The sequence below is a fragment of the Marmota flaviventris genome, chromosome 6, assembly GCF_047511675.1.
Source record: "Marmota flaviventris isolate mMarFla1 chromosome 6, mMarFla1.hap1, whole genome shotgun sequence".
Classification (NCBI taxonomy): Eukaryota; Metazoa; Chordata; class Mammalia; order Rodentia; family Sciuridae; genus Marmota; species Marmota flaviventris.
The window spans coordinates 156172494-156642410 of NC_092503.1; the positions used below are offsets into that span (position 1 = coordinate 156172494).

The window sequence follows — 469917 nt, forward strand, 5'->3', positions numbered from 1 at the left end:
ACACTAAGAGGACACAGCAGCCGTACACTGTGCTCCCCGCTGCACACACAGTACAGCCACCAGGTCACGCCACCTGCTGCCAGCGTCCGAAGACATCCTTTTCACCTCACTGAAAAACATGACCATAGTGTGTTGTCTCCTCCAACAGCACGATGAACAGCAGGCTTCTAAGCTAGGAGAGGAGGCAGGAAAGTCTGAGAAACAGTGGTCAAAGAGAGTAACTTTCCAGATTCTTTCACAGAAGACATTGTGGGCATAAAAAAACTTTTATGCCCTTTTGAATTATTGTTCAAATATAAATATTGACCAAATGGATTGGCATCAAGTTGAGGATATGAAAAAGGCCCAATTAAACATGCAAAGGATTTGGCCCGATTCCCTTGAGAGGCTCTTAGAGATGCAGTGTACTCAAATACCATAAAGGCCTGATTCACCTTGACGTTTTTCAGATAAATAATTTGATAATTTCTTACTGTAGTAGAATTTCTAGCTAGGTTATTCACGATAGCTTATTTTTTTTTAATTCACAAATGCAATGTAGACTTGTAATAACTTGTATTTTCCACAGGCTTTACTTTACAATAACCACATAAATATTCTTCACTAATGAAGAATGAACCACGTATAATCATACAAATCTCCCTTAAAAATCTTTATTGTAGTTAATAAATTTCTTGTTTGATTCCTTGTCTAGTTTTCTACATATCTATCACTATTCTTTCCTAAGTCTGATGACAAAACTATAAAATACTTCCCATTAAACTTATTATAAAAAATTAATGCCAGATTAAATTGATAACACTACATTAAAAGGGACCTTAAAATTTTGAGATAGTAAGAGGCTGATTCAGTAAAGATACTTACACAACCCAAAGCTGCCATAGGACTGGGGGTCTAGCCCAGCAGGAGAGCACTCGCCTCCTACGCACAAGGCCCTGACTTTGATGACCAGCACCACAGAAGAAATACACAAGTAATGCCAAGTGTGGTGGTGGATACCTGGAATCCCCGCTACTCAAGAGGATGCAAGTTTGAGGCCAGCCTTGAAATTAGTGAGACCCTCTCTCAAAGTGAAAACCGAAAAGGGGTGGAATGGGGGGCTGGGATTGTGGCTCTGAGGTAGAGTGCTTGCCTAGCATGTGTGAGGCACTGGGTTCGATCCTCACACCACCTCATATAAATAAATGAATAAAATAAAGGTATTGTGTCCATCTACAACTAAAAAATATTTTTTAAAAAAAGGATGGAATGTACTTCAGTGGCATAAAACCTGGGTTCAACCCCAGTACTGCAAAAAAAATAACCATCAGCACAATTAAAAATATACGTGTGTGTGTATACATATATATATATATATATATATATATATATATGTAAATTACAATCATTTCATTAAAAAGTTGATTATCTTAGTACCATAAATGTCAGAAGGATATGATCTTATAATAATGGACAACTGTCGCAATTTGCTAATTTGTCTAAATTTGTTGAACTTAGCCTTGTTAATAACTAGCATATGCATACATACCTATATATAATGAGTAAGTATTATGGTATACCCACAGTCATGAGAGCATCTGGTTGTGTGAATGATCCAGGAGCAGAACACTTGATACACTAATGTCCCTGATATATAACTACCTGGAAAGCAAAGTTTACAAACTGAAGAAACAATAAGTCTAGATTTCTGTATTAAAGTCTAGGTTTCTGTATTAAAATGGTAACATAGCAAAATCTTGAGATTGCTGGGAAAATACAATAAACATGCTTTTAAATTTGGAACTCAATCACAGGTGAATAAAGGAAACCCCAGACAGAGGCCAGAACCAAAGCGGGAGCTGGCAGCGGTGGAAAGTGGGCATTGAGGCAGCAGCTTCCAGAGACACGTTGAAGCCCTGCTCCCGGGACAGGAGCCAAGGTGGGGTGCTGCTGCGAAGCGTCCCATAGAGCCAGACCTTTACCAGGTAGAACCTTGTGTGACGAAGTGCAGACTAGAAAAGAAAAACATGTGGCCACCAGGCTGTGTGGAGGAAAAGTCTCCCCGGGAGATGGCGACTGCCACAGGCTTGCTTCACGCTGCCGTGGGCCGACTCCCCCAAAAGGAGAAAGTACCTTCAAGTGGTCCTGAGTTGAGAGGCCACAGGGACCCAGCAGAGGCCATTATAAATCTTTCCTGGATTGAGAAACCCTCTTCTTGACCAAGAAAGAACTGGACAAACCTGAAGTTTCAACTGAAATTGCAAGACACGTGCCAAAAGGCAAGAAAGAAGACAGGACAATTAGGTCCTAGAGCCTTTCAGATAATGGGATTCTGACACACAAAAATGACAGAGTGCTTGAAATGTTCAAGAGGTCAAAGGAGTTGTGAAGTACAAGATTTTTACAAGAAAAAAGAAAAATTCTGTAAGATTTGAAAAATAACCAAGTACAACTAAGCCCCATGGATGGGTTAAACAGTGGACTGGACATACTGAGAGAATTTGTGAATTTAGAAGGTCACACTGAGCAAAGGCGCGGAGGAGAAGAGCGGGGAGTCACAAGCAGGCTGAGAGGAACGAGGCCCAGGCTGGGAGTGAGAAGGGCAGGCCAGGAGCGGACACCACAGGCACAGCCAGGGCCACGCTGGGGAGGGCAGCCACGGGAGGCCAGTGTGGCCACTGCAAGGGACAGGTGGCTTTCCCCGGGATGGGACAGCTGAGCAGCCATGAGAACAGGGCTGCATCGTCCAAAATGGAGAATAATGCCAGGGATGCTCGAGCAGAGCTGCGGGGCAGCCACAGTGTCTGTGCTCTCAAGTTCAGGGGAGAAGGGGCTGGAAATATGAACAGAGTCAGTGTTCAAAGCCCCAACACAGGTCCGTACCACCAAGGGAGCAAGGCAAGATGGAGAAGGAAGGAGAAGGGTACCTGGAGCGGGAGAGGCAGGACTGGTCTATTGTGAAAATATGCCGTAAAGAACATTCCTCTGCTTGCCTGGCATGCGTAAGGTCCTGGGTTTAATCCCCAGGAAGGGAAGAAAAGGAAACAAGGAAGAAAGAAAGAGGGGAGGGAGGGAGTGAATTCTTGCCTAGTTAGATGGACCTACAAGGAAGCTTTACTGTGCAAGAGAAGAAACTTAAAATAGTGTCTCCTGATCTCGGGGTGCCACATTCTGTTGGCAGCAGGAGTGTAAATCACAAGGTAGCAATCCCCTGCTGCTTCAGCCACAGCAAACCAAATATAGCTCCCGCCTGACTGAAAAGACCCACTAACAAAATGACGGCCCTGTGGACTCCGATTGTTGTTAACGGCAATCCTGCCAGGTCAGTCTGGCCTAAAATCCTGCTCTGTATTTTCTTGGTCAATAATTTTGCCAGGGTTGGTAGGGAGTAGGGAGTAAAGCCTCCGGAATTCAGCATCCAACATGCAGAAATATGCAAAGTGACTTCACAGGTCGGTACAGTTGTTTTTCACTGCACAGAGCCCCATTTTAATCTTAGGAAGATCCTAAACATGAGGGCTCTTCAGCTTTTACCTGAAAGAAACGCTGTCAAACCACAGTGGGTTTTACTTCTGTCTTCAATCTTTTCTTAGAGACAACTGTATTATTCTGCTGTCTGCCCCAACAAGATCTTGCAGACAAAGTGGGTGGCTTACACAGCTGCACTTAGTTGGTGTGGCCCAACAGCCTGGAGGCTGGGAGGCCCCCTTGAGCTCTGAAGCTACCATTCCCTGTGTCCCCTGTCATACAGACACTAATCCTATGGGAGCACGGGCTCACCTCACAGTTTCATTTAATCTTAATACAGTGAGGGCTGAGACTTGACCCCTGGTCCATGACAGCACCCATCCATTACTGTAGGCAGCCTTTCTCCTGCCGATTCTATAGTGATTCTTTTCAAAGCAAGAAACAGAAGCGCTGTGACATCAGCTAGGTGGGCACAAAGAAAAGGTGAGAAGCATGCAATTATGTCCACCTCCTCTTCTAAGGAGTCTCCTTCAGATGTTCCCACCCTCCCATCCATTATGTCTCTACAGACCCACACTTCCAGGTGCAGATGTGATTTCAAAGAATTCCTGAAAGTCAGAGAAGAGATGGGGTGGTACTGATGAAAAGGACGAGAAGAAACCCATTCCCTAGCCGCAGGAAGCATAGGCTTCAGGAGTCAGCGCTGGAGAAGGCCAAGCCCTGAGCCTTGAATGCAGTGTCTCTAGAAGACAGAAAATTGTGAGCAAGACATACTGAAAAAATGTAAGGTGTAATCACTGGGGTGAGGCACCAAACGAAAACCAGACCTCAACTGAAGCCAGATAACTTCCTTCGAGAGATTTACCTGCATAAGGCCCCAGAAACAAAGGGGAGCCAGCGGAGCTTGAGGACGCACAACTCCGCCCTGGTATGCAATACTCTAGTCCAATCCACCTCGCCCCTAGAGCAGAGGTGTCCTTCCAGTGACCACGGGAGTTCCGGCTCACACCTTGCCAAGGCCGTTGTTGTCAAACTGTGCCTGCTCATGCTCCTTCCCCTGGGCAGCCTGCCCCTGGAGAATGGTATGGAAAAGGAGCAGTTCACAGTCCCAGCTACTCTGCAAGCCAAGGCAGGGGATGGTTAGTTCCAGGCCATCCTGGACAACTTAATGAACTTAATGAGGCCCTGCCTCTAAATGAAAAATAAAAAGGGCTGGGGATATAGCTCAGGGGTAGAGCATGCCCCTGGAGCTCAATCCACAGCACCAAGAAAGAAGGTGTACAAATTGTACTGCCAGACCTACCAAAACCAAAGAAAAAGCATCATGACGAACATTAAAATGTAAATTTTACTGCAGTTGAAGGTGCAGTCACTTGAAAATGGTCAGGGAACAGTAACTAGCCAGTGTGCAAGTACCTGTCTACCTTCTTCCCCACTCCCCTGCTGCTGTCTGGTACTTGACAAAAGGGTTTTTGTAGATATAATTAAAGTTACTAACCAACTGGATGAAGAGAGGGAGACTCTGAGCAGTTCTGACCTATCAGACCTGCCTTTCAGGAGCAGACTTGTCTCATCTGGAGACGGAGGGGACATGAGGGAGAAGGTAACTGAGGAGAGAAATGCAGTCAGCGCTCCATGTCCTTGGGCTCCATGCCAAGTGCAGACAGGACAATGCCACATAATAGCCATTTATAGTAATCAAATTACGGACAGGTATGAATATGGGCATAAGGATTCCCACTATTGTGTAAATTGTAATGCACCAATTAAAAAAAACCAATTATTTCCATAGCATTTCCATCATATTAGAAATTATAAGCAACCTAGAGATGAAGGAAGGCATATGGGAGCATTGCTAGGTTCCATGTGAATACTATCTCCTCACTCAGGGGCACTGTAGATTAGTGTATCTGTAGGGGCCCAGGAACCAATCCCTCAGGGACATTGAGGGATGATTATTCCACTGAAGAACCTGAGAGCAGCCTAAGGGGGCTGAGAGCACCCTTCACCCCCACCAACAGCTGGCCAGAAACAGGAGCATCTGGCACCTAGAATTTGAATATTATGTAGATTTAAGATGGGGTAGAAGATACTGAATTAACAAAACATTTTAGTCTTCTGGTAAATATAAATATACTGAAAAAGATGGTAAAGATGACTTATATTGAAAATAAGACATCTTAATTTATTTTGGAGAAAACCAAACTGTGTTGACAGGATAGTGCAATACTCCCTATGCTTTGTCTCCAGGATGAAAGCAAAAATATGGTAAGGTATGCTGATATAATCAATCCTAAAACAACAGGGTCATTTTCCTAGAAGGGGAAGCCCATACTACACTATCACCACATGAAAAAACACACAGTAGACTCTAATGCTTAAAATTAGAGTTCATTTACCCTTAATACTTATTATTATTTTTAAGAAGATTTTTTGAGTTGTAAATGGACACAATACCTTTATTTATTTTTATGTGATAGGGGGATCGAACCCAGTGCTTTACACATACATGCAAGGCAAGCACTCTGCCACTGAGCCACAACTCCGTCCCCTTAATACTTACTATTCTGGCACTTTATAGCATGGAATTACAACCATTTTGAAAATTTGTCTTGAAGTCTAAGTTACCCTCTTATTCTAGCTACACTGCTAAATTAAACAGGCTATACTGAAATCCCTTGCTCTTTTTATTTATTTTTTATTGATTTTATTTTTTTGAAAACACAACAGCGGAAGGTATTACAATTCTTATTACATAGAGGACAATTTTTTACCTTTGTATAAAGTCCTTGCTCTTTTGAACTTAAGGAAAAGAATGACCACTGAGATGAAAGTACTGAAACGCTCCAACAGGAAAAATAGCTCTACAATATTATCTGAAAGGAAACAGACCTAAAACTCCAACATTCAACCTCTACTATCTAAAGCCTTACTCTGAAACTCACATACTGTTAAAAGACTGCAAGATAGGGAACTGAGGTGGTTGCTCAGTGGTAGGGTGCTCACCTAGCACATGTGAGGCCCTAGGTTTGATCCTCAGCACTACATATAAATAAATAAAATAAAGATATTGTGTCCAAGTACAACTAAAAAATAAACATTTAAAAGACTGCAAGATAATACAAAACCAGACATTATTTTATTTTGGCTCAATCAAAATCATTGCTTAATAGAAATAAATGAGAAAATAATTTTTGTCATTGAATCCACAAATTAAAAAGAAAACAAATAGAATAATAATCTCCCCATTATTCCAAGCAAAGCTCTTACCTGGATGTCAAATTGCCATGCCTTTATGACTATCATGATTGTCAAAAGATCTTAAAAGGGAAATTTTATGCATTTTCTTATGACTTGACTTTCAAAATATATTTTAATCAAAATAATTTTTTAGTGCTAAATTATTTTGAAGATATAGAAAATATTTTCTGAAAACAAAAACCTATCTTAAAAATTACAACCTTTTCAGTAAAATGTTACTGCATGACTGAATGCCAGGCAACTAGAGCTCTAACATATATTCTTTTTTTTTTTTTTTTTTTTTGAGACTGGGGTGGAGTGATTCTTCTACACTGCCCAGGCTAACTATGTGCCATTGCACCCTATTTTACTCAGTTCTCACAGGAATTCTACTGAGTAGATCTTATTATTTTCTCTGTTTTATAGATGAGGAAATGGAGGCTGAGAGACATTATGGAATTTCCTGTATGTGACACTGCAACAAGCAACAGAGCCACAGAAGAACATAGGCCATCTCTCTCATCTGGCATCTGCATCATTCTTCCCCAGAAAAGGACACACCTGGTTCTGCATATTGACTTAGAATTATTCTGTTTGACTAGGGGGAAAAATGAAGTCAAGAGAAAAATTTAACAGAAAGCCCATTCTTTTATATATCAATAACTTACTGAAGTTTCTTTTGACTATTTTTAATACACAAAGATATTATCATGTGCTGTGGCACATACCTGTAATCACAGTTACTCAAGAGGCTGAGGCAGGAGGATTACAAGTTTGAGGCCAGCCTGGGCAACTTGGAGACAGCCTGTCTCAAAATAAAAAACAGAAAGGGCTGGAGATATGGCTCAGTATACAGCACTGCTGGGGTTCAACCTCCAATACCAATATGTATATTTTGATATGTATATGTGGGATATATGTATGTCTGTGTGTGTGTTGAGTGTGAATGTGTCTTAATTATTTTTGATATTCTAGGAAAGTTAAGACCCTACCTCTGCATTTTACATGATGTAAAGTTGTGATGAGTTGTTCTAAAATGTCTTCATACGTTTACATTTTTTTTTTCAATTTACAGGGGAATTGGCTTTCTCTATGACTCTGAAGTCTATAACTGAATTGATATCTCCACCTTTCATTGGCATTAGAAGTAAGGTAAAATAATAAGCACAAAATAAAATTTTCATTTGGCATAACTTCAGTAGTATCCATGACTGTGTGACTGTGGTCTTTTAATAAACAAATTGAAGCATTTGAACAGTGAGCATGCTTTTCAGAAGAAATAAACACTGACATTCACTTTGAAAAAATCCATGTTTTCTTGGTGGGTTGTTGACAATTTATTTTATTATTATCATCACCATCATCAAAAACATCACCACCAAAACACAAGAAATAAAACTGAGTATCAATAAGTGGGATGCCATCAAACTAATGAGCTCTGCACAGCAAATAATAATCAAGAGCATGAAGAGAGGGCTTATAGAATGGGGGGATCCTGGCCAGCTATTCCTCCCCTAGGGATTAATATCCAGAATATATAAAGGTCTCAACAAACTTAACCTCCCACAAATTATTAATTAAATGAATAACCCAATCAATAAATGGGCAAAAGAACTAAACAGAAACTTCTCAAAAAAAAAAAAAAAAAAAAACACAAATGACCAACAAATATATGAAAAAAGTTCAACATCTCTTGTAATTAGGGAAATTAAAAAAAAAACAAAAACCTACACTAAGATCTCATCTTATTCTAATCAGAATGACAATGATCAAGAAAAACAATAAGACACATTGTCGAGGTTCTGGGGAAAAGGTACACTTGTACATTGTTGGTGGGACTGCAGATTAGTATAACCATTCTGGAAAGCAGCGTGAAGAGTCCTCAAAAAGCTAGGGATGGAACCACCATATGACTAGCTCTCCCACTCCATGGTATTTTCCCCAGAGATCTAAAACTGCATCCTATAGCGATAAAGCCACCTCAATGTTTACAGCACCACAATTTACAGTAGCTAAGTTACGGAATCAACCCAGGTGCCCATCAATAAGTGAATGGATTAAGAAACCTTGGTGTTTATATATACAATAGAGTTCTACTCAGCCATAAAGAATGAAATTATGGCATTTACCAGTAAATGGATGGAAATGGAGAAAATCATGCTAAGTCAAATAAGCCAAACTCAGAAACTCAAGGGTCAAATTTTTTCCTCTCAAATGCATAAGCTAGAGAAAAATAAAGGAAAGTGGGAGGGAAAGATAGGATATTATAAAGATCAAGGGAAATATCAGTAATGTAGAAGGAGATTGAGAGGCAGGTTAGAGGGATGAAGGGGGGGGCAATGCAGAATGAATTCATAAAACACCACCTTCTGTGCATATAATGCCACAGGGAATTCCACCTTTATTTATAAGTAAAAGGAACCAATTAAATATAAATAAATAGCTGAGCAAAAGGCAATCTAGTAGAGTAGAGGAAGGAGAACCAGGAGAGGAGGGAGGACAGCAGGAAAACGGGCGGGGAAAGATTTTAACATGAAAAAAATCCAACTTTTCTCTTCAAGCCCTGGGAAAAACACTAACATTTCAATCACAAACAAGAATGTTTAGATGAGCAAACCGACAATAAAAATGTGCATGGATATAATATTCTTCCCTCTCCCCCTATAGGAAAACAAATGATCTCAAGAATGATGATTCATAATTTCAGGTTTGTGCTGATTAATTTTTTTACATTCTTTGCAGGGACAGCCAGCCTTCAGCAGGGTTTAAGCTTCAAATTACAATATGGAATAGAGACCATGCATTTAGTAAATGAGAGCAAATACCGCATAAATAGCATTGAACGAAGTTTAAAGACAATGATACTTCAGATCCAAGAAATGCAATTTTCGAGGTTGGGAAAAACACCCAATTTCCCGACTCCACCCTGAGAAACAGCCAGTCATCGCAGCGACCCCGGAAACGCCTTCTCTCGGTGTCAGGAAGAAGCCATCTCCTCAAACCTGGGCGTCTGCGGCTGGCCGCCCCGCCCTCCCCGCGCCTCCACCCGCAGGCTGGGAAGCAGGGTACCACCTGGCGTGGCTGCCCCCAACTCTGAGCCTGGGTCGCGCCCTACCTGCTCCTCTCCCGGCCCCAGACACACACGGGCAGCCCGGCTCGCATCTGTCAAGGTACCTCCCAGCAGGGATAAGCGCTGCTGGCTCCGGGGCAAGTCGCACCTCTGCGGGGCAGCAGGCCGCCCAGAGCGGTGGTCCCCAGCGGGGGATGCAGGCTCCGCTGCCTCGCGGTTGCCACGGCGACGCTCGCGCCTGCGCGGCAGCAGAGTCCCTGCCCAGCCCAGGAGGTGCATCAAACAGCGCAGGGGACCCAGCGGTGCAGAGTGGCCCCTGCTTCCCTCTTCCTTCCCTCCCCACCGCGGCCCGGGTATGAGGGCTCCTTCCTGAAGAACAGCGGCCACGTGCCTTCAGAGGCTGGGGCCCAGCACCCGGTCAAAGGCCTGGGAACTGCCCCTCTCTCCAGCCGAGCCTCAGGGGACCCACTGGGCCACTCTGCACGCTGACGACTTGCAGCTTTCGGGCTGTGGATGGAAACTGATACTCGCCACACAAAAATAACTTAAGAGATGGGAGTTAATGCTTTGATTTACTACACATTGATACATGCTATCCTTCAAGATACGCTGTCTCAATTAAAAAGATTAAAAATGAGTGATTTGCGTATTCCTATTCACTTTACTACAGCTTCTTTTTTAGATTTGTTCATTATGAGCAGCAAACAGGTACTTCACGCGGATTCGTGTGTTATGTAAAAGAAATGATACTTGCAGAGTTTTAAAACAACCTGATCATCCTTTAATATACCACACAGTGCATTTTACCATTTAAAAAAAAAGTTGTGATATGCTGGGATTCCTCTAAATTAATTTCATCAAGTGAATAAGAAATTTATCCCAGATCCATTCTTTTTTCCCACAGAAACGAACCATTAATTCCATGATATATGCTACTAAAATATTACACCAACTTTCACTTGTGATTAACATGTAAAACTCCTTTCCAGAGTCATTGCAAAGGGAACATCACAACAATCAAATAGGTGTTTCAGTTAACCACTGATGAAAATAAGGTCCTGTAACTTCTCATTCTAGTTTTTGCCACGGCATTTTTATGTACTAAGAAAGAAAATTATTCTTGATGATTCCTTGAGGGGGAGGAAACATAGGAAGCTGTTTTCTTTCATAAAAGGTTGAAGTAACAGCAGTGGAGCCAGAAATAGGGAACACAGAAACACACTAAACTATAAACACAAAATTCTTTATTTACAGTACATTTCTCTTGGGGTCACCCCCCTACATACACACACAGACAAACTTTAAAGCACATTTTAAACTTAAAAAAAAAAAAAAAAAAAAGAAAAAGAAAAAGAAAAAAATACTCTTAATTCATTTATTGTAAAATAGCTCTATCTTACAAGTAGCAAAACTAAAAGGTTATTTCTCTTTAAGTATTTATTTTTCTCTTAGGAAAAAGGATCCATGCTGTTATAAATCTGATTTTAATCATTATCAAGACTAATTTTGCCTTTGTTAGCAACATACCTACACCATTAATCAGAAAAAAGTTAAGAAATTTTAAATCATAAGACTTCATTTATAGCTTACCAATTATGTACTATTTAAGTTGGATGCAGGATAGCTGTCACTAACAACAGAGGAGTGTGGCTTTTTCTTTTGAGATTATCTAAACTTGTGAAATATGATAAAAGATCCAGGTCCAGGAACTAAGTAATCTGTTTTTTCTTTCAGTGACTTTTAAAAATTATTACTATTTTGGTGCCTGATTGAAAAACACTATAAAGGTTAGTCCCGAGATAAGGTGGCCCCTGGTGGGAATCTATCTGGAAGCTATGAACACTGACAGAGCTCCCACAGAATTTATGCCCTTTCACTAAATGACCTCACATTCTGAACACAGGCATGTTTAAACAGACATTATTATTATTATTATTTGTGTGTGTGTGTGTGGGGGGGTGCTAGGGATTGAACCCAGGACCTCATGCATGCAAGACAAGCACTCTACCAATTGAGCTATATCCCCAGCCTCAGACATTAATATTTAACTCAGAATTCTGAGAACATAATCTATAAAATCTTTTTTTTTTCTGAAACAATTTTCCAGTATATTAATTTCTCTATATGAAACCTACCTTTCCAGATAGGTAGAAACGATACCTGCAAAAAGTTCAGAAGTCTACTCAAACATTTAAACTCACATGTGAAAACATTTCACAATATCACATCTAAGTTGCACAGAAGACCCCAGTGATCACTAGGAAATCTACCACAGTCCAGTTTCTCCAACCCAAGGAGGTCCAAACTTCGGGGAATAATGTGGCCCTCTTCTGCTGCTGCTCTGAAAAATATCCGATCAAAACGAAGCTTACAAGCGGCAGATATTCCAAGATTGGAGTTCATCTGTGTGTCCCATGTGTACTGGCAATGCTTAGGTTTGCCCAAAAACTCCCACACATCCAAGATGTTGTCAGGTAACCCACCACATTTAGTGACCTGAAAAGAAGAAGAAGAAGAAAAAAAGGATGATGATTCACACTGTTTTTTTTTTTTTCTTATTTAAAAAAGTGTTTGCTATTATCATATCTATGTGTAACATTTTAAACCAGAATGCCAAAAATGATTTGTTAATGCTTAATGTGATATAACTAGAAACATAATAAGAAGCATAATGCTACAGGGTAACACATAGGTAATATATAAATATTGAGAGAGCTATAGAGGTTCAAAATTTGTCCCTTCTCTTCTGCCATGAATACTAATTCTGGGTGTCAGATAAAACACAGAAGGCTGAACACTAAGGCTTCAGTTATTGCTGTTAGTTTTTGAAAACTGAACTTACATGAGAAGAAGGAAAAAACTACTACACTACAAATTTAGACATAGAGCATTTATATTTTAAGCATACGAACAAAATTGAGCTTTCTCCCATTCAAATCCAGGATTTAAAAATTTTTTGTGGCCTGGGCATAGCTCAGTAATAGAGTATATGTTTGCATGTTTGAGGCCCTGGGTTCAATTCCCAGCACCAAATAAATAAACACAAAATAAAGTTGTATCTGTTTATAGTAAAATCTGTACTACACAAAGTTTATCACTCTAGCCATTTTTAAGAACACGATTCTTTGAGATTAAGTATATTCACATTGTTGTGCAACCATCACCACCATCCATCTCTAGACCCTCTCCTCTGTATGAAACTTTATATCCATTAATAACACCAATTCACAATTTCTGTGTCCTCCCAGTCCTTGGCAGTTGTCATTCTGTTTTTCATGTAAGAGAAATAGCATAATATTTTGAACTGCGTGGACTGGCTTCATTCAGTTAGAATAATTTAAGATTTATTAGCGTGTGGCATATGTGAAACTTTTTTTTTTTTTTATTTTTGTGGCACTGGGGATTGAATCTGAGCTACCACCGAGTTATATCTGGAGCACCCCTATCCTTTTCTGAGATAGGATCTTCCCAAGTTGCCAAGGCTGGCCTTGAATTTGCAACCTCCTGCCTCAGCCTCCTGAGTCACTGAGATTACAAGTATGCACCACCGCCAGTAGCTAAAATTTCCTTCCCTTTTAAGCCTCAATAATATTACACTGTATGTATATATTATGTACAATTACACTTGGGTTGTTTGTACTATTTTTTTTTTTTCAGTATTTATTTTTTAGTTGTAGGTGGACACAACATCTTTATTATTTATCTTATGTGGTGCTGGGGAATGAACCCAGGGCCTTGCCTGTGCTAGGCGAGCGCTCTACCACTAAGCCACAACCCCAGCCCTGCTTGTACCTTTTAGGGATTGTGAATAACACTGCTGTGAACAAGGGCATACAAATATCTGTATAAGTCCTTACCTTTCACTTCTTCTAGGTGAATATCTAGAAGCAGAATTCTAGACCAGATAATAATTCTTTTTGTTGTTGTTAAGTTTTTATTTTTTAGTTGTAGATGGACACAATACCTTTATTTATATGAGATGCTGAGGATTGACCCCAATGCCTCACATGTGCAAGGCAAGTGCTCTATCACTGAGCCACAACCCCAGCCCGGAGATCATATAATAATTCTACATTTAATTTTTTGAGGTCCTAAAAAATCCCTACGCTATCTCAACTAAACTGAGGGGACAGAAACTTTTAGTCCTGGACACAGTGACGGCAGGAAAAGGGAGTAAATATATTGATAATTATTATGACATATCAATATAAAGATTTTTGTCTAGAAATATACCATTAGATTTTGTTAATTATTAGTGTGACTGAATATCTTTCATGGTTTTAAAATCTCAAATTTCTAAGTATGCAGAATAAAACTTGACAAAATTAGGGGGATGGGGATGTAGCTCAATGGTAGAGCACTTGCCTTCCATGTGTGAGGCCCTGGGTTCAATTCCCAGAACCACTGGATACATAAATAAAATAAAAAAAGAATTTCAGAAGACAGAGGGTTAACTAATATGGTCAAACTTTTCAGTTCTTTTCACCTCGCAAGTAGGAATGACGCAAATAAACTTAACTTTTTCTAAATTCCTCTAAACATTATTTTCTCTATATGCCTCTTATTAAATCCCGTATATACATTTGTTTCATGTTATCTATTTCACATGCTACATTTGTTTTCGCTAATTAGAGTCTCTCCTACCCCTAGGTATGTATATATTCAGCAAAGGCTAAACAAGTATTTTCTGCCTTGCATTTACAAGGTTATGTATACACTTTGAGTGATCAAAGGTCCTAGTTTCAACGGCTTTGATCAAAGGAACCTAAATTAGCTTCCATAGCAATAACTTCTTCACAGACACTGGACTGACTGGTTACTCACTTCCTGATCCCGTAAGTTTGTATCTCCAGCAAATATAACCGTGGCTGACTCTGGCGCCTCTTGCATTTTCTTTAATACCATTTGTAACTGACTCATTCGTTCCTTGGCATGTCCTCTGGTGCTCTCCAAATGGGAAGTCATAAGGTAAAGGTCATTTTCAGACAAACTCACCTGCAACAAGATGCATAATTATTAAAATGACCAATGATCACTAATGCTGGACGATGGTAACAAAACTGCACACTATTCAATCAACTGGTAAATATTTTACTATTCCTCTTGATGGAAGAAGTGTACTGTACTAACCCTGGCACCAAGAAAGCTGTTTAGCAAGCACATGCTACCTGCACTTCCCCAGGTTCTCCAGGCCATTAGTTCTCTCCTCTAGATGCCTACTGCACACCGCACAGGCTTCTGTTAAAGCCTCCAGACTAAATTAAGACAGAAATTTCTCTCCAAAGCCATAAATTATTTTCAAGCACAAATGGTTCTTATTTATTGTTATATTATTTAGGACCTGGCACACAGGTACTCAAAAAAAAATGACACTCAAGCTGGGTGTAGTGGTGCACACCTATATAATTCCAGTAATTTAGGAGGCTAAGGAAGGAGGATCACAAATTCAAGGCCAGCCTGGGAAACTTAGACAGACCCTGTCTCAAAATTGGGGGCAGTGGGGAGAAGGGGGTGTGTGTGTGTGTGTGTGTGTGTGTGTGTGTGTGTGTGTTGGTGTGCTGAGGATACAGCTCAACGATACAGCACTCCTGGTTTGATCCCTAGTATTGAAAAATAAATAAAAAGTCACTTAATTGAGAACCATTTACCTTTTGCATTTAAGATATTAACAACATAGGATTTGATATTATACTAAAGTTTGCAGAACCAAGTATAATTCTTTCATATAGGATTCATGCCCTTCTATAATCTGGACCATGCTTACTTGTCAACCTCCTGTACGCTATTGACTTCATGCCTCTGCACCCAAATGCAGAGAAGGCTTGTCCATACCTGTACACAAACACCTCTTGTAACTCCTAAGTGTCTGTACATGGTGATTTCCCCACCTGTACAATAAGGCTAATAGTCATTTCTCCTTTCTCTTAATTTACACACAATACCACTTACACCTCTTTATTTACTATATACACAATCTCTCCCTCACTAATCTATCAACTGTATAAAAGCAAGACCTATTTGATTCACTTTTATAAGCCTCACAAACAACAACAGAGTCAAATAGAATTACATTGAGTATAAACGTTTTTTAAGAAGTAAATGTACAATGTTAGAAAACTCTCAAATATTTTTAGGAAAAATCTAACAGGTTAAGAATTCTATTTTTACATGCCTATCTATAATTCAACAAAGTTTTTTAAGACTACTTAAAAGACTATATAAGGAGCAAATTTTTCTGTAGTGGTTTAAAAAATGTTTTCTAAAACTAGACAACATCATGGGATTGCTTTTAAAAATTCTAAAAAAAAAAAGAAAAACACCTCAAATTTAAATGACTTACATGAACACACAAAAGATTCCTCATCATTTTGGTACTTGGAAAAGGAATAATCTCTTGGCTTTTTAATTTCACTCTTGATTTCTTCAACATTATAGCTGTGAAATATCCCTCTTCATGACCTTCAAATGTGTGAGGGAAAAATTCAGTTTATCACAAGTTTCTTTACTGAAGATTTTATAACAAAAGGTAACATATTTAAATGGATCTAAATCTTTAAACTTCTTCAAAATAGCTCACGGCCAATCTAGCCTATGTTTACCTGTCCCATCCCAAAGTTTAATCAGAAGCATGGAAGACATAAAAATAAACAGAGATGGGGGTGTAGTTCAGGTAGAGTATTTGTTTACCACGTGCGAGGCCCTGAGTTCAATCCCTAGCAAAAAATTTTTAAAAATAAAGAATAGAAAGAAAGAAATGCACAGGTAGTTAACTTGATGCCAATATCAAATGAGAAAATTTGAGAAATTTCTGGTATAGAGTAGATGAGACTTAAACTAAGGCAAATCTAGATGAATTTATATATCATACTATATGTATTTACATCTCACGCTAGAAGAAAAATTGTTACAAATGAATAAAAAAATTTAGAAAGATATAAACCTGTCAGAAGGAAAGAGAATAAGAAGAGAAGCACAGCGAATTAAAGTTCTCAACAGCAGAAAAAAGAGAGCACGGAAACAAGTGGTAACTGGTTTATCAGCACAGCGGGGAACCAGTTGAGTGCAGATAGAGGACCACCAAGGAGAAGCAAGCAGGCTTGTTCCACCAAAGTGTGGAAACAGGACTGGACCATAAGGCTACTACAGAAGACAGGTGCTGACCTCAGGCCAGGAGGCCAGGAGAAGGACTGACTACGGGGCTAAACACATCCCAAAGGTCTTCTACACCTCTGGGCAGCCAGTGGTCCCGATACTAATAGGAGACTAGAGATCACCAGCTGTTACGGGAGGGGTGAGAGGAGAATGAGTGAGGTGTGGACTAGAAACAAGGATAAAATGAAGGTGTGCCTACTCAAGAGAGGGTGCCTCAGCTGCTCCCTCCCACTGACCTCCTACTAGCAAGAAGGCAATACAAGCACACCACCAACACCCAGAAGACAGAGCTAAGGAATTTATTCCTCTTATTTTGTTTTTCTTGAGATGGAGGTCTCAGGTCCAGCCATGTTGACTAGCCTAATCTTGAATTCCTGGACGTAAGCAATCCTCCTGCCTCAGCTGGAACTACAGGCATGTGCTACACACAATCCTGGCTTAAGAAGAATTTTTTCTTAAAGCAACTGAATGGTTTCAGGTTAAAGGCTTCTACACACTGACACACAGACAATCGGGGATCTCCCTCAACTCAATAAGCAATTGGCTCTAAAATGAACGAATGCTTCCCTCACCTCTGGTGAGGTGTACTACCCAAACTTGCCCAGAAATATTAAGTTGCAATCAGTTCTTTAGTACCTTGCATTTAACTGTATCAAGAGCCAAGGATTCCTCGACATTTAAGTATCAGGTCTAAGGTAACATGACTGACACAAAAATAGATCAAAAGAGATGAGAAGGAAGTGAAGGCACACAGATTAAAACCTAAAACCAACAACAAGAAGAAAGATGGCTCTTAGAAATAAGCTGCAGTATTCATTAATCAAGAAGAAACATAAGGGGCTGGGGCTGTAGCTCAGTGGTAGAGCACTTGCCTAGCATGTGTGAGACACTGGGCTTGATCCTTGGCACCACATACAAATCAATAAAAAAACAAAAAACAAAAACAAAATAAAGGTATAGTGTTCATTTTTACAACTAAAAAGAAAGAAAGAAAGTATATAAGAAAGAAAACTGTTCAGTGAACAGAAAGCCTATAAAATTAAAATAAATATATCCCAAAAGTTAAGATAGTTGCATCACCTCCATTGTAAACTAGAAGACACTGAGGCAGTGTCTTCAAAATTCACGGGGAAATGACTTTCCTACCTAGAAATCTACATCCATTTAAAATTATCAACCAACTATATGAGGCTAGAACAAAGGCATTTTCAATATTCTAGGATTTAAAAACTTCACTACTCAATGAACTACTTCTTAAAAAGTAATTCAAGGGATTGGCTCCCACAAAAAATGAAGAAGTAAACTGAGGAACAGCAAGGCATGGGATTCAGAAAACAAGAAATACAAAATAAGAGAGACATAAAGAATCCCCCAAGAACATGCCAAAAAGAAGCCCACAAAGAGGAACAAACAGAGATTGAGAGACTCTTTTCCTTTACAGTCATGGATTCAAGAATAAACTAAAATTAAATACAGCATACTAAGTAAAAGCAAAAATTAAAAACAACAACAACAACAACAAAAAAAAAAACCCAGAAAATACTGAATATCAAAACCAGGAGATATGGCCAAGTGCTACGATAAACATACTTAGCAAAAACAAAATAAATGGAAAATTTTAAAAAATCAAATTATTCAGGGCAAAAAGACAAGGGGGACAAAAAAAGAATAAAGACTCTGAAAAAGCATAACCACAATGTAACTATCATGCTTAAAATGACTAATAACTATGCTTAGGGGGCAGCTCAAGTGGCAGAGCACATGTTCAGCACAGACAGGCCCTGGTGATATCCCAGCACACACAATTTAACTGAATTCCACCAAAAACACAGCCAGTGTTTCAAATTGTAGTACATTACATTTTTCAAAAAAATCAGACATTTCAACTACTTTTTCACATTTGTTAACCCTAAACTTTATGTAATATTCTCCTATAATTCTTTTAGAAATCTTATACCTTTTTTCCCTGAAACTTATATTTGTGCTTTTTCTTCTCTATACTCCATTAGGTTAACTTAAACTTTGCTCTATCTCTTTAATCTATTTTTTTTTGGGGGGGGGGGGGGGCAGGCAGGCAGGGGGAGGTACTGGGGATTGAACCCAGGGTGCTTAACCACTAAGGCACATCCCCAGCCCTTTTCATTTTTAAATTTTGAGACAGGGTCTCACTAAGTTGCTTAGGACTTTGCTAAAATGCTGAGGCTGGCCTCAAACTTGTGATCCTCCTCTCTCAGTCTCCCAAATTGCTGAGATTATAAATGATTATAAAGATGTGCCACCCTGCTCAGCTCTTTCACCTGTTTTTCAAAGAAAAAGACAAATTAAATAACAGGAAAAGTGTTACCTGTAATAATTTCGTAACTCCTTGCTCTCTTCTTTAGATAGCTATAATATGGGGGAATAACTTCCTGTAGAAATATTACATCTGGGCTGTACCTAATTAGAAACATCAATTGAATGTAAATACTAGGTATACCATTCATTTTCAGCTACCTCAATGAAAGAAACTCCACAGTGTAAGAAACGTAAAACTGTTACCCTCTAGGGCACTTAATATCCAACATTTATACTGACCTTTGAGTCATGATAAAATGAGAAAGATTTATGTTATTTAACACTCAGCACTATTATGATCAAATTAAAAAGAACAAAGGCCAGGGATGTAGCTCAGAGTCAGAGCACTTGCCCAGCTTGTGTGAGGTCCTGGACATAATCCCTAGCACCATAAAAACAAAAATCCACCACCAAAACACACTGAATGACTTGAGAACCTATAATGATCTTGCCCTTTAATAGATGCTTTCAATATTATCTCTGTTGATTCTCTTAAAATAGTGAGAAAACTAAACTCCAGAAAACTTAAGTGGTTTGTCCAAGTCACTAACTGGTGCAGGGTAAAAACAGATCATTGAATTTTAATTTCACAGTAGTTATAGTAATTACACACAAAGTTTACTGTGTAAAATAATTCTAGAAGGCTTCTAACAAAAATTGGTATTTCCTATCTGTCCCACCTCAAGATGCTACTCTTGGAGGCAATCACCTCACAAGTGTCTCCTGTGAACCTAAATCTAATTCTAAAGCCCACAACACTGAGCTGTCATTCCATAGCTATATAAGACACATTGTCATAGTAAATGATCAACAAAAGTGATACTTACAAAGTTAAGTAGGAACACACCCCACGAGCCCTCTCCTGCAGACTGTTTAGATCCAATCCATCAATATTCCATGTAATGAGAGAGAACATGCTGCCATCTTCTTGCTGAGTATTTTCAGATAGGTTGATTTTTGAACTGGTGGAATCAGTTGTTTCTTCACTGGTTAGGTCAACACTAGCAAAGATCACACAACTTTGCAAATAATCTATATATTGATTAAAAATTCTTTTGTATTTGTAGCCCTTATTTTGCAGATATAGACTAAGAATACCTAATTAGAAAATCCAAAATGTCCTCCCAGACTGAAACACTTCTTGTTCCAAGCATTTCAGATAAAGGGTACTCAGCTTATAATTAATTAATTATGTTATCATTTATTTTGTGGTGCTGGGGATTGAACCCAGGGCCTTGTGCATACGAGGCAAGCACTCTACCAACTGAGCTGTAGTCCCCCTTTATTTATTTATAGGAAAAAGAAGTTTTCTAGCTTTGCCAGCAAAAGAGCAGCACAGGCAACTCCTGTCCCAGAGGCTGTGATTCTGCCCACCAAGGGGAACAGGGGGCTTTTACTGGATTTGAATTTCACTTGTTAATATGAGAGGGTCATTTCTGAGATTTCTGGTACCATCCCCAAAGTCTGAATTACTTTGTTCCTGTGGTGGGTGAGTGCTCAAGGACAGATAACCCTGCCTAGATGGGGAAGAAAGGTAATCCTGTTTCCTCCAAGATTAGGGAGGAGCAGGCAAAGAGGAAGAGAAAAAAACATGTCCATTTAAAAATAAGTCACAGTGGCAGAGTAGCAAGGGCTAATTCAAAGAATAAAGTGGACCACTGTTACATTTCTACATTCCATTTCTACGAAATCTCTAAGCTACTCCTGCTGAGGCAAGGTTGTGGGGATTAACCCGTAATTGAAATTTAAGAAAGCCCTAAAAATATCTGTTTATAGAAGACTAAATGTTAAATGACTGAGGAAAAATAGATTCTGTGTTATCCAAATGTTTGCTCACTTACATAGTTATAACCAATTCAATATCCTTCAGGTGTCATTAAAATAATTTTTTAAGAGGGCTGGTGATGTAGCTCAGGGGTAGCATGCTTGCCTAGCATGTGCAAAGTCCTGGGTTGGGGCCCCCACATCACACATGCGCATAAAATAACCAGAGCCTCATATTAGACTAGGAAATGTAAGAGTTCCAAATTTACTTGGATTATGTTATTTAAAGTAAGAGCTCACTGTTTTAGATTAAAAAAACAACTGCAAATCCTTTTCTATTTCCTTAGTTGAGTGGGGAAGTCTAGTATTCCTCCCCTTGAATTGGACTTTAGTGACTTGTTTGACGAATAGAGGACAGTACAGTGGAAGGGATATGCTAGGACTTCTGAGGCTTGGTCATAAGCCCTGCAGCTTCCACTCAGGCCTTTTGGAACCTTGAGTTGCCCCTTAGAGGCCGGACTATCTTAAGACTGCCACGAGAGGCCATATTTAAGTTCTCCAGTCCATAGTTCTACCCAAACTCTACTGCACCCACATTAAGGCCCCAAATAAATGAGTGAAGAGAGAAAACATTAAAGATGACTGCTAAGGGGCTGAGGTGTGGCTCAGAGGTAGAATACTCGCCTGCATGTGAGGCCCTGGGTTCGAACCTCAGCACCACATATAAATAAATAAAATAATTTTAAAAAAAGATGACTGCTAAGTATTTATAAACTATAAGTTCAAGAAATCTATAGTTTTAATTAACTTAATGCTGACTGCTATGGCTTAGATGTTGTTTGTTAAGCATATATTCATGTGTTTGAGGCTTGGTTCCCGGGGCGGCAGTACTGGGATTTTTAAGGAGTGGGCCCTTGTGGAAGTCCTTAGGTCAGTGGGATTCCTGTCCTTAGAAGGAATACTGGATTCAGGGAGCAAGTTCTCACAAGAGTGGGTTCTTTAAAAAAAACCCTGAGCCTACCTAGTCACTCTCTGGCTTCCTGTGTCAAGATGTGATTGGTCCGCCTGCATGTACTCCTGTCATCCATGTGCCATACCAGGCCCTCTCCAGAGCCTGTGCCATGTTGTTTAGACTTTCAGATTCCAAAACTGTGAACTGAAAAAACCACTTTTTCTTTATAAGTAGCTTAACTTGCCTTTGCTCTGGAATCACTCATTTCTAAGAGGCCCTTGTTCCTTTTAGTGAAGAACTGTGTTTAGAAGCCAACATCTATCTTGGTGCCAGATGAACTTAATGACAATTTTGAAACAAAATATAAATCTTTTAAGTTGTCTTTTTTATACACCACATTTGAGAGCATAAAAAAAAAAAAATGTGTAAGTGCAAAACTTTCCTTTGAGTTTTATCCTCCCCAAAAGCTCTTTCTTCCTCAATAATTATTTACTATTGTATATTTTTTCAAACTCTTATTGCCAAAGAGAAAAAGCTAAATGATTCTAGTATTTTGTCAAGAATGTTAGCACCTTCCTCTTTCATTGGAAGCATTAAAAAAAAAAAAAAAAAAAAAAAAAGGCAGGAATATCAGCCCTTCACTTTTGTCCAATTTTTTTCTTCCACAGTTATATATTTTAAAATGTGTATAGTACTGAACTGGGCTGCATATATGACAGTGATCCCATAAGATTATAATGGAGCTGAAAAAGTCCTATCATTTAGTTACCTTGTAGCCATCTTAAATTTATTTTTAAAAATTTTAGTTGTAGATGGACAAACTATCTGTATTTTTTAAAATTCATTTTTATGTGGTGCTGAGGATTGAACCCAGTGCCTCATGCATGCGAGGCAAGCGCTCTACCACTGAGCTACAGCCCCAGCCCCAGCCATCTTAAATTTAACATCACATTACTTGGGTGTTTGGGGGTGATGCTGGTATGAACAAATTGTACGGTCAGTCATATAAAAGTACTACATCATATAGCTATGTAAGGTAAATTAAATTCTTGATCATAATTGTTTTAGTCAGCTTTCTCACTGCTGTGAATAAAGGATCTGATCAGCACAGAACCCAGGGGTGCTCTACCACTGAGTTATATCCCCACCCCTTTCTATTTTTTTGAGTCAGGGTCTTGCACTAAATTGTAGAAGCTGTCCTCAAACTTAGAATCCTATTTCAAGTTGCTGGGATTACAAGTATGCACCACTGTGCCCAATCTTCCTTTCAAAGTTTAAAGATGACCACCTGTAACTACTTCATACAAAATGTAAGCATTCTTTCTACTCTCCTCAATGGAAGACAATCCAAAGTCCCAATAGATGGGATTGTCATGGAGTGCTGTCATGAATAAAGCACAATACTGTTCTTAATCAGAGCTGACATTTACTGACCTCTTCCTAAGTGCCAGGCCTACTCCAAGGGTCTTATATCTATTAACTCATTCAATCCTTAGAACAACCCCAATGAGGTAGGTACTATTACACACCTCAAGAGAAAGGTTACTCGGTTACTAAATGGCACAGGTGGATTTATATCTCTGCATTTTGGCTCCAGAATTTATGATCTTATTTACTGCACTATTAGTTCTTCTCCTTGTTTCACTGTAATCCAACACCATGTGTGTAATTTATGCATAAATATCCATAATAAGTTCCATAAGTATCCATAATACTTAATGTGGGAAAAGTACCCAAAGAACTGCAATAAAAACTTCCATTCAGAAAAATGGAGAGAGAAACAAACTCCAAAACTAGTGTTGAACAGAAATAATAAGGAAACTGAACTTGACTTCCTCTCCAGTAGTAAATGCTTTAGTCTATCTGATGCCTTAGGTTCTATGTTTGAGAACAAGAGTTCCTCGGCTTTAAATCACCCTGAGGTCTTGTCAAAATGCAGATTATGATTCAGCAGGTTTGGGAGGGGACCTGAGATTTGGCATGTCTAACAAATCCCCAGGCAGTGTCATGCTGTTGGTTAGGAGTAAGAACGCTGTGAACAGAAACATGCAAGAGGCAGGCTCAACATCAGAATCACCGGAGCTCCTTAAAAAAAAAAAAAAAAAAAAAAGGTCAATAAGGTGGGACTGGGGTTATGACCCAGTGGTTGAGCACTTGCCTCGAATGTGTGAGGCACTGGGTTCGATCCTCAGCACCACATAAATAAATAAAATAAAATAAAGACATTGTGTCCATCTACAACTAAAAAAATATTTTTTAAAAGTCGATAAGGAATAAATGGGTCCCACTTCACACTAATTAAGCTCTCTATGGAGTGGGGCCCCAGGACAAAAAAAAATTTTTTTTAACTCCCCAGGTAATTTTAATCCGTAGCTAAGATTCAACACAGCACACCTGGTTTTAAGAAAAATTTTCCTTGTCTCTCCTGAGACACACTAAATATAGATTCTAATGTAGAGGCTAAATCACTTTAGTGTTGTTTGTTTTTGCTAATATCTTAGGAATTTACTGAAGGTTCTACCCACTGCTTTAACATAATCAAAGCCCTTGTGCAGCGGCTTCAATTTTTCTGGTCACAAAATCTTCCTAAAGCCAACATCAAAAATCTAATCAGGTCATGATACATGAATATTTACGCATTAGAAACACCCAGAAGCTTGACCTTTCTCTATTTTCCTCAGGAGAGCTGAGAAAACTAAAGCCGCAGTCTTCTCAGTAGTTGCTCAGAGGTTTAAGAGACAACAGACTACAGCCTTATAACTTTCCCCCCCCTACCAAGGTACCATTCTAGAGTAGGGGACTTCTAATAGCCCCCATGTCACACTACTCAACTCAGTACATTTTTTGTGAGGACCTATATCAAGGAGTTCACTTACTTTGTTTTGATTTATCAGTCTGTTACAAATAACAGACAATGACTCAGAAAAGAGTCTGCACTGTGACTAGCCAACAGTACAGGCTATCCATAAAGTGGGAAGAACTTCATAATTCAACACACACTAGCTGAGACTATTACCTGCCAAATATTGTGTCATATTTTTGAGAAATCAATAATAAATAAAACAGATGTCTTTACCAAACGTGTAGTGTAGTAGAAGATATAAAATACTGAACCACAGTTAAGAGTATGGGGCAAGTTATGACAACGATCACCCAAGATGCTGTATACAAGTACCTAAAGGGGGAAGCTTATCCAGACTTGAAAGGTCATGAAATTTTCAGCAGGTATCATGCCTAAACTGAGTCCTCTAAGATAAATATTAGTAAGGAAGGAAGGAGAAAGAGAAAGTCTCAAGCAAAGGTAATAAAGAAAAACAAATATGGTCCACTGGAATAAATGAAAGTTTGATGCCTGGAATTCTTCCCGTAAAAGGAAAAAGAGGGTGGCAGATGAACATCCTGGAATGATAGGCAGAGTGACAATGGAACTTATAAGGCAAATGGGCTTTATTTTATGAGCAATAAAGCAGGAACTGGGGACAGGTCACTTAAATAAAAGGAGTGTGGATTAAAACCACCACCAAAACCTGCTGTTCTGGTTGGCCAGCAGAGAGCAAACAAACAGAAAACAAGGAGACTTCAAGTAACCATTCTTGGGAGGGAGGAGAGTAGCAGGGCTTGAACCCAGGAGCGCTTGTGTGACCCGGGGCCTGGCTAAGTTGCTGAGGCTGGCTTTGAACTGGCGACCCTTGCCTCGGCCTCCCGAGCTGCTGGGATTCCAGGTGTGCATCACTACACCTGGCAAGTTACCATTTTTTGACAGAGGATCTAACCTCATTCCTTTCAAATTTCGTACAATTCAGGTGAAACTGTCATCAGAGCCAGGCGCAGTGGCGCAGGACCGTCAGCAAAGCTTGCGGACAGCGGGTAACGGGCAGCCGCAGTCTCAGAACAGGGATCCGGGCGCGGGCGCGGGCGCAGGCCCGTCATCCCGGCGGCTCGGGAGGCGGGGGCAGGAGGACGGCGAGTTCAAAGCCAGCCTCAGCGATGGCGAGAGCTTAGCATCTCGGGGAGACCCTGCCTCTAGGTAAAATACGGCACAGGGCTGGGACGTGGCTCAGTGGTCGAGTGCCCCCGCGTTCAATCCCCAGAACCAAAAAAAAAAATAAGTAAATAGGGACGTAGCTCGGGACGCCCGCCCCCGGGCGCCCGCTCACCAGGCCGCGGGCGGCGACGCCTCCCCGGGGCGGCCCTCCTCGGCGCTCTCCTCCACCGGCGGCTCGAAGTAGGAGTTCAGCGCTCTCTGAAAGGCAAAGGCACAGGCTGCAGCGGGGGCGCCGCGGCAAGGCGAGGCGCGGGGCGGAGGCGGCCAAGCGTACTTCCATCTCCCAGTCGTTCTCGGCCAGGTAGCACTGGGCCACGCCGGCGTCGCAGCGCGCCACCGAGGCGAAGTCCTCGCACAGAAGCCGCCGCCTCTTCCCCTCGGGTTCCCCCTCGTCCGGCGCCGCTACCACGCATTCCACCCGCTCCATCACTCGCGCCGCCCGTCGCCCGTGCGCGCTCTGCGCAGGCGCCCGACGCGCCGGTGCTCCCAGTCAGCAGTCCGGCCGGAAACGCGCTCGGCTCTCTGCGGCCCGCGGCGTTGAGGACACAACGCGCCTGCGCGTTCGGTCAACAGCGCAGCGGGCGGGGCCCCTGCACCCCGCGCTGCCCTTGGCTGCCGGGAACTTGTCCTCCGAGGTCGGGGCGTGCAGGGAACCCGGAGGCTCGCAGTGCGTGCACGATGAGCGGCCTGATGCAGAACGCGCGGGAAGCGATGAAGGCCCTGTTCAGGTCGCCCGGCTTCGATAGAGTTTTGGAAAAGGTATCGAGGCGGAGCGACGGGCGGGTGGAGCCCGGGACGTGCGCGGGGAGCCCCGCAGCTGCACGGGTCGGAGCGGCAGCGGCCGGGGTGTCGCGCACGCTGGGCGCGGGGAGGCGGCTGGAGCCGGGCGGCGCGCAGACGCAGGCGGAAGTCGCCCTCTGCTGGGTTTGGCGGACGTCACAGAGGCGCTCCGGCCCGGCCAGGCGCTTCGCCCACCCCGGGGGCTGCGTTCCGCGGAGCTGCCCGCGCCGGGTGGCCGCGGGAGGAGCGCCGCCCGGCCTGGCCGGCCCTGCCCGCTCGCCCGCGCGCTCGCCGGCGTCCGGCTCGCGGTGCGGACCCGCTTACAGGTGGGCGCGGATAACCTGCTGCTGTCGGTTGGAAGAACCCGACCCAAGAACTTTTTGAGTCTTTCCTGAATTAAATGCATAGTGTTTTTCTGGTGGGTATAGGGTACTGGGGGATTTGGAAATGACGTGGAAGTGGAGTTTACATACTGATCAGCTGCAGCCCTTCCTGGGTCTCCGGAACACAATCCTCAGATTGTATTTAACAGGTAAATAATAACTGCTTTTGTGAAAAACAGGGAGTAATAAATACCAAGACAAATGCATTTAATGTTTTCAAGTAGAAAACGCTATAAAATCCAAGGGCATGTCATTTGACAGTAACTTTTGGAAAGATAGGTTATCTAAAAGATGATGTATTGACTTAAAAAGAACTTCAAATTGCTTAATAATCTGTAGCAGGGCTGGGGTTGTAGTGGTAGAGCACTTGGCCAGCTTGTGAGAGCCTGGGTTGAATCTTTAGCACTACAACAAAACAAAACAAACAAAAAACAAACCCTTGATATGCCTGTTGAACCAGCGGTTGGGTATGTCCAGTATTCACAGTGTATAAGCTAACACGGTCCAATAGCAATGAGATGCAGGCCACAAATGCTAATGTTATTATAAATTGTAAAATAGGCGCTTTTTAAGAAGCTAAAAGAAATAGGTGAAAGTGAATCCTGTTAAGCCAATTTTTTTTAAATATTGAATTTTTTCACATGTAATTTTTGAAATCCAATATGAACTTTACACTTCAACATGAACTTCTCAATTCAGACCAGACACATGCTCAGTACTGATATGTGGCTAGTGGCTATTACACCACACAAGTACTGTAATAGCTGTTCTGTGTTTGCTAATTTGATCTAAAAGAGGATTTGCAGTTGTTTATATTTCATGTGGGCAGAGTTGCTAGGGTTAAAGTATAAATTTATGCATAGTAAATCATAAATCTAGTTGTGGACAGGGTCCATTTCCTTTTATTGTAAAATTTAAAGTCATTACCTGGACACAAGTGGTTCTTGCTCCCCAATGTACATTTACAATGTCTAGAGATATTTTTGATCATCACAATTTGGATGGAGTGGCGTCTAATGGATAGAGGCCCAGGATAGTGGTAAATATCCTATCCCATAACAAAGAATTGCCCAGTCTACATGTCCATAGTGCAATGTTGAGAAACCTTGACTTAGAACATTCTCTTGGGGCAGCCCTAAGTAAATTTCTAGTCTGTTCTTTCTAACTATGTACTGCGTCTTTGCACTGAACTTTTGAGTTTGTTCAGACCATGGTATCTGCACGTCTTGTCATGGAACAGAACATGATCCTTCTTTAAACCTCTGGTGTACGATTTTCCTTATATTTAGGATTGGGGTGTGACTCAGTGGGAGAATGTGCAAGACCCTGGGTTCAATCCCCAGCACTCCACCAAAAAAAAAAAAAAAAACATAAAGGAAACCTTGACATTAAATTCTCTCCGTTAACTGTATGGTTCTGTCGCTTCACTGGACCCTTGTTAATTTATGAGAAAATCATTCCTTCTGGTTATTTAAATGTGACCAGAGATTTTTCTGGGATGAAATGCTCACTTTTAAATGCAGGTTTTTAAAAATACACATTGTTAAAACTATTAAGTTGGTGTAAGGATGTATATGGTTCCCCTAGAAATGGGTTCTAACTGCGCTGCTTTTGCAAAGATGAGAAGGGACACCGTCTCTGAGATTAAGAAACAAGTGAGATGTGAAGACAATGGTTCAAGCTTCCCCATCATCCACTCCCACTTGTATGCTCACTGGTTGACCCAGTACCCCCATAGACCTAATGTATTGCTTCATCCACACAATTTTTGGTTGGCGCATGCCTATAATCTTGGTAGCTCAGCAGGCAGAGGCAGGATTTTCTTCTTGGTTGTGTGAGACAGTTTTATTCTGAGTGCTAACTTTTGGCAGGCTCTTTTAATGACTTTTTTTTTTTTCCATTCCTGGGGATTGAACTCTAGAACACTTTACCACTGAACTGCATTCCTATCTCTTTAATTTTTGAGACAGGGTCTCTCTAAATTGCCCAGGCTGTCTTGAAACTTGTGACCCTACTGCCTCCATCTCCTTAGCAGCTGGGATCACAGGCTTACTCCCTCTGCCTGGCTCTTAAGTCAGTGAATCAAGTAGAACAACAACTAAAATTTGACTAGTGATATTCCAAAGGCAGTTTTGGGTTTTGGACAGATGTTTTGAACCAGTATCTGTAATCCAGTAAATGATGGTGATTTTCTATTCTTTCAAAAATGATTTGTTGAAGGCACTTTCCCATCACTAATGGGATAGGCATTAAGGCAATGCTTGAGTCTGTATTAGAACTTCTTTATTTTATTTTATTCTTGTGTTTGTTTTGTTTTTGGTACTGGGGATGGATCTCAGGGGCACTATATCACTGAGCTATATCCCCAGCCCTTTTATTTATTTATTTATTTATTTATTTATTTATTTATTTATTACTTTGCCCAGGATCTCACTAAGTTGCTCAAGGCCTCACTAAGTTACTGAGGCTGGCCTCAAACTTGGCAATTCTCCTGCCTCAGTCTCCTGAAGTGCATGTTCCACCATGCTTGACTAGCTTGTTCTCTTTTTTAAAAATTCTGTTCTATCAATGTTTATATCCACAAAAACCCAACTTAAACCCTGATACAGAACAATTTAGCAGTCAAAATAAATGTCCTACTCCTATTCTAAAGATCACTTTCAAATCAATCAACATATTAAATGCTGTGGGATTATAAAGAGATACCAACCATACTTCCTTGCCCCCTAGGAATTTATAACCTAGGAAGGAGAAAAGTATATTCCAAGGAGGTGTTCATCCAATGCACTGTGACAAAAGCTCCATGAATAAGTAAGTTCCAGGAAACATTGATGTGTCCTTTCTTTAAAAACAGGAAATGGGGGGAGGTGTTGATCAGCAGGATGGCACTTGCCTGTGATCCCATCTATTCCAGAGGCTGAGGCAGGGGGATCACAAGTTCATGGCCAGGATGGGCAACTTAGCAAGACCCTGTCTCAAAAAAGCAAAAAGGACTGAGGATATGGCTCAGTGGTAGAGCGATCCCCAGTAGGGGGTGTGTGCGCGTGTGCACGTACACACACACACTCTTACACAATTAGTAAAATACACATAAAATTTGGCCTCAGAAATTTTGTGACCTGAGAGCTCTAATAGAAACTTATGTATTTAAGAATTAAGAAGCCAGGCACAGAGGCATATTCAACTACCAGAGGAGGTCTAGGACTTTCTGGCCTGTAGTGAGCAGAGGTTGTTTGAACTTTTTTGTCGCTGTTTGGTTTGTGGCTTTACCATAAAACAATTGAACTGTGCCCTGGCCTGTTGTACCAGGTTTGCAGCCCAGGCATCAGCCCTTCCTGGGAAGTACTCTGTATTCAGGTGCTTGGTTGGAAACATCAGTCGGCTGCAGAAAAACAACCTTACACTTTCCTGGAAGGGAAACTGGAGGTGTGCATGGATGTGGCATTCTGAGTGCAGAGGAGTGGGATGAGGACGAGGAAGGATCTCCGCTAGCTCCTCTTTTCCAGGTTCAAGCCGGAGAATCTGCGTCTGAGGGTGGTCTTGCTGCCGTGAGTGATGTGAGGAGCCCACACAGTGGTGGGTGCGGTCTGCCGCTTGTCTGCCTGCAGGTGCAATGCGGTGACTGCTTTGTTCCTCGTGGCACCGCCACCTCTGTGCCCGTGGGGCGGGCAGTGTGTTCCTCCAGGTGGCGGGTGCTTCAGGGATGTTGAGTCCCGCCCCTCTGCCCTCCTGGGGCTCTGTTTTGTACCGTGGCACTGGGTGCAGCTTTGTTGCCTCCCCAACACCTGACTCATCTGGGGATCCTTTGCCCTGCCCCAGTTGCCTGCCACTTTCACTTTTTTCTTCCGAAGTCCCTTTCAGGGACACTTGCTGTCACTGAGAACACCTCCCTGGCAGCTCCTGATTTCTCTCCCGATCCACTTGTACTCCTTGACTAACGTGTGAGACAGGACGCACTGTGCATTGCTGGCCTGGTATCCCCTCCACACAGAGCTCTTCGAGAACAAGTCGTGGTAGGAGCTTGATAAGCATCTGTCAAAGGGACTGCAGTGCCCTTGAAAGGGCTAGTTGGTGGCTTGCCTTTCACATGCAAGAGTCTCCTGTGGTTTGTTCAGTCTGTGGCTGAAGCCACTAAGTGTTGGGCATATTTTTATAGAATTTGTAATAGAATGCCCTTCAGATGGGAATGTATTCATTCAACAAACATTGGAGGGCCTACTATGTGCCAGGCACCTTGCTAAGCTCTGGAGATAGATCAGGGGACAAAACTGATAAGAATCCTTACACTTATAAAACTAATATTTTAGTGGAACAAATAAGCCATCAAGCAAAACAAGAAAATATGTATGTTAGATGGTGGCCAGTGTTTAGAAAATAAAGCAGACAGAATAGGGAGTATTGGTGCAAAAGAATTTAAGGTTTTTTATCCTAAAATATATGTGCCTGTGGAGTTCTGTCCCTCTCCCTCCCTCTTATCTTGCTCTGTTGCCCAGGCTCCCTGACTCCTGGACTGAAGTTGCCCTCCTGCCTCAGCCTCCCAAGTATCGGGACTACCAGTGCACCCACCATGCCCTCTAGCGTTAATTTTTTTGAGAGTTCGATTTTAAATAATATCATCTGGGAAGATGTCACATGAAATAGTGACATTTCAATCAAAACCTGAGCATGTCATGAATGTCGAAGGGGGAGAACCTTCCAGAAAGGGAAGAACTATTGTGAAGTCCTGGAGACTTAAAGCTCTGTGCTTGCAGTGTTTGAGGGGGTGTGAGGGGCTGCCTGTAGCTCAGGGGTAGAGCACTTGCCTAATGTGTGTGAGGCCCTGGGTTCCATCCGCAGCACCACGTACACATAGGAGTGTGTCTCAGGGAGGCTAACTTGAGGGAGCACTGGAAACTCTCAGGGGCAAGTTGCAGAGAGATGAGATCAAGTAAGACTTTGCAGGTCACAAAAGGGACTTTACTTTTCCTTTAATGAAATGGCTCTCCATTAGAAAGGTTTTAAGAGTGACATAATTTGATTTGTATTTTTTAAAAAGCACTCTTGCTGAGAGCAGACATAAGGGGGTAAGGGCAGAAGTAGGAAGATAAGTTGGGAGGCAGTTGCAACAACTTAAAAGAGGGACGGCAGTGGCTGGGACCAGAGTGGAATCAGTGAGCAGCCTAAGGCAGTGACTGGGATTCAGGATGGCTTTTCTCATTATCTGAATTGCTCATGACAAGGACACTTACTAGGTTTACCACTTGTCTCCACTTCCCAGAGTTCATGTTATATACATCATGATTGTTAATATCAGGGGACTCTGCTGTCTGTCTGGTGGCTGGGGCTTTTATACTTGCAGACTCAGAGGTCTTCTCAAAAAGGACATGAACCACCAAGTACAAGTTGGGAGATGTGAAAGGATCATAGTTGTCTCCATAGTTGCCTTGGATATTCCGTTTGTTCAAGTGTTTTAAGCTAAGCAAAGTGAAAAAAAATAAAATAATAAACTAAGCAAAGTGAAAGTTCCAATTGCAAGGATAAGAGCAGGCAGGCAGAAGTCATTTCCATAGTCCTAGCACTTGGAGTGTTCGTGGATACTTATTGAGCACTCTGACCAGACCCCACACTCATCCTTTATTTTCCCTACATGGTTTCTTTTGAACCTGTGTGGTATGCCCTTCTTGCTATGACTGCTTTATACATGAGAAACCAGAAGCTTAGCTTCCCTGAGGTCTTAGAGCCACTAAGGGATCTACACCCAAGTGTTCTGTTCCGTGGCTCTTGCCAGCAACTGTGTAGAAAGCTCGTCCCGTATCCTGAGTGACTTGGGTGCCAAGTGTACACTGAGATCGTTGTGCAAAGTCAACGATAAATTAACCCCGGAGACTCCTAGTAATTAATTGGCACCAAGACTCCCTACAGAATGAGAGCCAGCAAAGGAGAACATGGAGTGGTGAATGGAGGAGGAGAAGACCAGGAGGAGTGGTGTGGTGGGAATTAGGGGAGAGCAAGAGGGCTTCACGGAGGCAGAAAAATGCTGAGAGGTTACTCAGGGAGGGCTGGGTCACCCAGTGTTGAATTTAGTGTCAGGTCTTCACTGACTGGTGGCCTTGACAGGAGAAACAAGTACATCCATGGCCAAATTGTACACACCCAAACTTCAATTTGATGTTTTTGAGTAACTGCAGTAAGGAACAACACCTGTTTATTCAGTTATTAGCAGCTGAACTACTGTCAGAGACCAGGTAAGCAAGTTTACATGCATTTACAGTCCTGCAAATTGGCTTTAAGGAATTCCTCAGTGAGAATTTTAAGCTTTACAGAGCTCTGTGAAGACAGTGCTGTGATTATTATCTCTACTTCAAAGACCGGGCATACCTCAGTTGTGAGTTTTGCCTAAATCTACTTCCGGAGCCTGTGCTGTTAACCATTAAGCTCCAGCCATCAGAGTGATTAAATGAAGACATACATTTATTTTGAAGCCCCAGTGCTGGGCTGATGGTGGCATGGCTGGACACAGTGGTTTTGTAGTGTGTGCCCTCATACAGTTCCCTTAGCCTGACTCCATCTATTCTTGTAGCTGTAGCCTCCCAGTCACACAGCCGCCCCTATCTTGACAACTTCTACTTCCAGTGTGAAGGCACATTCGTGCATTGTCCTCAGACACACCTCCTGGCATCTGCAGTGCCATGCAAAAATCAACATCCATCCATTGTCAGGGCACATTGCTTGAGAATGGCCCCTTTCACAAATGCACACAAAATTCTCACCCGCTGAGACCACCTGCTCTCTGGGCTTTGCGTGGTCTTTCTTGTTCAGTCTCTTCTTGGCCGACTCTCGTTTTTACACACACATTCTCATGCCACATTCCTGTCCTTGAGGCCCATCACACACAGACACCCTTGCTGAGCAGAGCTGTAGTCCTTCTCTGTTGGCCAGAGGTGGTGGCCGTGAGCTGTGCACAGCAGCAGCAGTCGCAGTGATGGTGGCGACTCTCAGGATGATCCGAAATGCCAAGGCCTGAGCAGAATTCTCAGTTCTGGACAGACCTTTGTGTAAGGGATTAACAGCATCTTGGGCTGGGGGCATGGCTCGGGTGGAGTGCCAGTCTAGCATGCACAAGGCCCTGGGCTCCATCCCCAGTGCCATAAAAAGAGATCTTCATGGCTGTCATCAGGCAGCCCTTCTTACTCTCCTTACTGAAAAAGCAAGAAGGGGGAACTGTCACCTGGAGTATGTCTGTTTGTAATGGCACTTGGGTCCAGATGTTGGAGACGGGGAAGGTAAACTCATGTGGATGCATGAGGTGCAGAGCAGCAGCACACTGGCAGCCGTGAGAGAAGGGCAGCTGGCTGCTTGTGCAGTAATTTCCAAGGTGAACTATGCCAAGGCTCCACCCACTGCTTCCCACATGATGAGTCAGTCAGGACTAGCAGCAGAGAGGGGAGGCTAGCCTGAGACTGAAGGGTAGGCATCACTAGCTGCTTTCTGATCTGTAAGACGGATGAAGATGGGGTCTACTTCACAGATTTGCAGGACTGAGACGATGCATGTAAACTTGCTCACCTGTCCTCTAACAGTTGTTCAGCTGCTAATAACTGAATAGACAAGTGTTGTACCTTAAACTGACAGGCTGAGTTTTGTTTTTCTTTCCAGTTTCCTCTCCCAACCCCTTTCTTTGTGAAAGAGCTCTGCGTGAGCCTGTCCCCACAAGTCTACTTTTTACCTCTGGGGGCTGGGTAGGACATTCCTTCGTTGTTACCTCCATTTAATCCCTCTATTTTACTTAGGGAAACAAGCATTGGCAATAATGAAAGCATGTCTTTGCCATGTCAGACTAACCAGTATAAAATCGTTTCCATTTAATGTAAATTTTAAACTAGTTTTGAGTGTTGGCATGTTCTTTGGCCTTTAGCTGAGAAAAAGAAAATTTTACACTGAATCCTACAGGAGAAAATGAAAGACGGTCAGTTATTTCACTAGTCATCCCAGCAGTCAAGAGAGCAAATGAACTCAGAACAAAGCTCTGCTGGACACAGGGGCCTCAAAGACACTAAACCGCTTGGTGTCTGAGGCTCTCATTTGTATTCCCTGACTTCCTGGTTTTCCCCCTTTACCTGGCTCCTGCCTGCCAGGATTCCAGTGTTCTCCCAGAAGCCTTTGTTAATGCCTCTTCCCCAGAACATACGTGTAGAAATGAGATCTCTTGAAAGAAAACAAAGGCTGGCGGACCTAACTAACGTTAGATATCTTTACTTCAAGAAACAGGACTCTTTCTTTCTGCAATAAGTTTCTCCGTTGCAGTGTTTTATGTATTTGCTCCGTTATTTAGACCCAACCCTCTGAGAACAGGGATTCAATCTCATTTGTTGTTGCCAGTGCCAGACTTCAAGACCCACGTAGTGCTGGGGCACTTCTCTATCATGCATGAGGCCTGGGTTCAATCCCTAATGCTGCTAAAAATAAAATAGAAATGGTTGAAGACTGTGTCCCCCTTGTTCTACCTTGGTGTATGGTATTAGTTTATGAGGACATCTTGTGGCTAGACCGCTTACTGCTGTAAACATTTTCCATTTATCTGTTGTGTAAAACATGACATGGTATTGTTTGGAATGATTTGTGTTTGTCTTCCTTCAAGGCCTCTTGTAGGATACACAGCAAGACCAGTAAAGTTGAATCATATCTTCCTGGAGGGAGTCAAAAAGGCTTCTGTGTGTCTCCAGAAGAGTAACTAGAGGGACATGAAGTTATATGTGTCATATATTGGTAGTCTTGAAAATAACCCATAATGAATATAATAGCAAAATGGCAGTTACCCTTCCTTATTATAGTCTGGTCCCCTGCCACAAGACATTTCATTCAACAGCAGTAGCACATACTGATGGTCCCAAGAGTTCATAATAGTGCTAAAAACTTCCTGTGGCCTAGTGAAGGCATAGCTGAAGAAGTGAGAAGAAAACTGCAGAATAAAAAGAACCCCAAAAAATTCAACAAGGGGTTTAGCAGCTTTTGCACACGCCAAAAAGTCCTTAAAAAGTTTGAAAACAGTGAGCCCAACACCAAAAAGTTTTCATGGGTAGAGAGGAATGTCTGTGGTACATTATCTGTTTACAGTCAGTGATGAAAAGCCAAGCAAGGCAACAAGGACCTCTTTATGGCATCATGCTCTTTAGTGTAACACCTTTTCATTGTGGTGCTTTATGTAGGATAGGACATAAAAAGCAGTCCTTTAATTTGGTTGGGTTCTACTGTTAAACTTTTATATTAAAATGGGTATGTGGAATAAGCTTCTTCTAAAACTCATTAAATTACTGAATTTCTTCCAGCTTAACTTTCAGGTTGTTTGGAACGATTTATTAAGTCATTTGAAAATCACCCTGCTTGTGCAAAAATTAAGGAACACCTAACTAAACATATATATGTGTTATTGAAAGATCACAGGTACCAGGTGGCTTGGTTGATGCAAAAATTTGAGACCATTAAGAGAAGTCAGGTGTTCCACATAAGGCTGAAAAGTTTAGACTTAATGTCTGAATTATGAAGGCGTGAAGATTAGCAGAAACTATTCACTCAACATACCTTTTTCTTTTTAAATTTTTTTTTAATTTATTTTTTTTAGTTTTAGGTGGACACAATATCTTTACTTTTTAATTTTTATGTGGTGCTGAGGATCGAACCCAGTGCCTTGCGCATGCCAGGCGAGCGCACTGCCATTTGAGCCTCATCCCCACCCACCTTTTTCTTTAAAGACAACTTGCACAAGTATTTATTTATATCATAGATTGACAAATTGAATTCCTGAGTCAGTCTTTTTTGGAGGAGATTCAGTTTAATCCAGTGATTGTTTTTGATGAGTTTTTGAATTTTTCATATACCACAGAATGAATGTCCACTCTTTTTTTAAAACACATTTAGGTAACTCTCGTCTCTGCTGCTCCTGAGAAAGTGATTTGTGAAATGAAAGTAGAAGAGCAGCATGCTAATAAAATGGGCACACTCCATGGTGGTTTGACAGCCACCTTAATAGACAGCATATCAACCATGGCTCTGCTGTGCTCAGAAAGGGGTCTGCCTGGAGTCAGCGTTGACATGAACATAACGTACGTATACAAACTACCCCAGAGGCCTTTTGCTTTGATAAGTCACTTCAAACCATTAAGACACTGTTTGTAATACTAATGAAGTACGAAACTCAGTTAAACGCGACTAGAGATTTTCCCTAAAATATTATGTGGCCTTAAAAACTAGAACTAAAACACAATTAATTTCAAGTATAGTTACCTTGCTTATGTTTTTAGGAGATTGGTTCCAGGACTCTGCTCAAATCCCTCATATGAAAAGTCATTTTTATTTGGACACAGTGGCACACGACTATAATCCCAGCTACTCGGAGGCTAAGGCAGGAGGGATGGCACGTTTGAGACCAACCATGGCAACTTAGCAAGACACAGTCTCAAAAACTAAAAAGGGCTGGGAGGTAGCTCAGTGGTAAAGCTCCCCTGGGTTCAATCCCTCATATTAGAAAAAATAAAATGTCATCTTTATGTATAATCTATACGTTTCCATGCATTCCAGATCATCTCTAGATCACTTATAAAACCTAAATAAATGCAAATGGTATGTAAATAGTTGTTGTGCTGTATTGTTTGGGGAATTAGATATATGTGTTCAGTACAGACACAACTTTTTCTTCAAACACCTTGAATCCACAGGTGGTTAAGTCTGAGGATGGGGAAGCCACAGACACAGGGCCAGCTGTACAGTCAATAGTCAAAGGTAAATGACCCCAAACATCCAAACAGCACACAGCTTCTAATATATCTCCTAGTGGGGAAAAAAGTTACACACTCAACGGTTTGTTTCATACAGTCCTTAAAGTACTACTGGTACTGCTGCAAACATTTTTATATGTATTGAGTACATACATAAAGAAAAATCTGAATAAAATTAAAAGCAAAGTTGAACCTTCCACATGTATATGGTGAGCTTGTCATGAGGTGAACTATAGTGTCAGCAGCAATCCTGGATCTCATGACCTGAAACCTGCACAGCAGAACCAGAGAAGCAGGCCCTAGATGTCTGTCACTCCACGTTATGAAAATGCCTTCAGGGACCCAACTACCAAAATGTGAAACATTCAGTTTTCCAACATGAACTAGTAATGTCAGTCCTGTTCAATAAAGAGCAGGGCCCAGGATAGTTTGAAGACAACTGGGCTTTCTCTACTGAAGCAACAGAAAATGTATTTATTGAGAAGAAAGGCAGGGATTAGGGTGAAAGCCAATGTCCACCAGACATAAAAGTAATGGAAATAAGTAGGTTATTGGGTCTTAAGCAATTTACGTCTTTTATTAGTTTCCTTATGACTCAGTTAATTTGCCTTTATTATGGGGATAAGTTGAGGGTGCAATAAGCAAGCGACAGACAAGATGCAGACCAGTGTTCTTGTGAAATTAAGATGTGCAGGGAAAAAAGGCTTTGCCTGTGAATGGGTTCAGCAGTCCTTGTCCTTCTCCATGTGACGGGGTGGGGTGGGGGGGAGGCCAGTTGCTGACAGTGCTTTTCCGTAGTGTTCTATTAAAAGAGAGATCTTCAGAGCTAGCAAGCATGAGACACTGGGTTCGATCCCCGGCACCACATGCAGATAAATGAAATAAAGGTATTGTTTCCATCTACAACTAAAAAAAAAAAAAAAAAAAATCTTCAGTCCAGCACTGCATTTTATAATCTTTAAGATATTGTGGCTTTCTCAACTCTAAAATAGAGTTTTAATAAGGCAGACAGCTCTGGCCTTTTGGGTGTGTGTGGTCAGAAGCCTTGAACACCATCTAGAGCTGCCTAAACTTTAAAAATTGATTAACTTGAAACAAAAGTAGGACATAGTCTCAAAGGTTGTAGGTATTTCAAAAATAGTCACTGAACACTTCTTCATGAATCATTCTCATATTACCACTAAACACGATACCAAATTAAGTTCTACATTACACAAACCAAGGATGTCTGTTTTAGACCATGACTGGTAGAAAACTGGGCTTGCAAGACAATGAAAGAAGAAATTCTAAGGTACGAATACTGTTGAAATGTCAGTTTCCAGATCCCCCAGGACTAATGCTTGCTGATCCAGCCTTACAGGGCGTTGCTTGCCTTCACTTAGTTTCATTTAAATTAATGGCTAGTAGCCAGAGCTCTTAATTTATAGGAGAAGTTTAGGGGAAATAATAAAAAAAAACAGTAAATTACTACTAAGCACACCGTTTTCATTTCTTTAAATTGAGATCATGAATTCAAGACTAGCTTGTTTTTTCCAGCAATAAACTCCCAACTTTCTTATACCTCCCAGCCATAAACACGTAAGACTTTGTTTTGAATTTGGCAAAAATATGTATTCTCTTCTACAGCTCCTTGTTCTATAAAAAGCCAGATATACAAAAGTAAATTGTAAGGGTTTCCCTTTAAAACATTAGCATTACCAGGGCCCTCAACCCTATTTTTTAGGGAACCACAATAATTGAATTAAAGGAACTGTCATCACAACTGGGAAGGTAGTGTATTTCAGGAACTGTGTAGCCAGCCTGTCACAGGTCCTCTGCAGATTCAGCCAGCCTCAGCTGGAAAAACGTTTAAAACTGCATCTGTACTGGACACATGCAGACCTTTCTCTTGTCGCTGTTCCCTAAACAATATACTGCAACAACCTATTACGTGGCATTTGCATGTATTAGGTACCCTAAGCCATCAAGAGGTTTACAGCTATGTACCTGTTATATATGGACGTGAGCACTCATGGATTTTGGTATCTTAAGGGTACTGGCACTGATCCCTCATGGATGCCAAGCCATAATTAATCATAGTTCATTACCAGGACTGTAAGATCCTTGTTTATTCCTTGTAGTTCTTGTATTAACTCTACATTTTAAAAGCTAAATATAAGATGTAGACACCAATTGATATTTCACATAGGAAATTACGCAGATGGAATGAAAGCTAGAGGAAATCTTTCATTAGCCTGAATAAGTATGAAGTAAAAAAATTAAAGGAAAAATAGGGCAAGAATATCCTCAATATTTATGGGAGAAGAAAGGTGTGGATTAAGGAATGAGTGTGATAGAACCTGGTTAGGTAGCAGCCATTCAAACTTGATAGCACAGAAAGCTTAGCAATTATTCCTAAACTATTAGGAGTAAAGTTACACAGGAAGGTTGTTATGAGCTTGTCACAAACTTTCCTTTTTAAAAATTATTTGCTATTAACTAAATTTGTTTCCTTTTAAGGTACATGTCACCTGCTAAAATAGGAGAAGAAATAGTGATTACAGCACAAATTCTGAAGCAAGGAAGAACACTTGCATTTGCTTCTGTGGATCTGACCAACAAGGCCACAGGAAAATTAATAGCACAAGGCAGGCATACGAAACACCTGGGAAACTAGAGACCCACAGGTGCCCGAAGATACCCAACAGTGAACACCAAGTGTGAACTTGAACAAATTTTTCAAAATAAATTATCAGAACCACAAAGTAGCTTAAGACATTTTCTTTGGGTGAAAGACCTAGAGACCAAGTAGGGTAAAGCTGGGGTTGTCTTGGTTTTTCATTTTAAACATCTTTAGAATTTTTCATTCATATGCATGATAATTGTATTTAAAAAGTTAGCTCAATGTTTTGAAAACAGGTAAAGCAAAGAAGCAAGCAGAGCTACTTGAAGGCAAGATTAAAGTCCAATATTCAGCTAAGTGAGAAAAATTAATGGTGTCGCATCTGTTTGGGCTTCTATAACTATAGGCTAAGTAGCTCATAGGCAGAAATTTCTAACCATTCTGGAGGCTGAGTCCGAGTCAAGGGTCCAGCAGGTTTTCCAGTGAGGGCTTGCTTCCTGATTTATAATGTCTTCTAGCTGCATTCTCAAGTGGTACAGAAGGCAGCTCTCCAGGGTTTCTTAAAAGGGCACCATAGCTGTACCCACTAAAGATCCCACCTCCTAGTACCATCACTTAGGAGGGGGTGGTTTTAATGGGACATGTTGTGGAGTTAAGTCTTCCCCAACTGTAAAATGCCATGCCACATTTCCTTTTTTTTTTTTTTTTTATGTGGGATTATGGAATTTCAAAATAGGTGAACTCTGGACTGGAAAAGTTAAATATCATACTGCATGGCCTTAAATAGTTAAGATTGAAGCAAAGACATTAGCAAGATAGGAAATGGTCCATATAGTTCTCTCTGATAATTTATTATACGGCTGGCAACTTTTTTTTTTTTATAAAAGGGGAAAAAGATATATTATCAGCCCCTTTGGATCTCCCTGTCTATAGTAATATCCCTAGATCACAAAATTCAGTCTGTTTCTCAAAAGTTCTGTGTACTATGGCACCCCAATATTTGATTTCTACATTGGTCTTAGTGAACATTTCATGACTAAAGATCGAAAAGAAGCACTTTAAAATCATTAAACAGTCAAGCTGGTTGTCCTTTTCCTGTACTGGAATGCATGTTGATCTGTTCACAGGACACAGACTCCCTGCTGGCAGTGAGCAGGCTAAAGACCCGGGTCTCCATTGCCAGTGCTTCCTACTAAAAGGAACCTGTGGCTCCTTGGAGAATAACTGATTCTGGTGCTGGGAAAAACACATGTCCCAAGATCTTAACCTGAAAGTAAGGATTATTCAAGAAAATAAGAGGCAGTCACAAATTGTGCATGGGGTTTAGGAGTTTGAGTCCATAGCTTTGGACAATAATGGCAGAGGCTCCTTACAATAAAACAATGGAAAACATGGAGGGAGGGTAGATTTAGAAAAATCACCTCTTGGAACCTTCATAAGATCGACTTGGTTTGGCAGCAAGAATCATCAGAGGTGATGTGCTAGGAGGATCATTTGCATAACTCCACATAGGTCACTAGTAGTGAGCACACAATGGATAAGTGGGAAAGCACTGAAGTCAACACCACCAAGAGACAGATGTGTGCCTCCAGATACCGACTGGAGGAGGACACAGGCCTGTCATCTAGCCACGGGCAAATTACATCAATGGCAAAACATACCACAGTTTATGTGAAAGTCAAAACCAAGACCATGAACACAGGAGGCCAAGACACTGTGCTAAAAGGACACCAAGGCTATGGCAACTAAATGCAATTACCTTATAACATAAAGGGGATTTAAAACTATCAAAAATACTGACAGCAAAACAAGAATATGGATGGTAAAGTATATCAATGCTACATTTCTTGAGATTGATGATTTTACTATGCACAACACCTTGACCAACAACCAAAATAACTCAAAATGTTAATGATTACAAATATATACACAAAAGAGAAAACAAATATGGCAAGATGATAAAATGGAGTACTGGTTACACAGGAACTTTCTGTATTACTTATTATTCCAAAATAAAATGACTGCTGAATTGCCTACTATGTTGAACAAGTCTAACTCAACATATGATTAAGGCCTAGGGCTCTGGAGATCAACAGTCTAATTTAAATCTTTCACTCTTAGGATGCAAGCTTGGGCAAATTACTCAACCTCTGCATCTGTTTCCATTCAGAATTAAGAGGTTAAGATACGAACTTAATTCAAAGTGTTATTTCAAATGGATTCTAACTTTTAACTGATCAGAGAACATGTGAATGCACTTTGAAATTAAGAATGGTGTTTTTTTTTTTTTTTTTTTTTCATGAAGCAAGTGTAACGGCAGACTATGAACTATTGAAAGCTAACCAAATATCTCTGATTTCTATTCTTGTTGAAATTACAAACTGCCAGGGTTTTTCTTAATTGTTCAGTTATGGACCATAAAATAATCCCCTAAGATGGTCAGTAACATCTACTCAGTGACTTGGGATAATAAAGTTACCACTTCAAGCTTTGTGTATTCACCTGAATAGTCAGGGAACTTTCACCTATTTTATTTAGGTTTTCATTTTTTCAAATTCCAACCAGAAGCTAAATACAATTGGAAATGGTAAGCACTAGTTTTACTCCAAAGGAGTAGGATCATTCAGATTTACTCCAATAAAATTATGCAACCCTTAAGCAAAGCTTTTCTTCATTTAAAAGAAAAAAAAAAAACAAAGAAAAAAAAAAAAAAAACCAAAAACTATACAGTAGTCTTTCCTCATGTTCATTGCACAAAATGAGTTCTACTAGAACTTTGACACTCTGGTCATTTTTACAATTTTAAATCCCAACTTTAAAAAATGTTTTCCTATTCCAAAAATCCCTCATAACTTTTTCTTTAAGATGGTGTAGAAACCAGTATTTCTGCACAATTTATTGGAATTTTCTTTGTAATTAAAATCTCTTCTCTTTAACACCAAAAAACAAAACAAAAACCAAAAGTAAAGTCCTCTACCTATCACGGTTTCTGCAGCTATGAATGTATTTCTCAGTTTTATAGCTGCTTTTAGCTACTTCAGACTCCAGATCTGCTTCAATGAGTATAAATGCATCCACACTCAGCAGAATACTTTTATAACAGCAACTTGGGGAAAGAGATCTGGGAAAAAAATACATGTATTTATGAGTACCAAGAAACATAAACATGGCCCAGTAAAACGAGGCAAGAATGCCTATAATGAGATGCTTTTTTCATTTAAGATTTCTTTCCCACGGTTGTACTTTAAACAACCACTTCTGGTCATTAGAATGAATCTGATAGTGCTCTGGAACAATGGCGATCATAGCAAAGCTATTAAGTTTTTTTCAACGTTACTTATACCTGTTACATTCATTTCTCACCCTCTCAATACTGATGACAGATGTCAAAGAGGCAAAACCAGCACAAATGGGAAGACCATCAAAAAATGAGTATCACCTTGTGCTTTCAGATACATTTAAGCATGTCAGTGTACAACAGTCCTTCACTTCACATTTTTAGTAAGATGCTGATGCAGTGCAGCAAGAATGCAAAGCATCTTCTTTCACACAGTCCGTGCAGAAGACATCTAATTTTTTTTTTTAAGTTCTGAGATACAAATGATTAAAAAAAAAAAAAAATCCAGGATGAACGAGTTTCAAAATGCATAGTGTTCTGTGCATGAGTCCATTTTCTTCAAACTGAAAAAATAAAGTGGTAAGAAAACAAGAAAAACAATTGCTGCTGCATTCTCTGATCTTCTTCATTTTGCTGGTCGGCCCTTTATTCTGGCATGTAAGGACGGAGGTGATCCTCTATGGTGCCAACTGCCCAATGGGTGAGCTGTTCCTGTGGCAGGTAGAGGCAGATGCTGCATAACTTGAAGATTGTAGCTTTGTTTTTTGGAGTCTAGGAAGGAAAAAATTTTTAATATTTTTAGTAAGACTTGAATCTATTATTTGAAGGTTAATTTTAGGGAGAACCTATGGCACAGTAAAAGCCTTGAGAATAAGTGATAAATTACCATTTTAGCTAGGCAAGCAATCTAGTAAGGAAGATCATCTTTCCATACAAGGCACCAAAAAAAAAAAAAGTAAAGATTATTGTAAACTAAATGCATAGAAAATTTATGCAGAATTAAATTATAAAAAGTTATTAAGTCAACCAAAGGCTGCTTGCTAAAAGAAATTAATGTTAAAGGCATTTCATGGAAACAGATCAGACTAGTCATGTTTTTGTGTATAGGGAGTCAGCAGGAGTTGAAGCCAGGGAGATAATTAGACATGGATTAAGCTCTAAGCATATCCTCTGGGGTTAGGGACCGGAAAGCCAAAGTGTGACCAACTAAATCAAACTCTTTTCGTTTTTTAACAGTATTTACCACTCAATCATCTAACTATCTAACTTAAGGATAACATGTACTATGTGCTAGAAAGCCAGTAACTGTGGCTAACTACTAAAACTGGCTGAAGTCATTTACTGGCTAACTATGGCCAGTAAATGGAAGATAGGATCTAAATAAAACTGATTGCAAAGTTCATCTTTTTACTGAAGCATCTAAGACTGACTTGCTCATGAGGCAGTCCATTTATGTCAATGAATGTGTAATATGTATGTAGACTAGTTCATTTTGTAGATCTTTTGAGGTGCTAGGAATTGGAAACGGGGCCTTGTGAATACTAATGAGCACTGCAGAGCTACACTCTGGTCCCTCAGTTAATTATGAGGCTCACAGGAAGCTTATGAAAATTATTTGCTCAACTGAAAGAACATGTTCACAGAAGTTTATTTGTCCAAAAATCACATAGCCAGTAAGTGGCTGCTCTAAGAATCCACCAACTCCAAGGAATGAGAAGTTGTGCTCCATTTGTCCACTATGTCAAAATGCATTCTACTGTAAAATAAATTAATTACAAAAAGGAATAAAAAGAATCCTCCAACTCTAGGCCTGTACATTTCTACCACCTGGCCATCCAAGATTATCCTTTGGTTAACCCTTGTTACTTATGAAAAAAATGCACAAGCTAGATGATTTTGATCAATTTATTTGATTTATTTCCTTAGCTATAATTAGGCGCGTTAATACCGATATCCTCAGGATTATCGAGGGTTAAATGAGTTCATCCATGTATAGCTCTTAGTGTAGAGCTGGACACAAAGTGTTTTGGGCCACTATCGTTTCAATTTCCTTTACAAATTAATGCTGCAGTTAATTCTTCTAACAGGCAAATGTGGCCACACACATGTTCAGCTTATGAAGATCAAGAACAGAATCTGAATGGAGGAAGAGGACTAAGAGCATCAAAGACCAAGTTTGTTGACAACCATTCCCGTTTCCTGGGACTGAAGAGTTTCCAGGACTTGAGACTTTTAGTACTATACTGGGATACTCTATGTAATACGAGACAATCACCTACCTACAACCCAAATTTGGTTTATAAAGTTAAATTTTTCATCAGGATTCAAGCTGCTTAATTCATAGAAAAGATGTGTCCTTGATTCCTAACAGGAAATAATTTATTATAATAAGTAGCATCCCAAAGTCATGGCTATATAGTGCTAATTTTTCTTAATACATTCACATGAAAATGAAGTTTGGTTCCTCTATGCTAGCTATTACAGCTTCTGTGAGAAAAATCTGTGCTTTAGAGTCCACTATAATTCAGGAACTTTTAAAACTGAATAAAACTAGCAAAACTGCCTGCTATACAAAACACTTCTTCAACAAATAATTTAAAGGACACATAAACAATAAAAAAGGAAAAATAAAGAGTCAACTTCAGAGGCTAGGGTTGTGGCTCAGCAGTAGAGCACTCGCCTAGCACATGTGAGGCACTGGGTTCGATCCTCAGCACCTCATAAAAATAAAGGTATTATGTCCAACTACAACTAAAAAAAAAAAAAAAAAAAAATGTATGTATATATATATATATATATATATATATATACACACACACACACACACACACACACACACACACACTGTTTTTTTCCCAATCATGTTTTTCTGTATGGCTTCCTCAAAAGCGTCCACCAATATTAACTTTCCTTTTAATTCCCAGTTCTTTGATTTGCTCCTATACCATATACTTACTTGATGTTCTGTAAGCTAAAAAGCACATATTGAATCTTCCCAAGCAGCCTGTTAGCTCCTCAGAGATAAGCTGTGATTCGACATTGTATTTTTCAGTTTGCACACATTCTCTCTTACATAAACATATGGTCTGCAATGTAATGAGTACTAAAACATACTTTACTTACATCACCTTCTCCATTATGTTTTCTCTAGTGCTCTACCTTAAAAATTTGAGTTTATCTTTTCTTTTTCTCTTGCACTAATTTTTTAATATAGAATGTACCTCATCCTTTTAGATCTTTATTTTAAAAGGCCTACATCATCAGTACTTCTCAAAATAGGGTTAGGAATCACTTGAAAATGCAAATTCTGATTAAGCAGGAGTAGAGTAGGGACTGAGAGTCTATATTTTAATAAGTTCCTAGATAATATTCACCTGTTGACCATATACCCTACATTGATCTTTGCATAAGAACTTTCAAAATAGTTCACCAGGAAGTTCTAATATACGGCACAATTTAGGAACTTCTAGAGTAAGAAGTACAGTATTTATTTCTTGTTTTTAAAATAACTTCAAAAACAAGGCAGTGTTGAGGTGGCAAAACAATTAAGTATCTTATTTAGAAAACAGTTTTAATAACCAACAAAGCCTTTCATGAGTTCCAATTACCTTACCTGCAAGTGCTGTCTGTCAATGAAGAGAAACATTGACTGGTTGGGATTGTTGACAACAATTCCAGTCTTGTCCTTGCGGCTCAGTACATGCAGAAACTGTTTCTCATAGTCACCGTGATGAAACTCAAATTTGGCCTAGTTAAAACATACAAATGTTTATTTTTTTTATTAGTTGTTCAAAACATTACAAAGCTCTTGACATATCATATTTCATACACTTGATTCAAGTGGGTTATGAACTCCCATTTTTACCCCGTATACAGACTGCAGAATCACATCGGTTACACATCCACGTTTTTATATACTGCCATACTAGTGTCTGTTGTATTCTGCTGCCCTTCCTATCCTCTACTATCCCCCCTCCCCTCCCCTCCCATCTTCTCTCTCTACCCCATCTACTGTAATTCATTTCTCTCTTGTTTTTTTTTTCCCTTTCCCCTCACTTCCTCTTATATGTAATTTTGTATAACAATGAGGGTCCATACAAATGTTTATGTAACTACAAATGTTAGGACTATCTGAAACACTTGCTGAACTCATTCCCACATACCTGTGCTGTCCAATATATAGCCAACAGCCACACATAGCTACTTAAAGTAAGATATATTAGCCACATTTGGCTACTGGCCACTACTTTGAACAATCTCAGACAAAAGACATTTCCTTCACTGTAGAAAGTTCTACTGGAAACAGTACTGTTATATAATTTGATCTTCAAAGAAGCTCTGCATCAACATGACTAAATCCTAATAACGATCTTAAAGTGAGGTTTCATAAAATCTTACTTGCAAACCTACTTGGCCCAAGGCTCACACCACAGTACTTTAAACTCCAATGACCCTTGGGAGACAAACTCTAATTGCTCTTAGGATTACAAGTTCAAGGCCAGCCTCAGCAAAAAAGCAAGGCCCTAAAAAATTTAGTGAGACAACACCTCAAAAAATAAAAAGGGCTGGGGGATGTAGCCCAGTGGTAAAGATTCCCTGGGTTTAATCCCCACTACAAAAAAAAAAAAAAAAAAAAGAAAGAAAAAAAAAATCTGTCTTTCTATTCCAGCTGTGTATCTCAGCAGTTATGTAACTGTCTCCAAGTATTCTAAACTTCTGTTTCCTCATCTGTAAGGCTCTAACCCATTACTCAAAGACAGTCAAGGAGCATTAACTGAAATGTAATGCCCAGGTGTGAAATACACTTCCACTTCTCACACAGATGGACTTCTGAGGGTGTATAAACCCCTTCAATATTTTTTCACTTGGTACTGGGAATGGAACCCAGGACTTCATGAATGCTAAACAAACACTCTACCACCCACCCTCTGTATTCATGAATTTCCATGTCTGCAAATTCAACCAATTCCACACAAAAAAATATTTGGGAAAAAACTGTATCTGTACTGAACGTACAGTTTTTTCTTAGTCCATTATTCCTTAAACAAAATAGAACCACTATTTACATAGTATTTCCACTGTGTTAGGTATTATAAGCAATCAAAAGATGATTTAAAATATACAGGGGATAGGCTGGGATTGTAGCTCAGTGGAAGAGCACTTGCCTAGCTATGTGTGAGACACTGGGTTCGATCCTCAGCACCATATAAATAAGTAAAATAAAGGTCCATTGACAACTAAAATTAAACATACATATAATATACATAGGTGGTTATATGCAAATAATACGTTTCATATAAGAAACTGAATTTCAATAAGGGTTCTGGAACTAATCCCCACAGGATACCTAGGGATGACGATACCTGACATTACTTCAGGGAGAGCCAGGTGCAGTGCACTTGCCTGTAATCCCAGTGAATTGGGAGGCTGAGGCAGGAGGAACACCAAGTTCAACTTAGTGAGACCCTGTCCCAAAAAATAAAAGGTAAAAATGGCTGGGAATGTGGCTCAGTGATTAAGCACTCCTGGGTTCAATCCCTGATACCACCCCCAATCCTCCCACCAAAAAAGATAAATTAAATATCATTCAGAGGTACTGTGATGGGCTGGGCATGCAGCTCAGAGGTAGAGCACTTGCCTTCCATATGCAAAGCCCCTAGGCTGGATTGCTAGCATTACAAAAATCAAAAACAAAAACACTGCACAATAAGGAGACCTTCCTCCCAGGTTCGATCCTCAGCACCACATACAAACAAAGATGTTGTGTCCGCTGAAAACTAAAAAAAATAAAACATTAAAAAAAAAAAAAAAAATTCTCTCTCTTTAAAAAAAAAAAAAAGAACAAAAACTGGTCTGGGAATATGGCTCAGTGGTTGTATGCTTGCCTACCATGTGCAAGGAAGGCCCTGGGTTCAACTGCCCACACCTCGGGGAAGAATAAAAAACAAAAACCCTACCAACACCTCTGACGAGCGGTTAGAACTGAGGCACACTGCCCTGCAACTACACACATTCCTTCTCCATTCTGATTCTCATCCTTTTTATATTCAACTTATATTCTCTAGCATATTCATCTCACTCAGATACTATATATTAAAAACAACTAAATATGATATTTGTTACCATATTTAACCTATGACCTATCTATAAAAATTATTATGAAATGAATCTTAGATGTATAGTTATATTATCATGGAAGTAGATGAGTATAACAACTTCTACAGTCTATTCACACACAAAAGCACTACAAAGACACAAATATTTTAAAGTGACAAAATAATTTTCATATTCCTAAATATTCAGCTTTTAGAATAAACCTTCCACTATCAAGTTTAGTATACTTAAAATGGTTCCTGAAATGCCATTCCTTGACTGTGAAAGTATGCTCACTGTAGAAAATTATGGAGATGTACCCACTTGGTTTACCACAAATCATAATTAACATTTCTATGTCTACAAATTTGTTATTACAAATATAAGTAGGACCAACACATAGATGTCTTGAACTAACATTAGAAACTGTCTAATACACCAAATGACAGAAGTCAGCACAATGTTAAGGTCAATTAAAATCTAATACTAGGGGGCAAGGAGTGTAGAATACATGAATAACATATATAGGGCCCTGTTTCAACTTCTAACACCAAAAACAATACTAAACTTATTTCTCTCCTGTATAGTTTCAGATACACATCAGTTTCTAGAACACTTTTTTTTAAAACCCATTTTAGGAGTATGCACAATGCAGGTCAGATATTCTGAAGCTCATCCATCAGCTCCCTCTGTAAATAAAATGTCTACCTTAAAAGATTTTCTCTGGCCAGACATGGTGGCAAATGCCAATAATCCCAGAAATTCAAGGGGCTGAGGCAGTAGAATTTGAGGTCAGCCTTGGCCACTAAGTGAGACCTTGTCTCAAAAAATAAGGGCAGGGGGTGTAACTCAGTGGTAATGTATGCCTGTGTTCAAACCTCAGTACCATGGAAGACTTTCTGCCTGTGTTCAAACCTCAGTACCATGGAAGACTTTCTCTGTCCACAATTTCAAAGATATATTAGACAGAATAACCTCAATCTCAAAGAGTCCAAAACTCCAAATACTTTCCTTCTCTTACATCGTAATAGTCAAAAGAACAGGAAGGACTCATGAAATAAAACTATTAGGAAGTATATACGCAAAGAATTTCTCAAGTCAGACCTTACTCAACAGTTAATTTTACTCAACTTGTTAATTTTAGAATAAAATACCTGAACAGGCCTAAAAGGCTCATCAGATTCCTTCCATCTGGAAAACAGGAGACAGACAATTTTCTCAATATCATTCCGAGGCCAAAGAATGAAATCCATCTCCTGAGTACAGCCAATTACATCCTATAAAATAACAATTTTTTTCTTTTAAAAGAAACAAAACTGTAACAAGCAACAATTATAAGTTTGACTACAAAAACACTGTACAAAAGGCCTATCATACCAATTTATCTTAAGAGATAACAGTAATAGGCCTACACAATCTGAATAGATAGCTCATGACCCAATTTCAATTTTTATCTTGTATTGTCCACACATTGAATTCAATGTTCCTCATATGAAGTCCCAGATTCAGCAGTGCATGACATAAACCCATTTAACAAAGGTATCTTCAAACTCCTAATATGAATCAGTTAAAATGCTATTTTTGTTAGGTTTGACAGCGAACCACTTTTCTTCATTCCTGCCCCTACTCTCCATTGACACAGCTGGTGTTTCCATCCCCGTGCCTATTCTCCATTATCATAGCCAGTATATGTATTCTCAAAGGCCCAAGAACCTCTTACAGACCAATATAGTTATCTCTAATCTCTACCATTCCCTCACCCCAACTAATTGTAGGTATCTCTTGCTAAAGTATGCCCAGATTAACTTTCATTGTATTACCCAAGTTTAGAAGATTGGCAGGAGAACTTCTAAATTTCCTATTTAAGAGAAACCCAAAACAGTATTCTTCTCAATAACCGTGTACACCCTGAACAGCATAATACCACATAAGCAGTTACTCATCTTTTATCTGAAGTCAACTTGGACTAGATTTAAACCATCTTCAACTCATGCTGGACTGTCATCATTGATATTACCTGAACTTTGTCTTGTGTGGTTAATTTATTATTCACTTTTATCCCTTTCCCCTATTGTCAAGCTGTTTTATATTAATATATTCGGTGTTTATCATATAGTTTTTATATGTTCTTATAAACTATATGTGAAAGGATAAATTAATTGTAGTGAACCTATAGATGGTATTATTCTTTTCACTTTTTTCTCTTGGCCCTTTGATTTTATGCATGCACATCCAGTCAATTGCTTATAAGTTACACTTATTATAATTCATAATAAGAAATTCATAATAAGAAATTCATAATAAGAAGTACTTTTACTATAAAAAAAAATACTTGATAAAAAGAAGAAATCCATCACAATAGTCATTACCCATTTTCAGGGGGGAAAAATGCAAGTTTAACTCACAAAACTTACCACCCACTAGGTCACAACTTGACAATAGAACTCACCCTTCTCATAGACTGGTAACGAGGAGCATGGAGCTGTACCACATCCTTTTGTAAAAGCTCTATGGAACTTTCCAAGGAATAGCTGGAATCTCGCACACCTTTCAGGATATTTTCTTCATAATTATTTGTCATGACTGGTATAACCTCAGACACTTCAAAAAGTGCTGATTTTTTCTTCTACAAGAAAAAAAAAAAGGTATTAACCCATGGGGAGTACAGTCTTTAAACACCCAGCTCATAATGTTAAGTATCTTTATTTTCAGCTTTGTTTCTCATTTTTTTAGTATTATGGTATTCATAACAAGTACTTAGTTTAGTAATTTTTAAATACTATGAGAAACAAACACACAACTCTAAAGTTTAAAAAAATACAATTACATGTCTTGGTATAATTTCACTTAAGATTCTATAAGCAGCTAAATTTAAAAGCAGCCATTCAAATATTTTCATTTTTTAAATGGGTCAATTTTACTATTCTTTCTGAATATTATATAACCTCAAATATCAATATTTGAAGAAAAAAATGTACACCAAATTATGTTTCAACGTTAGTCAAGATCAAGTGCTCATCACCAACTAGTTTATAAAAGTTCTTCACTATTGAAGTATAGGTCATGAACTATTCAAGGCATTTGTACGAGCATCTATTCATAGAATAAAAGCATATCTTCACAAAAATTAAAACAGATGATACAAAGATCTAGTTTCACCACTTATATCTTGGATTTAGAGAAGCTACGTATAGCATCTCCAACTAATATCTGGTCTTTTGAATTCTGCAGTCAACTTGTTAAAAAACAAAAAGCCCAAGAGGAAATAAGTTCTTAGTACTTCAAAGCAAATTACTTTGAAACCACTTTGCAATGCTATTTATCACTCCAGTAATTAAGTGTGTTCTTAAATACCAATAGCTTTCAGAGTTAAGAGTATAGAAACAATTCATAAAACTTCCAAATATTAAATGTCACACAAATGCTTTTCTGATTTGAAATTAGTTCATCATTTAAAGTGAGAAAAAAAAGAAAGAAATCAAAGCAGCACTTCTTTACATTCATAACCTAATCTCTCATCAAATAGCCTTGTTGATAATTTAAGAAACTGTTCTTTAAGGTGCCAAAAAAAAAAATTGTGCTTTCATCACTTTCACCTTGACCAGCTAAACCTCATCATTTACTATTTAGCTGTGAAACTAATCGAATAAGACAAAAAAAATTAAACTTCATGTCATTTTGAATTTAAAAAATAAACACTTTAAAACACAAACTAACCATTTTCAATATTTAGCTAATTCTAAAATTAAAGTCTATATTCTAATTCATTAAATGAACCATGAATAAAGAAACAGGCTAACTTTAGAATATGAACATTGATTCCAACTTAACACTTTCAAACATCCTATTTTACATTAGATAAATTTAGTTATAAAGTTCCCTGTGTTGCTCCACATAAGGTTTTACAATGTTACACAGTCTGTGTCAACTAAGTGGATACTACTAAGCTTTAGAATTAAGCATATCCAAACCAATTAATACTTCAAGTCCTTCCATTGATAATTTTACCACAACTGCTCCAATAGCAGAACCAGCCATGAGGGTAAAAAACAAAGCATACAAAATAATTTTCTCCAACCACTCTTTGAACTGATATTCATAAATCATTTAAGAGTAACAACTAATATACACTTACAATAATCACTTGTGCTAATTCACATTAAGAACTTTAAATTACCTTCTCCTTGAACACAAAGGCAATATACATCTTGAAGTCAAACTGGTCAGCTAGAGATTCTTTTTTCTTTCTAAGCTGAGCACGAAGTCTGTTCAGCGCTTGTTTCTTCCGGGAGTTTGGGTCCCCCATTTTGAAATACAGGTGGTACTAAAGCCTTTGGAAATTGTCACTAAACTATGGGCACTTTTTCTTAAGACTCAAGTACAACAGAAACAAGTCATTTTTTTTTTTTCCTGCTAATATGATTGAATAGCTAAAATCACGACTGTAACCCCAAAACTGCACCTTCTGGCAATATTAGCAGACTGTCATATTACAGGGTCAAGAAACAAAAGCTGCTGTCCAGTCATGTCTGGACAATAATGTTTGGGGATTGATGGGAAAAAGGAAGGGGAATAAGGAAAGAAGGAGGAGAAAGTATTTGAACTAACTTTCTGGAAAACACATTTGGCTTCACTGCTAAAATAAAGGCTTTGAGGGGAAATGAAAAGCCTATTATCAGGATTTAGGTGTGCAGTAAAACACAGCTGACACCAGTCCAATCCTTGAAACCCATTCGAATTTTCCCCCTTTAGAAAAGGGATTAAGAAAAGGAATGGGGAGGGAGAAAGTGTGATCCTTGTTTTTCAAATACCAAAAAAAAAAAAAAAAACAAAACAAAACACCAAAACAGGGTAGGTGAATGAAACTGAAATATCCAATTGGATTTTACCCAGCCAGATCCATGGCTGTAGTACCTAATTAGTTCTTAGTTATTTCAGATTTCACTATTGCTATGTATCGTCAGTGCTTGTTATTGATTACACTTGGTGGTGAGCAAAGAGAAAAGTGCAAAATCAGTAGAGAAAGAAGGGGAGAGGTACAGAGTTTCCCTGCAATCAACTACAGTGTACACCGGGGGCGGACAGCTGTTGCCCAAAGGAGCCATGAGAAAAAACAGCGGAGTCATTACCAACTTCCCCATCACCCACATTTTCACCCTCAGGCGGCTGCTAGTGCTGCTGCCAAGGAGAACCATGATGGCAGAGGGAAAAGGGGTGTACTGCAGGACAGCAACTGCTCCGGCTCTGCGGTCAGACCTGGTCGAAGCCCGGGACCCCAACGCGCTCAGCCCTGCGCCCGAGTCCTACATCCCCCAGGGAGCCTCCCTGAGCGTGCGCCCCGTTCGGGATGGGGGAGTGCGACTTATCTTCTCGAGAGCATGGCTGAGGCCAAGGTGGCGGGCTCTCCCAAATCCCGGGCGGCGCCCGGGGACCACCTGCCGTCCACCCCCCAGGTCCCGCCCCCGCCCTTGCCTTCAGCGGCAGCGACTCACTCGCACCACGGGAGACACAGGAGCACTCGGGTTCTCACTCATTTCATCGTGGAAACAACTCCCGCCCGGGTGGAGTAGGCGGGAGAGGGTAAGTGGGGAGGGTCAGTGGGAAGAAAAGAAGATAATCGTGTTAATAGCAGTGACTTTGTCAAGTAGGCCCACCCCCCACCCCCCAGGAAAATCGAGCTCCCGGTCGGGCCGCTCTCGCGCTCAGCAGACCATGTTGGCGGGGTGTGCGTGGCAGGGCGGGTCGCGGGCGGTCTCGGGCGGGCGGGCGACCGTGCCCGCGGCAGGGGCTCGGCCGGCGGGGCGGGCGCGGCCTCTAGCCGCAGCCTGCGGGCGGAGCGGCGGCGGCGGCGGAGGCGGCGGCGGCGGCGGGGGCGCTGCTCGCGGCGCGGGCGGGAGCCATGTCAAGAGAACACCACCAGCCAGCTGCGCCCCTCCATGCCCGCTGCGCAGCGCTCGGAGGCCCGGCCGCCCGCGCTGCTGCCGCCGCTCGGCCCCCGCCTGGGACCCATAGTCTGCTCGGCGCGCCGGCGGCGAAGGGAGGGAGGCGGGAGGAGGAGAGGGGAGCCCTGCTCTAAGGTCAGTCCGCGAAGCGAGCCCCGCAAAGTTATTTCAGTTCGAGCATCGGATCGCAAGTCCGTCCCCCCACAGTCGCTGGCGGCTCCGGGGAGGCCGAGCGGACCCGAGAGCGGGCGCCGGAAGGCGGGTGCGCGTCCGCGGCAGCAGAGCCTCGTCCCCACCGGTGGCTGCGGGAGCGGCAGCAGCGTCTAGCGCCTCCCGGTCCGGCGCAGAGTCGCGTTTGAGGAGAGCAGCAAGAACAAACAACTTAAAATGGCAGCGACGGCCGCTGCGTCACCCGCCCGCACCGGCACCGCCCCGCGCCCTCTGCGGCTGCGCGCCGGCGGATTGCACCACCTGCGCGAAAACGGAGGGGGGGAGGATCGGAAGCGAGGAGGCGCGCAGGGCTCTCTCAAGAATCGGGGAAGAAAAAACGAGAGCAGAGTAAATAATAAAGGTTATAAACTGGAGAGCCTGCCTCCAAAGTGAGTTTGAAAAGAGGAATGCCCCTCTTCGCCGACATGGAATCTCCATAGGGCGTGGAAGGGCTCCGGTCACGCCCCCCGTAGCTCCGTCAGGGCGTCCCAGTCCTCGAGTAGGCTGCTCGCCCCTCCCCTGACGCCACAAACCACGCCCTATCCCCGCCCCACAAAGCACCCGGATGCAACCGCTCGCCCGGCTTCTCGCCCGCCGCGCAGCCGTGGGCGGGGCTTGGGTCGGGTCCGGGCGGAGCTGAGCTGGGAGTGGGGAGGGTAGGGAAGAGCGGAGAGGAGATGGGGCGTGTACTTGGGAGGCCACGGCACGTCCCCGCTTCACTGAGAGCGTCTGTGGTCCTTGAGCGGTGGTGCACCGTGGTAATTTGCGGCGGGAACCGAGAATTCATTTCCAGTGCTGCAGTTGGAACAGTGCAGCGGAAAGTGGCCGCGTTGGTGCCCCGCGCCTCGCTCCTCGGCCCACGTACGCTCACCGGAGGGCGGTCCTCTGGCTGGAGCAAGGTCACAGTCGCCGCTGCTGCTGTGACCTCGCGGGGAAGTTGGCCGTGGGTGCCCTGCAGTCAGAACCTTGCCGCTAGGATCCCCACGACCTCAGCCCCCACCCTACCCTTAGGTCCGCAGTGTGAAGCGGGTGCGGCGGGGTCGGTCCCGGGTCCTGGGCCGCTGAGTGTTGAGCGCCTGGCCCAGAGCGCAGGAGCTGGCGGGAGCACAGCCCGCGCCTGCCGCGCTGGTCCGTCCTCGGAGTAGTGCTGAATGTGAAATCAAAACATAATAGTTGTGATAACACTGTTTTTACCCGTGAGCCAAGGGTATACCTGGAACCTCAATTGGGTTCAATATAAATTGGAGCCCTCAATATAAATTATCCAAAACCAAGGATGAGATTTCTAGGGTTTCCAAAGTGTTTCTAACTTTGAAAGGTCACAGCTTGCAGTGCTAGTGTTGTTATGCTGATTTATTTTCACTATCACGTAGCTATGTGGAAATGGGTAAAATTGAAGATTTCACATAATTTATGACATTGATTTTAAAAAGAGAAACCTGTGTGTAAACTCGGGCTCATTCTTGACTAGGCCCAAATTTGTATTCGTGATTATTTTCATGGATGAAAACTTATTTTTTAAATATTAGCTTTACTGAAATAGTCACATACCACTCCCCTATTTAAAGTATATGATCTAATGGTTTTTAGTATAGTCACACTTTTGCAACCATTATATTATCCTCCCCAGGAAGACAACCCACACCCACTAGCAGTTATTCTCTTTCCTCTCTTCCAGCCCTAGGCAACCACTAATTTATGTTGTTTCTATAGATTTACCTTTTTTGAAGTTTCATATAAATGGAGACTTTCAGTATCTGCTCTTTTTTGACTAGCAGAAAGTTTCCATGTTGTACCATGTATCAATACGTAATTGCTTTTTTATTGTTGAATAATATTATCCATCAGTTGATGGACTTTTAGGTTGTTTCTTTTTAGCTGTGTACATGTTTTTAGTTCCTTTAGGTATATATATCTAAGGATGTAAATATTAGGTCATATGTTAACTGTTTTTAATGGTTTGAGAAGGGGGTGGGGATGTGGCTTAATGGTGGAGTGCTTGCCTAGCATACAGGAGACCCTGGGTTTGATGCCCAGCACTGCAAAGAAACTGCCTGATTTTACCAAATTGGTGGCACTAATTTACATTCCTACCAGCAGCATCTGAGGGTTCCATTTTCTCCACCTATTTGTTAGTAGGTCTTTTTTATTACAGCCTACCTACTGGGTATAAAGTGGATCTTGTGATTTTGATTTCCCTTTCCCAGGTGATAAATGATATTGAGCGCCTTTATATGCTTATTGGCCATTCTTCCATCTTATTTGGAGAAATGTCTATTTTAAATTTTTGCCCAGGGCTGGGGATGTGGCTCAAGCAGTAGCGCGCTCGCCTGGCATGTGTGCGGCCCGGGTTCAACCCTCAGCACCACATACAAACAAAGATGTTGTGTCCGCCGAAAACTTAAATAAATAAATAAATAAATATTTAAAAATAAAAATAAAAAAATAAACTTTTGCCCATAAAAACAAACAACTTGTTTATTATTGATTCTTTATTTTAGATACAGGTTCCTGTCAGATACATGATTTGTGCTGCAGTCCGGCTGCAGCAAAATAACCGGGGGGTGACGAACAACTTGTGTACGTTGATACAGCAGGAGTAGGAGCCCTTTATTGCAGGACAGGAGCGGTATTTATACATTCCGCACAGCTTATCTTAATTAGCATAAACTAGATACATCAGTCAACCAATAAGGAATCTCCACACTTAATGGCTTGTTTTTGTTACTTCTCAAACCAAGTATTTTCTCCTTCTGTGAGTTGCTTTTTTTCATTTTAGTGGTATTTCTTACAGTACAAAAGCTTTTAACTTTAATACTTAATTTTAACTTTAATAATAACTTATTTAAAAATAATATTTTTCCTTTTGTTGATTTTTGGTGTCATATCTAAATCACCATTAATGAATTTTTACACTCATAAAAATAGGATGGAACAGATGTTGAGGGAAAACGTGAAGCTTCTAGCCTCAGCACCTGTGAAACAGAATTGGAGTACCTGGAACACATGTAGAACAAATCTTACAACACTGTGTGCATGAAACTGCCAGGTCTTAGTGGGATGAGCCAAAAACAGCAGCCATGTGTCCTGGAGGAAGAAGACACTGCTAGTTCAATTTTCTCTGCAACTTGGTATGGCCATGGAATAGGAAGGGTAATCCACAAAGTTTTTCTTCCTGAAGATTGAGCTCAGGACCTTGTACACACTAAGCACACTATCGCTGAGCTACGCCCCTAGAAATTCTTTGAAAACCATGACCTTAATGAAATTCAGAAAGAACTCAATTAAGATTGAACTTTACCAACTATGGAAAAGAGTGCACTTCATTCTATAAGAAACACTTATTAGAGGTATGCTGTTTCCAACATAATGGGATTTGTGGAACAAAAATAGTGACACCTTGCCTAAAAATATCTGCTTAATTTCCCCCTTAGGAGTTCTAAATTATACCATTAGGAATATTGTATCAGATTTTCTTCTTTGAAATGCAGGTACCACAGCAAAGTATTAGCACTTTAATAAAATAACACCTTGTAAAGATTTGGTGCCATGCTCCTCCCTGAAGAAACACAACCCAGACCAATCTAGGTGTCCCAGGCTCCTGCACTGAGGACAAGCTCAGAAATGATTACTCTTGCTTGTGCTTTGGTAGCCTACACATGACGAGAGCCAGCAAGTGCTCGCAGCTCCTCTTCACTCTCCTAAAAAGAGACAGCCTCTTGCCTTTAGCAAGGCCGCTGTACATACTTGTGCTCTCTTAAAAAATATCTGCAGCATTCCCACTCCCTTTCCTATGGAGATTTTACTGTTACTTCTGTTACTTCCCTCCATTACTATTTTGAAGTTTATCAGACATGCCCACCTTTATGACCACCCGTTTAATAAGCTCAGTAAACAGTCACACAGAAGGAATCTACACCTGCACCTTGTGGGACAAGAGACCTCTTGCAGATACTCTACGGTGTGATCCTAAAGGTAGTGTCATGAAGGGTCTTGGCTCCAGTTTTCAGACTTACAGATTCACCATCTAAGGTAACTGTGACTCTGAGCTAATGGAGTTTCATTGTCCAGCAGGGATTAGTCAGCACATTCTCAGCACACACTGACCTCCCGTCCATAGCAGAGCCACAGGGGCTCATCAAGAATATAAAAACCCCGAGGCTGGGGTTGTGGGTCAACGGTAGAGCACTCACCTAGCATGTGTGAGGCCCCAGGTTCGATCCTCAGCACCACATAAAAATAAATAAAAGATATTGTGTCCAACTAAAATATATATATATATATATCAAATAAAACCCAGAAACTTAGTTTGTTTTGAAGCCTTCATTCACTCTTTTGGGGGCCTTTGGTATCACCTTCATCTCACATAGACCTAAACTATACAGTCAGCACTGAATTTTTTAATTGTAGTCTCCCTATCTTGCCCAGGCTGGCCTGGACCTCCTAAGCTCAGAAGATCCTCCCACCTCAGCTCCACAAGTGCTGGGACTACAGGTGTGTGCCACCATTCCTCGTTCTTGATGGTAGACTGTTTACTGAGGACCTAAAGAAAGTTGTAGGCTTGGTGGCTGATCGCAGGAGACCTAGTTTCTTTCCACGTGGGCATGGGGGCCAACTTCCTCCCTGAGTGAGTACACTCAGACAAAGTAAGATGGACGCTCTGATGTCTTTCATGACCCAGGCTCACATCACTTCCATAGAGGTCCTGCAGTATAACCCAGTTTAACCCGATCCAGTGTGGGAGGGACTGTACCAGGTGTGAATACCAAGGCAAGGGGACCCCTAGTGTCATCCTAGAAGCTAGACACTATAAACAAGAAGCTTTTGTGTTGTGTACAAGATAGAATGTAGCCACCAAAGGGAAATTGCCTAAGACCTCCAGTTCTATGGTAGGACACATTAAGTCAGAGGACAGTGAATTTTTCTTAAAGAGTAACAGTGAAAATTTTAGACTTGTAGACTATATGATCTACATTTCAAGGTCTCAAGCCGGTTGCAGTTTGAAAGTGGCATAGATAATATATAAACGAATGTGGGTGGCCGTGTGCAGAACTTCACGAGGAAGCACCTGGCCTACAGGTTGTAGTCTGCCGACCCCTGGACTAGACTGTACCGAAATAGAACCCTAAAACTGGTTTTTACATGGAAAACACTGTTTGTCATAAAAGTTTGTCAGTCATACAAATTCGCAGGTGATTGTGGACTACAGACTCTCAGGACTTCAGAATCATGGGGAATTCCAGCTTCCATGATCAGCGGAGCAGGAAACAGACATAGCAGATCCCATCCAGCTTCTAGAAGGACAGAATCCTCACTCGTTCTTTGACCAAAGCAAGTTATGAGACTGCCTCTCACCTCCTGGCCTCAAGGAAGAACGCACCGGCCATTTGCCCAGGTTGATCTGGTGAATGGTACTAAGGGCTACCAGAGCAGGCTGCTTCCAGTTCTTTTTGGTGCTGGGGATTGAACCCAAGAACACACCCTAACCACTGAGCTATGCCCCCAACACCTAATTTTTTGCTCTTGTATCTCTAGATGACTTCTAACCCTTTTAATTGAAAGTGACACCATTGGCAATTCCAGGAGAACTCACCATGGAAACACTATAAGGCTATCTTTTAATCACACATGGTTGCCTGCTTTGCCTTTTCCCAAACCCCTCTTAACTCACGTGCTTAAACTCTGATGGTTATCTACTGCCATTGCTTTCAGCAGGCAATATTATGTTGTATAACTTGTTTCCTTAGGGTAGAAGACAGCATTTTTTTCTGCCTGAAATGGAGCTTCCCAAATTCAGTTCCAGTTCAAATATGGGCTTCCTACTATTTCCAGGGAAAAAGAAAGAAAAGAGAAATAAGCAGTTATCTACCTACCTTTCCTGCAAACAGTAAAGAAGCTAATTGATAACAAATATTTATTGAATATTTACTATGTATTCACACTGTGCTATATGGTTTGAAGACTATAGAAAAATAACTACTTGTTCTCAAAGAGCTTTAAGTAGTTATCTACACAATAATAAAATCTGAAAAACAGTGAGCAATATAGAACACATAATTAAGAACAGAGGGCTGGGGGTATAGCTCAGTTGGTAGAGTGCTTGCTTTGCATGTTCGACCCTGAGTTCAATCCCCAGCAGGTAGAGAATAGTAGGAAAAGTAGGAGGTAATGAAAGCAGGTTTAATAGGTTGGATTTATAGAAGTATGTTCCAGTTCAGCTTTGAAGGTTGGGAGGAGTCTCACTAGATTTGGGTGAGAGAAGAGAAGGAGGAGAAGAATGAAATCTGTGGAAGAGGCCAGGTCAGTGAATGCTGGCCTGGTACATCCACGAGACAGCAGGACGTCAGCCTAACAGTGGAAATTGCATGGTTAGAAAGGGAAACCACTGAGAAATGCAGAATGAAGCTTTGGTTTAGGGCTGAAGGAGGCCCTTGTCACTGACATAACCAACTCCATTCTCTTCCTTTCTGACTCCTTTTGCCTCTTGTAACTTTTTCTTTGCAGTTGCCTTGGATTCCAGGAACCACAGGCCCTATTGATAAGCATCTTTATGACAAAGGCTGAAAATACCTCCGAGCAACAAGGACCCTCAAGCCTCCCAGAAGGGATCACCCCATGATGAAATTACTCCCCACCCCACACGTGTGGAGCAATCCTGTCCTCTAGCCATGGTGACCTTCCCAGAGCTTCACAGAACCAGTACTGAGATAATGATCAATCAGACTCAGCCTGACCAGGATGACACAGTCTCAGCCACACAAGCCTCCACCCTGCCTTCTCTTCCCTTTTCTGTAAAACCTCGGAGTTTCTGTCAGTCCTGGAAGACAGCTCTTTGGTCACTGTTCTTACCAAAGCAGCCAGGCTGGTTAAAGTTCCTTTCCTGCCTTCACATGGTTCATCTCTTTGATTGGCATATTGAGACTAGTGCTGAGCCTGGTCTGTTGGGACCTCCGGGGCCGGGGCCTTCACCCAAGGTCTCTGGTAATGAAACAGAGCTCCTTTAAAATTAAAAGCAACTTCCTGTAACTGCTTCTCTGCATCCTGAACTTCCTCCTGCTGAGAATGGAAACTAAGAAAACCACTCCCTGGCCTGGCTGGGGCAAGGCACCAAGGAAGCTGAACTGTGACAAATTCTCTGGCCAGTGTGGCTTAGCTGAATCCACACATGTGTGTGCCACATATGTGTAGACCCCGGCTTGCTTCCGCAAATTATAACCACTTCTTCAGAGCTTGCAGAGAAGAAATCTGGCTGCTTTTCCCCAGTTGGATCAAACTGCATTAAATTCATTTTTCCTTTTTATATCTTTTTTTTCCCCCTTCAATGTAGCATGCAGCCAAATCCAGCCAATGGGGACACTGGCAGGATTCCCAGCTGGGCTGCTGGACACACCAACAAGATGGCAACCTGAGCACAGGCATTTGTCTCTCCTCTCTTGCAGGACACAGTTGCAGAGCTGTAGATACATGTTTAAATCAACAAGGACATATAGCTACGAGAAGGAGAGGAGGACAATCGGAAGACATTACTCTTAACTAAGTGCTACAGGCTGGTGCTAGGTGGGTGTAGAGTTAAGGCCTCCTCTCTCCAGTTCTCCATACTTTTCTCCTACAGGGCAGCCTCCCTGTTAAGCAGCCTCTAACTGGGAACCTGGAACTTCCCATCTTCTGTTTTCTGGATAAGTATCAGGCAGGAAAACAGCACTGACTGTAACAATAGGGAGAATATGAACAAAAATCAACTTGCTTCTCTATTTAAACATTTTTAAAAGCACCCCTAATTCACTGGGCACATAAAGGAAATCAGCTATGTGATTTTTTTTTAAAGTAGAAAACAAAACATAAAAGCTGACTGCATGAGAAATGAATTGCGGAAAAGAAAGAGAAATTTTCGAACCTCCAAATTAGTAATCTCAGAGATAACTCAGAAGACAATAAATACATAAAATCAAAATAGAATGCTAGAGGGCTGGGGTTGTGGCTCAGTGGTAGAGCAGTCACCCAGCATGTGTGAGGCACTGGGTTCAATCCTTGGCACCACATAAAATAAATAAAGTAAAGGCATTGTGTCCATCGACAACTAAAATAAATAAATAAATAAAAACAAATTTTAAAAAGAAATAGAATGAGGGCATGGAGCTGGGGCTCAGCAGTAGAGCTCTTGCCTAGTGCGTGAAAGGCCCTGGGTTCGATCCTCAGCACCACATAAAAAATAAACAAATAAAATAAAGGTATTGTGTCCAATTACAACTAAAATAATATAAATATTTTTTAAAAAATAAATGGAATGATACAAATAAAGCATGATTAGAGAACAAAGAAGAGCAATTGGGAATTAAAATTAGGTTATCACAATTAAAAAATTCATTGGAGTGAAAATAAGACATAAAGGGAAAAAAAAAAGACAAAAAAACTTAAAAAACCTAAAAGATCTGGAGATCTAATGCAGGTCCAGGGTCTAAACAGGTAACCAGATTACTAGGAAATCATCAAAATATTCCCAAGTGGAGAGAGCCACAGATCTCCAGAAAGGACATGCTGAAACACAGCAAGATGATATCAGAGGGGATGGAGAAAGATCCCGCATGCACCCAGAGTGGGGGAAACAGGCGTCACTGTAAGGACCAGACTCTGACTGGCAGCAGGCCCAGTATCTGCGATTGTCAGACAACAGAGACCAACGTGCCTGTTCAGCCGATAGTGCCAGAACAACAGGGCATCCAACTGGGAGGGGGAGAACCCTTGAGTCCTCCCTCACACCACACAGAACACTGATGAACCCTGGACCTGCAGGAGAAAACACAGGAAAATATCTTCATGAGAAAGTTTCTGAAAGCAAAAAACAAACCAGAAAGAACTGAGTAATCAAATTTTAAAACTTGGTCATCAAAAACATTCTTAACAATATGTCTAGGTACCAGGTATTGTGGCACATGACTGTAATTCCAGGAGCTCAGGAGGCTGAGGAGGGAGGATTGCAAGTTCCAGGCCAGCCTGGGCAGCTCAGTGAGACCCTGTCTCAGAACAAAAATATATTTTTAAAAAGGGCTTGGGGGGCTAGGGATGTGGCTCAAGCAGTAGCGCGCTTGCCTGGCATGCGTGCGGCAGGGGTTCGATCCTCAGCACCACATACAAACAAAGATGTTGTGTCCACCGAAAAACTAAAAAATAAATATTAAAATTCAAAAAAAAAAAAGGGCTTGGGATGTGCCTCATGTTACAGTGCCCCCAGATTCCATCCTCAGTACAAAACAACAACAACACAAAACACCAGGCTCAGCAAGCTACCATGGGGAACAAAATCTCCAAAACATACTTTGACAAAAGACTAAAACCTAGACTCTATCTATAAACCCTTGCACTATATAAAAAGATAATCTTCTTTAATTTGAGCCACAGACTTATCAAACATTGCCCCAAAGAAAATACACCAATGGTACGTAAAAAGGTCCTCAAAATCATTGTCCATCAGAGAGAAATGAAAATTGAAATATCAACAAAATATCACTGTATGCTCACCAATACAACTAAAATTAAAAATTGTTGGCAAGGAGGTAGAACTCTAATATGTCGTTGATAAAATGGAACAACTCCTTGGAAAAAGATATGGCAGTTCTTTATAAAACATAATCGACACCAACCCCATGACTCAGCAGTTCCACTCCTAGGTGTTTCACTCAAGAGAAATGAAAACTATATCTACAAAAAGATGTGCACAGGAACGCTTTTGGCAGCGTTATTCACAATAGTGAACCCAGGGAACAGCCCATCAATGGGAGAGGGGATAAACAGACCAGTACGTTCATTCAGCAGAGGGGACAGAGGCTACAGCATGGACACATCTCAAAGTTGTCGTGCTGAATGAAAGAGCCCTTATAGGAAAGGGAAGATGCTGTATGAATCCACCATGTGCAGTGCACACCAGAACAACTTGCCCATAGGGCAAGGACAGAACAGTGGGATGTCTGGGGGGAGGACCAGGGATTGACTGGGAAGGCAGAAGGAACCTCTGACCTCTCTCTCCATGTGGATTAGGGTGGCAGTGTCAGAACTCACTGAATTATATGACTAGTATTTGTGTATTTTGTTGTGTCTACATTTAACCCCAAATGAAGAGAGTATTGAACCCTAGGTACTGACCTATAAGCCGAAATGTTTAAGTGCAGCAGTGAGTGCAACTTATTTCAAAATACATAAAAAATAAGAGGGCTCAATCTGAGTAGAGGATGGGGTAGAGGGATGGACACTTGGTTTTAAAATATGATGGTAGCCGAGCGCAGTGTCTCATGCCTGTAATCCTAGTGGCTCTAGAGGCCAAGGCAGGAGGATGGGGAGTTCAAAGCCAGCCCCAGCAACTTAGGGAGGCCCTAAGCAACTCAGTGAGACCCTGTCTCTAAATAAAATACAAAATAGGGCTGCGGATGTGGCTCCGTGGTCACATGACCTTGAGTTCAATCCCTGGTGACCCCCCACACCAAAAGAATATGGTAGCTATTCCAGCTGGGTGAGAGGGAAATGGGTGTTCACCATATACAATTCTTGCAACATTTTTGTACTTTTGAAATTGTTCATTGTAAAATGTTGGGGAAGAAAATAAAGGTCCAGAGATGGAATCATCCTAGGTGCGTGGTGGACGCCACATTTAATGACAGGTGTCCTTACAAGAAGAGGAGAGGACAGACACAGAAGGGAGGACATGTGAAGGTCAGGCCAAGATCAGAGTGATGGGGACACAAACTCGGAAATGTCACAGGTAGCTGGGAGCCCAGAAACTAGGAAAAGGCAAGAAGGATTCTTCCCCAGAGCCAGAGAGAGCACCACCCTGCTGGCACCTTGATTTTAGACTTCCAGCTTCCGGAATTATGACAGAATATGTTTCTGTTGTTTGAAGCCACTCAGTTCCTTGGCAATTTGTTACATTAGCCCTAGGGAACAAATATACCTCTTAGAGCAAAAGTACTGATTAGAAACTCTAAGAAGAAAGGTCCAAATATGAATCAAATTAAAATGTGGCTTGATTTTTGAGCCATTGGTGAAGTGAATGAAAGAGGATGTATATGGATGTTAACAAATATTCTATTTTGAACAGCCCAGGGATCATAAAAATTAACTTTAGGTGGAAAAATGATTCTTTCATAATATTTGCTGTACAGCAAACAAGATTTATAGATTCATAAGAATGCAACCCTACATCGACATGTACCACACTTTTAGAGTGAATCTACAGAAATAAATAACCTTAAATATTGTCATCACAGAATATGAATGCTATCATCCCTGATAACAAGAAAGCAAAGACCCACACGACAGAAGTTGAAATGTGGAAGGGGAAAGAGAAATGGAAGAGTAAGGGGGAATCTCACTTTACTCTGTAAGGAATTAAGAATATTCATAGCATCAATGTCACAATGGCTCCAAACTGATCTAAATATACATCAACATTAGAATGGATGAATTGTCATGTGATATAGACATACCAAGAAATGCTTTAAAGTAATAAATGAATAAATAGGGCTGGGGATGTGGCTCGAGTGGTAGCGCACTCGCCTGGCATGCGTGTGGCCCGGGTTCGATCCTCAGCACCACATACAAACAAAGATGTTGTGTCCGCCGAAAACTAAAATAAATAAATAAATATATAATAAATGAATAAATAATAACAACATGCAATATCATGGATAATTGAAGCCAAGGGCCATTCCACCACTGAACTCTATCCCCAGGGTTTCTTTTATTTTTTTTTCTTTTTGAGACAGGGTCTTGCTAAGTTGCTGAGACTGGCCTTGAATTTGCAATCCTCGTCCTTCAGCCTCCTGAGTCGATAGGATTTCAGATATGTGCTCCTGTGCCCAGCAGGCCCCCATTTCTTGATGAGGAGCAGGGCCATCTTGTTAAATGGCTGCTAGCTTTAATTAGAGCAGGAGAAGGTGCTTCTGGCATCCTGGGTTCTCGAGCTGGGCGGCGTTCTGTTCATGTGTCGTCACTTTCTGGTGATTCATTAATCTATACTCTTGTGATTTGTGCACTTTCCTGAACATATATTTTACTTCAATAAAAGGAGCTCTTTTAAAAGAAAAGTTTAAAGAGAATGCAAAATCTCTTTGTGTCCTGATATAGAACCACCTCTAAGACATACTCCCATGGTGTCACAGTTCAGTGTGAGAGCTCTGGGGTTGGCCTGCCTGAGTTTCAACCTGGTTCTGCCAATTCCCAGCTTTGTGCTTCAATCTGCTCATTTTAAAAATGAGGACGATAGCAGCTCTTATCCTTGGAGGCCGTGAGTGAACACAGGCAAAGCCTTCACAGTCATAACAGAATGGTAGCAAGTGTTCAGGGAATGATTGCTGTTTTCTTTCTATTAAGTGAACAGTGCATAACTGTGCCTAGAGTGGTGTGCTGTCATTTGTGGAAAATGAGGAGACATTCCCATTCTTTGGGGGTACGAGCTGTCTGTGAGACCCAGGTAAACAAGAAACTAGGAGAAGGTTGCCTGTGAGAAAGCCCCTGGGAGGCAGGGAATCGGGAGATGGAGGGAGACGTCTGGCAGCATAGACTGTGGTACCTTTGGATTTATGTACATTGCATCTGGAAGACAGGTGGGGCCAGGGGAGCAGAGCACAGGACTATGGCTTTTTATTATTAGCATCCATATTTTTTTTCACATTGTAAATGAGTTTCTCTGATTAAAATATTAAAAGAAAAGATAAGGTGCATCAAATTTTAGAAGGCCTTATAAAAACCAGGCAGGGGAAATTCAGATTTAAGACCTGAAAGTGGCACTGAGAATGTTAAGAGATGGATTTTAACATTCAGTAGGAAAGATCTAGAAGGTGAAATGTCTGGCTGGAAGATGGGAGAGGTAGAGCAGGAGGACGTCTGTGGCCTGGGCAAGTGTTAAGGGCTAAACTGTGTCTCCCCAGGATTCACCTGTTGAAGGTGCACCCCCAGGTGCCTCCCTATGTGGCTGTATTTGCAGATAAGGCCTTTAAGGGTACTTAAGGCTAAGTGAGGTTATTAGGGTGGGTGCTCACTCAGTACAGCTGGTTCCTTACAAGAGGGAGAGACATCAGATGCACCCATAGAAGGACATCCTCGTGAGGACAGACTTCGGAGGCGGCCATCTACAAGCCCAGAAGAGAGGCCTCGGGAGAAGCCAAAAACGTTCACACCTTGATGTTGGATATGTCCCTTCCAGAACTGTGAGGAACGGAATTTCTTTGTTTTAGCTTGCCCCATCTGTGCGTTTCCTCATGGCAGCTGAGAAAATGACTTGCTGTGACCAGAGGCAGGGAGACGGGAAGGGAGGGCTTGAGAGGGGAGACACATGCAAGCTGCAGTGCCAGCCAAGTATCCAAAAGTAAGCAAGCTGTGGCGAGGTAATAAGGAGCTGGTGGAGAGGGACTGGCGCTTGAGTGAGAAAGTCGTACTGGCCGTTTTTAGCTCAGAGGCACTGGCGGTGGGGAAGAGGGTGTGACCTTGGAGTGAAAGGACAGAGAGCACAGGGAGTCAGGGGCCCATGCAGTAAAGGTGCAGCCAGAGGAATACAGGGCAATAAAGAGAAGGATCTGTTAGCGAACTGGACAGGAGCCAAGGAAATGAGCATCTGAGGTGAGAGAGAGAGAAAAAAAGTGTTTTGGTTTTTTTAGTGCTGAAGAGAAGTCAAGAGAACAAGAAACCAGAAAAAGAACAAAGGGTTTAGCTAAAAAGAGGTCGCTGTTGACCTTTGGGAAAGCAGCTTCAGTGCACCAGGGGATGAAAAGCAGATTGCCAAGTATGCAGCACATGAGAGCCGGGGCGCGGGTCCCCATTAGAGGTCAGGCAGCCCTGAGAGAAACCGGAGGCTGGGGGCAGGGGTGACCATCCACAGATGTGCTGCACAGCTGAACACAGCCTGGCAGCCCAAGAGGCGGGAAAGACAGATCTCGCAGACGTCCTCTGAGGGTTGGGCAGGATGGGTGGGAACCCACAGGTGAACTTGGTTTGGAAAGCAACCTGGGAGCTGGGGTGCAGCCCAGAGAAGAGCACCTGCTTAGCACGCATGAGGCCCTGAGTTGATCTCCAGCACCCTAAAAGATGAAAAATAAATACGCAGGGGAAAGGGTGGATAAGCTCCCAGGGAACTTGGCCGGTGAGAAGCTGGCTGGAAGATGCAGGGACCTAGAAATTAGAACATTCCTAGGAACTTGACATTTAGTCCTGGCAGGAAAGAAAGTCACTGTGTGTGAGTCCAGAGGGGCTTGAGGAGACAAAAAAGTCCCCTAGAGGGATTCACAAGGTCCACAAGAAAACAGTAGGCACTGTCAAGCGGTAGTGATACCCAGTCACCAAGAGAAGCCTGAGCGTCCATAGAACAAAGAATCAAGGGCAGACTGGAGAATTTTACAGACTCCATCTGTGCGACCTTAGGAAGCTCCTTCCTGAGTCACTTTCTATCATTATCTATTTCTATTTCCAGTGTTCTGGAATTCTAAGCCACAATCTGAAACCAGGAAGATTCTCTGCTAGTGAGATTTTTAGAACAAAATCAACTATTCTCTGCTCTTATGAAATATTTAAACTGTCTACAAAGGCAAATGGTTAAAATCTTTGGTGAGGAGTATTTGGCTAAGCACCATCAATCATGGCCTCTTTGTAGGATAAGCCTGAAGAAAGAAAACAAAAGTTGGAAGTGAGGATGTGAGTCACTCTGCCACTGGTGAGATGGCGTTGGTCCCGCTGTTCCTCAGCCACTGGATCACAGGCTTCTTCCTTCCACTCCTTCCGCCCTGGCTCTTCCTGTTTCACCTGCCTGTTAATGTGCTGCCTGCAGACTCCGACCTGCTGGACCTGCCTGGACCTGTGTGCCTAGTAGTTCCCAGTCCTCAGCTGCCTTCTGACACAGGGACTTCCTTCCCACTGACCCCAGTGCCTGCCTGGCCTCTGGCTAAATATTGCTCTTCTGTCGCTTGACACCTTCCCTTCCCATCAGCCTCCACCAGCCCCTGGTTAGCCCTGTTCTGTCCTCACCAGACCACCCCTGTCCTACAGCCATCAAAATCCCAGAATGGCAGTTAAGTGGAAAGCCAAGCGAGAGTACTACACTCAGGGCCAAGAGGGAGGTGAGGGTGCCGGTTGGGGCAGGGCTGTCTGCAATAGGATTGGCAAACTGACTCTGTAAAGGGGAAGGAGTAAACCTTCCAGACTTTGCTGGCCTAGCAGTCTCAGTCACAACCCCTGGGCTCTGCTGTCACAGCAGGGGAGCACCCTAGATAACTCAAACTAGTGAGCCTAGTGGGATCCCAATAATACTTTTATTTATGGGTGCTGAGATTTGAATTCCATTTCCCATACCCTGAAATATTATTGTTCTTTTGGTCTTTCTTTCTTCAATCATTTAAAAATGTTAAGACTATTCTTAACTCATGGGCTATAACAGAAAAGGAAATGGGTCAGACTGGGCCTATAGGTTACTTACTAATACCTGATCTATGACACTAGACGCCATGGTAGGGTCCGTGAGAACCACCTGAGCCAGGTTCTCTGGCCCAGTTTAGTTGGCTGGTTGGGCTTGTTTATGAAAAGGAATGCACTCTGCAAAAGCAGTCATTGGAAGCCCTCTCTTGTGGGTTTGGGGTACGCCCGGCTGCCCTAACTTTAAGAAGATGAGAATACCAAACAGTGGAGAATAAGAAATGCACGGTAAATGATCACCTGCAGTTTGTCACTTTTCTTTCCACATTAACAAGGAATGAAGAGTCTCCTTTTGGTCAGCTGCTCTCATTCAGCTTATTTCAGTCTCAAGACCGGCAGTATTTCCAGATATTTCACCAAATAATAGAGAACTACCCTTAGTCTGATTATGCTTTAGGGGTCACTTGTTAGTTCAGAATTGATAACCTAAGATAAATTTTCAAACATGGATTTTTGATTAAGCTTTTCTTATATATAATTTTAATGATTATAGTTACCACTTCTGTAATATTAAGTGGGTTATTTTTAATAATTCTTTTTATTTTTAAAATAGTTCTAATATTACAGACTTCTATGTAATCCTTACTTAGTTTTCCCCAATATTATCATTTTACATTACCATGGTCCAGCTGCCAAAATAAGAGTCAATGCTGATACATCACTATGAATTAAAGTCCAGACTTCAGAATTTACCTATTCTGGATTTTTTATAATAAAATCAGAGCAAGTCATTATAACCGAGCTGCCATTTTCTTTTTCTTTCTTTCTTTTTTTTTTTTTTTTTTTTGATTGAACTCAAGGGCACTTGACCACTGAGACTCATCCCTAGTCCTATTTTGAATTTTATTTAGAGACAGAGTCTCACTGAGTTGCTTAGCACCTCACCCTTGCTGGGACTGGCTTTGAACTCCTGCCTCAGCCTCCCAAGCCATTGGGTTCATAGGTGTGTGCTACCGCACCTGGCTTAAACAGCTCTTTTCTTTTTTCTTTTGTGGTGCTAGTGATTGAACCCAGGGCCTTGTGCATGAGAGGCAAGCACTCTACAACTGAAGTATATCCCCAGCCCCTGAGCTGCCATTTACTGAAACAGGTATAAAAGATTGTAATTACTTTAGTCTCTAGATTAAAACAGATGGTAAAACCAGGACATATCTTTTTGAATATTATTTCTTCCTTTAATTATTTTAATGAATTCATAAGAAAGAAGTTCCTTCAAGATGATTTTATCATTACAAATTTTTACAGAGGCTGAGGATACTGCTCAGTGGCTCAGTGGTAGAGCGCTTGCCCAGCAGCCTAGCATGTATGAGGCAAGGCCCTGGGACTCTTTACCTAGATACCTGCAAGCTAATTCATACCGTGGAATGGAAATAAAACGACAGCTGCTTTATTTCATAAAGCCAACAAGGCCAAAACCAATACATTTATGCCTTCTTAATAAATTTTTTTTTCCCTACTAGGGTTAAAACTGTAGCTGATACAATGTAACCATATTTGGAAACTAAAAAAAAAAAATTAGGGAACTCTCACTTTAATTCCTTCTTGGGGAAAAAAAAGAAAACACTTTCATTTTTCAATAAGAAACATTGCTTATTCATGCTCATCTTATAAGCTAATTTATTTTCTGCATTTGATGATTTAAATACCCAACTTTCTTACTCCCAGGAGGCGGTACAAAGGCTTCTGCTCGCTCCCTCAGTTTTCCCTTCCCTTCACTGCATTCCTAAGCTCTCCAAAGGTGTGCCTCTGCATGGCCACTACAGGTTTGAAAAGTGTTTGGGACATTTCTTCAATGGCATACAATCCAAAATGTTGGTTTTTGGTATAGATTACAAATGCAGTTTAATTCTTTCTGCTATTCATCATAATTGTGGCTTAAAGAATCCAGTGCGTATTGTACAGAAACACTGGGACATTTTTCTCTTCAACTCCAAGGTAACTAGAAGAAGAAGGTTAAGTGGAACAGTTTCTGTAGGCCCACGCCTGGCATCAGCAGCTACGCCCTAGGTGTGGCTGTGAGCGCTCAATCACGGCTTCCCGTTGTAACTGCAGGTTCACATTATACTTAGAAATCTCCTGATGCTTTGAAAGAGGTTTTTCAAACATAGGTGGCCTGTTCACAGACTTCTCACATCCTTCTTATTTTGACAGAATTCAGCACATATGAAGATGGATTCAACAAGCACCAACTTCTTGCCACATTTGTGTGTCTAATACATGTTTTTATTTATTTTTTCCTGAACCATTTGGAACTCAATGTGACTCTTTTGCTCCTCTGAACTCCTCCGAACTCCTCCCTACCTCCCGGTTTTAGTTGTGTCTTCTGTGTACTGGTTCCTTTTCCTAACAACTCCATGTAGCCTTCTTAGGAAAAGAGACTTCCTGTCACTTATGTCTCTCTGGCTGCCACCACCGCCTCCCTGCCTTTTTCACAGCCTCTTTCTCAAAAGGGAAGCCCAGGCTGGCAAAGCCCACAGAACCCGGCTCCTCTTTTTGGCACTGCACACTGTTGCGCACCCTCTTGAAACCGGCTCCCCAGCCAGTGCACCGTGTGCCCTGAGACTCCTGTTTCTCCAGCAGCTCTGCCCAGAACCTCGGCCAGCTCCCCCTCTGCTTACCCTTGAGCCTGGGCATCAAAACTGTCCATCTCCATCCTTATCTCAAATCGAGAGCTGGAACATTCTGCCCCTTATGAAAGGAATTCCAGGCATGGGGAGGAGAGAGAGAGAGACTCTTTGATGTGACAGGACCTACCGGAATGTCTGGCTTATGAGCTATTCCCTCAAGTCTCCACTACAGTTTGTATTTCCTGGTCTTTATGGGTAGCGATTCCAGAGGCTACTCAAAGAAAGGAATGTAGATAAGAAGCAGAAATGATCTCACCTGCTACTGGCTTAGGAAAAGAGGTGGTAGAGAGCAAAGCACGCCATCTCTCTCCACTGGGAAGCTGTGACATTTACATGTGATAAATTCCTGTCTCCAGTTCCATGGACAACTCAAAGTTGTCTACACACAACTACTACACTCCCCGTGTGTGACTACTACACACCCCATTCATAGGTCAAATGTACAACGAGCACATTGATTTCTGACCGTCATGCTTCAAAGAGCAAATTGATCTGTTGCTTGCTTGAAACATCTAATCTTTTAAGCATCAAAGAAAAAAGCATGTTCAGCTCCCTGAACTACCTGAATGACAGGTTGAATGTTCCTTAGGAGTCTGTCACTGTGAAGGAGGAACTAAGCCTGAGCCGAGGGACAGTGAACCCTTGAGACACAGAGAAAGAACCAGTGAGCAATGCTGACCATCAGAAAGAAACCAGGAAGGGAGCAAGCAGAACCCTCTCAGGTGGTTTCTCTCAATGGAGGTAGACACTTAAGTCAACAAAATGCAGAAAATAAATAAGCTCATTGAGCATTGAGAAGAGACATGTTTCTTATTGGAAATATAAGCTTTAAAAAAGAAATCAGATTTTTTTCCCCTTTTTAAAAAAGTATGATCACCATGTCATTGTCACACCCAGGAAAATTTATAAAGAATCCCATTAAAGGTGGCATGTGACTTTAGTTCCAGTGACCCAGAAGGCTGGGGCAGAAGATTGCAAGTTCAAGGACAGCCTCAGCAACCTATTGAGACCCTCAGCAACTTAGTGAGACCCTGTCTCAAAGTAAAAAATAAAAAGGACAGGGGATGTAGCTCAGTGGTAAAGAACCCTTGGATTCAATCCCCAGTACCAAAAAAATAAAAATAAAAAATTATAAAAGATTCCTTAACAGCATATAGTATTGTGGGATTTTAAAATCTCATAATTTATTTTGCTCTGTTTTCTTTTTTCAGTGCCAGGTGCATGCTTGGCTATGCCAACACCACGGAGCTGTCTCCACAGCAGGTTAAGGTTTTCTGTGAAGGCCAGCATCCTGGGTAGAGCAGGATTGGGCAGACAGCACGTTGATCTAGAGTGCCAATATCCCGTCCAATGCAGAGATCAGTTTAACTCCCCTGTCAGTGTATTATTATTATTATTTTAGAGATGAGGGCCTCCCTCTGCTGCCCAAGCTGGCCTCCAGCTCCTAGGCTCAAGCGACCCTCCAGCCTCAGCCTCAGCCTCTCCAGTAGCTGGGACCGTGTGTTCAGCTCTGCTAATTTTCAACAAATTTGGGTCTAGCAAGTCCACTTCTAAGGATCCACCCTGCGGGTGCACTCTGACAGATGGAGAACTGGGCAGTAAAAGGTGCTTACTTACCATGGTGAGCTCCTAACACTGCACTTCACATCCAGTCCTCACAAGAACCTGAGGGTGGCTCTAGACTCACCATTTTATACTTAAGGAAGCCGAGTTTGGTACAGCTAGTCATTTCCCGACAGGCAAAGGGTTAGTAAGTGACAGTAGAGGTGACAGACTCAGTCAACCTGGCTCCCGTGTCTCTGCTATACGGAAGTCCACAGGGCCACTGTTTGTGACAGAGACAGGACAAACCTATATCACCCCGATTTGGAGACTGGGAAAACAAAGCATAGCACGTGCACACCATGGAATTCAATGCAGCTTGCAAAGAAGCGAACAGAGCTACGTATCCTGACACGGAGAGTTCTCCAGAAACCCAGGATGTGAGCAGGAAAAGCAAGGGCCCAGAAAATTGTGCATCCGGTGTCCACAACTGTCTGTGAAAATGGAAGGTACATTTTTATACTCTAATCAGAGAAGGACTGATAATGATGAGAGAATTTTTAAGCATATATCTTTTAGTACTGTTACTGTATCAATATGAATTCTTTTTCAAAAGGTACGTGAAAATAAACAGACACACACACATACACAAACATGTATAAAGTGCTTGGAATGCAACAATAGTGGCTAACATTTATTGAGCACAATTCTGGATATTTTACATGTGTCATCTCATTGGATATTCAAAAGAACCCTACTAAATAGTATTATTCAGAATGTGGTTGCAAAAAGGAATTTGTCCCACTGAAACAAAGCCCCTTTGAAACTAAAAGCTCCGAAGTGTTTTAGCTCCAAATTTCCTCATGCTGAGAATGGATAGTAAGAACACCCTCTCCCCCCCACCCCATTCCCGCCTGGCCGGGGTGGGAGCCAGGGAGACTGAACAGTGACAAGCCCTCTAGCCAATGCGGCTAAGTCTGCAGTCTGCATGTGTATTCCCTGGCTTGTTTCTATAAATCGGAACCATTTCTACAGGACTTAGAGAGAAGCAATCTAGCTGCTTTTCCCCAGCTGGATCAAACTGCATTAAATTCATTTTCTTTTTATATCATTGGCTTATTTCTCATGCTGGCGGCCAGTCAAATCCAGCCAGCCAGGATCCAGGCAGGGTCCCCTGGCCTGCTGGTAAGAGGAGGTGGCCCAACCAGGAGGCAGAAGCTAAACACTGACAAGCTAGCTTCAGGGCCAGTGCTCCTAACTCCCATCCAATAAATGATCCCTATTCTTTTGTAGTTAGTTCATTTTAATGTATGACCAATCAAAGCTCCCAAGTTCCTTGTTTGTTTTATGAGTTGTTGCCTGCTTGTCCTTTCCTGTTTTTGCATATTAAAAAAAAAAAAATCGAAATGCATCTCTACGTTTATTCAGTCCACCTGCTGGTTTGAGACCAGGATGCCAACACGTGAAGTCAGAGCTTTAGTTAGGGCGCCGATCTCTCCCTGCCAGGTTGGAGTCATTTTCTAACTCCACCCGCACTTCTGTGCTAACGTGCAAATTACCAATGAAGGGCAGCGATGGGTAGAGCTTGGAGAGGTGCCACAGAGACTCCTGGATGGGTCGAATCCGACGCTTTTGCTCACGGCACTGAGGATGGTTCCAGTGCTGAGTCATCCCCCGTCCCTGTGTCTTCATCTTGTTCCCAAGGACATGAGAGTTCTGCTGCCTTCCACTGATTTACCGCCAGCAGGGCCTCCAGGCCCACCTCTTGTTGAGGACTCTACAGATCAGACAGAAGGCCTCTCCCAGCGCCTCACTCTTACTCAGATCTCTGCAAACTTCTTGCACCACCGTGCGGTTGGTTCCAATGGGCCAACAGCCCATTTCCAACTTCTAAGTCCTCAGAGCATATGCACAGATTCCTTCACTGTCCCAGAGAGCATCTCACCTGGTTCTAGGCAGATTGATTAGGACATCTGCCTTCTCACCGATGCCCTCACAAACTCTAGCTTCGATTTGTTTTCTTTGTTACGACTTTGAAGATTACTAAACCTTGCTGTACAGAGACAATGGAGAAAACGACATTGGTTATTTTCCTTTCTCTCGTTCTCTCTTAACATTTATGCGGACACCATCAAAGCCGCAGGGAAGGCTGCTCTTCTGGAGTGGCCTTTTTCTCACCTCCATCCCAATCCCCTCCAGGAGGAGAAGACTAATCAGACTGATGGCTTCTGAGGTAGTGGTGCGAGGGGTCACTGGAGTGCCTGGGTTGGTGTCCTCTGCACAGACCGGCCATTTGCTCTTTGACTCTGTTTACATAAACCTCCAGCACACCCTCACTCCCCCTTGGCCCTGAGCCTAAACTGTGCACTGCAGAGGTGTGCCAGCGAGCCCTGGGGAGGCACTTACAGGAAAGAGGAACTGAACAGCACCTGCTGTGCTGTGCTGTGCCCTTGGGACCTCCCTTCAGACCTCAGGGGAAGCAGGGCTGGGCCACGCGGGAGGCGGGCTTCTAGACCTTCCAGCCTGTGGTCTGGGCAAGGAAGGACCCAAGCTTGGTTTAATGCTGTGCTGTCACCATCTTGAAATTATTAAGACTTTCTTAAACAAGGGAACTCGGACTTTCACTTAGATTCTGGGCCCTGCAAATCATGCAGCTGGTCCTCACCCAGCCCTAAAGGCAGTCAATCCCACCATTACTTCTAAAAATACCTTCAGCCTTTACTGGAAAGGCTCTGACTTGCAGTTCCTTCCTGGCATGAGCTTTCAAACACTGTTCTTGTAGACTGTCACCAACGCTGCTGCGTGCATTTTAGGGAAAGTGTGCTCCCTCCCCCTTTTGTATCAATCCTTTAAAATTCTTGACTCCTAGGAAAACCATGCTCACCTAGGAATCTGAAGGTGCCTCTCTCCTCTCATTGAGATTACCCACAATTTAGGCTGGAGCTTGTTCTTCTAATTTACTGTAACACTTTTGGAATCTTAAATCATGGGATATATCCTGCTGCTTTTTTTTTTTTGGGGGGGGGGAGGGGTACCAGGATTGAACTCAGGGGCACTGGACCACTGAGCCACATCCCTAACCCTATCTTGTATTTTATTTAGAGACAGAGTCTCACTGAGTTGCTTAGCACCTCACTAAATTGCTGAGGCTGGCTGTGAACTCCCCATCCTCCTGCCTCAGCCTCCTGAGCCACTGGGATTACAGGTATGTGCCAGAGCATCCGGCTTATCTTGCTACTTTTTATTAAATGTTTTCCAATCTATTTTCGGAAGAATTTCTTCATATCGAACCCATAAAATCCGAAAAGGGAAAAAATGCAATGAACAAATGTGTAACACAAATAAGAAATCATGTAACTTCCCCTAATCTCCTTTCATCTGCGGCCCCTGCCTTGTTCATTCGTAAGTCTGTTTAGCTGTGCCTTGCCTGCCCTAGGGAAGCCCTCGTCACTTGTCACTCACACGGGAGGACATGATGCACACACCCGTCTCAAAAGCATTGGGCAGTCTTTCCTGAGAAAACAGCCTTTCTTGGAAGGGTAGAAAATGTCTTCACCATCTTTAACAGATTGATTCCTTGTGATTTCAGCTTACAAATTTGTTAACCACTGAGAGTAAAGTTAGTCAGCAAAAGACAGCCTTCAGGTGAATCCCAACCAGAGGCTATTGTTGTGCTGCCTGAAGGTGAAGAATGATTTTTATATCTTTTTAAAGGTTGTGACAAAGAACAAACACAAAAGGGTGCCACAGAGGGAGTGAGGGTCAAGTTCATGGCAACTCAGACCCTGTTTCAGAAAAAAAATAAAGGATTGTGGGTGTGTAGCTCAGTGGCTCAGTGCCAGAGTAGCCCTGGTTTCAGTCCCCACTACCACCAAAAAGAGACAGCCTAAAATATTTACTATTTGGTCCCCTTACAAAAGGAGATTTGCTGAATCCTGTTCTAGGGGACAGTAACACCTTGCCTTCCCTCTCCACTATGAAGTCATAATAGAAAAAGAAAAAAAAATACCCTGTGCTTCAGCAAAAGGAACTTGTGGTTTTTAAAATAATTCTATAGGAGAACCATTAATTTGGACTAAGTTCCTGCACAGGCCCCAAAAGATCAAATTAAAAGGGAAACACCAATGCTAACGTTCCAAACCACCCAGGCCAAGGCAAGTCGAGAGAGAGGGGGGCAAGTCCCACCCAGGCAGGTTCTGGCTGGCAGGATAAGAAAGTCCCCTCTGCCTTCACCTTCACAAGGAAAGCCACGGTCACATTTGCTCCTCATTCTGCTTCCTTCAGCTCTTTTCTCCGAGTGCTCCCTGCCCGGCTGCAGCGGGGCGCGCTCTGAACCTCCGCTGATTCCCAAGGCTGCCTGACTCACAGCTGTTCTCTGCTGAAATTCTATTACATCTATCTGGTCTGAAGTCTTTCTGTTGGCCAGGTCTCCACCTCCACTGCCCTCAGCTGTGTTCCTTCTCCCTCTCCACAGCAGCCATCTCTGCTCCCACCACCTGGAGAGCCTTCCCTGAGCTGTCTGGGAGCCCAGAGCCTGCTCTGAGGAGAGCAGTCCCATTCTGGCTGCCCTGCCCAGAAGAAAGGCCACCCAGCTTACAGGGAGGCTGACCCCTCCAAGAGGGTCCCCAGGAAAAGGGCCTGCGGAGATGCTCCCTAGAGCGAGTGTTGGCCGACAGGACCACCCCGTCAGCTTAGTGAGTGGAAACGCCTGGGTGAACTGGGAGCAGGAGAGTCCCCGCCCCAACCTAGGTTGCTCACTCAATTTCCAGAGGCCGGTCGTTAATCTTGATTTTAGAAGGCCTGGGCAGAGGGACTGGTGAGCCTCAGGGTGTCTCCAGGCTGTTTCGGGCCCTGCACATCCTTGCCTCTCACTGGTGTTTCTTGGATCTTCAGGAGACTCATTGAGTACAGGCCTGGCCTGCACCAGCTTTCCTCCCTGGCAGGTAGCCTTGCTCCCATTACCTGCACCAGCCTCAAACTTGCCCTGACTGAGCATCCTTCAGGCCTTTGGCTACAGCATCAGCCTATCCTAGTGGTCCGTGAGGGACTGAGAAGACCCCCCTGGGAGTAGGGAATGAAGGTGTGTTGTCCATAGAGATATAAAAATCAAAGCCAGTAGGGCGCAGTGGTGCATACTGTAATCCCAGAGACTGGGGAGGCTGAAGCAGGAGGATGACAGGTTTTGAAAAACCAGCCTCTACCTCAGAGCAAAGCCTGTCCAAGGAAGGGACATGACCTTTGTCCTTGGAAAGACCCACAGAGCACTCCTAGCCACATTCCCACCTGCTAAGTTGTTTATCTACAAATAACAGGAGAGATCTGCTGCGCCAGGTGTCCCTGACTCAGTCAGGCTCGGTGGGGATCCATAGCAATCCTCTAGCAGCCACCAATCAGCATGAGACAGGGAAATACCTGGGATGCCAGATGACCCTCCCAGTAGTTTATGGTGTTGGGAAACCATGTAGTTCAGCACGAACACCCCTCTTGGCTTAAACCAATCAGTTCAAAGGAATCCCCCTCTTGTAGTAACCAATCACCCCTACCCAACTTGTTCCCGCCAGTGAGTGTGCTAATCATGTTTTAGAGTTGTTATTTGATTTTCCCGCGGTGTGTGATGATTTGCTAAGAGATGCTATGATGAATGTGAAGTCCCTGCCTTCCCCAAAGAATGTATAAAACTGCTGCAAATCCTGGGCTCAGGGCCTCTCAGCGTCACAAGTTGCTGTGTGTGTGTGCGCGCGCGCGTGGAGGACTGAGCTAGCTCGCAGTAAACATCTCTTTGCTGCTTACATCGATCCTGGTCTCTGGTGGTCTTTTGGGGGTCCCGAATTCGAGCATAACAGTTTGAGGCCAGCCTCAGCAATTTAGTGAGACCCTGTCTCAATCTAAGAAAGGACTGGGGATATGTCTGAGTGGTAGAGTGCTTGCCTCGTATGTATGAGGCCCTGGGTTCAAAAAGCTTAACTCACATAATTATATGTACAAAGTCCAATAACAGAACATATTCACATTTTGTTATTTCTGAAAATAATTTTGCTACGTAATGGGAAGAGAGTGTGTGCGTTACAAAGTGATCCCCTTTGGGTGTTCTATAAACTAGGAGCTGACTTCTGGGACCCCACACCCACCCCAGCCCACCTGCTTTTAGCTCCAGTGCTTGTCAGGCTCACCTCTCTCTCACCTATGCCCTCTTCTCTCCCTACCTACTGACTTCTTCCCGCAGCAGCCAAGTCCTCAAGCCCACTCCCACGACCTGGTCTTCCCCTCAGTGCTGGATCTCACCAGTGTCCTGCACTCGCTAACTCTATCCTGGAGCCCCTGCACTGCGAGCCCTGCACCCACCACACTGCCCATCTTCTCCGACCAGATCCAACAGCAACGTCTTACTGATGAAGTCATGGATTCCTTTCTGTGTGCATTAGATCACTTGACTCTTGACGGTGGATCCATGCGTTGTTCTTACAGGGCTTACTTCCAGGATGCTGCCCCCTGGTTTCCCTGCCTCTCGGGCTCCTCCTACCTCAGACCGTTCGGATCCTTTTCCTTAGCCTGTCTCTTAGTATCAACAGTCCTCAGGGTTGGGGTGGAGCCTTCTCGTGTCTTCAGCACAATCTCCCAGGGGGAATCTCACTTTCAGGACAAGGACATCAGGCCCAAAGAAGTGGGGCGATCTGTCCAAGGTCACATCCTGTGATAGTGTCAGAATTCCTTCTGCTTAAGTCTGTCAGGTGCTTAGACATTGGGCTGGAAGCCAAGGACACAGATGCCAATAGAGGCCTTTGCAACCCGCATGGCCCTTCCCCTCCCCGCCACTCCCGCCTGGCCCCACCTGTAAGTTTCCACTTACCTTTGATCCTCCAGGAGACTTCCTGACCACTGGGAGGCCTGGCCTGCTCCTCCCCGCAGGGCTGGAGCGGCTCTTCCGGTTCCTTCCATTCTCACATTGCTGAGATGCCCTCTGTTCTGTTCTCCCACTGGGCCTCGCTTTCTTGTAGGTCACAGGATTTTCCTTCTGGTTGAGCTGAGAAGAGCAGAACAGCCACATCACCAGGTCACCAGGAGCCGCAGCAACCCTTTCGTTTCCCCAGGAAGGCCAACAGTCCCTCCGCTGAGGGAGGGCAGCAGGACCCAGGCCAGTACCTGCATATGGTGATTACCCAGAAGCTGTCCATTTTAGGAACAGTGTATTCAGGAACTGCTTGACTTTATGTTAAATGTTGGAGAAATGTCATCTTTCCCAGGCAGAGAAAAATAATGCAGAAAGAGTGTTATTTTGTTTGGAGGTAGACAAAGGACTAGCTGACTTCTGGCTGTCCCTACAATCCCGCGACTCCATTTCATTTCACATGGTCCTCATGTGGGGAAACAGAATCCATTTTTCTTTGTCATTAAAATTCTAAAGAACATTATATAGATGTTAATGAAAGTCTAGTTTGCTCATCAGGTGAGAAAAATCTATGTAGATTGGTAGATGAGTCTTGCAAATTCAAGGTCTGCTTTTCATTAGATTAGACAGCACTGCCACCTTGTGGGTGCTGAGAGTTCCTCGTGGAGCTGCGTGCCATGGCTATTTCTTGGTAAATTACTGTGAATAAGGTCATTTGCATTCTGAAATCGAATCTAAACAGGGTACTTCAAGGAGAATTCTGTGGCCTGGTATTTACTGTCACTCAGGAATTCGGGCTCACTACTTATAAAGGCAGAGATTTCCAGTAAGAAAAGTTCAATACTCCTTTGTATTTTTTTTCTTTACAACACAGTCCCAGGAAGGGTGTACGGCAGTACTGTGTCCATGTCCAACACGTGCTTGAATAAATTATTTTCTCTATGTGGTCGCATTATCAAAGTGGAACACAGGGTGGCTCTTTTTTCCTTCATTTCCTTCCTCCCTCCCCTCAACACTTTTTCTTTTTTTTTTGGTGTGTGTGGTGTTGGGGATTGCGTCCAGGACTGTGCGTGCCAAGCAAACGCTTTACAGCTGAGCTGTATCCCCAGCCCTCATTTACTTTTTTAATTTATAAATATTTCAAGCAGAGAGTGAAGCTGAGAAATGGGTAAACACCTAAATGCCCAGTACCAAGGTTCTACCATTAACATCTTACTGTTTACTTTAAATATCCTTCTATCCATCTTGTGTTTAAGCATTTTTTAAAATGCTCCAAATATGTCTTTTTTTTTTTTTTTTTAAGAGAGAGAGAGACGGAGGGAGGGAGGGAGGGAGAGAGAATTTTAATATTTATTTTTTAGTTTTCGGCGGGCACAACATCTTTGTTTGTATGTGGTGCTGAGGATCCAACCCAGGCCACACGCATGCCAGGCGAGCGTGCTACAGCTTGAGCCACATTCCCAGCCCTCCAGATATATCTTTCCCTAAGTATTTCAGCATCCATATCAGTAACAATTTTTCATTTTTTTTGTTTTGCTCTATAAAACATATAATAGATCAAAAGTATAAAGAATATTCATTCAAAATCTCACTCCCATTTACACCTCTCATCCTATCCCCGCCTCTCTAAGCTACCATGTATTTGTTTTGAAGTTGTTTTATTGTTTTGGCACTGGGCTTTGAACGCATGGGTGCTCTACTACTGAGGAACATCTCCTGCCCTTTTTATTTTTTATTTTGAGACAGACTAAGTTGCTTAGGCTGGCCTTGAATTTGTGCTCCTCCTACATCAGCCTCCCAAGTTGCTAGGGAGACAGGGTGTGCCACCATGCCCAGCAAATAACCATTTTCTATTTTCATTAGTTTTGGAATTACCCTTTTGGTGTTGCTTTGTTTAAAAAACTAAGCAAATGCATGCACATACTCTTACTTATTTCTTATACAAGGAAGCAAAATACGATCACTCTGCTTTTTTCATTTGATGATATATCCTATAGGACTTTCTCCAACTCACAGATCTTCTTGATCCTGTTTTTGAGACTCCACAGCACTAGTGTGAAGATCTACTGTGATACATCCCATCCACATCTACTATGGACGTGCTACTAGGTTGTTTTTAATATTTAGATATCATAAATTACTGCACTGAAAAGCCCTGGACATGTTATTTTTGGATTTATGGTGCTATATCTTCAGAGTCAATTCCTGAAGTGGAGTTGCTAGATCAACTGTCAACTGCATACAGCTGTAGAAATGCATTGCCAGATAGTGCCCATTTCCCCTCCAGAGGGCTGTTAACGTTTTACATCCCATTAATCACATGAAAGTGCTTGTTTTCTTGCAGCCTCACCAGTAGAGTGTTTTATTAGTTTTCTGTTGCTACATAGTAATCGCCATGATCTTAGTGGCTTTAAATGAAGCACATTTTCTTCTCATAGTGTCTGTGCATGGGTCCTACAGGGCCATAAACGAGTTGTTGGCCAGGCTTCATTGTTATGTGAGGATTCTTGGAGATGGACCTGCTTCAGTTTCATTCAGTTTGTGGAAAGAACCCATTCTGTAAACTCATGCCAACTTGTACCCCATGGCCAGGAAGAGAATGACTCTGGCCACAAGAAAGGGTTAGGCCCTCTGTTGAAGGGCACTCTGCTCATTAAATCAGGGCATAAGGTTAATGAACTTGCAGTTAACTGATTCGTAACCTTAATTACATTCATTAAAACCTGACCGCATTTGCATTATTACATAACCTAACCATGAGTATACGGCTGGAGGTCAGAGATAATGGGGAACATGTTTGAATCCGGCTTACCACAAATTTTCCATCAAGCTTCTGAGTATTTGCTGATAGGTAAGAAATGGTTTCTCAGCGTCTTAATTTGCATATCTTCTATTTTGAATTAAGTGTGGATTCACCTTCAACTTTGAATATCTTTGTGAACTATTTCTGTCTTGGTCCATTTTCTACTGGGTTGCTGGCTTTACAGATTGACCCCAAGTGTCCTTTGCCACTGAACTACATTCCCAGCTGAGTGTGGCTCAGTGACAGAGTGAACATGTATCAGTATCAAAAAGTAAATAAACAAATCAAGTAAATTCCCTTCTTAACATTTGTTTACTGAGGAGCCACGATATTTGTCCTGTATAATGCCGATAGCATCCTCGAGTGTAGTTTAGCAATATTTCTCCAGCATTCCTTAGACTGGCAGTAAATCTTCAATTCTATATTTAGTTTTGGGGCAAGAATTCTTCAAAGATGCATTTGTTTTTAAAAAAGAGATTTCAAGAGAGCTGGGGAGGCTGAGGCAGGAGGTTTGCAAGTTGAGCCAGACTGGCCAATATAGCAAGGTCCTGTCTCAAAATTAAAAATAAAAAGGGCTGGGGAATGCAGCTCAGAGGGTCCCTGCATTCAACAATCTCCAGGGCGGGGGTGATGGTGGTGATGATTTCTGGAAAAAAATCCAGTGAATCTTTGTTTCTCAGTATAGCCATGATGCTCTGGAAGATGAATTCTGAACTGACATTCTCATGCTAGAAGAGAGAGCAGACAGAACCTCAGAGTTCATACCCTCAGCAGGGTCGGGGGGGGGGGCAGCTTTACCTGGAATGGTGGCACTTCTCGGCACTTACCTTAGCCTGGAGAATCCCTTGTAATGTCCCTCCTTACTGCCCAGCCTAAATGAGACCTGAGACTGAGATGAGTGACTTCTAACTTCAGAACAAACTGCACCTAGTCTCTTGGAGATAAATAATAAACTCACCCTTGGGAGGCTGAAAGGACAATCTGGTTTAAACAGGGCACTTCTGTGACTTGGAGGTAAGGACTTCCAATCTAGCCACAGGGGCTAGGATCCATGCATCCAGTCATTGGAGCTGCAACTAGTGAGAACACTGCTGTCCTGCAAGCTAGTGGTGAGAAGAGCCAACGGAGTGAGCTTTCTCCAGGTCCTGCTAATTCTCAGGAGTGCTCCGAGGGAAGTCTGCAAAGGCCAGCCTGGGGGCTTCAAGGAAGGGCCAGACGGTCTCTGAAGTCAGACCCAGGCCTGGATCCTGAGGACCGCTGCATCTGCCAGGGAAGGAGGTCTGGGATCCACCTGAGGCAGTACAAATCACTGCAGATCTTTCCCTAATGCTCCCTTCTGGGCAATATTGTGACGTGGGTCTAAATGCAATGAGCATCCTGCTGGCTTCTGTTGAGGGAATTTAAGCAAACCATGTGACACTTCTTCACGCGAGATCTTTGCGCAGATTATATTAATGCAGTCTATAATTTTAGCCAAGATAGACAAAAGGTGGGGGACTTTTGTGCTGGACCTCATATCACAGATAAATGGTTCAAAGCAGACATTTGTATTAAAGGCAAAAAGTAGAAGATCTGAAATTTAAAAACTCCAGTTACCTAAGTCAACAGGCTCCAGCATTTATAAATAAACCAGTGAACAGACTAAACCCCTCTTCATTGGCTTCGAAGACAGAAACCAACTTAGTCATTATGCCATGTCACAATAAAAAAAAATCACACCATATTTTGTCTTCAGGAATAACCAATCAGTTTCATAAATTCTTATTTTGTTTATAAATAGTTTATTTTAAAAGCTTTCTTTCTGGTGAGGATGTAGGGGAAAATGTTCATTCACAAATTGCTGGTGGGACTGAAAATTGGTGCAACCACCCTGGAAAGTAGTTTTAGAGATTCCTCAGAAAACTGGGAATGGAACCATCATTTGACCCAACTATTCCACTCCTTGGTTTATACCCAAAGTACTTAAAATCAGCATACTACAGTGACACAGCCACATCAATGTTTATAGCAGCTCAACTCACAATAGCCAAACTATGGAACCAACCTAGGTGCCCCTCAACAGATGAATGGATAAAGAAAATGTGGTACATATACACAAAAGAATATTACTCAGCCTTAAAGAAGAATAAAAAATTATAGTATTTGCAGGTAAATGGATGGAATTAGAGAATATCATGTTAAGTGAAATAAGCCAATTCCAAAAAACTAAAGGCCAAATATTTTCTCTGATAAACAGAGGCTGATCCATACTAGGGCAGTAGGGGAAGGGTAGGGAAGAATGAAGGAACTTTGGTTTGTGTAGAGGAGAGTAAGGGGAGGGGCTGTGGGATTAGAAGGATGGTAGAATGAGACAGACATTATCACCCTATATACATGAATGATTACTGGTGTGACTCTGCACCAGTACAGCCAGAGGAAGGAGAAATTGTGCTCCATTTGTATACATTGTGTCAAAATGTATTCTACTGTTATGTATAACTAATTAGAACAAATTAAAAAGAAGCAAAAAAAAAAAAAAACTTTCTGTAAGTCAAGTGACCTTGACTATTTGAGACATAACTGAAAACTGGATAAACAGCAAAAACTATCCAGATAGTTATTCTTGAGGAATTACCATCTTTATTATTGTGTGTTTTTCATGCTGGAGATCGGATGCACATGCAAAGCACATATTCAACCACCCTTACCCCTCTTGAGGAATTATTTTAAGAAGTGGCACTTAGTGAATGAATGTTTGCTAGAACTTGCTGAATCTTTTCCATCAAGGTTGCCCAAATAAAAAAGTAAGACATACAGAGGGTCACTAGGAGGACGCACAGGACTCAGCACACAACTGTATCATGGCTGGGATTGACTGTATGGACATAGTAAGAGCACATGGTTGGATCCTAAGGACAAAAGAAGTAGAGGGAGTTGGGGGAACCCACATGCAGGGCCCCCCCCCCCCCGCTCCATGATGTATGGCCCATTATGTATACATTTTGTAATTCATTGGCATTTTATTTTTGTTTAATATTTGTGTGTGTCTAAAAAAAAAAAATTGGGAGGCAGAGGCAGGAAGGTGGAATGTTAAGGCCAGCCTGGGCAACTTAGTGAGATCTTGTCTCAAAATTTAAAATGAAAGAAGGGCTGGGGATGTAGCTCAGTGGTAAAGAGCCCCTGGATTCCACACCCAGTACTGAGAAAAAACAAACAAAAACAGCTGACAGCCACACCCAAGATACAAAGCTACAAGAAGGAGGTTTCAGATTTTGAAAGGCAGGGCATCTTGAGATTATTTAATGCTTAGGACTTCAACCTGGGAAGTTCATCAGAATCATCCTTGCAGTTACAGTTATGCAAACTGTCATCTCCTGTGTTTATAGTCACACAACTCTGGCCCAAATCTACTGGTTTGGGGACAATCTAGAGATGGGACCAGTTGAGAACTGTGGAAGGTCGGGGATTTTCCCGCCGTATGAGCTGGAAAGCTATTCTGTTATGTTTCATTGATACAGCAGAAGACATGAGATTCCTGGGTCAGAGACAAAGACCTTTATTACCCAGAGCAAAAGCAGCAGCCCATGCTTCCCGGTCCAGCCAGTTCCCACTGCAGACGTGATGAGCAGGCACGGGGTCTGCACATGCCACAGGGTGCTGAGCTTGAGGACTCATCACTGTGACACTGAGGGAAGCTCTTTGCCTTTGCTGGAAGGTGAGACCCCCTTTCCTGAGGTTGCCTGCTACAATGTAGGATCTTACCAACTTAAAAGGTGAGAAATGATCTCTCAATATTGTTTTAACTTGAGCTTCTCTCTTTTAAATGAGATTAAACCCTCTCCCAGGTGTCTAAAGGACATTTGTATTTATTTTTATGAACTCTATTCATACTTTGTTTATTCTCATTTTAGACAGAACCCTGAAGTCAAAGTGAGTAACAAATTCATTCAAGAAGTAAGTAAAGTGGCCGAGTTGAGATTTTAACCTGGCTGGGCATGGTCATGCACACACACCTGCAATCCCAGTGACTTGGGAGGCTGAGGCAAGAGGATCACGGGTCCAAGGCAAGCTGGGCAACTTAGTGAGACCTTGTCTCAGAATAAAGCTTTAAAACAAGGGGTTGGAGATGTAGCTCAGTGGTAGAGTGCTTACTCAGCATGTGAGCGTGGGAGATTCCCTGGGTTCACTCCCCAGTAGCATAGAGGAAAAAAAGATCTGAACCTGGGTCTCAGTGACACCTGTGACAAGTTATCGACCTATTGCCTCTCAGCTCCAAATTCATCCTTTTTGCCTGCACTTTGAGGCAGGTCTAAACCTGTCCTCTTTGCTGCTGGCCTGCAGGGGAGACGTGCAGGAGGAGAGGGTTTGCCTGGGGGTTCTGGGGGTGGGGTGATGGTGCTGCATTCCAGCACCAGGTTCCCACCTGCAACAGCTGGAGGTGGACTGCACTCTCCCATCCAGGAGATTTGTCCTGGAATACCTCTAGGGAGACACCTCCAAATCAAGGGCTTCCCTGCACCCTGGAGGATGGACTTCTGCAAGTTCCATGGGTGAAGTATAGGGGTACTTTTATTAAAAAAAAAAAAAAAATATATATATATATATATATATATATATATATATATATATATATATATATATACACACACACACACACACACACATACACACATATTATATATATTTATAGTTGTAGATGGACAGAATGCCCTCACTTTATTTTTATTTGGTACTAAGGATGGAACCCAGTGCCTCACACATGCCAGGCAAAGTGCTCTGCCACTGAGCCACAGCCCCGTCTCAGAGTACAGGGGTACTTTTGTGGCACTGCTGGGCCCCTTCCCCAACAAGGTCTGGATCTTAACTGGTAGTCGTGTCTTCCCTGGATGCCGTACTCCAGGGGGCAGGAGCACTGGCTGTTCTTTATGTTACGTTCCTTAGTTTTTGTTTTTTACTTTCTTGGGTTCTGAGATAGGCCAAAGAGTTTCTTTCTCCCCAACACAGGATCCGGACATCACTGAGCAGGTGAGACAGTGGTGAAGTCCCTGTGGTCTGAATGTGCAGAGCGCCTGGGAAACCTTCCCTCTGGACCTTGACAGCAAATTTGGGGCTGAGAGGCAGTCACTGGTAACTAGCACCAGGCTATCACCCAGGTTGTCTAGGAAAACAGAGACTGTGATCGCGGCTGGCTTAGCAGAGTTTCTGTGCTGGTTAAAGTGAAACAGCGTTTGTGAAACGATTCCCAGAAGACACAGATGCTAGCACAGGGTTAACTCGGTTGGCTTTGAGGAGGCGGCTTTCAGCTCCCTGGTGCCCACGCTGTTGACTTTTCTCAAGCTCTAAGCCACTTGAGTTGTTCCTTAGCCCTGCCCTGTTCCCCTCTGGGACATACCTACTTGCTGGCTGAGGCTGCCTCTGGCCTCCAGAGGTGGGCAGCTCCACCTGTAGACCCTCCCAGGGCCTTGCAGGAATCCCCAGCTCCTTTATTTTCCAGCTTTACCGAGGCAGAACTTCCACATGGTAAAATCTGTTTGAAGTGTACAGGTAAATGAACTTTGGCAATTGTGTAGTCTGTAACACCAGTGCAGTCAAGATAGAGAACGATTTTCAAAAGTCTCCTTGGCCTCAACCTTGTTATTTTATTTTTGCAGTAGTGGGGACTGAACTCAGGGCTTCAGGCATGTTAGGTATGCATTCTATCACTGAGCTACATCCCCAGATCATTTTTTTTTTAAATTTTTATTGTTGGTTGTTCAAAACATTACATAGATCTTGACATATCATATTTCACACTTTGATTCAAGTGGGTTATGAGCTCCCATTTTTACCCCGTATACAGATTGCAGAATCACATCAGTTACACATCCATTGATTTACATATTGCCATACTAGTGTCTGTTGTGTTCTGCTGCCTTTCCTATCCTCTACTATCCCCCCTCCCCTCCCTCCCCTCCCTTCTTCTCTCTCTACCCCCTCTACTGTCATTCATTTCTCCCCCTTGTATTTTTTTTTCCCTTTCCCCTCACTTCCTCTTGTATGTACTTTTCCCAGATCATTTTTTGAAATTTTATTTTGAGACAGGGCCCTGTTAAGCTATGAGGCTGGGCTCAATTCTGGGATCCTCCTGCCTCAGCCTCCCAAGTAGCTGGGATTACAGGCGTGCATCACGATGTGTGGCTTTCATCATTTTTTTTTTTTTTCACACAAAATGACAGCTATGGAACTGAAATATGTCTTTGGTAAATAACGAACTTCACAGGGTTAATTGTCACTATTTCAGAACCTGAAAATGAAAACACCAATGTAAAATAGAAATACAATGGGGGCTGGGATTCAGTGGGGCACAAAGCCTTGGATTTAGTCCCCAGCAGTAAACAAACAAACAAAAAAACCCAAAACAATAACAAAAATACAATGAGAAGAGGAACTAATGGCTTCAGTTAGAGGTTTATGTTCACAAAGGATTATACCCCATCATGTATTTTATTTTTCATTTCCTTGGTACTTTATAATCCTGTTTACTCTTTTATTTTAGCTGACTTATCATCTTCAACATTACTCACTTATATTTACTACTATTAAAATGCTACTCTACAACTATAAACCCCAATTTTGATAGGGTTGGAATTTAGACCTTTTTTCCTGCTATTATTTATTTTCCCAACCACAGCAGTATCATAGGACACTTACAACTAGGTTAAATGATTTGAATACAACTCAGAGCTGGGAAATTGGGCAAGATGGATGGCTTTACAAATTATCCTGCTGAGCCTTTGAATAAGAAAATAATGAAATGTTATTTGTTCTCCACTTTTCAGAACAATAGAGATTATCATGTTAATAGTTAAGCAATTTCCAGCAATCTGGCTGAAAACCTTGGGAATTTAGTTTAGCTACAATAAATAACACATTTTTAAAAGATACATTTACTCTCCAGTCACCTCAATTGGTTCTGTTGCTCTTCACCAACAATTCAATTTATCATTCTGCTTTATACTATGCTAAACGATTTGAGTTTATTTTTCGGTTATATATTACCCTGATTTTCTTTCCTCCCTCTTTTCACAAACTAATTATAAATGCTATTGAGCAAGACAAGAAGCAGCTCAAGATTATGGGAAAATATGCATGAATTTTAAAAAATTTGTATAGCATAAGACTGTATTAAATTTCAGGATTATATATGAGTTAATATCACTGGATAAAATTATGCCTATCAATACCTTTGGTTTTTCTACTAGAAATAAGACTGCAGTATATTTGGAAGTCTAGAGAAACATTCTGATCACATAACTACTTGGAACTTCTTTTCAGACCCCTACAAAATCACTTTCCTTTTAAATTTGTTCTTCAAAATCAACAGGAAACCAAGAGTTTTGAAATATGGTTTGGAAGTTTGAGGCTAGGACAGTATGTCTCTTCAGAGAGGAATATTTTTGCATCACTTGTGGACTTTAAGCCTGAAGATGGAAAGTCTCAGTTGGCTATTTCCTAGTTGTTTTACTTCCTTTTTTACACATCTTTTAGCTGTGTAAAAAAAGGAAGTAAAACATCTACCACACAGGCTGAGAGCATCCAGTAGGCTGGTGCTCAGTGTGATGGTTTAGAGCAGCTGTGTCCCCTAGGGAAAAATGTGAGACACATTTCTAATTAGAAAAAAAAAAAATTCTGGTAATCATATTACAAAGAAGAAAAACAAATAAATGAAAATAATTTAATGACTTATATTTGACCTAATGTATAAAAATATCAAAGTTAGGAGGCTTTGGGCATGCTGGGCAAGAGCTTTACTACTGAGCACTTTTAGTAAGTCTTTTGAAATCCGGCATGAATTTTACATTACAACATGTTACAATGAAGTCTAGACACATTTCAAGTATTCAACAGCCATATGTAGCTAATGGCTTCCTAACTAGACAGCATTGGTATGGGTCTGTTAATTTGTCACATAAACTAGTTGATCATTTAGAAGGGATCTAACCTAAACTTGAAATGGTTTTAACAGACTCTAGGGAATTCACAGGTTTTTCTCCAAGTAGGCACTGTCTCCTTCAGTATGTTCAATTTAAAAAAATTAAAATTAAAATACTGAAACATATAAAGAAAAAAAATCACCAGTCCAAAACCAATATGACTAGCAACTACAGATAGCATTTGGATAGGTAGGCCCCCTAAGTCTGGGAAGGGACCAATTTTCTTGGTGCCACTTTAAGTCTTTAGTTATAGTAATTCTAGATTCTATATCTCTGGTTTGCTCACCACTTTCATATGAAGACATTTTTCTTTCTTAGTATTTTGTTGTTGTTGTTCTGGAAAAACCACAATGTACTCTGCTTTATGTTTTCCAGTCCAGGCAATCTGAAAATAACTTTTCATATATATTATAAAATGATGGGGCTACGGGAGGTCCCAGTGGCATATGCCTATAACTCAGGAGGCTGAGGCAGGAGGACCTCAAGTTGAAGGCCAGCCTTATCAATTTATCAATTTAGTGAGACCCTGTCTCAAAATAATAAAAACAGGTTGGGACCACAGCTCAGTGGTAAAGTGCTCCTGGGTTCAATCCCTGCTACCAAAACAAACAAACAAACAAACAAAAAAAACAAAGGGATGGGCTATGCATGATCCATTTGGGTTCCAAATCAGTCAATTCCTATTCCAATGTAGTCATTGCCTACATTCTTTGGCAATGATCCCTACATATGGATGAATGCACAGACTATAAGTCAGGTCACTATTCTGACTGTCTGGCTTACTTACACTCGCCACCGGTTATCAGAATTCTTATTCCAGAAAACTCGCCTTCTGCGTTTTCCAGTCGATGGATGGTTTGGATTTAGATTTTACATATTTCTCCCAAATAAAGCGAGAACCGTACAATTAGACCTTGTACATCTTAACACGTCCAAAACCAGCCCAGCGCGAGCTGGGAGGCCCCGCGGCAGGTGCACTGCGGAGGAAGCACTTCTTACGGGGCGGGGGTGCAGAGTGGCCACCTCCTTCCCCCCGAGGGTCCAGGCAGGGTCGGAGGAGAGAGTGGCACTGCAGCGTCCTAGAAGTCGGGGTCAGTGTTGGGAAGGAGGACAAGGGGCAGGGTCAGCAGGGAGGGTTGGAGGGCAGGATGGGGGGAGGTCGCAGGCAATGGACCGCAACCTGTAACCAGCCCCTGCGTCCCCGCCCAGCGCTGCGCAGGCGGTCGGACCCCGCGCAGGCGCAGTAGGGGCGGGCGGAGGCGAGGCGATTCGCCGGCCGAGGCCCCGCCCCGCCCTGCGTCAGGATCACGTGTCGTTCGTGGCGGGTGAGCGAGAAGCCTGGCCTTTCCTTCCTGCGCGCCGCTCGCTGCTGCCGGCGGAGGCCGGCGCCTCAGCCCGCGCGCCTTGTGAGAAGCGCCCCCGCCACGCCTGCCTGCGCTTGCCGCGAAAACAGCGTTTCCTTCGGGTGAGTGTGGGCAGGGGGGCAGGGCCTGGGGGGCAGGGGAGCAGGGCCACAGGGCGCGAGTTGCGCCGCGCCGCGCCTGACAGCCGCTGCAGCTCGCGCCACCTGAGGCCGCTCCACCTGAGGCACCTCCGACGGCGGAGGGCGGCGAACGTGAGGCTTGGGGCTGTGGGGCGCGCTCGGCAGCCTGGGGTGGGAGAGCGCACTGCCATTGGCTGGGCCGGTTTTGGCGCGCTCGCATCTGCGCTCCCCATTGGCTGGCGGCGCCGTCCAGGCGCGGTGGGGCGGGGCGCGGCTGGAACCCGCTAGTGGGGTCGGTGGTGCGGGCGCTGGAGGGGGACCGGCTGGGGCCGGGGCCGGGGCCGGTGGGGCGGGTGCAGCTGGTGGCGGACACCGGGCGGGACGGGGTCGCCTTGCTCTGAGCGGGTCGCAGACGGGGGCCCGCGTCGACGGCCTGGCAATCCTGTGCCGCGGTGACCCGGGGACCCTGCCCGGTCCTGGGTTTAATGACTTTACACACTGGCGAGTCTGAAGCAGAGGGTGGGTGCTGGCCACCCTAGGCACCCTAGGGCCTCGCTGGGACGCGGCTGTCCGAATCCCAGGTCTCGCCGAGAAGCACCTAGGTGACTTGGGTTCCGTGGCAGTCACCCTCGCTTAGCCGCGGGGCCCGGCCCCCGGCCCCCGGCATGATTTGAGCATCCGGGGCCGCTAGGCAGACGGTAGCAGTGCACCGCTCGGTTAGCCGTCTTTCTCCTGCGCCCCGGTAGTAAAGAAGTGTAGTCGAGTTCGGAGACCACCGCCCCGAGCAAAGGGATGACCGCGAAAAGCGGGAGGACTGTTGGAGGGGAACAGACACGGCTGGGGACTCCGAGTTAGGTACCTCTGCCTCCTGCTCCCTTGCTTGTTAGTCCTTCAGGTCTGGGGGGTGGTTAAACATTGCCTATAAACGTACGTGAATGTCCTCATTTTGATATTGTCACCACTAAGTGATTGTCAGTGCCCAGCTTGTTACAGCTTAACTGGCTTTGCAACAGCAAAGTTGGGATGCTGTCCTTTAGGGTGGACTTGGGCATACCCAAGTATCTGCTTTGCTTTTCCTGAGGTCCATTTCTCAGATCTTTGAGTTCCTTATTTAATCCAGGACACCATCAGTTCAAAATTTATGATTATGAATATTTTTAGCAACAACAAAAACAAAATCTATACTCAATCTCAGGTGCAAACCATGCTCTGTTTCTTACTTACTAGACCCTTGCACATTGCCAGCTGTATGATGAATCCCAGTATGAAGCAGAAACCAGAGGGAGTCCAAGAGAATGTGAAGGTATGTGACAGAATCGCTTTAGTGTGCTGCAGAAGGCATGTGGTGAAAAGGTTTGTTTTTTGTTTTTGCAGTACTGGGGACTGAAAACAGGGCCTTGCATGTGCTGGGCACATGCCTGTACTGCCCCACTAAGCTGCCTCCCCAGCCCTTTTAAAATTTTTATTTATTTTTTGGTACTAAGGACTGAACCCAGGGACCCTTAACCACTGAGCAACATCCCCAGCCTTTTTTGTATTTTATTTAGAGACAGGGTCTCACTGAGTTTCTCAGGGCCTCACTAAATTGCTGAAGCCGACTTTGAACTCATGATCTTCCTGCCTCAGCCTCCCTCTGTGCTGGGATCACAGGCCTGTGCTACCACACCCAGCTATATTTTTACTTTTGAGTACTGGCTCACTAGGTTGCCCAGATTGGTTCAGAAACTTCCCTGGGCTCGAATGACTGGCCTGCCTCCCAAATAAGTAGAACTAGAGGTGCAAAAGGTATTTTTTACCTAATTTGGCCAAATTTAACTTGGCTGTAATTTCTGTGAACCTTACTGAAGTTTTAGACAGGATTGCCTAAGTATTTCATTCTTTTTGATGCTGCCATGAATGGAATCGTTTTCTTAAATTTCATTCTTGGTTTTGTCATTGCTACCAGATAGGAATACAGTAATAAAGTTTTTTTTGTTTTTTTATGTCTATAGTATAACCTTGATAACCTCGTTTGGTAGTTCTAATAGTTTTTAATTAGAATCGGTTAGGATTTTCTATATACAAGATTATTTCTTAGATATTAAAAATCTTTTGTAAATATCATAAGAATTAGTTTGAGTAGGGGACTCAAACACAGACTATATTGCATTATTTTGCACATTTTTCTAGAGTACCTCATATTCATTACTATCTAACCTGTTTTTGTAAGACTTTTTGAATCTCTGTATGATGCTCTCATTGTAAATCTTAAGTATTTATTCTTAGTACAATAGGACAGAGTTTGTTTAAAACTTTTTTAATATTTATTTTTAGTTTTAGGTGGGCACAATATTTTATTTTATGTGCTGCTGAGGATCGAACCCAGTGCCTCATGCATGCTAGGCGAGCACTCTACCACTGAGCCACAACCCCAGCCCAAGTTTGTTTAATTTTTGAGTTTATAATTTTGACTGGGTCTATTTTGTGATTCTAAATGAATTTATAATTTAGGGACTGCCACACAGCTGAAACTATATGAGGATTCTGGGAAACTTTATATTTTCAGGAAAAAGTATCAGTTTGCAGATTTAAATTAGAGTCAGTAAACTTACATTGATAAGTGAAAACAAGTGTCTTTTGATAAATTGTTTTCATTTATTGTGGTTTTCTCAGGAGCCTTATGTTATTTTTCTTGAATAGTATTTGACATTGATAAGCCATGAATTTAATTGTATTGGCTTCCATTTAGGGTGAGATATCTTCCTACTGTACTTTGGGTGTGTTTATTTAAATTTTTTCTTATGAAGGTTTTCAAATATTCAGATTCAGGGTTCTTGGATTCCTTGCCAGTTGTATGCAAAAATCTGAGTGTGCTTTTGTGTACACTTTATGGGGAGAGAGTTCACAGAACATCAAGTTGCTTTCTAAAAAGGTTGAAACTCAAACATATGAATGAAACTTTCTGACTTTTTCAACTCTTATTCTAGTATATGCTCTGTACCCAGAAAATACTAATGTAGCATATTACCTTTCTTAGACCAGATTTTATAAAGCTTGTATATATCAAAGTTAAATCTTAGAAATGGTGTGTGTGTGCACGCGCGTGTGTGCGGGGGGGGGGGGGAGAATAGAATGACTTCCTTTACCCTTTTTAACATGAATAATTTAAATAAATTAATATCTATTATTAAGATTATTTTCTTTTATTTGCGTGGAGACTGTTTACTAATATATAATCTAAATTATAACTGAAATGTTGGTGTAATATTTGTTTTCACAGTAGCTGGTATTTGTCCTTCAGTTAAATAGTGAGATAATAATCAACAGTAGAACCTTTACCGTGGGAAAGGTGGACTTGGTCTTGTGAAGTACATTGTGGAGTCTGTAACTTTCTCACGCTGGTGTGGTGTCATGTTCTTTCTAAACTTGTTTGAGTATTCACCATTGTTTGCTATCCCATGGAGGCAATATAACTAATGATTTTTTGCAAAAGTAGAAAGAACTTTCAGATAAGGAAATATACAGAAAGGTATTTGCATATTATAAGGAAGGCCATATTTTTTCCAAAACAATAACATGGCATTTTAGGATATTTTAGCAGCCATAAGCACTCACATTTTAGCTGTCTTCCAAGGAATGGGTTAGGGTTAGGGGTGATGGTTGCAAATATGTTTAATATATTTCTGGGCTGCATGTTTAATATATTCTTTAAAATTACCTTCCTTTTTTGAACAGGTAAATATTTTGGTATAGTCATGAGTTAAAGGAGGTCTGAGATGAATCTTTTCATTAGAGAAGTGTGAATAATGAACCTTTTCCTCCAGCTTATCTCTTTTGTGTGTTCATACCATAAATGTTATGCTGTTTAGTTTTATGAAGTAGAGGACCTATAAGTTTCTAGTTTCTTTTTAGAAGACTTTTTAAAAAGAATATAGATATTCCTATTATACTGGAATTTTTTCATCTATAGTTTGAATTTCTAATCAGAGCTTAGAAATTTTGTTATGTTTGTTTAAATAGATATAATTAGTTGCAAAATGATTATAATAGAATTATATGTTAAAATAAGAAGTTACTTGTTTGTACTTGATTTGGATGATATCCATTCTTGAGAATTTCTTCAAACTTTGTTTTAATCTTGAGAAATAAACTTTCCATTTGATTAAACCAATGTCTTATAACATATTAATTATATAGCAAGCCAAATATTAGTATGCTCAGTGATTTTTTTTTTCACATTATAGTAAGACTGACTATATAGAAACTTAATAACTGAATAACCATGTAACAACTCAGTAACTAGATAATCAATTATCTCAACTTTTAGAATAGTCCTGTTCCAAGAAGAACTCTGAAGATGATTCAGCCTTCTGCAGCTGGATCTCTTGTTGGAAGAGAAAATGAGGTATGTAGTAGGGGTCTGGATAAAGGTGACACTACCTCTGCTTTAAAAACTTTCCCAAGATTTCTTTGTCTGAAACACATACATTTTTGAAATTTGGAAATATAACAATTACATATTCCCCAGAGTGGTTTCTAATTGTTCAACTTGAGAAGTTCAAAATTGCTATGAATACCTGTACTAGAATTAGAATGAAGTAATAAGTTATGAATTATAGGAGTAATGTTTAATAACTTGGGAATAAGATGTCATGTTCTTTCATTCTTTGTGAATAAATGATGAAATCATGGATAAGTGTTTAGGCTTTTTGCAGATAGAGAATACTGCCTTTTCATGGTACTGAATTTAAAGTCAGCATTTTAGCATAATAATAGTACTTTGTCTTAGACCAAGTTGAGTCCAAAATAGCTGCTGCACAACCACAAATGGGATCCTAATTAGAATGAGTTGTACCCCAAGTATGTATAATATGTCAAAATACACCCTGCTGTCATGTATATCTAAAAAGAACAACAAAATAGCTACTGCAAATAAAATTCCTAAAGTGGTGCTACACGTTTTGGTAAAGTTTTGAATTATATAATTTTTAAAAAGATTCACAGATGTCAAAGATGTATGAGTGCCCCCTCCAACCTTTTTTGGGGGGGGGGGGATTGAACCCAGGGCCTTGTGCATGCAAGGCAAGCACTCTCCAACTGAGCTATACCTGCAGCCCTTGTATGAATTCCCTTTTTAAAATATTCGGTAAGTGACAAAACCACTTACCTTTCCTGTCCATTGAATCAAAATAAATAAATGTTTCTATTATAGTTGCCTAAAGGCTTATCTAAAAGGAAACATTGGAATGACCAGTTAACATCCAAGACTTCCAGCTCTGGAGGTGTTATTGACCCAGAACCAAGTGAAAATAAAAGTCTGGGAGGAGTCACCCAAGAAGCATTTGATCTTATGATTAAAGGTATGTAAAACAAAGAAAAAACACGGCTTTCTCTTAAATTTATAACATAAGGTAAATAATATTTGTTAATCCTGTTATGGATTCTGCCGATCCCTTTTTAATAGGGATACTATTAGATATTTTACTTGTTTGTCTTTCTTGGGGGTATGCGGGGTACCGGGGATTGAACTCAGGGGCACTTGACCACTGAGCCACATCCCCAGCACTATTTTGTATTTTATTTAGAGACAAAAGTTTCACTGAGTTGCTTAGCGCCTCACTTTTGCTGAGGCTGGCTTTGAACTCTCAATCCTCCTGTCTCAGCCTCCTGAGCCTCTGGGATTACAGGAATGTGGCAAGCGCCTGGCCTTACTTGTTTGTCTTTGACAATTTAAGATTTCTTATGATTGTAAATAGTATTGGACAGATGTATTTGGCAAGATCCAAATGTGGAAGAGATATTAAGGAAGGAGGCAGTAAATAATATGGGATGTCTTCCAGTAGAATGCCACAGGCTTTGTGAGATTTGGAAATGGGTGTTTTTGAAGAAAAATATTTACAGGATGAATTTGACTGAAAGAAATTTGAATATTCCACAAGAATATTAAGTAACTGTCATTAGGAGTGTGGTTGAAGAAAAGGAAGAAAGTGAATGAGAAATGTTTTGTAATAAGCACTGGTTTTTAATAGAATGGTGGTCAAATCAGAGGAGGAAGTTAGTGATGTCTTTTTTTCCTTTTTTTTTGGCATGGGGTCCCACTATGTTGCCTAGGCTGGTCTCGGACGCCTGAGCTCAAGTGATTTTCCAGCCTCAGCCTCTGTAGGGGTAGGGTCACAGGAATGCACCATGCGCTGTGATGTTTGGTTCGCCTTGTGGGAGGTTTTTGTTTTTTGCTTTTTTCCCCTGTGACACTGGGGTTGAACCCCAGAGGTATTTCACTGCTGAGGTACGTCCCCAGTTTTTTTTTATTTTTTACTTTGAATTAGTGTCTCTATATTGCTGATGCTGTCTTTAAACTTTTGATCCTCCTGCCTCAGCTTCCTGAGTTGTTGGGGTTACAGTGGTGTGGTGCAGTGCCTGACTGAGGTCTTTACTTCTAATCACAGGTGATTGGATTTCACCTTGATGAGAAGTTGAGGCCAAGAGGAGTAAATTGGCTTGCTCAAGGTCACAGTGACCAGGGGCTCATTCTGGGTTGGTGGAAGACAGTAAGGAAAAATGTAGCAGATAAGATTTGACTACGTAAAGTTAGGAAAGGTCAACTGAATGGAAATAAAGAAGCTCGTTAATAGTACTATAGAATAAACAAGACAATATTTGTGATATTTCTGATTCAGTTAAAATTAAGGATTGGTAAGAAAATATGAAAGTACCAAAACAATTCACCTATATATCGTGTTGCTAACATAGCCATAGATGAAGAAAATTTCCACAGATTCTCTCTGAGATGTATTATAAGAATTGCAAGAACTGCAAAGAAACCCTGAACTTTATTACATTTGTTGTTGGCAGTGGTATTGGCATAGTCATTTTGGAAAAATTTTGTATGTGTTTTAGGATGGAGGAAATGAGTGAGGTTAGGAGGCAGGATCATAATGTGGTGAATGGAAGGACAAGTGTGGAATGGAGAAGAAGAGGAAGAACTGTTGACTTGGAGTTGGACCATTAGTGGCTCTGCCACTGAAAGAGCTTAGAAACAAATGACCCCCAGTAGCTTGGTGCATACTGGGCATCCAGTTGCTGGTTGTGGACATTATTCTCCATTAAAGCTTCTTGGAGAAATAGCTGATTCCAGGACAGTAGGAAGGCTATTACAGAGTGATTCTGGAATATCTTGTGTCAGAAAATAGGAAAGTACTCAAAAGCTGATGGGCATGTTAAAAGAACACAGGAATCAACTTTAGTGGACTAAGTTGTAAAAATTTGAGCATCAAAATGGATAATGACAAGAATGGATTATAAAGCATAATAAAATGAATAAAAAAGGACATGATTCTATACCGGTAGATTTTCTTTTAAATTGTGGTAAGGAAGTTTTTCTTTTTTTTTTTTTTTTTACAGAATAATGGCATGTAGAAGGAATTATATAAATCACTTTTTGTCCACTGTGGAAATAATAGACATGAGCAAGAAATATCAGTGGACTTTGAAATTGGATGCAAAGTATTTGGAGAATAGAGTATTATTAACACAGACTCAAAAACATTCCTGTACAGATTACTTATTAATTACTAAGGGGAAAAGGCATCTTTACAAGGGAGAAATCTGGGAGATGGCACCTTACTCACACGATCAAATTTTCAAAAAATTTTTTTTGTAGTTGTAGATGAACAGAATGCCTTTATTTTATTTGTTTATTTTTATGTGGTGCTAAGGATGGAACCCAGTGCCTGATAACACGAGGCAAGTGCTCTGCCACTGAGCTGCAGCCCCAGCCCACACACAATCAAATTTAACATCTCGGGACTGGGGGTATAGCTCAGTTGGTAGAGTGTTTGTCTAGCATGTATAAGGCCCTGGGTTCAGTCCCCAGCACCACAAATAATAATAATAAAAAAAAATTAAAAAACTTATTGTGTATATGGTACCACATTTAAAAAAAAGTTTAACATCTCCCATTTTGTAACAGATTGGTATGTGCTTCCTGATGGTTCTGGAGGTACAGCATACCAACGCAGTATTCCTGCCAAGAAAACGTTTAACGTGAATGAGATCATGGAAACAAATTTGAAATTTTAAAAAGTGTGCAAAATAACTGATGTGGACTTTTCAAAAATGTGGATGTCAGGGCTGGAGGTGTATAGATCAGTGGTGGGGCATGTGCTTAGCACAGGGAGGCTGCAGGTTCAATCCCTGGTGCCAGTAACAACCACAAAACCAAATAAAAATTCCCAAACACAAATGTCGTAGACATGTAGAATAACCTAGGTGATATATGTGTGTTCATTGGTTTCTGTTGTAATTCCTCTGAATGACTGAAATGAATCCTTGAAATGTTGGGGAAAATAAAACTTAAATTGTTAGATTGATTTTATTTTGTAAGTTTTTAAGTAATGGTTTTTAAAGTTGTATATAAAACATTTGTTTCAGAAAACCCATCCTCTCAATATTGGAAAGAAGTGGCAGAAAAACGGAGAAAAGCTCTCTATGAAGCACTTAAGGAAAATGAGAAAGTATGTGCTAAGTATGATTTTTTTTAATTTTCCAGGATTGTTTACCTTTTGCTGTGTAGCACATTTATCGGGACCAACATAAACTAGCTTGGCCTGAGAAAGTTTGACTAGAGAGGCAGCTCTGGTACCAGAATTGTCACACAAAATGAATCCTCTTGAGAACCAACTTTATGCTACACGTGTCTGTCAGTTTTACTTCGAGGCATATAATTGGTTTCACAGTAAATCTATGAAATATTGAACTTTATTTAAATTTTCACACAAAATGAATCTCTTGAGAACCAACTTTATGCTTCATGTGTCAGTTTTACTTGGAGGTATATAATTTGTTACACAGTAAATTTCTGAAATACTGAACTTTTATTTGTTATATAGCTTCATAAAGAAATCGAACAAAAGGACAATGAAATTGCCCAACTGAAAAAGGAGAATAAAGCATTGGCAGAAGTAGCAGAGCATGTACAGTATATGGCAGAGTTAATAGAGGTAGGTAATTTAAAGTTCACCTAATGGAGAATCGTCTGTTTTCCTGAAGAGTTAAAGCAATAGTGGGCTCAGGACGTCTTTGTCTCTCTTAACTGCCTTAAAGTATTGTTCCATGCTGGCTCCTGAGTACCAGTTTAAATTGTGCTTTCAAAACAGTTCAGTCCACTTTGACACTGTTGGTGGTTTTGTAAATTAGTACGACCCCTGTGGAAATCAGTATCGAGGTTCTTCAAAAGCCTAGGCATGGAATCACAAGACCTAGCTGTCCCACTCGTTAGTATTTATCCCAGAGAACTAAGAGCGGCACACTATAGCAACACAGCCACTTCAGTGTTTATAGCAGCACAATTCACAATAGTCAAATTATGAAATCAGCCCAGATGCCCTTCAGTAGATGAATGGATAAAGAAAATGTGGGTCTGCATACACAATGGAGTCTTATTCAGCTGTAAAGAAAAATGAAATTATGTCATCTTCAGGAAAATGGATGGAACCATTATGTTAAGCAAAAGAAGACAAAATCAGAAAGTCAAAGGTTGGGTGAATATTTTCTGTCACATGGAAGCTAGGGAGGAAGAAGGAAAAGAAAGGTGGGGTGACCGCGTGAAAAGCAAATAGAGATCAGTAGAGCAGAGGAAAGGGGTCAGAGAGGGAGGGGGAGGTGCTGGGAGGGATACTGGCCAAGTTGTGGTATTATATTGTGTGCATGTACAAATATGGAACAATAAATATCCCACCATACGTACAACTGCATTGCACCAGTAAAAAAAAAGTGGAGAAAGAAAAATATAGAAAAGAATTTTAAAAATTGGCAAATTATTAAACATTGTGATTTTGCAGAAACATGAACTAGCTTGGTGGAGACTGATATTACACTGCCTATAAGTGAATTTATTGAAGGACAAGATGAAAGCAATCTTATATAACATTGAGGGTCAGCTGTGTCAGCATACTGATAATGACTTGAATTCTAAAGTTTTTACAACAAATTACTGGTTTATTCCTTAGAGACTGAGTAATGAACCTCTGGATAACTTTGAATCACCGGACAGTCAGGAATTTGATTCAGAAGAGGAAACTGGTGAGATTTCTGAAGTAGAAGACTCAGAAACTCCTGGCGCATGTACTGAAGGAGCTGCACCTTCCTCTACAGATGCAGAACCATGAGATGATATTCAGTAACATTTGATTGTTGAGAAATATGCTGCCAAAGTTTACCTCACTATAGTTCTTTGTAGCAGAGTTACTACATAATTCAAAAGCTAGAATCAAACTTCCATGTTTGAATCCTGGGACACTATTATTGTATTAAATACAAATACTGTGTATTTTTAATCTATGATATTTTATGTAATTAGCACATCATTTTCTCAGTTGTCAGATATGACCTGTGTATATATGATAAATAAACTTTGGTTTCCTATTGAACTTTGTATGTGTCCGAAGATGATGTGTCTATAGAAAATGTCTCTTTTATGCTTGTGGTACTGGGGATCTAAGCCAGGGCTTTGCACATGCCAGGCACATGCTCTACACTGAGCTACATCCCAGCCCTTTATATTCTTTGAGACAGAGTTTCACAAAGTTGCTGAGGCTGGCCTCAAACTTGCTGTCCTTCTGCCTCAGCCTCCCATTTTGCTGGGATTATAAGAGTGTACCACCATGCCTGGCTTATTGTTTGCTTTCTATTCTTCTGCCATCTTGGGAGAAAACCAATTTATCCCTGTTTAAACAGATAACCGAGGTCTTAACTCCCAACCCTGATTGTACCTCAGGTTCACTGTAAGCACTATTGATCTCCACATCCAGACTCAGAAATTCTTTTTTTTCCCTCAGTTAGCTGTAAATGGACACAATACCTTTATCTATTTATCTTTATGTGGTTCAGAGGATGGAACCCAGTGCCCCACCTCTGCTGGGCAAGTAATCTACCACTGAGCCACAACCTCAGTACCTCAGATATTTTTAGAGTTTTGGAATGTAGCACAAGATATTTGTAGGGAAGAAAAATAATGTTTTTGAAAAAAACAAATAGTATTTGTTTGCCAGGTGGATCTGACTAGCTGAGTAAAGGCTCGACTGGCTGGTGTGATCACATTGCTCTTGGAATCAAAGTGTGTGCAGGGGGATCAGTTGAAAGTCCAGTGGAGTGACGAGAGTTTCACATACTAGTATAGTGTGAAGTCTATAAATATGAAGAGGCATGGATTGATATTAATGATGAATTTTCCACGTATACCATTTTTTTGAATGAAGAAAAAATAAAGAACCAGTACTAAATACACAGCATTGGAGCTGAAAGTAGTCTTGTATAAATTGACAATAAAGAGCAATGTCAAACTTCAAATAATTGTTCTAGGTAAGTTTCTTTATAGGACTTATTTCCAATATTGAGATAAAGCATACCTCAGTGTTATTGTGAGGAGTAAGATCTCTATTATAGTGCTTGAACTAAGGGCTTAGAAAATGGAAGCTATTATTAACAGAATTTCATCCAAGTAGAACTTTCTGGAATAGTAGGAGTATCTATGCTGTCCACTTTGGTAGCCAGTAGCTACTGACACTTGAAATGTGGTCAGTGAATAAGTGGAAGTTTTCATTTTATGTTTTAGCAGCTACATGAGGCCAGTGGTTGCTGGGTTAGGGTTACTGTGTGTTAGGTGTGGGCCACTAGCCCAGAGAGCACTAGAGTAGAGGAAAATTACTTTTTTTTTTAAATAAATTAAGATACTCTAGTTAGGGTAAGGGTGAAAATGCTAAGATTGGCATATCCTGGCTTAGGATACCGCTCTTGGGTTGATTGACAGTTTTCTTAAGATTCTGCACCATGGACAAATGAAATTGGATGGTACAGAATAGAGGACACAGAAACCAATCCACAAAACTACAACTATCTTATATTTGATAAAGGGTCTAAAAGCATGCAATGGAGGAAGGATAGCATCTTCAACAAATGGTGCTGGGAAAACTGGAAATCCATATGCAACAAAATGAAACTGAATCCCTTTCTCTCGCCATGCACAAAAGTTAATTCAAAATGGATCAAGGAGCTTGATATCAAATCAGAGACACGCCGTCTGATAGAAGAAAAAGTTGGCTACGATCTACATACTGTGGGGTCGGGCTCCAAATTCCTCAATAGGACACCCATAGCACAAAAGTTAATAACTAGAATCAACAAATGGGACTTACTCAAACTAAAAAGTTTTTTCTCAGCAAAAGATACAATAAGAGAGGTAAATAGAGAGCCTACATCCTGGGAACAAATCTTTACTCCTCACACTTCAGATAGAGCCCTAATATCCAGAGTATACAAAGAACTCAAAAAATTAGACAATAAGAGAACAAACAACCCAATCAACAAATGGGCCAAGGACCTGAACAGACACTTCTCAGAGGAGGACATACAATCAATCAACAAGTACATGAAAAAATGCTCACCATCTCTAGCAGTCAGAGAAATGCAAATCAAAACCACCCTAAGATACCATCTCACTCCAGTTAGATTGGCAGCCATTATGAAGTCAAACAACAACAAGTGCTGGCGAGGATGTGGGGAAAAGGGTACACTTGTACATTGCTGGTGGGACTGCAAATTGGTGCAGCCAATTTGGAAAGCAGTATGGAGATTTCTTGGAAAGCTGGGAATGGAGCCACCATTTGACCCAGCTATTCCCCTTCTCGGTCTCTTCCCTAAAGACCTAAAAAGAGCATGCTACAGGGACACTGCTACATCGATGTTCATAGCAGCACAATTCACAATAGCTAGACTGTGGAACCAACCTAGATGCCCTTCAATGGATGAATGGATAAAAAAAATGTGGCATTTATACACAATGGAGTATTACTCTGCATTAAAAAATGACAAAATCATAGAATTTACAGGGAAATGGATGGCATTAGAGCAGATTATGCTAAGTGAAGCTAGCCAATCCCTAAAAAACAAATGCCAAATGTCTTCTTTGATATAAGGAGAGTAACTAAGAACAGAGTAGGGTCGAAGAGCATGAGAAGAAGATTAACATTAAACAGGGATGAGAGGTGGGAGGGAAAGGGAGAGAGAAGGGAAAATGCATGGAAACGGAAGGAGACCCTCAGAGTTATACAAAAGTTCATTTCTAGCAATGTATTCTGCAGATACACTAAGGTGAATGACTTTTCAGGTTATTCGTTACAATTTGGAACTACCAAAGACTAGGAAAAACCTCAATTTCCATCACTATTGGGGTGGTTATATACCCCAGTTGTATAGTGGGATACTCAGAAGCAGCAGGCCAAAAAGAGGAAGTGAGGGGAAGGGGAAAAATAATACAAGGGGGACAAACGAATGTCAGTAGAGGGGGCAGAGAGAGAAGAGGGGAGGGGAGGGGAGGGGAGGGGTGATAGTAGAGGATAGGAAAGGCAGCAGAATACAACAGACACTAGTATGGCAATATGTAAATCAATGGATGTGTAACTGATGTGGTTCTGCAATCTGTATATGGGGTAAAAATGGGAGCTCATAACCCACTTGAATCAAAGTGTGAAATATGATATATCAAGAACTATGTAATGTTTTGAACAGCCAACAATAAAAAATTAAAAAAAAAAAAAAAATGAAATTGGAAATGTTAACAGGAAAAATGGAACCTAGTGAGCCCCAAAGCAATGTCTACTGCCTTAAGGCCCTTTCAGCTTTGTCTAGAAAACTCCTTTGAAGATATCTCAGTTGAGTTTTGGGTTTTCCTAATAGATCAACCAACAACAAATGGGTGTGTTTAAATACCTGTGCTGCAGTGTCCTCCGTGTGGGATGACTGAGGTGTGCGTGGCACATGGACCAGAATGGTTCCCCAGCAGGATCAAGCATTGCACTTCCCTGTAGTGGTAACTTTCTATTTTTTTTTTTGGGGGGGGGGGCGTGTCTTTTTTTTTTTGTCTTTTTTGGAACTGGGAGTCGAACCCAAGGCTTTGCAAATGCAAGGCAGACGCTTTGCCACTGAGCTACATTCCAGCCCGGTAACTTTATTGATAACATTTTCTATCGGCCTCTCCCTCTCTTAGTGCTAGTTCCTGAGGTCACTTCCCAAGTAAAATTCCTTCTGGGAAAAGCCGAATGCTGGGGAGACATGAATTTTGAAAGGAAAGCAGAGAATTTGCAAAGGTTTTGGCCAATGGTTTTTAAATTCAAGGCTTAGTATAAAAATGCTTCAGGGCCCAACTCTGAATTATTCATCTTAAAGGAGTACCAGAGACCAAAAAAGGAATCTGAATAAAATATTATGGCTAGACAGCCTCAGAGTCACTCTACATAAGATGTTGGCCAGAGCTTCCCGGAGCTTTGTCAGAATACAGACCTTCAGCAGTCTCTGGTTAAATGTGTCAGTGGGGCACAGCTGTTGGTTTTCAACTTACACCCATTAAAATGACTAGAAACCATAAAAGACAATCCCATATTGAAAACCTGGAGCCAACACATGAAAAAAAAAAAGTAACACTGCAGGGAACAGAATAAAACAAAACATAAGAATTGGTAGGCAATTTCATTTCTAGCAATGTATTCTGCAGATACACTAAGGTGAATGACTTTTCAGGTTATTCGTTACAATTTGGAACTACCAAAGACTAGGAAAAACCTCAATTTCCATCACTATTGGGGTGGTTATATACCCCAGTTGTATAGTGGGATACTCAGAAGCAGCAGGCCAAATTGAATATCTGTGTGGAATGCTACTACTGTGTGTTAAAAAGGACTGAAAAGGGGTTATATGTACCCTTGTAGACTGACAATGTTTGGAAAGACAGGCAGCAGCTTTTTTTCTCTCACTAGTTTTTGCATTTTTTATTGAAGGCACATATGCTGTTCCATATCTAATGTTTTCTTTCAGAAGTAGGGAGCTCTGTAGCTGTGACACTCCTGGTTGCAGTAGCATGGAGAGACTCACCTGATTGGTGACTTGGGGAAGCATAAACTCGGTATCTTCACCTCATTATTCCCCTTCTTCCTGCGGAGTGTGAGGGCTGCATTGCTATTTTCTTCTGCTCCTCTTGATTCAGACACAGATTAAAGTGAAATTATCCATCAAGTGAAGATTGGGCCTATAAATTCCCAAAACTTTTACCTCCCATTCAACCTTAGGGAAGTACTGGAAAATCTGCAAATTCTAACATGAGAATGAGCCATGGAAAGACAAGAGAGTGTACAGGAAACAGGATCCAACATTGGAGGAGTGGTGGGGTTCCTGGAAGTAATATTTGTAGCTGTGTGGCCAACTAAATCTGCGGTAGAGGATGCTGGACTCTGTAATGGGGGGCTGACTTCAAAAAGAAACCAGCAGGGCCTGGGGATGTGGCTCAAGCGGTAGCGCGCTCGCCTGGCATCCGTGCGGCCCGAGTTCGATCCTCAGCACCACATACAAACAAAGATGTTGTGTCTGCCGAAAACTAAAAAATAAATATTAAAATTCCCTCTCTCTCATCTCTCTTTAAAAAAAAAAGAAGAAAAAAAAAAGAAACCAGCAGTGCCGGGTTTCTGTTCTCGTGACTAAAAGGCTCAGGTCAACTGGGCTAACTGTCAAAATAACCACACACGAGACACAAATACCTTTTTCATTGGGGTCGCTGTGATGGCTCCTCTGACCTTAAGGGTCTGCTGGGAGAGAGAGGGAGAGCGTGTGCTGACCCCTTTTATTGAGGAGAAGCTATTCAAATGAGGTAAGGGGTCAGGTTTCAGGGGCTGAGTCTATCTTCATGATGTCCACTGTCAGCAGGTTGACTGACACCTGGGTAGGCCACACCCAAGGGCATAGTAAGAGAAGGGGACACACACAAGGCACTTCCATGGAAGATTCTATCCTAAACAGGGCAAGGGGTTATATTACATAGGAACAGGTGAGCATAGCTCCACCCATGGGGCTGTAGCAAGACACAGTCACTCCAACCCTAGAAGAATGGGACAGACTAGCAGCATGGGTAGCCACATTGCCCAGCAGGGGAGCTAACTTAATCACATGCGAGGTTGGTCTCCCAACACAGCAGGCCACACCTGTCACTCCAGTGACTTGGGAGGCTGAGACAGGAAGTCTGCAAGTTCCAGGGCAGCCTCAGCAACTGTCTCAGAGCAAAAAAAAAAAAAAAAATAGACTGGGGATGTGGCTTAGAGGTGAAGTGTGCTCCTGGGTTCAACCCCCAGTACTGCAAAAAGGAAAAGAAAAGGACTGATAATTCCCCGTGTGTTGTACAGGAGTATGGAGAGGGATTCAACAGGCAAGTGGGAGCGACTCCGTGACAGGTGTCCAGAAACTGAAAGTGGGAAGCAACTCCAGGGAACACGATTGTGCAAGGAATGAAATGGAGTCACACTACACCATGTGACAGCCAGGAAACAGTGAAGTAATCACCATTGTGTGGATTATACTGAGAGGAAGGGGAAACGTGGAGGTAGGCAAGGGGAGTGTTATGTCTCCTCTGTCCTGTGAAGTAAAAAGAATGCCTAAAATTGAGAAGCAAAGCATTAGCAGTGTGTGTGGATTATTTAGAACTATGGAGGTAAATAGAGAAGAAACAACTGAAAGAATTCAAATGGTTACCTTTGGAAGTGTGCATGAGGAGGGGACTATCTTACTCTAGAGGCCTTGCATTTGACTTTTTAAGCTGTGTATTACTTGGAGAAAATAAACATTTCAAAAGCGTTAAAAGTGACTCTTGACAGTGATCCAGTCTCTGAGTCGAACTTTTGTTTTTCAGCCCTTAGTCTACTTCTGTGAACTGAATTCAAGCTTGAGAAACATGCTGTACACAATTCACAAAATCCATAAAGGGCAAAAACACTTGCTGCATAGCAGAGGACAGCTTTTCTTCACTCTAAGATTTGAGAAAGTTTCCTGGGACATCCTCCAAATGATGAGCTTCACCTCCCTCCCAACCTTCCTCCTGTAAGTTCAAGTGAGGTTTTTTATAACCCATCAAAGATGGACGCCCAACACTACAGCACAGCTCAGGCTGGCAGTACTTACTTCAACCCATGAGAGCTGCAAGTTAAGCTACAGGCAGGTATTGTGGAAAACAAGTAGGCACATTAAATGTGTATATATGCATGTATGTGTGTGTGTGTATATATATATATATATATATATATATATATATATATTTTTTTTTTTTTTTTTGGTTGTGCTAGATTAATCCAGGACCTTCCAAATTCTAAGTACATATTCTACCACTGAGCTATATTTCCAGCCATAATATTATTTTGTAATAACATTTGATGAGGCTGGTGTTTTTTATATAGACTAGGGTGACTGAACATTTTTCTAAGAAGCCTGGAGTCGCCCTAAGTTTGTGCCTGTGGGTGTCTGATACCACTCTTGACGGAACCCAGAGGCCTGCCAAAGGAGTTGAAGGCCGCTCAGTTCTCCACACTTCCAGAGGCCTTCTGTGCATCAAGATCAACTCTGGTAGCCAGAAAACCACCCCAGCCCAAAACACTGCATCTGAAAACCCTGTATTGCAACAGCCTGAAAGGACCTGGCAGGCCACAGTGCCCACTACAGGGCATGACGGCTGAGGATTTGGTAGTGTGGGTGCTTTTCTTGATGTCATCTTTCATTTGTGGGGCTGGAAATGGAACCCAGGGCCTTGTGCATGGGCTCACTGTGAAACCACTCCCCCAGCCCTTAATGTGATCTAAGACCTCCAATAAACCACTGTTCCTATCACATACATAACCAATGTTTCTCATTTAATTTTTAAGGGGTATTTTTTTACTTCCAATAAATTTATTACCACAGAACACCTAGTATTATGACAACCCAGCATCATTTTTTCCCCCTCAGAGAGAAATCAGTTATGAATTTATGCTCTTAATCAGCTTCAAATTGTTGTATAAGAAGGTAAAGTTTCATGATTTAATGGTGGACATTGGCTATCACAGGCCTTTGCTTAATAGATGACAAAGATTGTATCCAGCTTTACAATTTTCTAACTGTATACTCCCCATCATATCCAACTTCACATTTTAACATCTTTATTTCCTAATGAGAGAGGGTACACTCATGCACAAGCTCAAAGAGCCCGATCTACAAGGTCATTTTAATCAGTATTTCCTTTTCTGAAGTTTCATCAATATGTTTAACTAATAGTATAAAAATTTATGTAGAACTGGGTAACTACAAAAGACAATGCTGAAGAATAATGTATCCACTTTTATTAAGGTTTCCAGGGTAGTACGATGGCACAGATAGCTGCGTCATGTAACTGAGTTTAGAGAAATCAATTCCTGTGAAAACCTATTAGGAAATACAGCACTTCTGCAAAATTCTCAGGCCATCCAGACCAATTCTCTGTAGCCAACAGTTGCAGATTACATCTTAGACTACTGTAGTCTTTAAGCTCCTTCATGAATGCGGAGTTATTGCACGTCATGACAGACAGAGCATAACACGTCCAAAATTTAACAAGGAGGTCACTATTGATTTCACTTTTGACAGTAGACTGAAGATGGTGTTCCAAAAACTGAGTGAGAATGGGAATAAATTTCAGGCGTCTGGCTTTTCTCTGGCTGACAGGGTTTAAGTAGCACCAACATGCCACGCTCTGGAGCAGCAGAACCTTCACCTTTGGTGACACCTCCTCATTTTGCAACAAGTTAGCTATTTCTTTCATGTACTCAGCTGCAAATCTCCCAGCTGCGGGTCCACCTGTAAAACAAGCATTTGCATTTCCATGAGGGTTTTAGCTACTAACATTCTGGAGTCTTAGTTTCTCATTGGAGCAAAGAGAAACCACCACAAAGCAACAAAGCTGGGAGCTGACTGGGAGGAGAAGGGTTCTCATGAGTTTGGGGTTTTTTTTTTTTTTTTTTGAGTTGCTGGGATTACAGGTGTGTGTGCCACCATGCCCCACTGGATCCACTGTTAGAGATCACTAAGGAGAAAATAATTAGTTCTAACTATAGTGGTTCAAAGACAAAAAAACAAAGCAAAACCAAAAAAACCCCTAATAATTCTATCAAAGGAAATGTTACTTTTTTTTAATTTGTTTTAATTTTCTTTTCTTTTTTTTCTTTTTTGGTGCCAGGGATGGAACCCAGGGCACTTAACCACTCAGCACATTCTCAGCCATTTTTTATTTTTTATTTTTTTTTTTAATTTAAAGACAGGGTCTTGCTAATTGCTCAGCATCTCGCTAAGCTGCAGACTGGCTTTGAACCTCCTGCCTCAGCTGAAGAAGTCACCAAATGACAGTGTTCTCACAAACAAGAAGACTGTAAGACGCCTCTTTCGCAGCTATTTAAATCATACCTGTGAAAGCCAGCAGCCCAATTTTCTGGGCAGCCTGGGCTCTCGTTTCAAAGGGCAGAAGCTGATTCTTCAAGATGTTGCCAAGTGCCAGGATTTTTTCTTTGTGAAAAATACTCTCAGCTGAAGACATGTGCACTTCTTCCTCCTCCTCAGCAAAATAGCCCTTGATAGTGACCTTCCAGAATTTTCGGAGGCGCTGACACAGCCTCACAAAATAATGGTGCATCCGAACCCAAATTCGTGTGCAGAAAAACTGTTTCTTGGTCATCCTGCAGAACGGCCAGCAGTGCCCAGTGCCCCACCACCCTGAGGGGAGCTAATAGTCAAGAACTCCAGCCGTCACCGGGCAACGCCTTAGAATGGAACGTGCAGCACACAGGAGTTCCTGGGGGGGGGGCCTTGAGGGCCCACCCAGGGTAAAGAGACCAGGTCTACTTCCCTTCTCTGAGGCCCCAAACCTGGCTTGACTTTGGTCCCCTAACGCAGGCTAGACCCCTTGCCCTTGCACCTTCAGGAGTGCAGAGCCCACCTGGAACTCCCTGCTGTCGTCTGGCTATTCCACAGGTCTGCTCTCTCCCATTGTTGACTCACAGCATTGCACCTACTCTGCTCTTTGTCACTAACAGGGTCTTCTCTGCATCGTAGACTCATCCTACTTAAAAGAGCACTCCTGGAACTCCCGGCACATTCCCTGCCCGACTGCACCCGGGCCAAACATCTGACTCCTCCCAGTCCTGTGGATGGATGCCCTCTCTGCTGTGCAGGTTTCTACCAACCTCTGCCTCCCCACAGAGATTCTGAGTGATTTTTCCATTTGAACTGGTCCTTGGAATCATCAGAAAACAGGCTGTCCTTTCTTTTTTTTTTTCTCATTACAAAAATAAAGCTCTTGACTTCATACACAGCCTCCGCAGTGACTGCATAGGGCTTGCTTGGCTCCTCTTTACAGCACATTCTTCAAAGAATTGCCCACCTCACACCATCTCAAGTTTTCCATTGTCTCTTGGATGGTCTGCAAACAGGATTTAGCTAGGACTCCCCTGATGTTGCCCAACAAGGCTCTGACGAAGACCTTTACTCTGCTGAACCCAGTTCTCTGTCCTCAGCATCAGCGTCTGGTTATCCTGTAAACCCTTTTCACCCAGCTTCTGAGACACGCTGTCTTGTTGTTTTCTTTTACTGGCCACTTTCTGTTTTCCTTTGCTGGTTCCCCCGGCTTTTTTTTTTTTAATGACCTCTAAATATTGGAGTGTTCTAAGGCTCAGTCCTTGGATTCTTCTTCTTCTTTTTCTACCTACATTTCTTACGTGAGATATACCAGTGTATGCTGAAGACTCCCGAGTCTACGTGTTTTTGTTATTGCTGTTTGTTTATTTTTTTTATGAGATGGGGTCTTGCTGTTGTTGCCCAGGCTGGCCTCAACTCCTGGACTCAAGCAATCCTCCTGCCTCAGCCTCCTGAGTAGTTGGGACTGCAGAAGCACACAACCCACCCTGTCTCCAATTTTGTTTTGAATAGAAATTTTCATCTGAGCTTCAGATTCATGTTCAGTCACCGACTTGATATTTCCATTTGGATGTTAAAAACTTTGCAAACTCATCATGTCCGAAACAGAGTTCCCGGTTTTCTTAGCTCTCCTGGTTTCTCAGAGCCTCCCCCTGGAGGACGGCACTCCATCCCTCCTGTGGCTCAGTCCAACCTGGTGGACTCATTCTTGGCTCCCATCGGTCTCACAGTCATTTTCAACTTATCGTCAAATTCTTGGGCTCTACTTCAAAGCATCCCAAATTTGAGACATTCTCTCTACAAAATGGATCTTCCTGTTTACTTCAAATGTATTAATATGTGAAAGTTTTTAAAACGGCTCAGAGAACGTTGAAAGAACCTGAGGAGCGTGACCACTGACCAAACGTGTGACCCCTGGGGTGGTGTCCATGTAACTCTGCGGGAGAGTGTGCAGTATGCGCACCATAGAGGATACTGTGGGACACCTGGGGGCACGTGGACTTGTGTCGTCCAGGACGGTCGCCACAGCTACGCGTGACCATTGAGCATCTGAACGTGACTAGTCTGAGTGGAGAAGTGCTGCAAGTGTAAAATGCACACTGGATTTCAAATAATTAGTATAAAAAGGATGAAAGATATCTCATTAGTAGTTTTTATGTTGGTTACATTTTGAAATATTTCAGATACATTAGGTTAAATAAAATATCCTTCCCCTGTTCTTTGATGTTTTAAAAACGTGGTCACTAGGAAATTCAGAACACCAATATGGCCCCTTTTCAAGATCTGAGCACTTACTGTTGCTTCTGTTGGGAAGATTCTCTCCAATTACAACAATCAGCACGACTCACCCCATTACTCCTCCAGTCGTTCCTCGGTGGCAACCCTGTGTGGTTGGGGTCTTTGACCATCTTCCCCTGCCTTTATTTTATTCATGGTAGTGGGAATTGAATTCGTGGCACCCACTGAGCTACATCCAAGAGTCCCCCTGAGTTGCTGAGGCTGGCCTTGAACTTGAGATCCTCCTTCCGCAGGCTCCTGAGCCGCTGGTACTACAGGTGTGCTCTGACCACACCCAGCTAATCACCTTTGCCTTTTTGTTTTCTGTGACAAAAACTGAGATGAACAACTACTGAGGAGAAGACGTGGTCTCCGGGGTTTTCGGTCCCTGTCAGCTGGCTCCCTTGATCGGGCTGTGGCAAGGCGGCGCGTCCCGCTAGCTGGCAAGGGCCTGGTGGAGCAGGGCTGCTCAACGAATGGCAGGGGGAGCAAAGGAGAGGGGAAGGGGCCCCAGTGGCCCACTTCCTTCCACTGGGCCACCTCCTGAAGGCCCCACCACCTCCCAATAGCACAAGCTGGAGGCTGGGCCTTCAGACCAGGAGCCTCAGTGGGGACTCAGAAAGGCTGCCCTTGCTAGAAGCAGGGCCTACTTAGACCCACAAGTGCCCCCCGGGGAGCTGAAAGCAGGACTAAGCTCAGCATCTCTGCCTTCATCTTGTCCCTGAATCCTTTATGACCTTAAACCTCGTGCCGGGGCCCTGCTCGGCTCTGCACGTAGCCATGTTGGGCCTTTAAGGCACATTCATCTAGACACTAATAGTGCAAGGTCATAGCCCTGAGCTCACCAGAACCATCTTACTCCCCTGGGATCCTGAGGTCTCCAGCCATCCCCACGTCCGGGGTCGCAGGCCTGATAGATGAACATCTTGACTGCCAAGTGGATGTTGTCCCCTTCAAGTGATAAAGAACTCTGGAGCCACCTCTCCTCACACAACCAGCACTGAGAGGATCATCAACCAAGGCCAACTGACCAAGACTGTTTAATGAGGCATGCTTCTCACCCTCGGCCCCGATTCCTCATCTGTTAAACCTAAAGCTCCCGCCGACACCCTGAAGACAGGGCCGAGACACTTGGTTTCACTTGGCCTTTCCGATGTGGCCAATGTTTTAGTCAGTTTTGCATTGTTTGGACCCAAAGACCCAACTGTGGGAGGCCGCCACGTCATGTGACCAGTATTTTCCTTTCCTGATTGGTGAGGCTCTGTCGGTCACTTCCCATGATCTGGCCACTCACTTCAAAGTGGCGATAGCTGGTGGCCCCCATCTTGAAAGTTGTACAGATGTCACCAAATGTGTCTTCATGCATGGGCGTTCCTTCCTACCCCACCCCTCTTGATCTTTACTGGTTGGAAATTTCTAAAGAATGAGAGTCCCCTGAATAAAATACCACTCTCTCTCTCAACAGCCTCTTGCGACATTGCTTGCTCTCCCATTTGGGGAGCTTGAGGCCGAGGGCACAGGAGTCATCCTGGGGCTTGAATTAAAGGTAAAGTGTGTGTCTGTGTTTTATTTGATACCTTAGGAAATCCACTCAAGCGACCCTTAGTTTAGCTGCTGGTCGGGGACGGCACCCAACAAGAACAACTTAGAGGAGGAAAACTTTATTTTGGCTCACAGTTAGGTTCAGGCCACTGGCTCCATAGCCCTGGGCCCAAGGTGAGGCAGACCATCATGGCAGAAGGACGTGGCAGAAGAAAGCAGCTCAGGACATGGTGGCCAGGAAGCAGAGAGAGCTCCCCTCACCAGGGACAAAATGTATATTCCAAAGGCACACCCCCAGTGACCTCTCTCCTCCAGCCAAACACTACCTGCCTACGGTTACCATTGATGTGGATTAAGTGGGTGGTAACTGATGTGGATTGACCCACTGATTAAGTTTTGTTCATACTTTAATCATTTCACCTCTGAAAATTCTTGCCTTGTCCCACACATGAGCTTTGGGGGGATACCCCATCTCTAAGCCACACTAACCATATTGTTTAAAGTTCTTTTCACCACTACCTTTTCTGTTTCATTTTTGTGGCAAGTGGTAGGACCTGGTTTGCTGGGAACTCTGGAGTGAGGCTTCTGACCTAGCACTCTGGTAATAAGCATTGGGGGGACATTTAAGATCCAAACTCTAACATTTGCCTCTGGCCCCCACTAGCTCATATTCATCCCACAATGCAGGATGCACCGTGTCCATCTCTAAGAGCCTCCACCGTCATAATAGTTCAGCACTGCCAGAAAGCCCACGTTCAGAGTTTCCTCTGAGACTCAAGGCAAACTCTTGCTGAGAAACCCTATAAAAATTGAAAGAGCAAGTTACATTACTCCAAGATACAATGGCACAAGATACACATTCCAAAAAGGAGGAAGAGGAGCATAGACAGGAGGGATTGGAGCCAAGCAAGACTGAATCCCAGCTGGGCAACCATTGAATGCTCTAGTCCTGCACTCAGTATCTGGGGAGCATGTCAGCATGAGGTTAGCTCCGCTGGGCTTGGGCAGCCCACCCAATGGCCTTGCTGGCAGCAGCCTACATGGCCTCTCTGTTGGGCTGACTCTGCTCATTGCCTGCATCTTCCCATGGCAGGCATTGCAGGCTCCTGACATCTCCAACTTCCCAGGGTTTCCATTGCAGCTTGGCTGCACACACAGCTTCACGCATTGCCCTCTCACAGGCTATTTGCAGCCCTTGGACGCTGCCCTGTTTTGCCTGTCCTTTCTCTTAAATCTTGGTGGAAGACTCCATGACCCCACCCTTGCATTCTGCGTGTGTGAAAGACCAGCGTTACGTGGATGATGCCACAGTCCACCACTGTCTGGAGCAGGGGTGAGGCCCACTTTAACAGTGGCCACTGAGGACTTTGACAGCAGAACATGGAGAAATGAATCCCAGGAAAACGATTTTTAGGTCGCCTTGTGCAAGCAGGGCACCCTGGGGCTGTCTTCTCAAGGGAAAGTCTTTGAAAGAGATTACTTTTACAACATGCCACGGCCTTGCCACTTTCTGAGATGACCTTAAACTATCTTTCCTGGTCTCTCAGTGCAGATTACTTGGCCTCTTTTTAATGCCTCTGATCTTTTTAGAAACCATGCCCTCCTTGCAGTGGTTTTAAATAAGTTCCTTTTCTTGACAAACTGCAAGTTTTTCAAATTTCTATGATATGCTTTCTGTTCCTAATTCTCACTGTAAATTTGGCTAAAATAACCAAATTGGTGCAACTACTATGAAAGCGGTATAGAGATTCCTCAGAAAACTTGGAATGGAACCACCATTTGACCCAGCTATCCCACTCCTCAGTCTATACCCAAAGGACTTAAAATCAGCATATTAGAGTAATGCAGCCACATCAATGTTTATAGCAGCTCAATTCACAATAGCTAAACTATGGAACCAACCCAGGTGTCTTTCAATAGATGAATGGATAAAGAAAACGTGGTATATATAGTCAATGAAATATAGTGTAGCAATATACACTGTATTCTCAAAGGAATAGTGTAGCAATGAAATACAGTGTAGCAATAAACCTCTGGGGGAACGCTTGACTCAGTAAAAGCAGTAAATGATATTTGGAGAACACTTCCAGAGTTGACCACTAAAGGACCACTCAACCCTGAGAACACCACAATCTGGCAAAGAACTTTAAAAAGGAAATAAATTCTTTTTAAAAGTCTTGCTAACATGTAAATACTTAAAATGACATTCAAGTGAGATTTCATACACGCATGTCCACAATACTGGACATGTCCAGAATGGAATGATGGCATTTGCTGGTAAATGGACAAAGTTGGACAATATCATGCTAAATGAAATGAGCCAATCCTCCAAAGCCAAAGGCCAAATGTTTTCTCTGATATGCGGATGCCAATTCACAATAAGAGATGGAGGGGCACTAGGGAAGAATAGTGTTACCTTAGATTAGATAGAAGTGAAGGGAGGGGAGGGGAGAGGATGTGGGGATAGGAAAGATAGAGGATGAAACAGACATTATTATCTTCTGTATATACGTGACTGCATGACCAATATGATTCTGCAATACGCACCATCAGAAAAATGATAAATTATACCCCATCTATGTATGATATATCAAAGTGCATAAATGCATTCTACTGTCATGTATAGCTAATTAAAACAAATTTAAAAATAAAATAAAAAAAGAATCCAGCAATGCCCATGCCACTGCCTGAATGCTGTGCTGCCTTGAAATTTCCTCTGCCAGATTAATTAGTCCATCACCTTTAAACGCAGCCTCCCACAAAGACTCAGGGAATGGACAAATGTGGATAAGTCTTCTTGTCAGAACATAGCACAAATGGCCGCTAGTCCTGTTCCCAATAGAGCCCTTGTTCCATCTGAAACCTCAAGAACACAGCATTTATCCTCTGCATTCCTATCAGTGTTGCATTCCTATCAGTCTTCTGAGCCCATCGGAAGGGCTCACAGCATTCCAGACTTTCTCTAGCTCCCCTCTTCAAAGGTTTCCAAATTCATCCCACAAACCAGTTCCAAAGGCTCTGAACCACACATTTAGGTATAGTCACAGCCGTGACCCCACTTCTCGGTACCAATTTCCTGTGCTAGCTAAGTTTTCGTTGCTATAACAAGATACTCTGAGGTGAACAATTTAAAAGGAGAGATTTATTTTGATGTATAGTTGCAGAGGTATCGTCCATGGTGAGTTGGCTCCTTTGCTTTGGAAAGAGCATCATCATGGGGAAAGTGTGGTAGAGCAAAGCTGGTCACCTGGTGGTGACCAGGAAGCAGAGACAGAGTAAGGTGCTCGGGTCCCAATATCTCCTTCAAGGGCAGCCCCTTCCCCAGTGACCTAACTTCCTTTCCCTGGGCCCACCGGCTAAATGCTCTACTACCTCCTGATGTGCCACAGACTGGGACCAGGCTGTTAGCACATGAACCTTTGAGGACATCTAGGTCCAGACCAAAAAGCTGTACAGGTGCACTTAGAACCTTCTCAAAATCAAAAGCTATGATTTGTTTAATAACCGGTACTCTCTCCAGGAAAACGTCAGGGGTGAAAAGTGATCTTGTCTACTTGAGTAACTTGTTTTTCTCATCTACTAAGAAGTGCTGCTACCTTTTGCTGAGTTCAGTTTTGCCATCTTACTTGATGAGTTTGTCAAGTAACTGAGGCAATGCGGGTAAAAACAGTGTAGCAATAAACCTCTAGGGGACGCTTGACTCAGTACAGCCGTGAATGATATTTGGTGAACACTCCAGAGGTGAATGTCAGGCCCCTTGTGATGCTGCTGCAGGTGGTTTGTGATGGAGCAGTCATGAATGAAGGCTCCCTCTGCCCACTGTGACCCTGACACACAGTGCCCACACCCCAACCAGCCTTACGACGGATCTGGGGCTACTTTGTAAGTCGAAGTTTTGAGGTATGGGTCTCTGAAAATAGGGTTTGTTGAGCTATATCGATGGTAACCAAAGGGGCTGGACCAGTGGGACACATTCCTAAGCCTCTGCAACAGGGTCAGACAGCAATTGCAAAACGCCCACCAGACCTCAGGGACCAGTGTAATTTATAACAACATTTTTGGGAGAAGTAACATAAATCATTTACACGGACTCTACTGTGACTATTCCGACAGGAGGGCAGGACCCCGGGAAGCAGGCAGTCATGGATAGGAGGTTCGTCCACAGAGAGGAGTTGTTGCTGCTTCCTGGTTGGTGGGTTCCCAGAGCAGAATGCAACGTGGCCTTGGAGGTTGACCTTCAGCAAATAGAAAGGGTTGTGGAGCACTTGACTGAGCTTGAAGTTCTGATTTAAAAGGGTCTTCTCCTCTCTCCCCTCCTTCCATTCGCCAAAACTCAATTTAGGACAACTCAGAATTCTTATCAAGTTACTTTCCCTATTTATATAGGTGAAGAAAAGCAACATAAGAAGAGGGTTGAGAATGAGGTGCAGTGTGTTGTGGATACAGCTGAGGAAGGGCATGTGAGAAAGCATCTCAGACTCTGTACTGACCGGAGACTAGTAATTACAAAATAACTTTTATTTTAACTTACATGATTGGGTGATGAATACAAATGCCACCAAACTAAAAGCACCCCCTAACCAAAAATAAAATGCAGAAGTGGATACAAAAGATGTGGAATTGATTACTCATGCAATATCCAAAAAAATAAAAATGTAAAAACCCAAAACAAAGAAACCCTGTAACATGTGAGACTTGACTTCCTATAGAAAGAACCATTTCAACCATTTAACGTGGACTATAGACTATGCATACTAACTACAGACTGTACAATGAGCCTTTAAAATGGAGGACATATGCATACATAATATTTATAAATATACAAATATGTACATTATAACTTCACAGTTAAAAGAACGATTTTGCCCGAAGCCTGGCAAACAAGTTTCACTTTAAAAGGAAATAAATTCTTTTTAAAAGTCTTGCTAACATGTAAATACTTAAAATGACATCCAAGTGAGATTTCATACAAGCATGTCCAGAATACTGCTGACATCCACAGTTTAAATCGCACTCACAATATTGTTCTGATACCTTGGCTACCCCTCCTTGTCCCGCTTCACAGGGAGGAAAGTCATTCAGGAACAGGCCCTGACTCCCCGGGGGGCCTGCTGCCCTGCTCCTGAAGCCTGATGCTACTGCAGCTGCTTGGCTTTTCTAGGGGCACTGGCGATCCTTCAGGGAGTCCTTCTTCCTAATTTCACGTGATTTTTACAGAAGCAGGAATGACTTTTAGTGTCCCTATGGTCCTAACCCATTAAGGATTCCACATTCTTCCACCTTGAAAGAGCATCACAGCTTTTCGAGTCCATGACTTTTGGTTTTGATTTGTCTCAGCAGCAAAATACCTATATGGTAAGAGTATTATTTTTAAAAAATGGCTCTTGTTAGGAAAAAAAATCTGTTTGGCATGGTGGTGTATGCCTGTAGTCCCAGCAATTTAGGAGGCTGAGGCAGGAGGATCACAAGTTTGAGGCCAGCCCGGGCAACTCAATGAGACCCGTCTCAATATAAAAAAAAATTAAATGGCTGGGGATGTAGCTCTGGGATGAACCCCAAATGGCCCTGGGTTCAGTCCCACTAAAAAAAAAAAATCCAAAAAACAAAAAACAAATAAAAAAGGCTTAATGAGTTTTTGGGTTTTGAGCATATGGGTATAATCTTACTAAGGTAGTTCTTAGTGATTTAGTTATCTTTTAATTATAATGAGAACACGATTTGGGAATTTTTAGGATGGACAAAAGAAACACAGAGCTTAAAAAAGTAAAATATAAAAATTAGACTCTTACAATGGGTCATTTTGCCACATTCTTCAGGCAAGCATTGTTTGAAGAAATTCTTTTTTTGTGTGCTTGTATTTAAAGCAAAATTAGGTAGCTAAAGGACCACTCAACCCTGAGAACACCACAGAGAAAAACTGCAAAGCAGATGGTATTTATAGAAATATCGCATGACAATTTCAAGCTTATTGAAATTCCAAAAAGGTACAAAGATGGCTGTTTTAAAATCCCCACTTATTAAGACAAGACGGACTCTTCCTGATATTGCCAGTCACGGTCGACGACGCGATCAGAGTTCTGCACAGCCCTGTTTTTGTGGCCAAGGGAAAGCAGAGGGGCTGTGAAACCAGACTGAGACTCCCCTCACATTGTAGGAGGTCTTCGAGTCCTGGACACCGGGTGGAAGGGGCCAGAAGTCGGGACCGTGGCCAGGCAGCGTTACCCGTGGCTAAAAGGCCGTGGCCACCTCAGCTCCATGACGACCTCCAACTTTCACACCGTCTCGCGGAAATTTGTCCAGCTGTTCGTAGGCCAGCCGCCCGTCTTCTCCTGGGTGGGACGGTGAACATGAACACCACTGAGACTTAACTCGTCATTCAAAGAAAATCAATATCACCGTTTAGGGATGGATTGTTAGGGGTTTTGCCTTGCTCCCCCCCGCCCCCAATGCTGAGGATCAAACTCAGGTTTTTGGAAACCCCCATGCAAAACACATGTTGGACCAAAGGAAGCAACTCTTTGGGGTGGACCCTGGCCCGTGTGCGTTAGGCTTCCCTGGGGGTGTACAGCCAGTGTTGAGACCTGACCTGGGGTGGCCAGGGCCCAGGGCTGGTGTGGGCGGCACATGAAGAGTGGAAGGAACCAGGAGAGATGGTCATTCTTGGAGATGCTGCTGTGTGTGTGCAGCTCAGGTGACAGGCCTCAGGGACCCTCGCTTAGCTCACGGTGGAGAGAGAGCAGCATGGCTGGCCAGTTTACACTTCCACCTTTTACTTTTTACCTTCACGGTTATTTCAGAACAGAAGGGATAAACTAATAACCCCCTAGGTACATTTTAGAGCGTTAAATACTTTCTCTACCTAAAACAGCCATTAGGAATAACTATTTTATTCTTGTTTTTTGTTTGGTACCAGAGCACTTGACCACTAAGCCACATCCACATCCCTATTTTGTATTTTATTTAGAGACAGGATCTCACTGGATTGCTTAGTGCCTCGTTTTTGCTGAGGCTGGCTTTGAACTTGCCATCCTCCTGCCTCAGCCTCCTGAGCCGCTAGGACTACAGGTGTGCACCTCCGCACCCAGCAACTATTTTATTCTTTAAACAAACATGCTGGCTAAGCTTTCTGAGCAATAAATGATATATCCAATAGCGAAATGGAGTTTTTTTTTTTTTTAACCCTGTAACTGTAAGAAAGAGGCCTAATAGTGAATGGGGTTTTCACGGTGGTTATGAATGACACGAGATTCTCCTTCCCATGATTAACATGCTATAGTCAAACTAGGGCAACTTTTTTCTTTTTTTTCCAGTTGGTTTTAGGGACTGGATTATGTTTGGAGAATTTCAGAGTATAGCTTTTAGATTTTTAGAGTGTTTTTATGGTAAAATTGTTTATAACTATTTTAAAAATATTTTTTAGTTGTCAATGGGCCTTTATTTTATTAATTTATATTCAGTACCGAGAATCAAGCCCAGTGCCTCACATGTGTTAGGCAAACCTTCTGCCACTGAGCCATCACCCCAGCCCCTGATTCATACATTTTTATGCAGCATTAAGAAAGGCTTTCTCCCCATCTCAGGGCCACCCAAAAGAATAAAACTAGGAAACATGGTCAACAGGAACCTCGTGGAGTAAAGGGAAAGGAACAGGGCTCTCTGGGTGATCCAGAATAAAGACATCAGCTCTTTTCTTTGGTGTCAGGGCCAGAGCGCAACTGAGGTGGACCTGGGGCCAGCACCAGGCCGCGGTATGTAGGAGGCACCTCTGGTATCTTGGTCAATCATTGCCTTTTGGTGGTTGCCCACCCTGACCCTGCACTGCAACCCAACCTGGATTTCTATAGCCTCTGCTTTATGGTCTGGCATTTGTGTTCTTCATCCCAAACAGGACGCGGACTGACAGACCAAGACAGCCTGGCTCCTGAGAATGATCTTCACTCTGCATCCTGAGAAAGCGAGGGGTTGCCTGGGTGTGGGGGTGCATACTGATTTTCCCATACTCCATGGGTCTCAGTAGACAGCAGGTGGGGGAAATTGCTAAAATAGGGCGAATGAAACTCTTCTTTTTAGCTTCCTTTGAGAAAATCAGAAGCCAGCAATTATGTAAAACAAAACAAAGACAAACAATAACTCACCAAGAGACAAGAGGGTTTCTGAGGCCACATTTCTGATTTCTTCCGTGTCAGACTGACACAAGGTCACCAGCATTTTAATGCTTTCAGTTGCCTATGGGGGAAATAGTTTAGTGTTCTGGCATTTAATTGGGGGCTCCATGACACATCATTTTATCACTAGCGGGAAACTTAAAAAACTTCCTTTGGGGTCCCCAAACTTAGTGATCTCTCTCAGCTGCTGTGTGCGCAGCTCAAGTGACAGGGCCAGACTCCTCAGGGACCCTCAGGGACAGACTGTCACATGAGTACAATTCCTAGGTGCTACTCCAGACCACTACACTGGAATTCCCTAGAAGGGAGCCTAGGACGTGTACTTGTGGAAAATCTGGTGACCAGCTGAACTTCTTACTGCCCAGAGCACTCCAGGTCTAGAGTGGAACACGAGTCTCCTGCTTTTCCAGAATAGAACCCGTTTCTCCTAGTTCTTTCTGCTGTATTCCATTGATTCCAAATGACACTAAGAATTCCTGTGCATATATAATTGAAACAGCCCATTGTGCCCAATAAACATGCACAATTATTTTTTGTCAATTAAGAAAAAACTTAAAAAATTATTTCTTATTCAGTTTATGCACTGAAATAAAGAAGGAAAATTAAAGTCCATGATGGGATGTCTTCTATTTTTTTTTTTTTTTTTTTGGTACCAGGGATTGAACTCAGGGGTACTTGACCACTTGCCCGCATCCCCAGCCCTATTTTGTATTCATTTAGAGATAGGGTCTCACTGAGTTGCTTAGCATCTTGCAGGTGCTGAGGCTGGCTTTGAACTCATGATCTTCCTGTCTCAGTGTCCCAAGCCACTGGGATTATAGGCATGTGCCACTGTACCCAGCTTCTACTTATTCTGTAAGCAGTTACTGAGTACTCTTGATTTTTAGATTGTCAGAGTGTTTTTATGGTAAAAATAATTTATAACTATTTTAAAAATATTTTTTAGTTGTCAATGGGCCTTTATTTTATTAATTTATATTCAGTTCTGAGAATCGAACCCTAACCCTCACATGTCACAAAGACAGGTCACAAAGCATGGGAGATTCTACAATGAACTAGACATGGAACTGGTCCAAAGAGTCTGCAGTTGAGTGGAGAGACAGACTGTCACACGAGTACTTGTGAGCGACAGGCTGATGAGGGTGCTGGGGCAGAGCACTTCAGGCTGAGGAGGGCCAACCTCTTGGGGGAGGTGGCCTCTGAGACTAGGTAGCCAAGTGTGGGGGTGGGTGGGTATGTGTGCCTGGGGCTGGGGAGTGGCTGGGCTGTGGAGAAGGAACTGACTCCAGGCAAGGCTAATAGACTGTGGCAGGCCCAAGTCCAGGGGCGGCCATGGAGGTGTTCAGAGAAGGCCTGTATCTCTTCAAGGAGAATCTTCTGAGCCACGTTAGGGGCTTCTGGTTGAATCGTAAATTCATGGCTTAATCTGGGTCTAAGTCTGAGAGCTAAGATTGCAGAAGCCCCTACAGAGCTTTGAGCAGATCTGTGTTTTGTTGCAATGTTTCTAATGTCATGGCAAGGGGGCCTTGACGCAAGCTCAGGCCGCAGCAGGCAGGGTGGCTCCCCTGTAGGTGACTAGTGCAGATGGGTGACTGCAGCAGGGATAGAGCAGAGTGCACAGGGTGGAGCTGAGGTCCACAGGATGGCAGATGAATGGATGGGAGAGGAGGCGGGGCAGGGTCACGTTGACTCCTGGGCTTTCGGCATGGCTCCCAGGAGCCTGGTAGAGGGCCCACCAAGGCACTGAGACCTTCGGTGGTGGGGTGGGTGCAGTTTGAGTGACTTCCTGCTAGAGCTATCTAACAGCAAGCTGGGTAAGAGTCAGGAGGGACCTGGAGGGAAGTACTGGGGGTCATCAGTGCAGAGATGGCGATGGAAGCCCTGGGGTGACCTCCTGGAAGACAACACGCCGGCTGAGTCCCTGGAGGAGCTGGGCATGGACTGCAAGTCATGTTTGCCTTTCCTGGAGGAGGCTGGGCTTATGAAGTAGTGGAGCTGGTGCAGGGCGCCAGGCTGGGGCAAGCCAGAGGGAGCAGCCGGGGGCCCCTGGGTTCCTGTAGCCCATGGTGACAGATGGGACACCTGAATGGGGGCCACTTTTTTGAGGACCGTGATCCCCGTAGGTTGTTTGCAGGCTGATTAAAGAACAGAAAAATGAGAAATTTCTGTTTGTTTCCATTAATTTATAAAAACAAGACTCCCAGCAAGCTGGCCAGGGATCCCAGGTCTGTGTGATGACAGATCTGCACCGTCTTGCACAGCGTGCTGCACGGAGCCCCCTCAGGAGCTGGGGGGCTGCAGAAAGGCATTTCATCTGGCAGAAAAGACCCTATCTTCTAGGAGAAAAGGGAAAAGGAGAAATCTGGTGCTCCCTGGCGTGGGTTCTGCTGGAGCTAGAACAGTGGCCTCTGCTGTGACCTTGGAGACGTGTACGTCCATGACCCCGGCTGGACCTCGGGGTCCTGGTCTTTACTGATGTGAAGTCTGAATCACAGACATCCAGCTCTGTGTGTCGCAGTGTGGCAGGAGGCTGCCCAAATAAACTGCAGTCCCGGCGGGCTTTGTTTTGGCCACCTGAAAGTCATTTTTTGACCAAGTAACAAGGAAGGCAAACTTTCCCACAGTTGTTTTTCTTCACAGGTCATTAACTTTTCTTTTGAGGAGTTAATCCCTTTCTTCACGTCCCATCAGGCCTGCCGGTCCCTGCCCCCTGCCCCGGTGCCCATCCAAGATTTTAGTAGAGTCTAAGGTGTGGCCTTCTCGTTCTTTTCTCAAGCCCCATTAGTCTTATTTTTGTGATAAAGGTGGGTCAAACATTGAATCCAGCCCACTGAAAGGTAAACTCTCTCATGCTGGGGATTCTGGCCCTTTCATTGTTCATTAACAGTTTAGCTCTCTCCCTCTCCACTAACTTCCTTCCCCTGACACAATTAAGATTGATTAACTGCTTAATAAAAAGAGTTCCATGGGAAAGGATCTGGGTGGGAATTCAGTGGCACATTGACTTTTGAGACTTCTTTGCAAATATCATTATTCCTTGCTATTTGTACTGCACATTAAATATCGGTGAAATCACCATATCATGTCTCTGTGGGATAAAATACTTTCCTAATATCGACCCAAAGGCAAACTGATTCTTACAGGTCACAGCAGAACATGATTATTTTCTGCTACTTGTTCCCTTTAACAGAGTCACATACGAGGGGGAAAGAACAACCCGAAACTACCAAGCAGCTGCAAGGAGGTGAGAGCCCCAGCTGCGGGTGTGGGGGGTGTGGGGGGGTGCCGGGGGTGCGGGGGGTGCGGGGGGCTGCTGGCCTTACCTGCAGGCTCCGCAGGGCCAGGCAGGCTGCCTTCTGCAGCTGCAGGTTGGTCTTGGTCAGTGCTTCACAGTAATAGAGCAAGGCCTGGGGGAGAAGAGGGACACTGTGAGGCATCCCACTGAAATTCGTGTTGATTAAAAGATCTCTTTAGTCAATAAATTGATCCTCTATATTCTACCAGGTCATGGACTTAGGAACATGAAGTTGAATGATACAAAGTTAGGTGTTTTTTTTTTTTTTTTAAAGAGCGATTCTTTCTCTTTATTCACCAGTTTAAAAAAAAAATGAGCTGGTTCATTAGCAAACTCCACCAGTGACTCTATTTTTAAAAATATATTATTATATTTAAATTTTTAATTGACACATATTCGTATGGATTTATGGCATAGAGTCCATCAACTCGATATGTGTGTACAACGTGTAATGGTCCAATCAGATTAACTTACGTTTCCATCTCCTTGAACATTTGTCATCTCTGTGTACTGGGAAATTGAGGACTCGATTGTCATAGACCATAGTCACCCACTGTGCCACAGAACACCAGGACTAATTCTTTCCTGTTTTCTAACCTCTCTGATTCTGGCAGTTATGGGGCCTCAGATCTAGAAACCCCAAGGGTTTGAAGGAACTGTGGGGAAGAGAAGAGTCAGGTTCCAGCAGGGAGCAGAAGAGGCCAAGCCAGCCAGATGGGGAAGGGGGAAGGGACGTCCTGTAGGCGCTAGGGTAGGTTTCACAAAGAAGATGTGTGAACTGGACCAGAAGGGTTGGCTAGATTTCTGATGGGAAGCTAGGGAGAAAAGGGTGTTCGGGCATGGTGGGAGGACCAAAGAAGGCGGTAAACTCCAGTGACAGGTGGCCCCTCAGTTGGATACGGGGCATCTGGGGGTTGCACGTTAGATTCTTTAAAGGGCTGGGGGTGTGGCTCATGGTAGAGTTTGCCTGGCACGTGTGAGGCCCTGGGTTCCAGCCCCAGCACTCCCCACCACCCCAAAAACCTTCATGCAAAAATAAATTTTCTTAAATTTACTAAGCTAATTTCTTCCTAAGTGGTTTATTAACCTGTAGTACTTAATATTAATTCAAGTGGCAAGAAGCACTCTAAGTCAGTGGCCGTGATCTGGCCTCCTACCTTTTCCCTGAAATGCTCGTTCTTGGAGGCTGCTGCCAAGTAGAGCGTCACAGCCTTGCTGACGTCACTGTCGTCCCTGGTTAAGAGCAGAGCCAGAGTCCGGAGCACCTCTTGCTGGGCCAGGAGGCTGCTGGGAGCAAGGTTGCCCACGGCCTGCAGCAGCTTCTCATCTCTCAGGGACTGCAGGGTGTGCACCATGGAGACTGGAAGGCAGGAAAGAAGGTGGGCTGTGACAGTGCAGTGACCTGTTAGCTAGAAATACACAGGTCTCCTGTGCGTCTTTAGTGGAAGTAGAACTCAACAGACTGAACACATGTGGTCACTCTGCAAAGGAGGCGTTTCCAATTACTGAGAAAAGCCCCGATGGATCAAGTAACTGTAGTGAAGTGGGGGGCCAGTCGTAGGGGAGAAAAGTGACCTTGGAGCTCTTCCTTATAACGGAAGCAAAAATAATGTGTAGATGAATTAAATAGTCAAATGTAAAAATCGACAGTGAAGGAAATGCAAGGAAACCTTGTGTGCAGTCTTTCTGGAATAGGATAGCAAACCCAGCTGCCCTGTCTTTCACTCAGACCACCTGGCAAACCCTGTCCTAGGTGAACCCCAGTCCTCGCTGAGGAAGCAGGACGGTGGAGAAACTCACTTTGTTGATTGGAATATGGGGATAATACCATAAAAAGGGGTTCTGAGTCCCATGTGGGCCGACTGGCCAGGCTCTGAGAGAGCACACCCTGATCCCTAAGTTGGTGCCCACAGGAGCCTCCACTGCAGTGGCACAGGAGAGCCGCCTCACCTTGCCTGGCCAGCTGGCACAGGTGGCTCTCCAGGTCGCTCACGCCGTGGCTGGTGAAGTAACTGCAGTACTGGAAAACCGTGACGACTTCCGAGGAGAGGCTGGCGGACAGCAGAGGCTCCGTCCGGTCCAGGATTTGAGAGACCAGGGTTCGAAACACTATTTGAAAGGGAGAGACACAGAGCAGTGGGGGCAGCTTGCTGTCTTTCATTCATTCTCTGATGGTAACGTGTCCATGAGCGAAGTGAAGCATCCCTGATACACCGCGCACCGTCTCGGCACACGGCCAGGTGACCTGCATTCTCACACACCTCCGTGACCGCCAGGCACGGGAGACCTGGGCGGCTCAGCACTCAGTGCCTCTTCCCAGTCCACAGAGACCCACCCCTCCCACCACGGGAACTAGTCACCTGCCTCCTGTCTACACAAGTGCTTGAACTTCCTGTAACTGGTGTTACGTGGCATGTACTTGGAGTAACTGGTTTCTTCCACTCAACAAAGCATCTGTGAGGTTCACTCAAGTTGTTGCTTGTAGCAGCAATATATTCTTTAAAAAGCACTAGGTAATGCCCTGTGATATGGTTACATTATGATTCATCCAATCTCCTGTCATGGGCACTTGGGTTGTTCCCAACTTTCAGCTCCTGTGAATAGAGCGGCTATGAACTTTCCTCCCCAGGGCCTTCCTCCTGAACATAAGCCCTCGTTTCTCTTGGAATGTTCAAGAGTACAGCTTCTAGATGGTGGCAGAGGAGCATATCAAGTTTTAGTAGAAACTGCTAGTGTTTCCCCAAAGTGGTTGTACCATGTGACACCTTAATGAAAAAAGTGTCCATGGGTTCTACATCTTCAGATGTGAATCAAAAATATCCAGAAAAAAAGTTGTAGTGGACATATACAGACATTTTAATCTCGCCATCGTTCCCTAAGCGATACAGCACATGGCAACTCTTCACACGGCAGCCACGTTGTCTTAGGTGCTATAAGGAACCCAGAGTACACGAGGGTGTTCGTGGGTGATAGACAGACACCACGACAGTGGTACCAGAGCAGTCAGTGGGCACCTGCGATTGGGCTGGCAGGGTGTCCTGGGACAGTTCCCACAGACACCCTACTGTTAAAACCTGTTCACCATCTTTCTTCCTTAACCCTGCGTGAGTGGATGAGTTTGCCCTGTGGCCGGTGTGCACCCTTCTTCAGGCCCAGGCTGTAGGGCAGCTGCAGGGGTCCTTCCACGCCCACTCTCACACCGAGGGGCAGACCACCTCCCGCTGCCTTACCACCTCCCACTGCCTTACCACCTCCGCTGCCCTACCACCTCCCGCTGTCCTACCTGGGTCTGCGAGTCCTGGGTACTCCTTGTTGACAGTCCTGGCAAAGCTGGCCTCCAGCTGCTTGATCACCCTGTCGGCAGAGCTGTGGTACACCCCGGCCGGGCCGCAGCACTTGGTCCAGAAGGACAGCAGAGACAGCTTTTTGTGAAACTCTGGGAGGGCTGGAAGAGAAGAGCGGCCCCATCCCAGGACACACGTTAAATGAAGACAACGAAGACGGGCCCCTGGGTGGGGCGGGCGGGGCGCTGTCAGGGCTCTCTTTTGTTGAGGGGTTTGCCGTTGGGACAGGAGTCCTCTGCAGCTGGCAGGTGGACAAGGACAGGAGGAGGAAGCTTCCTGCCCGGGAGCGAGGACAACAGAAAAACACGGCTGTTGGCCTCAGTGACAGAAGGCACAGTGGCTCTCCCCTGGGGACACCCGGGCATCTCATGTCCCCTAGCTTACAGGATCAGGACCCTCACTCCCCGGGTTTCCTGAAAGGCATGGGATGCGGCCATGGTGGCCAGGGGAGTTCACCCTGCCTGGTGGCCTCAGACAGGAGAGTGGACAGCAGAGGGCAGCTGAGTGTGTCACCGCTGTACTGCTGAGTGGCTGAGACAGTGGGATGGAGAGGAGGGGACAGTTGCTTGCAGCCTGAATATCTGTCCCTGCTCATGCCCCTCAGGGCCCGCCAGCGCCCTGCTCCCAGGAGCTACACTTGAGGCAGACACAACAGGAGAACCCTGCGGAGGCCCAGGCCTGACGGAGGTTCCAGAAGACCCTGTTGCCGCCTTCTGAGGTGAAAGTAGAAACTCTTCCCAGGGCCAGACCACAGGAGCGCGAGGCGCCTCCGCACTCAAGTTGAGCTGCCGAGACTCAGAGCCGGGGCCTGTCCTGCAGGCCTCGGCCCACCTCCGTCCACCTCTGCCCCTGGACAGCGCTATGGGGGACGTGGCCAGCTGCATGGCCAGAGTCCTGGTCATCTGTCTGAAGGCACCCTCCTGGACGTGCCTGGGGTGATGCTGCTTCTGTTCACACTCGGGCCCACTCCTGAGGGAGGCCCTGCAGAAGACGCCAGTGTGTGGGGGCTGACGGGAGCCCGCAGCCCAGACGCTTCCCTGTCTTCCTGACACGGCCGGGAGCAGTGGGCAGTGGGTGGGCAGGGGTGCCCACGCCCCTGCCAGCAGCGGGGAGAGGCAGGGCACAGTGCAGTGCCCCTGGGGACAGAGGCTCACCTTGCACGACAGAGCTCAGGCTCCCCGCCTCCTCGTCACTGACGGCCGCGAGTCTCCCCATCACTTGGGTCTGTCTCGAAAGCTTCTCTAAGAGGTTTCTTGCCACAAAGGGGGTTTTGCTGGAGAAGACAACTTGCTGATAAAACAAACAACACGGCTGTTTCAGTTAAGTAACGTAGAGAGCTCCTGCTCCCAGCGCCTCCTTCCCAAATGTGCTGTGGATGCTGGAGGCACTCACGCAGGGCTGTTGGTCCATCCTGGTGATGTCCCCTCTCCCTGCCAGGCACAACAGCTGTCCAAGTCACACCTGGGTGTGCTACTTTAAACTTTCTTGGGGGTGATTAGGATTTAGCCCAGGGGCGATTTATGACTGAGCCCCAGCCCCAGCCCTTTTATTTTTTATTTTGAGACAGGGTCTTGCTAAGTTGCTGGGGCAGGATTTGGACTTGAGACCTGCGTCTCTGGGATGACAGGTGTGCCCCAGATGCCTGGCTCACTTTATCCGCAGTAGAGCTACCAGCTACCGTGCAGCTGCTTTCCCTTCTCTGCCTCATAAATCTCCTCCTCGTAGAAACTCAGCTCACTTAGGTGGTGTCTTGGTGTGTGAGCAGAAAAAGATCTGTTTGGAAAAATGCAGTCGATTTTCATAGTGTGCTTTTGTTTTTTTGTTTTCAAGATTGTCTAATAACTGTAATTGCAATCTGAGCTCTCTCACCACGCTTAGTGAGTGCTCCCTGTGGGCCTGGCACCAGCCTCCACCCCGTGTGGGCACCCAATGTGGCAGTCCTATTGATGACCCCATTTTACTTAAGTAATCTGCCCAGTGTCCTACAAGTGGTGTTTTTATTCATGTGCCCTCACAAGCACAAGGAGGCATAAGAAAGGAGACACAAGTCACTTGGTGTTGACATCCCTTTCCCTTCTGTGCCTCTCAGGACCTCCCTGGCCACCTGCTAGGCACAGAGGAAGGCAGGACACAGGGATGTGCTCCCAGGCTGAGCCCTCTAGAGCAGTCCCACTCTAGACAAATAGCACTTCAAACCAAAGTCTAGCAAGCATGTGCTAAAGTCTTTCTTGTTAACTGAGTAAAATAGAAGCATATTTATTAAAAAAAAAAAAAACATTTATTGTGAGTGTGTTTCTTTGGGAAGGCCCATTTTTATCTCTCTATGATCATATACCAAACAAGTGAACCCACCAATTCAGGAGTGAGTGCAAGTGAGTCAGGTTTGCATTCGCCCCTCCTTCAGTCTGCGTATTTATGCCCCCTCTTTCTTTTTCTAGCATGGCTCTTTCCCACAGAAGACTTGGGTTGATCAGTCTTTGGGAGAAAACCTCCCCTGTCATGGAAGAGAATTCTTATGTCTCTGAAAGTAACTATTTTACCTCTAAGAGGTAAACAGGTGGTTTGCTCTGCATGGTGTCAGCATCAGCAAGGACAAAGAGATATGAAAACCATCCCATTCAAAGGGTTGGTAAATAGTGAATAGCCATAAGTTAATGAAAACGCTTGTCCGTTTTGATCACAGAAGAATATCACGCTTTGTGCCAGGACGGTTTTTGGTACTGTGGTTTGTAACCTCGACACCTAACAGCAGAGATCAAATAGGATGCTGGCCGAGCTGTAAGTGCCAGCCAGCTTCCCAGAGCACACAAGCTGCCTGTGGCCATGGAAAGCTCCTCACAGGTGTGGAAAACACGATCGTCTCCGTCTCATCCCAGCCGAGGCACTAAGGAGGCCATGCTGCCCCAGGACCCGGGCTCCCTGACTCTGCCCCTGACTCTGCACGAGCCAGCTCCTGCTCTCAAGACCTCAGCTCCTCTCCTGCCAGCACCCTCCTGGGTGGCCGCGCCCCCCGCCCCTGTCCTACCCTGTTCCACATACATCCAGCAAGCTGAGAGAAGAACAAGACGGGAGAGAGAAGCACCAGGCGAGGAGGAAGCGTTTACGTAGAGGCCTTGGGGCAAAGGTCTGTTGGGGCAGCCGAAAGTCTCCTGGAAAGCATTTCAAAACCTCGGCTCCTCTGCTGCCAACCTTGAGGGGCAGAGTTTGAAATGAGAAGAAAAAGCAGCTCTACGCTGCGCCAGAATGAGGCTCAGTGGTGATGAGAGGACCTGAGGAACGTGGCTGCCCACTGCTCGCAGGCGATGCCAGCTCCAGACCTGGGGTAGGGCAGGTGCAGTCTTCAGCCTGGGCTCTCGGCTCTTGCAGGGGTGGGGGTGGGGCGGGACATGCATGTGACGCTGATGTCCACACATGTTCACTAATGCTGGCTTTCCCACTCCCTCTGCATGCACAGACCTTGTCCCTTAATCAAGGTCCCCTCATCTACTGCCAAGGGATTTAGAAGAGGGAACATGTCGTATTCTACCTGCTACCTTTTAAGGCCCGGGGATCTGGGTTCTGAGATGGGAGACCCGGGGTGAGGAAGGCAGGGCACGCCATCAGAGTTTTTGAGGTCGTTTATACCAGAGCAGGGCTGTTCTCTTATTCCCAAATTCTCACTTCCCTGCAAAACCAAAGCCGGAGGCCTGCTTTCCTGCCACCTCAGCAGCCTGGCTTCCCACCTGGACGAGCTGGGTGCAGTACTGCAGGTGCCGCACGATGGCGATGTCCAGGCTCTCGTTCCCGGTGGTCAGCGGGAGGGGGCTGCCTGCCACGCTGGTCCCCACGCCTGTGTCTTCGGTCAGTGCCTCACTAAGATGCCCCCTGGCTTCTGGGTGAACCGACCTGTAACTGGTGAAGCAGGGGGTGGGTGAGACGTGAGCCGTTTCCTTTGTGTACAGACCACGAGCCACGTCGGCCGGCTGGCGCCAGGCCCCACGCGCCCACTGAGTCCGCCTTCCCTCGCCTCCTTTGAAAAGCAGAGGGGCCTTTCAGAAGCAAGCACTCAGCCTGCTGCTGACCGGCCCAGCATCAGAGGACCAAGAAAATGCATTGCCCTAGGGTCTCCGGCGCGTCTCCAGCAGTGAGCCACGCACGTGCCAGGTGTCTCCCGAGGTCTTTTGAGTCGGGCCCTCACTGTGTGTTTGCCCCACTTTCCTGCTCTGTTGGCAGGGCGATTTGCCAGATTTTCTGGGATTAAGTTGTCCTCTGTATCGGTGGTTTCCCAAGAGTAATGGCATTAAGAAATAACCTGTCACGGCCTTTTCCTGGCCCCAGATCAATTGCTTCTTGAAGACAAGGCAAAAGGAGGGTGGCCAGGAGGAAAGAGGAGACGCTCTACTGGGGACAGAAGCTAGAAGGTGTCGAAGTGCCCAGAGCACAGCCGAGTCCTGCCTCCTGCTCTGTGCAAGCCCCACGTCCCCCTGCCTGAGGTCTTATCATGATGGCACTGATGTCATCCCATTTTATTCTGAAAGTGAATCTGTGTTGGGAGAACGGAACAGGGAGCCTGGAGAGTGTCCTGGTCACCAACAGGCAGCTTCTGCTTCTCGCCTCCTGCTCCTTTCTCAGTGCCCACCATGCAGAGACCCTCACCCAGGCTTAGCAGCTTGGAGGGCTCTGCTCTGAATCACATTTGCCTCCAGGGGAAGATGCTCAGCTGTGTCCAGGTGGTTGACACATGGTTCACACACACACACACACACACACACACACACATGTGCACACACACACATGTGCGCGCACACACACACACACATGTGCACACACACACAGAGTTCTTTTCTAATAATTCTGATAATGTACAGTAAGACTGATTGAGTTAGATACATTTAACATTAATGTTCTGTAAACTGTACAAAAGAAATAGTGTTTTTGTTATTAAATGCTTCCTTTAGCAAGAAGAAAAACAGTTTAGACGGATGCCTGGCTGTGATGTGTCACATAGCTAACGAGTTACAGAAAAGTTTAGTGAGGAAGTATGACGCCAATTCAGTCAAGCTAGACAATATGCAGAAGCAGAACTTAAATATTACATTTACTCATTAAATTTGCTTTCATTTTATGCCCAGTTTGCTCAAGGAATAAATTCTGGTTCTCAGGTTGTATTTTTCTTTGTTGTTGTTTTTATCTTAGGAAAAGAAACCTTCTAGGAACAACAGAACCCCAAAACAATAACACCTCCCACAGAGAGAGCTGTAAAGGCTGAACAGAGAGCTTTGAAGATGTATTTATGTCACAGTGTCCCAAAGGCACAATGCACCCCTTCCTGGGGGGAGTGTTTGTGTGTCTTTCTCGGTGACTGAGGGGCAGGTATGCCCATGGTGCTTGTCTGCCTTGGTCTGAAATCTCAAGATGCCCCCAGGACCTGGCTCTGAGAACCTGGCTCAGCTGCTCCAGGACCAGGCAGAGAAGGGGACCTTTCACCTTCAGGCTCCCCCACCCAGAGGTCCCGTTTTCCACCCCGCTGTGGACAATGGCAGTTATTGGTTGTGATAGGACCTGGAGGAGCTTAGCCATCTGAAGACTCGCTGGGTGAAGGGGCAGGCAGAGCAAAGCCCAGCAAAGCCAAGGGCCGGGAAGGAAGAGGGCTCCAGGTGGGACCGGTCCGCAGTTCTCAAGCAGTGTACCCAGCGGGCTGGCGAGAACTGCACGGCAGGCTGCAGACCACATGCATACGCAGGACGCACACGCACACGGGACTCATCCAGCCATCCCCTCACTTCTGGGAGGGAAAGAGATCTGTCGTCCCTTCAGCAACCCGGAGGAGGTGAAGCTGTGCTTGACTGGCAAAAGGAGCCAAGTGCCGCCAGCAGGGCCGCGTGGGAGCTGTGCACCGGCCCCCCCGCGGGTGCACACGGTGCCTTGTCCCACTCACCTGCTCCTCTCGGGCTCGGTGTCTGAGAACACCGAGTCAGCACCGCCGCCACGGCGTGCCTCCTCCCCGTCCTCCTCCTCATCAAAATCAGAGGTGTTGAGGAAGTCAAAGCTTTCTAAAGCGCTTTCCACCGTGAGGCTGAGGCTGGAGGATCGGCTGCGGCTCACCGAGGGCTTGCACTGCAAGGCAGAAGGCACCGGGGACATGAGCACACCTGCAGGGAGGAGCTGGCACCTGCCAGAGGCCACACTTCAGCTCTCCTTTATCAAGCTTTTATTTTTTATTGGCATTTAAAATCTTCATATTCCAAAAAGAAGTACAACCACAGGTAAAAATGGCACAACAGCTGGGGTTTGTTCCAAAATGATCCAGAGAGAGACACACAGGTAGAGGAACGGATAAAACAAGACTGGCCATGAGCTGACCATTGAGGACCAGTGTGGATGTGGGAATGTGCACATCCACTTCTGTTTGGAATTGTTATAATAAACATTTTTAGAAATGTCAACCAGAAATTTTTGGGAAACAGAAAGGCTATATTCCCCTCTACCTCGTGCTCATCCCCAAATAACACACAGCCAGCCAGCCCCCTGCAGGGTCACATGCTTATAGTTCCAGCTGCTGGGGAGGCTGAGGTGGGAGGATCACGTGAGCTCACTGGCTCAAGACCAGCCTGGGGCAACACAGTGAGACCCAGCCTCCAAAAAAACAACAAATCAAAACCCAGCAGATGAAATTTAAGGGACACCAAGTCAATGCTGATTCCAATCTCTAATTTCAAGTGACCATGTCTTCAAAGTCCTGAGACCAGAGCTGACTATCTAAAGCACCTGGCTCTCCAGGTAGTCCTGGAGGCAAGTCCCAGAACACAAAGCCACTCTGATTCAGGGAGCCCACACTCTCTATGGAGAAGGCCTACAGCTGAGGTCACAGGCACAGCGTGTGGCTTCTTGAGCACCGGGGGCTGAATGAGTGATATGGGCGTGACAGGAAGCAGCCTCACTTCCCTGAGCTTTGCCTTGAAAGGAACGAGCCCCACAGCCTCCCTGGCCAGGCCCTGGGATGTGGGGCCTGAGGCTGTGTGGCAGGACATGCGCAGAAACATGACCCGAAGATGACGCCAGGGTGACAGGCGCAGAGAGGGGAGATGGACACCAAAGGCTCAAGAGGACGCTGGGGTGGACGGAAGGGGTCAAGTCCTGGCAGGGAGATGCGCTACGTGTCCTCCACGCTGCTAGCTGGCACTGCTCGATGAGTTCCCAGCACAAGGCAGGAGGGGCCTTGCAGGGCTCTGTCTCGGGCACTTAGGATGGCCCAAGAGCACAGGGGGAACTTCTGTCGCTGCTTTAAATCATAGTTGCTCCACTGGCCCTCAGGGATCTCCGTCCAAGAGGCAGCTTCGTTTAGTTTCTGATCCTCAAGATGTTTTAGCACCCTAGGAATGTGGGAGGGGGGAGAGAGAGAGCTTTGTCCAGCTGATGCTTTAACTCTGGCTGGATGCAAAGCCACTTGCCCCAAACCCTCTGGACACCTTCAATCTCAAGGGGAGACTCAACCCGCGTCTGGGCTCTTTTTTCCTAAGCTTGCTATCTGTACAACCTGATCTTGTAGAGGATGGATAGGTTTGGGTATCATCTATAAAGAAGAAAGGGGTGGTTGAGGATTTCACTAGCAAGTTTTGGAACAAATGGAAAGGAATCCATGAGCTCCAGCCTTTCGTAAGACTAATGGATGCCGTGCGTACTGCTTCTGGATGGACTGAGCAGCGTCCTGGACTCCTGGAAAGGAGCTGCGACCCCCACAGGCTTGCTAAAGGCATTTGCTTAGGTGGGGTCAATTCATGTCTGAGGTCTTTTCTTTCTGTGGGCTGGGCATTGAGCCCACGACCTCCTAAACACTAGGCAAGTGCTCTTCCACTGAGCTACAGCCAGCCCTGTGTCTTAGCTCTTTGGCTCACAAGGCAGAGCCGGTCAACTGTGCAGAAAAGATGCTCAGTGCAGGATCAGATCAGCAGCCTCCATGCCCAAGGCCTCAGATGGTGCTTTGAGCTATGAGTACTGAAAGCAGATTCCAATGCCCCTCCCTGTTTCTCAGAGCTATGTCCACAATGGAGCTAACCTGTCACCAGCATTTGAGGACCTGCAGAGTCAGAGGCTAACTAATCATCTAGGAGGGCACAAGTCCTCTCCAGGGCTGGGTCAGTGGGACTCGAGAGAGTCAAGAAAGCCGTGGAAATGGAGATCCAGATGCCAGTGGCAAGGCCACATCTGAAAACTGCCACACAGAGGCTGTGGCCGCCTCTTGTGGCTGATTCTCAGTCTGCAGCCTTACTTTTAAGCCTGTTCAATACAACAGGTCCCCATGGAGTTGCTCTTTCAAGAAAAAGGATCCAAGTTCCCTTCTATATGATCATAAGAATCAGAGTCGGAAAGCAAATAATACAAGCAGTGGCAGTGCGATTCAGGGCACAAATTCAAGCTCTGTCTTCATGTGTGGCATTTTAAAAAATGTTAATCCACATGCCAGGGGAAGACGGATCCATTCTGATGTAGCAGAGATGAGGATCTTGTTCTCAGACCTCCCACCCAAGAGGAATCCGTCCCATTACTCTTAGCGGATCACCATGGATGGAGAAAAATATCTCTGGTGAACTCTGGCCTTCCCTGGCTTCCAGAGTGTGATGGCTGACTAAGTGCTGATCTGGGGTCCCAACTTGCAGATGGGAGGTTTCTTCTATCAGAGAGCACCGCTGGAGGACAGCGTGCCGTGGCTCTCATGCTGGGGCTGACCAGCTGGGACTCCCACTAGGGGAGGGCTCCTCTACTTCCTGAGAGGGACCCTGTCCAGTAACATCTGTGATGCTGTGCTGGTCACCATGCCAGCATTTCACTTTTAGGATTAGAATGATTAGCTCTGGGACTAGACCGGTTTGGACATTCTTATGAGTTTTTAAGTGAGCTCCTAATCAGTTTAGTGAAGTTGATCTGTTGTCAGGGAAATAAAAATAGATATGCCTAAGTGGCATCAATAATCACTGCCATTTACATGATGATCACCTCTTGATCCTGCTACTGGATAGGACTTAGAAGAAGGAGGAGAAGGAAGAGGCGGAGGGGGAGGGGAAGAAGAAAGATGTGCTATCTTAACAGATAGTTGGTTTAGGACAGCTCTCTGCAAACCTAACCCAATGTCTCTGAAAAGGCACTTACTTTTAGAATATCATCCAGATGCATGACCTCTTGGTTCAGATCCTGAAACTCCTTGTACTCCTCCTTATGTGGTTCTAGAGCAAGAAACAGCCCACTCAGGGCATCCTCCAAGCTGCCATCCAGGAAGGACTCCCCACTGGCCGAGTCCTCAGAAAGCAGACGCTCTGTGGCTGCCGGAACCTCGGCCGAGGTGAGCCTCTTGACCAGCTGCTTCGTGACATTCCCTTCACAAGTGTCCAGCTCCACGGGCTTGAGCTCCGAGGCCTCATCCGACTCTTGCAGAAGGGCCTCGGCGACTGCATTCTCAAGGAACAGGCGATCAGCCCCCAAAGCCGTGGCTGCGGAGGGTTTCCTGGGCTCCGCTGGGCCTTCCTGCAGAGGTGACTTGGGTTCCTGGCCTTCTCCCGAGGAGTTCCTGGAAGATGCCCAGCTGCCGTCATCCCCTCCCTGGTCCTGGGAGGGCCGGCCGGTGTGGCTGAGCTCTGCAGGGGTGATGGTGATTTCTGGATTCGCTGAGCCCGAGCTGGAGGGAGAGGCTGCAGGGCTGCAGGGGAGGGCACAGTCCCCGTTGGGCAGGTCACAGGAGCTGAGGGAGAGTGGCCTTTGCTCCTCAGCTGTCTTCCCAGTTTCAAAGATGTCATCGGGCAGATTCGCCTGAGGATAAAGACAGCCGTTATTCTCAATACACATGATGCATTAGGCAGGGTTTATTTTCAGACAAGATGTAAGGAGTCAACATGAAAGAGCTAGAACTTTCACATTGTTGTTTTATTCCTCGATGGGCGTGTGTGTGTGGGAGGCAAAAGAAAATAAGCCCCTGGAAACTGCCTAGTTGAATTTAGGTGAAAGTTCACGGTGCCTATTCTTAGGTCTGACATTTTCCACAAGAAGCTGTTAGGAGTGGGGTGGGATGGTTGCTTGCATTCTCAATCCCGGGATCTCACAGTGTTTGGCAGCCATACTTTGAGTAAGACTACGAATGTTTTCTACCTTAAAGGACTTGGCATCTACCTTAAAGGACTTCCCAACATTCTTGCTACTTTGCTTCAAGGATGTGATGCTTTGTTCTACTTTGGTTCTCAAAAATTATGTTTTGAAAATCTCTACCCACAAACCCCAGACTCTTGAAAATGTTTTATTAATTTAGTAAACATGCCATAAATACTTCAAGGTCAACCATACATTTGCATAGCTTCTCTAGAAATGATTGAAAAAGACTAAGAAACAAACACCTATCTTCCATGAGGCACCCCCCCAGGCTCCCAGCGTGTCTAGAGGAAAGCAGATGCAGGCTGTGTCCCCGACAGGCTCTGCAGCGTGGAGTAGAAGTCTGCAGAGGGACGATTTGTTCACGCTGGTGCTGCACTCGCTAAGCCAGCTTCCCTAGGCTGCATCTGTGTAGAGTGTCCAAATGCCAAATGCCGCTCTGTGTTTTCTAGTTATCTAACTCCTTCATCATGGCTGGTTTTTCTGCATTCCAGATTGGATTCTTAAATCACCTTTGTGTCCATGAGTTCTGCACATGCAGAGACAACCGAACACTGGAAATACTTGGAAAAAAAAATCTGTATTGAACACATACATTTTTTCCTTGTCTTATTCCCTAAACAGTACAGTGTAAGATGGAAGCCTTTGCTTAACCCATTAGGGTCAGAAGTAACCCAGAGAGGGTTTACAGTGCATGGGGATGTGTGGAGTTACATGCACATGCTACACTGTGTCGTCCAAGGGGCTGGGACCTGCTGCAGACACCAGGAATGACTGTAAATGGTCATCATCAGGCCAGTGCCCGTTTTACTTATATATAAAATGACAATTCTCATAAAACATTCCAGCAAGCCAAACAGGAGCGGACCCAAGACAGGTCACATATGCTTGCAGAGGTGTCCGTGCCCCTGCTGCTGCTGGACATGCCCCTGCACATGCACTCAGACCCTCAGCGGGCCCCATGTCCTGGCCCTCACAATTCTTGATGAAGGAGAGGTGTAGTTAATGCCCCCTCCCTGCCCTGGGAGTTCACGCTGAGCATTTCTAAGGCTGCCTGAATTCTGTCTCCAAGTATCGCAATCCTCACGAGCCCCAAGTAAACGTCATTCTTCTGTTCTTGACTGGGTTGATTTTACCTTGGTTGACAGAATGCAACTGAGGCGTGTGTCATGAGGTAAGTGTCCCAGCAAGGGGAGAGGCGCTGCCCAAGAGAGGACCTGCATCCAGCCTTCAACCCAGTGAAGGAGAGGATGGGAGAGGACAGGGACAGTGTATGCAAAGATACCAGATCCTGGAGGGACGTGGTGAGTTTGGAGGACAGTGGATGCAGGGTAAGAGATGGGCCTGGAAGGTGGGCTGGGTGGGATGAGGATGGCTGTTTGGGGGACTTCAGGTGCATCCACAAGGCTGCACGAAGCCATTGAGCTTTCGTAACCTTGCTCCTGTTTAACATGCTCTGAAACCCTCCAGACCTCCCAAACCCTCCAACCCGTGGCGTCGAGTGTGCATAGCATTGCATGGACAGTCAGGTGGGCAGCTGAGTGAGCTCTATTGCTTCTTATGTATGACTCTGTGTACATTTCCCCATACAGTCTTGTGAATTTCCCCTGAAACTCCACAAGAGTTCACCCTCATCCTTTTCATCTGTGCTTTTTGGTTCAATGAATAAGATGCAATTATTACTATGATGACATTGCTATTAGCCTGAAGACTTCAACTTCTTCTGCCTGGACATTCAAAGATGACTTTATGTGTCTGAGAAGAGCAGAATATTCCATGTATGTACACGTATTCTCTTATGACACCATGTGTCACTCGTATAAAGTAGGCAGCCTGCTGTATCCCTGTTTCTTCTACTACAGCATTGAAGAACTAACATGCTACGATAAACCAAGACCCACAACCTCTTTAGATAGACACGGTGCTAGTAAAATCAGTCTAAGTCCTTCAAAGACTTGAAGGCCAGTCTTTGAAAGGCTGATACTTTCTGAAATAAAACCTCCTTTGCTTTTAAGGATAGCTGTGTTTTTAAAAATAAAAATCTGGTTACCATGGATATCTTTGCCACAGTGGAGAAAAATCACAGCACAAAACAGGGCTTATCTAAGGAGAATTCACACAAGTTGCATGCACGGCCCGCCTGGAGAGCAACGGAGAGGTGAGAGAAGACACGCAGGAAGGCTGGGGTGGCTCAGGGCCAGAGTGCTAGCTGCAGCCGAGGTCCTGGGTCCAACCCCAGTGCCAGAAGAAAAAGAAGGGACATGCAGAAGCATCATGCAATGGGCCCTGAAGTCACGAAGTCAGGCACGTCACCCGGGCAGGCCACACTCACATAGAACTCTAGCACAGCCATGGGGCTCAGGCCGAGGGAGGGCAGGTCCCTGAGAGAGCGGCTGCGGTGCAGCTTGGCAAAGAGAGTGTCCCTGGAGGCGCTCAAGACAGACAGCCACCACGGCCTGTCTGCAGAGGGACGCAGCCGGCTCCTCTGAAGTCAGAGTAGGGCGTAGGGTGGGGGTGAGTGGAGAGAATCAGGTTACTGCATTACCCTAGCTTGCTAGCAGGTGGGCCGAGGCCCATACCTACATCCACTTCTCTCAATGACTAATGCTAGGGAACATTTGGAACGGTCTACCCAGTATCGTCCAGCAGTAGGTAAGGACAGGGAGGGAAGGAGAGGAAAGACCAGGGACCACTGTTCACGGACCAAAGGCGACGGGGAGGTGGCTTCCTCAGCCAGCCCTCGACTAGGAAGACCTTTAAGAATCGCGTGAGCAGGCATTCCTGAGAACCCCAACACCCGCGGCTGGGCATCTCAAGTGCTGGGCACAAGCACGACTCAGACACAACTTCTACTCCAGAGTCACGTGGAACTTACAAAGAAGGAGTGGTCTTTGAAGGTGGGCGTCTCCGGGGTGCCCTGGCTGTACATGGACATCCTCCTCTGGAGCGCTGCCGCCTTGTTCCCCGCACCACCCGAGGATGGGGTCGTGTCCTCCACGTCAAAGGGACTGCAGAACAACAGGCAGCCGCCCGTTAGTCACTTGTGACCGCAGGACCGCAGGCCAAGAGAGCGCTTCTTTGAGGTCAACTCAAACTAGGGCACTGGGCTGGTTTTGGCCAAACTGTTTGTCAGAAAATAAGCCAAGAAAAAAGAAAGTGGAGCAGAAAATGGAATTTAGAGCTCCCGAGGGACCGCAGGTGACCACAGCTGTAAGCACCCGTTCCCTCCTGGCCTAGGTGTGTCTGTGTCCTCGTGAACCTGGAACCGAGGACTCACTAAAGCTGGCTCCAACGTAACCAGATGTTGGGGAAGTTGTGAATATTCTCGAGCTCTGTCGGGCAACACCCTGAACAGCTCGAGCAAGGGACAGACTGCTGTTTGATTCTGAGGAAAAACTCCAAAACGGAATCCCACCACTTTCAGCCGCTAGAGCGCCCCACGAGCCGCCGAGGATGGCGGCCTGCTCGCGGGGGTGCTGCTGATCATCCTGAGGCCCTGGTCATCCAGCAGGGTGGCCTGCCCTGTGACGTCAGCGGCTGCACTGGCCAGGAGGGCAGGGCTGGGCAAAGGCTGGCACTGCTTCCTAGAGAGGCACTGACTCCGACGCGGAAGGGAGGCCCCGAATGTCACTGGGTGGGCCAGTGGCATGACATCCAGTGTGGACGGCAGGAGGAGACCCTGGAAAGCCACCTGTAAATTTTACAAGAGCTGCCTCTTGCCTGTGGAAATGCTCTATTTCAGTAAAGGACGCCTAGGGGGCATCTGCAGTCCTCCAGGGCAGCGGGAAGTGAAGTCCGTGGGTAAGAAGGCTAAGCAGGGACCCGCCTGAGGCAAAGCCTCCCTCTCTGGACAGTTTACTGTAGCTCCCAGTGGTTTGCTTGGGAGCCGTGATTCTTGGTGTCTCCGTTTGCAGGTAGAGAGGGAGGGAAGAGGCACAGTAAGAGGCTTAAAGTAAGGAGGAGGGGAGGGGAGCAGGGCCACGGCCAGCTTATCCACAGGCCCTCGCCCAGCAGGTCTGCTGCAGCCCCTCGGTCTGCTCGTCAGGCTCCCTGCCCTGCCGACGTCCACACCGGCCTCCCAGCACCTGCAGCGCACGCTGCCCCGGGACGACAGGAAAAGGGCAACTTACTACCAGGTGATCTCCAGGTTCAACTTGATGGTTCCGAGGTCGTTGATGTCCACGGCCACCACCTGCGGTCGGGCTGCAAACAGCTCTTTGGTCTCACAGGTCACACTGCCCACCAGGAGGTGAGTCGCCAGCCCTTTGAGCTCTGTGACCTGGCAGGAAGACAGGCAGAGAGAACAGGGAACGGGCTCCCCCTTTTCCTTTTTCTGAACCAGCTGGTGGCTTCTTTCAGAAAGAAACGGTCCAAAACCCGAGGCAGGTATCTCAAAAGCCCATCTCAGGGCTGCTCTGCTCACTTTCTTACAAGGGCAGCTGTCCTTGTCACAGACTTGTGGGGACAGGAGCCTGTGAGATGGCAGAAGTCTTAGGGAAAGGCTGCCCCTGACGGATCGTCCAACTTGGCACCAGGAAGACCACAAGAGGCAGGGGCAGTACTGACCTTGATGGAAATGAACCCGACGATCAGGGGCAAGAAGACGGTCTCCTCCCCATCCCAGCTCTGTTTGCCGTTGACCTCTATCTTGCCCTTCAGCTTCCACCTCTGCCGGCCGCACTTCATGAAGACCTGGGGGCAGACATGCCAAGGCCTCAGGCTCCACTGCCCTGGCTCGCTCCCCAACACCAGGTCAGGGCGGGGAGGCCCGCAAGGGCAGCCCCCCATCACCCCAGCCGCCTGTCCTGACCATGACCGGGGAAGGGACATGTTAAAGGGGGCACCTCTGCTTCCCCAAGACGAGGCCTGGAGGGTCTTCAGTAAAGTCCCGGCCCTCGCCCTTGGGTCCCCCCTCATTTCTTCTATGTCAGTAGAACAGCCATGGGACTAGTTCTTCAGGGCTCTGATCCTCCAAGAGACCAGAGCCCATCCCTAAAGCCTGCCTGGCGACACCTGCCCCTGGGTGACGAAGCAAGCTGGCAAGGCTGTGACCCACACATGCTCTGGGGAGGCTGTGCAGGCTCTCCCTGGTCAGGCAGAGGGCACTGGAGGAGGTGGACAAATCATTATGTGTGGTCTCTTGAGAAGGGGAACACGGGAAAGGACTTTGTACTCTGTGGAGTTGGTGTTTGTATGGACAGGCCTGCGTATCTATCCTTCTTCAGTCATTACTCTTAACAGGTCACGGTTAGGTCTTTGATTAGGGGGGGAAAAACCTACTACAAAGTACAATTCTGGGGCATGCGCAGAATCTGAACCCAGGCTTTATAAGAAGACAAGAGCCACACTGGGAGCTGTGCACTGCTGTGCGGACCATCCTCCCACTCCCCGGAGGACGCCGGGCTGGAGGGCCAGGCTGGGGGACCAGGCGGGAGGCTGGGCTGGAGGGCCAGGCGGGAGGGCCAGGCGGGTGGCATCCTACTCTATAACAGCGCAGCTGAATCGTAGGGGCTCGAGGGCAGCAGTGATAACTAAGCCACTGTGGCACAAGGTTAAAAGAGGGGAGTCCGGGGAAGGGCAGGTGGCAGGTCTTCACCCATCTCCAGATCTTCTCATGGGCTTAGAATGTTTTTCCAAATAAAAATAAGAAACACTCCAGAAGCAAAAACAATACCACTAGCCCTGGCCCCTCAGGTCTTCAGTCCCCACCTGTGGATCAGAGAATACTCACTTCGTATTGGTCTCCAGGGCAGAGGCGCGCAAAGCCAGCCAGACCTGCAGGCAAGCAGTTAGGACGTGAGGTGCTGAAAGTGCATCCCCGAGGCCCGTGCCGCACACTGAGAAATCCAGGTGCAGTGCCACACTTTGGCAAACCTCAGATAACATTTTTGGGGCCATCTGTATGGAATAGCTTTTTTTGGGAGTCCCTTCTATGGTGGCTGGAGAGGACATTCCTTGATGGGGGGGATGGGAGAGGATTTCTGGGGCAGGGACACTGCTCCAGGGTGGCTAGAGTTCTGGGCACCTCGGCAGGTTCCAGGGTCAGGGCATTAGGGCCCGAAAGACACCCTCACTTGTTTGTGTACATGTTCCCATAAAAATAAACGGGTGTCTAGTCTTCCTTCCTGTTGTGAGACTGGAGGTTTCTTTGGGCTTCCCAGTTAAGGCTACAGCCCACCCCTTCCTGTTCCCCCATCCTTCCCACCCAGCACCCTGATGCCGCCATCTACTGCATTATGAAATCACTGCATTTACACCAACTAGTGATTAAGACAAATCAAACCAGCCCTCCCCCTGACAACAACCTGCACCCGCAGAGGGGAGAGGTGGCCTCCCGGTTCTGGCCATTTCTGAAAGGACCCGCTCCATCTGAGGCCTGGCACGCTTTCTATCTGCTGCAGCAAAACCAAATCTCGGCAAGCTACCCGGCCCCTCCTGGACTTCTGGGAACGCTGGCTCTGGCCAGTCTCTTTCTTCTTTCTAACAACATGTACTGAGAGCTTGCTGTGGGTGAGGGTCTGCACCACGCATCAGGGTAACTATTTGGAAATCAGGAAAGATTTCCCAGATACCCACAGTATGGAACAAAACACGGTTAGAGCAGCTGAGGGCCTGCAAACTGGAAGACAGATTAAAGTGAGGTCCTTTCTGCACTACCTATCAGCTAGCCCACCCTAGATGATTTACCTAACCCTGTTTCTTCACCTTTAAAATAGAGATAACAATGTTCACTTTATAAAATTGTTGGTAAGGAAACAGATGGTATCTGACACATAGTAGGTGCTTAGAATGTGGTAAGGGTTACATACCCATGTATTGAGCACATGATGTATACTATTCATTTAAAAGATGTGCTCTCCCCAGGCACAGTGGTGCATGCCTATAATCCTAGTGGCTTGGGAGGCTGAAGCAGGAGGATTACAAGTTTGAGGACAGCCTTAGTAACTTAGCGAGACCTGGTCTCAAAATAAAAAAAAAATAATAAAAATAAAAAGGGGATGTAGATCAGTGGTAGAGCACACCTGGGTTCAATCTTGAGTAGAAACAAATATGATCTACAACAAATTAATACCCATCAGGGAAGCAAACAGCAAAGAAGAAATGATAAAAGATCTTTGCTTTTTTTCTTATTTTGTGTTTTTATGAGAATGTATTCCTTACATAATTAAAATAAAAAATAAAAAGAGACAGACTGCCTTTCATCTTCTGTAGGACAATCCCACGAGGAGAGTGGCAGTGACAGCAAACTTCGTCACAGCAAGGTGGGCCTTGCTCTGCAGGCAGGTGAGGCTGGGCGAGGGGCCTGTGCATTCCACCACCCTTTTTTCCTTTTTGGGAGGTGCTAGCAATTGGACCCTCCATCTCAGACATTCTAGGCCAGTGCTCTACCACTGAGCTGCGCTCTCAGCCCCCCAGAGTAGTTCTGAAAGGCCTACTGTGTGTCAAGCCTGAGTATGGAGCGGGAGAAAGGCATGCCCCAACCCAGGGCTCACGGCAGAGGCTGATCAGTAATCCCAGCTCCATCTGATCAGCTGCTCTGGCTTCAGTGGGCTGCTTCCTGCCAATCATAAAGCAAAGCCTTTGTACTGACAGGGACCCAAAGTCTGAAAATTTTAATCAAGGAACTAAATAAATGCAATAGAAATGGGGGAAAAAATCTTTGTCACTTTTTAACTTTCTGGTTTAAAAATATCTGTGGTAAAACTTCCAATTAAGGGCTGAAGTTGTGGCTCAATGGCAGAGTGCTTTGCCTAGCACATGTGAAGCACTGGGTTCAATCCTCAGCACCACATATAAATAAAATTAAATAAAGGCATTGTGTCCATCTACAACTACAAATTTAAAAAATTCCAATTAAAAATTTAGTACAAATGTTTGCAGTGAAGTTTTAATAAAAGGCAATATTTGTAATTAAAAAGTAAGGCAGAATGCAAAGTGTCATGAAGAGTCTTATCTCAACCACATATAAATGTATCCAAAGGAACAAATCTAGAAAAACTGACCAACACCTAGGAATAACTATTTCTGGCAGGTGGAATCGGGGAGAAAGTTAAATATTTGATGACAAATATTTGATTCCTACCTATTAAATATGTAATTTCTATTTGATTTTCAAAAGATCATGTGATTGGGTTGGGGTTGTGGCCCAGTGGTAGAGCACTAGCCTAGCATGTGTGAGGCCCTGGGTTCAATTCTCTGCACCACATATAAATAAATAAAATAAAGGTCTGATGACAACTAAAAAATTAAAAAAAAAAAAAAAGAAGAAAGAAAAGATCATGTGATTAATTATTTTGTAACAAAAAAGATATAAAAGAGCTACTAACATATTGGTAGTCAACATAAACACATGGAAAAGGCTTGTTGGGTATTTATGATTATTTTAACAAAGTTTAGTACTGGGTAGAGCAATTATGTATATTTTTAATTTATGGGATATATTTCTCAATTTTTTTTTGGTGGGGGGTATGGGGATTAACTCAGGGGCACTCAACCACTGAGCCACATCCCCAGTCCTATTTTGTATTTTATTTAGAGACAGGGTCTCCCTGAGTTGCTTAGTGCCTCGCTTTTACTGAAGCTGGCTTTGAACTCACGATCTCCCTGCCTCAGCCTCCTGAGCCGCTGGGATTACAGGCAGTGCCACCATGCCCCGCTTCTCAGTGTTTTACAAATTATAAGGCACAACTTTCAAAAGTCGCTGCACCGAAATTCAAGAAGACACAAACATCCTGTTTCTGTTTATCCAGTGATTTCTCAGTTGCAGCCTGAGAGGAGATGATTTTGATGAGCTGGTAGAAAACAGCCCTGTGATTCTTAGATCCGTAACACAGAAAAGATGTCCAAATAACTAACGGGTTCCTGCTTCCTCTGCCTCCTCACCTCGACATTTATAGTCTTTGTATTCTGGGTTCTTTTTGCATTCAACATGAATTTAGCCATCTGAAGAAGACAGGGATCATGTCACAAGGTGCCTCTCCTTTACCAAGAGCTGGGTAACAAACTGTGACTCTATAGGACACCGCTCTTCCACCCCACTAATGGGCTGGGGTTAAGACAGCACAGGGCTGAGAAGCGCTAAAAGAACCTGCTGTTGCCAGCAGCCGTCAGTAGGTGGCAGCAACTCACCAGCTTGTCCAGCGCACCCAGCCAGTGGTCCATTCAGAAGAGCTTTTATTAATAGTTAAAGATGGCAAGACACTTAGAGGACTTAACTGAATTAAGAGCAGAATTAGAGAAACCCATTTTCACTAATAATTTAGGGCCCTTAGTTTTTAAAAAACATACTTCTGAAGGAAAGCATAATTGGCTGCCTTTCACAAATCCAAAGCTTGACATGCTAATTCTAATAAAAATCCAAAGTGCTTTTAAAGAAAAGCCTGCAAATGAGTTTGGGACTGATTCATAGCCTGTTTATGTGTGCAACCACAATAAAACCTTGGTTAAAAAGACACTGGGCTGCTATGGTTGCTAGATAAAGGTGAGGAAAGGGGAAAATCCTTTGACTTTTTTCCCCCTTTCAATATTGCCAGAAATTTCATATCTGAAAACCTTAACTGAAAGGGAGAAAGGTACATAGCGATGACTCCTCTTATGTAATCCAAGTTGTTAAGCACTTTCCTGGAACTGCTTGTAGAGGTGTCAGAGACTCTGATCACAGCAAGGACGCAGCAGAAAGGAGGCCGTGGCCCTGGCACAGCTCCCTGAAGCTCTGCCTGTGTGTGCGGGTGCACTCGAGTGGCAGTGGCAGTGCGTGGGCTGTCGGCTCCTCGCACACTCGGGCACGTGGGGCTCCTGTTCCCAGTCAGGAAAGTGGAATGTTTTGTTCCTCCTGCAGTTTGGGGATCACTGTTGCACTCTGGGAAGTTTTCCTCAGGACCACTCTGAGGCCGTCTGGCGTGAGCCCCGAGGGGTGAGTGGAGGGAGGCCCCGGGGACCTGTGAGCACTGCACCCTCACCAACCCTCTGCAGCTTCACTCGCTCCTGACACTAGCTCTTCACAGCCTCAGTGGAGGGTGGGAGCCACAGGGAGCAGCCGCCCACCGGTGGCCTGTGCCCACACATGGACGGGCCAGAACGCCTTCCATGGCTTCTCCCACTTGCACCAGGATCTTCCTTCTCAAGAGTCACCCTTCCTGCCCCTGGGACACTGCCCGTGGCTGACGGCGGGTCCTCGTTGGCCTGACTGACTTGCTGACCAGCTCTCCGGAGGCCCACTGGGCCCCAAAGCTGAAGGAGTTAGCCCAGACTTGGAACTTAATTAGCCTGAGGTCATCGGGAAGAAAACCGGTTTTCCCCAAGGAACCTCCATCCTGGTCCCCCGTCTCCGTCTCGGAGCTAGTGCTCTCTCCGCAGGGGCATTCCCGGCATTTCAGAATCTGGCCCCAAAGAACTGCCCACGTCTCCCGACAAGCACTCTGCCGCCCAGGTCTTTTCTCAGGCTCCTTCGTCTTCTGTTTTTTTTTGTACTGGGGATTGAACCCCGGGGCATTCTACAGGGAGCTACAAACTCAGCCTTTCTTATTTTTTATTTTGAGGCAGGTTCTTGCTAAGTTGCTGAGTCTGGCCTTGAGCTTGTGATCCTCCTGCCTCAGCCTCCTAAGTGGCTGGGGTTATAGGCGTGCACCACTATGTCTGTCCTGTCTTTTTTTTTTTTTTTTTAAATTTAAATCAGTGGTTCCTTTTAGCTGTCCATGACAGTAGAATTCATGCTGATAGAACCGTGTCCTGTCATTTTGGAAGCAGCTTCCCTTCTTTGGTGTGTGCTACCCCGGTCCTGCTGATTCTAATTCATGGGTGACACTGTGAAGCCTCCTTCCGTCCTCCCCACTCCTCCCGCCTCCCCTCAGGCCTCCACAGCCATCTGGTCATGTTATTGGTCCAGCTGGTCACTTACTCCATTGAATTAAGCGCCCTGGCTCACGTCTGCACTTCCCCAGGAGCTCTTGTGGAGCCCAGGCTGGGACCATCATGAGGCACCCAGGAAGCACTTTGTCCACGTGGGTGTCACCGGGGCCCTGCCATGGTCGTTAGTGCGTGTTGGGGTGAGGCAGGAGGGGAAGTGGGAAGGGTGGGGTGGGAGGAAGTTAGGGTTGCCAGGTCTGAGGGCATCGTGCAACAGCTTCAGTTGGTCGATGCGTGCGTTGGGGTGGTTATTTTTACCAGAACGAGTAACAGAAGAAATCTACCCCGGCAAAGAGCTAGGATTTCTTGGCAGCAGGCAGGGCTTCCCTTGCCCTTTCTGCAGGGAGGGGTGGGTATCTTCAGGGCGTTACCCTCCGAAGGCTGCACAGATGTGGCCTCCGGCTTTTATGTGACATTAGGAAAGCAGAGGTGACAGAAGTCCATCCATGGGAAAGCAGAGTCAGCCTCAGGTCTGAGAGCCTTGGGAGAAACCCCTGGGCCATGTGGGAGCTGAAGGTCAGCAGCCCATCACCATGCCCACCTACCTAGCTCTGGTAGCAGCAGGGTGATTCTTGGGCCTCTGGGGTGGTAGGGCCCCCATACCACCCATGGCTGTCAAGCAGCCCTGAGGACCATGTGGGTGGGTGGGCAGCCCTTCCCTCACCCCAAGGTGTCTGTGTGGGGTGGGGAACCTCCCCTAGCAGAGACCACCCTTTGAGCAAAAGAGTGCCTGTGTGGGGTGGGAGATCTCTCCCAGCAGGGACCACCCTTTGAGCAGGAACTTCCTCACAGTGTGTGGCTGGGTCGGGGCAGCAGGAGCCAAGAGCCTGGAATTCAGCTTCAAGTTCAACACCCACTAACTGTGTAACTTCCGGGACTAGTCACTGAAGCTCCCTGAGCCCTCATTTCCCATGTATGAAATGAAGAGATTTTCCCTCTCACCAAAAACTGAGGCTTCAGGTAACAGTGAGTATCGGAAACCGGAGCAGCAGGGCCCACCCTGTGCTTGTCCACAGGGGTGGCGCTGGCTGCTGACGGCAGCATCCTCAAAGTTAAAAACATCCTCTAGGACCCCACCCCAGTGCCATGTGCTCTGGCTTCCTGCAAGGGGCTTTGAACTACTGACTCGGGTGGAGAGTCTGGAAAGACCTCAGGAAGAGAACAGAATTGAAAACCCGGACAGGTGCAAACACCCGAGGCTGAACAGGATTCAGGGGTTCTGAAAACAAGTACGCAGCACCACCCGGGAGCTGAGGGCCAGGGCCCTCTTGTTCCAGGTGTACCCACTCAGAGGTCCTCACTCCACCCACAGGGCACAGTGCACCTCCAGAGGCAGGGGATTCATTTGTAAATGAAGCTCTCCTGTTGAGCACTCTTTAAAGAAGTCTGCCTTCTTAACTTCCCTAATTGCAGAAAGTAGACAAGAGGGTGATTAAATCCCCATTAACAGCCCAGGGAACAAGCTACTTAAAAAGCCCAGAGAAAACAGAAGGCTAAGCACCAGCCCTGGGCTGCAGTCAAACAGAAATGGGCCTCCTGCCTGGCCACCGAGCTGTGGATCTGGTGACCCCTGGGCCGGTTCCATCTGTAGCCAGACCTCCCTTTTGTTCTGAAGATGCTGTGATATAAATCAATGATGCCTCTAGAATGGAACTTTCTGGAATGAACACCACAAAGGCGCGGTCCTCTGTGACTAAACGATTGGTGGTAGTTTACAGACACACGGGAGTAAAGGGGCGGTTCAAACCACACGGCAAGGAGGCCAGCTGGCAAGTCTGGAGTGAGACACTGCCCAATGGGGGCTTCTACCAGACCACGGAGGGGAAAGGGGGCATGGGTTCGTTTCAGATTAAAGGAGACCTAAAGGTATACCCACCAACTAATCATGATGCATGGTCCTGATCCTAACCCAAGCAAATTGACTGTAAGACAACTGGGGAAATTCAATAATGAAATGGGTTACCATTGGGCCTGTTGACTTTGTTAGATGTGGTAATGTGACAGGACTCGGCACACAGCTATAATAAGATGGCCCTATTCTTCAAGACATGCACACTGGAGTACCAGGGCAGCCTGACAGAACTAGGTTTCATTTCATCAAAGGACTTCTGATTCATCAAAGGGAAAACAAACACAAGAAAACAGATCAGGCAAAAGTCTGCTAATTATTAAATCTAGGTGATGGGTGTATGTTTATGAAGGTTCATTGTGATGTTCTCTCCACCTTTGTGTATGTTTGAAGTTCTTGGATAATGAATGTACTTTTTTAAGTCTGAAGGCAAGACTCAGGACAAGAAGCATCGATATGCTAACACCGTGTTGGGGCTGAGCACGGGCGGCCCTATCTGTGCAAGGAAACAGGAGCATGTGTCCCAGACCTCAGGGAGCTCTGCAGAGTACTCTCCCTGATGGGAAAGGATTACCTTTCATCTTGATGGAGAACTCCCCCAGCAGATTCTCCAGCTCCGCTTCCAGGGCACACATATTCTGTGGGGCAGAAAGCAGAGGGGCATTAGAGTGGCCTTCTTTCCCAGGCATTCAAAGCAGAGGTCATTTTAATAGCACGGCAGGCCCTGCATGAACGACCGGAGTGGCACAGCACAGCCTTTGAAACATTCTTGCTAGATGTTTAATCTGAGGCTAAGCAGGACATCCAGGCATTGATGAACAAGTTGGATTATACCAAAGACAAATTCAGAATGTGGGATATTCTATGAGAACTGGCTTGGACTCTCTCTCTCACACACACACTCACACACACACACACACCATCATGGTGAAACAAATTCTAAAGAGAGGGAAGAGACATAGTATCCAATTGCAACACCTTGACCTTGATTACAACCTGATTTGAAAATTAAGCAAATAAACTAAAGTAGCTATAAAAGGCATCAATGGGCTTAATAGGAGAAACCTGAAAGTGGACGAGATGTTAGATAATTTTACAGGAGGACTGTCGATTTTCTTAGTTGCAATGGAATGTGGTTATGCAGAAGATGCACTGTTACTATTAAGAGATCCACGGCCCCTGGGTTCAATCCCCAGCACTGCAGAGATGGAGAGAGAGAGAGAGAGAGAGAGAGAGAGAGAGAGAGAGAGAGAGGAGAGAGAGAGAGATGCCATGTGTTAAGTGGCCTGAGTTACCTATTCTACAGCATACATATTTGAAAACATAATGCTGAATACCACACATAAAGTTTTTACTTATGTATGAAAAAGATTTTTAAGAAGAGATCCATGCTAACATATTTATGAAATGAAATGTCACGATATCTTATTCCCAAGTGACTTGGAAGAAAAACTAATCCCATGAGAGGGAGAGAATATGACAAGACTTACCCGTGGGAAAATCTCGGTATGGGGGTCTGGTATTCAATACACTCACTAGTCTTTCAACTTTTCCATAGGTTTAAATTTTTTAAATAAAAACAGGGGGCAAAAAGAGCACAGGAACTCAATTCTGCTCGGATAGGCCTCCTGCTGCAGTGCCATACCCACCCCCAAAATGATTCCTGGGTCTGACGAGGGTCCGCTCCTCAGGCTGAGGTTGAGGGAAGCACGGCAGCAGCATGTGGGTGGGCACATCCCTCCCCATCCTACCCCCCAGCGTCTGAGGACCTCATCAGAGAAGCCAGGGTCGGATCCTGCACAGTCAAATCCTGGCTTTTGCGGTGGCAAGAGCATACGCCACAGAAATGTCAAGAGAGGCACGCAGCCACGCAAGTCCTGGTCGACTTTCTCCTCTAAGGCGGCCCTTCCTCTCGCTGAAACTGAGCCCCACACCTTTGACTCTGAGCAAAGTCACAACCCCATGCCCTGGCACTTAAGCCAGGCTGGGTGTTTCTGAAACGCCCTCTGCAGCTGCGGTAGGTTCTCTGCCTCTGTGCTTTGAGCAGCCTCCATATTGGAACTGCTCTTTTGATTTCAGAGATCTACAGAAACAAGGACTTACGGACCAGGAATGCTTCTGAGCTGGGGGGTCTTTACCTCTGGGTCCGTGCACTTGGGTGGGGTGAGTAGGAGGAATCACAGCCACTAAACTCGGCCTAAGACATCCATGTCATGCATGTAGAAAGAAGCCACAGCAGTACCAGTGGCACCCACGTGTGACCTTGACACCGAGACAGCAATCACAAGTTGGTGTCACATCATGTCTTACAGATAACTTTAAGAAACCATATATATTTTTTCCTGCCTTGAAATCTTACTAGCTCTTAATATTAATAGAGTAGTAGCACCACACTATACCACACATTTGACTTTAAAAATATTGTGACAACTGTATTGACAATATGGAAATAGTTATTTCAATGTATAATTTTATTCTTTGAATTCCTATCCTATTTATGCATTAAAAACATTATTTTGAAAAGGAAAGTTTAGGTAAGAAGTGAACTGTTTTAGACTCTGTGGAGAGAGAATCGTGGTTCAGACGAGGCAGTGGGCAGGGTGTGCACAAAGCCATCCTGAAGCAGATGCCCAGCCCTGGGGCTTGTCCAACACGCCCTGGTCAGGCCAGGCAATGACTTCATTCATGAAATCGGATCTCTGAATAAAGGCCCAAGGGATAGTGAGAAGTGCAGCTTTAATAATTCAGCCACTTCATCAAGGACATTGGTATCAGGTGACCCCAGGAGGGCCTGGCCCCAGAGACTGTCAACCAGGACCTCACAACAGCACACTTCTGTTCACGGCTCTTTATCTTGTCTCCTTGGAGATAAAAGTCCCTCTCACACACAGAGTTGCAGGCAGGAGGATTACTGATGCCCAGCGCTGACCCCCAGAGTAGCCACCTTAGCCACAATGGCTCTTCAACAGGGTAAAGCTAGGTTGGACTCTATACTAGAATATTTGGAAGTGCATTTAAGTGACAAAAATCAGAGCACTGTGGCCTGTTTGTTTTGAACGATTCCACTATTGCCTCACTAGCATGTATTTTCTATTTTCAGGCTGACCATGACACCGATCTCTCGAGAGTGGAATGAGTGTGTGTCCCTGTTTGCCCAGGGTGGGGTCAGGCCAGGTGGGGCCGGCCAGCAAGCAGGTGAGCGGTACACATACCTCCGTGTACTCCTTGTAGCTCCGGCTGATCTCCGACAGACTCTCCCGGGCGGCTCTGCTGGCGGGCGACACTGCGAAGGCCTGCTTCATTTTGCTGGCACCGTCCTGGAGACGTCGCTGGATGCAGTAGGCCTCGTAGAGCTCGTCCACCTGCAGAGTGCGAGCAGGAAGGCAGACACGTGAATCGCTGTCCGGCCTGGGAGAAGTCACACGGGTCACCAGGATGGGCCTAAGGTGCTCTGGGTTTCTGTTATTCCTTTCCACAGACACCAGTCACTTGTACTTCTACTGCTGTGATCTGTTTTCTGTCTCAAAACAGATTTCACTCTGATCCTGCCATCAAGTTACACAACCCTGCCTTTTGGGGTGGGCTCTCATGGTCTAGGGTGGACTCAGAGAGCTGGTCCACTGGGACAGGCAGCTCCGTCTGTGGAAGAGGTTTCAGCTTCAATCTGGGGTGAAAACTCTTGTATACAAACCTCCTACTTATCTGAAGGTGATCTTTACACATCAGCATTTTTTTGAAAAAAGTACTTCAGGCTATTTATTGATAACAAATTTATTTTGTGTGATGTCTTGGCTCAGTAATTAGAAAAAACATAAATTTATTAAGTGGTTTAAGATAAGAATTTAATTGTTAAAACTTGTTAAATAAAACCCATGAGAACTGGGAACTCTTGTATACAAATCACACCATAATTTTAAAAATACGAAAAAATGAAAATGAACACCCCCCTTCTACACTTCCTCGTAGTAATAGACCCTCCCTCTTAAATCAACTCATCACATTCACCAGACACACCTGACAATACCTCATACTTCAAAGGCAGTGATTCTCCATCAGCCTAGGGAGGCTTGACCCTGGGCATCTACTGGCACAGAGTGGACAGAGGCCAGGGGTGCAGCCACACAGCCCTTCTCACAGAGGACAGCCCTGGACAGATGTCGGAGTGCACCCGCGGGGCTGAGGCTGGAATGTGTCCTAGTTATTCCTGACAGTGTCTATAGTCCTGCACTGTCTTCAGTCACCAGCACCACCCAGCCACAGTCACTCCGGGTGTGGTCAGGCAGAGAACAGGACCACGGGGCCTGGGCAGAAACAAGGAAGCCTGCGCTCCCGGGAGGAATGGCCTACCTACGCCATTGGAATTTTCATTCCAGTACGAACTTTGTTTTCTCAAAGAGGTGGCTGATGCCCCAGATGAGAAGCTGAAATGGGACGGCAACTGTGCTTTACCCTGAAAGGCGACTGTGGGAAGGACCGCGTGTCAGCTCAAGGTCACTCTCTGTTGCTACTGAGTCCAAGGACTCATTCATCTGTGCTGGAGGAACTCCTAGTCTCGGAATAGACTCCAGTTGGGCTGGGGATCTAGCTCAGTTGGTAAAGTGCTTGCCTCACGTGCACAAAGCCCTGGGTTCAATCCCCAGAACGACACGCCCAAAAGAAGAAATGGCAGCAGTCTTCAGTCTTCCAGGCCGGTGGACTCATCTCCGACCAGAGGGAACTGCTCAGATCTCTTGGTGGGTGATGCACACAGAGCATGGTTACTGTGCTTTAAATCTAAGCTAAGGCTTTCCTGCTGAGACACCCCAGCCCCATTCTGGTTCAGGAGGTTGGGGCTGGGCCAGCAATCTGATAGGTTACATGAACACCATGGACTGTTCTGATGCTGGAGATCCCCAGACAACTTCTAAAAATGGTGTGTGGGTACCTCTTCTGATGTAGCCCGGCAGGTCCCTTCTCATGGATGCCATTGTTTTATTTATTGAGTTTGGCAGAAATAAAAGCAACTTCAGATTTTCCTAGGCTATAAGTAGCTTTCAAAGTGGCAAAAGTACTTTATAAAGGCAGTAATACGTACATAAACATCATATTCAGGTTTCAAGACAAAAAGATCCCGAGGATCAGCTAGACTGGATACGGGTCCTTCCCCAGCCCCATTTCACTGGGAGGAAAGGCAAGGTCCACACAGCAACAGTGTGAGTGGGAAGGGCCAGAGTCCAAGGCTCTGACTTCTAGTAGGGAGATGTGCTGAGACCCTCCAGGCCTTGCACTGGTAGGAGAGGCTGATGAGCGTGGGTGGAAATGGAAATTGCTGGCGGCTTGATATGTCCCCAAAGGGGAAGCTCCTCACTGGCACTGATAATTCCCCAGCGCGTCCAGAACACAGGGTGATCGTCCTGTCCATCACACTAGACCCGGTGCACCACCAGAGAAGTATTTATGGGGTTCAGGGCCGGATGTCAGGGCATAGACAGCTGTCTTTACATAACTGAAAGGTCTTCAGGAAGGAGATCACGGGATGCCAAGCTGTATGTGGGACCAGAGGGCAAAGTTTTTGCTGGGGCCCGTTTGGGCCACTCTCATCTCAAGGCACACCACCCGGAGCCCACAAGTCCTCCACCAGCCTTGGTTGCCACACAGGAAGCAGGCCTTCAGGAGAGACCAGGATAGCAGCAGAGCCAAACTGTGCTGGGCTGTCACGCTCTGGGCTCCTATTTCCCCTCCCTGTCTGCTGGGAGTCAATTGGGTAAGAAATTCTCCTTGGACTAGATGTTACACTCAGGCCAAAGGTGTATTGATCAGTAACCGAGAGCTGAAAACCAGGAGCAAAGACAAGAGGAACTTCAATTACCTTACTAATGTGAAACTCCAGGCGTCTCATGTATCTCTCGATCGTTTTAATTTGCTGGAATTAAAAGAAGTTTGAAAAAGTACAGTCAATCACAATTCAATTGATTTAGGTTTGTGTGAATATTTCTTTTTGTTATCTTATGAAGAAAAAAAAAAAAAAAACAGTCGATGGTAAACATTTCCCCTCTCCTATTTTAGTTGCTATTTAGAGATGCTTTAATATCAATTTGAAAAATATTTTTCAAAATATCAAATGTTGTAAGATGGAGTTGGGTTAATTATTGTGACCCTTGTGTTTAATGTCAGGGAGGGCAAACCATGGACAGTATTGGATTTCTGGCAGAACAGTGTCAAGTTGGACTATATTCAAATATTCTCATAATGTATTCTCTGTGTTCCACACTGGGATTTTCCCCTTCATAGTTTAGCATCTAGGAAGTTGGGAAGCACTTCATGATTTCCACTGGCCGATGCAGGCCACTGCCTGTGTGTGCTCACAGATAATCAGCGCTACGTGTGTCACCTCTGAGTTGTAGATGTTATTGTTTTCCTACGCATTGAATTTAATTGTCCTTAAATATCTTCAGAAAGAATTTGCTGTGATTCAGCATAGAAATAAAATTATTGTGTACACAGAAAGGTGTGGCCAGAGAGCAATTCCATATATAGCTTAAAGGAAAGAAAGTAAGAAATTCATGTCTAAATAGCCATAAAAAAGAGTTCTGACAGTTAGGACAAGACACAGATTTTAAGTGAAAAGAAAGAACTGTCTAAGTTTAACTGAGTCATTCATTTTTATTTTCTTAGTGGCACATAAATTAATGTTGCATTTTTTAATCAAAGAAGTCTGAGATATGATCAAGTATGATAGATAATATTTAAAGATGGTTCAGCTGAGGAGCTCCAAACACTTCAGAAGTCCTCAAACTTATCCAAAAAGTGGGAGACCCTACCATCCAGCAGCATTTCTATGGAAATGACCTTGAACACTTCGTTGAATCTGCAGATCACGGTGTTTATTTATTACCCTCATTAGACAAAAGCATGAATTTTTCCAAGATTAGAAAGATCCTTGGTTCTGTAAGATTCTACAGCTCTTGGAGTCTCTCGCATGAATATCTAGTCAAGGACTCAGTTTTATCTTTCAAAAACACCCCAACACAGAATAACTTACCTTGTCTAAGTCATACAGCACACCCTAAAATACAAACAAACAAAGAGTATGTGGATTAAAATATATCTTCCTCAAAAATGTTACCAACACTAATACAATAGTTTCACCTGCATTTTCACATTATCTGTGAAATACAATGATCAGTCCTGCAAAATTTTACTGAAATTTTGACATTAGCTTTAAAAGAGTTAAAAATCCAATTATTTTAAATGTTGGTAAGAGTACTTTAAAGAGTGGATATTTATGTGCCCTCTGTGTTCCCCAAACTGCATCCAGTTCTCTCTGTCCACTGGGGGATTTAGGGTTTTCTTTTGCCTTCAGCATTCCTCTCCCAAGCATTGAGGATATGTGAATTCATGTCCCTTTTTAAAGTTTTTAAAAATGAATGATGTTAGGCTGGGGTGCAGTTCAGTGGTACAGCACTTGCCTAACATGTGGGAGCCCTGGGTTTCATCCCCAACACCACAAAAACATTAACAAGAGTAAAAAGTGATGTTAACATGAAATGTAGCAGTGGTATACATGTTGGAAAGATACTTGCCTTGCTGTTTGGACAAATCAAACTGGTACTTAAGAAGCATTCCTGAGGGTGGAGATAATGCTTTTCACTAATTGTTTTTCACGAAAGCTCATTTCCTGTGAGCTCACAACATCACAGTATAATTGGTGCTCCAGCCCTAGGTCCTCCAGCTGAAGGCTTTTTATGGCACCTGAGGTCCTGGCAGAAGCCCCTCCTCCCATTCACCACTGTTCCCTAGGAGGATCATTGGCCGCCATCTTGGATACTCCAGGGCATCCACAAGGGGTGAAGGTCATCCTATGGGGAGTCCCACATTTGAGGTGATTTATGCAACACTAGTAGAAAATAAAACCACTTAATCTTGGTAAAGCCTTTGACCTGGGAGCCTTTGAAAAGGACAATCAACATTTTAGCCCCTCTCCTAAAAAGGTGAAGGACAAAAGTCTTTCCATGTCTAAGCCGCACCTCCGAGGTACCCGTGGTCTTTTCTCAGGTTCTCTGATGCCTTCAAACATTAAGGTATAACAGCGTTTAGCAGTGGACAGAATCTTTTACAATAGTGCAGGCATTAGGAATCCCTCTCCAAGCAGACACGCGCTCACAGATTCACTGGGATTCAGGAAGTTCCAGCTCGGGGTTCAGTGGACCAGCCTGCGGACTCCTCTGACTTCTCAACCCAGTCACCCCCTGGAGACTCACTCCTTCCCTGTCACCACTGAGCCATTTTTTCTTTTTAATTGGAGATAAATTCCTGAATTATGAATGTGCTAACACTGTGCCAGGAAAACTCCAATTTTTTCTTTTCCTTATAGTATTTGGGAGATGGAGGGATTTTGGCAATTTCTCCTAAACGGTGTTCCTTGTTACCAACATGCTAGGAAAATACTGAGAAGTGTTAAAAATAGATCATGAAGAAGAAAGTCCTCGTCTTCCTTTTGAGACACACAGGACAATGCAGATGGCACTTTGCCCCCTGGATCTGGTGTTTTTCAATGCTCCTCCCTCCCTATCCAGGACGAAGAAGCCAAACCAGAACCCCATGGTGGTAACTTCCACAGGACTGGGTGCACCTACCAGGCGCGAGTTTCTCTTCATGTCTCTTAGCTGAGTCGTTAGCTTGTCCAGCTCTGTTTGGTGAACATCCAGGTATTCACTGCAAAGACAAGACATCACCGTGAACTGTCACTGGTGGATGACCGCTGTGGCCGCTGACCTTTTCCTGCTGCCTGGAGGTCAAGAACCTGAACTTTGGCTGGGGCGTGGCTCAGTGGTGAGTGCTGGCCTAGCATGCATCAGGCCCTGGGTTCCATCTGCAGCACTGGGGAAAAATCCATCTGGACATGGTGGGTCAGGGGGCGCCGTACTTTCCTAGTCTTTATAAAGCTTTAGCAATTGTATCCCATACTGTCCAGATTATCAGAAAGGAAGGCCCCTGCGTGTCCGAAAGTCCAGAAATGAAAAACCCCTAGGGAGGGAAGGGGAAGACTCCCGGGGAATGGGTCCGGATTCTCAGAATTTCGTTGTTAAACACAACGCTGACTTGAATGCCTCATCACAGGCCTGAAAGGTCTCACTCTGGGCCAAGAGTCCCTGCAATGTGCTCCGGGACGTTGGAAGACCCCTCTGCCACGTCTCTAGAGTGGATAAGCCTGAGCGCCATGGTTGAGTGGAAACCAACACTAACTGGGGCTATCTCTGATGGACGACCGCTCCAGGTCTCCTTCGGCGTGGAGGAGGTGAGCTGCAACAGGCTTCACATCCTCGGGACTCATTCTAGCTCCCCTTTATTCTTTAGAGTGAAGAATAAAACACCTATTACACATAGAGCCTTCCGGAAGTGACCTCATAGGCTAGCTTTCCTCCCGTCATCTTAGAAGGGAAAGTGCCTGACCAGGACCTGTCTCTTACCTGAGTCCCTTTTTCAGGGCCCTGTAGACCTCTTCCACCCTTGTAGGCTGGGGCTCTTTGGGAGGATTGTTGTTTTTGTGTCCTAAATTGTGCATTTTCTTCAACTTGGTCTGGGGTTTCTTGAGAGCTGAGGAATTTTCAATGAAGGAGTTACACCTAGGGAAAGAAAAGAAAAGACATTGAGACCCTCGGCCGTCCAAAAGGATTTGATAAAGTTTTTCCATTCGCCTAGGCTTCAGGTGATTGTCATTTGGAGAAGGCAGCTGCTCTTGGTTAGGGGCAGATCTGAGCCTCCTGCATCTATTTCTTGGTATTCAATTGGTTGATCGCAGAAATCTGGAAGTTTGGGGCAAGGCCAAGCTTCCTTGAGGTCACCTGCGTTCTGAGCAGTGCACTGCTTCAGCAGACCCTCAGGGAGCCTGGGAGAGTGGGTGCAGTGGGAAGGATGAACAGGCAGAAGGTACACTCGTGGCACCAGGTCAGACAGCCTCTGCTAAGTGTGGCTGGGACGTGAATGAAACCCTGTGGATGCAAAGCTGTAAGCCTGACAAGCAGCTAATCCCATGTGGCTTGAAAGAAAAGCACACACAGCCGTACTGATAGCCTTCTTTAAAGGGCTATTTGTTTTTAAATTATATAGCTATAATCATAAAAAGTCAGCAGCTCTATTAACAGACATGGAGTATACAGTGGCAAGACAGAGTCCTGGTGACTCCGACCCACGCTAGGGGTGATCAGGAGACCAATGCCCTGCACTCACTCATCTGCTCCAGGGGGAGAGACAGGAGACTGGAGTCCCCTGCCCCTAGGCTATTACACTCTTCTGCCACCACTGTCCCAGGCCACCCACATAGGCCCTCAGAGGGGGACTTTATGACATCAGAAGCACTGAGGTCAAACGTGATCACCCGCTGCCTCTTTGCTACCTGGGCTTTCTGAATCTGTGGCTGAAAGCTCAGTCCTTCCTTGTCCTGGATGCGAATCCAAAACAAGAACACGGGTTTGAGAAGAAGGGAAATGACTGTTACTGCTTTGCTAGCAAAAGAGAAACACAGGGGACTCCTGTCCCAAAGGCCGTGACTCTGCCCATCAGCAGGAACAGGGGGCTTTTATAGAGATGAGTCAGGGAAAAACGAGATCAGGGAGGAGAGATCAGGGAGGAGAAGATCAGGGAGGAGAGGATCAGGGAGGAGAAGATCAGGGAGGAGAGGATCAGGGAGGAGAGGATCAGGGAGGAGAAGATCAGGGAGGAGAGGATCAGGGAGGAGAAGATCAGGGAGGAGAAGATCAGGGAGGAGAGGATCAGGGAGGAGAGGATCAGGGAGGAGAAGATCAGGGAGGAGAAGATCAGGGAGGAGAAGGCTGTGAAAAAGGAAAAAACATGTACATTTCAAAGCCACAAGGATATAGTCAAAGCATCAAGTGACTCCTGTTCCAGTTTCAGATGGTCCAGGGAGACCAGGAGACGATTTTCACAGACTCTGACTGAGTGGCATCTGCTCCCTAGCATCGAGCTGCGAGTCTTCATCTTTATTCACTGCATAACTTCATTCCAAACCTAGTCTCTGAAATCTGAATGTAATGGAAAATGTGCTTCACAGGGGATGGGGAGGGGTGGGGTGCGGAGAGGTCTAGACACGGGCCACCAGCTTGTCCTACATCCTCGGTCCTCCGTGCAGGAGGAATTCCAAAGGATAGGAAAAAATCAGTGGCACTTCATTTGGGGTACCTTATCTTTTCTGTGGAAAAAAGATTAAACTAGTGTGTGTGTGTGTGTGTGTGTGTGTGTCTTGCAGAGGCTGCCTGCACAGGCCCACAAGTCAGCAAGCCCCCTCCCCAGGGAAAACCAATCTGCACTTGCCTGGATCGTCTTTCTTGAAGGCCACTGAACCCCGCGAAGGACTGGCTTCTAATGATCCCATTGGGCCCTCCCGGTGAGAAGGACTGGGATCCTACCAACATGATTTCTGGGAGTCTGGTTGGCAGTCCTGTAAGAAAGACAGAAAACACACCAGGCTTATCAGTCAGGTGAAGTGAGTCCAGAGGTCGATGTCACTAGGGTTCCGAGACATTGGTGTGATTTTTTCCTGTAGTTTTTTTTTTTTTTAGCCAAAGTGTATAGCTGTCAGGCTTAAAAAAAAAGTAGCTACCCACCTACTTAGACCATAATCAATATAAATTACATGAAGTTATCCATAACTTTAGGTTTCTTCAGCAGTTCTTCTCTTACAAGGGCCAATCACACCTTCCCAAATATAAGAACTTCAGCAACACTCAGCCTCCAACCAACAGCGAGAACACACAAATGAGCCGCCTGGAAGCCTGGGCTAGGTCCTCTGAAGGCCTGCTCGGCCTGCAGGTGGAATTCCACACTCAGAGGTCACCAGGCTAAACGCAAGGCTCCTTCGGAGAGGAACTGCTGCAGCTGCTGTCCTGTGCACCCTGAGGATGCCTGAAAGGCAGGACTCTGAGGCTGCCGTGGAGGTGCCAAATGAGAAGGTGGAAGGAGGTGCTCACTCACAAAGGAAGCCACAATCCAGGTTAGCTCAGCGGCCTGAGGAGCAGCAGCGGGAGGGGACCAGAGAAGCCTGCAGCCCCGCCCCAGCCTCCAGCAGGGCTTCCCTGAGGACACCCACGGCCACAGACCAAGGTGTCCACCGCCCACAGCTGGACAGAGGCCCAAGGTGGGTCTCCATAGACTGCCCTAGAACGTGAGGTGGTGCTGTCCTTTGCAGGTGAGCAGAGTCACGTACCATGGTCTCACCCTGTGACTTCAGTCCAGAGAGGCTTCAGCTAGCAGGGAAAAGGTGAGACTGTCCAGACTGAAGCCTTCCCCAGGGGACAGACACCAAATCATGTCTGAGTAGCACCAACAATTTCCCCCTTAAAGACCCAATGAGAAGGGAAGAAAAGCTAAACAACAACAAAAAAATTCATGAACCCTAATAGTAACTGCCCCTCCCCTCCGCCCCGTGCTGCTGGTTTTAAATCCCGTTCCTCCCTCCTCCCTCCCGGAAGAAAGCAGCTCTGGGATTTGTGCACATTCCTGCAGCAATGGGTCTGGAAGTGGCCAATAGGCTCCCTCTTTGACCCTGTGGGAGAATATCCTCAGGCCAGCTGAGCAGGGAGGCTGAGTTTGGGGCTTTCTTTTAGAATTTTAAAGGCAATGAAATGAAACTGAACCCCTTTCTCTCGCCATGCACAAAAGTTAACTCAAAGTGGATCAAGGAGCTTGATATCAAATCAGAGACACGCCGTCTGATAGAAGAAAAAGTTGGCTACGATCTACATACTGTGGGGTCGGGCTCCAAATTCCTCAATAGGACACCCATAGCACAAAAGTTAATAACTAGAATCAACAAATGGGACTTACTCAAACTAAAAAGTTTTTTCTCAGCAAAAGAAACAATAAGAGAGGTAAACAGGGAGCCTACATCCTGGGAACAAATCTTTACTCCTCACACTTCAGATAGAGCCCTAATATCCAGAGTATACAAAGAACTCCAAAAATTAGACAATAAGAGAACAAACAACCCAATCAACAAATGGGCCAAGGACCTGAACAGACACTTCTCAGAGGAGGACATACAATCAATCAACAAGTACATGAAAAAATGCTCACCATCTCTAGCAGTCAGAGAAAGGCAAATCAAAACCACCCTAAGATACCATCTCACTCCAGTTAGATTGGCAGCCATTATGAAGTCCAACAACAACAAGTGCTGGTGAGGATGTGGGGAAAAGGGTACACTTGTACATTGCTGGTGGGACTGCAAATTGGTGCAGCCAATTTGGAAAGCAGTATGGAGATTTCTTGGAAAGCTGGGAATGGAGCCACCATTTGACCCAGCTATTCCCCTTCTCGGTCTATTCCCTAAAGACCTAAAAAGAGCATGCTACAGGGACACTGCTACATCGATGTTCATAGCAGCACAATTCACAATAGCAAGACTGTGGAACCAACCTGGATGCCCTTCAATAGATGAATGGATAAAAAAAATGTGGCATTTATACACAATGGAGTATTACTCTGCTTTAAAAAATGACAAAATCATAGAATTTACAGGGAAATGGATGGCATTAGAGCAGATTATGCTAAGTGAAGCTAGCCAATCCCTAAAAAACAAATGCCAAATGTCTTCTTTGATATAAGGAGAGTAACTAAGAACAGAGTAGGGTCGAAGAGCATGAGAAGAAGATTAACATTAAACAGGGATGAGAGGTGGGAGGGAAAGGGAGAGAGAAGGGAAATTGCATGGAAATGGAAGGAGACCCTCAGAGTTATACAAAAGTACATACAAGAGGAAGTGAGGGGAAAGGGAAAAATAATACAAGGGGGACAAATGAATGTCAGTAGAGGGGGTAGAGAGAGAAGAGAAGAGGGGAGGGGAGGGGAGGGGGGGGATAGTAGAGGATAGGAAAGGCAGCAGAACACAACAGACACTAGTATGGCAATATGTAAATCAATGGATGTGTAACTGATGTGATTCTGCAATCTGTATATGGGGTAAAAATGGGAGCTCATAACCCACTTGAATCAAAGTGTGAAATATGATATATCAAGAACTATGTAATGTTTTGAACAACCAACAATAAAAAATTAAAAATAAAATAAAATAAAGGCAATGAAGTTGAAGTATGTAAGAGGTCAACAGCAACAGGTAATGCACACGTGGTTTAGGCAAAAGCAGGTGCAGAAAGCTCCCTCAGTTACTCCCCGAGCTGGAGGGCACGAAAATAGCCGGAATTCCTTCAATTCCTCCAGGAGACAGGCAGCAGGTGCTCTCTGCTGGTGACAGGGGTCTGCATTTCATTAAGGTGCCTTCCGGGTACAGCCGAGCATCAAGAAAGACTGTGGCTTGGGTTCCTTTTTGTATTCAATACTTTTTTTTTGTTGTGCTGAGGATCAAACCCAGGGCCTTGGGTGTGCTAGGCAAGTGCTCTACCCCTGAGCTGCAACCTCGGCTGTGTCCTCAATAATTTGATACCTATACTGAAGTCTTCATTTGGTAAACTGTATTAGTATTGTAAATTATTGTCCCAATATGTCTATGTATCATGAATATTCTATGATTACAGAAAAAAGAGTATTTAAATATTTAACTGTGTCTTCTTATACTTCCTGAAATTATACTTCTTTTTTTTTTTTTTTTCGTGGTGCTGGGGATTGAACCCAGGGCCTGTGTATGTGAGGCAAGCACTCTACCCACTGAGTTACATCCCCAGCCCCTGAAATTATATTTCTTAAGCCAAAATTATATATTTTTTCTTATCCATTGGATCCCAGTAGTTTACTATGAAACCCCCAGGCATTCTGCTTTAATTAATACATGGTGTGAACTGGGGATGACTTTTAAAATGTCCCCAGGCGATTCTGATGTTCAGCAAAGTTGTGAAGCCACTGCTTTAGAAGGCTCAATTACACAAAAAGAAAAAAGTACAGAAAGCAAGAGGGAGAGGAAAAAGAAAAGACACCAAGTTTGTTGAAACTTTAAGACTTCTGGAAATAACAATCTTGTACAATCTATGAAACCCAACTTTTAAAAAATGGCATTCAGTCTTAAACCCTTCTCTGCCAGCTTTGAGCCTCTCATCAAATGAGAATAAAACACATGTCAGATGCTTCTCTTCTTCTCTTTCCATCACAGTAAGAAGGGCTCCCAAAGAATAAAAGAAATCCTTGTCCAGACCCTAGGCTGTGAGATGCGCTGGGGAGGGTCACTTCCCAGAAACTCTCCAGCACGTTTACCTGTGGGCAGGGGGCCACAGAGGACGTGGCCATGGTGAGCAGTTTGGTTATTGTTCTGCTTTGTCTTCGTGGTCTTAGAAATGATCAGTATCTAGTGGGAAAGAATTTGGCCAAGAGCTGCTCAGGCTGAGACCTCTGTCCCACCAACAGTGTCCCCAAAGATGGACACAACTGCCTGAGGGGGTGTCAGGTGAGAGTCCACAAGATCCAGAGCCCTGGCTCCTGAGCAGCTGTTCTTTTCCACGTCCCTCCTTCCCCTGCCCTCCCCCAGCGGCAAGCTCTGCGTTCATTTTTCCTGTCTTCCAGACACCCCACTCCTGGTACCCTAAGTCCTCAGGCCGTCTGACCTCCCAGGAACTCCCACAGCCTGTTCTCTCCCAGCTCCCAGCAAAATCACCCTAGCTACGGTAAGGATTTGATTTGATCATCCACGGCCGGGGTAATCTGCATTTTAATACCAGGTGCACCAACCTTCCCAAAACCTTAACCAAAAGATGGGACGAGCAGAAGGCAGTGTCTGCTGGGAGGGTGTAAAGGAGGAATGAAGTTCTGGAGGACAATATGGCATTATCTATTAAACAAGTAAAACACACTTCTTTCGTATCTCCTCTAAAGAAAAGTCCAACTGCACAAGAGGAATACACAGGGATGCTCATTACAGGCAATGTTTGGAATACTAGGAAAATGGGGGGTGAGGCTGGGGCTGTGGTGCACACCTGTAATCCCAGGGGTGCGGGAGGCTGAGGCAGGAGGATCACAAGTCCAAGGCCAGCCTCAGCAATTTAGCAAGGCCCTAAGTGACTGAGTGAGACCGTGTCTCAAAATAAAATAAAAAGTGCTGGGGAAATGACTCAGTGGTTAAGTTCCCCTGTGTTCAATCCCTGGTGCAAAACAAAACAAAACAAAACCCAATAATTACAGGAACGGAAGGATGGGATAATACGTAGCATTTAAAAAAAAAATATGTCCGCGTAGAAGACGCCGAGGACAAACTGCGGAACACAACAGTAGGATAGCTGGAGTGTAAACACAAAGCTAAACCAAACAATGCATATTCATAGCAAAGTTCTGAAAGTACACAGGCAGATGATCTATGGAGAAGTAAGATTGAGTGGTAGTCAGCAACGTTTTAATATTTTATGCATTCTATTAATTCTGACAGAGCAAATGTATTCATGGGTTATTCATAGATGCAAAATTCCTTTTGTAAAAAATTGCGGCCACTTGGAGCTGGGAGTGTAGAGGAGAGAGCTCACGTACAAGATCATTGTGCTGCCAGCAATTATATTTATATAGATGTTTATAAGTCTTGCAGGGGAGAAATATGATTTTCAAGAAATAATATATCAGGTTTCATAAAGTTGGATTACATTATAATAATTCAGGTTCCTCCAGGAAGTCTTTGGGTTCTGAGTTATATAACAACTTCATTATTTTAATTTGTAAAATTTTAGCGACTACACCTAATACATATTGCTGAGATCACCAAATACTGCAGCCAATAACAAGAAACTGTATGTAAAACAGCTCATCTTGGGTGGCTGCTACTAAGAACTGTCAGGCTGTGAAAAATATTTCCAGTCTATAGCTGTTGACTTCTTTCCTGGTCTTTCTGAAAGTTCCTGCAAAACATTCTATTTTCTGTTTTGTTTTGTTTTCAATCCCCATACTGGGGAGTGGACCCAGGAGTACATCCCAGCCCTTTTTATTTTTTTATTTTGAGACAGGGTCTCACTAAGTGGCTTTGAACTTGTAACTCAGACTCACTTTGAACTTGGGATCCTCCTGCCTCAGCCTCCCGAGCAGCTGGGATCACCGGCAAGAGCCACCGCTCCTGACCAGAACATTCCCTTCTGTGTGTTAGAACCCAGCAAGTATTTCAACCTCAGGCAAATGATTTGCTCCTCACTTGGCTCCTCTGTCACACCAGGCAGCTGCCCGCCGCCTGTCATTTCCACACCCAAGAGTAACAACATGATGTTTCTGCAAAGAGTCCCTATCACCTTGGTTGGTGGCGCACGCCTGTGATCCAGCAGCTGGAAAAGAAAGCCTGGGTCGGGAGGATGGCAAGTTTGAGGGCAGACTGGGCAGCTGAGTGAGACCCTGTCTCTGAATAAAATAAAAAGGGGCTGAGGGCACAGCCTAGTGGTAGAGCAGCCCTGGTTTCAATCCCTGTAATGCAAATAAATAAGAAAATAAATAGTTGGGGGGAAAAAAATGCTACCATTCTGAGCTGAGCCTCAGAAACAGAAGCCTGAAAGCCACAGCTGTTTGTCCTCTTGATTCCGTGAAACCACAGCCTCTTTCCTAGCTGCGCAGTGCCAAGTTCCAACCACACACGCGCTAGGGCCTTTGAAATTAAAACGAGAAGCAGGCTTTACATGTTATAAACAGCACTACTTGGGGATGCAGAGAGCCACAGGCTGACCTAAAACCTGTCTGTCCAAAAAGAAGGGGGCTCATCCACCCAGCAGGCAGCTGTGGGCAAGGGGCCTGGGCCTGGAGATGGCAGGCAGGAGAGATCAGGGTCAGGAGATCCCACCTCCTCCCACCAGGTCTCAAGCTGTGACTGGACCTGAAGTAACAGGTAGAACATGACTGTGATCCAGAGCGGGTCACTGCCAGCCACCTGGAGAACCCAGGCATAACCCGACTTTGAAGAATAATTGATAGGACTCCACCCAGGAGGGGGCTGCTCTGGACGGGCCAGGGTGGAATCCACACAGCAGTCTGGATGGCAGGCCCCCGAGGGAACAAAGTGGAGATGGGGTGGCAGAATGTCTGGAGAGCCCAGTTCAGGTGGCAGCTCTGCGCCCCCCCCCCCCCCCCCCCGCCCCAGGGTTTTGCAAGCTGGCACTGGGGTTTATGAGACGCCCCTGTGGTCAGGATTAGCTTGGGTGGCAAGGCTCTCTCTCTGGATTTCAACAATTCCACCGTGGGATTCACGGGCTTGGTAGGCTAAGGTCAGGGTCCTGATGCCAGCACCTGGCTGGCCTTCAGCACTGCCAGGCTCGAAGCTCCAAACCGACTGGCTCAAAGTGGAAGAGCCGGAAGCAGCCATAACCCACAGAGTGACTGGAGGCAGACCTGCCGGTTAGAAAGACGCTCACACTGATGGTAGAGTGAAGAGGCTCGTGGAAGGAAGCAGGAATCGTTGGGCTGTTTTTAGTTGCCATATGCATAAGCATAGAGTCATTCTCCTCTATCAGGAAAATAGAGACAGTAAAAGAAGGCAGGGTGGAGGGGCGGGAAGACCCAGTCCTTTCAACCCCCCAAAGAACCTCCCCAGGACTGTGGTGGGCTTGATGTCTTCAACTCTTCCCTTTCCATGTAAAGACAATTATGAGCTTTCTGCATGCTAGATTTTGTATCCTGCTTTGTCCATTAGACTATTTTTTAGAGTGATGCAAAAGAGTCCATACATTAGACTTTTTTCTAAACCATTTTTAAAAGGATACTTAGGTCAAGTCCATATTCTGTGTTCCCTTTTAGTTAAAGAAAGAAAGAAAAAAAAGGAAGAAAGAAAGGAAGGAAGGAAGGAAGACCAAACAGTCTATAGTACATATTTTTTTTTAAATTTATTTCTGATGTCAAGATATAGTAGATTTGGGGAATTAATCTAATGAAGGATATGAAGGACCTCTGCAACGAAAGCTAAAGAACAGTAAAGAAAGAAACTGAAGATCTTAGAAGAGGGAAAGGCTGTCCAGTTCTAGGTCAGGCAGAGTTAATATTGTCAAAATGGCCATGCTAGTAAAAGTGCCATAGAGACTCAAGGCAATTCCCGTCAAAATTCCAAAGATATGCTCCACAGAACTAGAAAATCACTTCTAAAATTCATTAGGAAAAACAGAGACCCAGAATAGCCCAAGCAATCCTGAGCACGAAGAACAAAGCTGGGGCATCTCAATTCCTCAAATCATATTAGAGAGTCACAGCAACCAAACAGCATGGTATTGACATCCAAGCAGACAAAAAGACCAAGGGAACAGAGCAGAAGACCCAGAGACCAACCCATATAGACACAGAGGTGCCCAAAACATGCTGGAGAAAAGACAGTCTTTTCAACAAGTGGTGCTGAGAAAACTGGGAATCCAATGTGGACGGCTGGACCTCCGTCTCTCACCCTGCACAAAGTCAACTAAAAGCAGATCAAAGACCTACGAGTTAGACCAGAGACTCTGCACCTGCTAGAGGAAAACGAAGTCCCAATACCCCACCATGTCATCACAGGGACCAACTTCCTTAACAAGACTCCTGCACTGCAAGAAATAAAACTGAAAAATCAATAAGTGGAAGACCATTAAACTGAAAAGCTTCTGTACACCAAATGAAACAATTGAGAGAGTGAAGAGAGGGGCTGGGCTGTGGCTCAGCGGTAGAGAGCTCGCCCAGCACGTGCGAGGCCCTGGGTTCCATCCTCAGCACCACATAAAAATAAATAACTAAAATAAAGGTATTCTGCCCAACTACAACTACAAAATGAAAAAATAAATATTAAAAAAAAGAGTGTGAAGAGAGAGCCCTGAGAATGGGAGAAGATCTTTGCCCCTGCTCCTCAGGTAGGGCATTAATATCCAGAATAGATAGAGAACTCAAAGAACTCAACACCAGAAAACAAAAAACCAACCAGACAATAAATGGCAAAACAACTAAACAGATACTTCTCAAAAGAAGAAATCCAAATGGCCAAAAATATATGAAACATCTCTAGCAATTAGGAAAATGCACATCAAAACTACACTGAGATTTCAATTCACTCCAGTCGTAATGGCAATTATCAAGAATACAGATAATAATAGATGTTCGTGAGGGTGTGGGGGGAAAAGGCACACTCATACATTGCTGGTGGGAATGCAAATTAGTGAAACCACTCTAAAAAGCAGTGTAGATATTCCTCAAAAAACTAGGAATGGAACCACCATTTGACTCAGCTATCCCACTCCTCAGTTTATACCCAAAAGATTTAAAATCAGCACACTACAGTGATGCAGCCACATCGATGTACATAGCAGCACGATTTATAATAGCCAAGGTATGGAAACAACCCAGGTGCCCTTCAAGAGATGTATAGATAAAGAAAACGTAGTATATATACACAATGGCATATTACTCAGCCATAAAGAAGAATGAAATGATCTCATTTACTGGTAAGTGGATGGAAGTGGAGAAGATCATGCTAAGTGAAATAAGCCAGACCCAGAAAGTCAAAGATTGAATGTTTTCTCTAATATGTGGAAGCTGGTCTAAAATAAGGGGCAAGAAGGGGTGGGGGGCGGAGAGAGAGAAAAGAAACAGGGAGGAGGGAATTCCATCAAAATAAAAGATTGGGGCAGTAGAAGAAGGGGATGGTGCAGGGAGAGGGATGGGATAAGGGAAGCTGGAATGTATCTGAACTAACTTTCCAATGTCACGTAGGAATAGACCACAGCACATGCACAGAAGCCACCCAAGGACACCGACTTTCACAAATGTAAATAAGTAGAGGAAAGGGAACAGGAGGAGGGAGGAAGGGAGGGGAGGAGGAGGGAGGAAGGGAGGGGAGGAGGAGGAATGAGGAAAGAAGAAAAATAAAAAAAGATAAAGCGGGTTTGGCCCAGGGCAAGCCTGCAAGGATAAGACCAGGGCTTCTCTCTGGGAAATAAGAGCATTTGTACCTACTGAGCCACAGGACATCAAATGCCATGAAATTAAAAACAAGAAACACTGAGCTATGATTGCTTTTATCTTCACGGTGTGTGTGTTTTTCGGGGCCTGTGCATGTGAGGCAAGCACTCTGTCAGCTGGGCCCTTTATGTTGTTTTACTTAACCAAGTCCTCTGATTAAGAACATAAACAGGAACTGGGAAGGGGCCTTGTGATGATGGAAAGGTCAGCGACATCTGATTTGAGTGACCTTAGTAAGGGTACTTTGGCCAAAGCATTTCCCATGGGGGCAGAATGTCCATTAGAAACCAAGCATTATCAGCGTGACCAAGGTGTTCCACCCCCCCCCCCAAGCCAGGCCCCATAGATGGTTTGTCGGGGTGGGGTGCTGTGCTGTAGAGAGTAAACAGCTTCAGCTGGGTCCCCATCCTAACCACCCAGGAGGCTGAGGCAGGAGGATCACAAGCGCCTGGCAGCCTGGGCAACTTGGCAAGACCTTATCTCAAAGCAAAATAAAAAGGGCTGGTTTGTAGCTCAGTGGTAAGTGTCCCTAGGTTCAATCCCCAGTATATATATATGTGTGTGTGTGTGTGTGTGTGTGTGTAAAAGGGCCAACTTGACCATCAGTCCACATGCCTGCTGTGGACAGGAGAGAGCAGGCAAGGGGAGAGAGGACTCTTGGGGTGTGACGAAAGTGCTCTAAGATTGCATGTGGGGACATCTGCACAACTGTATGACTTTCTTAACTTTATTAAACTGTCTATTTTATTAAATGGATACTTGAGTAGATTTTATGGCCTATGGGTTTTACATCCATAAGGCTATTTTTTTTTTTTTTTAATCACTATGGATTTCTAGAAAAGCCACAACTTCCTCTAAGAGGAAGTGCAGGAGTTGGAAGGAAAAGCTGAGGCAACCAGGATCCACCCGAGCTGGCCCTTTGTCCCACAAGGCCACCTCAGCTGCGGCAGGCAGGCCCACCGGGCTCTGAGTCATTTCTCCTGCCGACTTGGGGTCTTTCTCCTCCCTGGGTATGCTCCCCCACATCTTGGTCAAGAGCAGGAGTATAATTCAGTTGTCTGCAGAAAGCATGTGGGCCAGATGCAAATAGCCTGCTCTGCTAAATGATGACTTGCGATGAGTCCTAAAAATAGGTGTCCGCTTATTATACGGTCACAAGGTACCTATTACAGAACACTTGACTAATCTTTGAAAAAAAAGAGTAGATGTATTTAAGTCATTGCCTGTTTTTTATGTATGGCTGCTTTAAAATACATCAAGGCAATGGCAATATTTGCTTCTCAGTTGTCAGTACTGTTTGCTAACCCAACGATAAATATGCACATGAGACTTTGTGCTGATTGACGAAGATGAGTGTGGTGAATGGATGAGACGATTTACAGAACAGCTAGACACAGCCTGGGTCCTCAGCAAGGGGAAGGAAGAACGAGGCCAGGTTTTCCAACTGGCCTGTTAGGCAAGCACCACGCTCCCGGGCAGATTCTGTACCTGAAGGATAAAGGTGGTGATCTCTCCCCATGTAATGGGCGAGCATCGTAGGTTTCAACTGAGATCACAGTGTCATCCGATCTCAAAAGAGAAACTAACTTGCAGCTTCTCTGGAAATGGATATTCCTTCTTCCTTTTTTTGACAGCAGGGATTGAACCTGGGGGTGCTCAACCACTGACCCACATCCCCACCCCTTTTTTATTTTATTTTTTAATTTTGACACAGGGCCTTGCTAAGTTGCTGAGGGCCTCTCTAAGCAGCTGAGGCTGGCTTTAAACTTGAGATCCTCCTGCCTCAGCCTCCAGAGCTGCTGGGATTACAGGCATGCGCCACCCCGCCTGGCTCTTTCTGTGTTTTCTAAGAGCCATCGATGAACCTGTGATGCTTTAGCACATCTTATAAGTGTCAGGCTTCCAGGGTGCTCTGTGTTGGCCAACGTCCAGGAGCACCTGAGGCTGAGCTCTGCTTTAAAACCTTAATAAACAATTGGAGAAGGTAATACAACTGCACATCATGCTGGCACGGGACAATTTTGGTTATAAGAAATAGCAAGAGGTGAAGTTCTAGTAGCATCTGTCCCCACGTGCCCCGGAAAGCAGGGTGGCAGCAAGGTGGGCTCTGGGGAAGGACAGATCTGGGCCCGGTTCATCTCTGCAGTTCACGGCTGTTTTCTGCATGCTGTTCGACGTCTCTGAATTCTGTTTCCCTCATTTGGACAAGAAGATTTTATGAGGTCTTAGGAAGATAATATACACAGACCTGGTGTGTCGTAGGTGCTTAACAAAACTATTTGTTAACAGTAATTTAGAACAACAAGAAGTCCTCTCAAAAAATGAAAAATGTGGACAGGAATGGTCAGGATGTCTCCCAGAGAAGACAGAACTCCAGCCACCTGAGCGGAGTGGAGGGCCTGTGGGAGCCAGGGGGCTCACAGCAGCACGCTGGAGGTGGCAGTTTTTAGGAAACTAAACAACACCGACTGATAAGAAGCAAAAACATGAATACTTTGGAAGCCCAAATTAAAAGTCAATAAAAAAAATCTTGACTTTGAAATAGTTTGAAGCCTACAGGAAAATTGCAAGAAATGCACCCAAAGCCGTCATCTCCTTGCCCAGCCCATTGTTGGTTGACACCTGCCACGTCTCAGGGTTGTCCCTCTCCACAGACACACGTTTCCTGGGTGCTCTGGGAGTTTGCACATGCAGCGTTCTGCACCCCTCCCCACTGACAAATCTGAGAATGTGACGCAAATTTCCTCTTAACTAGCTCAACGTGCTTCCTAAGAACGTGGACATTCACTGACATAGGCACAGTCCAGTGACTGGTATCAGGACGTGTAACATGAAGTGATTCTACTATCCAACGGGCAGACCTTATCCAAATCCCAGCAATCACCCCAGTAATATTCTGCATAGTGTCTCCCCGACCCTGATGCCAGGAGCCAATCCAGGACTGCAGACTTCCTCCCTCCTCCTGTCTTTAGTCTCTAACCAGCGGCAGTTCCATGGCCACTCTTGGTCTTGGACATTGACATTTTAATAGAACGCAGGCCAGCTGTTTGTGGAGTGTTCCTTACTTAGGTTTGCCTGATGTTTTCTTGTGATAACATTCAGGTTAGGCCTGCTCAGCAGGGACACAAGCATCCTCCTGTGTGTAGGGCCCTGGCTCAGGGTGGCTGTTGTCCCAAACTGGAGATGTCAACTTGGATCCCTTGGTTAAGGGACTGTTGGCTGGTTTCTCTTCCGGTAAATCACTATTGTATTGATTTAGCCTTTGTCATTGATAAGTAGTTGGTAAGGAGGTACTTTGAGGCTTGAACCCAGGAGTTTCAGCATCCATTCATGATCCTTGTCTGAATCAGCTATCATGGTGATGGTGGCAAAATGGAGCTCTTTAAATGGTACTCCAGCATCCTTCTTAGGCTAGGAGCCTCCCCTGGGATTTTATCCATTCATTTGCTTATTTGCTCATTGTCAATATGGGCTCCTGGATTCTTGTTTAATTCCGCGGGTTATGACTGGTTACTGTCTTCGTAGGAAGCAGCTCCCTGTCTCTGGAAGCACTCTCTGAGCAGCACAGCCAGAGACTCATTTTGTGAACTCCGGCACTTGAGATTACCTATCAGTGGGCAGCCCGTGTTCAGGACTCTCTCGTATTATAATCAGCTTCCTGAGTGTCTCAGGAAGCTACACCCTTCTTACACTTTGCTGCTCAGTGCAGGGTAAGAGGAAAACAACCCTGGCTCTGGATCCAGGTGACCCAGGTCCCCCTCCAGCCACGTGTCCCCTCTAAGCTTCTATTTTTCTTTTCAATAAAATGAGTAATAATTTCCCAAGTCACCACAGTTATTTTGAGGATAAAATAAGGCAATGAGTAAAGATGTTGGTGTGGAGTAATTGGTCTTTTCTGGAACTGGAACTTGCATTTTCAGAGCTGTATGACTTTTAGCAGTTGAATGGGATGCGCTTATTATAGACCCTACACACGTCCCAGGTGAGAAAACACACAGAGATGCGGTGCAGCGACATTACTGCTCTCCCTTTTCTCAAAGAAATGACAGCAGAGTACGTGGAAGCTATTTTAAGGGCCTGATGCAGTCATTTGAAGAGTAATGAGGAAATGTTAATAGCGAATCTATTCATTGGGCCAGTCAATTGTAGGAACTTCTAGATAATTGACACTGTTCCAGCCCTGGGGAAAATGAAAATTCTGTTTCTTCTTCCGTTCTGGTGGATTAAATAAATGCAGGGAGCAGCAGCTGGCCTCGGGATAATTAGAAGAGAAATGATTCAGGACATAAAACTCGCCGACATCTCTCAAGGGGCTGGGTTGATTTTGACTAATGTTGTCATTGCTCATGTTAAAATGCAAAGCCTGGAGAACTGGGTAGACCTCCGTGTGGTGCCCACTGCCCGTCAGAGAGGGCCAGGAGGAGGGCACAGTGCACCAGCGTGAAGGCTGGGGCTGTCTGCCACAGTTAGAGAATTTACCTATCTTTTTCTAAACCAGCAAAACCCATGGATATCAAAAAGGAACGTCTCTTGGGAACACGTCTTCAGAGACAGCTTGGCTGATCCTGCCGAGAGAAAATTACACCCACCACAAACCCTCATTTTTTTGATCATCAGACTCACTGCTACGCAGGGGAAAAGCAGCAACTCAGGTGTACTTGCATGCAGTGTGTCTGTGCCCGAGCATGGCAGCTCGCTCCCAGCCTGTCAGGACAGTGGCTTCTTTATAACAGCACCAAGCGGATACGGAACTTTCTTCTTCTATTGCTCTTTGACTTTACTAGACGGACCATCTTGATTACTTTGCTTTAAAAAAAATCGTCTGCACCAGAACTGAGCTGCACTTTTGGAAGCCTTAAACAGAGAAGCCACGAGGTTCTGGGAGAACGTCCCCGACACTTGCTGGGAGGTGTGGTCGTGGGCCCGTGGCTGCTCCTCTGCCCACGTGGGTGACTAATGGCAGTTGAGAATGGGGGCCAGGGTGGTAGGGATCAGAACCAAGCCTTGTCAGTGGAGAGGCCTGCTGATTTCAAGCCACAGGAAGTGATCTAGAAAGAGCTTTCCAGACATGGCCTACATGAGCAAAGTCATAGATCTCTCAAGGGGCTGACCAACTTCTCTGTCCATCTTAGTAAGTAAACTGACTGATGGAAGGTTGACGGGCAATCCCCTCAGGGCGTATGCAGCTAAACACTGACTCGACTGTGGCAGTGCCCCGTGCTCCTGGCCTTCCTTTGAGCAGCACCAAGGTATGGCAAGGGATTTGAAGGAAGGCAGGCCTTTCCAACTTGGGTTACACTCATCCTTTTATTCCCGTTGTTATGACAACACTGTTGAAAAGCAGCACTTCAAATGTTTAGCACTTAGCATCTTATTATAGACTTGAAGGTGATATACCAGGGTGTACGGCGCTGCCGAGGGGCCTCGTGACCCTGGTGGCCACCAGGAGAGGCCAACAGAGACACCCCTGCCCCTTTCTTGGCTTTGGGCCTAGAGCTCTCGAACTTCGTGGCTTTTCCCTCCCCTCAAGAAGGTAAGGGTTCACCCAGGGGAGGGAAGCTTTAAGAACGTATGTGGGAAGATACTTATTATTATTCACAGTCTCTAGTCTCTGGCTGCATTCGTAAAAATGAAGTTCTTTCATGGCCTTATGTGTTTCATTTTCTTGATTATAGCCTACGTCACGCAGCTTTTAGGAGCCAGTAAATGATGGTGTGCTCTGATTGATTTCAGGCACTCATTGCAAGCTACTGGAATGATTCACTATGTAAATGCAACTTCTAAGAAAGAAAAACTTCTCAAAACACACAATGATTATGAAAGGGAACAATCGGTAAAAAGCTATTGTAGTTAGCGTGAACCTGAGATGGAGTCAGTAACCAGCTGTGCGTGTGCTATGCTGATAAAAACAGAGATGTTTGTTAAGTTTCATGTTGAAATTTCTTTTGGTGTTATACAAACAGGAAGACGTTTCTACTCACTAGTACGCTAGTTGGACATTAGCCCTTTTCAGTCACTATGATTGAATAGGGAGAAAAATTTATCTGTTATATTTAATTCTCTGTCTTGAAAGAAATACGATAGTTTTATCTTGGTCTACTTAAATCTGTGTGTTTTGTTTGCTATCATGTAAATTATTAATGAATAAGGTTGACAAAAAAAAAAAAAGGAGGGAGGAGGGGAAGAAAACTATAACAGATGATTAACTGGGGACAACCTGGTGAAAGCTATTCTAGCAGAAGTGTGGGGTGGCACTATGTATGCATGTGCCGTCACATGCTGGCAGTTTCAGAGTCGAGTGGCTTCCAGGGGCCTGCACACATGTTCTCTGCATGGTAATTTTAGAAAATTAAAGGGCTATAACAGGGACAGTGGCTTCATTACTGGTCCTTGCTGCTGCATACCAAGAGGGGCCACACGCATAACATCTGCTCAGTTATTTTTGGTTGCCAAAACCAAATAATTTACCAGCAGAATGCAAAGCAGTTAGGTACAGCCATGTGCAAGCACCTAGATTATCAACAAAGCAGAGTTACGATCTTTTAACATTGTATACCAAAGGTTTTTAATAGTTTCTTGCTATCCCCTGCTTTGCAAAACAGTAACGAGACAAAAAAGCCCTTCTAATCCTTAGCTGCAAACACAATGCAGCGTCCAGAGAGTGAATGTTGGCGCACCCAACTCTGGGTTCATCAAGGCATGGCAGACTCCCAGCACCAGGGACAAAAGAATACATTAAAGACTGATTTGTACACTGTGGAAAGCCTGGTGCTTGCATTCCCAGCCCCAAGGCAGGTCGCACTGCGCCCCCAAGGTGCCCACATGGCTCCTCTGATCACACCCCTCTCTCGAAGGCTTGTGGTCAGCTGCCACTCTCACGCCCACAATCCTCTGCCTGTTCATTGTCCTTAGCCCATCTGCCTGGATGGGCATCACATCCATTTCTATCGAGCAGGAAATTGAGGGTTTGAGGGACTTTTCCCAGGACTCCTGCAGGGACCGGCTTGCTCCTGGACTACCTTGCTGCCCGGGGCTGCCCAGGGAGTACCGTCCTGTACTCCACCCTTCCCTGTGGCCTCACGGACACACTCCATCCTCAGACCACACCAGAATTGTTTGAAGGACCCTTTCCGATTTCTGGGCTCGCATGTCCCTGCACAGCGCCTGGCCTTCTCTTTGTACCTCTCTCTAATCCCCCGCCTGGTTCACTGCGGAGAAAGTGGTTTTCACTCACGTTCTTGGGTGAAGCTATAAAGAGCAGAGGAGCTGATCCCTTGGGGAACCTGGGCTGGGACTCCTGATCCAACAAACGCTCCACGTGGGCCTGGGAAGGACAGGAGAAGGCCGGCCGGAGGCAGCACGGGGACCCTGTTTTGATCACAACAAACCAACTGCAAAGTCACGTTTGAGCCGCTGGGGATTTTGATACGGATGAGACATTAGGTGACAGGAAGGAAGCCTGACTCTTGGGCTAGGCACGCAGTGGTGTTGGGGTTGTGAAAGAAAACCTCTGCGCCCCGATGAAGAGCACAGCCGGGACACGGCAGGAGCTTGGACTGGCTTTCGCTTGCTTCAGGGCCCCAATAACCAAGGGCGAGGCCGTCAAGGGAGCTCTTGACAAGTGTTGCTGCTAGATGGCGGCTCCCCAGGGACTGGCTGTCCGGTCCACCTTCCTTGGAGCCTGTTTGAATGTCGTGTTAATGTATGGAGCACCGACTGGTCCAGTGCCCAGGCACACAGGCAATCCCCAGTGCCCTGGGAATCAGACTGTCACGCAGCACAGAGCAGGTCAGTGCCGTCCCAGGGACAGCCTTAGTCTTCATGAGCACATCAGGACACAGTGAGCTAGAGCAGGACGGAATGGAGGGCGGAGGCCATCCAAAAGGAGGCCCTGTCCTCCTGAGCGTTGGTGCAGGTAAAAGATGGTCAGAGAAGGGAGGTTTGCGTTCTCTCCAAGGAGAAGCAGATGTGGTCTGGCCTGTTAGCTGGATGGGTCTATCTGTCCAGCTGCAAGAAGCCACACTGGTGGTCATGTGAGCCAGCCGTGATGAGTTCCAGACCCAGCCCCTTCTCCCCTCTGCTCAGGCCAGCATCTGTGTAAACAGGGGTCCCTTACCGGGGACCATCTCCCTCGGACATGGACGGGCTGACGGGGGCAGGGAATTATGTTGGGAGGAAGCCTCCAATTTTGCCTGTATCTCCTGGGAGAAGCTGTGGGAGCATTCTGGGACTTAAGGGACAGAGGCCTCAGACTGTCAGGGCTTGAAGAAACAGGCAGACTCTGAACACTCAGGAAGCACCGGGCCGGGCCTCAGGAGCCTGGAGAGAACAGAACAAGGCAAGAATCTCTGTGTAGGGAAGTGGGGTGTGCAGGCCAACAGAGAGGGGCCTTTCTACCACGTGGGGTTCGCTGAGAAGTTAGCCCCAGCAAACACTAGGAGCAGGTGACTCACTAGAGAGCAGAATCAGCAGAAAGAAAGGCTTGCCTTTTGGTGGCCACCCAGCCATATGCGTCTCCACTAGAGTTAGGGGACTCGAAGGCCTTCTGCCAGGGGCCACTCCTAACAGTGCGTGCTTACAAGTGGCACTTTTTCAAATGCTTTGACATGGGCTGTGTGTGCATCCTGAGAGTGACCTAGGTGGCTGAGTCGTCATTAGTCCTGTCTTACAGGTATGGACACTGGCCTTTTGGCCACTGTTCCAATGACATGGGGGCAGCGCTGACCCCGAACCAGGACCTGTATCTCCCAGCTGAGGGCTTCACATTCACTGCCCCTTAGCTGAGGAAGCAGAGCTCCCCAGGTCTTGGTGAGACTCTCCATCCATCTGGAACGGAGAGTCTTAGTACCCAGAATGCCTTGAGGCCCCCCAGACAACTCAGTCTGTGTAAACCCAGTGCTCACGAGGTCAGCTGGCTGCCCGAGCCGTTACCTCCGTGCCCTCCAACCGTCCCCACCGTGAGGTGCTGGTGAAGTGTTGACAGACAGTGTAATTACAATGACGTGTCCAGCAGGGCTAGATGGGCAGTCTCTGCTGCTTGGGGAGCAACGTCCTGCACCACATTCTCTTGTGGTTAAATCCACAAAGTCCTATGCACCCCAGGAACTGGATTATGGGGTTTATTTGAATACAGCTGCTACACTGAAATAAATATTCAACTTGAATCCCGCATCTGCTTCTGGATGAACCTATCAAGAACCCCAGGAAGAGTCTGATGAGACGTACTATCTACTTGAGGGGTCCTCAAACCCACAGCATGTAAATTACCTGGGAGCTTTTTTAAAAAAGTTGTTTTCTGAGCCCAGAGATGCTTGCTTAGCTGATCTGGGGAGGGACCTGGGCACGGGTACGTTTTGTTTATGTTTCTCAGGTTGAATTTTTGTGCATACACACAGGATGCAGCCATCACTGCCACTTCTTGCCTCTCTTTCACATGATATGCAAAAGCCCTGAGTCATTAATGTTTTTTAGTTGCTTGACTTCAAAAGACATCTGAAAAAAGGCTTTGCAAATCTTTACCAGAGAAAAAGGCTAAAACTTAAAGGAACTTTCCAAGGGTTGCAAAGATTGAAGGAGCCATGTGTGAGGAGTGGAATTTGGTCCCATTGCTGCCTGGCAGAACGAGTGCCTGTCACCCCAGACACTGACACCACAGAGTCCAGCCGCTGGGTTCCTGGCCACTTGGCTCTGTTCCTATTGTGTGGTCTCTCTCCCCTGCGGCTCCACAACCTCCCCAGACCTCCGCTGTCATCTGTGAAATGGGGCAATAAGAGGACCAAACTCAGGTTGCTGTGGAGTCAGGTACGTTAATGGCACAGGAGCCCAGGACAGTGAGTAAGCCCTGCTTATCTCCTTGTTGCAGAGGAGGACAGAGCGTCAGGGCCAGTTTAAGAAGGTCTAGATAGAAACTCCAGCACACCCCTCAGCAGAGAGGAATCAGAGGAGGTTGACTTCACCAGCTCAAAGACATACCCAGGCTCTCATTTATAAGCATCGGGCTTTCTCGGCGGTCCTGAAAGTTGACTTCGTAAAGCCCGTGAGGCTTCTGTTATAGAGACGGGTAATACAGATCTGCAGAGAAAGAGCAGCAGTTGGCTCTTCCAGCTCACACAATGCAGTTGGTATTAAAAATGACAGGCTTCCCGGGGTATTTCCAAGAGCTGGTTTTCCCTGGTGTGATCCCTCAGGTGTTAAGTGAATCCCCTCCAGACACTCAGTCACTCTCAGACTTTTCTTTTTTGAAGGATGCCATTCACATGGCATGTTTCTCAAACTTCGTGGCAAGACTTTGGAATTTGAAAGCCCAGGGAACATTGACTGTGGGTGTTGAGGATAATCAGATGGGATAAGGAGAATTCAGACTGTGAACTAGGCGATGTCTTTCAAAAATGACACGCATTCGCAGAAGAATGTATCTTGATTCCTAGGAGGGATGGGATTTTTCTCTGCACCAAAAATACTTCCTGCGGCAGGGCGGGCCCATTGTTTCTGAGTCAGCAGTGCGGGTGTTCCGGTCCCGGGAGCAGATGCCCTCCAACTGTTCAGACCGGGGTATTCAGGGTGAAGAGAGAAGGGACCGCAGCATGGACAGGTGGCCGGCACAGTCAGCCATTGCACCCTGCCCTCCAGAGTGGAATTCCGGATTCCACCGTGCGCCACAATTAATATTCCCGGCAGGAAAAGGCAAGAATCAGACTTACCAGCCCTCTTTGTGGGCACTTTCAGAGTCAAGGCAAACTGTGTAAGAGCACTTGTGTCGGCAGCTGGCTCGCATATATGGTACCTACTTCCTGAGGAAGAGACAATTCCACACCATCACAGCTCAAGTAGGTGACACAGAAACTCAGGGAGGGTCACATCCAGTGTCTTTCATCAGGGGTACAGAGAAGTAGAAGTGAGAAAGGAAGCCGCCTGCGGAAGGTGAAGCCCCACGCACGTGGGGACGCCAAGCGCAGAGTTGTCGGGCAGTGGTTGCTCTCTTCCCAGTGGCACAGTTGGTGTGAACCTCCTCTTTGGAACACTGAGCACCTCACTGTTCTCATTCGGGAGCCATATCACACTCGCATCCTAATTCTCAAGGGCTGAAAGGCCCCCGTTCTGTAAAGGGCACTGCTAAGCACCAAGTGGCACACAGTCACAGGGACGTCCACCATTAGCATCGTCACCAGCACCAGGGTAAGAAGACTCACAGCCTTCCCTGAGCAATGCTGGTGATGTCTTGCTAATCACCGTGGTCTTAGCAGACCCCGAATTTCCCAGTGATAAATTGTGGCACCGTAACGGGACTGTGAAGAAGTCATAACTCCACTGTCCGCGCTGGGCTCCCCTGTGGGAGGGAGTGGGGCTGGGGCTCAGGAATCCTCACCTCCCCCTGCTGAGATTTGCTCAAGACAAAATCTGATTATGGTGCGTAATTCTTACTTAGATTAAGTTGAATCACCTTTTCCCCCAAAAGAGGGACAAATACAGAGGCTTCCTTTTCTCTTCCTCACCCAGCCTTTTGTTGCTGTTTTTAGGTCTTCGGGAGAGTGTGATGGAGAGAGGACAGAACAGAAGTGAGGGTCAGCAGAGCCATCCCACCTCTGAAGTCCCTGCAATGCCTTGATCAACTAGCTCAATGTGTCCCTGCAGAGGACATTTCGTATATCTCAGGGAACTCCTGCATTTTGAATGTCCATCTTCCTGATTGCTTAGCTGATGATTCCTATGTTCCCCTTTTTGCCTGGCTACTAGGAGACTCAAAGCAAAACTGACTGCTCAGTGGCAGCAGGATCACTGGTTCTTTGCAGAAGTTAATTTACGTCCTCCAGCTGCCCCCTTGACGCCGACTTTTTCTGTTCTGTAGGAGGTCATTGCCACCAGCCTCACTTCCACACCACGGAGCACGGGTTTTCAGGTAAAGTTGAACAGGGTCTTACTCTTCTCTCGGCCACTGTGTGCGAGTTCAAGGAGGCTTTTGCAGCCGTCTGTCACCTGACAAGAGTCATGAGAAACTTCCATTCATGTCCATCTACTGCTCTTGAACCTGTCCAGCTACTGGTTTTAGCTTTAGTTTTGGAAGCCACTGCATATCACAGAGGTTCAGGGACAACCTGGGAGCCGGGAATGTGGTCATCACTGGGACCCCTCACTCCGTGAATCTTGATAAAGACGACAGTCACCATTCCCAGGGAACAATCCTCCTAAAGGAAATTGTATGTAGAGGCTAACAGGGCCACGAAGATGCCTTCTCCCGCCCAGACTGAAAGAGGGCCCTTCTGGAGAGGATCAGTGAGAGTTAGGTCAGTGAGCCTCAGCGGTTGTTTGGGAATTTTATTTAATTCTAGTCCATCCATATCTGAGAGCTCTGATTGTGATGCAAATCAAAGGGAATGATACTTGTGCCCCGTAAAGCAAGGGAGGCACAGATGGGCTGCCGCTCCAGGTCTCTTCCATGGAGACAGGAGGGTAAATCGCGCGTGTACTAACCATACTTGACACCAGTCATTTTTCTTCAACGGCAGGTGATTATCCTGTGTAGCTCTTTTCTGCATAAATTAAACCTGCATGAGTTCACAGGGATGGCGTTTTCCTGCATTTGGTCATTAAGATGAAAATGATCAAGGGATGCTTTACATCTGGGCAGGGATCAGACAGTCCTCCTCACAGAACAGAAGCTCTCAGGTTTGTGTCTTCTGCGTCCCCTCCCCTCTGTGGGGTCCTTGGGTCCCTGCCTCCGAGAGAGGCAGAGGCTTGTCTGTGACATGACATGGTTTATCAGACGCCTCGCTCACTCAGAGGAAAGGGACGTCTCATTTCCCAATGACAGGGCACCTCGGTGGACGCTCTGGTTGCTTACTTGGCTGGAATAACGAACCTTCCTCCTGGAAGATGTGGGAAAGCTTCTCACGGACAACGAGGGTCCAGAAGAACCTCGTTATTGTCTGGGTGTCCATCGGTAATCTCAGCTTGCATGGGCGGGCAGCCAGGTGAGTTGCTGGACCACAGGAGCCGGCAGCCACCACCCCGTGAGGTTGGAGGGAGAGCGCGGCCTACTGGACCTGCTCCTCTTCAGCCGTTGCTGTGGGAACTGATGCTCTGCCTTCAGAGCCCTGTGTGTGGACAGCCTGGACTCTGATGTCACACAGCCTAGGACTGAAACTCAGCCCTGCATCCTACTAATGCAGTGAGGCTTCCGCTCTCCCATCTATAAAGTGGAGATGATAGAGGTAATTACCTCACGTTGCTGGGAGGACTCCGTGGGTCGTCACATGTGCCTGGCATGTAAGAAATTCTCCTAAATGCTGGCTCTCATTAGCATGACTAAGGAGCCTTCTTTAGGTTTCACCATGGGAGAGGCTCTGTGTCAACAGGCAATGTGACACGTGTACATGGCATTTATCTTTAAAAATCGTACTGGCTTCAGACTCCCCTTGTGTCCAGGAAGGCCCGGTCTCTACCTGCATTCAGGACCCCAAGACGTACCTAAAGGGAGATGCCAGGGAAGGCCGTCTTCCTGTTGCTGGACTCCTCTTTCCCCAGCTTGACTGCAGAGGCGTGAGACCAGCCCCGAGTGAGGCATTCTGTGACCCTCGACACGTTTTTCCTGCAGCCCCTCAGCCTTGATCACTGTCTTCACCTTTACGAAAGCTTCTTGAGTCCACGTCACCCTCGCCGCCTGTTGCTTTGGCTATTTTCTTCCCTCAGTGGGGAAAGAGCCATCTTGCATCAGAGAGCCAAAAAGTCTAAAAACTACATCTGGAAAATATCTTAATGTGAAGAAACACACATTGAAGTTCTTAAAAAAGAAAATGACCCTCGGAAAAGAAATACCACGTGTCCTTGATGTCCTATTTTAGGCCAAAGATCACTGTGACAAGATTCAAAGGGCAGACTTTTCTGTTTTTGGCCTGTCATGGGAGCCTGAATAGGGGGCACTTCTTGACCTTTCTGATATCACCACGGGGTGGGTTTCCATTTGTAAAACCAAGGGTCCACGGAGGGTGTCAGTCAGGTAATAAAAGCAAGGCCACATCTCAGGCCTCCTGAAAATTTTGGCTCCAAAGAGGCCACATTAAGATAGGAGGAGGAGGAGGCAGAACAGAGCACCCTGCCCTCTCCAGCAGGACCGCGACCGCTGGGGAAGTGGCGAGGGGCACCCACTGGGTGGGAGACGCTGGCGAGGAGCCAGGCACCCCAGTGCCCCTGATGCTGTGCGGTAATCCTGGGCAGACCAGGTAACTGTCCACTGCGTCGCCTGACCGTGAGGTAGGGACACTGAGTCCCATCACAGGGTTGCTCTCAGGTTCAAATGGGATGAGGGAGGAGAAAGCTGCTGGGCTCTGCGAGAGCCCACCCAGAGGTGGGGTCCTGTCACCTGCAGGGAAGTGGGTGACACAGAGCTCTCAACAGACCTCGAAGGCAGGCTGAGGAACAGCAGCTGCAAGGCCGTCAGGCAGGCGGCAGGTGCAGGCCGAAGAGGCAGATAGAGAAGGAAGCCGCGTTGGCCTTTAGGAGCGGGCGCTCCCCGCCTCTGTGCCCTGGGCCTCAGGTGCGGTCACTGCGGTCAGTCCAGCTGCTCTTCCTTCTCTCTCTCCATCTCCTCAGTGGGCCCTGACTTGAGGACACTCCCAAAGTAAAGGTCTGCAGCACCTGGGCTCACTAACCGAGATAGCTCTGCTTTTAAAGGAGTTTGGATTCCTGCCTATTCAAATGTGGGATCAGCCGCTCCTTCTCAATGCTATCAACTCCACTTTCCTCAAGCCTCCCCCGACAAATCAACCAAATATGTTTGCTTCTGATATAAAATTTCAGAATGTACTCCTTAGGCCAACATGGGTTTTAGGTTTGTTTATTGAGCTAGTGATCTCTGCAGTGTTATTGGCCTCACAGCGAGAAATTTGACAGGGAAGATACAAGACTGTGGTCTGAATGTTTTTCACATCTGACTGTATGGACCAACCCAGTTATTTATTCTGGGAGACAAATCATTGTCAAATGCAGTGGCCTGAGGCCAGCTGTGAGTCGGGCACTGGAGAGGTCTGGGACAGTTCTGTCTTAGGTCTTTCATCAGTTGGTAGACGTGGAGGAGCAGGGCTGCAGCTGCTAAGGGCCACCTCCTCTCTCTCTTCTCAGGTCCCTGTGGTTGGCTAGCTTGGGCTTCCTCACAGCATGGTGGTCTCAGAACAGTCAGAGCTAACATGGTGAAGCAGCTTCAAGCTTCAAGAGTTGCCACTCCCACGACAGGTAGAAGGTGGGTTGTCTGCTGCCATCTACCTTCATTACACACTCTATCAAGACTGTCCCTGTTCTGAAGGGGAGGGACATAAACCTCCTTCCCTTCTTGGGTGGAGTCGAGGGTCGTCTTGTGGGAGGGTTGTGTGGGGTAGTAGACTGCTGAGGTCACCTGTGAAACACACAGTCTGCTCCATGGATGGGCTGTGGTTAAGGGCCCAGCTGCAGACAGTGTGTCTTTTCCTGATACTGACATTTATGAATAATCTCTCCTTCATCTCCAGACAGTGACTTCTAACATGTTAGGTCTGCACCATTCTGACGCCCCCTTCCTCCTACAACCCCTTGTGCCTCAGTGTCTGAACAACACTTGCTAAACTTTCTAAGCGCCTCAGGCATTCACCTCTGCTCTGCCACGTGCCACCATACCTCCGAGAGGGACAGGTAAGAGTGCTGGGCCTATCCTCCTGGGCTCCCCAAGTTCCTCATCTTCCTGTGGCAGCTGTAAGGGGCATTGAGGGCACTCAGTGTCATTCTGACCCCACCCAGAAGCCTGCTTCCCAGAATCCCCTGCAGCTAGGATTCCGCCTGTGAAGGGGGGCCCATCAGACACAGCTGCACCAGATCAGAGGTGGCATGAGAGGGAGGAGGGACGTATCCATTTTCTATGGCGGCTGCGGTACAGGCCCACGAATGCACTGGCTTAAAACACCACACGCTCACAGTTCTGGAGGAGGGAGGGCGAACCGAGTTTCACTGACCAGTACAGAGGTGTGCTTCCTTCTGGAATCTCCACAGGAAAATCCTCACCTTTCCGGCTTCTGGAGGCCTCCTGCATTCCTTCCCCTGTGGCCCTTCCTCCACCTCCAGGGCCGCATCGTTGCCCCTCCCTGGCTCCTCCTCCTCAGTCCTAAGGCTTCTCAGAGTCAGGCTGGGCCCAGGCGGGAACCTAGGGTGCTGTCAAGTCCTGCACTTGACCCTCCTGCCAAGCCCTCCATCACACAGGGAAGTGTATTTGTGGGTCCAGGGATTAAGACACGGCATCCTGAGGGCATTACTTTTCTGTCCCCTGCTTCTCCCATCATGGCTGTCTCCAGCCACCTGCATGGGGCGCCTGTTTTTTTTTTTTCCCCCCCCTGGCTGGCTGTTTCCCTACCATGGGGGCGGCCCCTCACTCTGGAGCCAGGAGTGTCTTGAATCACAGGCAGCTTCTGGACTGTAGATTGGGTGGTGGGTCCACTGGTAGCCCCGTTCCACCCTGGCCTTCCAAGTCCACCCTAGTGCCTTCAACCTTGAGCGTTTCCTAGGCCTTGCTGACCCAAGGATTCTGCAGCTGTTTCCACTGATCCCTTCTCTGCTGCATGGATTCTGCTCTGAAGAATCTACGCTGAGGATGAAGCGGCACCCGACAACGCTGAGTCTTACCGGACCTTGGGAGGATAGGGACTGTACCAAAGCAAATGCTGCCCGTAGCCTTGTAAGCCAGACGCATGGTGTGGCCCCCATCCAGGGGCTGCCACTGGTGGTCATTCTGAAGTCTTCTTGCAGGACTGACCAGCCCGGACCTCTGTACTATCAGGGCATCTCAACGTGGGGACGTACTAACAGGAAGGTAGATGGTCCCAGCAAAGGCCAAGGTCACGTCATCCCAGAACATCACACACAGCAACAGACAGGGAAGTGAACTGGCCTCCTGAGGTGGAGGTGGCTCTCGCTCCAGGGAACTGTCATTCTCAATCATCCCTCCTCCTAGCAGCAGGAAGTGCGGCTGCTCTTTATCTGTGCTGCTTTTGTGTTTCTCGGGTTCTCTTCTCCCTCCTGCCCTCGCTCCCTTCCAAGAGTCCCGGAAGACAAGGACAGAAGGACACAAGCCCGGAGAATGGCGACATTATTTCTTCAGTCCCTTGAGAAGGAACAGCTCACTTCCAGAGCTGGCGGTGAGGGCCAGTGGCACCCAAACCCAGAGGTAAGGGACAAGCCCAAGAGGGAGCTGGAGGACCTTCTCTCCACACAAGGCCATTTTGGTGTGGCCCTGTTCTGCCGTCACCACCAGCTCTCCTGGCTCACAGCCCTCCCCAGGGCCTTCCCTGCCAGGCACGCCTCCGCCCCGTCCTGACCTTTCCTACCTGCAATCTCAGTCTGAAGTCTGCTCAGGAGGACGGCCTGCAAGCTTTGTGGGTACAGGACAAGCTAAACAGAGCTCGGCACCCTCAGGGAGCTCCCAGTCCTCCTGGCCTTCCTGTCTGCCCGGGGCCCCTTCCCTTCCACTTATCCACGTCAGGCACACGAGAGAAATCACCACTGGTCCATCCACAGCCGTTCGCTTCCCCTGACCTTCCTCCACTGTTTTTTCTAGGGTCATTGTGTGTCCTCTTATCTAAACCCAAACCTTCTGAGTGAAGGAGTCGCCAGTAATGATCACGCTGCAACAACAGGTGCATGGTGGGCTTGGGTGTGGCATGAGCGACTCCCCAGGGTCCCTGGTGATTCTAGGCTTGGTCTCCAGGGTGGCACTATTAGGAGATAGTGGGCCCTCTGGGAGGCGGGGCCAAGAGGTCCTTGGTCAATTGGTGGCCTGGTCTCTGAGGGGATTGTGGGACCCCTGTCTCTCCCTGTACCTGGTCCAAGAGGTAATCACTTGTTAGCTTCTGCAGGAGTTCCAACTATTTGAGGTGATGGAGTCAAGAGGTGGCCCTCACCAAGCTGGCAAAATGCCACTTAGACTTTCAGCCTCCAAAACAGTGAGCTAAATAAACCTTTATTTCCTAAGTAGCCTGTGTCAGGTATTTTGTTTTAGTGACAAAAAGCACACATGGGATAAACCAGGCTTGTGGTCACCCATAACATTGTCCTGCATTGCTCCCTTATTCTCCCCTGTCAGACTGTACTCCCTGGAAGGCATAATCAATATCTTACACATTAATATTGAATTGAGAATCTAACTTAGACCAGATCCCAAAATAGTTGCTCAGTGCACGCATGCTTAAACTGAAAATAAAAAAGAGTGATATTCGCTTAAATTACATAACAGTGCAGGCTTAGACTCAAAATGCGCCCGAGGATTTAAAATGATTGTTAAGTGGTTCATTATATTTTAGAATGCTGAACAATCTGAAAAACGCTCCCTTTGTTTAAGACACTTCCCTCCCTGGTCCGGCTGCGACTTCATTTTGATCTTATAGAAAACAGCACAGAAATATTGCACCTTATTTTCTTTCACTGTTGAAAAAAATCTAATTTCCTGTTTCATTAGTGTAATGAAGGTGTGAAAGCATTCCTCTCCCCCACGCAGTGCTCCTTGGTGTCACGTAAACAATGCACAAAAAAGTAAACCAAAGCAATTTCTCCAAGTCTATGGCGTTCTGGATTTCCTCTGAGGGAGGGCAGTCCAGCAGACAGCCACGTGTCAGATGGCCTTTCCTAGGTGGCCTGCCACACTCAGGAGAACATACGTTACTTTCAGGGAACCTTTCCAGCCCAAGTGGGATGAGTGTACGGTGACAAAACCAAACCCAAACCTGGCCCATTAACCCAGAGGGAAGAGACACGTGGGCTTCCATAGTGGTTCATTCAAGGTACAAGAGGCGGGGAGGGACTTGGTTCCATTGAGCCCACAGGAAGGCTTCCCTGTGCTTAAGTGACGAATATGTTGCTTCCCGAGACTGCTTGTGAGAATATGATTTGGAAGTAGGCAGAAAGGGGGCCAGAGGAAGGGCTGCTTGTGGGTGGAAATACTCCTAATCATCTCCTTTTCCAGACAGATCTAATAGTGGCCTCTTGGGGCGTCTGCATGACAACTGCTTTGTGACACCGCTGCACACCTAGGTTTGCCTTTGGGAACCAATTAAGTGCGGAGGGGCCATCCCTCCTCTCCCCACCCCCACCCAGTCCTCTCCCCCATTGTCTGTTTGGCTGGTATTCTTTTCTGGTTGAATGGCCACAGACACAAGCTGTCTATCTCCCCCAGCTCTTGGAGCTCTGCTTGGCAGGAGAAAACAACCCTGGTAAAGGAGCTGTGCACAAGCACCAGCCGCTCTTGGCCACCGGGGCACAGGAAGCCCCTTGGAAAGTCAGCTCTGCCTTGCCCTGAGGAGCACCCACTGTGCAGATGAAAGGACTTTCTCTTCCACCACCACTTCCTCCCAAGAAAGCAAGAACCGGGCCTTAGACTTCTGACTTCTTTTCAGAATAACAACAAGACAGCTTTTGATTTTTTCCAGCACGTTGAATGCAGTGACCTATAAAGTAAAACACCGGCTGGCAAACTCTTCAACCCAAGAGCCTATTGTCTGCGCGATCCCACCATTTACGACGAAATCGGAAAGCGATACTGTTCACTGTCCACAGCTGTCCCTGGCTGTGTTTGGGTCCCTTGACAGAGGGGTGAACTAATAACCCCTGAATTCACCCAAAGTGTAACAGAAGTGGCTTGGTTGCAATTGGAAAGGGCATGTGGCTGCTACCGCAGCTGTACTTTGGGGGTTTATTATGGTAACAATGTTTCCATTGCAGTGACCTCAGGTTTAGTGTGGGGCACCTGGCTGTCATCAGCAGGGCCCCACTCCATGAACTTCCATACCTAAGCATGGATTTGTACGTAAGTTTAGCGACCAAGATCTGTAGACATAAGTATTTCCTCCATAGTCCCCTGGACTTCTCCAGGCCACTCTTGAAATGGGACAGGTCCCTTCTCTGCTGGAAATAACATCGTCAATAACAAAGAAAGGGAGCCATTTCTGGAGTTTGTGTTTGGGTAATCAGAATTCCATGCGAGTCCCCGGTGGGCACTTTCAGTTTTCTTCTCTAGCTTTGTGTATCTTTATATGCATACCGAGGATAAAATATTCAAAGCAAAAGCGCACATTAGCGTGTCAGGGGAAGAGGGAAGCAACACCAATTGGGAGTCTTTTGGAAAAACCACATTTGCAGGATGATTTTTATTAACAGATTCTCCAATGTTTGTTTTTAGGCTTTTAGATGCAGCACATTTTGGGACAAATTCATTGCCTCCCAGGGGAAAAGCCATTATTGGAAGGATCTCCACTGAAGGGCAGCTGAGCACAGGAGGCTGATCCCCAGGGATGGCTAGAGGGGCAGAGAGAAGAGGGGAGGCCTTTTCTCTAGCGACTGTCACCCTAAGTAGACACATCCCTGCAATTCGTCCCTACAGGAGGAGGGCAGCTACTGGCTGCTTCCTGATTGACCACCAGAGACTAGGTGTGCCGATCCTGGTTCTGGGGAGTCCTTGGTTGACATTACTGTGTGACAGTAGGTAAAACAGTATGGTGGACCTAGAAGACGTGTGTGGACAGACCCAGAGCCTGGTCCCAAAAGACTGAAAGAGCAAGAGGAAGAGGAAAATTAAGCCAATAGGAATATTGGGGGGGGGGGCAGGGGGGATTGCAATATCTTCAGACCACACAAACCTGAGATGAAACCAAAAGGAAGAAATGACTGTGTGAGGTAATCATGGGATGGACAGCTGACCACAGGTGATGCACAGTCCCCTAGAGAGGGCCAGGCAGTTTCTGTGGGAATGGGGACAATGATTAGTCACAATCCTAGACCTGCAGCCAAGGCACGGACACAGGCAGATGGTGGGGAGCAGGGAGGACCAGCCCCACTTTCCCCAGAGGAGAAGCTCACTCACACCACACACGGGCACCTCTGCTGCCAGGTACTGGGCACCACCGGGCTGCACAGAGCCAGCCAGCTTCTCTTGGCACCCCACTTGCTGTCTTGCTCCTGAGCTGTCACTTTGCACAGCCCTTCTGCCACCTTAACACCTGCACAGCTTCAGCTGATAGAATTTCAAACAGCACCCACTTCCTTCTCAAGTGAAGGGTCCTACCTATGGCCACTGCCCTGTGGGAGGAGCCAGGAGGTGACAGTCTTGGGCTGCAGATGCCTTGCTTCTGGGCCCCTCTTGCCAAGAGGCCTGCCCATGGCTCCTGTCCTCAGGAGCATCCCACTCCCCCATCCTTCCAGACACAGGTCCACATCCAGGCAACCCACTTCTCCTTTCCAGTCCCTCTCCCCGGTTCTCATCATCCCACCCACCCCACCTGTCAGATCTGGAATTCAGAGGAAGGGGCTGGTTCATAGTCAAGCTCAACTGGTCAGCCTGAGGACAAGTGAGGACCCTGGGGACGGTGATCCTACCCTGAGCTGGATTCTCCATTGACACAGAGTGCCAGAAGTCGTTCCCTAAACCAGGGGCCACCCAGACCCCCATCCGCCGGCGCTCAAGCACCCCTCCCCACCTCCAGCCACGTCCAGTCCAGCGTTTCCCGGCCCCAGAAATGCTCCCGCCCGGGCGCTGCCGCCGGCTCCTCTGACCTTCTTGGCCCGTTCCTCCTCTCTCCAGGGCACCCTTCTGTTCTGCCTGCAAAAAGTGCGTGTGCCCCTTTCGCTCAGCAACTTCCCTTCTCTCCCCGGAGGGCATCAGATGCCCGAACCCGCCGGGGTGGCGGACACCTAGGACGCCAGTGTCCACACGCTTCTTAACGTGCCGCGCTCGTTCCTGTCGAGGACGCCCCTCCCCACCAAATCGGAAGCCAAAAGAACAAACGAAACCGTGCGCCTACCTAACGACGAACGCTCCTGGTCATGACAGGCCGACCCTCGGGCTCCGGGCACGTCACCCGCTGCACCCACACAATGCCGGCTGCCGGCGCGCTGCGGTGCGGGCTGCCTGAGCTGCTCACGCGGGTGGAAGGGAAGGGCCGCGGTGACAGCCTTGTCCCCGAGCTGCCGTCCCGGCGTCGCTGCCCGGGGCGAAGTTGCGGGGCGGAGCGGGGGCGCGGCGGGCGGAGCGCGGGGCGGGGCGCGGGCGGGGCCGTGGCGTCACTGGTGGGGGCGGAGACGCGGCGGGGACAGCTGCGTGACAGCTAGCTACTCCGGGACTGTGCCTCGGCCCCGCTCCAGCCGGTCGCCGCGCTCCGGGCTTGGTGCGCTCGCAGGCGGAGCGATCCTGGAGCGGCCTGCAGGACGGAGCGCACGGGAGCGGGCGGGAGGGAAACCAGCCCAGGCGGCGACGGGGTCAAGGGAGGCCCCAGGGCAGCGACGGGATCTAAGGAGGCCGGGCGACGAAAACGTGGGGGAGGGCGGGCCGCGAAGTCGGCTGGGCTCCGGCTCCCGAGGTTGCTCCGAAAGCCCCCGGGAGAGGGCTGGGGTTACCGTACCGGGACTCCACGGGGCCTGTGTGGACAGGTATCTAATTATCATGGGGGTGAAAATTGTTTTTTAAATTTTGTTTGGGTGGATATGAAGCATACATAAAGATTTCCCTTAGGAAACTGGGTCTGCTTGGCAAAAGCAGGTCATAAACAGAGCTCAGAGACCGGGTCTGACTCCACCTCCATCCTGCAATAGGAACTCCCTGGCAGGCCTCGGTTTCCTCATCTGCAAAAACACCCTGTTGAACAAATTGTGCCTTTACAACATATTAACTAGAGCTGTACCCACAAATGCACCACCCCTCCCCACCCCAGGGAGGCACTTTGGGAGGGCATTAGTTAGAATCAGTGAGCTTAGCAGCTGTTCCTAAGAGAGTGTCAAGTTCCACTCAGTGGTAAAGGAGAACTCGAAGGAAGCAACCAAACCTCAGCCTAGTCATTGCACGTGCCCTCAGCCTTTCAGGGCACAAGAGGAGCAGGGTGTGCCTAAGACCTGCACCAACAACCACAAGCCCCCACTGGTCACCACACCTGTGCCTTAGACGGCAATGGTGACAGTCCAGCCCTTCATTACAGCTGCATTTTCCAATGACCCACTCACTGGGTCAATAGTACTGAACGTTCCCGTGTAGACCTTCCCTTAGAGGAGAAAATGGATGGAGCATATGACACGAACCCATGTGCCTGGCAAGTGGTTCTTCATAAGTGCTCATTGTTGGTCTTCTGGTCAATACACGAGAGTCAAGTCACCAGTGAGTTTGGTTGACTTCAACTGAACACTACAGAGTTCTGACCATCTTATTCTATCCTTGGGCTGCAAAGCAGTTACTTTACAGCACTGTGCCATTGACTTCTGAGTATAATCCTGCAGTAGGAATGGTTATCCCCATTTATAGATGGGGAAACCAAGGTTCAAGAGACTTGTCCAAGTTGAAATCTAAAGTTTAATCAACTTTAGATGCACATAAAAAAAAAAAAAAAAAAGAACAGGTTTAGGAACCTGCGTACAGTACCCAGGCTGTGGTGGCCAGGCTGTGGTGGCCCTACTGTCATGTCCCCCATTCTTCAGAAGTCACAGTTAAGCCATGCTTGTATTCCTGACCCACAGAAACTGTGGGATAATAAACGTGTGTTGTTTTAGATGTTAACTTTGTGGCAATTTATTATGCAGCAGTAGAAAGAGTGACCTTTAAAAATAGAAACTGTATTGTGGTCACTCCCCGCTTAAAGCCCCGCCTTCACTGCCTACTTGGACTGCAGGAGAAATCCCACCCTGCATCCCGTTGCCGGCCAGGCCGGGGTCCTCTCCAGCCTCTGGCAGCACATAGGCCCTCTCCTCCCCAGCTCCAGCCACCAGGGCTCTGGTTCCTTTCTTCCCACCTTGCATGGTGTACAGTCTGACGGCGCCACTCGTCACTGCAATCACACAGCCACAGTGGGGTCTGGGGAGAGCGTGCAGAGCTACCGCTAACAGGCTCCACAGGACACCTGGGGGGGTGCGGGGTGCGGAGCTGATCCCCACCCTGGAGGGAGGCCCACTTCCCCTCTGCTCACTTCCCCTCACCGCCTTCCTCAGGCAGTGTCTGCTGGGCATGATGAACAGGGTTAAGGGAGGGACGGGCAGAAGGGTGACGGGGCAGGCTGAGATGCGGTGCCCTACTGAGTGACCCCCTCAAGCCTGTCCCATCTCCTTTCCATTTCTGTCCCGTTGGAAAGGTAACGCTGATGCTCTGAGAAGCTGAGCAAATAACTTGCTCACAATCACAAAAGTGAAGCTAAAATTTAAGGTCAGGTGTGAATCCAAATTTAGTGCTCTTTTAACTTAGAATGTTCCGCCACAACTTACTCCCAACTTCCCCTTTTGGGCTGGGGGTAGCTTTCTGGGGGGTGCTTGTGAATGTTGTGTGTGTGTGTGTGTGTGTGTGTGGTACTGGGGATTGAACCCAGTGGTGCTCTACCTGTTAGCTACATCCCTAGCCCCCCTTTTCTTTTCTTTCTTTCTCTTCTTTTTTTTGTTTGTTTTTGAGACAGGATCTCAAACTAGTCACCAACTTGAGATCCTCCTGCCTCAGCCTCCCAAGTCCCTGAGATTAAAGGCATGCACCCCCATGTTGGCACCCCTCTATGTATCAGTCTTAATTGGAATCACTCCTGAGCACAAGTGATAGGTGTTATTTCAATAATTACCCAGAGTAATTGAGAACAGCTCAGGCACCAGGCACTCTGCTCAGGGCAGTGGGTGCAGAGGGAAGCCCAGTAGTCTCACCACGTGCCTGTGAGCCTGGCGCTGGAGGTGGTTATAAATAAGTGAGGTGTGTTATGAAGGAAGAAGTGCCACGGTGCTATGGGAACCACAGTTATTTTTGGCCTCACAACCAGTGTATGAACTTGGGCTACACTGGAAAGCGTCTCTTCCCATAACTGAACCTATGCTGACCTCCCCGCACGGACCCTTTATAAACCAGTGTTGGACTGGAGAGCCGACTCGGCCAGGCCGGCCTGACCATTCTTTTTGCTATCAGTGGTCACCAGGAGACAGCGGGAAAGGCCCCAAGATGCAGCCACTTTGCTTTCCTGGGTGAGAACTTAAGATGAGGAGTACAGAGCTCAGAGCCTGCCCAGGACCACACTGTAAGGGAGTGGAGTTGCCGCTTAATCAGGAGGTCTTGGAGATGTGTTCCTGTCCACCACCCTCTCCACTGACATTCCTGAATGTTCCTCGTGCCTGTTGTGCTGGTGGGTTCTCACCTCATTGACTCGTCCTGGAGGGAGGTGAGAGGTACGTCCGAGACCCAGTCTCTTCCCAGCTGTGAGGCTCAACGCCCACGTGGGCAGCAGATCCAACGCCCTGCTCTGAAGTTCCTCCTCTGCTCGTATGACCTTTCTTTAGAGGGTGGCCACCCAAGTGCAGGGCCCAGTTCCAGCTTGGAATGCCGCCAGTTTACGACTCTCCAACTCCTTTCTCACGCTCTGATACCGTGCCGCCCTCCACCTCGACCCCATCTGTTGATTCTTCCTTTGTTGCTCTGACCAGTTTTTCTTCCTCTCTCTGTTTTCAGTTTTCTGACTCATGAAGTGCATGAGCATCACTCTGGGGAAGAGTCTCAAATGCAGGTTTTCAGGTCACCTCGCATCCTTCCATCAAGACCACGACGGTGCTGGACAGTCATCTCTGAATGTGCTTCGGAAACAGTGTCTACATAAAGCCCCGAGAGGCGTCCAGCCCCACCGGCTCTGCAGTGAGGTTCTGGAAACCTTCTGGCTGTGTGCCACCCTGCTGCCAGCCACCCACGCAGGGGACAGCCCTAGAAAGGGTCCTGGACTCAGGGCAGAGATGCTTCAGTTCTATTTTAGTTGTCAATGGAGAACTTGGCAAATCTCAGCTTTTTGGGGCCTCTGTGTCCTCACGTGTCACAGGAAGATCTAGACAGCGATGGCCCAGCGGCCTGTTGCTCCAACGTTTGACATTTCCTGCTTTTTGTTTTTGCTCAAGCCTTCCTACTTCCTGGAGTCTTCCTCCTCTGCTGAGTCTTTTCCGATCACCTTCTCTGCTGCCTCTAGGTTCTTCTCCAAGGATCCTACCTGGCCTCCCTCATGACATGACACGGTCACCCTTTGAGCCCTCCGTCTCCAGAACACAGCTCTAAGCACACACCTGCCTTCTGTGGAGAAGGGGCACACTCCTCACGAGGTCACAGACTCCTCCACACAGGAGCCACGTGCCACGCGGAACACAGAGGTGGCCAATGAATAGCACTAAATGAGGAATGTGAGCTCCCGCTGTCCCTGCTGGCCCCCTGCTGGCCTCCGTCACCATCTCCCCTGGAAAATGGCATCACAAGCCTGCATTTATTGGCATCCAAGCAGCACCCACAGAAGCGTGTTTCCCCCTGGGGGGCGACAGCTGGGGCTTGCTCATGCTGAGCGTGAGACTCACCTGGTCCTGCCCCTGTGTCTACGACTGTGGCGCGTCCTGGGGCAGAGACCCCTCGGGCGGCTGCCTCACCATCACCTTACACATCTGCTTGCACGGTGGAAGCTTGCTTGCCACCATCGGCATGTTAGTGTGTCCCAGGAATGAATGACTCAGGGTGCTGACGTCAGGCCCAGGTGCTCTGACCAATCACCCCAATCCTGAACCCCACCTCCACCGGCTTCTCGCTTCCACACCTGGTGCCCGGCAGGCTGCACAGACAGAAGTAAGCAGATGGGAAATTAAATCTGCTCTGAGTGTAGCACAGCCTCCTTCCCCCCGAGCCCTGCCCTCCAGGTTTCTTACACTATTGTTATATTTCACACAGAGGCCATTTTCTGCAATAACGTAACCTAGACCCCTGGTTCCAGTTGTTTTGGCCTCAACACCTGTTCATACAATAACATAGTCTAGAGCAGTCATTTTCAAACTTTTTGGTTCCAAGACCATTTTAGATTTTAAAAAATTCTGAGGAGGTTGGGGACTCCTGAAAGGGTCTTGGGAAACCTCAGGGGTCCTCAGACCACATTTTTTTAAGAACCAGTGATTTAGACTGACAAAAATGTTGGCAAAATGTTAATGTGAGACTCTTTATCGTTCTGAATGCCTAAGGCTGAAAGTACACAGCTTGCATTTAACCGATAAGCATTATTGGTTAAACAATACTTACTATTGAGTATTAATAAGGTATTCGTATGAGCATAAAGCAATTCACAGAGAAGTAGAAACGGTAGAAACTCAGAGTTTTCTATATGCAGAATGCCAGGTCCTTAATGTCCTTAAGGTTGGACCTTAACTTTCACTATGCAATGTCCCTTCCTCTGTCTCATCATCAGGGGAAACAGTAAAGTGACAGACAGACGCTCAGGTTCCCCACGGTGACTGCTTGGTGTCCCAGCTGGCTCAAGGCAGCCTCTGGCTTGCAGGTTGTCCGCTGCTCCTGTCTCTTCTCCAGCCTTCTCCAGCTTGCTGTCTGTCTGAGCCCACCCAGGGACCACGTCAGAGGCTGCCCTGCCCTGATGTGTTGCCTGGGTCTAGCCAACGGGGCCCTAACAGGGGACAGAAGCTTGCCAGGGTATGAACCCACCGGCTTCTCCCTGTGGGGTCCCCTCGGGCTGCGTCCTTCACCAAGGGTGACTGTTCCCTTCTGGAGGCCCCCTCTGCACAGCCGTCTCTCCTCACAGGTTCCGGCAGCTTCTTCCTGTCCTTCCTTTGGTCCAGCAGTGGCTCTGGGTGCTGAGGCTGAGCCAGCCCTGTTCTGCATCCTCCTCTCCCCTTGGTAAGCAAAACATTCCAGACTCATTCTAAGTTGAGGGAGCCCTCAGTTTCTCCATAATGCCCTGATTCATACTTATTAAAAATCACCTATCAGGGCTGGGGATGTGGCTCAAGCGGTAACGCGCTCGCCTGGCATGCGCGGGTGCTGGGTTCGATCCTCAGCATCACGTAAAAATAAAAAATAAAGTTGTTGTGTCCACCGAAAACTGAAAAATAAATATTTAAAAAATTCTCTCTTGGGCTGGGGATGTAGCTCAGTTGGTAGAGGGCCTGCCTCCCATGCACAAGGCCCTGGGTTCAATCCCCAGCACCACACATACACACACACACACACAAAATTCTCTCTCTCTCTTAAAAAAAAAAAAAAAATCTCCTATTGATCATTGAAAACATTTCAAACCTGGCCAGCCCACTCTTATGCTGTACTTCTGGCTCCTGGCTTCCTCCCTGGACTCCCAGGAATCCCGTCACCCGACAGCTGGTCTCAGGCTGGGTGTGAGAAAGCCTCAGAGGAGGGCAAGCCCCTCAAGACCAGCCAGAGGACCATGACTCACTGCTCACCCACCACCACTGCGTACCCACCACGCTGGGTGGCACAGTACACAATGGCCCAGGATGGGCCCCAAGGCAGGCCAAGCGGGTTGCTAGAGTCAGCTGGAAAGGACTGTGAGGAAAAGGCTCAGAGGAAGCTCAGGGCTGGGCTGGAGTGTGGCGTGGTGGTGGGGGCTGAGGGACACACACACACACACACACACACACACCACGATTCAACCCTGGATATGTCTCCAGCCAGGCAGTCAGCTGAAAGTATGAGACGCCCTGTTCCTTCTAATTCGGTGGCTGGCCTGAGAGGGTGACCACAATCAGCCAACCCAGCTCCTCAGTGCTGTCCAGGATGGGGCTCTAAGAGATCAGGAATGACCCCTGCACTGGCCGTCCCCCAGGAGGTCTTATCCGAGAGCAGCTAAAATGCATTTGTTACTTAAAATTTTTTAAAAGGATGATGATTTTTTTTTTAAAAAGTCTGCTTTTATCCACTCATACTTTAAAAATATTTTGTTATTCATGGGCCTCCTATAATTTGATATTCATTCCTCCTTCCATTTTAGGCCAGGGATGTTGTTCTACACCATCTCCCTCTCCCGGCCCCTGAATTTGCAGAGATAGTTCCAAAGGCCAGTTCCTTCCCCTTCATGAGCTGAGGAGGTGGCTTCAGGAGGTGTCTTGAGGAGGAATTAGAGACCCAGTAGCTGTGTCTTAGGGCTTTGTCACTGGTGTTTAATCTTCACCATCTGTGGGACTTTATTTGGAGTGTGATTTGCATCTGGAACTGAGGTCTCATGGGGGTTAAATGAGTTTTTGTTACTACAGAAGCAAGGCCAGAGAGCTACCGAGAGTCTGGAGGCACAGGGCACGCAGGGAGCCCACTTGGGAGCCGGGAAGGAGGTCCTCCTGGCTGTGCGCTGACCTCCCCCAGCAGCTCTCTCCCTGCTCTGGGCTCTGAGTCCAGCAGGCTCTGGGTGGCTCGGAGCCCACTGGACATCCTAGATAGCCCCAGCATCTGAGGCCTCTTCCCTCCCAAGTCCCTTTCGCAGCTGGCATTCATTTTATGCAGAATCTGGATCCTGGATCCAAGGTCCACCCCCAGGCCCCGCAGAGTTTCCCTTGGAGAGGGGGAAGTAGGAGCCTGACTCTGGCCCACAGCTTGCTGGGCCCACGCAGCCTTTTTGGTGGGAGCCGGAGCCAGATGCTGTGGCCTTTCCCCTCTTCCGCCCTCTGTCCCCACACACTCCACATCCCTGGCAGCTGAGGACAGGAGCTGTGGCAACAGGACAGAGCGCTGTCATCCTCCATGATTAGCCAGGCGAGTGAGGCTGCTGTACTGTCTCGGCATCCACAGCGCTCTGGCACCTAATGAATCATTCACGCCACTGAAGTGTAATCGGCTGTCACGTTCAAAATAGGTCATTCGCGCGAAGGCTGCTGGAGGTGAGAGTCTCACAGCGATGGTAACAAATCCAGGTGCGTTGGTTTAAGCAAATCCTGCAGTCAGTGGCTTCTCCAAGCGATCCCGTATTAAATGTCTTAGTGGACCCCAGCCAGGTTTTCATTAGCAGCCGCAGGGACAGCTGGACAGCTGGATGTGGGCTGGGGCGAGACCAGGGATGATGTCTCTGCTTTAACCTTTTCCCCTGTTGACACCCCCAAGGAGCCTCGAGGGGCTTCATGAGAAAGATAAATGTGAACACCTCTGTTCACTGAGCCCTGAGCACACGATGCCCAGTCAGCATTAGCACACCCCAGGGACAGGGTCCAGAAGAGCAAGCAGACGTGGGTCTGTCTCTGGGCGCCACATCCACAGAGAAATCCAAGTTCAACAGCTGCGGGCCGGGCGCCCCTGTGCTCAGCGCCCACTCACAGACAGCTGGCCTCTTCACCACTCGGAACACACTTGCCTCTTGTTGGTGGTAGGTACGTCCTTCGGCTCAAGTGCCCAGTGCCATGCAAACACTGGGCTGGCTCCTTCAGTGGTGTGTTAACCTTTGTGTTTTGAGGATAAAAGGACAGTCTTACAGGAAGAAGAGCAACTTTCTCTAAGATTAGAATAAAGAAGTGATTGAACTCGAAAGATTGGAGTGAAACTCTAGTGAATGAGCTGCACTGCTGTTGGCTGCTCTGGACGTGTGGCCAGGGAGGCCGCGAACGCTCCTTGGGGAAGGGGAAGGAGGAGGAGGAGTGGTTCTCCTGAGTCTATGAGCCACAGCCTGGAGGCAGAGGGCTAGGCTTTGACCCTGAGAGCACAGCACCCAGTGCAGGAGAACAAGTGGAGAGGTCACCTGCCACAGGCCTGCTGCGGAGGAGGCCACGCTCTCACCCTCAGCCACTCACCCAGGAGCCTGCCCAGGCCGCCCAGCCCTCCCCGTGGCCCAGTGGTTGACCCGGAGCAGTTGCATTGCAGGGTCTGGGACTAGTCCATGTAGGTCCTGCTGCCCTGTTCCCCAGGCTGGAGAAGGGTCTGTGGGGGATCTTCACCTGTCTGTGCTGCTTCACCGTCAGCATTTCAGTGGATGTGAGCACTTAGAGGGGTCTTCACAAAGTCACCCACTAGACACTTGACTGTCCCCAGCTGGACTCCTGCTTCCCCACCACAGCAGCCCTGCTCAGCCCCGCCTGCTCCTCCACAGCTTTCCTCATCCCAGGAAAGAGTGAGGTTCCCCTCCCAGGCGAAGCCTCCCGGCTAATGGCCCTCTTCCTCTCATGTGCCATGTGCCCCTGGACTCCCCAGCGCCAGGCCCGGCAGGCTCCCACCAGCTCCTCCCCTGGATATTCCAAGTCCTTTAACCAGCCTCTGCTCCTGCTTCCTTTATCCTGTCTCCATTTTAAAAATCAACGATTTTTTTAAAGCGAGGAGATACATACATCTGCATGTGTGTGTGGTGTTGTGGTAAAATACACATAAAATTTAGCATTTTGGCCATTTGTAAGCGTACCATTTAGTAGTGAAAAGCATATCCCCATTCCCACGGGCGGAAGGATCCTTTTGTAAGTCAAGCCAGATGACGCCCTCTTTGGTAGGCATTGGCCGGTGGCTCCCTGAGTTATGCAGAGAAGAAAAACTCTTACAGGGCTTTGCAGGAGCTGGAACCCCCAAACCTCCTGGAGTCTCATCTCCTTGCCCCCGGCTCTGTGCTCGGCTACTGGTCTCCTTGCTGTTCCTGAAACAGCCTCCTGCCCACGCCCACAGGTTGGCCTCCACTGCCCCCCAGCCTCCGGGCACTCAGCACAGCCTTCCTGCACCACCACTGCACGCGTCACCTGTCACATGTCATGTTTCTGCGGGGGTGCCTATCCACCTCCCTTCAGTACAATGCAGTGTCACTTCACAGGGGCTGGGCCTTTCCTGAAGTCACCGCTGAGAGCCAGAACAGGACTGAACCTAGCTCATGGCAGACTTTTAACAGTACTCTTTCAAAGACCAAAGAAATCAATCTTTTATCCTGGTGTAGCTCATAAACTCCCAAGTGAGCCACCTCTTTCACCCAAGCCATCCTCCAGAGGAGCTTGGTTCGTGCTGATCTTGACGTACTCATGCAGAGACCCTGCAGAGGATTCCCAAGGAGACAGAAGTGCTAGAAGGCATCCCATATCAGGCTACACACGCTGTGAGGAAGAAAGGTCTTTCTAAGATTGAGTTAGATAAACCCAGACTTGGCTTGGTCTAGATCAGCTCCTGAGAATCTCTTCTATCTTTTGTGGCAATTTGGTTCACTCCTGTGAAGTATACGTGGTTTAAAGGAAAGCAATGGCTTGCAGACTTTTAGAAATCGCCTTGTATTTTGGTATACCCATCCTGAACTATTTTTTTTTTAAGTGAGGAGATACATACATTTGTGTGTGTGTGTTGTGGTAAAATACACATAACATAAAATTTAGCATCTTAGCCATTTGCAAGTGTACCCTGAATTAATAGTGAAAAGTATATTCCCCTTGTTCTGCAATCTCTTTCATTTTGTAAAACGAAACTCTATGCTTATTAAATAAGTCATCCATCCTCTTGTCTGCCCCAGGCAACTGCCATCCAGTTATTGTCTCAATGATGACTTTAGGTACCTCATACAAGTGACATTGTAAAGTATTTGTCTTTTTTGAGACTGAATTTGCTTAGCACAATGTCCTTAAGATTCACCCATGTTGTAGCAGGTGTCAGAGTCTCACTCCTTAGAGCTGAAGAGTTCTCCGTGTGTGTATGTGCCACAGTTTACTTGTGCCTTCTCCCTCAAGGGATACTTAAGCTGCTTGCACCACTTGGCCGTTGTCCATAACACTCAAATACAGCGTACACATACCTTTTCAAGACCCTGCTTTCAATTTCTTTGGGTATATTCCCAGACTGGAATCTGGATCTTTTGGTAATGCTATTTTTAATGTTTTGAAGAATTGCCATACTATTTTCCATAGCAATGGCACCCAATTTTACATCACCACCTGTTACAGTTTGGATCCAGAACGTCCCCCACAGTCTCGTGTGTTGAATGCCTGTTCCCAGTGTAGCCACGTTCAGAGGTGGGACTTTTAGGTGATGATTGGATCAGGGCTCTGACCTCATCAGTGGATTGATCCATTTGATGAATTAATCATTTGAATGAACTCACTGTAGGCAGGTGAGGCCTGATTGGAGGAAGTAAGTCCCAGGGAGTGTGTCCTTGGGGATTAGATCTTGTCCCTGTGCCCTTCCGCTCTCTTTCAGTCTCTGCTTCCTGGCTGCCCTGAGCCGAGTAGCTCTGCTCTGCCGCACCCTCTGCCATGATGTTCTGCTTTGCCTCAGGCCCAAAGCAATGGAGCCAGCCAACCACGGACTGAACCTCTGAGACCAGGAGCCAACATAAACTTGCCTCTCTAAGTTGTTTGTGTCAGGTGTTTTGATCACAGTGATAAAAGGCTGACTAACTCACCACTGATTTACATTCCCACCAACAGCGCACAAGAGTTTCCTAAGTCTTTTTAGTAGAAAGATTGACTTCCCCCTACAGCCAGCCAGAGCTGCTCAGAGATGCCTAACAGAGCTAAACATTCCTACTTCTTCTAATGCTTAGCAACCAGGAGCCGAGTGGCCCCTGCTGAATGTGCATGGGTGTGTGTGGCAGTGCTTTTAGCTCTCTCCTGTCGCGTCTCTTTTGAAAAGGCTTCCTTGTTCTCAAATTAACATGCAGGCTGAGCACACTCATGCTGGTCTGCCTTACAGACTTGGGGCAGTGGGCAAGAGCCAGCACTGGTTTGGGAAGATCACAACTCCACTAATCCCATGTAATCTTCTAACGTCAAGGTAATGCACTTCCCATCTGTGGTGTTTTGGGAGATGCCCTCGGAGGCCTGCACCATGCTCCTTGTGAACTAGGGGACTTGCGTGTGTGGGAAAGCCCCGAAGACCGTCTTGGGTCCTGCTTGCGGATCAGTTGTTCACTATGAGTAGGTCAGAGGGCTTCAGATCTCACAGACCAGGGAGCCCTAGAGTCTCCGGGGAGAGAGGTCCCTTGCAGTGGTGCAGGGGAGTAAGTGGGAGGCCCCTGGACACTTGCTGTGAGCTATCTTCTTTCGCCTTATTTACTGTTGGGCTTGGAGACAGATATTTGGCCATTTACCTCGTCCTCCTTCACCCTGTGCATGATACCACCCCCTCTGCAGCCAGCCCACACTGTGTAGCACCCCTTATTTTTGTCACCCTTCCAACTTCCGTTACATTATTATGTAATAGGATGCTATGAATTGTCTTTAAGAGTTTCAACATAACCATGAGGGGGTAAGTCCCTTCCCAGCTAGAGACTTAATAAGGAGAAGACGCTCCTAGCCCACACAAAGGCCTTCTGTCTAAATAGCCAGGTAAGAGATATTTTAGGATTTGTGGGCCGAGAGGTAAAAATGAGGAAATTACGTAGATACTCATAACAAGGGGAAAAAAGCAAAATTTCACATTTTTTATTGACAAAGTTTAAAGTATAATAATTGAGTACTTTTTTGGGTAACAATGGTGTACTAAAGAAGAATGGAATTCTTTATCTTTGAGAGACTTCTTCAATTAATTTTCCTTAACTGAGATTCAAAATTTGTACCTTACATGGAATCAATTGCAGATGTTCATCTGTGAAGACCACTCTCTTGCTGCGGGCTGCACTTGGCCTGCAGGTGGTGGCTTGTCAGCCTGGAACAAGAGCAGGCAGAGAGCCTCTGGCTTGCTTTGGCAGTCCAACCCACGAGCGCGGGTTCTGAAGGCATTCGCCACGGTCTTTCTGGGCTTATCATCAATGTTAGGAAGATGCAGGGGTTCTCTGTCCTCTGCATTGTGATGCTTTTGTAAATGACAAGATGTGCTGTGTCTTCACAAATGGAAGAGGAAGCTTCTGACCCACCACCCACAGTCTTCCTCACCGTAGGAAGGTCGGGTGGTCCATTCCTGGTCGGCCCTACTACAGCTGGGGTCATTGCTAACCTCACTGGCCAGTGGTGAGCCCTGGTCAGAACAGGGCTCAGTGAATGGTCAGTTCCCCCAGGGCTGATTCTACGCACCTGCTCTCTTGCCTCTGTGGTGGTGGACTGAGCACCGGGGGCTAGTGTTTGTCCTCCTGTACATTCATGTGCCATGAGCATCTTCACATGCAAATGCACGTAATGCATGTAAGCAGACGGTCATCGTTATTTACCATTGGAAATATTTAAAGAGCAATGGAAGTAAAATGAACACAGAGTGCCTCCAAAGGGGAAATTATAGAGGTTTCATTTAAAATCTTAGTTACTGTGCCAAGATGATGCAGTAATATGAATGTGTATGTGTGTGCGTGTGGATATATACTTGTATACATATATAATCAAAGTCTTCAGTGGTGATGCCTACAAATCAGAAATGCTTAGCACAAGTGGAAAGGTCAGCCTTCTTCAGATCACATTCCTGAAAGAGCTCTGGAAAGCGGAGAAGAGGTCGGCGGTAACAGGGATGAGTTCACCACAGTAAAAGCTCACCCAGGGAACAGGTCCCGGCTATGGCTAGAGATACTGTTAAGAAGGACCTTCACCTCCAGCACTTACGGACCAAGCAACAGGCCCCTCTCCGCCAAAAACTGCCATCGTGTCTTTTGCTCTTCAATACCCAAGCATTTTCAAAGGGAGAGCAGATTGGTGACAGCGAGAGAAAGTGGGGAAGACATTGTGCCCTGCGTCTGTGCCAAGCAGGGAGTTTATTCTGAGCCCTGCCTGGGTCACATGGTGAGGAATCAGGGGCAGCCAGGCTTGCTGTCCAGGAGCCAGAGGCATCTCTATAGCCCTGGGAAAGGGGGCAGTCTCAACAGCCCTGCTCTAATCTGCCGTGTCTTTGATTAAGCCAACTTGTCCCTGTTTGTGACAAAAACCAGGAGTAGAAGAGGGGAACTGTATAGACTTGGGAAGCTGGGACAACTGAGAAAATCACAGTGGAATAATAGTCGACATCTACGTAGTGAGCCCTGAATGACTTTCATTTGTCTCATGCATTATCTCCCTTAACCTCAGTTATTTTTTAAAGGGACAAACACCATCATTATTATTATCATCACTATCATCACCATCACTGCCATCACCATCACCATCACCAGTACTACCACCATCACCATTATTACCACTATCATCCTCACCAACACCATCACCACCTTCATCATTCCCAGCATCATCAAAATCACCAACACCATCACTATTATCCCCATCACCATCATCATCATTTCTACCATCATCACTATCAATACCTCTATCATCAAAACCATCACCAACACTACCAACACCACCACCATCATCATCACCACTACCACCATCACCATTACTACCATCATCACCATCACTTACACCATCACCACCATCAGCACCATAACCATCATCATCCCATCCCCATCACCACCACCACCATCACATCTTCACCCAATATCATTATTACCACCATCACCACCATCAGTATTGTAATCCCCATGTGGAAGGAGGAATTGAAGTTTCTGAAGGGTTAGATAATTTGACTAAGATCAAACAACTAGTAAGTCGAACTTGATAGTTTGAATTCAAATACTTTACTTACTCTGTAGCATATTGCTACTTTCCCACAGTTTGAACTCTGAATAGTAAAAATCAAAGATTGAAGAGTAGCGTAGCGTCAGAGTTTCTGTATGTAAATACTTGGTATAGCAGCAGGTTGGAGAAGGTGCCTGGCCCTGCTCTGGAACCCCCTGGCAGAGGGAGCACACGATACAAGCCCCAGTGGCAGTGTGCCTGTCACTCAGAGCAGTGGTGCTTTCTAGAGGGGCTTTTTATCAGACTTCATGGTGGGATTTTAAGTTTTGATGGTTTTTGGTTTTGAGAGATGTTAATGGAGACCCACGGCATGTTGGCCAGGATTTGAGGAGAAGAGCCCGTTTCCCAGGTTTCAGTCACATAAATTAGCTTAAGGGAGTAAAAAGCACCTCCACAAAGCACCTGCATACTGCATCTCTGGCATATTTTCCTAAATGCCACTCTACAGGTACCCCATGCTGTTACCAACAGAAGGAAAAGACAGCACCATAGGAAATGTCTCCGTACTTTTTCCCTGTCAGGGCTTTCTGGAGGCGAAATTCCAGAGAATAAAAAGCTGAGTCCAACAGCTCAGCCAGCTGACAGCTTGCGATCTGAAAGACAGATCCTTCTGTCCTTGTGTCTAGCTCATGACTTCTAGCTCTGATAAATGATGTACAACAGAGTCTTGCAGAAGAAGCATCCTCCCCGTGGGAGCCGAGTCCCAGGGTGCAATCATGGCCGCGCTCAGCTCCCAACAGTCCAGACGGGAGGGAAGCCGTGCAGAACATGAAGACCTGCAGGATTTTTTCTCTGCTCGCTAGGTTCTCTATGACTGCAAATCTTTACAAAGTTGATATGTTTTCTCTTCCGTCAGTTGGAGAAACAGGCACACTGCCCTCCCTAGGAGCCCACGGTTGCCTCACTTTTAGTCTCCTTGAGCTGCTATGTCCCATCATCCCCTACCTGGGACACCCATGAACAATTAAATTCAGCCACAAATATACTATTTATAGTAACTTTGAAATAAACGTTTATGCTTATAGAGTTTTATTCTTTTGATAAAAGTTACAGATAAGTGATTAGCAATAATATCCATTGTTATTATTAATGATGATGTTACATAATAAGGTTTACAGTGTGATTTCCAACCTACTTCTGTGCACCCATATCAATTTCATTGAAATATCTGCAGAACTAAAAACATGGGACTTAATGGGTTAATTGTCCTCTGTCTGAAGCATTCATTAAGTTGAGGCATGAAAAGTTCCAGACATAGAGTTCACCTGTGCAGGAGTGAGGATAACAAATACACACATACACCTGGTGCCATACACTGGACATCATCACTGCCAGTTTTCCTTCTTCATGAGACTGGGGATGGAATTGGGTGCTTAACCCCCCACCAGCCTCTTCTATTTTTTTTTATTTTGAGACACTGTTTCCTTAAGTTGCTGAGGCTGACCTTGCTCTTGTGACCCTCCTGCCTCAGCCTCCCGAGTCACTGGGATTACAGGCAGGAGCCACCACACCTGGCTCCTTATCTCTGCCTTCCAGTTGTTATCCCAGCATGGGTCAAACCTTTCTCTTAAAAACAGAGAAACATGAAGGAGTAGCTTGTTGTTTTCATGACAAGAGGCCCCAGATGATTGGTGGGATGTGCTCTGTCTACACCACACAGCAAGAGGTGCTCAGCTGTGTGAACTCGGGGCGCATTGGCTTGGATGGAGCTTAGGTTCTCCACTCAGCCTTCTTTCCTCCCAGGTGCACAGCTGCCTTGGGGCCCCCAGATCCCCAGGGAACAGCACAGGGTGAGCCTGGAGCCCACTGCCCGTGGGGAAATATGCGAGTGTTCAGGTCCCACCTGCGCCCCGGTTTGGGGTCCATTTTCTCTTTCGTTTTGACTTGATAGGACTGCCCTAATTTGTTTTCTCTTCCTGTCCAATTGTCCTGCTTTCTTTTTGGTTCTTGAAACGGTCATTTTAATTTGGCTCAACTAAGACCTTTTCCTCCTTTAGAATCACTCTAGAGTCAAACAATATGAAGCATCTTAATTGACCATCACAGCTTTTGGCAAACAGTCCATGGGCAAAATTTAGCCATTTAAAAATAAATGAGAAGCTGAACAAGCTGGCACCTGCTAAGCTCACGGAGACACCGTGGCCTGGTTGACTGGATAGGTGGCCTCTCTTCAACGGATGTGTTGGCTTGAGTAAGTGACATGGCTCTATCGAGGAAAGGAAGATAGTCTTCCCCATTTATTCAACGTTGTTACAACACTTTCACGTTTCTTTTCCCATCTTTCTTTTTAAGAGATTATCACATGTACAATGAGTTTGCACAGACTGTAAGTTTTCAGGTTGAATCCTATAGAAGACACACCTGAGCACACCTTCACTATGCCTAAACAGCTAAGACTTTGCTGGCTGCTCGTGGAGATACTAAAATAAACATTTAAGATGCGTTGCCTGTGCTGTGGGGCCCCTTTCAGCACTGGACTCATCTGCATAGATGGCTCTGAGGTCATTGAGACCATCAATCAGAGGGTGGATTGATGGCGAGGCAGACAGCCTGCATAGCTGTTAGGCCATGTGCTATTTTAGCGTGTGTCCCTGAAGTGACACCAGTACTTTGGCACCAGCCAAAGGAAGCTTCTTAGACATCTATGGGAAGAGGCTGTTTTTTAGTAATCCAAAGCTGCGGTCAGGCAGGCAAGAATTACTGTGGGGAGGCCTGTGTGCTATGGATCCCGGGATATAGCCGGAAAGGCTTGCGCCAGAGGGTATCCAGGAGCCCCAGGGTGGAGATGCACCCATCAATCTTGGCCAGTCGTGAAAGCAAAGAGTAATCAATCCTTTTCAGCCCAAGAAACTAGGACAACCTCGCCCTATCTTTTCTCCAGTGCCATTACTTGAGTCCACTTGGGACCCCAGATATTCCTTGAGAAAGATTTGACATAGTTAAATAACCACGATGGTATTTGTTCACGTGACATGAAATGTAGCACGATCAAACAGACAGCTCCAACATTTTCTACCCAAGGCTCCTACACTTTCATGTTCTATTTCTCTTACTTTTTCCATGAAGGTGTTGACAACCAATCTACACTTGCACAATTTACTGGTTTTATACCTATATTTTAATTTTCCTTCTGTTATGGCTTGGATATGTGGTGTTCCCCCAAAACTCACGAACGAGACAATGCAAGAAGGTTCAGAGGAGAAATGGTTGACTGCCTTAATCCAGCCAGTGAAGTAACCCCTGATGGGAGTCACTGAGTGGTGGCTGGCGGCAGGGGGGTGTGGCTGGAGGAGGTGATTCACTGGGGGCGTGGCTTGGGTGTGAACATTTGTACCTGGAGCTGGCGTCTCTCTGCTTCCTGGTGATGTCAGCTGCTTCCCTCTGCCACACTCCTCCACAATGATGTTCAGCCTCACCTCGAGCCCGAAGGAATGGAGTCGGCCTTCTCTGGACTAAGACCTCTGAAACTCTGAGCCCTCAAATAAACTCTGCCTCCTCTCCAGTTGCTCTGATCAGATCCTTTAGCCACAGCAGTGAAATAACCGACTAAAGTTCCTTCCTTCCTTCGTTGCCTCCTACTTTTTGGGGGGAATTGAGCCCAGGTGCACTTAACCACGGAGCCACATCCCCAGCCCTTTTTTATTCTTTATTTTGAGACAGGGTCTCACACTCAGTTGCTCAGGGCCTCTCTAACTTGCTAAGGCTGGCCTTGAACTTGTAATCCTCCTGCTTCAGCCTCCTGAATTGCTGAGATTACAGGCATGCGTAATCTATCACGCCTGAATCTCTTTTCTCTCTCTCTCTTTCTTCCAATTTTGGAAGGGGCAAATGTAATTCAGTATGCAGTATCAAAATATATCAGATTTCGACAGATTGTGTAGTTGTTTATCTATTTATAAAAACACAAATAAAAACAATAGAACTACCTTGGTTTCCTAAACAGTCCATAAAAAGCGGGCAGGTATCCTAACTGCAAGAAATAATTTTCTTGACACTCATTTTGCAATCCTATTGCTCACTCTTAGTTCCCTTTGAAAGAGGAAGAGACTGACGGGCGGCCTGGGGAAAGATGAGGGGCTGGTTCCAGTGGGTGGCCTTGTCCCAGCCCCCCTGCGGGTCTCTTCAAGAGCTGCCAGCAGCCCATGGTCCAGTGGACTTCCCCTTGCCCCTCATGTCTACCTGGAGGCTCTGCCTTTGCTGGGGAGAGGAACTGACTTTCCCAGACACTGTTACCTAGCGTGCAGGGAGCATTCTGCTCTGCTACGGTGTGCTGAGCCAGCCCCAGGGCACATTAGAAGAAGCAGTTCCATGTGGCCATGAAGGAGATCCTAACAGGCAGGGAACAAGTGCCAGAGAAGACTTTGTACCTCTGCTGTGCGCTTTGCACATGTGTCTTGTGCGCTGATCATGGCCTGGGACAGCAGATCCCTGAGCAGGCTGCAGGTGGAGGCAGCGAGGTCTGGCCTTCCCAAGAGGCCACTGCAGCTCTAACTTACGCTCAGGAGTAAATTCAGCAGGGAGACGCTGACCGACCAGAGCCTGGAGAGGTTTCCTCCCCACACAAATTCTGCTAGCTCTGAGCTGGCTCAGGGCTCCCCTGTGTGTGGCCCTGTGTTCTCTCTTCAGTCTCCACCCCCTCCATGGTTGTCACCGTCACCATCACCACGATCACTCGTCCGGCTACTTCTAAGGTTCACCAGGCTGGCTGTCAGGACCACACAGTGCCGAAACAGATAAAAGCCCTTGAATTTGACAAGTTTGAGGCAGCCAAGGGAAAAGAGCCTCTCAATCTAATTACTGTTGTTTGAATACCCTGATAATCAAATCAATCAGCTCCCAAGAAAGATCACATCTACCCAAGAGTAACTATTTCTAAATGACATAATGACGTTGGTGGTGTTTAGAAAGCAAACGGAGGGCTGTGTGTGTGTGTGTGTGTGTGAGAGAGAGAGAGAGAGAGAGAGAGAGAAATAAATACTGGGGTTGTGGTGTGGTGTGTGGGTGGGGACTGTTTTTCTCTCTCTCTCTTCCTATGCAACCTGCTGTGGAAAAAGAGTAGAGTTGCACACCAGTGCTTCTTCGATCTGTAAACCTTAACATTTTCTTTAACCACAGAAAATAATAGCTGAAGCAAACAGGATCAGAAAGGCAGTTTAGAAAACATCACGAGTATGACTCATCCCCACCTCTCCCGCCCCTGAACCCCCTGTCGTTATAGGGTCTGTATATCTAAATGAGTGTGTGTGTGTGTGTGTGTGTGTGTGTGTGTGTGTGTATATATATATATATATATATATATATATATATATATTCAACTAAATGAACCTAAATTCTAAACTTATGTTCCTTTAGGGGACAGGGTTTCCTTTGAAAATGTGCTGGTGGCAAGGGCATATCCTTGTCCTGGTAACAAGCACCTGGACGGGTCCCCTAGGTGAGACCTAGACCAAGGCAGCAGGTCTAGGTAGACACGTCACCATGCAGGGTTTTAAGAAGTGAGATCTCACAGAATGCAATCGGCCCTCTGATTTGAGATGAATAAGGCTCGAGAGAATGAGGACCTGCCCAAGTGCCTACAGCTACGTCGCAGCAGGAGCCCGGCTGCCGTGCAGGCTGGAGATGACTACTCCAAGAACGTTTCCACCCCATTAAACTCTGACACATTGCCTTCAAACTGATGTAAATGAATCCTGCTTTGAATCTACTAACCAGACATGTGAAAAAAAATCTGATGTTCTTCCTTGAAATGTAGGGAATTAGCATCTATTGACTACTTCCATGTGTAGGTACTGTTCTAAATGCTTTCCCTATAATAGCATTTAATCTGCACACAGCCCCATCACGTCTATGATCTGCGTTATGAGAAAGAAATTAAGGCACAGAGAGATTAAGCAACCTGCTTAAGGTCACGGAGTGAGGTAATGGGCAAAGCCCAGACTTTGCAACTGCAGAGCTGGTGATATTTCCTGGCACAGAGCTTGGTTAGAGGGAGGTACCAACTGGCCAAGCTTCCAGACACCAGCCCTGACTCTGGAAACTGAAGATCAATGCCCTGAACTTGCAAGGATTCTCTCTCTAATCTACGAGGATTAAGGCAAATGAGATGATCTGTTTGGACAGGGCCAACCACACCACACTCAAGAGCAATGCAAACATCCGGAATCTGCTAAAAAGAGAAGCCGGGCAACCTGATAGCTCTCTCTGTCCCAGCTCCCCATGGGGAAAGCCAGGCAGGCACAGGCAACACCAGGCAGAAACGGAACTCAGGCTGGATCTCCTCTGGCCCCCGACTTGACCCTCAGCAGGGTCGCCGAGGTTACAATCACCTGGCAATCACGCAGGCTGTGGAGAGGGGTCCTGCAGTTCATCAAGCCTCCCTTCAGAAGGACCCCCACCACCCCATCCAGAGTGGAACCCCCAGTCTAGCGATGGCGCTCTTCAACACTGTAGTCAGCCCAAAAGGAAAATTTCTTGGGAGAGAAATGGGCTGGGCATTCTGGAAAACCCTTCCTGGTGTGAAAAGTGGACAATTACCAGATCACCCATCCCAGGCTTATCTTCCTGTTGGTGCACGTTTGCAAGATTGCAAAGAGCGTGAGCATCTATGCAGAAATAACCAGAGAAGACACCCTCAGGTAGAAGTGAAAGCCAAGGAAGGGGCCTAGGATTCAACCTCGCGGGTGGCTCGCGATACCAGTCATCAGGGTAAAGCCACAGCAGCGAAGCTCAGGTAGACATTCCCCAAATGGGTGTAAGTCGTGATGAAAACCCAAATTATCATCTTAATTATTTCTGTGGTTGGAACAAAATAAGAAAGACAGAAACCAACCCTGACAGCTGTCAAACCCAGATGACTAGATGACGGGGGCATTCTTACTGTGCAATGCTCTCTGATTTTTCTTCCGTGAACTTGTATTACTTGGCTAATCATCAAAAAAAGTCTCACCACTGCTTCTTTGAAAAACTTACTTGATAGAAATCTTTAAAAAAAAAATCACTGAACATTTTTTTTTTAAATGGGAAATAACCAAAATCTCAAGATCCCTGGGTCCAGATTCCCGTTTATTTAGGCGGGTCCAAATTCTAGAAAAGCTCTTGCCTACGGCCCATCTCCTAGGAAGTGTTGGCACAAGACCTCTGTAGATCACTAGATGAGCCACTTAGACCAAGAGCAAGCTTCCCACTGCTCAGACGATTTATGGAAGAGCTGTCAAATGAGAGTGTAAAACTAGGCGCTGCCCGTGGGTGTCCAGTGCTGCCCGAGGAGGAGAGCCAGGTCCAAACCACACAGCACCCGGGAGAGCCAATCCTGGCACAGACGCGGACTTCAGCCCGCGGACTTCAGCCCACGACTCAGCCGTACTGGCAGCCTGGCTGTGAAAGCAACCACAGTGCAGAGGAGAGACCAGCGGAGAGATTCAGTACTGTTTTCTGACCTAAAGCAAACCTGTATCCATCAAGATTTTATAAAAAAACATTTGGAGGAACCGCTTGGCAACCCTGCCCAACCTTGCCCGGGTGCCTGGGTGCCCAAGTGATATCTGTCACAACTATCTCCCTCAGAAAGCTTCGCTTCGAAACAAAGCAAAGCAGATCAGGATGGCTCCTGCCAGAAAGATCCTTTACCTTCACCAAAAACGTCGTCCTCTTCATCAGCCAGAGGCTCCTCCACATCAGGAAACTGCATCTTGGGGAGTTGGTGGGCGGCAGGTCTGTGTGCCCCGGCTGTCAGGCCACAGTGCCTGGGGTGACTTCCTTCTCAGCTGCTGCTAGGGAGGGGAGGGCCCTTCTGCATCGGCCCCGGGGCTGCAGCTTCATTCATAGGTGAACGGGCTTCAGCGCCTTTTGAAGAGGGAATTCCAGGCGAGGTAATTCTCACCGCTGAGAAGAAAGAACTGTTTGGAAGGAGCTGCAGATCCGGTTGGATGTGAATGCAGATATCACTCAGAGTCCCAGAGCCATGAATTCTATTTCAAAGCACTAACTTTCATATTTTCTTAGAAAGGAAGGTGGGCTCTTGACTCTCTTGCTTATGACTTTGAACACAATGGACTGTGTTGAAAGAGGGGTTCACGTTTCTCCTATCTTGGTTTTTCTTCAATGACAATTTATCTGAAAGTTAAGCCAGCTGCTCCACTACACCCCAGAGCAGGCCTGGGAGGACGGGAGCTTTACTTTTTCTCAGTTAATCCTTGCTTTTTTCTGTTTTGCAATCCTTTTGCAATTGAGAACTGGAAACTTGGCATCGTCGAAGCCAAATTCAGTACAGATCCAGGCTCTCACTGTCCCGATTACATCTACGGCCGGTGGCAGATAAGTGGTTTTGGTGAGACAACTGCCATTTCACAACATTCACTTGGCCGGATAGTTCAGACTTTATCAATAGAAGAGAAAGAGAAAATATAACTGAAAAAGCAGTTCCTCCCAAAGGGAGGGGTGGCCACGGCCCCTTCCTGTGGCGCTGGGGCCTCTGCACCTTACCCAGCTGCCCCAAGTCCGGCCCTGTGCGCTGAGCCCAGATCTCTGAGAGATATGAGGACTTCAGCTGGGACTTCCCAGGGTCTCTCAGGGGGCGCAGAAGCTCAGAGATGCAAATAGAGGTGACAGAGAGGGCTGTTGACCCCGGGGGTTATTTCTGGAGCGTTATTTATTGCATGGGTTTGAAAAGACTGCCCCAGTGCCACCCCCAGTCCCAAGCCAAGAACCTGTCCCCTCTGCTGGAAGAGAGTGGATAATGGGGCTGGAGAAGCCCATCAGTGAGAACCGTCATCTCAGAGGACAGAACTGGCCACTGAGGGCTAACTGAGCACCGGGTCCCTCCTGAGCAGGTGGCTGGGAGTTCCCAAAGACGCTGCACCACGGGGTCCTGCGGGGACCCCCAGTGGCTCTCCACCAGGCTGGAGCCATCCTCAGGAGAGCTAGACACTGTGGGTGTCAGAGTTCACAAAGGTTTGTCACTGGCACCCAATGCCTTGCTGCCCAGGGACCGGGAAGGACCAGCTCCCCGCAGTGCACAGGGGAGGAGGGACTGCCTGGCCCCAGTGAGACTCAGGGCCCCTTGAGAAATTCTGAGGCAGACAGCCAGAGCCTCCCCTGTCTCTGCATCTCCCCGGCTTTCCTCTGACCACTCCCTGCCCTGACTTGCACCCAAATGGTGTGTCTGGTCAAGGGCTGCAGTTAATTACATAGACTAATAAAAAATGGGCCCCAATGTAGGGAACCAGGAGATGGCGGAGAGCTCAGGTGGTGTAGTTGAGGTGAGAGGGGTGAGTGGGTTCTATCATTTGTAGTTACACTGTCACAGAGTGGACGTCACCATCCCGTTTTACAGATGAGACCCTGGAGTCTCTGGATCTGGACCAACTCTCTTGGGATCCCACAGCGGATGTGGCTAACTAGAGCGCATTTGTGGCCTGTGGCCTGGCAGGGGTGTGGAGAGTGCCTCTCCCCTCAGGGGGATGGAAACTGATCAGTCACCAGGCTCCAGGCAAAATCTCAACAGCCTCCAGTCTCCTCTTCTCCAGTTTAGACATCTTAAACCATGGCTAAGAACCTCAGAGCAAATACAAATGCCACCAAGAACTCCGTGACAGCGGGAAATAGACACCATGGTCCTTGCTCTTCAAAGTTCACAATGACCTTAGAGAGACAAGGGAAACATGCAGTGTGTTGACCTAGAAACCAGCAAGCTGCGGATAAGTGCATCCAGATGAGTGAATTTCCAAGACATATTGATCATATCCATACGAATGTCCCAAAGTGGGCAAAATGTAAAAAATATACTAAGGATAGGAAACGCTTCTACAGTGCTGAATTCACCAGTCTCACACCAAGGCTGGCTATTGGAGTCAATGTCTGCTAGTAAAAGCCCTAGGAGGTGACATGAGCCACCCAAGGGCCTGACCCAGGCCCGTGCTACACTGAAGGAATAAAGGGACCTGGAGCTATCTGCAGGTCCCCAGATTCAGGCACTTCAAGCTATTGCTCACGTGACTCCCTCTGCCTGGAAGGCTCCCCTCCCCCATCTCTATCAACCTGAGAACTATCTACTCGGGTCAGGCTCAGTCTAGGAGCCCCCCCCTCCCCCAGTCCTTCCTGACTTCTGGGAGTAGACCTGCTGCCCTCCCCTGAGCCACATACTTGTCTGTGTCACTTCTCCCTCCAGTCCTCAAGGGCAGGGGCCATTTCTCCTTCAATTCTGCATCTCCAGTTCCTCAACCCAGTGAGAGGCAGACAGCCACTGAGGCACACGAGTCGATGGTGGCCAACTGTGACAGGGGTCACTTGATGCTTTGACTGTATCCCTTGTGGCTTTGAAACTTACATATTTTTTCTTTTTCCCAAATTTCTTTGACCTTCTCCTGCATAATCTTTTCCCTAGCCTCCTTCCCGATCCTCTTTGCCCTAATCACCTTCTCCCTGCCTTCTCCTCCCTGATCTTCTTTCCCTAACCATTTTCCTGACCCTCTCTTCTCTGATCTTTCCCCTGACCTTCTCCTCCCCGATCTCTCCTCCCTGATCTCTCCTCCCTGATCTCCTTTTCTCTGAATCACCTCTATAAAATCCCCTGTTCCTGATGATGGGCAGAATCATAGCCTTTGGGACAGGAGTTCCCTGTGTTTCTCCTTTGCTACCCAAGCAATAAACCTCTTTTCCTTTTTCTCAAAACCATGTCCTCACTATTGGATTGGCATCAGGACAGGGCTTTCGGCAACAAAACGAACAAGGTAGAAAGCTCTGGTGTGGACAGAATGCTAAGAGAGTGAGAATTCTCACTTCGGAGTTAGTCCCAGAATCGGCAGATAAGGAAGAAAATCTTCCTCCTTCCTCTTATGTTTATAACTGGGGCCTTCAAATCAAACTGACAATAGATTAATAAGAAAAAAGGCATGCAAATTTTATTAATATTTCTATGGGCAGAGGGTCTTCACAGAAAAAAAGTGCAGACCCCAAAGAAGTGGTTAAATGCGGTGGCATAAGTACCATTTTAACAAAGGGCAATAAATTTGTGAAGAAGTGGCCATACAGAGACAGCAGGGCAGAAAGGTAGGCTCCCAGGGGGGCATATTGCTAGGAGATATGAGGTAGATAAGGGTGTTGTACACAGTTATGTTAGAGCCACCTCCAGGGACCAAGTTCCTGGCATGTGGGAGAGGGACACCTCCACACAGGAAGGCCTGTGTCACCTCCACACAGGGAGGTTTCTACCTTGTTTTAGGCAGAGAGTTCTTCCAGCATCTGCTCTTTCTCAATTGCCTTCAGCCATAAATAGTCCTCATGCTAAAGTGGCATGTTCTGCAGGGCACATTCTGGTCCCCTTCAAATCCAAACTAGAAAAGACATTAAGGCCGGTGAAGGCAGTGATTAGATTAGGGCTGTAGGCTACAAGAGGGTATTTTATTTCTGCTGTTTTGGCACAAAGTAAGCACCACAGAGTGCGAGTTATTTTTAATTTTATTTTTGAATATGTTTTTAGTTTAATAAAATAGTACGATTGTACCTATTTTCAGGGGCACAATGTCACATCTCTACTCCTGCACAGTGGGTAGTGACCAGAAGGGGCAGTTGACATCTCTGTGTCCTCAGAGGGCAGTTGTGGCTTAGAAGTGAGGAGTGAGTCTGAAACAACACAAAAGACCTGGCTTCTCAGTGACCAGGGCCAGCAGCTCCAGCGACTGGGGTTAAGGAAGAGAACAAAATCAAGGATGAACCAGGATGAGTCAACTATTTTGATCAAAGCTTGGCATGTGGCAACCCGGGCTGAGTTTAACAGTAGAACATCAACGTCAGAAGCACAGGAGCCTGGCACCATTTTATACCCTCATGGCCGGCGCCCACTGGTGCCACAGTAGGTCTGAACTGGAGAGATGAGCAAGGCCTGGCTCTTGCTTTGAGAAACTTTGCTTACCGATCCCTGTGTTCCTTTGTCCCTTTAAACAATGTCCAATGAGGTTTCAGGTGCGGCAGGAGACATTCAAGTGACTGAGCACGTGTGTGCACAGTGCCACTAGTTCATGGCGGGACGACGTAGTTGTGATGATCCTGGTTTACTTATTAATTTAAAACATCTCTGTCTGGCTCGCTGTTTTGAAATTTTAAAATACCATCTGTGAATCGCTCAGAGGAGGAAGCTGTCCTGATGGGATAATGATGGCCCAGTGTGGGCCCTCCTTCCCACAGACTGTGCGCATCTGGAGAATTTCCCACTCCTTCCGGAGGCGAGGTAAGATACCCAACTTTCAGGTACTAACTTCAGAACAGGGTCTGGGCAAGGCAGGTGGAACGTCCAGCAACAGAAAGGAGATGGGAGGAGGAAGGGGAACGAGGCTGCACCGAGCGGCTGGGACCAGGGAAGGAGAACAGGGGAAAAGCCCACAGGCCAGACACAGTCCGGGCTCTGGGTGAGTGGCCAGTAAGGATGTGCATGAAAGGTGTCCAGCTGCAGAATGCTACGTGCGGAGAGCTGGGACCAGAGGCTCATGGCTGTTCACAGTGCTCCTGTCTCCATGTGGCAGCCCTCCAGGGCCTGTGGAAGTCCCCTCTGCTCCCCACCCCACCCCTGCAGCTTCAGAGCACCACAGGTGGCAGGAGCCACACCAAGGGTCACTTAGTGCAGGTGCTAGGGAAGCCTGCAGGACAAGCTGACCAAAGCCCCGGGTCGGCTTCTTCATTAGGACTAAAGAAAATGGGGCGATTGCCCTCTGGGTGATTCCCATTCCCTCTGCTCAGGAAGGAGGGAGAAGGGCCTAGTAAGAATGATCCCACAGCAAGACGCACACTGGCTACGGTCGGCACCGCCTGAGCCTTGGGCTGAGGGTTTAATTACGGAGAGTGTTTAGTTTGCAATTAGTGGCTTTTAAAAAATTTCATTAAAATGAGCTGGTTCTAAGGTTTGGCAGGACTGAGTTTCATCCTGGCTTTGCTACTGCCCAGCTCTTTGAAGTTACTGAATCTTCACTAAATTGTAAAATGGAATATTAAATCAGTGGCTGTGCTAAGGGAAAACTCAGTCCTCTGTCCCTAAGTTGCTTCAAATTATAATACAGCCTGTATCGACACATTGTGTTTGCTATACCAACAGAACTTGAGCTTCTCCGTGGCCTGTCTCAACCAGAATGTAAGCCCAAAGCCTTTTCAGTGAGTATTGTGACTGCCACTGGCCACTAAAATTGACCTCTCGGGGTTTGGGGTACATTAATTGAGCTGTGAATCCTTCCCTGTGGCTCTACATCAGCTTTAGAATAGGTACAGGTTAGTCTGTCCCTCCTCCCCTTTTTTGGTTCGGAAGCTATCTGTGTAAAGTGTCAGAAGCAGTGAAGAGAAGACATGGAGGGATTAAACCTTGACCAGGTGTAAGAAGCCTATCTCCACGGCTGCAAGAGACATGGGGAGAGTTTAAAAGAATCACCCCTGGGGTCTGTGCCCCCAAGAGGACATCTCCATGAACAGGAAGAAGTACTTCCACTCTGATAGAAAAGCATAAATCTCAGCCATCATGACTACTACAATTAGAGCTTGCTCTGTGGCATATTAAACCACTGGGTGCCAAACCAGGGACATTAGAAAACATCATTGAATGCCTGCTAGTTAATCCTTTCACAAATCACAGGCTTTCTAATTTTTTCCAAAGTATTGAAGGAAGACTTTGTTGAGTTGTTAGTAATAAATCAGTAAAAATCTTCTTTATGACGATTCATCGTGGGAATTCTTTATGACTATATATCATGGTATATAATAGAGAAAAAAGGTCAGTTAATCAGGTTGTATATCAGAGAAAATGATGTTGTAAAGACTTTTTGAAAATCCTCTTTTCCATAAAAGCAATAATAAATGCTTGGGGAAATGGTCAGTATCAACTTTTTGGAAAGGCATCCAGAAATTCAAGAAAAATGGCTGAAAAATGAGTTTTGTGAAAGAATACTAATTTTTTTCTATAATGAGACAGGGATTAGTTATATATATATATTCTGATATTTTATTTTACTTTGCTAAGCAGCCAAGTTTACATATATAAGTAAATAAAAATGGAGGGAATTTTGTTATGGTAGTGTCATTCAATTATTTGTGTTGAATATTTTCTAGTGTACAATTTTAATTTCCTTATCCTTTCTTTTGCTATATTCTAAAATTGATTTTCTTGGTGATTGTCCTGGGGATTATAACCACCTGATTTGGATTAATACCGCCTGCATTTCAATAGTAAATAGAAACCTGGGTCAGGGCTCCCCTGTCCTCTGAGCTGTTCCCATCCCACAAGCTACACCCTTACCTATTGTATGTCTGTCTACACAGACTCACATGCTTTACAAAGTAGTCTTTTAAGTAAGATGGAGGGAAAGAGTTATCAGCAAAAATGCACCTGTATGTCCCTTATGTTTACCAATGGCAGTTATTTCTAGCGTTCCTTACTTTTTCTTATAATGATAACTATCTGTATAAAAATTTTAATACTTAAAACCATTTAGTCACAAGAAAAATACACATCTTTTTCTTTCACAGAAATATGATAGACTATTAAAAAAAAAAGCTTCTAAGTATAGAACTACCTTCCATTGAGAGGGGAAACACTGTCCCAAATTTGGGCTGTAGGATAATTTTTTGATGGGATGCATTAGTTGGCCTCCGGACATGCATCTAGGGTTCCTGGTAAAATGTATTGAATACCTAAAATATTCCTATCTGTTTTCTAATGGGTTTCTTCTTTTTAAAAATTTGTTCTTACATGATAGTAGAATGTATTTTTTAAAATGTATTTATTCTAAATTGTTATGCATGACAGCAGAATGCATTTCAATTCATAGTACACATATAGAGGACAATTTTTCATGTCTCTGGTTGTTCACAAAGTAGAGTCACACCATTCACGTCTTTATACATGTACTTAGGGTAATGATACCCATCTCGTTCCACCATCTTTCCTACCCCCATACCCTATCCCATCCCCTTTCTCCCCTTTGCCCTATCTAAAATTCCTCCATTCCTCCCATGCTCCCCCACCCCCATTATGGATCAGCATCAACATATCAGAGAAAACATTTGGTCTTTGGTTTTTTGGATTGGCTAACTTCATTTGGCATGGTAATCTTCAACTCCATCCATTTACCTGCAAATGCCATGATTTTATTATCTTTTAATGATGAGTAATATTCTATCTTTATGCATTCATCTACTGAAGGGCATCTAGATTGGTTCCACTATTTAGCTATCGTGAATTGTGCTGCTATAAACATTGATGTGGCTGTGTCCCTGTACTATGCTGTTTTTAAGTCCTTTGGGTATAAACTGAGGAGTGGGATAGTTGGGTCAAATGGTATTTCCATTTCAAGTTTTCCAAGGAATCTCCATACTGCTTTCCAGATTGGCTGCACCAGTTTGCAGTCCCACCAGCAATGATATGAGTGTGCCTTTTTCCCCACATCCTCGCCAGCACTTGTTGTTGTTTGCTTCATAATGGCTGCCACTCAGTAAGAGTGAGATGGTATCTTAGAGTAGTTTTAATCTGCATTTCTCTGATTGCTAGAGATGATGAGTACTTTTTCGTATATTTGTTGATTGATTGTATATCCTCTTCAGAGAAGTGTCTGTTCAGGTCCTCGGCCCATTATTAATTGATTATCTGTTTTTTTTTTTTTGTGTGTGTGTGTGTGTGTGATTATCTTGTTGAACTCTTTATATGCCTTAGAGATTAGAACTCTATCTGATGTGTGAGGGGTTCCCAGGATGTAGGCTCCCTGTTCACCTCACATATTATTTCTCTTGCTGAGAAAAAAAACTTTTTAGTTTGAATCCATCTCATTTGTTGATTCTTGGTTTTAATTCTTGTGCTATAGGCATATTATTAAGGAAGTTGGGGCCTAGCCCCACGTGATGGAGATTAGGGCCTACTTTTTATTCTATTAGACACAGAGTCTCTGGTTTAATCCCTCGATCGTTGATCCATTTTGAGTTAACTTTTGTGCATGGTGAGAGATGGGGATTTAATTTCATCTTGTTGCATATGGATTTCCAGTTTTCCCAGCACCATTTGTTGAAGATTCTATCCTTTCTCCAGTGAATGCTTTGGGCACCTTTGTCTAACATAAGGTAGTTGTAATTTTGTGGGTTAGTCTCTGGGTCCTCTATTCTGTACCCTTGGTCTATTTCTAATGGGTTTTAACGATATTAAAGCCTTTCTGGAGTACTGATTTATCCCGACCTGCCTGATTTTCAGTCTTATACTGAATCTAATGATCTAAAACTGGAATTCTTTAAAACAAAACAAAACAAAACTTGTCTTTTAGTGTTGATCTTTTATTTCTTGTAAATGCCTCATCAACAGAAAATATTTTTGCTGGCTGCCTCGGAATCGTTCTCTTATGGTAAGTTTGGACAAAACTTGGTTAATTTGTCTGAGAAGTTGTCTTAACAATTAGGATAGAATTCTATGTGGGAGACAGGTCGGAATACAGAGTCAACAAGAGAAAGGAATAACGTAAATTTCATGGACCACTGTTGATGTCTACATACCACCCTATTCATCATGCCCTTCCTAACTTAGAACTTATGATTACCTCATCTAGATATGTGACAGGCACCTAGCTTTTGACTCAACAGGTAAAGATCAGTGGTACAGGCCTCACACTGAGCCAAATGAGACCCCCATAGGACTCCTAGGCCACTGAGTAAAGTCAGGGGCAGGGGAGCCCAAGGACAGTGGGACCAAGAGGCCGGGCACTGCAGAAGGGAGCCTGCTAGCTCTGTCCCTTTGTGTACAGGTTGGACATCCCTTGTCTGAAAACCTGAAATCTGAAATCCTCCAAAACTCTTTGACATGATGCCACAAGTGGACAATTCTACCCCTGCATCTATGATTGGTTGTAGTCAGGATGCACGGCACGAAAAGCATTCCATAAAGTCACCCCGGCATATGTATAAAGCATAAATGAAACATGAATGAATTTGTGTGTAATTTGTGTCCTATCCCCAGGATGTGAAGTTATGTGTAAGTAAGTATTCCCAAATGTGAAATATTTCCAAATCCGAAACACTTGTGACCCTTGGCATTTTGAATCAGCGATAGTCCACCTGCCTTGCTTTGGGAACGGGGACCCAGTCACCCGATGGTCCCTCTCTTGGTTTCAGAAGGTTTTTCCACCGGGAAGTGATAAGAATTTGGACTCTGGGACTTGTTATGTTCTGATTTTGGTTTGTGTGTTTGAAAAACCCTTCCCCGTGTGGCTTCTCTTCCACATCCTTGTCTCATGACTTCTGACGTGTGGGGACAAAAACAGAATTTGGAGGAAGAGTGCCGCAGTCCGGCTGGCTGCAGCAAAATAACCGGGGGGTGACGAATAACTTGTGTACGTTGATACAGCAGGAGTAGGAGCCGTTTATTGCAGGACAGGAGCAGTATTTATACATTCCACACAGCTTATCTAATTAGCATAAACTAGATACATCAGTCAACCAATAAGGAATCTCCACACTTAATGGCTGCTTTTGTTACTTCTCAAACCACTCCCTCTGGCATTTTGCCAGGCACCATCCAGACTTGTTTACGAACTCTAACATTCCCCTGACTAAATGCCAGGTGTTATTTTGACTTGTTTACAGACTCTAACAGAAGAGGTCTTCAAAAATCACAGGGAGCAGTGGAGTAGGGGAGTGCTCCAGGAGGGCAGGTTCTCCTTTGGGAAGAAAACATTCCGGATGGCATCTGCTCTCTTAGAGGGTCCCTGGCAGGGCAGCCAGAGACTCTCCTCCATTTGAAATTTTGGCTCTCCTGGAAATTTGGGTTCTGGGTGTGTGTCACTGATGCTGGGCAGAAGGGTCCCGTGACTCCTGACTATATGCCAACTCTCACTCCTGGGGCGTGGCTCCCCTCGGTGAGCTCCAACCTGCCTCAGGCATCCAGAAAGACCCCAGTGCTTCAGGCTCTATTTGGATGGAGGAGATGACAGAGGAGAGCCCACCCCCCTCCCTGGTGCACTGGCAGCCGCCACCCAGGCTCTGCTCTAACTTTTCGCTTTGGAATGTGAATCGCAATCTGGAATGGACAGGAGAAGACAAAACCCAGTGAAAAAGAGACCACGTGCCCTACAACTGGGAGATGGGAGGTCCTGCTCAGGAGGGAAGGAAGCCCGTGGCCCTGACTGGCTTCTCCATGTCCCGGCCTCTGCTTAGCTTCTCACCTTGAACCAGGGCAGCAAAACCTGCCTCCCCCCAAAGCCAAGGTGGCACAGCACGGCACGGCCAAGATGGGGAAAGGTGTCCCACCCGCAGGCTCCTTTCTCGCCTCCCTGTGCTGCAAGGGTACGCTGCTTCTGCTGAGCTACACCCCAGCCTGCTTGTGCTTTCCCTCAAGTTGCCCAGGCTGGCCTTGAACTTGTGATCCTCTTGCCCCAGCCTCCTGGGTCAATGGGATTTCAGGCCTGGGCTACCACATTCAGCTTCCTCTTCCTTCTAACTCGGAGAAGAGGCCGGCTGAAGAATAGGAGGAGGAGGAGGAGGAGGAAGGAAGGGAGAAGGAGGGAGGGAGGGGAGGAAGAATGGGAAGGTGGAAGGAAGGCTGGGGGTGAAGGGGGCGGGGCGGAAAGGAAGGGAGGAGGGAAGGGAGAAAAGGGGGGAGGGGGAGGGCAGGAGGAGGGAAGAGAAGCCCGAGGCCCTGCCTGCTCTAAGTGCTGGACTGCTGAGCTCCTGTCGTCCTCTTCCCTCTGTCCCCAGGGGTGGGCGCAATGGGCATCACAGCTATCAACCACTCTGCATATTTCAGAAACCTTTCCCCCTTTTAAATGTGAGCTCAGGCTGCCCCAGAGAGACTTTGCCAGGGCCCAGGGCTCTCTCCTCCCAGGCCGGATGGCCCCTCCCCTGGTCTGGGCGCCCTGCTCCTCTGTGGCTATTCTCTGATTTCAGTTGAGAGGCATGAAAACAACCTACGGTGCGTTTTATCTGCACCTCCATGTCAGTCTCTCCCACTTACCTCCTCAAAACAAGACCTTATTTTTTCTCTTCCCAGAACTGTATCTGCCGCGATAACAGGCTGAGGAGTGCCACCCATCCTCTGTGAGACCACAAACAGCTGAAGGCAGTGAAGCAGGCTCATAAACAAGGGTGTAGACCAGAGAACACGTGGGGGCCAGCAGGGAGCAAGAACAGACCCCGCAGCTCCCAGTGCGAAGGGAGCAGAAGGTAAACTCCAGAGACCAGGAAGCCCAACCATGGGGAGGTGGAAGGGTTCAAAGCCATTTTCACTGTAGATTGACTTGAGACATTTCCCACAACCAGGGTCCCTGAGGGCTGAGAACCCAAATCCTTGCAATTCAGCGGTGGGGCCTGGAGAGTCACGAGACACCCCTATCAGTTTCTGCATGGGAAGGGACTCCTGGCTCTTCAGGACACTCTTAGGGTCAGGTTGGGGGACTGTTGGTTGGGCCAGCTTTCTGGGGGCTTGGCGATAAGCAGGCAAACTTGGAGAAAACAAGGCAGAGTGGACTGTCTCTGCAGACTTGGCAGATGCCGACTGCTCATCCTCCAGTGTCACGGAGACTGTGGAGGTGATGGGCGGGGGGCTTGCTAGCCACCCTGAGGTGAAGGAAAACACCCTGCAGATTGGAAACTGCTGAGCAGGTGTTCGGGAGGGTCCAGCTCCTTTTCCCTCAGGGAAAGCCCTGGGGAGCAGCCAGTTCCTGGAGCAGGTGACCACTGGAGGAGTGGTAGAATGCTGGCTGAATTGTTGTATGCAGTCATCAGTATTTTCACAAAGGCCTCCTGAGGGGCGAGGCAGGGGCAGTCCCGAGGGCAGGTGCACCGCTCTGCATGCACTGCTCAACCCAGATATGACTACTGTCAGATGCAGGCAGCTTCCTGTGGCGGTGGGTGTGGTGCTTGTTATTTATGGAGTAGTAAGTGCCCCAGGGCCAGCTTGAACTGGGTGCCAGATGCTCCGAACAGCTCCTAGTAGTTTCTTTCATTGGACTGTATCTTAAAAAATCTTTACTCAAAAGTCACCTGCTGGAATTGATTGTGGGTATTCTCTGATGATAATAATCCTGGTAGGTTCTTTTTTGGACCAGATAACTCTGTAAGGGGAGAAAGTGAGTAATGTCTGCGCCACAAGCAAAATTCTTTCCCTTTTCTTCCTCCCTCCCTCTTCTCCAACAATCCTGTCTTTGCTCTTAGGAAAATGTGGGTCTTGCTTTCCCTTGTACTCCGGGAGACTCCCAGTTCTTTGTGATGGCAGTGTTAATGCCAATAAAGGCGAGTGTGTTCTTTAAGAAACCTGGAGAGTGAGAGGAGATGCCCGGGCCGGCCCTAGGCCCTCCTGCTGCATTGCAGGATTCGGGTCCTCAGGCTTTGGGTACCTCAGTTGTGGGAGAAGCCTCTCAAATCTGCAGTGAAATGAACTTGACCTTCGACCTCCTGAAGGCTTCGTGAGGTTTAGTTTTGGTGTTTGCTTCTTGGTTTTGGGAGTGGCTGCTTCCTGCTCCCTCCCACAGTTAGAGCACATCTACCAGGCAGAGAGAGGGCTTGGGTGAGATGGGTCTGCTCTCTGGTGCTGACTTCTTAGACCGCTCCTGTGCTGGCCCCTGCACTCCCACGGGACACAGTCCAGGCCTTAGCTAGGAAGCCAGGATGCCCTGCTACCTATGAGATCCTCCAAGACAAAGGTCAAGCAAGACATGAGCTTGAGGCCTGATGCCAATCAATGCTCCATGCACACTTTTCAAATAAATGAATAATGACTTCTCTAGGTGTCAGAGGCTCCAGGAGGTCCACTGGTTGAAGGAGTGGGGTGACTCTGGCAGGGCAGTGAGGACACCAGGCCACAGGTGTCAGGGTGGAGGGGAAACTACTTTGTCTTACACTGAAATCTGTCCCACTGCACAAAAGGGCCAGAAGAACCCCCCTTCGCTGGGCCCAATCAGGGCAATTGGGAGGACTTGTGTTTTCTTCCATGTGGACAGTCACTCTCAATGTCCATGTGAGACTGGTTCCAAGATCCCCATGGAGACCAAAATCCACGGATACTCCAGTCTCTTCCATAAAATGGCAAGTTAGCTGTCTGTAACCCTCCTGTCTTCCTGCATGATTCCCATCATGTCCACTCACAATGCCCGGCACAATGGAAATGCCCCACACTGAACATAGGATATAGTTACATGCCGTATTGTTTAGGGAATAGTGACAAGAACAATTCTGTGCCTGTACAGTATAGTGGCAATCTTTAAAAAACATTTTTAAATATTTTTAAATGGTTGACTCCATGGATGTGGAAGCCATGCATATTTTCTCATGTGCATTTCATCAGCTAATCCAAGAGGGTCTCTACACAGGGTCATCTGCAGACCTGTGGATCAGGAGCCTTCAAATTGAATTGACACAGATAAGGCTTCCATGAAAGGTCCCCTTGAAAGTAGCTTAATGACGACTCCCACGCGTGTCTCTCATGCTCACAGTGTTTCTCCCCCACTTTCTCTCCACTTCCTTGGCCTCGCCATCTGAGGCTCTGTTCTTTCTTTCTCTGGTCCCACCCTATTTTTTATGGACTAAAAGAAAACTGTATCAGAGACACTTCATGGGCATATCAAAAACTGGAGCCCGTGAAGAGCATACGAGGGAGCATCGGGACCGCTCTGTGAGAGGAGAGAGGTCGGTCGTGGCGTCCAGCATTTTCTGGGCAGCATTTTCACTGCTTCCTAGCACAAGCACTGTCAGCTGTGGGCGTCGCCCTTAGTTCCCTTTTCTGTAGATGCCCTGGAATCAGAGGCATGTGAGAACGGAACTTGTGGTGAAGACTACCTTGCCACAGAAGGTCCCCACCCCTCTTACCTTCCGCCGGACCCAGTTGTAACTAGGTGGTGTGTGGTAAATATGTACAGCGCACTGGGCATTGCCACACCAGTATCTTCAGTGGAATGAACCGGAATTTACAATTCACACCTCTTTTGAAATGTGATGAAGCAATGCAGAAGTCAGCAATGGGATGAGCACATTTTCTGTACTGTATTGCACTCTTTTGCACAATGTGTAAGAACGCAGCACAAGAAACCCACAAGAGAAGGAAACGGAACGTCAGAGACGGCAGGCTCAAGATAAAGGCAGACCTGAGCGCCCCACCTGGCAATGTCCGCCTTTTTTCAGTTGTTCTCATCTCCAAGCCTCTGCTGCTTTCTCTTTCCTATATCATTCCTTTCTATTATCCATCCACATGTCTGCTCACCCAGCCAACCATCCACCCATCCATCCACTCGTCCATCCATCCATCCATTCATCCATCCATCCATCCTTCACCCATCCATCTATCCATCCACCTGCCTAGGCCCCCAACACGCTAGCTGCTGCTGATACAAATTCAGAGTGAGGTGCTAGTTCCTGGGTGGGGGTGCTGACTTGCAGTCTGTACTGATTGCATAGTGCAAATACTCTCAAGTTACTAACATGACATTATTGAACACAAAACTGTGCAGTAGCACACCACCATACAGATGTGACAGAAATGATCTCCAATGCACAAATTATAGTAAAATACATTAATTAGGAACTGATGGGTTTTAATCATTTATTAACATTTTTAAAAAATATTTTTTTAAATTGTACAATTACTGGATTTAAATTTTTTTTAATCCTATTCTTTTTTAAAATTTTTTTTTATATTTATTTTTTAGTTTTCGGCAGACACAACATCTTTGTTTGTATGTGGTGCTGAGGATCGAACCTGGGCCGCACGCATGCCATGAGAGCATGCTACCGCTTGAGCCACATCCCCAGCCCCTGGATTTAAATTTTTAATATGTATTTTTTAGTTGTAGGTGGACCTTTATTTTATTTTTTGTGGTGCTGAGGATCAAACCCAGTGCCTCACACATGCCAGGCGAGCGCTCCACCACTGAGCTACACCCCCTGGATTTAATTAATCATGGTTCTTTTAACAAATAGCTCACAACATTTCTGAAATTATAATAAAGTCTCTTTTTTTGGTACTGGGAATTGAACTCAGGGGAAATGAACCACTGAACCACATCCCTGGCCCTTTTTTTAGAGACAGGGTCTTACTGAGTTGCCTAGCTCCTCCCTAAATTGCTGAGGCTGGCTTTGAACTTGTAGTCCTCGTGCCTCAGCGTCCCCAGCCATTGGGATTACAGGTGTGTGCCACTGCGCCTGGCCTAACAAGGTCTCTTATAAGTAGGCATGCACTGGCTGTAACACACTGCTGGATAGAAGTAAGTAATGCATGTTGTCTGCTTTATGAAAGTACTTTTCTTTTTAATTTAGAAGATATATACGACATATGTAGATAAGAAGTAGCCGTACAGTTGATGTGATGGTACAGTAGGGGAAAGAGTTGGGTATAAAATTAGTGGGGAAGGAATGTCCCACCCCAAAGGCATATGTGGAAGCCATAATCCACACTGTGGATGTATCTGGAGTAGGAAAGTTAATTAAAGTTAAATGTAATTGTAAGGGTGAAGCCCTGATCTAATAGGCTTAGTGTCCTCATAAGAAGAGACACTGGAGAACTCACGCTCTCTCCAAGAACATGCACCAGGAAAGACTGTGAACGCCAGTCAGGAAGAGACCTCTTGACCAACGTTAGATCTGCTTGATGGGCTCAGGACAGCAGAATATAGTACCACGGCACTTCAGAGCACAAAATCAAGGAGCTCACACCTCCCCTCACCCTCACCCTCCCTGAAGCAGGTTAGAAGACCCTCACCGGAGAAGCACCTTCCCTAGACCTGATCAAAGGAAAGTTCTATTCTAAAGACACAACAACAAAATCTCTGAATAAATTGGCCTTGCTCGGGGGCCCAATTTATTACCCTCCGCTCGCACCCCCCTTGTCCAATCACTCATGTGCATGGCTGTCTCTGTTTTGGGAGTTTCCGTGTCTGAAGGCTCCTGTGTCATGGGAAACATGTTAAATCATTCTGTATGTCTCTAGCTTGTTGATCTGTCTTGTGTTAGAGGGGCCTCAGCCATAAACCCACTAGGGGAAGACATTTCCCCTACAGCTGGAAACTTATGGTTTGGGCCTGGAACTTCCTCCAGGTCTCCTGTGCTGGGAGCAGGGGGCCCAACGCAGCAAGGTCCGAGGTGGGCCTTTAGGCACCGATGGAATCCTGGGGGCTCTGACCTCATCAGTGTGAGCTGGAGGCCTGCTGGGAGGTGGAACTTACTGGAGGCGGTAAGTCGCGGTGGGGCCGGGGGGTATACCCCCAGAGGGTTTAGGTTCTCCACAGCCTCTTTTGTTCTCACCTCTGTTTCTTGGATGCCAAGAGCTGGGCAGCTTTCCTGCGCCCTTCCCTTGCACCATGGACTGAAACTCTGGAACCACGAGTCAAATCGAGTCTTTCCTTCTCTAGGTTGTTCTCAGGTATTTTGGTCACAGTGGTGAGAAGCTGACTAACACACGTGGTCTTGGACTTGTAGCCCCAAACCCTGAGAGAAAATAAGCCTCTGTTGTTTGAACCACCCAGTTGATGCTGTCTTTTCAGGACAGCCCGATTACACTATGCAGAGCCCTAAAATATAATTACCTTGGGAAGATGTTGGTAACTTGAGCTCAGCTGAAGCCCCTGATAGAGCACAGAGGACTGAGCTGAACTTGACAGGTGGCCCCTCCCTGTTCAGATGCAAGCACCCAGCACAATCGCCATCCTTGGCCAAGCGTGGGCCTGGCCAGAGAGGACTCCAACACTGGAGCCCATGCTGAGAACTGCAGCAGGGCAGGCAGGGCTGGGAGAACAGAGGGCGGGAGCTGCTTCATACAATCCTGTCACACTGATGAGCCAGGAAGGCCCCGTCACTGACAGTGACTTCCCCCCACAACAAAACAAACAGCACAAATTAGATTACTAACATTTTCCAGTTCCCAGGATTTCTGACATTGAGAACAAAATGTATGCTCTTAAGATGTCTTTGAGATTCTTAGACAATTTGGTGGCTTGGAGAACTTAAGAGAGCTCTTCCTAATGTAAATGTGAGCAAATTGCAAAAGAACATTAAGAGTCAGGACTATTCACACTCTGATCTATAGAAGAGGTAATGCCATACCTGCCAACTGTTGTGTGTATCCAGAGAAAAAAATGCCGGCCGTAATGTCAGCAGGTGTTTATCTCTGGGGGATACGTTTTGGGAGGAGAATTTACTTTCATATATTTGCTTGAGTTGTTTGTATTCTTAATAATTTCATCTTCAACAAACAATACCACTGAGCTAGTCAGCTTTCCATTACTCTAACCAATACCCCCAAATAACAAACTTGTAAAGAGAAAAGGTTTATTTTGACTCATAGTTTTTAGAAGCTTCAGTTGATGGTCAGTTTGCTGTTGCTTTGGGGACAGCAGCTCCAGGTGTTGGGAGCTTTTGGTGGCGAAACAAAACTGCTCACCTTAAGGCTGGGAAATGAAAGAGACAAAGGAGAAGGGGCGGGGTCCCACAATTCCTCCAAGGGCACCCCCCACCAAAGACCTAAAAGCCTGCTGCCAGGCCCTACCTGGCAAAGTTCCACTACCTCCCAAAAGCATGGCAACAGGGACAAACAGGGCCCAGGCTCTGTAAGTCCTGTCAGTTCTTAAAAAGCCAAGGAAACAGAGATGCCACTGTGGATGTTCAGTGTACAGCCCTCCAGCTCTGCCATGGGGGACGTCCTTGCCAGCCGCGCAGCAGTCTCAGATAAGCAGCTCACTTCCAGGGCGGTGCTGCTGAGCTCTGAGGGCCCAGGCTCCCAGCTCACACTCTGAAATTAGCTCTTCCACACGGGCAGCTTCAGCCTGCGCCTCACGTGTACTTTTCAACCTTTCTTTCTTAGTCTCCACAATCATTTCAAAGCTTAAACCCCTGTCCACCTTTCATCCTGTAGTGCAGAGAAGATACAGACCGCCAGGTGCGCCTCAGGTTCTCGTCCACCTTTTAACCTGTGACCCACCCTTTCCTCCCCCTGGGTCAGATTGAAATCTATGTTTTACCTATTAAGGTCCATGCTATTTCTCAAAAAAACAAAACAAAAACACACTTTTACCCCTGGCATTATAGGTAATTAGAGTCAATTAAAATTTTAGGAAATATGAGAGGAAATAAAAATTAGATGTAACTCAAACATTGTAAATTATTTGTTTTTTCTATTTGTGGTTGTGTGTATCTGTACATTAAATATTTTTTTTATGGTTTAAATCTGTATTTTTTAATAGAATTAAAATTATTCTGCATGTTATTTCATAAATTGTTTTTTCTCTTACAATAGATCATGAATATTTTTGCAAGACCACAAATACTCAACAATGAGATTTTAAAACATTTTCTCCTCCTCCCTTCTCCATCTTTTTTTCTTCTGTTGTTGCTAGAGATGGAACCCAGGGCTTTGTACATGGCAGGCTAGCACTTCACCACTGAGTTACACTCCAGCTGCAAAAATGATATTTAAAAGTTGAAAATAATTTTTGTTACTTTAAAAACCAGGGCATTGCTGGGCTGCCATAAATAGGGGTTGGGCACAAGGAGATCAGCATGACCCTTAGCCTTGAGCAACGGAGGTGCCAGGAGCAGGTGGACCCATCTTCACTCTGCAGGGGAATTGTAACTCTGGGAGTGGGCTTCACCCCCCTGATACCCAATCCCTGCCTCCTTGGGTGGAACTTCCCCTCAATAAATAGGGCTGCAGGCATGCTCTCTCTCTCTTTTTTTCCTGCCTCTTTTGCTTCCCTTGTGGGAGCCGGGACTGGAGAGCCATTGCTGAACCCCAAGAAAAAGGTATATTCTCTGACTCTGTGATTATTTGGTGCCAACTCAATTCACCTGGAGTGACCCTAGCTGATTTAGTCATGGCAAGCTTATTGTAGAACAGACTCCACAGTTAAGAGGAAGAAAAACACAAATACTATAATCTCCCCTTGAGGTATTCCCAGCCAACATAATTTTTATATACTTCTATTCTACAAAGTCACCTGTGAATCACAAATATTGTTCCGTCACCCTCATAACACCCCATGCAGTTCCTTCTACGATGGTGGTCTCTGTCTTCTAGATGGGAAACTGAGGCCTAACAAAGCTAAGTGATGTGTTCAAAGTCTTGTTTGCATAAAGGTGGGATGGATGTAGGTGGCATGTCCCCCAAGCGGGTTCCTGTCCCACCTGTGCAGCTCTGAGCTCACAGAGAACCTGTCCACACCAACAGACATCTCCCTGTGCAAGCTTGCAGAGATCTGCACACCCCAGCAGCAGATGACTGCGTGTGTGTGTGTGTGTGTGTGTGTGTGTGTTGCTGGGGATGGAACCAGGGCCTCAGGCAAGGCAAGGGCCCCACCATGGAGCTGCCCCCCGCCCAGCTCTCCTGTGCTTTAAATAATTTTTTCTTCTCAATTACTAGTTGCCTGTGGAACTACTTCCTTTTACGCTGAGTGGATTCTCACTTCAGCTTTTCCCCATAAGCCTGACGATCTGAGTTTTTATTTGTTGAATAGCCTATGATACCTCCACCAGTATTAAGTGCTACCTTTGTTTTGGCTTCTATTTTCTCTTGCCTTCTTTGGAAACATGTCTCATTTATTTTCTGCTCTCTCCACCAGGTCTTGAAAATCAGAGCTAGTTCTGAGTTACCTGAGCATGTGCCTTCCCTTAGGCACTCATTTGTTCAACCCATCGACAGGAGATGCAACAGGGAATAAAATAAAACATCTCTTGGGACTTACAATCCAGAGGTGTGTGCAACGCTCTTAAACACACACACATGCTGTTGCACTTAAATCATTCCAGGCACTGTCCTCTGTGACTCAAAGATACTCTCTCATCTGAGCCTCACAGCTCGGCTATGCTATGGGGACTATTTTTATCCCCATTTCTTATATGAAATACTAAAACTTGCCCAACCTTTAACTTTGAGGAAAGTTAATAGGTAATTCCAATTTTACGCAATAGATGTTTATCGGAGGGGAAGTGAGGGTTCTGTGAGAACTCTTAGCAAGGGCCTAGGCCGGGCTGCAGGGTCAGGACAGACTGTTGGCCGGGCTAATGCTGCTGGGTTCCCAGAGCAAGAGAGGGAGGGACTCTGTGCAGGGAGGCCTGCCCTGTCCAGGACTGGAGGAGAGAGATGAAGGCTGTGCCCAGGGCCTGGGAGGAGCCATGAGTGTGGGGCAGAGTGGGGTGGGCGGAAGGGCGCTGTGGGAAGGGGCTGCAGAGGTCCTGTCTCTGGCTCCTGAGATGCCTGAAGGCGTGTTCACTGTGCTCTGAAGGAGAGGCGCCATTGAGGGCATTAAGCCGGAGAGACATTGACCTGGCTGCTGGGGGGCGCCTTATCACTGGGGCAGGAACGTGGGTATGATAGGGGACCCTGCAGCAACCCAGGTAGGAATGATGCTGGCGGTGGCCAGAGCAGTAGGAAGGGATGGGGAAAAGGCAGATGCAGGAGCGGCTTGGGAGGAGCCCGGCTGGACAGCAGGTGTAGACAGGGAGGCAGAGACGTCGACCTGGCTCTTCTCTCGACCAAGGAGCTGCCCACGTAACATCCTGGTCTCTGATAAGTGTGGGAGTTGACAGCTAGACTTCGATTCCAGGAATACACCGAGGAGAGAGGTTACTTGAGGGCAGTCCGATCATGGGGTGCCTGTACCTCCGCTCACCTGGCCCTACTCTCTGCGGGGAAGGCCTGCGGAGTCCACAAACAGGGCACATGTCTAGAGTGACCTCTGCGGGGGACCCGGTATCTCCGAAATGGGTTTTATTAGGGCTTGATGAGATAGGCTTAATCTACCCACCTGACGTGCATGGTCAGTGGCCTCAGGGTATTCATGGACTTGACCCACCATGGCCGCGATCTAACTCTAGGACACTCTCAACACCCTGAAGAGACCCGGAGCCCATTAGCAGCCACTCCCCAAGAGTGTGCATGTCTCACACTCACACTCCCCAGTTTGGCACCCGCTGGCCACTCGCCTGCTGGGTTTGTCTGTCCTGCACATTGTCACACCGCACCGCAGCCTTTGGCTTCCCCTGCTCTTCAGGCGTCCGCGGGGCCCTGGCGACTGCACCAGCAGCACCTCGCGCCCTCCTCTGCGGCCTGGCTGTCCGCGGGTGTCCGGCTGTCTTCAAGGATTTGGGCTTCTGTTGGCCACTATGAATAACGCTGCCGTGGACCGTCGCTTACCAACGCTCACAATAAATCTTTCTGAAGGGGCCGTGCGAGGTCTCGCATTCCTCAGGCATGCGCCAGGCCCCGTGCACTTGTCCTCTCCCCACACTTACACCAGTGGGTGCCGAGTGGCATCTCGCTGTAGCTTCTATTTGCATTTTCCTGGGGACTGATGGTGTTGAACGAGTCCTCATGTGTCTGTTAGACATTTGCATATTTTCTTTGGATAAATCTCTATATAAATTATTTGCTTATTTTTAAATTCAGCAGCGTTGGGAAGCACTTTTCATATATAAGCCCCTTGTGAATAGAAGCACCTTATAAATCATGTGATTTACAAATATTTTTTTCCCACTCTGTGGGTTGTTTTCTTGATTGGGTCCTTGATGCATAAATGAAATCCTATACCTACCTATGTGACTTGTGCTTTCCGACTCACATGTGAGAAATCGGTGCCTAACCAAATGACAGGAACATTCACTCCTGTTTTCTTCTAGGAATACCTATACTTTAGGTTTGACCCATTTGGAACTAATTTTTTGTGAACGGTGTGCATAGAGATCCAAATTCTTTCGTTTGTATATGGCTACTGCTGGTGACACTGCCATTTGCTGAAAATCCTTCTCTTTCCCCATTGAATTGTCCTGATAAGTACAAGTTAATTTTGTTCTTTATATTTTTTCTTTCCCAAACTAGTTATGAATTATCTGCACATATGCTTAATTGGTGCTTTTATTTACTTATTCAAATAAGTGTATTGAAAAGTACCCCCCCCCAAAAAAAAAGAAGAAAAGAAAATCTGTCCTCTTTTATTTTTTGAAGAAAGAAGCAGTAGATCATGCCAATTGCTTCAGCTGAGTTGGATTTAACTGGATTTCTCTTCTGACACCAACTCAAACTATCCCTCTTCTTCATTATGTTGCCAAAATAGCCAACCCTCTCCCAAATCCCATTACTCTAGGGTTTGTGACAACAGAGTTATTTGGTCAATTTAATTGTTCAAGCAAAGTAAAAATCCATACAAATAATAAATAATGTCCCTGTGGACCTTATAGGTCATACATGATTGAGAATGTATGCCCTTACACCAGGGCAGGAGACACATGTCATCTAACTGTAAACGTTATTTGATCACAATGCCAATTTACAAATGCTGTCAAGCCTCGTGGAGAAGTATGTCCCATTTAGTAGTATAATTTGTCAAGTGCGACTTTAAAACGGCTGAATCTTTCAGACAGCAATGGGAGTGACGTAAAGGGAATCAGTCACATGGATCCGTGTGGTGCTGGAGATTGAACCCAGAGCCTCATGCTGATTTAGAGCCCAGCTCTTCAAAATCTGATGTGCAGGTGAACCAGCAAGGATCGGAGTCAGCAGTGGGGTCTGCTCTCCCCAGCGGCTGGGCAGGATGCCCAAGAGTGTGCATCTCTCACACTCTCCCTGGAGATCAGCTGCTGCTGGTCCTTGGGCCCCCGACCTCCAGGCCTGTGCAGGTGTTCTGACCTGGACCGGCGTGTCAGCATCTGGGGACCACATGCAGAGTGGACTAGAAACCCCAGGGCAGGGCCAGAGAGCTGTGGCCTGAGGCGTGGTGTGAGAACAGGCCTGGAGCTCCTCCGTGTCCTCTCATGGGCTCTGTACCACTGTCTACAGCAGGCAGGTGGTCGAGATGCTGCGGGAGGGGAAGGGAAGGTGCTGGGGCAGTATAAAAGGCACCATCTCTGAGATCTCGGAGAGCTGCAGCCCCTTCCATTCAGTTCAGGAAGGGGTGCAGGCAGGGTTTCTCCCTACAGCTTGGGCTGCGTAGTCCCCTGTGGCTGGAGTTCATCCTGATCATTTGGATGTTAGGGGTGAAGCCAGGAGGCAGGTGGGGCTCACTGACCAAACAGCCCTCACTCCATGCCCTGCAGGTACAGCGTGGCATTCACAGTCTCTGAGTCCTACAGCACCTGCCCAGGATGTCCAGACTGTGTCTTGATTCTGTCTGGTCAGGTATCACCCAAGAGGTGCCACTGGCAATCCTTCATCCCCACCCTTCCTAATTTTTGACCATAGAAAATACCTCCAGACATTGCCAAATGTCCCCTGAGGAGCAAAACTGTCCCAGCTGAAAGCCACTGGTATAGTAGTAGGCACAAGGATTTGTAACAGTTTCTCCTGTTAGAGGCGGAGTCCCCAAGCAGGGACATTAGCAGGAGGAGACACCGGAGTAGGACAAGGATGCTGCCCAAGCCTGAGAGGCCGTTCTCCCTCTCCATGGCAACAGTAGCTCAAGTCCTTGTCAAGGACGGTGCAACTGAAGGCTGCACTTGGAGAGGACCTAGAGGGGTGGAGGGGAAGGGGCCACACCTAACCCACACAGGCTTGGCTTCCTACAGCCAAGACAAGACAGAGGCCAGGGCCTGGCCTGAGCCACTGGTCTCCAGGTCTAGTGCATGCCCTGCCACACAGTCTCTAAGTCACATGACTTCTCTTGAGCCACAGTCCCCTCATTCACAAAAGAAAAATCACTGAAACTCCCTTACAGGAGCAGCTTGAGGATTAAATCAGATCCCATTTATCTCACATGGAAGTGACGAATATGTTCCTTACGTTATCCTGTAACTTCTCGGGCACAGTGCGTCACATGGGAAGTGGGACCAGGACATGTCAGGTGGCTGAGTGGCAGGGACCCCCTGGCTGCTCACAGTCTGTGTACTCTTGTGCACCTTGGCCAGTCTTGACTTCCTCACCAGCAAAATGAGGGGTTGGGGCAGCCGGTCCCCGAGGCCCTGCTTCCTTCCAAAAGCTGTGACTGAGTGTGACCTGTCAACACACCTTCACACTTCAGCTGCCCCTGGACGACAGCTTAGAGCAAACTTCCTGATCTTCCTTGGTCCCCACATGCACTCAGCCACTCACAGCCTCCCGCGGGTGCACACCCAGGGCTCTGTGACATGGGCTCGCCCCGCTTCCCCAGGCCACAGCACACGTCCTCCACGCTGAGGTCTGAAATTCCACAACGATAGTGGAGGTTGTTCAGACTCTGCTGGCTTTCTTCCAAGCCTTCTCCAAAGACTGACCAGCTGCCCTGACTGGTATCAACTCCTGGGAGATGGACTCACTGTCCCCACTGGACACTCCTTTGTTTGGCCAGTCACTCCAGCCAATCTCTAGAGCCAAGAGGGAGGAAGCCACTCCTGTCCCCATCCTCCCAGCCTCCAGGTCTGAGGGTCATAGGTAGCCACAGGGGGCACCCCACCCTCCTGCACCCTCCAAGGGTTGTCATGGAGAAAGAGACCACCATCTGTGGAGCTCTGGCCATGTACCAGAGCCTGCCTTTTAACCCTCTTGGAGGATGTACGCTCAGTTAGATCAAGGTCTTTTCATGGCCCTTCCCCAATGAGCCAATAGGGCAGGTGACTTCACGCAGCTCCGGGCCTGACTCATCTCATCTGGCCTCGTGGTGTGGGCTCACCTAGCAGTGCCTACCCCATCACGCCTCGCTCTCCACCCTCCTTCCCATCGGGACGAGGCTTGCAGCTAGCTGACTTCAGCATGCACGGTCGCTGGATGAGAACCTCAGGCTGCATAGCTACACAATGGCACTGATCACAGCGATTAAATCAATCAAGCCTGATTTCATAATCACCCCATGTATAATTCCCCAACTCGGCAGGGCCCCACACGTGGCATCCCAGCTGCCTGATACAGGAATCAAAGACGGCAAGAAAGGAAACTCTTGCGGGAGGGTTAGGGGATTGTGTAATCTTAATGCCATATTAATCAGGATGGTGAGGCTCGGGGCTCTGAACATCTTGCATTGTAACAGTGAAATATCTGGTCCACAGTTTCCCAGGGGTGACTGACTTCAGCATCTCAAGTGTGAAAACACACCTTACTGCCTGTCCCCCCAGCCAGGGTTTATTATCAGAAAGGCATGTGCACTCAACAGTATGTAAAGAAAGATCGATATCAGCCAGGGAAGTTACTCCTATCCTTTAAAGCTCTTTTGAAAGCACAGATACTATAAAAATGTGGCATATATAGTTATATTAGGAGCCTGCAGAGAGCTTGATCCGATTCTGTCTCTGACTTATGATCCGGGTGAACTGAGAGCTGTGAGCGTCGTGTTTGAAGTGAGGAGGCTCAGACAGGAAACGTGGTCTCATAGCTTCTGTTCCTTCTCCAGAGTTGGAAAGAACTTGCACCTGACCAAAGGAGGAGGAAGAGAGAGAGATCCTCCTTTTATGTTTTTTGCCCAGTCCCACTGGGTTTCTCCATAAGGCCTTTATTGTCCTGCGGCAGGTGATTCCGTACATGTTCCGAGAGCTCAGTTCCTTCCCTGGTACTCATGTGAGAGGCTCCAGACTTGGCAATCCGAAGCCCTTGTGAGGCAGGAAAAAGAATCTGTCCACAGTGTCTGGTGTGTGGTGAGCAACTCTGAAAGTTGCTGGTTGGGACTGAGAAGCCCAAGGAGGGCATCTGCAGGGCCCGTCAGAGCTCACTCTCTGAGAGCTCAATCCCTAAACATTTGTGAAAGAGACTAGAGATGGCAGAGAGAGGCTCATGAAAACTACACAAAATAAAATGATCAGACAGACTACAAAAGGGTCATGTTTGACTTAAAAAAACCACAAGTTTGAAAATACATGCAGGAGACTAGAAACTATAGTGAATAAACTTGTGTGAAGATTCTTATTCACAAATATTCTTATTCAGACAAGTTTGGAAGACAATAAAATTGTACTTGGGGAAATAAAAATATAATAACAGAATAAAATTCACTGCTGAGAAAAGAACTCATGAAATACAAAGATCTGAAGACAGCACTGGGAACGCAACTGGGCAGCCAAAGAAATAGAGAATGTGAAAGAAAAGACAAAGTTAAAAACAAGACAGAGCAAAGGCAAGGTCTTTCAAAGGACTTTCAAAACTTAAGAAAATAAAAACCTGATTAAAAAAATGAGCAGAAATCTGAATGCACCTCACCAAAGAAGACATACGGATGGCAAAAGACACGTGAAAAAAGATCACTCCAGTAGCAGAGTAATTATTAGGAAAACTCAAGTTAAGACCTAGATGAGCTATTACTGTGCACCTGTTAGAACAGCTCAGATAAAAAATACTGGTAACACCAAGTGCTGGTGAAGATGAGAAGAAACTAGATGTTTCGCACATTATTGGTGGGATGTAAAATGGTGGCCACTCTGGAAATTAGTTCAACATTTTCCCAAAAAACTAAAGAATCACTTACCATATGGTCAATCAATCACACTCTTCAGCATTTATGTCACAGAGATCCCAGGAAATAGGATCTTTCCAAAAGCCATGTCCAAAATCAACTCTTTCCAAAGCCCCCATTGAAGATTTAAAGAAATGCATCTTTAAAATGCACATCTCACCCCTGAGATTTTCACAAGACCAACCTGGCCAGGAAGGTTCGATCACCTTTTCACATGCACCTATTGATGATCTGCTTTAGCTTTTCAAATGCATTTTGCATGTGTGGGCATCAAATCCAGGGCCTCGTTCACACTAGGCAAATGCTCTACTGCTGAACTCCATATGTTATCTTTTTTTCCCTTGGATACTTTTAATTTTTATTTTTTTGGTACCAGGGATTGAACCAGGGTTGCTTAACCACTGACCCACATCCCCAACCCTTTTTTATATTTTATTAGAGGCAGGGTCTTACTGAGTTGCATAAGGGCTTCGCTAAGTTGCTGAGGCTGGGTTTGAACTCACGATCCTCCTGCCTCAACCTCCTGAGTCACTGGGATTACAGGCATGTAACCCCGTGCCCGAATACTATATTATTTTATTTTTTAGTTACACATGGTAGTAGAATGAATTTTGGTATATCATACATACATGGAGTATATCCATGTGCTATTCTTGAAATGACCAAAAGCTCAAAACCTACCACAGTGAACATGTATGAAGTTTTCTTCATCCTACCTGCCCCAGGCAATACGTATTACCATAAAAACCAAACAAAATGTCGTGCAGCCCCTGGCACTAAATGCCAGGACCGACTAGTATAATAAGTTCTTTTAATGGACCTCATATTCTTCCCTTAGTTCTATCTTTCAAATTTGTATTCTTCTTTTCACCCCCACCTCCCCTTCCCTAGACACAGCTCTCTCATCCCTCTTTAATTGGCCTCTCATACCCCACACTCTCTCCTCTTCAGACCATAATTTGTGTCGCGGGGAGAACAATCTTGAAATGGTTTCGCTCATCTCTACTGCTGGGCCTTCCATGGCCACACAAAACCCATGATTTTAAGTCTCCATAACTTGTTCAAGCAGCAAAGCAGAAAACCGAGAAGAGTTCCAGGTGCAAGACACTCTGTCTTCCTGAGGCTGGTGTTCAAGTTCGTCCTGCCCCAGGCCCCTGGGAACTCCCCACCTCGAGCCGCCCGCCCAAGGTTAGGAGGGCCTTCTCTGCACAGGGCTGCCTGAGTGCGCCCTGCGGCAGGAGGCTGCCTGGGAGGCCTAGAGGGAGGTGCTCAGCCTTGCTGGACCCCACGTGCCACAGCATACCCACCGCACGGGGCTCCCTGTGGATTAAACAAGTTAACATTTATGCGCTTAGAACGGCTCCTGTCCCTCAGCAAGCACTAAGTAGTCGGGTGTCTTCTCGCTCACTCTATCCCCCGCCGGTGAAGGCCCTCACCTCACAGGCTTGGAGAGGGCAAGCCACTCTCCCCAGAGCATGCCACGGTAAGGACGTGAGCTGGAAAGCCAGCCCAGGATTCCGGCTTCGGAGCCCACCTCCTGACCAGCCCGTCACTCTGTGTCCCCCAGTCCCCTGGCTTTGCATACAGCAGGGACCCCATCAATACTGCTCAGGTTGCTTACTAAAGTATTGAACATCCTCCCACGCCCCTTCCCACACTCCCCGGCCTGACCACCGCCCACCTCCCGGCCTCCATTTCCTGACATTCTGGCTTTTCTTCTTCCTCCGGGTCTTTAGGGCACTGTGAGGGCCTGCGAAGCTCTGGAGCAGGCCACGCCTCTCTTGTGTCACGACTTGTCTTTTTCACGTGCCTTGTTCTGCCACCAAACCCATCTTCTGTGAGACTTTGCTCTGAGAAAATTCTGGAACGAATCAGAATAGCCCAATCATGAAAGGAGCTCCAGCATCACCAGTGATTTCTCTTCCCTTAAGGAGACATGTCGAACCCGTCACCTCCAGGATGGGACTTCGTTGGGAAATAGGATAATTGAGAGCAGTTATAAGGAAGTTAAGGTGCAGACACGGAAACTGGATTTTCTGCTGTCAGGCTGGCGGGCCCTGCCTGTTCATGGGACCAGCGGTTTCCTTCTCTCTCGAAGTAGAAGAATGAAATCCACGGACCACACCTCCACTGTGCAATAAGCCCAGTCGTTTCACACTTATTCCAACCTAAGAAACTCGGGGGCCACATGTCATAAGCACCCTCTGATTTTGAAGACAACCTTGATGGGGGAGGAGTGGGTGTGGCCTGGCATCTCCTGGGAGGGGGGAGCTGTCACTCCTGTGGAGAGGCTGCCCTGCGGTTCTATGGGTTGTTATAAATATTTTGCTCTTGAAAGCCTAATTATTCAGCATGTGACTAAAGTCATCAGCATTTCAAAGGAAAGTAGAAGTGCTTTCTCAAGTGCAGAAGCTTCCTCCACCCCTCTATTGATCCAAAGCCCTGCAATCAGCGGGAATTCAGCAAGGGGAGCAAGGGGAACGTCAGGACTCCCTCACCACCGTGTGGACACCACCAGCAGCAGGAGGGCTGTTGATTCTGAAATGATCCCGGGAAGGAGAAGCAGATCTCAGGCTGTCAGGCCCTGAGAACTCAAACATCCCTGGATCCAACCGCCTGAAGTCTGTGTGTCTCAGGATGAGTGAGAATCGGTTCAAGTGGAAAATTCCTTAAACACAACCGTAGAGCCACTAGGAATCTGTGAGTGTCTCCCTCCGGGGCTGAGTGTTTGGGGTCAGCTTATTTCAGTGACAGAACGTTTTTTGTGAAGCTGAGAGCTGCCCCCTGGGTGTCCTGGCACAGCCCTTGACTTCTCTGAGCTTCAGTTTCCTCATTGTCAATATCAGGGTGTTGTCAAGGTTTGAAATTCTAGAATTCACTTGTCTGTATACACCCCTGCCCCGGACTCCTCACATGACCACATAAACACCTAACGCTTGAGTGACCACATAGCTGGGAATCAGGGTCTCCTTTATACCAAAGAGCTTCTCCAAATATGAAAGCCAATTGGCTCCACGGAACAGCCCTGAGACCGACGTCCCTGCCGCCACAGCATCCCTGTGTCTCCTCCCTCCAGGAACCACGGGCTCTGAAGCTCTGGCTCCGGGGTCTGCTATTTAGGGTTGAGTTTGACCTGAGTTTCTTCACTGACACTACAGGGTGAATGACAGGGGCTGTCCTGGGGCGGGACCACCTGGGTTGGCATCCTAAACTCCCCTTGACGGAGGGCCTGGGGCGGGGCACTTGTCGTGCCCTCTGGTGTTCTCAGCCATCAGGGGCGCACACCTGGCCTCTCTCACAGGGTGCGATGAGGGTTGGGCGTGAACTCCCAGCCAGCAGTCGTGATGCTCCTTCTGTGGGAGGGTTTTGGAACAAGGTGGGCACTCTGGGCAGAGATGTGGCAGTCCCCCAGCAGCAGCGACAGAATGAGGCTGATGGGAACCTGCCCACTGGGCGAGGGGCATGCTGTTGAGATTGAGGCTGAAGGTTTCATTTGGTTTTCCCCATTGGTGAGCTAATCCCTGGCCATTCCCAGCTCCCCTGTGGAACTGACTTCTCAACCTGCTCCATCACTCCAGGGTAACTAGGCTAAATGGCTTCACATTGGCCTCAGGCGGCCTCCATACGTATTTAAGTTTGGCCTAAGGTTTCCTCTGTACCTGGTGAACTCTGACCTGGCCTGGTGTGGGGACAGAGTGCAGCCTCCTGTAACAAGTACCTGAGACTCAACCAGTCACAAGTGACCACCTGCTTGAGCCACGTTCAGATGAGACAGGAGGAACCGTAACCCACCAGGCCATCTCTGGACCTCACTGCCATTTTTCATGTCACTTCCTGTGGCTTCCTGACCTCTTGCTACCAATAAAACCCGCTTAGATGGTCCACAGTATTCTGGACTATTTTTGGTCCAGACTGCTGCCTGATTCTGGAATCACAAGTAAAGCCATTTGAGATCAGCACAGCTAGATTTGTTTTAATTTTGTCCTTTTTTTTTTTTAATCCAGTCCTGGGGATTGAACCCAGGACCTGATGCCCACTGGAAGGTGCTCTACCACTGGGCTATAACCCAGCCCTAATTTTGTCTTTTAATAACTAGGGTTTTTAATTGGTTCTTTTTTGTTATATTAGAATTCCTTTTGACATAATTATAAAAGCATAGAATATAATTTGCTCTAATTCAGGCCCTAGTATTCTCCTTCTCTTCTCCCTCCTCCCTCCCCTGTTCCCTTCCCTCTGCTCTACTGATTTTTCTGCTACTTACTTTTAGTTTTATTTTTCATTAGTGTCTTATGGATGTATGCGATGGTGAGATTCACTGTGGTATATTCATGCATCTATTTGGAAAAGTTAGGTCATTGCACTCTTTTTCCCTTCTCCCGTCCCTTCTCCTCCCCCTCAATCCCCTTCACTTAGTCCACTGACCTTTCTTCTATTTTGATGGAATTCCCCCTCCCATTTTTCCTTCCTCTCTTTCTCTCTCCTTTTCCCTCCTTATTTTGGAAGTGCTTCCACATATCAGAGAAAATATTCAATTGTTGACTTTCTGGGTCTGGCTTATTGCAGTTAGCATTATAGTCTCCAGTTCTATCCATTTACCAGTAAATGCCATAATTTCATTCTTCTTTATGGCTGAGTAATATTACATTTTGTATATTTCCCACAGTTTATTTGTCCATTCATCTGTTGAAGGGCACCTGGGTTGGTTCCATAGCTTGGCTGTTTTGAATTGTGCTACTGTTAACATTGATGTGACAGCATCCTTATAGCATGCTGATTTTAGGACTTTTGGATCTATACCAAGGAGTGGGAGAGCTGGGTCATATGGTGGCTCCATTCTTAGTTTTCTGAGGAATCACCGTACTGAACTGGATCTTATTTTTCTTTCTGTAACCAACCATCAGGTGTTATAAAAAAAGACTTCCGGGACTGGGGGTATAGCTCAGTTGGTAGAGTGCCTGCCTTGCATGCACAAGGCCCTGGGTTCAATCCCCAGCACCACAAGCCAAAAAAAGAAAAAGGAAAAACCAAAAAACTTCCACAGAACTCTGGGCAGGAATGATTAATGCCACTGATGGAAACCCTCCATTTCCGCCTTCTGCCTTGCTGTGGAGGGAAAGGCCAGCTCTCTGACTTCCTCCACACTGGATTTATGACCCAGAGCCGAAGCCGTGGCCGATCTGTCATCCAGATGATGAGTTTCAATTTGGAAAATTACAATGAACTCAAGTATTGGAAGCAAGCTGTAGCATGGTGGTGTAGCATGATGTCAGATTTCCACTCCGATTTCCAGTCAGCCTGGTACTGACTCAGTACATGACCAACCCCTTAGCTAAACTTCTTCCCGTGCACCATGGGACTAGAAATGCGTCCCTCATGGAAATTACATGGAGTTGTACAAGTGAAAAATCTGGTACACAGGAGGAACTTGCAAATAAAACACGGCTGTGGCTGAGAACAGCCCGCATTTAGACGAGGAACTTTGGCCCTAGGTCCCCTCTGCTGGGACCCGTTGGACAGTCCTATTCCAGAGAGGTCCCTTGACCTTGATAGTTAATGCAAAGAGATCACTTTCCATAGATTCAGCACGGTTGATCCTAGTGTCACCATGAAGCTGCTAAGAATCTCAAACAACACCATGAATTACTTGAATTACTCTCCGATTAGCTCTGCCCAGATTAAAACATCTACAAGGCAAGTAAGTTGCTGCTACTTAATGTACCTGAGTCCAGCCTGGACCACAGGGGACCTTCCTTGGACCATGTCGACAACTTTTGCATGTCACCAATACTGAGCCAAACCTGGACACCTGGTCATTTTAAGTGTGACCCAACAGCATGCTATTTACCAATGTATGCATTTTTGTGTAAATATTATTAAAAGAATAATATTGTAACTGAAAGCTCCATCCCTGTCTCCAATGCCAATCAATACCAATTTAATAATGAGGAAGGTTTTGAGAAAAAGGAAAAAGGTTTATTGCTTTGCTAGCAAAGGAGAAACAAGGGACTCCTGTCCCAAAGGCTGTGACTCTCCCCATCAGGAGGGACAGGAGGGATTTAAAAGAACTTTTCAAGGTTTACATTCCAGGTGTGCCCTGACAGGGGGTCTCAGTGTGCCCTGACAGGGGGTCTCAGGGTGCCTGACAGGGGGGTCCCAGGGTGCCCTGACAGGGGGGTCTCAGTGTGCCCTGACAGGGGTGTCCCAGGGTGCCCTGACAGGGGGTCCCAGGGTGCCCTGACAGGGGGTCTCAGTGTGCCTGACAGGGGGTCTCAGTGTGCCCTGACAGGGGGTCTCAGGGTGCCTGACAGGGGGGTCCCAGGGTGCCCTGACAGGGGGTCTCAGTGTGCCTGACAGGGGGTCTCAGGGTGCCCTGACAGGGGTGTCCTAGGGTGCTCTGAGAGGGGGTCTCAGTGTGCCCTGACTGGGGGGTCCCAGGGTCCCCTGATGGCTTGTTAGGATTCACTTGTTAATTTGGGAGACATTCACCTCCCAGGTCCTTAGCAGGCATCTCCTTCCTGTAGAGGGTCAGGGTTCTTCAAGGGCAGTTAACTAGGGCAAGAAAAGGTAAGAGTCCCCCTAATCTTGTTGGGGAGGGGGAGAGGGGAGAAGAGAGAAACAAACATTAAAGAACAGAATAACGCTTAGAGCAAGGAGGGCTGCATTCAGAAGGCAAAGAGACACTGGTACAAAGTACGCGTTTCCCTGATGGGAAAGTAAGGCCTGGCTAGTGCCCAGTTCCCAGGCCTGCTGTTGTGGCCTGTGTGCGAGTGGACTGGGGACCTAGAGGCAGAGCACCATGGGGGTGCTGGGTACAGGGCGGGAACTCTCCTGGCTCCCAGAGCTCCTGCCTGTAGGTGGACAAGCCACGCCAGAGGCAGGGGGTGCGGTGTGGCCCTGTGGGGGCTCCACTCCTGAGCGTCTCCCGCCCCCAACGTGCCAGACCCGCCCTTGGCTGGAGTGCCTGGCTGGGGTGGGGTAAGCCAGCTTGGCCAGGGTCCAAGCAGAGGAGAGGGGACGGGCCGGAGAAGGCGAGGCGACAGCCTTTCCCTGGCCCTCTGAATGGACACATTCATCTGTTCCCCAGTCTTCTATCTCAAATTCCGCTCTGCAGTTCTCTGCGGCCACTTCCCCACCTCCTCGGCGGAGGCAGGAGAACGGGTGGGTCTCGGGTAGCTGGCATGCCTTTCCATCAGCTCTGCCTGCTCTCCTGCTTGGACACGGGGTGTGGAGGTTGGAGGGCACCCACAGGCTACAGGGAATCTTATCTGGGGATAAGGCTCTCAATGCTGCTCTCTGTGGCCCCGGAGCCGGGAGTTTCCTGAGAGTGACGGAGAGCACGGGTCACCCAGACATTTCCCAGGCTCCCTCCCCCAAGGTGACCCGGGGCTCCAGGACAGCTGTCAGCGGAGACTCTAGCCGAGCCTGCGCACAGTGGCATGTTTCTCCTTCCGAGCTGCAGGCCTTCTGGTCAGGAAGGAAACAGGTGAAATAGGGGGACAGTATGAGCCAGTGGAGGGAAGGGCTTCCTCTTCTCCCCTCTAGGTATGTGTGTGGGGGGGCAGCTGGGTCCTTAGAGCTTAGCAAGAGTACAGTTCTGTACCCCGTGGGCCCTGGGTCTCCTGGCCAGCTCCCCTACCCACTTCACTCTGCTTCTGGAGCATCATAGACCCTGGAACCATCCTGCTGGGTCTAACCCCTGCCCCGGGTTAGCAAAGTCACTTAACCTCTCTGAGCGACAGTTCCGTCATCTGTGAAGCAGAGGTTACGGTAGTGGGTAGTGCACACCTCATAAGCTTGTTGAGAAGGTTCAACTAGGTAATGCTTGTGAGAGGCTTTAGAAGGCCTCTGGCACCTAGTAGAAGCTCAATAAATGCTAAATCTTCTTATCTAAGCCTAAGGAAGCACAGAGACACAGGGGCGCACCTTGACCCAGGCCTTAGTAAAGCAGAGGGCGGCTGGGCTCTAGACACACACTGACGGGGCTTGGAGTTGTGACTTGGAGGAAGTCACGAATGAAAAATGACCAGGCTATGTGCCTCAGTCTGACCTTCCCAAGGGTCATAGTGTGCTAGCAAGTTCTAAGTGCTGAAATCTGGTTTTTGGTTTTTGGGTTTTTGTTTGTTTGTTTGTTTTACTAATAAAAGAGAAACGTGTTTGGGATAAAAGTCACATACTTCTGAAGCTGAGAAAATGAAGATAAAATACTTTCCTTTGGAAATCTCATTGTCTAAAGATCAGTCACAATTATTGGCTTTGTACCAAGAGAAACACAGAGAGGAATAATAGTTTTGTTTGGTTGTTGCCACTCCAGGACCCAAATTCTCCTCGCTCTGCTGTCTGTTCACAGAATGAGTCACTTGGCAGCTGCTGTGACTGACATTACTAGTGCGCCCCAGCTCCCTCTGAGGCTTCTCTGGGGCTCCACCTCTGTGACTCAGCGTGGCTTGTTGCTGCTGTCCTAGAAAGACTCTCTGCAAGTGGCCGTGAGCTTATCGCTTAATCAGGAACTAAGCGTTTATGAAGCTCCCACTTTTCTTTCTTTTTCTTTTTAATTTTTTTTTTTTTACTTGAACGCATGGCTGGCTTGCTCCGTGACTTCCTGTGCATAAGACACAGCTGGTGTTCCCATGGCTGTGGTGGGTCCTAATGTGGCCCTGTGTGGGGGATCCTAGGGGAGGTGTGTGTGTGTGGCTCATTCCTGAAGCCTGATTTCCTGGACTCTGTCTGCCTTTGGAACAACTTTATTGATGCATAACTGACTAATCAGTTGAGCATATCTACCTCTCAAGGATGCTAAGAGCTTGGGGCCCGACTGACCGGGTTCTAACCATGGCAAAGACAGCCCATGGCTCCCATCGCCATTCTCCCTCCCCTGGTGGGGAACCTCTGAGGCTGTCTGGCATAAGGAATCTGCTTTCCTGATGCTCTCTGCAGCGAGGTGTGGCCGTGGCTGAGTTCTCCCAATGGGATACAGCAGAAATACTACACGTGGCTTCTAAAAGTTCCTTGAAAGGATGGAGCCCATGCTTCTGCGGTCTTACCCCTCTCTGCTGCCTGGAGCAGGATGTCATGGCTGGAACTGGGTGGCCCTGGGCACAAATGGGAGTGACGGGTCAGGTGCACGGAGCCGGGACCTTCAGAGCTGGTGCACCATCTCTGCCCTGCACTATTTATTTCCAGCCTTTTTGTACATGCGAGAGAAAAATAAATGGGCTTCTACGTTTTTTTTTTTTCTGTCTCCCTCTACACTAAGTTGCACAGTGGAGCCCAATCCTAACCACATGGGGCAAGTGACTCACCATCTCCTGATCTATAAAATGGAATAGCAATTCCTGTCTTCATGAGCTGTAAGAATTGAATGAGATGACGCCAGAGAAGCACTCTGGCCCCACAGTAAGTGCTCAATAAAAATGTGCGCTTCAGTTGTCATTATCAACATGAACGTGTCCAAGATTTAGGAAAAAATAATCAGCCCAAGAGCCCAGAGGCTGTTCTGTCATAATGGAGGAAAAGGGGGCACTGTGGTCCTCCCTGTTGGTAGCCTGGTCCCCCCAAGGCTGCCCTGTCGGGGTTCCTCTTTGCTGTCTGTCCACCCCTGGTGCTGAGCTTAGCATGGGGGCCCTGGGCACCCTTCACCACGCTGCTGCCTGCCAGACCAATGAAGTGGGTGCAGTTCTCAAAGGGAAGGGAGGCACTCTGGCCTCCCCAGGAAACTCGTCCCCCGCCACCCCTGTGGCTGGCACAGCTGTGTGGTCAGGCTTCCAAACAGAGCGCTCCTAGATCTCCCAGCTGGATGTGGAGAACTCACCAACAAGGAAACAGCACCGTTTGAGCTGCCCTCAACCTGGCAGGCCTCTTAGCAGGGCACTGATTCTACGGCTGAATTAGTGGTCACTCGGTGCTCTGGCCTGGGCTCCCTTTAAAGGACAGAAGTGGTCTTGCCGGGAGAGGGGGCTCTGTTACTTCCGAGCATTCCAGGGGTTCCTCTCTTCTAACAATGCTGGGAGGTGGCCAGGAAAAGCAGCTCAGCCCAACTGGACACGGGGCAGGAGGCGGGGCCCGGGCTGCCCAGGCCAAGTGGTTAGAAATCATAAAACAGCCTGAAATGAAAGAGAACAGACCCTTGACAAGAGCCAGCTGCCGACTGGCCCTGAGGACCCAGCAGAGCACTGTCCCTGGAGACTCACCCCGTCACCTGTGAGCCAGAGGAGAGGGCAGCACCTCAGGGCCACCTCTTCCCATCACGGGCTGGGCAGCTGGCCGGACACCGTGGCTTTGCACTGCCCCTCACACCTCCATGGGTGCTGGGGAAGAGGCGCCCGGCTGGTGCAGAGGGTCAGTGCAGGGGGCAGAGTCTCACGGATAGCCCTGTGGGAGCTGCGGCTCTGGAGGTTCTGAGCCATGGCTGAGAGACCGACGGCAGAACTACAGTCCAAGAGCTGAGGACGCAGGGAAGCTCCTGGCAGCCGGGGGAGACAGAGCAGCTTCGACCTCCTGCACGGGGCACAGCAGCTCCGGGTGGTGAAGGCCTGGGGCTGCGCAGGCCTCCTCCCCGGCCCTCCTTCAGGAGATGCCCGAGGCTTGCATGGTGCTGACCAGCGCTTGCCCAGCACCACTGGGCACTGTGAGGAGGCCTTTGTGTGTATTCACTCAGCAGCCTCCATGACAGCCCTGTGACAGGTACCGCGATCACGGCCACCTGCCCGAGGTCGCACAGTAGGCAGACGGGGATCTACAGCGCCACTGTCCGTGTTCTTAACCACTCTGTCCTGTGCCTCTCGGGGGACTCAGTGGAGAAAAGGTTTGACGTTGGACTAGAAATCCACACATTTGTTCGGGCACTGAACGGACACCTTTAAAATAAATACGGCTTCCGAGTTACGTGTGGCAGACAGGCGTTTCTTGAAGGAACGATTTGGAAACTAGCGCTAACCAGGCGGTTGACTCCAGGGAAGATCAACAAAACGCTACGGTTGCCAGAAAACACCTGAAGTAGTGTTGCTCAGCAGCAGGACCCACAGGCGTTCTGTTCAGGGGACACAGTGGTCCTACTGTGCACTCCGTGTCACCTGGTCTCCCTGCAGCAGTCTGCTCAGGGCTGGGGGTTGAGCCTCGTGCAAACCCAGGCTGACTAAGGTCTGAACAGGGCTCTCAGGTGCAGAGCCGCTGGGCGCTGGAGGTGGCTGTCTGGACAGGGGACAGAGAGCCAGATGTGATCCTCTCCACGCCTGCGAAGGGCTTCCTTGGGACCCTTCAGGGGACGGAAGTGGATCGTGAACTTCAGCCCAGGTTTTGCCCTGAGCTGACAATACAGTGGAACGGGCTGGTGCGAGGCCTGGACTGGCCGCCCTGAGGAGGCCGCCGCAGGGAGGCTGCAGGGCACTGAGGAACGTCCCTTTCTGGTCCCGGCCCTGCTCCTCACCAGCTGGGTGACCTGTGTGCCACCGGCCCAGCTTTCCTCAGCAGTCAAGGAGCACACATGCCTTAGGGTCTGGGGTTGGGTGCAGGTTGAGAGTCGGGTGCAGCGACTGACGGGTGCTTCTGTGTGGGGTGATCTCCTGGCAGAGGAGGCCTCCGAGAACAGCTGTCCCTGGTGTTGCAGGGAACTGGCCCAGGACCCCAGGATACCCCATGCTGGGACACTCGAGTCCCTTGTGCAGAATGGCATCACGCTTGTCCGTGCCTAGGCACAGCTCCTGCGTGCTTTAGGTGGCCTCCGGATGGCTCAGGACACCCAATGCAGCGTAAGTGCGAGGCCACAGTCGGTTCCGCTCTGCGGAAGGAATCTTGACGAGGAATCAAAGCCTGCACCTGTTCAGGACGCACACAGCCGTGATTTTCAACCCAAGATTGGTGGGATCCTGGGGAAGGAACCGCTGGCCAGCTGTAAGACCAGGCCAGGCCCCCCAGGGACCATGGAGCAGAGAGGCCGGGGAACCAAGTTAAAGGCTCACCTCACACATTGGATTAAGTCCCTTAAGACACATGAAGAGGGCTGGGGTTGTGGCTCAGCGGTAGAATGCTCGCCTAGCATGTGTGAGGCCCTGGGTTCGATCCTCAGCAGCACGTACAAATAAATAAAATAAAGGTATGTGTCCACATACAACTGAAATACATACATACATATATAGACACATGAAGAGGGCTGGGCTCCTAGCTCGGTGCTAGAGCACATGCCCAGCAGGTGATCCCCGGTACTGCCAAGAAAACCAAAGACCAAACAAAACCCAGAGAGTGGGGTGAAGCCAATAAGACAGAGGTGCTCACACCAGGCCCCCAAGGTCGCAGGTCACAGCACACACTCGTGGCGTGGGCAATGCTCGCAAGGCCGGCAGACACCGAGGGTCACGCTGACTCTGCCCCTGTGTGAAGACGCCCTTGCAGTTTAGTGGGAGTGGAGCAGAGTGAAGCCGAGTTGGCCAAGGTCTTCACTCCTCCGGGATCTGTCTAAACAGAAGGCTCCTCACTCTGTACCCATAAGTCAATGAATGAAAAATGGGTCTTGTCACCAACATACGGCTCCTGGCTTCCTCTCACAATGTCGAAGGGCCCTTGCTACAAACAACAGCTCTGAATCACAGAATCTCCGTAGCAGATGGGACCCCACATGTGACATGCTCTGCTCAGCACTGAGCTGGGTCCTCAGGACTGTTGCAGCCAGGATATGGACGTCCTGCGCACAGCCTGACCCAGGGACTAGACCCAGGGCGTGCGCCATTGTGGTTCACGTTCATGTCGGTTGGCCCCTTCATCTGTCTTCATCTCTCTGTTTAACACACTTTCAGTTGATAATTTCAGTTGATATTTCAGGGGAAACCTGAGAAAGTTTTGATGAATTGAACTTTCCCGAGACCCTGGGAGGGGAGTGGTAAGTGAGGGTGCTAGGGAGGGTGGGTGCAATCAGAGCACATTCTACACAAGCATGAAAGGGTCACAATGAAACTCATTAATTTTATAATCAGTGCACTATAGTTAAGTAAAAAAAGAGATTTGAAAAATTGTCAAGGAAACTCAAAGAATAATGATTATTTAGAAAAGATGTCATCCTTTGATTGATTTCAGCACTTAGAACAATAAACAGGAGTTAAGTACACAGTGCGATTACTACGTCCCTCACTGTTTATGGCAGCAGCGTACACAGGCTCCTGCTCAGCACCTCTCGTTGTATCGATGCCAACGAAACAGGCCAAGTACAACAAAACATGACACCACAAATACAATCTCAGTCTAGGTTTCAGGATATTTTCTCATGATGAAAGTGTTGGCTTATGGAAAAGTTAATGATGTTTGTGGACTTGTTGCATTTTGGGGATGTTTTTCTGGGTGTTGGGCAGCAAGCCCAGGGCCTGATGCAAGCTAGACAAGTGCTTTACCACGGAGCATGGTGACAGATACTGTTAGACTACAAGAGCTCACCAGGCTGAAAAGATAATGGTTTTGACTTCTGGTCCTATCAGAAAGCCAGACCACATCAACTTCAGTAGGCGGCTATTTTAAAAAAAGACATCATAGTCAGCACTTCTGATGCGGAAGCAGGAAAGATAAACCAACAAGTTAGGAGCAGCCGGACACTTGCCTGTAAGCCCAGCAACTCGGGAGGCTGAGGTACGAGGATCACAAGTTTGAGGCCAGCCTCAGTAGATCCTCTCCCAGAGTAAACTAAAAGGGGTGCAGATGCGGGGAAACTTTGTTGTGTAGACAGCAGAGCTGATGGCAGGCAGGCAGGTGATGCTCAGTGCTTCCATTATGCCATAGAAGCAGCAAACGGGATGAAGGAAACTGAGAACATGTGTTAAGAGGAGTCCTGACGAGAGAGGAGAGCATGGTAGGTTGAATATGGAGAGAAAAGAATGGGCACACCAGGAGGACCCTAATATCCAGGAGAAAATAACCGTAATGAGACAGGCGAAGCTCTAAGCACAAGAGAACACACTCAGGATGTACCAGGTAAGAGAAGCACGGGACCTGTGCTCCACACCAGGGCCTCTGAGTTCTCTCCCAAGACACACAAACAGAACCCGCGGCTGATCAATAGTGTAATCAAGGACCTGAGGCTGTGTGGAGCCCAGTGTGTCCCTGTGTCTCACTAGCTCTGGCACCCTCTGCCGGGGACTTCTCACTCACACCTCGTTCTGGCCTTTGTCACTGCAGTGTCACTGGTGATGGTGGATGGGGGCCAGCTCTGCACACCCTGGGATCCCAATGGCTGGGTCTGTGCATCCCTCCGTCAGGGCCTTGGGTTCCCTCTGGTACCCCTCCACTCTGTCTTGCTGTGCATTTTCAGTTATTTAATGACCTGTGACTTGGGCTTTGGGGTTTGTGATGAGTCTCCACAGTGGACTCCTGGGACTGCTTGTCTGGCGAGTCATCCAGGTAATTGTCCCTAGGACCGGGGGAATTCTGGACCAGCTGACTGCTATGATCATGACCCCTCCTGGGTTCCCAAGGGACATCTGTGCTCGGTCGTCGCCAAGGGCCAGGAACAAATCCCACTTGAGAGTTCAGCTCCTGCATCTCACAACCACACCTCACTGTGTGCGGGCCCTCTGGGAACCACAGAAGTCCTTCTGCTTCGACTAGGAGGCCACCCAGACTGGCTCAGCGGCTCCGCATCCCCAGGCCCACATCCAAGTGGCAGCCTGAAGGGTTGAGGACGCAGCCCCCCAGGGACTGAGGCAGGGGCGAGCCGGGGGAGCTGGTCTACCCGCTGGCTGCAGCCCTTCCAGGGCAGGGGCAGCCCCTCGCCCTTCCCGCACCCTAGAGGGAGAGAGGGTTCCACAGGAGGAATCACCGCGGGACCCCGAGGCGCGTTCCTCGTGCGCTCCCGGAGGCGCGGTGAGCCTCGGGCTGGGGAGGCCGGGGCGGAGCCTGGCGCTCCCCCTGGCGGCCAGCGAGTGGGCACGGGGCTCTCGCTGAGCGCCCAGCAGGTGAAAAGCTCCCGGTGCCGCGCCTCACCACGGACCATCGCACCGGCTGTAGTTTAAAATTTGGTGTGTGATCTTGCACCGCGCGGAACAGCCCTGTGTCACACGCCACCCCACAGGTAAAGGGAGCTGCGGTGAGCTCGCCCCGGGCGAGGACGCGCATTGTCTCCCACGCAGCCCGGCCCCAGGGCTGGGGTCCCCCGCCCAGCGCGCTCTCGGGTCCCTCCGAGGGCTCCGTGCTGGTTGGTTTAGAGGCTGCAGCACTGACCTGAGTAGCGCCCCCGACGACAGCAGTGCAGTCTCCAGACGCACCTTACATTTTTCTTTTTTAAAGCCCAAATTTCGCAATATCGTAATAAAATTTCTTAGGTATAATATTTCAACTGTATGCAAAAGTCAACAGCAACTAACGTGATTTTTTTTTACTGTCAGGAAAAATGTTCACTCAACTATTGTGAAAAAATAATATGCTTTTATTTGGACTAATTTTAACATATTCATGAGCATTCAATGCATCCTAATCTTGCACCCAAGACAGTTTAGTAATAAATGATTTTCGAGTAATACCAGCACTTTAAAAAAAAAGTTTCACCGCATCCCACTTTCTCACACACACACACAAAAATGACATAAAATCTGAGAATCATGCAGTGGGATGCAGTCATCGTTGCTTTCTCAAGCGTCCTGAAAACGGTCCCCGGGCAGGATGCCTGTGGGGAGACCCTTTTGAGACTCTGGGCTTGGTGATCTCTGTGGTCCATGCTGAATTCTCTCAGGTCTCAGAAAGCTTTTCATCATCTGCCCCACAAAAGGCACACTAGCTAGGCACATTCCCAATACCCTCCACATCAGCTGCACACCTCAGGTGACCCCAACCCCTGACTACACAGCTCTGGTTCGGGTTGCCAGACACTAAGCCAAGAGTGGCTGTGTGAAGTGCATGTCACCGCTAGCTCTTCAGTGTTCGAGTCACTTACAGAGATGGCAGATGTGCCGAGACCAGGGACTAACATGCCACTTTCAAGGTCTGGCGGTGACTGGCCCCTGTGAATCCCTAATCAGTTTGAGCACATTGGAAAAGCGTGTGGTTGGCTGTCTTACTTTCCAATGATAAATCCATGTGACATCTCAAAAAATGATACTTGAGGGCAGGAACTGCCCACAGAGATGAAAATGTAAAAAAAGGACACAAGGAATCCTTCTGGTGACCACCTAGTGGAACTTCAGTGTGTTGAATGGGCCATAGTTGACCACAGGAATGTGGACCCTACCCTGTTGGCTCTGAGTGTGAAGTCAGAGGAACTTTCTGAGCTAAACTTATCTACATAATGAGGAAATGGACAGAGATCCTCCTGCCTCAGTCTTCTGAGCTATTGGGATCACAGGTGTGCCCAGCACTGTGTGTAATTTTTAAAGCAGCACTGGTGTAAAACTCATGCCCACAGGAGCTATGGGGGGCCAGGCAGTGAGAGACGTGGGAAGCTTCTCTGCCTTCATGGGGAATGGTAGAAACTGGGCCCGGGAAGCTGTGTCCTGTGTGAAGAAGACAGTCTCTACTGGACTCTACTGGAGGCACTGAGAGACACCCTCCCTGCTTGCCACATCCCCTGATTTTCCAAGAGATGCTTCAAATCTGGATTTACATGCAAAACTATGCAATTTTATACAATGACAATGACTCAGCTTTCAATATCCAAAGAGCCAAACTGCCACCAGTGATTTTTTTTTTTCTTTTCTTTTAAGACAGCTGCAGTAAGAACATCTTGGGTGGAAGAGACAGCTGTCAGAGGCTCAGTGCTAGATGCAGGAGGATTCAGGTGACGGAAGGTGTTGGGGCTTCCTTGCACTCCCTGGTCTCACCTGTGGCAAATCCCCACCTTTGCACCTGGACAGGAATGGGCGCTGGAGGGCAGGAGGGTCCCGGGAGTGGGGGAACACCCAGGCACAGTTGTTATCACCTTAGCTGGATGTCCTGAGAAGGAAAGAGGATTCTTAAAGGCCAGGAAAGAGGGAAGTTTTTCGGGGATTATGAAACAGGGGCCTGTGAATAAATTATTGCCGCTGGGGGTGCAGTGGGGGCTGCGACATGGGGGCCCTGAGGCTGCTGCCCCTCGGAGGTGAACAGAGTGAGGAGGAGCGAGGGTAGAGGTGAAAGCAAGCTTCATCTACTTCTTGCCTTTGGGCTGTAAAGTTGTGTTTTATATTTTTTCGGTCACATGCTGAGCCCTGGGCTTCTGCTTGCCCATAGACTGAGCAACGTAAGGCTCCATTTTAAAAAGAAGAGTAGGAGCTGTCAAATCGACTTTTAGAACCGTCCTTCAACATTGGAGGGAGAGACACCATCTGGGATCTCCATTTAAATAAACAACAGCAACCTCAACTCATGCAAACGAGACCTCAGAGTTGGAAGAGATCCTAGAGGCCACTTAGCCAGTTCCCCAACCAAAGCAGGAATTTCCTCCTCGGAACTCTTGGCCAGAGACCAGCTGGCTTCTGCCCGCCGCACTCTCAGGGCTGTGCCTCACCTGGGGTAAATCTGCATTTTCACAAGCACACTCTGAGCTGCAAGAGCAGGACAGAGCTAAGCCAAGGCCTGGCCAGCATCCTGCTCGCTGAGAGCAGAGCCCGGCGAATGAAAGGTCTGAGGCTGACAGCCCACCACTGGGAAAAGGCTGGCTTTGAACTCCGGATCCTCCTGCCTCAGTCTCCTGAGCCACTGGGATTACAGGTGTGAGCCACGGCACCCCGCATATTTTCACTTTGGAAAGGATATCCACCTGGTGAGGAAACCATTGCCAGCTTTGAGAGTAGAAGCCATTTTTTGGGGGGTAATGAGCAGGTACAAAGAGGACCACTGCTTTGGGGGAGCAATTTTCCTGTGTGTGTGAGACCCTAAATCAAAGCATTGCTTTCCTCTTAGAGGTCATATTGATGATGTCATAGAAGATGTAGGAGAAACAGGCATGATCCTATACCTGGTATTTCCCGTGTCTTTCTCTGACCAACCTTCATTCCAAGACACCGCAGTTTTACACGGTTGTGATAATAGAGGAGTTTGTGTTGGTCACCTTTGTGTCTCTGTGACAAAAAATACCTAAGAAAACAACCTCAAGGAGGAAAGGTTGACTTGGCTCCTGGTTTCAGGCCCTGGTTGGTGGCTGCACTGCGCTGGGCCTGAGGCAGAATGTCACACGGGCTGGAGGAGGCAGGTCGCTCAGCTCCCAGGGGCCAGCGGGGAAGCCACAGAAAGGAAGGGCTGTCCCCACAGACCCGCCTCCTGCAGCTCCGCCCTCCGGGACACAGACGCAGGGAGTTCAGCACCTGAGACCTGCGGACACTCCAGATCCAAATGTAATCAAGTCCTACGGCTTGGTTTGGAGAGACACTTTCTTAGGGTCCGATGCACCCTCTCTTGCCGATATAACCCTGATTTTGTCCACGTGCCCATCCCCACATGGTGGACCAGATCTCCACAGCAGGGGTGACCATCCGGCTGCTCACCTTCCCTCTCCTGGGGCTCTGGGAACGGCCCGCAGAGAGACATGGGTGTCTGCCAAGTACCCCTGGGAGAAAAGGGGCTCCCCTTGCTCTTCTGTTTTCATTGATCACAGACATGATAGTGGGAGCATTCACAGCCACTTTGTGACCGCGAGAGACGTGGTCCTTGACCAACATTAGAAACTGAATTTCTTATTAATGAAAACAAACTGTGGGTCGGATTGTCTGTGACTTGCAGCTGAATACAGTTCTATTAATTAAAGCATTTTATTTCTACTTAATTCTTAATTATTCTCTGCCGTAGCTCATAACATTTAATTCTGTTGATATCCATAATTTATCTAAGCTCTCCTGTTGTGGAGGCCCAGGTTTCTGCCATCATTTCACATTACAGATAATGCTTCAACAAGCATCTTTCTGCACTTGGCTTTTTGCTTTGATCAGTAAGGTATTAAAGGTCATGAATATCTGTGGTCCTTAAATGATCTGCTGAATTCATTTTTAAAATGATAATACAAAAGTACAAGGCCTCAAATAGCTCATGAGTAAGTTAATTTCACCATCGGGGTATTGCCACTATTTTCTGGCTAATGTTTTTAGGTGTAACATGGTACTTCAAATTTGCTTCATATAAGAGTTTGATTTTCAAAGAAAAGTGGTTGGTGTATGTGGGGAGCACTTTCTGAAATTCATTTAAAAGTCAAATTTGATTGTTTCTCTGTTCTACCACTGAGCCACACCCCCAGCACTTTGTATATTTTGAGACAGGGTCTGAGTTGCCAAGGCTGGCCTTGAACTTGAGATCCTCCTGCCTCGGTCTCTGGAGTCGCTGGGATTACAGGCGTCGTCCCAGTGCCCAGCCTCATTTTATCAGTCCCGACTCCTTCATCAGTTCTGAGCCATGACAAGAGCTGATTCCCAAGGGAGCTGTACCCACTGCTCCGGGCTGCACGGCTGCAGCTCTGTTCTCTGTTGGAAAGCACACCGGAGAGCGAGGCCTGATGGGTGGGTCAGCTCTTCCTCTCTTGGGGTCAGTAGGAGCCAGAGTAGGCTTTGGGGGTGATGAGAAGAAGGGTGTGAGTGAGGAGCTGGACACTTCTGACAGAGGAGGTTGTACAAGCGGGTTGGTTAGGGAAGCAAAGGGGAGGTCAAGAAGACTGCGCTTCCCCTGTGCAGAGCAGTGGGGTCCGGCCCCGCCCAAGGCAAACGTGGTGTCCTGATGAAACAGGTCAGGTGCCCTGGGCAAAGTCTGAGATGCTGGAGCTCATGGTGCGCATCACAACACAGCGCCTGTGTCCCTCAGAAACAGAGCACGCCCACATTAGGGGCAGGGAGAAATGGAGAAGCTGAGAGCCTCCAGAGGCACCGAGGCCCTAAGACCTCACCATGGCACCGCTCACTCACCATGGCTGCTCCCCAGCCCACTCTTGCAGGGTCCTCAGAGCACAGACTGGGCATGGCTTGGGCTGCTCTGTGGCCACTGTCCAGCCATGCTTTGGGTTCTGGAAGCTGGGGTGGAGTCATGCTCTCTAGATCCTGGCCAACGGTAACACCAATGGCCGCCGATGTCCTGTGCACCGCAAGCACACCGCCAGGATCCAGACCTTGTCCACTTGCCTGGTCTCTACTTGAGCTGAAACCCCTATCTCAGAGTGAGGCTCCACCCTCCCCTCTCTTTGGACGTATTGATTCACGGTGCGCCCCGACAGCCAGCTGATCTCACGTTTCACTTAGACAAGGTCCTGTAAGAATGGCCCATCCTGCCCTAGAGCCTGTGGCCACCAAGTCCCTCTGCCACACAGAAGTTCGTCCTTGAGGCCATCAGAGGAGCTCTCGTCCGGGAGGCAGCCGGCTCCTAGAAGGAGGCGCTCGGCCCAAGCTCTCCATGCGGGACTTCGGGAGGCTTTTGGCTGAAGGGCAGGACCCAGCCTAAAGGGGTCACCTGGACTGTGCGGAGCCCTTCCTGGGGTGCACCGTGGCTGCAGAGGGAGAGACCCAGCATAGGGCTGCTGCGGGGACAATGGATGTCTGCAAGGGTCCCCCGGGGTGAAGGAGAAATGGGCACAGAGAGAAGGCATGGGGGGCATGTGCCTGCCATTTTTGACAAGGTCTTTCATACTGGGCTCTCACTTATCTTTCTGGTCTCATTTATAGACAAAAGTATGGACAAAAATATCCACGATAAAAAATCAACGTGCCCTGCCCTGGTTGACCTTGGAGAGCCAGTGAAGGGTGACCAGGGGAGCCTGGGGAGGTGGGAAGAAACGCTGAGCAGGCAGCCCAAGACCTAACCACGCTGCCCGCCCCTTGCCAAGGCGGCGCCCAGAACCACCTGCACGTCGCACGGTCCCCTCAGCTCTGACCCTTGGCACGGCGGTTCTCAGTCCGGAAGGCCCTCCTCGCCTGGTCAGCTCCGACGTTCACTTTACTCTCATTTAGAGGCTGCTTCTTCTGGAAGCCTTTGCCTGACCGCAGCGCCTTCAGGGCCAGGTGGGCTTCCTTCCTGCTCCCGCACAGCATCTGGCTGAGGGCTGGAGTCATTCACCCTCCCTCCAATGTGGGCACCTATTCTCTCTCTTCCCGACTGGACCCCAGGGTCCCTCAGGGCAGGGATTACGGCCTGTGTGCTGCTGTATCCCTGGAGCCCGCCTGCTTGGCACCAGCGGGTGCGCCGTCAGGAGTAAGAGCCAACGAGGACACAAACCCGGCAAGGGGCCCCACGTTTGCATTTTAGTTCACAAGAAATGCCACATGTCCTCCCCAGACTCGAGTAGGTCAACAGTGCTGGGCTGTGTCACTGTGGTCGAGTGCAGCGACCTGTCCTCTTGCTCTGCTTCTGTGCTGGTGTTTCTCCTCTGCTCTTGGTGGGCCCTGAATACCCATGGGAGCTGCAGGCGCTCCCCAGGACCAGTGCAGAGCCGGTCACTCTTAAGTCCCCAGCCTCCTTCCCCAGCCTCCTGCACCGGCAGCAAAGAAATCCCGACTCCAGTTCTGGTCAATTAACACCCTTGTAAAAAACGCTGTTGCCGGAGGCAGACTGTAAGTGAAGGAGGCGGCATGGCCACCACTGCCTGCTGGCAGCCAGCGGGCCGCGCTCAGGAGAGGGACTCTGACCTTGCCTTGCTCCAGTGTAATCAAGGGACACTCATGCAGCAGTGCCTCCTAGGGAATTCAGTTCTCCTGGAGCATGTGTGGACCACGTGCATCTATACCACACAGGCACATGTAAACACACCCACCCACGTGTATCTATGCCTCCATGTAGAGAGCCATGTATGTTTTCATGCTTATGTTTACACATGTATGTACTCACACAGGCATGAGTGCAATGCACAGCCAGCCCACGAGATGTTCCTATTTGTATAAATGCACTATACCATTCAAAGGCTACCAGCATACTTACAGTACTAAGGTATTGTTGTGCAGTGCTGGGGATCAGTATTATTGTAACCTGAGGTCAGGGTCAGCAATCATCATTATAAATGGACCAGACAGTCAATATTTTTAGCTTTGTGGGCTGTACTCTCTCTGGTACAAGTATTCAACTCTGCCATTGTCCTGAAGCAGCTGTGACCATCAGTAAGCAAATAGGTTTGGCTATGTTCTGACAAAACTGTATTTGTAAAACAGGAGTGGAACTGAACTGAGCCTGCCAGCCACAGTTTGCCACATCTAATTAAATATGTGGTTGGAACATAAGTAAATGGCATTAGCAAAAAACTACCTGAAGTTAGGGTAACCACGCAATGGAGGTGTTACGGGGTAGTTTCTTATTGAATACTATGACAAAGTACAAACTCTGCAGACAAGAACATAAAGTGTGTCCTCCAACTATTAGAATTTAAATCCATAAAATTTAGAGCAACCTCCTATTACAGAGGATTTATCCAAATTACATTTATTTCTTATTTTTCATCTTTAATAATTATAACAATGTTTAAAATGTTCTAGAAAATCAGGTCCCCTGTGTACCAAGAGTTTTCAGGAAATGAACGCTTTTTTATTTCCCTCCCTTTCCTGTAGAAAATTAAGTCTCTATTTCATGTATTACCCTTATAAATTCAAAAAAAAGAACAAAAATAAAAACAAAATCACCAACCCCCCCAAAACCCCCAAAACCTGAAGAAGCAACCGTGCTCTTTTAGACATAGATACATCACTCCTTTCTGGATTAAATTTAGCTTTCAGCCACAAAACCCCTTGACAAAACTGAAAGTAGGCACCCAGCCCACCTGATGGGCAGTGCACAAGGGTGACCCGTGCACAGAACCTCCCTGCCAGGAATGTCACAGGAGGCCCCAGAACAGCTGTCCCCTGTGCTTTGTCTGCAGGCACAGCCAACAGCCCCCATTGCAATGTGCAGACGATTCTAGTACCAAAGTGGCTGAGGTCAAGTCCCCGTGGCTGCAGCTCCTGTGAAATTCCCTGTGGCCCGGACATTTCTTCGTCTAATGTGCCATGGAGCATTTCATGATGAAAACATGGAATATGCTAACTTTGGTTTATTTTTGTTTTCAGAAAGCAGATTAGACTGAAGAAAGGAAAGATCCATTAGCCAGTGCTGGGCCTTTTACCTGGGGTTCAGTCCTTAAAACTTTTGAAATCCTCTTCCCTAGAGCTCACATTTCTAGAATACAATAGCAATCATTTAGCAATTGAGGGAAAAAATTCAGGGAATAGATTTTGGCTTCCAGCTGTGAGGTAGCATTGGTTAGGAGGGAACTCAAGATTTATTCTATTTAACTCTTCCTTCCACTTTGGTCTACACAAATTATCAGCTTTTCAGAATTAATATATTGTCATCATTATTATTATCTCCAAGCCTAACTCTTAAAATAACTCCTAACTTTAAAAATATCTCCATCAGAATGCATTCCTCTCTACCAATAGGTAGTCCAAAGGTGAGTGCAAACTTCAGATACATGCTGTTCAACCAGTGACTCTGAATCCACACGCTACAAATATTCTCATGAATGGGAGCTCAGGGTGGACGTTTGCTACTGTTTTTTTTTTTTTGCTACATCACTGGGAGAGGAGAGTTCAAGGAGGAGCCACTGCAGTGCAATTTTACAAGTCACAAGCTTGCATGGGTGCACTTGTGTGGTGACAAGGAGTAACCAACCCAACAGAAACAAACCAAAGGGGGTTAGGAAGAGTGACTCATTGTCTCAACCTCCAGGACTTACAGTTTCTTAACACTTTGAAAAAAGCAATCAATCTGCAAACAGCTAAAACCATAGCAATGCCCAGACCCAATGAAGGAAGTGAAAAATGGGACCACCGGTAGCATCTGTCCCCTGAACGATGGGAACAAAAGTAAAGAAGCAGCTAGTGGGGGAGTGCAGACAGGTTTACACCAATCATGTAATTAATACCACATACGCAGATGCAAGCAAAAAACCAAACCTCCTCGTACCTCTTAGCCTCTGAGCAGCACCTCCAGGACAGTCCCAGTTGGCCTGAATGGGCCATAGCTTCCCCTTTACGACCAACCACTCCTGGTTCCTGCTGTCTCTCCACCCCACCCTGCCCCTCCAGGTTTTCACCTACAGGAGGATACTTGCCTGCCTGCAAGCAGTGCTGATTCCAGGGTACCACTCTGCTCAGCCGGCGAATCAGCGAGGTCCCGGTGTGCAAGGGGCCACAGAGGGAGGACTCTTTTCCCTAGAGTGAGGCGGAAAGCAAAGGGCTGCCCTTGTGGAGTCTGCAGGGTTCTTTTGGAGAAAAGTGATCCTTGAAGAGGTGGGCCTCAAGGAAGGTAACTAGGTCAAATGCCGGGAAGGCATTAATGTTGGTTTCATTGGGCTAGTGAGTTCTCTGAGAGTGGGTTGCTTTAAAGGGAAACCACTCCACACAGTTGGTCTCTTTCCACCATGTTGTGATGCAGGCAGGAGGCCCTTGCTGGGAACCAGTGCCATGCTCTTGAACTTCCAGGCTGTGAGCTAAACAAACCTCTTTATAAAGTCTCCAACTCAAGTACTTTGCATAGCACACAGGATGGACTAATACACTATCGTTCAAATCTCTTACGCCCCAGCTCATAAACTGAGTCTCTGCATATATTCAAACGCCCCTCTCTCCTTCTGAACATTCTGTCCACTAACTTCAGCACAAGGTGTTGGTTAATGAACTCTTCTACCTGTAAACCTCTGTACGGAAATCATGCCACTGTCTGTTGGAGCTGATAGGCCTTGAGGAGTGCCTGCTCCTGCAGTGACTCTTCACTCTTTTCTGGTCACCAGAGGCTGAAGGAGGCCCTGGGATCTTCGTCTCCAAAAGTGGAGTCTGACTGGGCTGCCCTCGGCACAGGCCAGGTTCCACCTTAATCAAACCAGATAGAACACAGAGCACTTTCCCACCAGCAACAGATCAGCTGGGACAAAGCTCCCCATTCATCCACAAGTGGCATCGAGCCACCCGCACAGGTCTTCATAAAATTTATGCAACAATAATATCTTGTGCTCTGATTTCCCTCCCTTTACAATGGTAAAATATCCCCCAAAAGCTGGTGTTTATAGTTCTTCATTTGAAAGAAGCACAAGAAATTTATGTCTCATCTCAGTCAATGAAAGAACAATTATCCTTAGCCACTAACAGAGCCAGCTGTACCTGGAGAATATGATAGGAATTTCCAGAAGGGATCTAAAAATTAGCAAAGTCTCTATGGACATGCTTTCCACCAGGTAAAAAGCGTGCATAGTGGGGCCCTCACCTTTTCCTCTCTATCTTGACCTTGTCTTCAACACTTATTAAGTCGTGGGGCTCTCCTACAAGGGCCCCAACTAACGCCTCCATTTCAAACATGTTTTCAGATGGTGAGAGCCACAGAACACTCAGAAAAGAACTCCTTCACTGCATGTAGACACAAAAACTGCTACAGAGTTTCTTTATTCCCTTGCAGGCTTTGAAAATGTTGAGTCCTTAAATAAAAATATTTCTGTTAAACTAGAGAATTAATTACAGAAAAATGATACTATAACAGAACATTGTAAAAAGGGAAACAATGAGACTAATGTCTCATTCCTGCACTCAGAGATAAACACTGTTACCAGGGGAAGCCCAGCCTTCCTGTCTCTCCTATGCCAGTACATGCTTTTATAAGAATTCCTTCTCCGAAATGAGGGGAGGGGAGGGGACCTCAAACAGCCAGGGACTTCTAAATCCATACCCACACCGGGCTTTCTCCACGGCTCCAGAATATTCTTCCAACTGTCCTGTAGACCTGAAGTAGTGACAAGTCCCCTATTGAGAGGAGATGTGGGGATAGCGACCGAGATTGGGGTGATGAGGCATTAGCAGCTGGAGAAGGCAGAGAAACAGGTTCCCTGGAGCCTTCGGAAGAATGCTCTAAGTGCTGATGCCCATTTTGGACTTCTGACCTGTGGCACCATAGCATGATAAAATGACGCTGTGGTCAGCACTGTGTCTGTAGCTTGTTGGAGCAGTGACAGGACCCTAGCACAAGATTTCAAGCACAAAAATGAGTGGGAGACAGGTCTCCAGAGGAAGCGGCCCCACTGAGGTCCTTCCAGAGTCAGTCTGCAGAGGGGAGGAGAGGGCACAGTGCTGCTCTGGGGAAGCTGCTGACATTTGGGCGTTTCCTCCCCGCTCCGCTCTTAGTGTAATGTCTTAATTCTGGCCCATGAAAGAGGCTTCTAGGGTGCCCACAGGGGAGTTCTGGAATGTTCCCTGCTGCTGGACTTGGACGTTTAGTGCTTGACCCACCCTGGAGAAGGCTGGGGATCTGAGGCTGGGTCTGAGCTACCAGTGCAGCTGAGGGGCACGGGGGTCTGGAAATCCAGGGGCGAGAGCAGGCTCATGGCACCTGAGTGGAGGCTGTGGGACCCTTCCGCAGAAGGAGTGGGGTGAGGGAGGTTCTCGGGTTTCCCTGGACCAGTGCTGGTCACCCAGGAGGAGAAGATGTGGGTCGTTCGTCTGAGGAGGTCACCTGGAGGACGAGGTAGACAGTGGAGAGTGGCCACAGAGGTCCTGTCAGTGCCCAGGTTCCAAAAGGGGCCACAAGTGCTGCAGCGAGTACCCTGGGGTGATCTCTGAGGTGAGAGTGGGGAGTGCAGGGAGGGCCAGACTCAGGCGCCAGAGTGAGGACCGTCCACCTCTCAGCTCTCCAAAGATGTGACCATTCCATGGGCCTGGACACTTTAAATGTCCTAAATTGACTGTAAGATTTGCCTCAGGGTTACCAGAAAAGTCCTGAGCTTCCACATCTTCCTCAAGGGGTAAAGAACCCCCTTTCCTACTCCCAATCGCGTTTGGGTGACATGGGGAGGGAAAACACAGTTGTGTTGGGATCCCCGCCACACTCCTGTCCCACCTTGGGTCTTTGCTCTTGGTCCAGCCTCTGCCCTCGTCCTGCCTGGAGCCGGCTCGGTCTCCTGCCTTCTTCTCTCACCTCGGTGCACTCCCCTCCCAGCCCACCCTCTGTGTTTGGGTTGCTCAAAGCCTCCTGGTGTGGCTGGCCCTGGGTAGGTTCCAGCCACTCTGGGTGGCATCCAAGGCCTTCACAGCCCAGTGGCACTCATGCCGAGCCCTGTCCCCAGAGCACTGTGATGCTGCCTGAGTACGCCACCCGGCTGGACCTCGCTCCTTCTCTCCCCACAGCTGTCCCCTCCCCTATCCCAGCATAGCCTGCTCCTGTGAAAGTCCTGTATGACCCCTTGAAGGCCCAGGGGAAAATGCCAGCCCTCTTCAGTGGCCTGGCCCTTCTTCCTGGGCAGACTTGACCTCCCTCTCCTTCTCTGTTGGTCCACTGGCTTTGCCACCCTGGTGCAGGGCACTGTGCCGGCTGCTGGATAGGATGGCTTTGTCCAGAGGCTCCAGGGGATGCTCAGTCTACACAGACAGGCAGAGAGACACTCACATTCCACAGTGGCCTTTTACAGCACCCAGTGACAGGGGCAGCCATGCAGGTGGACACCCAGGACAGGGCTTACCCTCTCCCAATGCATACCTACAGGACAGCGGTGCCCACTTCTCGACCACACTGTGAGCTGCTGGCCTGGAAAACTCACAAGAATGAAGGTGGGTTCCAGTCCCGTTGCCTCCTCTAAGACAGTTCCTCACACATGGTGGGCAGGCAGCCCGGGTTGGTCTAACAGAAATGGCTTGAGTGGTGATCTGTAGGTGGCGAAGCCCTTTCCACATGCCCACTTTCCCTCCAGGACAGCAGCCCTCAAACTTGGCTGCTTTGAAAATGCTTCTGCTCCCCAGGCCACACCCCAGGAGGGCTGAGGTCATCAGTGTGGGTTCTGCTCAGGTGTCGAAGGAGAGCCACCTTCTTGGGGTGGAGAAGTGCTGTTCTTGGTGATAGCGTGGCTCTGACCCCTTGGCGTGTGGGACCCAGCAGGGGCGGGTCGGCACCTTGCTGAGTGGCTGCTGCTGGCTAAGGATGGGGACAGCCCCTGACTCGAGCGCTGGGGTCCACGCTGCTGCTTCTCCTCAGGGAGCCAACATGAGCAGCCACTGGAGCCAGTTTGTGTGCAAGGCCTGCTGGGGCAGCTGGGTCTTGGCTTTGAAGGCACCAGCCATGTGGGCCTCATGGGGAAAGGCATGCCATGAGCAGGAGGGAGCCCAGAGGGAGGAGGAGCTCACTGGTACCCGAGTGGAAAGCAAGAGGTGGCGCTCCCAGGAGCAGGTCAGGCAGAACACGGCCCTCTGCCCCCCAGGCCTCTTGGCTGTGACTTTATCTCGATAATGGTCTCTGTGACTTCACTCACCCCCCTCCCAGTGACTCAACCCTGGGTACTCCAACCTGACACGTCACTTTGGCTGATTAGACAGAAGCAACCTCTCAGAAGTCATCTTGTGACTCCGTAGAAGAGATGTCTCCAGAAATATTCACTTCTGCCAGATTCCCAGGTTCACAAAAATACCAACGAATTAATAGGGAATGTTCCCTCCATTTTAACTTTGAACTTTGTTCAAAACCATGAACCCAAAAGAAGAGCGAACAACCACAGAGCTGCTTATACACAGCAGCTCCCAGCCTGTGGGTAAGCTGTACTCCAAGAGTTTCTTTGTAAGTCAGCTGTTCGGCATGCATGCAGACTTTCCCACAGACACCATGTCTTAAGTAGCGGTCAAGTTCTTAAACTCTTCCATGAAGACCCTCTAACTCACGAGATAACAAGGAACAGGGTGGAGAACTCCAGAAATTGTCCAGGATTATGTTCTGGGAGAGAAAGCAGAGTAAAGAGAGCATATGCTTCCCGGAGTGGGCGGGAGAAGTGAGGGACATGGGCGGTGGACTCAGCAGTCCTGGGCCAGGCCCCGGGTGGGGGGGGCCAGGGCAGCTGTGCAGAGAGCAGGGCCAGGATGGCCAGGCAGAGGAGTGCGGGAGAGCTGTCAGGACAGAGCCAGGAGCAGGTAGTGCAGAAAGAGAACCGTGAGCAGGTTCAAGATCAAACGGGAGAGGAAGCAAGGAGAGAATTTTACAGGTGCTGGGGTAGATTATGTTTCATGTTCTTCAAAAGACTCAACTAGTGGTGGGAATTTTAATCAAGCAAAGGCTAGAGTTAATTTTTATTGCTAGATTTGGATGTTTGTTTGTTTTTGGTTTCATGTGCAGTTTTTTTTTCCAATTTTATTTTATATTTTTACAAGAACATTATAGAGGAAGTGGGCCAAGAGAGCTCCAACACAGAAAAACCTGTGTTCTAGATCCAGGAAGTGAGCAGTGATACTTAGGCAAATTGCAAAAGAAGAAGGGAAAAGAGGATTTCCTTCTGCTTTTGATCAATAGTTGTTTATAGAACCAGCATTTTATGGATGTTTCTAGGTCTCTGTGAGGGACAGTAGAGGGATGAGATGCAAAAATAGATGGAGTGCTTGCCCTGAGGGGCCTGCAGGTCAGAGAGAGACACCTGCAGGTGCTCACGTGCATTCCTCCACCTGGGCTGTGATGGACGTGTGCAGAGTGGCACAGGACACAGATGAGAATGGCCACCTCTCCTGCCTGGCAGGGCAGCTCCTAGGGATAGGTGCTGTCTCCAGCTGGGACCCCCTCAAACCTGTCCCTGCACCATCTGCCTTCAGACACCCTTGCAGGTGAGCCTTGGTTCATTCCATTCCTCACTTTATCATCTCTGAAAATTCCTTTTTCTTTCTTTCGTTCTCTTCTGTCTTTCCTCCCTTCCTTCTTTACTTAGGAAGAATTTGGCAATGGGAATACATCAAAAGAAATGGTGTTCATGTAATGTGACGTTTTATCATCTAGGAATTGAGCACACTCACAAACACCTCTGGGTACCCATGTGGGCACACACACAGGTGAATGTGGTATGGTTTGAATGTGACCCGGAGGCAGACGTGCCCAGAGGTGAAATTTGGGGAGGTGAGAGCACTGTCCTCACAAATGGACAAATCCAGCCCTGGATTGTAATTACTGGGTCATGCTTCATAAATTAGCAAAAAAAAAAAAAAAAAAAAAAGAAGAAGAAGAAGAAAAAGTACATTCTCAACTATTAACAACAGATTGCATGCCCCTATTTCACACCATATATAAAAAGGGCTCAAAATGGAGTAAAAAGTAGATGTAAACCTACTTGCTAAAACTAAAACTATGAAACCCTAGAAGAAAATAAGAGTGATTCTTTGTAACCTGGGATTAGGCAATAGTTTCTTAGATATGACATCTAAAGCATAAATGACAATGGAAAAATAAATGTCTGACTTCAACAAATCCACACTTTCTGTGTTTCAAAGGACACTATTAAGAAAACGGACAGAGAACTCACAAAATGAAAGAAAATATTTGCAAACCGTGTGTCTGACAAGAACTTATGTCCAGAATATAGACACCACTCTTACAACTAACCCTGGAGAGACAACCCAGTTTTTAAAATGAACCTGGAGTTTCAATATATATTTCTCCAAAGAAGGTAAGAAGTGGCTAACACCCACATGAGAAGGTGCACCGAGTCCTATGTCATCAGGAAACGCAAATCAAAAAACAACACTGAGATACAAGCTCATACCCTAGGAGGATGAATGAACTAAAACCAACAGCCAACAGTAAGCGTTGGCAGGCTTGTTGATAGATTGGAACCTTCGGATATTGCTGGTAGGAATATATGAAATAGTGCAATCATTTGGGTCATTACTCAAAATGTTAAATATAGAATTACCATATTATCAAGTAATTCTGCTCCTAGGTATACAACCAAGAGAAGCAGAAATATATGTAACACAAATGTTCATAGTGGCAATTTTCATAATAGCCAAACAGCAGAAAAAATTCAAATATCTGTCAACAAAAAATGTACAAATATAATATAGTGTATGCATACAGTGGAATGTTATTTGGCCAAAAAACAGAAGTATAGACAGATGATTCAGCATTGATGGACTTTGAAAAAAAAAATCATGCTAAGTGAAAGAAGTCAGTCACGAAAGGCCACTTATTATATGATCCCATATATGTGAAATGTCCTGCATATGCAGATCCATAGAAACAGATGGTTGTCTGCAGCTGCGGGGAGGGGAGCCGTGAATGAGCTGGCTACTGATGAAGTGATTACTAATGGAAATATGGTTCCTTTGGGGGTGATGGAAATATTTTGCAAATGCATAGTAGTGACGGCTTCACAACTTTGTGAATATTGCTTCCACCACTGAATTGTGCATTTTTAAAGGCAAATTTTGTGGAATGTGAATTATACCTTAATAAAACTATTTTTAAAAATTGCATATGTCTGTATCCAAAGAGGGGGAGTTCCAGGTCTACCAGTTGTTCTCTTATCAGAGGGTGATCCAGTTAAGGAGCACTCCACTGTCACTCTCTTTGAGTGAGACCTTTGATTTATTTCTCTTCTGTTCTTCCCCAGAGGTGAGCAGCTGCAGAATGCTCTCTGGCACAGGGTGAGGTGTTCATTAGAATAAGCAAAAATAGCATCCCGCCTACTGAATAGCTGTCATCCTTGCTCAGATTGCTTTTTTCTTTTCTCTTTTAAAAAATCATTTAATAAGTACAGAGCCTCAGAAAGAAGCCCTCACTTTTGATTGGATGGCACTCAGGTCACATTCTGTGAAAGGCCAGGGGATTTTTCTTAGGGAAGTGGTTCTCTGATGGTGGTCTGAAGACAGTGGGTGGCCTCGATGGCCAGGAGCTCATGTGTGCAGCTCCCTGTCCACAGGGTGGAGAGCAGGGGATGAGGCTGCAGTGGCCTTGGACTTCTGTGACCTGTGAGTAGCACCTGCCCTGACTGAGGAGCAACCCTAGGGCTCCAGGGACCAGGGCCACATGGGGCATGGAGCCTACCCTCATCAGTGTGTCCCAGTTTTATACCTAGAAGGTTGACATCTGAATTTTTTATGCAAATTCTTCATTTTTTTTTAAAGCTGGTAACTTAATTAAAAAAAATATTGTGTATGTGGGCCAAACAAAGTCTCGAGTGGGCTAGTTCCACTCGAGACCACAAGTATGTGACCTCTGCTACAGGTGGTCTCTGCCCTGGTTCTTTGTACATTTAAACTCAAAATCAGAGCAGAAAGTTAGTGTTGGAGTGGTGCTTGGAGTTTGTCTAATTTAACCTCCCACAACATGTTAAATTCCCCTTTACAGCCGACAGGCACTCTGGATTGAAAGAAATTAACAATTCAAGCCAGAAATGGGCAGTTTCTCTGTTGGTATCTTATGGAAATATGGCTGGGTGGGGAGCCAGGTAAGGAGATGAGGGGAACAGTCCTGAGAAGAGAAATGGAGAGGGGCATCCATGCTGAGCTGTTTGTTTTGGGATGAGCCCCTCTTACAACTAATCCTAGTTCTTACTCTTATTGGTAAACTTGCTGAAATATTTTTTTTTTACCAGTTTTTTTTTTTTTATCACCAAGGTTTTTCAGAATTCCTAGAGGGAAACAGAATTTTAGGTGTGGAGCCAAACAGAGAATTAATATCTCCAAAGCCTCCTGTGAGTGTGTGGGGACCAGGATCCACAGGCTTTGCACTGCTCACTTGAAGACGTGTGGAGGCTTGTGGCAGAATCTTAACAGACTTCGTTTTCCTTTGGATAGATTAAGAGTCTCCTTTACTCTCTAAGGAGCACTCACTTCTTAAGAGAGATGATGATTAAGAAAAAATAAAAGGAAGTGTTTTAGTCACTTTTCATTGCTGTGACCAAAAGACCTGACAAGAACGATTTTTGAAGAGGAAAAGTTTATTTGGCTCCCAGTTTCCGAGGTCTCAGTCCATAGACAGCCGACTCCATCGCTCTGGGCCCAGGATGAGGCAGAACATCATGGCAGAAGGGTGTGGAGGATCAAAGCAGCTCAGGACATGACAGCCAGGAAGCAAAGAGAGAGCTTTGCTCACCAGGGACAACATACAAACCCAGAGGCACACTCCCAGGGACCCACCTCCTCCAGCCACAGCCCACCTGCCTTCAGTTACCTCCCAGGTAATCCCTATCAGGGAATTAATGCTCTCATGAGGTTAAGGCTCTCCTAACCCAATCATTGCACCTCTAAGCTTCCTCTCATTGTGTCACACATGAGCTTTTGGAAGCTACCTCACATCCAGACTACAACAGGAAGCTTGTTGGGCTTTCTGAACAACGTTAATGGGATAATGAGATAAGTAACAGAAGCTATCTCTGAATGGAGCCCATTAGAAACTACTCATGATTCTGGAAACAAGGCTGGTGTGAATCGCTGCTCATTTTGGTAGCTCCTGTCTTCCTAATAAAACCCCTTTGAAGGCTGCTAATAAATGTTGAACTACCAAAGTGTGCTTCACTTCCTCTATGCCCCTCTAAGGAGATGCGGGCAAAATGGCGGCCAGTGGGAAGGACAAGGAGAAGTGAAGGAAGTGTAGGAGTCCCCAAGTTCAGATAGCCCATTCCTAGATAATTGAAAGTTGCATGTCACTTGGCAGCAAATGCCGTTAGTTGAATCCTTTGGTCCCTAGGACAAGGACAAAGCTGAACCCAGTATGTGGGTGGAGAGGAGCCTGAGGGTCATGCGCTTGGCTTGCTCAGTGATGTTCTTGTTTTTCCTCTTGGTGCGGCACCTACACACACATTCAGTGAGCCAAAAGAGGCATCAGAACCCTGGCAGTGACAATGACCCCTTATTAAATGCAGAGAGAGTTATGAGTCACATGACAAGTCAACAAAAGCCCCAGTTCCGGTAATCAAGATTTCTTTTTTTTTCTGCATTTCCACTTGGTCCTCTTTAATTATACAGGGTGGCCCCCGCAGTATGGAAATGACAGGCCCGAACACGAGCCTGCGCAGGGGATCAGGGCTTTCAGCTTCGTCACTCCTGAGAGCCAAGTGCTAAATTTCAGCCTGTCTCTCCTAAGCGCAGTTAGGAACCTTCTAAACCTTTTGTGTGAAGCCAGGAGGGAAAATAGTCTGGCGGATTCTGACAAGCATCCATCAAGAGCACGTTGTGCTTCGGTAGGAAGCTCAGGCCAACTGCCGCCCAGTTGTCATGGCAACAGACATCCCCCCCCCCCATCATACATCAGTTTCTGAAATGAGCACAGAATGATAGAACCTTTCCAACAGGATGGGATGTGAGGGGAAGAGCTGGTTTGTCCACGTGGCCAACAAAGCCGTGTTTTTGGTCTTCTCCGGGGCTCTAGCTGACATATTGCACCCTTGGATTGTGTCCTTTTTTTGCCCAGTGGGAAATTAATAGGATCCTCCCTTTTCTGTAAAAATTTCAGGACAATTCAGCCAGTCACTTCCACCAATTTCTCATTTCGTTTTCAAACCCTGCTGACTAATTGATGCCAAATGGTATTATGGTCATTGGGAAATAATTCCTCTCCTGCTTATTCCTCTCAAATTTCCAAGTATTCTAAGGGGGTCCTGTGAGGGTGCTCCCACATGCTTCAGGGGAAGGCAGAGGAGGAGGGGGGCTTTCACAGGCTTACAGAAAGTGAGGTTCATCTTGGCTGGAAAGCCAGTCTTTGAAAACGCCTTTCTAAAAATAAGTCCTAAGTGGCCATTCTCTCCAGCGGTTCCTGAGGCAGGGGCATGGACAATGGAATGGAATTTGTCTATGGAGGAAGCCCGCAGAGTTAAAAATTCCTAAAGCAAATCCCGGCAATTTGCAGTGGGGAACAGGGTGGAACGCACCCCTCCATTAGTCTCCACGCAGAGCCCCAGGAACGCCCTTCACCAGGAGTGAAATCAGCCGTATGTTCCATTTTCATGACATTTGCTTTGCCGTGAGCATTCCACAGCACGACTTAATTGCCACTAAAACACCTGAGAGGAGAGGGAAGGAAGGAAATCAAGCCCTCGACGGTTAAGTGACAAAATGCTCAGGGATCTGGGAACACTGTGTAACTAGAGATGGGGCTGGGATCGCAAGCAACACACAGCTCCAAGTCCTCTGTCTGAGGGCCCTCGACTTGTCACCTTCTCCTTCCTGTCAAATAAGCTCTGACATGAAAGCTTCAAGCCCTTTAATTCTGCGTTTCTATCCTGTAATTAGAAACATCCACCCAATTCCAGTTTTAATTCTAGTTTAATTCTAGATACCTAAAAACAATCCACGCCCCACCCCAAAAGGAGGGCATCTTTTTGAGGATTCACCCTCTGGAGTTATGCTTAGCCAAGGTAGAGATAGGATTGGGGGGGAAAGCTGGAGAAAAGAGCCGGCCTCTCCCGGAGGCTGAGGGCTGTCGGCCAGCCAGCAGACTTTGGGGGGCACCAAGGTGGCACGGTGTTACAGGAAATGTCAGGAGCGCCTTCAGGGGGGCAGAAGCTCGGAGGTTCGCCAGTCTCCTGTTCTCTTGGACAGGGTTGGCGCATGCTGCCTGGTGCCCAGGTGGAAGGCAGGGCCACAGGTGATGCTGGCCAGCGCCCTGCACCCAGCTGCACCCCCAGCTCTTAGACCAGGCTGCCTGCTTGCTTATGTCGCCGGCTTCACCCTCGACGTCCAATCAACTTCTTCCTCCAAGACTGAACTGGGGTATCCCCTGTCACAAAGCCCTCCTGGTCCATGCTCTCCTGGCCATGCCCACAGCACCAACCCAGGTCCTCTAACGTGGCCATGATGCTGAGCAGTAACCACAGAGGAACCCTGGGAGAGTTGGGATGTGACTTGCTGTCATGACCCTGGATGTGGGGGTGGCGGTGCGGGAGCTCAGGAAATTCTGTCCGTTCAGCAGCAGGTGGGATACGCGAACCTGAGGTGGAGGGTGGACCCTGGAAAGCCGTGGGTGTGCACTGGTCTCAGTGGAAAACCTAGGCATTTTGTGAAGTCTTTAGAACCCTTTATGACAGAAATCGTTCTCCTGGGGGCTTGGAATGGATATTTTGGATCTTAGTCCATTGTTTAAAATTTACGTTTCTGCTTAAAACCTGTAGGTAGTGAGGGTTGTCAATAGGCGGAAAGGCCTGCAGATACAGTGATGTCACAACATGGGGAGGGAAGCCACAGACTGTGTAAGCACCTGGGGACTGCACTGGTTTCCTATGATGTCCTTTCTATGTCAACAAGTTTGAAAAGTTTTAAGTTGGATTTAACAAAACAAAACTCTAGCGTGGCGCCCCCTGGTGGTTACTGCCCAGAGTGCTCAGTTTACTCTTGCAATTTCGGTCGCCATGACCTTGGCTCCCTGGGAAGACTCCTTACTAATGCTCTCATGTTCAAGGAGCAAACTGAAATATGCTCTTCTTGGAAAATCACAAACATAGAGGAAACACTTAAAATTTTGACTGAAGCAAATCTGGTAAGATCCAACATAACCTACATCCTAAGATCCAACACAACACAATGATTATCATAAGAAAATCAGTTTCTTATGATATTCATTGGATATTAGATTTTCATTATATAATAAACAAGTATTTCTTATTCTGTTTCTTCAATCCATTCTTTGAAGAGAAGGATGATTCTATATGAACCTTTCCTTCGCCCAGTGTGTGATTTCACCCATCCCTATCCAACAAATACCATTTGTTGAAAAAAAAAATGTGACCACTTGTCCTGTAGAATTTTCCACATTCCAATTGGGGCTACCTGCTTCCCCTCCAGTCCCGTGTCTCCTGTAAACTAGGAGGAAGATCTGGAACAGACTAGGTCGAGGTTAGACTCCAGGTCAGGTGCTCGGGGGGTCCACCTCCCCAGCAGACTCTTGTCACGCGAGCCCCAAGGCCCACACGGCACTGTGCCTGAGTGTGATGGTTTGACTGATTGGCGGGTCTGTGGGGTGAAAGATGGAGGCATCCATTCGAAGCTCCCCAAACAACCTTTCATCAGGAGCTTGGACATCCATCGACACTCAGTTTCCTTCCATTGTTCCATAAGGAATGCAAAATGGTGATTCTACCAATTTTATTATTCTACAAAATTATTATTTATTCATTAAGGGAATCTGTCATCATTTGTTTACATGCTCAGGATACACTTACCATTTGCAAGTGGGATGATTTGGAAATATGTATCAGAAGCCTTAAAATACCAAGCCCTTCGGTTTATACTCTAGTATCACACAAAGAAGTCCCTTCTATGAAGATGGTCAGAGAGACAGACAATGGTACAAAGAGTTAATTCTGCTGAAAAGTGAGAAAGAGATGTCCAGAGGTTCAGTACATCTGCATGAGGATAGGGTGGCTGCCATATTAAAAAGCCAGTTTTTAAATAATTTTTATTATCATGGAGACTTTTATTCTTTAAAGGCAGTTTCTCCCTGTGTTGGCCAGACTGGCCTCAAAAACCTCAGCTCAAGTGATCTTCCTGCCTCTGCCTCCTGAGTAGCTGGGACTATGTGTGCATACCCTGGCACCCAGCTCACATTTTTATAATATATTCATTGAAAAAAGCAGGTTGCAGAATTGTACATGTACTATTATCTTAGTTTTATATATAAATAAGTCTTTAAACACAGGAATGGGACTATGAACTTCAACGTGATAATAGTTATATCCAGACAGTGGAATTACAGGGTATTTTAATGTCTCCTTTGTGTTTTTCATTATTTTACAAATTATCTTTAGTACTGCGTATCAACATAGGCCTTATTAAAAATCAGATGGTGCATGGATGGTGGAAGGAGACGCTCATTGTTATACAAAATACATGTATGAAGATGTGAGGAAAAAAAAAAGAATAGCATTACCCGAGATTAGGTAGAGAGAAGAGATGGGAGGGGAGGGGAGGGGTTGGGGAGATAGGAAGGATAGTAGAAAGAAACAGACATTATTATTACTGTGTGTATATGTGTGAATGCATGACCAGTGTGATTCTGCAACCTGTATACCCAGAAAAGTGAGATATTATATCCCATCTGATTCAAATATATGATATGTCAAGGTCATTGTACTGTCATGTGAAACTAAATAAAACAAATTTTAAAAATCAGATGGTGTTGAACTCCACTTTGGGTAATGTTTATTTATAAAATGTCTCTTCTGTGTTAGTGAAGATTGGGCAAGAAGGAACTCTTTCTTTCAACCAAATATCCTCTGACTTAAAGCATCAATAGGATGAAGTGGGATTTGAAACAAAGCACATGGAAGTCTCACTGACAGGCATCGTTTTCTCCTTCCTGGAATCTGCTCATTGCAATGGGTTAGTCTTCTCCAAGGGGCAGATTCCCTGCTGCTCTCGAGGGAGGACTCTGACATTTTGGTTCAGTCCCTCTGAAGGACAGCGTCAGGCATGGATGAAGACGGCGGCCGCCATCTGCAGTGGGATTCCACAGGCCTCCCCGGGTCCACCAGCTGCTGTCTGATACTGACAGTTCCTAGTTTCTGACATCCTAACATCTGGGTGTCACCCACAAAGTCTGACAACCTCTGGTTCAAACCTCTTATGCATCCCTTATTGTATTTAATGTCCAAAACTTAGCCCTGATGAGTGAAAAGAAAATAAAATTCACCAATAATCCTACCAGATCCACTTTTACCACGTCAATATGAACCTCACTTCTGGGATCTGGGGACGAGCCTGTCAGCCCTGAGGGACGAGATGCATCTCCAGTGGATCCTTGTTCCCGTTCACGTAGGAGTCGGCTCAGTCCATGGTGCTTGCAGGTGAGGGGCTTGAGGTGAGCGAGAGAAGAAGGAAGGGAAAAGGGATGCACTGCTGGACAGGGTGACCACACCAAGGGAGCTCTGCATGTGACAGGCCTGAGGGGACCCGCCGAGCCTGAGGAGGGGGCCGGACAAGGGAATGAGGAAACACGGCCCATGAGGTGGCTGGGGAGGGTCCCACACTGGGCTGCGTCATGAGTATGAGGGGACCACACCCAAACCCACCCTATTACCTGAAATTGTCCTAAACTTCTTGATTCTTTGAGTCAAATAATTGGATGGTTGGTGGCCTAGAGAAGCCAAATATTAGACTCTTTTTAAAAAATCCTCTATAACTAGGTAGAAATAAGCCCAGAAATTGGGTGGGATAAGGTATTTCTTTTTAGGTCTAATTTACATAGATTAAAATGCATCCTTTTCAGGGCACAGTTGTATAACTTTTGGCAAATGCAGACAGTATTGTAACCATCACGAATGAGACACAACATTCCCTGGGGCCTCTTTGTGACCCTGCGAGCCCCGCCCAGGCACAGATGATCTGTTGTGTGTCCTCCTAGGTCTGCTTTTCCAGGGGGTTTTAGAGGAGGAGTCCCAGTCTGTAGCTGTGGCACTCACTGTTTCTGAGGCTCAGGGACCTGTGTCCTGGTTTTCAAAGGCGGCTGAAGGCGGGAGGAGGATAAAACACAGGTTTGGTGTGCATAGCCTCAGACAGGGGAGTGGGCCTACCCAGAGACGCCCCTTCAGGGCAGCTGGAGAGAACGGTCAAGGCCTCCACTTCTGCATCCTTCTGGAAGTAGCCTAGCTTCAGACGACCGACCCCAGAGGATCCTGGGAGCTGCCTCACGCTGCTCCACGGCCCCTGTTCCTGACCCCCACAGGGCCCTGTGCAGGTGAGACTCGGCCAGGCTGACCTGGTGCCCGTTCCCATGATGCTGGCCTTTCTTTTCTTTTTGCTGCCTACTCATTGACACCTTCCCGGGGCAGTGGCATTGATGGCATGGAAAGCTGTTTTCTGGTGACTTATTTGAGCAAGTAACGGAGTCTATTTTTCCGCCCAATGTCTCCAAAGCCAAATTTGTGACTTGGTTGAACACCATTGGGTGAGTAATCAGACATGTGTGGTCGTGTCCAGTTAACCTCCAAGTGGAGGGAGGGAGAGCCCAGGCAGGCGTGGGGAGCAGGAATGTGGAGGCTGGGAGGCCCGAGGGTCTGGGCGGAGGGTCTGGCTCGCTGTGCTGCTCTGGGCCTCTGTGCTTCCCGCCCACAGGTCCTGGGGTTCATGTGGCCGTGGGATTCTGAATCTCTTTAAGATGTAGTCAAGGCGTGGGCAGGTGACTTAAGAGCTTCTACTTATTTAGCTTTAGGTTTTTCTAGACAAAGAAATAGAAAGAAATGCCTGTGATGTTTGAATTTTCTGCTGCTCAGAGATAACAGTTTGAGTTTATAAAGTGACTCTCTATTAAGCAAGAGTGCTCTGGAAGCTGGGCTGGGGACACTGATTATCATCATGATGAGGCTTTTCTAGGGTTAGAAAGTAAGAGCAAGACAGCTTTGAAAATGACAAGAAGAGATAAGGAAGTTCCTCTCCCCCACTCCTCACATCCCCTCTACTCCTCCACAATATTTGTGCCTTAAAAGGACAAAGCAAATGATTTAGAATTTAAACTGAATTTTTGAGAAGAAAAAAATAATAATTTCACTCTTTTTTGAATATAAGAGATTCAAGTACATGCAGGATGCTGGAATTAATACAAGGACATGCACACAGGTGCTTTCGAAGCTTGCTCCCCGTGACAAGACGTCGTACACATTCCAAGTGGCCTTGGAAACTGTGGACCCTGAGGGCTGTCATTCCCTTCACCTTCCTCCGGGAAGCTATTGCTTAGGAAGAGAGAGTTGAGTTTTCCCCTTGGTGGAGGATCTGGATGCCCTGGGAGGCCCCGAGAGTGCTTGAGAGGGCGGGCGTGATTGGCTGATGACCTCCATGACTCCAAGAGACTTCTTGATTGTGCCTTAAGCACAGTGTTCTGAAGCCCAACTGTGAACATATTCTCCTTCTAATTGCATGGATTTAAAAGTTACGAAGACTATTTGTTTTCTGAATCATAAGTGAGTCACTTTTTAAAGCATTGTGCTCAGCAAGATGATTTTTAAATGAATGCTACTCACAGGGGAAGCTAAAGAATGAACATTAAGAACCCCATAAAAGGAGTCTCATTTTCCAGTGCTGTGAGATCAGTCAGGTTACAGCGTGCGGAGGGGGAAACTGCTGCCCTTTGTCGAGTGTGGTGATTAGGATGCTCCATCAGATCTGCATACAGGTATATACTCTGCGGCCTATGGAAGGGCAGCTGGAAGTCTCCCTAATGCAGACCGTGACAACTCACATACTGCTGGGCTGAAGTCTGCCTTTGTCCAGCTGGTGAAAAATAACGGACGGAAGGGGAGATGGGTGAGATCCTTCTTCCAACGTGCCTTGGGAGCTCAGCCTGCCAGCCATGCAGACACTGTTGACAAGTCCTAGTTTCTCTTCCCAAACCAGAACACAGAGAGTCTCTAGAAGGCCACACTGTGCTACTCCATTAGAGGAGCTGTGCATTTCTCTTCCCTCTTTCTACATATTTTCAAAGTGAAAAAAAAAATCACGCATCTTTTTCAAGAACTCATTCATATGAATTCAGAATAGGAATCATTTTGCACTTTGGGTGGCCATTCACTGCGAAGTGGAGATGACCGTGGTCTTAAACACAAAACCAGGACAATTTTAAAGCGAGTACGTGAAGGAGAGCCATAAGGCAGGAGGCAGGACTTGCCTCTGAGAGGAAGTGGGCAGAAGATCAGCAGCTGGCCGAGGCCTGGAGGAAGTCCATGTCAGCTCCCCAGGAGCTGGGGGGCTGGATGAGGGGAGCAGATCTCTATGTGTCCATCCTTCGGTACCGCGGCCGCCTGGTGGCTGCAGGGTGAGTCGGGGTCTGTTGCATTGCTGGACCCACACACCCCAACACAGAAAGATCAGAAGAGACCCACTCAGGCAAATGGCTTGCTGTGGGCTCACAGTCTGGGTCCCTCTCAGATGGTGCAGAGATGGAGGGTGCTGCAGAGCCAAAGGGAAGGGAAGCTACGTGGTCTCCGCCAGCGGAGTCTGTTTCTCATCTTAGGGATCAGAAAGCTTCTTGCTAACTGCTGGGAGAAGCTCTTTAGGGGGATTGTAACCAGGGCTTGGCCATTCAGTTAAAAGCTAGATCAGAAACTCGGAGTTAAGCAACACAATTTCCTCAAGAAATTGAGATATTATTTCACTGTTTTCCTTTTGAGGGCAGGTGTTATTGTTTTAGATGCAAAACACAGAATTCTAACAAGAGTTAAGGGCTAACTACGGAGTGGGAGAACTGGGCAGCAGAGAGCACTTCTCCCCAGAGGCCTCCTGGATCTTCCTGTCTTAGGTCGGGGCTGGGACAACCTCCACCTCAGGCTGACCCTTCCCTCCTTCCATCCTGTGCTGCTGCACCCCCTCCCCAGCTCGTGGGTGTCGGCCTGGCTCCAGGACGCACCCCGCCTGGTGTAGAGGTTGTGCATTGCATAAAAGTGCCCAAGTGGGGGCGGAATGTAGGGCAGACAGCTGGCTGAATGCATTCTGAACCATAATTGTTTGCAGCTGATTGAATTAACTACCCCTGTCATTGTCATTGATATTGCCATGGGACAGATGAACCACAGGGGACTCCAGAGGTGTGCAGAGACCTAGAGTTCCTGCAGCTGCCCCTGAGAGAGACCAGAGCCATAACAGAACTTCACGTCTGCAGTTAATTCTAAAATTGTTTAGAAAAACATGGTGTGTGTGTGTGTGTGTGTGTGTGTGTGTGTGTGTAGAGAGAGAGAGAGAGAGAGAAAGAGTGAGAGAGAATAACAAGGCAAACGATAGAGTGCTAACAATTGAACAATCTGTGGAAGTTTTTTGTAGGTTAAGATACCCAGACCTCAGGGGTGTCCACTGTGATGGTTGCTGGTTAGAGATCTTTCCAATCGCAAATCATCATCTTATAAAATCTCAGCAGTGCGGAGGGAGGAGCTCACATAGAACATCAGTGGTGAATCGGAAATCCCTAAGCTAAGTGCGAGAAGCCGGACTCAAAGGCGCGCTGTACCTGATCCCAGTGGTTAAGTTTTCTGGAAAAGCCAAAACTGTAAGGACAGAAAACAAATCATTGACTGACAGGGCTGGAAGAGGGAGTGACTACCGAGAGGTCAGGTGGGTGTTTGGGCTGCAACTCTTAAATCCTGATGGCTGCCCGACTGTGAGTGTTCACCAAGACTCACGGACTACACACTCAAAACTGAGTTTTACTGTGTAATCAACCTCAATAAATCTGACTAAAGATTCTTAAAGAACCATTAACAAAGATTGAATGATACACATGTTGAAGTGTTTACAACAAAGTGTACAGATGCCTACAGCTTCCGAAGCACTTAAAATAAGATTGGCCAGTGTACTAAAGACACCCGTAACCCCGTGCTTATTGCATCCCTGTTCACAGTTGCCAAGGTATGAAATCAGCCCAGGCGCCACCAGCAGATGAGCCAGTAAAGGAAATGTGGCGCATATACACACACAGAGCGTTATTCAGCCGCAGGAAGAAGGAGACCCTGTCATCGGCAGCAACGTGGATGGAACGGGAGGACGTCATGCTGAGTGAAATACGACAGGCACCGGAAGATAAGGACCACCTGTTGTGTCTCATATGAGGATGATGACAAGAAGCCAATCTGAACGTAGAAGAGTGATTACCAGAGACTGGCAAAGGAGCGGGAGTGGGGGGAGGGGAAGGGGTGGTTGGATTTGATCAGTGCACACTGTCTGCAAGTGTAGAAATTTCACTTATCCCCAAAATACGCAATTAATATGTGCTAGTAAGATTTTTTTTAAAAAAATATGAGATTTACCGATAGATTAGGGATAGATATGTGGATAAAGCAAGTATGTGATAAAGCAAGTATAGTAAAATTACTGGCAGAATCATTAATAGTAAAATGTCGGAAAAGATTTTAAAAAGACATTTCTTTCACCACCTACCCCATTTAGAAGGCTGCTTGCAGGACCCCATGTTGCTTTCACACCCTCTGATAAGGTGGAAGCCCACCCTCTCCCTTCACTCGGACCAGGAGGGCAAAGCTTGGGGCCTTGGCTGCCTTCCAGACCTGCACTCCCTGTTCCCCTCTGGTGTGCGTCAGCAAGCACCTACTTGATGGCTTTTTCACCTGCTTAAAAACTGAAGGTTTGCTGAGTCTACTGTATTTGCACGGAATCCTCAGGAGGCCCGTTTTGGGCAGCAGCAGTTCATCGGCAGACACACCTCGGGCTGTTTCCTGGTCTTGCCTGGCCCCTCCTCCCACGAGCTCCGGTCCTGGGTGCTGCTATAGTTGGATCTTGAATCCCTCAGAGGCCCATGCATTCAAAACGGTCCCTGGGGTGGTGGAATTGGGAGGCGGAGCCTGCTGGGAAGTCCTTAGGTCCCTGGGGTGGCCTTCGGTGGCACTGTGGGGCCTGCCTTCCTTCTTTCCGTTTTTGCCCCTGGCCTTGAGGTGAGCCCTGGTGCTCCGCTGCGCCCTCTCTCCTGTGCAGCCAGCGGTCACGGCTGAAGCCTCCATAACTGAGCCAAAGCCCATGGTCCTCTTCGGCAGGTTGGTTAGCTCAGGTGTGTTTCATGGCGGTGGAAAGCTGGTGGACGCAGTGCCTCTGCCCAGGCCATCCTGGATGGGGAAGGTGCCAAGCCACCTGCTCCCAAGCAGGGATGTCTCTGGAGCCTCAGAAACAGCGTCAGTGGGACCAGTGCTCCCAGGAACCATCACCGTCCTGCTTCCAAGTCACCCTCTGTCTGCAGAGCGGTGCAAAGATCTCCCCTCAGAGTGCGCGAGGGCAGTGCTCTGATACCCATGTCCCTCCATTACCCCGACCGTCCCACTACGGCTGCGCACGTGGAGGCAGCTGAGCAAGGCCAGAGAGTCGCAGACAGTGGCCCACGAGGAGAACCGTGGGTACGTTTCAGTTCCTGCCCAACACGGTCCACCTCTCAGTTATGATCCCGTCCTGCAGCGAATCAGGTTAGAAGCTGTTGACCTTTCCCAGGCTCTGTGAGCCTTCGCTGGGGCTTGGCTGTGCAGATACAGTCTGAAGATATTTATTGCTATTTACTAAGATGAAATGACATTCAAGTTTTGTTGCCAAATGGAACAGCGCACTGCAGAAGACAGTACTACCCTGATCCTAACAAAGGAACATATATAGAATATTTTATGAAAAGAAACGGGAGATCTATGCTGTACAGGGTGAGGGCTGGGAATGCTAGATGATGCCTTCACTCCTGCCTCCCTCCCTCCATCTCTCCCTCCCTCCCTCCATCTATCCTTCCTTCCTTCCTTCCTTCCTTCCTTCCTTCCTTCCTTCTGGGATGGGACCCAGGGCCTTGCTCATGCTAAGCACACGCTCTACCACTGAGCTACAGTCCCCACTGTTACATTTCTGTATTGTTTGATTTTTAGACATCAACAAAGACATATCAGCTTTGTAGAGATCAAAACAAAATCAAGGCTTATTTTCCGGAGCTCCTGCCTCAGCCTGCAGCTTTGGTGCCTGGTGTCCATGTGTGCAGGTCACCCACTCCTGTGCGCTGGAACAGTACCTGGGATCGTGATAGTTCAGAGGAAACGCAGGCCCTCGCAGTGTGGCCTGAACAGTGGCTAACGTTCGGTGGTAACGGTGTTTCAGGAAGTTTCTGTCCCTAAGATCCTCCTCCTCACCCTCAACTTAACATACCAGCTTAAGGCTTCCAAGAAAATGTACTGTTCAGGTAATTTCTGCTTCCAACCAGCAACCATGTTGTCCCTTCAGTGGCTAAGCCTGGGGTTCTTCCTCTCCCGCCCTCTCCCTCCACACCCTCCCCTTTGTCCGTCCCTGGCTGGAGACAGCTAAAATATCTGTGCAGATCAGTGTTCGTACAAAGAGAGCACTTTCCCCCACAGAAGCCCCTTGAATTATTCACACTCTCCCTCTCTGGTTTCCTGTTTTGTGTTGTCTCCTTCCCTTGACAGCAGAAGCAGACGGACATCTGGCCACAGGGTTTGGCCCTCAGTGAGAGGGGAAGGCAGGCCCTGCACAGCCACTGTCCTGCCTGGGGAGGAGCCAGGCAGCGCTAGGTTGGAAGGTGTATAGCAGCTCTTACGCCAGTGTAAGTCACTGGTCCCTAAACAAAACTCACACACAGTCCCTGCACCCAACCAAGCTGCAGACCTGAGGAGAAAGCAGGCCCTGGCCTGGCTGAGGCTATCAGTGGGTACGTTTGGCAGGTGGCTGAACCAGAACCCGCGAAGCTCTACTGTGAATTTCAGAGGGTGCACTAAAGAGCTTCTTCCTTCATATCTCTTATACTCGGGGAACCCCCTTGCTCACCTTCTCCAAATCTTTAAGCTATGGCTCTGGGGGCAACCGAGAGCAGAGAGCAACGCCCCTGGCCCCTGGTGTGCTGGGGCTGCAGCTGTTGCAAAGGAATGTAGCTCCAGCCATGCCATCCTGACTAGGTCACAGTTCAGCAGGACCCAGGTCAGCCACAGAGGGTGAGGGGGCGTGGGGGGATGTGCACACAGCTTCCACAGCCCTCCCAGATCCTTGGGTCTCTGTCCATGTTAAAAAGCTAAAAATCAACTCAAAGTGGAACAAAGACTTAGGCCTGGAACACAGACCCTGTGCCTACTCGAAGAAAAAGCAGGCCCAAATCGTCATCACATTGCTTAGGATCTGACTTCCTTAACGAGACTTCTAAAACACAAGAAGTAAAATCAAGAATCAATAAACGGGATGGACTCAAACTAAAAAGCTTTCTCTCAGCAAAGAAAACAATCAATAATGTGAGGAGAAAGCCTACAGAATGGGAGAAAATCTTTACCACCCGCACCTCAGACAGAGCAGTAATCTCCACGATATTTAAAGAACTCAAAAAACTTAACACCAAAAACAAAACACCTAATCAATAAATGGACCAAAGAATTGAACAGTCACTTCACAGAAGAAGGAATACAATCGATCAACAAACATGAAAATATATTCAACATCTCTAGCAATCAGAGAAATGCAAGTCAAAACTACTCTAAGATTTCATCTCACTCCAGTCAGAATGGCAATTATCAAGAATACAAGCAACAGTAAGTGTGGGCGAGGATGTGGGGAAAAGGCACACTCATACATGGCTGGTGGGACTGCAAATTGGTGCAACTAATCTGGAAAGCAGTGTGGAGATTCCTCAGAAAACTTGGAATGGAACCGCTACTTGACCCAGTTATCCCACTCCTTGGTTTATACCCAAGGGACTTAAAATCAGCATACTACAGTGACACAGCCACATCAATGTTTATAGCAGCTCAATTCCCAATAGCTAAATTATGGAGCCAACCTAGATGCCCTTTAACAGATGAACAGATAAATAAAGTGTAGTATACATACACAATGGAATATTTTTCAGCCTTAAAGAAGAAGGAAATCATGGCATTTGCAGGTAAATGGATAGAGTGGAGAATATCCTGCTAAGAGAAATAAGCTAAACCTAAAAAACCCAAAGGATCCAATGTTTTCTCCGAGAAGCGGATCTGATCCATAATGGAGTGGCGGGGTGGGGGGGTGCGGGGAGAATGCAGGCCCTTTGGATGGTGAGCGGGGAGTGATGCAGGGATGGAAGGCCGGTGGAATGAGGCAGACATGATCACCCTGTATACAGGTATGATCACACTCCTGGTGTGACTCTGCACCATGTTCAGCCAGAGGAAGGAGAAATTGTGCTCCGTTTCTGTGCATGTGTCAAAATGCATCTTACTGTCAGGTATAACTAATTAGCACAAATTAAAAAAAGAAAGAAAGAAAAGCTGAATGTGCAACCAGGGGCTTCCTGCACCACTGACAGGCAGGAGCCGGGGGGAAACAGGAGTGAGTCAAGCCCTGCAGGCCAGCAGGTCAGCTGGCGGAAACCACCTCTTCCCTATCGGGCTGCTATGAAGTGGCTGTGGGTGTCCCCACAGCAGGGGCTTCTGCAAGGGGTGGCCTACCCAGAGGAGGCTGCTATGTGAGGCCAAGCGTACTCCCCCCCTCCTCGCCTCTCCCTATGGGGCCTGCCTGCCCTGTCCCTGGCCTCGCTCTCTCACCTGGAGACAGGTATTTAAAAGAGACTCTAAGACCCTTCCCACGCCTCCCAGAGCCCTGCTCAGGCTACAGAAAGAGCACCAAGCTTCTTACTCCTCGTGTAGAATTGCCATCCCAGGACCCCTCACAGTCACATCAGCACCGCTGTGCAGGGCACGGGCCACGAACCAGGCTCCACCCAGACTGCTGCTCCTGCAGGCCCCCTTCTTGCCTGGTCACAAGGCGGAACAGCACCCTGCCAGATGGGAGAATGGCCAGTGATGTCCTCTGATCGGAGTCCACGGAGTGTGCCCAACCTCTGCCCAGATGTGGAGAAGCCTGATGCTCCAAGTGGGCTCCATCATCTGCTGCGTTTACGTGACTGGAAACAGCCTGGAGTCCAGAGCCGGATGGACACTGCTCCTCCCCTTCCCCAGAACAGTGGTGCTGAGAGGTCCCATCGACTTCCAACTGCAGTCTCTGCTGCCTCCTGCCATGCGGGCAAGCCAGCTGGACGTGGGGTGGCTGCCAGGCTGAGGAGGAGGGGACTCTTCTGGCATGGACTCCCCAGGGAGCCTGCTCATGTTGTCCCAGATCCACTCCATCAGCAGGATACGGGTGCCACTAGCTACCGCCATGAGCCAGCCGCTGTGGCTCCTACGGGTCCTTCAGCCCTAGTGAATCTGAGGGGTCGGCCTCATCGTAACCACCCTCTGTGGCTGACGTGGACCTTAGGGGGCAGGATGATTTCCCAAGGCCACCCTACGATGCAGAAACTGGATTTGAAGCCAAATCTCCCTGATGTCAAAACTCAGGCTTTCTTTCCTGTAACCTCCACTAAGTGTCAGGTTGAAGAAAGAAAGAAGGCCTAGGCCCACCCCAGTGGTCACCCCTCACTCCTGAGCTGGCCTGACACAGCGGTCATCATCTAGGAAGTCCAGGCGGGGAGCTGCTGCTGCCTGGACCCCCTCACCTGGGCGGGTCCAGTAAGTGGCGAGCAGAGGTTCAGGCCAGATGAGCCTCTCCCTGACTGTCCGACTGTGTCTTTGCAGCAACCCGGGTTCTCTTTCTCAAATGGCCCCTTCTAAGAGGCCAGCACGGCTAGAAGGCTGACGCACCGCGGCTCTCCCACCTCGATCCGCTGTGCTCTACGCCACACCACTCCAGTGGGCTGGGAAACAATGCAGGCATCTCATAACAGACTCTGGCTGTGAAGGAAACTGTGGGCGCAGGGGAGATGAACTCCAGGAGCCGCGTCTTCAGTCCAAATACGGGGTTTTGCCTTTCGGTTGGCGGTGTTGGGGGTGGAACCTGGGGTCCAGCGCATGCTAAGCCTGCACTCTACCATTGAGCTGCATCCAGCACGGGGAGAGTTTTGACAGAACTCAGACCTTTGATGCACACACCAGGTGCAGTGATGTCACCTGGAGACAGGTATTTTAAAGAGACTCTAACACCCTTCAGAATGTTTTTTTCCCCCCGGGAAGATCTGGATGTGCATTATGAATTAAATCACATTAGGGGACATTAGTAATATTTAGCAGTTATGTAGAAAATGTCATTGTTAGGTGCTCTTACCAAAATACTGAGGGTTGAAATGTCATCATACATGTCATTTATTTAAAAATATTTTGGCAGGAAACTAGATGAAGCAAATATGAGGAAACATTGACGTTAAACTCGAGTGATAGGTGCGTGGAACTCATCCTCCTGTTTTCCCAGCTTATCTGTGCGCTTACAAATTTGCATAATAAAAAGTGCAAAGAAAACAAAGCTTTCAGGAGCCCAGGAGCCCAGGCTCCATTGCAAAGGTGACATTGGGTTTTGTGGTAAACAGGGTTCTAAGGCCTGAGGATCCTCACCCCCCAGTATACACCCCCAGAATAACTCCCTCACCTGGAGCGTGGGCAAGACCTGGGGGTGAGGGCCATGAGATTGTCCTTCAAGACGTGATTGTGTTACATGGTGAGGACAAGGGATTTTGCAGATGCACTTGGGGTCCCTGACCAGTTGATTTTGAGCTAGTCCCAGGGAGGTTGTCTAGTCAGGCGAGCTCTGACAAGGACAGATTGCAAGCAACCAAAGGCCCTCTCTTGCTGGCCTTCAAGAAGCAAACTGCCAGAGTGGATGGGGCTACCAGGTGGGCAACGGCAGCGGTCAGCAGGGAGGGCCTCAGGCTGTAACCACAGAGCTTAGAGGAAGACCCTGTGTGAGCCCCGTGAGCTGCAGGCCCAGGCCCCACCTCCATCTCAGCACTGGGAGAGCGGCCCACCACCAGGCAGCTGAGAACTGCTAACTCACACTCCCAGGGCGTGGAGACTGGGGCAGCACGTGCACACGGTTCCACACAAGCCCGTGATTTGTCCTGGAGCAGCAGCACACAAGCGCAAGGTCCAGCTCAGGAGCCGTCCCAATCGGTTAGAGATGGCAGCCTAGGGCTCTGTATCCCCAGGGACTCTCGGCTGGCCAGCCCCTTGCAGGCGAGAGCTGTGGCCGCTCAGCAAGGTCTGCGGGCATGGGGGCCACGGCCTGCCACTCCTGTTGCCAGGCACCGCTCCTGTGCGCTTGAGGAAGCTGGGGTTCACTGACTTTCAAAATGACAAGGTAACACTGAGGGTAATACCGCTTGGGTCCCCAGGCTGGACGGGGAAAACCTCAGAGACGAGACGGGGGAAGTTACTGAAGCAGATTTTGGACGTTGTCTGAAGATGCGGCCTTGCTGGCTGCCTTGGCTGCTCTGGGCCTTCACCTGTTCTCTCTCTCCGCTGCCTTTAAACCCGCACAGGTCCTCCCTGAGCTGGGAAAATCTCCCCCTCAGGACATCACCCGACCTTGCCCCGACTTCTAGGACTCTAACACAGCTGGGCTCTTGACCCTTCCTCCCATGCTCAAGCCCAAGAGGTCACAACCTCGTTGCTCAGCCTTGACCTTGGACACAGGCCTGTTAATCTGAAAACCGCGCAGAGATAACAGCACAGTAGCCGATAACCGAAGCCATGTCTCCCCATGAGGCAGGTGTCCCCCTCGAGTGTGTGTTGTGGAGTCCTGGCCACCTTCACGTCCACGCAGTTCCCAGCCAGGCAGATCCCCCTCCCCACTCCCAGCAGCACCCCACCCTTCCTACAGCCACAGGGCAACCTCCAACAAAGCTGAAGGAAGATGCTGAGGAGTCACTCCCAGCATCTTCCACGATAATAAATAAAAACAAATGTGTTTCTGGGTGCAAAATATTTCCTCTCACCAGGGTCGCCGCCTGGAATCCAACCAGCCCCCTGCTCCTAAACCAGGGGACCATGGCCGAGCCGCGCTCACATTCCGCGCTCACATTCCTGACCCACTCGGTCATCTTTATTTACTTCTGCACCAGGGGCTTCTAACTCACAAGAAGGACTTCCGACACGACTAGGCATACAAACTGCGTGGGTGGACCTCCAATGAGCGTGGCCGCTTGCTAACGGGTGGTCCTCGCACACCATTGCTTATTATGGCATTTACGACTGCAGGAATTCAACGCCAACATTTGAGCAAGAGGCTTTTCACTTTGAAAACCTGGCAAGCTGGACCTGCTGCTCTTGGAAACACTGGGATGGTGCTGAACGGCGGCCACGCTTTTCCCTTTACCACACTCCCCACCGCTCCCTGCCGCCTCCTCCTGGTCATCATGGTCTTGTTGCTGTTTTCTCATGACATGGAAGAAAACTACTCTCACCCCATGCAAGCAGGCCCCTCTTATTCTTTGCCAGAGGCAGGTCCCTCCAGAGGCTGAATTTGCTGACCCCTGAGATAAATAAAACTCTTCAGCCTCCGGGACCCTGACTTGTGACTTGGCAGTGGGTAATGGCCTTGCATATATTTGGAGAGCTTTTTATTTTTTCCCTCAGATTGCTTCTATGCCACAATCTCCTGTTAGGTTAGAGCTCCTGTCAGCAGGAACCGTCGAGAGAGCTTGGTCATTTAAGAAACATAGCATTGTGTCCTTTAAAGAAGGCAGGACTCTGACACTCAGATCTTGACCTCCACCCCGTCCAGCAGGCCGAGCTAGACTCAGACCTCAAGGTGCCTCCTCACTGTAGCCCACAAAGGTTCCACTCAAAGTCCCCTCGACAGATGTGATATTTATTGGTATTTTTCTTCTAGATGGAGAAATAAAGAGAAAGGGGCTCCCCGCCTGCCCCTCCAAACAAAGCGTCTCTGGTTACCCCTGATTAAGATAGGGCTGTGGGCAGGAAGCAGGAGGCCAGGGAAGAGGATGGAGAGCGAGGAGGGCCTTGGAGGCCCAAGGGGAGGGAGCTGGGGCCGTCGCCAGCGAGGCTGGAAGACAGGGAGGCGAGGCCTGGGGACCCGGGACTCAAGGACTCACAGGACTGACGGGACTCACGGTTGAGCTGGCGCCTGCGGATCCTGTCCCTCCATGGCCTGCTTCGGATCCAGTGTAACCTCGAGGGCAGCACCATGGTCCCCAGGAGAGCAGGCCTAGGGCCTTCTCATGACAGGGCAGCCCAGGGCCTCTCAGCAATCCCGGAAGTCAGGTCCAGATGCATAAAAATTAAAAAGAGAAGAAAAACCACCTCTTCCTTTTTTTTTTTATATCTGAGGTTTCCGTTGACTTCTTTTATCTGCAACCTGCCTCCCCTTTCCCTCCCTGCTGACCCAGAGGCCGCTGCCGCACCGAGCCGCCCAGGGCCGGCCTCTCCCGGCCTCCTGTGCCATGTTTTATGCATGAAGATGATGGGGCGGTAATTTATTCAGCAGAGAGGATCTGGGCTCCTGTGTCGGCCCCAGCGTCAGCAGAGCCGCGCGCAGTGGCTGGCAGGGTGGCCTGAAATGGGAATCCATCTCTGCAGGCAGGAGTGAGGGGCAGGGCTGCTGAGCCACAAGGCAACACGGGTCGTGGGGTTTACCTGCCCGGGTCCCTGGTGCCCACAGGAGTGCCTGGCCACTTGCTGGTGGGCAGTAAGAATTGGTCAAACAAGTGAATGACTCACTGAAGCCAGCTCAGCGATGGTGTGTTCCTATGTCCTTCACACCATGGGCTCTCTCCATTCTCTGTCTTCAGATAGGTGCATTCAAACTTCTCTGCCAGCCTTTTCTCCCACCCAAGAGCACTCTGCACCTCACTCACCCAGGCACCCTTCAGAGTGTCATTTTTCCATGAAGTCAGAGATGGCGCTGCCTGAGCCTGGGTGGTCCTCCTGCACACCCAGCTTTGTCAAGCCTTTTTCTTTTTCTCTGGTTTGTTTCAACAGGGAGCAAGCTTCTGAGGTCAAGAATTATGCATTCCTGTCACATACAGCAAGTGACATGGAGGTGTGACTTGGGGCAGCCCCCAGATCTCCATCACCTTTCCACAAGCCTTCCCAAGTAAGTGTACACTCTACCTGAACACACCATGTTGCAGACTGGTTTCTGGAGCCTGGAGGGGGCTCTGCTCCCTGCTTTCTCGGCCTCCGGTGGCTGCCAGTTTACCTGATCGATTTCTAGGAGGTCTCCAATAGCCTGAGGGACGACCATATTGGCTGTGAAAACAGCTTCCATTCATGACCGCTCCCCGCTCCCCGGTGGAAGATGCTGGGCAGAGGCCCCTCTTAACACATGGATGAGCTGCGCAGCTCAGGCCTTCCCCCACACGATGTCAGCTTCATCCAGAGGGCAAACAGTGATGGGTCAAGGCCTCAGGAGTAGCCTTGCCCTGAGGCTAGAACGGCAAAGGGTGCCACCAAGTCACCAAGTTCAGCCCCTGCTGCTCTGTAAGCATGCTGAAGGCAGAAGTTCTGCCCTCTGTCTTGGGTTTCTCTTATAGTGTCTCCAGCAGAGAGACTCAGAGAGCCCTGCTGAGTCGCGGGAGTCAGAGGCTTGGGCTTGCAATTGGCTGGACGTGCACTTTTGACAGGTCTCAGGGAGTCTGTATGATGTTTTCTTTATTCACAAGAGGAGTGACCTGCAGACCTCAGAGTTATCATGTTGCAATGAGATCAAAAGCTTCTGAGGCTTTAGTAGAGTTTATGATTGGCCCGGACTCCTCCGCTAACTAGTACTGTGTCTGGTGACCCTGAGCTGAGATGCCAGGTGCAAACTCAGCAGCTTATCTTCATCTGTGAAAAACGCCAAGCATGAGAGCTGCTGTCGGGAGCTCATGCTGGTGGGTTCATGAGTCAATAAAACCAAGGGCTGAGAAAGGTTTTTAGTGAAGAGGAGGTGCTGGGTTGCCAGCCCCGTCATTAACTAGCCCAGGGATTCCATGAAAGCTGGCAAATCCTCTGGGCCTGTCTTCTTATCTGCAAAATAAAGGGGTCTGGGATATATTGTACCAAGAGTCTTACACATTAATTTCCTTTGGCCTCCATAGTAAGTCGCCACAATTCAGCAGCCTGAAACAACAGATTCATTGCCTCACATTTCTGAAGGTTAAGGTCTGGAATGGGTCTCTTGGCGCTAAAGCCATGATGTTGCCAGGACTGGTTTCTGGAGGCTGCTCCTTGCGTTCTCAGCCTCCGGTGGCTGCTGGCTTACCTGCATTGATTGCTAGGAGGTCTCCAATAGCTTGAGGGACGACCATCCTGAGCTTGGCACCAACGGCAGTGACAGCCAAGACAACTGCCCCCAGACTCAGGTCCCTCGTGATGCGCCTGCTCCCTGAGCCTCCTTTTCTGAACCAGGGCAACGGTAGACACTGAGATCATAACACAGTCTCCGTCAGGCGCCCATGAGGTCTCTTACTGCAGCAACTGGACGACACCCCTGACTGGCCAGTGCAGTTCAAGAAAACCAGGAGTGGACCCGTGTTCTGGAGACCCAGGAAGAGGCCCGTGTTCTTCATTTCTCTTCTACATGGCACTTAACAGACCTCAAATCTGGGAGGTACAACTAGGCAAATGTGCCACGGAGGAGGTCACAGGACACCATGACCATGACGGTGTCCCTGTGGCCATGATCCCTCTGCCACCTTTTCCCACTCCTGGGCTCCTGAATATCTGGGAACTTGAATGTGAAGAATGTGATAGAAAATAAGTTTTTTTTTTTTATCAGAATCAGACCTTCTTTCCTCCTGGCTAAGCCACACATTTCCTAGAGCTTCTGCTACGTGCGTCTCCCACGTTCTGACGTGCAGGACTCACAGCAGCACATCACCTCCACAGCAGGCCAGGGGCGGCACGTACAGTCGGGGGAAATGAGAGGCCACAGAAGAGCCGGCGTTTCCTTCCTCAGATTTAAATCTCAACAGTTCCCTTCTTATATCATGGAGGGGCGGCGTGGGGCATGGAGCGGGAAGCCTACCACTGCCTCCCTCTGCTGCTCTTTTCCACCGGGGTTGGCTGTGCTGCAGGCCTGGGCTGCAAGGGGCTGTTTCCTGTTGTGAATTGCTGCACTCCATCTTCTCTTTCATCATCTGCACACACATAATGCCTGGAGTCAATTGCTTTGTGGAGTGTTAGTCTCCTAAGGAAAATTTCCATCTGTGTTAAGTGCAGTTTCAATGTTTACTCTTCTTGAAGCCCGCGTTGCTATTAAATTTTCATAAGTCACAGAATTTCATGGTGGAAATGCACAGAATCTGCTAGGAATGACGTGACGTGTTAGAAGCGCACGGGGGAGAAGCACAATTATGTGGTCCTTTCCTCTCTTCCCCTCTAGTCATTTTCAATAAGTGGAGCTGGACGTTAGACCTGGGAGCCAGAGCCCGGCATGGCTGCTTCTGCCTGAAAGCCGTCCTGGGAGGTCAGAACTCCCTCCCACCCCTGGGCCAAGGGTGGAAACTGTGGGGCAGAGGCACCCAGACTTAGGAAGGCCACACGGGAAGCGTGGTGTCACTGTGAGATAAATGCTCATGGAGCGCAGGAGGAAGACGGCAGCACAGAGCTGACTTGCCTCTCCGCCCCGTTGCACAAGAGGGCTCGCCCACGTTCTGGAACCCGCCGAGGTCTGGAAGCTAAGCACCGTGTGCTGCCTGTATGCATTACTGAACACTGACAAAGAGATCGGCTGTGTCACAAGCTTTACCTGGATAGGTGCTTTATTTCATTTCCCCCACGTGGTTCTAAGCATTTTACTAATAAAAAAGTGAAGTTGACGTTCTCTAAGTGATATTTTCTAACACATGTTGTGGATTACCTATGCTTTACGTAACTGTCATTTCACACTCCCAGGCCCATTTTGCAGACAGAGAAGCTCAGGTCCATAGAAGTTCAGTAACTAGCCATGGGGACACACTTAGCAAGAGGCTGAGATGGGATTTGAACTCGATAACCTGGCTCTAGAGTGCCCACGTTTAATCACGGCCTATACCATCTCTTCACATTAAGGGGGGAAACCTTCCAGATGGCTGTGTAACTATTGTGTACCCTGCACATTCATGCTTCTGAAGTTTAGCAGTAATGGTCTATGTTAAAAGTATGTTCCATTAGCTTCAAAAAAGACAATAATTAAATAACCAAAAATGAGAAGTTGGACATCCGTTAGAGAGTCGCCTTAGACTAGTGGAGCAGGGCTGTCTCTAGAGGTCACGGTGGAGACGGACCAAGCCAGTTTTCTCTGTCGACTCCATCGGCCTATGGAGCAGCCTGGATTTAGACAGCAGGAAAATGTCAAGCAGTGGTCTGTTTCACCTCTGCGTGGGCTTCCTCTGGAGATCCATTGACATTCAGAAAAGAATATTTTCTTTCAGGACATTCAAGTTTTCTTTGATCTTAACACCTTGGCACATGTCGAGGGCGTGGGAAACCCTCCGTAGCTCATCCCTGATGCCCTCCAACCTGCAGGGCCAGGTCTGTGCGGTTCCCATCAGCTCCCCTGTGCACTTCTGCACCTGACCACCCTAGATCTCCTCGAGTGACTGCTCACCAGCGCAGAGGGCCAGAAGGGCCTGGGGGTGCATGTCCTCCCTTCCTCCAGGGCAGCCCTTACCCCTGGACTGCCAGAGAACCCAGCTCCTCCTTGCCTGGGGATGCACTGGAGGCAGAATTTGCCCTCTAGGGCTCCCCTGTGGGACTGGCACCCCATCCCCACCTTACTGCTCCCCCTGGGAGTATTCTCTTAATAAAATCACAAGTCTCAGCATCTGTTTCTGGAGCTCCATTGAAAACAATCCCCAGATCCAAAGACAGGCTGCACTCTTTTGTGAGCTGTGAATGGAGGTAACTGAGTGCGTGTCAAAGGGGCTCTTTGGGTCCTCTGAGGTTTGCTTTCACTTCTCGTCCTTGGATTCCCAGGGGTCTCACCTAGCAGAGAGGCTACTGGGGATCTTGAGCTCTGCGCCTTCAGAAAATGATCTTCTTTCAAAGAGAACAAGGAAGACAGCCGCCATTATTTTAAAAAGAATTTTAAAAAGTCTACCCAGGTGTGAGGTGATCTTTGCTGCTCTAGCACCCCATTCATTCCCTGACGGCTGAGAAATTTCTTTGCACAGCTATGTTTATTCCCAGGCTGTCTATTTGTATAAATAAATAAATACAGGTACAAGTGTTTGCAAAATGTCAACATTCTGCAATTATTTCTCTGCAAATTTATCTTTTATTTAATCATTTATCATGGATAATATAGCTATTTCTTTTTTCCCCTTTGCTTTACTGAGGTGTAATTAATAACTTGCAAGTGAAATTGTACACATTTAAGGCACACATGCAATGATTTTGGTGTACGTATACATTGTGAAAAGATTTTCAATCAAGGTTGTTAACACGCCCATCATCCCATGTGATTACTTTTTTTGTTTCTGATGGAAACACTTAAGATCAACTCTCTTGGCAAATTTCAAGTAGATGACACAGTACTGTCAACTGTGTGTTAGACCCCAGAACTCATTTGTCTTATAGCTGAAGAGCCATTTTAGCTTTCAGAAAAAGGGTCTTCCTGCCAAGTCCAGCGGCCTGACATCCAAGCACAGGGAGGTCAGTAAGGGAGGGCAGATAAGAGATGGCATTTCCAGGTCACGCTGCCTCCGCGGCTGTCTCATGAGTGACACTCTGGGTTCTGACAGCAGGGGCTGCACTGCTGGCTGGGCTGATGGGCACATCCAGCAGCCTCAGCGAGACCCTTCTCACAGGGGGGATCACGCAGGCTGGCTGCCTCTTCAGACTTGGAGCCGACCTTCAGGCTTGGGCAAACCAGGACAGTCCTTTGAGTCCGGCCAGTCTCAGGCACAGAGAGATGGGTTGAGTGTCCACAGATCCTATCTCCACTTCAAAACTATGCTGGCCACCTGGGCTAGACGTTGAGGACCGAAATTCTACCCCACAAATCCATCTCTTTGGGCTGAAGATGTCAAGATGTAGACCTTTCCAGAGGGACAACACATTTCCTTGTTGCACTAACCAGAACCCTTCGGGTCCTAAGTGACAGAAACGTAGAACAGCAAAGCATACAATAGGACTCAACCTAAGGCTTGGTGAGTGACGGCGTGGCGGGCGTCAGGTGCAGCTGGGTGAGAAGTCTGCCTTCTCCTCTCCTCAGCTCTCCTTCCCTTGCATTCATTGGCTTCATCTCCAGGGACAAAGATGACCTCCACAGGAGGGTGGCAGCTCTTCCCTGTGGCCCAGCCTGAATCTCAGAACTTCTGCTGTCAAGCTCAAATCGGGGCCGTGGTCTCCATTAGCCAGGCGAGGTGCAGCTTCAGTCATGTGCCCATGGCTGGAGGGAGGAGAGGGCCAGGCGCACCCCGTCCATGGGTACTGAGAGAGGGAGAGAGTGTTTCAGCAAAGAGGACCTCAGGCACCCTTAGCAAGAGAGGAGAGGGTGGCGGTGGCAAGGCAAGACGCCTGCTCACCACTCGGAACAGTCTTCACACTGCCCAGGTGGCGGCCCCCAGAAAGCAGCTCCCTGCCCGGGCAGGCTGAGCCCGGCACGGTGATGTGCGCTTAAATCCCAGCAGCTCAGGAGGCTGGGACAGGAGGCTGGCAAGTTCAAAGCCAGTGTCAGCACAAGGGGAGGCTGAGCAGAGACTGAGACATGCGAGTGTTAGAGACACCACACTAGCAAGGCCAGCAGGGTGGGCTTCTGCCCGAGGACCCCTTAATCCACTAATTGCCAAGGTTTCAGCTCTGTGAATAGCTCAAGAGAATTGATGCAGCTCACTAGCGTAGGTTGAAGATCCCAATCTAGAGCTTAGATGTCGTAAAAATGATAGTCACATAATCATCCCCTACATTAACAATTCCATTACTTACTATGTACTCTGAGTTTTTATATGTGTTCTACCTCTGGATGCTGGGGAGAAATGGGTGAAACTGAGAGGGAAACTCAGGGGCTTTGAGATTTAATAGCACAGTCTTAGAGCCCAAGAAAAATGCAGGACCATGAGAAAAGAGGGTGGCTGATGTGTCACAAAGAGGGCGGGGCTACTCCCAATCCCACCCACAGGCTTCCCCTGGCTGTAGGGCACGTGGCCTTCAGCCTCGTTTTGCTACCTTATTACACAGGGATCCCTGTCCTGCTTCCCGTGAGCCCTGGTGCCTCACTGGGAGGGCCGAGACACATCTGGGAAGGGCCCTGGCTTCTTTGCAGGATCTCGTTTGGTTCCCGCAGAGGGACAGTAAGTGACTAGCAGCAGCTAACTCCATCCAAGCACTGCATTATTTCAGCCCCTGAGGTCCAGCCTCTTCTTCCAATCCACAGACGGATGCTGTGGCCTGGGGAGCCCTGCAGGGACCTGCCACAGAGTGGGAGGGGGAGCCAGGCCACAGAATCAGGACACCTCATGCCACAGCCGACTGTCTGAAACCAGAAGAGCTGGGAAGGAGGGAGGGAGACGTTCAAGGAGGGAAGACTGGCCTGTAAAGCAGTCAGCCAAGAGGGGTAGGGAGGGAAATCCAGGTGTGCAGGACACGGCTGTTACACGGGCAAGGGACCAATAGATTATAACATGGTGCCTCTTTGTACTGAAGATAATACCTCCATGGCATCATTTACCCATGGGTGGCCAAGGGTAAATCAACGGTATCATTGTCCCAAACACATAGTGGGAGGCGCTGTTGATAATTACACCAGGAGGACAGCTGTAAGCCGACTGGCTTGTTGAGCATGGCAGGACCCAGAGCCACCCTACCTAGGGCCACTGAGGTAGAGCTGGGCTTATTCTGATGGATATACAGTGCTCATCCACAGCCCATCCATCCATGGCCTTCCCTTAGTATCTGGATGGCCAGGAGGGACATATTAACTGGCCTTGATCTTTGCAGCTCCGTGCTCCAACCAACTGAGTATATGGTATAGCCAGGAGGAAACACATAATTTAATTAATCAATTAACCGAGCCAAGCAGTTCATAGCGTGGTTAATGGACTTCATTTGAGGTTCTGAGCTCAGCTATGTGACCTTGAGCGAGAGGCTTAATTACTTTGGGCCTCAGATTCCTGACCTGTAAAAAAGGGAGGAGACCAAAGCCTTTGTGGGCTTTACCTTGTTTTGGATGCCCAGCTAAACCCAGTGTGTGGATTATGTAATTCATCATCCTAACAGCTTTATGAGGTAAGGTTTACTGATCTCTCTCCACTATCTCCATTGTGCACCCCTGCAAACTGAAGCTCAGCAGGCTAAATAACTCATTGGAGGTTGCACCATTAATAAATGCCCACTTTATGGGGATTGTTTTTTGGTGATTAAATGATGCAATGCTTATTAAAAGCTTAGCGTTTTGCTGGGCTTAGTGACACACACCTATAATCCCAGCAACTCAGAAGGCTGAGGCAGGAAGATCGGAAGTTTGGGGCCAGCCTCAGTAATTTAGCAAAGCTCTAAGCAATTTAGCAAGAGCCTGTCTCAAAATAAAAAATAAAAAGGGCTGGGGAGGTGACTCAGTGGTAAAGGGTTCAATCCCTGGTTGCAAAACAAACCAACCAACCAAACAGTATTTTGACTGAAATTGAAAGTCAATTTGACTTTTCAAGTCAATAGAAAGCCCTGGATAAAAACAGTCCTTAATAATGACATTTTAATAGTTAGTGTCATTGTTGTCTTACATTTGCAATCTGGAAGGTACTAATTTGCATTTTAACTTTCCGCATGTCAGGAAGATGCTCTGAACGAAATCCGGAAACCCACTAATACTCTTTGATGTCCTAAGAGGACAGCATTGTTGACATGACCCATCTTTGAAAGCCCCAAGAATCTGAAACATCCTGACTGGTCTGCCTGCAGCTGGTAAAATAAAAGCCTCGCGTGTGTCCTCAGACCCAGACAGCTATCCCACAGAGGCGAGCAGGGACCTCTCAGTGGAGAGAAGGCAGCAGGCACCCGGTGGGGAAGGACAGAGGGAGAGACTGCTTGTTTAATCCTCTGCCCTGGTTCCCCCCAAACCCAGGCCTGCTGCAGACTCATTCTTGAGCACCAGGGAGCCTCCACCTCACCTAGCTGCACAGCTGCACGGGGCCCGGGACTTCTGGAAACCCAGGAGCACTCTACAAGCTTGCAATATACGGTTATGCAGAGTACTGGTATGCATAGGGTTTAATAAGTGTTAGTGTTACACTAATTAGCTTTGGTTGAAAAGGCCACTGTGTTACACAATGTGACCACAGAAGACAAGAGCAGTTTCTGACCTCCAAGTCTACAGAGGTCACCTTAAATGACAGGCCATTGAGTAAGAGCTGAGGTGTGTGGAGTGGTGGGGTTTGGAGAAGGAAAGACAGGTGCAGCTGGGTGAAGGCTGGGGTCCCCCGTGGGCCAGTGTTGAGGATGGTTGGGGTCTTGACAAAAGCAAAGGAAGAAAATCTCCATGTGAGTTAGATCAGTGGAGAGGAGTACCCAGGAAATGGGCATGCAGCACTCCAGAAGGAAGAGAAGCCCCTGCTCACTTCCCCAATCCACCCCAGCCAGGCCCAGAGTGCTAAGTGTGAGCAGATCCCCTCAAAGGTGCCATCTCACCTTCCACCATGCAAGGGTTCTCCAAATCCTGAGCCAATAAGGAAGTTGAGAATGACCGAACCCACACTCTGGGGTGAGAGTCAGTGAAAGTGTCCTTACAAGGACCTCACACATTCCACACAGCTGCTCCTTGACTTAGGGTGGGGTTGCATCCCAATCAACCCATTGCAATTTAAAAATACATTTTCAAAACTGCATTTACCATATCTCGCCTACCGAACATCATAGCTCAGGTCAGCCTACCTGAAGCGTGCTCCACACACTCCTGTAGCCTGCAGTTAAGTAAACTCATCTAACACAACCAATTTTATAGCAAAATGTGGGGTGTATCAATATATCACATACTATAATGAAGGTGAAAAAATGCTTATCTGAATATGCTTTTGTACCATTTTAAAGTAAAAAAATCGTGAGTTGAATCATCTTAAGTCTGGGACAGTCTGCAGATGACGAACTGTAAATGACAGCATGAATTTCTAGTGTGAATCACTCATTCATTTCCAAAATAAACTGATGGAAATTCTGGGCTGGATATGGCATTGAGAATGGGCTCTGCTCTGCTCTGATATGAGCGTCTGTTTTCCTTGGCTACCCAGTTTATACTTCCTCTGTCTCCAAAGATTATTCCACAGAGGCTAAGCCTCAAGCAGTGCTAAAACTACCTAATTATGCATCAAAGAACATTTTCATTTTGGTGTGGCACTGTAAGTTTTGCAATTATATTCCTACAGAGTTTTTTCTTTTCCAATAACCTCTGCAAATATCAGCCTAGAATTTTTTTTTTTTTTTAAATCCTGGGAAGGATCTCTCCTTTCTTTGCCCAATTGTCCAGCCTTGTGCTTTCTCCTGAATCTGAACACCCTTTTTCTCCCAGTTGTGCCTTTTCTGCCCCAAGTCACTGTGAGAATAAAGTTTGGAGTTTTGTTCTTTTAATAGGGAGAACAAATTCCAGATGGGACTCAAGTCAGAATGGTAGTTTGGGGGCAGAAACCGAAATGCCACATTTTCTGGGTAATTTGTTGACTCGTGTCTGGCTTTGTCAATGCTTTGTAAACAGTAGCCGTGATGACGTGATAACAGTAATTATTACTAGACATGTGCCACTTACAGAATGCACTGACATTCTGTGGAGATGCAGCCGGGCTGTGGGACTTGAGTGGGTGGGTTTGGACAGTGGGGACTCAGAGTTGCTGTTGTCACAAATGTCCTGGTCACTGTGGCCCAAACGTCTCATTGAATTCAATGCTTAATAACATCTGTCTGCTGAATGGAATGTTCAATTTGGCTTGTGAGGAGACTGATATTTTCTTTTTTTTTTTCCCCTGAGGAAATACTGGCCCCTGGAAACACAGCTTCATTTCTTGACCTTATAAAAATTCTACCTGTTTTGTGGAGGCAAATTAACTGTGGCCCTAGATTTTCTTCATCAAGGGATACATGAGGGTTTTACTGTGGAACCGGCCCTGTCTTCCGGAGTTCATGGCACCCACTGAAGTGATCAGCTCTGCAAATGCTATTTTCATGGAGTCAAGATGTTTGTAGGGTCATATTGGTTGGGCTTCACACAGAAAAATTCTGGCGTTTGCTCCTGTTATGACTGAGATATTGTGTCCCCAGAAAGCTCACATATGAGACAACACAACAGTTAGAGGTGAAATGCTTGGGTTAGAAGGTCTTAACCTAGTAGAGGTTAACTGGGTGGTGAGTAGGCAGGTGGGGTATGGCTGCAGGAGGTGGGTCATTGGGGGTGTGCTTTGGGGGTATATTTTGTCCCTGGTGAGGGGAATCTCTCTCTGCTTCCTGGTGCCATGTCCTGTGCTGCTTTCCTCCACCTCATTGTTATGCCTTGATGTTCTGCCTCCCCTCAAACTCAGAGCAAAAGAGTCGCCATTTGTGGGCTGAAACTACGGCCCCCAAATAAGCTTTTCCTCCTCTAATGGTTCTTGTCAGGACTTTTGGTCATAGCAGAGAAAAATCTGCCTAGAACAGCTCCTAAGGCCACCTGAGTGTCATGTGGTTATTCACAGATGTGCTCTCTCAGGGGCCTACGCCCTTCAGGGTGTGATCTTTGTGGTTACACAGATAGGTGCAACACACCCAGCTTGGTTTTTAAAGTCTATAAGTAGAAAACCAAAACAGCCCAACTCCCACCCACCCAAGGACTGAGGCCGAGGCCGGCACTAAGAACCCACCCTTTACAAGGTGGTATTTCAAAGTTCAGGGAGTCTAGTTTTGTACTGGGTCAGTCGGTGGCGAGGTGTTGAGCGTCTTAGACACGGGGGGGCCCCTTCTTCATTCTGGTTGGCCCAAAGATGCAGAGTCTGGAAAGAAACGGGGAGGGACCGACAAGAAATGAACTGCTTTATCCAGTAAAGCGAGTTTAAACTCTCTGGCAAGTTAGGAAAGCCCCCCTTCTTAAGAACTTCCTGGGATGGTAAACCTGGGTCGCGGGCAGATCTGAGGGTGTGGGGCAACTTCTCCGCATGTCTTCGTGAGGGGCAGCGGGTCTCTGCGGAGGCCATGCTGAGGGTCACAGCCGCCCTGGGCCGCGGGGGGCTTTAGAATCCGGGCAGAGGGCTCCTCGCAGGCTACGCAGCGCGGCGCTGGGGTGGGAGAGGCCTGGGGAGCTGCAGATGGAGACGCCTGGTGGCGGGGCGCGCTGCTGCGGAAGGGTCTCCACGTGTTGGGTGAGGGATGGGAGCGAGGAAGGGGAGTTTTAAAACCTTTTGTCCTCCTACAGGGAACGCGAAGTTGGGATCAGGAAGGAAGGACCAGGCATGGTGCGCGCCCAGGTCCTCCTGGAAAGGGCTGCACGCCTCGCTTAGGTGCTCTTCAGCCCACAGGTGAAGCCATCTGTCGCACAGGCGTCAGGGCAGGGCCAACCACCCTCGCCGCGGGAGCCGCAGGGCGCAAGCTAGAGGGCAGGTGCTGTGGGGAGGCTCGGTGCATGCAGCCGCTCTCTGCAGTCGCCTGCTGGAGGCAGCGCCAGACCCGGCCACGGCGGACCGCAGCGCTGAAGGCTGGGGAGCTGCGGGCTGCGCTGCGGTGCTGCTCCGCCCCCTGCCGGCCGCGCGCCTCGCTGCAGGGTGCGGGCGCCGAATGGTCCCAGGGCGGTGCGTCTGCAGGAGAAGGCCAGGTCCCTACCCAGCTGGATTGCCTGTCTCCTTGGGCTAAGGAGCCTTGACTTTGCTAAAATAATAATGCACGGGCATAACAGGGAGGCGGAGTTCTGATATCCTTTTTCATATTTTGGTTATACTAAGAAAAATATCTTGTTTTCTTTCATATGGCGGCCAGGAGGAATAAACAGAGGTGGCACTAAAGTAGAAGGAGGCCATTAGGGCAGAAGAAGAGGATCAGGGAAGAGTGGGGAGCAAACTGATAAATCAAGTTCTTATGATATAAAAATATGCCCCCAATGAAACCCACCATTCTGTATAAATAGTATGTGCCAATTAAAAAAAAAAAAAGCTTCCTTAAAGAGTTTGCTGTTGCTGTTTTTTCGGAAAACACGACGGATCTAAAGATATTGGGGGCATTTAAAAAGAGAAATCTGTATGAGTGATATTTGCAAGCAGCACAGGGGGTTTCTGCAGTAACATCTTGGAGCTCTGGGGAACAACATGTGATCGTGGCTCAGGAGGGGTCCGGGTATTATATGCCTGTACTTTCTCTGGAAGACTGGAGATGCTACCCAAAGCTGCAGTTGTTCATACAGCCTCATCCAGCAACCCAGCTTCAAGTATTCTATTGCAAGAAAACAGCCCAAAATATGAAAAATGTAACACATACTGGTATATGAACAACAGTCTTCAAAAGATTGTTCAGTGTTCAACAATAGAAGAAAAGTTGAAGTTAAGGCTCATTTAGAATGTGAAATATTAAGGCAGGTGGGGTGGCCCAGGCCTGTAATCCCAGCACCTCAGGAGGCTGAGGCAAGACCCAGGCTCAAGAAAAAAAAAAAAAAAGACTGGAGATGAAGCTCAGTAAGTGGTTAGGTGCCTCTTGGTTCAATTCCAGCATCAATCAATCAATACTCATAACAATAATATCACAAAGGCCTGAATTTTTAAACAGTAATAATAGGAGAAAAATCATGTCCAAGAAAATATAGAATATCTACAATGCAATGTTGAATAAAGCTGGGAATGAATGCTGGAATATAGCTGAACTAAAGGGCTGCAGTTAGAATCTAAAATCCTGTATTACTATTTTTTTTTTACTCATTACACAGTGAATACAAGAATGCTTTTTAAAAATCCATTTAAACAGCACGGAAGTATATAAAGCAAGTGGCGGATCCCATTCCCTTCTTGCCCATCTGTCTGCTCCCTGTTGATAAACTGATGTGAACACTCCAGATGTTCTTCCTTGGACACACACACACATTATTATATATAGTGTCATTTTAACATAAAAGTGATATTTCTTGTTACTTTTAATTTTTTAAGACCATGTACTATACTTTTGTAGATCCATAAATACAGAGTTACCTCACTGTTTATAACTACATAATGTGTTCTACTCTATTTCTTAGTTGATAGAAATTTGTGTGACCTAAACTTTATAAATATAATTCTAGCTAGGTGCAGTGGCACACATTTATAATCCCAGCAAGTTTGGAGGCTGAGGCAGGAGGATTACAAATTTGAGGTCATCCTCAACAATTTAGAGAGACCCTGTCTCAAAATAAAAGAATAAAAAGAGCTGGGGATGTGTCTCAGTGGTAAAAGTAACCCTGGGTTCAATACCCAGTTTAAAAAAAAGTTAAAAATGATAATTTTGTAAATCACCTCTCGTATACTTTTGTTGGTGCACCTATTATTAAATTTAAGTTTCTTTTCATTTATTGATTGGCCGATTGTATTCCTTAGACAATTTTCTCTTCATCTCCTTTGCCATTTTTTCTATTTCATTGCTTACATTTTACTATTTATTGTAGGAGTGCTTTTTATTGAGATTTCATTAATTTTAGGAATCAATACAGCACAGAATATTTCTATCCCGGAAAGTATGTCTTCCCAATTCTTCAGATCTTTTATATTCCATGACAAACTTTCATTATTAGTTTCTTTCCATCTTGTACACTTCTTGTTATAATTTATATCTGTCTTCCCTGGGGAAGACGTTTCTAATGTTTATTTACATAACTGAAAAGTTTTTCAATTGGAATAATTACCAGCTGCAGTTGAAACCCTCGCAGTTTCTTAAGCTGATTATGATCTGTCAAATGGTAACACAAAGCTCTGTAAACATTACCTGCTCACTTGCTTGTATACTCGAGAAATTAATGGATTGATTTAATTGCTTCTAACATGTCAAAAGCAGGATTTAGATATCGTGTTAATCAGAGTTTTGTGGCTGTGACCAAAACACCTCACGAGAAGAAGTTAGAGGGAGAGGGTTTATTTTGTCTTATTTGGTTTCAGAGGTCTCAGGCCAATGGCCAGGGCTCTAAGGCAGCACGTCTCGCCAGAAGGACAGCTGCTCAGCTCAGGCGCCAGGAAGCAGCAAGAGAGAAACAGAGGGGGCAGGGTGAGGGACAGATATAGTCCCCAAGGCCACGCCCCACCACCCCACCTTGGTGTTACACCTCCCAGCAAGTCAGTCAATTATCAGTCTTCACTGGAGCAGTGGCCCAGGGAGGCAGAGCCCTGTAAGCCAGTCCTTTCAATTCTGAACATTGCTGCCCTGCCTGACACTCATGCTTTGGGTGGACAGTGAAGATCCAAACCACAACAGATTCATAAAAGGAAGGAAAAAAAAAAAAAGAAAGAAAGAAAAAAGAGGGTGGGTAGAAATGCCACAGTTTGGAGGAAGTAAACTTTGCTTTCCTCTCTGTGGGCTGGCAGTGAGCAGAGGCCAGTTGGGGTCTTAGACCTGGGTCATCAAAGAAAATATCAGTCAGGTCGGGGTCTGCACACCCCCTTGAGCCTTTAACCTGTGCAGGCGGCACATCTGCATGTGTCCACGGGGGTCTCTCTGTCCTCGTTCAGCACCTCCACTGCCGTTAGGCCAGGCCTCACCACGTCCCCCCGGCATCTCGCCGTCCTTCCTCCCAGTTCATCTAGACAGGAAAGGGAAGCTGCTAATAATAATTTTTTCTGGTACCATTTTCACAAACAATTTGGAGTGTGACAAACTGATCTTAAAGTTCTAGACGGATGTGCAAGGGGTGCCCTGAAAATCTGGATCAAGAAGAGCAACAAGAGAGGAGTGCTTACGTGCTTTCTCAACAAGCCATAAAACTAAATAAGATGTTGCCATCAGCGGACACTGGTGCAGGGACGGGCGAGCTGATCTGTGGCACCAACGAGCCGCCCTTCCCCAGCACCTCCATGACAAGACCTTTCAGGTCACAGAAAATGTCTGCCAGCTCCCCTGGTCCGGCTAATGCCCTGTCCCTCATCCCACGTGGACACCAGTGTGCCCGCCCTCTTTTTAACCACCGTTTGCCTGCGCTGTCTCTAAGAAGGTGCCACAGATGCCTGGGTTAGTTTCTGTACGTTCCATTCTGCTATCTTGGTCTATTTGTCTCTCTTTGCAGGAGTGATTTATTTCTTTTCTTCTTATTTATCTTTTATTCTCTTTTGGAGAAAGTTCCCTTATATGGATGGATACGAAAACATTTGCCAAATGCTTTCTGCACATGCACTGAGATGATCCTATAACTTCTCTCCTTTCTTCAGTGAATGTGGTGGAATGAATGGATCTTCACGTGTTGAACGAATACTGCATTCTGGGTGCTTTATGAAGGACAGAGGTTTCGTTAGCTCCTGGTCCTGGAAGTCTGGGAGCATGGCGCGGGCATCTGTGTGGCGTCTGGTGAGGGCCCTCCTGCTGGGCCGTGTGATGGCAGAGGGTGTCATGGGGGAGAAAGCAAGCATGCCAGAGAGCCACTGCTGGGCCCACCCAGTCCTGAGCCGGTGGCCTCTCAGTGGGGCCCTCTCACTACCTCACTGTGGGCCTCCAACAGGAGTTTGGGTGGGACCATTCGAACCTCAACCATCAGAAATTCTTGTTTCCCAAAACACCCCTGTCATGGGGGATCTTTCTCTTTTGTTAGCGTCTTTCAGATGAATATTTTAAAGTTATCCCATTTGTGGCCACCCCTTCCTTACTGTTCCTCTAGTGGTGACCCTAGAACACCCACGTGTCTCATCATGTCGGTGTCGTTGCCAGTTCCTGTTTCTCGCTCCGGACTGACTTTTCATTGCCTGTTTGCAAATCCTCATCTGCTTCTCTGCCCACTGTGGTACGAAGGGAAGCCCTGCATGCCGAGGGCTGCAGGTGCACCAGTAAGGACAGTCTCCTCCTCCTGGCCAGCGACAGCTGCTTGCCACGCTCCAGAAGCACGGGGTTTCTCAGTGAGCATCAGACCCTGCTGCTGGCAGCTTCCTGGCACCGTTGGGTGGCTGCACACTAAGGCTCTGCACCCGAGAGGCATTTCCCAGCAAATGGCTTCCCCAGTGCCCCCGTGAGCCCCTCTGAACGAGTTCCGCAGCACTGAGCTGGTTGGCTTTTTCTGGATTTGGCAGGTCCCCATGAAGGGAGTCAGCCCCTCCTGCCAACCACCCTCCTGGGTCTCCTTCCTCTCCAGCTCTTGGAGGCAGAAGTGGTGGGAAGTGGTCGGACCTGGTCATGTTTTGAAGGTGGAGGTGACAGGAGCTGTCAGCAGAGTGGGTGTGAGAGCAAAGATAAAGGATGATTTTGTGGCTTTTCATTTGGCTCATAGAAGTGAGATATGAGACATGAGAGGAGGAGAGTGAGGATGTGGGGGCACAGGAAGAAGAGCAAGGAGGGAAGCGAGGACATGGGGACAGAGCATGGTTGACGGCTTGAGGTTCTGGTGACCCCAAGGAACTGGATATCGGGAGGAGAGAACTGGACAGATAGCCTGGGCGTAGACAGACCTAGTGGTGAGAAGCCACACTTGTATTTTAAAATAATCTTTTATTCAGTCATTATATGAATTTTAACATAGATTCTATTGACAAATGTTACATTTATTTTTAGTGATAAGTGAATATATTACTATATAGTGTAAATCACAAAAAAATATTTCCTGGATTCCAAACATTTCTGCTCTGCAAAATATGTGAGGTCAACCAGAAGAATCAAGCTCTATTGGTGTCAATAGGAAGCAGATGTCCAGTGTTGCAATTGCCAAGATTTAAGGAGACAAATTCCACCACATTCTGGAATCTTAAGAATTAAAGAGGTAGAATATACAATCAAAAAACAGGTTTTGATTTTTCAAATCAGTGATGTGCATTGGAAACATCAACACATAAGACAGAAATCTACTTAACAATCGTATTTTTCTAGAAATTAATTTCTATGTCCCAAATAATTATATGAATATCATAAAAATCTACAGTCATTAACAAAAACAGGCAAATCAGTTGCCCATTTGCACCATTTGAAACAATGTTTTTAAGAGTTTAGAAGAGGGTTACTCACTGTTTCAGGAAAATGAATTTTTTTTGAAAATTTAAATTTTTTTAAAACTTTATTTTTCCTGTTTCTTCTATGCTTGGATTCATATCTCAATTTGTTATGCCTTGTTTTGCATACATGGCTTGTTCCTATTGGATTCATTGTTTCCTTCTATTGAGAATTATGGGTGAGATTAATATATATATTAATTATATATAATTAATATATATATCAATATATATATATATATATATATATATATGGGAACCCAGTACTTCATGCATCTAAGCATATAATCTGGCACTGAGCAACACCCCCAGAAAAATATATTTGCGTATCTGCGTAGTGATCCACAAGTTTTGTAAACATCTCATGAAGGCAGCATGACATCCGATGCTTATGTGATAAAGCGTAGTTTCTCTGGGATAAACCTGTATCGAGGTGGAGCAGGTAAATTCTTGAATTCTTCATGTGCTCTGGCATCCCTGTGAGTGAAAGAGATTGCTAATGAACAACCACTGAGCCTTATCCCCATACTGCCCTTTTCTTGTTGCATTGGACACATCTTCGTTCTTGCACGTAGTTTGAGTTCTAGAGCTGCTTTATGGTGAGGGAGAATCTAGGATGTGAACTGGGATGCGACTTCGGACCCTTTGCACTTTGCTGGGTGGCTGCCCATATGTGGCATGGCTCTCCTGTGTGGCTCATAAGGTCCACATGGCCACCACCCACTGCCCACTCAGCCCAAGCCAGTGCTTACAAGAGTGACCTGTGGTGCAGCCTAGTGGGCCTCCTTAGCATGCCCTCTAGCTTAGGATCATGCCCAGAAGACCTAACCCTGCGCCTGTGCTAGACTACAGTGTGGATTCAGGGCTTTGCAACTGAGAAGGATGTAAAAGAAGCTCCGACTTGACCTTTAACTTTATCGGTAAAGACAACGGGAGCCTATTTAAGAGGCAAGTCTCACTGACAGTGGGAGAGAAAGATGCATGTGCTCCTTTCTTGCTTGAAGTCATGATCGCACTGGGTGCGTGGTAAGCACGGGGCTGGCCAAGCAATAGCCTCTAGTTGAAGGGACTCATCATCTACGGGGAGGAACCGTCACCAGCTTATTGATGGAAAATGTGAAGGGATCAGTCGCTGTCTGTGGAACAAATAAACGAAAGCAAGAGTCAAGGGGAGACTGACTCCACAGGAAGACTGTGTGGTCCTTCCCATCACGTGCATTTGGAAACAGTGTGTAACTCGTCCGATGAAAGGACACCTCAAGCCACAGACAGAGTGGCCCCTTCCATGTGTACCAGACCAGCTCCCCTCGTCCACTCCAGAGAAGCCAGAGGTCTACAGGACGCGGAGGGAATGGTTCCCATCTTACTCCGTCTTTAGATTTTCTCTTTTGTTTTGCTGCTGCTATCCTTGTGTGCTCATGATTTATTTCTGAGCGCTCACTGACATCTCAGAATGGATTTTGTTTTGTTCACTAATGGCTGTGTGTTCACGTCAACCTGACCGAGGCTTGTGTGGCCCCTGGACTGGATGCCCTCACTCTTTTATTCACTTTCTTTTAAACTTTAGCATCCTTGTACCGTTCACTCTGTCTCAACCCCCAAAAGTCAGGGGCCTGCTAACTTAAGTGACAAAGAGCAGCAGAGTGTCTCCCAGATCCACAGTGTGCTCTACCTGAGAAGTCCCAGGTCCCTCTAACCGCAGTGCATCAGGAAGGACTTCCAGTTGGGTGGAGTCAGTGGCAGTTTTATTTGAAAATGATTCCAAAACCTGTAGGAGACAGAAAGCAGGGAAATACGTTTTGGAAACCCCCACACCTCCCGTTTTGCCAGGACCTTTTGGATACTGCTCTCAGTTTTCCCTAATGCAGCATTTCTGAACTGATCAGGGCTCAGGAGCTTACAGTTTTCAGGGTGTTGAATGCAGAGAGTCCCTCAAAACATGATAAGCCTGTCTTTTTCATGGCATTGTTATGAGCCTTGCTTTAAGGAATTCTCATAGGTGAAAAAACCCAGATTTATATGCTGTACACAAAAGCATTAGGGCCTCGGCTTGGCAAAGGGGCAGGTGAATGTGTCTTGGGGTACATTATTCATAGGATGAAGAACTGGCTTCCTGAAGAACAATTTGGCAGAGGGCACCAAAGGCCTAAGCCCTGTGTTCACCAGGCCCATCAATGACACACCCAGGAGTCTGTCCTCAGGAAATCATTAAGAAAGTGTGCAAGACAGAGCTGCATGCTGATCTGCCCAGCCATGGGTTGGGACAGTGAAAGGTTGGAAACAACTTAGAGGTCAACCCAAGATGGGCTCCATAAAGTCTGGACATGGGCAGACGGTGTCAGGGAGGCGGGCATCAAAGAGGCTGGGGAGAGTCTGCAGGAATGTGGACAGTCATGATGATAAAGTGTGGAAAGATGCACAGCATTGTCCTATTTTTATAAAAAAATGCATGTGTTTGTGAACAGAAAAAGGATGATTAACTAGACACCAACATGCCATTGCTCTGTCAATGTGATGGGATTATGTGTGGTCTTAATTTTAAAATATTTTTTCAAATTTTCCACAGTGAATTTGTGTGGTTTTTGTAAGGAGAAAACTGTTTGGCAAGCCCACTCATTCTGTTTTAAGAGCAACAAAGATAAATTGGGCCGTGACTGCGTCCTAAGATTCATTAATGCATCCTATCAAAACATGGCACACCAAGATCATCTTCAGCATCTAGGGCCTAGAAGTTCCCAAGATGAATTATTTTCATTAAGAAACCTCCAGAATCTCCCCAAAGTTGCTGCATTCTCCCCCCAATCCTGTCAGGACAGGAAGCTGGGTATATGCTCTGTTGAAAATGAACAAAACTTGGGCGTGCATTTTAGCCGTTAAAAGGCTATGGGGTGCCCTGCGGGTCCCCATGTATTTGGGTGTTAAGTTGCACAACAGTTGCACTGAAACCGCATTTAAAAACAACAGCAAGAATACTGCCCTACCCCCAACAATACAGGACATTTTATTGAAAACAAATCTATTTAGAGAAATGCCAAAGGACCCAGAAATGGGCACTGTTATCAAGGGTGACCCTGAGTGGGTGGAGGGTGGGGCAGGAAACAGATGTGGTTTCCTGGGAGGTACCTGGTGGGGTCACTTTGTGTTTTATATACTTCCACCTTCTTCTAAATTTCAAACTATAACATTCAAAGGAAATTTTTAAAAAAAGAAAGTTTGAATAAACGCCTGTAATTGCAGGCTCAAGACAGAAACGAGATGGTGGGTTTTTCTGAGGCATTTTAAATGAGAGGATTAGAAAGCGTGCTCTATTCTTCGGTAATTATTTTCCAAGTGTGAAAATGGAAAATGGCCTTTTCTGAGAGTGCAGTTCAAGTCTTCCAAGTGTGAGTGCAAAGACTTGCACAGTTGTGAACAGTTGTGAAGGCTGAGCGAGCCGCAGGGAGCCGGCCATTCCCACAAACTAGCTCGTCCACCCAGGTCGCCGTCAGGGCTGGGCGGAGGCGAAGGGGGACATGGGGGTTCACTGAATTCAAGGACCGCGTCTTTGCCACCTGAGCCCCCTCCTGGTTCTCGCCTTGCTATCTTGTAAAGCCTTTGCCATTCCCACTCAACACTGCCTCCCGAGTGATCAGGACACTGCTACGTGGAGGGGCAAATGACCCTTTGGCGAGTCCTTTCCCGGCCAGATCTGCCTCCAGAGAGCTCGCTGAGGAAGGGCCTGCCCCAGCGTCCTCTGCTGTGGCCAGGGGTGGGGGACAGGTGCTGCAGACTTACAGGTGGTGGTATATGTCGGGGTCCCGCTGCAGCCGGGTTTGGAATCCTATGTACAGGTCATCCCAGAGGAGCCCGTTCTTCACCACGTGTCTGATGACGTCCACCCGGCTGCGAATCTGAAACAGACGGGGAGCAGCTCTCAGGGTGGCCAGGCCCAACAGGGCGTGGAGCCCCATGCCCGGGGCAGCAGCTGCCCCAGCCAGCAGGGGGACAGGAGTACGGGGTCACCTGGAGCAGAGAGCATAGCTGAGGGGAAGGGAGGTGAAGAGCAGTGGCATGGAGGGAGAGAACCGGAGGGGAGTCAGGAGTCTGGGACGCAGGGCCTGGAGCCCACTGAGGCAGACCGCTGGTTCCAATCCAGGTTTCAGCGGTGCAGCCTGGGTACCTTCTGTGCCTCACGTGCAAGTGGAATGAACCCAATAGAGCATTCCTCATAGGACTGTCATGAGGATTATATGAGCCAGTGCAAATAAAATTCTTAAAACAAGGCCTGGTGCATAGTAAGAATTGGACGCGTTTGTGATCATGGTTATTACAAAGCAGAGTGTCCACTTCTCCACCTGGACACCCAGGGTAACACAGAGCCTGCAAGTTCAGGGCAGCCTGTGTGTGTCCAGCCTGTGGCAGAGCTGGACTGCTTACTTCAGCAGGTTAGGACCTGACCCTTAAGCATCCTCCACTGCTAATACTGTTGGATGGTCAGAGTAGCACAGGACCAGAGGGGGCAGATGGCGCGTGTCTCCACCTGTGTGGAGTAACTGTGTGCTCTCATGCCTGCGGAGGCTTGGCTTCTCTATTAGGAAACTGAAGAGAGACAAAAAGTGAATTCATATCAGCAGCAGGAAGGGATGGTATCCTGAGACTGGACAGGTTCTAACAGTCTATCTTTCAGAACCTGCGTAGCATTTACAGAAGCTTAAGGATCAGCCTCACATTTCTCTTTTCCTGATAAATACCCTGTAAAAGCCAATGAAGGCAAACTTTCATCATCGACAGGTGTCATATTCAAAGGCACGGATGACTGGAGATGGGCGTTTGGATCTATTTCCCTTTCCAGCTCCCTTCCTGTACAACAATCATATCATTGTGAACTGAGGTTACGAGAAGTTAGAGGATCTGTGTCTTTGCCGGGAGAGATGTAGAAACATAATTCTCCAGTTGCGTTGGGTTAGGGTGGCCTGGCTAGGGTGCTGTGTGGGGACTTCCTTATTTCTAACCAGGAGAGGAGCTGTGTGATCTCATGCCAGTGGAGGCTTGGCTTCTGTATTAGGAAACTGAAGAGAGACAAAAAGTGATTTCATATCAGCAGCAGGAAGGGATGGTATCCTGAGACTGGACAGGTTGTAACAGCCTATCCGTCAGAACCTGTGTAGCAGGTAGTATCTATTCCCAGGACTGTGTCGGATTCAGTGACTTAAAACTTGCAACCAGAAAAAAAAAATTGGAGAATTGGGGGTTGATCTGAGAAATAGCATGTAAAATGAGGTCTTGGAGGCCGATTAGATTTGAGGATGAGGGAACAGGAAGAATTGGGATGGTGTCCCTGTTTCCGCCGTGGCTGACTGGGGACCCATGATGCCCACGACCAGATAGAAAGGCAGACAGGTCAGTTTTTAGAGAAAGGAGATGACAGGTTGGATTTTGAACTGGTTGAAAATGAGGTACCAAGCATTCAGAAATCTGGGTGATGGTATCAGCAGGCAGTTGACAGCCAAGAATCCAACACTTGACCAGAGCACGGAGAAGTCCAGGACGGACGTGGATCTGGGGATCCTTAGCAGAAAAGTGAAGTCAGCAGATGAGTTCACTCAGGAAGAGACTGGAGGAAAACAGTGGTTTGTGCACACATTCTGGAGGGAAAGAAGAGGTTCTGGATGCAGAGGAGGCACTCTGAAGAATGCCCGAGAGGCACAGGAAGGGAGGGAGGACAAGGGCACTGTGTCACCGGAGCTCAGGACAAGATTTGTCATACATCCCCTGCCCCCTCTGCATTCCCAGACCCAACCAAAATGTTGACCAAGCAATTACACAGGTGCAAGCTGCCACGGTGAAAAGGAAGGGGGTCACTGACCGGAGAGTCCACCTAGTTGAGCAAATAGACAGTAGGCAGACAACACCCCTTTTGCTCAGGATGGAGGCTGCAGAGTGGATGTGGAAGTAGCCTGGACAAGGAGGGCGCGGGCAGGGACCACAGATGAGCAGAAATGCATGTCTACCAAACAGCTGGCCCCTCACCTACCCCCACGCACGGTCCTCACCAAATACGTTCAGATGGTTCTCTGAACGCACGGACTTGATGTCTGGGGAGAATGAGAGCAGAGTATGTTTGTGAAGCTCAAAACAGGGCCTCCCCCCATTTGGGCACAGGGTCCCCAGCCTATGGATGGTTCCTCACCTTCATGACTCCAAGCATACTGGTGACCCCTGAGCAAAAGGGTGTTGTCTCACCAAGTCACAGTCCTTAACACATTTGAATTAACTATCTACATTTCTGTATATTTCACATGAAAATCTGTATTTTCAAGTTCTCTGTAAAACCCAGAGCTGGAACTCAGTAGGGCTTGCTGGCTTCTGATCTGGATTTGCTTTCCACATGATGCCATCCCCACCCAGCTCCACCCCTCTGTGAGACCTGCCATGGGCCATTCTGAGCAGTGAAGTGTGGGGTCCGCACCTTCAGGTAAAGTCCACGGGTTACAAATCCTGCCCTATGCAGCCGGCCTGAAATTAGCCTGCCCATGTCTTTTTATTGGGAAACAAGGACTCATCATTTTTAAAGTCATCTACAAAGCAGGAAGGGTCAGCTGGCATCCGTCGTCTTTGGAGTAACTTTGCATGCCACTGGTGTCTATGGGAAGGTTAGCCACCTACAACCCCACGTCGGCCACGCTGTCCTGTAACCCAGGCAGTGGGGGAAAGGCGCCCTGTCTCAGGCTGCTGGTGAAGCAGAAGTCCAGAAAGGAGGAGGAGCAAGGACGGGGAAGACATGGAGGGTCTGGAAGCAGCAGAGGAGGTGGGTTTGCAGCAGACCCGGAGCTCACCCAGACTGGAGAAGGAGAAAGGCGGGCCTGAGTCTAGGGACAAAAAAGAACACAGTTACGGCTTTGCAAGGCAATTAAGGCAACAAACAAACAAACACACACAACAAGGATGGAAGCAATATGAGAAGGCTCTAAGTCCCACAAAGAGGGTCTTTTCCAAGTGTAGATGCAAACCACATGTATGGTGCTCTCACTCAGGCCCTAGGAGGTACCACCCACGAGCCCCACCACAGCCCACCGAGGGCACGGCAGGCACGGTTTACCCCACAGTGTGTTTGAATCTGCAGGAGAGTCACCACTCTATCCAGTGGATGTATTATGAAAAGCTTTGAAAAAGCGACTTGTTGTCAAGTTAGATATTTTAAATGACCTTGTGTTAACCCTTGCAAAGGTGATTCTCCTGTAAGACTAGCAGACACCTTAATCTAGAGGTTTTCTCAATCCAGACATGAGTGCCCACACAGGGGCTGAAAGGATCCACTCTGGAGCTTGACTGCTTGAGCCCAATGCCCTGCACCACAATTTACCCGCTGGATGATGACCTTGGTGAGTGATCTCACTCCTGAGTATCACATCGTAGAATGGGTCAAGAGTAGTATCTGTACCTAGGGCTGTCGGATTCAGCGACTTAATACTTGCAACACATGTGAAATTGGGCTTGGCATAGAACAAGCTAGGTAAATGTTATATAACAAATCTTGAGAAGATTCCTTTTGCTTAAGATGGGAGTAAACGTAGCCAGGCGTGGTCCTGTTCACTTGCAGTCTCTCCTATTCAGGAGGCTGAGGAGGGAGGATTGCTTAAGCCCAGGAGTTCAAGGCCTGGCAACATAAAGATATTCCATCTCAAAAAAATAAAAATAAGAAAAGTGTAAACCCATTCCTAATCCATACGGTGCTTTGTGCAGGGCTCTTACATGTAAAACCCCAGTTTTCCAAGACCTGTGAGTCAGGTAGGTGATTATGGGTTTTACTGAGGTTTCAGCATAAGGTTCTCTTCAATAGCAAGTACTTCATGAAATGTAAAGATCCAAGCCAATGTACTAGAGTGTAATTTAAGAGCACATCGATTACCTCTGTTACAATCAGGGCTTCACACATTTAAATGGTACCTGCAAAAAACTCAAGGGCAGACTATATGCCCTTGAAACTTACCTAGTGACTCCAACACTCATACAGAATTCTACTTTGCAAGGCACGCTCATGTATATTATATCATTTGATTAATGCATCCACCTGGTGGGAACATGCCCCATGGAAGGGAAAAGCCAAGGTGGCAGGTGAAAGAACTTGCTTAAGCCTCAGAACCAGAGACCATGACCAGCAGGGCTGGGCACCAGTCCCAAGCTTGACCATCTCCCAAGCCTTGGCTCTCTCCTTGACCCCGTGCTGCTGAGGGGTCTGCTCAGAACTGGAGTGTGACAACACACTCACACATGGGTTTATGTTGACTTCCTTCACTGTGACACCCAGTGGGTCCACCTGGGGGAGGAGACGCCACTGGACAGAGGAAAAGCGAGGTCTAACAGCAGCTGAGACCGAGGGTGTTTGGAAGGAAGCAGGTGGGAAGCCAGTCTCCACAGATGGCTCAGGAAGAGACAGAGGGGCACTTGAGCTAAGAGAGGCTTGTGAGCTGGGACAAATACACAATCTCAAAGTAGGGGGTCAGCAATACGCGTGCTGTCCCTGAAACGCGGTTAATCTAAAGTTATTGTAAAACCAGAAAGGGAGAAGGGAGGAAGGCGGGGAGGGGAGGAGGAGGAAGGGAGGGAGGAGGCAGGAGGCCCCTCCACCGATGCTGCTTACCTCCTCATAGGGATGCTCCCGGCTTGGTCTTTCTTCAGGAAAGGATAAATCCAGAAAGTCCACCAAGTAGTCATACCCTCCAGGAAAGGGGCTGAAGTCCTCATCCGTCTCGATCATCTGTGCACATGGAAGGGGAACATCTACTGGGGGTCGAGGTCTTTGACAAACCCTAAGAATGTTGAGCCCGATGTCCTTGAAGGACAGCAGTGTGTTGGCAGTTGGGTTAGTCCCCCTCCGACCCCCAGGCCTGGAGGACATTCGAACCCTAGCCTTCTACAAGCAGAACTGCTTGCTACCACTACCTTCAGTCCGATTCACAGAGCAGGCCGTCACGATCTTAAGCACACCAGGTGAGGGATAAACAAAACGTGGGCTGCTTGTCCGTCTCTGGGAAGCCACGCATCAAGTCTCATAGAAAGCTGCAATGTTTCCCCTCATTTCCATACTAATTGTCCAAGTGAAATATCATTTAGACCCATGGTTCCCAGGTCTTTGGATTTCTTTTTTTTTTTTAATCTTTATTTTATTTATTTATTTTTATGTGGTGCTGAGGATCTAACCCAGGGCCTTGCTCGTGTGCTAGGAGAGTGCTCTGCTGCTGAGCCATAACCCCAGCTCCCAGGTCTTCAGATTTCAAAGACAGTTTCCTAAAAACATCTGGGAGCTAACCCAGGTAACAACATTTTATTTTGCCAAGTGATGACTTGGGAAAAAAGTCTGACATCTGCTGTCCTTGTATGTCACTCAAGGAAGATGGCAGTGCCTCAAAAACAATCTTGGACACTAATAATTCATCCCAGGAAAAGAGGTGATATCTCTGTACCAACATGCATAACCACATCTTTACTTTTTTCACTACTGACCAACAAAAACGTTGTCACAGACGGGCAATGACCCCCAGGGAGGTTTTGGGGAGTCACGGTTTTTGAGCAGGGTGCTGCGTGGCATTAACGTTCAGGGATTGATAGGTAATCTGGGGAACAGCTGTCTCCCTGAGGGTGACCGACACTTGTCTCTAGGGCCTGAGGTTTGTGCATTCCTGGTGCCATCCCTAGCCTTTGCCCCACTTCGTGGCCTTGGCTGGCTGCTCGCTGACCTGGCAGTCCTGATGCCCATTTCAGGCCCCTTTCCCTGCACCCTGTCTGCTGGTAGCTGATTTGCCTTCGCGTACACCTCCAGCTCTGCCGTCGGGTTTTAACCTGAGCTCTTGTCTGGTTGCCCTGTGCACTGCTGTGGCCGGGGTGTGTCCTGACCTAGCCCGACTCTTGGTGCCTTCTGTCCTCAGCACATCTGTGGGTACGAATTACCTGCTCTGTCTCCCTTGTCTCCACCCTCTGGGTGGCTCCCACCTCCTCGCCCCCCCTGTTTGAGTACTCATCCCTGCCATGCCAAACACCGAGACCAAAATGAGACACCCACAGACAGACACAGACGTTGGCAGCCCACAGTGATAGGAGAGAACGGATGCCTCCAAATAAAACTGCGCTGGACTTCAGAGCAGTCCCCACTGCACAAGGAGGGGATGTTTTTCACAATGCCAGATCTGTTCTCTGCCAGGCGGGCGGCAGGACGTGATGACGCTCACTGACAGACAGATTGGTAGACAGAGGGGACTCCGTGTATCCCCACCATGCGAGGGAGCAACAGTGAGGCATACCCTGACCACCAGGTTATAATTCTTAAATCCAGCCCAGGTGAAGTATTCTTTTATCCAGGATGGGTGCAGAAAGATCTCGTCGCCTACAGCGGCATGCAGGGTGTCCAGGTACGGCTGGAAGTCCCAGGAATCCTTGTAGATCTTGGTCCCTTCTGGAGGCTCCGCGATGCCCTTGCTTAAAGACACACAGGGACAACAGTGAGGGGAGAGTGCGAGGCGGGGAAGGCAAAGGCCTCCGGAGCAGAGGCTGAGGCTGCTGGGAAGTTCCGCCTGAGCCAGGGGCAGGGTTCCTCCAGCCGGGCCTCCCTGAGGAGTCCTGTCCACGCCTCCTGCTCCTTCTCTCACCAGCCCTGAACTCAGGCACGTGAGACCCCCGAGGGCAGGGACTTCCCCACCGCTGTATGCCCTGTACCCGTGTGAGGTCTGGTGAACGGAGGCGCTTAATAAATCATTCCTAAATCAACGCATGTGTCCATCACTCTGAAATTCCTACACTCACAAAATGCACAGTGCTATTATCCCCTTCTCCAGCACCCACCACTGCCTCTGGCCGGAGCCCCCTGTCCCTTCCCCTCCTCTCCCCATCCCCATTCCAGCCTCCCCCTCCTAAGACATCCCTAAATGCCAAAGACTGCAGAGGCACCTCTCCTGTCCCCTCCAAAGGAGGCCTTAAGCTCTTACTCTCTGTGTCCTTATGCTGAGTGTTAGCACTGAGACCCGACACCAGTGGCTCTGGCTTCCCAGAAGCCCTTGGTGTGGCACCAGGCTACAAATGCAGATTCCTGGGCTCCACCTCAGATCTATGGATTCGGAACCTGCCCGGGAACCCAGGGAGCTGCATTGGAAGTCCCTGCGGCCTCTGATGTTCACTCAAGTTTGCTAACGACTGCAGCAGGATGCCTCTGGGGCTCCGGGGAGATGACGAGCCCAGTGCTGAATGACGAGAGCGCCTGGGCGCCACTGATAACCACCTCTCACGCCTGACCTGAAGAGGAGAGCCACTTCTGTCCTGGGGACTTTGGGGACATCTTGAAGAAATTTTAAGCAGGGAAGGAACAGGAATGGTTTTACAATGGAGAAAGATTCACTTGTCAGCAATGAGGACAGGAGCTTTCAAACATTTAGCCTCTAGTCCCAGCGAGAGCTGCCTCTACATCAGAATCCACGAGCCAGGGCTCTCTGGGAACAGAGGTTTCATGAAGTAATACCCTTCTTAGGTGCAGTGCCCGCGGGCCTTTGCTATTTTGTTCTGTTCTGCTCTATTCCTCCATCCCACCCCATTCTGTCCTTTAATGGAGATGCGTTTGTGGGAGGTGACACTGATTTTACAACCCCCCTCTGGTGTGGGACCTGCAGACTGAAAAATGCCTGCATGGAGCTGGATGTGGGGGTGGGGGACAGGTGCACACACAAGTCAGGGTCACTGCAGGCAGCCAGGTGAGGAGCTGTGAGCAGTGGGATTGCGGCCGAGGCCAAGATGCTGCAGAAGAAAGCTGGACGTTAAAAACTTCATGAAGGTTGACTGGGAGCTAGTTTGGGTGGAAAGCCAGCTGACGGGCAAAATGTCTGACTGACCCTCCACGCAGACGTGACAAGGCCGGGCCAGGGGTGCACGGCCCTCCCCCAGATTAGTGCACTTCTAATGCCGGGAAGAAACCTGGGCTGATGTTTGGCTCAAGGGGAGGACTTAGGTCCAGGTTTGTGCCCTCAGTGTGACCCCTGCTGTTTGTGACCTCAGTGTGACTCACACTGCCTGTTCAGAGGAGCTGCCTGTGGGCCAGGTGGTCGGCAGGGTCTGCGCTGATGGGAAGACGGGCTTTCTTGTTTGTTGTTTTTACTTATATAAAGCAACATAAATTTTGTTAGAGTCTGTAAACAAGTCTGGATGGCGCCTGGCATTTTGCCAGAGGGAGTGGTTTGTGAAGTAACGCCAGCGAGCCATTAAGTGTGGAGATTCCTGATTGGTTGACTGATGTATCTAGTTTATGCTAATTAGATAAGCTGTGTGGAATGTATAAATACTGCTCCTGTCCTGCAATAAACGGCTCCCACTCCTGCTGTATCAATCCCTACACAAGTTGTTCGTCACTCCCCGGTTATTTTGCTGCAGCCGGACTGCGGCAAAATTTGAGCTGATCCATATCAGAAAATAACTTACTCTTCACCCTTTAGTAAGGTGAAGATGAAATGTTGGAAGCAGACTGTCTTCTTTTCCCTGAGATTTGAAACATATGTATTAGTTTACTTAACTTAAATAATAAGAGCTCTAGTTTTCAAGGTGCTATGTGGATCTCATGGCATAGGAAGCTTAATAAGCAACTCAGCAGACTCCAAGACAGGAGCCTATCCAGAGTGAGAGAGAAGCCCTTTTTTTTCTCAAAGTACTGAAACACGTTTATAAAGCATTTTCATCTTCCATAAACATTCAAGACAAACCTGTCAGTTGGGTCCTTCAGCATCCTGCCCAGGTCAAGGGTGGCTCCAGGCCGTGGGGTCCACGTGAGCACATCAGAGTTTTTCTTGATAAGGTTGTTGAGTTGAGTTGGGTCATTTTTGATGTTTGTTTCCTTAATGTATCTGAGAAAGAAGGGCATTCCCATGTAAGAAGGTTTCTTCCCAGAGGCTGGTCTGACTATGACAGTGACAGAGTCCCCGCTTCTTAACAGCCACCCCCATCAGTCCACGGAAACCTGAGGGCTGGACTGGAAGGTGCGACAGACAGAGCTTGTCTCCACAATGCCTCCCGAGAGCGCCACCTCTACCCTGCTCGCTGTAGGCAGAAGGAACCTCAGGTCTAGAAAACTGGCTGGGACCTGAGTGGGCAGTCCAGCCCAGGACCCACACAGCCCCAGCAGGCACGGCTGCAGGGAGGGGCTGCCCCCAACTCCAGGCAAGTCTGAAAAGTCCCTGGTTCAAAGCCATTAAGAACCCCCCACCCTCAACACCCCTGTCCTGAGACCACACACATGCTCAGTCACAATCCATCCTGGACCCAGCTCCTACTGACCCCGGCGGGGGGGGGGAGCGCTCCCAGATCTGACACCAAACCAGGACCTCTCTCGAGAGCTGTAGCTTTTCCAACTCTGTGTCACACTGGAAGGCAACTGGTGGGGCAGGGGCAGGGAGAACGGGAGGCCAAGGCGTGGTGTGGGCAGACAGCCGGTTACGTGCTACGGCGTGGCTGCCTGGACTTGGAATGCTCAGGTGAGACAGACAAAGCACACGGAAGCATTTGTAGCTTGGAATCAATGAGCAGACATGGAGCAAAGTCGTCTCTGCACCCACAGGCGTCCAAGCCCTTCCCTTTCGGTCCCCATCAATGTCCCCCCGTGACTGAGGTCCTTCATCTAAAGGCAGGGCCACCACTCTCTCTTTCTCTTGCTGCCGTTGGACTCCCTGCCTTCAGTGTCCCATCTCGAGCCTCTTCCTAAAACACCATGTGTGGCATCACCAAATTCCACAACTTCTCGATGCTTTGCTTTCTCTAGAGCCATGACGAAATCCACGTCTAGAGGCCGAGCTCTGAAGGGCACGGTGGTGCTGAGGGTGACGTCCGCCAGCTGCTCACATACAGACTTGCTTTCAGTCGCCTCCAAAGGCAGCCTCTGGGTAGCATGTCAACCCCCTCCCTCCTCTCCAAGTCCCTGCAATCCCTCATCACATTTCTTCCCTCTGAGTTCTCATCCCTGTCCCCGTCCCTCGTCACAGGATCAGCCCTCCTGTCCTCTCCACCATACAGACATGCAACCTGGCGTCTAGTTGTGTCCCTGCTCCTCACTGGATGCCCTGTTGGCTCCCCACCCCTCCAGGGTGCAGTCCCAGACATGCCCTTCCCCTGCCCCTCACAGACCTCTATTCTCCCTGCTGGCTGCAGCCTCCTGTCCACACCTGTTCACCTTGCTGGTCTGTGACCACCCAGGAGTCCTTTGCTCACCACCACCTGTGTGCCCTTGGCCATCAGAACATTCATCACACTGTATTCAAGTGTCTCTCTTCCAGTAAACCATAACTGGGGACGGTCACTGACCTCTAGTCCCCAGCGCCTAGCACAGTCCTGCTCACTACATGGAAAGTGCTGGGCACGGTGTGCACACCTGTAGTCCCAGTGACCTGGGGGCAGCTGAGGCAGGACAATTGTGAGTTGATGGCTAACCTCAGCAATTTAGGAAGTCCCTAACCAACTTAGACCCTGTTTCAAAATAAAAATTTAAAAAAGGGTTGGGACTACAGCTCAGTGGTTAAGGGTACCAGGATTTAATCACTAGTATCACCCCCCCCAAAAAAAAAGCAATTAAAAAAAACATAAAATAAGATAAGTGATACATGACTGAGGGACAGCATTGATAAAATAAATCATTTTGGGGGGCTGGGGTTGTGGCTCAGCAGTAGAGCGCTTGTATAGCTCTTGTGAGGCCCTGGGTTCGATCCTCAGCACCACATAAAAATCAATAAAATACAGGTATTGTGTCCATACAACTAAAAAATAAATATTTTTTTAAAAAGTTTTTTTTTCAGCAAAAGTGTGAATATGGTAAAAAAAAAAAAAAATCATCTTTTAACCTTAGGCCAATCCTACTGAAGAACGTCAGGAAGGTGTGGGGCAGCTCAGTGATGTCCACGGGAAGGCTAAAGGAAGGGGACACACCAGAAAAGGCCACACGGAGTGACCGCACATGTAGCTAACTGGCTTCGAAGTGGCGAGTCGTGCTTTAAGGATGAGACAGATGAAGTCTGAAGTGGGCAGAGCACTGGTCCCAACGAGTGGTGCGGAACCTGGACTGCACGCAGCCCGCGGCTCTTACTGCGCTGTCTGTGGCCTCCAGGGGCCAGGAAGCCGGAGGCAGCCTTACCTGAAGGTGGTCATGAAACAGGCTGCAAAGGGTTTCCTGACAGCAGTAAAGTCAGATAAGCAGAGAGGCGTGGCTCTGCAGCAAGGGGGCGAACCTCTCGCCAGCACGTGGCAGCCTCTCCCTGGACGGGAAACCCATCTCAAAGTGGATTTTGTGAAGCAGGTGGTAGCTGCTCATAAAGTCACTCTGTGAGGGCCTGAGTCATGAGTTCACTCAGGATCCCATAAACTCTAATCAATGGGATCATAAAAGCAAAGTTCAAACATCTATACAGTTTTATGTAGCATTTCAAATAATAAAACTATGCTCCAAATCCTACTCAATGGGTAGATATCTTCTGTTGTTTCTACGAGAGATTGTGAATTCCATAAAATGTGCAAATACCAACTTATGGCCTCACAGATATGATTTAAGTATATTAGCTTCACCTACCATGGCTTAATGGGAGGCCTCCTTAGGAACTGTTCATCTTTTTTGCTCTTTAATTTCCATGTTTCCTGAGAGGCAGTTATTTGAATGGGGCCGGGGGGTGGGGCTCACTCCTATGGCTTCAACGCACAGTTCTCCTTGAGCTTCCCTCTGTAATCAGATGCCCCAAGCCCTAACTCCTGTGCACAGCCTGTTCTCCAACCCCTGGCTTTGCCCTTTCCAGGATGTTGTATGAACAGAGTCAAGTGGAGGGCAACCTTTGGAGACTGGCTTCTGCCATCCGTGGTGCCCAAGAGGCACCTGTGCCCTGTACACAGAGGTTGCTCTTACACTGACTGAAGCCCCTGCATGTTGACCCACCCACCTGCTGAAGGTCAGCTGGGACAATGTGTTGACTAGGAATAAAGCTGCTATTCATGTTTTTGCATAGCATTTGGTAAATAAAGATTAAATAGCTTTAGAGTAAATACCCGGGGGTGGAATTCCTAGATCGTGATGCAAGGTTACCTTTAAAGAAGCTGCTAACCCCTTTTCCAGCTTGCTAACAGTGGTAAGTGTGTGTTCCTGTCACTCTGTGTCCTTGCCAGGACTTGGCATTGTGGATTTTCCAGAAGGCTATTAATTCTAATAGTCAGGGGCACTGTGGTGTTGACTTGCCTTCCCTGATGGTTGGTGCCTGTGAGCATCTTTTCATAGCTAATTTACCATCCATAGATCCTCTTTGGTAAAGTGTCTGCTAAAACATTTTGCCCATTTTTTACTTTCTTACTTCTTATTTTTAAAAATTATTATTTGAAGTTGTGGTCTTACTGCTGAGTATTAAGAATGTATCATGTACTGTGAACACTAGTTTGGTAATATATTCTGTCTGTAGTTGGCCTTTCTGTTCTTTTGAGTTTCCTTTATACATCAAGATTTATTAATTTTTATAATGTTCTGTTAATTTTTTTGTCATGCTTTCAATGTCATATCTAAGAAGTATCTAACTCATGGTCATAAAGATTTTCTTCTACAAGTCTTACAGTTTTATAAAATTTACATACATGCCTATGATTCATCTCTACTTTTTGTATATATGGTGTGAGGTTTAGAGGTTCTCTTTGCAGATCCTTGTGAAATTGCTCAAATAACATTTATTAAAGACTTTCCTTTCTCCAAGAGATTGCTTTTTTTGCATCTGTATTTCCCCAAATTGTACCTTTGTCAGAATCAGTTGGCCGTGCTTTGTGGATCATTTCTGGATTCCCTGCTCTGTCCTGTTCTGTGTGTGTCTAGCCCGTCACCAACACCACCTGATCTTGATTTCCATAGCTTTACAGTTTATCCTAGAATTGGATGGCATGCATCCTCCAGCTTAGTTTTGTGTTGACAGAATTGTTTTGACTAGTCTAGTTTCGTTGCCTTTTCTGAGACTGTCTATACCCACACAATATCCTACAAATCAAAAACTATAGCAAGATTTCTTCTCACTCCAATCAGAATGGCAATTACACATCAATGTGTTTAGCTGTGCAATTCACAATAGCCAAGTAATGGAACCAACCCAGGTGCTCTCCAACAGACAAACGGATAAAGAAAATGTGGAATGTAGACACAATGGAGTTCTACACAACCATAAAAAAGAATGAGATTATGGCGTAAATGGATGAAACTGGAGAATATCATGCCAAGTGAAATAGGCCAGACCCAGAAAGTCAGAGGTTGAATGTCTCTCTCCTGTGTGGAAGCCAGAAAGAAAAAAAGCAGGAAAGGGGAACCAATCCTATGAAAAGAAAAGAGAGACCAGTGGGAATTGAGGAGGAGTGAGAAGGGACGGGAAAGGGAGAAATGGCAGAATGAAATTGCCTCAAACTATCTTTTGTACATACATGAACATACCACAGTGAGTTCCACACTTATAAAAACTATAAATAAATAGAAGACAGACCCACAGAATAGAGGAGAGGGAACAGGGGGAGGGAAAGGGGAAGTACTGGGGACTGATGATTTAGGGCAAATTATATCCCATGCTTGTATAATTGCCAAAATAAACCCCAATACCATGGATAACTACATAACTACTACTAGTTTTTTAAATCAGTGTTATTTTATGCTCAAAAGTTGGTTAGAGCTGGACACGGTGGTGCACACCTATAATCCCAGCGGCTTGGGAGGCCGAGACAGGAGAACTGTGAGTTCAAAGCCAGCCTCAGCAACTGTGAGGTGCTAAGCAACTCAGTGAGACCCTGTCTCTAAATAAAATACAAAAATAGGGCTGGGGATGTGGCTCAGTGGTTGAGTGCCCCTGAGTTCAATCCTCAGTACCATTTAAAAAAAATAAAAAAGGTGGTCAGAATTTGCAACATACAATGTTGGTGTGAAGTTTCCAGTTTGGGAATGTTTAAAATAATTACTTTATCTAGTAGATACAGACTGCTTCTTGTTGGAGATTTGGAGGTTCATGGCTTTTAAGGGATTTGCCTATTTCCCCCCAGCTCTTGCATTGGTGGACAGAGGCACTCATGGTATTTATCAGTATTTTCACGGCTCTGGGGTCGTGGAGATCTCCGCTCTCACAGTCACCTCTTCTTGTTTTCCTGGTCAGTTGAACTAGAAGTTTATTGTCTTACTCACCTTTCCAAAGAATCCGGCTTAAGTTTCATTGTTTTTCTGTATTTAATTTCATTGACATCTGCTCTTACATTTATCATCTCCTTTTTTATGGCTTTGAGTTTATTTTGCTCTTCTTTTAGAAGGTAAAAGCTTAGATTGTTGACTTGATACTTTTCCTCTTTTAGAATGTAAATATTTAAGGCTGTAAATTTCTCTGTGAACACTACTTTATCTGTATGTCACATGTCTTTATTGACTGACTGACTGATTGATTGATTGAGACAGGTCTCACTCTGTTGCCTGGGCTGACCTTGGATCCTGGGCTCCAGTCATCCTCCTGCCTCTGACTCTGGAGTAGCTGGGATGGCAGGTGGCATGAATCTGCCCCTGGTGTGTATCCCACAAATATTTTTTTTCTTATTTTTTTCACATCAAAATGTTTTGTAGCTTCCTATCAGACTGACTCTTTGGTCCATGGATTTACTTAGAAGTTGTTTAATTTTCAAGTGTTTGGAGATTCCCCAGTGGCCTTCTCTTGATTTCCAGTGTGGTTCCAAAATGATTAGAGAGCATACATTATACTTGGTTAAGGTTTATTTTATGGCCCATGAGATGGATTCTCTTGGCGAATATATATCCTTGAAAAGTATGCGTCTTCTGCTCTTTTGGAGTGAGTTCTTCATAATTGTCAATCAGATCCAGTTTTCTATGTCCCTGTGATTTCCTGTTTCTTGTTCTAACAATAACTAAGAAAAGAATGTTGACGTCTAGTAGTAATTGTGGGTTTCCACCTCTGTACTCAGTTCTACCAGTTTTGTTTCATGTACTTGAAGTTCTGCTTTTCAGCACAAGCACGTTTATGCCTGTCACAGCTCTCTAGAGGATGCACCTTTGGTGCATTGACCCTCGCTGTGTCCCTCGAACGCCTGGTGCTTTTCTTCTCTGGAGGCTGAATCTTCTGATGCTAGCAATCCAGCTTCCTGTGGATCAGGGTTGACATGGTGTAACTTCCCCATCATTTCACTTTAACTCACCTACTTTGCTATGTTTAAAATGGGTTCCTTATAGAGAGCATGGGGCTGGGTCTTGTTCTTTTATCCATTATTACAATTTTTCAATATCCAATATTACAATATCCAATTTTGGGGGCAAATTTTTAAAAAGAAACACTTTATCCTATCTCAACATTTCACTGGTCATCAGATGGATTTTTGTTCTGCGTGGTGCTGAGTGGGGTCACTAGGTGTTACTCTATTTGTGGCAGGGCTTCTCTAGAACACCCCCAAGGGCATCACTCCCATGTCTGTAAATCCTTTTATTTAATGTAATTATTGCTATTTGGGGGTTTATGTCTACCATTTTTTTTTTAACTTGCTTTCTATTTTCTTTGTTCTTCATTCTTCTGTTTCCCCTTTCCTTCTTTTCTGTTATTTACATATTTTTTGGTATTCTATTTAGTCTGCCTATTATGTGTTTTTACTGTATCTTGTGGTGTAGCTTTTATAGTTGCTGCTCTGGGGATTAAACATTCATATTTAACTTTCCACAGTCTACTTAGCATCTACATTTTACCAATTGGCGCTGGATGGAGATGTGATACAGGACCCTTGATGCAGTATTTTAATTATCACATGTATCACATCTACTGTGTGAATTGTCATAACAAAGTACCACAGACGGTGATGCTTAAAAACAAATTCAAACAAACAGAAAAGTTCTGTATCATAGTTCTGGAGGCTAGAAATGAAATGGTGCTAGCTGTGAGAGAAAGACCTGCTTCCCGCATCTCCTTTTAGACAGCTTCTCCCTGTTTCTTCACATCATCTGCCCTTCATATGTGTTTCTCTGTCCAGATTTTTCCATTATGAGGACACTAGCTAACTGTATTGGGGCCCACCCTAATGATTCCATTTTAACTTGGTTACCTCCCAAGTCTTTCTAAAAACCACACCTGCTTCTGGGATCAGTTGGTGAGAGGTTAGAGAGAGAAAAACAGCAACAGGCATCTCTCCCCCTCTTGGAGCCAAAATTACCTGAACTGAGAGAAGGGCTCCCTGCCCTTGCAGTTTCAGGTACCTGCACGATGACTGCAGGCGCTCCTGCCAATGCTGCTGGGTTGATTGCCTGGGAATGGACGGGAGAAGATGGAAAAAACAAACCCCCACACCCAGAAGACTTCCCTACCTTTCAGTTCCCACCAGGGCGTGGTGCCAGATTCAGGCTGTCCTTGAATACAGCTGGGAGACACGGTGCTCTTTTAAAATGGGGGAATTACGGCTGATTCATTGGTACTTCAAATTCTCACTTCCTCCCCAGATCTGCCTGCTACCACCTGCTGTTCAGAGTCCTCAGGGGCCTGCTCCATGCCTCTGTATGGTTGCCCTCGGTGACGGAGACCAGGTGGTGTGAGCTGTTTGCCTTGGCAGAAACGAACACCTGTTTGCCCTGCTCGGTTGCAGGGCAGAGGGACGGGAGACCTGGGGGTCTCATCCAGTGCCTGCTGCCTCTCCTGGTGACCATCCCTCTGCCAAGCTGAAATGCTCAACGTCATTTCTCCATCTCAGAACTGGCTTTCAGAAAACCTGCATTCAATCCTTTGCTCTGAACTATTAAGTACACAATCAAGAGAGGGAAAGAAAGGAAGGCTGTAGAAAATGATGTTTTTAGAGAACCTTCCATGTGCCAGGCAAGGCAGCGCACATTCATGACCTTATCATTCTCAAAATAACCTTTTTTTTTTAATTTTTTTTTTTTTGGTTACAGGTGGACACTGTATCTTTATTTTGTTTATTTATTTTTATGTGGTGCTGAGAATTGAAACCAGCACCTCACGTGTGCAAGGCAAGCTCTCTGCCACTGAGCCACAATCCCAGCCCCCAAAATAACCCTTTAAAATCATTCTTATGCTCACAGAAAATGGAATCAAGTTGGTCCCACTGTTAGTAAGCAGGAGAATACAGACCCAGGTGGAATGCAGTGCAGATCCCAATTCTGGCCTCCCCTCTTTGCAGACCTATGACCTGCACTCTGCCGAGCACCTCACACTTGTCTTCCATCTCTCTCCTTAGTCCCCATGCTTTGTGATGTGGCAGCTGTGAGTGGCTCTAGGGTCTCTCCTGAACCCCTTTCTGAAGCCTTAAGGACAGAATCGATATCCAGCTGGCAGGCACTGCAGAAGTCGACATTTGAAGTCATTTTGTGCCAGCTGGTTAAAGTCTGCCTCCCTGAGCCACCCCAGCCACCTGCCCTCGCCACCCCCGGACCTCCTGCCCTCTCCAGATTCCTACAACTCCAGGACTGAGGCTTGGGAACCTCCCTCCAGGATCCCATCAACTCTTCCTGACATCCACATGATCAGCATCCACGCCCCACTGGCGGGTCACTGGGCTGGCCCCTCTGCTCAGAAGATGTCTTTGGACCATAGCTATGTCATCTTTTCCAAGGGGAATTGAAAACTTATTTTTGTCAACTGACTGCCATTTAACTCCACATTGAGTTGAGCGAGAGACACACTTAACTACAGAGGACTCCTGGTTCCCTTAGGAAACTGGAGAGCCTCACCCAGTGTCCCGGGCCAGCACCTTCGAGCGTCTGGGAAACACATGCTGAGCCTGCATCCCGCACCCCGAGGTTCCCCCCCCCCCCCGCGTCTCTTGTTGCTCCCTCTGCTAGTCCTGCCGTGCCTCCTCCACTTGAATCCCTCACAGCTAAGCTGCACAGAGACTGTCGCCTGTGTGACACAGAGCTCTTAAATTTCACCCCTTCTTTACGGCAGTTTCCAAGGGAAAACTGCTCTTGACATATTTTTGAGATTGAACAGGTTTCAGTGGGAGCACACTCCTTAAACTCGCATCCAGGATTATCCACAATCCCAAAAGATTTTTTTTTTTATAACTTTCAAACTTCATCATAGGAGTTTGCCTAGGAAAAAGAGTATATATGATTTTTTTTTTCAAATAGAAACTAGGACCACCGATCTCGTGACTTAGAAATGCAATAATGTTCCAAGGGACTGGATCTGGGTTATAGAGAAGACAATTAAGGATAATTAAATATCCAGAGTATACAAAGAACTCAAAAAATTAGACAATAAGAGAACAAACAACCCAATCAACAAATGGGCCAAGGACCTGAACAGACACTTCTCAGAGGAGGACATACAGTCAATCAACAAGTACATGAAAAAATGCTCACCATCTCTAGCAGTCAGAGAAATGCAAATCAAAACCACCCTAAGATACCATCTCACTCCAGTAAGATTGGCAGCCATTAGGAAGTCAAACAACAACAAGTGCTGGCGAGGATGTGGGGAAAAGGGTACACTTGTACATTGCTGGTGGGACTGCAGATTGGTGCAGCCAATTTGGAAAGCAGTATGGAGATTTCTTGGAAAGCTGGGAATGGAGCCACCATTTGACCCAGCTATTCCCCTTCTTGGTCTATTCCCTAAAGACCTAAAAAGAGCATGCTACAGGGACACTGCTACATCGATGTTCATAGCAGCACAGTTCACAATAGCAAGACTGTGGAACCAACCTAGATGCCCTTCAATAGACGAATGGATAAAAAAAGTGTGGCATTTATACACAATGGAGTATTACTCTGCATTAAAAAAATGACAAAATCATAGAATTTACAGGGAAATGGATGGCATTAGAGCAGATTATGCTAAGTGAAGCTAGCCAATCCCTAAAAAACAAATGCCAAATGTCTTCTTTGATATAAGGAGAGTAACTAAGATCAGAGTAGGGACGAAGAGCAGGAGAAGAAGATTAACATTTAACAGGGATGAGAGGTGGGAGGGAAAGGGAGAGAGAAGGGAAATTGCATGGTAATGGAAGGAGACCCTCAGGGTTATACAGTGGAGGGGGTAGAGAGAGAGGAGGGGAGGGGAGGGGAGAGGTGGGGAGGGGGGAGGGTGGAGGATGGGAAAGGCAGCGGAGCACAACAGACACTAGTATGGCAATATGTAAATCAATGGATGTGTAACTGATGTGATTCTGCAATCTGTGTATGGGGTGAAGGTGGGAGTTCATAACCCACTTGAATCAAAGTGTGGAATATGATATGTCAAGAAATTTGTAATGTTTTGAACAACCCACAATAAAAAATTAAAAAAAAATAAATAAAAGCAAAGGATTTCTTTACAGTTCTCACAGGTGAAAGCCATGAGCTGAGTTCCTATTTACAAACTCACTCCACAACCCATGAACCAACCAAGCTTCCACGGTCCCTCACTGAGAGCTGCCAGGGCCCTGCTCGTAGCACTCGCACCTAATGTGATGCAAGGCAGTGACGCTGAGCCTCCTTCTGACTCCTGACTAATCAGGTGGTCAGAAGCAGCAGATCCAAAAGCAGAATGGGGAGGTGCAGGGATTTGTCCCAGCAGGAAGAATGACAACTTCTTGGCAAGACCACGAGAAGGACACTTAGCGTCTCTCTGCCTGGGGCTGCTGATGCTGGGGCAAACACCCCGTGGACAGTGTTCTGCTACAGTAGCTTCCGTGGATCTTGGGGACAGCAGACTGTCACAGCAGATCCTAAAACCCTGAGGTGATGATAATGCAAAAAAGTTAAGAAGAGACACATTTTGGCCTAAGGCGCTTTCCAAGAAGATGATTCTACCAAAATCAAAAATTTCCATATCTAGAGAAACAAACTCCAGCTATCCAGGAAACTCTGCCACCCAGCATGGCTCATTATCCACAATGACCACGTTCTGGAAGAACTATCGAGGACACTGAGAGAATGGAAGGGAAGTGTTCTCGACACAGGAAGGATGACAGTGTGAGGCATTTCAAGCCAACCAGCTAGACTGTCATTCTGCATGTATATAAACAGCCTGAGACATCATTACATGATAAATATATATGATTTTATCTGTCAATTAAAAAATAGTTCAAACTTTTAATGAGATTTTGGACATTCTTTTTTCCAATACCAAGTCTTTGGAATCCAATGTGTATTTCAAACTTATATCTCGGTTCAGGTACTAAATTTTCATCAGAAAAACTTTATCTGTATTCATATTTAATAAAATTTATAATTTAAAAAGTAGAATCACATGCTCAAGTTGTTATAAACTTAAATTTTTCTAATAACAGAATTAACCATCAAAAATTCATCTTTATGTAATTCCAACCTAGATTGACAAAACTGGCTTGTTTTTTAGAAGAATTAATTTGATTTTGAAGAAAAAGCATGTCTAGCTTCAAAACTGTGTCTATCTGCTGGACACGCTGGCATACACCTGTAATCCCAGCAACTCGGGAGGCCAGGGCAGGAGGATTGCAAGTTTGAGGCCAGTCTCAGTAATTCAGTAAGACATGGTCTCAAAAAATAAAAAGGAAAGTGATGGAGATCAGTGGTAGAGTATCCCTGGGCTCAATCCCCAGTATAAAGAACAACACCACCAAATATATCTATCCAAGTTTAGGGAGTTCACAAACTTTTGTAGCAACTTGTTAATATTAATACTGACTTCATAAATCATTCATAAATCATTAAGCAACTCTAAATACAACATAACATTCTTCAAATTCTACTTGCAATTTTTCAGTGAACTGTAATGTTGTCCAATTAAAATAAAACTATCTGCATATTTAATTTAGAAAAATATGTACAGCTATAATATTGATTTGTGTCATGAAACGTTTCCATTTTAACACAAAAACTCATTATGGGTTGAATTAGGTTCCCCTCCAAACAGATTCGTTGGTGTGCTAACCCCCAGTCCCTCAGAAGTGACCCTTCCAGAGAGGTAGAAACTCCACAGAGGTGGTCAAGGTAAGCTGAGGCCATGAGTGGACCTTGACCCAGCACAACTGGTGCCCTGATAGCACAGATATGTGCAGGCAAGGCCACCTGCAGACAGCGTGGGGAAGCCTGGGGCAGCTCCTCCCCAGCAACCGCAGAGGCCTGACCACCGCACCTGGACTTCAGAGTCTCAGCTCTATATCCGTGAGACCACTTGCTGGTGGTGTCCTAAGCTGCCCTACAGTACGTGGCAAGTTTTAAACAGCAGCCCTAGGAAACTAGCACCATCCTTACAGAACCAGTCACAAAGAAGCCTTGCCTCTCACCACACCTTCAAATCAAGCTGTTCCATGATGAGAAAATGTAACCACACTGCCTGGTTTTGTCTTTGATTCCTGAGTATTTGCCAAGCATTTCTTTTGCGTCAGGAATCCAATCAACAGTGTAGGTCTTCCCTGACTTAACCAACGTGCTTTGGCAAAATGCACGAGATTGGAAAATTCAATCTTTCCATAAATTGGTGATGTTCATAACATTTGAAGAATTCATGTTGCCTCAAGAGAAATCACATCACATCCCAGGATATGAGAACGTAGCCTCACGACACAATTCTATTCTGAGGTGCAGGGGGCACAGAGAAGGCTCTGGAGCCAGGCAAACCAGGGTGTGCTGCTCAGCGCCACTCTCCAACAGGGTGGCTGGGGCACGTCCCTTGCCTCTGTTCAGACTCCTGATCTGCAGAACAGGCACATGCCACCTTCTTCACAGGGTCATCAGGGGGCTAATTTAGATGGCTTGGCTAACAGCCCCCTGTTCACTTCTTGGCATGCCCTCAATAAATGCCTTGCTCTTCCCTTGGGGATCTCTGAGGGTCCCTCTCCGAGCTTACTTGGGTGTCTTCTGCCTCGTGCTCCCTGTTCTCTGGCAGCTGTTTAACCAGCTCAGGGCGCCTCCCCTCCCCTCCTCTCTCCCCTTCCCATTGCATTCCAGCACAGTCACCCCCTCCAGCATGCGTGAACTTGTGTGTAAAAACCGTTCGAAGTGTCCAGCCATACTTGTCTGATGGGTGGGACTCCACAAAATACCCAGCGAAGGGACAATAGATTCGGGGCTGCAGGTCCTTCACCAGCTGAGCCTTGTAGTTCAGGAGCTTCTTCCTCTCTGTCTTAATGAACTGGGCTTTCCACTCCTCTGCAATGACAGTATTTGGGTTAGAGTCTCCTCTGTTCAGAAACCACAGAAAAGTGGATGCTCTGGTAAGCTGGAGCTTGTTCAGAAGGAAGATTGACAACTAGAGCAGAATAAAGCTTTGAGGCACTGGGTCTTCTCCTTGATAGGGGTAATTTTGGGATCCCTAGCTAAATACATAGGTCAGCATGTATAGTCACACCTTGCGTGTGAGCACATTTTAAAGGCACTTAATTCTAACTTTACTAACACATAAATGATTATTACCATACTTTTAGTGTATTATAAAAGTATAATAAAAGTATTATAAAGCCTATTTATCATGACTTTACAATGCAAGCAATTAAGAGTATAAATGCTGAATCAGATTTAGGATCAAGGTCCTGCCCCACCATACACTGGTTGTGCAATATTGGGTTAAACTATCTATTTTCTCAACATAGGCTTCTTCCTCTGTAACCGGAATCCTGATGTCTACTTCACAAGATTGTCATTTACCAATCCATTCTCTCAATCAATATCTGTTGTGCACCTACTATGGGCTAGAAGTGGTTGTAGGCACTGGGAATACAATAGTGAACAGGACCAGGCAGGTGCCTGCTCTCGGGAGCATTTGCTCTAGTGAGAGAAGCAAATAAAAAAAGTCTTTACAGAGAGTTAGGTGCTAGGAAGAAATTAAAACTGGGCCAGAGGACAGAGGATGTCTGGGGCAAGTGGGTGGGAAGGAGGGTCTTTAGGCAGGGTGGTCAGGGAACCAATGGCCATTGAGATTGGACATAAAGTTGGCAGTCACGCCGTTTGTGGGCAGGAGGACCCCAGGCAGGGGAAAGAACCAATGCAAAGCCCTGGCAGGAGGGCATTTGGAAAGCCAAGGGTGAGGAACAGAAGGAAGGGCGGCTGGGAGACAGCAGGCTTCGGGAGACGGGCGGGAGAGTGAGCTGGGGATTAGGCAGGACCAGAGTGTGCAGGGCCAAGGGTCAGAGAGCCGTTACTATGTTATTGCCATGACATTTGATAAAGATAAGAACAAAAGAAAAACAGTAGCTACCCATAACCCAGATACAGGCACTGATAGTATTTCTGTCTCCTCCAGCTCCTCCCGGATGCTGATGCCTGCACACACACTCACACAGACAGGCACAGTGCTGGTTAACCCGGAATGAGTGCCTCCCTAGCACACTGTGAGTTCCCAGGGCCAGAAGCCTCCCTGTCTTCCCTGATTTCGCATCCTGCAGGCCGTGAAGCCGACTGCAGATGGAAGCAGGGGCGCGGGAGAGGCTACTTCATTCTGCAAGGAGGGCATTTCCTGCCACATTGTCAGACAGGGATCGTTACTAACATGGTGATCCACTAATCAGAAGTAGTGAGCACTCAGATGCTGAGGTCGAGGATACCTAATGAAAGAAACATACCACTTACACATTTTCCTCATGCTAAGCCATGCTCTGTTCTTGCAGTGCTCTGAGTAAAAGGGCTCCTATCTGGGATCCCACAATTTAGAGGGCTCCTTCTGTCCATGCCCCTCCCTGCTGAGTTTACACAGGAACAACAGGACTTGCCACCTGAGCTGTTTTGGATCATATTCCAAGGGCATTTAAGCCTGGGCACCAGTCTCACACCTTCTCCATTCTGCTGGGTTCCAGAAACCCCGTTCAATCTTTCTCTTAGCTCTTCCCTGTCCTGCATCTGATCTTGGTGTCCCTTTCATGTACCATCATCAGATTCTGAGCTGGGAGCATCAGTTTGCAACATATGTGGCTGTAAGTCTGGTTTCCCTGGAAGGCTGCAAATTTCTTGCAGGGAGGAAGCACATCTCCATTATCTTTGTACTTATTCTCACATCACTGAGCAAAGGGCCATGCCTGATGTTTGGTATCTCATTGATACAAAATATTACCAGTGAATTTTCCACCGCTGAAGGTCATTGGAAAGCCTGATGCTCCTCCAGCAAAATCACTCATCATCAGAGCAGCGTTCACGGGCAGCCTTCCCCCATTGGGTCTGGTGCAGTCCACGGTGTTGAGTATCTTGTGACCTGTGGAAAGAGAACACATGTCCAGGTGGAATCTCAAACAGCACAGCTAGAGTTCCCACGCCAGCAGTCTTCTAGGTACGCTCTACAATCTGACTTATTTTACTATAGAATTGGTTACATTCAAGGAAAAAAAGAAGAAAATTGCAAAATATAAAGACTTCAGTAGCATACTCTAAATTTTCAAGTGAATCACTGCATTTGATTGGGTAGAGTCTGGTGTCTCAGGAAGATAATTAGATTGATTCCACTCTGGGTCGCAGATATATCACCCGTCTCAACCAACTCTCTCCAGACATTAAGCCGAAAGGATGCAAAGAAGGAAGAAAGACCCGATCATCACGAATCCTTCTATCTTTTGCAAATTCTATGCAAAGTTCAAACTTAAGTCATTATCAAGGCAGGAGGACCATGTTCTCATAAGAAAGTCCAAAGTGTATGATTGGATTTCTTAATGAAATTTTGAGATGAAAGTAACTAAAGACATTTATTCACAAAAGATATTTTTGAAAAAATTACTATAAATATAAAATTTAAAATATAAGAATTACTATAAAATATAAAATATTGATTGCCCAGTAAAAAAAATCTTCACCCCTCTCATATGTACATTAGATTATTGGTAATTTTTTTCTCTGAAAAGAACATAGGAATGGCTACTCGTCTTACTAAGACAAGGATACAATGTACTCGATCCTCTGAAAATTAAGATACAGAGAAGATGAGAACAGGATGAAGCTGCAGGTGGCTACCACCATCACTCCTACCCAGAGTATTTTTCATTTTTCATTGTTGCTAAGGAGGAGAAAGTACCTTTGTACTCCACAATAATGCAAGTGTCCATCTCAGGATGAACGCCATCCATCAAGATCATGAATCGAAGATTTTTGTCTACCTGGAATTTAACAATAAAACCAACAACTGTGTATATCAGTTTGGGCTTTAATCCAGTATTTGATAAGGTTGTCACTTCTGGAAAGACTGGTTAACCAGACCTTTTTAAAAAACCTTTCAGACAATTTTTTAAAAGCCCCTTATTTGGAGTGGGATTTATTACCCTGTCTTATAGGGTTACTGTTGTCAGTGGAGATAAATCGTCTTTTAATCCTCTTTTACTTAACTGTGCAACATTTGAAGCTTAAATGAAGGCAGTATTTACCCAGCACAGGTCCAAACAACATGGCCTTTTCTCTTAGTCACCTCATCTAAAGTCAACCTCAGAAAGCACAGGTGGAAAGTACAGAAGGGAACTGATCCCTGACCTGCTGCCATGCTCCAAATGGCACCACGTTGATGTTAGTCAACTGGACACCGCTGTGTTTCAGATTCCAAAACACTGGTCTTTCCGTGTCGCCAACATAAATGGGAACATCCGGTCGTCTCTGGGAAAGCTTCTGTAGTGTCGGGTAACTAGGGTCAGAGAGAGGGAAAGGTGAAAGATGGAAAAATAGGGTTGTCTAGGATAAGAGACTGTCTGTTCCTGAGACCAACACGTTGACCGAAGAGCAAGGAATTGAAAATCAGACCCTCACCAGAGACCAGAGGAGCATCTCTGCTCAAGGCTGATTAAAGTGATAAGGAGAGTCTCTAGGAGATTGTGCTTTCTCCTCAGAGCGTGCACGCACCACACGGTAGCTCTGTAGAGGGTCGTTATGTGCCAAGGTTGTGTGTGCCATTGTGGGGTATGGCGAGGACGAATGATGAACGGCCAGTTGCCTACTGTATTTCAAATGTGCACGAGTTCTAGGCTCTTCTTCACACTTTATTTGATTCTCACAAAGAGTTCTGAGGTTGTTCGTAGACGAGAAAACATCTTCAGAAATGTACAACTCACAAATAGTACGTTGGCACTCACATCTGGATTTTCTGATTCTGAACCTGGTGCTTCTTTTAGAAGGCAGGTCTAACTTTCAAAAATGTCCTCTCCAGTTTAAGAATCAGACTCACACACAGAATGTAATGTCAGGTGAAATAAATTTGTAATCATAAGAAAAGTATGAGCAAAGTCCACATATGGGATTTATCAACTGCACTGACAATGTTCACATTCCAACACTGTTAAAATAGGTCCGGTGGGGAAGAATTGCCTGGCTTTCTTTGAATAAAGGTTATCCGCTAGAATACATTGACCATTTCCCTTGTTTTTGTGATTCAGGGAGGTCCTATTCAATAAATAAAGATCAGATGGTATGACTGGGAGCAAATGAACTCAACACTTATTGTTCGACTAAGAAAGAGTTGAAAATGGTCAACCAAAGAAATGACTCCAGGGAGTAAAAGTCACAAGCTTCAGCAACTTTCCAGTGATCGGTTCTTGGCAACACACCGCACAGGTGTCGGGCACTACAGTGGAACCTGGTGTCTTGGTGCATGACAACTGTGCCACACAAGCCTCTGAAGCTAACCTAAAAAGGTTTCAGTCAGTGGCTAAAGAATAGACTGACTAGATGACATTCAAAATTCTTACCCATGCCCCTAAAACTCAGTGCATTCCCAGAGAGTGTTCTCATTTGAACTTTAGGCAATTACATTTTATAGCAGACACCATAAAACAATTGCCTCGTTATCATGATACTGTTATCATGGTGCCATGACCAACCATACAAAGTTGTACCACACACTTCAAGTCACTGTGCAGCACAAGAACCCAGGGTCTCATAAGCCTAAAGTTGTGCAAAGTTGGTTCCAAGGGCTTGTGTGAGACAAAGCAATCAGATGGTCGATTAGTGGACTTTTTGGACGGTGGTACCACCACACTGCAGTGGGCTGTGGTCAGTTAAGGAGTATGTTGCAGGTACTCTGTTACTAAGTCAGTTAATTAAAAAAAATTAAACTACTGCCTTTAGAAAATAAAAACAAAAGCATATCCATGCCCCATAGTTCCCGTGTGCTTTAGAATAGACCAGCAAGGAGCCAGTCAACCAACAGCCAATCTATTAACCCTAACCATGGCATTTATGTGACTCTGTCACGTAGGAGAAGGCGAAGCTGCCTCAGAAGAACCCTGCGGCCACGGCTCTGTGTGGATGATGGCAACTGAGGAAAGGTGATGACGCTTGCAAACCAGGTAATCAAGCACCACCCTGCAGTTCAGCTGAGGGGCAGGAGAAGGTCCTCCCTCCTCTGATACAGCTCATTCACAAATACGAGTGGCTTCTCCCTCCTCTCTCCTCTGACGGCCTGGGTAAGGGATGCTTCTTTGGGATCACCAGTGTCCAGTTCCTCTGGTTTCAGCAAAGTGTGGCCTGGGTTTGACTCGGGCTCCTGAGTCCTGCAGGAGCTCTAGGGTCTGTAGACCAGGCCTGGCAAGCCAGTGGCGGGAGCCAAGCCTGGTCTGCTCTCTGCTTTTGTGTGACTTTGCAAGCTGAAGTCAGTTGTGTTCTCCTTTTAGATGATCATAAAGAAAATCAAACAGACAATAATAATATATGATTCATAAAAATTATGTGATATGAAAATATCATCATCCCTGAAGTTTTATTGGGAGAGTCATTTCCTTTCAGGACTGTCTGTGGCTGCTTTTGAATGATAGTGGTAATGTTGACTCGGTCACAATGCTGATTACATGGCTTTCGGAGCCTAAAATATTTACACTGGCTCTTTATATTTAAAAAAAAAATGAAACAGAGGCTGATTCCTGTTATAAATGCTGAGCTGAGGAAACAATACCCCAAAGCTCAATCCTGCTGACCTTCAGCCTAAACTTGCACCGCCTAGTCTAAGGGTGGCACGTGAGGGGACTGTGAACCCTGTCCCCCTGACAGAGCTTCCTCATTCCCACTGGCGCAAAGCGTGGAAGCCCTTGTTACATTGAAATTGCAAAGTGCATGCACACATCCGTCTTTGTTAGTGCTCTTCTCTTCATTCCAAATGAAGTGCTTCGGAGCGAGTGGTCACTGCAGGAGAACTGGAGGACCGTCCTGCTCATATCGCAGCGTTACTGGCCCCCGAGGTGGTGCCAGGGCTCCTTACCTCAGGTGGTCTGAGTGCATGTGGCTGATGTAAATCAGGTCTGCTCGGCACAGCCTCTCCAGCCAGTCTGAGGGAGGCTCATGCAGCAGCCACCATCCCCGGGCAAAGGCAGGACCCATTAGCCAAGGGTCAAACACCATCCTCTTGTCTCCCAACTTGAGGTCCATGCAGGCATGCGTGAGATACGTTACCTGTGGGCAGAGTGAGATTCCTGTGATTGAGTCAGTACTGGGCAGCAAAAGTAAACAGAAAGCTTCTCCTGGCTCGCTGACAACTCGGGTCGGAGAGTTTTGTTCCTAAGCAAGGTTAGGCAAGATCTTGGGCTCAACTGCGGCTCAGCAGGTGCCTGAAATGAACAAACTCCCAGCACAGCCCTGACTCTTTCAGAGCAGACGCTCTCGCATTGGGTTTTAGGTGTCAAACCAATTGATATACCCAAACTCACTCTATCTAAATCTGGCATTTATGTGTGACCTGCACCATGAATATCTTTTGTGACTCGTCCTTCACAGCACAGTCTGCAAGGTGCTGTGGCCAGCATTGGGGATCTAAGCATGAGAGTGGCTGTGAACAGGGACATGAGTGAATGACGCCGAGGAGGGTGCGGGTGCGGGTTGGCACAGCGGAGCAGCCTGGATGGACCCGCCATGTCCGTCAAGAGGCCTGCGTGGCCTTCTCTTCCCCATCACCCGCCAGCTCAGCCTGCAGGATGCAGGTCCTGGGAGACACAGTGGCTTACACAGACCAGCACAGACTGGGGAATTCCAACCCCATTCCTCCTGATCCTGCCCCCGCCTGGCCTGAGAAAGATAAGGTAGCAGGAGCCCCAGCACCAAAGCCAACGGAGCAGGGCAGGAGAGGTCGGGGCCAAATTAGCTCAAATTCTGCCCGTCTGGGGTGCCTTCCCTTGTTTTTCCTAAAGAAGTAACTGCTCAAACATGCCCACGTTTCCAAACACACAGAGAAATGAATTTAAGATTGTCTCTCCCAAACTAATGTTTCCTCTGAAAAATCCCAACTTCTAAGTCTGGAAAAATAGATAAGGAGGTTTTGAAAGATATTAGGACAAGATGTAGAAATATACCACTGTCCCTTGCTGGGGCTTGGATGTGGCTTGTCCCCCACAGTCTCCTGTATGACCAGCCCGGTGCCATCATGGCCGGTAGAAGTGGGGGGATGCTAAGAGGCGGGGCCTAGTGGGAGGCCTCACCCTAGACTGATGCAGGATCAGCCCAACTGCCTAGGGGACAAGTTGTCACAGGTGGACTGGCACCTTTCACAAAGGTGCTTCTTGCCACTCTTGCACAGGCTCCTGCCATTGGGATGCCATCCAATCAGGAAGCCCTCACCAGAGCTGAGCAGATGCCAGCTTCTGGCTCTTGAACTGCCAGAACTATGGGTCAGTCTCTTTTCTTTATAAATTACCCAGCCCCACATATTTTGTTACAGTGACAGAAAACAGACTAAAACACGATTCTGTCTGATGAGGATTTGGCATCCAGCTAATTTCTGAACTTCCTCTAGTAGTTTTGTATGGTTCTCCTTTAGGATCTGTTCTAAAGTTTTGTATTGTTTTTCCTTGAATATACATGAAGGATATTTTTGTTTTATTTCTAAGAATATTAAAATTTTACTGTTTTCTTACCTGCACTTCCCCAAAAGCCAAATCTTCAGGGGGCCTGGGATCTGAATCCCAGGGGTTAGGAGGATTTAGTTCTAGAAGTAAAAGTCCACTGTTTTCATCCATTTCAACAACTGGAACCAAAGGGAAATAAATTTGGATTATTAACAAAAAATGGCTTAAAAAGTATTACTGAAATAGCAACCTGTGGTTCAAGTACACAGAGTAGAAAAAAAATCAAAGGAAAATTAAAACAAGTCTACCTCCGACTCACTTTACAGCCCAGAACTCAGAGGCCTGCGGCGCTGGACATGCACCACCTCACCGCAGTGAGTGAGGGAGAGGGATGGGCTCGGTGCCGAGAAGTGCCTTCTGGTAAGGGCCAAGCCCGTTTCACACAATAAGTAACCCCAGCCAGCCCGGGAAGGTGGGGTGTCTGGGGACCAGAGAACCCTGGTGAGGCCGGCAGGGGGATGGGCCCCAGCATGTGCGGGTGCCGGGTGTGGAGAGTTCGCTGTTCACAAAGTGCCCGGTAAGTGACAGCCTGGCGAGTCAATGGCCGATGGGGACTGGACCAGTCAGAGCCTGAAGGACCCCACGTGCCATGCCCAGTGGTTTAGGTTTTACCTTGGAGCCAGGAGGAATCAGTGAGGCTGTGAAGGCACTGTGGGGACCCTGGTGGCAGCCTGCTCAGGACCCACTGTCCTCCTCCTCCTTCCTGCAGCCTCTGTTTCCCCAGGAGGTGTGTGTCGCTGAGGCGGGCCACTCAGGCATGCCTGTGGTCCTGGGGGCTCCTAGACAAAGCTCCTACACATTCTGAGCACAGCTCTGGCCGGCGGGATGTGCGTGGATGTCTGCAGCAGGATCTGCGGGAACACTGCTCCTTCCCTGACCAAGAGGAAGGATCCAGGGACCTGCCCTAGTGGCCTTCCACTTTCCCCTCTTATTTGGACATGGTTGCTATTCCTTAGGGACAGGAGCCGTCATGAGACCCTGAGGAGAAGAGCCACTTACTAAGAGACAAAGCAGAGAGGAGGCGAGCAGGCTCCTGGGTGGAGCCATGGAGCCACGGCACTTTGCTCTCCGAGTTGCTGTGATGTGAGAAGCAGGCCCCCGTAGGGTCAGGACCCGGGATTGGGTTTCTATTGCACGAAGTCAAAACAGCACCTCAGGATGCAGCAGGAGGGTAATACAGTCAGAACTAGTCTGAGATCCCTGAGAGAGCTACAGGAGGCTCTGCGGGAGGGAGGAAGAGCACCCTGGATGGTCTCCCTGTGGTGTGGTGGGCGTGAACTGGAGACAGGTGTCCCCCGCAGAACTCTCACTTCCCCACTTCACAGTGGGTGACCTCCAGCAAGGCACCTGCTCCCCCTCTTTGATGTTCTTATCTTTAAGCTTTGCTACTTCCAAGGATACCAGGATAATTGATCCTAATAAACACTGCAATTGTACCAATTGCTATTTGAGGCATATGTCGTCTGCCACCAAGGCAGTCCCTGTCAAGGGCATCTCCAAAAGACAGCGACCAACGGTGCTGGAAAACTGGAAATCCACATTCAACAAAATGAAATGAACCCCCTCTCTCTCACCCTGACAGAACCAACTCAAAGTGAATCAAAGACTCAGGCATTAGACCAGAGACCCTGTATCTAACAGAAGAAAGAACAGGCCCAGATCTTCACCATGTCAGCCTAGGACCTGGCTTCCTAAACAAGACTCCTAAAGCACAAGAAGTAAAATCAAGAATAAATATGGGCTGGGGATGTGGCTCAAGCGGTAGCACGCTCGCCTAGCATGCGTGCGGCCCGGGTTCGATCCTCAGCACCACATACAAACAAAGATGTTGTGTCCGCCGAGAACTAAAAAATAAATATTAAAAAAAATTCTCTCTCTCTCTCTCTCTCTTGAAAAAAAAAGAATCAATAAACAAGATGGATTCAAACTAAAAAGCTTCTCTCAGCAAAGGAACAATCAATAATGAGAGGAGAGAGATTACAGAATGGGAGAAAAATCGTTATCATAGAGCACTAATCTCCAGGATATATAAAGAACTCAAAAAAAAAAAAAAAAAAACTTAATGCCAATAAATAAATAAATAAAATCCAATCAATAAATGGGCTAAGAAACTGAATAGACACTTCACAGAAGAAGAAATACGATCAACAAATATATGAAAAAATGTTCAGCATCTCTTGCAATTAGAGAAATATAAATCAAAACTACTCTAAGTCAGAATGGCAATTATCAAAAATATAAGCAACAATAAATGTTGGTGAGAATGTGGGAAAAAAATCATACATTGTTGGTGGGACTGCAATTGGTGCAACCACTCTAGAAAGCAGTATGGAGATTCCTCAGAAAACTTGGAATGGAACCTACATCTGACCCAGCTATCCCACTCCATGGTTTATTCCAAAAGGACTTAAAATCAGCATACCACAGTGATGCAGCCACATCAACGTTTATAGCAGCTCAACTCACAATAGCTAAGCTATGGAACCAACCTAGGTACCCTTCAGTAGATGAATGGATAAAGAAACTGTGGTACATATACACAATGGAATATTACTCAGCCTTAAAGAAAAATTAAATTATGGCATTTGCAGGTAAATGGATGGAGCTGGAGAATATCATACTAAGTGAAATAAGCCAATTCCAAAAAAACCAAAGACTGAATGTTTTCTCTGATATGCAGATATTGATCCATAATTGGGGCATAGGAGCTCAGGAAGAATGGAGTTAGTTCAGATTAGGTAGAGGGGAGTGAAGAGAAGGGAGGAGTAGGGGGTAGGAGAGATAGTAGATGAATTGGACATTATTATGTTGTGTACACATATGTCTACACAGCCGGTAGGGTTCTACATCACCTAAACCAGAAGAACGAGGAATCATACTCCCTTTATGTATGATGTATCCTACTGCCTTCTACTGTCATGTATAACTAATTAGAGCAAATTTTAAAAATGTTAAACAAAGGGCATCTTCACTCTGTCCTAGCAGCCATGTGCTTTGCAATGACATCGAATGTGGAGATGTCTCATCTGCCCCTTTGAAACCACTGCTGATTATACTCACTTTGAAAAAACTGCCTATGGAAGAAAATGAGGTAAAAGTGACCACAGAATAAAAAATGACACATTTCAGAATCAGTCTCTGCCACGGTAAACAGAGATCCCTCCATCAAACGTCAAGTTTTCTAGGTCATTTGATGGACCACACAAGGAAAGGACTGAAAATGTAAACATCCACTTCCTCTAAAAGCCTTTTCTTCTCCCCATGCCCCTCCTGAGCTTCTCCTTCCCACTTGTGTTCCTCCCTCTGCCCTGGCAAAAGGGGGCTCACCCGACCAGATCTGCCTGGAAGGCCCCTGCCCCTGCCTATCAACCTGCTCAGCCTCTGGCTCCACTGGGGCCACATGTCGTCTTACCAGAGAGAGCCTTCCTCCCCCTTTCCTTCCCTCTCCCTTCTCTCTCTCTCTCTCTCTCTCTCTCTCTCTCTCTCTCTCTCTCTCCTCCTCCTCCTCCTCCTCTTCCTTCTCTTTTGGTCTCTTATATATAAAAGGTTGTGGCTCAGCAGTAGAGTTCGCCTAGTACATGTGCAGCCCTGGGGTCGATCCTCAGCACCTCATAAAAATGAATAAATTTTTTAAAAAAGTGTGTCCAACTACGACTAAAAAATAAATTTAAAAAATTTACTTGTCACATAGTAATTGTATATACCTATGGGATACAATGTAACATTCATACATTTAAGTATGTGAACACATGCACACAGGCTATCAGATCAGGTGATTGGCTTTTCCCTCACCCTTACAATTTCTATGTGCTAAAAACATGCAAAATCTTCTCTACCACCTAGTTTGGTACAACTAGATACCACTAATTCCAACCCCAGCTACGCCGGTGCTACAGGACAGGAAGCTGCATCTCCTGTGGCACCCTCCCCTGAACCCATGGGCCACCCCGTCCAGCCGGAGGCTGCCGTCCCTCCCTGGCCTCCAGGTCTCCTGTTTTCCTCTCATTTCGTATTATCATAGGTGCACCGAGGTTGTTTGCTCATGGTCCATCTGTCCTGCAAATGCACGCTCCGAGAGAGCAGGATCATTCTGCTTGTCATGGTTCTGGGTGCCACAAGCCATGTTGGGACCACGTGGGATTCACTAAGTGTGTGGTAGTTGACTCATGGTCTTGGCATCTCATCTTCTGAGACTGTCTTGGGCTGCACGGCCCCTCTAGGTGCTGCTCCTGCCCAGACCTGACTTAAAGAAGTCAGCACCTAAAAGAAGAGTCACCTCAACACGAGCGAGAAACATAGTGCATCCCTTTCCTTTGTTCTCCAAGGCACTTTGAAGGCTGTTGGGAAAGGGTCCCAGCAGGCAGCCCCCAGGGGTCCCTTCTGTCACACCTCCCCGTTGCCTTCCCTCACCTGTCCACTCTGCTCCAGGAGTGGACTCCGGCAGACCACACCAAGGGCTCCCAGACCCTCTGCCTTCCAGGCGGGTCAGTGGGTGGAGCTGCTGACTCCTCCTGCCCTCACCTGGGCCACTTTGACCTGGCTGTGCTCTGGGCACCAGCGCAGGAATTATGACACATACTTCACATAGCTCTGGTGGGGATCAAATGAGATGGTGAATCCTAAAGTGTCTAGCACCTCGCCTGGGACAGAGCAGGCAGTAAAAGATACTAGCATTGTTATGGTGATTATTTGACACTTTAAGAAGAGTTAAAAAGAATATTCATTACAGAGTGAACAAAGCTACCTACTATCAGTGGGCAGCTGGAAGACACAGTGGTGTCAGGGACACCCTCCAAACCTCTCGCTCTGATACCATTCCTAAGGACTTTCCTTCTTCCTGATTTTTTTCTCTTAAAAGATGCAAAAGAAATTAAGAACCTGAAACTCTTAACTATTGTTCTGAAAGTACAAAGATAAATTGCATTTACTCAGGGAAGAGAAACTTTCCGCCTCTGTTCACAAAGTGGTAAGAAAGTGGTATCCTGATTTTGACCTTGCAGACTGGTGAAATCTACTTCATTTGGATAATAATTTAATTTCCAGAAAAACAAACGAATGATATTCCTTAAACTCTTAAGTAAGGAAGAATAATAAAGATGAACTAGAACAAAAACACATTAGAAAACTATAATAATAAAATAATCGATTATTGGCATTAAGATCACTAAACAATAGATACTTGATTATATAACTAATTTATGAGTATATTCTAAAGAGGGTATCACAAATTGGCAGACTGTCTAATGAATCACATTTCTTGGTTGGTTAGCTAAACATTCCAGTTAAGTTAGGACAAAGGAATGCGATCTTATCTGGAAAACTTATGATAAACAACTACCAAGGGAGAACTTTTCAGTTCAGCAGCAGTGGAAATAATTCCATGGAAAATCTAAACAAATACAAATGTAAAAGGAAAATGTTTCAATGCTGAAACAATATGTCAAGCATGTTTTGCTAAATGATAGTTAAACAAACTATGACCATCACATTTGTTAGACAGATGTTAAGTAAAAGTAACAAGATACAATTTTTGCCTCAATGAGAAGAGTCTAAGGGCTGGGGATGGAGCCCAAAGGTAAAATGTTGGCCTAGCACACCCAAAGCCCTGGGTTCAATACCCTGCACTGGAAAAAAATAGAAAAGTCTTTAACATACTAAGCTGCTTATGACTGGATGAATTTTTTCTTTGCTTGTATTTTTATTTTTCCTTAATGCACAGTTAACTTTAAAAAAAAATAAAAGTATTTTGAAAACCTGTGAAAAAAACTGAGAAAAGTCTGAAAACCAGGAATGTCCTGAGCTAGTTAAGGTATGGGGAGAAAAGTCATGCACAGATACTATTTGCTGAGAGCCAAAATTCATCCGTTCTGAAGAATGGGTGGTAACACACTTCATAATGGAGAATGGGCAATGACTCACGCACTCATGTAGGGTCTCTAATTAAAAGGGCTGTGTTCATCCTACTTCTCAATTCCTGAGGTATTTGGTCCATGTAAAGCTACTTTCTCTTTTATTTGCTCCCTTTATCTCATTTCACTGCTTTACAGGGTGTCCTTCAGAGTATCTGTGCAGGAGGTGCTTTGTGTTGTGTGCATTAAGTCCTATGCCCAGTGCAGGGTCTCCACATCAGCAGACCCCCTGATGTTGAGGTCCATGGTGTTCCCAGATGCATATTCAGTGCTCCTCTCCTAACAGTGCTGAGCAGTCCATGGTGGGTGTACGTCCACCACATTTTATCTACTCATTCCCCAGATCCTGCCTCAGTGGAATTTCTTGTGATGTGAACAGGAGTAGATTGATGGTAACTCTGCCAGACACTTTCTAGAACGGCTGCACCAGCCACGCTCCCAGCAGACGCTTCGCGATCCCTACGTCCCTGAAAACGTCTAGCATCATCTTAGTTTCTATCTTTTTTTTTTTTTAACCAGTTAAAAAGTTGTCAAGTGAAATCTCCTGGCTTCATTGGTAGTTTTCTGGTTACTAATTAACTTGTAGTTTTTTGATTTATGAGTTAAAGAAATATTTTTGTGTGTTTAGTAGTCTGTGGGTTCCTCTGTAAAACACTAGTTCCTGTCCTTTCTTCCCTTCTTATGTTGCATTTCCTGTCTTGGTCAACTTGAAATACTTCCTATCATCTGCTGGGTATTAATCTCTTGTTGGTTATGGATACTGCAAAATATCGGAAAGTGTCACATGTCTTAGTTTTTTTTTTTTTTTTAATCCATGATGCCCTTCCTTAACCCGAAATCCTAGATATTGATGAAATTATATTTTTGAAGTTTAATGACTGTCTGAAGAGTCGAGAAGTGCCACACCGTTTCCAAGCCAGAGATGTCCTCCTGTGTTTCTTCTGTAGCTTTGCAACTTTGCTTTTCACGTTCATGTGAAGCCTGCTGTAGGTGGAGGGGTAGGAAGTGTGATGTGGGTGAAGGAGTTTAATTAATCAGACCTTTTGCCAGTAACTCAGCGACTCCATGGCAACACCACTAAATGCAGAGAAGCACTTATTTATTTTTGTGGTGCTGAGGATTGAACCCAGGGCCTTGTGCATGAAAGGCAAGCGCTTTACCAACTGAGCTATATTCCCAGCCCATCAGTTTTGTTTTTGGTAGCAAAAACAAAAACATAAGTAGTTGAAATTTCAACAGAGAAAGGGCTAAATGAATTCTATGTTAGCACTTAATATGAACACACTTAAAAATTATATATAGGGTCATGCACCTCATAATGATGCTTCATTCAATGATGGGCCACATGTAGACAGTGGTCCCTAAGATTAAATTGGAGAGTAGAATCCAAGATGGCAGGCTAGAGGGAGGCAGCATTCTGTGTCACTCCGGGACCTGGGATCCAAGTAGTGGGAATGCTGTTTCTCTGCGAGTGATTAGAGAACCCCCGACAGCTGCCGCCACGCAGGTCCTCCAGGTGCCCGAGTAGGACAAAGGCATTAGCACTCGTGCAGGACACCCAAGGGCAGCCCATGCACTCCTGTGTGGACCCCCAGCTACCATGTGGGGGCTCCTCTGGCCGCCTCCATCTTGGGGCATTGCAACCACTGTCACAGTCCCCTATACCCGGTAGCCTGAACCTGGTACACAGCCCTGGATCCAGAGATAGCCACCAGCCACACTACTGCACGCCACTGAGCTGCATCTCTGAACAAGCTGTTCAACACCACTTCCTGGCCCCACCTGACCCAACACCCCATTGCTGAAAGCAGCCACCTCCATCACGGGACACCTTGGTGGCCATCTTTAGTTGGGAAAACTCCCTGCTTGGAACTCTGGCTGGGGCTTAGAAGCAATATCAAGGTACCAAAAGTCCCCAACTCCCTCCTCTCCCCAGCAGCCGCTAACCTGGCTCAGTGCCTGAGGCTATGCGGCTGGTCCTTAGCTCACAAAACTGGGTCCTGAACTGTCCAATATAAAACAGCTGTCTGTGACAGGGCGCAGCCCCCAGAGTGCAGCCCACAAGACGGCCAGAGAGAAAGGTTCCTAATTAGGAAGTAGAAAGGGAGGGATGAGTGAGACACAGTTTAGAGACTAAGTTAGAGACCAGGAATTGTGAGGTCGACAGGGATATAAGGAGATAAGACCAGGCACCCACATCACACGAGCAGGCCCCAGAGGAGATCCTTGGACCAACCCTGATGACCTTCACATCCTGAGGGTGAGATATCAGCAAACAGCAGATGACCTCACCTGCTGGTTGAGAAGCGAAGCTGGAAAGATACTGACCTCCCACAAAAGATCTTCTTTCCAGATTTTTTTCCCTCTCTCTCTCTCTTCTCCCACCCTCACATCCCCAACATCTGTGAAACCAAGAACCTTTCATGAAATGGGCGGCTGAGGACTGGGATGTCTGAATAGTATGTCACAATGATGTTGTATATTGTTTTACCTCCTATTTTTACATTTTTTACTTTCTTAATATTTATGTTTGTTTTTGTACTCTACTGTCTTCCCACTTATTGTCTCCCCCAAATCACTTTCTCTTTCTTCTCCAGCTACTAACCAACTTTTTTAGATTCCTCTTTCACACTTCCTAAGATCTAATAAGTCTGCATCCTCACCTCCTACCCCTCAACATCTCACCCTACACCTCACCCCGGGTTCTTAGTCCACCACCAGAAACTGTAGACCCTTTTGCAAACCTACTGTTTATATTGTAGATAATCATTGAACTCACCATTTCTGATACTGTGATAAAACCATGAATGTCTCAATAGCAGCTATTTGGTTTAAGGCTATATGTCTTTGCATTCGGATCTGTTCACATTGTTCTCCCCCTTAAGACAGAGGTCCTGGAAACCTGCAGGGACACCATGAGCCTATAAGGTAAAAACTGTCACACCTCGGATCCCCAGAGCTAGAAGGGAAGGGACATGAACAACATGAAACCACAAGGGAAGGAAGTGCCCAACAAACCAGGATACTACATGATGAGAATCCATGGGCGGCACAGCAGGAGAAAGGACAGAGGAGTTCAGGATGTACATGATTAAAATGTTCTGTGAATTAAAGGGTGAGATTAGAGAGCAAATATAGGAAGCAAAATATTACAATTAGGAGATAGAGGTTCTGATAAAACCAAACAGAAATCTTTGAAATGAAAAAAAAAAAAACCAATAAACCAAATTAAAAGCTCAATACAAAGCCTCACCAACAGATTAGACCACTTGGAAGACAGGACCTCAGACAATGAAGACAAAAAATAAAATCTTGAAAAGAATGTTGACCATGCAGTGAAGATGGTAAGAAACCATGAGCAGAACATTCAAGAAACATCAGATAATGTAAAAAGACCAAATTTAAGAATTACTGGGCTAGAGGAAGGCATAGAGGTCCCAACCAAAGGAATGAACAATCTGTTCAATGAAATAATGTCAGAAAAATTTCCAAACATGAAGAATTAATTGGAAAATCAAATAAATACAAGAGGCTTACAGGCCACCAAATGTACAAAATCACAACAGATCCCCACCAAGGCACGTTATAATGAAAATGCCCAGCATACAGAATAAGGATAGAACCTTAAAAGCCACAAGGGAGAGGAATCAGACCACATATAGGGGGAGACCAATTAGGATATCTTCAGATTTTTTCAACCCAGACCTTGAAAGCTAGAAGATCCTGGAACAACATATACCAAGCTCTAAAAGAAAATGAATGCCAACTGAGAAAATTATATCCAGTAAAATTAAGCTTTATAATTGATGATGAAATAAAGACCTTCCATTACAAACAAAAGCTAAAAAGAATTTACAGCAATAAAGCCTGAACTACAGAACATCCTTGGCAAAATATTTCATGAGGAGGAAATAAAAAACAACAATAAAAATCAGCAAAGGGATATAGTATACTAAAGGAAATACTAATCAAAGGAGAAACCAAGTCATGTTAAATACCAAAAATAAACAAAAATGGCTGGAATACAAATCATGTCTCAATAATAACCCTGAGTGTTAGTGGACTAAACTCACCAATCAAAAGACATAGGCTAGCAGATTGGTTAAAAAAAAAAAAGACCCAACAATATGCTGCCTCCAAGAGACTCATCTCATAGGAAAAGACACCCATAGGCTGAAGGTGAAAGGTTGGGAAAAAACATACCACTCACATGGACTGCGGAAGCAAGCAGGGGTGTCCATCCTCATATCAAATAAGGTAGACTTCAAGCCAAAGTTAATGAAAAGGGATAAAGAAGGACCCTACATACTGCTCAAGGGACCATACACCAACAGGACATAACAATTATATGTCCCAAACAATGGAGCAGCCATGTTCATCAAACAAACTCTTCTCAAGTTCAAGAGTCAAATAGACCATTACACAATAATTCTGGGTGACTTTAACAAACTTCTTTCACCACTGGATAGAACTTACAAATAAAAACTGAACTAAGAAATCTGTAGAACTCAATAATATAACCAATACATTAGACTTAACCGATAGAGAATATTTCATCCTTCAATGAATAAATATGCTTTCTTCTATCAGATCTCAATGGAATGAAATTAGAAATCAATGATAAAATAAAAAGTAGAAGCTACTCCAACTCCTAGAGACTAAATAATATGCCATTGAATGAACAATGGATCGCAAAAGATATCAAGGTGGAGATTAAAAAATTCTTAGAGGTAAATGAGAGCAGTGATACAGCATATCAAAATCTCTGGGACATTGTGAAGGCAGTACTAACAGGAAAGGTCATTGCATGAAGTTCCTTCCTTAAAAGAAGAAAAAGTCAATAAGTAAATGACCAAAGCCCTAGAAAAAGAAGAACAAATCCACACCTAAAGCAGTAGAATAATTAAGATCAGTGCTGAAATCAATGAAATTGAAACAAAAGAAATAATTGAAAAAATTGACAAAGCAAAAAGTTGGTTCCTTGAAAAAATAAATAACATTGATAAACCCTTAGCCATGCTAACAAAGAGAAGGAGAGAAAATTCAAATTACTAACATATGTGATGAAAAAGGAAATATCATGACAGACACTACAGAAATATAAAATAATTAGGAATTATTTTGAAAATTTGTACTACAATAAAATAGAAAATATCATAGGAATTTACAAATTTCTAGAGTCATATGATTTGCCTGAACTGAATCAGAATGATATACACAAGTTAAACAGATCAATTTCAACCAATAAAATAGAAGACACCATCAGAAGCCTACCAACCAAGAAAATCCCAGGAAAAGATGGATACACCGCCGAGTTCTACAAGACCTTTAAAGAAGAACAAATACCAATACTCCTCAAATTATTTCATGACATAGAAAAAGAGAGAATACTTCCAAACTCATTCTATGAGGCCAATTTCACCCTGATTCCAAAACCAAACAAAGACACATCAAAGAAATAAAACTTCAGACCAATATCTCTAATGAACGTAGATGCAAAATTCTCAATAAATTCTGGCAAGCAGCATGTAAAAACATATTAAAATGATAGTACATCATGATCAACTGGGGTTCATCCCAGGGATCAAGGTTGGTTCAACATATGGAAATCAATAAATGTAATTCATCACATCAATAGACTTAAAAATAAGAATCCTATGAACATCTCAATAGATGCAGAAAAAGCATTGGACAAAATACAGCACCCCTTCATGTTCAATACACTAGAAAAACTAGGGATAACAGGAACATATCTCAACATCATAAAGGCTATCTACACTAAGCCCCAGGCCAACAGCATTCTAAATGGAGAAAGATTGAAGGTATTCCTTCTAAAAACTGGAACAAGACAGAGATGCCCTCTTTCACCACTTTCATTTAATATAGTTCTTGAAACACTGGCCAGAGCAATTAGATAGATGAAAGAAATAAAAGGGACAAGGATAGGAAAAGAAGAACTCAAATTATCACTATTTGCCAACAATAAGATTCTATACATAGAAGATCCAAAAAATTCCACCAGAAAACTTCTAGAACTAATAATGAATTCAGCAAAGTAGCAGGATATAAAATCAACACCCATTAATCAAAGGCATTTCTATATATCAGTGACAAATTCTCTGAAAGAGAAACTAGGAAAACTACCCCATTTACAATAGCCTCAAAAAAAATACTTTGGAATCAACTTCACAAAAGAGGTGAAAGATCTCTACAATGAAAATTACAGAACACTAAAGAAAGAAATTAAAGAAGACCTTAAAAGATGAAAAGATCTCCCTTGTTCTTGGATAGGCAGAATTAATATTGTCATAATGACCATACTACCAAAAGCACTATACGGATTTAATAGAATTCCAATCAAAATCCCAATGACATTCTGCATAGAAATAGAAAAAGCAATCATGAAATTCATCTGGAAAAATAAGAGACCCAGAATAGCTAAAGCAATCCTTAGCAGGAAAGGTGAAGCAGGTGGCATCACTATATCAGATCTTAAACTATACTACAGAGCAATAATAATAAAACCAGGATGGTATTGGCACCAAAACAGACTGGTAGATCAATGGTACAGAATAGAGGACACAGAGACAAACCCACATAAATTCAGTTATCTCATATTAGACGAAGGTGCCAAAAATATACATTGGAGAAAAGATGGCCTCTTTAACAAATGGTGCTGGGAAAACTGAAACTCCATATGCAACAAAATGAAATGAAACCCCTATCTCTCACCATGCACAAAACTCAACTTAAAGTGGATCAAGGACCTAGGAATTAAACCAGAGATCCTGTGCCTAATAGAAGAAAAAACAGAAACCCAAATCTTCATCATGTGGGATTAGGCCCTGACTTCCTTAATAAGACTCCTATAGCACATGAAATAAAACCAAGAATCAATAATTGGGATGAATTCAAACTAACAGCTTCTTCTCAGCAAAATAAACAATCAGTGAGGTGAATAGAGAACCTACAGAATGGGAGCAAATCTTTACCACATGCAGATCAGATAGAGCACTAATCTCTAGGATATATAAAGAACTCAAAAATCTTAACACCAAAAGAACGAATAACCCAGGCAATAAATGGGCCAAGGAACTTCTCAGAAGAAGATATACAATCAATCAACAAATATACAAAAAAAAAATGTTCAACATGTTTAGTAATTAGAGAAATGCAAATCAAAACTATTCTAAGATTTCATCTTACTCCAGTCAGAATGGCAGCTATCAAGAATACAAACAACAATAAGTGTAGGTGAGGATGTGGGGGAAAGGCACATTCATACATTGTTGGTGGGACTGCAAATCGGTGCAACCAATATGGAAAGCAGTATGGAGATTCCTTGGAAAACTTGGAATGGAACTACCATTTGACCCAGCTATCCACTCCTCAGTTTATACCCAAAGGTCTTAAAAACAGCATACTACAGTAGGGACACAGCCACATCAATGTTTATAGCAGCTCAATTCATAATAACTAAACTGTGGAACCAACTTAGATGCCCTTTGGTAGATGAATGGATAAAGAAACTTTGGCATATATATACACAACGGAATATTACTCAGCAATAAAAGAGATTAAAATCACGGCATTTTCAGATAAATGGATGGAGCTGGAAAATATTATGCTAAGGGAAGTTAGCCAATCCAAAAACCAAATGCCAAATGTTTTCTCTGATATGAGGATGCTGATCCATAATAGGGGTGGGAGGTGGTGAGCATGAGAGGAATGGAGGAACTTTAGATAGGGTCAAGGGGAGGAAGGGGAAGGAGGGGACATGGGGGTGGAACAAGAGGGACATCATTACCCCAAGCACATATATGAAAACAGGAATAGTGTGACTCCACTTTGTGAACAACCAGAGCCATGAAAAATTGTGCCCTGTACGTGTACCATGGATTGAAATGCATTCTGCTGTTGTGTATAACAAATTAGAATGAATGAATAAATGTTTTTTAAAAGATTAAATTGGAGCTGAAAAATTTGTGCTACCTAGTGAACCCACAGCTGAAGAGGTGTTGAGAGCCACAGCCGAAGGGGCCCCAGCAAACTTCCAGCTGCCAGCAAACTTCCAGCTGCCGGCTGATGATTGGCTCACAGCGGCCCCAGCAACATCTAGCTGATTGGCTCCTCTGCGGTGATGCTCATTGGGCTGTTTCCCTGCCCTTTCAGACCACGGAGCTGCTCATTGGGGGACTTTTTTGGCTCCGCCCACGTGACCCAGCCAATGGGCCTCAAGAGCAGGAGGATTGTGGGAGGTGGGGAGAAGCTTGGTGGGAGAGAGAGGCTTGTGGGAAGCCGGTGGTGGCAGTTGGGCTCTGAGGGTTTTTCCTGAGAGGCTGTTTTGTTTGGCCGTGTGTGGTTCTAAAAATAAAGTTAGTTTCTTTTGACAAGTGGCTCCTGATTGTGCCCAGCCAGACTGCAGCATTTGGTGGCCCGTACGGGGATATGGGAGATTTCTGAAGAATAAGCCACTCAAAGCACTGTGTTTGTTGACAGTACATATTCAGTAAATGCTAACTGATATCATATTATTTGTTGCTATGTGTAACTTTTGTGTGTGTGTGTGGCGGCAAAGAGGCAAGAAAAAAGGGAGCCCTCGGAGAAGGGAAAGGGGAGCCCCTAAGACAACGCAGGAGCTCTCAGACCTCGACCAGCTTCTGCAGAAGCTAAGGAACCCGGGACTCCAGCCCCAAGGGTCCTCACTAATAGGATGTTCGCAGCGTGTTACATGCTAAAAGCGAATCTGTGGCCAATAAAAGAACTAACCAAGGAAGCTGCCGTGGACCACCTTCTTCTCAAGAGCGCAGGTCCTGCAGAAAGGTCTTTTAGTTTCCATCCACAGGCTGTGGTCACTGTTCCCGCCCAGAACTTCCTGCTAGACCGAGCGCAGCTGGAGGCCGGGCGTGGTGAGCCTGACCCCGGAGGACCCAGGGTGTGTGCCTTAGCCAGTTACAAAACCAATTTAAGTCAAAACAAACAAAAACCACTTTAAAGTAGAAGAAAGCATGTACAAAAAAGATAAGAGGAGAGAAAACACTTTCCTACAGCTACACGACTGTTTGTGTTTTAAGCTAAGTGTTGATAGAAAGAGACAAAAAAACGTTCATAATGTTAAAAAGTCAGCGTGAGCCAGGGGCGATTCTTAAAGAAAGCTCAAAATCAAAAACCCGCCCAGGCCTGCGCACCCACTCGCCCCGCGCCTCCACTCCAGGGTCCCACGCCTCCACTCCAGGCCCCATACCTCCACTCCCAGCCCTGAGCCTCCAGCCCTGAGCCCCCACTCCAGGCCCTGAGCCTCCACTCCCAGCCCTGAGCCTCCAGCCCTGAGCCCCCACTCCAGGCCCTGAGCCTCCACTCCCAGCCCTGAGCCTCCAGCCCTGAGCCTCCACTCCAGGTCCTGAGCCTCGACTCCTGGCCCAGAGCCTCCTCCACCGCGTGCGCCCAGCCAGGCACCATCTAAAGACCTCTGGGACTATTTTTACTGTCCTTCTCGGCGCTTAGACACACAAATACCCAGCCTCATGCGGTAATTGCCTACAGTATCCAGCACGTCCAGGCACCCTCCAGGCTCGACGCCCAGGAGCAGAGGCTGCCCTGTGCAAGCCGGGCGAGCGGCAGGCCATGGGACTGTGTCCGCCACCTCTGCACCGTGAAGGTGGCGGAACTGCCCTGGGACGCAGCTCTCAGCACGCGCCCCGCCGCCGAACCGACACCAGTGTACAGTGTACAGTGACTGATGCTTATTATAATGTGAACAGGATGAACCTCAAAATGCAAAAATAACACAGGGTGACTACAACTATTCGTCACGTGAAGCCCGAACAGAAGGCTGGAGAGTGGAGCAACTAGACAGACGATCAACCAGAAATAGGAGACTTGACCAAGACCCCAACCCGGCCCACAGAGAACTCTCCACTCAAGGACAGCAGGACATATGCTCGCCCCAAGGACCTGCGGAACCGCCTCCCGCACAGACCATATGTCAGGCCATAAAACAAGTTCCAATCAACTTTAAAGGTACAAAAACATATAAAATATGTTCTGTAACACAATAAAATGAAATTCGATACCAACAAGAGAACAACATTGGGGAATTCACAAATGTGTAGATATTAAACAACATAGTTCTAAGTAACAAATTGATTGATTAAAGAAGAAATCATGAGAGAAATTAGAAACACATTGGTCCAGGCATGGTGGTATACACCCATATTCCCAGCTACTTGGGAGGCTGAGGCAGGAGGATCACAAGTTTAAGGCTGGTCTAAGCAACTTAGTGAGACCATGCCTCAAAACAAAATATAAAAAGGGCTGGGGCTATAGCTTAGTGTTAAAGTACCTTTGGGTTCAATCCTTAGTAGGAAGGAAGGAAGAAAAGAAGGCAGGCAAGTTGGCCAGAAATTGAAACAAATGAAAACTCAAAAACAATATGTCAAAACTAACGGAATTCAGCTGACACAGTGTAAAGAGGGAGATTCATTCCTGTACACATTTACATTAAAAAAGAAAAATCTCAACCTCTTACCTAGGAAACCAGAAAAATAAGACCAAACAAAATACAAAGCAAGCAAAGGAAATAATAAAAATCTAAAGCAGAAATAAATAAAAAGTCTAACAAAACAGAACATCAATAAAAATAAAATTTAGCTCTTTGAGAAGATCCACAAATTGAGAAAACTTCAGTTAGACTGAGAAAAAAAAATAGAGGTTTCTAAATTATTCAAATCAAGAATAAAAAACAGGACATTACTGTTGATCTTACAGAAATTAAAAAAAAAAAGATTACAAGGTAATATTATGAACAATTATACACGAACAGAATAGATAACCCAGGCAAATTGGAGTAATGTCTAGAAAAAATTAACAAATTAAAAAACCAACCCAAGTAGAAAGAGAAAAATCTGAGCAGGTCTCTAACTAGAAAAAAAATTTAAACTAGTATTTAAAAAAAAAAAAAAAAACTTCCTGCAAAGACAGGCTCAGGCCCAGATGGTTCCACTGGTGAATTTGATGAATAGTTTGAAGAATTATCACCTGTCTTTCACAAAGTCTTCCAATAAACAGAAGTAGAGGGAACACTTTCCAACTCATTCAATGGGTCAGAAATAACCTGATAATAAAGTCAGATGAAGACATTTCAAGAAAAGAAAAACAAAGACCAATATTTCTCATGAATATAGGTACAAAAAGTCTTAGCCAAATAAAATTTAGGAATATAAAGGTTAAACATGGCCAAGAAGTGTTTATGCTAGGTGGTCTCAATATTCAAAGAAATCAGTCGGTATAATACATTCCAAAATAAAAGGAAAAGAAAATCACATGGTCATCTCAATTGATGCAAAAAAGGCATTTGACAAAATACAGCACCCTTTCCTGATTTAAAAAAGCACTGGGGATGTGGCTCAAGTGGTAGCACGCTCGCCTGGCGTGCGCGCGGCCCGGGTCCGATCCTCAGCACCACATACAAACAAAGATGTTGTGTCTGCCGAAAACTAAAAAAAAATAAATATTAAAAAAATTCTCTCTCTCAAAAAAAAAAAAAAAAAAAAGAAACTAAGAATAAAAGGGAACTTCCTCAATCTGATAAAGGGCATCTACAAAAACCCCATTGTTGTTTTTCCCCTAAAGGCAGGAACAAGACAAAGAGGTCTGCTCTGGCCACTTCTTCCTGGAGGTTTTATCAAGCCACTGGGCAATAAAATGAAATAAAAGACATCCGGAGTGGGAAGGAAGAGGTAAAACTGCTTCTCTTCACAGAGGACACCATCTTGTGTGCAGAGCATCCAAAGGTCTCCACTGGGAAACTGTTAGACTCAATAAATGAGTTCAGCAATGCTGCAGGACACTAGGTCGATAGAAAAAAAAATCGATGATATTTCTGTGCATTAGTAACGAACAGTCTTAAAATGAAACTCACAAAACAATTCCATTTACAATAGCACCAAAAAGTACAGAGTGCTCAGGAAGAAGTTTAACAAAAGAAATACAAAACTTACACTCCAAGAACTATACATCATGGTTGAAAGAAATTTTAGAAGACTCACAAGGCATCCCATTGGGGCTGGGGTTGTGGCTCCGTGGTAGAGTAGCTCGCCTAGCACATGTGAGGCACTGAGTTCAAGCTTCAGAACCACATTACATAAGTAAATAAAGATTTTGTGTCCATCTATAACTAAAAAAATTTTTTTAAAGGCATCCCATGTTCATGGATCAAGAAATATCCATTGTTGGTAATATTCACATGGAAATACTCCCTCAAATTAACAGATTGAATATAATCCCTATCGAAATTCCCATTGCCTTTAATATTTTTTCAAGAAGTCCAAAAGCTGACTCCAAAATTCACATGGAAAAATCAAAAGATCCCACTCAGAAGAGCCAATCAGTCTTGGAAAAGAAAACAGAAGGGCTCACACTTCCTGATTTGAAAATAAACCCTTTCATTGTGATCGACTGATTTTTCAACAAAGTTGCCAAAATATCTGAGCCTCAAAGAAGATCAGCAGGAAAGATGGAGAATACCGAGTACAGGAGAGGATGTGGAGGAGGGGAGCAATCACACCCAACTAATGGGCATGGGAAAGGTGTGGAGCGGCAGGAGCACCGTGACAGTCCTCCAGGTGACCACAGGCTGCCTCGTGATCCCACAGTCCCGTTCCCAGGTGTACGACCAAGAGAACCACCACAAGTGTCTGCGTGAAAGTTTGCACATGAATATTCACAGCAGCTTCACTCATCCTCGCCCGAGTGGGATGCAGCCACGGGAAGCAAGGTTTGGCCACTAAAGAGAAGGAGATAAAGATGGTACACACTGTGACATGGACCAAACTTGGACACACTACACAAAGTAAAAGGAGCCAGCCACGTGTTGTAGTACCCCAAGTATGTGACATCTACAGAAAAGGAAAACTCATGAAGACGGAAAGCAGATTTCTGGTTGCCAAGGGGCTGGGAATAAAGAGAATGCGGAGTGATCACTGGTCACAGGGTTTCTCTTTGGAGTGATGAAATGTTTTGGAATTAAGTAGTGGTGGTGGTCGTGTAGCCGTGTAAATATGATACAAATCATTAAATTGGACACATTAAAAAGGGTGAATTTTATGGTACTTGAGTTGTTTCTTGAAGAAGGAAAAGAAGGAAGAGGAGGAGAGGAGATGGTGCAGGAGAGAGGGATGGCGGCAAAGTCTGGAATGAGATATATCAAAACGGCTTCCACGTGGGAGAGCAGGTGACCTCTTCTCACTTCTGCCTTTCTGATTCCCAATTTTCTGATTATGGCCCTATATTTTTTAATGATAATAAAACCCAATACTAGCTGAGCCTGCCCCGAGGTGGACTGTGCCCACCGATTTCTTGGGACTCGTTATGAAATCATTTCAGTCTTGGCAGCACTGGACTGAAGAGCAAGCTCTGTTTGCAAATCTTCCCAGTCCCATGGGGCTTCCTTGGTTGAGCAGAAGTCGAACTTCATGGGGGTTGGCCATCTCCTGGGCCACCACCTGCTGCCTCCTCTGGCCTTGCCCTTTACCCACCATAGCCAGGAGCACCAGCCCCCTCCTTCGGCTCCCAGCCTTCATGGCTTTTCCAGCTGAGCCGACTTCATGCAGGTAGGGAGATCCCTCGTTCCTCTCCTGCTGCTGTGGTTCCCGAGGATACAAGCAGGTTACTTGAGACGGACACACCCAGATAAATCATCATGCTCTGTGTATCAAGTACTGAGAATTTAACAAGCGTTCATTTTAAAAATTCTTAAGATGGGAACTAACAATATCATTTCCACTTTGCATTTCTGAAAACTGAAACACATAAAGGTTGAGTAACTCACCCAGCATCACGGAGCTGGGACGGCAAGGCAGTGTGGCAAGCCTATCACTGTCCCCCCACCACAGCGCTGCGGCGGCTCTCGGAGCTCTTGTCTAATAGACCTCATGGTTTCCAGAAAAGCACCTAAACAGCTCTAGATTTCCAAGTAATATGTTCATAATCTGCTCATTTCACTTCTGCAAACTAATGGTATTCATGCCTAAACTTACGTTTCTGGTGAGTTTATGCCAGATAAATTTAATAATATTTATACGGCACAATAACCAGTTCCTAGCATGGAGACTTGTCTGCGGGCTTTCCAGGCCTGCTCAACAGACCTGGGCGACGTTCACTGGGGAAAACAGGTGGTGTTCAGGTGTCCCTTTTGAGAGGTGGAGGGAAGATGAACTTGTAGCCAAAGCAAATAGCAACTGTCTCCAGAAGAGCACTCTGTCTCCTTGGGGTGAAGGAAGTGCCCCTCAGCAGTGGCTCTCTGCTCCGAGGGGGACTGGGAGGATGCCCAGGTCCTTTCATCCCTGTACAGGGTCTTTTTCTTTAGAGATGCATGCCTTCCACAGAGGCGCTTGGGTGGAAACGGCCCTGGTGTACCATCTCATATAGTATGGTCATAATAACGTGAGCCTGAAAAAATTGTAAAGATGGAATAATTGAAGTCCACAGTCCAGAGCCCAGGGCCCTGCTCAGCCACTGCAGCAGGTGACCACCACTCAGCCTGCCTTCTATCACCCATGCGTGTTTGTGCATGTAGATCTTTTTCAGAAATGGGATATACTGCTGGGCATGGTGGTGCACAGCTGTAATCCCAGCTGCTCAGGAAGCTGAGGCAGGAGGATGGCAAGTTCAAAGCCAGCCTCAGCAAAAGTGAGGCGCTAAGCAACTCAGCGAGACCCTGTCTCTAAATAAAATACAAAACAGGGCTGGGGATGTGGCTCAGTGGTCAAATGTCCCTGAGTTCAATCCCTGGTACCCCTCCACACACACACAAAAAAAAAAAAAAAAAAAAAAGAAAAAAGAAAAAGGAAAAGGAAAAAAAAAAGAAATGAGATATACTATACATATTATTCATAACCCAATTTTTGTTTTAGGTATCAAAAATATGTCTTATTGTTATAGTTTCTTCAATTGTATCACTTGAGTATCTATCGGAATTCTCATGATTAATTTGTATTCAAGTTTTCTCTTCTGTGAATAGAACGCTGTGGAGGAACAGTCCTGGAGCTGCATCGGGGCCGTGCACTGATGATTTCCTTGAGATGCGCTCTGGGATGTGGGCTGGTGAGCCAGAAGGAAGGCGCAGGCCTAGGTGTGCTAGGAACCTCTGGAGGGTTTGGGGTTGGAAAGCGAATGTGAGTGGATCTGGACCTTTCAAAGATTAGATAGGGAGACAACAAACAGAGGGAGACAGCGAACCTAGATGCAGGAAGGCAGACATTCAGGCCAAAGGTTAGGCACCAAGAGGAGGGTGAAGAGAGTGACGAGGGGAGGCCGGTAGACCTGGGCGTCTCCAGAGAGCCAGCATCACTTGATTAGTGAGTGGATCTGGGGTGTAAGGAGATGAGTCTCAGGATGACTCCCAGGCTTCGTGTAAGTGGTAGGTGTTGTGCATTTAGAGATGCGGAAGGCTGCATGGGCAGTGTTGAGGACAAGTCGAGTTGTGCATGAGGGGTTCAGTTTGGGTTGTGCACTCGCAAGCCTGTTAGAAATGCAAGATACGTTAAATAAGTAGTTGGATGGCAGAGGGCAGAATCAAGCTCAGGGATGAGGTGAAAGCCAGAGGCAGAGTGTTGTTGTTGTTGTTGTTGTTTGTTTTGTTTTGGTGTTTTTTTTGGTGGTGGGGATTGAACCTGGGGCACTTTACCACTGAACCACATTTTAATTTTCATTTTGAGACGGGGTCTTGGTAAGTTGCTGATGGTCTCACTACATTTCTGAGGCTGGCTTCGAACTTGTGATCCTCCTACCTCAGCCTCCCAAGTTGCTGGGGTTCGAGACATGTGTCACTGCACCCAGCTCAGGGCAAACTTTTTCAAGTCAGCATCTGAGTAAAGACGGTGTTTGGGGCCGTGAATGTAGATGTGATCACTTACATTTATAAGAAGTTGGATAAAGAGAACTGAGGAGAGAGTTTCAGGGCAACCCAATGTTCCAAGTCCAGCAGAGCCTGAGAAGGGGCTGAGTGTGGTGCGAATGGCAGACAGGAGACTGCAGGAGGCAGAATGTGCTCTGAGCTCTGATCCCAGTACAGGGTAATTTAGGTGGCACCTTGGAGTGGAACTGACGCTGCAGATACTGTTGTGGTCGCCAGTCAGCTGGCTTTCAAGTAGAGCAGTTACCCTGGATTCTCTGGCTGAGCCCCCAAGTAATCATTAGGGGCCACTCTAAGTGGGAGGACCGGCAGAAGAACAGGGGGGATGTCATGGCAGAGCATGGAGCACGCAATGTGGCTGGCTTCGAAAACGGAGACAGGGAGCTTGGACAGCCAGGAAATGCTGGTCGCCTAGAGTTTCCGGAAAGGAACGCAGCCTTGCTGACCCCGCGGTGAGACCCCTGCTGGACTCCGGAGATGCACAATGAACACTAACGCCCTTGCGCAGTTCTAAGCCCGCAGTGACAGCTTGTGGTAGTTGCAAATAGGAAACGAATACAGAGAGTTTGTCTCTCCAAATGCCAAGAGGAGGCACACCAAGCGGGGAAAGTGAGCCCCTGTGCCACGCGGATGGGCAAATGACCCTGGAATCGTTCCCGGGGTGGCCGCAGGAGCGCAATGGCCACCTGACAGCAGCCGTGTTAGTGGAGTAGGACAGACAGAAGCTCAAGCGAACAGGGGGCAAAGGAGCAGACAGCGAGTGTGGACACCTGTCACAGGGTGCGGCTGTCAAAAGGGTCGCAGAAGCGGGAGTGGATGCAGGGCGAGTGAGGGCTTCCGTGACCTAGCAAGCCAGGCTCAGCCAATCGCAGTAGGCGAGCCTCTAGCCAATCAGAGGCCGAAAACCTCAAAAGATGCATTCTGCAGCCAACCTCGTTGATCCTGCAGGTGGTTCCCTTTTTTCTTCTGGCAATAAATACCACCTGCACAAGTGGTGGGATACTGTCCAGAATTGTAATTAAAGCAATTGTGATCTGCAAAATAAATCTGTCCTGACTTCGTCCTTCGGAAGAAGAGAGGCAATTCGTCCCTGTGACTGAGCTTCCTATTCAGTCCTTCCCAGGCAGGAGGGAGGAGGGTGGAGGGGACCCCCGCACTGAGATCTCGGGGACTCAGTTCCTGTCTGTACCAGGAGGAACCAGCTAGTTTTGTGCCCTTCACTTCCCCTCAAGATGTGAACTTGGATCAGATTGTTGAGAAGATCTACACACAACACAGTTTATCTTTTGTCTCTTCACAGATAAGACTTCAAACCAACTATCACAGGATAGTTCATTATGTTTTCCCTGTATCTCTGTTGAGAGACCTCCCAGGACATCCTTGTTCTTAGCTCTTTCGGGCTTGGCTTAGCCAACCACTGCAGGTGATTATTGTCTCATTCACATTGACTATCTTATCGGTCTTTGTAGCTTTCTATATCTAGCACAATATTTATGTGTTAGAGTCTCAACGACTATTTACCAAACCAATGAATGAATGAAGGGCTATTTTGGAGAAATAGCCAACATATTTTCAATGTTGGTTATTTAAAAAGAACTCTAACAGTTTAAAACCAGAATTACCCAAAGCTTCAGATGAGCTTAGAGATAGGTCAACATGAAGGACCCCAGTAGGGACAGTAGCAGAAGACATGAGTGGATACAGTTGCTATTTACCCAGCTCATCTTGACAGAAGCTCCCTGGAGGGTTAGTATACTTCATGGTGCTCACATCTAACTTCCAGTTGTGCTTTGTGCATTTAACAGACCTGGGTGAAAAACAAAATCATACTTAGGCTAATGAAAAAGTAAAAATAAAAATTAATTTTGATTAGCTTTAGATGCACTATTTGACCATGAAATTAAATTAGTTGGGTGAATACAAAATTCACAAAAGAAAAACTATTCACGGCTGATCCTGAAATATCCAAGGAAATATACTCTAATCATTAAAAGGTGATTAAAAGAATGAAGATAAACTGCATGTCAAAAACTGACATGCTTTTAAGATATCAATAAGACAACAGAATTAAGTAGTCTTCAAAACAAAGGAGCCTCTTCTGTTCAGGAGAGTTAAGAGAATAACATTGCCTGGGAACAAAGCAGTGTGAAACCAGGACCAGCCACCTCAGTATTCAACCACTGCATCTGCAAGAATACTAGAATATGTTGTTTATCTGTAATTTGAACTTATTGTCTTTTTAGTTGCTGTTTCAACCCCACTTCATTATGAGACTCAAACTGTTACCCAGCAGGGCTACCACCCCATGTTCATTATGTTTTCCCCAGCAAAAGAAGCTTAGCAGAGCTAAAGGGGTGTGGTTGAAGGTGGTTATAGACAGTTTCATTTCTTCTCTTTATTTTAGTAGTGTTTCCAATGAAGGCTTATCTTGTTTGTTTGTTTTATAAGAGTTGAAGAACTTTTTTAACCAAAAAATATACCTTAAACCAGAAATATCAGATTTTTTTTTAAAAAATTGAAAATCATGTATTTTAACATATAAGCAAGTCATATGACCTTTCACTCTTCATTCTATCCAAAAACTTTAATGTTCTTTTTGCTAAGGAAAAAGCATATTCCACACTTCAGTTTATGACTGGTTATTTCGCCACCTCTTTTCACAGTGATGAGCAGCCAATGACCTTTCTAAATTAAGACAGAACAGTCCACCTGCAGCTACCTGCATGCTGGACCCTGGGAGGGAGGCTGGCAGAACCAGGGGCCCCTGGAGAGGACAGCGGCTGCGCACACAGGACAGGGTGCCAAGACTCATTAGACTTAAACAAGGAGAAGCACAGCTTATCAGATTTGCTGAGCGTGGTCATTTGTCAAGAAGAAGACTGACAGTGGAAGAAAGGACCGAACAAGAAGGCTGGTTACTGTTGCAGACTGCACCCTGGACAGGCCGTGTTTTCAGGTGGACAGCTGCAAAGAGAAGCCTGGGAGAAGTGACAGGGTCTGCAGGTGTGGCTGGGAGGCTGTGGCAGGCCAGCTTCCTGAAGGACCAGCTGCGGTACATACCTGCTTCCTCCTGGGCAGGAGAACCAAGGATGGGGGAACCCGCTCACCCAAGACTTTGGACGAAGGAGAAAGGCTAGAGTGGAAAAGCAGCCCTGTATCTAGATGAGCAGGCTGTGTGCAGAGGAAAGCTGCGTTCTATAAATAGCCTGCCCCAGCTACACAGGGGTCAGGGGTCAGGGCAATGACACAGTGATGAACATTTATGTAGCCTCATCATGGGCCACCAAATATTCTTTTCACTGCTTCTTTATATTTGATATCATGTACAGAGACCTAGCAAAGTCGGGACCACTTTCATCTTCGTCTTAGGAGTGAGTAGACTGAGGCCCAGAAAGGCTGTGAAACACGTTCAATGTCATTGCCAAACTGTGGGTGGGGGAGTCAGGTGCAGGCAGTTGGGGAGGAGAGATCACCTCTTAACCACCAAGTTTTGACAACTCCTTAAATGGTTAGCTAACTGGCACTGTGTGAAATGATTCACTAAGGAGAGAAGAAAGGAAATCCAGTTTCAACACTCCCCAGGGCAGAAGAGGAGACCTCAGCAGTCCTGAGTGCTGCACGTGTTGACCAGAGACAGCTGTGTTTAAGGCCCCCCTGACCCGAATACACGGGGAAGAGAGCCAGAGATCAGACCAGCTGTCAGCAAATTTCCTGAGGGTCTTCCGGGGTAGACCTGCCAGCAAACATGTCCTGCACGTTACTTTGGACATATTTATACTAGACATTCATTGATTTTATGAAATGCAGGTTTACCAGGATGTCTTGGGCTTTCACCTGCCAATCTGGCAGCTCCAAGGAGCCCCAGAAGCTAGTGGGCTCTGTGGTTTGCCTCTGAAGATCTAATAATACAGGGGGATGCCCCGGCCAAAGCATTTGTTCTTCCAAGAAACTATCAGGGTAGGGAGAGCTGGGGCTCTGCCATTTTTAATCTGTAATCATAACTAGACTGCCAGGAAGGAAGATGGTATCTGCCTTCCTATAGGGTTTGGAAAAATGCCCCCAGCCGTCCCCACATAGCAAACTACCAGGGAGGGGAATGAGAACTGGGAGGAGGCTGGAGTCTTTGAAGACAACACCAGGTAAACGTGTACCCTCCCATTACCCCAAATGCTCCCAAAGAAACTCATACAACCCAGGAGTTTTACTGCTTCTCAAGCTAGGAAGAATTTTAAATTAAGAGTGCTTAGAAAGAGAAAGAAAAATGAAAGGAAACATACTTTTGAGTTCAGAGAGATGTCCGACGTAGGAGCGAGAGTAAAAATTTACCAGGGGAAGCAGTCTGCCGACGGGTGCATTTAGAATTTGTAGGTGACATTTCCTGACAAATCGAATTGCAAGCAGGCTGCCCGTGGGAAAGGAAAGGACTCTTGGTACCTGCCGTCCAGATCCTCGATATCTTTGATGAACAGGCCTCCTTGGTGCTTGCACAGGTTCTTGCATGCCTTCAGGTGGTTCTGATCCTTGTATAAGATGTAGTCTTTGCCAGTGCTCTTATTTCGAAAAAAATTGATTCCTTCCTTGAGGTTGGCAACTTCAGCAGGTGCCAGATGCAGCAGGACCTCAGTAGTCTGTTTCATGCTATGAAAAGGCAAACATTTTGAAGGGAATGATTAATTGTGTCAGGTTTTAAGGGATGATCATTTGGAACTGAGAGCTCAAGAGCCCTCTTCATTAAAAATATTCTGTACGTCCTGGCTCCAAGTACCAGGCATGGTGGCCACCCCAGTGCACTTTCTCCCCCCTTTAAATGGATGTGAATCTGCACCCTAGTTCTTGAAGCTTCTGATGCTCTTTGTTAGAGAGCTAGCCTCCTCGCACTTGCCTGTTCATAGTCGGCCGGCTCCTGGGTATTTTGAAAGGACTGCAGCTGCTCTTCCCACCTCTGAGGCTCAGTTGCTCCCACAAAGTGTTGCTCAGCCTGGGCAGAATGTTTACCCCAGTTCACTACTTCCGTCGATACTGCTTCCTCCCCGTCACATCTCTTTTAAAAGCCTGGCCCTATTTTCAGGTCCAAGAAGCTCTGAGCTTCCCGAGCTCCCTGCCTGCTTTTGCCCCTGACTTTCTCCTGCCTGCAACACACTCCTCTCCCTGACCTTCCCCTTCAGCCTCCAGAACTCAGTGGCCCCCCTGGCCCTGCCGGCCAAGCTTTCCCAGACACCTGGTGGGTGGAGTCCTGCCCCGCACAGGGCCCCACACGCGCCTCTTCACCTACATGTGGTACTTGGAGAAGCCCAGTGTCTTCTCTCCCACAACCTCGCAGACTGTCTTTCCGGTGATGTCTCCACCTCGTAGCTAGTTAACAAACTAACCCTCCCACCGAACTCAATTTGAATAATTTTCAAAAAGCTCCATTGGCCAGTGAAGTATTGGATCTTCTGTATTTGTTCCAAGGAAACTCCAGATTTTATATTTCTCAAACCCCTACTTAATTAATGCAACCCTGAGTCAAAATGGAATTTAAAGTTTGCTCACAAGTTTTCATGCCCGTGACATAAAAATCCGGGCACATGTTTTATTTAACCTTTTACTTCAAACTAAATGTGGCTAAAATTATCTTCTCAGGCTAACTTAAAACTAATTTGGAACTCAAGTATATTTGTGGCGCTTTTACTTTCATTTTTAGAAGAACTGCAAAATTTTTAGATGGGGGATGGGAACAGTTGAAACAGCATGCTGGGCCCATCAGGAGCCACTTCCAGAACTCGGCATAGATCTGCGGTTTCATATGCTTCCTCCAAGCTGAGTCTCACCGTCACTTCTGTCCAAAATCCCTAGTAATTCTGTTCACAATAAACTTGAAATCAACCCCCCCCCCAAAAAAAAATCACACACACTCACATTTAAATGAATTTGATAGGAAGAAATCTATTCTGAGCCTTGGGAATCCTGTTTTTGACTCTGTTCTGATGAGATCCACTCTCTAATGCCAAGCTAAACTGAGCACAGAGACCATTCTTTGAAAAATAGGAAGTGTGAAAGGAAAACCTGCTCAGATGTTGTTTTGCCTGATTGAATGGATCCTACAGCCAAATCTCTAGGCTAGGTCCCAAGTCCTGGCCACCCCTGAGGAGCAGGAGGTGCTGACTGTGTATGTAGCTGCCCCATCACAGAGCAGCCTCGGGCAAAAGAAAAAAATGTGTGCTCCTTTAGGCTGGCTTTTGTGTACAGTTTAAATAGTTTACCCAAAGTATTTAAGAGAGATCATTGATGGATTTACTTCCTTTAAAATGGGGAACATAAAATTGTTGTCAATTCTGGTCTTGGTGTAAATAAAATATTTAGATCAAAATAAGTTTTAAAATATCTGCTTTTCAATGCTCTAATATTTTTCAAATGCTTCAGTGTTCTTAAAATACAACCTTTACAGAAATATGCAAAAACATTTGTATAGGGACATACATTTTCCTTTGGCCTCAGATTTGGTGGCTTGGCATGGCAGTGTAATATCCTAAGTTTTTGATATTTTGCTTGTCAATAGAGTTTTTGCTTCGATTTTTATTTTCAAAATACTGTGTTGAAATGACGTTCACTTTGATGATTCATTTCTGAGGTCTCCCTCATCCTTTGGATACAGGCAAGCATTTCCCTGTCCCTGCCCTCACTCTGGCCTGTTCTTCTTGATGTGTAATTAGGACCTGAACTAGGAGCTGCTTGTACTTCACCTCCATAAGCCATTCATAGACCTCACCTGAATTATCTGCCTGACAATTCTCCATATGCTCTTTTCCCAGTGATTAGTAGAATCTAGAACAAGTATATAATAAATGAACTCTTAATATTTGCCTCAATAGGTATCACAGGAATGTACTTAGGTTGGCAAAGAGAACCCATTGACATTCTATTTCAAGGGCCTTTGGCATGAAGAGTGATGCTTTGGAAACTGACGTAGAAAAGTCAAAATACAGACTTCAAAAAAAAAAATAGCAGAGTTGAGTTCTATGAGGTAAAAATTTCATCATGGTTTGATGTTACCACAAACCAGGAGGGTCGCTTCAGAAGCCAGTGGCAGGGCTTCTGGGCTGGGCGCTGAGGGATGGACCGGGGTGGGAATGCCAGCCAGGCTGGGCCCACGCCAGACACAAGCCCAGATAAAGCTACCTCTCACCAACCCAGCACTCCTCCAGAGGACGCCACTCAGAAACAGCCAGGACTGTCGGTTTAGACGTCCATTCTGCTACCTGTGATTTTTTAAACTCAGTTATTTTTGTCTTGTTTTGAGTGCAAAAATGTTCAGAAACATACGCTCTAGGAGAGCCCAGGCCACAGCACCTATCTCATGGTGTGTGTGTGTGTGTGTGTGTGTGTGTGTGTACCTGTGCTTGGAAGAGATCTGACACTTGTTTCACCCTCACAAGAGTGAGGTCCAAAGGAATTTCCCTATTATTCCCTGGGATGTTGATATTTAACAATACTAGTTTCCACCTCAGGAAACTAGGGGGAGAAAAAGCAAATTGAATCCAAAGTAAACAGAAGGAAAGAAATGAAATTAAAATAGAAATCCATGGAATTTAAAAATAATAAACTAATAGGAAAAAAAAAAAAAAAACAAAAACAACAACAGTCTGGGGATGTAGCTTGGTGGTAGAGTGCCTTCTAGAATGGTGAGGCCCTGGGATTGACTGCTAACACCACCAAAAATTAAATAAATAAATAAGTGGATGAATGAATAATAATCAGACTAACCACATTCTGGTTCTTTGAAAAGATAAAAAAAAAAAAAATAAAAATAAAATGGCTAGAATTAAACTGAGAAAAAAGAAGAAAAAAATGGTTCTCAACTTATGATGTCCTGATAAACCCATTATAAGTATAAATGCATGAATATACCTAACCTACAAACATCAGAGTTCAGCGACACAGCACCCTGTAGGCTGTCAGTTGTCCACTTAGCGTTGCCATTAGCATTTACATGTATCACCTGAATTATCTGTCTGACAATAAAGATCTGTGCTCTTTCTAGAGGTAAGATTCAGAACACGTATGCAATAAATGACTCCTGGTGACCACATGGCTGAGGGGAGCTGTGGCAAAGGAGCATCGCACTGCATGTTGCTTTCCAAGGAAAATATCTAAATGCAAAATTCGGTCTCTACTGAATGCATACTGCTTTTGCATCACCATCAAGTCAGAAAATCATAAATCAGACCATGCTAAGCCAAGGACCACCTGTGTTAATATGAGAAATGAAAGAGAGAACAATACTACAGACCCCACAGACATTAAAAGGATGATAAAGGAATGCTGTGAAAATCTCCACAGAGCTCACAAACTTGCTAACCTAGAAGAAACAGACCCTAGCCTTGAAAGACACAATTGGCCAAAACTTGCACAAGAAGAATTAGACAATGTTAATAGACCCACGTCTACAAATTATGTCAAATCAATAACTAATAACCTTCTAAAGCAGAAGTACATTCATCAGACCCAGATGAATGGACTGGTGAATTCTATGGAAAATTTAAAGGATGAATACACCACCTTTCTAAAGTCTCTTCCAGAAGACAGAAACAGGGGGAGTATCTCCTAGTCCATCCCATGGGCCCATCTTTACCCTACTACTGAAACCAGTCAAAGAACACAAGAGAACTATAGGTTGATATCATTCCTTCATGAACACAGATGAAAAAATGTGCACTAAATATTATCAAATCAAATACAGTGCTGTATAATAAGATTGCTATGCTGACGAAGTGGAATTTATTCCAGGTTATATGAGACTGGTTCAATGCTTGAAAATAAATTAATATAATTTGTCATATCAGAAGACTAAAAAAGAAAAGTCAGGGCTGGGATTGCAGCTCAGTGGTAGAGTGCTCGCCTCGCATGTGGAAGGCAATGGGTTTGATTCTCAGCACCACATTAAAATAAAATAAAGGTATCGTGTCCATCTACAGCTAAAAAAAATAGTAAAAAAAAAATAAAAGTCATGTGATCATACCAAAAGACACAAAAAAGGCATGTGATAAAATTCCACATTCACTCACGATTAAAAAAACAAAAACAAAACTCTCCACCAAGTAGGAATAGAGAAGTACTTCTTCAGCTTGGAAAGACCATGTACAAGAACACACATTATGCCCAGCAGAGAGAAACTGGAAGCCTTCTCACCCCAGTCACCAGCAAGGTGAGGGCATCTGTCCCTCCTACCCCTGGTCTTCCGTGTTGTAGGGAAGTCCTCAGTAATGCAACAGACAGGAAGAGGAAGCAAAAGGTGCAGACTGGAGAGAAAGGAGCTGTCTTTATCACAGACGACATGACTGTCTATAAAATTAAATGCAATCATCAAAAAATGTCCTGAAGTTAACAAGCTTCCATAGCAAGTTTTCAAGGTGCAAGGTTCCCATACAAATGCCAATCAATTTTCTATACAACAGCAACAAACAAGAATGATTCAAAATAAAAAACACAATATCATTTGTGTTAGCACCAAAAATGAAACACTTTCATTTAAATTAGCAAAAATACATATAAGAGCCACATTTTAAAAATCTACATAACTCTGATTAAAGAAATAAAGAAGTACTAATTAGATAGAGAGGCATTTCACGTTCAGGGATACGAAGACTCGATGTTGTCACAATGTCAGCTCTTCCAAAATTGCTCCGTAGATTCTGTATGATCCCAATCAAAATCCCAGCAAGTTACTTTGTGGACATGGACAGACCAATTGCAAAGTTTAGATGGAGGGGTGAAAGCCCAAATGGCCACCAGGAGATGGAAGGAGAAGAGCAGAATCAGAGACGACCCCACCCAGCCTCAACAGCAGCGAGGGGGGCAGAGAGGAGCCAGGGAAAGAACAGACACACGGATCTGGAAAAACGGGCCCAGGAGCAGCCCTCGCAACTGAGCATGACAGAGGAACAGTGGTGACGCAGTGAGGTCAGTGTTGCTTTCAACGAGGGGCAGTGGAACCGTTAGCCACCCGCTTCCAAACACATGGATCCAGACTGAGACCAAGCACCCTTCATGAAGTCGATCCCAGAGGCCCAGAGACCAGAGAGTAGAATGCAAAACTATGAAACTCTTAGAAGATAATACAGGAGGTATGCAGATGACCGTGGGTTTGGGGGCAGCTTTTTAGATACAATGCCAAAGATCTGATCCATAGAAGAAAATCAATAATCTGAGCTGGGCGCAGACCTGAGCAGTGGAGCACACCTGTAATCCCAGCCGTTCAGGAGGCTGAGGCAGGAGGACCTCAAGTTAAAGCCAGCCTCATCAACTTAGTGAGGGTCTAAGCCATTCAGTGAGACCCTGTCTCTAAATAAAATACAAAACAGGGCTGGGGATGTGGCTCGGTGGTTAAGAGCCCTGGGTTTAGTTCCTGGCCCCAAAAACAAAAGAAAAGAGCAATAACAACAACAAAAATCCCTGGCGAGGGGGACTTCCCAAGGCACTGAGTTCATGTGCTGGGATCGCTGATCCAGCAAAGGCAGGGAGGAAGAGAGGCAGCTCTCTCACTGTTGGCGGGGCTGTTTCCACGGGTAAGGGAGGGCTCCAGGGTGGCCTATGTGGTAATGGGTTGGAGTTAGAATCCCGGTCTGCACCCATGCTGAGCTTAACATGGAAATAGTGGGTACACATAGACGCACTCACAGGCATGTGCCTCGGCCCGTATGCACACATTTACCTCCTGGCTCAGTCAGCTGAGAGGTACCAGAAATAAGAAGACCCCATAACAACAAGCAGCTCGCACCCAGGTCTCGGTTCACAGTATTCTCCAATAAAAGGAATTAGAGATCCTTCAAGAAATGGCTGATTCTAGAATTGGGAGGGGAAATACACAAGATGAGCCTGGAGCATCCTGCAGGGTCAGAGAGAAAGAGGTGCTGAGTGCCACAGTCTGGCTGGGCACAATCAGGAGCCACTTGTCAAAAGAAACTAACTTTATTTTTAGAACCACACACGCCAAACAAAACAGCCTCTCAGGAAAAACCCTCAGAGCCTCAACTGCCACCACCGGCTTTCCACAAGCCTCTCTCTCCCACACAAGCTTCTCTCCACCTCCCACAATCCTCCTGCTCTTGAGGCCGATTGGCTGGGTCACGTGGGCGGAGCCAAAAAAGTCCCCCAATGAGCAGCTCCGTGGTCTGAAAGGGCAGGGAAACAGTCCAATGAGCATCACCGCAGAGGAGCCAATCAGCTAGATGTTGCTGGGGCCGCTGTGAGCCAGCAGCTGGAAGTTTGCTGGGGCCCCTTCTGCTGTGGCTCTCAACAGCTGAGGAGCCCACCCCAGGAGGCCACAGGGATGGGATGCACAAGAGACAAAGGGGTCATCTAGAAGAGCCCCCGGTGGCCCAAAGTGGAACTGTGCAGTAAAATCAAGCAGTGTCGGATTATGGTCCAAAGCGTAAAAGAAAGAAGTAGCTGTGAGACCGTACCAACATGAACAAGCTGTTGAATGAGGAAATGAGTGGGGGCAGGCAATGATTCCAGATGATTTGTATAGAGTCTAAATCCCTGAAAGAAGGGGAACTTCAATCCCCACCTTTTCCTCTAGGCCTCACACAGCAGCTTCCTTTTAGAGTTGGGTGTGAAAATAGAATGACATTACCATGGAGACGAGTGACAAACACTGCCTCCTGCACAAGATCAACGGCACCCTCGGCAGGGGCGGACTGAGTCGGCTGGTCATCTTGGATTGAGAGCTATAGTTGGCACTTTACCCGGGTCTTCCTCGCCCAGTGCACAGCCCCAGGCTAGTCCCGAGGAAACATCCAGCGAATCCCAGCAGAGAGCCCCCTGAGAGTACTTGATCAGGACGCCCTGAAACCGCCAAGGTCGTCAGAACAAGGAGGGGCAGAGGAGCCCTGGCAGCCAAGAGAGCCCAAGGAGGCCTGGCAACCAGATGTCATGTGGTGCCCGGGTCTCACCCGGAACAGAAAGGACACTGTATAAAACTAAGAGACCCAAACAGATTGCTCAGCGATCAAGGCAAGAAAAAGAAGTCGAAGACCTAAGAACTGATATGCAAGAAAAAAATTTCGTTATTTGAAGATCGACTATAAATACATAAAATATCACAAAGATCCATGTATAAATTGTAAGACTGTATAAGAGCAAAGCAGAGTTGTCAGATATATGACCAATAGATTAAAAAATCAATTTTTTTCTCATACCAACAACAAAATAGAAGAAAATTGAATTTTTTAAAGACACAATTTAAAATAGCCTAAGAAGATTGATGGGAAGATTTGTCAATGGATACATTAAAGTTCCACAAGAAGAGTAAGTTCTGGTGTTGTGCAGCATGTAGGGTGACTGTAGTCAGCAATGTCACGGCGTATATTTCAAAATGACTGCAAGATTCTAAATGTTCTCCCCACAAAGAAATGATAAATGTTTGAGCTAATGGATGTATGAAGTACCATTATTTAATATATCATATATATATATGCACACACACTATATATGCACACACTATATATATGTGTATTAAAACATCACACTGTACCCCATGATATGTATGCTTATTCTCAATTAAAAGCAAACTGAAACCCGAAATTAATGATTAAACTACCATAAAATATAAAATGTTTAATAATAAATGTGAAAAAAGATGCAAAGTTTTCTATTGAAAAAATTAAGACATCACATAGATCTGTAAGTGGAAAGTTGTAATAAGTCCATGGAATAGAAACAGCATAAAGATGTCAATTCACTTCAAACTAATTTGTGGATTTACTACAAATGCACAGAAAGTTTGTTGCTTGTTTTATTTACATCTTGAAACTTCTTCCACTAAAAATTATTTGGAAGCATAAAGTGCTAAAAAGAAATAAAACTTTTTTTTTGTACTAGACAATGAACACAGGGATATTCTACCTCTGAGCTATATCCCCAGACTTTAATTTTTTTTTTTTTTAATTTTGAGATAGGGTCTTGCTAAATTGCTGAGGCTGGCCCCTAGTTTGAGGTCCTCCTACCTCAGCCTCCTGAATCACTGGGATTACAGGTGTGCACCACAGTACCTGGCGTAGATAAAACATTCCTGAAGGAGAGGATAGGGGAAGATTTGTCCTATTTGAACTTGAAAACTATGGTAAGGCTTTAATAATTGGCATCGTGTAGTGCTGGGTCCACGGCAGAGGAGACACACACAGGGAACGGAGCGGAGGCCTGTCCACAGCCCACACCTGCAGGAGCGCTGGCTGTGGGATGTCACAGGGCAGGGAGGGCTGGGGGAGGGAAAACCTGGAATCCTGCTGGAAATATAAATGGGAGCTCTTCCTTCTTCACAGACAAAGACCACTCCCAGGCAGGTGGAAGACTGATATCTAAAGACAGACAATGAAGCTTTGGGGGTTTATTTAGAGGAACATCCTCATGATCTTAGGCTAAGGCAGATTTTTTTTAACCATAAAATATTATAAAAAGTACAACTCAAAAGAAAATCATTCATATTTTTGCTTATATTAAATGAGTAACTTATATTCACTCCAAAATACTATAAAAGAGTGAAAAGATAAGACACAAAAATTCAGTATTTGCAATGCACATAGGACAAAAGACTTCAGTGCAGAATGTGTAAGAAATTCTACAAATAATTTTTTTTTAAAAAAGGCAACCTGTGAGAAAAATGGACAAAAAATATTTGAAGAGCCACTTCATACAAGAGAATATGAAAGTTGTAAATAAATGTTTAAACAGAGCTCAGCCTTCCTAGTAATCACAGAGAATGAAAATTAAAGCAACAAGAAGATAACACTGCACCCACAGAATAACTAAGATTAGAACAACTGTAAGCATCAAGTGTCGATGGCGGGAAGAGATGGATACTCTCATACGGGACCAGCAGGAAGGCAGTGTGACCGAGTCCCACTGAAGAACAAAAAACACAGGAGCACTATACCTAGAGAAACACGTGCATACAGCTCCAAGGCACATGTACAGGATGCAGGCACAGCACAGCCGTGCGTACACTAGGTGTGAATTGGAAATAACTCACATGTTCATCAACAATAAGATTCTATGTTTATTTATTACATAAATAAAGTATGCACACAATAACAGGATATGGTGCTATGGAATATAATGAAAAAAATATAGAAACAAACCAATATAGGTTACTTGTAACAAAATGTACCAGTACCAAACATAACATTGGCAAGTATATTTATTTATTTATTTTATTTTTTTTTTTTTAGTTATAGGTTGCTGCAATATCTTTATTTTATTTTTATGTGGTGCTGAGGATCGAACCCAGTGCCTCATGCATGGAAGGCGAGTGCTCTACCTCTGAGCCACAGCCCCAGCCCCTGGAAAGTATATTTATGACAATGTTATGCAATGTGATTTCATTCAAATACAGTTCCCCAGCAGAGCTGCGGTGCAGCTGAATGGTACAGTACTTGCCTAACATATGCTAAGCCCTGGGTTCAATGCCCAGCACCAAGAACAAAAGAAAGAAAGACAGACAGAAAGGAAGACAGAAGGACATCCCCCAACAGACAAACTGAAGTGCATTGTTAGGGATGTGAGAGAGAGGACAGCAGTCAGAGCTGGCCATGTCAGAGGATACGGCCCAAGCAAGACGTGAGGCAGATCTGTAGATTAAATGGTGTCCTACAACAGAAGAAAGATCCTAAATCAATAACACATGACGTCAACAGTAGATCTGGAAAAAAGAAGAGCAAATTAAACCCAAGACAAGGAGAAGGAGGAAATAATGACAGAATGGAAGCTAAAGAGGCAGAAAATAAAAACAGTGCAAAAAAACATCAATAAATGAAAGTTATAAAGAGCAATCTTGACAAATGTTTTAGGGTAGACTGACCAAGGTCAAAAGAAAAGTGCAGATGACAGAAGTCAGAAATGAAAGAGGGGACATTACCACATTACTGTGAATCCCACAGACAGTAAAAAGATGGTGAGAGCATTGTGAGCAACTCTGTTCCAACAAACTAGACAACTTAGGTTCAGTGGGGAAAATTCCAGAAGAACACAACTTCCCGAGATGGTCTTATGAAGAAATAGAAAAACGGAGCAAACACGTTACAGATAAAGACATTGACAGTAAGTAAGACGCTTCCCACAGGTAGAAGCCGAGGTGCTCAGAAGCATGTGCTCAGAAGGCACCAGGCCTGAGTTCAGCTCCCAGCACCAAAGAGGAAAACAGGTCTTTCCACAAGAAAACCCCAGGCCCAGGTGGCCTTGCTGGTGAATTTTACCAAACACACAGAGAAGAATTAACGTTGATCATCCACCAGTTCTTCTAGACTGAGGGGGATTTATCCCAGGAAATAAGATTGGTTGACATCTGAAAATCAACTAATGCAGTGCACCCTATGAACAGAACACGAGAGAGCCACAGGATATGACCACAAGATGCAGGAAAAATTGGAAAAAGTCCAATACCATTTCATGATTTAAAAAATAAGAAAAACTTTACAAAGTAAGAACAAAAGAGCATTTCGTCAATCTAATGCAAGGACTCTATGAAAAAAAAACAAAACACAGGTAACATTGTACTTACTGGTGAAAACTGAATACTTTCTCCCTAAAATCCGGGGGAGAAAAACAAGAATGTCTATCTGTCCCCGTCTTGACATTTCTTCAGCATTTCACTAGAGGTCTCATTTCATCCAACATTTGCAGTCAGGCTAGTTAGGATAAGTAAGTTGAAGTCATAAGACAGAGAAGGAAGTGTGGAACTATTTGCAGAAAACATTACCTTGCTTTTAGAAAATCCTGTCAAAAAAATTTTCTAGACCTAATAGACAAACTCAGCAAAATTTCATCTACAAAATCAATATACAAAAATTAACTCAAAATGAATCACGGACCTAAACACAATCACTAAAATCATAAACCTTTTCAAAGAAAATCAGAGAGGCTGAGTTCACAGATTTCTGTGCTGATCAAAGAATCAGCTATGCCATAAGACTGCAGGTGAGGCCGTGAGAGGCAAAGCCTTCTTCAGGTGTGGCTTGAACAGGCACGCAGGAGGAAGGCCTTCAGCTCCCGATACTGTCTGAGGCTCTGGGGGGTCGCCCTCCAGCTGGGAGGAGAGCCAGGGAACTTCCAAGGGACAGGACTGGACAGGTGGCTTAGCATCTGGGTGATGCTCGGCAGCAGCACGGGGGTCTCTGGGTCCAAGGGCCCAAAGGCAGCCACAGTTTCTGGTCTTGTAACACTTGGGCTGATCTTCTCTAAAGTTTAGGGTGTTGTGTGTGTCACTGGGTAAGCAGGGAAGGCTCCAAGGGCTGAACAATTGGATATGTAAAAATTTAAATTGGGGGTTGCCAAACTTTGGGCTAACGGGTCTCAGCCTGCTACGAAGAAATAAACAACTTAGGGCCCATATACAAAGAATATCTCTGATTCACTTATATTATAAAAATGGGAATAGCCAGGCCGGGTGGCACATGCCCGTAATCCCAGTGGCTTAAGAGGCCGAGGCAGGAGGGTGGAAAGTTTAAAGCCAGCCTCTGTAACTTAGGGAGGCCCCGTTTCAAAATAGAAAATGAGCAGCTGCCTGGAGATGTGGCTCAGTGGGTAAGCGCTGCTGGGTTCCATCCCTGGTACAAAAAGGAAAAAGAAAGAAACAGCCCATGAGCTAGAAGGAAATATTTGCAAATTACATAGCTGTAAGACCTTGCATCAAGAACGTATTTAAAAACTTTAAAACTCAATAATAAGGAGACAAGTAAACCTAAAGTTTAAAGGGCCAAGGGATTTAAACAGACGTTGCTCCAAGGAAGACCTGTGAGTGGCCGCTACCGTCCCTGGGCAGAAGCTCGGCGCTGTGCAGGAGCCTCCTAATGAAACACTGTCCGGGAGCCTCCAGACCCTGTCCCTTGGGTTTCCACAGCGACTTTACCATGTAGGCATGACTGAAGTCAGGACAGCGTGTCAAATGTAGTGGGACAGAGGGGTCTGCCCTCCTGTGGGGAAGCGAGCTCCGTCCAGACTCTCTGGGCCTCTTTGTGCAGTACATCTTTCCTCCAGGTGTCGGCAGGACCCCTCTGAGACGGGGTCTTCTGATCTACTCGGACAAGGTAAGTCGGAAGGTTGGGGGGGCAAGTCCAGGGCAGGGAGAAGAGAAGAATTTCTATGACCTCCCTCGGGGAAGAGAAATCCTTGTCTCTACGACCTGGGGAGGGAGTTAGGAGCCAGGAACAGTGGGCCGGACTCCAGACCTATGTATTGTGATCTCTGAACACTGACCACTTCCTCTAGCCCATGTTCGACTGTGCTCTTCCTCCTAAAGGCACAACGCTACCTTCTTCTCTTCCTCAAAGCGCAGCCCCAGATGTGGACTCTGAGCCTCTGGTCCCTTCTTCACAGAATCAGCGCCCCTTTTCTGGTCCCCATCCCACGTGTGTCTGCTGGAAGGTCTTTGTGATGGCCTGGTAAGGGGACTCCCACCACAGGGAATGCACGCTCTCAGGGTGCCACCTTCTTCCCTTCAGTATGACTTGGAAAAATTGGCATTTTGTTTTTCATTATCAGATTGATTCATGTCCCTGTTCCCTAGCCACAAGCCACAGGAGAGGAGAAAATGTTATGGCGAGGTCGCAATAAACCACAGAGTCGATCTGAAAGCAGGAGATGGAACCATCTTTATTCACCAACCAGCTGGCGGGCCAAGGGGCGGGCTGCAAGTCTACACCCTTTGACCTCCTCCAAGGGTCGGAGTACAGCATTTATAGTTCAAAACCACATCAATCGTGAGTAGCTACTGCTACGATTCAAAACCATGAACAAATGTCATGAGATTTAAAATCATAAGCAGAAGAAGGAGCAGGTCAAAATGACCCTAGTTGAGTACAAGTTGGAGATGAGTTACTAACATCTAGACAGTCATTCTCTGATGGGGAATGTTCAAGAAAAGTGGGATCCAAAGAGAGAACCACTTTGCAGTGTATAAGAATTTTGTGTTGCCAAACATGCTATGCTCAGCAGCTGTGGAGGGGTACAGAGGCGGGGTGTTCCCATGAGAGAAGCGTTTCTTACATGACATGGAGTCTGCTAGGTCATTGCCCGCATAGCCTGGCCCATAACACTGCCACATCTGCGTCAGTTCGCCTCCCATCCTCCACACGGCAAACTTGAGGCTTTCCCTAAACAAGCATTGCCGGGAATGGCCTGCAGCCGTGACCTTGTAAAACCCTCCCTCGAAGCTGGGTTTTGACACACACCCTTCTCATCTTACATTAGCTTCAAGTTCGCTGGGGACCTGGAGCTCAGCAAATGTTGCACTGACACTTGATAGACATTGAAGAAATCCCAGGTACAATGGAAAGTGCCCCTGGGTTATGAGTAAGCAGTGGTCTGAAGTCTTATTTGTATTGCAGTTGATGTTTCCCCACAGAAACACACCACAGATGGCCAGGGCTTTCTGAGCCAGCCCACCAAAACCTCACCTACCCCACAGAGCAGTCAGCCTTTTATCAATGGGTGCTTTAAGACTGGGGGCACTCTGGGGCCATAAATTCAGTGTACCTCTTGGTCCAGAGCACCCCTCAAGTCCAGGCTTTGAGTTCCCAGGTCTTTTTAACCTCTGTTCTGAAGCATCTCTCTTGGTCTTAAAGCTTTCTATGCTCTGAGCAAAACAGGAAGAAATGTGTTGAGAGAAGGGAACTTGCCAATTCGGGAAGATCTGCCTGCAACCAGAGAAAACTGAGGGGGCGCTAAGGAGAAGGAGGTGGGGTGGGCAAAGTGGACGCAGGCTCCAGGAGACAGATTGCCCAGGGCAGGCTAGCTCCACGGCCAGGCAGCTGGGTGAGCTACAGATCAGAGATGCTCAAAGACCCTACGTTTAAAAACCGCCTTCGCATCAAACCCCTCCACCTCCCACCAAGAGCTCTCTGTTCTTATACCCAGTCACCAAAGCAAAGACGAACTACTACAAATGCACACCCTAATTTCAGTGGGGAAGGTTATAAACCATACCTCTGCTCCATCCCAGGTAGGAAAGTGCCAAAAGCACAAAGCAGCTCCCAGGGAGAGTAGAAGATGCTTGCCACACTGGCCTGGAGGGACTGGAAACTTCAATTTGCTTGGTAACACATCTGATAGGATTTTCTTGCAGCCAGAGAGCCGTTTCAAGAGCGATTGCAGAAGTGCAGGAGTTGAGAGCACGGCAAAGGGATCCGACTCCTGTGGCTGGAACCTCTCTGCAGGGAGTGCTAGTTGTCTTCAGGGATCTGCCAACCCCTCTATTCCCCTCCCTGCTCCACCCACCCGCGCCTGGCAAGTTTAGATAAATTCTGAATTCCTTGCCAACACGGGAGCCAGGAAGAGTGTGTGTGTGACATAAATGTGATCTAAGAGGAGAAAGCACTCGGGAGACCTTGATCCACGCCCTCCGCACCCCCATACTCCATGAGCTCTTCTGAGGGTCAGCTGGTTGGACCACATTTTTAAATGCAGGAATCCTAAGTGCTTCATTATAAGGGAAGGGTCCCAGTCTCTGGCATGTAGCTGGGTTCTGGCCTCGGGTTTCCTGACCCCTACACTCTTCTGACTGTGGGTTTTCCTGGCTGCCAGGGCTCAGGCTGGTGGGAGCTTGGAGTTCAAGCCTGGCTCTCCTGAGAGGGCTGCAGTTCCTCATGGTTTATCCCCCAGTTGATGGACATCCTGTCTCCTGGCTAACCCCACTTTGGCTCTGGAAAGGCTGTCCCTATGCGACTCTCAGCAAGTGCCCCAGGAAGCAGCCCTCTGGAATCTGGTCTGCATTGGACTTTCAGAACCTCTCTCTCTCCGGGAATGCAGTCACCACTCCATTTCTCGTTGATTCTTTCTCCCGAATGTCTGGGGGAAACTGCACCTCTGAACGTGGACCTTTTTAAAAAAGACTAAGTAATACTAAGTTCTCTAAGTATTTCATTTGTGTTTTCTTGTTTCTAATGAGATTTCAGGCTCCTAATTAGATTGTAAGTCTCTAGATTGTAATCTCTGATTAGATTAATTAGACTGTCTCTCGAATTATATTTAGCACCAGAAATGTGACTTTGGGCTTGTTTTCACCACAATGCTTAAAATGCTATGTAGAAAACAGCTTGCAGCCAGATTTCCAGCAAGAAGCAAGAGGACGGTGGCAACCCCACTCTTCAGGTTGGAGAGAAGTCATCGAGGAGGAGGAGGAAGAAAGGGGCCCATGGGAACAACTCCTCCAGGCCACACCTGGCCCCTACAGTGTTCTTCCCAACATTCTGACCGAGGGACCCGCTTGCCTTGGTATACACCGCTGTGCAGTACTGTTTTATAAATATACGACATTTTCTTTTCCTTTTTCCACTATTGTTAGATATTTGGGGTTGTTGCCTGTTTTTAGCAGTTATGATTAGGTGTATGATGACCATTCATGGACATGCCCACTCATTTGTGTTTGAGCTACACCCAGGGGAAGGATTTCTGGGTCAATTTGCATCTGAATCTTTAGTTTTTACAGGTATGATCAACCAATTTTCCAAAGGGGTGGTACTCATTTACACTCCTGGAAGCTAGTGCAAGAGTTCACATTACAATACCACAAGCTTTTTGCACCTGGCATTTTGCAGAGATTTTTTAGGGTACAATTAGTTAACTGGGCATTATATAATTATATGCTAACCATGAATTTTGTGATTGGTGTATTGGCCCTAATGCAATCAAAAAAATAGAGAGACTAAGTGAACTGGCACCCAAAGGTGCATCACAAAAGTGAACCCGGAAAGGTAAACAAGGGCAGAGGGTGACGAGTCTGTCTTGTGCTCTTGCATGTGAGCCTCTGAGAGAAGATCAGTGGGTAGCACCTCCTGGGACACTCCCGGCACTCCACATTTTACTGCTGGAAGTGCCATGCTTATTACACAGTCAATAAACTCCACATAAGCCCCACTTAAGAAAAGACATAGGAAGTCACCAGAAAGAAGAACTGAACCCTGACCCGGACAGCTGCTTGTAGGGAACCCACACCAGGTTCCAGTACCGAGGAGCAGCTGCCTCTTGAGAAACAGGAGCAGTCTGTTTTTTGCTTATGTATGAGAAAGAATAGATACGTGAGGAAAATCAGCTACCAGCTGTAGCACCAAGTTGAATCACCAGAGCAAAGATGTCTCACCCGGAGGACTTGGTAAAGGAAATAAGGAGGAACTTCCAAAATTTTTTAAATTGGTGCATCAGGACATTAAAAATTTATTAGCAGAAGCCTGAGTTCTCTTAAGGAGAGAAGAGGTGTGGCAAGAGGTTTTAGACCTAGAGCATCCACAGAGAAACAAAGAGGGTCCTGGAGTCAGATGAAGGGAGTTCTGCCAGCGCCCAGGGGAGGGCAGGAGGAGGGCAGAGGCGCCCAGGCAGAGGCCAAGGCCTTTAAGTACAGCTCTGCACTCTGCGGTTGTGAAGCCCCCTCCCCAGCTAAGGCTTCAGCAAAGTGCACCCCCAAGGTGAACGGCATGGACACCATCTGGGGGACACACAGCCAGGAGGGGTTCCACACCTGGGCTGGACATTCCATATGGTGATCAGGACATCACCAGCCGAAGAAAACTAGACCCACAGGGACCAGAAGTCGAAAAGCTCAAAGTAACAGCAAACAAGGGGAGGCGCTGACTTTCCTATCAGGACCTAGAATTAAATATCTTCTGTGAATCTCAGAGGACAGGGTGACCTTCAGGAAGGTACAACGAGAAAGGGGGAGGAGGAGGACCACAAACGACTCTTGGAATAAAGTCTTGAGTTCCAGAGCAGAGCACAGCACCCGGAAGCCTCCGGCAGCCGTCACCACACCAAAACCAAAGCCTGGACCTGTGACGTAGAAGGCAGCAGAGGCAGAGCGAGGGAGCAGGACGTAGAGGTTCAGAAAGAGGGGCCCGTGGTGGCTGTAAGGACGGAGTCGGGGGAAGGAGACAGAGAGGGCGGCTCAGCAGGACAGGCTCAGTCCAGGCTGGCCCGCAGAAGGGGCCACATGGAGGTTGGAGCCATTGTCCACTTACAGCTTAGGGGAGCTACAGGGCAGTGAGGGGCGGAGGAGTGTTGTGGTCAGGCCATTGCTAGGGGACCATTGGGGGGGCATCCTGTGGTCACCCCTCCATTCTTTGTGATGGTCACTGCTCCACATCCAACAAGGTGTGCCTCAGGATTTCAGTCCAGGTGACAATCCTCATCAGAGGGTGGTGTCTTGGGTTGAGGTCGGGCTGACCGCTGCTCTGTGTTGGAGTAACCACGGGCGACAGTTGTCTGTTGCTAAGTCCAGTCCTCCCTAACAGTGGCAAGTTGTTATATAAAAAGCTCAGAAGAGAACAGAGAACAGAGGAGGAACAATCAAGGGAATAGCAAAGAGGGTTTGTTTAGCTTCATACTGAAGGACCTGATGACCATCGGGCAGGAACACGGAAGACAGCCGTGCTATAAATAGTCTGACGGCTTTAGAGGTGGGCAACCAGGGCCAGCCACGCGACAGGTCTTCTCCTGCACAGACGGGCTGCAGGGGACGGCGAGGACTGGGAACACGGGCTGCTGTGCCCAGGGAAAGCCAGTCCCACCGCCCCTGGTCCCCTCAGCCTGGAGTCTCCACTGAGACAGAAAGTGCCGGAAGGAGCCCCCAGGGCTTCTCTGCTGGAAGGCCTGTGTCCACAGCTCAGCTTCCTCTGGCCCAGCCCTGCCCTGGTGAAGCCGTCCCGCGGTCAGCTCCTTCCTCTCTGTGTGTTGTTGGTGTGTGTTTTCTCAGCCACCCTGCCCCTGCACCCAGGCCCACACTGCTGCCATTCCGCTTCTCGGCAGCCACAGTGGCCTCCAGACCAGGGACGCCAGGTCACCGGCGCACTGGCTCCTCCCTAGGAATCCGCAATGCCTCTCTCCCGCCTTCCTCTCCCAGACCCCCTGCTGGTTTCTCCCGCTCTGGGTCGCTGTTTCCCAGGCTTCTTGGATCAGCACCTGGTCTTACAGAGCCCATGCCTGGCACCCTGGCTCATTTATTTCCAGAGGTCAAAACCTCTGTAAGTTAAAAAGAAAGGAAGGAAGGAAGGAAGGAAGGAAGGAAGGAAGGAAGGAAGGAAGGGAGGGAGGGAGGGAGGGAGGAAGGGAGGGAGGAAGGGAGGAAGGGGTGGAGGAGTTGAATCTGCAGGAATCCAAGGGCAGGGATCTTAAAGAATCCAACAGCAGGGATCTCCTGCCTCGTGCTGGCATTAGGAGCAACCGTCCCCTCTCTCTGCCTGGGTCTCCAGGGTGTGAGCAGAGGGATGCAGAGCTCATCTGGATGGCGGCCACAGGCATTCCCGAGGCCAAGTGCGTGAGTGGCCTGGTTGGACTCAGACCTCCCCTGTGAGCCCAGACATCTCTCTCTGTAGCCCAATGGAGCATGGAAGTCCACAAAGACAAAGCCAGGACAGGAAGGAGAGGACCCCACATTGTCTCTGTCCAAAGTCATGTCCCCTCATCTAGCTTTGAGCAAAGACGCTCCCTCTGGGATTCATTGGCTATTAGTGATTGATTGTAAGTCATGATTACCACCCACTCTTAAGTGGACCTTGATGTGCTCTTTCAGATCCTGTTGGCTAGAACCTCGAGAGCCCCTGTCCCTGTAAGCAGCCTGGTGAGACTTGACCTCAGGCTAGGTCTATGCTGGGTGTCCAGCCCTGGAAGGCCAGTCCTGTGCTCTGTTGTTGTCATTGTCCACGCCGAGCCCCGGGCCCCGAGCAGAGTCCCGGTGAAGTCCAATAGATGCTGGTCACCACAGACCTCTAACACATTTCATAGAAATATTAACTTATTTGCTTTCACAATGCCTTTTAGTCCTGAATCTGCTTTCCATGTTGCCTGCCTTACAAACACTCAAAGACATTTTTTTGCTTCCTTTGCCAGTGCCGATGAAGATTTCGAATGCACCATAATTGTCGCTCTGAACAAGTTAGTTTCCATAGCTGTCCTGCATTCAAGAGCGACTGGTGGGGAGGGTTAGACCCCTCACTCACTCTTAGCACGTGCTGAGAAGCCACCTGGCATCCCAGTGCCAAGGACAATGAGAGGCAGCTCCGTTCCCAGTGCTGCTGTGGTCTTCCCCAGGGGACCCAGGGGGACAGCGAGGACAGAGAATCCGTCTTTTAGCAGCCCCTGACTTGCCTGCTCTGGGTGTCCTCTGTTCAGGGTGACTTGTCCACTAGACCTGCCTGCCAGGCACGAGCCTATCACCTGCCCTGTGACAGCCACACTACGGCCCTCGTTTTATGAGACAGTTCAAGAAGCCCGGCTTCAGGTTGCTTGCCAGCTCCTGAAGTGTCCAGGGCGTCTGGTCTGATTCGTGCCCGTATCACAGTTTCGCTTCCTGTAGTTTCTTTCAGTCACCTGAGTCAACTGCAGTCCGAAAGTGTTCGTGGAAAATTCCAGAGATAAACAAATCTTACATTTTCAACTGCTGCTCCAGACAGCATGATGAAATTCCTGCCCCCTGGGCACATCCTGCTGGGATGTGAGTCACCCCTTTGTCCCCCCGGGTGTGCTACCCAGTCCATGTCAGCTGAAGGAGACCATACTCCCCACACGTCACTGCAACGTGCTGCGGGGGCTGCCGTGTTTCCCACCTGCCCGTTGTAGCCGCGCTTCACTGTGCAGACTGACGGACTCTCGGACTCTCGTCGCGGTGTCTGCACAGGAATATGCAGAGTGTGTGCTGCAGTTTCAGGAATCTGCTGGGGGAGGGAGGGTCTTGGATTGCAAGGGTCCCCAGAAAGGATGGGGGACTTTTGTGTCCTTCGGGGAAGACTGCTGAGAACTTCCTACCACAAATGGCACCTCACTTCAGCCCCTCAGGACCCTCCTGGGCTACGCCAAGGGCTAGGGACAAAAGACCAAATGAAGTGCTGTCCCTCGTCCTCAGAGCCTACAGGCCAATGAGGGAGACGGATGTCCAGCCAAGAGATGCCAGCTAGACGCAGGCACAGGGTGATTGGCACAGGGGCCTGTGTCCAGCCCAGGCATCTCAGGCCAGCCCGGGGCCTCGGGGCCTCAGGCTGCGTCTTTCCCACCTTCGGTCCCCCTCCACACACCTGCTCCTTCTTTTCATATTTAGCATGTGGAGCCTCCCCTGGTGAACACCTCAGGACTGCCACCTTTCCCAGTGACCACCCTTTCTTCCACTCAGAGCAGCTGTCTGGGAGGGGTGGTCTCCTCCCCCATCTCACTCTCCCTGCGCTCCCCCAGCCACAGCGTGGCCCTGACCCCCACCCTGCCACCAACAGTGACCCCTCCCCCACGTCCTGATGCTCCACCATGGGCTCAGGTTGGTCCTCGCATCTCAGCTGCTGGTGCGGCTGGCGGTGCTCTCTGTTTTGAGGCCCTCTCTCCCTGGGTTTTGGGGGACCATTCTTCACTCTTCCTCCTCCCCACCCCCAGCCCACAGAGCACCAAGTGCTCTGCCCTTGAGCAACACACCAGCCAAGCCTACGCCCTCACCCAGCAGGAGCACTCAGCTGGCCTCTCTGCCGCTACCCCTCCTCCAACCTGCAGGCCACATCCAGCCAGACAGCTTCCACGATGTCAGTCTGACCACATCTCGTCCCTCTCCAAGCTCTTCACAGTTTCATACCTGGGACATAAAGACCAAAGTCTCCGTCATGGCCTGTCCTGGGCATTCCGGGCCTCCAGCCATCTGTCAACCACACCATCCCTCACCTTCCAGGGTGACCCTCTCCCGGTTCCAATGTTCCCCAACACTCTCCTTTCACCAGTTCCTCTAGAGGAATGCACTCCCTCCCCCTTGTGCCTGGCTGACTCCCACTCATGGCTCAGGTCTCAACCTAAATGCCCCTTTCACCTGCAGGGCTCAGGCTTGTTAGATCCTGATAGAGCTCTTGCTGCTTGCAGAACTCTGCCTTTTCCTTCTTAGCACGCACAACTCATTATTGCTTTCGTGCCGTCTCCCCTCATCCCTGGACGTGGCTAGCTCAGAACAGGGGCCGCCTCTGTCCTCCTCATTGCTGGGTCTCCAACACCTATCGTGGTGGTGTATAGTTTTAAAAAATATATTCTTTATTTTCAATCGACATACAGTAATTGCACATGTTTTGGGACACTGTGTGGCATTTTAATGCATGTCGACAATGTTCAAATACAATCACAAATGTCATTTTCAGTTCCAGGGCAATTGGCATTTTCATCAATTCCAGATAGTTATCATTTGTGTTGGGAACATTCTAAATCTGCTCTAGTAGCTGTTCTGACATAGACAATTAATTATTGTCAAACCACAGTTTCCTAGTGAGATATGAAACATCAGGAATGACTCCTTCTGCCAACACGGTGCATGATTTTTGGTAAATGAACAACTACACTGTGTCTTTAAAGCAGATAAGGGGACACCTGTACCAGCCTGCACGAGGAACCGAGGGTTGAGCAATGTAAAAATGTATCATTTCAATAGCCAATCCAGTCAAAACTGGAGGAAGAGTGTGTAGATGAGCCAGGTTCTTGTAAAAGACAGGTGTATTTACAGAAACAGCCCAGGAGGGTAGAATGGGTTTAAAAAGAATCGTCGTCATTCTGAAATGTTATAAAATACAAGCAGGATCTAGGGTGTGACAATATCCAATAACTCTGCCAAGGCCATAGAGCTCATAGCTGAATAAATATTTGCTGTGTTAGATAAATTCCTGTTGCAGGAGTCTGGCTAACTAAGGGTGTGGCCGCGAGTGCAAACTCGGGCTTTCAGTATGAGGCAGACAGAACGAGCTCCACCCCAACCCGTCAATCAGCACACTGCATCTAGAAGGATAAAGCTTTTACAAAAATGAGGATTTGACTGTTAGAAAGAAAGCAATCTTGCTGGGCACCATGATCCCAGCCACTTGAGAGGGGGAGGCAGGAAGATGGCAAGTTCAAGGCCAGCCTGGACAACTAAGCCAGATCCTGTCTCAAAGTGACGATTTTTAAAGGGTTGGGGAGGTAGCTCAGTGTGCAGTGCTTGTGAAGAGACTGTGTCAGTCCCCAGTGCTGCAAAGAGAAGAAAGAGAAGCAGGGAGGGAGGGAGGGAGGGAGGGAGGGAGGAGGGCAAGCTCCAAGGTTCTGAGGACGCTAGACTGAAAGGCAGCCCCGCCCCGCCCTGTGCGCCCCCCACCTCCCACACGCTGAGTAACAACGGGCTGAGGTGCCGTGAGGCTGGGTTGGTTCCTAAGTTCTCCCGTCTAGTTCCTGGCCAACCTGATAATGCGACCCGGGGCTCTGGGTCAACGAATCTTGTTCTTTGTGATTCTTGATTCCATAGGAAAGGGCTCCATACCAGAGCCTACAAGAGGGTTTCTGGAAATCCTTCCCTTCCTCTAGCTCCTGATCCCAACTCACCCTGAGAGCTTGGCCCAGGGGGTAGCACTGAGGCAGTTAAAGTCCACAGCAGTCCTCTGAAAGCCAAGGGCGACAATAGCAGTCACTGAAGTCCTTGAAACGATCCCATCTAGAGCATGACCTAACCTCGCCTCCTTGTCCTCTGGGGGTTCTGAGCCAATCTGCTCCCTTGCTGGCGTAGAATATTTGGGAAACCTCTCATGTTTAAAAAAAAAAATGTTACTAAGATGATCCTGAAATTTCATTCCCATGTCCATATCCAAAAGAATTAAAAACAAGGACTCAAGTGGATGCACGTATATCAATGTTCATAGCAGTGCTATCCATATAGTCAAATGGTAGAAACAGTTCAAGTTTCCATCAGCAGATGGATGGATCGACACATATAGTGAAATAGTATTCAGCCATAAAAAGTTATATGTTTCAATACGGATGAAACTTGAAAATATTATGATAAAAGAAACTAATCAGACACAAAAGGACGCACATTATATAATCTACCTGACATGGGGTACTTAAACTAGGCAAATTCACAGGCATAGAAAGTAGGATAGAACTTGCTAGGGGATGGGGGAGGAGGGATTGGGGAGTGATTGCCTAATGTGTTCATAGTCTTTGCTTGAGATGATAGGAATTTCTGGAAAGAGTGGTGGTTATGCAACCTCACAAATGTACTTAACCCACTTAAAAAAGATTAGACGGTGAACCTTATGCCATGTATCTTCTACCACAGTGAAACAGAATGACTCAACACTGTGGCTCCAGCCAAGGTGGAACAGCCCTATTTTTCCAAGATCCTCCCTCCTACAACTAAAAAGCCTCACAAGCACAAAAAGTCAAGATGGAATTCTAAACATGTTCAAGTAATCCACAGGAAGGTGCAAAGAGGGGAAGCAGAGGAACAAGAAAGGAACAGAAAACAAAAACTAGGACGGCAGATATACATGTAACCATTACCTTAAGTATAAATGGTCTAACTCCACCAACTACAAGACTAATTGCAAAGGTGATAGAAATAAAAAACCTGGTCCAACAGTATGCTTTCCATAAGAAACTCACTTTTGGGGCTGGGGATGTGGCTCAAGCGGTAGCGCGCTCGTCTGGCATGCGTGCGGCCCGGGTTCGATCCTCAGCACCACATACAAACAAAGATGTTGTGCCCACCGAAAAATAAATAAATAAATATTAAAAAAAAAAAAAAAAAGAAACTCACTTTAAGCTCAATGATAAAAGAAGGTTGGAGTGAAGGAATTGAAAGAGTAGATACATACGCACTAGTGGAATCACGGATCTTACGGTAGTTTTATTTCTAGTTCTAGTTTTTGAGGAATCACCAGATATTTTCCATGATGCTGTACTAGTTTTTATTCCCACCAACAGTGTATAAGGGTTCCTCTTTCTCTGCATTCTCTCAAGCATTTGGTATTGTTTTGTTTTGTTTTAGTTTTTTAAATAAATAATTCTAACTGGATTAAATGATCTCTCATTGTGTTTTTAATTTGCATTTTCCTAATGATGAGTGATTTTTTTGTCTTGTTTTGCAGTTCTGTGGTGCTGGGATCCCGCACACGTTGTGCGACTGCTCTGCCACCCAGCCACATTCCCAGCCCTGGAGATTAAGGATGCCGGGCATTCTGTCATATGTTCGTTGGCCATTTGAGTATCTTCTCTTTAGAAATGTCTGTTGAGATCATTTGCCCCACTTTTAGTTGGATTATTTGGGTTTGCTCTTGATTTCTTTGAGTTCCTCTTATATTCTGGATATTAAACACTTGTTAGATGAACAGTTTGAAAATATTTTCTCCCACCTGTGGATGGTCTCAGTGGACGGTCCCTTTGTTATGGAGAGGAGTTGTGTTTGGTGTAAGCCCTTATGCCGCAGTCTAGCTGGGCACAAATCACGAGCCACTGAAGCAGGAACAAACTTTATTTCTGAACTCCACCAGCACACTCCACACACGCTCCCGGGGACTCCTCGGAACGACACGAGGCTCGTCCAGGAACCAGCCACCGGAAATATCCCTCCTCCGGCACTTCCCCAACCAATGGGAACTCTCAGGGAATCCCCGCGAGAGCTCAACTGGAACTCAACGGGAACTCCGCGAGAACTCACTGGCGTCACCTCTCGACCACTACTTCTGGCAAAAATGCCATGCGTCATCCCGACTCGGCTGTGGCCCTCAACAAGCTCATAGGTCATTTCTTACTTTTGTCACCTTGCATTTGGGGTCGTATTCAAAAAACGTCTGCTCAGACCGATGACCTGAAGTGTTCCCTTACATTTCTTCTAGTAGTTTCTTACCTTAAGTCTTCGTTTCATTTTGAATTGATAAAGATCAGGTCACCCATGGGGAGAGACGGGTGTAGCTTGTTCAGGAGGAACTTTGAATTGCGTGTGTATCACACGGTTCCTCCTAAGTGTGCAGAATTCTTGTGAAGAAAATGAAGCATTATTTTGAAAAGAGCAGGGCTTGGCCATATCCATATCTATGGAATCAGTGATCATTTAGCCATATTCTAAAATTATAATTTGTAGATAGAAAAAAAAAGGTCAATATTCAAGACCAAATGAATTCATAATACGGTTTTCCAAATGAGCTAACGTCAGGAAAGCACATTGCCTTTCTAAGTTTTCCTCCTAATAAAACACCAGTGTCCTGCCCTGGGGCCTCAGAGATGGGGATGTGCTGGATGGGAATGGACGTGGGCTTCCTCCAGGGGACACACCTGCCATGTCAAGAGCTTCAGGGCCAGCTCACGGAGGCTCTCAGAGGCCTGCAGTGGACTCTGGCTGGACATGTCTCGTGTAGCGGGGGACGGACTCACAGAGGACTTCAGGAATGCTGGACACACAGACCTGCTCCCCTGTCTTAGGAGTGAGGGCGGTTGGACAGGAAGATTCACAATATTCTTTAGCAAAGAATTCTGTCGGAATCTCGGTGTTGCAGGCCAAGACATTGCAGCATTTGATGGTTAGCTCTCTGCTTCCTCTCTCCTGTGAAGTTCAAGGATGGAGACTTCGGTGAGCCCCGTGGGATGCAGGATCGGAACAGAGCAGGGTTTCCTGGGCACAGGGCTTGCTCGTCCCTCCTCCTCTCCCTCCTCACGCCGTGCAGAGGTGCTGCCTGGCATGCCCCGTCCAGTTTCCAAACCACCTGTTTTCTGTAACATGGATTCCTGTGGAAGGACTTTTCCACTTAAGTGAGGTAAATATTGTGTGAGTACAAATATAATTTCTTAAATCAGAAAACTAAAACTGTAAGGGAAAAAGCCACAATCACGCAAGCTGGTGCAGAGCTCAGCTCAGGGAGAATGTGGAATGGAGACCGGCAGACAAGGAGGGCCACATGCCAGAGATGCAGCTGTCCTGCTGGACACAGGGTCCTCCAGGCTTCGAACCTGGAGGTCTGGACCCACAGCAATACAGAGCTTCTGCCCACGTATGATCCTGGGATTTTCCCAACCACCGAGAAGCAAGGAAGGAAAGTTCTATTCTCTGTGTGGTCAGAGTTCAGGTCAGCAATTTTGAAGGTCCTAATAAATGTGAAGGGAAATAACTTTACTTAGGATGCTCACTTCCAAGGTGGCACAAAGGACGGCAGACCTCTTCTAGTGGCCACTGAATGAGACTCTAGGTGAGAGAGAGAGCTGTGTCACCCCTACCATTTCAGGCTTCCAATCTCGAGTTATATTGACATGGTGTAAACACTTGACCAAAGACCTCCTCCTTGGAATTAAAGGAATGAGTCTGTGGGAATTAGGAGAGTGGCAGGTGGCATGTCACACTGGTGTGACCTTTCCCTTAGGCTACTTAGAGTGGGACTGCATTCTTTCCCACTGAGAGGTGGGGTCTGTTCCCTGTGTCTGGGTGGGACCTTGGAATGGCCCAGAACAACTGAGGATGATGGCAGCAATGGTGGCTTCTGAAGCTCTGTCGAACGTCGGGGCCCTTCCACGGCCCTCTCTCCTGTGTGCGGTCCTTGGCAGCCACCACCAAGCTGTGAGGAAGCCTGGGCTCCACCAGGCAACCATGTGGGGGTCTCTGCAACAGCTCCCGCCAAGGGCCCAGTCTCTGCCAATCCTGGACGTGTGGCTTTGAACAGCGTCAGTGCTTACTTTTGCTGCTGAAAAAACATTTACTGCAGTGATATTTATTTCTGTTCACATAGACTGAAATGCTATGGATATTGTCATGCTAGGGCGTCCCAGAAACACACCAATGTTGTCCCATGTCACAGGCACAGCATAGGGGTTGTTGGAGAAAACCTAAAGGGCGTAAGAGAGCCATGGAGTCCTCAATCTCCCACTGCCCGCAGCCTGGGCCAGGTGCAGGTTGTCTGTAGGAACGGTGGCCAGTGTCCAGCAGGGTAAAGCCGGCGTGCACCTGCAGGCAGAGCACACTGAACAGCACCACAGGAGGAAGGACCGCACTGCACTGTGTGACCTGCTCAGGTCCCTCGGCCCCTGGGAGGGCACAGGAAGTTCCTGGGCTGAGTGAAAGAAGGTCATCAAGAGTCTCTGAGCCCAGGAAGAGCAGCAGAGAGAAGGCCGACCAAAGCCCAGGTCTCGGAGAAGGTCAAGGTCTGCACGTGGGGCCCATGAACAGGCTCAAAGAACCTCATCTGAATCTCGTCACCCGGAATGCAGACACATACCAAAGACAGCTCATCCACCTTATCCAGGGCATGGAGATTTCCCCCTTTTATATGTAAAGAAACAAACCGAAATCTCCCCCCGCCCTTCTCTTCTGCATTCTGTCCCAGGCAAACAAAATAAAATCGAGTCACTTTTCTCCTTCCATATTGACAGAATGTTACACATGAATAATACTGAACGTCCGTGAGCACGTTGGGAAAGACATTACTTGGTACGCCTTCTCTCTGCGGCTGTTCCTGCGGTCAGTGATGGACAACGATGACTACCGTAGAATGGTCATAGCGATCCGTTATATTGAACGTCACGTGGATGTGGCCTCTCTTCCCTCTCTCCAAGTCTTCCTTATAACCCCCCCTGACCACAGGTAACTGCAACGGGATACAGGGCAATGGCTGTGCATCCACCAAAAAACTGCTCCCAGAAAGGTCACATCCGGAGATCGCTGGGGGCCACATCTTGGGGAGAGGGGCGCTGAACCCTCCACAGCTGATTCGTGAGGTGTGATTTTGGAAGAAGGCGACTGGAACAGAAACAAGGTGAACAGAAGTAAAAGCTAAAAATAGGAGACGTGATTTTCCTGAGCGGTTTCAATCTGACAGCTGTAAGGGGTCCGTGGCACCCGTCTCAGAAGTCTGTGGCGTTCTCTCTGAAAAGTCCCCAAGCCAGGAGTGTCACCAGACACTTGCACACCAGAGTCTGGCCTGCACACTCAGCCCTCCGTTGCCCTCCGTGGAACTGGGTCACAGGACATGGGTGGTCTCCATCATGGTAAAGTGACTGTGTGATTGCTTTAGAGGGAAAAGTCTAAGTAAGCGGTTCAGCCGAGCTTGAGGTGCCACCTGGTGAACCTCGACGGTTTCCGGCTGGCTGAACCCCTGAACAGACACCTTGTTTAAAACAACCAGCACCACATGGAAATAAATAGATAAAAATGAAGGCCTTGTGCACAACTAAAAGAAATAAATATTAAAATAAAAATAGAACAACTTTAAAAAACCTGGCTGACAGGAATCTTAACAGAGTCAAAGGAGCGTCAAGAAGGTAAGGAATTCCCAAGCTGGTGACTCGGTGAAGAGGGAGCTGCAGGAGGCTGCAGGAGCACGGGCCACCGGAGGAGGGGCAAGAAGGAGCAGCTGCTCTAGACACAGCCCGGAGCCTGGGGGGAGCACTCCCACAAAGGAGGGCTCGCAGCCGTGAAGACAGACGCCTGTTTAGTATTTCCAGTTGTTTTTGGATTTTGCTATCCTGCACTGGCTGTACATCTAATGGGGTCAGTGTGGCATACCCACACTTGTGCATGGCAAGGACTAATCAAATCCAACCTGCCTCATCCACACCCACAATCTTCCCAGCCTCCATTGATGATTATTTGACATTTGGATTCACTTTTTCTTAATGTCCGCACACGACAGACAACATGCGACAGTTCACTTACTTTGTTCTCCAATTCTGTCCACGTTGCTGAAAATGACAGGATTTTATTCTTTTTTATGGCTGAATAGTACTTCACTGTGTACCTGCACCAGACTTCCCTTGTCTATGCATCTGCTGATGGGCACCTAGGCTGATTCCATATCTTGGCTATTGTGGACAGGGCTGTAGTAAACACGGACAGGGCTGCAGTAAACACGGACAGGCCAGTGTTGCTTTGGTGTGCTGATTTCATTTCTTTGGGTCATGCGCCCAGAGGTGGGATTGCTGGAACATGGGGTAGATCCACTCTTACTCTTCTGGGGACTCCCATACTGTTCTCCATGCCCCTGTGCTAATCTGGATCCACACCAGCAGTGGATAGGAATTCCTTTCTCCACTGAATTGCCAGCATTTGTTAGTTTTGTTTTTTTTCTGAGATTCATTCTAATTGGGGTGGGAGACGTCTCATTCTAGTCTGACCTGCCTGATGTTGGGGACTTTTTTCATAAATTTGTTGGCCGTTTGCATTTTTTCTATTGGGAATACTCTATTTAGATAATTTTCCTTTTTCTTCTTCTCCTCCTCCTCCTTTTTTTCTTTCTGTCTTTTATTCTTATTGTAATTATTCATTTTTTGTGTGTGGTACTGGGGATGGAACCCAGGGTCTCGCGCTTGCTGGGTCAGGTCCCTACCACTGAGCCATACCCCCAGCCCCTGTGCCCAGTTTTTAAACCGGGTCACTTCTGTTGGTTGGTGTCTTGTGTTCCTGGTGTGTCCTGGGGCTGACCCTCTGTCAGACACAGCTGTCCCTCTGCAGACTGTCCCTCCTCTCTGCTGACGGTTCCTTGCTACGGGGAACCTCTTGACTTGGTGTCTTCCCATCTGTCCGGGTTGCTCCTCCTTCCTGTGCTCTTGAGTCCTGGACAGAAAGCTGCTGCCCGGGCCAGTGCCTGCCAGAGCTGCCCACTCACCCCTTCCGTGGTTTCCGACTTCCAGGTCTCAGGTTCCAACTCTGACCCACCCTGAGTTGATCTTTGGGGTGAGGGATACTGGCGGCCTTAGCCTTCTACATGTGACAGGAGTATCAGGAGAAAAAAGAAAGAGTATAAATAAGGAGAGAGAGAAAATAAAAAGCGAAAAAGAAAAAAAGAAATCAGCAAGCCTTGGGCTGGGAGAAAATACCTGTCAGTAAAGAACTTGTGTCCATGTGGGTCGGAGACCAGCTCCAACAGGGGGTCTCAGGAGACGAACGGATGGTGAGGAGTCGGCGAAAGAGGGGTGGAGAAACAACACAGACACCAAAGTGAAGGTGCTGATCCCAATCTTTACTTGTGAAGCTGATCATATATACTTTTCATTTTGGCAGGCTCACAGTACTTTGTGGTTACAAAACAGGAATCATTATTCAAAGAAACAAAATATTACGTAGCTACAATTAGAATAGAAGAATGTATCTTGGCTTATGCATAAGCAAGCATTTGTACTTTCAGTTCGCGTTTTGCTTTGAGCTGTTTCTGCTTAGTTAACTTTTAATAATAGTTAGAAATGTTCCAAACTATTGGCCTATACCTTGACTATTCTTTCTTGACTTACTGACTGGAACCGGTGCCATGGTTACGGCAAGTGGTTGACTTGTTATTAATTTTAATCAAACAAGAGTAAGAGCACAAACCATTGTGCACAGGAACAAGAACAAGCTGCCCAGTACCAAGCACTAATCTGTCTTCTTAACATTAATTTTTCTTCTCTAGATTTTAATTTAATTTCTCAAAAACTTCCTTGACAGGAATACAGGGAGTTTTTCATTAGACATTAACAATTTAGGGGCTGGGGATGTGGCTCAAGTGGTAGCGCGCTCGCCTGGCATGCGTGCGGCCTGGGTTCGATCCTCAGCACCACATACAAACAAAGATGTTGTATCCGCTGATAACCAAAAAATAAATATTAAAAAAATTCTCTCTCTCTCTCTCTCCTCTCTCACTCTCTCTTTAAAAAAAAAAAAACAAAAAACAATTTACACTCCACAGCTGAATCATTGCATTTAGAGCAAACAGATCTATTCTTTAGAAGTAGTTGCATTGATTGGGAAAGTCATGTTTTTTCCTTCATACTTAATGGTCATATGAGAAGTTACAACTATACTTATTAAAGGAATACAGAAACAAATCAGCCCATTCCCAGAAACATGCTGCGCTCCTCCAGAGGATGGACGCCTTGCGCCATCCACCTCAGTAGGGCCTTGCCATTGCCTGAGTCAGGGGAGGGGCGCAGCACATGTGTACAAAGAATTCCTTCAACTCCAAAAAAAGAGAAGCAACTTGTTTTAAAACATGAGGCAAGGGATTGAACAGACCCTTCATCAGAAAAAGACACGCAGGGCTGGGGTCGGAGCTCAGGGTGGAGCCCTTGCCTCGCATACGTGATGACCTGGACTCGATCCTAAGCACCACGTAAATAAATAAATAAAAATAAGATACTGTGTCCATCTACAACTGAAAACTAAAACTGTGCATTTTCCAAAGGCCCCTTTGTTTTTTTTTTTTTCTTTTAAATACGCAAATGGCCAGTGAGCTCACTAAAGTCTCCAACACCACCTGTCCTGAGAGAAATGCAAATTAAAGGCAAAATCGCCCAGGGAACAAGAGCCCTGAAAGTGACCCCTGCTTTTCTATTTCCAGCCAAAGCAACCAAATTTGACCACCCCAGCCCCCAAGGGGACAAAATGATTGAAACAATTCAAATCAGACAGTGGAAAAGGGGGAAGCCCGAGGAGCAGAGCAGGGAGGCCGCCCTGCGAGGGTCCAGCAGGCATGGCGCAGTGGGCAGCTCCCCAGAATCTCCCTCAGCTGAGGACACAGCAGAGCTTGCAGAGGGAGGCGTCCTGAGTGCTCACCAGAGACACAGGGCAGCCCAGAGAGAACTGGGGCCTGCAGAGGGTCCCTCCCCTGTCAACTAGTCAGCGGAGAGAAGGAGCCACCTGACTTAAGGACACAGTTATCATGGACCTCCCCACCCCCGGAGAGCGTAAGTCTGCGAATCCGACTCCTTGGAAAACCGTGCTCCATGAAGGCGACAGAAGAGTGTAATAGGTGACAAACCCAGTCCTGGAAGGGAGACAGTGTCGTGAGAATTAGTGCCCCGGAAAGGGACAGTCCCTCCCATTTCTAGTCGGCCAGTCTTCCCAGAACCTGGCCACCACCCCCCCCTCCACCCTTTGGATTGTAGAGGACTCCCCCAGGATAGAAACACTTTCCTTTGAAGCATAAACTCCCCCGTGGAGGCTCCAGCCCAAGGCTAGAGATCTTCCTAAGATCTTCCCCTAATCCTCTCTGCTGCCCCCCAGAAGCCCCCTATAAACGTCGGGAAAACTGGGGACAGGCGCTCAGCATTTGGAGTTTGTTTTCCTCTCGACCAATCAGTTTCCTGCAACAGGAGATCAACCTCTGTATCCCCGAACTTAGAAATGTCCTCACTCGGTGGGACATTTCAGCCTTTCAGAGTCGAACATGCACCTAGCACTTGGAGACGGAAGCCCCATGCAGCCAGCCTGGGCCAAGTGCTTCACAGAAAAAGTGGCCCTCTCCCTGGGCACCTTCATGTGCCCCCCGCCCCACACCCTTCCCCTCCCAGGGAACACTGCAGAGTGTTCCCCTGACACACGACATCTCCATGCCACAGGGGCTGCAGGACAGACACAGGGTGACAGGGCTTCGAGCCAGCCGGCTTGACCATGTCCCCGTAACTGCCATCCGAGATAAAGTTGCCACCTTTTCCTCTTCACGGGTGCATCCTTGGGGGCACTCCTCAGGAGAGAGTCACAGAATATCCCACAGGGGCACATGCCACGTGGGCCTGGGGAGAAGACAGTGAGGCGGAGAGGACGAACGAGGTCCCCTCAGCGGACACTAGCGCGTCTGGATCTGCTCTGGCTCAGGGTGAGGGCAGGGTGCGTCCTGAGCCTGTGATTTTTGTCCCCTGAACACTAGAGGGTTCCAGGCCTCCCCACGTGGAAATTCTCACCCGGGAGGGTGCAGAACTCCGAGTTTGTTTCTTTAAGGTGGTTTCCTAAGTAGTTTTACTTATCAACCAGTTTGAGGAACTGCTGTTGAAGCCACGGGTTGGGACTCTCCTCATTGGTGCGGAAGCAGCCTGCTCTGCCCACTCCTGCTGACCTCTGCAGAGTGGCCTGATGGACGGCCAAGCACTGCTCTTTCTGCACAAGCTCCATCTGCATTCAGAGTCCCTGGGAAGCAGACCGGGAAGGGTGGCGTTTGCTTTTGGTGTCCCCTGCCCTCTCCAACACCCAGGGCTCCGTCTTCTCCACGTGCCCGAGACCAGGCCCTGCCTGCATCCCCAGGAGCGCCCAGCTGCAGCTACACTGCCCTCTTACCCTGGAGGAAAGGGAGGCCGCACACCACAGGGCCATGGGCGCTGACCACGCGTCACCCTTAGGGTGGAGCAGGCCCTCCGTCTCTGCACCGCGCCTTCCTCGCGGGGGTCCGGACCACAGGACTGGATTTAGAGAAAGGAAGAAGGGGCGCTTGTCTCTAATACGCTAAATACGCCCTCCACGTACTTGCTGTGTGAGCTCCGCCTCCTGTCACCCAGTGTCCACCTCTGTGAGGGGACATAGTGATGTCTATGTGCGTCGTGGGGGCTAAGTGAGGCCATAAATATGAAGTTCCACAGGCTGTCAGCGTGGGGTCTCCTCAGGCAGCCCCCTTACTGCTACTCGGAGGCCCGCGAGCTTCCGTTGTCCTCAGTAGCTCGCTGTTGCCAAGTACATGCCCCACGTTACTGTCTTGGCTCCTCTGGGTGGAGAGCTTCTCGTAGCTCAGCTCTGCAGCCACAGTGATGGCTGGCCCTCGGTGGGTGCACCCTGAACGTGTGTCACAGCAGGGGTTGCGATGGCCCTGACTCTCCCTGGCGCCTCACTGTGGCTGGGGATGTGGCTCCTGGGTAAAGCACTCCCGGGCTAAATCTCCAGTCCCCTCCCCCAGTATATATATTTCTATATTTTTACAAATTTCTGAAATAATATTGTGTTACTTTTAACAGTGGAAGCTAAACTTTTTAAATTGAGGAATGACAATGACAATACACACAGGAACCCAGCAGGAACAAGGCTGTTACGTGTCTTCCTGGCACATCGAATGTCACAGCAGTCCAGGAAGAATAAGCAAAACAAACACATTTCTTCAATTTTAGAGAATCCCAGATGCCTCTGCAGCCTGCCAAAAATTCACTGCACCGCCCAGCCTCGGGTGCAAGGGGGTCTCTGGCTCCAGTCATTGGCTTCCTTTTCTGGGGCTCTATACGAGTTTTCCAAGATTGATTTATGCCTCACACTGTGATGTGTATGAGTCCACACCCCAGCCCTACATCATCACGAGACTTTAAAACACACCAGAACATTGCTCATCGTTCATTTCAGTGACCCTTATTCCTAAGTTGAAGGAATTGGGTGTTTGTGATCTTCTGAGTTAGGTTTGGACACAAAGGCAAAAAAAAAAAAAAAAATTTTTCTTAAAACTTCATAAAATTTAAAAGTATGTGCCCATTCACCCTAACAAGAAAAGATCGTAAGAGTTTTAAAGTCAACACAAACTTCCTCGATTCTGAGACCGATGCAGAACCCTTCCTGTGGCCATCCCTCTGAGAACAGCGCTGTGTCCAGAGATGGCTGGGAAATCCCCCTTGCTCCATCCCCAGGGTGTGATGGCCTGTGATCCAGCGGGGGCTTCGCCTTTTCTGAACCTCATGGAAAACAAAGCTAACTTGATCCACCCACTTTCTGTGTCATAGCCATTTAAAAATCACAGCAACTCTTAGTTTTAAACTTTCTGATTATAGAGTATTTCAAAAGTAGAGAGGATAAGGTAACAATCTCCACGTACCCATCACCTAGCCACTGTCTGTCCGCCCCCAGCCCACCATGGTCCCCTCAGTGTGATTTTAAAGTCCAGACTTCACGCCATCGCATGCCTTTATAAGTGAGTCTCTAGAAGGAATGACCTTTCAAAAGCAAACCAGATGCCAACCTAGCGTCTTAAGCATTCCTTAATGTTGTCCAACGTCCAGGGTGCACGTTTCTTGTGGTCCCAAGATGTCAGGACTCTCTCCCTTTAGCTTCTTTGGAGCAGAACTCAGGTGTCCGGCCCTAATGTTTTCCCATCTGGGTCTGTAGAGCTCATCCCCGTGTTAGGAGAGGTCCAGGCCTTCAGCCTCCCCACTTCCTTTAGGTGACCCCAGAGGCCTGGCTGGACTCAGGTCCCATTTGCTGCACAAGAGTGTAGCATAGGTAATGTTATCCTCTTCTATCAGGATGCCCATGATGTGAGAGTCCCTCTTGTGACATTGACAACCGTGTGTTCGATGTTGTGAGTTCTTCTTTCAGTGGGGTCTTGCAAAGTGGCAAAATTCTATCATTCTCTTTTCACACAATAACTATAATCCCTGTAAAATAAACCCCTTCAACTAGACCTTGATTGCCCGGTCGTACTGTTTGTGAAGGAAAGACGTGATTTCGTCCTCACTTGCTTCTCAGGTTAATGAGTTGATCTCCCAGGATCCTCTAATACGTTAGCAGCATCATGAACTCATTGAGTGAAACTCTGATGAGCTTGAATCCACCCTGGTTATTTGTAGTAGTGCTCAAGTCATCCCGCCCATTTTGGCCAGTGGGAATATCTGGTTTTGTCTATTTGTTTTAATCAACAAAAACCTATATAGATTTAGCGGCTGGGGATGTAGTTCAGTGACTGAGTGCTTTCCTGGCATGAGCAAGACCCTGGGTTCTTTCTCAGTATGTCAAAAAATTTAAAGTATAGATTCAGGGTGCGGGACGAGAGGTTTGGCTTACAGATACGTTACAGACTGGCTGTGCACATATGCATTACTTATGTTATTTTTTGTGGTGAGAACATTTAAAACCGACTCACTGAGCATTTTTCTGCTAGATATTACCTACAGTCTCCATGCTGTAGAGTAGATCATTGGACTTATTCCTTTAGTCCCACTGAAATTTTGTCTCTTGTGACAATCTCTCCTGGCCTGTTCACCCCCAGCCTCTGGCAATAGCCACTCCATTCTCGGCTTCCGTGGGCTCATGGTTTTTAGATTCCACGTTGTACAGTTTGAACGATGGACCCCTCCAAAACACATGACGAGACTCAGTCCCCAGAGCCGCAGCACTCAGCCACTGGCCGTGGGCAGGATGGAACAAGCAGGGCTCTGCTGCTCAGGGCCTGGTGCCCGCCTGGGGAAGGGTGGAGGTGGAAGGAGGCCCTGTGCTCCTTCCCTGAGGGGGCACACCCCTCCCTCCCAGGGGCCAGGAGCAGAGGCACTAGGAATCAGAGAGCGGCACTCACCCTGACTGCTGCTGACCTTGACCTTGGACTCCCAGCACCCAGATGGTGAGAAGTGCAGTTCTCTTGCTTCTGAATCGCCCCGTCTGACACGTTGCTGCAGCACCCTGTGGTCTAAGACACACACCCGAGGTCATGAGACACTGGTCCTCCTGTGCCTGACACCTCCCTCCACAGCCGCCTGGGCGCGTCCTTGCTGTCACAAAGGATGGATGGCCTTTCCTAAGACGGACACAGTGTCCCATGGTGCACAGCCCACACTTCCTCACCCCTCCTCTGTGGGTGGACCCTGAGGTGGACTCCACGTCCTGGCTATTGAGAATGGTCCTGAAAGGAAGGTGGGACACGGCTATTTCAGTGTCTCTTTAGAATCCCTCTGACACCCAGAGCTCACTTCCTCCGCTCATGTGCACAGTGGGGGGACTCTGGTCACATGGTAGTTATCTCTAATTTCCCGAGACCCTCCGTGCTGTGCTCCTTCACCTTCCCATCAGCTGCGTCCTCGCCGGCACTCGGTGTATTTCTTAAGGTCACTGACTCATAGGAGGAGGGGACACCAAACCCAGGACACAAGGTTTTAATTTTAAAAATCGCTTCTAAGGACAGCATTTCAATTTGCAGAATTTGAGTCTTTTTTGCTAATAGTCATTCTGAGAGGTGTGGGTGACATGGGGAACGTTCAGGTCGGGGCCTGCCAGTCATTTTGAAATGGCCCTGGCAGTGTGAGAGCGCCTTGCCTCGTGGGTAACGAGGTGTCCCACCTTCTCCTGTGGATTCCTGCTTCAGACCTCAGACCACGTGAGTCTCCTGAGAGCTCGGCCCCTCTTGCTGGCCACAAATAACCCAAGGGAACTGCCGTCTGGGCACTAAGGCAAAGCACTCAGCTTGCTCACCTTTTTTCGGTTGCTGCAAACTGTGTTTGGTTGTAAAACACTTGATTATTTAAGAATCCGTGATCTGGGTCTCTTGCTTCCTACAGTGCTGTGTGTCTGTGTCCTTTCTGAGACTGGAACCTTGAGAGCCATGAATTCTTCTTTACCACTGTCTAGAGTTCATAGCATGCCAGACTGAGAACTTGTTTGCTGAATGACAAAAATCAGGTTTAGATGCTGCAAGAAACCACCTAGACAGAGTTTCAGAGATATGGAAGAGGCCATGCGTAGTGGGGCAGGCCTGTAATCCCAGCAGCTCAGGAGGCTGAAGCAGGAGGATTGCGAATTCAAAGCCAGCTTCGGCAACTTAGCGAGACCCGAAGCAACTCAGTGAGAGCCTGTCTCTAAATAAAATACCAAAAAAGAAAAAAGAAAGGGTTGAGAATGTGCCTCAGTGGTTAAGTGCCCCTGAGTTCAATCCCCAGTACAAAAAAAAGAAAAGAAAAACAGAAGAAATGGCAGCGTGCTTGGGGTAATCGAGTAGGCTCTGGGGCCATTCTTTCAGGAAGACCTACATGTGCTTCTGTGCTTAAGTTCCTGTACAAAAAAACAATCACTTTATATCACAGACCTGTGGAAGGAATGTGCCTGGGACTCGGTGGCTCGTCCGGGGACAGTGGGAGTCTTTGAGAGGAAGGGTGGGACCTCAAGTACAGGATGGAGGGCTTTGGGAGGAGGCGAGGGGTGCACCTGCTCTTGTTGGGGTGCGGGGAAAGGTGGCAAACTTGTGCTTCTTCCCCAGTCCTCACCTCTCTTTCTGCGGGGTGAGGCTTGTGCCAACCCCTTCTTGGCCTTTCCCAGCCGCTATTTGACTCTTCTGTCCCTCCTGCTGGCCACGGCCCCCTTCACTAGCCCTCAGCTGGACATATCTTGCAATAGAGGAGCAAAACTTTTGGCTCCTAATGGCAAGAGTTCAACTCTGGCTCTCCAGTAGAGCGAGGGTCACTGTAAGGAAAGGTGAGCCTCCAAGAATCGCCCTCAGGCCCAGAGTGGCTGTGAGAGGTGGGATCAGGTAGCTCTGCGGGTCCCAGATGGACCGGCTGCCCAGGATGCTCTGCTGGGGAGGAGAGGCCCACCCTGCCCAGACCTGGGAGGGCTGCTGAAGGGCGAGGCAGACTCCTGGACTCTCCCCAGGAGGCTGCGCGTAAGGGGAAGAAAGTCTGGAAACGAACGGCAGGTGCCCCTGGGAAGGAGAGAGTGCCCAGAAGCCAAAAAGAAGAAAGAACAAATCTTTTCACTCCGCAACATGAGCTTATTATTATCATTCTCATCATCATCACAATTATCGACTCAAATTCTGCAAATTGAAATGCTGTCCTTAGAAGCGATTTTTAAAATTAAAACCTTGTGTCCTGGGTTTGGTGTCCCCTCCTCCTATGAGTCAGTGACCTTAAGAAATACAAATCACCTCACTCCTGGGCCAAGACAGGGGTAAAAACTCCTGCACTAAGATTGGGAAGTCCTGAAAGGAAGCTCCCCAAACCCTCCTAACTCCCTCCTCCTGAGGAGGACGTCAGCCAACGCAGCCAAGTTGTTTTCCAACTTTTTATGGGAAACATCACTATATAAGAACATGGAGGAAATGGTATAATAACCCGCACAAGCCAACTTGGACACACTCCATGTGCACCCCCACATGTGATTTTGTCACCCCAAGCTAGATGATTCTGAGCCAGCCTCAGACATTATATGATTTATCTTCAATGCTTACGGGATAGGTGTAAAACATAAAGGTGACCGCAGTGTCACCACCAACTACCTCAATATTAAAAACCCCTTCATATCACCAAATATCCTGTCAGTGGCCAAACTCCCCCACTCTCTCGTTCATTTCTAGATCCAGTGAGATTCTAAATATGGCCTACATATTCCAACTAAATTTTTATTTTTATTTTACATATATTTATATATTTTTTTGATTTTTTTATTTATCACTTATTTATTGGTACTGGGGATTGAACCAGGGGCACTTAACCACTGAGCCACATCCCTAGACCTTTTTTTAATGTTTTATTTAGGGACAGGATCTCATTGAGTTGCTTAGGGCCTCACACATTCATAATCCCAGGGGCTCAGGAGGTTGAGACAGGAGGATCACAAGTTTTAGGATAGCCTCAGCAACTTAGTGAGAGCCTAAGCAATTTAGCCAGACCCTGTCTCTACATAAAATTATAAAAGGGGCTGGAGAGTCAACTCAGTGGTTAAGTGCCCCTGGGTTCAATCTCTTATACCAATAAATAAATAAATAGCCCATTTTTACTGAGAAATTGTATTTCTATGTACATAGAAAGAAACCTGAAATAATAAACACCAAATCTTGCAGGAAGGAGTTTCACTTCCTACTTTTGTGTCATTTAAGTGCTTTTTATAGAGTCTATATAAGCTTTATAATGAGAATAAAATGAACATTTGTCCATGTTAAAATCTTATGTGATTTAAAGATCACGTAATCTGCCTTGAGCATCAGAAGTCATTTGGAGTTGAGTCTAACACAGGTTCACTGTCGGCTTCAGCTGAAGAATCTTTGAAGATGTAACGGGGTGTCTTCCTGGAATTGCAGCAAGAGCGTTGAGCCGTGACTGCACACCAGACTCATACCTCAGCTACCTCATCTTACGTTCAGAATGATTCTGTGCAGTTGATATCATGGTCTGTTTGACAGGTGAAGAAGAAGCAGCTCAGAGACAGCTCACGTCACCTGTGCAGGAACATGTGGGAAACAGACCTCAGTCCCTCCACATCCTCTACGGGAGCACGCCGGCCCTGCCCTGCTAAATATAATAAAACAAAAGCAAATTTCCAATTCAAGGCCATAATCCTCTCCTGCATTTTTTGCAGTGCAGGGGACCAAACCAGAGCCTATGTGCACCAGGCAAGTGCTCCTCCGCTGAGCCACACGCCTACACCCGAGGCCCCGACTGGTGCTCTTTTGAGAGCCACTGTGCAGGGAGTCCCTCAGACCCCCCAGGACCCAGCAGATTGCATATCACAGCCAGGACTTGGCACAGTGAAGGACATATGCATAATCACTTAAAAAAAAAAAGGCACAGGATGGGTTGAACAAAGGGTGGGGAAGAGGACACCAGCCCCCAGGGACTCTCAGAGAGGTGCCTGGGACATGCATGACTCCCCCAAGGTAGGAGATGCTGCCAACCAGAAAGCTCTGTGGCGTCTTAATAAAAGGGCTAGTCACATAGGCACCCCCTGCTTGGCACGATGGAAACTCCGGACTCCAGGAAGGAAACCAGGCATTCAGTATAACCTTCTCTCTGATAGCCATTCCACGTTGGTGTCTCAGACAAAGAGCAATAGATTTCAAAGAGCCCAGACTAATCCAGATTACTCAGAAAACCTCTCCACTCAGCCTGGTTTGCCACGTCTTGCTTTTGGAACAATTGTTGTTTGCCTTGTGCTTTTTATGTGAACTATTGAACTTTTCCCTTAAGATCTCTTGCAGTGTCAAATTAGGATGTGGTTTCCATCTGTGCCAGGACACATTCAGGTTTGTTCCAGCAGTTTGAGGGTTTCATTCAGAGCGCTAGATCAATTTGTCCAGTTCACGTGGAGTTCTTTCCTTGTTTACGATCCAATCTCTATTGAACATGATAAAAAATAGGCTGGAGACAGCATTTTTTAAAAATCCGAATAAAAATGTAACCACTCAGCTCAGCTCAGGCCTGGTAATGTTTATCGGTGTTTAACTTATAAGCATAAAGACTTACATTTCCTTTCTAGTCACGCTGACTTGTTATAGCTAGAATCCGTCAGATGTTGCTTCTTTGGGTTTGGAAATCATTAAAGTTACACATCTCCAATTACAGCCCTTAAGAATGATATAACTTCAGATGATACAAGATATTTGCATAAACAATAGCAGTATGTTTGAAATGTCTATGTTCTTGTAGGTCACCCTGGCGGGACCAGCACTCAGCCTCCACAGAGCACCGTGTGACATGAGCAGGGGCTAGCCGCTGTCCTGGTGAGGCCAGGCTGGCGGAGCAGATGTGTGCAGTGGGCTGTCTTCAGTCATGACTATCATTGCTGTCTTGTGGGGGACCACCTAGGCAGTCATGGACTCGGTTTGGGGACAAGAGTGACGACATCATCACTTTCTGAGCCTTGCACTCAGGAGCGGTCCTGCAGGCATGCGGTACAAGGTGTACAAGCGGAAGCTTCGGGTTCAGACGGGCTCTGTGTGCCCTGAGGTGAGTCACCTCATCTCCTCGCCTGTTAACAATAGAGTGCCTCTGAGAATTGAAATGAGGTCGTGTCAATGAAGCACCCAGCACAGGGACCCATTTCAATGGCAGCTGCCATTATCAATGGGAACTCTTGACATCCACACTTCAGTCACTTCTGAACATTTTAAGAACTTTTACATGTGTTGGGGGGAGGGCGGAGCACAGACCAACAACACGAGAAGCAGGCGGAAGGGTGTGACGAGGGTCGTCGATGCATTTGACTCTTAGCATTCAGCAGGAAGACAGCCATGCCCAAGAGAAGGAGAACTGGGGTGGGTTTTGAAAAGCCAAACGTGGCAGTGGAAACATCCTGGGGCAGGCCATTCAGAGGAGGGAGGGCCGAGGAGGCCCGAATCTTCTGGCAAGCAGGTCTGGTGAGGCTTCCAGGAGAGTCCCCGGGAGGATCCGCAGAGGGTCTGGGGCGCTGCAGCACACACACACCCAGTCTCTCTCGTTATCCAAAGGAAAGGCAGAGGCGGAAAATAAATCTGTCATAAAGTCACTTGAAATAAGACATTTGGAACGCTGCTCCAGGGCCCTCTCTTTACCTCATGGGGAAATCTCGGTGAGTTATTTGTCTTTTCAACAGCTGGAGGGGAAAGTCAAACTGGGAGAAAACATACTGCAAGAAAAGGATGAACACCGTTGGAAGGAGGTTTTTTTGTTTTGTTTTTACATCTAGTTTTTAGTTGTAGTTGACACAACACCTTTATTTTATTTATTTCACATGGTGCTGAGGATCGAACCCAGGGCCCTGAACATGCTAGGCGACTGCTCTACCTGAGCCTCAGCCCCAGCCTGAGGGAGGTTCTGGAAGCTGTTTCTACCAGTCGGGTGAAGAGTGGATGGTGACCACGGCTCTCCTCGCCTCCTTCCCTTCCTGCTCACTCCGTCTCCTCCCCCCTCTCTCTTTCCAGTTTCTTCCTTTCCTTTTTTCCTGTCCAGTGCTGGGGGGAAGCAGAGCCTGACCGTGCCAGGCACGTGCTCTCTGGCTGAGTGCCCGGTCACGGCCCCCCTTCTCCATGACGCAACTCACACATCCTCATCCCCAGAGGCGGGCTCAAGCCGGGCACTGCTGCAGGAAGCCTTGGGGCGCCTGGGGCGCCTGTCTGTACCCATCTTACTGAGGATCATGGCTACCATTTTCATTGTTCTTGGTTAAGGACTCAACAGTAGAGGGAAACAATTAACTAGACTCAAAAGCACCTCTTTGAGAATGTTCGAAGTCATGAGACCGTGAAAAAGCACATTTTAAACTCTGTGTATTTGTGCCTGTATAGAAAAATGAGGATACACAATGAATAGTAGGTTATGATGCTACTTTGAGGAGGGACAGTGAGGTGGGAAGAGGCGACTTTCATTTTTTACTTCATACGCTTTTAAACTGGTTGCAGGATTTTTTCCCTCCATAAGTACATGTTGCCTTTGGCTTTTAAAACCCAATGGCTGGATCCAGGATCCCACCACTGGTACCTGTCCAGGGGAAACGCGGTCGGCCGTCCTCAGGCCCACTTCCCTGTCCTGCACACCCTGGGTGGGAAGGCCTTGCCTCCGTCACCCCGTGCAGCTTGGGAGATGTCCTGGGAACCGGGCCTGCCTGGGACCTTTCTCGGCAGCACGCGCATAGAGATGACCCAAGAGCCTGGGGAGGAGGGGCCGATGTCCCTGAGTGACCCTTCACAGAGGGACAGCAAGGCCGGATGCAAAGTGCTTCCTTCCCTTCCACCACGCGGACGTTTCCAGGCGCGGGCCAGTCGGTAGCAGCCGCGGCCCCTTCGCTCGCAGGCCTCGCCACCGCAGCCCAGCTCTCTCCTCCGTGTTGGCAAGAGCACGGCGGCAGCCAGCCACACTCTCCCGCCAGCGACCCACACTGACCAGATGAGCCGGGTTCAAAAGAGCCGGCTGCAACATTAAGCTAAGAAAATGACGAGAAATCACGCAACAGAGAAGTCCTTTTCATGTCCGGGGGAGGACGGCTCTGCGACCTCAAGGGCCAGCTTCCATGCCGGACAGTGCTGGAAAGAGAGTGTGAACCCGGAAACTCTGTATTTTATAGGGGGGCCCACAAAGGAGGTTTGATGGAATGTTCTTTACCAAATAAGGCAGGGGATAACGTGGTGGATTCCCACTTGGGGATGTCTTGTGGTCAGCAGATTGACATCTTGGCAAGCCACGCCCATCTCCGGTGCTGTGTGGGATCAGGCAGAGGGAGAGGAGAGGCGCAGTTGTGTCGCAGAGCCCAGTCAACGTGCAATGCCAGCGCTGTCCCCTCACATAGCTCCAGTGCACGTAGCTCACACAGCCCAGGGGTGGCTCGCGACAACACTCATCTGACTGCTCACCTTAGTAGGACTGTTTCCAGTGAGAGAGGAAGTGGAGGACCCTCTTGGAAAAGGCACAGGATGTGGAGCCACTGCAGCAGCTGGACAAGGTAATGCCTTTTGCTGGAGTCCGGCTGCAGCAAAATAACTGGGGGGGTGACGAACAACTTGTGTACGTTGATACAGCAGGAGTAGGAGCCGTTTATTGCAGGACAGGAGCAGTATTTATACATTCCACACAGCTTATCTAATTAGCATAAACTCCATACATCAGTCAACCAATCAGGAATCTCCACACTTAATGGCTCGCTGGTGTTACTTCACAAACCACTCCCTCTGGCAATATGCCAGGCGCCATCCTGACTTGTTTACAGACTCTAACAGCCTTTCAGTTGGATTCTTTGCCCAAGCACTACTGGCCATGGTAGCTGGGTGGAGAGCAGCTTCCCCGCTCCCAGACTGGCTGACACCACTGCTGGGGCCTCGTCTGCCAAGAACAGAGACCAACACTGCATCCCTGGCACAGCCCATCCCCAGGAGAATCAGCCAACCGCTGGCAGCGACTGATTGTATCAGGACCCTTCCTTTATGGAAAGGTGTAAGGAACTTGTTTGGATGGCATAATCCAGTGCCCAGTATGCCCTGTAGCTATCAGTAAGGAGCATGCAGCCTGGGGTAACCAGAAACACCCTGAACTCAGCACCAATAGAAACAAAAAGCACAAGACTGCCCACGGCTGCGTCCGAGGACACCTTGATGAGACTGATCACCCTGTGGTTGCATGAGGACGCTGACCCACCGTTCCTGTCATCTGAATCAGCCAGAAGGAACGATGTTCGCCTTTGGGCTGAGACCTCGTGTGGCCTCGGAGGGACTTGTGGTTTTCCTTAGGATTGACTTTGACTATTGTCCAAGTGTTCGCAGTATTTAACGTCTGCGTGATGGTATTAGAAATATTGCTGTGATGTTTGTGTGGTCTTAATGTAGGCATTGCACTGAAAGACAATCTGCCTCAGTTATCATTCAAGTCAGCTGCTCAGACAAACAGAAAATGGCTTTTCCTCATCAGAACACTCAGTGCCCTGAATGTGGATCAGTGTTCACTGCCAGAATATCCATGGACCAGCGCATCTATGATCAGGGGAGATAGCCTTGTTTACAGCATGACACTCAACACATCGCTGCTTCTGGTGAAGCCCGTAGACACAGCAAAGGAAGCGCAGCCGTGGACTCGTCCATGGAACTCGCTGGTCTAACCACGGCCAGGCTGTGGTTAATGCTGGTAATGGGTCTGCTAAAAACTCAGGTGTGAAGGGTTCCCGTTAGGGGATGAGATGCTGAAAGGACAGGTTCTCTGTTAAGCAGGCCACGTTTGGATCCATATGGCAACAGATAGCTGCCCCGTGGCTCCTGTCAGTGCAGAGGTCCAGGGATGGGTGTGGGGTGATTCCGCTCATTCTCACACCGAGCAATTTGGCTAGAGGGTCTTAACTTCCCATTCCCACCTCCCTGGGCCTGGCTGGCAGTGGGGTCTCGGCACAACGAGGACACAACACGTACCTGGCTCTCTCATTTCCTGCTGCCACTGAAACAAGGGGTGTGGAAGGGCAGTGCCCGATTGCGGGGCAAGAGACCCTGATCCCAACAGGGAAACAGGATGGCTACTGCATGGCAGGGCTGCAGAGTCCAGGTGTACACCCCAGGACAGCACTCAGCATCCACAAGTCCAGTACTAAAGTTAATGGAGGGCCTGGGGCAGCCACGAGGGCCCTGCATCCAGAAGAGAACTACAGCTTGCCCCTGCAGAAACCCTAGCAGAGAACACTGCACCGAGCCTTCAGAAGGAATCAGCGCCCCGGGGTCCACCTTTCAAGTTCACCTGGATGACTAGCCTACCCCTCCCCACCGGATCTGACTGAGCTAGACAAACTTGCAGGTTACAGGTTCCAAGTCAGACACCTGACTGTGTCTGTTTTGATGGCTGTTCTGATGTTGCGTTAAAATCCTCCCCAGCTAGTCATGGGACTGTTTGAGATTCCTGGGGGGGAGGGTGGGGAGATCTGAGCCTCTGCCTCCACCACGCTGGGCACTCCACCCTCCCAGGATTTGTCCCCTGGAAGAGCAGATGGAGCTCCGGGCAGCCCACCACCAGCTCCACCCAAAGCTCCCTTTCCTGGAGATGTGCTCATCTGCCAGGAAGGAGTCCACCGGATAATCCCCCCAGATCCCTGCCGTGAGTGTCCGAGCGGGGCTGACGTATCCCCGTGGACAGACCCAGAGAAGGAAAGATGGATCTTGGCTTCCTCCTCCTGGGGCTTCTCTGTAGTAGCTGATCCAGCCTCACCTCCACCTCCATCAGCATGGAAATCCAAACCTGTCATCTCTAGAACTAGCCACAAACCAGGCTGACACCTGCTCTCTGGGATGCAAGAGGAAAAATTTCTTAAGGATATACTGCAGCACAATTATGCGTGTGAGGCTCTTGCCCTCGAAACTCTTTGTTCAGCCAAGTCCTGTAGAGGACGAGGGCTGAAGAGAAGCAAGGCAGTGTGCAGGCCCCTTACAGAGAGGCAGGAACTGGGCTCAGCCAGACACACTCTGGTCTTTGAATGACAGGCCAGGGCGTGGGTGTAGCGGAGGAGCACATTCCCAGCATGCCTGAGGCCCTGAGTCTGATCCTTTGCCTCGCACAAGGCCAGGCCAGATCACGTCAGTGCAATTGGAGACCTCTCCCACACCCAAGAACAGAGCATTCACTAAAACAAAACAGAAACTGACTTCTGAGTTTACCCTGGAGCAGCTGTGAGGTGTGCCATCATCAGTCCTCTCCCTACCTTGATAGAGCCCTTACGGACGAGGACCAGCCCTGGGGCTGCTGGGAAAATCTGCTACCAAATCAGCTCTAAGTGGGTTTCTCCATCCTAGGTCCCTTCCGGGTGCTACGATGCAACCAGCTGGGTCGGAGCATTCACACCGTGTTTCAACTGCTGCACCCTTTGAAAGAGGCTTTTTCAAGGAACCTATGAATGGGGGCAGTGATTGACAGGACGGTATTGTGCCACATAGGGGATGACAATTTCCTGAAACACGAGTCTGCCCGTCTGTCTCAGGAGAGGAACTTGCTGCTTGCTGGAGTGCGTACAAGTGTCCTTTCATCTGATCATCTCGATGACCTGTGAAAGGACCAGGAACTGATTTTGCAAATGCAGCAGAATGAGGAGCTCTTTAGATGTGATTTTTAAATGACAATTTTTTTTTCTATTGGCATTTTTTAGCTGCTGTTTTTATATCAAATGTTAAAATAACTAGTGGGGTATGTTGGGGGGGGGTCCTTTTATTCTTTTGTTGGCTTTTTTGTTTGTTTGTTTTGGTGGTACTGGGAGTTGAACCCAGGGGCACTCTGACAACTGACTATGACCTCAATCCCTTTCAGGTTTTTACATTTTTGAGCCAGGGTCTCACTTAGTTGCTGAGGCCAACTTTGAACTCAGGATCCTCGGGCCTCAGCCTCCCACATCTCTGGGATTACAGGTGTGTGCCACTGCGCCCTTCTAGCATGGTGTGTTATAGGAAGTGTTCTCTTCCCTCGCTGTTAATCTAAGATCACTTTTTTTTTAACCTATAACTATATGGGATTTCTATATTGTATGACTTATATTTTATATTTCCTGTGATTTTTCTCACTAAATGAAAAGTATCTTCTCTATAGATAGATATTGATTTCTGAAATCTGGTACTTTTTACCAATCCAGGCATGCTATAACTGTACTATTCACTCACTTTATTCAGGTGATACAAGGTGAGCAGTGGATGATTGAGATATTACATAGCTCACTTGCTTCTAGACCTTAAAGCTTTATGCATTATAGTGAAGAAATTCTGAAAAGGAAAAGAAAACTTTCCAAGTTATGTGTGTCACATATTATATATTTATAATGTACATTTAAAATATATATATATTTATATAGAAATATATTGGGGCTGGGGATGTGGCTCAAGCGGTAGTACGCTCGCCTGGCATGCGTGCGGCCCGGGTTCCATCCTCAGCAACACATACAAACAAAGATGTTGTGTCTGCTGAAAACTAAAAAATAAATATTAAACAAAAATTCTCTCTTTGTTCTTTGTTCAAGATTCCAAATGTCTTGACATAAAATTATTTATATTAGTCAGACACTATGACACATACTTGCAACCCCAGTAACTCCAGATGCTGAGGCAGGAGGATCACAAGCTCTCTGCCAGCCTGAGTGATTTAGCAAAACCATGTCTCAAAATAAAAAAATTAAAAGGTCTGGGGATATAGCTCAAAGGCAGAGCACTCTGGAGTCAATCCCCAGCACCCTCCAAAATTATTTATAATATTTTCATGGTTTAAAAAAATCTCCGCTCTATTGTTGTATCTATTTTTCCATTCCCAATATTGCTTGTGTCTTCTACCTTTTATCTAACTTATTAGATGATAGTTAACTTTAATACTTTCTTATTACAAAGAAGCAATGTTTAGTTCCATTGATCCTTTTACTTTGTATTTTACTTTATTGGTGCTGGGGAACTAGGTTCTTGTGTATGCTAGGCAAGCACCCTACCACTGAGCTACACCCCCAGCCCAGTTTTCTAGTTCTTTATTTTCTTCTTTCTTCTTTCCTCCCCTCTATTTTAGGTTTATCCTAGCATTCCTTTGAGAGCTTTGTGATAGAAGAGCATAATGCATTTATACTCACTTTGTCATTTATAATAAAGGCCTATAAAGTCCTAACTTTGCAGCTTGACTGTAAAGTTTAACTTACTCTCAGAACTTCTGATATGTACTATACAGCTGTAAATATTTTGTCATTCTGTAGTTCTTTCTTAATTCATGAGTATTTGGGAATTATTTTTTAAGCTTCCAAACATTTAGATTTTTAAAAATCTCTATATCATTCTTGAGTGATTCCTACAAAATGGTCAGATAATATAGCTGTATTAGCTTTTCATCATTGAGACGAAAATACCTGACATGAACTTACAGGAGGAAGAGTCTGTTTTGAGTTGAGTGTCAGTGCAGTTTTTTAAAGTCCATGGTTGGCCGAGTCCATTACTCTGGGCTGGAGGGGAGGCAGGGCATCATGACAGAAGGGTGTGGTGGCAGAAAGTTTCTCAGTTCATGGTGGCTAAGAGAGAAGGTGCCAGGGACAAAGTAAAAACCCCAAAGGTGCAGCACCCCGTACCTACTTCCTCCAGGCATGCCCCACCTGCCTACAGTTACCACCTTTCAAAAGACCTCGTCTGTTCAAATTACTAATCCATCAAATGGACCAGTCACTGATCAGGCTACAGCTCTTTTAATCTATGACTTCACCCTGAACATGTGTGGATTTCTTCAAAGTTAAAACTTCTCTTGTGATCTAGTACTTAGGGCAGGGGTGAGATAGGGTAACACAAGACATTTGAATTGAAATGATGAATTTTTAAACAAAACAGCCAAAAACTGACCCCAAAGTCATTAAATCTGCACAAGATCTCATGAAAAGTCAGAAAAGGAACATTTGGCAGAGCAGGGCTGAAAGCAATAACCAGAAAGAAGAAAGAAATCTCTCCATCTTCCTCTCCCCCTGCACAGGGCTCAGTCAGTGACAGTCACCCAGATTCATGCTGTGCAAAGTCAGTGTTCAAATCCTTCCCTTTGACTGGGCACAGCAGCCTGGACTTAAACGTGGAAGGCAGACAGGATGTGTCCTGCACTGTCTAGCCTCTCCTTCTGGTTTCAGCACTCCTCCCCTCCTCCTTCCCAGTCTGCTCTCCAACCACCACTCCATCTGCCCCTGGGTCCGGGGAACCCCAGAGGTCCTTGGATGTCCCCCAGGCAGGCAGAGCCAGGCTCAGTGCGCTCCGTCCCTTCCCTGGGGGTCAGCGCGTTCTCCCTGCCCTCACAGTGCGCACCTCCAGCCCAGCGGTGTTGAGGGAACATTTTGCCTCCCTCTTCTCAATTGGAGAGGTCTTTTCCTTCAAATCCTCGTCTGCTTCCATTCCCAGTTTAGTATAAATTTCTGAATTAAGTTCACTTTGCTCTCACAGAAGTGTGTCAAACAAACCTTTCCTATTTTCACACCGCCCTCCGGGTTCCTGAGAAGATGCGGTCTTCCCTCGCTCTGCACTTTACAGGGAAGCAAGTGTTCTTGATGGGCACTGAGGAAAACCCCACGTGGCTAGAGCCTTACACTACGAGGCCACTGGGTGGCAGTCCTGAGTTGCAGTGGATTAAAAAACAAAACAAAAAAAAAACCAGAAAAGCAAAGCAGACCGGGAAGTGAGGGGCACTAATGTTTAGGAAGAAAACACAAAGTCACCAGAGATGGACCACTTTCAACTGCCAGGAGGCTTCAGTAGCAAATGACCTTCAGGTTGCCTTCCGCCTGCTCACTAGACAGATTAGCAGGAAAACTCCCTAAAACAACTTGCCCGATTCATTGGACCGGATGCCTTTTCCTTGTTGACCATCTCTTCTTTGGAAGGGTTTGTCCTCATTCAACATTCATTCACATGTCTGTGCTGGAGTTTTACTGTAATTCTATCTACCCTAACCCAGATTTGGGGGTTAAAAAAAAAAAGGTGCATCTTCGACAATATCCAAGAAAATGAAGGAGGATATTGAAATACAACAATGTTGCTTATGTTCCATAGGCCCACACTGTCCAAAATGATGGCCATGTGGCTGTGTAAATTAAACACTCACACCCGGCATGATGACATGGCCTGTAATACCACTGACTCGGGAAGCTGAGGCAAGAGGACAGGAGGTCAAGACCAGCCCGGGCAACCCAGTGAGACCCTGTCTCAGTATAAGCAGTTTTTTAAAGTGCTTGGGATGCAGCCCAGTGCACAAGGCCCTGGGTTCAACCCCAGCATCAAACAAATGGACAAGCCATCGCTCATGCCCCTGTTGCCCTAGCCACCCTGCAAATGCGTGGGTGCCACCTGTGGCTGGTGGCTACTTCACTGGATGATCAGAGCATTTCCATCACTGCCCAACATTCTGTTGGACAGCTCACACACACACACACACACACGCACGCAGGCACACACACTCCCTGGCCACCAGTTAGGGACTGCCAGAATAGCACTGAAGTAAACTTCTTCACCAGTGCAGAAGTCACACATGGTCCCTTAATCTGCACACGTCCACCCTGTAGTTTTGAGTAATTTGACGATCAAGTTGTCTTACTAAACTAATACATGTGAAGATGATTTTCCCAGTACGTGTCACTTGCCAGTCCCTGAATTGAGTTGTTGAGGATGCTGTAACATCTCCTTCTACTGAAAAAAAAGTCATTTAGATACTGCCCTTCTTGAAAGCTGGTAAATGCAACTATGAATTCAGGAATTGCTTTCTGCACATTTTCATGTGCTAGAACTTACGTCAGGTCCTAACTGTGCAGTGAACTGGGTAAGTCCCTCCACTTCTCTGAGACTCAGTTTCTTTGACCCTTACAATAGAATTGTAATGTCAATATCAACAATTTTATATAAACATTAAATGAAATACTGTGCAGGAAGCTATAGCCCTGGTGGGACGAGGCAGGAGATTTGAACAGTAACCATCCCTGGCTCTTTTCCACAGGAGTGTTTGAGATGTGATAATGTCTGAACCTCCATCTAGGAATTGCTTTTGCCACCTGAGAGCTGTAGGCTTGCAGATAATTTCCCTTCTAATCACAAAGAGCGGTTAGGGCACAGCAATCGAATCCACAGTGACGGTTGGTGGAGTGCATTTGGCCAGAAAGTGTTCTCATGATCTTAAAAAGCTGCCAAGGAAGAGGTACTTACATATCTGTTCTGAGAGCATCATTCACAACAGCCAGAAGGGAGAACCAACCCATGTATCCTTCCACCAAGAAATAGGAAAAACAAGACAAGGACTATACATGTGAAGGAGTATTATCCAACCCTCCGAAGGAAGGAACTCGGATATGCAGAGCCACCTGTGGAGTTGTGAGGGTACTGTGCTAAGTGAACAAGCCAGGCTCAAAAGGCTCACCCTGTGCATCTGCTACCTCGGGGCCCCTGTAGCATCCAATGCATAGAGCCAGGGAGCAGAATGGACCTGACAGGCCTGGAAAGAGAAGGCAGTTGGGAGGCCTGGTTCCCTGGGTTTAGAATTTCATTTTGGCCAGGGCTGGGGCTAGAGCTCAGTTGGTAGAGTGCTTGCCTCACATGCACAAGGCCCTGGGTTAGATCCCCAGCACCCCAAAAAATAAAATTTTTAAAAAATAGAATTTTAGTTTGACCAGATGAAGAGAGTGGTGGGGATTGGCTGACCGTGACGTGCACGTGGTTGACGCTGCTGACTGTACCCTCGTGAACGGGTGAGGTGGTAGGTTTCATGTTAGTGGTTTCTGCCACAATTACTTAAAAAATTTATTTAAAAGCCTCATGCAATTTATATTTACTACTATAGGAGGGGCAGGCTTCAACTTGGGGGTGATGGGTCATTTATTTTCAGGTGGAGGTGACCATTGGACAGGCTTTAACTGTCCACAGCAGGGCCAGAATGCAGGCATGTCCATGCGTGGCACTAACACGGGGCCTGGAACGCAGGGCCTGGCCCATGCTAAGCACGCACTGGACCATGAGCGGCACCCCAGCCCACGGCCTGTTCTGATGTTAATCTACAACCTCCTTTCTGAGGGGATGGAGCCCTGCTACGCAGGTCCTGTGGGCGCTGCAGCCCGGATATACAGAATAGTGTCCCTTGGTTTTAGCTGAGTGGGAAAGGTGAAGGATAGCTCTGTAATTTAAAAGAACGACCCTGCAGAAAGCCCTGTGTTGCCAGCTGCCACCATCGTCACTCCTCAGGAGCCCATTGGCCTTACGGGCCCAGGAGCCCCGACCTGATCCGTCACAGACGAACGCCAGCCTGCCTTTTTGGAAACTCTTTTGCATTTATTTTTATTTTTTAAATGTTGCATTAATATGTTATGCTTGTGATTACTCAGGGTGTTTTTTTAATCTCTATTAAATGTTTGTGCCTCAGTTGTGCCTTGTTACTGAAAGGTAATAATGAGGTTAACACCAATTTTCTTGCGGCTGGAAAAACGAAGTGATGGTGGTGACGTGGCCTTAGGGTGAAAGGCAAGGCCTGTTTGTGGAGGGTGCCGACAGTGCTGTGGGCTGCACATCGTGATCCCCAACCTCAGGTTTAAAGTCCTAACCCCCACAGTGTGACGGTATCAGGACGTGGGGCTTTGGGAGGTGGACAGGTTGTGAGGCCTTATGGAAGGACAAGTACCCTTGTGAAAGGGACCCAAGCGAATGTCCTTGTCCCTCTGTCATGCAAGGATGCGGAAGATGACTGTCTCTGGAGCCAGGAGCAGGCCCTTGCACACCACGTCCTCACAGTCCCCCTCCCCAGGACTGGGAGGAGGGAACGTGGGTGTTTGTAAGTGCCTGGGCTGCACTACTGTTGCTACAGGAGCTGTGCAGCCAAGATGTCAGGAACCCAGGTTCTCTGATGGAGGAGGAGAAGGCAGGGGGGATGCCCGACAGCCCTGTGCGAGCCTCCAGGGGCAACGGAGGAGGACCAGCTGGGCGGGTTTCCCTCTATGTCCTGCGCCTCTACCTTGTTTTAAAGTCTCAGGACACTTCCCAGGGAACTGAGGAGAACCCAGTAGCACCGTTGGCCCAGAGAAGGCTGCAATAGCAAGAAAGAAAAGCCGCTTCCTTGAGTAGACCCATAAGGGAGGAGAGGAGAGAAAAATATCTTGACGTCATGAAGCCACATTCGTGGGCTCCTTAGTCCCTACCCACTGATTTAAACTTCAAGTGGCACAGGCTTCCCCACTCAGCAGGGACGCAGGAGCTGGACTTGGTAACACCCACAGCATGGTCACCAGCTCACTGGGTCAACTGGGGTCAGGAAGAGAGGTAAGTGGAGAAGCTCTTCCCGGCTGTGCAGAGTCAGGCACTTTACTGGAACCTGGGGCCTGTTCTAAGTGGAAACCCAGGGAGGCCTGGGAGGAAAAGCGGGCAGCATGGGAAGCGTCGGCGAATATTGATGGGAACTGGGGCAAGCTTGCCCTCAGCTCCCACGGCCGGCCTGCGAAGAGTGACCGGAAGACTGGACGCCATTGGAAGGAAAATACTGAGACTATGTTCAAGTAGAGGCAGGAGAAATCGGTCAGTATGATTTCTATCACTTACATTGTGTTCCTTAACTTTTGGAAACCAAGACAGTGCAAGCCGGCTCCACATCACATGAGAAGGGATGTCGATGTCCTGCTGAGGGTCCTGGCTGGCAGAGGCAAAGCACACAGCGACCTGTGGCACCGCCTCACCTTCAGCATCTTAACTGGAAATTCACGACTGCTGAAGTGACTGCGCGGTCTCTCAGGACACAAGCTGAAGTCACTTGTTATGTTCAGCCAGAGAGGGAGCAGTGGAGGGGCTGAGGGCACTGGAGATGCTAAGGAAAGTGGAGGGGCTGGGGGCAGTGGGGGACCTGGGGACAGTGGAGATGCTAAGGACACTGGAGGGGCTGGGGACAGTGGAGGGACTGGGGACAGTGGAGGGACTGGGGACAGTGGAGGGACTGAGGGGAGTGGAGGGACTGAGGACAGTGGAGGGACTGAGGGGAGTGGAGGGACTGAGGACAGTGGAGGGACTGGGGACAGTGGAGGGACTGGAGACAGTGGAGGGACTGAGGGGAGTGGAGGGACTGAGGACAGTGGAGGGACTGAGGACAGTGGAGGGACTGAGGACAGTGGAGGGACTGAGGGGAGTGGAGGGACTGAGGGGAGTGGAGGGACTGGGGACAGTGGAGGGACTGAGGGGAGTGGAGGGACTGAGGACAGTGGAGGGACTGAGGGGAGTGGAGGGACTGAGGGGAGTGGAGGGACTGAGGACAGTGGAGGGACTGAGGACAGTGGAGGGACTGGGGACAGTGGAGGGACTGGGGACAGTGGAGGGACTGGGGACAGTGGAGGGACTGAGGGGAGTGGAGGGACTGAGGGGAGTGGAGGGACTGAGGGGAGTGGAGGGACTGAGGACAGTGGAGGGACTGAGGACAGTGGAGGGACTGAGGGGAGTGGAGGGACTGAGGGGAGTGGAGGGACTGGGGACAGTGGAGGGACTGAGGGGAGTGGAGGGACTGAAGACAGTGGAGGGACTGAGGACAGTGGAGGGACTGAGGACAGTGGAGGGACTGAGGACAGTGGAGGGACTGGGGACAGTGGAGGGACTGAGGGGAGTGGAGGGACTGAGGACAGTGGAGGGACTGAGGACAGTGGAGGGACTGGGGACAGTGGAGGGACTGAGGACAGTGGAGGGACTGGGGACAGTGGAGGGACTGGGGACAGTGGAGGGACTGAGGACAGTGGAGGGAGACTGAGGGCAGTGGAGGGACTGGGGACAGTGGAGGGACTGAGGACAGTGGAGGGACTGAGGGGAGTGTAGGGACTGAGGGGAGTGGAGGGACTGGGGACAGTGGAGGGACTGAGGACAGTGGAAGGACTGAGGACACTGGAGGGACTGGGGACAGTGGAGGGACTGAGGACAGTGGAGGGACTGGGGACAGTGGAGGGACTGAGGACAGTGGAGGGACTGAGGGCAGTGGAGGGTCTGGGGACAGTGTAGGGGCTGGGGCACTGGAGGGGCTGGGGGCAGTGGAGGGACTGAGGACAGTGGAGGGACTGAGGACAGTGGAGGGACTGGGGACAGTGGAGGGACTGAGGACAGTGGAGGGACTGAGGACAGTGGAGGGACTGGGGGGAGTGGAGGGACTGGGGGGAGTGGAGGGACTGAGGACAGTGGAGGGACTGAGGACAGTGGAGGGACTGAGGACAGTGGGGGGACTGGGGACAGTGGAGGGACTGAGGGGAGTGGAGGGACTGAGGACAGTGGAGGGACTGAGGACAGTGGAGGGACTGAGGACAGTGGAGGGACTGAGGGGAGTGGAGGGACTGGGGGGAGTGGAGGGACTGAGGGGAGTGGAGGGACTGGGGACAGTGTAGGGGCTGGGGTGCTGGAGGGGCTGGGGCAGTGGAGGGACTGAGGACAGTGGAGGGACTGAGGACAGTGGAGGGACTGAGGGGAGTGGAGGGACTGAGGGGAGTGGAGGGACTGAGGACAGTGGAGGGACTGAGGGGAGTGGAGGGACTGGGGGGAGTGGAGGGACTGAGGGGAGTGGAGGGACTGGGGACAGTGTAGGGGCTGGGGCGCTGGAGGGGCTGGGGCAGTGGAGGGACTGAGGACAGTGGAGGGACTGAGGACAGTGTAGGGGCTGGGGCGCTGGAGGGACTGGGGACAGTAGAGGGGCTGGGGCAGTGGAGGGGCTGGGGGCCTGGCGATGTGGGGGTAGTGGAGATGCAGGGCCCTTGGAGCTCTTGAGGACCTGGAGCGCCTGGTGAGTGGAGCTGATTGCTGAGCAGGTCAGGAGTGCAGGTCTGTGGTGGTGGTGCAGTCAGCTGTAGCAAAGCTGGGAAAGCAGCCCCCCTGAGGCTGGGCAGGGAGGTCAGGCTGGGCGGGAGGTCACAGGGCAAGGCCAGCCTGAGCACCTCAGCAAGACCCTGTCTCTAAATAAACAGCCCTGGGAATGTGGCCAGTGACGGAGCAGCTGGGCCAACCCCAGGACCAGGAGAAAGAACAAATTAAGTGAAAAGCTTTGCCTCGGGGAAGGGACCCATGTCCTGAGAGCCCAGGTTTTCCCTGTCCTCAGAGTGTTCCCCACCTCTGAGCAGTCCAGTGGGAAATGACTGCTGACCGGGAAACCCAGTGGAAGTGAAGTCTCCTCCGGTTGGAGCGGCCACAGCCCGAGGGAGAGGGAGCGGCACAGAGCACTCCCTGGAGGAGGGACTCCCATCCTTTAGAGTCCGGGCACCCCAGGGGAGAAGTGTCCAGCTTTTTCTGGAGGATGGGAACCTCCATTTCCTACTGGAGGTGCACCCCTCCAGAGAGGCCACCTTTCCTAAATGAGGGGCACCCATTCCCTGGAAGAGGGGCACCCCGAGACCCCATCCTCCTGGAGGAGCAGTGCCCCTCGCCCCTAGAGAAGCCGCCTGCTTGGAAGGCGACACCGACCCTAAGTAAAGGGCACCACTCGAGAAGGTGACCAACCCCTACAGGAGGGACCCCCATGCCCTAAAGAAGGAGCACACCTAATAGGAGAATCACATCTCTCCAGGAAGTTGGGGTGCATGACCCATCTCTAGAGGAGGGGCACCCCATGAAAGGGCCCCCATCCCTCCTGGATTCCAGGCACAACCATATCAGAAGAGAGGGACCCCCTGAAAACTTGACCCCATCCCTCAAGGATACAGGGCGCAGGCCCCATTCCTCAGTTGTGGGTCACACCAGAGCCTTTTTCTATGCCTTTGAGAATCACTGGCCTGCACCCAAACATCAGGAACCTCCAACAAACGAGTGTTGAAAGTTTTTATATTGAAGGGAACATTAAGCCTTTTAGTAAAAAATAAACAATAATGTACCAATGCCAGTTTCGTAGTTTTAAAAAATATTCCATGGTCATACAAGGTGCTAAAAATGAGGGGAACAGAGTGAGAGGAATGTGGGAGGTCTGACTAGCCCATCATCCATTTCTGTAACAAACTACCACAGGTGAGGTAATGAATAAAGAAAAGAGGTTATATAGCTCTCAGTTTTAGAGTTCAAAAGTCCTAAGTAGCTTGGCGTTGGCTCTGAAGAGGGCTCCTCTGGTTGTGTTGTATTCTGCCAAGGGGAATCCTGGCAGGAGGGCATGTGGGAGGAGGTGGCATGGCACGATAGGAAGCCAGGCAAATAGAGAGGCATAGCCTTGCTTTTGCTTGTGTGAGTGTGAGTGTGTGAGTGTGAGTTGTGTGTGTGTGTGTGTGGTGCTGGAGGCAGAACCCAGAGCCTCGCACATGGAAGGCAAGTGCTCTACCCCCAGCTACGCCTGTCCTGTCTTGCTCTTTTAAAACAACCTTCTTGAAAGAACTAACCGGGATCCCCTGGGAACTTCCTCAGTCTCTCCTGGGGCAGCACCCCAGGGCCCTGGGACCTCCCAGTAGGCCCTCCCCTTAAAGTACCCCCTCTTTCTTAACTGGATGCCCTAGGGCTGAAGTTTCCAATGCAGGGGATTTGGGGGAGCAAATGACATTCAAACCGTGGCAGAAACTGCATATTCTCTTGGTAATTTTAAATCTGAAATTATTCCAAAGTAGTTGATTAAAAATAAACAAATGAAAATGCCCTTGTGAGCACTCAGCTGGACAAGGCTGCGGCCTTCTTGGGTCACAACGGCTTGAGTGCCCCCTAGTGGCCCTCGCTGGCTTTCCCTGCAGTTTCTCAGCGAACCATCTTCCAGGGCACGGGGCTGTGCTGTGGGACCCCCTGGCTCCAGTTATGCCCCAGACTCTTGAATATCAGCTTCAGACAAACCAGGTGTGCTACAGACAGGTAAGGTCACTTTGTCCTAACCCATAGGTTGTCCCTCCTTCTAACAGATACTGTGAGTATTGAACTGCTCTCTCTCTGCCCAGAACCACTCTGTGTCAGTGCGTGCCCCACTCAGTCGCCCTCTGTCCAGTCCTGGATCTGTCCCTCTCCCTTGGACGCCCTCGGGCTGGTCTGCACACCCTGAGCCAGCTGTTCTGGGACGTCCCTGCTGCCGCAGGTGGAGGTTGGCCTCTGTGCGTGGGAGAGGCTCCCACGTCATGGTCCCTCAGGATGGGATTCTGGCCCTGGCTCTCCTTTCCCTGTGGCACATTGTGAACAGAGCTTCCTTTATCCTCTGTCCCGGCCCCTCCCGGCTGCTTCTTCCAGCCCCTGGGAAACCATTTCCACCTAGTTAAGACTGTAAGGTTGAAGCAAGTGGAATTGACTTGCCCACACCTAAGATTCGGCTTCAAATGTGTTACTATGCTCTGTGTGCACCCCCACCATGACGGTCGCACAACACAAGGCATGGCGGGGCAGAGGCCTAAGGGGAGGAGAATCTTTGGGCTCATCAGCTTTATTTGAAATACCACGTAAGAGCACAGCTGAATATTTTTTAGAGAATTTTTTTAAATTGTGCTCTGCCATGCTTAAGAAGTAACTATTAGGAAGAGCAATTTTTTAAATCATTTTATTGTGAGTGTTGGGCATTTTTTAAACCCCCTGCTAAAAGAGTATGAAGGAAGGAGGAGAAACAGTCCCTTTGTGAGGGAACTCAGAGGCGGGCATCGTGTGAGGGTGGCTCCAAGCTTCGTCTGGGTAAGATTCCAATTGTACTCTTCCTTATCATGCCAGAGAGGCTGACAACCTGTATTTTACAACTCAGAAAGGAAAATTCAAAGCACAACTTGCTTCTGAGGCAGAGCTGAGGAGCTCCTAAAAGAACAAGGGCAGTGGAACGTCTCCTGTTTTCTTCTCTTTGAGAACCGCTAACCCGGGGTTTGTTTGGAAACAGTTGTCGCACTGGCCCTTTACTTACCCACACAATGGCCTCTCGAGCACGGCTTCTGCCAACGCCCAGTCATCCTGCAGCTTCAGCATGGGCCTGTAGGTCCTGGCCTAGAGTTTGGTCTCCCTCCACCCCAGCACTGGGCAGCGTCCCAAGACAGCCGTGGCTGACACATACTGCAGGCTGTCACTCCTGTGGACAATTCAAAAGTTGACCTCCAAGAAGAGGTCAAACAGGGGTGACTAGAGGCTGGAAGGGGGGGACAGGAGATGGAGCAAGGTCGGAAGAGCTGGACAGTGGGTAAGGTCCAGGTCACACAGTGCTGCAGGAGACTCCAGTTTACCTCTGATGCACTTTGCAGAGAACTAGAGTCAAGGAGACTTGAAGCTTTAAACATAAAGAAATGATGGGAGGACCAGGGCTGGGGTGTGGCACAGTGGTAGAGCGCTGGCCTAGCATGTGTGAGGCACTGGGTTCGAGTCTCAGCACCACATATAAGTAAATGAATAAAATAAAAGTCCGTTGACAACTAAAATATATATATATTTTTTTTAAAAAAAAGAAAAGATAGGAGATGGAAATGCTAATTACTCTGATGTGATCAATACACATTTTATGCATGTATTGAAATATCACTCTGTGCCCACAAATAAGTACAACGAAGAAGAAAAGATATTTAATATATCAATAAAGACACCACGATTGCCACCACCACTATGGGCACAGGGTAGAAAGGAAGCCACTGACATCTGGTAGGAGATGCTGCCAAGTGTCCTGCAGTGCCCCGGACGCCCCCACAGCAAGGAAGGGTCCAGGCCTAAATGCCAACAGTGCCATGGCGAGAGACCTGGGTGATGCGGTCAGAGCAGTACCTGTGTGGGTGCAGATCAGGTGTCCCCAGCAGAGCAACAAGGAGCTGCTCCACTGGTCCCCAGTGAGCAGTGGTCTCAAAACCCCTCCAGAGGGTCTTCCTGGCCCAGGGCATCTCATTTTTCTCCTGAGTCCTGGAGGCCAGGACTCTAAATATTGTGGTTCTACATTTCAGTCATTGCTAGTCAGAGAAAACCTTTGCATGGCAAAACATCTTAACATTTCTGTTTCTTCCTTCCTGGCTGGAAAGTGACAGATTTGATTCAGAGGGACCGAGGTCCCTCCCTCTTTGCACAAGTGACAGTTCTCAGCTTAACTTTTTACCCCATAGTCCAGATGGCACCATCTTCTGTGGGCAAAGCACATGAGCCAGCAACGTTTCACTTACAACACCAGGAGTCCCGGAGGCCCTGAAGCCCCGCTCTGGACCCTCTAAGAGCACCAGGGTCCAGATAAAGTACCTGAGCCACAGTGCCTCACTCTGGGTCTATGTGGACACGATCAGAATCAGCTCTGTTCTCCCAACTACGAGCACCTAGGTGCGTCCACGCCACGCTCACCTGTCCATTCTTCGACTGCTGGCTTGGCTATGCTGCTACTGCCCTTTCACTGAAAGCGTTTGGCTACTCTCCTGGCTTTGGAGAAGCTGATCCACCTGCACGTGCTCTCGCCCACTAGAGTGGACCAGAACTGCTGTCCTCCTTCCCTGGCAGTGCTGTGGCAGGTCCCTCAGCCTTTGAGAGCTGCCAACCATATGTCCCTGGAGCCCTCTGGCACACAGAGAACCCTGCTTTAAGGAGCTTCAGGGGCTCAGTGGAGTGCTTGCTTAGCTCCCAATCCCCAGGACCACACACACACACACACACACACACACACACACACTCACAATCTTAGGAAGGACCACTGGTAGTCTTCTGTTAGACCTCTGCTACGTCAGGATGCATGGAGAATGGCCATCACTGCCCAGAAGGGCCCTACCTGTGAGCAGAGCCTGAAGATGTAGAACTGCGCAGCTCAATGAGGTGGCTTCCTGCCACGCACAGCCATGGAGCACTTAGATGCTGCTCCTTGGAACTAGGTATGCTCAGAGCACATTCAGAATTCATAGTATTAGAAGGGAGCACAAATAGCTCGTTAGTAATTATCATATTACCAGGTGTTGTGGTGCACACCTGTCATCCCAGCTACTCAAACTGCAAACCACAACAGCAGCAATAATAATGACTTTTATATTGATTACATGTTGAAATGACAGTTATTTTATATATAATTGGGTTAAATAAAATATTTTTCCACTTTTATTTTAGGTTCTACATTTCACTTTTTATTGGTGCGTTATAGCTGTACATGATGATGGGATTTGCTGTTACATGCACACAATGTAGCAGTACAATTTGGCCAGTACACCTCCCTAGCACCCCCTCCCCATCTTCCACCCCTTGGTCCCTCTCCTCTGCTGATCTACCTTTGATTTTCATGAGATCCACTCCACCTTTCTTTTCCTTTTTCTTCTTCAACTCTTAAATATTAGAGAAACCATACAACCCTTGGCCTTCTGAGGTGGGCTTATTTCACTTAACATAAAAGTCTCAATTCCATCCAGTTTTCTGCAAATGACATAATTTAATTTTTATTTATGGCTGAATAAAACTCCACTGTGTGTATATATACCACATTTTCTTACCCATTCATCCATTGATAGACATCCATGTTTGTTCCATGATTTGTCTATGGTGAACTGTGCTGCTATAAACATGGGTGTGCATTTATCACTATACTAAGATGACTTTAGTTCTTCAGGATAAATAAAAAGAAGTGGTGGAGCTGGGTCATGTGTTGGTTTCATGCCTCGTCTTTTGAGAAACCTCTACACTGATCTCCACAGTGGTCATACTAACTTACAATCCCAACAGTGGACAAGTGTCCTTTTCCTCCACATCTTCTCCAGTATTTACCGTTGTTTTATTCTTGATGACTGCCGTTCTGACTGGTGTGAGATGAAATCTCAGTGCAGTTTGATTTGCATTTCCTTAATTACTAATGATATTGAGCATTTTTTCATATATTTGTTGGCCATTTGTATCTCTTCTTTTAAGAAGTGTCTGTTTAATTCATTTGCCCACTTATTAACTAGGTTATTCAATTTTTTGGTGTAAAGTTTTTTGAATTCTTTATATATTCTAGATAGTAATCCTCTGCCAGAAGAATAACTAGCAAAGATTTTTCTTCCATTCTCTAGGTTTTCTTCTAGGAGTACGTAGTTTCTGGTCTAAATCTGAGGTCTTTAATCCATTTTCAGCTGATTTTTGTGCAGGGTGAGAGATAAGGGTCTAGTTAAATTCTTCCACATATGAATAACAAGTTTTCCCAGAATCATTTGTTAAAAAGGTTCGAAGCTCTTGGGCACAGGCTGAAAGTTTCTCAGGCCACCTCGTCCACGCCCAGCAGAGGCCAGAGAATGCCCGTGGGGGTGGCTCATAGTGTGAGCGCCAAGTTCACAGGAGGAAGACGCCCTTGGAAATGCCACCATGAATCAGAATGTTCATTTGCACCCATACACGACTTTAAAAAGAAATCTCTGCTTATCGCAGCCAATAGATAGTTAGCATCTGAGATAGAGTTCTGTGGGTTGTTTTATTTTTTTAATTAAATCTCCTAAAATGACCTACAAGAGGGAAGAATTGGTGAGTCTGGACAATGAGGCCTGTAATATGGTAGAGGAGCCGAGGCAGAAAGCATCTCTCCTTCAGAGTTAACTGCAATGTGAGACACAGTGCATCCAGTAGGAGAGCCTTGTTGAATCACAGTTTCCAGGCATCAGGCTCAGTGGCTGGCGCATGCCTGTAATCCCAGTGGCTTGGGAGGTTGAGGCAGGAGGATAACAAGTTCAAGGTCAGCCTCAGCAACTTAGTGAGACTCTGTCCTAAAACAAAAATAAAAAGGCTGGGGATGTTATTCAGTGGTAAAGTACCCCTGGGTTCAATTCTCAGTAGAGAGAGAGAGAGAGAGAGTCTCAAAACTCTATTAAAAAATGAAAACCATGGGCCAGAGCTGTAGCTCAGTGGTAGAGGACTTGCCTAGCATGCATGAGACCCTGGGTTCCATCCCCAGCACCACAAAAAAAAATGTTCTTTATAAAAAGAAAAGACATTAGTATGGCAGAAAGACACTGGGAAAAAATGCAAAATACAAATGTTGATGTGTTTACATACTTCACATGCATAGTAATGCATAATAATTGTGGCAATGAGAGCCATGTGTGTGTGTGTGTGTGTGTCTGTGTGTGCACGCGTGTGCGCATGCACATGCATATACACACACTCACAAAGAAAAGAAATGTATACATATAGGTACATTCTCCAAAATGCACAGAAACTGAATGTTTTGGATATTGGCTTTCTAAAGCTAAAACATATATCATTACAAATAATTGTTATTTTTTTCTGTCAAAGTGACTCATAATCATTAGAAAGTCCAATAAAGCAGAAAAAGTAGCAATGCTATACACACATACTAACACCCCTACATCTCAGATTTATCTCAGTAATATTGTGGAGCTGGGTGTGGTGATGCACACCTCATGCCTCATGAGATCAGTGGTGATCTCAGCTGTTCAAGAGGCTGAGGCAGAAGGATAACAAGTTTGAGGCAAGATTGGGCAACTTAGTGAGACCCTGTCTCAAAATAAAAAGACCTGGGGTTTAACTCAGTGGTAGAGCACACCTGGGTTCAATCCCCAGTAACAACCAAAAAATGATACACACATATAATTATAGATATACCCATATACATATCTATATCTATAATATACCTTTAGATCAGAGTGTTTTTGTTTTTAAAAATGGAATCGTACTATACATACTGTTTATATCTTGAATTTTTTTCACAATGGCATGTCACAAATAATAACCAAATGTTGACTATTTGAAGACATTGTAATTTTAATGAAAATATAGTATTTCATCATATATATGCATCATAATTATTTAAATTGATTTTTCTATTATAGGATTTTAAGAAGTTTCCAATTTTGATATTAAAATGATGCAATAAACATCTATATATAAATTTTACTCATATCTGATAATATCTTCAGAATAAACTTTTAGAGGTGAAAGCTTAGCTAATGGAGCAAATATAAAAAATTATGTTAGAATTATAATTGTGATTAATATAAATCAATAGGACATATCGAGAAGTATGTGACAGTTGTTCATAATGTGCTCTGTGAGCACTTTGAGTGACGTGTGTGCTTATCAACGTCTGGGAAAACCGAAGAACAAACTGTCCCCCAAAAGTCTCAGAAAGCAGAACTGGCACTTTGGTTCTGGTCCTCAGGGCCTCCCTGGCTTTCCTGGTGATAAAGAGATTATTGCCATATCCCACTAGCAGAGCAAACAGTAAAATATGCATTCTGAAATATCTGCTCTCTATGTGGCAGGGACTTGGAATTTTAAAACATTTTCAAAATATTTCAGAACCATAAGATACAATAAGCTTTGAATTGAGAATTAATTGGGATTTTCTTTATCCCTGGTACTGATCAATTTTTTAAGAGCAAAAGAGAAAGTGATTCAAAGAATATAATTGTTAGTTTTGAATAATGCTCCTGTGTGCTGCTGCTTAGGAAGGATACCAGACGACCTCTGGTGACCCTTGCAAGCCCAGTAAATCCAGCTTTTAGATGCCGTGAGTTGAACTTGGAGGACTCGTCACCCATTGCTCAATCTAACCCTCTCCTGCCTACCATGCATTTTCTCCATGGCTTAATTTTCATGTTGTTGACAGAATATCCACCAACACTTCACTGAGGTGTTATGGCGTGCTTCTAAACCAGCCTTGATCTAACAACAACGGAGACAAAGGAGAAGAATGCCACGTTCATGATAATCAACATCGCCAGAAGCATGCAGCATCCTTAAACATTTTTAAAAGTAAGTCTTCTGGGACACACAGTAATCCCAGCAACTAAGGAGGCCGAGGCAAGAGGAGCACAAAGTCAAGGCCAGTTTCAGCAACTTAGTGAGACCCTGTCTCAAAATAGAAATAAAAAGGGCTGTGGGTATAGCTCAGTGGTAAAGAGCCCTGAGTATCCAATCGGAAGGAAGGAAGGAAGGAAGGAAGGAAGGAAGGAAGGAAGGAAGGAAGGAAGGAAGGGAGGGAGGGAGGGAGGGAGGAAGGAAGGAAGGAAGGAAGGAAGGAAGGGGGAGGGTGAAAGGAAAAAAGAAAAAGAAAGTCTTGATTTAAAATCCAGAGCCAGGATTGACTGACTTCACCTGAAAGTCTAAGGAAATTTCTCAGATGCCTTAAATGCAAGGAAAGCCAGTGTGAAATCCTCTCCAGGAGAAATGAAAGAAAAGCTATCACAATGCAGTGTGTTATTTACCCTCTCCAGTCTGTCAAGCTGGGGTTTTATAACTTCACAAAATCCTCGTTTTCCACAGGAGTCTATTGCTCCAACTCTCCCTCTGTAAATGTGTAAACAACTATGATTATCTGATCACTTTGCAGGGTTGTGTGTGTGAAAGATGGGGACCGCAAAGGCACCCGTCGGCTGGCTCCCAAGAATCCACGCCCACTCAACCCCTGCCCAGATCCCCACTTGGACTGCAGATTGCTTGCTACCCTTCCGCTAACCAGCCCGTTTCAGAGACGGAAGTGACCACCTGCCCGGGTCAAGGAACGCATTCTACTGCACTGCCTGGAGTGGGGGTGTGAGGCTGAGGGTGGGGTCTACGTCAAGAGTGGATTTCAGGGGAGAGAGGAACTACGAGTGTGAGTGTGTGTGTGTGTGTGTGCCCATGCATGCACTACGGCTTGAACAGGTGGCCTTGTCCATGCTAAGCAAGTTCTCACCATTGACCCCCACCCCAGTCCCATATAAAGCATTTTTTGAGACGGGGTCTCACTTTGTTGTCCAGGTTGGGATAGAAAGCCTTTTTAAATTACAAAGTGCTTTAAATAAAAGGTTGTCCCTTATTCGATAGCTAATCAATGCTGAACCTTGCAGGAAGTGGGTTGGACAGATGAAGGAATAAAACCAGAAGATGTAGTCTTCAATATTTCATCATTCTAGTGGGGAAAAAGAATATCCAATTAAATAAAAGTATTGTATGCTTCAACTGTAAATGTAGGTATAAAGCAAACTAGTAGCACAGAAAAAGAAGTGATTTATTACACTCACATGGGGTGCAAAAATGATGGAACGTTTCCTAGAGCAAGCGAAGGCTAGCCGGATATGAGGGACTTACAAGTGAAAAATTAACTCACAGCCGTGGAGACTGCCAGGAATCCATCCACCACTTGTTCCCTAGAAGAGCATCATAGTTGGACAAATTGCTGTGTCCCTGGAGAATGCAGTCTCACTGGCCCTTGCACCTAGGTGTGACACTGCTGGATCTAAGTTGTCACTTAAATGACAAGAGTTGACTGTGCTTAGTAAGCCTTGGCATTAAGAGCTGTGTATCTCCCCGTGCTTCTTTCCTCCAAGAGTGAGAGAGCGGGTGTTTCTATAACTCAGCTGTGCAGATACAGGTGGCTGTCTAGGAGACAGCTGATCAACAAGATGAAAGAGACTCATCCCTGGAGTCTGTGTGCACCCAAGGCCTTACTAGACAAGCACTCTGCAACTGAGCTACATCCCTGGCCCTTCTTGTTTTATTTTGAAACAGGGTCTCACTAAGTTGCCCAGGCTGGCCTTGAACTTGTGATCTTCCTGCCTCAGCCTCCTGCCTCAGCCTCCTGAATAGCTGGGATTACAGGCATGTACCACCATACCCAGCTACTTCTGTTTTCTTTAAACCACTCTGTTTTGGAAACTTCTTGGTGCAGCATTTTAGCTGTGCCTAATTGTGCTACATAAATACTTCTAAAACACAATAAGATAAAATTGAACAAATCAAGTGGAAAATGGGCAAAGGCCATGAACAAGCAATTTATAAGGAAAAATATAGATGACCAAGAAGCATAGACAAGTGGTCAAACTAAATAGAAATAAAGAACTACACTTAAAAATAATCAGATGAAGCTGGGGTGTAGTTCAGTGGTAGAGTGTATATTTAGCCTGCAGAAGTCCTGGGCTTGATTCCTGGCACCACCAAAAAGAAAAAGATGCTTTGCCTTTCAAATGACTATATGTATGTATAATATAACTCAGCAATTCACCTTTAAGGGGTCATTTGTTAGAATATAGAAATATATTTAGAATTTTATAATTTATATGTCAAAAATCAAAATCAACACATGCCCAAGGCCATGTTGATGGGTTAAAGAAAGTGGTGGGGAGGAATTTTAGTCCCTCATTTAAGATGATTTGGCATAGGGCCAAAAGGCGCCTCCTGAAGGGAGAGCAATCCTGGCTGACTGGCACTTGGGTTGGAGTGACTGCCTGTGTGACCCAGATCCTGGGAGCAGAATTGCAACCTCAGAGCTCAAGAGGGAAGACTGCCACCAGATCTGCTAGAGGCAGAGGCCATGGCTGTGGCTGCCAGTGGAGAATGTTACCTGGCTCATGTAGGCCCCCACCCGGAAACCAGCCCCCACAGCTGAGCATCTCCGCCTCCCGAGGGCAGCGATCCCAGCTCACCTCAGACAGCCCAGAACAGGAAAGCAGAGGGTGTTCTTCTGAGGCTTAGCATAACCATAAAACATGACACAAGTTCTGTTCAATGGGCATTTAACTTGGATGTGGCTTCAAATTCTAAAAGAAGAGAAGTATACCTGAACTTTGTAGCCTGAGTCGAGATGAGTTAGGCTTTTTGTGATGTTCACTGATAGTTTGCAGAAAGAAAAATTAGTCTTACATTGCTGCTATGCTGAGTTGTTACCTCTTATAAAGTCATTACTCAGAAGTAAATGAAGAAGACATTACAATTGCTTTAAACTGACTTTTAAAAAGTCATTTTTAAAAAGGTTCAACCAAGTGCAATAAAAACATTAAGACTCTAGAACCGCTAAATGGACTATGGGAATGAGAAGCAGTGTTCCTCTGGCTCCAGAGCACACTGGAGTTATAGCTGACTACAGATGCATATTTATTGCAGTCTAATTGAGAGACTTGGTCTATTAAACAATGTTTGGTTATTCAGAATATTCCAACACCATGGTTTCCAAAAAGATGTCCAGTCAGAAAACTATGAATTGCAAAGAGTTTTTTTTAAAAATCACATAATAAAACAACCAGTGTGAAACAATTTATTTCACCCCAAAGTTTAAAAAACATCTGAAATATTCCAAAGTCTACAAGTTGAAAGTACCTAAGCAAGACTCCTCTGCTGAGATTCCTCATGCTGTTCTCGGATACTTTATCCTATGGCAGTACGTCATACTGCCCAAGACTACGGTGTAGGCCCTTAGGAAGCAAAGTGTAAGACAAGCTGGGTGCAGCGGCACACACCTGCCATCCCAGCGACTTGGGAAGCAGGAGAATCAAAAGTTCAAGACTAGCTTCAGCAACTTTGAGAGGTCCTATCTCAAAAATCAAAAGAAAAAGGGCTGGCGATGTGGCTCAGTGACAAAATGCCCCTGGGTTCAATCCTCAGTACCAAAAAACAAAATAAAAATAACAAACTTTTTTTCTTTTAATCATATTTAAGATTAAAAAAATTAAGTGTGTAGCTATTTTCTTACATTGAAACTTTAAAAAGTTGCAATAGGAAAAATTGATATTAATAATTTGATCATGTTGAGAAAATATATAAGCAAAATATCATTATTATTAATAAGCTAGTATGTTATCATATCAATAACTTAAAAAAATAAAACCCACTGTGCTTCTGACATTATAAAATACATCTATGAAATATTGGGTTTTACGTTCACATAGACATTGGAATTGAAACTACACACAGTTAATAAAATTCAAGACTGCTTTTGGTGTCTCTGAATTTTGCCAGGATCAATATGTCCTATCTGTGTGAAAGAAAGACATGTATATTTTTGGCAGATGATTAACTTGAAATGCTTATTTAATTGCTAATTCACATTCACTTTTTTCTGTAAGCAGATTTCTAATATTTCTAGTTTTGTCACTTATGTTTCTTTCATTTGAATAAGCTCCTTGTTTTCAGTTTTTAATCTTTTTTCTCCGTGCTCAGTGCTGGGGATCCTCTCTGCGGCCTCACTCCTGCTAGATAAGCCCTCTACCCTCAGCCTGGCTTTTTCTTTTCAAAAAGTTAGTTTATGGAAGTGTGTTCATTGGAAGATCTTCACAGCATGTTACAGGGAACTGGCAGACAGTGAACTTATTTTTGTAAAGTATGTGATGTAAACATAGAAGTCTAAGGTATGTACGGGCTACACAGGAGGGTCACCGGGGTAGCTTCTAGAAGTCCCACGGCCACACCCCTTCAGTCCAGTGAAGTTGGCCTCTCTGGGTGGGATCCCAGGCGCCTGCTCCCGGCACTGCCCAGCTGCCTCTCTGCACAGCCAAGGCCAGGAACCACAGGTTTAGGTGCTCACAGGTGAAACGTGGAGCAGACCTACTGTGCTATGGAAGTTCTGTGCTCTCCTCTCTGCATACCTGTCTCATTGACAATAAACATGTATGTCTTACTGCACCGACATGGAATTGAATGCACGTAACTTTTGAAGAGCGGGAAAAGTTGGATGGACGGAAGGTGACAGGGAAGGGAGGGGGGAAGAGAAGGAAGGACCCACTTTTAATCTTTGAAAATGTCTTAGCATGGCCTGGGGATGTGGAGTTTGGTGGCAGAGGATTTGCCTGGCATGCGCCACCCCTGGGTTCAATGCCCACCACCACCCGGAAAGATTTCTTAGATGACTAACCCCACACCAAGAAAGCCAGGATGCAGGACGACAGGAGGGATCACACGTGGTGTCCCCTGCTGTCCTGCCAGCCGGTGAAGGCCCTCCAGGAGCAGAGGGTGGGAAGGAACCAGCACCTGCCGTCCCATCACGCCTGCCCCATGCCCCATCCTGTCTGATGGCAGTGCCCGCCCTGCGCAGCTCCCACCTCGTCTTTCAGGTGGGAAGTGGGTGGGAGGCGACAGCGCTGGCCACTCCATCGCTGGTATTTGAACGTGTCCAGCCAAAGCCACTACCCGGCTCCCGAAGCTCCCCTCCTGTGCAGGGAGACAGTGGGTGGACACAGAGCATCCTCCTTCTGTGGCCAACAGAAAGCTCTGGATTGTTCCTTTCCTTTCTTTCTAAACATACCTGTAAGTGGAATTGACACTCGTCAAAGCCTTGGATACCACTCTGTGCCCAAGACTCCCTACTGCCACTTAGCCCTGGACGACCACAGGGTCTTCCTGTGCGGAGCGTCACAAGTGACTGTCAAATTGTCTTCTGAAAGGCATTTGCCACCCCTTTCTAATAATGGACCACCCACCTGCCAACCCACCCAGAGGGGAGCCAGGGTGTAGCCCAGCAGTGGGGCACAGGCAAAGCCCTGTTCCACCCCAGCACCCAAAAAGAGCCCACCAGGTTACTTTGTGAACAAGGCCGGGACAGACGCTGTCATTGTGTCTAGATGCACAAATATTTTTTCTTTGGGGTTTAAAAAACTTTTTTAAATGCATGATGATTTTTCCGTCAGCGGCATAAGCAACAGAAATAAAAGAAGGGCCCACAGGACAAGAGTCACAGAAGCTGGGGTCAGGCAGGAGGAGCGGGTGATCTAGGAGAGTCAAGTGGTACGTCAATCAGGTTTTCCAACCAGTGAACCCGCGGCCTCCAGCTCCCTCTCCGTACCCATGCTTTCCAGGGCCGCTGCTGGAGGCCGCTTTCCAGGAATGCACACTTCAGATGAAAGTCTGAAGTTGAGATGACACCACCCGATTTCTTCCTGACCTTGTTCTTGGTTGCCTGCCTCCTGTTCCTACCAGACAACATGAACACAAGGACTGCAATTCCCCATCTTTGTGGGTCACTTTGTGTGGAGTGGTGGGGGCCCTAAACAGGTCAGAACAGCAAACAGGAAAGAGAGACCTCAGAGACAGAGCTGGGTTTTATTATTATTCAAACAGCCCCCCCCCTCAGGATGTCACCCTCTATACAGGGGGCTTCCCTCTGGTCACACGGGGCCCTTGTCTCCTCAACAGGACGGTGTGGAGGACAGAGGTGAGCTGCGGAGTCAGGCTGCCCTGGGTCTCATCCTGGCACTACGGCTCATGGTTCTGAGAAGGAAGAGAGTCGCTGATCTCTCTGAGCCTTAGTTTCTATACTGGCAAAGTCAAGGTAGAACTGTCTCCCATCTGCTTCTTAGGAAAGCCTCAGGACTGAACACCTATTAAGGGCCTCGCCCGGTGCATGACACACGGGAGGCACTTAACAAACGGGAGCTCCCGCCCCGCGCTCCACCAGCGCTCATCTAGGGAGAGCAGAGGGTTCTAGGAGTGCCCACCCGCCTCGGCCTCCGGCCCGCTCCTGGGCACTGGACTGCACCCTGCAGGGCATGCCACCTAGTGAGCCCGCATGCTCCCTGGAAGTGGCACAATGCTCAGGCTTCCACGGAGATCATGTAGCCCAGCTCAGCACTGGGCGGCGGCCCACGTGCTTGTCCAACCCCAGCTGCAGCCAGGTGCCTCTGGGTGTGCGGCTGGGCCAGAATTTATCAATATCAGTCAGCAACTGGTACATTCTATTTACAAAACTTGGCAATCACTGTTTCGTGTTTTGGTTTGGCAAGGTGTTTTCTGATGTACAATTAAACATGGATTTTTAAATCAGGCGTGATGCCTGTAATCCCAGCAGTTCAGGAGGCTGAGACAGGAAGATTGAAAGTTTGAGGCCAACCTCAGCAACTTAGTGAGGCCCTAAGCAACTTAGACCAGGTTTCAAAGCAAAAAAATAAAAAGAGCTGGGGATATGGCTTAGTGGTTAAGCACCCCTGGGTTCAATCCCTAGAACCAAAACCAAAACAAACACACACATGGATTTTTTAAAACATTCAGATCAATACACACTGAGTATTAGTAGCAACTCTTGAAACTGTGCACTTTAAGGTTTTTTGATATGTAAACACAAGAATCAGAATCCAGAATCCAGGCTACCCTACAGGGGCCTTGTCGCTGGGCCTATTCATAGGTGATATCCCATCATTACAAAAAAGAAAGAAAGGCAAGGAAAAAGAAACTTTGATGCTCTTTTGGATGGGATTCAAGACATCTTGGAATCTTCCAGATGCAACATGTGGCTTTGAGTCTTAGAGGTAGTTTGTGAATTATCTGTCACCTGAAAAGTGTTCACTGATCCTGAGTGATCCGGGGGTCGTAACCTGTGGTGCTGTGAACTCAGTAGGTGTGAGAAATGTGATTGGGCTGAACTCATTCATCAGTGCTGATAAGTGTGAGGGCAGAAAGAATTCACAGACAGAAGAAGTGCTTTACTTTTCATATTTTAGATTAAAAAGTGATTCTCACAACCTTGCTCCACCTGAGAGTTGGTCCTGAACTCAAGCCGATTTTCTGGCCTCTCTATCGGTTACAAAGCTTGCTGATCAGGTTTAGAGTTTTGGATGTAATTGTGCGGGTTTATAGTCAACTTCCTCCTACATATTCTTGCCAGCCACTATTTCTCCTTTGATTTCTATCTTCTTCAGTTTCAAGTAGTTTAAAGTATAAACAGGACTTAAATTGTGAAGATGTGAACCCTAAGCCGGTGTTTGAAACAGACAGGAATCTTCATTTATATATCCAAATAATTGGGCCGATTAAACACCAAATGGGAATCTTACCTGTTGCAGAGATTGCTTTAAGTAGTTAACCAGCTGTGAACTGGTGAAGTGGGAAATGAGGCACATTGCTAATTACTGTTGTCTTGCAGCTGGAGCAAAAGCCATGAGCAAGGGACCAGTTACTGTCAACTGAATAAGCACAAAATGTAAAAGCTAGGCTGGGGGTGGGGGTGGGGGGCAGGCTAGCTCAGGGGTAGAGCAATTGCCTACCATGCACAGGGGCCCCTGGGTTCAATCCCTGGCATTGCAAGCAGAAAAAGAAACAAATACAAATTGTATCCTTCTGTGTTATGCCACAATTGTGTAATCAGTGCTGATATTTCAGAGCAGCCAAAGATGTACCAAAAGCAATGACAAAGCTTTGTAGAAATACAGGAGTAGAAGTAATTTAAAAGCATTGTCTATTTCCTACCGTGGTTACATTAATAAGTTTAAAAAACAGGAAGAAAGACCTTCAGAGAAGGACATTAAGCGTCTTTTACTATTTCTTCCTCCAGAGAGCAGTAAGACTTGACAGTGAAGCAGTCCTGAAATTGCATTTTTCATGCTGTGGCTTAAGGAGACGTCACCTCATCCTGTGGTAAAGATAAAAACTTCCACCCTCCATTTGCTGTTTCTGCTAAGGGGACTGTTCCCATGTTAAGAGTTTCCTCGATCCTTTCTGTTGCTTAAAGACTACAGGCAAGTGCGTTTGGAATAGGAGCTGTAAACCATAAGTTGAACCTAATATAAGACTTCTTTTTCAAGGTGTGTTTGACCATTTGTTGATTGGATCGTGGTTTTCTACAACTGTGCAATTCCATGTCGTTTCTAGACTCCATTGGTGGAAGTCACAAAAAGCCAATTTAAGATTAAAGCAGGGACCTTGTATCTGATAACACTTCTCGGTCCCACCCTAAGTAAACTGATATCATTCAGCTTTCCTGTGTGATAAAATTTAAAGTTTTAGGATGATACATTGAAACTTCTCTAGGTCCCCCTCTTTTCTTTGAGTTTTGGAACTAGGAAAAGACCTTATTCTTTTGGGACCAGGCTGATGGTGACGTTGCGTTGAGCATCCCTTTAGCTCTGCAGAAAACGTATATAGTTAAAGATGTTAGCTGTCCTTCCCTCACCCTAACAAAATGCCCAACATAAACAGTTAAAGGAGTACAGATTTATTTTGGCTCATGGTTTCAAAGTTCAGCAGTCCATGATTGACGGGCCCAGTTGCCTGTGACTCTGTGGCGAGCCTGAATCCCAGGGCAGGGAGCACACAGTAGATCTGCTCACCTCCTGGCAGCAGAGAGGCACAGAGAGGAAGGGCCAGAGTCCCAGTGGCCTCTTAAGGGCAACAAGTCCTATAACCTAACTTCCTCCCACCAGGACCTTGCTCCTAAAGGTTCTCCCCCCAGTAGCACCGTGGGCTGGGGACCACGCCCTTGACTCGAGGGCCTTTGAGGGACGTTTCAGATCCACACTGCATGGCTGCTACTCAGCGGCAGCTAAGAACTTGGGTCCAGCCAGGTGCAGTGGCTAACAGCTATAATCCCAGCTACTCAGGGAGCTGAGACAGGAGGGTCGAAAGTTCAAGGTCAGCCTGGGAAGCCTAATGAAACTGTCAAAAAAATAAAAGGGGCTGGGGGGTTGCTCGATGGTAGCGCACCCTTGGGCTCCAGCTCCAATACTGCAAGACACAACCAGAACCAGCGCCCCAGTGCCAGCTCTTCCGCTTACCACAGGTGTGCCACTTGTTGGACAAAAGGAGACAAAGTAAGAAACTTTCATTTTCTCCTACTTATTAGTAAAAGTGAATAAGACTACCTAACAGGCATGAATTTTTAAATGTGATGTTTTTAAAATACAAATTTTGAATTCTCTGTGACGTATATACTTATATGTACACACACACACACATGCACACACACGCGCGCGCATGCAAGACAGTAATACCAAGATGACTGTTATGTGATTGGCTGTCACTGAAACAGCCTGTTCAGCCCCACCATGAATCTGGCCACAGATCTTAAACATCTCAACCACAACTAATTATGCGTCCGTGAGGGTCCATGGGGGTCTTGCAAGTTGTAAACTCCTTATCCCACTTCTGTCTTGACCAGTGTTTATGAAATTACAGAGACCCTTGCCCCAGAGCATCTCAGTGTCACACATGAGCCGAAGCATATTGACATACTGGTCCTCTCAGCCTGTGGGCAGCAGAGTAGGGCCTGGGGACGTGCTGGAGCCTGTGACAAGACCCTCCCACCCTCTCCTGTCCAGAGGTGTTTTATCTGTTTATGCCAGTGCGGTGGGAAGAGGCAGTCTTTTTCTGTGTGCCCGTGACAGACCTTCATCCCCGTGGAGACCACTGGTACATTCCAGTGCAGTTGGCCTTCCATGTCCCTGATTCTGAGTCCACAATTCAACCTATCACAGGTTGAGAATATTTAGAAACGAGATTGCCTCCATACTGAACTTGGGCAAACTTCTTCCTTGTTATTTCTCCTAAACAATATAGTATAAAGCTATTTACATAGTATCAGATACTATACTTAATCTGAGATGCTCTAGAGTACAGGGAGGATGGCAGGAGCTACCTGCAAACACGCACCATTTTACTTAAGGGATCGAGCATCTGTCCATTCTGTATCCAAGGCAGGGGTGCTCTTGGAACCAATACCCCATGTATAGCCATGACTATCTGGCATTTCCTTGACTTGTCTTGACTTTCCCATTCATTCCAGCTCTTCCTACTGTGATGCTTGAAATGAGTTACACTTTTCCAACAGATAGTGCTGCCTCCTGTACAGGTCAGATGTCCATGACCGGAGCATCTACTGATGGGCATGCACATTTCCTGCCTCTTCTGGTCTGACTGGAGACATCATTAAGATGACCTCAGGAGACCCAGATAGTGAAACAGGAGGCATCACAACTCAGGCCTTAAATGATACTACAAGTTCTAGTACAAAAACGGTATGGTATTGGCAACAAAATAGACATGTAGACTAATGGTACAGAATAGAAGACACAGAGACAAATGCACATAAATGCAGTTATCTCATACTAGACAAAGGTGCCAGAAACATACATTGGAGAAAAGATAGCCTCTTCAACAAATGGTCTGAGAAAACTGGAAATCCATATGCAGCAAAATGAAACTAAACCCCTATCTGTCACCATGCACAAAACTCAATTCAAAGTGGGTCAAGGACCTAGGAATTAGACCAGAGACCCTACACCTATCAGAGGAAAAAGTAGACCCAAATGCTCATTATGTCAGATTAGGCCCTGATGTCCTTAACTAGACTCCTAAAGTGCAAGAAACAAAATCAAGAATTAATAAAGGAGATGGACTCAAACTAAAAACTTCTTCTCAGCAAAAGAAACAATCAATAAAGTGAAGAGAGAGCCTTTCTTTTTGGGAGCAAATTTTTGCCACATGCACGTCAGATAGAACATTAATTTCCAGGATATATAAAGAACTCAAAAATCTTAACACCAAAACAAACAAACAAACAAAACCCATATAACCAATCAATAAATGGGCCAAGGAACTGAACAGACAATTCTCAAAAAAGAATATATACAATTGATCAACAAATACATGAAAAAATGTTCAACATCTCTAGTAATTAGAGAAATGCAAATCAAAACTAAGATTTCATCTCATGTCAGAAGGGTAGTTATCCAGAAGTGTTGTCATGGACGTGGGGGGAAAGGCACACTCATACATTGCTGGTGGGACTACAAATTGGAGCAACCACTCTGGAAAAGCAGTATGAAGATTCCTTAAAAAACGTGGAATAGAACCTCCATTTGATCCAGCTATGCCACTCTTCAGTCTATAGCCAGGGTACTTAAAATCAGCATACTATAGTAACAGCCACACCAATGTTCATAGCAGCTCAATTCACAATAGCTAAACTGTGGAGCCAACCTAGATGCCCTTCAATAGATGAATGGATTAAAAAAATGTGGCATTTATACACAATAGAATTTTACTCATCATTAAAAGAGAATAAAATTATAGTTTTTGTAGGTAAAAGAATGAAACTGGAGAATATTATGCTAAGCAAAGTAAGCCAATCCCCAAATTGCAAAGGCCAAATGTTCTCTCTGATAAGTGGATGCTGATCCACAATGGGGGAGGGAATGGGAAAAATGGAGGAACTCTGATTGAGCAAAGGGGAGGGTGTATTGGGGCAGGAAAGATGGTGGAATGATGGACATCTTTACCTTAGGTACATGTCGGACTGCACATAAGATGCGACATCGTGTACAACCAGAGAAATGAAAAGTTGTGCTGCAGTTGTGTACGATGAATCAAAATGCATTCTGCGGTCATATATACCTAAATTAAACAAATAAATAAAAAGATGACCTCAGAACTGTGACCTCATGACTCCTAGCACACAGAGACCCATTTGTTGAAGAGGCCATCTTTTCTCCAATGTGTGTCTTTGGCACCTGTGTCTAGGAGAGATAACTGCATTTAGTGCACTTGTCTCTGTGTCTTCTATTCTGTACCACTGGTCTACGCGTCTATTGTGTTGCCAATACCATACCGTCTTTGTTACTAGAACTTGTAGTATGTAGTTTCAGGTCTGGAATCGTGATGCCTCCTGTTTCACTCTTCTTGCTAAGGATTGCTGTGGCTAGTCTGGCTCTCCTGGGGTCATCTGACAAGACCCAGCACCACAAAAAATAAACAAGTAATAAAAACCAAAAACAAAGAAACAGACCCATGACCTGGGTCTAGACAAGACTGTAGGAAATGTGAAACCTGACCAGATCACGTTTAGAAGACAAAAAGACTTCAGAATGAAAGGAAGTTTGATTTTCATATAATCAGAAATCAGAACAATGTATTTCCCCCCTTTTAGCAGTACTAGGCCTTGAACTAGGGTCTGGAGGGCTGGGCACACGGCTCCGGGGGTTTTGTATCCCCAACCCTTTTATATTTTGATTTTGAGAGGGTCCCAGGAAGCATCCCAGCCTGGTCTCATCGCTCCTACCTCAGCCTCCGGTAGCTGGGGTCACAGATGTGTGCCACTGCAGGTGGCTTGTCAGATGAGGTACCGCTCTGAATGGCCTGGCCAATCAGGTCCAGGCGCAGGCCAGGGCGTGGCCACGCCTCCTCACCTGGGGTCGTGACCTCCTGGGGGGCTGAGGGGAGTCCCCCTGGAAGCCTCCGCTGAGGGCCTTCACCAGAGTAGGTCTCTGGCTTGGCTGTTTCTTCTTCAAAGTCACCTAATCCTGAGTAGATCTAGAAAAACAGTACAAGAATGCTTTATTTAAAAAAGTGTAAAATAAGTACTAATATTTTAGACATACTTGGGGATGAATTGTGTGATTAAGATGGCATTTTAAGTAATAGAGTATTTAAGAAATTTTGAATACACTAATTAGATTATTTAATCGATTAACCCAATGATTCTAAATTGAAAATGTGAGCCTCCACCATTCATCTGGACTTATTTTGGGTGGTAAGTTTAAGACACCTTATATAACTTGTAATTATGGTGAGCCCATGATACATGTTTATTTATTAAATTCATGTTTGAATACTTAGGAAGCTTTGTTTGCAGTCAGAAAACTTAGAAAGTTAAAAATCAAAGATATTAACCTCATAAATATTGATTAAAATATTTAAGGACGTTTAAGTTTGCAGATAGGACCAAACAATATTCCAAGGCCACTTTGAAGTGGACTTCCTGGGTGGTCCACATGGCAAACACCTGTAGTCCCAGCTATTCAGGAGGCTGAAGGAGGATCCCTGGAGCCAGTCTGGGCAATCTAGGGAGACCTTCCCTGTGAAAACAAGTAAATTTTCTATTGTTACTTTATTTACAAATATGATTTAAAATGTGTTTAAAAATCTTTTATTTTTGTAAAAAAAATGTAAGGGAAAATTTTGCTATTGCCTTTGTTATTTAAATAAATGCTAATAAAAAAAAAAGATCCCTGAATGATTTTGAAGAGAGTTTAGAGATGCCAAAAAATACCCACTGAAGAAGAGATAGCATTCTAAATGTCATTAAAGCATTCATTACAGAAGAACTTGTGAAATAAACATTTAAATGACAAATTTAAATGTTTACCACAAGACAAATGAATCTTAATTTCTTATTTAAAAATTCATGTTTTACCATGAAGATGAATTTGTAGGTTGGGGTATAGCTCAGTGGTAGAAGCTTGCTGAGTGTGCATGAGGCCCTGGTTTCCATCTCCACTACTGGGGAAGAAAAAAAAGTGAATTTGTGCGGGGCATTGTGGCGCACCTTGTAATTCCAGCTCCTCTGGAGCCTGAGGCAGGAGGACCCCAGTTTGAGATCAACCTGGGTAACTTATTGAGGCCCTGTCTCAAAATAAAAAGGGTTGGAGATGGAGCTCGGTGGTAGAGTGTTTGCCTGAAATGCAGAAGGCCCTGGATTCCATCTCCAATACTGCAAAAGAAGAAAGGAAAGAACCTGCTAGACTCCCAGCCTTGCTGATCTCTTAAGACCTGTAAGTAGTGATTTTGAACTGAGTTAAATGGAGCGAGCGCTCTCTCTCTCTCTCTCTCCCCCCCCCCCCATTGCTATTAGCTTCATGAGGAGCAGCACATTCCCTGGACTAGAAGTCCAGTCTCCTGTGGGTAAACACTGGGTCCTCGGGCTCAGGCCTGGAGAGCTCCCCCCCTGCCTTGCCTGTCCCTTCCCGGATGGACGCTTTGCAAGGAGAAGGTGTGTGTGGATGCAGGCCAGCTGCCTCCCTGCCCTGAGGAGCACATCAGGCAACCTGAGTGAAGATTCACTGTGAGAGGCCGCCTGGAGTGCTGGACAGGGTTTTCTGTCAGAAACACTAGGGGGTTTGTTTTTGTTTGTTCAAGAAACTTTCTTTGTAACCACATGTTTGTTTCCAATGTAGCTCAACAGTAGAGGGCAGGCTTAGCTTGCATGAGGCCCTGGGTTCAATCCAGCTCCACAGAATCAAACACAAACACGCACTGAATTATTTAGATATTTCAACCTGCTTTATATTCATTTATTTTACTTAAACTCCTGAACAAGCCATGGAGTAAATGTTATCCCCATTTTGTATATGGAAAAACTGAGGCTCGGGAAGGCTGAGATAATTGCCTAGATCTAGGTTTAGACAAGATGTCCGTTCAGAAGGCCTGGTTTTAAGGCCTGGTCTTCACCATGTGTTGCCTTTGACTCTGGGGTGTCTTCTGAACTTTCTATACAATTATGCCAAGGCTACTTGACTGGTTTTAGGGAGGAAGAAATGAGGAAAGTCTAGGAAAATGGTATCTAAAAGTAACATGCTATCTGTTAACAACAGGGGAAGGCCCAGACCCACTGACCCAGACTCTCAACCATACCTTGCTGACTAATTCATAGTCATGGGGTTTTTTTACTTTCCAATTATTTGGTTTTTCTCTTTGCCCATGTCCGCCTACAGTGACCAGTGTTTTTGGAGCACGCATCTTACAGAGAAGGTGTGTGAAAACTGGGCTTGTGCTGTCCAGAGACTCCCCAGCATGGTGAAAAGGCACAAGCAAACTGAAATGCTGACCTTGAGGTGTTGCCTTCACCTCTCTGCCCCTCAGGTTTTCCTTCTATGAAATGATTGATGATGACACTGCCACACGGAAGCTCTCATAAAGGATTCAGCCCAGCACCTGGTGAAAGTGAATAAACACAAACCACATGTAACCATGCACGAGGCCTGGAAAGGACAGCCACCAGGGAACCAAAGCTGAGCAGCCACCAGGAGACTGAGGGGGGTCGATTCCGGCTGAGCCCAGCAGAAAGACCTTGCTGAGCCCCCAGGGCCGTCACTACAAGACCCAGAAGACCACACGCAGGAGTATTGCTGAAGTAGCTCGTGGTAAAGGGTACTCTTCACACCCACCTTAGTGAAATCCAACAGCTTTGGGAAGGACTGAGCCGGTCAACAAGGTGCTGGAACAAAATGCAAATAAGGCTGCTTTTAAAGACCACCACCAACAGAAACCAGAAAACACCTAATCAAGAGGTGTACTTGTGTGTGTGTGTGTGTGTGTGTGTGTTTAGGAAAACAAAAGCAACCAAAAACAAGCAGATGATAAATCTAACAGAATCAAGATTACCTTTGAGGGGCTGGGGACATAGCTCAGTGGGTAGGGTGCTTGCCTCTCGTGCACAAGGCCTTGGGTTCGATCCCCAGCACCACAGAAAAACAAAACAACAACAACCAAAAAGTTGCCTTTGAGGGACATACAGTGGCATGACACAGGAAAGGAAAAGGGACAAAGGTCAGTGTGTTCAACATAGAAAGTCACACTGTGCCCTGGGAAGATCCCACCTCCCTGCGCCACGGACGCTCATTCATTAAGTCAGGAGGTGAAGCACAGCAATCGCAAGGTCTGGACTTTGGAGCCACTTACAGTGGGTGCAGGGAAAGGGCTGGGGCGTGGCTAAGGCTAGAGCACCTACCTAGCACGCTCAAGGCCTGGGTTCTGTGCCCGGCACACACTCCTTCTCAACGTTCTGAAATCTCCATCTGTTCACTCCACAGTGACATGTGACATGGGTGCCTGTGACATGTGGGGTCTGTTCTGAACACCAGCAGAGTAGAAGCACACTGTGTCAGAACTGGGCTCTCCTCTGTGCACCCACCTGAGCAAGGGCACAGCAACTCTGCCAGCCGCCAGCAGGTGGCAGTAGTGATCACCCCTGAAGCAGCCCTCTGGATTCAGGAGCAGAGAGAAGGCCCCAAACCTCTGCCCCAACCTGCCCTCAGAACTGCTATGGCCCGGGGACAGGTATTTCACCTCTGGGGGGCAAGCTTCCCTATATGAATAATAAATGAAGATGTAAATACGTCTTGAGAATTAAATGAGGTAAGGCATGTAAAGCGCTCAACCGGAAGGAAGGCCTCCTAAGTGTGAAGTCACGACTTAGTGTGGTTGACACTGTTCTTTTGCCATCTGACAGGATGTCATTGTGAGAGGGATGAAACTGGGAGGCTGAAGGTAGCCTTGCTAATGGAAAGTGCACCATTAGCCATAAAGGAAAGGGGAATCTTAATAACTACAAGTAAGACCAAGGGTACAATACAAACTTTAGGTCATCGCTAATGAGGAGGCCGGAGACTGGGCAGGTCTTTGCACTGCTGTGCCCCCTCAGGTCCAGTCTAGAATATCTTGCTGTCTGATAACTGCCCAGCTGCCCCAGCTGGAAGAATTGTGAGTTCTCTGCAGATCCTCTATTTGTGGAGGAGTTACTGGCTCCCAAGTGGAGCTCCAGCCAAGGGATCACGGGCCACTAGGAAGTTGATAGTCTGACTTAGGTTTATTGTTCCTTGGACAAAAGAGAGAGTTGTTTCTCCACCTTGGAGTGACTCAGTCAATGAAAATGGGCCGGAATTCAGAAAGTGCAGGCCTCTCAGGCAGCTCACCTCACTTCTTGAAAACACGTGGGTGTGAAGAGGTAGAGAACAGAGTTGGGGGTGGGTAGGGAGGAGACCAGGACCCTTTTACAGACTGAGAACTGGTTCAGCAGCGAGATTTCCAGGCGCGGGGACAGAGACTTTGGGAGGCCATCTGGATGTGCACATGTGTGTGTGGAGTGGGTTGATGCATGTGGGAACCCTCGGGCTGCTTCAGGGAGCAGAGGAGGTCAGCGGATCTGAGAGTGCAATTAGAGAGGGGCTGCTTCCCTGCACCCAGAACACCGCACGCCCTCGCTGGTGGACATCAGAGAGCCTCGTCAGGAGACTTCCCTTTGGGGAGCTCTCCAGGGCGAATGAGCAGCTAAGCAGCAATCTCATTTTTATGAAAATTCATGTGGTGGAATGAAAGATGGAAAACAGATCAACAGCTCTGGGGAAGCAGGAAACGCAGCTGTTATCTTGACTTCCCATGACTGGGGTGCTAGGGAATCTGAAGATTTCACGCTCCTGTTGGATGTCACACCTTGAAAAGAAAGGAAGAAAAGGTTCCATATATTGCTGTCTTGTCTTTTTAGTTTCGTGTATTTCTTACCCTCACTTCCAATCAGATTCTTCAGACTGCCCCTGAAATCAGATTCTAGGGGAGATAAACAAATAGAAAGGTTAATCCTGAGTACATAGATAGTAATCTAAAATAAAGAGAGTGGAAACAATCACATTCACTAATAAACAGTTTGGTGTTCCTCAGTGTGCTATGACTCGAAACACACACCCTCCCACTGAAGTTCAGTAAAACAGAACAAAAATAATTGTAGCCAATCCTTCAGCGTCCACAACCTCATAATAGGCTGATATTTTTTCTGAGTATTTTTTTTCTTTAAGTCTCATGCCAATCTTGTTGTGGTAGTGGAATTCTAAAATGACCCCCTGCCATTGTGTTTCCCTCCCATAGAGGGAAGGAGGGACCTGTAAAGTAGCAAGAGTCTCCTCTGACCAAGTCATGTAACACACTCAAAGCTGACTTGAAGAAAGAGAGACTGTTGTCTGAACAGAGTGGGCTGCACTCTGCTCTGAGCGACTCCACGAGGAATAGAAGGTTTTCAGGCTGAGCCTGACCCTGAGCCACTCCATTTTATAGAGCAGGAGCGAGTCCATTTGGAGTCCAAGAGCCATGGTAGAATGACTCCACACCTTGTTTGTACAAGTGAACAACCACCATGTGCCTGGTACAACCAAGAGACACAAACAGGTAAGTCAATTAATCATGCTAATAAAAATGACTGCCTGCAAACTTATTAAATTAAATCAGATGCACCGGAGGCCTGGGTGCATCTACCCGGTGTCAGAGAAACGAGGCCCATGAGCTTGTCAAACACAGCAGACCACCAGATGAAGCCATCCTCAAACCATGACTTGTGAAAGGAGGAGCACCCCGAGCCTGGACAAGGCAGCACGCTGACCCCAGCACCTGGTCACTTGCCGCGAGCATTGCCCAGGGAAATCGCCACAACATCAGACCTGTGATTCTCGACTCTGGGCTTCAGCTAGGAGTGGACCTTCCACCTGTGATGGAGACACACGGCCCCCTCCAGGCTGACACCTCAAGCTGATCTTCAGGCTGACACTCTGGGACCACCATGTGCCACACCTGGCCTAGAATAAGGTCCACACTTGGACACCTCTGTGCCCAAATAACTTCTTTGTGTGGCTGAGCAAGTTCTCAGGCTGCTTTGTGCTCTTATCTGACCATCTTGGAGCTTTCCTGTCTGCTGTCTCCTGTCTTTGCTCTCTGGACTCCTGTGGCCGCCCTAATCCTTCCTTAAACTTTCTGTAAGCTATACATGTGTATCACTGTGTACAGAGTGACGCGTGGCTTGAGTGTTCTAGACACTGGTAATTAAGATCAGAATAAAAGAACCTGTGATTGCCCAGCTTATGACTGTCTAGTGACCCAGAAGTACTTGGTAAATAGCAACCCCTGGAAGTGGAGTAGCTTGTGAAGGGGTCGTTGTGCAATAAATTCTGACATTGTGGAAAGACAGAAGCATGTTTAGTGCATGTTGGTGGCATAGTCTCTCACAGCATTCTCATGAGATGATAGAAGTCGGATGTGATGCACTCCTGTAATCCCAGAGACTCGGAAGCTGAGGCAGGAGGATCACAAGTTTGAGGCCAGCCTGGGTGACCTAGCAAGACTGTCTCAAAATGAAAAATAAAAAGGAATGAGGACATAGCTCAGTGGCAGAACGCCCCTGGGGTTAGTCCTCAGTACCTGCTTCCCACAAAAGATAAACGTTTGAGATGATGGATAACCTAAATATGCAACTATGTATTGCGTATTGATCACTTGTTTTAAACACGGTGCATAAATGTACTGAAACAAAACACTGTGTCCCGTAAGTTGTGTAATTATGTCGGTTAATGATTTTTGCTGGGTGTGGTGTCGCATGCCTGTAATCGCAGAGGCTTGGGGGGGGCTGCAGCAGGTGGTTGGTGAGTTCAAAGCTGGCCTCAGCAACTTAGTGAGGCCCCAAGCAACTCAGTGAGACCCTTTCTCAAAATATGAAAACAGGTTGGGGATGTGGCTCAGTGGTTAAGTACCACTGAGTTCAATCCCTGATACAAAAAAAAAACAAAACAATAATTTTTAAGTGAATTTACAAAGCAAAGAAAGAAAAAAAAAAGGAAGAATGAAAGAAAAAAGAAAAAACACAGAGAGACTGATAAGGGTGACTTTATTTGCTGGCCCTGACCTAATCAGGTGAGCCCTTAGAAGTGACAGGTCTCTTTCATGTGAAAGATATCTGAAGCATGAGAGATGTGATGCAAGAGATCCCAGCTTGGCTCACTTTGGAAAGGCGGGGGCCACATGCCGAGGAGGGAGCTGAGCAGGACCCTGCGGGAAACAGCCCTCAGTCCGTAATTACACAGAACCCAATTCTGTTTATCCTGAAGGAGTTTGGGAACAGATTCCTCCAACAGCTTTCAGTACTGGAGGTCCCCGCAATATAATATAAAATTCTGAATGTTCTTTTGTCTTCTCTTATTTCTGAAAATAGCCCCCATGGTTCCTTTGATTTTTGAGAGTGCAATGTTTTCTTTGGTCTCTCTGGTGTTGATTTTAGGTGTTTTATCAGCTCTGTTGTGGCTTACCCCACACGATAAAACATGCTGGAGTTGGGACAGCATTCAGGGAGGTCGACTAAGGTATGCCCCCATAACCACAGCAGGGTCCCAGCAGGGGCAGCTGCCCACACTCGAGTTTCCTCCCTGGCCTCTTCTCCATCGCCCAGCCCCAGGTCTCAGGTGACCTCTGATCTGCTTTCTGTCGTCATAGAGGTCTTTTCTAGATTTGTACATAAATGGTGTCCTTCGCCCGTACTCTTCCGTGTCTGGATTTTATTTGCTCAGCACAATGTTTTGAGATTCATTCAGGCTGTGGCTGGCAACAGTGGTTCATTCCTTCTCCTGGCTGAGTATCTTCCATAGTGTCAATAAATGTGCTACATTTGTCTAATGTGGGTCTGTTGTGCACTCCCCGCCCCATGTGGGGTGGAGCCCACCACCTAGCAAATGCCACTGAGTTATATTTTGAAATTCTACTCTGAGATGGGTCTTCACTAAGTTGCCCAGGCTGGCCTGAAACGTGCGATCCTCCTGCCTCAGCCTCTTGAGTTGCTGGCATTACAGGTGTGAGCACCAGCCCCAGCTAACTCTTCACTATGGTTGATGCTATTTTGGATATTGTTGGTATGAGGAAGTGCAATTTGCTGTTTATTACTTGTGTCCAGTCACCTTGCTAAATTTTCTTTTTATTTCTAATAGCTTTTTTGCTACTTTGTTTAGTATTTTCTATCTCCACAATCACATCATCTTCAAAAAGACAGTTTTTTTTTCTTCCTTTTAGATAACTACACCTTTAATTTCTTTTTTCTTTTCTTTCTTTTTTTTTTTTTTAATTTTGCTTAGAAGGAATAGCTAAGTTTCCTGTATAATATTAAATGAAGGTGGGACGATTGGTAAGGTTGGTTACTCTTCTTGTTCTTGACTTCAGGGGAAAGCCTTTAGTCGCTCACCAATCAATACATTAACTATCAGTTTTACATAACACTCATTTTAGTTGAGAAAATCACTTTCCTTCTTTTTCTAGTTGACTGGAGTTTTTATTATGAATGTGTGTTGAATTTTGAATTGATGTGACTCTCTGTATGCATGCACATTTATTGAGAGTGTATGTGATTGTTTCTCCTTTATGGGTTGATTTTTAATTTCAAATTTAAGTTTCTTTCTTTCTTTTTCTTTTTCTTTTCAATAAGGGGTGTGGAACCCAGGGCTTCACACATGCCAGGCAAGAGGAGGCCCCTGACCCTCAGAATTCTTTAATAAAAATGGGGCTCTTCACATTTTTTTGTTTCTTCTTGAGTCGCTTTTGACAATGTTCATCTTTCATGAACTTCCAAGTTTCCTCTGAATTGTCACATTTACAGGAAGAGGTATGTCCCCTATCGTCCTTTTTCATGTTGGTAGTGGTATCACCTCTTTAATTCCAAATGTTGGTAATTTATGTCTTCTGAGTTTTCATCTTGATTAGCCAACCAAGAGTTGTATGAGATTTAATGATTTTTTTCCAAAAGACCCAGATTAGACTTTGCTGACTTTTTAAAAAATTATTTTCCTACTTCTAGGTTATAATAATAATATTATCATCATCATCATCATCATCATCATCATCATCATCATTATGGCAGGGATTGAACCCAGGGGTACTTAACCACTGAGTCACATCCCCAGCCATTTTTCTTTCTTTTTTTTTTTTTTTTTTTTTGTGTGTGTGGCACTGAGGATCGAACCCGGGGCCTTGTGCGGGTGAGGCAAGCTTTCTACTAACTGATCTATATTCCCAGCCCCTTATTTTTCATTTTAAGATGGGGGGGTTGCTAAGTTGCTTAGGGCCTCCCTAAGTTGCTGAGGCTGGCTTTGAACTTGCGCACTTGAGGTCCGGCTGCCTCAGCCCCGGGAGTCTCTGGGGTTACAGATGTGCACTACTGTGCCCAGCAGTCTCAATGCAGTTTGCCGTTTCCTTTCTTCTTTGAATTTTATTCTCTCTCTTTTCCACCAAACGCCCCCCCCACACACCCCCGCCCCCTGCCCAGGGTGGGATGGTGATAGCTCACATGCCCCTGCCCCTGCAGGAGTCCTCCACAGTGCCGCCTGCCGCTCCCTGGCACGGGGCTGTTTGTGGACTGAGCCCGGGCTTGCCCTGCACAGCTGTGGAGAAGCAGCAGGGATGGGGGGGGGGGGGGCGGACCTGAGCTCTGTCGCATGGCCCTCTGCCCTGCTGGCTCCAGCCTCCTGGCTCAGGGACCCTTGAGGACTTCTCTTTGCAGCCACACCTGTGACTTCCAGAGGGCATCTGGGCAGTCGTGGTGGTCACCTCTTGCCTCCTGTTTTACCTGACGTCCAAAGTTTGGAAAACAGGATTTTATAACCTTCTGTACACTTTTCCGGGTTCTGATGGGCGAGAACAGCCAATGTGCTTCCCTCCCTGTGGCCAGAGGCAGAGTGCCCCTGCTGGCTTCTGGAAGTTTTCTTTTCCTCCCACGCTCTTCTGTGTTTCTTGGAGTGTTTGTTGGGGTGGTCTCTGGCTTTAATGATCAGGGTTTTCGCAAACATCAGAAAATGTGACATCTTTTAAACTTCATCTTGGAAATTACATACCGTTTTTTCTGCTCTTTCACTGGTCTCACGCTCTTTCTCTGGTGCCTCCAAATTTCTTGGGTGTTTGTACTGAACAATGAGTGTCCTTGGCGTGGACACGCACACCTCTGATCCCAGCTCCTACTCAGGAGGCTGAGGCAGGAGGATGGCAAGTCCAAGGCCAGCCTGGGCAACTTAGCAAGATCCTGTCTCAAAATAAAAATAAAAAGGGTTGGGGTAGCCTAGTGGTACAGCACCTCTGGGTGTACTTCCCAGTGTGAGAAAAATAAAATAGAGAGAAAGAAACAAACTTGCTTTTTATTCTTTTTCCTTGCAAGCCTAGCGTTTCTTTCTCCCTGTTCTGCTGTCAGTTATCATCCCTCCATTAACTCTCTTGGTTGCCCAAATTAAATTTATTTTTGCTACCATCTCCTATATTCTTTTTCCTTGTGGATTTATGCATTTTTAAAGAAACATGAACATTTAATAACTTATATATACTTTGTCAATTAGGTTTCATTTTTAAGAATAGTTTTAGATTTACAGAAAAACCGAGTGGGATGTTCAGTGTTCTTAGATGCGTTCCCCACAGTTTGTCCTCTTATGAATATTTCCTATTCTGTGTGGTACAGTTGTTACAATTAATGAGGCACTCTTGATACAATATTAACTAAAGCCCATACTTCAGATTAGGGGCTCAATGCATTTTTTGTTCTTCCCCTCCGTTGGGAAGAAGTAGAGATAAATACAAGTGCCAGTCCCCTGGGGTTAACAGAACACCCTCTGTGCGGCTGATGGCTCCTCTGCCTTTCTGTTCTCTCTCTCTCCCTAAATCTAGTCATCTGTTCTTTTCTCTTCTCACCTTTTCTACCTCCTAATCTTTATCCCATTGCAATTTACCTTCTTCTTCATCATTTAAAAATTATCTTTATCTTTAAAGATAAAATTTATTTATATTCATTTTATGAGCTAAAATTTATCTTACCAAAGAAAAGAATACTTTCCTGATTGCCAGATTCAAATAATGCATATTATTCTTTATTGCATTTGATTTTTAGCAATAAAGAATCCCTTCTTCAGGGTATCATTTTTTCCTGACTTCCTGACTTGAAACCCTGTCTTCCTGGCCTCAGGCTTCTTTGGCGGTTGGCCCTTAACAGTTTTGCAGGAGCTGTTGTCTGGGATCCTTAGGTAGGTGGTCAGGAACATGAAGATGGCAGAGCCAGGGTACATGAAAAATGGCATTGCAGGACAAGACAGGGAGATAGATGACTCATCATGTCCTTGTGTAGGATAGGTCCCATAGCCATGTCACCTCCCACCACTGAGGACTTATCACCTTTGATGACTCCTGTCCCAGGTTTGGTATTCTAAGGTAACCAATGGGCGTAAAGTGGACAGTAATCTAATCAGGCATGGGAAGGTAACCAATGGGAGCAAACAGGGTAAGGTCTTCAGTCAGGTCTGTATCGGGAAAAGAAGGCCGCACAGCCCAGCACACCAGACACTGATTTCCAGACATCAGGGCCTTGAGCCTCTCTCTCTTGCTTGGCTGACTTCACTCCACCTTAGGAGTACTACTTCCACCTCCATCTTCAATAAATCCATACTTTGCATATCTTGCTTAGTTCTTTGGGATACCAACGACCTGGACCCCTACTGGGTACCCTGACCATAACAGGATGACACCCACAGTGGTCCTCAACTCTTGGTATTCACATGCATGGGAGGCTTCCTTTCAATGGACCAGGTTGAACCATGAGACCAGTGAAAGAGCAGAAAAATGGTACTTGATTTCTGAGATGAAGTTTTAAAAGACACCATATTTTCTGTCTTTTATTCTCTTCTCCCTTTCTCTCTTGGTCCCTTCACCCAGGCTGCTCTGTGGGGATTCCATGAAGCAGCTGTGTAATGCACCAGCACAACCTCTGGCAACTAAGTGTCCAACTCACATTTGTTGAGTGAGTTTATAAAAGGACTCCACTGTTATTTAACTCTTTCCTCCATCTATGCGTTTCTATTGCATTCAACACATTTCGGTACCTAGGAAATTTTCCATTTGCTTTATAATATCGTAAAAGGGTTCAGCTCAATTGAAACTTACAAAAGTGTTCAATTAATTCACCACCTACTATGTGCTGGCCCTGGGCTAGAAGCAAGGCCATCAAAGACTACCTGGATCATCTTCCAAAGAAAAGGAGTGCCCTGTGAGTGGATGGAGCCAACTCCTGGTCACTGTCTACTTCCCATGGAGCCTGGCCCAGCAGCCTGACAGAGTGGCATGAAAGCCACAGTAAAATGAACTTTGGAGATCTTATATTCTAGGTTGAATATTTTACCCCTAAGAACTATGAGGTTGCTGGGTGCAGTGGTGCACACCTGCAATGGAAAACTCAACCAGGAGGATCACAAGTTCAAAGCCAGTCTCAGCATCTTAATGAGGTCCTAAGCAATTTAGTGAGAACCTGTCTTATAATGAAACATAAAAATATTTAAAGTAAAAAATAATTTGTTGTATACTTCAAATTAGTAGATTTGTAATGTTTTACTACAAAGTAATAAAAGTTTGGATATGATGGTTACAAAAAAAAAAAAAAAAAAAAAAAAAAAAAGACTGGGGATGTGGCTCAGTGGTTGAGAAACCCTGGGTTCAATCCCTCCCCCCAAAGAACTATGTGACTTTGAGAGTCACTGCATGAATCTGAACTTATTTCCTCATAGTAATAAAGATACCTTGAGTGCACTTTTGTAGCTCTGGGAGCCACTGGGTAGTTCAGTCAAGACCCTTGTCTCCTCTCTGTCCTCAGTGGTCACTCACCGTCAGAAGCATACTTGACTGAATGACGGATTTTGCATTTGTATTTGGAGTGGGGTATGAGAAACATGATGTTAATTGTCCACACCAATTATAAAATGCATTCTGATTTCTTTAACATTAAAATAGGAAAGTGCTTCTTTGAATCAAGACCATAGGATGTCTACTGAAGTGCTCAAGTGTTTTGAAAATGGAAAACTATTGTCTAACTGTGAGCTCTGATTATGGCGTACTCAAATAGATATTTTCTGAATTAATGAGGTGATTTTCCTTCTTTTTGCTTAATCCTATTTATTAAGAATTCACTCTATTTTGTTTTTATTTTTGTTAGGGAAAATTTGAAAATACACAGAAGGGAAACCAACAAATTCCAATTTACCTGTTAACGGCTACAAGGAAGGCCCTGGGTTACCTATATCCCTGTTCAGAGGTTAGTCAACAACATGCCTTCTGGATTATTTTCAAGTAACACTCCAGATCTTATATGATTTAGTTCATAAATACTTTTAAGGAGTATTTCTTGACCTCTCATTTTCTATCCATGTAAAACAAGTTTTCTCAGAGTCCTTTACCAGCTCAGTTAGCACTGCACACTTCTGAAAGGTCCACATCAACCCAGTTGGGAAATACACTTCTTTAAAAAGGCCTCTTACTAAAAACAGTTACTGAGGATGGGAGGTTAGTTTGAAAATCACTTGGGAGAAAGAAGCTGGGAATGGAGCTCAATGGTAGAGCACTGGCTTCACATGTGTGAGACTCTGGGTTTGATTCCCAACACCAATAAATAAACAAATAAATAAATAAGATCAATCTCAATTTGGGGAGTGAAAGCCCTTGGTTCTTCTCACCTCTCTGAATATCTTCCATTTTTTAAAGCCCTCCCGCCTTTGGTACTGGGGATTGAACCTAGGAGTGCTTAACCACTGAGACACATCCCCAGCCCTTTTTATGTTTTATTTTGAGATAGCGTCTCCCTAAGTTGCCTAGAACCTCACTAAGTTGCTGAGACTGTCTTTAAACTTGTGATCCTGCTGCCTTAGCCTCTGAGCCGCTGAGATTACAGGTGTGTGCCACTGTGCCTGATTTCTTCTTTTTGTTCTGTTTCTGTGGGTTTAATCATTATATGATATGGTTCTAATGATAGTATCCATCTTGGGTCATTACGGAAACATTAAGCATTTTCAGCAAATTGCTTTTATTCCAAGAGTATTCTCTCACCATCATGAATCATAAAGAGAACTATACAGATGCAAATGTCTACCTGTAAATTTTAAAAAATGCATAATTTTTACAAAATAATTAGCTACTCAGTATATGTCTAGTTTATGTCTTAGTAGCCATTTCCAAATCAGCCACTGTGTTTGACATTTTAGAAGCTCAAGTTCAGGGGGATTCCCTGAACAAAACTGCTTTTCCTTACTTTCTAATAGTTTCAGATTGCCAGTTCTAGTTGTAATGCTTAAGTACAGCCCCTTGGACACATTTACTTAGATGGGCTGTAGTGATCTCAGAGGAGATGGCAATCAGTCCCAGAAGTGGTTTGACCACTCAAACAAGAAGCAAACTGCATTTGTTTTCACCACGACTGAGGACTGTTCTTGTTACAATGGTCCGCTTTATGCTTTGAATATAGCCCTTGCTGCTCTGCCACCCAGACTTTTTAAAGGACATATTTCTTTCTCTTGCTCTTTTCCTCCCCGCCCCCATCTCAGGAGAAACAGGATTACCTTTCTTCCTCATCCTAGGCAGAGTTATCTGTCCTTGTCCTTGAGCACACACCCACCACAGGAACAAGTAATTCAGATCTGGGGATGACAACCAGAATATCTAGGAAATGGCTATCTCCCAGATTTAGAAGTGAATTCAACTCCAGACTGAGAACACATGGAATGTAGCCTTTGAATCACCTCTTTAAAAACCCAATTCCCTCTGATGGGCAGAGCCACATCTCTGGGTCAGAGTCCCCATGGTTCTCCTTTTCTAGCAAAGCATTAAAACTTCTTTTTTCTTTTTCTCAAAAACATGTCCTCATTATTGTATTGACATCAGGGAGAATGACGGAGCTCTTCTTACATTCTGGGCTGTGGATGCTCCTGCAGGTCAAGTTTTGCAGCATTATGAACAGTGCTGCTTCAATTTCTGTACTTGCTATTCTGAAAGTATTGGAGTTTTACACTCAAGAAGTAAGTGATTCAATTTCCAAATCAGCCAGTCATGGGTCAGGGTTCTGGTAGGAGACTCATTTGAATCCCCTCCTACCGAGATGCAGAAACCAATCAGAATCCTGCTGCAGTGCAATAGATTCTTCCATTGAAAGCTGCTTCCTTTACCAGCAGCTGAATCTCAGGACTGCAGTGCAGCTTTCCCTTTAGCCTTTCTGCCACCCAGGCCAAAGAAACAACTCTGTCCTTTCTTTCACAGGTTACCACATAGTTTGGAACGTTTAGGGCAATTTTTGAAACTTCATTGGTATGTGCCAGAGATATCCTTTTTAACACGGTTGAAAGACTATTTTGTGATGTTAATTTTTATTTATTGCATAAAAGATTTTAATGCATTAA

The 469917-nt window shown here is 46.5% G+C and overlaps 7 protein-coding genes and 6 long non-coding RNA genes across 33 annotated transcripts; 7 read left to right on the forward strand and 6 right to left on the reverse strand.

Moving 5' to 3' along the window:
• Positions 1-10984: 10984 nt before the first annotated feature.
• Tdp2 (tyrosyl-DNA phosphodiesterase 2) lies at positions 10985-26556 on the reverse strand. Of its 2 annotated transcripts, XM_027948262.2 has the most exons (7): positions 26279-26556; positions 26117-26202; positions 20071-20244; positions 19254-19345; positions 16098-16216; positions 14582-14752; positions 10985-12253 (listed from the first exon to the last, which is right to left on the reverse strand). In XM_027948262.2, exons 1-7 carry the CDS (start codon positions 26429-26431, stop codon positions 11972-11974), a joined length of 1077 nt encoding a protein of 358 aa, XP_027804063.2. In that variant the 5' UTR covers positions 26432-26556; the 3' UTR covers positions 10985-11971. The 2 variants fall into 2 exon arrangements, with proteins under 2 accessions (XP_027804063.2, XP_027804064.2); XM_027948263.3 differs by lacking the exons at positions 26117-26202; positions 26279-26556 and adding an exon at positions 22029-23887.
• Positions 26557-26586: 30 nt separating this feature from the next.
• On the forward strand, positions 26587-43242 carry Acot13 (acyl-CoA thioesterase 13). The gene is made up of 3 exons (XM_027948184.3): positions 26587-26763; positions 37062-37246; positions 40418-43242. The coding sequence occupies exons 1-3, from the start codon at positions 26683-26685 to the stop codon at positions 40572-40574; spliced, it is 423 nt and encodes a 140-aa protein (XP_027803985.1). The 5' UTR covers positions 26587-26682; the 3' UTR covers positions 40575-43242.
• C6H6orf62 (chromosome 6 C6orf62 homolog) lies at positions 43010-55520 on the reverse strand. 2 transcript variants are annotated; one of them, XM_027948182.2, is made up of 5 exons: positions 55224-55520; positions 52181-52357; positions 50886-51008; positions 47252-47386; positions 43010-44409 (listed from the first exon to the last, which is right to left on the reverse strand). In XM_027948182.2, the coding sequence occupies exons 1-5, from the start codon at positions 55263-55265 to the stop codon at positions 44284-44286; spliced, it is 603 nt and encodes a 200-aa protein (XP_027803983.1). In that variant the 5' UTR covers positions 55266-55520; the 3' UTR covers positions 43010-44283. The 2 variants fall into 2 exon arrangements, with proteins under 2 accessions (XP_027803983.1, XP_027803982.1); XM_027948181.2 differs by lacking the exon at positions 55224-55520 and adding an exon at positions 53909-55204.
• Positions 55521-94465: 38945 nt separating this feature from the next.
• Gmnn (geminin DNA replication inhibitor) lies at positions 94466-105029 on the forward strand. Its single transcript, XM_027948179.2, has 7 exons — positions 94466-94605; positions 95851-95926; positions 98930-99007; positions 99815-99962; positions 103033-103115; positions 103491-103601; positions 104610-105029. Exons 2-7 carry the CDS (start codon positions 95873-95875, stop codon positions 104766-104768), a joined length of 633 nt encoding a protein of 210 aa, XP_027803980.1. The 5' UTR covers positions 94466-94605; positions 95851-95872; the 3' UTR covers positions 104769-105029.
• A 7754-nt stretch (positions 105030-112783) lies between these two features.
• Positions 112784-114717, reverse strand: Armh2 (armadillo like helical domain containing 2). Its single transcript, XM_027948329.2, has 2 exons — positions 113878-114717; positions 112784-113274 (listed from the first exon to the last, which is right to left on the reverse strand). Exons 1-2 carry the CDS (start codon positions 114143-114145, stop codon positions 112847-112849), a joined length of 696 nt encoding a protein of 231 aa, XP_027804130.1. The 5' UTR covers positions 114146-114717; the 3' UTR covers positions 112784-112846.
• Positions 114718-122205: 7488 nt separating this feature from the next.
• On the reverse strand, positions 122206-298890 carry Ripor2 (RHO family interacting cell polarization regulator 2). 5 transcript variants are annotated; one of them, XM_027948103.3, is made up of 22 exons: positions 298755-298889; positions 166684-166810; positions 164823-164978; positions 163989-164067; positions 162395-162418; positions 161222-161275; positions 158586-158735; positions 155948-156011; positions 148351-148394; positions 147186-147311; positions 146750-146898; positions 145495-145627; positions 141633-142286; positions 138424-138602; positions 136229-136397; positions 133661-133796; positions 132446-132607; positions 131113-131271; positions 130320-130522; positions 129191-129274; positions 125838-125928; positions 122206-124031 (listed from the first exon to the last, which is right to left on the reverse strand). In XM_027948103.3, the coding sequence occupies exons 1-22, from the start codon at positions 298828-298830 to the stop codon at positions 123931-123933; spliced, it is 3120 nt and encodes a 1039-aa protein (XP_027803904.2). In that variant the 5' UTR covers positions 298831-298889; the 3' UTR covers positions 122206-123930. The 5 variants fall into 5 exon arrangements, with proteins under 5 accessions (XP_027803904.2, XP_027803905.2, XP_027803907.2 ...); XM_027948104.2 differs by lacking the exon at positions 298755-298889 and adding an exon at positions 220087-220771; XM_027948106.2 differs by lacking the exon at positions 298755-298889 and adding an exon at positions 198039-198226.
• On the forward strand, positions 195225-195731 carry LOC114102647 (uncharacterized). The gene is made up of 2 exons (XR_003584549.3): positions 195225-195276; positions 195419-195731. It is a non-coding gene; the product is annotated as an uncharacterized lncRNA (long non-coding RNA).
• On the reverse strand, positions 196374-197706 carry LOC114102644 (uncharacterized). Its single transcript, XR_004618761.2, has 3 exons — positions 197117-197706; positions 196878-196979; positions 196374-196786 (listed from the first exon to the last, which is right to left on the reverse strand). It is a non-coding gene; the product is annotated as an uncharacterized lncRNA (long non-coding RNA).
• LOC114102648 (uncharacterized) lies at positions 230128-240127 on the forward strand. 3 transcript variants are annotated; one of them, XR_004618762.2, is made up of 3 exons: positions 230128-230751; positions 231455-231627; positions 240003-240127. It is a non-coding gene; the product is annotated as an uncharacterized lncRNA (long non-coding RNA). The 3 variants fall into 3 exon arrangements; XR_003584550.2 differs by lacking the exon at positions 230128-230751 and having other exon boundaries at positions 231037-231627; XR_003584552.2 differs by lacking the exons at positions 230128-230751; positions 240003-240127 and adding an exon at positions 233992-234979 and having other exon boundaries at positions 231037-231627.
• LOC114102649 (uncharacterized) lies at positions 296705-297589 on the forward strand. The gene is made up of 2 exons (XR_003584553.3): positions 296705-296980; positions 297162-297589. It is a non-coding gene; the product is annotated as an uncharacterized lncRNA (long non-coding RNA).
• LOC114102646 (uncharacterized) lies at positions 298823-302444 on the forward strand. 3 transcript variants are annotated; one of them, XR_003584548.2, is made up of 4 exons: positions 298823-298905; positions 299623-299737; positions 301033-301234; positions 301403-302444. It is a non-coding gene; the product is annotated as an uncharacterized lncRNA (long non-coding RNA). The 3 variants fall into 3 exon arrangements; XR_003584546.2 differs by lacking the exon at positions 298823-298905 and adding an exon at positions 298959-299380; XR_003584547.2 differs by lacking the exon at positions 298823-298905 and adding an exon at positions 298959-299112.
• Positions 302445-316162: 13718 nt separating this feature from the next.
• Positions 316163-391270, reverse strand: LOC114102657 (cytidine monophosphate-N-acetylneuraminic acid hydroxylase). 8 transcript variants are annotated; one of them, XR_003584556.2, is made up of 16 exons: positions 391188-391270; positions 376665-376868; positions 373946-374037; positions 350418-350527; positions 348773-348963; positions 346063-346210; positions 345614-345695; positions 344666-344803; positions 342636-342771; positions 329390-329530; positions 326954-327128; positions 325297-325413; positions 320451-320566; positions 318349-318444; positions 317640-317812; positions 316163-317153 (listed from the first exon to the last, which is right to left on the reverse strand). XR_003584556.2 is itself a non-coding variant. In XM_027948128.2 (15 exons), the coding sequence occupies exons 1-14, from the start codon at positions 391196-391198 to the stop codon at positions 318369-318371; spliced, it is 1737 nt and encodes a 578-aa protein (XP_027803929.2). In that variant the 5' UTR covers positions 391199-391270; the 3' UTR covers positions 316163-317153; positions 318349-318368. The 8 variants fall into 8 exon arrangements, 6 of the variants coding, with proteins under 6 accessions (XP_027803929.2, XP_027803928.2, XP_027803926.2 ...); XR_003584555.2 differs by having other exon boundaries at positions 317583-317812; XM_027948128.2 differs by lacking the exon at positions 317640-317812.
• On the forward strand, positions 388900-392532 carry LOC114102658 (uncharacterized). Of its 4 annotated transcripts, none has more exons than XR_003584557.2 (4): positions 388900-389290; positions 389534-389644; positions 389770-389962; positions 390453-392532. It is a non-coding gene; the product is annotated as an uncharacterized lncRNA (long non-coding RNA). The 4 variants fall into 4 exon arrangements; XR_003584559.2 differs by having other exon boundaries at positions 391204-392532; XR_003584558.2 differs by having other exon boundaries at positions 389539-389644.
• Positions 392533-469917: the final 77385 nt, after the last annotated feature.

Excerpts from the sequence above, each read along its gene's own strand:
- Tdp2 (XM_027948262.2), bottom strand. The coding sequence starts at position 26,431 with ATGGAGCGGGTGGAATGCGTGGTAGCGGCGCCGGACGAGGGGGAACCC. Across the intron at positions 26,203-26,278 it reads AGAACGACTGGGAGATGGAA|AGAGCGCTGAACTCCTACTT; the intron begins GTACGCTTGGCC and ends TTTGCCTTTCAG. Across the intron at positions 16,217-19,253 it reads GAGTTACGAAATTATTACAG|GTCATGAAGAGGGATATTTC; the intron begins GTAACACTTTTC and ends ACACATTTGAAG.
- Acot13 (XM_027948184.3), top strand. The coding sequence starts at position 26,683 with ATGAGCGGCCTGATGCAGAACGCGCGGGAAGCGATGAAGGCCCTGTTC. Across the intron at positions 26,764-37,061 it reads TCGATAGAGTTTTGGAAAAG|GTAACTCTCGTCTCTGCTGC; the intron begins GTATCGAGGCGG and ends AAACACATTTAG. Across the intron at positions 37,247-40,417 it reads AGCGTTGACATGAACATAAC|GTACATGTCACCTGCTAAAA; the intron begins GTACGTATACAA and ends TTTCCTTTTAAG.
- C6H6orf62 (XM_027948181.2), bottom strand. The coding sequence starts at position 54,037 with ATGGGGGACCCAAACTCCCGGAAGAAACAAGCGCTGAACAGACTTCGT. Across the intron at positions 52,358-53,908 it reads CCTTTGTGTTCAAGGAGAAG|AAGAAAAAATCAGCACTTTT; the intron begins GTAATTTAAAGT and ends TTTTTCTTGTAG. Across the intron at positions 51,009-52,180 it reads GTTACCAGTCTATGAGAAGG|GATGTAATTGGCTGTACTCA; the intron begins GTGAGTTCTATT and ends GTTATTTTATAG.
- Gmnn (XM_027948179.2), top strand. The coding sequence starts at position 95,873 with ATGATGAATCCCAGTATGAAGCAGAAACCAGAGGGAGTCCAAGAGAAT. Across the intron at positions 99,008-99,814 it reads TTGTTGGAAGAGAAAATGAG|TTGCCTAAAGGCTTATCTAA; the intron begins GTATGTAGTAGG and ends TTTCTATTATAG. Across the intron at positions 103,116-103,490 it reads CACTTAAGGAAAATGAGAAA|CTTCATAAAGAAATCGAACA; the intron begins GTATGTGCTAAG and ends TTTGTTATATAG.
- Armh2 (XM_027948329.2), bottom strand. The coding sequence starts at position 114,145 with ATGACCAAGAAACAGTTTTTCTGCACACGAATTTGGGTTCGGATGCAC. Across the intron at positions 113,275-113,877 it reads TGGGCTGCTGGCTTTCACAG|GTGGACCCGCAGCTGGGAGA; the intron begins GTATGATTTAAA and ends CTTGTTTTACAG.
- Ripor2 (XM_027948103.3), bottom strand. The coding sequence starts at position 298,830 with ATGGTGCTGCCCTCGAGGTTACACTGGATCCGAAGCAGGCCATGGAGG. Across the intron at positions 164,068-164,822 it reads GCCCTGAAAAAGGGACTCAG|TGAATACCTGGATGTTCACC; the intron begins GTAAGAGACAGG and ends TTGTCTTTGCAG. Across the intron at positions 124,032-125,837 it reads AGAAACCCTCTTGTCTCTTG|GAGAAGACGGGCGGCTGGCC; the intron begins GTGAGTTATTGT and ends CGTCCCACCCAG.
- LOC114102657 (XM_027948125.2), bottom strand. Across the intron at positions 350,528-373,945 it reads CTTCTGTCAAGATGAGCTGG|TTGTTGAAATGGATGAAAAC; the intron begins GTAAATAGCAAC and ends CTTTGGTTCCAG. Across the intron at positions 345,696-346,062 it reads CATTTGGAGCATGGCAGCAG|GTAGACAAAAATCTTCGATT; the intron begins GTCAGGGATCAG and ends GTTAAATTCCAG.